Genomic DNA, 576,716 nt, shown 5'->3' with positions numbered 1-576,716 from the left:
TCGTATCTATATACCAACCTCGTTATGGTTCTGTATTTATGTAGTAACAGTGGTTCTGGACTTAGTATTTAGAAAAAGCACCAGAACCAAGACTACTTAATACTATGTAATATTCTTTTTTTGTGGTCCTATATTTATGTAGTAAAGTTCTGGTACAATAGCTATGTGGAATTCTTGATTCTGGTAAATAATCCATGTAGTAATCTTGGATTTTGGGCAAATAAAAGGGTTATTTACTTAGAAAGGATACACCAAGAATTGGTTGGGAGGCACTTACTAAAAATTGAGGGATTAAAAATGAGATTAGATGGAAGCAAAATTTAAGGGGGCAGTAACCCTAAGGCTATATTCACACGCACGTATGGGGGACGTATATAGAGCGTATATACATCCCCCATACATGGCAATGGGAACACGGTGCCGTATGGGGGCGGTACGGTGCCGCCCACATGTGTGTAGCACTGTACCGTTCCGTAGCTGGGAGAAAGATAGGACATGTCCCATCTTTGAAAAGTAGAAACACGTCCAGCTGAGCATGGATAGTCGGCCAATAGGTAAAAAATATTAGTGTTTATTTCGTCCTTTTAAAAAATGTAAACATACACTGCACAGTACATAGGATAGAAAAAAGACATAAAGGCTACAAGCCTACGCGTTTCGGTACATGACCTTACTCATGGCTTATGCATAACTTACTGCACAATCGCCTTATATACGTCACTTCCAGATCACATGGTTTCACAGTCAATTTTAACTCTTACTATGCTGAAAACATGTGTAATAAAATATATATGTTAAAAACATTATGTTTTTACTGCAATGATTGGTAGGTGTTAGATAGAGAACTACATCTTAACAGAAATGGATCAAATCTTGTTTTTTGTTTAAACCATGTGGTACTCTAGTCTTCAATGTGAAGATCCAAAACGTCTCCCGATTCAGGAGTATCCGCCTTAGATCTCCACCCCTATTTGGTTTGGTAATTTTTTCTATCCCTTTACATCTGAGAACACTGCAGTCACCTGCATGGCAGTCCCTGATGTGCTTTGATACCGCTGAGATATGAACCGCACATCAGGGACTGCCATGCAGGTGACTGCAGTGTTCTCAGATGTAAGGGGATAGAAAAAATTACCAAACCAAAGAGGGGTGGAGATCTAAGGCGGATACTCCTGAATCGGGAGACGTTTTGGATCTTCACATTGAAGACTAGAGTACCACATGGTTTGAACAAAAAACAAGATTTGATCCATTTCTGTTAAGATGTAGTTCTCTATCTAACACCTACCAATCATTGCAGTAAAAACATAATGTTTTTAACATATATATTTTATTACACATGTTTTCAGCATAGTAAGAGTTAAAACTGACTGTGAAACCATGTGATCTGGAAGTGACGTATATAAGGCGATTGTGCAGTAAGTTATGCATAAGCCATGAGTAAGGTCATGTACCGAAACGCGTAGGCTTGTAGCCTTTATGTCTTTTTTCTATCCTATGTACTGTGCAGTCTATGTTTACATTTTTTAAAAGGACGAAATAAACACTAATATTTTTTACCTATTGGCCGACTATCCATGCTCAGCTGGACGTGTTTCTACTTTTCAATTACCTGCTTCATTTGCACCTGTGGCCGAGGGTGTCCGTGCGGGAGTTGGTGGAGTCGGAAAACTGCATTGTCTGGACTTTCTGGTGAGCTGATTTTTCTTTTGAGTATATGTCCCATCTTTCTCCTGTAATACGGCGTCGCGGCCATATATCGCTATGGAGATATATCGCTCCTCTCCCTGGCCCTGGCGTGTGAATGTATGAATGTAGCCTAAAAGTGAGGATACAACCTGAGTATTCACACGAACATATGGGGAACGTATATACGGCCGCAAATTTCCAGCCGGATATACGTCCCCATATTCGTCTATGGTGCCCAGGCTCGGTACGGCCACAAAAAAGATAGAGCCACACGGCTGTTCTTAGAGCCAAAGATAGACCATGTTCTATTTACTATGGAGAGGGGAGGGGTGAGCAGAGCTCATTCCTCCTCCTCTCCAGCATGCCTGACGTGTGTCCGCCTCCCCGAAGCTGTGTTGGCACACATTTGTGTAACTGCAGCCTACGGCCTCATGCACATGTTTTTGGGCGGTGCTAACCATTTTTCAAGCAACTAGCACGCTGCCCCATTACTTTTGAATTGTCAATCATGAATTGCATGGTCCTGTGCCCAGGACACAAAAGATAGAGAATGTCCTCTAACCTCTGGATTTTTATGGGAGGAGGGGGGATAGGTTTCAATGCTTGTTTTGTATAATCAGGGGGCTACTATGATATGGTGCTACTGTGTCTCCTGCTCTTCCAGTCATAACTGCATTGCAACTGAGAGGTTTGATCCGTAGGCGTTACCTGAATATCCGTAATTTTTTGCTGTTGAAAGTTATCGATGACCTCCTCAAGCTGCTGGGTGGTACGTGCAGCATCTACAGAAGCTTTTTGAACACTAGACTCAGCCTATACAGAAAATAATAGAATGGACATCACAGAAGATTAGAACTCGTACCTGTACATGTATCATTTTATACTAGAAGATGCCAAGTTAAGCCAGTATGACCCATATCACTACACACCAGGCTATCCATAACTTTTACAACAGAAGCTGTCCGTAAACAATTAGACAACTGCAAGATGCCACCAATGTGGATGACAGCATCATACACAAAAAAAAAAAACTACAACTTATACCAGCTGTTCATATACAATCAGGGGCCTAACTAGGAGAGGTAGGGCCCCATAGCATATAGAGCATGTACACATCACATATACACACATAGAGTGCCATATACAGATGTACAGCATATAAACACACATACAGTAAATACACACCATTCACTATATACACATAAATGTTATATACCTATTGGGGCACATTTACTAAGGGCTTTGGGCTGCGCTTTTGTCGGACTGTGCACATTCTTTTAGGCTAAAACGGCTTGCAAAGGTATTTAAGAACTGTCTGCGCCTCTATTGTGTCGCTCGCGACCCTTTTGTGGCATACCTGCGCTGGCCTCCATGGAACACAAATTAAGGGGCGTGCTGTTGGTCGGTCCGACTGATTCGGACCAAGCGCCTTATCTAACTTGCAAATTGTGCTGCATGCCGTATGTTTAAGGTGCACCACAAAAAAAGATGGTGAACTCTGTCGGGCCAGTGTGAGAAAGTGACATATTCATGATTTCTGGTGCACAATCTTAGTGAATCTCCAGACCCAGCATTATACACGAAAAAAAACACTTTTAGTGCAGTTTCCGACCTTCTAAGTGAATGTGCCCCATTATGCTGTACATGGGCAGCATTATATGTATATAATGGTGCACATCCTCCATTATTTAGTGTCAGATCAGATGACGAGGCCCCCTGACACTACGGGCCCCATAGGTGCTGCTATGGTTGCTACCACTGTAGTTATGCCCCTGTATGCATTAATACATCAGAAGGGGATTTATAAGGAAATACCCCTCCCCAAGGCAGGTGCTCCGCCATCTGAGCCTGAGGCTCTTAGATCCGGAAGACCTCCCTTGCAAGAGACTATTGTAAATATAGTGGGCCAGGGAGTTCCATCTCTCTGTGGAAAAGCCCAAAAACCATTGGAGATGAGGATTTTTACATGCCTTCTCCCCCAGAAAACTGTTAGAGAAAGCATAGTAAATCTACCCCTCTGCGTTAGAGGCTGTGATGAAGTAGAATCGACATTACATATTTGTTGGATATGCCCTAGAATCCAACCTTTCTGGAAAAATATTGCTTTTCTGATATCTACAGTGCTTCACACCAGAAAAGGGTTGATGCTTAGGCCTCTTGATGTATCCGGCAAGTGGCGTCATCACATCTCATTTCTACGCTAGAGTACAAGCAGGCGCAGCCAGTGACTCTTCACTTGTCACTGTCTGCAGTGATAGTGCCAGTGCCGGGACAGGGCCGGACGCCCCACACGCCCCTCCACCCGCCCCTAGCATGGAAGTGGTGGAAAGGGGGAAATAATCACAAGTGCTAGGGATATGCTAGCATGTGCAAATATGTAATTTGTCAGGAATAAAGACTACATATAATTTACTAGAAAAGAGAAAAGTCTGGTGACCTAGAAGATTCTTCAACCTCCTGGCTGCGATACCTTGTCCACTTTATAAATGAGCATTTGCTAACATTTTGCAAGTTCTCTTTACCAACAAATCTTCTGCTACATTTTTTACAGTTTTTCTGCTAAGTAACCTACAGTACATTAATAGTTTCAACCCAGTATGAAGGCTGATCCTGCTGTTATGTGCTATTATTCCTGTACTTTATGTTAGACTCTCCCTGATAATTGCATATTTATAAGTAAACAAGCAGGCCGGGTCTATGAACATATGGTGCACTGTGGAGGCAAAAAACTGCTTACATATCAATGCCAGTATGATGGAGCCTTGTGAAAAAAAACGGGAGGGGGGTTTAGAGGGAATGCCCATGGAGTTCTGAACCTGCAGCTCCACCATCAGAGTGTTAAATTAGGCAGCTTTCCAAAATGAAGGCAGCAATGCCATGTCTGTAGGACATGTTGGCGTGAACAAAAACTAGAACAGTCAGATAGTTTTACTGGCAATGCCTACTATACAATAAACATGCAGCAGGTCACAGAGCATGGCTAAAGCAACAATAAAGGATATCAACCATACTATAACTCCCAACATCAAAAGATACAGGCCAATTATTCTTCAGATAATATTCCCAGTAGCTTATATCTAAACCATGGGATGTTTTAAATCAATTATAGTTATTATGTTTTGTGTCCACTTCATTAAAGCAATGTCACCCTCAGAGTGGCTCATCTCAGGCAAGTGACTTTTTCATTTGTATTGGTAGATGAATCAAATAAAAGAGAATGTTAGAAAGCATATATTACACTCTACCTTATGTTTCTCATAGTGGTGTAAGAGTCCCTTTAGCAACAATAAAAATGAAATTGAAGGATCAAACATGTGCCATGCCAGTGCCAGTGACTTATAGCCTGTGGCGCTTCAGCTGTTGCTAGACTATAACTTTCAGCATAGCCTAAGGAATTGTAGTCAAGAGCTGGAGAGTCATAGTTGGAAACCCCATTTGTACACAGCAGACAGAAACAAGCTTCTGGAATAAGTCATCAATTACAGGTGTAACAACCTATCCCAGGTACCCAATTCTCAGTGCCCCTTAGGGTGTCCTTACATCCTTTAATGTTGGATGCCAGATCAACAGTCATATCAACTTCTTCATCACAGTTCTATGAGTAGACTGGGGAGGATATCTATACATACTGTGGTATAATTTTTCTGACACCTATAAAGTATAACTTATACCAGATGTGCAATATTATTACCAGTTTACCTTGGTTTGGACATCAAGGGAAGACTGAAAAGCAACCGAAAGGTAATATTGAGAGCTCAAAATCTTAAACTGCATTGCAGATAATTTATAGTTGTCGATAGATTCTGTAATGTGTTCTTCCAACCTGCAGATGATGCTGCTATGCTGTGTCGGAGTCACCAACCGCTACCAGTTACACACTGGAACATTGAAGCTGGTGTCCTATTGGCTGCCATGACAATGCTAAAAATTATTTTAATTCATGAGGTCACAGCTTCTTTGTATAATCAGTATGAAGTCAATATATAATAACTGTTATATTTGCTCTGTTTTTTTATTGGGAAATAAAAACAAAAAAATGTAAGGATTTATGGCTGTTCTGATCAACATATAAATATTTGCAAAAAAATTAAAATAATTATTTACGGTCTGTTCCCTTTAAATGTCATTTTTACTTGTAAATTGGCTGACAATACCTAGGAAATGAAATCTGATTCATTGGAGCGAGTGTCCCTGTTCTGCAGGTGAAGTATTCTCATACTGGGTGATAATGGAAATTTAACAAGTTGGAGGTTAGAAGCGTATGAAAATTTACTATTATTATCTGGTAATTCTCACTCGTTTGTACTTATGTTCCAGCTATGGTGAGGTCAGTGGCTCACAGAGAAATGTCATTAAGGTGCGGGCTTTCATCTTAAATAAATAATATTCCCTGTGTGTATGTTCTCTAACAACAGTGAAAAAGGTACAAAGGTATATCTTTATACCAGATTTACATATATTCCAGCAGTTGCATTGGTTACACAACCAGGATCGATATACACAAGAAGCCGTCCAATTATATATACAGTATGTTAATAAGAAATAGATGCATAACTTATAGCAGCTGTATAATGATATATCACTACATACATACCCCGGTTAAATCAGCAAGGTACATATCTCTATACAAGACGATGGATATCTTATACCAGTTGTACAATAAAGGGGTATGCCCAATGCATGAAATCAATGTGGTTGTTGTTATTAATATCGTTTGTGAAATGGAAAGTAATACCATTGCCAATATACTTTCTGTATTATTTCTTCACTGTTTTTTAGAACTCTACTTGCTGTGGTTCTACGGAAAGCTTCTATGTTTACTTCTAGTGGACAGTAATTTGACCATGGTCACACAGGTGCACGGCTCGTTATAACACACAGCTCTGATTACTCTCTATGATACTAACGAGCTGTGCACCTGTGTGACCATGGTCAGATTTCTGTTCACTGGGATGTAAACAGGTCTGCTCTCAGGCACTTCTGATATCTCCCCTTTAGAAGCTAGAACATAGAAGAATGACAACAAACCGTATGCCCACTTTGCACTGGAGAGAAGGAGGAGGTTACACAGGGCAAGATAGAGAACGGCCGTCTGAATGTTCCCAAATATGTAGAAAACCACAAAGATTTGTTACAGAAATATTGGAAAATTCTATAACTTTCATCACACAAACAATAACATTACATGAGAACACCCCATTTTATCATTTCATACCAACGGATTTCCAGATTATGTCAGGATGTTCCATATCCCTATATATTAGAAGTAGATGTATCATTTATATTTGCTGTATATGGAGCATTACATACTACTGTATGCTCAAGTTATACTAGCAAGATCCATATCTGTATACACAATCAGTTGTATAGTTTTTACCAGCTATACATGTAGAATTATTGATATGAAGATTCCCATGTTATATGGGTTTTGGTTTGATGTGTGATATAATATAGGGGTCTATAGTGAGGATTGGCATAGAGGTCAGCTTTGTTTTCTAAGGGGTCAAGAATGGTGTCAGAATATATTTTTCATAGTTGTCAGAAGTTACAAAGTGAGGTTGGTGAGGAAGAGGTGAAAGAGATGTCACAAGTGAGTTATCAGATTCATCAACCTTTTTAGTAAGCCAATTAAATAACAGAGGAGTCAATCTATTTAACCAAACTGTAATCATGATAACAGTCCCTCTTCTACACTGTTGTTTGGTACCATAAATCTGCCCAGTATAAAGTCTGTTGATTTATGGACAAACTAGGGATGTGTGCCGATGGACTTGTTCTTCCTGTAAATGTATGGATAATTTAGGGCCTACAGTACTTCGGATACAAACGAATGTTACCGTAGCTATGGAGCAACATCTGACATTTCCAGATATAATTATAGGAAGACACACAACATAATTTTGATGTGGGGTATACAAGTATTTATACAACCTGTACAGTTGGTTCTTCTTTAGGGTGCTTTACGCTCAGAGGTAGGTGCATGAAGTGTTAGCTGCCATTACATATTTGGCTTGCCTGGTAAACTGAACAAGTTGCAACACTACTGTTGTAGGCGTACAGAAACAGATAAGGACATACATTATTGTTTGCCATTTGTTCACAATGCATTTTGTGAAACAAACTGTTTTCTGTGCCACAAAATTAAATTGAGTGATCACAGACTTTGTAATGTGGTGACAGAATTAAGATTTTGTGATATGATGAAAATTATTTTGTGATGGTTATTTTTGAGAGTAAATCATTTTGAGTCCTTTTTACAAAATATAATTGTTTGACTACAAAAGGTCATTCTGTAGCACAAACTAAGATTTTTGTGTCATACTGAATGTTAATTTGTCAAACAAAAATGATTTTGTCACACAACATTAAATCAATATTGATTTACTAATACAGGATTCACAGAATGCATTTTTTCACACCAATTCATTTTACCACACATAGCCCATTTTGTGACCACAATAAATCTTGTGCACACAAAATGATATTCTGTAACAAAAAGCAGGAATTATGGTGCTATTCGTTCACATTGTGAGCAGGAATCAACTAACCAATTACAGAGTTGTTTGTTTATTTAGCAATAAAGTTGTTTATTTAGCAATCTTATTCAGGTGTACTATACATCTCCCAATCACACCAATTGTAATACAAAAAAATTAATCTCCAGGGCAAAAAAGACATACACATTTTTATGAATTGTGCTGTTAGGCCCCTTTCACACTTCAGTTTTTCCACACGCATGTTCTGCGCATGTTTTTGATGTGCAGAACTTGTATTGCACTCTGATCCAACCGTTCCAACTCTAGCCACAGGTAAGGTCACAACACCGAGTCAAAGGCCTTGGCCGCGTCGAGCGAAAACAAGACCCTCAAACCAGCATTGTCATGTACTTCATGGGCCCTATTGGCTGGATGGCTGCAACAGACTACTCCTCAATTTTGGGATGTTTTGACCCTGGTGACGTGATATGTACTTCTAGAAAGCATAGAGGAGAGATCGAAGCAGGATAGTATGGCAAAGTGGAGAAGGTTCAGCACTAGTTTTTTTTTATTGATGTCATTAAAGTAGCTGGTTAGACCATGTCTTAGCTCTGTATGGTATTTAAAGTCTGATATTGCGGGCCTACTGGGAAGATTAAAACTCCCATTGGATATCTGTAGGAACCTCTGAGATGTGGGGGGAGTTTATCTGCCCCATCATGTAGGCTTTGGGTTGGGAGTGGGAGGTAGGGGTGTGAAGGGTATCATTGCTAGGGTATTACTAGGGTTTTGTTCTCATTGGTCATGTTAACATTGCTAACACTCTGTGACCCTTCCGATTGCGATGCCTTGACAGATCATTTTGCTACAGTGTTGTACGATATTATTGTTCTGAAAATTGAATCCAGCATGATAAACCAGGGACACTTCCTCATAGATCCAGGTACCAAAACTGTGGTAATCTTCTTATATTTGTTGTCCATGGCCTTCTTACTGAAATCAACTTGTATAATTATGCTAACGAAACTGAGGGGCTACCATAGCCCCTCTGTGATCTGGCTTTACAGACTGTTACACTGCTACCTCAGCACTTGTGCAGTGGAAGGGAGTTGAGTTGATGGCACACCTTCCTGTCTCTGAAGTATCAAAATTCACATGTTGCAGCCAGTCTGTTAGTAGTGTCTCTTTCCTCAATCTAAAAGGTGGAGGGTATGACAAACACCACATTCATAGTCCATATTTCAATCCTTCTCTGGATTTCTACTATATAAAGAACTGCCAACCACTCTCTCAAACAATGACATTTCAGTAATAGATCAATAGTAATACTTACCCCGCAGTCAAATGCATGATGTTCAATCTTTCATAACAATATGCTTGTCACCCGCTAGACTCCTCTGGAATAACACTTGTTGCACTAGGTAGCCAAGAGCTGACATCCTCCAGCTTGGTAAAGACTGTGCTGCATATTTGTCGCTTACCTGCTCCTGTTTTATTAAAAAAATGAAGTGGGAAACTCACCTGGGACTGGCATGATGAGAGTCAAGGAATAAATCACACAATAATATTATGTAAAATAGGTATCAGGACGTCCACCTCACTTATCCACATATATTAGAGGAAATCTACCATCACAAAGTAAGTATAATAAACCAGAGACACTTACTCCAGGCACCATGATATTGGTAAACTTCTTATTTTTGTTATCTATGGCTTCCTTCCTTCTAAAATTATGGTAATGAGCCTGTAGGGCTCCTGCAGGTTTTACCAGGGCACCGTGTGCTCCAGCTTTACAGGCTATTAGCCTGTCCCACCCTTCCCCCTGCTCCCTCAGCACTTCCCACTCCATCTCTGTCTCACTGCAGTGTAGCAAACAGTGGGATGGGGGGATAGAATGTGAATACTGCACTTGTAGGGGCTATAATATAGCCCAGAGCCTATGGTAATCTTAATCCGCCCCTAAACACACCCTTCAGATCACTGAAGCTGCTATTCACAAAAAGGAAATCTACCACCAAAATCAAGCATGATTAACTAGGGACACTTACTCATAGATCCAGTTATCCAGGTGACTGTGTTAATCTTCTTATATTTGTTATTTTAAAAGTTGATTTTAGAAGGAAGGATAACATGGATAACATATACAGGAAGATTACCACAGTCACCGTGCCTGGATCTGTAAGCAAGTGTCCCTGGACATTGCATTATTGTAAAGGAGGAATTAAATAACTTAGCAACATTTAATGGAATTCCAAAGATATCAGATAAGAAATGCAAAGGATACAATCATGTGACGGTCAGATGGTGCCCTGTGCCGCAGCTTCTCCAACTTTTGCAGCTCTTTTATCTCTTTGTTCCTCACAGTGTTGAATTTCTTTATTTCTGCCTGTCAGAAGATAAAGATGAGAAAGATAAAAAATGTACTTATATAAAAAAAAATACAAATTATGTACATTTTTTTAACAAAATAAAGGGAGTCAGCTGTAGCAGCGACTAAAACTTTTTGCAAAACATTTTGTCATAATTTGCATCTAAAAATGCAATAAGCAGACAGCTTTCCATAAGCTTTTAGCTATACATTAGCACCCAATGTAAGCAGCAGTGTAATGGCCCCTAAAAAATCAAAATGGAGCTTTCCAGGAATCTCCTGGGCGCAGAAAGAGGTAGGCAAAAAAAGGTGCATTTACCAGGCCTCCACTACCAGTTTCAATAATGCGGCAGCTATCAAGGTCATGGAATCCGTTGTGGCCACTGGTGATGTAGAAAACAATTGATGTCATTGGGGTCTACTGAGGTAACTGATCGACCCCAAACATTTCTCACACACCGTGAGCATCCAGGAAGAGATGATCACTGCAAAGTGGGAATCAGGAGACCAAGTAGGGGACTTTGCTATATGTGTGTGTTGTTATTGCGTGTATATGCTGTACAGGGGGATGTTTATCAGAAGTCCTGAGAGCAGGATTATTCTAGTTGCCTATGAAAACCAATCAGAGCTCAGCTTTCATTTTATAAACAGTTATGGGAAGTTGAAAGCTCAGCTGTGATTGTTTGCCATGTGCAACTGGAATAATAGTGCTCTCAGACACCTTTGATAAATCTCCTCCTGTATGAATGTGTGTATATTCTATATGTATATGTAGTAGGTGTATATATGGTGTGTTTATACTATGTATTACTAATAATATAATGTGCATGTACTATATGTATGTATATACTGTATGTATGAGTGTATAAATGTATATATGAGTGCATACATGTTTGCATGACTGTGTAAATTTATGTATGTGTGTTAGAATGTAGAACTTTGTGTGTATGAGTGTGTAAATGTATGTGTGTCTATATACTGTATGTGTGTATATGTTATATGTGTGTTTATGGTGTGTATCTGTTGTATGTATGTGTCTATATACTGTATGTGTGTATATGGTGTAAATATGTTGTATTTCGTGTATATGGTGTGTATCTGTTGTATGTGCGTGTACATGTGTGTATGCTCTGTGTGTGCATGGTGTGTATATACTGTACGTGTGTTTTTTGCTGTGTATCTGCTGTATATGTGTGTATATACTGTATGATGCATATATTCTATATGTATATGTAGTGTGTGTTGTCAGGATCGGTCGTGGTGGACCCACTGAACCGCCACAAGCAATGACTTAAGCTGACACCTGTGAGTGGACTCCAAGGGGCCCCCGGTATTCATCAGAGCCCGCAAAGTGGGTTGGACTTGAAGCAGCGGGATACCACCAGGTCGTTCCACAGATGAGACTTGCTTGCGGTAGGGGCCAAGATGAGGTACAGAAACGGCAGACAGAGTCAGAGTCGTAGTCAGGCAGGAGGCCAGGACAGGCAGCACAGGAGTGGAGTCGGAAACATAGCAAATGTTAAAACAGGTGGTAAAGAATAAAGATCAGGAACCGAAGCAGAGGTCACAACGGGAAAATCACATAAGTCGCAATAACACGCTTTCTCTCAGGTAACAGGGCACAAAGATCCGGCAGTGGACAAAGGAAGAGGCAGGCTATATATCAGAGCAATGAGGGGTACGTTGGGGTCCCGCGTACCTCCGTCAGACCCCTTGTCACTCCGTCAGAGTAATGGAGCAGATGGCCACGCACGACCGTTCTGCTCCACTAATGTCTATGGAGCTGACAGAAATAGCTGAGCGCTGCGCCGCACTGAATGTTAGGCAAAGGTTTTTGCTACAATATGCAGCAAACACCCATGCTGTTTGGAGAATCCTCAGCCTGTAAGCCCTTTCCATACTCCCCTTGACACCTGCAGATATAGTATAACCGTGGTTTGCGGCAAGGGGCTAATGATTTTTTAAGAATTAAATGTATAAAGTATATGCAACAATGAGCTTCGAATAAAATTATGTAGACTAACTGATCATCAGCCATTGTGACAACCTCAATAAAAGCAGAAGTTTTCACAGGTTGCTGATCTACAAAATCAGGCATAGGCAAACATAATACTAAGAAGAAAAGACATCAACAATGACTTTAGAAACACAATTGTTGTTGCCATTAATCTGGGAAGCCCTCTCTAAACACTTTGAATTCTACTATTCTAGAAAGAAGAATAGATTAATCACATATGGAAAACATTCAGACAGCTGACAATATTCAGAGTAATGGATGTCCTAGTAAAGTTACTCCTAGGTCAGAAAAAATTCCACAAATCTCAAACACTATCTCTCGGGCTCTACAGGTCTCCATTAGCAGTTTAAATGCTCAATATCATGAAAGTACAGGTAGAAAAAACTGAACAAGATAGCCTTGTTTGGAAGGAGAAAAAAAATTCTTTCCTAAAGAATACGGCAGCACAGCTTAAGTTTTGCAAAGTTGCATGTGAACAAACCACATATGGAGATGTTTGGCCATAATACACAGTGCTTTATTTGTTGAAAACCAAAGCCAGTGGGGGACATTTACTATTGCGTTTCCCCCTTTATTGTGGCACAATTAATATGTGTCTTTATATTTTTTTTTTTGTCGCTGGAAAGTGGCAGAAAGTAGACCAAAAGAAAATTGGTCGAGCAGAGTAGAAACCTTTACTTGGAAGTATGCTGAGTCACAGCTCTCAGTCTCTGGAAGTTCGGGTGCTGATAATCCGATGGACAAAGTTTGCTCTGTCCTCTGGCTATTATTACAGTGGTCATTGCTGTGGCTCCTCGGCAGCCTCCTCAGCAAATTCTTTGACTGCAGCACACATTTGTGGCGCCCAGGACAGAAAATGGTCGCAGAGACAGAAATATTATTTATCAATTGCTAGTCTGAAACCAAACCGGTGGAGGAAAAGGCACTATATATAAATATTCTGGTAATGAAATGGGGGCACTGCACTGGATACATCAGGAGGAGGGCAGCATGGTGGCTGAGTGAGTAGCACTTCTGCCTTGCAGCACTAGAGTCCTGGGTTCGAATCCCACCCAGGTCAACATCTGCAAAGAGTGTGTATGTTCTCTCCATGTTTGCGTGGGTTTCCTCCGGGTACTCCGGTTTTCTCCCACACTCCAAAACATACTGTTAGGTTGTTTTGATTGTGAGCCCCACGGGGACAGGGACCAATTTGAAATGCTTTGTGCAGTGCTGCGTAATCTGTGTGCGCTATATAAATAAAGAATTATTATTATTATTATCCAATGACCAGCTGTGCAGTGCTTGTTCAGGCCAACACTGGTGCAGGCTGTAGCTCATACTACTCCTCCACCACTTGGCATGGAGGTAGCATAAAGGGGGAAGTAATTGCAATTCCTTGAGGTTCACTATTAATTGCTATTATTTTATTGCTTGTACACTATTGGCATACAAGCCCTAATAAATGTCTACCAATGACTGCAACATGTCCAGGCCCTAAGTGTTCTAAAGACTTAGGTGGAATTTGTGTAATTCATCTAATTTTAAAACTTTATAGGATTTAACAGCCTTACCCGCTTTTCCTTTATCAAAGGTCCATACATTTTCATTGGGTTCACAACTTTGGTTTCCAGTCTCTCCACCTAAATATACAAAATATGAAATTCATAGGTAACGTAAAGATCCATTTGGTAACAAGTTTGTGCAGACAAGTATCTGTGAACAATAGAGGATGTGATAAAACCTATGAATGGTCCAGGAACTGACTTCATATAAGAGGGTTGAGAATGGGCCTTACGTTATCCATCTTAGGTCTCCTGCATATGAACATCCTTTCTCCGTAGTATTGGACCTATGTGCTGCACAGATTTTGCATGTGAGTCCTTACATCATATAGAAATATGATCTAAGGTGTCCCTGTTTGCCAGGCCAAAATGTAGTGGTGATACAGCTTCTTGAGTGGCAGACTTCTTGCATCATATTTCCCTACAATGTAAGGACTCCTATCTGGTGCAGTGTGTTAGGTCAGTGAGTACACAAGTCCGTTTCTACAGACCAAACACATTCATGTGCACGGAGCCTTAAAGGGAACCTGTCACCAGGAGACCCATTTTTAGCACTCCCCCAGTCCCCACAGAGCATAGTACATACACTGCCAAAGTGTTTTTGTATAAAAAATAGGTTTTACAGAAAAAAAGATATGTTATATTGTACCTTTAATTAGCATCTGCTGTGTGACTAGCCACTCGTCCCCTGGGAGTGGCTTGAAAGGAGCAGTTTCCCCACCCCACCCTTGGCAAACAGTTCCTCCATTTGTCCTTTTCAAATATATGAAAACACCCATCACTTGGCTTAGCGATGCCCCCTGCTCCTCTACAGCCAATCCCGAGTGAGGGGAGTTATTCATATATTTGAAAAGGACATATGGAGGAGTTGTTTCCCAAGGGTGGGGGGGGACTTTCCAGCCACTGGGGCACTGGGGGAGTGCTACAAATGGGTCTCCTGGTGACAGGTTCCCTTTAAGCCCAATGGTACTTGTCTATCTTGTTTTGTACTGCTATAGAACACCTGAGAAGGACTTCATTCCGAATATATTAAAAGCTCCACTCAGATTATAATCCCCTTAGCCAGGAAGCAGGAATATACACTCACTGGCCAATTTATTAGGTACACCATGCTAGCAACGGGTTGGACCTCCTTTTTCCTTCAGAACTGCCTCAATTCTTCGTGGCATAGATTCAACAAGGTGCTGGAAGCATTCCTCAGAGATTTTGGTCCATATTGACATGATGGCATCACACAGTTGCCGCAGATTTGTCGGCTGCACATCCATGATGTGAATCTCCCGTTCCACCACATCCCAAAGATGCCCTATTGGATTGAGATCTGGTGACTGTGGAGGCCATTTGAGTACAGTGAACTCATTGTCATGTTCTAGAAACCAGTCTGAGATGATTCCAGCTTTATGACATGGCGCATTATCCTGCTGAAAGTAGTCATCAGACCATCAGTTGGGTGCATTGTGGTCATAAAGGGATGGACATGGTCAGCAACAATACTCAGGTAGGCTGTGGCGTTGCAACGATGCTCAATTGGTACCAAGGGGCCCAAAGAGTGGCAAGAAAATATTCCCCACACCATGACACCACCACCACCAGCCTGAACCGTTGATACAAGGCAGGATGGATCCATGCTTTCATGTTGTTGACGCCAAATTTTGACCCTACCATCCGAATGTCGCAGCAGAAATCGAGACTCATCAGACCAGGCAACGTTTTTCCAATCTTCTACTGTCCAATTTCGATGAGCTTGTGCAAATTGTAGCCTCAGTTTCCTGTTCTTAGGTGAAAGGAGTGGCACCCGGTGTGGTCTCCTGCTGCTGTAGCCCATCTGCCTCAAAGTTTGACGAACTGTGCGTTCAGAGATGCTCTTCTGCCTACCTTGGTTGTAACGGGTGGCGATTTGAGTCACTGTTGCCTTTCTATCAGCTCGAACCAGTCTGCCCATTCTCCTCTGACCTCTGGCATCAACAAGGCATTTCCGCCCACAGAACTGCCGCTCACTGGATGTTTTTTCTTTTTCGGACCATTCTCTGTAAACCCTAGAGATGGTTGTGCGTGAAAATCCCAGTAGATCAGCAGTTTCTGAAATACTCAGACCAGCCCTTCTGGCACCAACAACCATGCCACGTTCAAAGTCACTCAAATCACCTTTCTTCCCCATACTGATGCTCAGTTTGAACTGCAGGAGATTGTCTTGACCATGTCTACATGCCTAAATGCACTGAGTTGTCGCCATGTGATTGGCTGATTAGAAATTAAGTGTTAACGAGCAGTTGGACAGATGTACCTAATAAAGTGGCCGGTGAGTGTATATATACAATAAAGTACTCCTAGTGACAGGATATGGATTATTGTGACTAGACTACAGTACATACAGTCAGCTAAACGACTCTGATGAGCCTCTATGGAATATACTGTAAGATTAATGCTTCTAGAAATCAACAGAATTTGCTCAGTCCACAGGTTAAAATAAGGCCTTTGTTGATGTGCATATTCAGGATCTGTACATGACCGGGCTGGAGACGACTCCCCAGTGATCATTAGCCAGCAATTAATGAGTAAATAATTAGCTCGCCAGCAGTCTTGTTTCCAGGAAAAGTGCCTAATTAAGAAGGTTGCGAAGGCGCCCTCACCTACACTCTCATTCCTTCTTCCTGTAGAGAGATCATTTAGCTGCCAGCATGCTTGATTCATTAACGTGCTTCTGTGTTTCAAATTACCCAGCAAAGGTCATCTTTCCATGGGCAGAAGATGAAAATCATTACATGCAGATTATGGCTTTGAGGATTAAGGAGCTATGAATATGGAGACGAGACATGCAGGCGCTTGGAGATGATCGCAATACAGTGCTCTGGTAATTGACTTGCACAGACATAACCGCTGAAGTGACCTCTTTTCGATGCTGAATTTTGCTTTGAAGCTTTGCTTGCCCAATTCACCCCTAACTTCAGCAGTGTGTGGCATACAACAATTGATAACAACCACTGTCCAATGAGTGGTAAATGCAAACCAGACAATTTTGTTTTGCCACCTACAAAGAATAGAGAGGTCTGTAATATTTAGTGTAAATATTCCGGCTCTTAGACCTGTTAGTTTTTCTTTAAGAAGCTCCTCCTGCTGTGCACTCATTACCTGTATTAATTGCACACACCTGTCCACAGACTCAATCACACTCCAACTTCTCCACCGTGGACAAGACTAAGAACACCAGAGACAAAATTGTAGACCTGCACAAGGTTGGTATGGGCTATAGGACAATGGGCAAGCAGCTTGGTGAGAAGGCAACAACTGTTGGCTCAATTATTTGAAAATGGAAGAAACACGAGATGACATCATTCATCCTCAGTTTAGGGCTCCATACAACATATCACCGTGTAGGGTAAGGATGATTCCGGGAAAGGTCAGGAATCAGCCCAGAACTACACAGGGGACCTCGTCAATGACCTGAAGCCGGCTGGGACCAAAGTCTCAAAGATTACCATTACTAACACACTACACCACCATGGATTAAAATTCTGCAAGGCATACAAGGTGCTCATGCCAGCATATGTCCAGGCCCATTTGAAGTTACTCAATGACATAATCCATACTGACCTAATGAATAAAGGGGTGTGCACTGTGAAATCTGTAAAGACAGAACGTTTAATTAATAATTTTACCTGTTCTGATCCCTTATAAAGAATGGCTAGACCATTATACAAGCAATGTTACTTTCTCTGACCCCCTTCCACCTCATAGATTGTAAGCTCTTGTGAACATGGTTCTCACCCCTGTTGTTTCAAATGACTAAGTTATTACTCTGTAATGTCTTATTTTATTTGTATTTATATCCCATTGTAAAGAAATTATGTGTAACACACTGCAGCATATGATGGCGTTATATACATATTTATTATAGTTTATTATACACAACCAAGATAATATTTACCTGTGCATGTCTGTAGTCCTGAATCTTTGCCAGCTCCTCTGCCATATTTTTCATGGCACTCCTCAGCTCAGGGTTCTCTGTGTTTCCAAAGTCAATGAGTTGCTTGACCAATTGATCTGCCTTGTCCCGCAGTTTAGCTGTTTTGCGTGTATAGGAGGCCAGTACTGAGCAGAACTGTCCAAAGTAATGTTCTGCATTGGACACTGTGTTTTCCATGATCTTGACCTGAGCATCTCTGCAGAATGGATATAGAAAACGGTTAATATGTAATATTTAACCAAACCAGACCTGTTATACTATTAATAAAGATCAACATGGCTATAATACACAGGTAATCAGACATCAGTGCCTTTAGCAATTCTCATTGTTGCTTTGTATTCCAGAATTTGATATACTGTATATAGTTTTGTGTAAAAAGATTTTATATCAATTCTATTTTAAACCTTCAGATCTTTAAAATTTAAGATCCCGGTGACTCTATGATTGATATCCATTCCATGTATACAAGCAGGGCTGTATTTGCCACAATGAGTGAAGCAGATTGATATATAGTTTGGTGGAAAGGTACTCAGCATAACTTGTTATCTATTACTTTCATATGTTAGGTGTCTATTAGTCAGGGTCACTTTATCCATAAGGTAAACAGTGCTACTGCACAAGAGCCTATTGCAGTAGGAGGACCCCTGCCTGTCCTGATTTTAACCCCATAGAATTGTTTGAAGTGGCTATTGCTTCATATTTCCTTGTACTGATAGTGAAGAAAGGGCACGCCAGCCCCATGACAGGATATCATAAAAAGAATACAATTTTGGCGAATGGCAGAGTTAGGGGGCTGGAACCATCAGCTATTCAGCATTGTGTAAAAACAGGGCATGAAGCCAGAACTAATTGATACAGGGACCTAGATATATGAAAACTAGTGCAATCTGACTTAGGCCTCATGCACAAGACCGTACAGTCTTTTTTGCTCTATATATATGGTTGCATTCACATGAACGTATGAGGGAGGTATATATGGCGCACGGCGTCCTACTGGAGCGGTACCGTTCTGTAGCCGGGAGAAAGATAGGACATGTCCTATCTTTCTCCAGTAATACGGCGCCACGACTATATATTTCTATGGAGAGGGGCAGGGATGAGAGGCGCTCACCCCCTCCTTCTCTCCCTGGCACCGACGTGTGCCCGGCAACGTCTGTGTGAATATAGCCTATGGCTGTATTCAGGCCGTAAATGCAGGACATACTGCAACAGTATGGCAACATTTTGCACCATATCCGTACCGTATCCATATAAAATACGACGGTCTGGCAGATAGGAGAAAAAACGCAGTACTGTTAACCACATAGCGCAATAAGACGTACCCTTACGTCTTACTGCGCATGGGGGAGTATGAAGAGGGCTCACAGGCTGAGCCCTCTTCATACTCACCGGGCATTAGCTTCATAATGAAGCAAACGCCCGTCGCTAACACCCGCGATCGGTGCTTGCACCGATCGCGGGTGTTAACCCTTTGATTGCCGCCGGCAAAGCTGCCGGCGGCATTAAAGAGCCGGCGGCGCATGGGCGCCGCCATCTTGGCTCCGATCGTCACTCCCCGTGACGTCACCGGGGAGCGGCGATCCGTTGCCATGACAGCCTGGGATCACACAAAGATCCCAGGCTGTCATGATCGAGGCTATCTATTATAATGTGCGATCTGCACATTATAATAGATGGTATGCAAAATCCCCATATACTGCCATACTGTAGTATGGCAGTATATGGTAGGATCAATCAGACAACCTAGGGTTAAAGTACCCTAGGGAGTCTGTAAAATAGTAAAAAAAATAAATAAAAAAAAGTAAAAAAAAAAAAATTATATTAAAAAAACATAAAAATTCAAATCACCCCCCTTTCCCTAGAACTGATATAAATATAAATAAACAGTAAAAATCATAAACACAATAGGTATCGCCGTGTCCGAAAATGCCTAATCTATCAAAATATAATAACCGTTTTTCACTGCGTTAAACCCCGTAGCGGAAAATAGCGCCCGAAGTCGCAAATGGCATTTTTTTGCCATTTTGAAAAATAGAAAAAATTCTATAAAAAGTGATCAAAATGTCGAACAGTCCTAAAAATAGAAGCATTGAAAACGTCATCAGAAGTCGCAAAAAGTGATACCACCCACAGCTCCGTACACCAAAGTATGAAAAAGTTATTAGCGCAAGAACACAGCAAAATGAAGAATTTTTTTTCTGTACAGGAGGTTTTAATTTTTGTAAATGTATGAAAACATTATAAAACCTATACAAATTTGGTATCCCCGTGATCGTATTGACCCAATGAATGAAATAGACATGTCATTTGGGGTGCACAGTGAAAGCTGTAAAAACCAAGCCCACAAGAAATGGCGCAAATGTGTTTTTTCATCATTTTCACTGCATTTAGAATTTTTTTCCCGCTTCCCAGTAAACGGCATGGAATATTTAATACCATCACTACGAAGTGCAATTTGTTACGCAGAAAATAAGCCATCACACAGCTCTGTACATGGAAAAATAAAAAAGTTATAGATTTTTGAAGGTGGGGAGTGAAAAATAAAAACGCAAAAACGAAAAAGGGCCTGGTCCTTAAGGGGTTAAAGGACATCTACCATCAGTAACCTGATGGTAGATTGTCCTCACATGCATGCTCGTTACCTCTGGGGGTGGATGGCAGTTTTTTTCAGTCATTCCACGAGATCTTTATTCCGGAGAAATAAAGTTTATAAAAATATGATGTCACCTGAATGCCTCATGGCTCTGCAGTTTCGTAAAATATTCACGCATGCATGAGAGGTGTGCACATGTACTAGTAACCTGCTGTCTGACAAGAAAAGAAATTTTGCAAATGCGCAAGTTTTGCAGGCAGCAGCTGACGTCACCAGCTGTCTGCAATATATGGAGTAGGAGGGGGCATGAATATTTTAGGAGACGAATGAGCCATGAGATATTCAGTTGACGTCAGCCTGAGGCATCATTTACATATTTTTGTAAACCTAATTTCTCTGGAATAAAGATCTCCTGGAATTAATAAAAAAATGTTGCCATCCACCCCTAGAGGTAACAAGCATGCATGTCAGGACAGTCTACCATCAGTAATCTGATGGTAGATGTACTTTAAGCAGTGACTGACAGCTGTTTCTTCATGACTGGAGAAAATAGAAGGACTTGTTATAATAATTTCATTATTAGTCACGTAGCAATGAATACCTCCCAACCCCCCTGGATCCAGTGGGACAGTCAGGATTTTCAGGCTCTGTCCAACAGCCCAACCCGGTGGGAGATAAGTGCCTGGACATTAACTCTGCCAACTTTTCCCGAGAATGGGGAAAGGTGAGTATCTTTATCATGCCGCTTTGATGGCACTATAAGACGGGGAGCTGCATGAAGGTGACTGCTAGGGGTGCAAAATAAGAAATGGACCTGTTGGGTTGGCACAATAAAGGGGGAAGCTGCTGGGGTGACATAATAAATTGGGGAGCTGCGGGGGCTGGTCAAAACAAGACGGGGGAGCTGCTGGTGAGGCATAATGTGAGGGGGCTTTAATATAAGGGGGAGCTGGGGGCACAATGTAAGACTTATGACAAAAAAAATTCTAACCCGTGCATACCCCTCTTTATCTGCTATGAAAGCTGGGAGGTATGGTAAGGGTGCTGAACAGATACAATTATCCATTATATGAAATGTCAGACTTTGTTTGCACATGAAAGACAAGAGGCATGGAAGGTCTGGAGGAAGGGTTCTGATCATTACAACCTGGAGATTATATAACAATAAGCTACGATTAATCATAATCAGAGCAGGAAATAGGATACAGTAATTCCCACTGGAAAATCAAACAATGAAATTAAGGATCACCATGTAGTCATAAAAACTGTGAATTAACCATTCTCATTTACAGCGTCAGACTGAAAAGTAAAATTTAAGTGGACTTTCTGCAATAATACATTGTACATTGAAAATAGAGTACTGCTGCCAAAACATTTGGGAGTTTAGGCCGCAGGAGAACTGACCCACTAGAAAACTGTCTATAAAATCCTGGATATCACCAGTCTGCTGCAAAATCATGCAGAAACACATGTGAGCATCTTACCTGGACAGCACAATATTCATCTTGGTGGCCTGTGCTGTAGAGTAGGGGTGTATATTGAAGACCTCTCATGCAGAGTTGTGGCTTATTGTGTTTCTTGTATAGGGATCTGGGCCCCAGATTCAATGAATTCCCTGCTCTCTGCTGCAGCTGCACTCTGCTACCTCTCAAGCAGCGTCTCTCTATCTCCATGGTAACAACAACAACACAGCAGAGTCTGGGCCGCTCCCAAAGGTCTCCAGGGTGCTGAATATACATCTCCTCTTCACTATCCCGGGGGAGGGGACCAAATTCCACCTGGTCCTTTAAATGCACCAGAAAGTCCAGGGATTCATATCTTTCCAACATCCTCCGTGTTTTCTATTTATTAATATTGAATATCCATAAAAATACATCAGTTTTCTTGCATACACCATGCTAAACCTGTCCATGGTCTATTGATTTCAACAGTGGTGGACAGCATTAACAGTAAATATCCATGGAATTTTTTTAGAGGGAGAAAGCAGGCATATACTTTCTACACTATTCTGATGCAGCCCTTTTAACCCTTTAATGTCCAAAGACATATCCATGAGTCATCGGGGTCCAGTGCTCAGAGACAGAAATTATCTTGATTGAAACGCCATACCTCATTCCCAATCCAAAATAGCTGTATTTCTGTAATTTTTTTATATAACCAACTAACCTAATTAACATTGACAATAGAGTTAGACTTGAAGTAATAAAAACAGCAGTATGTTAGGAGGGTAACGTGAGTTCCCTACCTGAATCCACCTTTTAAAGCAAACAATAAGCACAAATTTTTAGCACTCGTTGTAGGCGATTTAAAACTTCATATTCTTTATTTTGATCCATAGTAATACAAAAAAGAAAAAAGCCAAGTGCATCACATATGCTGAGCAATGATGCTCACTGTTAAAAAATATAACGCAGCAGACCTACACGTTTCGGACATAGACTGGCATTGTGTCCTTAATCATGAGAACATGATTAAGGACAACATGCCAGTCTATGTCCGAAGGTCTGTGATGCACTTGTTTTTTTCTTTTTTGTATAACTATGGATTAAATTAAAGAATATGAAGTTTTAAATCACCTACCACGAGTGCTGGATCCATTCAAAATTTCTTCTTAGTATTGCACCTGAAGCGGCACAGGATTTCCTTCTATCAAGACCTGGGCGCCGTTCACACAAGTTTGGAATTTTGGATGTTGGATATTCCTATATGGACATTCTGCCGGATAGCCGAGCCGAAGATTTATACATATACATTTTACCTGAGTAAGCACAAATGGTGGATATCGTAAACGCTTTAAACATAACTTTTAATAAAGGCAAAAAAGATTTTGGCGCCTTGAGTATGCTGTCTGGTATCAGTGTCAGTAGAACACCTGTGGAAGCGCCCCACTGCCGCTGACACTCTGACACCAGACAGCATACTCAAGGCACCGATATCTGGGCACTGTCTGTGGTGAACTAATCTCTACCCAGCATTTTAGACCGATGTATTTGTGATTTGCATTTTTTTTTCTTGGCCACTGCAAGAAATCTACTTTAGATCATCCTCTATTGCATTCCCCTGTCTCCGTTGGCTATTTTTGCCAGCATGAGTGCAGGAACTTATGGTCTATTATACCCCTGATGAGCCTATTCTTATAGGCGAAACATGGCATGTAGGGATTTGACTGAGATACTTATCACACTTGTCTTATCTACTCTGTGACGGACTATCCATGTTCATACAACGCACGGATTAAATCTTTCCCTTTCCATAGGGCCAGTGGGCCCACAGTAGGGCTCGAGTCGGGTGGCAGTCACATAGGGCTAGGGTCCCAAGGTGAGGCTTTTTAGGGTGTTATAGGGTTTCCTTCCCCTATTTTTTTTTATAGTGCATCCCACACTCTGCATCCAAATGAGTGCCCCATCCCTCTCTGCCATGACTTTATGACACTGTCCGGCACTTCTCTTACCATTTTTCCCCTCACCTTCAAGCAAGGTCAATATAGAGGATATATCACAGTTTGTTTCTTGGTAGACCGCTTTGTTAGGCATCGTTGTCAGCTTATCTAAGCGCTATTTTTGGAACTATTCATTGATTACCCTCTAGTCGAAATTTTTATCTTTTTTGCCTTTATTAAAAGTTATGTTTTAAGCTCTTACTAGTTCCACCATTTGTACTTATTGAAGTAATAAAAAGTAAAAAATATCATGAAAATTTGTTAATAAAAAGTACATGTAAAGTGCCTTGTGAGAAGCAAGAATTACTTGCCTTATATGGGCAAGGAAGGAATTCACTGTACCTATGGACATTGCAGACCATCTTTTCATGCACACAAAGGTAATATCAGTAATAGGAAGAATTAATCCCTTCAAGACCTACATCTGTGGACTCTCACCTTGCCAAACCAGTTCACTGTGCTGTACTAACTAACCTATCCTCAATAATAAACCTATAACAAATCTTTATTTATATAGCACAATCATATTCCACAGATCATGGGCCAGGACAAGGCATTTTGTCCCATGGTGCCACATCCACAGCGCTGTACCACCTGCAGCAAGATGGAGGGGCAGCATCAAGGGCACAATTTGCTACAAAGCAGGACCTCACACTTACAAATTGTGGATGTACATACATAGACAGCAATCAGGGCTGGAGCTATGGGTAGGCAAAGTGGGCATTTGCTCATGGCCAGGGCTTGTCGCTATGGGTAGGCAAAGATCCAGAGATATTCAGCTTTAAAGTGAGAATTTCAGGTGCGATTTTTATATATAAAAATCACTCCCGACGGCAATTTAACAGTTAATATCTCTTAATATCTTTTTTCCTGACACTTAGAAACACAACTTTAGATTCATATAAAAGAGAAGACTCTCTTCTTTCATAGGATTTTCAATGCACTTTTTGTTTAATAATTTGTGTTTGTCACAGAGTTACATGAGGGTGGTCAAATGTTAATTGCCAAATGCTTTGCCTGGTTGTCTGCTTTCAAAAATATATAGGCTTTACGGGTGTCTTTACTTTTTTTTTTTTTTTTAAACTGTTTTTATTAATAAACATGTTCACAGCAATTGTTCAGTGCATTAAGACATTAACATCTGTATACAATAATACAAAGTTGTATGAATACAATGATGCAGAGCTTATCAAGCTGGTATATGACAATGAATAAATCATATCTCTTTTTAAAGAAAAAGGAGTGTTTTCTACCGTGTCTCTATTTGTTCGGCTGTACAAATGTGCCATGACATAATATAATATTCATAGTAAAATAGACATAAAAATAAACACATAACATAATACGCAACAGACTAGAGTCTGAACTCAACTCTTCTAGTCTCAACTATGAAACATTACAGGTACATGATGTGTCAGCCCCTTTTTCCATTCCTGAATCCTCCACTCAATATCTCTGATGCACCCTCCGCTCCAATACCTTCCGCCATCCATCATCCCACCCGGGGCCTACCCGCCACCCTGTCCGGGGGATTTTCTCCCGGAAGATAGAGTATGATCTGTCTTTCCCGGTGTTCTGCTACTTTAAACAGTCAAAGTCAGGTCTCTCAATTCCTGTCTTAGTCTGCGCGTTGAATAGTTTGTGTCTCCCGACTCACACCAGCTCCCCCACACACGTTCAAACTTGTCAGGACATTTGCGATGTTTATACACCAGTCTTTCGTATGGCAGAGTTTGGTTAATTTGTGCTTTCCACATGTTTACATTTGGGGTATTAGGATCATACCATCTGAGTGCTATGCTCTCTCGGGCCATGAATAGAGTTTCCCTCAGGAAAATAATTTGGTAATGAGACCAATCTTCTTCAGAAAGAAGACCCAAAAGACATGCCTCAGGGGACATAGGAATGGGAACGTGTAGTAGAGAGGACAAAAAGCTGGTGATGTCCTTCCAGAACTTCTGAATCGGGGAACAGGTCCAGCTCATGTGCCAAAAATCTGCCCCGAGCTCACCACATCTTGGACAGGCGGTCGACGGAACTCGTCCCATCCTTGCCATGCGTACGGGTGTTAGGTAGGCCTGGTGGGTGAAGTATAATTGAGTCATCCTGTTGTCTATTGAGGGGGACACTTTGGTATGTGCAGCGAGCAATTCATCCATCGAATCATCTTCTAGTGTAGGGATGAGAGTCCTCCACTTCTCTAGCACCGGGAGTTTGTTGCTGGCTAGCTTTCCCTGAGTGAGGTGGGAATATAGAGCCGAGATAATGCCCCAGGCCCTTGTGTTTTGCATATTCCTATTAACGGGTAGGAGGAAATGGGTGTCCTGGGGGAGGAAACTGGGATTCTAAGGCATGTCGTAATTGTAGGAATCTGTAAAAGAAACTTCTCTCTAATTCAAACTTTTGTTGGAGTTCCTGAAAGGAGTGGAGGACATTTGCATTATATACGTCGGCCAGGGTGCGTATACCTTTTCTTTCCCATAAGAAACCCCCCTCCAGCTGTTGTAGCTGTGGTAGTGATGGATTGTTCCATAGCGGCATCTCTGCTATGGTGCCCGTGAACCCTGTCACTTTAACTGATGCCTGCCACACCTGCCTAGCAAGTCTATGTAGGGGAAGTAGGGGAAGGTCTAAGTCCGGATTTGGTACTAAAACCGGCCAAAGGCTAGTAACGCCCAAGTGGTGCATGAGATGATGCTCTGCATTTGGCAATGGTTGTTCTGTGACCCAGTGTCTAAGATATTTAAGCTGACCTGCCATGTAATAGAGGTAAAAGTCAGGTAGGGCCATTCCCGCCTCTTCTTTGGGGCGTTGTAATGTTGCTAGACATAGCTTAGCTCTGGATATGTTCCATATGAAGGTGCCTATAAGGGAGTGTAGTGTTTTAAAAAAACCTTTTTGGTATTGGCACCGCTGCATGTTGCAGTACATATAGGCATTTAGGCAGTATAATTAATTTCACTAAATTTATTCTACCCGCAGTTGAGAGCGGAAGGGTTCTCCATGCCTTGCTTTTGTTTCTAGCGAAAGACAGCAATGGGTCCGTTACCCTTTTACTTGTGTTGTGGTATGTCTTGAAGATGGTAATCCCCAAATATACAAACTCCGTGACCACTTTTAGCCCCTCTACCACCTCAGGTCCCCGCCAGGGGGATGTGCCCAGCGGCATGAACACCGACTTGGACCAATTCACCAGTAGCCCGGAGAATTTCCCAAACTCACTGATTAGGGAGATCGCATGTGGCAAGGTGGTCTCTGCATCGGACATGAACAGCACCATGTCATCGGCGTATAAGCCGACTCCCACTTTTATGCCACGGTAGAGATTATCCTGTCTAAGGTTCAAAGCCAAAGCCTCAATTGCCAGGGCAAAGAGGAGCGGGGAAAGAGGACATCCCTGCCGGGTTCCCCTTGTAGTTGGAACTGGACTGATAGCTTTCCATTGATCAGAAGTTTGCTAACTGGGGAGGCATATAGGATATCTATCCAAGTGGAGAATCTTGGCCCAAAACCAACGCCTTAGCCGTATCTAGGGAGGCCAAGGCCTGCTTCCCCCCGTCATCTGCCCCATCTGTGCCGCCACCTGTACCCTTCTGATGTTATCCGATGTGGATTTGCCTGGCATGAAGCCACATTGGTCTGGATGGACCAGGGAGAGAATCACGGTATTCAGTCTAGTCGCAAAAATCCTAGTAAGGATTTTGTAGTCAATATTGAGTAAAGCTATGGGGCAGTAGGACCCGCAATCAGCTGGATCCTTTCCTTGCTTAAGGATTAATACTACCGTGGCCTCATAAAGGGATGGTGGCAAAGCCCCGGCCTCAAAGGCAGAGGAGTACATTTTTTGCAACCGGGGTACGAGGAGTTCTTTGTACTTAGCGTACACCTCCTTGGGGAGCCAGTCCGGGCCTGAGGCCTTGTTATTGTTCAGACTGTCTATCGCATCTTCAATCTCCTCTGAGGTTATGGGGCCATCTAATTGGATGCGCTGTTCCAGGGTTAGTGTTGGAAAGTGCACCTCCTCTAGATATGCGTTGATATCATTATCTGTCTTCTCTAATTTAGTATTGTATAGATCTATATAGAATTCAGTGAATCTATTCAGAATTTCCGAGTGGGTTTGTAAAAGTGATCCATGCTCATCTTTGATCTCTAATATGGGCGGAGACATGGTGTGCTGTCTTGCTAAGTGGGCTAGCAATTTCGCTGACTGGTTGCCCAGTTCAAAGGCCGTCTGCTTGTAAAAGAACATCTTATTATCAGCTTTCTCTTTTAGGGCATGAAGATATAGGCGACCTACATGTAACCATTTGACCCTGTTTGCCTCAGTGGGGTCAGCAATATATTGCTGTTCCAGGGCCTGGGTTTGTGTTGCCAGTTCTACCTCCTTCTTTACTGATTCTCGTTTAATAAATGAGATTGCGGACTGTAAGCAGGTGCGCATGTATGCTTTTGTCTTTACTTTTTAATCTGTTTTATTAATATATTTTGCAGGTTGTGACCATCTTAAAATTTCTAAAAGCAGATATTTAGTTATTTCAGTTTTATTGATATTATGATGATTTATTCCTGTGAACATATTAATATGGGACATTTGTGAACTCTACACAAGTAACATTTTAAGTATTCTTTACAAAATGTTTCAGTTTAAATCAAAATACCCCTTGGTTGAATTCCCGGGTGAAGATGCTTATCATCTACCTCCTGTCTATATATCTATCTGTCTAGTTATGTATCTCATATAATCTGACCATTTATATATCTCACTTTTTCTCAATCTTCTCTCTCTCTTCTACTGTATTCTACTCTCATATCTGTCTACTGTATACATATACTACTTTATAGTTATGCATCTAGAAATCTCTATCATCTTTCATGTTGACTAGCGCTGAAAGGCTGTAGTGCTAACCACTGAGCCACCATGCTGCCCATTAACCTCACTATCATCTATCTATCTCCTATAAAATTCTCCCACAATACAGTTTGTTTTACTACACTAAAGGAAGCCTCTTACTAACTGTGACTGGTCATAAAATAGTTTTATTTTGGGGCCCCACTTTGTCTAAAACCGGCCCTAACAGCAATGGCCACACGTCCGGCACCGTACCACTCTGTACATGGGATAAAGATAGGACATGCCGCAGCCGTGCGGGCATAAGTCAGTGTGCATGGGGCCTAAGCCCATCATTTTTGATAGTGTGACCACAGCCACTGTATCAAGCGCTATCATGTGATAATGTCTGCTAGCACCTGTGTTTAATCCTTACATGTGCAATACAGTATGCTGAACTGTGCGTCTCACCCCATCTTGAATGACCTTGGCATGTGTGATGCAACACCCTAGCCCTCAGAATATAATACAAGAGAATTTCATTATTAAGGTATAGTAGATTTACGTGAGGCGGGTGGATGTTAAACTAATAAACAAGCAGGAAAAAAAATATTATTTTGAAGCAATTAAACTACCAAAACAGGAAAAGTCTGTGCAGAAATGGGGGGGGGAGGGGAACTTTGCGGTTAAATGCTTATTACAGCACTAGCAAATAAGTGGCTAATTACCCAAAACTGTACACAGTGAATAAAAATAATAATAAAAAGCGCCAACGTGAATAATATGTTTATTTATAAAGCGACCAAGAACAATACAAGGACCTTGGATGAGTTCCCAGAGAAGTTTTACAGGATGTAAAGTAAGCACTGGTTGTAATTACTCAGGAATACAAAATCTCCCGATTCTGTCTTCTCTATAATTATAGTCGTAATCTGGCGGTCCCCCCCACAAACCCCCCCCCCCCCCCCCCCAGTGTACTATAGAGGAATAAGAGACAAGTCAAGCATTGATTGGGATTCACACTCATACAAAGTGCTCTTCCTCAGTTTATAAGTAAAAAAAAGTTTCATTGATATAGTTAGATGATAATAAAAATTCTGCCCCCCCCCCCCCCGCGCTAATGAAATGTCCCCTGCAGCCAGCACCCCTCCCCCCATAAAATGCCCCTGCAACCCCTTGGCTTTTAAAAAAGCTCCACGCAGCTCCTCTTTTTTTTCTCTTTGCATGTAACAACACGCAAAGATGGATGTGCAGGGGGGCTGATTGCAGAAGCCATTTTATCAGTGGGGGGGCTGGCTGCATGGGGCATTTCATCAATTTCATCATCAGTACGCGGGGCTGGCTGCATGGGGCATTTCATCAATTTCATCATCAGTATGGGGGGCTGGCTGCATGGGGCATTTCATCAGCAGTGGCGGCTGCCTGCATGGGGGATTTCATCAGCAGTGGCGTCTGGCTGCATGGGGCATTTCATCAGCAGTGGCGGCTGCCTGCAGGGGGCATTTCATCAGCAGTGGCAGATGCCTGCAGGGGGCATTTCATCAGCAGTGGCGGCTGCCTGCAGGGGGCATTTTGTCAGCAGAGGTACTAACTGCATGGGTATTTCATCATCAGTAGGTGTTCTGGCTGCATGGGGCATTTCATCAGTGGGTGACTGGCTGCAGGGGGCATGTCTTCAGTGGGGGGAGGACAGGCTGCATGGGACATGTCATCAGTGGCGGGTGCTGGCTGCATGGGGCATTTCATAGCTGGGGGAGAGATGTGACCAATGCATGTCTACTTCATTCTTTGGGTCAGTGCGATCGTGGGAATAGAAAATTTGTATAGGTTTTTGGATAGGTTGTATAGGTTTTCATACTATACAAAAATTAAAACCTGTACAAAAAAAATCTTCAATTTGCCATCTTCTGGCAGTATGAATAACTTTTTCATACTTTGGTACGGAGCTGTGGGTGGTGTAATTTTTTTGGGACTTTTGATTATGTTTTCAATGCTACCATTTTTAGGACTGTATGACATCTTGATCACTTTTTATTAAATTTTTTTGTTTTTCAAAATGGCAAAAATGTGGAATTTTTGATTTTAGACGCTATTTTCTGTTACAGGGTTAAACACTGTACAAAACCGTTATTATATTGTGATAGATCAAACATTTGGGATGCGGCGATGCCAAAAATGTTTATGATTTTTACTGTTTCTTTATATTTATATGACTTCTAGGGAAAGTAGGATGATTTGAATTTTTTTTAATAATTTTTTTTTTTTTACTTTTAAATTTTACTATTTTTCAGACCCCCTACGGTACTTAAACCCTATGTTGTCTGATCCAACCATATACTGCCATAATACAATGTGACAGTATATGGGGATTTCGTACATTGCTCAATGCAATGCAGCAAATGCCTGCCTTGTATGGAGATGGCTCAGCCCGTAAGCCCCCTCCATGCACCTGCAGCCGACATGTGATGTAATAGAGCGGCACATGTCAGTAAGGGGTTAACTGAACATAACAGATGACATTTATGTTAATGGGATTTTTAACTGATGTATTAAACTTCTGAATGGGGGTTTAAACGGTGTGTGAACTGAGCCTTATGGTAGTCATAAATGTGCACAAAAGGACCATATTTATAGCAGCTACATTCAAGTGGTGGTATTATTGTTGTACATAAAAATGAATTGCAGTGGTTACGTTCTGTTATATAGGTTGCAGTGGTATAATGGTTTTATTGTGAACATGGGACAATATAATACTGTAGAACATTTATTCTAGTACAGAATAAAAGTAGATATTTTCTTGTACATGGGGACAGTACTTCAGTAGTTATAGTTTTGCACACAAGATACAGTAACATGATATGAACTTGTACATAAAAGTTGTTTGTAGTAGTTGATTTTCTACATGGACAGTAGTAATTACTTTTATGTAACTGGGGAAGAATAACAATGCATGTGTTCTTTTTTTAGAGGACAGTATTATAGTAGCTATGTTCTTGTATGTGATGGGCAGTATTATAGTATTTATCTTTTGCTACATAGACGATGATATTACAATACAATAATTATGCCTCACTAATGGTACAGTTTCAAAGAATTACACATTTTATAGTGAGAATAGTATTTTATAAGTTATATTAAATATTATAGAATATTCTTGTACACAGGGACAGTTTCACTTTTTTTTTTTTTTTTTTAAATTTTACTTCATTTTTATTTTTTTACAAGTTTCCCCCTGTAACTAGGGAATCTATATGAGCCTCAATTACAGGGGAAATGACCACATGTCACTGGGGAGTCTGATCAGAGCTGGACTGGGCAAATAAGACCCATTAGTGCTGTTTAACTCTTTAGACCCCGGCGGTCACATGATCACGGAGTCTGTATAGCCGCCAGCAGCGCCGGCTCTGCCCCTCCGTGCATTACGCTCATTCAGCAACGAACTGCATCTCTCTTCTGCCTAGGGTCTTCGGATGTTTCTGACCAGGTCCTGCTCCTGGGCTAGCGCAGGAGCAGTAGAAAGTCTAAAGACGCTGCTGCAGACTCTGGACCTGGCGGTCCCAGACGAGTTAAACTCCTCCACAACATTATCACGGATTTGCCTGGTCTGTTTCTTGGTCTTCATGATAGTCGGATTCTGTTTAACCCCTTAGTGACTGCCCATATGGATTTCTCCATTGGTCACTAAGGGACCTTAGGCTAAGCCAACAGGTTTCTCCGACGGCCTAACCTAAGGTGTGCACGGGCCCCCCATGCAGGGAAGAGCAGTGCCCTTATGACAGCCAGGATCCTGCTCTAACAGTCCAAATTGGAACGGAATTAACCGATTAGATCCTGGTTAATGCTGTGACCGTGGGATCTACATACCCGCAGAGGGTTCCCTCACCTCCCGCCACCCCGAAATGCGATTGCGGGGTGCCACCTTTATATCCGGGCAGCCGGGGACCTAATGAAGGTCCCCTGGTCTGCCTTCGGCACATGCCATGGCTGGACCGAGTAGCTGCCTGTCAGTGCCATAGTCTGACACTTCTAATGCACTACAATAAATGGTTATAACATGATCACTAGGCCAGTATTGTAAAAACAAAAAAAGTACAAAAAATATACAAAAATAAATAAAATTAATTAAAATGATCCAAAAGCCCCTACCCCGTGCAAGGGATGGAATATAAAATACCGTCACTAGGAAGTACAATTTGTTATGCAGAAAACAAGCCAGCACATAGCTCTGTACATGGAAAAATAAAAAGTTATTGATTTTTAAAAAGCAAGTAAAATGGAAATAACACATCAGTGGCCACATGATAAAAAGTTTACTAATTCTCTTGGTTAAGGGTTTGTGGTATCTGAGGCCATGTTCACATGTGGCATTTTGGTTGCGGCTCCACTCATGATCACTTATTTTGGTAACATTGTGTTTCCAACACGTTAACTGAACGCGAAGGAAATGCAATCTTACCTCCACGTGCGATCGCAGGTGGAGCCTTTGGATTGTGTTTCAAAACCCAACCAAAATGCCACATGTGAACGTGGCCTCAGTGGTGCTCAATTGTGCTCCTTCCCTTCCGCACTTCGCCATATGCCCTGACAGTGAGTTACATCCACATGTGGGGTGTCCTCTTAAAAACTGCACAATATGTTCCTAGATGCATTTTCTACTTTTATTCAGTGAATGTGGGTAAATTTTGCAGCTAAATGAATGTATTAATGATAAATATTAATGAATTCCAAATCAAACCTTCATTTTGTTTGAATGAAAAAGGGCTAATAAGTTACTTACCTGCTGTTTTGAATAGTTTGAGGGGTGAAGTTAATAGAACGGGGTGATATGTGGGAGGTTTCTATTAAAAAAACTTCCAAAACCCCTATAGAAATGAAATGGTCTAAAATGCTCTTAAAAATTTGAGAAAATGCTGTTTGATTTTTGATCTTTCTAGCTGCGTAATAAAACAAAAGGACACTTATAAAATGACGCCTACACAAAGCTGAGATATGGTAAATGTGAGTTAGTAACTAAATTGGGTAGTAAGACTATAATTTTGAAAAACAGAACATTTTGAAGTTTGAAAATAGCTAATTTTTAAAAAATGTTTACTAAATTCACCTTTTTTTCATAAATAAATTCCAAATATATCAACTATTTCCCACTAACTTCAAGTACTAAATGTCATGGAAAAACAAACTCAAAAACAATTGGGTAGGTTAAGTGTTCTAAAGTTCTAACCAGATAAAGTGACACATGCTGGTTTTGAAAAATAGGCCTTGGTCATCAAGGTGCAAATGAGCTTGTTAGTGGGTTAAAGCACAGAGAGAGAGAGAGAATCACAGAGCAGGTGTATATATATATATATATATATATATATATATATATACGCCTGAGACTTGATTACACAGGTGGATCATCATCAGTCATTTAGGACAACATTGGATCATTCAGAGATCCTCACTGAACTTCAGAAGTGAGTTTGCTGCACTGAAAGTAGAGGGGCTGAATAATATTGCACACCTCACTTTCCAGTTTATTATTTGTTACAAAAGTTTAAAATATCCAATAAATTTTGTTCCACTTCACAGTTGTGTCCCACTTGTTGTTGATTCTTCACCAAAAAAAATGACAATTTTATATCTTTATGTTTGAAGCCTAAAATGTGGCAAAAGGTAGAAAAGTTCAAGGGGGCTGAATGCTTTCACATGGCACATATATATATATATATATACAAGCAAAAAAAGGGGGGTTGCAACAGCACTCCTCTGAGAATATGTGACTCAGGTGCACATCCCAGGACTTAGACCAAGGTCCATCAATAATCCAATACGAAAAAATGGCAGCACTCCGAGATTTGAAAAAAGAGAAAGTGAACTAGTTTATTCACACATGTGTCCAAAACACGACGTTTCGGCTCCTTAGACCTGGAGCCTTTTTCAAGTGAGGTGTACAGAGTCAAGTAACAATTTATATCAAATACATAGGAAGTGACATCATAGTGAGCAAATCATGTGATTTGCAAAATCACAATAAGTAAACATCAACATCAATAGACAATATGTGTCCATGCTTTTAAGTGATAACATATAGTGCAACTGTGCCGTTTATAAACATATAAAGTATAATAGCGATCTATCGCTCACCCCAGGATCAGTAGCGAAGAGTGCATCAGTCCACGGCGTCCTGCCGATAGTACTGCGCATGACAGTGACCATGTGATATCTGATGTCAGCGGGCACGTGATCGGAACTATTCGCGCGCATGCGCGTTATAGAACCGAGGTTACTGGTGCCATTTTGAGTAAGGGAAGACTCCAATAAATTATCATTACTAATCTGAGTTACTGAATTGTAACAGCAATAGAACGGGTGCTGAGTTCCTGTGGACCAGGTAGTATAAAGATCACACTGTGGCCGCTAAGTCGCAGTTCAGTGTGAAACACCAATCTGACCCATAGCTGCCCTCTAGGACATAGTGTCCAACAGGCGCACATTTAGGGTACAGAAGTCACCACCTAACATCAGTCCATAAATCAGGAACTATTTGCACCCTAATAGAGGAATATAAACGGAGTCCCCCAGTATATGTGCATGTGAAATACAGGTCACTGAAACAATTATCTGATCCCTAAGGTACTCAGCGAAGATCCGTTCTTCAAGTGAAATCAAGGTGCAAGTGCTGATGTGATAACGATATCTGTAAAAGAAGGGAAAATAAAATAAATATTTGACTTGAAACAACTAATCAGCATAAATGATGCATATATTACACCCAAGTTATTCTGAATTGGATAGGGGGATCTACCGTCCATGGGATTCAGCCCATTCCTAAGAAATATCAGTCACTCTGAATTCAACATTGAGACCTCTAGGTTTTAAGGTCCCCAGTCTATAGATCCACTCCATTTCTTTTCTGCGTAATCTACACAATCTGTCTCCCCCCAACCTATGGGGTGTCACTTGATCGATGATCCTCACACGTAATTGGGATTCAGTATGTTTTGTCTCTACAAAATGTTTAGAGACTGGAAGGTCAGTTCGCTTATCTCTGATGGACTGTCTATGATTATTCAATCTAAGTTTGAGTTCTGTACTGGTTTCTCCAACATAGTACAGACCACAGGGACACTCAAGTAAATAAATAACATAGGAAGACCTGCAGGTCAGGTAATGTTTAATTTGATATTTTTTGCCAGTTTGTTTATCACTGAATGTGTCGCCTTTAACGATATATTTGCAGTTGACACAATTTAGGCATGGGAAACATCCCTTTTTCCTCACTGTCAGAAAGGACTGAGAGGCCTTTTTAGAGGGGCCAATGTCCGATTTTACTAGCATGTCTTTCAAATTTTTTGAACGTCTATAAGAAAAGAGTGGAAGGTGTCTGAAGTGTGTGGCCTTATTCAGCCCATCCCTCAGAATTGGCCAATGCTTTCTAATAATATTAGAGACATGGGGACTAGTCTCGGTAAATGTAGAAATAAATGTGAGTCTATCTGCTGTTGTTGTCCTAGGTTTTGTTTGTAAGAGCTCACGTCTGTCTTTAGTAAGTACTTTTTCTTTATGTTCCGCAAGGATCCTATGTGGATATCCTCGATTATGGAATTTATTCATCATATTCTCCAACTCCCTTTGTAGAGGAGGATCCCTGTCCACTATTCTCCTTACCCGTAGCATTTGACTATAGGGCAGTGTTTTAACCATTCGCCTGGGATGGCAACTCTGAAAGCGGAGCAGGTTGTTCCTATCTGTGGCTTTAATGTATAGATCAGTAGAGAATGTGTGGTCCTCTAATGACACTTTAACGTCCAAAAATTGCATCTCTTTCTTTGAGTGTACATACGTAAATATAACTGAAGGGTCAATGGAATTCAGAAACTCAAAGAACCTCTTCAACTGGCTTTCATCTCCTGTCCATATCACAAAAACATCATCTATATAACGCCACCAATTGGCAACATGCTCAAAAAGGGGCGATCCATAGATGTGGTGTTCTTCCAAATGTCTCATAAATATATTGGCATATGTGGGTGCCACGTTTGAACCCATAGCGGTTCCTTGAGCCTGAATGTAGAACCGGTCCATAAAAAGAAAATAGTTAGATGTTAGTACTAATTCCAAAAGGGACAGAAGGAATACATTGCATGTCTCCGAGTATAGAGATGAATCAGATAAAAATCGCTGCACCGCTAGTATGCCTCTAGTGTGGTCTATTGAGGTGTAAAGACTCACCACGTCAAACGATACCAACGTGATCTCGGTGTCAGGGGGCAACCGAACCCTGTCAAGTTTGGACAAGAAATCAGATGTATCCCTTATGTACGAACCCGCCTCTATTGCAAATTTTCTCAGTAATTTATCCAAGAAGATTGCAATGTTACTAAAAATAGATCCAGAGCCAGACACTATGGGGCATCCTGGGGGGTTCTCCAAACTTTTATGTATTTTTGGCAGGGTATATAGAACCGGCGTTCTGGGTGCTTCAACAATCAAAAACCTCTTAACATCCTCATCTATAATACCTCCTGATATAGCTTCATTAGTCAAACGCAACAATTTCTTCTCTATAAAAAATCTCGGGTCTGTAGGCGTCTGTCGGTACACATTAGTATCCCTTAGCTGTGTTTCAATCTCATTAATATACTGGGCCTTGTCCATGATGACAATCGCACCGCCTTTGTCGGCAGGTTTGATAACCAGATTGTCATCATGGACAAGGTCCTGCAAACATTGCACTTCATCATGTTTCATATTGGGATGTTTGAATCCCGCATGGGCCCTGGACTTCAGATCGTCCAAATCTTTCTTAACTGCTATTGAGAAGGCTTCTATAGCCGGCTCTGACACTATTGGGGTAAATTTACTCTTATTAGACAACTCCACATCTCTTAAGGTTAATTCGGACATTCTAGGTTGTACATTAGGAGATTGGTCAGAAAAAAACACTTTAAGTTTTATTGACCTAATAAAGGTCTGTAGATCTAACTCTAACTGAAACCAGTCCAAGGGGGCCTTCGGGCAAAATGAAAGGCCCTTGTCAAGAGTCCTTAATTGTACCTCAGAAAGCTGTCTTGAGGAAATATTCACGACTAAGTTTTCCTCTTCGTGCTGCGACTTCTGGTAGGGTTGGCCGGTTGTTTGGCATGTGGAGATTTCTCTTCTCCTCTGGTTGCGTTTGCCACCTCTTCTGGTGGCTTTTCTCCTGGGTCTGGTGTCAGTGGGACCTCCTCCAAAAAAGAATTATTGTCAGTGAGAGATTTCGGTTTGCTGTTTTGTCTCTTACGTTTTTTTAGGTTTCCCTTTGGGGGGTGACTGCTGTATCTACTGTCTTCGAATTGCCAATTATATACTTTGGCCGTCTGGTAGTCCTCCAAGTCACGATGCCACTTCCTTCTCTTTATTTCTTCTTGTTCGGTCTGAAACTTAGACAGCATATTGGCAAGAGAATTTTTATATTTAGACAGTTCATCAACACTTAATAGTGTACTCAAACTTTCTTCAAGAGTGTTCACTCGTTCAATAACTGACTGGATTTCACGGTGTAAAAAGTCTATGTTTAGTAACATCACGTCTCTAGCGTATTGGTTGGAGAGTTGTAAAAAATGTGTGCAAAAAAGTTCATTACTGGAAAAGAGATTGGGTTTCATTGTAGACCTCATTCCCCTTGGTATGCGGTTACATTTATAATATTCTCCTAAAGTGATCTTGTGTAGTCTCAATGTGACCAACCTTCTAGATTCGGTTTCATGTCTCCTCCTGAGATCTCTCACTGATGGTGCGCTTAGAAAAGCTGCGTCCTCCTCAAGGTTATGTAGGATCCGTTCCTTCTCCTCTTCTGAATAACGAAAGACACCAGGAATGCTAGTACCGGAAAAATCCATTTGTCTTGAAAGAAAAAATTAAAAAATGAATGCAAAAAGTAGGGTGCTAAATTGCTAGGTCAAGGATGTACACAAGCAAAAAAAGGGGGGTTGCAACAGCACTCCTCTGAGAATATGTGACTCAGGTGCACATCCCAGGACTTAGACCAAGGTCCATCAATAATCCAATACGAAAAAATGGCAGCACTCCGAGATTTGAAAAAAGAGAAAGTGAACTAGTTTATTCACACATGTGTCCAAAACACGACGTTTCGGCTCCTTAGACCTGGAGCCTTTTTCAAGTGAGGTGTACAGAGTCAAGTAACAATTTATATCAAATACATAGGAAGTGACATCATAGTGAGCAAATCATGTGATTTGCAAAATCACAATAAGTAAACATCAACATCAATAGACAATATGTGTCCATGCTTTTAAGTGATAACATATAGTGCAACTGTGCCGTTTATAAACATATAAAGTATAATAGCGATCTATCGCTCACCCCAGGATCAGTAGCGAAGAGTGCATCAGTCCACGGCGTCCTGCCGATAGTACTGCGCATGACAGTGACCATGTGATATCTGATGTCAGCGGGCACGTGATCGGAACTATTCGCGCGCATGCGCGTTATAGAACCGAGGTTACTGGTGCCATTTTGAGTAAGGGAAGACTCCAATAAATTATCATTACTAATCTGAGTTACTGAATTGTAACAGCAATAGAACGGGTGCTGAGTTCCTGTGGACCAGGTAGTATAAAGATCACACTGTGGCCGCTAAGTCGCAGTTCAGTGTGAAACACCAATCTGACCCATAGCTGCCCTCTAGGACATAGTGTCCAACAGGCGCACATTTAGGGTACAGAAGTCACCACCTAACATCAGTCCATAAATCAGGAACTATTTGCACCCTAATAGAGGAATATAAACGGAGTACCCCAGTATATGTGCATGTGAAATTTACGTATGTACACTCAAAGAAAGAGATGCAATTTTTGGACGTTAAAGTGTCATTAGAGGACCACACATTCTCTACTGATCTATACATTAAAGCCACAGATAGGAACAACCTGCTCCGCTTTCAGAGTTGCCATCCCAGGCGCTACGGGTAAGGAGAATAGTGGACAGGGATCCTCCTCTACAAAGGGAGTTGGAGAATATGATGAATAAATTCCATAATCGAGGATATCCACATAGGATCCTTGCGGAACATAAAGAAAAAGTACTTACTAAAGACAGACGTGAGCTCTTACAAACAAAACCTAGGACAACAACAGCAGATAGACTCACATTTATTTCTACATTTACCGAGACTAGTCCCCATGTCTCTAATATTATTAGAAAGCATTGGCCAATTCTGAGGGATGGGCTGAATAAGGCCACACACTTCAGACACCTTCCACTCTTTTCTTATAGACGTTCAAAAAATTTGAAAGACATGCTAGTAAAATCGGACATTGGCCCCTCTAAAAAGGCCTCTCAGTCCTTTCTGACAGTGAGGAAAAAGGGATGTTTCCCATGCCTAAATTGTGTCAACTGCAAATATATCGTTAAAGGCGACACATTCAGTGATAAACAAACTGGCAAAAAATATCAAATTAAACATTACCTGACCTGCAGGTCTTCCTATGTTATTTATTTACTTGAGTGTCCCTGTGGTCTGTACTATGTTGGAGAAACCAGTACAGAACTCAAACTTAGATTGAATAATCATAGACAGTCCATCAGAGATAAGCGAACTGACCTTCCAGTCTCTAAACATTTTGTAGAGACAAAACATACTGAATCCCAATTACGTGTGAGGATCATCGATCAAGTGACACCCCATAGGTTGGGGGGAGACAGATTGTGTAGATTACGCAGAAAAGAAATGGAGTGGATCTATAGACTGGGGACCTTAAAACCTAGAGGTCTCAATGTTGAATTCAGAGTGACTGATATTTCTTAGGAATGGGCTGAATCCCATGGACGGTAGATCCCCCTATCCAATTCAGAATAACTTGGGTGTAATATATGCATCATTTATGCTGATTAGTTGTTTCAAGTCAAATATTTATTTTATTTTCCCTTCTTTTACAGATATCGTTATCACATCAGCACTTGCACCTTGATTTCACTTGAAGAACGGATCTTCGCTGAGTACCTTAGGGATCAGATAATTGTTTCAGTGACCTGTATTTCACATGCACATATACTGGGGGACTCCGTTTATATTCCTCTATTAGGGTGCAAATAGTTCCTGATTTATGGACTGATGTTAGGTGGTGACTTCTGTACCCTAAATGTGCGCCTGTTGGACACTATGTCCTAGAGGGCAGCTATGGGTCAGATTGGTGTTTCACACTGAACTGCGACTTAGCGGCCACAGTGTGATCTTTATACTACCTGGTCCACAGGAACTCAGCACCCGTTCTATTGCTGTTACAATTCAGTAACTCAGATTAGTAATGATAATTTATTGGAGTCTTCCCTTACTCAAAATGGCACCAGTAACCTCGGTTCTATAACGCGCATGCGCGCGAATAGTTCCGATCACGTGCCCGCTGACATCAGATATCACATGGTCACTGTCATGCGCAGTACTATCGGCAGGACGCCGTGGACTGATGCACTCTTCGCTACTGATCCTGGGGTGAGCGATAGATCGCTATTATACTTTATATGTTTATAAACGGCACAGTTGCACTATATGTTATCACTTAAAAGCATGGACACATATTGTCTATTGATGTTGATGTTTACTTATTGTGATTTTGCAAATCACATGATTTGCTCACTATGATGTCACTTCCTATGTATTTGATATAAATTGTTACTTGACTCTGTACACCTCACTTGAAAAAGGCTCCAGGTCTAAGGAGCCGAAACGTCGTGTTTTGGACACATGTGTGAATAAACTAGTTCACTTTCTCTTTTTTCAAATCTCGGAGTGCTGCCATTTTTTCGTATTATATATATATATATATATATATATATATATATATATACATACATACACACACTCCTTGGCCACTTTATTAAGTACACCATGCTAGTAACGGGTTAGACCCCCTTTTGCTTTCAGAACTGCCTCAATTCTTCGTGGCATAGATTCAACAAGGTGCTGGAAGCATTCCTCAGAGATTTTGGTCCATATTGACATGATGGCATCACACAGTTGCCGCAGATTTGTCGGCTGCACATCCATGATGCGAATCTCCCGTTCCACCACATCCCAAAGATGCTCTATTGGATTGAGATCTGGTGACTGTGGAGGCCATTTGAGTACAGTGAACTCATTGTCATGTTCAAGAAACCAGTCTGTGATGATTCTAGCTTTATGACATGGCGCATTATTCTGCTGAAAGTAGCCATCAGATGTTGGGTACATTGTGGTCATAAAGGGATGGACATGGTCAGCAACAATACTCAGGCAGGCTGTGGCGTTGCAACGATGCTCAATTGGTACCAAGGGGCCCAAAGAGTGCCAAGAAAATATTCCCCACACCATGACACCACCACCACCAGCCTGAACCGTTGATACAAGGTAGGATGGATCCATGCTTTCATGTTGTTGACGCCAAATTCTGACCCTACCATCCGAATGTCGCAGCAGAAATCGAGACTCATCAGACCAGGCAACGTTTTTCCAATCTTCTACTGTCCAATTTCGATGAGCTTGTGCAAATTGTAACTTCAGTTTCCTGTTCTTAGCTGAAAGGAGTGGCGCCCGGTGTGGTCTTCTGCTGCTGTAGCCCATCTGCCTCAAAGTTCGACGTACTGTGCGTTCTTCTGCCTACCTTGGTTGTAACGGGTGGCGATTTGAGTCACTGTTGCCTTTCTATCAGCTCGAACCAGTCTGCCCATTCTCCCCTGACCTCTGGCATCAACAAGGCATTTCCGCCCACAGAACTGCCGCTCACTGGATGTTTTTTCTTTTTCGGACCATTCTCTGTAAACCCTAGAGATGGTTGTGCGTGAAAATCCCAGTAGATCAGCAGTTTCTGAAATACTCAGACCAGCCCTTCTGGCACCAACAACCATGCCACGTTCAAAGGCACTCAAATCACCTTTCTTCCCCATACTGATGCTCGGTTTGAACTGCAGGAGATTGTCTTGACCATGTCTACATGCCTAAATGCACTGAGTTGCCGCCATATGATTGGCTGATTAGAAATTAAGTGTTAACGAGCAGTTGGACAGGTGTACCTAATAAAAAAGTGGCCGGTGAGTGTATATTATATTATACATTGCAGATGAGGCACTCTAGTTACAATAGCAGGTAGCATTAGTTATATTCCTGAGTAATCTGACAGCTTTAATTTTTTAGGATTCTATATTGCTGATTGAAATCTTTAGCACTTTTCTATCTATTCATCTGTATAGATTGATGGCCAGCTGTACAGGGCGGTCCTCTTCATTATAAAGGTGCCCAAATCCAGATGTGTGTCTGGCACTAAGTGCAGCCCAACAGACGCTGCACATTAGTTTCAGAGGAAGAGAGCGAAAATCCGTCTCTCAGCACAGCTGTGCATGTAACACTCTGTCTCTGCTCATTTTATAAGCCTGTCCTTTAAAGGGCTTTTTATCCCAGCCTGACATCCAGCTCTCACAGGGTCACAGCCATTGCTGTTGACTTGGTCACTTTCCAAACTATTTATAGACTTTGCAAGCATCTGGACAAACACATGGCTGGGTGCTGGCTGTCAGCCATGGGACCTCTTGTCCACTAGGGGGAAGCAAATACATGAATAGGCACAATGATACAGCGTTATCTGACTCGATTTGGGAGATAAACCCCTTAAGGATGCAGTATTTTTTCGTTAATTTTTCGCTCTCCACCTTCAAAGATCCATAACTTTTCATTTTTCCATGTACAGAGCTGTTTGAGGGCTTATTTTCTGCGTAAAAAAACTTTCAGTGACGTTATTTATTATTCTATGTAATGGCGAGCTTTAAAAACTATTCCAAATATGGTGAAATTGGCAAAGAATAACGCATTTGTGTCAAATGATAAGTCTACATATCACAGCAATACCGAATTTATATAGGTTTTAATACATTTTCAAAAATTAAACAAATGTGTACAAATTTTTTTTTTCGCCATCTTCTGACACTAATAACTTTTGTATATGCAGCTGTGTGAGGTGTCATTGTTACCATTTTGAGGACTGTGCAACCTTTTGATCGCTTTTTATTACATTTTTATTACATGTGATGTAAAATGGTGTAAAAGGAGCGTTTCAGACATCTGGGCGCTATTCTCGTTATGGGGTTCACGGTCGGGAATAACTGTTTTTATCTTTTTTTCTTTTTTATAATTCCATTTATTAATGACAAACAGTAAACGAGCATACAGGAAAGCATGTACTTACAAGACATCAACGTAACATTTGTACAATAAAATGGAGACGTCTTTGTACATTACATCATAATGAAGTACAATATAAGCAACAGTCATTGATGTCAATATGTTTTATATGAGTCAATATAATAAATTCTACATTCCTGCCTAACCCACTTATATATATATATATATATATATATATATATATATATACACTCAATGGCCACTTTATTAGGTACACCTGTCCAACTGCTCGTTAACACTTAATTTCTAATCAGCCAATCACATGGCGGAAACTGAGTGTATTTAGGCATGTAGACATGGTCAAGACAATCTCCTGCAGTTCAAACGGAGCATCAGTATGGGGAAGAAAGGTGATTTGAGTGCCTTTGAACGTGGCATGGTTGTTGGTGCCAGAAGGGCATCTCTGAACGCTCAGTACATTGAACTTTGAGGCAGATGGGCTACAGCAGCAGAAGACCACACCGGGTGCCACTCCATTCAGCTAAGAACAGGAAACTGAGGCTACAATTTGCACAAGCTCATCGAAATTGGACAGTAGAAGATTGGAAAAACGTTGCCTGGTCTGATGAGTCTTGATTTCTGCTGCGACATTCGGATGGTAGGGTCAGAATTTGGCGTCAACAACATGAAAGCATGGATCCATCCTGCCTTGTATCAACGGTTCAGGCTGGTGGTGGTTGTGTCATGGTGTGGGGAATATTTTCTTGCTACTCTTTGTGCCCCTTGGTACCAATTGAGCATTGTTGCAACACCACAGCCTACCTGAGTATTGTTGCTGACCATGTCCATCCCTTTATGACCACAATGTACCCAACATCTGATGGCTACTTTCAGCAGGATAATGCGCCATGTCATAAAGCTGGAATCATCTCAGACTGGTTTCTTGAACATGACAATGAGTTCACTGTACTCAAATGGCATCCACAGTCACCAGATCTCAATCCAATAGAGCATCTTTGGGATGTGGTGGAATAGGAGATTCGCATCATGGATGTGCAGCCGACAAATCTGCGGCAACTGTGTGATGCCATCAGGTCAATATGGACCAAAATCTCTGAGGAATGCTTCCAGCACCTTGTTGAATCTATGCCACGAAGAATTGAGGCATTTCTGAGGGAAAAAGGGGGTCCAACCCGTTACTAGCATGGTGTACCTAATAAAGTGGCCGGTGAGTGTATATATATACAAATCGGCATTTTGAGATGCGGCAATAGCTAACACGTTTGTGGTTTTTACTGTTTATTACGTTTTATATCAGTTCTAGGGAAAGGGGGTGGTAATTACAATTTTTTAAAATTTTCTATTATTTTTTTAGACTTTTTTTTCTTTATACTTCAACCCTAGATGGTCTGATCGTTCCTACCATATGCTGCAATACTACCGTATTATAGTACTGTATTAATAGTCTCAAATATATCTTGTTTTCAGTCAGAGTTAGACTACATTCACACTACAGTATGGGGGACGTATATACGACCGACGTATATGCGGCCGATATACGTCCCCCATACACTTGCGGCACCGTACCGCTCCGTAGCCCGGGAAAAGATAGGACATGTCCTATCTTTTCCCTTTTTACGGCGCCGCGGCCATACATCACTATGGAGAGGGGCAGGGGTGAGCTGCGCTCACCTCCTCCTCCTCTCCCTGCGCTGCCATGTGCCCGCCGTGCTACGGTGCGGCGGGCTCACGGCAGTGTGCATGCAGCCTTAGGATTATAATGTGAAGCGCAGAGCCTATGGTTTTAAGTGTATTAGATGCATTACCTGAACTATGCTTAATTGCTGAGAAGTCTAGTGTGTCCCAATTGTTGGCCCAACCTTGTACTCCTTTTTCGGTTCGCCATGTGTAAAACTCCTGAATAATGGATTTGTATCTGGAGCGTGTTTTTTAGTCTCAAAGACCAATTTAGTAACTAGTTTGTCTGCTCTGTTAGTTCTAGGTATCCGAATAGTCTATTAATGCTGCAATCCACATTAATTGCGGAAGTTGCTGTAATAGGTCGATGGACCCTGATGCAGTCTGCTGTGATCCCCAGCGGGACTTTCTTGTATATAGACATTTTGCATATTTTGGGAAACCAAGTCCTGGACTGCCAAACCGAGTAAACTAGGACTGACTGGGAGACCTACTCCTCCTGAATTTTCTGTATTGTGTTTGGAATTGAATTTGGGGGCGGAAATGCGTATAGGTCGTGGAGACCCTGCAACTGAAATGAGAGTGCATCCACCCTCCAAGCCCTCGGAGACGGCTACAAAAACAGGAGTCTTAGCATTTGTCTCTGATGCATATTCAGATTTACCTGTCTGACCTGACGTGAGGTTCTGGGTCTGTAGGAAGCACATCTGGCTGTAGAGATTCCTCTTCCTTTCATAAACTCCTTTCTACGCAGTCCTGGGTTATAATCATGGATCTTTCCCTGGGACATGTATTACCAACCCGCTGCACGAAAGGGTTGTTTAAAAGTCTGGGCTGTTTTTTACAAATCTGCTAATTATTTCCTAGCCCTGTATCTTGCCCTAACCTCTCGTAAGAATTCTGGGCCATAAAGATTAGCTGTTTCCAAGTTTGGAAACTCAAGTGCCTTTGGGGCTAAAACATCCCAGCAGCTGTGAGCCACTTAGATGTCCTAATGTTGGTGACAAAATTAAATGTCTGCCCCACAATAAAAGCTGCTCTGCTTATGGCCTTCAGCAGTGCTATTTTTAATGTCAAAGATTTTTATTAAATGAAAAGCAGAGAATGCAAGGGCACAGGACCGCCCAAAGGAATCCCTTGCAGGGGACAATGGTACCTTTGTAATATGATAAAGCAGTCTTAAATTAAATAAATTAAAAGGTCTTATAAAGTAATAGTCAAAAAGATCAGGCGCAGTTTGCTCTAAATTCACTCACAAAGGGGACTCAGAAAACAGCAGCACAATTCGCCGTAAGAGTTTCCTACGCAGGGGATTTCCCAAAAAACATTCCCACCTACCTAAACACATAGGTCATGTTAAGGCATAAAAGAAAGGAGGGGTGGACATGGAGTAATTACATTTAAGACATAACGAGACCACAAGGAGGAGAAGAAGGGAGGGGAGTAAAGGGAGTTGAGGGGCTAGAGATAATCTACATCATCCTCTACGTGTAGTGTGATCAGGGCTGCCATGTTTTATGATACGCCTCCATATTGTAATCCCCTATTGCCGAAATATTTATTTACAAAAACATTTGTGAGACCCTTACCTTCACCTGATCCACTGACAGGATTGCTGATTTCCAGTGGGCTGCAATGTGTATCCTGGCTTCCATACATATAAACTGTCACAACTTTTGAATCTGAAATTTAATCCTCTGTGGTTTATCGCTTTGCAGCAGTACCTCAGCAGTGGGTTCAACAGTCACCTTCAAGACCATCAATATCAGTTGGGCTATATGGCTCCAGAATACAGTCATCTTCGGACACTTCCACATCCTCTAAAGCACAGTGGTGAGCCCGATGTGAAAAGTTTATGAATACGTTCTGGAACCAAATAGGTCCTGTGTAGAATCTTAATGGATGTTTCAGATAGTGTCACTTGGTGGCTTCCCCCCGCCACTGTTTCGCAGCAATGCCTCCACCTCTGCAATGAAAGTCCCTTTGTGTCATGAAGGGCAATTTCCGATCTTTAGGGGGATGATTCAATATCGAATATAGAGAGGACAAAACACCTTTGGACATGGAGTCATTTTTGCAAATAATCTCAAAATACGTCACATCTGGGAAAGGGGTTTGAGGACACAGAGAGCTAACAAAATGAAGCATCTGCCCTAGTTCAAATCTATAGGTTGAAGGGAGGTCATGTTTCGCAATGAAAGCAGCCATTGTAGACACCTTATCCCCATCCAGAAAATAGCAAAGTTGTGTCAGGCCCCTCTCTCTCCACCAATTAAAGGATCGCGGGTGAGTCCTTATTTCAAGCCCCCTATGTGGCAGTACCAGGAGCATTCTAGAGGGACTGTTTGCCAGAGGGAAGGATCTGCGCAACCTATGCCACAGCATAAGTGAGTGAGGCATAAAAGGGGCTATCATTGATAATATAGGTGGCAGGGGAACTGCATCCCAAAAGGCACTCAGTATGGACAAAGGATTCAATAGAGAAGATTCCAGTGCAACCCACAAGGGAGCTCAAGTCCCACCATGTATAGCAATTATTTGCGCTAATCTGGCACCCTGGTAATACTTAATAATTTTTGATGCCGTTAATCTCTTGGTATTGCCGGTTGTCTCTAAGCTGCCCTCCTGCTCTGCCTTGGACAACATTAATCGTAACAGACTGACAGTGTCCGACATGTTAAAATATTGAGCATAAAATGGTGTCCAGACTATCTGGTGTATTAGAGGTCCCAGCAACGGACAACAGAGCTGGATCAATCTGGTGCAATGAGCGCTTGTAAGTCTGGGATACCAATATGGTTTTGCAGCACCAGGTCATATTCCTTATCTAGTGTAGTTCTGAATGTTAAACTAGCAAAATCTTGGATGTCTGAGTATTCTGATATGACCCAACACTGGTTAAATAGTTTATTTGGAGGGGATTTTACTGCTAGCCCCACTCTGGTCATTTGTATCTCACTGTGTTCCCCCCTCTCAGAAGACGCAGCGGACCTAATGACAATCTCTACCTCTTCTGGGAGTTCTCCTGGAGACATGTATGGTGAATTAAACACCTCATGGAAATTGTAGTTCATTATGTCGCTCAAATGAGTTGAACTAAATAAAGCTGCAGCTTTATTAATGGTGTTAAACACGTAAGGTGTATTTGCACCTCTGTCTTTCCGACCAGAGGTGACATAGCTGCAAGCGCCCTGTCCTCAGGGTCTGACTAGAAGGTGTCTGACACGACCGCCTTCTTTCTGCTCCTCTTTTTCGTAACTACTTCCTCCTCAGATGCTGAGGAAAGGCAATAGAATCGCTGAGGCTAAGACTGCTAAGGAGCACAAGTCCTCATCCATAGCCGCCAGAAAAAATTCTGAGACAAGATGCGCATGCACTCATGACGCACCACGTTACCGCTGGGGCCACGGATCGCTGTAGCGGTCACTTTGCAGTGCGCCAATGGAATTACAAGAGGCAGCCGCTGGCACCCATTAGCTGGTGCTGGGTGGCTGCCTCCCGAAGAACAAATAAAAATATGCTGAGATCTGGTTCCTGCCTCATACTAATAGGCTGCTATGATTGGTTGTTTGTTTTAATTGACCTCACTGCTAATTAAACTTTCTCTGTGATTGTACCTAGGGGACTAAAACCCCATTTGTGTTGTGTTGCTGTAAGGATGATCAGGAAATTGAACATTGGAGTCTGGAGTGGATTTTTACTTAAATTTGCGACTTATTGAGGTGTCAAACGTCATAAATCTGACTAGACCATCTGAATTCTCTTGGCAAATCTGGATTAAGTTAGGTTTATTGTAAAGCAATGAAGGTAGGCAAAAGTAAAAAAACAAAACAAAAAAAAGCATAAAATAGCAGATTCAACAACATTACTACACCAGAAAACTAGTACCTACAATGATACATTCCTCAAAAGAGTATAAATTTTACTTCAGCCTTCATCCATATTCACTGCATGAGATTTATGGAAAAGAAAATTTGTTATCTTTAGGGAAAAACGGACCTGAGTTTGGACCAGTTCTGGCTCCCTCTCCCCTAAATTGTTAGAGGCATCATAAACCAAGGACACTTCCTAATCGATTCAAGCACTAGGATTCAAGCACTAGGACTATAACTGTAACTTCCTTATGTTTGTTATCTATTACCTCCTTCAAAAATCAACTTTCACAATTATGCTACAGTCTGAAGGGCTCTGGTGGGATCTAGAGTCTGAGCATCTCAGTGATGTAGATTCACAAACTGTTACAATGAGCAGAGCAAGTCTCCCTCCCCTTCCTCTCCCGCACTTGGTTCTTCTGCTAGATAACACAGGCAGAGACATATTGGGGCTTATTTAGAGTCCGCGTCCGCATTTCCGTCGGGTTTTCCGACTTTTCGGGGACAAGGATTTAGAAGGGCATTGTGTCGCACATGATCAGATTTTGCCGCAATCGCGCCGGCTTACATGCAACACAAATCGGGGGGCGGGCCGTCAGACGATCCGAAGGATTCGGACAAACCACAGGATTTAACTTTAAAAATGTGTCGCAAGCCAAGCACTTACATGCACCGGGAAGAAGAAGGTGAACTCCGGCGGACCTCAGCGGGAAACGACATATGCAGGATATCGGGCGCACAATGTAAGTGAATCGCTGCAGAGTTCGTTCTGGTCAGACACTCTGGATCAGGGAATGCCCAGGTAAGTAAATGTGCCCCATTATGCTTATTGGAACGCTCTGTCAAACTACAGCGCTGAGGGGCTCTAGTAATGCCTCCAGACCCCTTCAATAGGCTCAATAAAGGTTTATTTTAGAAGGAAGGAGACCATGCATAATAAATATAAGGGTGAGTTTACATGTTCAGGTTTTCAGATTCAGATTCAGATTCAGACTAAGATCATGCGACAGTCAAGATGCCTGGACCTTTGACTAAATGTCTCTGGTTGATCATGATCGGTTTTGATGGTAGATTTCAATGACTGCAATTGGTGCGGCAATCGTTTCTGTGAACTCAGCATTATCTCTTTATATGCTACTGCCAAAACTCACATTTAAATGGTTAAACTTCAGGTTTTTAGGGTGCATCATGACAATCATCCCCAGAATGGTGGTGTCCAGCACTGTTAGCATGTAGGTGCCGGAAAATATGTGGACACAGGAATTTAAATGCCGCTGGCGACGTTACTAGCAGCATTTAAACAGGTATTACCAGCGATTCACGGGTGTTACTGGTGGGGTTTTAAAATTCGGGCCGAATGCTGATTTTTACCGGTCTAAGCAAATACCTATTTTAGGCTTCAAGAATTTCTCAAGCATCTGTGTATCCCAATGTGGATACAAAACAAGAACTACATAAACATATTAATATTGATGATGATAAAAATAATAAGAATAATAATCTTATTTATAATATTCTGCAGCACTTTACAAATCATGGGGTCCACACACGTATACAAAATAAGACATTACGTAGTCATATGATACAATAGGAATCTTATAGATTTTAGGTTAGCCACAAAATCAAAATCAGCACTGTTTACTGTTCTGTTATAGTTCTGGGCTCCTAAAGTTAATAAAAGTTATATAACTTTAAAACAAATAGCTATTTTGTCCACTAGGGGTCAGTAGAAAACCTAAAAAAAGGTAAAAACTAAAAACATTCTTTAATAACTTTTGCGGACTATCATTGTATGATAATAGTATAATACAAGTAATAATAATTATCTATATTTCTATACTCTTAAGTTTAAAAAATAGGAATGAATAACTTGTTTTCATGAGCTTATGCAGGAGTCTTTGAGGCCAGGTATTGGTAGCTGCTGTACTGTCATGAGGGTGAATATAGAACTAATAGTAGTTGGATAATAGTAGAAAGTTAACGGTACTAGTTCAAACCTTAGTATTATTGACCAATTGACTATTGTATGTGATTGGAAATAGTTTGGGAACTGCTCCGAAATCCTGCTTGTGATTGATAATATGCTTTGTTTGACTATATATATATATATATATATATATATATATATATATATATATATATACATAAACACACACTGGAGATCAAAGTTGGAGAACAACTGCTAATGAGAGGTTTGGTAACTGCACATTGACAAGACAGATCCTTAGCCTATTCAGTGCTGAACTGGCAGGCAATTCTAACTGCAGTAATGAAACTATTGTCATGAAGATTCTCTGCATTATGCTGCCCTTTCTTGAATGTCTTTCAAAGGCCACCAGCTTTCTTGGGGGACTTGAATTAGTTTGTGATGTTGTAAATATGAAATATTGTACATTTCACAGACTTGGAATGACCAACTTCTCTTGCTAAGGCTGATAGGTTCACCCCTTTGGCCTTCATCTGGATAACTTACCGTAAACCCACCTCTACCAACAATTTATTAAATTGACAAAGTTGGCATCCTCAGTCTCTGAGGTCTGGAATACCTATAGGACAATACTTGAGAGCCTGCAGAAACTGCTCAGACAAAGTATCCTTTCAAAAAAAAAGTTTGACATTTTGTATCTGAGATTTAAGAATCGAGGCTATCCAAAAATAAAGTCTCTATAAAGCCTATTCAAGAGCAAAGAATACAAAGATATCGACACTCAAAGTAAGAATAAACTATCTACACAGAAAATTATTAGATGCATCGGCTCATATGGTGCATATGCCGACACAATTTATAAGATACTTCATAGATACTGGCCCATACTGACTACTGACCCTGATTTGAAAGAAAAAATAACAAATATACCTTCACTGATATATCGAAGGGGTCCACACTTACGCAACTTTCTTGTACACAGCCATTTTTGTGATATAGCAGTATCTGTTAAGTGTTCTAGGGCTCAGGTTTGTTCCCATGTGGTACATGTTCTTTTTGCTCACTCATGCCAAGAACAAGAACATTTGTGAACCCGACGAATGGTGACGTTTTCTCCATTAGACATTTCTTTTTTTGTAAACGCTTTATTGGCACACGAATAAAACAGCATTAGTTGAGGTACATTAGAGATAACATTGTACGTCATCATGTCATCATTCACCATTCGTGAAGAATTCTGCACAAAAGCAACAGCCTTAAAACCCCCTTCCCAACTTATACATTTAACAATATCCATCCTGGTCGAAAAGTGTCAGGTGTGCAATACAGTTAAAGAAAAAGTAGTAACAAGAGTTGGGCTACATGGTACTCAGCCGTCTTCTACCTGCAGATTGAGAAATCCCTCCCGTCAACAATGTACAGAGTGCAGTCATGTTACAGTATTACACTCATTGAAAATGGATAAGAGACTCTCTGAGACTACGGACATTAAAAAGGGCATCTGTGGAGGAGCACCAGGAGCCCCACACTCTTCGGAACTTATCAGGGGCAGCCTAAACCCCTGATGAAGCCAGTTTACTAGTGAAACATGTCAGGGGGCTAATGTTTGCGAATTATAATTAGCAGTGTCAATCTCCCTTTGCTCTCCCTCTAGTGTATACTACCTTGTATATCCAGTTTACATTTACTGTAGGAGCATACCAGTGTTTGAATTCTCACATAGCTCATAAGCATAGTGAATAAACTACATGTGTATGGTCAGGGCCCAGGGGCGGACTGGGAATTTAAAGTGGTCCTGGAAAAAACTCTAAAAGTGGCCCCATTCTGTGGGCGGGTCAAAACAAGTGGGCATGGCCATGTGATGTGGGTGGAGTTACCAAGCTCCACACAAACTGTTGATAGATGGTCTTAATCAACATGTACAGAGCAAAAAAAGAGACTCATACCGCCTCCCTGTACAGGAAAAAGGCTTCTTTTTTTAAAAGAACACAACTTAATACTGCCTTTTACATAGTAAAAAAAACCTACTATAATACTGCCCACTATGTACAGGAATATAACTACTATAATACTGCCCTCTATGTACAAGAATATAACTACTATAATACTGCCCCCTATGTACAGGAATATAACTACTATAATACTGCCCCCTATGAACAAGAATATAACTACTATAATACTGCCCCTATGTACAGGAATATAACTACTATAATACTGCCCCCTATGTACAGGAATATAATACTATAATAATTTTATGCCTTCTATGTGAATAAAGCCTTCATTCTTTGGAATCTTCTGCGTGCTGTGGTCTTCTCCATCGATGTACTATAATACTGCCCCCTATGTACAAGAATATAACTACTATAATACTGCCCCCTATGTACAGGAATATAACTACTATAATACTGCCCCCTATGTACAAGAATATAACTACTATAATACTGCCCCCTATGTACAAGAATATAACTACTATAATATTGCCCCCTATGTACAAGAATATAACTACTATAATACTGCCTCCTATGTACAAGAGTACAACTAATATTATATTGGGCGCTATTTTCCATTACATATATTTTGATAGAACAGGCATTGTCGGACAGGGCAACTTTTTATTGATTTTTATATGTGTTCTAGGGAAGTGGGGTGATTTTTTTTTTTTTTTCAGTGCATCCCCAAATTATAATCAAGTAAATGGTCCCCAGTTATAAATGACACCTGTAGTAGTGGCAGGGAAGGAAAGTGGCCCCCAATTATAAATAGCACCCATAGTAGTGGCCCTTTACGTGGGGCAGGGAAGGAGGAAGTGGCCCCCAATTATAAATAGCACCATAGTGACACCATAGCACCATACCTAAGTTGTTGCAGGGAAGGAATAAAAAAATAAAATCTCTTACCGTCACTGTCGCTCCCGCGGCCGTCTTCTACTTCTACTGCGCTGCGCTTGCATGTGTGATCAATTGTACACGCGGGTACAATTGAGAAGACGACCGGCCCCACATCAGCCCAAGACCGGCCCAACACAAGCCCCAGACAGTCGGCCCACCGGGATTTTCCCCGGTGGGCTTTATGGCCAGTCTGCCCCTGTCAGGGCCGGATTATAGGGGGGGGCCCTATAATGATTGACACCAGCTGATTGACACTGACTGGGATCCCCCACCAATCGGGCCCCCCCATCGGGCCCCGCGGGCCGAGGGGACTGTATGTAGCTGTGTTACAGGGGACTGTATGTAGCTGTGTTACTGGGAATGAGGCGGCTGTATGTAGCTGTGTTACTGGGGTTGAAGTGGCTGTATGTAGCTGTGTTACTGGGGTTGAAGTGGCTGTATGTAGCTGTGTTACTGGGGTTGAAGTGGCTGTATGTAGCTGTGTTACAGGCGGCGAGGCGGCTGTATGTAGCTGTTACAGGGAGCGAGACGGCTGTATGTAGCTGTGTTACAGGGAGCGAGGCGGCTGTATGTAGCTGTGTTACAGGGAGCGAGGCGGCTGTATGTAGCTGTGTTACAGGGAGCGAGACGGCTGTATGTAGCTGTGTTACAGGGAGCGAGGCGGCTGTATGTACCTGTGTTACTGGGGGTGAGGCGGCTGTATGTAGCTGCGTTACTGGGGGTGAGGCGGCTGTATGTACCTGTGTTACTGAGGATGAGGCAGCTGTATGTAGCTGTGTTACTGGGGGCGAGGCGGCTGTATGTAGCTGTGTTACTGGGGGCGAGGTCGCTGTATGTAGCTGCGTTACTGGGGGCGAGGTGGCTGTATGTAGCTGTGTTACTGAGTATGAGGCGGCTGTATGTAGCTGTGTTACTGGAGGCGAGGCGGCTGAATGTAGCTGTGTTACTGGGGATGAGGCGGCTGTATGTAGCTGTGTTACTGGAGGCGAGGCGGCTGAATGTAGCTGTGTTACTGGGGATGAGGCGGCTGTATGTAGCTGTTTTACTGGTGATGAGGCGGCTGTATGTACCTGTGTTACTGGGGGCGAGGCGGCTCTATGTAGTTGTGTTACTAGGGGTGAGGCAGCTGTATGTAGCTGTGTTACAGGGGACGAGGAGGCTGTACGTAGCTGTGTTACTGAGGATGAGGCAGCTGTATGTAGCTGTGTTACTGGGGGCGAGGCAGCTGTATGTAGCTGTGTTACTGGGGGCGAGGTTGCTGTATGTAGCTGTGTTACTGGGGGTGAGGCGGCTGTATGTAGCTGTGTTACTGAGTATGAGGCGGCTGTATGTAGCTGTGTTACTGAGTATGAGGCGGCTGTATGTAGCTGTGTTACTGGGGGCGAGGCGGCTGTATGTAGCTGTGTTACTAGGGGTGAGGTAGCTGTATGTAGTTGTGTTACTGGGGCGAGGCAGCTGTATGTAGCTATGTTACAGGGGACGAGGCGGCTGTATGTAGCTGTGTTACAGGGGGCGAAGTGGCTGTATGTAGCTGTGGTATTGGGGGCGAGGCGGCTGTATGTAGATATGTTGCTGGGGATGAGGCAGCTGTATGTAGCTGTGTTACTGGGGGCGAGGCAGCTGTATGTAGCTGTGTTACTGGGGGTGAGGTGACTATGTACCTGTGTTACTGGGAGTGAGGCGGCTGTATGTAGCTGTGTTATTGGGAGGGAGGTGGATGTATGTAGCTTCGTTACTGGGGGCGAGGCAGCTGTATCCAGCTGTGTTACTGGGGCGAGGCGGCTGTATGTAGCTGTGTTACTGGGGACGAGGAGGCTGTACGTATCTGTGTTAGAGGGGGCGAAGCGGCTGTATGTAGCTGTGTTACTGAGTATGAGGCGGCTGTATGTAGCAGTGTTACTGGGGGTGAGGCGGCTGTATGTAGCTGTGTTACTGGGGGCGAGGCGGCTGTATGTAGCTGTGTTACTGGGGGCGAGGCGGCTGTATGTAGCTGTGTTACTGGGGGCGAGGTCGCTGTATGTAGCTGCTTTACTGGGGGTGAGGCAGCTGTATGTAGCTGTGTTACTGGGGGCGAGGCGGCTGTATGTAGCTGTGTTACTGGGGGAGGCGGCTGTATGTAGCTGTGTTACTACTGGGATAGTGAGAAGGAGGACGTGTATGTATGCTATACTCAGTGAGGGCCTCCACCAGATTTTGTGCCCAGAGGCCCCCACCAACCTGTGTATGGTTACAGTGGGTCTGCTCTTAATACCTGCTAGGTATGGTATACTCAGAACATATATTATTATATATATATATTATATATTATTATTATTATTATAGGTGATTTAGCACATAGTGCAGTCCCTGTAGGCCTTATTGTTTAATATACTGCACAGGACAAAATTATCAACCATTGTGAAGTCCCCACTCAAACAAGCTTACACTGGTTTCTGCCCCTGTCTGTTATCCCTTATACACTAATCATAACTGGGTTGACAATAGCACCGTTATCTATTGATATTTTAACGGATTGATCCCTGGTCCTCTGGTTTTGTAAAAATACTTTATCATTTATCTCACTTACATTTTATTCTGTGCTTCAGAATATATTCAATTTATGTAATAAGCTTAAATACTGATATTTTACTCATGTTAGGATATATTCACATAGGTCTACACAATTACCTTGAAATTTTGGAAATTGTGTGCCATATAATATATTTATATATTCATTTATTCAGGAATGGCTGCAGTTCCCTGCACAGGGAACTAGGAGAACTATCAAGAGCAGTAGAGGTCCCAGTGGTCACATGAGACAGGAATGATTTTTTTATAATCAAATCTGCAATTTTCTAAAAGACTTTGTGTTTGTGCTTTGTTTAAGTTTAGTGTCATTGTGTCTCCCTCCGTGTCTTGGAATCTGAGGAATGTTGTCCTTTTCTCTCCAGCTCAGCCTGTGCTGACAGCACCTCCACCAGGGGATGGCTCCTGCATGTGCAAGAAAACATCTGTTTTGCCCATTGGCCTTGAGTCGAGGTGATAATCCCTTGCTGGGAATAGACCCTGGGAGGCAGCCAGGCTCAGAAGATTTCCTGCCAGCCTTGTTGTCTTTAAAGGAATGAGCCTCTTAGAAAGAATTAATTGGAGGTGGAGGAGCAGAGCCCAGGAAGACATCTATTGGCTGCGATGATCCTAATAGCAAATGGTCCAGTTAACCGCTGCATTACTGAACATCCACTGATCTTACCCCCCAGACCCCCATCTGGTCCTTGCTTTATAGGTATCTTCCCTACTTCCTTGTACATGTGCATATAAGACAGGATTTTTTTTGGCAATTCATGAATAGAGGGAAAAGGGCGCCAGATATTCTGGAGCCGGCGCCCCCTTCCTCCCCTCCTCCGTCAGTTTCTGTGTCTCTGTAAGCTGTGTGTCAGGGGGACAAAACCAGCTGTCTGCACACAGAAATATGAGGTCACACGGAGGAATATTGGGACAGAACAGGGTCTGGGGCCCAAATGTTACAAGAGGTTACCAGCAGGTCTAGAATAGATAACTATTGTGATTGTTAACTTATTTGCCACACTTTACAATGTAATTTCACCTTTCACACTAAGAAGGTCAGTTTTTAAAAGAGGTTTTCACCGACATTATATCCACAAGATAATGGGGCTTATTTACCAAGGGTCTCGCTGCTCACTTTCGTTGTACTATTCACTGTTTTCAGGATTTGCACAGCCTTGACTGGTATTTAACAGGGGGTTGCGCTGGTATTGTATCGAACGTAATCGGATTGTGATGCGGCAGCGCTGGCTTTCATGCGATAGAAATGGGGCGCTTGCTGTCAGACGAGCCGATTGATTCGGACTGAGTGCGGAATTTAAGATTCAAATTGTGTCGCAAGACACAGCACTTACATACACCGGGAAGTGCAAAGTGTGGTTGGAAAACCAAAGGAAAAGCTGGTACGGCGCTATTGAAAGGGTAATCTTCAGGTAGGGTAATAGGTTTATTAGTTCCAGAGTAAACGCGTTTCGGGCAAACTGCCCTTCTTCAAGTACAATATGGAAGGGGGTTTAGTGGTTGAGCTCCGGGGTCGGGAGATGTTTGAGTGCCAACACACAAGACACCACAAGACACCGGGAAGAAGAAGGTGAACACCGGCGGACCTGAGCAGAGAAGCGACACATGCAGGATATCGAAGGAACGGGTAAGTAAATGTGCCCCAGTGGGTTGCAATGTATTCCTGACACTGTGCAATGGAAATTAGAGAATAAAGTATGATCTCTTGATTTTTCTGAAATAATTTAATCTTCATTGATCAAAATTTTATGGATTTTTCACATTGCTCTGGGTGGGATTTTGGTCCAAGCTTTTTCCGGTCTCTTTCAAAGTTCTGTGACTGTTGTGGGTTTAATGGCGTGGACATTTCATTGTTTCAATGCGTTAAAGTAATTTAGTTATCTGTGCTTGACTTCATTTTGTGTGTATGTTGTTTTCTGCTTCAAGGAACCACTTTACTCATTTTGCTAAGTGACAGGAGGCATTGTCCTGCATCAAAATTGCTAGCTGATTGAGTGATGAATGCAAAGAAGGAACCATGTGTTGTTGAAGAAGGTTCTGATACACACTGGCATTCACTCTGTCATGTAGCTGTATGAGATGTCCAACCAATGCCAGAAACCATGACACCTCCTCCACTACATTTCTCTGACCCTTTTACACACTTTGGGTTCAGTCTTTCCCCAGTTTCTCGACAAACAATGTTTCCAATAAAATCCAAATAAATTAAACTTGCTTTCATCACTAAAATGAACTGTGGACCACTTCTCTGTCCACCCAACACGCTCCCCAGCAAAGGTAAGTCTTGCCTTTTGATTCTTTATGCTAATGAAAGGTTTGTTCACTGCAGAAAAGGCTTTCAGTACAAATGCTCTTAAACGTTGAGTCACTGTATGACGAGACAAGCTCAGTGCTGAACTGACGAGTGATTCCAGCTGCAGTGTTGAAAAGATTATACATGGAGATTCTCTGCATTTTCCTATCCTCTCTTGCGTTTTTCTTTAAGGGTGACCAGTCTTCTTCGGGGCTTTGAGCGAGTTTGTGATCTTGTCAAAATTCAGTATATCAGAAATTGCATACTACTGCCAAAGGATTCCAGTCACTTAGGAAAAGCCCACCATTTTTTCCCCTAGTATTCCCCATGACGGCCCCACTTGGAGGATGACCCTGCAGGGACAGGAAGCGAAGAGGTTAAATACGGGGCAGGGAGTGGTGACTATGGGTGAGTTTCAAAAAGGGAGCGCGTCTCGTCGGTAAACCCGGAGACTCGGGGCTGTGATCGGTGCCGCGCATCCTCTTCCTGGTCTCCAGCCGGCTCTGCCTGCGGCTCCGGGAAGCCAAAAAGTCACCCGGCACCGCCATCTTGCTGCTCCCAATCACGCTCAGGAACCGAATAACGACTTCCGGCGAGTCGCATCGCACCGAAAGTGACTTCGGCGGCTCCTGATCCTGCACGCTGCTCTGAGGTCTTCTGTGGTTGCCATCAGTTGTTGCATATCCGATATCCGCTTCTCACCCGGGGGTGTAAGGTACCGAAAAAAAAAAATCGGGGTATAGCCCTTAATAATGTAAATAGTTCCTAAGGTTATTGTTCTTGTCCGCAGGTGCTGTAATCTACGGCAAGGTCTGGATGAGGTCAGAGTTGTCTTCCTGTAGTGCACATGTACTTAGATTTATTCTAAATGTATGATACTCTGTCTAGATCGGAAGCTTGGAGTCTCTTAACATGGGAGTTGTGACTTCCGTTCCAAATCGGAGTTACGTGGTATTCCTTTCCAAGAAGAGTATGTGTTTGGTCCTGAACTTGATGCAATCCTTGAAAAAGCAGTGGACAAAAAGAAAGGATTTCCAAAAGTAAAGAGTATCCCTAGAAAACAGCTGGTTCCCTTGGCCTGTGAAGATCATACAGACAGATGCAAGTCTGTCGGGATGGAGAGCATACCTGGAAAGGAAGTGGCTTCAGGGCCTATGGCCCTTAAAAATCCAAAAACGTTCATCATATTATCGGGAATTAAGAGCAGTTCTGGAAGTCTTAAAAGGGAGCTCCCAGTATCTAAAATATTCCCATGTAAAAATCTGTTCAGACAATATGACTACGGTAGCCTATCTCTGTCATCAGAGAGGCACTCGCAGTCAAGATCTACTACAACTGTCCTCAGTGTCACAATTTAAATAGCTTTTTGTTTTCCTTTCTTTGCCTAATCTGCTAATTGGGAGGAGGGATTAGTGCTCTCACCTGATAAATTAAGTGGGAGTAACTCAGTTTTGAGCTTGCTCAATTTTGGCTTGAAGTTCTAAGTGGCTTGTGAGCATAAAAAAAGCGGAGTCTGAAAAAGAGAAGTCCACAGAACTGTAAGTAATCTACATTTTATATCTCGTAATCTATATACTCATCACAGTTTTGTAACTAGGATATGGCTAGCAAGATTTGTGGTATGCTCCAGTGCACACTCTGCGGTATGTATGCATCCACAACTCATTAACGAAATGTCCAGCAGCCTCCCCTCATCATTAATAAAATGTCAAAAGCCCAGCCCCCTCAAAAACTCCCAGCCCCCAATAGTAATGCCCCCTTCCCAGCCCCCACAGTAATGCCCCCTTCCCAGCCCCCACAGTAATGCCCCCTGCCCAGCCCCCACAGTAATGTCCCCTGTACAGTCCCTACAGTAATGTCTCAAGCCCAGCCCCCACTGTACTGTCCCCTGCCCAGCCCCCACTGTACTGTTCACAGCGCAGCCCGCACTGTACTGTTCACAGCGCAGCCCCCATTGTACTGTCCCCTGCCCAGCCTCCATTCTACTGTCCCCTGCACAGCCCCCACTGTATTGTCTGCAGAGCAGCCCCCACTATATTGTCTGCAGCGCAGCCCCCATTGTATTGTCTGCAGCGCAGCCCCCATTGTATTGTCTGCAGCGCAGCCCCCACTGTACTGTCCGCAGCGCAGCCCCCAAGCTCCCTTAATAAAAAATCTCTATACTTACCACTGACGCTTCTTTTCTCCAGGGGCTTCCTGGTAGACAGCAAGCAGCACGTCTGTGCGCGCACACACATTATAAAAGAACTATGAGGCCTCGTCAGCCATCCGGTGGTTGAGGACCACTGATCTAGGGGACAGTATATTGACTGTGATTTTGTTAGGGACAGAGTGTGGAGATGTTCTCCAGAGGCCACAGTCACCAAGGTGGCAAATTCTGCAGAGATAAGTCATGACCGAGAGAGGTTTCCATGACGTTTTCTACTTGATGGAAAAGGATTGGCAACAATAAGGAGACTACAAGAAGAAGAGCGGGATGGACCAGGCCAACACAAACATAGAAGGAAATAGCGACAACAGTAAGTGATGTCTGTGCCCGTGTGAAGCCCAGATGTGCAGTACATTTAATGCTAACATATTTTTATGTGTGCGGTATATTCAGTTTTGGTAAATAATGTGTGTGCTACATTCATTTCAGGTATATATTTATAATTGGGGTATTGCAGGTATTTTCACTGGAGGGACATGTTTTTCTATACTCATTATATTTACCTCTGGTAGGCCTTATTGTAGATGATCTCATAGCAGTTGGCCTTGTAAATGAAATTGTACATTGGGGTGGGGAAGCATTTAATGGTTTTCCTCAGGATTGGCCCTTATTCTTCTGTATTTTTGCTGTAATTATCCATAGGGAAGGGGGGCACAATTTTGCTAGCCTGTCTAGGGCCCCAAAATGCCTCATCTCGACCCTGATCTACACCGTCTTGATCTGTACAAGTGAAGTTAACCTCCACCCCCAGGTCTCTAGTTTAAGCACTCATCCAACTTTCTAGCTATTTCTCCCCAAAACAGTTGCACCCTCCCCATTGAGATGCAGTCCATTTCTGCGGTAGTGCCTGTAGCCAACAGCAAGGTCAGCCCAGTTCTCTATGAACCCAAACCTCTTCTTCCTACACCAACTTTTGAGCCATTTAGTCACCTCCCTTATCTCCTGCTGTATCTCTGGTGTGCGTGTAGTAAAGACATTATTTTAGGGAAAACTACCTTGCCTTGTCCCTGAAATTATTTTAAGGACCTTCCACTTACTTTGTCATTGGTGCCAATGTGGACCATGACCCTCACCAGCCCCTCCCAGTAATCAGTCAACCCGATCCACAACATGTCGGACCCAAACAGCCGCCAAACAAACACACTGTTCAGTATGCACGGTATTTGTGACAAATACCCTGTCTGTTCTGCTAATATGTGAATCTGCCACTACAAGCACCTACCTCACCTTTCCTGTACTTCTATTCCCCTTCTTACTGCAGCAGACAGTCCACTGGTTGCTAGAGGCCATGTCTTGTTACACAGCAGTATGCCCCCTCAAATGGTTGCTCAAGGAAAGCATACATAGCATAGGATGAACACTGTGTAGCATTGGCATTTATGAAGTCCATTGTACTAATAGGGAATACAAGAGAATATTTGGAAGAAGCAGAATTCACATAAAAAGTGTACCACAAACAAAAAATCAGCAGTTACTTCCTAAAGACCCTAAATCTTAAATCCTTTAATCCCACTTTGGATACTGCACACACTTAGGATCAATGCACACTTGCAAATGCTCCCATACTCGCTTTTCGGTTTTCTATTTAAAGGTTAAATGCCAAATAAGTTTGTTCATGCTGAATATCCATCTTTGCCTCATTTGTTTCTGCCTGTGTTGCCTTGCAACCATTTGCTCATTTTTGTAGTCCACATATAGGGTTGGCAACAATACATGTATATAATCGAGTATAAGCCGAGACCCCTAATTTTAACACAAAAAACTGTGAAAACCTATTGACTCGAGTATAAGCCTAGTATATAGCATGCCAACTCATGCCCCTAGTATATAGCCAGAAGCCCCTTGCTCCCAGTATATAGACAGCCAACTCATGCCCCCAGTATACAGCTAGCCCCTGCCCCCTTTTATATAGCCTTCCCCCCCATTTATAGCCTGCAGCCCCAGCCCCCCCAGTTTATAGCCTGCAGCCCCTCTCCCCCTCAGTTTTTAGCCTGCAGACCCTGCCCCCCCCCCCAGTTTATAGCCTGCAGCCCCAGCCCCACCAGTTTGTAGGCCACAGTATATAGCCTGTAGGAAAAAAAACGAAATGTGTGCTCACCTTCCCACGCCCCCTGCTTTCCATCCATGTCCGGCATCGGCTCTGTGTCGGCGACCGGTCTATCGCACGCCTCAGGACGCCAGCCGCTTGCTGACATCACAGTGTATGCTGATGGGGGCACACACACTAGAATGACAGCGAACTGCCGACATCATGATGCGTGCAACAGACCGGGCACCAACACGGAGTAAATTCTGGACATCGATGAAAGAAGAGGACCTGCCAGGGGAGATGGGGAGGGTTGGAAGGGGAGTACACATTTAGTTTTTAACTTGCGTAATAGCCGAGTTAGGGTTTTACAATGATTTGTGGGGATGAACTTTTTTTTTTCACCTTTATTAGCAAAATGACTGCGAGCACAAAATGTTACATGGGGCAGAGAACTCTGGGAAGAAGAAAGGAATACCCTCAATCACATGCGCAGACATGTAAGCCAATCAGCGACCAGCAGGCTTATGTGATGTCACAGCCCTATAAAAATAGGCGTCCATTTGCAATCCTGTAATTTCATACTGCATGTGCTGTCTGCAGCGTCTAGCTGCTTGTACTCAGTAGCTGCTGGAGAGATTTTTTCTCAAAGTCCAGGTTGTCAGTCTTTGGGGTTCTGTATTCCCCACATTTCAAGTGTTTTTTTGTTTATAAAGTAGATATCAATGAATCCGTGTCAAATGCACATAGATGATTAACCAATATGTCAGACAGAAAGGTGGCAGGTGGAGCAAGCACAGGTCGCAGCACAGTAAGGGGATGTCGCAGCAGGGGTGACTCTGTGAGGCCAGAACTGCTGGTGTCATCTAGCGGCAGTGTGTTGATGAACAACCCAAAGGGTCTCGATTGGTTGACTAGGTCATCCACTTCCTCCCAAATAACATCTGACAATCCCAGCCAAGAGTCAGTGGGTTCATCAGATACAACCCTTAGTTGGCATGGCTTAGGAGCAGGTCAGCAGCCCTCACCTGTCCTTAACTAGCTTTTGTCCTGTTAATTTCCCTCAGCCAGAGATCTACTACTTGGTCTGGGCTCAGTGCCACTATACAGCGAGGACAAAGTCTTTGATGACAGTCAGCAGCTGCTTGGCAGTGAAGAGGTGGGGCAGACATCCGCTGCTTCGTGTGGTAGGTGGGAAATTAGAGATGTGGAGAGTGGCACAGGAGGTTATGTAGCACTTGCAAGTAGTCAGGTTGTGTATATGGAGACCGTTGAGGAGAATAGCAGTGACAGGGAAACATAAATCAATGATGACGTAGCCGATCGCACTTGGGAGGCGGGTGAAGCTAGGGCTTCATCATCATCGTCGGGAGAAGAGGGTGTCAGCTTGCGCATCGCTACTGTGGCCAAGAGTCAGCAGGGTGGCAGCAGTGCGTGGATGGGAGCTAAATGGCTGTGGGGTACAAAACCTGCTTTGCAGGTCCAAGTAAGCAGTGGTACAGGGTCTCAGCGAGGTAGCGGCGTTAGTGGTCACTCAGTGCAGTGTGTTGGTGGTAAAATCACCCACTCGGTGGTGTGGCAATTTTTTGTTAAGACACCAGAGGAGCCGTGTGTGTGTATATGTAGAATCTTCAGGCATAAAGTGAAGCGTGGCCAGGGAGCCAACGTTGGCACCACGGCCCTGCGTCAACACATGCAGCGTAACCATCCAATGGCCTAGAAGAAATGTGGTGGTCCATCCAAAGGTTCCTGAAGTCTTCCACCCATCTGTAAGACATTCTAAAAATGGCCATGAAACTGTCATGCACACCCTCCTTAAATTGCAGCGGCAGAGCGACCTCCCCCAACATAGTCTGATATGCGATGTTTCTACCCGTTGGAATTCCAGCCTCCACGTTAGACCGCCTGTATGAACAGAGAAAAGCCCCTTTGAAGAGGCCACGTTATTTGTCAGTCGCCAGAACTATGGGATGAATAACGTCATTGCACTGCTTCATGTCTCAGAAGAGATGCTGCTAAATCTGTCTGATCAGGGCACTGGAGAAGCGGTGACTAGATCTCATGGCAACATGAGTCCGGTGGGGGCTGAAGAGGAGTAGGAGGACATTGGAGCACAAGCAGAGTCTGGTGCAATTAGTGGTTTTTCTACTCAGGTGACAGGAGAAGAGGAGAAGAGTCATAAACGTGTCGCCATCTCAGACTAACACTACCACACCTCTTTAGGTGCACATTTTGCTGTTTTCAAAATGAACACCATCGCCCATATCCTTTACCAGTCTCTGCCGATCTATGTCCCAGGTACCTTTTTCCGTTCAATCTTGGTGATAAAACATGCTTTCATATGGACAGGAAAGAGAGATCATGTTTCGGTAAAAAGAACGAGGGGGCTTGGCACTTCCTGACATTAGATCCTACTACAGAGCAACGTACCTGGTAAGGGTAGAGGACTGGTTCCGCCATGCTAAAATTAAATCTTGGGTTTCCCTCAAGCAACAATTTTTCACAGTACCCCTGTCAGCAACCCTGTAGATTGACAAAACACTCTTGACACAAACATCCGACTATTTGGCCCACCCTACAGGTCTGCCACCCAGCTGATGTAAGGGGCCCTTTTCTTTCGCCTCACTTGGCCATGACCCCAGTACTCCGGCATCCATGTTTCTTACCGGGACTGGATGATGCCGTCTTTTGCAAACGGAGAGCAGTGGGTGGTCCATAACGTGTCCCACTTCCATAACGGCTCCTCATGGCAGTCCTTCAACATATCGACGTCCTCGGGAGTCGCAGTCTTGAGACCCTGGAACGCTTTTGCATTTTGCTCACACTACCACCACATGACTCAGTCGACATAGACTTGACTTGAAAACCAATGCCCGAGCACCACTTCCCTTTGCCACAACGTTTTCATTATCTACCATATCCTCCTGAGACCTGAAGCACAGCCATCTCCTTGATTTTTCTCACAGTGGGAAGCAAATCTCCAGATAACCCTCTCTGCTGAACAGAGGGAACAAATTTTTATTCTCATTCACAAGTCTTCTATGAGCTCCCGTTTCCAAGAAGGCAATTATAAGTTGTTATCGGGTCCCGATTTCCTGAAGTCGACCCAACTTGTGTGGCATGGAGGAAGGCACACTCCTGCACATCTTTTCACCTTGCCTCCATTCTCCCTTCTGGAATGCCATACAATCTGTTATTAGACAGATTGCAAACTACTCCCTGCCTCTCGATGCCACCCTATTCCTTCTTGAGCATCTATCTATAAACACTCCCTTCTTCAATTCCTTGTGATTGCGGCATGCTCTTGCATCCCTCTATTGTAGCGCCACTCAAAAACCCCCACAGTTTCCATCTCAGCTAATTCCCTCTCTTGCTGGCACCCATCGAGCCATCAACCTGGCTCCCATCAACTCACACATTCCAATGCCTATAGATCTCTCCTGACCTCCAGACATCGACCAGGCCCTCGGCACTAGTTTTGTTTCCATTGGATGGAAATCTGGCAACACCAGTGGCCCCTCTCTTTCCCCTATTCCCCCCCTCCCCAGATAGGAACGGGATCTAATTCCTCCTCCCATCCAAGCATTTCCCCTACTCCTCTTCCCGCTCTCTCCTGCTCAACATAACCCCCTCTTTGACTTCTTTGGGCCTCTCTGGCCTTGGTTCATCCTTCTTCTTTCTAACTGCTTCTGTTCCTCATCTACAATGTGGTTTCACTTTGTTTATCTTTAAATCTCTTATTTGTAATTAAAATGTTGCATAAATAAAGTATTTTTTGTTAAAAGTTAAAAAGTTAACGAGTGAAAATGGGCAAGGATTCATCCTCCTTGTACTGTATGTGTATATGTACATATTCAGAATTGATGAGATTTTTCTCCAAGAAATACCTTTCTAACAGCTAGAGCTAACAGATTGTCAACAGATTAAAAGCCATTGATTGGAGACCACTCAGGAATCCCAAATGTGTTGAAAACAATTAGAATGGACACCTCAATTTTTTGCAAAAAAATAAAAGAATTTTCAAGATTCCTCAGTTCAAAATACTGGCGTAACGGCCCCTATAAACAACACGTTACACTTCATCCTTTCCGCAAATCCAGATTTGCTCATTACCCGATTCATTCTCCAGATCATGACCCAAGTAAAAGTCATTTCTGCCTAGGAATACAATCCCACCCCAAGGCTCAGTCTTGCCTCTTAATTAAACCTCTGCCCCGGTTATAACCGGCCAGTGGGATTGATTGAGAGCCTGATATTTACAAGTCACTGATCTACTGATGGAAAATGCACAGATCTCATATGTAAATATCTTATCTTAGAGTCAGTGACACAAATGCATATTTAATGTGGGGTGGCCCTGCTTGCCAATGCAGAGTCATTTATCTCCTACACACACACTATATAAGCATTTCATTGTATACACACTGTATACACATTTCATTGTATCATAGTATAAAAGGTTGTAAAGGAACGTGGGTCTTGCTCTCAAGAAGGGCATCCAGGCCTCTCCTCTAGTCGTAGAAGATGTCCTGGTCACAGGCCTAGGTATAAAAAGTTCTTTGGAGAGATCCTTGTACTGTCCGTTCAGGTACTCAGGTACTCAGCCCCAATAGGCAATGGAGAAGAACTTAGCACACATCCTGTGTTTAATTTTTATGTTTTCATCTTTTAATTTAATTAGGTCGATTTAGACCGAAACGTCGCTAAGGATAATTTATGATCTGTTGTTTCTCTATATGATTTTTTGCATACCTTTTGGTGGAGCTGTAAATATTGATATTATGAATTAAAAGATGAAAACATAAAAATTAAACACAGGGTGTGTGCTACGTTCTTCTCCATTACATGCAGTATATCAGGCGCACAATCTTTTTGAATCGCGGTACAGTGCATTGCCATCAGACAATGCACTTTTGGATCTCCTCCGGACCGGGTAAGTAAATGGTGCCCCAATATTCCAATATCAAGGCTTTTAGATAATATGACCACTGATATTGCAAAAGGGTAGGTTCTATGCAAGGGTTTTGCTAGGACACAGGCCCCAATGCATATGTAGAGATTTTGCAGTGTCGACTCCTGTACATAACCCCCTTTAAAAATTGTACTTACATCCAGCTACAGAAAACACAGGAAAAAAAGCAGGAGACGTGTCCTTGGATTGTTCTCAATCTTCTCCATTATGCTTGGCATCACCATGTCCTCTACCAGCCAAGTGTCATCCCTGTGGAGTTTACCTCACAGGCATCTGGTTGTTCAGTATCTCCGACATCTTGGTCCCCTAACAGTGCTTTTGCAGCTACCCCTAACACTGTACCTCCAATACTGTAATAGAGCTCACAAATAAGCTAAAGACCAAGCTCCTACCTCCGAGAAGGGATTGCAGATTTTTTTTCTACGTTAAGTATTTCTCCACAGTACTTTTCAGTGCATCAAATAAAACAATAAAACAGAGCTATGACCGCCTCCTTCGGTCATAGCTCTCTTTTGGCGCAAAGAGGAAAAACATAGGTGGAATAGAGGTCCAATATTCCTTGTAATCAAATGTAAAACAATCTAAAAGGGTTTTCCTCCGCATCCACGTCCTTCAGAAAGATTATAAATGCATAGGGTAGTCAATAGAAACAGTACTTTTCCATTTGATGTATCCTATGCCAGAATCGGGATAGGATAAGCTCTCTGTGTGACCCCTCGGTGTAGTGTTCTCGTGGGTAAGTCCAGTTGTTAGGGTTACAGCTTGGGGCATGTAGCTGTGCAGATCTCCGGTCTTCCGACTTGGAAACTCCACTGCTCCACTTTCGTTCCGCTTTGCTCCACAGAACACCGATTCCGGGGCTTCTTCCGGAAGAAGCCGCCAGAGGCGAAACTCGAGTCGGGCAGGCAACGCCGAAAGTGCATAAGTTTTTTATAAGGCCTGTTTTAAAAAGAAAAAGTCTGTGAGTATAACTATTAAAGAAAGCTTTTAATACTAAAAAAAAACTGTGCTGTACTATTTCCTGCGTTCTCTCCATGTCGGTGTTCTGTGGAGCAAAGCAGAGCGAAAGTGGAGCAGTGGAGTTTCCAAGTCGGAAGACCAAAGATCTGCACAGCTACACGCCGCAAGCCGTAAACCTAACAACTGGACTTACCCACGAGAACGCTACACCGAGGGATCACGCAGAGAGTTTATCCTATTCCGATTCTGGCATAGGATACATGAAATGGAAAGGTACTGTTTCAATTGACTTCCCTATGCATTTATAATCTTTCTGAAGGACGTGGATGCAGAGGAAAACCCTTTTAGACTGCAATACTTTTATTTGAAGCACTGAAAAGTACGGTTGGGACATACTTACCGTAGAAAAAAATCCAGAATCCCTGCTTGGAGGTAGAAGCTTGGTCTTTATTTTATTTGCAGATTATATGAAGGTTGGACTTACCTTTGATCGTAGAAACCTCATCTATACCACCACAGAGACACTTTTTAAATCTTTGTGCGTAATAGAGTTACACAGAAAATAATAAAAGTTTCCTAGAATAACAGGTTGTAAAGGCCCCACAAAATACCCTGTAATGTGGGCCCCACACTTTATAATGCAATTATGGCATAATACATTATATAGTCGCGAATAACCCCCTAATATAAACCACATATATACTACTCATTCTGGTTTACAAACAGTACATTGCCCCCCATTGTTACCCCCACACTTTGTAATGAATGTGCCAATTACTGCCCTCCACAGCATATGTCCTCCCCATACTTTACATTACACCCCCTCATTCTGCCAACCACCAAATAATGTTCCCTAAATGCTGCCTAACATTTAATAATGCAAGCTACACTTAATACATGTCGCTCTACTAATATCCTTCAATGTGACTCTATACTGAATATTGCCCCCTTAATGCCCCACAATTTAGGCCCCTTTCCCCAGAGTCCAAAGTAAGTCACATCTCCCACAACCCCAAGTAATGTCCTCACAGTCCGAAGTAATTAATGTCCCCACAAATTCCAATAATGTACCCTACAGCTCCCAGTAAATAATACAGATTCACAGGCTGTTAGACTACCACATTCTACCCCTCTGCTCCTGTTTGGCATTCCCCCCTCTCTCTGCCTGCTGTACAGTGAATCTGCAACACAGAACTGCCCCAGTAGCCTTTTAAGGCTCACTAGCATAATTTCAAAAGTTCATTTTTGAAGGAAGTAGGCTATAGAAAACAAATATAAGAGTACCACAGTCACGATGCCTGGATCTATGAGTAAGTGACCCTGGTTTACCATGAAGCAATTTGATGGTAGATTGTAATCCGTGCTTAAAGAAAGTCTCCAGTCTTCTTGGATATGATGGAACAAGATTTGCACTCCTGGGTTTGGAGGTTTTCTGCCATTCTCTGCAGATGACAAACTCTGTCAGGTTTGAAAGGGGATGTTGGTGGACATCCTTTTTCAGGTCTCTGCAGAGATATCCAGAGGAACCCAATTGAACAAGGGCTACCTTGAAAACCTGGGACAACTCCTTATTATTTAAAGTAGCTTTCTGTCCTGTAATCCACTGAGAAATAAAGGAATCTAAAAATTAAATGTCCTAACTCTTTACTTAGTCACTGGATAGTCTAATTTCCTTAGAGAGCTGAAATCATATTTCAAGTGAAATATGTTCTAGGTATGGCAAGAGTTAATATTTAGCCTGTTTTCCTTATCTCTCTTTCCTTATCTATGTATGGGACTTCAAATACACTACTCACTACAGGAGAGAGAAGGAGCAGAATAAAGACACAAAGGAGCTGTGCCTCTGTCGTTCCCGTTATCCTGCGCTGCCGCCAGTCAGTGCTGTGCCCCTATTTGTTTACAGAAGCAGAGTTGCCCATTCCTATTAGATTCAATGATGTAGCCTCTGTAAGCATGCCTGCATGCCTCTGTAAACAAACAGGCAGCACCCTGGGACAACAAGCGACAAAGGAGATAAGGATCACTTTTTTATGTTTTTACAACCCCCCTTCCCAGGACGGTTATATAGTTTGTTCAAAACCTAGAGAACCCCTTTAATGAAGTCAATTATAAAGTTTGCAATTATAACTAGCACTATTAACCTCTGCAAAAAATGCTCCTGCCACCCAGTCGGTATCTTAGTGCAGGAGGTGCAGGCTCCTCACAAAACAGACTGGTGTATGGACTGGTTGAACCACTATCCCCTTACCTTATGGTAAGTGCAAGCTGTACCAAAACCATTGCTAAGAGAAGTGTGGTTTTAGGTGGCCCAGGTGACAATAGTAGACAGAGAAGAGTTGTTCCAGTTTCTGGACAAGAACTTGCACACTTTTTACCGCTACACAGACTTCAGTTTGACAAAGACAACAAGACCAACAGTGTTATTAACAAGGAGAAGGATGTAGCATTTGGCACCAGCTCAGTAAAAAAAAAAAAAGTTGATCCATCGTTTATTAGTTAAACCATAAAAAGATACAGGTCAAAAATCCATATTAAGGTGAGACGTTTCAGACCGCACGGTTATTCATACCTAATCTAATCACGGTAAGTACGCCGACATATGTAACAGTGGAAGTAACTATGAATATACCGCCCCCAAATCACATGATGCGGAAGCGTGCAATGGTTGGACAGACATACAGGGAAGGCAAGTTAATAACTTAAAGGATACTTATAGGATACAAAAAAAGCAAAGGGAAAAAACAGTAAATATATATGAGATTATTCCTAGAGTCCCAAAGGACATTGTGTCTCCAGTGTAAGTACCCTTTTGATTCTCTAATAAAATTTTTTTGTTACGATCCCCTCCCCTTTTGTCCGGTGGAATATTATCAATAGCAATGACTTGCATATGTTGCATGCAACAAGAATTTTTAAGGTGAGAAAACTATAAGGCAAATTGTTAATCCTTACACTGTTATTCTCTAGATCAGTGGTTCCCAAACTACGCCCGTGGGCCACATACGGACTGTTTTTATCCGGCCCCCGCCACATCCAGGGCATGGAGTGCCAGCGGCTCCTGCTGAGGCCCCCGGCAGGTCTCCACAGTCGGGCAGGAGCCTCCGTCCATCCCGACAGGAAGCTCCTGCCCGTCACTGTTATAGTACTCGATGAGGCCGATGTGGCTGCTCGAGCACTATTACTGCACGTGGAGCGATGTGCCCGGAAGACAACCCCGGCGCACATCGCTCCTTGAACCTGGATGCGCGGCCGCGTGATGACTGTGCACCCCTTCCTGTCCGGCAGCAGCCAGAGGAAAGAAGACGCGGGAGCCGCTGCCAGAGGTGAGTATAGGTTTTTTTCGGTTTTTTTAACCAGCAGCAAATAGATTGTGGCGGCCGGGGGGCCCTGACATAAAAAAATAATTAATTATGGGGGCATTATATAAAATCATTTATGATGGAGGGGCAACAGAAAATAATTTATGATGGAGGGGCATCAGAAAACAATTAATGATGCGGGGAGGGGGGGCATCAGAAAATAATTTGATGGAGGGGCATCAGAAAATAATTTGATGGAGGGGCATCAGAAAATAATTTATGATGGAGGGGCATCAGAAAATAATTTATGATGCAGGGGGGGCATCAGAAAATAATTTGATGGAGGGGCATCAGAAAATAATTTGATGGAAGGGCATCAGAAAATAATTAATGGTGGAGGGGCATCAGAAAATAATTCATGATGGAGGGGCAGCATAGGAAATAATTCATGGTGGGGGGTCAGTATAGGAAATAATTAATGGTGGAGGGGCAGTATTGGAAAAAATTAATGGAGGGGCAGCATATGAAATAATTAATGGTGGGGGGCAGCATAGAAAATAAATTGATGGTGGGGGGCAGCATAGGAAATAATTCATGATGGAGGGGCAGCATATGAAATAATTAATGGTGGAGGGGCAGCATAGGAAATAATTAATGGTGGGGTGGCATAGAAAATAATTAATTATGAGGGGCAGTCTAGTAATTAATGGGAGTGGAAGGCAGCATTATTCAATAATTAATTGAGAGGGGTCCCCATATATTTTAAAATTAATTAACCCAATTAGTTAATTAATTGGGCCAATATATAAAATAGTTCACAAGGGGGTGCAGTATATTAAATAATTAATTGAGGGGGTAGTGTATCACGGATGAGGTCACATGTACCCCTATTTATTTTTAAACTTTAGTCCAGCCCTCCAACGGTCTGAGAGGAACAGTGAACGGCCCCCTATGTAAAAAGTTTGGGGACCCCTGCTCTAGATAGTCTTGATGCATAAACACAGAATAGTAAATACACCACAAGTGTCACTAAAGAGGACAGGCAGAGGCTAGCCCCTAGCTCTGCCTCCTTACAGTCATCTAATATATCATGCAAAATGAACTGCACATACCAAGGACTGCGCCCTCAGGAACTGGAGGGTTAACACATAGGATGTGGCTGCAGAACTGTGACATTTTACAGCCCCCCCTCCACAATCTTCTATTGTATTCATCATCTACTTGTTTAGTTTGTGTTTGACAGACCAGATGTTGCGTGTCTGAGGTCTGCCAACAGCTGTAAACTGTTTCTTGTACAGTGTCAGGGGCTCACCCTATGCTCCCCCTCATTGTAATTTTTAAGTGGCCATCAGGAACATGCAACCTAAAGTTTTCTACCATAGCTGCCCGCAACATTAACAACATTGGTAAAAATTGGTTCTGGATGATCAGAATTCTAGGATGACCAAGAACCAAGAAATGTGGATGAAGTTTTAAAACATTACACGTGTTCTCTTTTGTTTTGTTGTCCAAAGTTCTGGATCATCTGTCTTTGTACAGTATAACCTCCTGGTATTTATAGCTATATTACCCTGTCTAGGATCTTTATTCTAAAAATATCTCCTAGAGTAAAGTTGTGCGGTGTAAAAATACCTTTGCTGTATGCCAACCGCCCAGCTCGAGCCTGATACCCAATATGTGGAGTAGCAGGCTGGGAATGACATAATTCTAAAGGGGACAGAGTGACAGATCATGTGCTGACTGCTGCCTCACAGGTGGTGACTGCATGAAGGGACTACGCATGTCACATACATATATACAAAAAATATACACACAGTAAATCAAGGGATTCTCCGAGTCATAAGTGATAGGTAAAGACCCTGAGGAGTGGGAAATGTACAAAACTATCCCAATATCTATCAAATATTCTTAGCTACAAATATCAAAGTTGCACTATATGAAATAGATAGGTTGCAGTCTATGTGATGTTAACACTATTCCAAAGTGAATTGATAGGTGGCATTTCCAGTGTTGGCTCTGTACTTCTACAATAACTGGACAGGCTGGACATTCTTAGTTATGTCACCTTTGTTCTATAGTGAAAGCACAGGTTCCATTTAAAATGATGTTAGTGCTGTTCTACAGAATAGTGAAAGGTTGTATTCTCAGCTATTTAACTGCTGCTCTCAAAGGCATTGATAGCAACTGTGAAATTAGTATGGATGTGTGGATAGGTTACAATTAGAGATGAGCGAACATACTCGTCCGAGCTTGATGCTCGTTCGAGCATTAGCGTACTCGAAACTGCTCGTTGCTCGGACGAATACTTCGCCCGCTCGAGAAAATGGCAGCTCCCGCCGTTTTGCTTTTTGGCGGCCAGAAACAGAGCCAATCACAAGCCAGGAGACTCTGCACTCCACCCAGCATGACGTGGTACCCTTACACGTCGATAGCAGTGGTTGGCTGGCCAGATCAGGTGACCCTGGGATAGACTAGCCGCTGCCCGCGCTGCTCGGATCATTCTGTGTCTGGATGCCGCTAGGGAGAGAGCTGCTGCTGGTCAGGGTTAGCGTTAGTGTGCAGGTAGATTACTGTTAGGCAGGAGTGATTCTCCAAGAACCCGACAGCCCTTCTTAGGGCTACAATAACGTTATACTTTTTTTTTTTTTGTTTGCTTGTGGCTGGGCTTGCTGGCACTAGTAGTGCAGCTAGTACCATATTGTGAGGAAATTGCAGGGGGACTTGCTACCGTTGTGTTTAGCTCTTAGTGACACACATATCCACCTCAAACACCAAAGTGGGAAAATTTATTAGGGGTTTGATTTCAATTAGGCACAGTCTGCCATTTCCTTTTTATTTTACGTTTATTTTTTCATAACTCAGCGTCATCTCATCAGTGTGCTTTCATACTTGGCTAGAAAATAGCCAAAGGAGAATCCAAACGGCTTACTTACGCCTACAATAGCGTTATATATATTTTATTTCTGGTTGATCTGCTGGTGGCTGTCCTTGCTGCAGTGCATATACTAGCCAATTGTGAGGAATTTGGAGTGAGACTTGCGACCGCTGTGTTTAGCGCTTAGTGACGCACATATCCATCGCAAAGACCGAAGTGGGATAATTTATTAGGGGTTGGATTTCAATTAGGCACAGTCTGCCATTTCCTTTTTATTTTACGTTTATTTTTTCATAACTCAGCGTCATCTCATCAGTGTGCTTTCATACTTGGCTAGAAAATAGCCAAAGGAGAATCCAAACGGCTTACTTACACCTACAATAGCGTTATATATATTATATTTCTGGTTGATCTGCTGGTGGCTGTCCTTGCTGCAGTGCATATACTAACCAATTGTGAGGAATTTGGAGTGAGACTTGCGACCGCTGTGTTTAGCGCTTAGTGACGCACATATCCATCGCAAAGACCGAAGTGGGATAATTTATTAGGGGTTGGATTTCAATTAGGCACAGTCTGCCATTTCCTTTTTATTTTACGTTTATTTTTTCATAACTCAGCGTCATCTCATCAGTGTGCTTTCATACTTGGCTAGAAAATAGCCAAAGGAGAATCCAAACGGCTTACTTACGCCTACAATAGCGTTATATATATTTTATTTCTGGTTGATCTGCTGGTGGCTGTCCTTGCTGCAGTGCATATACTAGCCAATTGTGAGGAATTTGGAGTGAGACTTGCGACCGCTGTGTTTAGCGCTTAGTGACGCACATATCCATCGCAAAGACCGAAGTGGGATAATTTATTAGGGGTTGGATTTCAATTAGGCACAGTCTGCCATTTACTTTTTATTTTACGTTTATTTTTTCATAACTCAGCGTCATCTCATCTGGCATAGCAGTGTGCTTTCATAGTTGGCTAGAAAATAGCCATAGCAATAGGATAGCATCGTTTGGTTTTAAAAACTAAAAAACACCAAAAAAAAGTAAAAAAAAAATTAAAGTTATAACTTTCATTTTCAAAATGTTGAACCTGAGGGCTAGGGGTAGAGGACGAGGGCGGGGACGTGGGCGTCCAACTACTGCAGGGGTCAGAGGCCGTGGTCCTGGGCGGGGTGAGACACCACCTGCTGATGAGGGAGCAGGGGAACGCCGCAGAGCTACACTCCCTAGGTTCATGTCTGAAGTTACTGGGACTCGTGGTAGAGCACTGTTGAGGCCAGAACAGTGCGAACAGGTGATGTCGTGGATTGCCGACAATGCTTCGAGCAATTTGTCCACCAGTCAGTCTTCCACGCAGTCCACCCATGTCACCGAAATCGGCACTCCTCCAGCTCCTGCACCTCAGCCTCCTCCCCCCCAGTCTGCCCCCTCCCAGGAAAATTTGGCATTTGAACCGGCATACTCTGAGGAACTGTTTTCTGGACCCTTCCCACAGTCACAAACCACTTGTCCGGTTGCTGCTGAGCAATTTTCCGATGCCCAGGTTTTCCACCAGTCGCAGTCTGTGGGTGATGATGACCTTCTTGACGTAGTGGCAGAAGTGTGTAAAGAGGTGTCCGATGATGAGGAGACACGGTTGTCAGACAGTGGTGAAGTTGTTGTCAGGGCAGGAAGTCCGAGGGGGGAGCAGACTGAGGGATCGGAGGATGATGAGGTGACAGACCCAAGCTGGGTTGAGAGGCCGGGTGAACACAGTGCTTCTGAGACGGAGGAGAGTCCTATAGCAGAACAGGTTGGAAGAGGCAGTGGTGGGGCCAGACGGAGAGGCAGGGCCAGAGCAGGTGCATCAGCGCCAAATGTGTCACGTAGTGAAGCTCCCGTGGCGAGGGCTCCCGCGGCGAGGGCTAGATTTTCAGAAGTCTGGAGGTTCTTTAAGGAAACACCGGATGACCGACGGACTGTGGTGTGCAACCTTTGCCAAACCAGGATCAGCAGGGGTTCCACCACTACTAGCTTAACTACCACCAGTATGCGCAGGCATATGAATGCTAAACACCCGAATCAGTGGCACCAAGCCCGTTCACCTCCGGCCGTGCACACCACTGCTCCTTCCCCTGTGTCAGCTGATAGTCAGCCCCCTGCCCAGGACCCTGGCACAAAAACCCCATCGTTGCCTCCACGATCCTCCACAGCATCCACCAGCGTTCAGCTCTCCATACCCCAGACGCTGGAGCGGAAAAGAAAATATAGTGCAACCCACCCGCACGCCCAAGCCCTTAATGTCCACATCTCCAGATTGCTTAGCCTGGAGATGCTGCCCTATAGGCTAGTAGAGACCGAGGCCTTTCGCAACCTCATGGCGGCGGCCGCCCCTCGGTATTCGGTCCCCAGCCACCACTACTTTTCCCGATGTGCCGTCCCAGCCCTGCACCAGCACGTGTCAGACAACATCATCCGTGCCCTGACCAACGCCGTTTCTGACAAGGTCCACCTGACCACGGACACGTGGACGAGTGCTGCCAGGCAGGGCCACTATATATCGCTGACGGCACATTGGGTTAACTTGGTGGAGGCTGGGACCGAGTCTGACCCTGGGGCTGGTCATATACTGCCGACGCCGAGGATTGCGGGGCCTACCTCGGTCCAGGTCTCAAAGGCCTACTATGCCTCCTCCTCCTCCCACCCCTCCTCCACCTCCTCCTCCGAACTATCATCCGTGGGCATGGCGCCATCAGTCGCTAGCTCTAGGCACAGCAGCAGTACCGTCGCTAAGCGACAGCAGGCGGTGCTCAAACTGCTGAGCCTAGGCGATAAAAGGCACACCGCCCAAGAACTATTACAGGGCATCACGGCGCAGACTGATCTGTGGCTGGCACCGCTGAACCTGAATCCAGGCATGGTTGTGTGTGACAACGGCCGTAACCTGGTGGCGGCTCTGCAACTCGGCAGACTGACACATGTGCCATGCCTGGCCCATGTGTTAAATCTGATAGTTCAGCGTTTCCTCAAGACATACCCCAATCTGTCAGATTTGCTCACGAAGGTGCGCCGCATCTGTGCGCATTTCAGGAAGTCCAGCACAGATGCTGCCACTCTCAGGGCAGCGCAGCGCCGCCTCCAACTGCCCGCTCACCGACTGTTGTGCGACGTGCCCACGAGGTGGAATTCAACATTAACCATGTTATCCAGAGTTTACCAGCAGCGCAGAGCGATTGTAGACTGCCAGATGTCAACTTCCACCAGAACTGGTAGTCAGGTCAGTCAGCTTCCTCAAGTCTACAATGAGGAGTGGACGTGGATGTCTGATAGCTGTCAGGTGCTGAGTAACTTTGAGGAGTCAACACAGATGGTCAGTGGTGATGCCGCCATCATCAGCCTCACCATCCCACTGCTTGGCCTGTTGAAAAACTCTCTGGTCAGCATGAAGTAGGAAGCTTTGCGCTCGTCACAAGAGACGGGGGAAGAGGATTCCCTTGTTGATAGCCAAAGCACCCTCAGGTCTGTTTCTCAGCACATATCGGAGGAGGTGGAGGAGGATGAGGAGGAAGAGGAGGAGAATGTTGGCGAGACAGAAGAGGGGACCATTGTTCAGTCCTTCACTGTTCAGCGTGTATGGGCAGAAGAAGAGGAGTTGGAGGAGTTGGAGGAGGAGGAAATGGACAGTCAGGCCAGTGAGGGGAGTGAATTCTTGCGCGTTGGGACTCTGGCGCATATGGCAGATTTCATGCTAGGCTGCCTATCCCATGACCCTCGCGTTCAAAGAATTTATTTCAGCACCGATTACTGGGTATTCACTCTCCTGGACCCACGGTACAAGCAAAATCTTTCCACTCTCATCCCTGGAGAGGAAAGGAGTGTGAGAATGCATGAATACCAGCAGGCCCTGGTGCACAAGCTGAAACAGTATTTCCCTTCTGACAGCGCTAGCGGCAGAGTGCGTAGTTCTGCGGGACAAGTAGCGAGGGAGAGTAGGCGAGCAGGCAGCTTGTCCAGCACTGGCAAGGGTACGCTTTACAAGGCTTTTGACAGCTTTATGTCACCCCAGCAAGACACTGTCACCCGTCCCCAGTCTCGGCAGAGTAGGGCTGATCTTTACAGAAAGATGGTGAGGGAGTACGTAGCTGACCATACCATCGTCCTAAATGATCACACAGCTCCCTACAACTACTGGGTTTCAAAGCTGGACATGTGGCACGAACTGGCGCTGTACGCCTTGGAGGTTCTTGCCTGCCCTGCCGCTAGCGTCTTGTCCGAGCGGGTTTTCAGTGCAGCTGGTGGCATCATCACCGATAAGCGTACACGCCTGTCGACTGACAGCGCTGACAGGCTGACGCTTATTAAAATGAATAAAGGCTGGATTTCTCAGAATTTCCAATCTCCACCAGGTGAAGGAAGCTCAATCTGAATAATTTATGCACTCCTCCTCCTCCTCATTTTCCTCCTTCTCCTCCTCTTTGTACACTAAAGCAGAGGAAACTGGCTATTTTTTGACAGGGCCCACTGGCTCTAGCTATAGTACTTTATGCATTTCATTTTTCTGGAGGGCCACCTACCCGGTCCTCTGTTTTAAACAATTTTTGGGAGTGCCACATACAGGCACTCAATCTATTCCATTTTTCTGGAGGGCCACCTACCTGCTCCTCTGGTTTGAAAACTTTTTTGGACTGCCACATACAGGCACTCAATCTATTTCATTTTTCTGGAGGGCCACCTACCTGCTCCTCTGGTTTGAAAACTTTTTTGGACTGCCACATACAGGCACTATCCAAATTAAATTGTCTCCATAGCAGCCTCCACACGTTGTCTCCATTGCTACCTCCAAAAGTCGTCCATATAGCTGCCTCCATACATCGTCCCCTTATCAAACGAGGTGTGTCAGGCACAAATTTGGGTTGTTTTCATGGATTCCACATCAAAGTTGTTAACTTTGTCGCCACCCTGCTGTGTAATCCACAAAATATACTGGCAAACTTTTATCATGTACCGATATTATTTGAGCGCTTCTTGCGCACCTCCTTTGGTTCCTCTCTGCCACCCATTGGTTTGAAGCCTGAGTCCATTTAGGGTATGTCGCCATGACACTCTCTAGCCTGCTGCCGCTGCCTCTGCATGCCGTCCCCTATAGTGTCAGGGTCAATTATTGGAAGTTTTAGATGCTATCTAGCTTCATTCTGTCACTCTGTCATGGCCATGCTGTTGCCCATAATTTTGGCATAATGGTACGTTTAATCAGCCTCAGAGGCATCCATGCATGCTGCCCCTGCTGTTTCCTGTCCATTTCCGTGGTGTTTCCATCCTTTTCTGAGGTTCCCAGGTGTTTGGCCAAGCTTCCCTGTGCAGAGCCTTGGTCCCCTTGAAAAATGCTCGAGTCTCCCATTGACTTCAATGGGGCTCGTTATTCGAGACGAGCACTCGAGCATCGGGAAAAGTTCATCTCGAATAACGAGTACCCGAGCATTTTAGTGCTCGCTCATCTCTAGTTACAATCCATAACATTGCAGACACTCTCCAGGAAATTAGTGGTGTCATTTCTGCTCTCTATTGTATGGACAGGCTGCAGTCAGTGTGATTTACTACTGCTCTTTACATGGCAGAGACTCAATTCATAACAAATGGTAAAAATTCCATTGTAACTATTGCTAGCAATTTCACAGATCCCCATATAAATATTCTATATATCCTTTTAGCCCTCTTCCAAATTTCCCGAAAACCAGAGAGCAGTATGCAGGCTTGTTATCTGCTAGACAAATTATGCTTCCCCATTCAATAGTCGATGTAATAGATTAGAAAATAGAAATTGACAATAAAACTCACATGTGCCATTTTATGACTTTGTTTTTATGATTTTCACAGCAGTCCAAATGACACCTTTCCTTTTTTTTGGGGTCAGCATTTTCACCAAGATAACAAATTTTTAGAGCTTTGTTATGTTTTTTTTTTATAACTTTAACAAAATTATATGTTTCAATATATTACAGAAAGACTCATATAAGTTTGTTACATGGTCAAGTAAATGGCAGATAAGGTTTAATGTTAATAAATGTCAAGTAATGTACCGTACTTAGGCACCTGAAATAGTAACAATGTATATACCGTACATATCGTATATACCGTAAGCTACAGCACTCAATGTCAGGTTGCAAATTCAAAAGTTAATAAAATGTTTGAGTTTATAGAAAGAGATAAAAAGTAGGTACCCAGACATAATTTAATATGTGTTATCACCGTGCAAAGAATCAGGGGACATACACTGCAGATCGATGAAAGAAGGTTTATACATTTACAAAGAAAAGGGTTCTTTACAGTTAGAGTAAACTATGGGATTTTTTGGTACTTGTGTGTATGGATGCTTGGAAGTTTCTTTTCTAATTAAAGTATCAGAATAATTATTTTTATATTTTAATAGGGCATTTTAGGACTATACTGTATATACTTGAGCATAAACAGAGTTTATCAGCAGAGTCAATAAGTTTTTGTGGTAAAATTAGGTGACTCGACTTATACTATGTGCATTCTATATGCTATATTTTCAATTTTTTTTTTACTCTTTTTTCAGTGTTTGAACCCTATATATGCACAATATACTGAATTACAAATGTGTTTAAATATATTACTAACATATTAATTTCTTATTACACCCTTGCCACTGAGGGGCTCCCTCCCTAATAAGCAATTTCACACTATGGACAGAGGTAGAAAGAGACAGCTCAGTTAATATTGCAGCAGCGGTTTTGGTGGACTGTGGACAACACTCTCATGCACTTCAACAATATTTATTTCTCTAGAAGACATGCCTTCCCATATACAATACAATGTTGGCTTTTGATGCAGAAAACCTTTATTAGGCTGCATTCACACAGCTGTATCAGGGACATATATATGGCCGATGTATATACGTCAGATATATGTCCCCCATAGTCGGATAGACGGCAATGGGCGCACGGCCCCGTACGGGAGCGGTATGGTGCAGCACAAGTACGTCACCGTACCGTTCTGTAGCCATGAGAAAAATAGTACATATTCTATCTTTTCCTGGAATACGGCACCGTGCCCCATGTTTCTCTATGGAGAGGGGCGGGGGTGAGCGGAGCTCTTCCTCTCCCCGGCACCAACATTTGCCCGCCATGCTACAGTAGGGATTGCACATGTTAGTGTGAATGTCACCGTATTAAAGAAAGTTGAACAGCAGATCATTATGGATTAGCTCAAAAGGACACTGCAATTGTGGATTCATGATGCTCATAGTTATCAAGCACAATAATAAAAGGTACATCATAACATGTGCAAAGGCTTAACCACATTCTGTTGTGATCATCGATAATGAAAAGTCACAATCCCATTTAAAGCTTATGCATGTGTTCGGTTATATTTCCTGGATTGCAGACAGCTCTCTTAGCCATAGTGAGACTTATATTTAGAATATCATTTGAGAAAGTTAAGATGTTGTGAGTTCAACAAATAAAAAAATCTGGTCCCATTCTCTAGGATACATTTTAGACCATTTTTGAAATAAAAAAATGTTTTACCTGTGTCCCTAACACATACTGGGGCTTATTTACCAAGGGTCCGCACTTGCAGTTTTGTCGGACTTTCTGATGTTTTCGGGATTTGCGCAACTTGGACAAATATTTAACACTGGGATTGTTCCCATGCGATTGGATTTTGGCACAGATGCGCTGGCTTTCATGCGACAGAAATTGTGGGACGTGACATGGGACGATCAGACTGATTTGGACTGAGGGCGGGATTTGACTTTTGAATTGTGTCGCAAGACAATGCACTTACATGCACCAGGAAGAAGGTAGTGAACTCCGGCGGACCTGAGCGGGGAAGCGACACACGCAGGATATCGGGCGCACAATCGTAGTGAATCTCGGTAGAGTGCATTATCGTCGGACAATACACTTTCGGTGAACTCCGCGGACTGGGTAAGTAAATGTGCCCCATACTGTTTATATCCTGTAGTGTATGCTGTAGAATTTGCTGAGACAACTAAGATAGGCCCTCTAAGAATGGACCAGATGAATCACAGTAGCTGATGCTGGATGATAAATCTTTTTAGGGCCAGTATTTAAAGCCACAACCCCTTTGTAAGCAAGATTTGGGTCTAAAATCAGTAGTGCCATAAATTGACAAATAGAACCACATTACAACAGATAATGGTCTGCTTTAAGTCAAGGTCAGGTTGCAATCACAGTGGTAAATCTATCCCATCTCTACAGATGATTCCTAAGAAACTATTAAAGGAAAACAATCATGAGGCTTAAAGGACACCTGTCATCAGGTCTCTTCCACTAGTCCTGTCACTACTACCTGTTGGAGCAGCTCACAAGGATCCCATCCCAGCCTTTATCTAGTCAATTCACACATTAATCATTGCAAAATCATCTTTTCTTTATTATGTAAATGAGGCTGGTCACATGGTCAGAGGCAGTGATGTCCCCCTGTTACCCCTCCCCTCTCCTCCCCCTGCTCATGTTTGTGTGTAATGTATAGTAAAGCATTGCTAGTGTCTGTGCTGCATCCTCTTAATACACAGAGACACAGACATCAGCTACACAAGTACCTGACATGTTCTGCTATAACATGGCTGCATCCTGGAGCTGTTGTATCTTTCACATATACACAAACACAGGCTGCAGGGGGCGTGGCCACCAGCAAGCACATGGAGCAGCCATTACGGCAGCTTGAATATGCTAATGACTCATTGGACATTTCACAGGTCATTTGCATACAGTTTTAGGACCTCATTGCTTAGGTTTACAGGCATTTAGAGGGACAATGAAGGGATAGAGGCAATGCTCTCTAGTAGCAGTTTATGAAAATATATTTAGTTTAGGGGGGTTATTTAGCACGACGGGTTCTCTTTAAGGTCCATAAACCCCCACCAAGCCATTCTCCAGCACAGGATCATAATAATAATTGTAATAATACACCAAGTAGTTGTCAATAGTAAACTTTTTATTATACTTTCTTTCTTTTTACTTCTAGCAGTGTCTGTATATATTGGCTTTCCATCATGTATTCATACTGACAGATACGGTATCTAATCTAGACTTAAGCGGACACTAGATTATCAAATGAAAAATCTCTAGGTATGTAAAGAGTAAAACTTTACTTCCCTGTTGTAAGCACTGTAAGGACTTAAAGGGGTTTGCCCTTGAAAGAAAAATCTCAAATTGTTATCCCCTATTGATGTTTACGCAATAAAGGTCATTTTTAACCCCTTACTTCACAATTTTACTCAGTTTTATTGCTATTTTATCTCCTATAACTCAGTGATGGTCAGTGTAAAATTCCAGAGTGAGAGCTGGACTCTCTTAACAGACACATTGGGGCTCATTTACTAAGGGTCCGAACGCCACACTTTCGTCGGGTTTCCCGAATATTTCGGTTTTGCCCTGGGATTTTGGCGCACACGATCGGATTTTGTTGCATTGGTGCTGGCTTGCACGCAACAGAAATGGGGGGCCGTGGCCATCGGACAACCCTACGGATTCGGACAAACCACGGAATTTAAAAAAGGTTTTGTGTCGCAAGATCAAGCGCTCACCAGGAAGAAGCAGGTGAACTCCGATGGACCTCGGCGCAGCAGCGACACATGCAGGAACTTGGATGCACGACCTTAGTGAATCGCGCCGTACCCGAATCCACGTCGGACAACGCACCACGGGATTCTGACGAGACCGGGTAAGTAAATCTGCCCCATTATGATCGCTGTGTGCTGACAATGTGCTTAGATTACAGTTTTATATACACTTTCATTTAAATTCTGAACATCTTATTAGTATCTGACACATAGAAAAAGAGAGATGAGACAGATCAGAGATGAGATGCATATTATACATGACTAATATCGCAGCCGTACTATATAGAGCTCTGCTATATCTCACGTATAACACATACTGTCAGACCTGCTGTGCCTCCATCAGATAAAGATCTTATCTGTCTGTAACTTTACTCTCCTCAGGAGCTGTCGGCATGAAGTCAGTGTGTTAAATTGTGTACACCAGGACTGATAGAAAGAGGTTTTGAATTATATCTCCTAAATGCTGTATTTTTGTTAATAACATTGAATTAGAGAATGTGTTATTTTGTTATCCTGAGTACATTTAAGAAACTCGTCTTCATGGGAATACTCCTTTAAGAAGCTTTTCCTTAACATGGCTTATTACAGGAGAAGAAAGGGGCAAAAAATAAGGGACAGATATTATTGGTAATACATACATGTAAGGAATCCTCGATTACCAAAAAAATGGTGTAACAGAGTTTCATTGGATGGACATATATTGTAGTATTAGTGCCACCCATGCTGCTGCATATTGAATGGATATGCTCCATTTTCAGTGGTCACTGATGCTATTCTTACAGGAAAGCTCTTTTAGTGGCATCTTTGGTGATGTCACGCTGATATTAATTGGCAGGCTGCATAATTCAGGATATTCTACTGCTCTGTTTAAGGGTGCGGTAACATGTGGAGTTTGTGTTGTTTTAACATATGCAATGCAAACACCTGGGGGTGGGGCTTGACCAAATCACATATACTTTTTGATTGAGACTGGTGTCTTGCATTTAAACAATGCAGAACACTGGGTTGTGGTTATCGATCAAATGAGTTTCCATGGAAATGCCTATGCAATTGTGCCGAACCCCACCCCTGTGTGTTTGTAAACTCAATTCAAACGGCACGTGTCCGCACCCTATGGTTAGTTGGCATTTCTAGTAGTATTGTTTAAATTGTGACTTTATATAATCAGTAGGTTGCAGTGTGTCTTGTATGGGGTTAAAGTAAAAACAACTTTCTGGGTCTGTTCAGCAGGATATTTCTTTGTGAGCTATTCTAGAGGCTGTATTGGGGAGGAGGCAGATATCTGTTTGGGGGGGCTGTATGTGGGGGGTGAGGATTTTTTGCAGTAGAGGGCTCCCTGCCAACAATAACATAAGTCTCCAGCAGGTCGGCACAGGAAGAGAGGCTGAGAAGTGATTTGTAGGCAGTCGCTTTGAGCCCAAAAGCTTATTTCAGAAAAAAAAAATCCCTGGAGGTGCATTACAGAGGGGACTCGGCAAGGAGGCGGCTTAAAACAATCACACTTGTCTCCTCTCATGGAATTTTCCTGGATAATATCCAGTTTTCTAAAATTATAGAAAGGCGCATTTTAACACCATGAAATGCAGACTTCATTGCCGATGCAGTGCTTTCCAACAACGTGACTTCTTGGATCACTGTTTCTGCAGAAGTCATAAATATCGTGTCAGACTTCATCATGTAATACTTATATAGCCAAAGCTTCAGGGATCACGGCTGATCAGGCATGCTTCCTGCTGCACTGGCATAACATGTAAAGCGTTTTCTGGGCCCCCCATGCATTTTTAATTTTGATGATTCAAAGATTCCTCAAGATAGTACATCCATACAAGAAGCGAAAGCCTCCATCCATGTTATAGTGGGAGTTACAGAGTACTGCAGATCAGTTCTTCTGTACTGAGTTGCAGTACCCTGGTAATGCCTCTATACAAGAGATAAAGCCAACAGCCTGTATCCACTTTAGAGCAGAAGATCAATGTGGGGGTTTCAATATCAAACCATATTAGTGAACTGAGAATGAAAAATGCACTAGAATCATTTTCAGAAATATTTCAGCTTTCGATCATTATCAACAGGGCTGCGATAAGCCAAACATCTGACTCCAACTCGGACTCCAGCTTCACAACTCTACAGTCCTGTTTTCCTGGTCACTCCAGCAGTGCTTGAGATAAATGCAGGCTTTCCTTCCCAGTAGCTTATTCTTTTAATCTATAGTAGATTACAGTTCATTCTCTAGGGGTCTCCAGTATTATCTTCTATAGGGTCTCTTGTATTTGTCTGCCCTGAGGGTCTCTAGTATTTTAAGTCTGCTATGTGGTCTCCAGTTCTATTATTATCTGCTGTGGGGTTTGTTCTATTATCATTTGCTGTGAATGTAGTATTTGGTTGCTAGGGTGGTATTTATTGCTTTACTGTGCCATCTACAATATTTGGGTTGGCATTTTGTGCTGTACTGTGATCGCTGACAGGGCCAGATTAAAGGAGGGGCTCCTGGGGCTCGAGCCCCGAGGCGCCCACCGCTTTCACTTTTTAAGGGACCTCCACCAGGTTCTGACAGTCAGTCAGTTTCTGAGTCGCTGACTGTCTCTGTGTGCGATGCGCAGCGGCCGCCCCATCGCACATAGGGGTCTAGGATGTCAGCTGTGTCAGTGAGACACAGCTGCCATCGATTGGGGAGATAGCCGATACACTGTTTTGGTGGCAGCAGGTTGCGATTGGACGCCGGTGGCGAGTGATGACGTCACACTGTTGGTGTCCAATCACTTCATGCTGCTGCCAAAACAGTGCATCGGCGATCTCCCCCAGCGATGGCAGCTGGGTCTTCAGTGGCCGGTGGCTGCCTGAAGAGCGAGGAAGAGCCTGCAGCATCACTGGAAGGGAAGGTGAGGTAAGTATGAAGATTATTATGTTGTGGCCATTTTCTACAGTGGACTGGCAGCTAAATTCTACAGGGGGTTGCTGGCTGTATTCTACAGGGGGCTGCAGGCTATATACTACAGGGGTCTGGCAGGCTATATACTTCCAAAAACATTGTTGGAAGAGCCCCCACTAGTTTCTGCCCAGGGGCCCCCACCACCCTTAATCCGGCCTTGATCGCTGGTACATCTAGGATGCTGCTTACTGATCTGGCCTCTTAAAGTTGAGCAATATGACAATATGGCCCCCATTTACCCCTGGCCTAAATCCTTAGATCAGTTATAGAACAGACATTTAAAGGAAATTTCAAAATTTTGATAATTTATTACACGTTTGTGGAGTCAGTCCATTTTATCATGACTCCAACTCCACTAAAATTGTTACCAACTCCAATTCCACAGCCCTGATTATCAACAATAAATGGGGACATGCTTTCATACTGCAGGCACACATGGCGCTTGTATTGCATTTAGAAATACTTTGCAGGCACCCGTGGCAGGGCTCTGCCTGATCGCATATGTATTTCCAGTGAAAAGGAGTCCTGCTGCAGGTTGCAAATCCCCAGCAAGTTTGTTGAGTTTCATAGTGCAGAACAGTTGGATATAACACTGCACAGGATGAGAGTTGTCTCACATGCTAGACTGTTAGTCAGTCACTATAATGTTGGTCAGACAAAGGCAGTAGTGGGATCTTGTATCTCACAGGTAACATATCTTCTCCAGTGGGTCCCGAAGTGCATAGAGATAAGGACTCTAACAGAGGACTTTCAGATGGACTTTCTAAACATAAGGACCAAAAAAATAAAATAAATAAATAATAATAATAATTTTGTGCACATTTATATTTAGACAAATTCAAATTTGTGGTGCAAAATAGACCAACTAATATGACGTGCAAAGTACGAATCACGCGTCACAGCAGATAAATGTCGTCAAGTTCTACTGTGCACTGGTCTAAATGCTGTACATGCATTATTATTTATCAGTAGGAATATTTATATGTATGCAGTAATTATGGCAGCGGCTCCTGCCTATATCTTTTCAATGAGGGGTAACTGCAGACTCTCTATACATATTTATTTTATGAAGGTCAATATCCTTTCCCACTTTGTTTGCTACTGGTAGGACACGTGTTACCCTCTATTCTCCCGTGTATGCGCCAGTCAGTGACAGCGCCGTCTACACTCATTTCACACCTTGCACTGAACCAGTTCAGCTTTCACTGTCTATTAATATTAACAGCTGAACTCCAGGTAACTGTTGAAGGTAATGACAGATATCTTTGATGGGCACCTGGAGCATCAGTGCTGTACAAATCCTCTCCATGTGTAAATCCAGGCTCCGCTGTCATTAACTAAGGTGTAACCTGTATGGACTGTCCCCTGACTATTGACCCTTCCTTAAAGGAAACCTACCACTGCTTGCATGATGAAATCATGCAAGCAGACCACCCGGTAGGCTACTTAATGCTGATGCCGGCACATAGTTTAGTTAGGCTCGGCGAACTTTAGTTGAGCTAAAAAAACTATTTTCTTACATATGTAAATGAGCCCTCCGGTGCTACCCTACGTCACCTTCGGGCTGGTGATGGCTTCCGATGTTTAATTATTCCAGCCAACTTCAAATTACCCTCCTCCTTCAGGTGCCGAGAGCCGTGACATCACCAAGCTCTCAGCACTTATCGCGCATGCGCAAACACTAAGTCTCGGACAGCCGGCCGGCAATAGGTGAAAGTTCGCCGAGCCTAACTAAACTATGTGCCGGCATCAGCATTAAGTAGCCTACCGGGTGGTCTGCTTGCATGATTTCATCATGCAAGCAGTGGTAGGTTTCCTTTAACGCCTGATCCACATATCCATTCCATTATCTTATCCCAATACTACAACATACGCATTACTATGATTCTTAATCATATAACCACTCCCAGCATCCTAACCTTTGATATTACTTATAACTTTATTTAGAACAAATATAGACATACTCATCCTCCGTACCTGTATCTAATACATTTGGGGAGATTTATCATATGTCGATGCTCGTGTGCAATGCCTGCCACCTAATTGTGCTATACTGTAGCAAGTGTGCAGAAACGGGACAGGAAATCCCCACACCAGCCCACTTCAACGCTGGTGGAGCCCCATTTCACATTCAGGGGGCATAAAGCGGAAAATATTTGCAATTACTGGTGATTCTCCAAAGGCTTAGATGACAATATCACCAAGTTCTCTTATAGCAGTTCACACTCTATAACACACTACCTTCATATAAGACTGCAATATCATAGTATCATAGTAAATTTTGACAGCTTGTCAGATAATGACACATAAAAGCGGTGTGAATTTAGCCTAAGACACACAGAATAAGAGATAATATCCTAAATGATAGGCTTAGATATAGTGGCTCAAACAGTATCATATAATAGGAAAACGTATACTCTACCGCAGCCAGTTACACATCAGTATGAATGATATTTTGTATTTAATCAAAAACCCAATCTCTCTGGACTTTATACCAGTTCTGGTACTGAAATCTTTCTTTCTCCTTTCTCTTCCCCTCTGTTTCAACCCAGATAAGATCCTGCTCATCCTTCCAGTGTAAATGATATAAAAGATAAACTTTCAGCCAGAAGACGAAACCAACCTGCATACCCTTATCTTCCATCTCAAAGAGCGTTACCTTAGACCTGCTGGGTGATCATCTCCCACTATCTGGTAAGGGAGCGCTTCATCTAAATAGGGAGGAGAGAGGGCACAGATTGCATCCTTTCATGGAGAACCCTACAGAGAAGCCCTAAGTAAGCAAAGTGACAACTTGGAGGTGATTAACTGCTACATAAAGCACACATCTAAACTGTTTACGTCTAAGGTAAGCGCACAATACTGCAGTGATTAGACCAGTCCATCTAACTCTACATAGCTTTTACATTTACGTTATTCTGAATGTTCTTCAGGGTGTGTGGAAAGCTGGGTGGCAAACCCTATACACTTTGTATTGGCAGCCATTAGAGTTTGGTGGTTGTCACTATATTATGCCTGCATGGGAGCCCAAACTAATGACATTTTAAAGCTGTAATTTTTGTGTAAGTTTGTGAGGGGGTTTCATACAAGTTCAAGTAGCATATGTATCATAATTTTTCGGCTGCCACTTTTTCAAGTTTCCTGAAGTTGGCCTACTTAATCATTGCAATGTATCTTAAGTTTTCATTAGTTCCCCGTTTAGTCTCACTTTTGGGACTTTGTGGTGTGCGACTTTTAGTCCCACATAGTAGTTTACCAAAATGAAGTCTGGGTCTAGCAGGTTCTGTTTTGTGACTTTTTAGGCATAAAAATGGGACTATTCCAAGCCCAAAAGTCGCACAAGTTGCACAAACATCTGGGCTACAAAGATAAAATTGGCACACTGCATTAAATCCTTGAGGCAGCTAACTTCGGTACACTGCTTGATTTTGCACCTAAAAAGTCAGAAATGTCGCACAAGAAAAAGAAAGCAATAGGAGTGATACATGTCCCCCAAAAGAGTACTTGTTTTACAGCTGATATTGACCTCAATACCCCTTTAGAAAATAGCCTTTGTTCAAACAATATATCCTATAAGTTATTGTCATATAGACTCCTCCTAATCAGCATATCTAAAGTGTCCTCTGGTATCCTCAATTCTTTACATATCAGCTCTATGAGTCCATGTGGAGATATTACTGTTTAGACTGATCCTGGAATAAACGGGTACATCTTATTGAAAATATTACAATATTTACAATTATTAAGCAAGAAGATGTCTGATAGTTATAACAATGCTGTGTGGCCCTAGCCTCAGAGACAACTCTGCAAGGGCAAAGTATGAGATGAAATGATACCTAAACCACAGCAACTGCAAGTGCAACTATTACTAGTGGATTACGAGTTATTACATCAATTACTATAAGCTTCTGTGTCTATACCATATAGTGGATTCATTTTAGGGTGCATGTCTCTTTAATCTAGGGCGTGCACCAAGGATGAAACATGCTTCCGCTAATACATACTAATGATGTCAACTTTAGGAAAAATGGAATTCATCTACAGACATAGTCACTATTTATCTGAGAGCAATGAAAGAAAACTGGACAGGGCAGCGAATGACACCCAAATCCTGAAAGTTGATATGGACATCATCCAGGGAGGCTTGTATGATGGGTCTATGAGACTCCCAGAATGCTCCGTCCACTTCAAGATGACAGTAATGAGAGTAATCTTGTTTATGTCAGATCTGAATAAAACAACTTAAATAAGTCTCTATTTCTGGCAGAAGAAAATTGAATGGAGATTATCATCAGTTATTATACAACAGAGCCCAGGAAATACTGAGGTTTCACCATGCATGTATCAGAGCATGACCATATTGTGATTTATGTAACATGTAGGCAGGGCCGTATTAACCGCTAGTGTTCTGATTGGACCTGACCGCTGTCCCTCCTCTAAGCACATGGGGGCAGGATGTCGGTGGACTGGCGCCTTCGAATGTTGGTGGAGCAGGTCCTGTACACATCCTGACATAATACGGAGTGTATTGGGCAATGCTTTTAATGTCTCAATAATTGCTAAATAAAGCATTTGCTTATCGGACCAAGAGCTGGATCAAAAGAAATTTGTTCCTGTGTACATCCTGCCCTGCTACTTAGGTGGTGGGATCCAGCCAAACTTCTACTCCCACCTCCTACTTGCTGCAGCATAGCCCAAAAGCTCTCATCCCCTGTGTTCAGCTGCAATCCGCCTATCACACAGACCACAAGCACTTGGTCTGTGTGATATTAGAAGCAGCACCAGCGGCGTGTGATGGTGCGTCCACCTGCGCCGGGTGAATGGCTGGAACTGACCCATAGCAGGAAGATGTCTGATGTAATCACAAGTCGCTTGCGTTGGAGCTCTTAGGAAGGAGGAACAAAAAGTGGAGCAAGGCGAGTATGGTTTTTATTTCCTATTCGCTACTGGGGCAGCACTGTAACTACTAAGGACAGCACTGTGGCTACTAAGGGCAGCACAGTGACTGAGGGCAGCACTGGCTAATGGGGGCAGCAGTGTTCCAATGAGTGGTAGACATGGCTATTGGGGGGCAGCCCTGTGACTAATGTCTACTGTGGGGCTATGGATAACTCTGACTATTGACACTGTAGTGGCAGAACACTATTAAATTTGTCATAAGATGGTGGAAAAGACTAATTTTTTTGTGTTTCTAAATAATCTAAATCAGAGATGTTTTTGGCTGGAAGAAGCTGACATATGCTCCAGTTAGAAAAAGAAGATGAAAGAGAAATCCTTTCATGAGATTCCGAACTCAATACACAACACTGAGCTTGGTTTGGTTCCGCTTTCATGTAGTTATATATACACACATACATGGCCTTCATGATTAAGGCAGTTGCCCAAGCTTGTATATTTATTTTTACCAGTGGAGTGGGTAGGCTGTAAAAACAAGAAGGAAGTTGTACTTACCCCCCTCTACCACTGTGCTCCCCCATAACCCTTTGTCTCTGTATGTATACAGAGATCAGGGGCATTGCTAGGGTCATAAAAGATCTGGAGCACGGGCCCCAGTACAAATGTGCTGTATTCTAAGTAGTGTCTACTAACCTTTGCCCACATGTGCTTTCTCAAACCAAAAACAACTATACTAATAAAGAAGCTACAAAATCCCTTAGTATTACATCCAAAGACTGCAGATGACAAGTCCTCTAATTGTAGTTGTTCTCATTCTTAACGTTCTTCATTCGTCCCACTAAGGGGCACATTTACTAAGGGCCGTGCGCCAATTTTCTGTGGGACATTGCATGTTCTTTCTAGGGCAAACTTCTTGCACAGGTATTTAAGAAGTGTCTGCTCCACATATGTTCTGCACTGAAGGGGGCGTTCCAGTTCTCAGTTGGCCCGTGCAAAGTCTGACAGAAATGTGTTGCATGCCACATGTTAAAGGAGCACCAAAAAAAAAAGTGGTGCACCTGTCAGACCAGAGGGCGCGGCCGATTCATGAAGAACCGGTGGCAGAAATTATGAATCTGGCGCCCTCTGCACACTGAACTGGCAAACAGGATCAGTCTTCTGCCTAGGGTCTCCAACTGTCTCTGACAGCCGAGCACCTGTTATTGCAGCAAAGTCAAAAGATATCGCTGTAGACTTGGGACCTGCATCTGCTGATGTCTTTAGTCAGTGGGGTTCAGGTTAAGAACAAATCTACAAAACCTATCTTGTACATAACCCAGGAACTGCCTGTATAATTAAAATTTAACTAATACTCACTGCTCTTTTCCTTCCGGATGCTTCTTCAGCAACATCTTTTGACTATGTGCAATATGATGTGCGGAGACATCAATATATCAGGCTGCTGTATTATGTTGTTTGGTGCACACCTCCTGCTAACACTTCCTGAAACCTGCCCATTGGTCAATCTCACGCATCCTGACCCCTGCACAATCCTCCTGTTCACACATTCTGACCCCAGCTCTCTCTTATCCTGACATCTGCTCACACCTCCTGATCCCTACACACACCTCCTGAGTGCACATTATTCCTGTTCACACCACCTGACCCCTCTGTTTTCACCTGGACAGATCTGACTCATCTGCAGGATTTCTCCTCTTTCCTTCTTAGCTCCGCCCACTACTTCCGATCCCAGCATCTTTACCTTCCCTCATTCCTCCAGGGCTATAGTTCCCACTTGTCAGCTGCTCACCACTTACCCAGACTCTGATGTGGGGACGGGGCCAGCTAAAACCACTGCTCTATCCTCACCACCATCAACCACAGTACCTGGAGGTAGAACAGTACTTCATCTGCAGTTTTCGCAGATAAAGTTAAAGTGGAAAGCTCACAGTGGGCCTGTAGTGGTGTACGTTTGTGTGCTCCACTACAGAACTCAACTTTGCCAGTGTCCTGAGGACACAGATGGAGTTGATTTCGGGAAATCGCGCCATGGACATTAGGGGCATATGCTCCAGATATTTTCGTTTGTGCCCTGAATGTCCCTGGGCGCGTCTGTGTCCTCAGATCTTTTGACCTAGTGACGCCCCTGACAGACATGCAGCAGTGAAGTCACGACCGCACCGCTCTCCATTTGGAGCATTTGCCTATGGTCGGTGTAACTGCTACACAGACTCCAGCCAGGAGCTGCAGTAACTGCCGCACTGTATACATACAGAAAGCAGGGTTGATGCGAGGCACAGCAATGAACCGAAGCGCTAGTTTAGGATTAGTGGGCACATTTAGGTGTCCAGTGGTTACGTTCACCTGCTGTGTTTGATTTACAATTAGGCATGCAATTCATGCACAGTGGGGATTAGTTTTGCCACATGCAAAACATGTGGTGCACTATCACACTCCTCCCCACTATGCTTGAATTGTGTTCCTAAACGTAATTCAAGAGCAGAGTGTGAACACAAAACATTTTTATTAAAGGGAACCTGGCACCAGGGACCTCATTTTCACTAAAGACAGGTTGCAGAAGCTTATTACACCTGCAGTGCAAATCTGCCTTTCTGCCTTTTCTAAGCATTTGCATTACAGTAAAATTGTGTGCTATAACTTACTCTTGCATCCTGACAAAATCCTGGAGTAGTCACATGGGCTGGACTTTGGTTTGGATACATTTCAAAAAACAACATGTGTCACTCACTCCTCAGCTCTCAGCCCCCAACCTTTGTGCTCCTGTATATCTCCACCTACTGCTCCTTTTCAGAGGTCACAGCCTGGTCAACCTGGCATTTCTGGGGGAGGGACAAGCAGTGACATGTTTTTTGAAATGCACCCAAACCAAAGCCCAACCCCTGTGACTACATTTTTGCACTGCAGGAGTCATGGGCTTTTACAATCCGTCTTTAGTGAAACTGAGGTCCCTGGTGACAGGTTCCCTTTAAGTGTTTGCAATTCAAATGCAATAGGCAAAACGCATCACCAAACGCAAATGCGTTTAAGTAGCAACATGTGTTTTTTCTTTTAACGTTATAGCAATGTCAAACACCACACATGCTGCTACTAAGAAAATGTTTTTACATGTGATGAGGTATTTTGCTTGCTGCATTTCAAAACACAATGCAAACGCATCATGTGAATACAGCCTTAGGGTGTATTTCAGCCTTTCAGTCTGTTTTTGGCCATTTACCTTGTGTTTGGCTGCTTACAACCTGTTTATCTATTAAGATAAATGGGAAAAACGCCATGTGTGGCATCACCCTAAAGAAGTTTTTGAATCTAATTCCTCTTGGGTCCAGCGCTGCTTTTTACTAGTATTGTGCTGGGGGTTATTGGCAGAGATGGCACCAATAAGCCCTGATGGTGTATAGGGTAACACCAACACTAAATATGACCCTGCCTATTGATTTAATGTATACATGTATGAAAACATGAGAAAACTTCAATTCATGTATGTATTGTATATATTACAATTTATACATGTATGAAAGGGTATCTAAATGTTACATGAGTCACTCTGTCATACATCTATATGTTATTTGAAAAGCAGTTTAATCATATTCTCATGTATATATTGTGAGAAGAACGAAGATTGAAATATTATATTTCTGAAAAATTCAGCAAGCCAATGGGTTTCAGACACATATAAAGGTTTGCAGATGTGCAGGGCCCAGCCAAGAGATTTTGGTGTCCTAGGTAGATAAGAAAAATTTACCCCCAACAAGCTGAAAAATCAATTCCTTCATTGGGAAAGAATTGTTCAAAGAGATTCTGGCAGCAGAGTCATTGTGCTCTGATTATAGTAAGATGGATGGAATACAGATAAGTTGCTCATTACAACATTGTATAGCTCTGAGACATCGCTGGAAAAATAGATTTGTAACAACAACAGTAGGGCACATGAAGAAGAGCCTGCAGAGCGGCATCCCTTCAACTTCTCCCTACCCAGTCCAGCTTGATTGATAGGTAGTGGCTGTATGAAGAGCGCTCGCGGGCTAAGCACTCTCCATTCAGGGCTGGTGTCAGCTGTAGTACACAGCTTACATCTGCCTTCAACTGCTGTGATCAGTGCTTCAGGTGGGTGCCACCATTTGGATTGCCAATCAAACGTCATTTAGGTTTCAGATTGAAATCAATGAAAACATACAAAAGTATGAAAAAAAATTATTGTTGTCAGCAAAACAAAAAAAAAATAAATTTTGTAATTTTCTAAAATATATGAAAACATAGTTAAAAAAAATTTTTCAAATCAAATTTTAAATACTAACACTATACAATTTGTTCAGGGCATCACTCGTGTGGTATTTAAGGAATTGTCTGGGATCAGTTTTTTTTTAATTTGCCCCGAGTAAAAATAACAAAGTATAAAAAAAGAAGATATACTTACCTAATTCCTTTCTCTGATCCAGTGTCAATGCCACCCTAGCTTGGTATAAAAGCTAGTATAATATATTACTGTATTTAGTTCAATGCAGGGTGGGGTAGTTTGCAGACATACATCCCATATTTTAGTAGGCGTACACAGAGAATCACCTGCAAGTTTCATCTTGAAGTTTCTTTATCAGTTAAAGCATTGAATAAAAGTTATGTTTTAACATCCTTGGGAGAATAGCAATATAATGATATAGGGACAGATGATAAATAAAGCCCTTCCTCCCACCGGTTACATCATGAAGCTTGGACCCACTCCTCCTCCCAACATGGCTCCTCCCAAGGTGGCAGACGCTAGAATAATCCCAATTTCTTGCAGTGCGCAAGAAATTGCGCTTATTTCAGTGCTGCTGCGCCATCTCCCCCATAGTTTATACATGTGTCAGGACATCATTAGTCGGTTAATAATGTAACTAGATCTAGCATATTCATGTATGTCACTACCCTGTTCTTAACATAAGACACATGCTAGCTATATATTATATCTATTGGAGCGGTCACACGTCACGTTTAACACATGCGTTTAAAAACACATTGCAAAAGGTGAAGAGAGATTTGCCACATGCTTTTGTCAACACAATGTTAACATATGCGTTAACATTTGCATTTTGTAAACACAAGTGTTAACAGCTGTTTAATTAGGCAAATTTCTCTTCAGCTTTTGCAATGCATTTTAAAGGCATACATTAAACACAACGTGTGACCGCACCCTCAGTATTAGGGCTTTATGTATGGATTTGCCTGATGGGTAGTCCCCCCCCTGATCCGATCTTCCGATTAAAGCAAAGCTCATTGTGCCGGTCTCAAGAATGAAATATATTATTTACATACTTCTGTCATTACGGATTTGCTTTTTGCCATTTCAGGAGTCAGGATTCAGATTATTTAACCCATCGCTGTCTCCACAGTGACGGGAGTCTGAAAAAGCTCAAAATAAATCAACAAAATAAAAGTGTCAACCACATGATGCTGCATAAGTTCTGATAAAATACACTGCACAATTGTATTAATACAGCATGATGGAAACCTATAGGAGCCATCAACAAAAAGCAGCATTGTAACATGATTTAGACAACCGTAGATCTTAAAATCTGAAGACAAATATAATGGATTATGCATAGTATATTCTCAGTACAATGCTCTCTACACAGACATGAAATGTAACAGCTCGCTAAAATCCATAATTTTTCTGGACACATATGTAGAAGAATGAAAGTAAAAGGTTCAAAAGTAAAAGGTCGGGGGCATAAGTCTATATGACTTAAACAGGTGGGGAGAAGGAGTTTGGGTGGTCTTGTGATGAAATCACTGTCACCCTCCTTCATAATAAACCAATATCAGTCACTGTATTACTCTTTACTTTTTTTTTTTATTATTTCTTTGCCACTGGCTATGACTCTTCAGTATTCTAGAGCAAAGAGAAATAAAACTGAACCAAAGTCAACAACTATCTCACATTATCCATAGAGGGCAGTACTATAATAGTACTTATGTAGACATATTCTGATACATGGGGCAATAAGATACTATTTCTATGCTTGTAGATAGAAGTTACGGGAAACAGAAAACTGGCGTAGAAGCCCTGAAATAACTGAAATGCCTTGCAGTCCACAACAAGGGGTCACGACGGAATGGGGCATTCCTTCCCTATAATAAATAATAATAATTCTTTATCTATATAGCGCACACAGATTACGCAGTGCTGCACAAAGCATGTCAAGTTGGTCCCTGTCCCCATGGGGCTCACAATCTAAACAACCTAACACTACTTAGACAATGTAAATGTTCACCTTTAACGTTCGCATGGTTTTTGCACAAAATTAGTTTTGGCCACTGCTGCAGGCCTAATCAGGAGGTGTATGATAAATTTCCCCCATGTTATTATGTACAGGGTGTGACAAAAAGGTTGGGAAGTTGGAAAATCTTTCTAAATACACATTGGATCAAAAACTAAAAAATATATTTCAAAATTATATCCAATGATACCAAACTTTGCCTCTTGCCCTCACCACCTCTTAAAGGTGGTTTCCCACAAACTAAAGTTAGGCCCGATCCAAGGGATTGGGTCAAAGTTGCTGATGAGTGGGGGTTTCAGTGCTGAAACCCCCACAGATCGCGAAAACAAGGGGTCCGTCAGACCCCTTGCCGCACCGCCAGATTAATGGAGCAGACGGCCGCGCATGACCGTTCTGCTCCATTAATCTCTATGGTGCGGGCGGAAAATGCTGTGCACTGTGACCCCCACTGATCAGCAAGTTAACTTTAGTTGGTAAGAAAACACCTTTAATGGAAACCCCATTTATTTTTAACAGATTTGGATTCACCAGGAAAAATGACATTGATTCAAAATGGAAATTTCTCGAGAAATACACATGGGATTGAAAAAAAACAACAAAAATGTGATAAATAAATTGATACAATAATACTCCACCTGATCGGGGAGCGACACATGCAGGATATCGGGCGTGCGATCTACGTGAATCGCGCCAGAGTTCATTCTCGTTGGACACTCCAGATAGGGGAACATTGCAAGGGCGTGTAAGTAAATGTGCCCCAGTATGTCAGTTCTGTTCCACTTGTAAGTGTTCAGGCCTGACATTCCAGTCAGCACAGTCAGCAGTTGGATGCATCACACTCACAATTGTATAAGTGGCCTTGGAGTAGTTCTATTCTTCTTCACATTGGGCAGTATTATAGTCATTATATACTATATATGTATATAGGGGGGCAGTATTATACAAGTTCTTTTCATTATATATATGGCTGTATTAAAGTTGTTATATACTAGTATAAATGAGGCAGTATTATGTAAGTTATGTTCTTATACATGAGTCTTGTGTGGTTTGGTTTTTTATTTAACTTAAAGGGGTTTGCCCATTTTGCCCATCAAATTTTAATTCCCTTGTGATGTTTATACTATAAAGATGGCTTTTAACACCTTAATTTACAATTTTTCAGTTTGATTGCTGTTTCAGCTGCTATAACTTGATGATGGCCAGTGTAAAATACCAGTGTGATCGGGGACTCTCTAAGCAGATACTTCATGATTCCTCTGTGCTATGAGATGCTGTGTACTGACAGTGTACTTAGATCGTTAGGGTCCAGGTTTATCTACACTTTCATTTAGCTTCTGAACAAAGTCTACTAATATGACACATAGAAAGAAAGAGATCAGACATGAGAGATGATGAGATCCATAAGATGGATATAAAACACAATGACATTCTCAGCCCTGCTAACCCACCTATAACACACAGTCATCTCTGCAATATGCCTTCCACACGGATAAAGACCTTATCTTGCCTTTTGCTGGTCGAGCAAGTCTCTGCAAGCTGCTTGTATTGCAGGGGGAGAGGGGCAGGAGGCAGAGAGCACTTCAGTGTGCAGACAAGAGAAACTAATTATGAGAAGAATCCGTCAGAAGATCATACGTTCAGAAGATTTACTGTTGTATACAGGGACAACCAAAATTGTAAACTGAAATGCTATAGTTTTGTTAATTTATAAGATAATGTGTTATTTTGTTATCCTGACTATATTTAAAAATCTTGTCTTTGTGGAAATACCCCTTTAAGTATTGATATTATTAGTTTTGCACAATAAGGAATGTTCCAGAGGGGTATTTTGTGCTAGAGGTATATCGTATCAAATTAAAGGCTTAGACCAGCATTGCATGAAGTATTATTTTTCCCATAAAAATGACAGAAAATATGATATACTTAGATGGACCATAGAAGGCTTTGTTCACATAAGAATTTTAAAGCAACTGTTCCCCTTTGGTGCCGTTCTCCACACAGATGAGCCTCATACAAAAGGGACATATGCATGTGAGGACTATCATGGTTGCTTCAGTAGAGATTCTGCTGCTGACACCAAGAGCAGGATGGTTGTGGTGAAGAGGTATAGGTCTCAGACTCCAACTGAAATGAATGGGAAGAAGATTCTCTGCGGTTTTATCACTTTCCTTATACAGAAGACACAATTGTCCATAGCAGTGTATAAGACACTACTGCACTAGAGACTGTCCCTGTAAGTATTACCAGTATACACGCAGGGCAGCACATGAGCTGGCAGTGGCCGGCAGAGCAGGGGTTACACATAACGGGCTGTAATTGCGGCCACTGCCGTCACCCCCTCCCTGCGCCCGGCCATGTGCTCTGCCAGGGGGCGGGTCCGGGGGGCTGATCTTCTGTCCGGGCTCACAACTCCGGGAGCAACGACAGTCGGGAGCCCCAGTGGGGGCGGGTCCTTAGTGCACAACACCCGGACAAACTTTAGCCGAACTCCGCGGGGATGCCCCGGGCACACTAGCTGGGGCGGCACGGCGGGCACATGACTGACGCCCTGAGGTCCCGCAAGCAGCGGCTGATGGCAGCGGTAGAAGAGGCGGCGGCGGCGGCGCCCGGAGCGGGTGACGGCATCTTGTACTGCTTCATATGCGGGGGAGGGGTGCCCCGGGGGCGGGAGGTCCGGCTGCCAGTCCGGTGCCCGGCCCGGGAGGGTTGCGCCTTCTTCCCCTTCTTGCAGCAGCAGGAGCCTGCGCCCGGGGCGGAGCCGCTGAGTCCGGGAGGCAGCGCCCGGGTTTGCGCCGTGTGTCAGCGCTTTCTAGGGGCACAGTGGGACGCGTTTGAGCGGAGTCGGACCCCACTGGACAAGCGTATGTACTGGCTGAAGAGGCCCTACCAGTGTGGGGGGGACGGGGCCCGGGCGCACCCCAGGGACTGGAACCCCAATTACGACTCCGAGCTCTCTGACCTGTCCGACAACCCGCTGAGTGACCCGGAGGACAGCGCCGAGCCTGCCAGGAGACAGTGGGCACCGGTACCAAGGACACCTGGACACAGCGCCCCCTGCCGGGCGTCCCCTACTGACAGATCGCTGCAGGGGGCAGAGATTGAAGGTGACAAACACCCGGAGAACGGACACCCCATCACGTGCTACATCTGTGGGACACCCAGCGCGGGTAACGTTTTACACGTCCAGAAACAAGAGCACTCACCCCAAGCGCCCTTCTTCCCTTTTCTGTGGCTTCACACCCCTCCGCCAGGCGCTAACCCCATCACCCCAGGGGGCAGTGCCAGGGCCTGTGACAGCTGCTTCTCCTCTCTCGTGCAGCAGTGGCACAGCTTTGACATGGCCAATGTTCCTGTCTTGCAGCGTCTCTATGTGGTACCACTCAACTCTGGCCCAGAAAAAGGCACACCCTCCAAACCCAGTGACTCTCACCCTAAAGGTCCAGTGGTCTGCTACCTCTGTGGAGAGGACTGTGCCAACCAAGGCAAACTAGTGCGTTCCAGGATCAACAATGGCAGTGCCAAGTCTACCATGCACTTCCCCTTCGTCACCCAGCTTCCATGCCCACCTGGCTCCAGAGGGGCGACTCACCAAGGAGAGGTACAGAGTTGCAGGAAATGCTATGGCGTGCTGGAAGATATCTGGGCCATTTATAGGGCATGTCACAATGAAGCACTCATCACTTCAGTCCAAAGTTTTCTTAGTAGATACCACCAGGTGTTCAGCTCTACGGATGCCAGCCCCTCTGGAGCCCCCAGGAGGGCAGGAGTTATTAGTGGCCACTCTGTACCTACTTCGGTCTGCTACGTGTGTGGGGCAGAGCTAGGTCCAGGATGTGAGTACCAACTAAGCATCAACCCCCCTAACAGGTATGCTGACAAGGAGCCTTTCTTCCCCTTTCTAACAGTTTACCCTCCTGCCCCCAAAGCCCGTCCTGCTGACTCCACAGGCCTGGTATCCACTTGCGGCCTCTGCTATCATGACCTCCTGAGCCAGTGGTTCCAACATGAGATGAAGACCCAACATCCTAGTAGCCCATGGTCACGGCAGTACCAGGTGGAGTCCTTTGTGTGTTTCTTCTGCAGACAAGATAAGCGGCGGCTGTTGGGGTTAAGGTGCGTCCAGTTAGCCCGGTTGCCCATTTTCCTCCTGGCACGCCGAGCACCCTACACCCTATTTGTGGATGATGGAAAACAGTTACTTGTTGGAGCTTGTATCGAATGTAAACCCCTGGCAATGGTGGACGTTAACATGGCACACAGTGGATCATCTTTGACTTCTTCACCAGCACCCAGCCGAACGGTAAGTTGTTCTCACCTGCTTGGTTGTCTAATACCAGCATCATTAAATGTATCCTCCCACCCTCGAATGTCAGTATTAGATGCCATGTGTATAGGACCTGGGCAAGTAAAGCAGCTTGGTTTCTGGGTGTCACCTGGGCACCAATACCACGGGAGGGCTGGTTATCAACACTCATACTAAGCAGGTGGGGTGTAGTTGCCCTTGCTAGCTTTCCATGAAGGTGGACTGCAAATATACCACTTTTGCTTCGCACCAGTTTTGACACATATCTGTGTCTGTTAATGGAAACATTTGTTCATATTAAGAAGCTGTTACACAGCTGACAGTTGATGATCCTCTGTGATGTACAAATATCAGTGGCACAAATCTCTCTTACAGTTCTGTTTTATCAGTACAGCCAATTTGATCCAGACTGGAGCTTAGGCTGCTTATTGTCCACCCTGGATACATCTTAAGAAGCCTTCATCAATGATGTGAATTGGGTCAACACACATTGTCAGCCTCGAAATATAAAAAAGGAAGATTTCCATTCACTGACAGCAGTTAGAGATCTTGAACATGATGTGATGCTGACACTCAGGTGATTGACAGCCTCTTGTCAGTTGGTTTAGGAAATTCTGCCAGTTTAGGCTTATGGATGTTTGCAGTTCCAGTGCAGTGAGTGGGGGAAGCCTTGTAAGAACATCCATGTGATATGGCCGGCCAGGGCACAGTTCAAGCTGTCTGGTGCCAAACAGTCCCGAAGCTTCGCACTGTGTCAATTATTTAATGATTGTCTCAAGAGACCGCACAGGGCAGTACAGAATACTGCTTATTAGATGGGACAGTTAATATTATTAGTAGAATATCTTTGTGTGTAATCTCCCCTATTAGGCACTAGGACATGGGTTCTGCATTCTAGTATATTATAACCTAAAAGGCTATGAGCACCTCAGCAGGTTCACATGCATCTGTATACTCAATTCTATGTTCTTGAAATTTTAGTTTTTCAGTATCTCATATAAACATTTATGCATCACATCCAGATCCTTACATTTCATCAGTACATATTACTTTTCACAGCTTAGGTTTTGTTTCAATGGTTACTTGGGTATTTACGCAGGTAAAATATCTAAAGGCATCTTGGCCGTTTAGATCACTGGAGGCCGTCTACACTGGAACACTTTCAGTTTCCAAATCAACCCCGATGTAGTCAGGATTAGTTAAAAAAAAAACACACACACAAATTGCAAAGAACCCAAGAGTATAGTGTGAATGACTTGACTATATATAAACTGCAAACGCTGGGTCTTGGAAATGACATCACAAAATGGATGATTCACTAATAGTAATATTTCAGAATTCCACTGGCCCATTAACTTCTATTGGACTTGGGATGGTTACCTGGCTATCTCCTGCAGTGCTAGAGAAATGAATGGCACGTTGTATCCTCATTATTATAGTGGCTTTAAAGGACATCTATCACCAGATCAAGGATTGTAAACCAAGCACACCGACATACTGGTGTGCACCCCCTCTGGCAGGATCTGCTCATCTTTTAGCTTTTTATGCCCTAGTTTAAGAAAAAAAAAGGCTTTTAAAATTATGCGCTTGAGGGGCTCCAGGCTCCATTAACTTCTATGGAGCCCCTCAGGATCATTTGCATCATTTTTAAAGCCCCCTTTTCTTAAAAACAAGGGCAGCCGATCCTGCCAGAGGGGGCGCACACCAGTATGTCAATGTGCTTGGTTTACAATCCTTGAACTGGCGATAGATATCTTTTAAGTCTGTCGGCCACAAGCGAGTGTGGTCCGTTATACTCCCTCCATACGTGATTTCCCAGACCAATCTCTGCAATGGAAAGGTTGACTTTTGCCCACCCATAGCTGCCATTTTTAGCTAGTTTCCGCCACTGTTGAAATCGCGACATAATATCTACTGTGGACATTCTCTAGCAATTCACTACAGTATGTCCCCAGCTTTAATCTCCCTATACTGAAAAATATGACATAAAGCACTTCGTTCTTCAGTATAGAGGAGCTGCAAAGGGATTTCTGATTTTTGAAAGACCTACTTTAAAGATTATCTCTTGACACGTTATAATAGTTAATCATTTCTCAATTAAGTTATAGAATTCTAGAGCATCCTGTCTTAGAACTCTGTTGTGTAAAGAATGCCAGGTTTATCTATTCCTCCACAGCCTGATAGCTGCAGTTCTGATCGGACATACCCAAATCGCAGCACCCAGTTGTTTCCAAAGGTACTTTATTCAGGGGCAGAACCACTTTTAAAAGTATAACTTGGATGCATCAAGTTTTGCTGCAATTTTTGCATAATAGCTGTGGATTGGCCATAATTTTGCTGCATTTGTGGCAAAGATTATCACTGCAGACTAAGGAAACACTACACTCCTGGCGATTGGTCCATCCAGAAGTGTCCAGTAAATGCCACCACAACTTGCAGATTGTTGTGGGAAGTTACAGGCTGGAATCCACCCCCCACCCATCTTCTGCCAGTGACAGGGTGTTGTAACCCGACCGCGCAAAGGCTTCGACTGCACATTACAGGGTCAATGCCAGATGTGCCGAGGGTTCCCAGCTGCTCAAAGTAGAATGTGGGATTTCCCTGCAGATCCGTAAAACACAAAGGAGCTGTAGCACACAAACGCAGCGCTTCATAATTCTTATTATAGACTGGGAGGAAAAAACCCTTAACCTCCCCTCCTAAATGTGCAGCTGGCAGAAAACTGTCACTAGTGAGAATCGGTTATCCTGGGCGGGGGATTAGCTGGCTGTCCTAAACTAGGAAATGGTATTAGTCCCTTTATCCCTATTCATTAATTAGACTTAGGGCAGATGCACATTGGGGTGCGTGTCAGTTGCATATTTTCTACATTTAGCTTCTTTTTTGTCTCCACGTCTGAAAAAAAATATAAAAATGAAGGTTTAACATTGGTTAGAAAACCCAACGCTTGGTTCCCCAGGCTCAAAGTTTCTTTTGTGGACCCATAGACATCCGTGAAAAGAAAATGGGACAGGTTTCAAAATGTATTTAATGGACAACGGATCAGTGAAAACAATGGCTCAATAAGACATCTGCGAAAATCACTGAACCACGGATGTGAAAAACATCGCCAATGTGAAAGAGCCCTTATTCACACTTTTGGTTTTCTGTTTCTTCCTTGACACTTATTTTGAAATATCCATTATTTTTATAACATGAGGAGGCGCAGAGGTTGTGGTAACATCTGGCCCAGGATCCTGAGGTTGCATTCACACTTTGCGTTTTGAATGTGCTTTGAAACGTGTTGAATAAACGCATTTTAAAACGCATCCTATTAGTTTCCACAGTGTGTAGTCTGTGACTTCACTTGGTTTGCAAACACATTGGGGCACATTTACATTGGGAAAAGTTGGAAACTTCACTAAGGGCGCTGTCCCACGTTGCGGTTTGGTCGCCGTTTGCGATCGGGAACGAACCGCCGGTGTTTTGCATTAAAGTAAAGCAAAACAAGTAACGCGAATGCAAACGCAGCCGAAACAACGTGGCACAGCGCCCTTCCCGTGTATAATGCTGGGTGCAACCGATTCATTAAGAACGTGCCCCAGAAATCATGGAATCTGTCGCTTCCCCGGATTGGTCCAACAGAGTTCACCAACTTTTATATGGCACACGTTAAAGCATACATTAACATTGCGTTTTGTAAATGCAAATGTTAACAGCAATATAATTAGGCAAGTCTCTTCTCAACTGTTGCATTGTGTGTGTTTCAAAATGCATGCCATGTGTTAATGCACTGCTTTCACATGTGGAATTTGCGCTGGGTTTCCAAATGCAATGCATCCATTGGAGTAACATTGCTTGTGGATTGCGTTTACTTAATGAGATACAAACACAATCTAGGTGATCGCAAGAGACTTGTTTGAATTGTGTTTGGAAACTACACAAACACCACACGTGAACGCGGCCTCAGGCCATGTGCCCTTTCCAGGCCCTCCACCCCATCTGGCATTGGGGGATGAATAGGACCTGCCCTTACTTTTATGGTGCAGGCAATCGGCACGTTCCTAGTGCAATGCGGGACCGTACCCAATAGAAGGCTATGGGGATGTGAGTAGCACATGGCCAATGCACGTGTGCATGTGAATGAGGCCTTTGGGTGATGTCAGACGTGGCGCTTTGTCTGCGCTTGCAAACGCAGACAAAGTCGCGCCCACTGGGGCGGCTCGATCGCATCGGCGTTTGCAAGCGCAGACAAAGCGTCACGTCTGACATCACCCTTAGGGTGAAGACACAAGTGGCGTTTTTAGGCCGTTTTTAGTTGCATGCGTTTTTTGACAACGCATGCGTTTTTTGACAGGTTTGACCAATTATCTTAATTCTAACTGGTCAAAAACGCATGCGTTTTTTACGTTCTGAAAACTAAAAACGGCCTAAAAAGGGCACGTGTGTCTTCACCCTTAGGGCGCGTTCACACGTTGCGTTTTGACCTGCGTTTTCATTGCGTTTGAAACGCATATACAACAGCTGAGGAGGGGTGATTTGCCTAATTACATCACTGTTAACATTTTAGTTTACAAAACGCATCATAAACGTGATGTTAACGCATGTGTTAACAACGTGTTAACACATGCGTTTTGTTAACGCATGCGTTTACATTGCATTTACAAACGTAAACGGTAATGTAATTAGGCAAATCACCTCTCATCAGCTGTTGCATATGCGTTTCAAACGCAATGAAAACGCGACCAAAACGCAACGTGTGAACGCGCCCTTAGGCCGGCGCCACACAGGGCGCTTTGTCTGCGCTTGCAAACGCAAACAAAGTCGCGCCCACCGGGGCAGGCCTCGGCTCGATCGCATCGGCGGCAATGCCTGCAATCGGGAACGAGCCGCCGGTGTTTTGCGTGAATTTAACGCGAAACACCGACGGCTCGTTCCCGATCGCAGGCGTTTCCATAGAAACGCAGATGCGATCGGGCCGAGGCCTGCCCCGGTGGGCGCGACTTTGTCTGCGTTTGCTAGCGCAGACAAAGCGCCCTGTGTGGCGCCGGCCTTAGGGTGATGCCACACATGGCGTTTTGAAACAGTTTTTGGTCCGTTTTTTAGCAATCCGTAAAAAAACGCATGCGTTAAAAACCCCATCGTTTTTTTAAAAACGCATCCATTTTTTAACGGAGTGCTTAAAAAACTGACCAAAACGCCATGTGTGGCATCACCCTTATGAACAGACCAAATATATAAATGACACATTATGACTCAGGAGTTGGATGCAGAATTGTATCTGTATCATAACGCGACGATAGCACACAGGGGACGGGGCTCAGGGAGATTGCGATCGGCCCGAGCCCCGTCCCCTGTTCGCTAGCATTGCATTGCGGGTGGTTTCCCACGTGCAATTTTTGTCACATTTTAAAACGCATCCAAAACGCAAGTGGCAGAGGGTTTGGCCAAAATACATATGCATTTCCAATGAAACACATGTATTTTGGTCAAGCCCCTCCCACTAGCGTTGCTGCACTAATAAAATGTGGCAGAAAATCAAACATTTATTAAATGGATTTTTTAACATACATGTCTATGGAAGAGGAGGATTTTATTCAGAGCACAGTCATGTCACATTTTTCATCAGAACTTCCTAAAATGCTCTAAAAACTATGCAAGTAGTTTATTACTGCAACCCACTGCCATCATGAAAGCAGCTCCCCCTAGTGGCTGGGCATTCTAGAGATATGAGTCACAGGTTAGAAGCTTTTATTCCTGAATATGATTTCCTCCATATACTATGTATATTTGCTATGCGCCAACCCCAACATTTGTAGAATGACTATCCCTGGTGTTTGTTGTCATCTTCCAAATGCCAAAACGCTATGGAAGACACAGCCGAGCAAAACACGTTGTCATCCCATCTGCAGTCGGTTGGTATTTTGTTCTCTCTTCAAACTGGGAAGGAATCCAACCCAGCTGTCACTTTGACCTCATCCTTAGAATAGAGAAAGGCATGTGCCTGGGGAAGCTGCTGGATCCTGACCCATTTTAGGAGATTAAGGTGAGGCTGTTTAGGGTTGGTATGTCTGGGTTTCACCCTCTGTAGGATGTTCTGTAGATACTGATACTCTGGTACACAGATTCACAACAAAGATACTTTGTAGGTAGTCAGGACTTATGACACCAAAAATGAATGCACACAACACTGATAATGATAAAAAAAAAAAAAAAAGTGTCATCTTACCTCAGCAGAAGCCAGTGCTGGATCCCACATATTGCTCTCTGTTATTAGCCAACTGATGTGGGACAGCTGCAGTGGCCTCTTACTGATTGGTGGACAGGAAGTGTGGAGTCCACACAAAAATTTCCTCCCCCAGTGTGAGGTCTGTGTGAGCTCCAGTTCAGGTAACTTTCTGTACAATAGCTACTATAAAACTAGAAGCATGTTGGATATTTCATTTGAATGTGTATCACTGCCAGGGCACCACACTACTCCATGAAAATGAGTGGGGTTTGGCCCAATCGGGAGTAAGCACAAGAGCCTAGATCTACTATTAGTGAGCCATGTGCCACATTTCTGTCCACAGGATTGTGTTGTAGTGCACACTTTATTAATGTATTGTACGTGTATTTATATGCAGTCTACCCCAAAATTCTGGCACTGTCTGCTTAGTAAATGTGCCACAACATGTTTTGCATTGTTTAATTGCAAGACTGTGGTGCTCCTTTCTTATTGTGTGTGTTTCGGTAGAAATGTATACGTGGTTAGCCTATGTCCCTTCCAAGTTGCATGTGAACTATGTGTCAAAATGCAATTCAAATGCACAGTGTGAACAGAACCTAACAAACACCCGGTTATGGGCAGTACTCGGTAAGGGCAGTCTTTTTAAATAGGTTGTAAATAAGTTCTACAATTAGTTCTAGAGAACTAGAAAATGGCTACAAATTGATAGAAATGGGGCAAATTTACTGATCATGTCTGTATGAGAAATTTGGTTTATCTTTAGACTTTTATACGGAATTGTGGACTTTGCTCTCCTTAAACCCTTCAGAACCCTTCAGGGCGCGTTCACACGCGACGCTAGCGCACAGTGGGTGGGGCTCGGGCCGATCGCATATGCGTTTCCCGGGAAACGCATGCAATCAATAACCTGATCGCATGCGTTTCTCTGGAAACGCATATGCGATCGCTCCAAACTCCGCCCCCTGTGCGCTAGCGTCGCGTTATGAACGCGGCGCTAGCGGAACGTGTGAACGCGCCCTCAGGCTCATTAGCATCATTTTAAAAGTTTATTTTAGAAGGAAGGAGGCCATGGGTAAGAAATATAAATTGCCACAGTCAGGGTGCTTGGATCTATGGGTAAGTGTTCCTGGTTTATCATGCCTATATAATTATTATGATGCAAGATTTCCTTTAACCCCTTTTTGACCAAGGCTCATTGGTGCTTGAATGTCCAGGTCAATTTTTGCAGTTCTGTTCTGCGCAGCTCTTCTATGACAATGCTTTTGGAACCAAATTACTTATCATAACAATCTTTTTACTTTTTTAAAAAAATTTTTCCCTGACATGTTAGACCTTAACTTAATAGACTCATTTAATTAATAACACATCTTTTAAACAATTAGGGACACATATCTGAAATGTGAAATAATGTGTGCTTTTTTGCCATATTTCCCATTAAAATAAATTTTAATAAGTGGAAAATTTGTATAAACCTAAACCAAAATATGTTATAAATATGTACATCACCATCTTCCAGGTTTAGAGGCAGAGGTTTCATGTACTTTTTAGTGCATTCTGCACCTCCTTACAATTTCTGCTTCCAGCTGACTGACTGGCTGGATGGAGGTTCACTTCAAACATTCAGATATATCCTGAACCCTGGAATCTAACACCAGGATGTAGGATTGTAGATGAAGTACACCTACATGCAGGTGAACCCCTCTGGCAGGATCCACTCTTTTAACCCCTTCACGCTCCGTGCTGTACATGTACGGCGCAGAGGTGCGTATTAACCATGCTGGTGCTGAGGCCGCTGCCATCTTTGTTTCCGGCGGTGAACCCCTTAACAGAAAATGGTGCCCAAATGTGACTTTTACACTATTTCACATCACAAAAAAAATGTAATAAGAAGTGATCCAAAAGTTTCACAGTCCTCAAAATGGTAGCAATAAAAACGTCAGCTAATTTCGCAAAAAATGACACCTTGCACGGCTCCATACACCATAATATGAAAAAGTTATAGCGTCACACGTTTAATTTTTGAAAATTGTATTAAAACGCAATAAAACCTACCATATATACTTGTGCTTATACATAAGTCTCTATAAAAAAAAAAAAAAAATTTACATACTTGCCTTCCGGCTCCCCGATGCTTTGGTCCCCGCGGCTCCACTTCTTTCTGCTGTATCAGCCGGAAGAGCCGTGGCCAAGCGCTCTGCCAGCCTGCGCACACTATGATGCTGCTAACGTCATAGAGTGTGACGCCCACCGGCTTTTACAGCATAGAGAAGGGGAGCTACGCCAAGCATCAGGGACCTCTGGTAGGTGAGTGTGCGTTTATTTTTTTTATGTGCTGGGCAAACAAGGGGCTGGCTGGCTATATATTACACTGGGCTTTATGCTGGGAGGCTGTGACCAGTGCATTTCCCACCTTCGGCTTATGTTCGAATCAATAGGTTTTCAGTCTTTGATGGTAAAATTGGGGGGTCTCGGCTTACTCTAGAGTAAATACGGTATATAAATTTGGTATCACCGTTAACGCACCGAACCAAAGAATAAAGCAGTGTTATTTGGATTACACAGTGAAAGTTGTAAAAACTGAGCCCACACCACCATTTGAAATTTGTTTTTTCCTGCTTCCCAGTACACAGCATGGCATACAGCTCTAAACATGGAAAAATGAAAGTTATGGATTTTTGGAAGTGGAGTCAGTCCATTTTATCACTATTCCAACTCCACCAAAATTCTCGCTCTCCAACTCCTCAAACCTATAATAAATTTAAAGTTTCCTTTAAATGTCCGTTCTGTTCCTGATCTACGGATTTAGGCCAGGGGTGAGCAACACTTATTGGTCCAATGGCCATATTGTCATACTTCTCAACTTTTAACCGCATCAGTAACCAGCACCCATGACCACAGTATAGCACAAAATGCCAACCCAGAAATTATAAATACCACAGTACAGCAATAAATACCCCAGCAGCCAAATACTGCAATCAGAGCATAAAACTTCTTATACTGTAGACATTGTGTTAATAATGTAAATTTTTGGTTTAACAATAAATATGAATTCTTGTTCAAGGGAAAAATGGAGCACTCCCTGAAAATAAGACCTAGTTTTATTTTGCGCAAACGGGGTAATAATACTGGAGACCCCCAGAGCTGGTAATAATACTGGAGACCACCACCCAGTTGTAGTGAGAACTTCTCAGCTGTACTCACCGCTACCCGGCCTCCTGCAACAATGAAAGCTTTTATCAGTTCTGGAAGTGCTCATTGGACTCTGACCATCGTGCGAATTGCAACTTGTGCATTGACAGGCTGCTTGTGGCCCCTCAGTGCGGCTTGTGTGCCCTTGATACCCCTTTGCATAATTTTTAAAGCCTTTTTGTAAAGACCAGGGCATGAAAAGCTTAAAGAAGAGTGGATCCTGTCAGATGGGGCACACAAGAGTATGTCAGTGTGCTTAGTTTACAATCCTTAGTCCTGGTGGTTAATGTCCTTTTAATGTAATATCAAGATTGTGTTTCTAGGCAGAAGGGAATCTGAATTATCCACTCTCAAGTTACAGTCAGGAATTGAGATCTGTTTTAAAATCAATTTTTACAGTGTGTTTCTGGTTCTATTTCACCTAGGAACTTTCCTGATATTGATATTATCAGGAGATAAGACTGTTTGTTTACATTTTGACAGTGTCATGACATACACTGGTTTGGATGGTGAAACCTCTCGCAAAATACACATACACAAGATCTAAACTAAAATATATGTCAAAATTTTTCAAAGATCTATCCAAAAATACCAAATGTTAAATAACTTTAAAATCTAGCACCGATTGCAGATTTTAACCCTTTGATTGCCGCAAGCTGCAGTCAAAAGCCGGTGGAACGTGACTGCATTGGCTCAGATTGTGTGTCTCTCTCTGTGTCATCATCGAGGGGATGTTTTTATAAGACCCCCCGTATACTGACATACTGTAGCATGGTAGTATCTGTGAGACAAGTTAGTACCGCAGGAGGTCTTAAAAATAGTAGTAACAAAAAATATAATTTAAAAAAAAATTCGATCTCTCCCCCTCCCTCTTTCCCTAGAACTGATATAAAAGCAAATATGTTAGGTATTCCCGCATCCAAATATAATAAGTTATTTCTACCATTGAACCCCAACGGAAAAAGGCACCCAAATGTCCGAAAAGGCCAAATTTTTTCCAATTCATAAAAAGTGATCAAAAGCTCATATATTCCCCACAATGGCAGCAGAGAAAATGTCAGCTCATCCCGCAAAATTACTCCATATACCGGAGTATGAAGTTGTCTGCACCAGAAGATAGCGAAATGAAGAAATTTTATTTGTACCGAAGCTTTTAACTTTTTAATTAAAACCTATATAAATTTAAAATCTCTGTGATTGTACCGACCCAAAGAATAAACAAGATGTATCATTTGGGGGGCACAGTGAAAGCCATCAAAACCAAATGCATTTTTTCACTAAGTTTACTGCATTTGGATTTTTTTTTTTCCCTAGTGCATGACATGGAATATTAAATATCATCACTACAAAGTGCAATTTGTTACCTGGAAACAAGCCCACTTACAGATCTCTAATTGGAAAAATTAAAAAGTTTGGTTTCTTGACGGTAGGGAGAGAAAAATGGAAATGCAGAAATGAAAAAGGGCCTGGTCGTTAAGGGGTTAATTGTGGGGATTTCTGGAAAAATTCCAATGATACTAAAGTTGACCCTGTGTTTGCACCCCGTGGGTGGGGGGGAATCTCATTTTATATGTAGAAACTACATTCAGCATAACCAAGGAAGTCTCCTCCCTTCTGAAGATGGGGATTTGTCTCTGTCTACAAAGTTTTCAAACATTGAATGCTCCACATAGTGCTTGAATTTGGTCACATCGGATAGCTTTTAGATAAATACTGCATACCTCGATTTCCATTTTTTTGGATCTGATGTGTGTTTATAGAAATATCCCCTTTTTGCACTTTTTTTGCACATGTTTTGCTTTGTCGATTTAGAGCGCTATCTGTCACCAAAACTCAAAAAGACTTGGGTCAGCTTTACCTGGGGAATCTGAATCTGCAACAAAAAAGGGGACTGGACACGTAGGAGTAGGACGTATATAGCTGCATGGCATTCGTTTAGGGGTAATTGTAGACTGGGGTTAGGGTTTAAGATCACTGGTTCATACTGGCATCATGTCCCCAATCAACTTTAATAATAGTTATGAACTATAATAATCTGCTGCAAAAGAATATCATTGGGGACATATTGCTGTCTTCAAATGTGCGCAGCTTTGTGGATACTGGGCTTTTTCTTGTTTTGGAAATGGTTAAACTGTTTTAAATATTTCAATAGCCCTTTCCTGTAGAATCTATGCCTGGGGTCTTGGGGAAAGGGGGGGGGGGGTCTACATAGGTGGTGGGATTTTCCTGTATGCCATATGCAGAGGTGATTGTGAAATACGACTGGGGATGAGGACAAGGAAACAAACGGGTCCTTGAGGCAGGATTTCAGGGGAACAGATCCATCCATTCATGTGTTCAGAGCCTGTGTCTTGCTGTGGGTGATGTCATTGTCCTGAGACTTTCACCCAGCTTTCCTGCACAGAGATGCTTTGTAATGTTCCTGGGACCTGGTAAGTGGGGTTACATCCCTAATACGGCCCCTAATTTGAGAAGCCCCAATCGGCCTAACTGAACTTTACCTGTGTCAGGCTGCTACATGGACTGAGCTCCGCACCATGAACTCTGCCAAGGTTTACTTGCTGTGTGTGCCTGCTGGAATAACTGACCATGCTGAGGGTCATTTATCTTAGCCTTTTATATTTGTGACTTTTTTTTTTTTGAATATTTATGCCAAAATTTTCAACTTTTTCCAGTCCACTGCAACAGAACTTTTCAGTGTTGCGCCTGATATACGTATGATGCACAATCGGAGAAATTCCTCAAGAGTTCTCTCCTCGTCTGACATTGCGCCTGGTGGCTTCCCAGCTGCATCAGAGAAAAGATGACTGCTCTGGGGGAAACAGGAAAGATGAGATTATAATTTAACAAGGTTCTATTTCTCGGACTGCTGCATTGTAACAACCTTCCCCTGTGAAAAGCAATAGATTAGTGCATCGGATGTGCTTCATACTGCAAGATTCTACCTGTTAAAGGGAACCTGTCACCAGGAGACCTCGATTTTAGCCCTCCACACTTCCCCCATAGAGCATTGCATGTACACTGCTAAACATCTTTTATTGCTAGAATTGGCTTTACAGAGAAAAAGATAACTTCTATTTTACCTTTGAAAGACCTGTGCAGTGTGACTACTCCAGTCGCCAAATGGGCAGGGTTGGAGAGGAGTATATTTCCCCCCACTCTCGGGAAACGTCTCCTCAGTGTCTCATTTTCAAATCAATATTACCGCCCCTCATCCACCCTTCGTCTTCATTTGAACGCCCCCTTGCTTGGCCCTACTGTTGACGTCACCTACTCACGTCCCGCCCGCTTGCCGTAACTCTCGCTGACCGCGTCTGGCATTCTTGCGCCTGCGCGGTCAGCATCGCTTGTGCTGTGCGCACAGACATGCGCAGATGAAGCAGTGCCGGCCGCAAGGTCACCGAATTCATCTGCGCCACACTACCTAGGGCGAGTTGTCAGCGTAGTGTGGCGCATGCGCAGATGAATTCGGGGACCTTGCGGCCGGCACTGCTTCATCTGCGCATGTCTGTGCGCACAGCACAAGCGATGCTGACTGCGCAGGCGCAAGAATGCCAGACGCGGTCAGCGAGAGTTACGGCAAGCGGGCGGGACGTGAGTAGGTGACGTCAACAGTAGGGCCAAGCAAGGGGGCGTTCAAATGAAGACGAAGGGTGGATGAGGGGCGGTAATATTGATTTGAAAATGAGACACTGAGGAGACGTTTCCCGAGAGTGGGGGGAAATATACTCCTCTTCAACCCTGCCCATTTGGCGACTGGAGTAGTCACACTGCACAGGTCTTTCAAAGGTAAAATAGAAGTTATCTTTTTCTCTGTAAAGCCAATTCTAGCAATAAAAGATGTTTAGCAGTGTAAATGCAATGCTCTATGGGGGAAGTGTGGAGGGCTAAAATCGAGGTCTCCTGGTGACAGGTTCCCTTTAATAACTGGCAACCCTAGTTCTCTTCCAGAGTTCCCTTCTGTTCATTCAGCTTTTATCCTCTATCCTTATGATGTGGTGTTCTCATTTCCTTTTGGTTTGTTACCCAGCTAATAAAAACCATGCAATAAACTGTTCAGGGTAGTAGAAAAGCTGGATGAAGGCTGTTGTCTCATAAATGTTTTCATAGCACGGTTCATGTGCTATCTGAGGATCTCCTTTATGTCCCTACTTCAGAGGCGAAGCCATTGTCCTGTCTTTCCTGTTTCCCGGTAATCTGCTTCCTTCATTGGCTGTGCGGGGCTTCCTCATAAGTGAGGTCCATGTGAAGGGAATCTTCCTGCTACATTCTTCATTGTGCTGACTCACAGCAGCTGTCACTTATTGGGTTACCAACACCAGTTCTGGAACACACTGGGGATAATAATTTTTTTTTTTTTTGTGTAAGGGTGATGCCACACATGGCGTTTTTAGTCCAATAAAAAAAATGCATGCGTTTTTTTAAAACGCATCCGTTTTTGACTGGTTCTTAATTAAGATAATTGGGAAAACGGACGTATTTCTCTGCAGTTATGTGCACACTGCGCACCATGATGCATAAGGTTTCCTTCCAAGTTTTTACCTAATCTCTGAGGTGCATAGAGAATATGGTGGAAACTAATTTTTTGGTCATTTAAGGGTCAAATGTGTTTCTATTTGTTGCCTTAGTTCACCTTAGACCTGCCAAAAGTTGATGCATTCACATACATTATTCTGTAGCGGAAATGAAATCTACCATCAAAATCAGTGGTAATCCACTTATAATTGTTATCCATGGTCTCCAGCTTCAAATCAAGCTGCTAGTGGACTCCTAGGTGCATTACCAGTACCCCCTCAGTGCTGTAGCACGCTGCCCCCCCCCTTCCCCCGGATTTTATCTCACTGCAGCAGAGGAAGTTTTAATGCAGTGGGGGGGGGGGGGGGGGTTGGGTGCCGCCAGCCTGTGAATCTGGAGCACACAGGGCTCCGATAACACTCCAGAAGCCATTCAGGCTCATTAGCATAATTGTATACGTTGATTTTAGAAGGAGGAAGGCAATGGATAAGAAATATAAGATGCCACCGTCGCGTTGCCTGGATCTATGAGTAACTGTCCCTGGTTCATCATGCTTGATTTTGATAGTAGATTTGGTATTTCAGCAAAAGCAAACCGGTAGCAATTTAAAAAAAAATTGTGGTGCATGGCATTCAGGAAATTTTCATGGCATAAATAGGTTAATAAATGTGTACTAATATCTTTAGAGAGGAAATGATTGGTGTATACTTTTCTTTCTACTTTTTCACCCTACTTCCAGATAAAATGGCAAGGTGTTCACGATGGGTAGACTGAAAGGGACCCGGGAAGGTGACAAATGGCAACTATGGTTGCCACTTGTGGGCCTAAATCAACAGATGCCATTTAAAGGGGTTGTCTGACTGTGTGTGTTTTTTTTTTTTTTTTTTTTTTTTTTTTTTTTACAAATTTAGCAGCCGGGCTGGGGAGGACTTTTAAAATAAATAAATAAATTAAAATTAAAGGTGTACTTGCCTCCTCCGTCAGTCCAGGAGTGTCGCACTCCACAGTCAATCAGTGCCGTGACCCTGTTTGTTTACAGGGGGACCCAGCTTCGCTCCGACTTCTTCTGGTTCGGCCTGGCACACCCACCCGTTCCATGTACCAGTGCTGTATCAGGCCTCTGTGGTGCTGATGCGTTTAATTTGATGCAGGTTTGTGTTACTTTGATCTGAAATTATTAGATAATTTTTATTTTTCTGAACATTATAGTATGAAACAGGTTTATGTACGTTACTGAACCATCCTATTATGAGCTGCCATTAATGACAGTTATACAGTTGGCTTGTGCTGGATATGTTTGGTATGGTTTGTCATCACATTTCAGGGGAAAGTTAGGGAGGAGGTGAAGTTTTTTCAGGGTTGACACTTGTCTGTCTGCTAAACATTTCATTTAGTTGGCTTCGTCCTTGATGGTTCTACTATTGACCCTAAGAGCTTACTATAATTATGGGATCACTGGTAAAGGTCGGCTAGCCTGGTTTTTGTGGGGCTGCACTCTTCTGGAAGGAGTGTCGCTTTTAGACCAGCCGTAATATGAGGCTATGGGGACAGATGAGATTAGTGGTTTGTGAACACCTGCCATACATTTACAGGGATTTCCGGATTCAGATGCTGGGATGCCGGCTTAGAAAACTTGGATGCAACAGGGCCATTACCTTCTCAAGTAGGCAGAGGTCCAGGTCTTTGCTTAATGCCTCAATGTGAGAAGTTTTCCTTTGCAAGGCGCCACGACACACATTAGTATTTCTCATGCCATAGGAAATGAGAATGTGTAAGGAGTAATGTCTGGGTAAGAACATGGAATTGCACCCTGTGGACAGGAGGGGAGTCGTGTATAGTGTCCGTAAAGGGAAGCTGTCATCTACTTTTACCACGCTAAACGAGCTGTACACCTTAGTAGGGTGCTATCCCCTATTTTATGTGAAATCTCAAACCTTCCCCTATTCAAATAGAGCAGCTCTAAAGTCCTGTAGAAAGAGGATAGTTTTCTACTAGTTTTCACATAAGAATCAGACTCTGTAACTTAGTCTAAAACCCCTAGAATAGGATAAAATTGCAAACTGCAGGCTTGTGGTTCTGTGAGCCACAAAACTGGAGATATGAGCAGGTAAATTTCTAGCTGGGATTTCCATATAGAAAGAATATAAACAAATATCCCCTGCATATAGGACAAGAAAAGTAGTCTCCAGCAAAAAGAGTCACACGTGGTGGTTTGAAAGTGTTTTCCTTCATTACTGAAAACATAAGCAGTTGTCTTAACATTTTAACAGCTGCTTACCTTTCCAGCAATGAAGAAAAACTCCAACCAGTCAAACGGATGGTAACATGTAAAAATGCATCACAAACGCCGCATGTGACCGCACCCTGAAGATGAGAATGACCTAGAAGACACCTTGCATTCTCACTAAATGGATTGCCAGACGTTATTCTACACTTTCTGATGTGCTGATGAAGGATTCTTTGGGACTGTGGATCTTTAAATCTGCACTCTTTGCAGGTATTCGCTTTGCAGTTGTGCCTGCTTTATAATTCTTTGTTATAAGGATTTCCTCTGGGACATAATTACTGGCTTATTGCTGTGCCTTGCAGCACACCTCTCCATCCCTTGGTGCCAGTGATCGTTGGGATTGGCATCTTTCCAGCCACCCCATTTCTGCTGCCCCAGGCTCCCCTGTGGCTCAGCCAGTTATGAAAGCTTCAGTAAAACAGGTTGTGGGCAGTGTATGGAGAGAGGTTCAGCAGGAATATTCTCTGTACAACTGTTTTTTTGTATATTTTTTTTCTTTAGGGAGATTAGGACATATATTGAGGTTCTCGCCCACCACTTCCATATATCTGTGTGAAATCTTAAGTTGTTTATCAGGGTTTTATGTAACCTAATCATTGCAGAATAACCTTTTTACAACTTTCTTGTTGGATCATTTCATCCCCCAGGTTAAGATCTCTGCTTTCTGACAGTGGAGAAAAAAAAAAAAGATTTTCTTGTATTCAGCAACAACAGTACTACACAAGCATGGATTACAGTTGGTCCTTGGTGGAAGACTTTCCCGTGCAGTGCAGATACTACTGTCCTAGGTTGGATAGAGTCTTCAAAATGTGTTTTCCGGGGTTAAACATTTGGCAAGATGTAAGCCTGTGTGTTTCATGATATATTTTTTCCACTGTGGTGGAGATGGGAAGGGGGGGTTGTTGTCTTGTGAGTTGAGATGCAGGACGTTAACACCTTGTCAGATTCTAATCTGAGCATAAGGAACCAATTGCGCCCCCTTCCCCATGTGACTGTTCGGTACCCCCCTTCTAGCTGCTGCTGTCAGGGCACTGTACTTGTGGTAGCAGCTTAGCTATAGACTCCCAGTCAGGGAACACACTGGATGTGTTTGCAAATCCTCTCCATCTGTGGGGATTAGGGAGGCATCTGGTTTGTTTTATAGCATCAAAACAAAGAAACTCATAGGCGCCGTTACTGCAAAAGGGGGAGAATGGGGAGGTCCGGGTCTGTGCTGCCACTCCATGATGGAGAGTCAGGAGGGCTTTAAAATATCACAATCTAAAGCACTTGCCTCAAACCCATATGTTATGATTACTTTACAAATACTGACTTTTTAGACTCAAAAACGGGCGCCACAATGTTTCTTTCCTATCGAAGACCCTGCCCAGTTGCCTTTAGGCTTCATGCAAACTACAGTTTTCTGCCTGCAATAAACCTCTGTAACCCATATCCACAAATACAGTGAGTTGGCACCCACGTGACCTAGACTCTTGGACAACCCACCACAAAATGGCTTGTTTGCAGTGGATAACACCACATACAGCTCATATAGTTATGTTTTTCTCATTAGTCACCATTTTAGATGCCAAAAAAATGTTGCGGTGGCCGTTTTTGCATCTTGTAAGTCAGTATTTGTAATTAATCAACAGGGCTGTTTTTATGGTGGGTTTCCCATAAGAGAGCAACTTGGGCTTATGGGTTACATGCAGTGACAAACGTCCCGCTTGTGTGGATGAAAAATGGCCGCAAAGAGGTGACCGCAAAATGCATACGGTTGTGTGGATGAGGCCTTATACTGTATTCCACTGGTTGCTTACTGTTGTTTACATCAATGCCTCAGAGCCACCACGCAACTTAAAGTTGTCCCTGAGTGACTTTAGGAGATTTATTATTATTATTATTATTATTATTATTATTTATTTATTATTTTAATAATTATTTTGCCCACCATTGGGTTTCTCATTTGGGCCCTAATAATAGTGCTGCTAATAATTGAATTACGTGGTATGACTTTACAAGACATGTTGTATATGCACAGTGATTGAAAGTCATTCCTGATGTTATTTTATAGCTCTATTTTTTGTTTTAGTCGTTTGACTGCTTGCCTCTTTTTGCTGTCATAACAGGGCGGTGGTATGGTTGAGGGGCAGGTATAAAGGGAGCCTGCCACTGATGAGGATTAAGGGGTATTTCTAGACATTACTTTAAGGCCTGTTTATATTACTTCTCACAGAAGAACATTATTTTGCTATTCACGTTTGTGTTTGAGATGTTGCTTTTGCTCAGTTCACCTCAATGAGAAGGGAGCGGAGACAATCTCGCACACAGACCAGCAGACATTCTGGAGCCCGTGTTAGTGAGACGGCAGCCCTGGGACCGGGGAGGATTGGGCAAGGACACAGACTTCTCAGGAGGGCTGAATGTTTCTTCATGGACAGATTTCGGCTTGGTTTGTGCTTCCCGGCCACCCATTCCATGCACCCTGCATTTATGTTGTTCTTTGCTGGTTATTTAGTGACCTGCAGCAAAGTTGAATAAACTGGCAGAATATTTTAATAAAAAAAGAGCACCCCAATTTACTGGTTAGGTGCACCCCACAAGGGATCACATAAATTGAACTTGCTGCCTTTTCTGCATTTGTATCATTGTGAATCACTTGTCTCATGGCTGTTTTTTACAAAGGTATTATAGAAAAGTTGAAGTGTTGAGGAACCACAGCAACTCAGCAGTGATATGGAAGACTACAGAGCAGGGCTGCAGAGGTCAACAACATCTACTGTGTGCTTGGAGCTTCAATGAGATGACTGCTGCATAGCAAACCCTACAGAATTTGCAACTGCCAGTCTGTTATAAAGCCTAGTGGCCAGAGTGAAAACTGCAGAATACAGTAATTTTTATGTTTAAGGTTGGGTTTTTTGATGAATCTTTTCCTTTTTTTTTTTTTTTTTTTTTTTTTAAACAAAAGCTTGGCTAAAATATAGGTAATTTTTCTGGCTACACATTCTCTTAATGTACAGATGCCTGTTACTTCTGCCCATATAAGGGCAAGTATATCCCCTTGTATCTATACAGGCAGTCCCCGGGTTACATACAAGATAGGGTCTGTAGGTTTGTTCATACGTTGAATTTGTATGTAAGTCGGAACTGTATATTTTATCATTGTAATCCCAGCCAGAACTTTTTTTGGTCTCTGTGACAATTGGATTTTAAAAATGTTGGGTTGTCATAAGAATCAGGATTAACAATAAAGGTTCATTATAGACTCCTGTGATAACTGTTACAGCTGATGATTGTAGCCTAGGACTAAAGCACAATAAATTACCAATATCCAGTGGTCCGTTTGTAACTAGGGGTCGTATGTAAGTCGAGTGTTCTTAAGTAGGGGACTGCCTGTACATTCATTCATTCATTCATCTATATATCTGTGGGCTGTTGTTGGGGAATATGGTGATAAATACAATGATAATCCACCTATTAACTAGTTGCCTACCAGGTAAGGATAAGGCATTCCTGCAGGCGGTCAATACAGGGTTAATAGATGTGTCCCTTTAGAAGGAGGCAGGCTTCAGGTACCAGCTCATTTAAGCAGTGGTGGGCCTTCTGCAACTGTGTTATAGAGGAATGAAAGACATGCTGCTACTTCTGATGTAAGATCACAGAACTATAGGAATTTCGTGAGGACTGCTCCTGGGGAGCTGCTTAACCCCTCACTGTACATGATGAGGTGCCCTGCAGACTGCTGGAATGAGGGTCCATAGTCTAGACTGGGCTTTTATTGACTTGTGGATGGTAGGTTAACCTCAGGAAAAAAAAAAAAATACCAATCACTTACCACCTCTGGATCCAAATAATCTCCATCTCCTCCTCCTCCTCCTCCTCCTGCTCTTAGTTCTTTTTCTGTAGGGATTTAGGAAGCTGCAATCACAGTCTGTGCCAAGTGAATTCTGCAATGGAGCCAAGACCCTGGTTGTTCCCTCGTCTTGCTGGAGCCAGTGAGTGACCTTATTAGCTGGGAGGTCAGCCTTCTTGTTAGCGCACATCTGGCAGAGGGGCCTTCAATGTCCCCACATTGTCTTCCTGCCTCCCTGACCTTGGGTTACCTTGCAGGAAAGCTGACAGGGTTTAGCGCATCTGGTGAGAATTCCTACAGGCTCCTTCTTTCCTCCTCTGCCTTTCATTCTATTACTGTTAGTCACTGAGGCTGCAGCTGAAATAGTAGTGGGAGCAGACCCTAGCCAACCAGCCAAGGGGTTTGAGGCCTAGATACTAGAGAAGCCTTAGTTTTTATCAGACCTTTTTACAGAGCTCATTATTTGTGTACCCACGATCAACAACATATCCTTGCTATGGAGGGAATATAAATGAAGCTGCAGGAAGGATCACCTAACAATTCTGATATTGTTATTTATTCAGGGATGCAACCAAATCCGCAGAGTGTAGTAAAGAAGACTGGCACCAGGTCCTGTTTTTTACAGTGAAAAAGCCCTCATCCCTTTCCCCCTGCACAATACTTCATATGTATTTCCTGACACAAGGGATACAAGGTGTAGCCACTCAATATCCACTGGTTGGAGCCAATTACCTGCCTTGACCAGTTATTCGCCTCTCCTAATATATTTTTGTGGTTTGAGAGATGCCTAGAAAGTGTTTGCAATGGACACACGGGGGAGAGGTTGGTACTTATTTTTAAGGTAGAGCACTTTTAAGTATATATTTGTTTTTCCTGACATCCCAGTTTACGCTGAACCCTTACAATAAGGGGTCTAAAACTTCATGCAGACGCTATCAAGAAATAAAAAAGCAAAACTATTGTTGAAATTAAGGCCCGTTCAACGTACCGTACATACTCATATATAAGCTGAGTTTTTCAGCACAAAAATGTGCTAAAAAAAAACTCCCCTTGGCTTATACACGAGTCAATAAAAGAAATAAACATACATACTCGCCCTCCGGCCCCCGATGCTCGATGCGGCTCCTCTTGTCTTCTCTCTGCTCTATTAGCCGACAGACGTGTCCTTGCGATGGGCGGTGTCACCACTGATGACGTCATACATGCTACCTACACACAAATGTTCTTGGTTCATGGAAACTGACCTGTATGCTGGTCAGATCTCATAGACAGAACGCAGTGCAGTGGTTGAGAGTCCTTGAATCCTAGAGAACAATGATGCAAGGATTCCATGTCTGACAATGTTGGTGCTGCTGTTGGACCTTCATTTTCAGTATTGCTGCTGGGCAGTCAGACAGGGACTTCTTGTATCTTGGTTCTCTATAACGCACGGACACTCTTCCGCTGCCCTGTGCTTGGTCCTAGATATTTGACTAGCTAATGGGTCTGTTACCACAGGACCGAAAAGATTTTTGTGAAGTGGGTCTAAATTTCTATTTTCTGAAGGTTAACACCTTTACTAAATTTTTATATGAATTTATGTAAAGTGACAGTTTCTCTTTGTTAGGCGCTCTGGAGCCTCTCCAGCACCCCTGAGTATTAACCATAGACACTTGGCATGAGCTCTGGGAAATTCTGGAGCATAGTGGCGCTCCTGCACCCCCACCCAGTCTCCTGTTTTCCCCCACAACCCTCAGCAGTCATGCTGCGTGTCCCTTCCTTCCCCTGGGCTTGTAGCCAGGCTTTTGTTGTGGCTGGCCCGATCCTGGAATGCCGGTAATCTGCCTACAGGTTGATGAACAGTCCGTGACACTCAGACTGGAACTTGCTCTGAATCACTGTGGTTCTTCCCTCCCACACACACATCATATTTTCTGTTCTAGAAGGGGAAACGTCATGGGCATTCTCCAATGTTCTACTGGGAAGTGGTGGAAGTGAAGGGGGAATCTTCTCTTTGCCCTTAAGTAGTCGCTTTTCATTGCAGGCAGATTAGAGTACCACACAAACAGATACTTCCACATTTGGAAGATAATATTCTATGGACAGTTCAAGGGGTTTTCTGAGCTCATATAGCAGTTTAACAATTGAAGGGGTTAATGCAACTTCATGTTCACATTTTTTATATGTTCTATTTGCACTTGCCATGTGCCGATAGAATGTATAGAAAAGCCATAACCTTGTCAAACTTTAAACGTTCATGTTTCCTGAACCGTAGCACCTATAAAGACATTTGGTGTCCTATTAAAGGGCTTATCTCCATCTAGGTGAAGCAGAACTGCATATATCCCCTGTTAAAGTTGGTTGAAAAAATGTTTATTTTTTTTCTTTAAATACAGAACTTAATTCCCAACTGTAAACTTTTGAGACGATAGCTCTAGTTCTGTTTCAAATAGAAGCATTATATTAAAGGGGAGGTTCTCCTCTTTTACAGGACACCAGAACTGTGTTTCTAGGTGCCGGGGTACAGGGGGCATGAACATTTGACGTGTGCTGAAGGCAGAATACAGGAGCTGCAAAAGTACATGCACCCTCTGAAAATAGAAAATGGTAATTAATACTGTACATTTTTATAACATATTTTGGTAATGGTAAAAATGAGCAAACATGTTTTTCCACATATTTTCTCCTCTCCACACTCATCCAGCTCCCTTCTCTGCTCAATGTACATGACAGGAAGTGAGGGAGAAGGAGGATGGTGTGTAGGAAAAGAAGAATGCATGAGGAGACACAGGCACACAGGCCGCTGCAGTTGAAAAGTGTCTTATGGCCAAGACGAGGAGACCTTATCTATTCCTAGAAAGAATAGACATAGCTTCTATACTATATAAGTGATGTAAAGGGGTTTGCTCATGAAAGACAATTCTCAAATTTCAATCACCTACTGATGCTTACAGAATAAAGATAATTTCTAACCCTTTACTTTCACAATTTTACTCTTGCTGTATTCCTGTTTTGGCTCCCATCACTCCCTAGGATGGTCAGTGTAAAAATTCGAGTGTGGAGCCGTAACTCTCTAAGCAGATACATTATGATCCATCTATTGCTGTGAGATGCTGTGTAGTGACAATGTGGCTAGATTATCAGGGTCCAGGTTCATATACACTTTCATTTAGCTTTTGAAACTTAACCAGTATCTGACACATAGAGAGATGAGACAGATCAGAGATGAGATGCATATAACACAATGACATTCTTGGCTCTGCTATATTTCAACCATAACATACACTGTCTGCGATTCCTTCCCCCTTCCATGGTTAAAGGCCTTATCTGTCTGTAGCTTGTAGAGGAAGTTTCCTCACACTGTTGCTTGGCGGCAATGTGTCTCTCTAGAATGCAAGGGGAAGGGCCAATGCAGAGAGAAGCTCAGTGCAGTGACAGGCAGTAGTACACCAGGGCTGATGGAGACAGGTTGGAATTATAACTCTGAAATGCTGCATTTCTGATAATAACAGTGAATTGGAGAATGCGTTATTTTGCTATCCTGAGTACATATAAGAAACTTGTGTGATGCATTCACAAACTTAAGCTGTGCCAAATTAAACTGTGCGTGGTTTTACTTCATAACTTTTGATGTATCGGTATTGAATCGTTGTATTCCAAGTACGGTATATCACCACTGCTCTCTAGTGAATGGATAGTCTATATTCTCAGGGATGTCACTGCTGATCTCTAGTGAGTGGATAGGCTGTATTCTCAGTGATATCACTGCTGCTCTCTAGTGAATGGATAGGCTGTATCCTTTATTATACCAGGATATACAAAGATAACACTGGGGAACAAATACAACATTTTTTTTTTTTCTTGGTGCCTGGAGTTTTTCACCTGATTTTGGGTAATTCTGAGCTGCTGATTCCAAAAATACCATCCATTTCTCTATAGCAGCTCCAGTTTCTAAGATATTGATAGTTTCCATAAAGAAATGAGTGTATGTGAAGAACTGTGCAATGGGCGATGGGATATCTATATGATGGACATTTGCGCTAGACGCTCCAACAGTAATCATCCAAGAACTAGTTAAAGGATATGAAATGAGGTTTCAGCGACTTGATTTAAAACCTCTAGTTTACAGCCACATAATGACATTAATTTTAAAGTGTATACTTTGTAAGGTGGCAATCCGAGCTCTCCAAAATTACAGCTGAAGGGGAAAACGGGTGTCATTTCCCCAAACATTTTTAAAAAGTGTTGCAACTTTAAAGACACTGAAATGAGTGTTCCCCTTTAATTTTGTCTCTTTTCTATGTTGGCTGTTGCAGCAGTACAGGTAGAGATGTAGATACTTTGATTTGTGGGGTGACAAGTCAGGTCACACTGATTAGAGTTTGGGTATATGTAGAGCAGCCTCTATCCTGGCTGTAGACACTCACAATATTTGACAGGTTGTGTGGCTACTTTCCCTGCCTCCCTGCAGTTTTCTTTATAATTGCACAGCAGCTAATAGGTTTAGAGGCTGATGCGCGCAGAACCCCGGGGAGTGGATACCTCTGTGTAATTGGTTTTTGGAGCTGTGAATGTGGAGCAAGTTTGACCTTCTCGCTGTGGGAGGAGAGATTACGATGCATCAGTGGCCTGCGCAGCGGGTACTGACAGCTATTGAGCAATTTTGTACACTGCGGAGTTTCTCAGGTCGGCTTCGCAGCGACTCATCAATTGCTTAAAGCTTCTGCTGTGTGTCTATGGAACTTCTGCGTACAGAAGAATATCGGTATAGTGCCAGAGATTCATTGTAAACTATTCAATGTTCCATGAGGACAATAAAAAAAAAATGGTGTATTTTCTTGCAGGTATCAAATATATACATGTTATTAGATATCATTTATAGCACCTACATTCACTCATTTATGATACAATGGAGTTTTTATAACAAATGGCATCTACTCACCATCTTTGATCCATTCTTACCAGGTAGTCCCTTTTTTTTTTTTTTTTTTTTTTTTGGGTCTCTGTGACAATTGGATTTTAAAAATGTTGGATTGTCATAGGAACCAGGATTAACAATAAAGCTTAATTGCAGACACCTGTGATAATTATTACAGCTGTTTATTGTAGCCCAAGACTAAAGTACAGTAAATTGCCAACATCCAGAGGTCAGTTTGTAACTAGGGGTCGTATGTAAGTCAGGTGTTCTTAAGTAGGGGACCGCCTGTACATATACAGCCCTCTGCTGCTTTGCCTCCACTCCACGCTTTACACGGCAGCACTACATTATAGAACACAAAAATCATCAGTCTATCTATGGTATTGGTTTAGGATTCTAGATTACAATAGACTCATGCACATGGCCATAGAATAATTTAGAATTCTTTTAAACCCTAGAAGTAAAACGCTACAAATTCCAACACCTGGTCAAAACTCATTACGTAAAATGGAATAGCTATGGGCATATCTATACCTTAAACGTAGAACCCTACACCACCCAGTCACCATCCAAAAAAATCTCTTATCTGTGGATTATCAGTGTGCAGTGCTGAATGTGGGCACTAGATGGCAACACATGACCTGTTCAGAGACCTAACTGGTAATTACAAGCTTATGAGGGGGGTTAAATCATTAAGCTGCTTCTGTATTAGTTCTTGGGGTAGATTTAACCATTTACTGTATCTCCCAGACAAAATGTATCTGTGCTGACATAATTGACCCTTCTCCAGAGTAGCAGTAAACCTTCTTCACTGTGAGCTGATAAGTGTGGCTGTCATAATGCTGGCTCGAAGATATGACACCAGCTGAGCAGCTGGTTTAGTTTGCCTTTCGCAGGCTGGTTGCACAGACGTTTGGCATCGGGTCACCTTTGCACGCTGTGTTCTTTGCAGCCTGCTGCATAGGATGAAATGATAAATTTGCCAGGGACTGAGGGGCACAGCTTGTAAACCTCTTAGCCAACCACCCCATTGATTCATCCCATAAAGCCATAGGCCTCCCGCCTGTGCTCGCCATATGCAAATATGAGATTTTATGCTGCGATAGTATACTGTTAGCGCATTTGTTAGTGATGCATATTTTTTATAGGATGATAATATTTATTGGGGGATATTAGTGATATGGCTCACATCATTTGACACATAGAAGAACGGTATATGTTTTTAGGGACAATTGGCTTGTGTTCCTGTAAAAATGTTGAATAAAATATTCTGTAACTTGGTTGTATACGTTGGTGAGGCGGGTATTTACTAAGCTTCTATTACTCCTAATAAAACTGATGTGTATGTCTTAGAGAGGTACCTTGAGAATGCTGTAGCTACACTGATGCAGGATCATATCTTGGTTAATCCCTTTACTGAGTGGTTTTGCTCAAAAACTATTATACCATTCAGGACCTTGGGAAAGCTGGGTTAGGCTGGCTGGCAATAAAAATGCATTCGACAGGGAGCTTGTAATTACAAATGGAGGTTAGTCAAGACATGACTAATCAACCTTAGCTGGATCACTCCTACACAGCAGCTAGGGGGTGGTGCAGCAATTGATTATTCTGCCTTCAGGCACAACCCAAGGATTACATCATCCTCTTTCGTCAGTGAATAACTAATGTGCTAGGACAAGTGCTGAACCAACCAGCAACAGACCTTCATTATTATATTTTATAATTGTTTTATCAGCACAGGGATAAAACCAGATATGATCCTGCATCCGTGCAGCTACAGTAGTCTCAAGTTATGTTTGCTTCATAATGAATCAAATCAAATGGTAGGTTTCCTTTTAAAAAAATTGTCCAAAAAGCATCATCTTTGGCCTAAGTACTATTGAAACATATCTAGTAAGGAGTCTTACAAGATATAAAGGGAATCTATTATCAGTTTTGACCTTTCTAAGCTGCAGACATTGTAAGCTAACAGCCTTGGATATATTGGATAGTGAGGCCCGTCCGTTCCACACTCGCAACACATGCTGCCGGGAACGCACGGCCCGAACTCTGCACACCGGGAGTGAACTGACATGCTGAGTTCACTCCCGGTGTGCAGCGTTCGGGCCGTGCGTTCACGGCAGCATGCGTTGCGAGTGTGATGCGAGTTCATCGCATCACACTCGCACGTGTGGAACGGGCCTGACTGTACCTTGTGCCCTGTTGTGTGAGGTCTCTTCACTGAGCATATCATGACCCCCAATAATATCCTAAACTATTTTTCCCTAACCCTATAAAACTTTATAACCTAATCTACAGTTTCTTTAACGAATATGCAAATTTTCCACAGAGGTTACTGGGGCGTAGAGTAGCCTCTTTGGGGAGCAGGAGCAAAGGCGGTGAAGTAGAATCTACCAATGGTGTGCATGCCCGGCACTGAAACCAGGGCTAATGCGCATGAGCGGTGCTCCGGGAGCCGGCAGCTCACCAGTTTTGGCTTTGCCGCATGCAGGTATAGAGAGCAGCAGAGGCTACTGGGGTTAGGAGTTAGCATATTAAGAAAGCCAGTCGGCGAAACACGTATCGGGGTCACACAGTGTATTCCTCTCTCCACGGTATGGTAATTTGACTATGGCTGTCTTTTGAACTCCCTGCTTACATGCTCATATTTGCACATGGTTGCATTATGTCAGTTGTACTTACCATGTCTTCCATACCGGTTCCCAGTGTCTGCTTCTGATACTCTCCCTAAATCTTTTTGGTAATACACTGTTTTTAATACTTGGTGTCCATTTTATTGCTACCTCTCTATTTCTTTGTAATAACTATTGCTTTATGTGATGAATTAATAAAATACCTTTTTGAATACTTAGAAATTATTTGCGTACGTAAAAAATTTTTTTGGATAAGAAATACTTTGAGCATTGGATTATATAAGTGACACACGCACTGGTGTCCCTATCCTCAGCTCTCTCTCTGTTTGACTTGAGTTAGCATATTAGTTGGATACGGTTGATTAGGTTAGAAAGTGTTATAAGGATAGTTTAGGATATTACGGGGGAACCTACCGTCAAATCTACCTTGATAGGTAAAAAAATGGGAAAGTCCAGAGCAGAACTTAAAATGGTGCAGAGCCGTATAATCTGTGGCAGAGAATTTCATAAGTATATCCAAAGAATAGGCAGCACTCGATAGTTCCAATCAAAAGTTCAGGGGTGAAGTATATTCCATAATAGCAGCGACGTTTCGGTGGTGGCATCGCTTGAAAAAGGTGGGTGCCACCACCGAAACGTCGCTGCTATTATGGAATATACTTCACCCCTGAACTTTTGATTGGAACTATCGAGTGCTGCCTATTCTTTGGATATACCTTAATGGTAGATTCCTGATGGTGGGTGTCCTTCAAGATTTTGTATCCTAAATCTTGCAGTCTAGTGTATTCTGCATAGTTGTAGCTGGCCTCCAGATGGCGCTGTAGTCCTAGCTCTCTTCTCGCCTTCCCTGTCCCAGAGGACTATATACATTGATAACCCATTCCTATCCCAGGGCCCATTAACAGTTGAACGGCTTTATGGTGTCATTGTTGAGATGATAAAAAAAAAACATGTTAAACACAACCCTTATTCGGTTTCGGTGTAAATATGACATCTGTAGCAGTGCTCTTCGTGGTTGCTAAGTTCTTGACCAATAAAAAAAATTGCATTCTATAGTCGCTGTAATAATCATGTATACCAAACCCCATGTGTTATGGGTGAGGACACAATAAAAAAAACCCCACTGGAGTGCATTAGGCAGAGGTCCAGAAATATAGCAGTCACTTTCTGCTTAAAGGGGTATTCCCATGAACACAAGATTCTTAAATATACTCAGGATACTAAAATAACATTCTCTAATTCAATGTTATTAACAAAAATACAGCATTTCACAGATATAATTCCAATCTGTCTCAGTCCTGGTGTATACAATTTCGGTTGCCCCAGTACAAGCTTGCACACACAGGGACACACGCACTTCCTGCTGGCAAGCAGCATTGTGCAGAGACTTACTTTACAAGCTACAGATAAGATAAGCCCTTTATCCAGGGGAGGGAGGCACTCTGTTTGTTATAGCTCAGGTGTAGCATAAGTGAAGTGTGTTATATGCATCCCTGATCAGTCTCCTCTCTCTCTTTCTGTGTGTCAAATACTAGTAGAATTTTTAGAAGCTAAATAAAAGTGTAGATAAACCTGTACCCTGATATTCCATTTCCTAATGTGTCTGCTTAGTTCGCACTCACACTCATTTTACAATGACCATGGCTGTGAGATGGGAGCTAAAACTGCAATAAAACAAAGTAAAATTGTAAAGCAGAGGTTAAAAATAAGCTTTATTTTGTAAACCTCACTTGGGGATCAAAATTTGAGAACTTTCTCTCATGGGCAAACCCCTCTAACCAGAAAACTTGCCACTTTGGGATCTAAATGATTGCTATGGACAAATGTTGATTACTGACATACAGTCAAGTAATGGTGTCTTGGTGTAAGACACCACTAAATCTTAACAGGATGAGGCTTCTGCACATATACGCGTGTGCAGTTTGTTTTGGCCTGTCACCTGTGTGTGAGGTCTGCTCACTTGCCAATGTTATATATACACTCACCGGCCACTTTATTAGGTACACCATGCTAGTAACGGGTTGGACGCCCTTTTGCCTTCAGAACTGCCTCAATTCTTCATGGCATAGATTCAACAAGGTGCTGGAAGCATTCCTCAGAGATTTTGGTCCATATTGACATGATGGCATCACACAGTTGCTGCAGATTTGTCGGCTGCACATCCATGATGCGAATCTCCCGTTCCACCACATCCCAAAGATGCTCTATTGGATTGAGATCTGGTGACTGTGGAGGCCATTTGAGTACAGTGAACTCATTGTCATGTTCAAGAAACCAGTCTGAGATGATTCCAGCTTTATGACATGGCGCATTATCCTGCTGAAAGTAGCCATCAGATGTTGGGTACATTGTGGTCATAAAGGGATGGACATGGTCAGCAACAATACTCAGGTAGGCTGTGGCGTTGCAACGATGCTCAATTGGTACCAAGGGGCCCAAAGAGTGCCAAGAAAATATTCCCCACCCATGGCACCACCACCACCAGCCTGAACCGTTGATACAAGGCAGGATGGATCCATGCTTTCAAGTTGATGCCAAATTCTGACCCTACCATCCGAATGTCGCAGCAGAAATTGAGACTCGTCAGACCAAGCAGCGCTTTTCCAATCTTCTACTGTCCAATTTCGATGAGCTTGTGCAAATTGTAGCCTCAGTTTCCTGTTCTTAGCTGAAAGGAGTGGCACCCGGTGTGGTCTTCTGCTGCTGTAGCCCATCTGCCTCAAAGTTCAATGTACTGAGCGTTCAGAGATGCTCTTCTGCCTACCTAGGTTGTAACGGGTGGCAATTTGAGTCTCTGTTGCCTTTCTATCAGCTCGAACCAGTCTGCCCATTCTCCTCTGACTTCTGGCATCAACAAGGCATTTCTGCCCACAGAACTGCCGCTCACTGGATGGTTTTTTCTTTTTCGGACCATTCTCTGTAAACCCTAGAGATGGTTGTGCGTGAAAATCCCAGTAGATCAGCAGTTTCTGAAATACTCAGACCAGCCCTTCTGGCTCCAACAACCATGCCACGTTCAAAGGCACTCAAATCACCTTTCTTCCCCATACTGATGCTCGGTTTGAACTGCAGGAGATTATCTTGACCATGTCTACATGCCTAAATGCACTGAGTTGCCGTCATGTGATTGGCTGATTAGAAATTAAGTGTTAACGAGCAGTTGGATAGGTGTACCTAATAAAGTGGCCGGTGAGTGAATTTTGTGCCCCAGTCAGTAGGCTTGTGCACTAAGCTGTGGAAACCACTGCCTTGTGCATCAACCCATAGAAATGAATGGGGACATGTGCTATCCCCTGAAGAAATGGCTATCACCCATCCTGATTACACATTGCCTTATACAGAGTTCGATACAATATACCCTCAGTATAATGTTTTATTACAGCTTTCATGATGCTGTACTGAGTAACTCCCTCCCACCCCCTCCTGGGTATCTAGACACAGTGCTGCCTAATCTCATTACAGTCTGACCAAGCCTCTGCCCTGAAGCAGCTGGTAAGCTGGAGGCCTTGTCACCAGCAGGTGGGCACACTCCTCTCTTGGCACAGGGCTGCTAATTAATCTGGCCTTCTGTAGCGAGCAGAGATCTAGGCAGTGCCAACGAGAAGGTGGGGGGGGGGGGGGGGGGGGGAGAATGACAGAGGACAACCTGGGATTCCATCCAGTAAATCAAGAACCCCACAAAGTGCAGGAACCCTTCCTAGTGGGAGAACTGCCTGTACCTGTGCATTCTCTAACTTGCCTTTATCTTTAATTTATAACCCTGTGTGAGCGCTGCCATATGGTGCTTTGTTTTTGCAGCGTCTTTGTTGTGGCTCTTTGTAGTCTGGCAGGACACAGCGATTCCCCTCCCAGCTCACCTTCCTTTCTGCTCTACTGCTTGCCTACAACCTCAGAGTAGCTTGCAGAGTGGGGAATAAACAAGGCCTAACAGCTGGGGGTGGCATTCCTCCCCTCCCCCCTCATATTCCTAATAATATATTCGCACATTGTCTCCTGTTTCCGGGAGACAATATTGTTGCTTTTATTTGTAGATGTAAATGTATGCAAGGAAATGTTTCCTGTGAATGCTAAACTTTCGCCATGTGTTTACATTCAGTGACTGCTGCTGGAATTGGTGTTTTATTTCCTATAGAAATGTATCTATAATGGGGACAAATAATTTTCAGCTATTATTGTGCCAGATGACAATGAAGAAATAAAATTACAATGTAGCTGATGTTACAGCTGACATTATTGGTCATCCAGCTTCTCTGTTTTTCACATTTAGATTTGGACAAATCAGAATAAATAATTATTTATAAAATTGGTATCTCAATGACTATCCTGGCCCAAAGTTAAAAAAGATGTGTCATTTTGTACTGGGCAGTGAAAGTCATAAAAACAAAGACTAGTGCACTGTTTTGTCAGTTTTCACTGCATTTGGATTTTTTCCCGCTTCCAGTACATTGTATAAATATTAAATGGTTACTTTAGGAGCACAGTTTTGTCCTGCAGAAAGCAAGCCCTTATACAGCTCTTTAAATGTACAAATCAAAAAGTTGTGACTTTTGGAGTGCAGAGTGTAAAAAAAATGAAAGGTCTTGGTCCTTAGGAGTTAAAGGGAACTCCCTATAGGAAGCCTTGTGACATAACAAGAGATAATAGTCAAACCAGTAAGACTCTTCTAAAAAAAAAAAAGGTCACCATCTGTTGACAGCGCGGTTTCTGAATCTTTGTTCCTTGGAATATGCTGTGAGATCTGGATAGGCTGTATTCACAGGGATGTCAGTGCTGCTCTCTAGCGAATGGATAGGCTGTATTCTCAGGGATGGCACTGCTGCTCTCTATATCTGTAGATCTGATATTGGCTGCAGGAAGTTGAAGCAAATACCCAGTTGTTTCAGCAGCATTAGGGTACAGAATAATTTTCCATGTCAGCTACTGCTGACTATTATGCTTTGTTTAATCACACACTTAAGATTTCTCTTGTGAAGTGAGGATTTAGTGTTTCAAGGATTTGGAGAATTCTTTAGTTTTAAAGTTTTTTTTTTTTAAGTTCTCTATTAATGCAGCAGGTAAAAAGAGTCAAACATTAAGGAAGGACCCTGCTGGCATGCAGGCGAAGGCACACAGTGGGAGGCAGGATGAAATAATTGTTTTCTTTTCATACATCTGCAGGTAGGAAGATCAAAGACACATCACACAGGCTTAGCTCTTCATCACTAGATGGCTATTGACCTGTAGCTGGTGAGACCTGGCTATACATGGCGGCCAGTGCAGAAAGTGGGCAAGGGTGGTATTGCTGAGGTACATAGGAGCAGGAGGGTACATCCTAACCCCAAATTTGGCTTTACCACAAGTAGAGGGACTGTTTTTTTTTTTTTTTTTCCACCTTTTTAATTTGGGGTAGTGATGGCGAACCTTTTGGAGACCGAGTGCCGAAGCTACAACCAAAATCTACTTGTATGTCGCAAAGTGCCAACATGACAATTTAAGCAGTAACTTATTGATCCCTTCTGTATCACAGGTTTTAATCGTATTGGTGTCCTGAGTTCACCAATACAATAGAAAGATTGAGAACTTTGGTTTGTACCTTCCCTCCAGGGTCCCCTGAAAAGGAAGAATCAGGGGACCCAGAGCAGGAGCTCCAATGACAACCCATCTCTATCCAGCCCTTCCTACTCCTCCTGTAGTCCTGGTAGCCAAGGATGTTGCTTTAAAATAGCCCTGAGCGTGGCACGTCTTGGGCTGTCTTGGACCACAGAAGAAAGCCTTGAGACCTAGCTGGCATACTCTGTTTTGGGGTTGATGGCCTGGGTGCCCACAGAAAGGGCTCCGAGTGCCACCTCTGGCACCCGTGCCATAGGTTCGCCACCACTGGTTTAGGGACTCAAAACTATAGCTGATCCCCAATTGTGCATATATTGTTATCAGTAGACAATTGCCAATTAAAATTGCATTCATTTCCTAAGTTGCTATGGATCTCATTCTGAAAGACGGACATTTTTACCTCACAAATGAATGTTTTGGAACTATTATATCAACAAAGCCAATACTTTTCACAACTAAGTGGTTGCTACGTTTCAATCCAGAAGAACCACTATGAGTGAAATGGGCAGAGTACATTGTACTGTTAAGGCAGTTTCGGACTTCTCTGGTCTGTACATGAACCATGGACTGAACAGACTTCTGTGAACAGGATTGCTGGCATCGTACAGCAAATGCATCAAGAAAAAAACGCATTACAAGTCTCATCAGTCTTAATGATGGTAACAAATGCAGATGTATTGTATGGTGCAAACACATTGGGGCCTATTTACTAAGGATCGCACGGTTCACTTTTGTTGGACTGTGCACGTAGTTTGTAGCTAAAACGGCTTGCACAGGTATTTTAAGAAGTGTGCTGAGATTGTGTCGCACGCAACTTTTTTTGGCACAGCTGTGCTGGCCTCCAAACAACAAAAATTAGGGGGCGTAACGGAGGACGGTCTGACTGATTTGGACCAAACGCCATATTTAACTTTGAAATTTTGACGCACGCCCTATGTTAAAGGTGTACTAGAAAATGGTGAACTCTGCAGACCACTGCGGGGAAGCGCCAGATTCATGATTTCTGGCGCACAATCTTAGTGAATCGCCACATGCAGCATTATAGATGTACAATACACTTTGAGTAAACTTGAGTGCCCTTGTAAGTATATGTGCCCCATTGTGTGAGCACAGCCTATTGCCATGTTCACAAAAAGTTGCATTTTAAAATGCATTACGAGAGCATCTGGAGTTGCTCCTCCCTGAACGCAGACCTAAATGCTTGTGTTTGGTAAGTAGTAACATGTTTTGCAGGCATTTCGATCTAAACATGCCTGTGTTCAGGGATGGGGAAACTCCAGATGAGCTTGAAATACATTTGTTGAGATTATGGCATTACTAAAAGAAATCTGTGGCCCTGGCATCTCCTACTGTGGCCCCTTTTTATCTACCCCCTTAAATTGCCCCCCCCTCTCATTTCCCCCACATATTGTTCCCCCCTCACCTCCTCTCTATTGTGTCCCCTCTCATATATACCACTAAAATTGTGGTCCTTCTCATCTCCTCATGTTGTGGCCTCTCATCTCCCTTCATTATACTGTGGCCTCTCAGACTCAAACCATAAGTGGTTTCACTGGTTGATGCTCTAATATGTTAAACCTATAAAATATTTTGCTACTTAGCTCTGCCTTTTAATTCAGCTCCTCAGATGTCACCATCTCCATTAAACACTCTCCTACCGGCTCCTTGTTTGCTGCTTTTATAGAACTAGTAGCAGGTAGGGAGCAGGGTACTAAAGGATTCATCCTGGGATTGCAATCTTGAAGTTAAATTTGCTCTACCTTTTTCATACATTTGGAATATTAACTTGGGAAATCCTAGTAATGTGTATAAAGAGTTACCATACTAGTGCCAAAGGGTGTGTAGGAGAGGGACATTGTTGGACACCACCATCAGTCTTTGGTCTCCATGTCTCCACACAACAAAGACTTTTCATTTTCTGAAGCTTGCTTCATACCATTCTGTAAGACAGTTACTTTAATTTTATCTTTATTTTACTTTTTTGGAACTTTATTTTTATTTACCATATTTTTTCGGACTATAAGATGCACTTTTTAGCAAGAAAAAATATTGCTAAAAAGTGCCTGCCTCTTATAGACCGAAGGTCAGGAGGATCCAGCACTGCCAGACCCTCCTGACCACTGTAATAGAGATTGGGTGATGCCCTGACATAGAGCTGCACCCGATCTCCCAGAGAGGAGAGCCCCTCTCCCGGGTGTGCTACAGGACCTATGGTGATGTCAATATAATGTGACTGATCACATGCTTCTTACATCACCACATACTGCCAAGAATGGGGACATGCTGCGCTGGGACAGGGAAAAAAGAAGGGGGGAAGTGGGGGAGGTGTGTGTGTGACTGTGTGTGTGTGTGACTGTGTGTGTGTGTGACTGTGTGTGTGTGTGACTGTGTGTGTGTGTGACTGTGTGTGTGTGTGACTGTGTGTGTGTGTGACTGTGTGTGTGTGTGACTGTGTGTGTGTGTGACTGTGTGTGTGTGACTGTGTGTGTGTGACTGTATGGATGATGCAGAGCTGTGTGTGTGACTGTATGGATGATGCAGAGCTGTGTGTGTGACTGTATGGATGATGCAGAGCTGTGTGTGTGACTGTATGGATGATGCAGAGCTGTGTGTGTGACTGTATGGATGATGCAGAGCTGTGTGTGCTGTGTTTTAGTGCAACCAACAGCGATAAAATATATTCGTCCTTTTTTGGAAACCTAAATCTGGGTTGCGTACTATAGTAAAAAAAAAAAAAAAATATATATATATATACCGTATTTTTTCAATCCGAAGTGTATGATTGTTACTCTTTTTGTTAAAATCCATTAAATGCTTTTTACCTTTTCATCTGCAACGAAGGATCACTTCTTTGCTAGAAATATCTATTTATATTGATATTTAACATCAAGAAAAGTTCAGTTTTGGAATATGCGGGGCAGAGCTCATTTTAATCTACTGTTCCTTCTTTCCGCTTCTTCCCTCCGTCGAAAAGGTGAAGAATAAAGCTATAACAAGGTTTTAACGTATCATTTAAAAATTTGATCCATGTGTTTTTTGGACTGAGAAAGGCGTCTGCAGTATTTTTTCTCTATCTAAAAAAACCGCATGGATAATGGACCCATGCCAAACTAACATAACAGATGACATAAAATTTACATTGGTGTCAATGGAATTTTTAACTGATACATTCAATCTCCATTAAACCTCCATTCTTCACTTTTGTAACAGAGGAAAGGAACGGTAGTGTGAATTTAACCTAAAAGATGTAGATTATATCAGTGCAGAAAGAAAAATTTTACCTCTGCTAATATATGTAACAAGGTTTTTGATAGTAGTGAAAAGTAAACATTTAAAGTACATAAAAGTTTTCTGATAATTGATGTTCATTTGGATGGACATGCTTCCATCATCCCTGATCACCCCTTTTCCTGTCTACTAAACTGCTCAGTCTACTGCTCAGATCTGTCTTAAGTTAGAGGGCATAGTTGCAAACCTCTTAGAGCAGATAACTATACTGGATTTTAGTTACATTTATATAGCTCAGTAGAGCTTAACCCTACTGCTATGTTAAAATGAAAATAAAAATGTGCTAGCATGTGCCCTGGATTTAATAGAAAATGTCCTCTCTGTTGGGCTCAATAAAACATGACTGTGCTCACTCCCTGTATCCTGGACCATATATTGGCCACATTAATGGACCAAACTCTGCTCCTGAAACTAGACTTTAAGCATCATAGTTATGTGATGCAAGGAGTCGCTGAGGTGTGGTGGCTGTGGTGGCTCCTTGCATCATACATTGCTCTGATTCTTGTCATGTGCGCTGCACAGTGTGTGATCCGGCCATCTCACAGATTCATGGACTGGTGTTTTAGCGCTTATGAATCATGGGATAAGTGCATTATCTGGTATGCTGTGTAAGATATTTTGTTAATATTCCATTGTCGTCTGGTTCTGGGGTCGGGGGCTTCTCTGATCTGATTGCGCTGCACAGAATGATAGTAAATTGACTTCAAAAGGACTGGACTTCACTGGAATAATGAATGCACAGGGAGTATAAAATTGTTCCCTACATAATGTTAATTCATGGCAGCTCTGACCTCTTATACAGGCAGGGAGAACATGTGATAATGAAGGCTGCTTAATGACCCGTGTGCCTCAATCTCCTTGTAAGAGCATGGCCTAGTGTGTAGGGTGCAGGTTTTGGTTCTTCTCGCTGCGGTTTGTGGCACTCAGGTGTGGCGCTGCTGATGCGATACTAATGAAGACTGATGGGAATGTGGATGAGGAGCCCAGAGAGCATGACACACTGCTGGATCCCCAACCATAAGACGCTAGTGTATCATGGTCTCTCTTAGGAAAACAATCTATCCATCTTCTTAATGCCAGCGGCTGCTAGCTTCCCTACCCGACCCCAGGTGACCTTGGGCATCTTTACTTCTGCATTGGATAATTATTGATGTGATCAGTGACATGGCTGAAGGTCATTCTTATTACTGTATGCTCTGCGCGGGGCCTAATGGTCTTCATTGTCTGTCTGTTGTAGCTAGATGAAGGTGAAAAGCCCAGCAGCAAAAATGTAACATCATACAGAGGAATATGCATATCTCTTTAGAGGACAGTGATGTAATAATCTGCATAATATATCAATATTTTTCAGAGGTTAGAGGGGATAATCTGATGAATTATGTCACCGTGTGATACACCACAAAAGGCAAGGGATTCCTGTCTGTCTGGAGAAATTGTTTAATCTCCTGAGATGACAATGCTTCTGTACCATAAGAATTGGGAATGTGTGGAATCGCTGAGAGCTGCATAGAGGGTTTAGATGCCTTCTTGCAACCATGTAACATTGGTTATCTAATTGTATAAAATGTGTTCCATAACTTTACCCCATCCCTTTTACTACTTGGGATGTTGGCGTTGGAATAGTCTGCATAATATACCACTATGTAAAAGCAAGAGAGCGATCTCCTCCATATGCTCTGTAGTTTAGCGAGACTAGTGATGCAATGATTTGGAGAAGCTATCACTACGTTGCAGTCAGGTGGTCCCTCTGTCATGTAAACAGGACTTCTAATTTTAGGACATTTTTACTCTGAGATTTTTATGTTGAGGTTATTTTTTGAATTAGGAAAGCATACTTTCACCCCGATGCTTTACAGAGGCCTCCAGAGGTTTTGTTATCTCCTGCTGTGCGCTTCCTCTAGTAATGTCTGGCCCTCTGCTGATTAGAGGGTTGTGTTAGATGTTCCTTGATAGCAGCAACTCTGACTGACAGGTGGAATGATCTGTCCATCCCAGGAGAAATCCCAGGCAAAGCCATCTCTCACATCCCACACACATGTCACCATTTCTCAGGTTTGTTCTTTTCTTAGGAGGAAATAAGACAAACGGTCCACAGAGGATGACAAGTGACAAGTCAACATCTGCCGGGTAATCTGGCTTCCAGATGTGTCAATTATTCCTCCTTGTAGAAATTTACTCTTAGTTTCCCTGCTACAGGGCTGCTGCAGATTCACGTGCCAAACAATCATGGCAAATAAGGGGGCATTTATCTAGTATATGGATAGGCTGTATTCTCAGTGATGTCACTGCTGCTCTCTAGTGATGTCACTGCTGCTCTCTTGTGAATGGATAGGCTGTATTCTCAGTGATGTTGCTGCTCTCTAGTGAATGAATGGATGGACTGTATTGTCAGTGATGTCACTGCTGATCTCTAGTGAATGGATAGGCTGTATTCTCAGTGATGTTGCTGCTCTCTAGTGAATGAATGGATGGACTGTATTGTCAGTGATGTCACTCCTGCTCTCTAGTGAATGGATAGGCTGTATTCTCAGTGATGTCACTGCTTCTCTCTAGTGAATGGATAGGCTGTATTCTCAGTGATGTCACTGCTTCTCTAGTGAATGGATAGGCTGTATTCTCAGTGATGTCACTGCTTCTCTCTAGTGAATGGATAGGCTGTATTCTCAGTGATGTTGCTGCTCTCTAGTGAATGAATGGATGGACTGTATTGTCAGTGATGTCACTGCTTCTCTCTAGTGAATGGATAGGCTGTATTCTCAGTGATGTCACGGCTGATCTCTAGTGAATGGATAGGCTGTATTCTCAGGGATGTCACTGCTGATCTCTAGTGAATGGATAGGCTGTATTCTCAGGGATGTCACTGCTGCTCTCTAGTGAATGGATAGGCTGTATTCTCAGGGATGTCACTGGTCTTCAAGCCCTTGTTAAATAAATTACCAGGATCAATGCTTAAGGTATAAGCGTCATAGATTTTTAAAGCTGTTGGTAATATGCAATATGTATACAGACCTTTTCTATCAGATATTCAATGAATTTGGCAATATGTTTGGACCATTGCTCAGCATGTCCAGGTTGCCTGTAGTAGAGGCTCCAGGAGCAGGAGGCATGTAAATGTCCTACAGATTCAGGAGGGGAAGTGTTGTGTATGTGTTCAATCCCTGGGGACTGTCATTAGCTCTGTGTTGGGGAGGGTTTATGACTGCAGTACAATTAATAATGTATGAAGTGACTTGTTCTGGGTTACATGCCCTGACATATGCAAAACACAGTTAACCCTTGACTTTCTGGAGAGGTCCTGACCTTACAGTGGATCCAATTAAGCAGAGCTGCATGTTATATAGGCCTTGTTTTCTTGGTGCGCCTTTTGCACAGCACAATCACTGATTTTGTCCAGGAAAACTGAGGGATTACATCCACGTCTTTTATATCAGGGAATAATTCTCCTCTATTCTAGAGGGAGGGACCTTTAAAAGGTCAAAATTACCGAGAAAGAAATGACTGCCTCCATTCTCTTTCTTTTATCAGCACAATTCATTTTCGTTATTACTGAGAGAGGAAAAAACACTCTTAGAGGAACCATACACAGCTCCAGCTGTTACACAAACAGGTGGGTATCCATGTCACACACAACAGTTGTAAGGGGCTCAGCAGTTTCTGACAGACCTAAGCAACAAATGGAAAAGCTTGTAATGAACTATAAGGCTGGAAGTACACGGTCATGACTTGGGCACATCGGCTGCAGATGTTATGATCTGAAGGATTTCAGAATTGCTGCAGAATTACAGCAGATATTCTCCTTTGTCAATGGTTAAATACCCTGTATAAACCACAGATGAATCCAGACCAAAATCTCCATTGGATCTGCATGTATGCCTGCAGACGGATGGGACATTCTCATTGCTTGTGAAGAGTCTGCATTTGTGTGCCTACTGCAAAATTATTGTGCTCACCCCTCCTGGAATGCAAGGACCTACCGTTTGTCGACCATACTTCTGCAACAGTTTATACAAAAATATGCTGCAAAGAATTCCAAAAGGACTTGTATAATGTAAGGACTCCTGTCTGAGTGCAAGGTGTGCAACCCATGGGATCGCACCAACATACGTCTATCTGCATGCGTTCTAAAACAGTGAGTCTTGCACTGCGGCGGATTTATCACTGTGTCCGATATTGGATGATAAATCTCGTGTAGTAGAAGATTGTCTAGATGTAATTTGCACCTACTATTGGCCATTTACTCAGAGAAATGCTGGATTTTGTGGTACCTTTGCCTTTTTTAAGCCATGTTCCATTTTACCAGAAACTCACCTTGTGGGGGAGGGGGGATTTATAAACTCACTTGCGCCACAATTCTGGTGGTTTTGCGCCAAAAACACTGTCTAAAATGCCTTGCACTACAGTAATCAAAGCTTTTAGACTTTTTTTTTTTTGGCACTTTCCCAACTTGTCCGATTTAAGGGGGGTGGCATTTGAGAGATGGGTGTGACCTCATGAGAAAGGGACTTGCGGGAAATCGTCCGTGCACCCAAAATTCTGGCATACAGTTTAGAGTAAGCTAATTTAAACTAGGAACCAACAGTCTTTTACTGCACCAGAATTCATCATTGCAGTGATAAATCTAGCGCAGCAAATGACTACTGTTTTCCAGCTAGAGACTGTCGGAACCTGAGTCACATTGTTAAATTCAAATTAAAGGGAACCTTTCACCACATTTTTCACAAATACACTGGTGACAGGTTCCCATTAAGCCCTATTAACTAACTGACACCCTCTTTCTTTTAGCTAAAAATTGTTTCCCTTACATCCCCATAAATCAACTTTATGACCTTGCATATAGCAGATCTAGAACAAGTGAGACCGGGCGTTGCTGCCTCGGTCATTGCAGCTCTTCCCCATGCCTTCCCAGCATTCCACAAGTATTGTCACATGACCATGGTAACCTCCTCTAAATACTTTTAGCCTCCTAACAATAGCAAAATGTAACTCATGCATATGTGATCACATGAAATCACAGCACTCCTCCATGGAGGATGGGGAGGATTATAAGTCTACATGTGCACATGTACATGTATTTTATACAGCAGTCTCACATTTAGTGATGTGCACTACCATTTTTATCCGAATCTGTGTGTTTCTATTAATTTTTTTTTTTTTTTTTTTAAGCAGTCCTATTCCTGTCCGTATTTGTGGCCAGGCCTTCCCAAAGAAGTCTATGTAGTATGAAATACAAAAAATAAAGTGACTGAAACAAGCCAATGGCATCATTTGCCAGCCTTTCGTATTTTATATGGACCGTACATACAGATGACACATGGACTGTATTTGTGTCCACTGGAGAAAAACAGGAAAATATGGGTAATGAATCCGTTGTTTTCATGTCCTGTGTGCATGTAGCCTCAATGTCATGCCAGTGAATTTACCTCAGATTATAGCAAAACTAAGCTATCTTGCACAAATCCTACCAGAACACCATTTGATGGCCATTGTGTTGCCATTGCACTGGTTTTTGCTGGAGTACTATCTATTACAGTGTGACACCTGGTAAATGTACGTCACCACAATGGCCAGATCCTTCTGTTGTCTTGCTTCATAAAGACCTTTCTAACTAGGTCAAGAGATGAGGCACAGTTGCTGATAATCGTTTAGAAGCGCTCAAGAAATCAATGAAGATCCGACCCTGAAACTGAGGGTTTACGCTAAATTACAGCTTCATTTATAGAGGGCAAAACTGTTTCGCTTCTCATGTATCACTATACAGGATGTGGGGGACATTTTCTGGTATAGAAGCACTGAAATAATTGCTAATCCGTGTGCTGGAGAGGAGGTGACCCCTCCTCCCTCCATAGAGCATGCGGCGCCGTTTTCTATCTTTTCCCAGTGTATGGCGTGGATCAGTGCCACACGTGGCACCATATTGCCGTTGGGCCGCCATTGCCGTCTATGGGGATGTAGTCTCATGATTTACCATGGTAGTGGCGAGTAGGGCTCTTTTCATATGCCAGAGTGCCAGTAAATGTTAAATCTCCCCCTGTGAGGGTATAATAATCCCAAGCACTAGGACTTCAAAATCATAAGATGATTCCAGGGCAATAAAGATGTCCGCACTCTGCATTACTGCTTGTGCAGCTCCTTACATCTCCTCACACACAGGCACTGAAGAGGAGACTGAGGAACTGTGCTGTGGAGGCTGCCTCTGAGCCATGCTGTAGGTACCTTGAATTTTATATGAATTCTCTATGTAAATTTGGTGAAAAGGTACACTGTTTAGGTACTTATTCAGCCTCGTGCACTTTGTGAGCTGCCAGCAGGAGAATGTGATCCTCAGTTTGTGGCACATCTGACATTGGCATCTTTGCACTAAAGACCGCACCAATATTGATAGGAAAAGATTACCTGGACTGCAAAAATGGCAGCAATTGGACCTTCTCCAGCTTTTGTGGAAAAATGCAAAGGAATGTGGCAGTGAATTAGCCAGAAAAAAAATGCTTTATTGCGTTCCAATTACACAGTCGTGTGCATGAGGCCTGAGAGAAAGCATTTATACAAAAACCAAGAGTTTAAAATCTGCAGCTTGTGAAAGGGTTAACTGGTCAGGTTAAAAAGTGTAACACTTTTTACATCTTGCTAAATAGGACATAGACAAAAAAGCGCTTAAAAGGTCAGCTTGATTTGTGGTCCGCTTGCAAGCACCCCCTGAGCTGATCAGCTGTTTTCTGGCACTGCATAAAAAGAATGCATTGTTGGTGCAGAGGCTGAGCATAGTCTTTTTTTTATTTTTTTTTTATTTTATGGAAAGCCCCTTTAATTCACCGTCATGTGTCTATTCCTTGATGGTAAGCCGAGATCTTGTAATTGATACTAAAGAGAAACAAACTGTATAATAAAAACTTCTACAAGCGTTTAAAGAGAACCCATCAGGCAAAATAACCCCCCTAAACTAAATATATTTTCATAAACTGCCATTAGAGAGCATTGTCCCTCTACATGCCTGTAAACCCAAGCAATGAGGTCGTAAAGCTGTATGCAAATGACCTGTGAAATGTCCAATGAGTCGTTAGCATATTCAAGCTGTCCAGCGTATTCATGAGTGGGTGGCACAGCCACACCCCCCATTGCTTGACTGACAGCCTGTATAATGATGTGAGGTATAATGGTGTGAGGGTGTATAATGATGTGCTTCCTGGTGCTGGCGCCCCCTGCAGCCTGTGTGTGTGTAGGAGAGATACAACAGCTCCAGGTTGCAGCCATGTTCTAGCAGAACATGTCAGGTACTTGTGTAGCTGATGTCTGATGTCACATATGTATGGGAGGATGCAGCATGTCAGCAGATGCAGCACACACACACTAGCAATGCTTTACTATACATTACACACAGACAGGAGCAGGGGGAGGAGAGGGGAGGGGGAACAGGGGTGACATCACTGCCTCTGACCATGTGACAGCCTCATTTACATAATAAAGAATAGATGATTTTATAATGATTAATGTATGAAACAACTAGATAAAGGCTGTGATGGGATCCTTGTGAGCTGCTCCAACAGGTAGAGGTGACAGGACTAGTGACACAGACCTGATGACAGGTGTGCTTTAACGGTGTGTTATAGAACTCTCTGAATGGGTCCTGCCTGCAGGGTTCTGATCTTGTGAGCAACACCCAGGCCAGCTCTGCTTTAGGCTGTGATTGACAGCTCTCTATGTAGAGCTTGGCTCCCCTGGCTGAACGGGGTATGTGTTCTGGGTGGTTTCAGTTTTATCCTACACCAACATCTTCCGTTATCCAAATTCCACTTTTGTCTCTTACGTGCTCAATAGATAAACAGAGTATGGGCCGTCGTCCAGTTGTCCCTTACAGTTTAGCATAGTATGGGTAAGTAGGCAGAGACAAATGTTGTAGTAGCTCAGGGTCTGCACCTCTTTCTCTGACCTTTCACATTGATTAGGTTTTGCCATGTAAAAAGAATAATCTCCATCCCTTGTGCACTGAAAATGATATTTATATGTATTCATAAGTGGTTAATCCCACAGTGGCTGCAGGTGACCTTGCTGCCATGGGTTGGGCCTGTCCTGTGGCGTTTTGCACTGGCCTGTAATGTCATTAGAGGACATCACAGCGACTGCCACGCTTCATGTTCCTTCCCATACAACGACCCAATTAATCATTGTTAATTTAATCCAATGTGTCACAGAGCTGCCTGACAAAGATCAGGCTGAATTTATCCCCAGTACTAAGGGCCAATCTAATCAGCAGCTTGAAAGACGAGATCAATCATTGCCTGAGGCAGGCGCATTAACCACTTAACTGCCATAGGAGGAAAACACTGATGGATGTAGAAATTCTATGGTCTATATTTTGGCAGGTCTGGTGTTCAAATTGTTAATCTCCATGCAATCGGGCAGTGAATGAATGTTTTCTGTATTTTAATGATCAATCACTGTAAACCCAGTCAGGACAATATGATGAAAACATGATCACCAAATGTAATTTTATTTTTTTGCAATACCTACTATATGCAGGTACTATTATTATGAAATTTTCAACATCCTATCTAATCCACATATCCATAATTTATGTGTAATAATGAGAAATTAAGTGGGGAAAAAATGGTGAACGTGTGAAGAGGTGCAAAAAGCAATGGAAAATCATGACACCAGCTGAAATCTATCTAGCCACTTGGTGCCATCATATGGGGCATTTACATTGTGTTTAACCCCTTAATGACTGCCCTATCAGGATTCCACTTCGGTCATTAAGGGTACTTCTTCTAACGCGACGCCTTTCTACGGCAGCGCGTCAGAAGATTTTTGGACTTTGTTTTTTCAAGACCAGCACGAGACCGGCACCAGACTGACCCAATCTCGAAATCCCCTATATATGTTAAAGCATTCCGAAGTTATAACCAATTATCATGAGACATGTCAGATTCAAAAGATTGAGTCTGGTCATTGAGCTGAAAACAAGCGTTGGTGATAAGGGGTTAAAGAGTAACTGGAAAGTGTTTTTTTTTTTTTTCTTTTTTTCAACAAATCAATTGCTCTTGGGATGTAAAACAACTTTGCCTACTATCTTTGTTACCTACATGCAGTAGTTTCTTTGCTATACCCCTAGAATTACCTCAGAGCTGCAATAGCTGCTTTCCCTCCGTGTGCTGATAAGCCCTGGGAGGCTGTACCTTGTTTATCCCCTTAAAGGGGTTGTGTCACCATAGCAAATGGCTGTAATTGGGTCCAATGCATTGTGACAAGTACTTTCACCATTTACACTTATTACAAAATCTGCAGCCTTACTGAGATAACTCCTTTTGTCCTGGTTGCTGGCGCCCTCTAGTGGTAGCTGTGTCCCGTCCTGAGCAACAGCTGATCTGGCCGAGTCTGCACACAAACATTCCACCAGCTGCTCTGCACTACAGATCACTCCACACTGAGAGATCACCTGGCACACTGCAGCCAATAGGAAGTGAGACATGGGGGCAGAGAGCTCAGCCGTCTACACCAGTGAATGAGGTGATTTCCACTGCTCCACAGTTGCTTCCAGCAGCAGATACAATGTAACTGCAGACATACATGGCATCTGCTGCTCAGAGGAATCCCCCCTAACATGGATCATAGCAATGCAGCAGCCCTTTCCTCCCTCCACCATTAGTCAGGTCACACAGGAGGCTGCAGAGATAATACAAGTAATAGGCTGAGCTCTGACCTATCCTGATGCATCTCCTGTACTCTCCACCATTCACTGTCCCTCCATGTTACACTGCTGTCCTGTGAGAAGCTGTCACCTATTTATCTATACATCCATGCATGTCAGCCTGACCGACCATGATGCTGTGAGAATACATAGTACATGTGTACTATGTGCAGTGTCCTGTGTAGTGTGCAGGGGGCGCCAGATTCAGGATTTCTGGCGCTTGTTCTTCATGAATCTGGTGCCCCCTGCACTGCTTTGTCAGACTGCACCAACTTTTTTTTGGTGCACTTTTAACATGGGGCGTATGGCACATTTCTATTGGACTTCTATTGGATCAGTAATGCAGGGACTATTTGAGCACTGCAGGTGGAAGGAGACTCTGAAGGCTGAGTGCTCTGTAGCACTGAGTTGTGCAATAACTGCAGCTGTCAGTGCTGTGCCTGGCCTGGCCCCTCCCACATCTGCTTCTGTGTGGAGCAGAATAGAGGCTGAACAAGCATCATAATAACAAATAGAAAGGAATCTTTAATTCCAGGTGACCTTTTACAAATAGATTTTTGAAATATTTTAACCTCTTTGACAGCTTTTTGCAGTCAATTGTTTCATGGCATAACCCCTTTAACGCTGAAGCCACTTTTCACCTTCCTGACACGGCCCATTTTTTTCAAATCTGCCCTGTGTCACTATAAGTGGTTATAACTTCGGAACGCTTTAACATATCCAAGTGATTTTAAAATAGTTTTCTCGTGACACATTGTACTTCATGTTAGTTGAAAAATTTTGGTGGTATGTTTTGCATTTATTTATGAGAAAATCAGATATTTGGTGAAAATCTGGAAAAAATTTTGATTTTTGAACTTCAAAATGTTCTACTTTTTCCATACATAGTCATAACCGCAAAAAAAACTTAATAACTAACATTCACTAAATGTCTAATTTAGGTGGACATGGTTTTTTATGCATACTCTTATTTTTGTAGGATGTTCTGGGGCTTTGAACGTTAGGTGCGATTTTTCACATTTTCGTAAAAAACGCAAAATCCTCCTATTGAGGGACCTGCTCAGGTTTCAAATCACTTTGAGAGACCTAAATAAAAGTAAACCCCATAAATTACCCCATTATAGAAACTACGCCCCTCAACGTACGTAAAACAACTTTTATGAAGTTTGTTAACCCTTTAATTGTTTTACAGGGGTTAAAACAAAATCGGATGCAATTTTGAAAGTAAAATTTTTTTGGCTAAATTAATGTTTTTCAAAAAATGTACAAATTCTCAGTGGATAAAATACCAAAACGCTCCACAAAATTTGATACCCAATCTCTTCCGTGTATAATAATGCCCCATATGTGGTGGTAACCTGCTGTATGGGCACACGCCAGGGCATCGAGGGGAAAGCTGCGCCATTCAGAGCAGATTATGCATTGTCAATTTTTATTGGCTATACAATCTTTAATTTTTTGGCAATTTGGACATATAAGGGCTTATTTTCTGCGACATGAGATGCACTTTACAAATACTTCATTTTAGTGGGTCATTAGCTTATTGATGAGATTTTATTAACTCTTGAATGTATGGGTGAAAAGAAAATTGTCAATTTTGGTTTACTTTCTTTTCGTATTTTTTGGGGGTCGTACACCGTACACTAAAAATATTATATTATCTTCATTCTATAGGTCACTACGATTACGGTGATACCTCATTTATATAGTTTTTCATTTATTTTTACAATTTTACTGGATAAAAACTAATATAGAGGAAATCTCATTTGTTTTTGCATCGCCATCTTTTCGGAGACGTAATTTTAATATTTTTTCGTTGACAGAGCTAGTTTAGGGCTTATTTTTTACGTGTTGAGTTGTTCTTTTCAGTGGTACGATTTTTTGCGCACATAACTTTTTTGGGTCACTTTTTAGAACATTTTTGTGTAGAGATTTTATGAAAAATGTAAATTTTTGGCGTGTTTTTCGTGTTTTGTTTTTACAGCGTTCACCGAGCGGGGTCCAATAATGTTTCTGAGTTATTGTACGGATTGTTACGGACGCGGCGATACCAAATATGTGGGGTTTTTTGGCGATTTTGTGTTTTTTTTCACTTTATTGCATGTGTTTAGGGGATTCTAACTTTATTTAATTAATTATTTTTATTAAAAAATTATTTTGTCATGTTTTTAACATTTTTATTAACTTTTACAGGTTAGCTTGAACAAGTGATCCACTGATCACTTGTTCAAGCTATTCTTCACATTACACAGTGTAATACAGATGTATTACACTGTGTAATGTAACACACTGAGCATGCTGCGCATGGTCAGTGTGTTACAGCCGGGTCCGATTCTTCTGAAATGCCCCTTGCACGCCGCGGTCAGCGCGACCGCGGCGTGTCAGGGGTTAGCACCTGCAATCGGAGAAATCTCCGATCGCGGGTGTTAGAGGCAGGTGTCGGCTATAATATATAGCTGACACCTGCAGCTTCTGGCGCCGGCTCCGTTCAGGAGCCGGTGCCAGAAGCATGACGTAATAGTACTGCATTTTGCGGGAACGCACCTCCCGCGATGCAGTACTATTACGTCAAATGTCGGGAAGGGGGTTATAGTTTGTTTCTCAGTCGGTTTCATGGGAGGAGTGCTGCTCCCTGCTCACAGAGGAGGTGGTCATGCTGCAGCCCTTCCCCCACCTTGTCATTGCCAGTATCAGATCTGTGGTGATAAGCTATTAACCCTTAGTTCTCACACAGTACAGGCTATGGACTTCACGTAACTGGTTAACTTGGATTTCTACCTCTTGTTACATGTTCCCTGCTCCTCCATGTGATGGAAGCTGCCAGGATGTCACCACATACATTCTGTATATGCACTGTGCAGTTTTTAGTGGATTTACTTGTGGGAATGTAAATGGATTTAATGGCAAATTATTTTGATACAGAACACAAGCCATCATGGGATCTGTGAGCATCCTAGCTGGCCTCAGCCTGAGGGCACAGACTGATGAATATTAGTCTCCACCCACTTCACCTCTGGTGAGAGATTTTTGTCAAACACTTTCAGAACAGAAAATGCCACAACTTTGGAAAGAAAAGGACGAGTGGCACAAAGTAGGAATCGTTCTGTTTGTAAAGATTTATAATTCTTTTACCAAATTATTATAAGCAATTTCCCCCTTTTGAAAACCGTTACACATTAAAAATCCAATGCAAATGCTAGATCCTGCATGTAAACTCTTGGGTACTTGTTGGCAATCACACGAGCGATCAGGCTGAGGCCCGTGTGACTGCCACCTTAGTGCCCCTCTCTTAATGGGTAAAACCAGTGAGCTGTTTCACAACCTTATTGTTGCAAAATGTACTGATGACAGTGTTTGCAGAAACTGGAGGAACCAGTGAGCATTTTTGGAACCATAATCTGGAAGTGGAGTGAAGATCATTTCACCTTACACCTGCAGTTACTAAGTGCTTCTCCAAAGACTCTTTGGATGTCATAATGGACAGCATGGAGTTACTGGAAGGTTGGAACGTTATGATGTGGGGGTAGTTTTCAGCATAAGGCTCTAGCAAACTTCAGATAAAGAAAAGAGGAATCATCAAATTGTTTCGAGACATTCTTGATAAAAATCCTCCCAAACGCACCATGAAGGAAATTGGTAGCGTTGCCTTTTCAAATAAGCTACATAAGGGGTGTTTGTGGCCAAAATCACCCCTGAAAAATGCATGTGAGTGGTTTCTCCTTACATCTACAGGTGAATCGGTCATCATCAACAAACTTTTTAGTACAAAATATTAAATTTCAGTAAGCGTGTTCAGCACTTTTTTTTTTTTCCCTGTGTGACTTCTAATTATTACACATAACAAGTTATGGTCATCTATGGTTTGATTTCTTTATCCGTGTGGATTGGATGGGCTGTTAAAGACCTCTGGTGAGATTTTGCTTCAATAGCACCTTTCAAAACATATTCCGCACATCCTCTTCTTTCTTCCGATGCTCTGTCTGTGTCCCTGCACACAGACGTCGCATACACCGTGACACACTGATGTCAACACGCAGGGAACCGTTCAGAAGAAAGAGGACCTGTGGGGCGCATTGGAAAGGTAAGTATAGTTGTTTTTTTTTTTTTTTTTTTTTTTACCCCTTGTTTTTTGTATATTAATATATGCTGGCTGGCTATATACTGGAGGAAAGTGGGACTGGCTAGCTTTTTACTAGAGGGCTTTGGCTGGATGTCTATACGTATACTGGGGCATGGGTGAGCTAGCTATATTCTGGGTGGAGGCTGTGACCAATGCCTTTTCCACCCTAGGCTCATACTCGAGTAAATAGTTTTTTGTGTTAAAATTGGGTACCTCGGCTTATACTCGAATATATAGGGTACTTAGAAAATTGGTGACAGGTTCATATCGTATTTCACCCTCCCGTCTAGTTGAGCATGTTGCATCTTTAAGATTGCTAGTGTCTTTTTGTCATATTACCGATAATTTTCTGCTGTTCAGTAAGGGCAGTAAACTGAACCTTTCCTCTGTGAAGTACTAACTGCAGCACACTAAGTAACGCTTGCCTTGTTAGTCGCACATCCATGTTCATTGTTGCTCTGTGTTCCCCATAGGTTATGCATTGTGATAGGAAATGAATGACTTAATGATCTGACACAGGCGCTCGCTACTCGATGGAAGTGTCATGGAAACAAAACTCATAGGTAGCAGCCTGTGAAGGCTGCACAATGCTAATTTCTCTAAGATCATCTGCAATAAATCCACTATTAACACACTCACCACCCGATAAGGGATAAATGATATTGATGACCGGATTGCTCATCAATATCAGATGGGTGAGGATCTGGCACTCGCTTTGATCAACTGTTCTCTGCAACACAGAACGGAAGGCATTTGTGTTTCCAAACACAACCCATAGACTCCTCGTGCGATCACCTATTGAAGTAAGATTGCGGTAGCTTCGTGTTTAATGATGTGGATGTGGCCAAAGGGGAGGTAACTATTCTCATCTCAGAACTGTGGTTGTCAGTTACTAGCTCATACTAAATTGTTCATAGTTGTCACAGTAGTTGATCATGGCATAACCTGATGAGGCTGGAGTTGTGAGTCTGTGTTGTTTCAGGCTGTGGGCTGCCATACAAAGAGATCTTCAAGCAGACATTACTCTAAAAACATCATATTTATATATTCTGTTGGAATACTTTAAAACTTGGAAGAAGAAATGCTGAGGAATTTGAATTCTAGAAGCTAGGCCTTGAGACTCCTTTGGGGCGCCATGTGACATCCGAGGACGGTACAAGGCATGGCTGCCTAATGTCTTCTCTGTGAACCGCAGGCTTCTGCTCTGTCCAAGTGTCTGCCCACACTTTCCACCACAGGCTGTCACTGCATGCCGCAGCTCTAATGACAAGCAGCCCAAAAAAAGCCTCAGAACCCACACTGAGGCCAGCCCTGGCAGAGTGTCTGCTTCCTGGCGGATGGTGGTTTACAGGAGCCTGGCACTGGAACTGAGCAATGACCATTCATCCCATTGGCGTTCAGTTCAGGTCTGTAACACCAGTTTTGTTTCTAAAATCCTCCTTTGTACACAGTATAAATATCACAGTGAATCTTCTTAGAAACCAGTAGCTGACATTTTATGGATGTACGGTACATAAGGCTTAGGAGCTCTACTAAAGTGTATTTTAACAGTTCGATAGCACCTTCAAAATCACTTATTTTGCCGCCTGCTGCCACCACTAGAGCAGTGTATAGGCAGCTGTTTTTCAGTGCCATTGGTACCATGCTAATAAACATCATGGCATCAATCAGGACCCCATGTAGGAAATCTTACTGTACACATTGTATACGATGACTGACATCCTGTTATGGAATTATTTCCATGCATAGTTTATATTTGCTCCTCTGAGATAACTGCCCCCTCTGTCACTCATAGCATATGGATAATCTTAAAGTGACCCCAGTTTATATGGTCGCTTCCCTGTGTGGGTCATTTTTCTGTGCTGGCCTCATATTGACCTGTGCCGCTGGCGGCATTAACCGCTGACCTCAGATGCTGCTGCCAATTTGTGAGATAAAGCGGCATGGTGTGTTGGGAGAAGGCATTATATGAGATGCTTAATCCTCATCACTGCCTCAGCCTGTGTACCGAGACGCTGCAGACCCCCCTTCCTCTCCATCGCTCTCTCCATTTATCTCATTACCCCCCTTCCCATCTTCCCTGCATACATCACATCCATTTTACTTCGCCTGTGGCTCACACACATAAGATAATTTAAGGCTTGCAGGCCATCCAAAACACATGATTGAAGTCTTATCACTCCAAATGCAGGTTGTGATACCTTTCAGTGGACCAAGTCAGTTGTTCTAGGGTGCAAGTTGCCCATAATCCACTTTATAGCTTTTAGTGACCCATTTATACTGGTTCTGTTTTTTTTCCCTACTGGGCATTTAAGTATTTATAAATTCTTAACCAAATGATTTATAAATAATTTACAAAATGAAGAGATGTGAGAAAGCACCAGAACTGCTACAGATACATTTTTCATGTACATTGTTGATAAACCATTTAACCTATTCCTGCCCGCACAGCTGAGGGGTTTGATAATCTGTCAGTGTAGTTAATGCTTAGTAAGTGAAATCCAGCAAAAGCACAAAACTAGTCTTTTCCTAGACACTAGAGCGAAAGCTTATGCCATCTCAAGGTAACAAACCCATCAGCTGGAAGAATGCAGAGATCTTGAAAATTGCAATTGATTGAAACGCTGCTGAATATGTTGTGTATTTGCATTGAGAAATTCTTCTCTTGTTCCCTTTTTGGTATTTTGGGGCCCTTCTTCCACTTCCCTTTCTCAGCTTTGTTCTCTTTATTTTCGGAGATCCGCTTTGGCTGCTGGAGAAGTGACAGGGTCATCTCTGCTCTTTGCACATAAGCTGCCTTAGGAAGCCACATGTCTGTGCTAATCGTGTCGCCTGCCAGTTCTGTGTCTATCAGTAGAGGCGCCAGGCGCTTATTGCTGCGCTCACCTCCGATTGCTCTCGGTGCCGGGAGATCCTGTCTCAATGTTTTATTTCTCTCACATATTTATAGGGACACTGTGATGGCTTCACTTCTAAATCTTCTCCAGCCTACCCCTGTTCTCTGATGCCAGTCATCCCTGGGCAGATGAGTACTACAGAAATTTATGTCCCTTGTAGATTACAGTGCAGACTGGCAAAACATAGGGTAAAAACTCCCTGGCTCTGTGTTGATGATCTGAATGTATGATGGGGCTCATCCAGTCACAGCTCCTACAGAGACCCCTCTATCCAATGAAAATGATCTGCTTCTTGGCCTCTGTGGCCTCATCCTGTGAAATCATTATCCAAAGACTGACATCCTTGGAAGAGACCTTGCTGCCCTTTCCCTGTGACATCACTATATATTCAGACTTCACTGCTCTCACACTGACATTATCATTCATTTACTGTCAGACCTTACTGCTCTCTAAGGGCTTTTTCACACTGGTGTTTTGCACGTCCGTGATTCAGTGATTTTCAGGGATGCCTTAGTGAGCTATTGTTTGCTATGGTTGCTTTCTCATTTTCATCATTTTCCACTGATCTGTTGTCCAGGAAAAAAATTATAGAACCTGTCTTTATTTAATTTTTTTTAAATCGGATCTTTTTTTTAAATTAAGGTTTTTCATTAACAAACAAGCAAAGCACACCCGAAACTCCCACCCCACCCCCACCAGCCTTTACACACGGGTTACAGATGTTATACAATCTGAAATAACATATTTCACCACACAGGGTGAGAAGGAGAGGTCATCAATGTGATAATGGTACATGACAGATGACTCAACGTTACAGTTATATATGCATTATACAGTAAACCCACTCCCACCCCCCAATCCAGTTCTGTCCCTCAATAAAGTACCAAACACTAGTCCCGGTTCATCAAGCCAAGGGGCCCATAGCTTCTCCAACTTAACTGCATCTACTGCTGTGTAAATTTCTTGATGGCTTTCCGCTTCGGGTTCGCAATAGATGGACCACAGATATAGGATATATTTCTGATGAGCAATGGCAATCAGTTCTTGAGGCTCTTCCACCACGTTCCCTAGGGGAAGCAACACGGCTGTCGCAAGTCTATATTGTGCACAGGGTGTACTGGACACCCAAATTCCTATGTGAAATAGGGGTACGCCAGGAAGCGGAATGCCCCAAGTGTAGAGGGGAGCAGGCGGATATGCTCCATATGATGTGGACATGTCCGAGGATTCAGGGGTTCTGGGCAACCGTTCTAGACATTATTGATAGTGTATGAGGTAACACTTCCCCGTAACGCTTTAGTTTGTATCCTGGGGTTCATGGATGAGATGCCGAAAGACGGGGCGGGGAAATTAGCGGTTCATAGACTCCTATATATGGCACGCAAAACAATAGCAGCAAGGTGGATACAGCCGATAGCCCGTACCAGGAAAGAATTCCTAAATAAAGTAGAAGGGATGCTGTCTTTATTCGCCTTCTGTGATCCGCATCCTTTAAAATAAAATAAAGCCTATGGGTCCGGGAAACATGTCAGGTCTGTGTTTTGTTTTTTTGTTTTTTTCCGCCACACTGATGATACTAGGGAACTAATATAAGAGTCTTCCTTTATTGGTCCTTTATTATTCCCCATTGACTTCAATATATCTCCTCTCTTGGTTGACTTCCTGTTGCAGCTTCAAGCTTGTACCAAAAAAAGCTTGCTTCATGTGCATGCAGGATATACCGCAGGAAATTTACAACTGCTGAAATGCACTCATGATATCACTTCTGCAGTTATGACTTTGGCCTGGTAAATCTTGCACATTTATATAACCTACAGCAGTGCATATGTTTATTCTGAAGCGGTATTATATGGTGTGTACCGTATTTTCTGGGCCATTAGGCGCACCGGAATATAAGGCGCAACAGTCCGATGCGCCTTATATATGTAATAATTCCATATATAAGGCGCATCGGACTATAAGGCGCAGGGTCGGGGGCGTGGCGGAGGTCCGGGGGGCGGAGCGGAGACCTGACGGGACACGACGCCGAGAAGAGGCGGGGAAGGTGAGGGGGAGGTGGAGAATAGAATACTTACATAGATCCCCGCTACCGGAGACAGCAGATCTCCAGCGGGAACTGCAGACCACGCGGCAGAAGTTGTTCGTGCCGCGTGGTCTGCAGTTCCCGCTGGAGATCTGCTGTCTCCGGTAGCGGGGACCTATGTAAGTAGGGTCCGCTGCCCTCATATAGGGCGCACCGGACTATAAGGCGCACTTTGGATTTCCAAGGAAATCCAAGGCTTTTAAGTGCACCTTATAGTCCGGAAAATAGGGTAAGTACAATAGCATGCTGCTGCTGTTCATTATAATAGTGAATTTGTGTTAAATGATGCTCTGTGATAGAATGGACTTTGTCTATTTTGTTCATTAAGACTCTGCTGTACATATCTATAGTTTAAATGGGTATAATAACTTGTTGTTCCCTTGGTTGCTGGGCTCAGACATGTAGTCTTCAAAGCCAGGCTAGAAAACTTGTAGTGTCTGTGTTTGGGCTGAGTGATATGCGGCTGAGTCTGGCAGCTAATGACAGCTTTCCATTGGCTTGCTTAGGTCGCTTCCTACGCAGGCCCAGTACCTTGGAGCCAGCTGGAATGAACAATCTGGATGTAGAAATGCTTATGGTCAGGACATCATGATCTGCGGTTGACAATGAAGGAGACAGGCGCAGCTTATCTAGGAGATGAGTGCAACCCCATGCCAGGCAGTCCAAAGGGGAGATGTCAGGTCACCTCACTTGTGAGGTGTAGATTATGTGCAAGTAGAGGAACAAAGATAATTTTTAAAAACCTTTTTATTCGATACATTTGATCTGCGATCGATAAATAGATGTGAGACAATGTTACCAAGTACCAAAACACTAACTATTGATTCCATCTCCCCCCCCCCCCCCCCTTATCCACTAGAGGGAGTAGTAAACCAGAATGTGATTGAAGGAAACCTATCATGAAGAATCTACTATCCGAAATAGATCTGATGGTAGATTATTCCTGCCCGTCTCTGCCCTAATTTGTAATTTAATAATCCTGGAACCTAACCTAACTTGTTTAAAAAAAACAAACAAAAAACAAAAACGTTATTTTAGTAATGTGTAAGTTTACTTCTGATAGTAGATTCCTAATGGTATGTTACCTTTTAACCTCTTGGCACTCCCCGCTCTGCATTGTCGCTGTAATCTACAGCTGAAATCCCTGTGTAACACCCTTGGTCAGAGCAAGCAGCATTTACATGGCTGCAGGGATATCCCTCTTGCTCGATCGGGCCCTCCCCAGCGTTTGGGGAGAGGGGTGGTGCTGATCGTTGCTATGGCAACCCCAGTGTCTTAATTAGGACCCCAGGTCAGTCCATGGTAAATGCCTTTTAAGGTCCTGTTACTTACGGGACCTTACAGGCAGTGTGGCAATAACTTTCCCCTTCTGTCCTCCCCTTCAACTTAACTATGCCTCCCTAGTGCCCCTTCAGTTTTCTTTTTATCCAGTTTTTTAACAGTGCAGGCAGTCCCCTACTAAAGAACACCCGACTTGCAGACAGCCCATAGTTGTAAACGGACCTCTGGATGTTGGTAATTTACTGTACTATTGCCTTGGGTTACAATAAACGGCTGTAACAGTTATCAAAGGTGTCTGCAGTTAAGCTTTATTGTTAATCTTGGTTCTTATGACAACACAACATTTTAAAAATCCAATTGTCACAGAAACCAAAAACGCTTAATTGTCTGGTGTCTTGTCTTTGGTATGGAGGTGGTCTGGGTAAATATGTAAGAATCCTTGTGTTTTGTCACACTGTGGTTTTGGCATGGTATTGACTCAAGTGTGTAAAATTGTGCAGTTCAAGGTTTCTTTATTTTTGTAGTCGAACCATGGCAAAACCACAACATAATAGCAGTGTGAAAACCCAATCTAAGTGGCTTCGTCATCTTACCTGTTCAGCATTTTATAGAAGGGTTTGTCGTTTTTGCTGAACCTCATGAAAAGTCATGATTTTGGTTGTACATTAATGGACACCGCTTTAGTGCAATTTCCTTTTACACGATTCTCACATGAGTAATTGCCGCACTCAGAGATCGCACTAACGCCTCACCGTGCGTCATAGACGGATGATGAGGCGCCATTACCCCCCAAAATAATTGCCATGTGTAAAGGTACGCTTGGTAATTTATTCCTTGTAGTGCACAGGCTGAGTGGTCCGGCGCACGCTGCAAAAGACAGCACAAGAGAGAGACCCGGAGCGAGATCGCAGGCCCGGGGGAGACATGCGCGCTGCAGGGCTTCCTGCCCGTTCTGCAGACTTGTGCAGCAGCCGCCAGTGTTTGTGATCCCGGCAGTTGTGAGTTTATATGGTGTGTGTGCTGGTTGTTGGTGGCATCAGCCACTAGGGGGAGAGGGGCAGGCACCAGCGACAGGGTCAGTCAGTCTGTTTGTTGAACTTTCTGAGGAGACGAAGAAAAAGCTTGTGTACCCCTTGATTACTGCATTATGTAATAATTATACTGCCACAATTTGCTATTTCAGCACAGAAGATCCTGACTGAGATGTGTTTTTTTTTTTTTTTGGTCTAAATAGTGTCTATTAACATTTATATACGGCTATGAGAAATATATATATTTTATCCGATATTTTCATACTCCCCAAAAATGGTAAGAGGAGTATTATTACCCTTCTGGAAAAATGTTAGTGCGACCTCTGGCCCCACTCTTGTTCTGAGATGGAAATGGAATAGAATGGATTCTACTGGGTAAATTTACTGCATATACTGGAGTGTAAGCCTAGATACCTAATTTTAACACTGTAAAAACCTATTGACTCGAGTATGAGCCTAGGGTGAGAAATGCATTGGTCACAGCCTCCGCCCAGTATATAGCTAGCCACCCCGCCCATGCCCCCAATATATAGCAATCCAGCCCATGCCCTCCAGTATATAGCTAGCCTGCCCACAGTATACAGCCAGCCACTATATGGCCTGACAGTCTGAGTATATACGTTACCTTTTGAAGTTTATTGGAATACTCAGCGGCCACTTTATTAGGTACACCATGCTAGTAACAGGTTGGACCCCCTTTTGCTTTCAGAACTGCCTCAATTCTTCGTGGCATAGATTCAACAAGGTGCTGGAAGCATTCCTCAGAGATTTTGGTCCATATTGACATGATGGCATCACAGTTGCCGCAGATTTGTCGGCTGCACATCCATGATGCGAATCTCCCGTTCCACCACATCCCAAAGATGCTCTATTGGATTGAGATCTGGTGACTGTGGAGGCCATTTGAGTACAGTGAACTCATTGTCATGTTCAAGAAACCAGTCTGTGATGATTCTAGCTTTATGACATGGCGCATTATCCTGCTGAAAGTAGCCATCAGATGTTGGGTACATTGTGGTCATAAAGGGATGGACATGGTCAGCAACAATACTCAGGTAGACTGTGGCGTTGCAACAATGCTCAATTGGTACCAAGGGGACCAAAGAGTGCCAAGAAAATATTCCCCACACCATGACACCACCAGCCTGAACCGTTGATACAAGGCAGCATGGATCCATGCTTTCATGTTGTTGACGCCAAATTCTGACCCTACCATCCGAATGTTGCAGCAGAAATCGAGACTCATCAGACCAGGCAACGTTTTTCCAATCTTCTACTGTCCAATTTCGATGAGCTTGTGCAAATTGTAGCCTCAGTTTCCTGTTCTTAGCTGAAAGGAGTGGCACCCGGTGTGGTCTTCTGCTGCTGTAGCCCATCTGCCTCAAAGTTCGACGTACTGTGCGTTCAGAGATGCTCTTCTGCCCACCTTGTTTGTAACGGGTGGCGATTTGAGTCACTGTTGCCTTTCTATCAGCTCGAACCAGTCTGCCCATTCTCCTCTGACCTCTGGCATCAACAAGGCATTTCCGCCCACAGAACTGCTGCTCACTGGATGTTTTTTCTTTTTCGGACCATTCTCTGTAAACCCTAGAGATGGTTGTGCGTGAAAATCCCAGAAGATCAGCAGTTTCTGAAATACTCAGACCAGCCCTTCTGGCACCAACAACCATGCCACATTTAAAGGCACTCAAATCACCTTTCTTTCGCATACTGATGCTCGGTTTGAACTGCAGGAGATTATCTTGACCATGTCTACATGCCTAAATGCACTGAGTTGCCGCCATGTGATTGGCTGATTAGAAATTAAATGTTAACGAGCAGTTGGACAGGTGTACCTAATAAAGTGGCCGGTGATTGTATATCACTGCTGGTATGGTGTATTAGTCTATTTTCACATTGCCAACATCTCAACATCTGTAAGATCTATAATAACCCTTAACCCCTTAATAACCCTGGCCGGGCTGGGGAGGGCTATTTAAACACAATAAACATGTACTTACCACCTCCGTTGCTGCCGATGTGCCGCGGCCGGTCTTCTCTGTGCGCCGGTTTCATTACAAGTGCGCACAGGGAGCTTCTGGCCGGCCGGAAGCCCCCATGCGCACCATCTCCCAGCGCTTACATCGCTGAGAGATAGGGACGGATGGGAGGAGCCGTCCACATTGCGGACCGGAATCTCCCTGTGCGCGGCTTCCGTGCCCCTGTAAACAAACAGGGGCATGGATCGAAGGGACTGCGGCGCGGGACATCAGTGGCGCCGGACGAGGTAAGTACATTTTTATTATGTTTAACTAGCCCTCCCCAGCCCGGCCATAAGAAATTTTTTAAACCCGGATAACCCCTTTAAGCTGTATTGGGTGAAGCCAATGGAAGGGATGTTAACCTAAAAATGTATCACTGTAGTCTGTGCTGAATGTGAAGCTGGAGGTCCACTTCCAAAGCTTCCTGATCCAAATCCCTAAAGTAAATATGCCAGCCATGAGCTGCAAATTTAGTGTGGTTGTCAGACTAAATTATTTTTTAATGAAAGCAGGATGGGTCATATATTAGATGAGTTTACTTTACTCCCCAGCTGTTGATGCTGGATATGAAAAGTGGGGAGATGTAATTTTTTTTTCTTAATGTCTGTACTAGATAACTCCTGAATAAATAAAATGATTGAAAATGAATGACCCCTGACCCTCTTTTAAAAAATGTTTCTCCTTGGGCCATAAATGAGGCGACTATCCACCAGTCAGTGTCATTATTTTGTGTGATATTACCGCCCTCAGTGTCCCCCCCTAATACATAATACCCCCTAAAATAAGGTGCAATCCCCCTCCCCCTTACATTGGAGCTATTGCCGGAATCTGAGTTGACATGCATCAAAGAGCGGCTATGTCTTCCCTGCAAGTGTTAAGCGTCTCTTTCAGCAAATCTCTGAGGCTTTTCTTTGCTTTGACTCGAACTTGTACGCGAGCGGATTTAATCTCTTTGACGTTAGTGCTCAGACGAGGAGGGGAGTGCGTGCGTTAGCAAGAGGGGCTGGGGGTGGGTATAGCTGTTAACGCAGCACGTCTTCTCTTTCCCCATTGTACGCCGCACCCTGGAGGTAAACGCTTTCTCAGAGCTGCTCGTCCTAACGAGCGGCTCCTGAACCTGCCTGCGCAGCGTTTAATTGGCGAGGAGTGAAAGACATAAAACCCAGCTCAGCCTCCCCAGTGCGAGGAGGGGGGATACGAGGCGTCTGGAACAATACAGAGAGCGGGGGGGACATCTCCTTTCCATTTCCACCGTAAACACTTTGCAGCGGTTTGTTATATCTCAGCCTCCGTGTCATTATATTTTTCAGTGTGTACCTTCCGACCCGCTGGAAGGGAAATGACATTAAAGAAAACACAATCCGCTCCGCGACTTTAACCCCTTCAGGGCCCACTGGATTAATCCATGTATAGGGACTGGTAGTTATTATTATTATTATTAACCTCTTGCATGCAGCTAAAAAGAACATTTATGGGTATACTTTCAGCCTCTGATTCTTAGAAGGTGAAAGAAATAAAATATCGCATTATGTGGTGTTCAGATGATGACTAACATCTTTCATTGTGATATGTCCAGTCTACATGTTATATGAAAACATTCCCAGGACTTGGTGTGTAATTTGGGTTCTGTTATTAGTTCATTTGATTTCTGCATGCCATGATGTGTACTGATCCACTGTATTTAAAGGGAACCTGTCTCTTCCGATCAGCTAAATAAACCCCAGACAGTACCTTAGAGCATACTGTAGTCATTGCTTATAATCCTGTTACTCTGCGTTGCTGTTGTGTGATAAACAACTTTTATTCTTCATGTCCATGTACATTTATCCAGTCAAGGAGTGTGGGACAACTTTTTGATCCCCTCAAGCTCTGCGCTCCTCCTCGCGGCTGCTCCTGCTTGTACCAACAAATAAAAGCACTTCCCAGAGCTCTACATCACTACACGCCGTTTTAAACGTCCCCACATCGGCGTCTCGGCCTGGCCTGCAGGTTCACTGTGCACACACATCTGGCACATGCGCGGTGCACCTGTAGGGCTGCCAACGCACGCCGATGCCAGACTAACAGGCGGACTGGGAAGTTTAAAACAAAGTGTGGTGACGTAGAGCTGGGGGGAGTGTTTTGATTTGTGGGTTCAAGCAATGGCAGCATGAGACAAGAAGACTAAGGGTGATGCCACACATGGCGTTTTGAAAGTTTTTGGGCCTTTTGTAAGTAGTCCGTTAAAAAACACATGCGTTAAACGCATCCGTTTTTAAAAAACTCATGCGGTTTTTGAAAATGCATCCGTTTTTGTCTGTTTTTATTGCGCAAATTCTGAAAACCTGTCAAAAACGGGTGTGTTTTTAAAAATGCGTTTTTTAATGGATTGCTTCAAAACGGACCAAAACCTGTTTCAAAACGCCATGTGTGGCATCACCCTAAAAGTTATTTTACACTACAGCAACACAGAGCAACAGGATTAAAAACTTTGCAATGACTCTACAGTGTGCTCCATGGTACTGTTTTAGCTGATCGGATGTGACCGGTTCCCTTTTAAAGTGTCTATCAGTAAATGAGTTTCTGATTTATGTGGCTTCATTTTCTAAAAGTTTTTTTTAAACTAGATGCTGTCACTAACAAGACAAAATTAAGCACCTTTTTATGATGATTCAAGGCTACTTACAAATTAGGACTTCATGTTTTCATGTGTGATTCTGTCAATAAGCTGTTGTATTTAAAGCGAACCTTTTATAATGGTAAACACAGCCTGGTATACAATGGATAGAGCAGAGAAGATGGATATATAAGGGGGAGTTTATCACTGCTTCCATGCCAGTTTCCTGGGATAGAAACAGTGTAACAATTGCAAAAATTTGCCCCTTGCCTGTGAAACCTCATCAATCCAACCTTAGGATGAATTGTAGTTTTTAATAGCACTATTTGGGCTATCAATAGACCTAATGAACTTTATCAGTTCTTAAAATTTTTAAAAATTAAGCAAATTTGACATCTGTTTTTCAGTTTTTTTCTGAAGGGTTGTTAGTAGATATCTCTTTGCATCTGCACTTTCCATGAGCCATAATTTTAGAAATTATCATTGTAACTGCGCAAGGAATGGCCGCCGTAAAACCTGAGACGGCAGTTGAGGGGTTAATACAGGAGCCAGGCAATAGACTTATAGGAAAGGCTATGCTATTGGTCGTTATGTGTGTGTGTCTAGTGCACATAGTTGGGTAATGAGAAACCTGTACGGGCAGCAGCACACGTGGTGTTTTGAACCCGGTTTTGGGCCGTTTTTAAGCAGTCCGTTAAACGCATCTGTTTTAATTAATTGGTAAAACCGTTCAAAAACAGATACGTTTTTCAAAAAAAAATTAGTTTTTTAACGACGGCCCAAAAACGGGTCCAAAACGGCTGGCCTAAGGGGTCGGGAACACATGCGTTTTTTTATGTCTTGTATTAAAACGATGCAAGCGGCACATGTGCCGAGGCCTGCCCCCTTATGCCAGTGTCACGTTTGTAAAAGCAGCACTAGCGGTACGTGTGAACGCACTCTGAGACAGAGTTCCCAAACTGTAACCCAAAACGCAATTATCGTTTGACTTTAAATTTTTTATGTTCTTAATATATAACTTGAGTAAATGTTTCTGCTATAATAGTACTAAACAAACTTACTATTCGAAAATATTTCAAACAATTCTAATATACTAGGCCAAATAATCCCGCCATAGAATGTCCACCAGATTATTTCTTACTTCAAACGCAAATAAAATTATAAAAGTGTGGATTTTGTTGTGTGGGGCAGAAAGGGAGAAATAATGGGTTTCATCAAAATGAAAAGTCGGTGAGGTAATGGAGAAACAACAAATCGGTACCAGACATTCACTTCCTTTATTCCTTCCCTAGCTTGTGTCCGGAGAGATCTCCTGTTCACAAGCACACAAAAAAATTGCAACAAAATGGCTAAAAAGGAAAATTGAGTTGTAATCTGAAAGGCCAGACCTCAACCCAGTTGAAATGCTATGACCGGACCTTCACACGTTCATTTTGAAGCCAATGGGTGTGGGTCATGATGGGTGAGACCATATCATTGAGAGGTGATAGTCCTTCCCCTTTTTTTCACTCCATTCCTGGTTTTGACATTGAAAACTGCATCCCTGCCTGCAGCCTAGGCATGCTTTGGATATTATATGGCCATGATGGTCATGATTTTTGACCACTTGGTGTGGTGGTGACATAGGGGGATAAAAGGTCACAAATCCTGGCCTGCTGTACAAGTCATGATAAAGGCCTCTTTTCTCTGAGTATATATTGTTGTGTGTGCACCACGTCAGTGATGTGTTCTGTCCTCCATATGGACAGAACATGGAGGTAAATAACTTGGGATCACTTCCTTTTTCTGTACAAGGATCTGCTGTGATGTAAGGGTTAATCTCTGGAGTGCGCCCCCTGCTCCCTGGCACGATTCCACTGTTTGCCTGGTTTTTGGAAGCCTGACCTGTTCTCTTGCCAAATGACATCCAGTCTGTACTGGGAGCGGAGCCAGAATCAAACAATACAGCTTTAACACCACCGCGTTTACAGCAGCTTCCCCATTGGCTCTTAAGCTCTTTCATTAAGCAAATAAATTATCTGCCCCCCCTTCTTTAAACCATAACCCGCCCCTACTGGCGGACACTTTTTTTTTTTTTTTCTGTTGGTGATTATTGGAAGCACTGAAATTCCCTGAAAACTAATGCCTAAAATAACTTTGGGGAATTGCAAATGGATCTGTGCCCACCACACATGTCACTCTGTTCCCCATCGTGACCCCAAATATGTTTTATAGGGAAATTTAATGGTTGTATGTCTGAATGCGTGTATGTCAGGATAAAGAGGAGTGTTACAACATGGTGGGCCTACCTCCTTCCCCCTTTCAATGCAGGAGATAAAGTGAAAGAAACGAGCATGTAATTGTGCCTAGGGCTTATCTCCTCCAACTGCACATTATAATCAACCATTTCCATAGCAAAACACATTCAGAGCATCTACGGTCCCTGACAACAATGGAAAGGTGAGCCGCTGCTTTGTAATTGTGCAATAGCCCCTTTCTCTCTGAATGGAGGTAGGAGAACCCCCTCCCCCCCCCCCCCCCCCACACACACGTACGTCATTTTATAAGATCTGTGTACCACAATCGACTTGAACTGTACGAGACCTATAAGCCCTCCTGTGTCCAGTGCATTGGATAATGTCAGGAATGAGGATAATGGTGGCATTATCTGGATAATCATAGATTAGGCCGGGGGATCAGCAGGCTGATGCTGGGGAGTAGGGTCTGGGAGGTGACAAGTAGAAGCTTAAAGGGAACCCCTTAAAATAATCCCCTGAAAAGATTATTTAAAAAAAAAATAAAATTCTACTTTTACATTACATTGATTTGTGGGAAAGCTGGGTAACAATTAATGTGGCCTCCATTATAATTTTCTATACCGGTTACCTGACTTTTTTACAGCACCCTATGCTACTAGTTCCTAGTGATCTCTCTTCCGCTGCATAAATATAGTAGCATTCAAGTGAAGGAGATTTTTTTTTTTTTTTCCCCCAAAGTAATGCAGATGGTATGGTAATTCAAGGTAACATTTAAAAATGCAAGCTTTTCTGCATTGTGTTTTAAAAACTCATCACAAACACCACATGTGACCGGACCCTGGCGTTAACTAATGCGTTTTAAATAGCAAAACAGCTGAAGAATTTTGTCTAAAAGAAAAACAAACAAAAAAAAAACAGTTAACATTTGCGTTTACAAAATGCACAATGTGTTAACGTGATTGAAACGAGTGCACGATTGCAATGCTACCGACACGTGTGACAGCGGTCTTACTGCTTGATTCCCAATAAATAGGAAAATGATTTTCAATTCCGACTTTGCTAAGGGTTTGTTACGGATTTGTATATTTTTACACATGAAACACAAATTTCCTTAATTATCCCTGCTCTCAGTATATTGCCCTGCATATGTCGCCTGCTTCTCCTCTTTCACACTGCTCTTCTTGCTGCCCACTTCATATACAAAGATTTTTTTTTTTATGCTGTTTCCCTGGTGACAGTCTTCCCTGTAAATGGTCCGATATGGCACTGAGATAACAATTTGATACAATTTGCTGCAGCTCTTAAGGATGAACCTACTTATGGTGACCCTGTGACCTTGCTAGCTCTCTGGAGGTGGTTGCAAGCAGCGTCTTTAGTCTTAATTTGAAGAGCCCATGGGCGTCGGGTAACGAGTTAATGCCACAGCCATTCATCCCAGCTCTAATTTGTTGTGATTCTTCCAGGACGTGTTCTGGGCACGAAATGTCCCTTCCACGGGGGCAGAAAGACGCACTCTTATCAAGAGGGACAGATCCTACTTAATTGAGCTGATTCTCCCTGTATATAAACAGATGGCTTCTTTAAATCAATTATTCCTCATTTGTGTAAGTGGGAATGATTTCCTGACAGATACAGTACCACGGGAGGAGGGGCGGGGCACCCTCTGCCAGGCTTAGGGATGATGGGCATCAAGATATGTTGGCGCTACACAGGCCAAGTCACTTTTGAATGAGGGTTATGGTTTTAAATACTGTACTTGATGTCAACTATTACCGTATATACTCGAGTATAAGCCGAGTTTTTCAACGCAAAAAATGTGCTGAAAAACCCTAACTCTGCTTATACTCAAAGGTTTGTTCACATGTGGCTTTCTGCATCTAAAAGGCATGTAATTTGGAAGTCTAGAAGTATTATCATCACTGATGCATTACATGATGGCAGAAAGAACCCAGCTGCCATTTCTTTGTGATGAGATGTGGTGGTAAATTGTTAAACTGCTGAGAAATTACGTGGTGATCCATGGGTAGAGGATGTAAAGCATCATACACAGAAAAGTGTTGCAGCCAACATACACAACCTCCTCCTTCTAAGGCTGACACTGGAGATGAGCAGTGTCCTGGTGGATCATATGATAAGATATTCTACATAGCTGAGCCCTCATACACAACAAGTAAATCTCTGGGGAACAAAGGTCACCAGCTGCTCGCTCCCCTCCCAATATTAACTTCGCTCAGTCACATAGACATCATTAAACCCCTGTCATTTGACAATCTGCTCCTACAAGTGACTCCCGGCAGCTCCCTGTAATGTGTAAAATGGGTCACATTTCACAGGGACATCAACAGAGAGCGGCTGCTGGTACAGAGAGCATGGGAGGGACATTACCTCATTGCACCACTGAAGGCTGTTTCTGCCCACTATACGGGGACTCTGGAGCAGGGCCGGCTCCAAGTTTCACTAGACCCTTTGGCGACAGTGTCAGTGGGGCCCTTGGCAGTAAACTCGCGTAGCGGCATGGATTGATTATATGCAGACCCCCTCACCCCCCACCCATAGATTAGTTATATACAGCCCGGACTGCCTCGTGAATTATATACAGCCCCCTTTTCCACAATGTATTAAATGCAACCCCCACTTCCCTCATAACATAATTATGTGTCCTGGGCCGCCCTCCGACACCCCCCCCCCCCCCCATACACTAATTTGATCAGTAAAAAAGGAAAAATAAATTCACCTCAGTATTTCGCACAGGTTCCACTCTGCTGTCTTCATTCAGGTCCTCTTGCCGGCAGCCGGACAGTGCAGAGACGCAAGCCCTCATCCTGCAGTGCACGGCGTGCCGCTTTGTCGCCAGTACCCACGCACCACCAGGCTGCTGGGGACTAAGATGTGGCCGTGAGTGGTCCCGTCCAGCAGCTCTGGGCCTCAGCACTTGTCCAGGTATGCTGGGTGCTGGTGCCGGCGGTGGTTCGGAGGCTGTCATATCGACAAATAAACAGCAAGGCTGTACAAAAAAATATTGTTACTGATGTTACTAATAATGCTACTTATATTCTTGTACATAGTATCTGAATAGCTATATTTTTATGGAAATAAAATGGTATTATTGTATTCTGTACATTTGGGGCAGTGTTGGAGTAGTTATATTGTTGCACATTGAAAAAGTATACTGATATTTTTATATATTCTTATGCATACAATATATGGACAATGGTGACCTGAAAGAATTGAAACTAAATAAAAACAATCCATCTAAAATGTATTGTCTTCATTTAAATAATTCTTGCATGCAGTTGTTTAAAGCTCCTGCTTATGTTATTGCCGGAGGAACTCCGACATCATTCACATTTAAAAAAAAAAAAAAAAAAAAAAATCTCTAAAATCCTTTGTGCCAAATTTATCAAGGATTTTTTAATACTCCGCTATTCTAGTTCAAAATGTATGTAAAATATATAGATCAGGAGGCGTGATGTGTTGGCATCACACCCCCTTTAGACCAGGTCATAGTCTACTGTGCACTTTGATAAATCGCCCCATTGAGTCAGCAGAGAATTGGTGACTTTTTTTGCGTTCTATGCCTCGACTCTTGGCATCCATTCTCTTACTTTATTTACTTAGTTGCTTCCTTTTTCAATAATGGAATTATGGAATATCTAGAATGGTAGAAGTTTTAAAAAAACTGGCTTGTTTCAATGGTGACATCCTATTACATGGCAACACTGATATTCATTGAGCTTTTTAGAATAAGCAATTCTTTCACAAATTCCTGTGAAAGAGGTAGATGCCATGGCTACACAACTGTTGCAATTTTGGAAAATATTCAGTTCTTGTCCATGGTGATTTTTGTTGGCCATCACAATAGGTTCTGTTACTGTCAAGACAGTTGTTAATAACTGTGTGAACAGAACCGCATAATTATAGGTAAAGGGGATGGGGGGGGGGGGGGGTGAAGGGACTGATGTGTTGTATGTCTAATAGATATAATGAATCATCATCGTAAACTCTAAATGATCATGGGATTGATAGCAGGGCCAAAAAATCAGGGGAGATAAAAATCAAGAGTCCAGATCACATCTCGATTAGGTCTTCAGTTATTTCCTTCAGTTACTTTGAGCCAAAACGAGTGGTTGAACACCCAGAACAAGAGCAAGTCTTTCCATTATAGCTCATCTCTGTGTAGTCACACACAGAACAGGTGTTGTCCTTTACAGTAACTGAAGACCTAATCGAGATGTGAAATGGCTTTAAACTCCTTTCACACACACTTATAATACAGCCGGGTCAGAACCTGGTTGTAGCCGGTTGGAGAAGGGAAGGGCGCAGCTCTCCTTACCCCTCCCCTATCCATAGGAAGCTGTGCACCTGCACCACAGTGCAGCAAAAGATAGAGCATGCTATCTTTTTTCCGGCTATGGTATGGTGACTCACTGTACCATTCCTGTACAGCCGCCTTATATTTATAGGGGATAAAAACGCTTGTATTTTCTGCACTCATTAAATTTCACTTTGATAATATCATTTCTACTTTTGTTTCCCTCAGTGCAGTACAGTCTCCCACATCTCAGAACTTAGAAACACAACATCCAAGGTAACCGAACTTGAGCAGAACCTTAAAACAGGGAAAGACCCCTCAACCTCCCTGCCCAGCAAGGAATCCAGATTGGATGTGGAGCACGCTGAATCGAGCACTGCAAGTAGGTGGCGCTGTTTGCACGATGATTTATATCCAGATGTATGAACAACTGTAACGTGATAAGTTGTGATATATCATGTAAGACACTGTACCCTGTGGGGGATTCCTAAATTTCCTTGACGTGTCACAGTAGGATGCTGTTATGCTGCACTGGTTCCATATCTATTCCATGTTCAGAAGATCAGATCACTGTTCAGTTTCTTTCCCACCACAAGACTACATTTGTTCAGGTTAACCCCTTGAATGCAAAATATTTCACTGTAAGTCATATACAGAGTCAATGCTTCCTGCAGCAACAAAAGGTTTTTAGTTAAAGCATTTTCCCCTTCAATTATGACTTCTTATTGTTTGGGCAGTTTTCATAGTGAAATACCTAAGATATTATTTAAGTTTTTCTGGAATTCACAATTTATGTTGCCTGGTGTGAAGTATGTATCTAAGCCAATGTGCAATGGAAGCGCCCCCAGAACCTCACTGGGAACTTCTACTATTGATCTGTACAGATTTCACTAATGAAGTGTTGCTCATACAGACAATTCCACTGTTTTACTGGTGCAGAGCACATAACTCATTGACCCTGACCTTTTAGCACCCTGGAAAGTGCCTGCAAAGAAAGGACTTTAACATCTGATTTAAGGGGACACTAATAATATATTTCCCCATCTTGTTGCACTTTTGCCCTATAATTCCTGGATGGTAAAGTATGATCTGTCACTTTATGGTGCTTTTTACAGTATGAACAGTCACTCTATGGCGGTCTATAAAATAAGTGCAGTCACATTTTGGAGTGTATGTATGTACAGAATAGACCCAGGCTTTTCACCTTCACCTGCTGTGTTCCAATTATTTGTTTGAAATGAATTTTAAATTCCTCTGAAAAAACACACATGCGCTTGGCATAAAACTCATTAGTTTGGTAGGTAGAAAGTAAAACCTGTGCAAAACATACATTTAGGTTAAAACATATGCATTTGGGGAAAGGTTTCACATGATGTGTTAGCAGTGCGCCTCAAAGTGCATTGTAAACTCATTATGAGGAGAACCTTTCTACAGTATGTTGAGGCAGGACGGCCTTCACCTGTTATAAAGTCAAGTGCTGTGTTCATCTGAGGTTCTATGCTCCGGTCAGGTGAGCTTTTTGTCATGCTCCTGATTGTGGCTGCCCACCGGGTGCTACGTTTTTGTTTTCTGGTTGTCTGTGTGTGAACTGTGAAAAACCTAATAATTCTCACTGTTGTGGATGTGTTTTCAGTTGTGTGTTTTAAGTCATAGAAAGCTTGGAAAGTATACAACTATCTCATTCAACAATTATAATTTTTCAGCCGAGACTGATAAACGGAAGATAGAAAAATGTGTAGCAAATATTCACAGTATTATCAGTGCTAAAATGAATGTTTTCTGCAGCTGGAATTGGACCTCTCATGCAGCTACATGACAGAGTGAATGAAAGTGTGTATCAGAACCTTATTCATCACGGTTCCTTCCTTGCATTTATCACTCAACCAGCAATTTTCATGCAGGACAATGTCCCCTTTCACATAGCAAAACAGGTAAAGCAGTTCCTTGAAACAGAAAATATTGAAATTATGAAATGGACAGCCCAAAGTCCTGATGTAAACACAATAAAAAACCACTGAAAAAATCCTTAGTGACACCGTAATAACCAAGAAATCCACCACCATCACAGAACTGGGGAAAAGACTGGAAGAAGACCAAAATCCCACCAGAGCAGTGTGATAGATAGTGATGTCCTGTGGCTGCACATGTGCTGAAGACCTTCAAATCAAAGGCCTTTGCACTTCCTACTGGTCTGTGACTGGTCTCTGTGCTACAGAGATTTGCTGTTCGCCAATTATCACTTTCTTTTCTTAATTGTACTCCTTGTATACCCCTTACAGTAAATCCCTGAAATGTAGATCAATGGAGATCACTTGATCTCGTGTGTGTATGTATTATACACACTTTATGGATTAAAAAGTATTTTTAGAATGAACTGAATTCCTATTTATATTGATTGGTCAATTCAAGCGCAGTGGAGAGAAAATTCTCCTGATTGCAGATTTTTAGACCGAAAAACTTGTGATCGGAAACCAACAAAACGTGTTGCTGGTAAACCAGGGGAAAGGCATATTACTTGTTCCCAAACTAGGGACATCCACTACAATAATGAACATGCTGCGAAGGGTAAACAGTAAAACAATAATTTACACAGCATGTGGATGGAATTTGTATGTATCCTATCCACTCTGCTTCTTGTTGTGGCCCAGCCACCGGCAATTCCACTGTGGCTAAGCCACGGTGATTATGTTGTGCGTCTTAGAATTGAATATGGTCTTTTGCCACTCCGTTATATTCTTGTATGGATACAACAGATGAATGTATCCTGGGCTGCACACAGAGCTGGAAAGGTCAAGTAGGGCTGAGGCTCCGGCTGGCATGGTGAGATGAGTTTCTATTGCCCCCCTCCTCTTTTGGGGGTCCCAATTTGCAGTCAATAAATTAGTTGTTGCTATGAGTCAGGAGCCATGCCAGACAGGCAGTCAGGAAGTGGCTCAGAGTCGGAATTTGGCCTTGGAAGAAGGTGGGAGATGCATGAGGGAGAAGCTCCATATACTTGTGCCAGTGCAGCAGGAGCAAGGGATAAGGATCAGAACTTTTGCCTATGGTCATTAAAACCCTTGTAATACCATCCCCTGTCCACGGAGGGCTGTAGCAGAGCATGGGTGATGCAACGTCTGGGTGAGTTGTTATAGGGCAGAGCTGTAGGGAATATTTGAATGGAGTAAACCTCCATCACCTACGTTGCCTTGCATGACAATACAAGGTAAAAAGAAATTGGAAAAATTGCAATATATAGACGCATAAATCCCCACATAGATAATTGATATTTTTTACTGTCTTATTATACAGTGCAGCCCCAGACCTCACATTACTACCTGTAGAGTGTTTCCTGTCTGAACCCCATTGTGTGACTCCCTCCTTGTCTCAGCATTAGTGACATAAGTGATGTCTCCATGTGTGGTTCCTGGTCACTGCGCCCTTGCTACTCCTGTCATCTGCCTCCTCCGTGCCATGCTCCCTCTCTCTCATCTCTCTGCTCTGTATAATTAGCTCCTTGTCACCTCTGCATCTGCTCAGTCTCCAGCTCCCTTCACACTTCTGTCACTGGCTCCTTCCATCTTATTAATGTGCCATTTAATGTCTTACTCTGTCTCACTGCTCCATTAAGTTCTTCATTCATCTCAGTCTGTGTGTTGCACAATATTCCTCTGGCTGCTCCCTCCTGCATCTCTCTTTGGAGGGGAATATTGCACACAACAGGCCTTTATTATAACTTTAGTATCACAGATCATGATCTCTGCTACTCATACTGAGAGCTCCCAAAACTCCCCAACTCTGTGTATCTCTTGACATCCACAAACACTACTATATAATGCCCATCCTCCTTAAAACATCAACTTCTCCTACATACAGTACGCGAGTTAGGGAGCACAAGTGTCAGTTCTGATAAAAATGCAAAACTGCAGCTCCAGATCTGGAATAGTTTAGCATCTTCACTGTCTGTATGGAGCTTTCAGTATTCATTTGTATTAGGAGAACAGTTCTTAACATCAGGAATTGTACAGTTAACAGGTGTAGTAAAAATACATTGCACCCCACGCTTATAGAAATTCTCTTAAGCTCTTGGGGTGTTGACAATCTTGTGGGAAACCATCTTCAGGTTAAAACTTTGGATTAGTACTGAAATATAATATCATGTACGTGCACAGTGACTGCACCAGTAGAATAGTGAGTGCAGCTCAGGAGGGTAATACACTCAGATTACATTACTTATCATTCACTAATCTGGTACACGGGTGAATACCAGCAGCATATGAAGTGCAGCTGTGACATATATGCAAGTGAACAGAGAATACTGTTAAGACGCAGCATAGAATAAATAATGTATGTACACAGTGACTCCACCAGCAGACTTGTGAGTGTAGCTCTGCAGTATAATTTATTCAACTGAGGATCACAATTTATTTCTGTAGACAGTGGCTATACCTATGTAATGATGAATGCAACTCAATAGTATAATGAAGATCCATTTTAGATGTAAATGTTGTCAACATTGACTTTGTCTTTGTGGCACCTGTTTTACAACTCCTATTCAGCAAATTGTCTGCTTTGTAGGGGGTGACCCTGTGAACCTGTTTTGTACCTCTACAGGTTGCAGGCTCAGGGGATATTAGGTTAGAGAGCGCTTTGAGAAGGGGTTTTGAACTGATAGACAGGATAAGCTGGGATATTGGAAAGTGCATCCATTCGTGAAGGCTTCTAACCCTTTTAATCCACTCTGTGCGTCTTGTGAGGTTGTCATGCAGAGAATTGAATTCCCAGCCCTGGAGAAGGCAGCATTCGCTTGTCATTGCTGAAGTGAAATGTCTTGTCCGCTCCTTCTGGGGAAGATTTCTATGTATATAATTCATATAGTATCACAAGTGTCTAGGAGGGAAATGGCAAAACACTTTTGTTTTCTCAGGCAGCATCAAGTCAAATGGCTGCTCCCTACTGAACTCAGCCAGGGTCATCTCTAAGTAGATCTATATTTTTAAATTGTCAGCTCCCCTAATGTTGTTATTGGTTAGAATAGTAGTAAATTTTAATATTGTTTTCCAGTTTGACTTAACCATGGTAAGTAATAGTTTCTGCAAATTTAGATACAATAGATTCTAATTTCAATCTTTCTGCTTGTTTCTTTGCACTTCTCTGTCTACATCCACAGGAGTAAGACCATTTTTTTCTTTCCATGTAAGATACAGTTACGGGGGAGATTTATTATTGCTTCTATGCCAGAAGCCGTGAAATAATTGCAAATGATTGCACAATAAAAAAAATTTGAGATAAAAATTGTGACTACGCCACCTCCATGCCACGTGGGTTTGGAGGGGGCATAGATGGGCATGGCAGGAGGGAGCGGGCACAGGCGCTCTTTTCATAAGCCAGTGATCGTACGCAGGAGCTTTGGTAGCAAAGAAAGAAGGACGATCCAGCGTCTCAGGGGAAAATGTTGCTAAAAATTTTTCAAAGCAGGAGCTTTGGTGTATGATACATCACCCCCACAATGTGTATTTGTGTGGGCATAAAGTGTCAGTTGGAGTCCAGACTTTTCAGCTTGGACTGATGCATTTGTCCTGTTATTTATTATTGTTTGCCACAATATATGTGACATCTGAACTTCCTTTCCTTACCCAACTCATCATTCTTGCTTTACCTCCTTAACCTCTAGATTGTCTTCCTTCTCTTCTTTCACATTTTCTTTGTGTTTCTTGCTCTTTTTCTTAAACCTTTTTTTTCTTTGTCTTACCCTCCTCTTCTTCTTCTGTATTTCACTGCTTCCTTTTTTCCCCTCATTTACTTCCTCTTTTTCTCTCTGGTCATTTTTGGAGTGTGTTGAGTCTTAATTGAGACTGACGACCACAGGGCACAGTGAATTACAATGGAGACAGTGGTTTTGGCACGGTGCCTGCCTTCCTTCTAGTTTCAGTAGTGGGGGTGGTTGGCTAAGTGCTGTGATGATTTGACAGCCGCCGTGTCAGGAGACAAGCTCATTGCTTTCTGACATGTTAGGGCACCCACAGCAGTCAGGGTGTGCTTTATGTATCCCTCAGCCCAAAGGGCAAGGAAATATGGAAGAGATGTACTTTTGAAACCTGGAATTCCTGTGGCCTTGATTGTCAATCGTATAGTGGGCACTGATTCCTCCTGGCACAAATGAGTTGTATCACATTGTCTTCTCTATAGGTAAATGTCAACATCTAGAAGTAGATCTTATCCTCTAGTTCTAACATGGAGGTTGATAACTGCTTATTGTAATAGCCCAGCTCCTGGAGATTGACATCTGTTCTCAACAGGCGGAGACCTATAAATTTGGCTGGCGTGCTCTGTATCTTGGTCAATAATGTCCCAGGCCTGTGATGTACCTTGTAAAGGCGTGCTGAAGTTACCCCACACCTTTCCTCCATATGGTAACCGCCTCTCATCATAGAGATAAGAGCCCACAGAGAAGCTTGTTTTACTGCTGCAATAAAGTGAGAGTTTATTCTGCACATAAAAAAACGCACTTAAAACTCGGGTGAGAGGCGATGGCCCAGTGCCAGTCTACAGATAAGAGTGTAGACCCAATATTCAGCAGCATGGTGGTCAGAGTTCGGCCAGCTTCTCGTGGATCCTAGGTGACGTGCATGGTATACGTGTTCTTTGTGTCTATGCTCCACTTGCTGTAGTAGAAGTGGCTCTGCTAATGCAGCTGATCTAATGTCTCTTCTTCTCTGCTTCCCAGTGGGATTATGGATGGGAAAGGTTTTACCAGATGATAGCTCTTCGGAGGAGACAAGCCAGCAGAGCTGAGACAAAGCCTTAGTGCAAAGGGTTAAACACTCCACTGGGTGCTGCAGATAGATGAGGATTAATGAGACTGTGTGCAGGGTTTAGCATAGGAGGATTCTGGGTAGTCTGGATCTGTAAATGCCTTTTCCTGGGGGATTATCACATACATGTAAATCAGGAACACAAAATCACTTGTATATATACATCTTAAAACTTAAACCACAATGCCCCTGTATGGATCCTGCTTAAATTGTGTGAGACCTAATATGGGAGAAGAGTATCCCTTGTATTAAGATAACAGCTCTTTTAATACTTGGCTATACTACCTCTGGGGTTGTCCCGACAGTTGTAACAGGCAAATTAGCTTATTAGTTGCAATCGGAATTGTGGGAGCTAAAGAAAAAACTAATGGGCTTACATTTAGTAAGTAGGTCCTTGTGCCAGTTTCCTGACGGACTTTGCATGTTCTTTTTGTTGCAAACTGCTTGCACAGGTATTTAAGAAGTGTCCGCGCCATATGTGTAGCACTGTACTATTCTTTGAGACACTCATTTCTTCACTGAAATGTGTTACGATGCTTACATTTAATGTACAAAGTCCGACTGAAGTGTGTCGAACTCCCGGGGCAGTGCAAAGGGCGCCAGATCCATGAATAACGGGCACCATAAATCAATAATCTGGCGCTCTCCACACTACACAGACAAACTGCACATAGTTTGCACTGTTTTTAGTAAATGTGCCCCATGGATTTTTTCCAGATTACAACCTGTGACTCTCCAGTTGAGGGTGGAAATGACAGCAGGTGTAAGGACCTGAGCTCTCTGCTGCCACCTGCTGTTTCATGTACACAATGCAAATGCGTTTTGACCAAGATGCATTCATTTGATAAGTATTTAACATGTTGTGCTTTGTTGCTGCTTGCCAGACACATGCTTTTTGGTCTATATTATGCGTTCTGTAAGGCGCTTCTCCTGCTGCATTTGCAATGCATTAAAAATGTGATGGAAGCCTGAAAAGTGCCACACACGGAAATCTCTATCAGCTCAATAGAGATTGATGGGACCGCACGGACATGCACGGCCATCTGCTCCGCACATCTCAGGGAGTGACCCAAGGTTCGACAGCAGTACTTCGGACCCCACACACCCGGTTCTCCTAATCTGTGGTGGGCCTCATCACTGAGAACCCCACCGATCAGCAAGTTAGGACCTTACTTGTTTTGTGGGAAAACTATGTGAAAAAGACCGTGGTGCATGCAATAAACATTTGATAAGGCTAGATGGTATTTTTCTTCTTTGTGCACCTGATATCCATTCTGTGCATGAGCTGATAGAGTTAATCTTCCAGTGTTTCGCCTCGAAGCCATAAAAGCGACACACTCTTTTAGAGAGCAAGGCCGGCTGCCTCTCACCTGCTCCTCGGCGTAGCAGGCAGGCACATTCTTGCTGGAGGAAGCTTTTGTTTGCTCGCTTACCACAGCCCATCTAGTCGGTTGGCCCTTGGCAGGGTGACCTTAGCAGGTGTTTCTGAGTAGGATAAGCTGAACCTGTGTGTACTTGCCAGATCAACAGAATAGAGGAGAATTAACTCTTCCTGCACTGGAGTGCTGAAACATAAAGGGTTTGCAGATGGTTAGATCATCCTGTCCCTCCATTGAGAACTACTGACCTCATAGTATGACCTAGGCCAGTGATGGACAACCTTTTGAGCTTAGCGTATCAAAATTCGCCAAAAAACCGAGCATAACTCGGGTGGTGTGTCACCTTTAGGAAAAACAAGTAACGGCCACATGTGGGGGGGGGGGGGGGGTCTCTGTACTTGGGAGAAATTGCATAACAAATTGTATGGTGGGTTTTTTCTACTTTTCTTTGTTTTTGGGTTGTTCAAAAAGCTATATTAAAATAAAAATGACTTGATATAAAAATAAATAAATAAAAAATATGTTGATCGCTGACACCATGAAGCTCAGGGGTTGCTTGGATTGTTCAGTTGTTGAGTAGATACCTGGTGACACAACTAAGCATTTTATCTATAATACAGGTGTATCTAAGCATTTCATGTGTGATACTGCTGGCTGAGCAAGTATATCATGCAGAGTTACTGAATTTCAAGTGGACCTCCAAATCTGTTCCTGGCAGCCTGATTAATGACAGTTAGTTGACCCTTAGCATCCAGGCTCTTTCCCTACTAATTAGGAGGTTGGTGTGTGCGGCCTGTAATGTGTAATTAGTTTATTAGCTCTGCTGAGTCCATGCTGTAAACACAAGGAGCTTCACTTGTCCTCAGGGTGCGTTCACACGTTGCAGTTAAAACTGCATCGCAATCAGCTTTGAGGAGGTTTTAGGTGCAGTTTTGTCAATTGAACAGGTGAAAGACATGAACTGAACGGGTGATTTTGATTTTGAAGGGGAAACCTGCTCCACAAATGTCATTCACCCGTTCAGTTCATGTCTTTCACCTGTTCAATTGACAAAACTGCACCTAAAACCTCCTCAAAGCTGATTGCGATGCAGTTTTAACTGCAACATGTGACCGCACCCTCAGAGTTGTTTACATATTGAGTATGACTTGAGTACAGCTTGCCTCCATGAAACTTACTCCTCATCCTCCATGGAGGCTGCTGTGATTATATGTGATCAAATAAATACATGGGGTCAACGGTGCAAATGTAACTGGACCTTAGATGACATCACCCTGGTCACATGACCTAAAGGGGCCAATGATGTAACAGAGCTCTCTCAATATGTTCCACATATCAGAATGGCGGGAACACACTACCTAGACCACTAGCACTAACTAGAGCATGTGAACGTTCACCAGTTTTGGCCGATGACCTAAAGCTCTTGAAGTATCCGGTGGAGATCCCATCATATGCTGGAGCACAATAAATCTTCCCCCACTACTGCATTGCTCCTTGAGAAACATGCATAATCAACATCAATGAAACCTCCGTGTCAGATTAAGGTGTTTTTCTTTTTTTTTTTTTTTTTTTTTTTTCCTTTTTTTCTCAAGAGGTAGCAAAGAGAAATTTTAGACAATGTTAAAAATGAAAGGCAGTTCAAGGTAGAATAACTGAATCTGTGTGCATACCTGAGGGATATACAGAAAACCGAGTGGTCACCATATCCTTGAAGAGAACCTGTCACCACATTTTCAGGTTCATATAGAGCCTATTAACTCACACCCTTCTTTTAGCTAAAAATTGTTTCCCTTACATCCACATCTATCAACTTTTTTATATTCCCTAGCATCAGAGGTGTGTCCTACTTGGCCAACCCCTCCCATCATACCTCTTCTCAGCGTGTCATTTGATGAGGGTGAGATCTTCACAGGTTCTTTTAGCCTCCTAACACTAGAAAACTGTACACTATATCTGATCACATCAGCCTCTATTGCAGTGGTGGCAAACCTATGGCACGCGTGCCAGATGGGGCACGCAGAGCCCCCTCTGCTGGCACGCACGCCATCATCCTCCACCGTGTGCAGATTTTTCAGTCGAAAAATAAGTTATGCATATGAAAAGATGGTGATGCTAAAATGAACAAGATTTTCTCCAAATTAGTTTTTATTCAGTACAATTGAATAAAATACAAAAAAAACCCACATATTTGGTATCGCTGCGTCCGTAACAATCTGCATAATAAAACAGAATCGTTATTAGAGCCGCAAAGTGAACCCCGTAAAAAAAAAAACCCCATAAAATCTCCAAAAAAATCATTTTTAATTGATACCCTATAAAAAATGCTCTAAAAAGTGATTTAAAAAATGTTATGCACTCTAAAATAAGACCACTAAAAAGAACAATCCTTCTCGCAAAAAATAAGCCCTTAAATAGATTTGTGAGTCAAAAAATAAAAAAAGTTATGCATATGAAAGACGTTAATGCTAAAATTAACTTTTGGCAAATTACTTTTTATTCAGTAAAAATGGGAAAAAATAAAAAATCTGTATAAATGAGGTCTTTTCGTAATCGTGACAACCCATAGAATAAAAATAATATACTATTTTTATGGCCAATAACGGCCAAAAAAAAAAAAACATAAAAATTTTCCTAAAAGTTGATGATTTTCATTTCCTCCACCAACAAAGAGTTAATAAAATCTCACCAATTAGCCTATAGATTCCCCCAAATTACGTACCAGAAAAGTGCATCTCGTGTGGCAAAAGAAATAAGCCCCTATAGGTCCACATTAAAAAAAGAAAAAAATTATAGCCTGTACAATGTGATATAGCAAATCTGCTCTGGATGGTCCCTCCTTCCCTTCTATGCCCGGCCGTGCACCCATACAGCAGGTTACCACCACATATAGGTTATCGGTGTACTTGGGAGGAATTGGGTATCAAACTTTGTGGAGCCTTTTTTCATTTAATCCATTGTAAATATTTAATTTTCGACCCAAAATGAGTGTATTGTGAAAAAATATTACAATTTGCAGACTGCACCTCCATTTTGTTTTAACCCCTATAAAACACCTAAAGGGTTAACAAACTTCTTAACAGTGGTTTTTCATACGTTGAGGTGTGTAGTTTCCATAATGGGGTAATTTATGAGTCTCGCTATTATTTAGGCCTCTCAGTGTCAATTAGAAGTTGAGCAGGTCCATCTAAATACAGGTTTTGGTGATTTTACAAAAAATGTGAAAAATGATACCTAAATTCTGAGCCTCATAACATTCTAGTAAAATATGTGGAATCTTAAAAAAACCATGCCAACATAAAGCAGACATTTGGGAAATGTAAGTTGTAAATTTATTTGGGTGCTATGACTATCTGCATCAAAAGTAGAGAATTTAGAACGTTGAAAATAAAGAATTTTTCAAAATTTGGACTTTTTTTTTTTTTTTTTTTAATAACTAAACGCAAAAGATTTCATCCAAATTTTTAAACTAATTTGAGTACAATGTGTCACGAGAAAACAATCTCAAAATCCCCTGAATATCTCATAGCGTTCCAAAGCTATAAGCACTTGTAGTGACACAGGCCAGATTTGAAAAATGGGGCCGCGTCCTTGAGGCCAAAAGAGTCCCGTAGGGGTTAATATCTGACTCAACATAAGATCACAATAAAACTTTGCAATCCAAGTGATCTTTATTGTGAAGTCAGTAGCCTATGACCTAACCAGGGGAGAATACCATAGGTAAAATTAGCAAATGGCAACTAACCAAGTAAGGGGTAATATTAAAGAGCAACCTTAAATCCACACACTCGCCATAACACGTTTCACAGAATGGTGCTTACTCTGAGGGAGAGTCTAACTCATCCAGATTTCTGGAACCTATGAGAGCTATGACATTTATAATAGTTTCATTAATATTGATTGAATGTGTTTATTCTTTGTCAGATGAAAGGTTTTCTTGGATTCATAATTTCCAATTTGTGCTATATAAGTTGACTAGCATCTCTTTGTTGGTATACTTCTTTTCAACCTCTGTTAAAGTGGTGTTGGTGCAGAGTCTGATTTTGACATTTTGACATTGGAGCTGTATTTTTTTTCTGCACATGTAAAATTTTCAATTGGGACAAGTCAACACCTTTTTATTAGAAATCCATTGGTCCCAGAGAATGGTGTATCTGATAATCTTCACATGATCCGACCTGAAGCTTTAATGCAGATTAATTTAATCTTCCCATTATCGGTGTCCGTTTGCTATTATTGAATTGCAGAGTCCTCTCTTGTATGATAGGATCAATATTTGGTGGGTAGGAGCAGGGCTGGCTCTGGTTTTTCTCAACTCTATTGAATATGGCAGACCTTGGTCATGGGCTGTTCCTGGGAAGCTGATCCAGATGTGATGAGCCTGTGATGTGGGGAACAGCACGGATCAAGCGCGGATAATTGGAGACATGCTGTTGAGTAGCAGAGCCACATCACGTACAGCATAAGAAATCTACATATAAATCTGCAATCCTTGGCCACGAAGAATCATACATTATGTTATGTAAGAAAAAAACTCTCCATCTTGCCAGAGTGCCCCCCGCTGGCATCTTGTTACTTAGGTGTAAAAGTTTATTTTTTAAATAATAGCAGAAATGATTGCAGGTAAAGCTTTCTGAGCACCGCTAAAGCTCCTTAACATCCAAAAACTGCAATGTCTTGGCCTCCCCATTCATGATATACCCCCTCCCCGCCCCAGAAATCCCATATCCCATCTCCTAATGAGAGGTGGAAGCCGGATTCTCATGTATAATTTGTGAGTTATCATTATGTGCATCTCCCAAGTACTGTTTGTCATTACAGCATTTTCTATAGCTTGAGGCTACCCCCTGTCCCTCAAGCGTTGCTGTCCTCGGATATTATTCCCAATGCAGTGGAAAAGATGAGATGTTGTAAATAAAGGGGCAACATTTTCAGTGGTTTAGAAAGTTCTAGTTTGATTTTATAAATATTATCGTATATTCTGTAGATAAAGCCAAGTAGCTACAAAACTTTTAGAAACCGCTGCAGACATGAAAGTTTGACTGTATAATGAAAAGTTTTGACTTTTTGTCATAGGTTTGCTTCAATTTGCTTTTCAATTTGATCAATAAGGTAAGCTACTGAATTTTAACCAGAGTTTCTATTAATTACCTTAGTGTGTTCAATCTTTTTCTGTGGTAAACTTCCACGCCAACACTTTTTACCTGCACCGATGGGCTGTATTCACACGGCCGACGGCGGAAAGTATATATGGCGGCAAGCTGCTGTCATAGATGGCAGTGGCCACACAGAGCAATACGGTGCCGTACGTACTGTTCTGTACACGTTGAAAAAAATAGGACATGTCCTATCTTTCCCCATGTTACGGCGCCATGCATTGCTATGGAGGGGGGAGGGGGTCACCCCTCCTCTTCATCACGGTGAACAGCCAAACGGGCATACGTTCGTGTGAACGCTGCCTCTGTAACAAACTGTGACAAAAGAGTTGTGCTAATTTGTTCCCTCACACTACATTTATACATGGTAACAGATCCAGTCTGTAAGAAGTATTACCTAGAAAACTATCTAATGTAAAAGCCGAGTTTTTCAGCACAAAAAATGTGCTGTAAAACCTCACCTCTGCTTGCTACTAGAGTCAAGAAAAAAAAGAACAATGTACTCGCCTTCTAACTCCGGCAGGTCCACTTCTATGCATTGATGCTCCGGCATCGGCTGTGTGCCCCCGCGCTGTCCTTCGCAGGGATCGGGATCGGGATCGTGATCGTCAGCCGCTCGCCGACATTCAACTATATGTGCCGGCATCGGCACACACTATCATGTCGGCAAGCAGCTGGTGCCTGTGACGGACAGCACGGGGACACACAGCCATGTCGGAGGATTGCTGTATAGAAGAGGACCTGCCGGGGGGTTGTCGGAAGGTTCTTTTTTTTTTTTTTTTTTTTTCCTTACAGGCAATATATTGGTGGCAGGGGCTGGCTATGTACCACGGGGGGGGGGGGGGACTGGCTGGCTATGTACCACAGGGGGGGGGACTGGCTGGCTATGTACCACAGGGGGGGGGACTGGCTGGCTATGTACCACAGGGGGGGGGGGACTGGCTGGCTATGTACCACAGAGGGGGGGGGACTGGCTGGCTATGTACCACAGGGGGGGGACTGGCTGGCTATGTACCACAGGGGGGGGGACTGGCTGGCTATGTACCACAGGGGGGGGGGGGACTGGCTGGCTATGTACCACAGGGGCTGTGACCAATGCTTTTCCCACCCTGGGCTTATACCTGAGTCTATCGGTTTTTCCATTTTTTGGGGGGTTAAAATTTAAGGGTCTTGGCTTATACTAGGGACGGCTCATACTCGAGTATATACCGCAGACTTTGGATTTTTGATGATTTTATTGCCTCTAAAGCTTTAACCTCGCAGGAGAAATACAAAGGACCGTTTTCTCATCCGGTGAATTAAATCTTTATAAATGAAGCTTGAGGTGCTGTAAAATGTAGGCCAGATCCATTAAACCTCATTAACAGTAAGTACTTAGTGGTGCCAAACCTGGCAGCCCTGGACATCGCTTTAATTTGATGGGTGTTAAGGGAGAATTGGCTATTAATTGTGATGACTGCGGCCCCGCTCTTCTGACTCCAGAGTGTGGCAGCTGCCCCCCTGCGATAATACACAAAGGCTGGCATGATCAGTGCTCAGCCCCCTGGCACTAGCTGAGGGTGGACTGTCTCATTAGCCGAGTGACACCTACAGGTTATTTATTGCAGCTCTTGACTAAATCAGTGTTCATCCATACCAGAGAAAGCACACACATTGGGTATTTAAGTTATTGGGTATCTCTACTTTCAGACATGTAGCAACTTACAACACACTTTTACCCCAGGGTCTCTGGCAGTCTCCACACATACGAGTTTCCAATATAAAGTCTACTGTCTGGATCAATTTTTTTTTCATGTGTTATGTCTCCTCCACATTACTGTGAACAGTCGGTATGCTGGTGACCATAACCACCCAACAATATAGCTGATTTTACATATAGTAGTACTACATTATATGACCACATAGTCCGATCTGACGATACTGCTTACAATACAGATGCTGGATCAACCTCATTGGAGATTGCAAGTTTGCGGATGCAGAATAGTCAGTGTTGGACCATTTAACAAAGTGTACCCCGTTTTCTCAAGCTACGATGGACAATTCTTCACCAAATAGAACTTGCATTACTTTTTCCTTTTACTATGTTATTTTTGGTATTGTATAGTTTACATTTTGCACCATATTTGCTACCTGAACAATTCTTCAGATGCCCACGTTCTTTAGTCCGTCATCTTTGCTCCACTGATACATTTCCAATCATCCTGCATCATTTTTTTTCTTTCTAATGCCTCTTTATCCTTCATCCTTTATCCCACACCTGTTCTTTGAAAAATTAATGCCACCTGAAGCCTGGGAACAGCTTGTGCAGGAGGAGGAGAGGTGCTGCCACAATACAGAGCTGAAAGCTTCAATTAGGTTAATTCCTCCGAGAAGTGAAGGAATGGTAGAGGAGCAAGAGGAGTCGGAATGTAACTGATTGAACAGGGCATTGTCGTGGGGGTCAGCGCTGCTGGGGCACAACCTTGTTACCATATGAGCTTCAAGGCCTTGCTGGTGCTGCATAAGTTTAGCTTTATTTAGTGGTTGATGAAAGTGAAGCTTTTGTGGAACATGAGGCCTTACAGGTGGTTTGCCATCTCCTCCAGAAATGAGCAGGTTTCTTTCTTGTACTCTGAGGTGTTAGCCTGTTAAGACCTGGAAGAGGGAGGTGTAAATGTGCAGACGAAAGGACACCAAGCCAGGAAGAAAAGCTGGCGTCAAGCTGCTGCTATGCATTATGCATCATGCCTGATTTTACATTATTTCTGCTACAACCTGTCAGTATATAAGGACTTTGCATTATTTATAGAATTGGACCTGTGCGCCTTTCTAACAGCCACTTGTGCTATTATTGGGGATGCACAGAGCTTTCATGATAAAAATAGAAAGGCGTGATAAAGGCAATGAGACTCTGAGGCAGCACAGTGGGGTCCTAACCTCTCTTGCCTCTCCATAAGAAGGTCCCTAGAGGTGCAGACATAGGGGTCAGCTGACTTAATATTAAGGTCCACAGATAATGAATATCCTTATGATTCCTAACAGCTCTGTCCCTGACCTATGTAATTAGTTGGTTGTGAGAAGCAGTATTGAATGATTCAGTAAAAATGGCGCAGTGAAGTCCTAGAATAAAGTTGTCTGATGGTGCATGCTACGCAATTTGTATTTCCCTTATTGTTTTATTCCCCTGGGAGCCTGGTATTGGCTGGTTTCTTTCCCTGTCTCCCTTTTTCAACCACCCCGACATTATAAAACACATTGATATGGTAATGACTCCAGCAGGGATACTCTTAATTAAAAACTTTTTCACAATGAATTAGAAAGGCGTGAATGGCTCCTAAACAGATGCATAAAACAAAAAAAAAAAGCAATTAAAATGTAGTCAAAAAGTAAAAATTAAAAAATTGGTGGCACAGTACACCTCTGTTTCATGGCCATTAGGAATGGTTGAGAAATTTAGTCCAAATTTACTAACTGTATTTACAAATACAGGTTGGTTACCCAGTCATTAGAGGGCTATGATGTGCTGCTTTGCAATACTAGACATACTAGAATACTAGAGGGAGATGCATCATGCCCTCTATGCAAGAAAACTTGTTTAATTTGTTTTATAGTTAGCTGGAAAAAGGGTGTGTCCTCTAACTTGGGGGAGTGACTGGACGGAAAATAACCCGTGCGCTAGAAATTTCAGTACGTTCACCAGTAAATTTAATATTGTTGTGCAACAAACTAGACCAACTAATAGGCGGTGCAATGTACGACTCACCAGTTTTATACTGCACCAGATTCTTCATCCAGCATCAGACGCAGCAGAGAATTGTCTAGTTCTACTCTGCACTGGTCTAAAGACCAACACATTAGTTCATCACCCCCACTAGGTTGTAATTTTTTTCCCTTGAGTAGGAATCAAATAACTTCTTACTAATTTTCATGGTCCTCCAATAGGCAATACATTTTGAATGATCCTATATAAATGATCTTTCCTGGAACATTCTATCACATTAAGATGGTTCTTGGATAAAAGTTCTGCTGTAATGAGTTAATATCTTTAATGAGACAATTGGATACATATTTCAGTCACAACTGACCTCTAGCCAGATAATGGTTTATCAAATAATCATGTTTCATAAATTTAGTGGATCAGCAGAATGACCACTTCTTGCCATCTCTGCTGGGTTGGACCCAGCTGCACCAATATCTTAACTGCAATCAGACTAGAAACCTGTCTATTTTGTATCTTATTTCCAGATGTGATCTGCAATAAGATTGGTCTCTATCACTTTTAAGAGGCCTTCTATCAATGGTGTACTGTGTAGTCTGAGTAGTGAATGTCTGACTCCTGTAACTTGGGTCACTGGTCACATCCTTAGATTGACAGGTTAAGATGAGATGTTTTAACATCAGTAGAAGTATCCGCGTATCTGTGTAGCCCCCCCCCCCCCCCCCCATCATCACCATTATTTTGTGCAGCCAACTCCTCATTGTTTTCCAGCAGAGCGGTTCTCCTTTTGTGTTTTTGCGTTGCAGGGTTTTGCACAGATGACAATTTTTTTTATATAACTTTAAATAAGTTTTTTCACTTGTCCCGCTATCTTTAGTCCTTTTTTGGTCCAGCATTACTATACACATAATTTACATGCTGTTCGATGGTAACTTAACTGTGGTCATTGCAATATCTGAACAAGCACGTAACGTATAACAATGGAAGTCAAAGCAAGATACCAGAAAGGATTGATGAGCAGCAGTAACAGTCCATACTACTATCATGATGCATAACAATGCTTAGGGTATTGTCACACAGTGTATTTTTGGTCAGTACTTGGTCCGTTCTTTGTGTTTTTTAAACTCACTAAAAATGCATGTGGTTTAAAATGCACTGAAAACGCATGTATTTTTGCATGTTTACCATGCATTTGGCTGGTTTGAATCCTATACTAACATTTTCACAGCTGCGCACACTTCCACAAATTAAGGAAAAACTATTGAAACCAGCCAAACGCAAACCTAACTATTAAAATCCAATATGCTCTATACAAAGTGACACCAACAGAATATTGGTACAGGCAGTCCCCCGGGTTATATACAAGATAGGTTCTTAAGTTGAATTTGTATGCAGGTCAGAACATGTATATTTTATAATTAAACAATTGGATTTTTAAATCATTTTGCTGTCATGGGACCAAGAATTATCAATAAAGCTTTATTACATACACCTTACAGCTAATCACTGTAACTATGGGTCATCTGTAAGTTGGGAATCGCCTGTATATAATACAGGACGTAACTCCGAATCACTTTATAAGTCATGTTATGTATGTACATAGCTACTCCAGCTGCTAAAAAGTGGATACAGGCTGTAGCTAAGGATTGGTGTAGGATAAGTAATGTGTGTTTACAGTGACCAGTAGCATCATAAATGTATCTCCTTATACATGTGTCACTGGCTGGAAAATGGGAATAAGTACAGAATATATAATGTTTTACACAGGAGAACGATACAGAATAGAAGTCCTAATGCTACCTAATGTAATGGAATGTACAATATGTACATTCTACCAGCTGAATCGTAAGTAAAACTCTGGAGTACGATAAGGTTGGTAACTCAATATAAGTAATGTTTTCTATCTACACCGTGATTCCACCAACAGAATAGGGAGTGCAACTCTTGATGGACATGTTTTTTTTTTTTCAACCGTATAAACAAAGTAATTGTGGAGTACAATGCATGATGTTAACTGTATGTAAACTAAACACACAAATGTTGATAAAGTATTGTTACAATGCATTTATAGTTCTGTATAAATGTTCCTGTAACAGCAGTGTATTGCTCCTGGCCACTGAGTTCTAGCTTTCCTAACATTATGGATATATGTTCTGTCTAATAAAAAAAAAAAAAAAAAAAAAAGACAATTGACTTCTACTTGTGAGGCCTTTTACTTATCGTAGCTGCTCCTAGCCAGTCATCTTAATGTAAACCAAAGGTTAAGGAAGGGGCCACACAATATGATCCTGGGTATTAACTGGAGGGAGTTGACCTTTGCCCTTGCAAAATTGTGCTGACAAATGGTGTGGAAGGTGTCGTGATTGCTGTTTTATCATTCGGGATGATAAACACCTGCACTGCTGGACAAATGTGATGTCCTTTTAAATCTCTTCCACCATCCCCCTCCCCTCGTTCCCTGCCCTTGCTCGATTCCCATCTCTATGTGACAGTTTTATTGGCAGGCGAACTGCGCTAGAAGGATTGGCCGCTATTTGCGGGGCCGGGGCCGTGACTTTTGTAGGAGACAGTTAACATAAATTCACTTGATGGATCGAGGGGATCAGTCCATTCAACCTGTGGCGGATACATTCAGATCTGGGCCATAACATTCACTGTGCTGGCGCGGAGTCCCATTAAGTGGTGCTTATTTATAACATAGCGGCATGGGGCTGCGGCTCGTAGAAAGCAGCTCCTGCCTCCATCATGTAATTTTATGAAGAGCATTAAAACGGCTCCTGTAATTTGCACCTTTTTATTCATTAGGCTCAGCCACAGCCATAAGTCAGGGATGCAGTGGGATATGGACGCGGTGCGGGAAGATAAAGCGACGACAGGCCAGATGTATTTTTACATTAGTGCGCCTTTACTATAGTTTATGTGGAGAGAGAGGAATATAAATTGCATTATTAAATATGGAGCACTCTTCCAGGGATGTGGTGCCTGCTGATTTGGAGAGGAGATGGTAATCAGCCAGGAGGGGAGGGATGTTCCCTCCTAATTTCTCAGGGGTCAGTGTGGAAATTGCCTGATATTTATTAAGTTCGTCTCCTGTAATTGCTTGTTTAGATCTAAGATCAGTGCAGCAATAAGGTTCCATTATGTATGATTCCAGGAGTGCTGGCGTCCAGTTAACTGTTTGGTCGCATACTTCTAAACACCCCCTATATACATATCTATGGGGAGAAATAAGGGTTGTTAAATGCACTGGGGTACATAGTATTCTCATCAGCATTTCTGGATTAAGGGACAATTTCTATCTAAATTTTATTTCTTCTATTTAGTAAAAAGCCTGTAGGATGTGTGCCCCCCAAACGGAATCATTTCCTCATTTCTGGTTACTGCTAATCATTAATGGATCCCATTAGACCATGGCGTCGTCCATCTTTTTCTGCTCTGTAGATTTATCTTGATTGCTGCGTGGATATTGACTGCACTCTGAGGTTAGACTCTGTAATTTGCTGCCTCGTGGGGCCGCACTGCTGCCTGTAATTGTATTATAATGCCCCTACCTGAAAGCCTAGACAATTAAGCTGTCTTTCCCAGATCAATCCTGTCGATGTGAGAGGTTTATTGGTGCATTGTACTCCCCTCCCCAAAATACCCCCGCCCTTCTAACCCGGTGCTTCAACCAAGACACTGACCTGTAGCTATAAAAGGCAGAAGTTCCTAGAAATCATGGGCCCATTTGGGCCCTTTCTGCTGCATTGCCTGCCTTTTTTTTTTTTTTTTTTTTTTCCTTCAGTTTTTCATAGATAGTTTGCATAAGTCTAACATCAGTTTTGCATATCCCCATCCTCTATATAGTCCATGACAGATTTGTGAAAAGCAATTCTAATTATGACATGCTATCCTTTTTAATGATTCGGCTGTATCGTCCATGGGCAATGATCCATTAATGGGCATCAGTCGCTAAGATTTGATGTCACATTTGACACCCATATCTTTGTGTTTATTTTCCAGCTTCTCCTTCCACGCTGAAACTCCACTTTAGAAATATGTAAATGAGGCTGTGGTGACACGTTCCGCTAGTGCTCAGGGGAGGGACTCTACCACATCAAATATGCATTTCCAGTGAAACGCATGCGATTGTTAACCGGAAATGCATATGCAATCGTGCTGAGGCCCGCCCCCGTTATGAATGCACATGTAACTGCTGCCTTAGGGTGGCTCCACAACAAGAACACCCCTGCTACCCTGGAGTGATGTAGCTGAGGGGGCAAGCAGGAGAGAATGTGCTGGGGCAGAAATGTAGCAGGGGCTGGTGTTCCATCCGCTGTAGCACTTCCGCTTCATTTGCTTATTTCTAAAGCAAAGTTTTAGCATAAAAGGAGCCGCTGGAAAATAAAAACAAAGGTATTTGTGATGTGTGGGCAAAACAAATGGTTCAGGTCTTTCATACTTTGATGCTGGGTAGTATTTCCAGGATGATGCAGTGTGGGTCTAATACCACTGTCGGTCCTTACATAAATATTGCATTAGAATGTGCAATATTTCTATAGATAAAATGTCGATAAGACTTGTGTCAATATCTTACTAATTTTAAGATGCTTTCAACAAACACGAACATTTTGTTTTACAAGAGGTTGAAAAGCTGACAAAATATTTTTCATTGGTGAGGGACTGTTGTAAGGACTAAATACATCAACAATAAAACTCTGTCCAGTTCATTACAATGCGTCAATGCAGGTAAAATGTATTAATCTAGGGGGGGGGGGTCAATTTTCCCATGGGGCCACATGAGAAATTGGAATGGTTTTACTGGGCCATACTAATATACTTATCATGACCTCTGAGAGTGTAGAACTGCGTTAACACGTGTATACACGTCATAGACTCATATATAGGCAGTTTTATTCCCTTATAAAAGCCGTGGGCTGTCCGTTCACGGCTGCAGCCTCGCAGCCCAATGTTGGGACATGTGATCGCAACATTGTTCTGTTCACATTACCTTACACGGGCTGGGAAGCACCCTGCCTGTGCCAAGGGCCATTGAAACTATCAGGCTTTGGCACTATGACAGGGGGCTGATATCAATAGTCCCCCTGCCTAAACAGCCACCCAAATACGGTGCTCATACTGAGTGCTGAGGTGGGCGGGGGCAAGAAAGATGCGATGTGCATCCTCTCTACATGTTCTTATACAGATAACTGATAAGTGATCCAATGGACGTAACAACCCAGAAGATCAGTGAGCTATATAAAACAGAAAGGAACACTTATATAATGTGTACTAGTGACAAAAATTTATTTTAAAAAAGGAAATTAATTTGCCCCGGCAACAACTAAAGTCGGCTGTAGCAGCGCACGAGCCAGGAACCCTACTCCTGTCCTGCATCTGGCTGCTGGTTTGTATGGGTGTAGACAATGGTTTCCATCGTACACAAGCAGATCTCTTTAAATAGGTCAGTAAATAAAAGGCAGTCCATTCTTGAAGCTACAGATCTTATTATTTGAGTGAATTTGGCAAAAATATTTGGCTTCATTGTACATTTTTGAGGCCAGTTACTTAAAGTTGCACCTGAGATCTTACTGAAAAGACAAATGGTATCATTACAAATGTCATTTATTAGTTAACTTTCATAATTTAGCTATGCAGACCCTGCTCCTCTGTCATGTACAGGTTTACAGTCATATTGGCTCTACATGACATCTGAATACCAAGACTGAGCAAGATGAGTATATGTGGTCCAGTATATGCTTCCTACCTGTCTAGATGCCTGATGCACCTTACTTTACATATCAGGATATGGACCTTGAAGGCAATTGTAGGACTACACCTTAAAGGATGACAGTCATTACCTGGCTAATTTTCTGGCTAATTTTCTGGCTAATTAGATTAGCTTGGCTTATACTTGAGGAGTCCCATCATCACATGAATGACTCAATGGTTCCAATCTATGATCAATTAAACCAGGATCACAGGATGCCCCCGACTCCACCCGTTTACCCTTGCCACCCCCAACAGTCACACAAGCCTGTTCTTCTCCAACCCAAATCACTAACCCCTGATCATTTTCACAGGACTCCATTCCTCTCTGTTTATAATCACACAAGCTCCCTCCTCCCTATTATGAACAGTAATACTCTTTTTCTCTCTCTTCCATATATACTCACAGGAGTCTCTTCATCCTTTTATTACGGCTGGTTACAGCAACCCATTCCTCATCTATATCCGCAAGACCACCTTCTCGTCCAAAGTCACAAAAGTCCCTCTTAAGTCATCATCACTATAGTCCCATCATCTTTATCTGTAATTACAGAAGTCCCCCTCCCAATTGTTTAAACTCTCTCCTTCTATATCCTCATAGCAGAAGATTCCCCCTCCCCCCCATCTATACTGCCAGGTGCCCCCCTCCTCTTGTCACATGAGTCTCCTACCACTGTGTACCAGAAGTTCCCTCCTCATCCTCACACTTCATAATAAGACCAGTGAATGTCAGTGGACACCTGCTGATCTGCCGCTGTGTGTGTGTGGCGCCGTCTCTCTATGTCTCCTCTGGGGCACATAAGCCCCATTACTGGGAGATGTGGCATTATAACATGTGGCACTTTGTGCTTTCTAATAGCCCACTGAAGAGAGGGTGAAAAGGGCAGAGCAGAGGAGAGGAGAAGGTCACATCCTGCCGCAGATAACCCCTCCTGTGCCACAGAGTAACAACAGACTAGAATAATGTTATTTCTGACGGAGGAAGAGAAGATTATGCCTCCCCCTTCCTTTTCAACCTGCCTAATATACATCAGATGTGGAAACATTATTACAGTAATTATCTCAGAATCGGGAGATGGAGCAGAATATATTGCATCGCTTTCCCTCCTCAATGTGCTTCATCTCCAGTCCTCTGTCCTAGCCTTTTTTGTGTAGAACTACAACTTGCAGCATGCCCCAGTAGGTATATGTATTTCTACAGGATGAGTGATTAGGTAGTCCTGGGGATAGTAGTTCCACGATTCATTTTTATATATTGGATGGCTTTTGGGGGATGCTGTTATATGCGGTCCAGCAGTCACAGCTCTTGGTTTTGGGTTGTGAGAAGTGTTGTGGTTGGGGGTTCATGCTACTGGACAACGGTTAAGTGTGTGTGTCCGTCACCAGATGTCTCTCCTGATCCATGGGCTACTAGATAGCACTAATTATTAGACCCTAATTGTAAGCTCTGTGGTGTGCTGCATCCTGCTTCCGATGACATGTCTTCAATAAGTTGTTCTGCAGCTGCTTCTAATGCAGACAATTAGGAATTCAGCATGTGCAACCCAGTCACCCAATATGAGGAATCGACCGGCAAATCAGTCATATGCTTACACCTGTACACTGCCAGCATTTCAGGAGACAAGACGTAATTCAGTCATCCAACGTATCTAGGACCAAACTAGAAACTTCTCCTGCTGTATCTTGTTCATAAATGCTTGATTTGTGTAAAATTTCCTATTTGTTACATGTTCCATCCGTGTCAATGGGTATATTATCATTTATGCTGATTTGTAAGTATTGTGCAGGGTCTACACTTCATTGGGTTGTACAGGATTTACACAAATAACTTGGCTGCTTTCATTCTAAAATACCACACCACACCTATTTGTTGGATGCTTGTGGTATTGCAGTCCCTAATACTACCCTATAATCTGGTTATATATTTAAAGAACATCTACCACCAGGATGAAGGATTGTAAACCAAGCACAATGACCTACAGGTGTGTGCCCCCTCTGGCAGGATCCACCTTTCTTTTAGCTTCTTATGACCTTGTTCTTAAGAAAAAAAGGACTTTAAAATGATGCGAATGATCCTGTGGGGCTCCAGGCTCCATTAACACCTATGGAGCTCAGAGACCCTCAGGCCGGCGCCACACAGGGCGCTTTGTCTGCGCTTGCAAACGCAAACGCAGACAAAGTCGCGCCCACCGGGGCGGGCCTCGGCCCGATCGCATCGGCGTTTCTATGGAAACGCCTGCGATCGGGAACGAGGCGCCGGTGTTTCGCGTTAATTTAACGCGAAACACCGGCGGCTCGTTCCCGATCGCAGGCGTTTCCATAGAAACGCCGATGCGATCGGGCCGAGGCCCGCCCCGGTGGGCGCGACTTTGTCTGTGTTTGCGTTTGCAAGCGCAGACAAAGCGCCCTGTGTGGCGCCGGCCTCAGGCTCATATGCATAATTTTAAAAACCTTGTTTTTCCAAAAAAAAAAAAAAGTAAAAGAGCAGATCCTTCCCATGGGGACACATGCCGGTATATTTTGGTGAGCCTGGTTTATAATCCTTGATCCTGGGGGAAGATGCCCTTTAAGCTTTGCCATTATGACAAGGGTCTAAAGGACTTTTAGAATAATCTTCTCCCCACATGTCATTAGGTCTGAACACTACTCATCAGGGTGTGGTCACACATTAAGTTTGCAATGCTTTTTTAGTTTTTAAACTCATTGCAGAAATGCATGCGTTTTTGCATGTTACCATGCATTTGGTTTGCATGCTGGAAATGTAAGCAGTGTTAACATTTTCACAGCTGCTTACACTTCCAGCAATGAAGAAAAAAAAACGTATTTAAACAGGCCAAACGCATGTTAACTTGGAAAGGCAATGTGTGACTGCAACCTCAGTGTGGGCACTGCTACATACACATAACCCTCAGTGTGGGCACTGCTACATACACATAACCCTCAGTGTGGGCACTGCTACATACACATAACCCTCAGTGTGGGCACTGCTACATACACATAACCCTCAGTGTGGGCACTGCTACATACACATAACCCTCAGTGTGGGCACTGCTACACACACATAACCCTCAGTGTGGGCACTGCTACATACACATAACCCTCAGTGTGGGCACTGCTACATACACATAACCCTCAGTGTGGGCACTGCTACATACACATAACCCTCAGTGTGGGCACTGCTACATACACATAACCCTCAGTGTGGGCACTGCTACATACACATAACCCTCAGTGTGGGCACTGCTACATACACATAACCCTCAGTGTGGGCACTGCTACATACACATAACCCTCAGTGTGGGCACTGCTACATACACATAACCCTCAGTGTGGGCACTGCTACATACACATAACCCTCAGTGTGGGCACTGCTACATACACATAACCCTCAGTGTGGGCACTGCTACATACACATAACCCTCAGTGTGGGCACTGCTACATACACATAACCCTCAGTGTGGGCACTGCTACACACACATAACCCTCAGTGTGGGCACTGCTACACACACATAACCCTCAGTGTGGGCACTGCTACATACACATAACCCTCAGTGTGGGCACTGCTACATACACATAACCCTCAGTGTGGGCACTGCTACATACACATAACCCTCAGTGTGGGCACTGCTACATACACATACCTTTATACACAGCAGCGCTTTTCTTAACCTTGAGTAAATAATGAGTTTTACCTCCAAGGAAATACAAGAGGCCTGCTTGAGCGTTTCACCTCCTGGTCTGCTGATTGCATTAATGATGGTACAAAGTCTGCCTGTGATTTGAATGAAAGGGTTAATCCCGCTCTGCAGGCAATAACACCAAGATTATTGGCATGAATAAAAGATGAAGACTGCTGTCAGCGATTCCAGTGTGGATGCAGTAACTGACTGAATGCTAAGGATTGTGAGGAGGAGGCAGGGATATGTGGGAACACATATTGTCCTAGATTAGACCTAGAGTAGTGGCAAGGGTATGCTATTGGTTGTAGTTCATCGGTGGATGATCCTTTACCGACATTTATTAATAAAAGTGAAAGTGAACCACAATCCAGCTACCCTTACCTTGTGTACTCACACATAATCTGCACTCTCCTGAAATACTCTGTGCCACTGAGAGGATGTTGCTCCTTTTACTATTTAACTCTACATCTTTGAGTTTTCATAGTATCAGTACACTCCTCTCCTGAAATGCTGTCCTGCTTTTTATGGAACTGTTTCGAACTCTCTCAAAATCTGCACACCCCTTTCTGAAATGCACTGTTTTGCTGTGACCCCTTTATGTGACCCTTTCATATGTACGCAGATAACTTATGAAAAGCAGCAGTGATAATGAAACTCCCAGCATCATAACCCACATAAAAGCCATGGTAATTCTCAAGCTCACAGCCTTAGTTACTGGTAGCAGCATGTGAAATCTGTGTATTATAGCCACAGTAATTCTCATGCTCACAGCATTATACTTCATTGTGGAGCTGGGAATTCCATCCATTCCATGGAAAAATGTAGGTGCATGTGGGCAGATTTCAAAGCCTAATTATGGGAAGAGTAAGCTCTCTCCTCTCCACCCAAGCAGGCACATACATTATCTCTGCAGATCTTGTTTGACAAAGGTCTGAATGATCGAAACGTTGCATAAATTACTTGTGATCTGTTTTCTTCTTGTATGAATATTTGACTTTTGGTGAAAATGTAAATGCATGATATTTGAATCAAAAGGAAAAACTAAAAAGAATGCAAAAGGATGTGTTCTATATTCTTTTCTTTAATTATGGGATAAGTCCCCAAATTTATAGTTGTGAATGCTCACAAGATCAGCTTACTTTTCCTGAAGTACTCTGAAAGCAGGGTCACAAGCACCACAAACTGTGGCCTTTGACTCTAGCCACCTCATCTCATGGTCCTTAAGTCCAGGACTTACCAGGACTTAGAAACGCTGATGCGATCGGGCCGCGGCGGATGCGGCTTTGTTTGCGTTTGCAAACGCAGACAAAATGGCACGTGTGGCACCAGCCTTAGGCTCATTAAAAGAAAGGGGTTGGCCACTTTTCAATAAATTTGTTTACCTGTCCCTTTGCCTCCTCTGAGAACTTTAGGCCGGCGCCACACAGGGCGCTTTGTCTGCGCTTGCAAACGCAAACGCAGACAAAGTCGCGCCCACCGGGGCGGGCCTCGGCCCGATCGCATCGGCGTTTCTATGGAAACGCCTGCGATCGGGAACAAGCCGCCGGTGTTTCGGGTTAAATTAACGCAAAACACCGGCGGCTCGTTCCCGATCGCAGGCGTTTCCATAGAAACGCTGATGCGATCGAGCCGAGGCCCGCCCCGGTGGGCGCGACTTTGTTTGCGTTTGCAAGCGCAGACAAAGCGCCCTGTGTGGCGCCGGCCTAAGCCTTTCCCTGTTATCCACATGCTGGACTTTGAAGGAGTGAGAAACAGACTGCATCTCTACACAACTTTCTATCTGGCTGTAGTGGCAGCCTCCAGTGTGTTTTTTTTTTTTTTCTGCCTGACATTCATGGAGACACAGCACTAAAAGAAGCATCAGTGATGATGAATCAATTGGTGACCATTCAGGGATTATTATTAAGGCAATAGAAGCACATGGGTAATTTTAGTGGGCAACCCCTTTAGAACTTATTACTTAGGTCACCATTTATACCAATATGGCATTTGACCTATAAAATGATCTGCACCATACACAGATTGGACTTGATTCTAGGTTTCGTTTCCACCAGCCTCTTTTCATATAAAATGGAGCCATTTTTTTATGTATTGAAGGAACTTCTTTGCAGCGTCTGTTTTCTGGCGGGCTCTCCATCACACAACGTCCGTCCTTCCTTCCTTCCATACATGCTGTGCACAATGGAGCCCTTCATAGATTGTTAGTCTCCCTGTTCCTGGAGGTGTAGTGTGAGTGCTCTCTTGTACATGGTGTCACACAGCCAGACCCCCAAACCTGGGAAAGCTGCCAGATGCTTGTTTAAGCCAATACATCAAAATGAGCTGCAGACAAGGTACCTTGCAGTGCCGATCCTGTCTGGAGAGAGCTGAGCTGTGTTTGTTAATGTGCTCATATTTGTGCGAACAAGGAGATCTTGGAATAAGCCGGATATGTTTCCTCTAAAGCAAGATTGCCAGCTTAAGTCTAATCAGAGTGTGATGGAAATGTGATCACAACTTGTGATATAGAGGAGATCTAGCATTATACATACAAAATTGAGGCCAGCACACAGTATGTTCCCCCTTGGTTTTCATTCAGTAGATTTGGATACCTTCAGGGTGAGGCTATCTTGTCGCTACTGTAAGGATTGTAGAGTATGAAATCTCTACAGAATCTTTGCTTGCCCTCAATTAAACCTACAATAATACATTTAAATGTTTTAGGCTGTGAAGGCAACGGACCCTGAATGTCATGGTGTAAAACAGTCAACTAGCCATAGGGGCAAGGTTAGACTAGGGGACCTGGGTTCAAGTCCCAGGGTTAACATCTGCAAACAATTTGTATGTTCTCTCCATGTTGGCGTGGGTTTCCTCTGGGTCCTCCGGTTTCTCCCATACTAGAAAAAATAATGGTAGGTTGATTAGATTGTGTGCCCCATTGGGGACAGGGACCAATTTGGCAAGCTCTGTGCAGCGATGCATATTCAGTGTGTCAGTGTGGGCTATATAAATAAAAAGGAATTAAAGAAGTTAGTTTTACTCTACACTAGACTTACTTTCCAGCATTAATCACTTTTCATGCATCTGGTGCAGATTAAGACTGTGTAGTCTAAGGTCTTGTTCACACAACAGTGAGAAATGGCTATGTGTTTCGGTTTTGATTTGCCAGGGTCAGTCTTACAAGTGACCCTTGACTCCTGGTCCCCTTCATAGGGGTGATCTGTGGAGCCCTAGAATGGCCACTGTTGATCACCTGCAACATTGATTTACGGTATGTGGATTTATAGCAACCATAGGTCTGCTTGTAGCTTGGTGCACATTAATGTATCAGTCTATATAGAAGATTTGCAGCCCCAATGTTCAGGTCTGAATGCCCTCCAGCTCCAGCATAAGGCAACCTCTCCAAATCCCACCGAACCATTTCTTATTATAATTATTATGAGCAGGCTGTTCTCGCACACCTGCTTCATTAGCTCTACCGCTTCTGCACATTAATAAGCACTCTGCTATCACATGCGCCCTTTACCCAGCAGATGCTGCGTCCCATGTCACGCCATCACTCCGCGAGTCGAGCGGAACATGTGCAGCGCCTTCTCCGAGCCTCGCTCCTCCAGTGCAGCGCGCACAGCTGTCACTTTCAGTGAGCTGCAGACAAATCATAGCCCTCCCCCTAACCCCCTCGCTGATACATAGGAAGCATCAGATCTGCGCAGCATTCATTTGCTTGTCGAAGCAATGGTGGAGCTGGGAGACTGTTTTATGTCCCCTGTTGTGAGTGCGGAGCACCTTGGAGAAGATACCACTCGTCTATGTGTCTAGGTTTTAATGAGCAAGGAAATGTGTGGAGGGAGTGAATTCAAGATGTTTTAACATAAGAGGCTGGCAGATGATGCATTGATATGCCTTATTCACACTCATTGCTAACCACAATGGCAAATGGTCTGCTTGGTGTAACCCATGTGCTGCCAGTGAAGGAAGTGAGAAATAAGCTCTATACCTATTCCTAATTGGAAAATTGCTCCATGATTGCAGCTGTAATATGGAGATAGAATTTTTTTTTTTTTTTTAATTTATTTTTGTCTTTCATCGGATGTTCTTTGTTTGAAATTCACATTTCCATTGTGGCCTCTGTGTTTCCTATGTCCTTACCTTTGCCTATGTGATCTAGTTAGGACTAAATTGCAATGTTCGGCTTTCTATTGTCTTTAGGATATGTTCACATACAACTGGAGATAAAAATCTGAGAACACACAATTTCCTAAATGTCAAGGTCATTGTGTAGCCCTATGTGAATATATCCTAACATTAGTAAAGTTGCAGTATTTTAAGCTCATTCCATCAACTGTATATATTCTAAGGCACAGAATACAAATGTAAATAATTGCTAAACACTGATCAAAATTTCAGAGAACTTTTAAGATACTTGCAAGGTATTGACATCACTGCAAAAACGGTGTGCAGTTCAAAAGTGATTGAAACCCTGTTAGCCATAGAAAGAGAAGTTACCGTAGTTCTTCCAAGTCTGTTATTTCTAGAATATAGCATTTCTACATAACATAAACTCCTCCTAGTGCCCCAAGAAGACTGGTTACCCTCAAAAGACAAATGCAAGAGAGGACAGGATAATGCAGTGGCCTTTAGACTTCCTACTGATTGGTGACTGTTGTAACTTTCCGAAAATGTAGGCATCTTTCTCTGTGCGACAGGCATTGCTGTTTTCTAATTATGAACATTGTGTTTTTTGCAATGTCAAGTTTTAAAGCTGATAAACTTTTGTTTTTCCATAACATTCTAGTGGCAAGGTTACCCTTTGAAAAAACCTTATTTCTCAAAAAATCTTGTGAACATACATTGTTCTTGCATTTTGATCTACAGTGTAGATGTGCTGGTGTGGTTGTAAGAGGCTCAGCAGAAAAAATCTCAAGTTCACGTTCTGGATTTCTGTAGAGGATGAACTGCGAAAACTGTGAATCAAGGTCCTTAATCTCATGTATAAATCTGCACATATTTATTCCCCAATATATGTAAATAGGATTGTAAAGAATGTTAGAGGATTGTTTAAGGACATTTTTTGGCCTTGGGTTTGGAAGAAAGGGGAGCAGACCTGTCATTCGTCATGAAGGATCGTAAAGATGATTTTCATCTTCCTTCACAGTCATACTGAAACGCAACATGACATTGTACCATTGTACCAGACAATGGGCCCATGCACAGTCTTGAATTGACTGAGAGGTGTTCATTGTTTCTTGTACATTTAGACACTGTTGGGGCTGCAGGGTACCTGGGGTCATGATTATTTTCAATTGTTTCAAATTTATTTGGGTTCAAGAACTTTGGTTCCCACCATTTGTTCAGTTGCTCCAGAAATGAATTGTTGGGATATAAGAGGAATACTCCAGGACCGGTAATCTACTGTTTTATGTCAAGTGCCAGGCCTAAGGGGTAGCATGACAGAGATTCAGCCTTTGATGCCTGTGCTCTTGTTTTACATGTAGAGGAGAGAGAAGCCAGTCATACGAGCACACAATCCACAATTATTGACTGTTTTTTATTAAACCTCTCTGTGTGACTTGTGCCTTTTAGGTCATGATCCAGCTAAGGCCAGGAGATGAACAGTGCAGCAGCATGCATGTGTACTACCCCTCCCCTGTTGGCAGGTTTTATCAAAGCCAACAGACAAGGCAGTATAATATTGTAATAAAATATTTATATAATACACAAGGCAAGCGAGCGCGGCGGAGCCGTCAGCGCAGTAATCAAGTGGATGTCAGGGAACAAAGGCAAATGGAAGGGAACATCGAACAGGAGGGAGATGTCTGCAGGGTGGAGCTTCCTCCAAATTTCTGCTCTCTGACTTCGCCAATGGAAGCTATGGTGACAGATTTTATAGGTGTCGGTCACCAGAAGCAATGTGGGAGGCACTGATGCCACCATATGCACATGTGACACCTTCCTCTGTCCGGCAGCATAGCTTGAGCCACAGTGAGCAGAGGTGCTGGGACAATTCAATGGGTGTGTGATACATAAGGGAGTTGCTGTGCAATGTGGTCTTTAGTAAGGAATGAGATGTAGTTAGAGTATCTGTACCAAAGAGCTGAAATCATCCCTACCAACACATTCATCTGTGCACCATTAATATTTTACAACCTGTTGTCTTAGAGGTAAAAGAAAGCAGTGCTGATACTGGGAAACCTTTTGAGGTTGTGTGCATAAAGGAGAACAGTTTGGGTCATGATAACAGTGGTGATGGCAAAGAAAGACCTTATACATTTATTTCCGTGTTGCACTCTTTTCTTCTTGAATGTGACAGATCTGCCAGGTGTTTTTTTTTTTGTTTTTTTTTACCAATATTATGTACTGAAGCAGTCCTCCATGTGTTTAGGTTACTATTGATGTACCTGCATAAAAATATACCCAAGACACATCAGACTACCATCCGTCTTGAATGATACCTTGACCACTTTGACTCCGTTTATGTCCTTCACACGTAAATGAAGGTAAAGGAATTCATGGTTTTGTATCCTGCTCAGAAGATTTGGTGGATATCAGCCTTAGATGACTCATCCATCCCTGAAGGTTTTTAATCATCAACTTCTTTGTACATGATGGTTCTGTGTGCATCTAATCTGCAAGCCGTGTTCACTAGGCCACCAGAGAGCCGCACACGTTTTCTAGTCAATACCCTGCATCATGATGTCTGCAAGATAAAAGGATGAGAAGCTTCGATTGATGCCGCCATCTCAGCAGGTGGTAAACACAGGCCTTTAACAAGCTCACAAAAGTCTATAGGATGGTGTCACGGTAATACCTGGGAGCACGTCCCAGGACTGGCCACACGCTGCGCTCCTAGCACGAACCTAGGTTCACAGATACAATTTAATTGGCGTAGTCTCCAGCATTCATCAGATCAATTCTCCTTTTCCTTATTAGTTCCTCTGCCAGGGTATCAAATCCATGAACTTTGTCTTGAAACGCTGTGCAGTTACCCCGTGATCAGAGCTATCTCCTAGTCAATACATCGTAACATGGTTTTATTCATGTTACTTGGAGGACTAAACTATGTCTAAATGGCCATCTGGTTTTACAACAGAATTCTGTACACATTTGGTTCTGTAGGTGGGCAGGACTATAACACGTGTACTAACTGGCTGCAACCTGACTGTAATCAAGCTATTAATTCTAAATAATTGTTGTGGTACCTACATTGCAGGAATTATGTCTGTGATCACCTCTGTTATCTGAACTGAGAAGGAATACAATTGTTAAGACTGCATTCACATAGTGAGGCATATCCATAGACCTATACTGGCAGACAGAGGCATCCGCACATTCTGCACAGTGTATGTTGCATATTTTGGGAAATGCGTTGGATACGCTTCCTATTAAAGGGTTATGGGGAAGGATTCAAAGCATATTCTCTAGGAGGTCCCCAGGGATGTAACTATCCATTTAAAGACAGTTAATTCACTGGGGATACGCCCTGGACATTGCAAAAAACCAATCCACGGTGGAACAGTGCAACGTATCCCACTGATTGATCATACAATGGGATTCCTCCTAGCCCTCCATTGTTAGGGTTTAGTAGACCTAAAAACGAGATCTGAATGTAGCGCTGTTCTTGCCTATTTTTCTTTCTGCACCTATGCATAGAACCTAATATGTAATATTGATTCCAGCACAAGTCTAGATCTCGTAAATAACCCAGAATAAATATATTTGTACCAGCTCCTTAAAAATATAGACCACAACAGATAAAACCATAAATAAGTATGAACCGAAGAATAAATAAGTTTTTACCTTCAAAGGCATAACTCCATAATTTGTTTCTTTCCTTACCTACATCTATGCCAGAACAGCCACTCTTGTGCCCCCTTCACACAAACATGCTCAGTCTGTGGAAACGGACCCTTTCTCTGGTCAGATCTCAAAGAACGAGCACAATGCAGTAAGCCAAACCGTGGCCTCCATGCATCGTGGTTTACTGTCCACTAGAACTCTACTCAGTCCTTGGGATCTGACAGCACACAGATCACATTCCATGACTCTAACCCATTCTCATGGAGGGGGTCTTAGATTGCATTCACAGGACTTAAATGAGGACTTTTTGGTCTGCCATTTCTCAGTATTGTTGCACTTCACAGCAGAAAAGTATAGCTCTGGAAGATAGTGCTTGTTTTGAAATGTTTCTGCAGTGCAAGGGATAATCGCATATAACCTTTCAGTTTGTCGGTTGAATATGATTGGCTATGTTTTTTTTTTGGCTCCACAGGTATGAGATCATGGACTAGCCACAGTCGGATGCTTTAGTACATAGCGCTGACTCCCGGGTTGGTCCCTGTTGTGTTTCTGTAGTTACCTGTGGCTTTGTTAATCACAGATGATTGTTAATTGGTAGTACTATATATAGACTTTATAATCCCATTAGGTTTCTTTGCCATGGTCTGGTGCCTGCGTAAACACTGCTACTTCCGCCTCATCTTGAGTTGTTATATGGCTACTTAATCATCACTGAGGTTAATGAGCAGGTAATGAATCTGTATGTGTGCGTGTGTGCTCTGGTTACTTTTATGCCTTACTGTTGTACATATAATGTGTATAAGAGGGAAGTAGTCCTGTAATATAGATATACCTTTACTTCATAGTGCTGGAAATCGTTGCTATGTTGATACCCATGATAAATACCAGGCTTTTCATTTCTCTTGATGTTTTATAATCTAGTTATAGTACTGTAGTGTGAGGATCACTAATCCTTTTTTATACCACTTGTAACATTGACCCCCTATTACCATCATTCAGACCAATGTAGACTGCTATTTAAAGGAAATAAACTAGTTGCAAAAACACAAAAAAAAACTAGAAATACTCACCTCCGCTTCTCTTCATCTTGATCCCGACGCTGTCCTCCACTAGTCTTGACATGCTGAGATCACCTAGAAAAGTTATAATTAGCAGCACGGGAACAAGATGTCCAGCACTCAGGGCTGCTAATTATGCAGGCCACCGCACCTCCCCATTCCTTGCTGGGAACATGGGAGAGCGAGATGACGACACACGAGAGGCGTGCATTCACCTCCCTCTTCCAGCATGCATAATTAGCAGCCCGGAGCGCTGGACATCTTGTCCCCGCACTCCATGCTGCTTATTATAACTTTATGTTCAAGGTGATCCAGGCGTTCTCCTGATCTGTGCCTTCGCACAATCTTGTCACAGAGCTCTACAGGCAGTTCCTTCCTCCTCATGGCTTTGTTTTTGATTGGGGCTGTGTTCATACGTGGCGTTTCCTGCATGATTAACTGGATAAATCCAATCGACTGTATTTAAATATCACATCCACCCAATTGAATTAACAAGTGGACTTGGAGTGGAATTCAAATGGTCTGAATACTTTTGCCATGTGAATTTCAGCTTTTGCCTTTTTAGGAAATTATGCAAATGTTTATGAAATTGTGATTATGGTAAATCTGAATGGGTTAAAGACTATCCAAATACATTGTATTCTTCAATTTGAAAGAATCCAAAGCAAATTTTCATTGTTTATTAATGTTATTAAAAAAAAAAAGTTTGCTTTTGGCCTGAAAAAAGCATGAATGGTGGCTGAAACATCAGCTTTTTGACTAGATACTGTAATTAAAAGTTGATATTGAAATCTCCAAAGCCTTGTATTTTATTTACTCTGGCCTACTTACTGTTCAATGACCGCTATAAGAAGTATTGACATATTTTATGCATATTATCCATTAATAACCGTTACTCTTTACTCTCTTCACTACATAGAAAAAATAATTAGTATGCTTTTTTTGTCTTATATTTTGTAATTGCTACTTCCTTAACTGCTCCTGGCATTGCATTTACACATGTCACAAATAACCCTTAAAAATCTGGGAGGGTGTATCAAATCCAACACATTAATATTAAGCTGGATAGTGTTGTGCTGTAATCATTGATGGTGAGTCCTTGTGTATTTATCACAGTGAGCGAATATTCCCAATCATATGTAGCCAGATAGGGGTTAAAGTCTCCTCTGCAGACCTCTGAGCCCTTGATGACGACTCCATCCGACATTGTAAAGTTCACACACATTGCTTGTGACATCTGTTTGCCCGGTGATTAATTGCAATTAGTGAATGAGCCGAAAGCTGGGCTGAGATTATTCAGCAGAACTTCATCAAGATTAATGAGTGGGTACCACTGAGATCCACCATCTAATGTCTCAGGAGGGCAAAAAGTGTGCACAATCTCCATGAAATGCAAGGAGTTCTCCAATAACTAGGAAGAACTAAGGATGCAAGTGCCTGCTTCAGTTCTGCATCTAGGAAAAGTGGTTACATCTGTCTGAACTACCACTGATATGATGCTCTGATGGAAAATTAATTTTGCTATGTGGATGAGAACAAGAGTACTACAGGTTTCACAGACATTGATTTAGTAGTACACTTCAAGTGACCATGGCCACCACAAAGTCCAGAAGGATTCTATTGTGGAGACCTTTTATACAAGTCTCTCTATTGTGTCGCTCCTTTGTTGTGTCTCTTGGAAATCAATCAGTTAGGCTGGTGCCACACGCACCGCTTTGTCTGCGTTTGAAAACGCAAACTCAGACAAAGCCGCGTCCCCCGGGACGGGCTGTGGCCCAATCGCATCTGCATTTCTATGGAAATGCCTGCGATCGAGAATGAGCCGTCCGTGTTTTGCGTTAATTTAATAAAACACGGCGGGTCGTTCCCGATCGCAGGCGGTTCCATAGCAACGCCGATGCGATCGGGCCGCGACCCGCCCCGGTAGGCGAGGCTTTGTTTGTGTTTTCAAATGCAGACAAAGCGGTGCGTGTGGCACCAGCCTTATCTTCTCATAGTAGGCATCCATTTGACTATTTTAGCGTATTTTGATATGACCCATTCACAGAACTAAAATATACCGTACCTTGTGTTGCTCCCTCTTGATCAGTGGTGATCTCTGTGGTTAGGAGCTGGTTTTCAACCCCTGTGGTAGTCATAATGACATCAGTATTGTTTTTCACTCAATGCCTTCTATATATTGGTGATATTATGACTTGCATTGGTATTGGAACTCTGACAAAATCAGAAATTGAGTCATAATAAACCAAACCGATTAAACTAATGGAAGCCCCTGCTTACGATCTATTAGAAATGCATGTACAGCTATGTATAAATGTGTAAATCTATGTGCACTGTATCCACTGATCTCCTGCACCTGCTCCCTGGGTTACCCAAAGCAGATACTTGGTGCACAGAAAAAAAGGGATGGCTGATGTTTGCCAGCACAATGCCTCTGTGTGTTCAGATGAGGCTAAAAAAACGTGACAAACCCTCTTAGCGCCCGCGGCATGTCCTCCATTTGAGTCAGTGTCATTAAATCCTCATTAGCTGGCACTGCTCCTTTGCTTGACACCCCGGCAGGAGATGCTGGATGCCAGGGGGAGAGAATGAGGTCACAAGCTGTACCCAGACCCTGGTACCAAGAGCAGGCTCTCTCCCCATAGTCTGTGGTATAGTAGAGAGAATGTGGTGACATCTTTTAGTTATAACCCGCTTTGTACCCTCAGGCTAGTAGGAAGCAACGCAGCGAAGCCAAGTTATTGCTGTAGTCAGCTAGAGCCAGAACCCGCAGGCACAGAATGGCTTTACAATTTCCCACTGTCAGGAATCTTAGGCAGGTGCTGGCAGCACAGCCTGGATTAATGTCCCTGTCACTTACGCCTGCAGTGCTGTCTTTTAAAGTGAACTTTTTACCTACACGCAGAGGAGGAGCTGCACCAGTGAGAATCCTGTATTTCACACCTCTCTGCAATATCTTAGTGGGTGGACACTTAAATCAGGGGTTCACAAGGAGGAACAAGGGCACTATAATACAGATATATGGGACCTTCGCTTACAGTGCAATATGTATGAAGGTATGTCTTGCCTTTGTATTGCAGCTAAGACCTTGTTGCTTTTATCCAGTATAGACAATCTGCCAAATACCTCATTGACTCTCCTGTCCTGATACTTTTGCTAAAATGTATCAAAGCAGGTAAAATGCCCTTTCCAGAGTTTATAAAGCATGTCTACACTATATACAACTGTCATGCAGACCTTGTATATAAACAAGAACATATCCATTCACTGGCAGCAAGCATAGATATTGAAAAATACAGATGCAGGTTTACTACTAATGTCCAATTCTAGTATAATAAAACTCTTTATAGACTTGTTTGGATCCCTGGAGAGTTTACACCATTACAGCCTTCTAAAGCCCAGGCAAATGATGGACCCACAGAGCTTTATTTCCTAAATCTATCACAGTTTCCATAGACCGCTGTGAAACACTACCCCCTTGTGGACACATAGATGGGAAAACTCTAAAGCATTATTTCTGGTGATTGTTGTGAGCAGCACATTGTAACACTCCTGTTTGGTTGCTCACACATGGGGGAGACTGTAGATTTTCTGTTCCGGCACTATATGAAGTTTTCTTCTCTCTGTTTGAAAGTGCTAAAAACAAGTAGTTGGTGACATGACAACAAAACAGAGAAGCTGTAATAAGCGTGTGTGGTGTCAGTAGAATGTGCTAAGGAGCTGAACGTGGCTTTCAGCAAGAAGGAGAGCAGACTACTGCACTATAACCGAGGAGAGACTGACACTGTGTCCTCTACTTGTGACAAAAAGGGATGCTGAAATTTAGATGAAAGGGTTTGAGTGACATAGGAGGTCCATTAATAGTGAAAAGCCATTTCTGTTTTGGAGTTCTCTGCTGCTGGAGAGAAGTTTTGTTGTTTCTAGAAGTGTAGAATGGTTATTGATTTTGAATGCACAGTGCTTAGGAAGACTTACAAGACTGTAGTATGGACAGTGAGCCCCTGGAGTCACCAATGGAGGCTTCCGTTGGACTGTAGGATCAGTCAGAAGTTGTGGCACAGTGCTGATGGTGGACATCTGTTCTATACTAGAGAAGTTAGCTGCTTGGCCAAACCTGGAGTCTGTTCCCCTCTGTGCTTTGGTGTTTGGGCTAGAATGCCACAACAGGTGGAACTGGCATCTGATCTTTCCTCATACCATCTGCGCTAGGTTCTCTCTGTGACCCCGATGAGAAGCAGAGGTGTGCTGAATGTTTGATAAAACTGATGGTTCTAATTAGGGGTCTCTAGGCTTCAAATAAGCAACTCTTCCCAGATTATATTTATAGCTCTTTTGTTTTGGTAGCTTCTTCCTATTTTTTCACCTTATTAAAAGGGTGTTCTCATGTGGATATTCTCATTTGATTTAACCCCTTAGCGCTCAGCACCGTACCAGTACTGCACGGGCTCCCGCTATTAACACTCAGAGCAGTACTCGTACGATGCTGAGCCGATGCCGGTTTAGCTCTGCAACGTAGCCGATCCGGTATCGGGAGTCGCGGAATGTCAGCGGTAATCTTTGTGCAATCACTGAAGCTGTGGTGGACGTATCTAAGGACGGCTAACATGGCTACATTTATGGTAAATTATCTTCATACAGGTACATATTATTATTATTATTTTTTTTTTTAATAACATCCAATAGCAAAAATGTATGTATATGGCAGATGAATTAAGTTTAATGGCAATTCCCAGATGAGAAGACCCCTTTATGACCTCCCTATCAGCCTTTACGGTGGTCATTAAGGGTACTTCTTCTGACTCAACGCCTTTCTATGGCGGCGCGTCAGAAGAAGATTTCGGGAACCCCTTACACGCGTCAAGCATGGATCGCCCCCCCCCCCCCCCCAGTGTGCTTACCGGGGGATCCGATCCATTCTTCCGCAGCCCCGGGTTCCGACGAGTGACCCGAGGCTGTCGGCTTCTATCCCCTCCTAGCAGGACCCGGCTCCGCAAGCCTTTACACTTTTCGCAAGTGTAAAGGATTGCACAAGTGATCGCATGATCGCTTGTTCATGCCAAGAAGTAGAAAAGTTAAAAAAGTGGAAAAAAAATTAAGTCCTTTTATAATATGATTAAATAAACAAAATAAAATTCCCATAATCTCCACATAAAATGCAAATAAAGTATATAAAACACATATATATATTTGGTATCACCGCGTCTGTATCAATCTTTACAATAAATCTAAATCAATATTTAACCCGCTCGGTGAACGAAGTAAAAAAAAAACCTTCTGTAATATACCATATATACTTATACTAGTATAAGCCTAGTTTTTTCAGCACAAAAAATGTGCTGAAAACCTAATCTCTGCTTATACTTGAGTAAAAAAAGATATCAAAACTCACCTTTCTGGCTTCCCCCACTGCTGGCTATATACTGGGGCAGGGGGCTGGCTACATACTGGGGGATATGGGCTGGCAGGTTATATACTGGGGGGCAGGTGCTGGCTATATACTATGGGGCAGGGTCCGGCAGGCCATATACTGGGGAGGCTGTCACCAATGCATTTTCCACCCTCGGCTTATACTCGAGTCAATAGGTTTTCCCAGGCTTTTGTGGTGAAATTTGGGGCCTCGGGTTATACTTGGGTCGGCTTATACTTGAGTATATACGGTACAATTTTTCATCAAACACCATCACTAAAAATGTTCTAAAAAGTTATGTTCCCTAATATGATACGACTGAAAAGAACAACTCTTTTTGCAAAAAATAAGCCCTCAACCAGATCTGACAACAGAAAAACAGAAGTTATGGCCCAGAAAATTTGTCAATAGTAAAAACAATGCGATTTTCTCCAATATTGGTTTTGCTCAGGAAAATTGAGCAAAGATGAGAAAAACTATATAAATGAGGTATCACCGCAATTGTAGTGAACTAGAGAATAAAGATAAAATATTATTTTTACGTTACGGTGAGAGGGGGGAAAAATGCTCAAAATCCAAAATAAAAATTGATTTTGTTTGTGTCCCCCTTGAAATAGTTAATAAAATCTCATGAATAAGCTTTAAACTCCCAAAATGAATTATCTATACGTTGTATCTCATCCCGTAAATAATAATGTTTGCATTACCAAAAAAAATTAAAATTTATAGGTCGTACAATGTGACAATACAAATCTGCTGTGAATGGCGCAGCTTCTATTCTATCCCTGGCCGTGCACCCATAAAGCAGTTTACCACCACATATGGGGTATCGCTACACTTGGGAGGAATTTGGCATCAAACATTGCAGTGCGTTTGATCATTTAATTTATTCTGAAACTGTCAGTTTTGGACTAAATGAATGTATTTTCCAAAAAAATTCTAAAGTTACTAAATCGCAGGTCTATTATTTAGGCCTTTCAAAGTCACTTGAAAGTTGAGTTGTCCCTCAAAATGTGAGTTTTGGCAATTTTCATGAAAATGAGAAAAATCGCACCTAAAGTTCTGCGCCTCATGCATCCTCTCATTTTTCTAGGATGTTATAAAATATCATCTCAACATAAAGCAGACATTCCGTAAATGTTAATTATCAAGCTTTTTGGGTAGTTTTACTTCCTGTCTGGAAAGCAGAACACTTCAAACTTGGAAAATGAAGAATTTTTTTACAAACTTTTGCCAAATTTTCACTTTTTTTTTTTCAGAACGAACCGCAAAACTTATCACTTAAATTTTAAACTAACATGAAGTGCGATGTGTCACGAGAAAACAGTCTCAAAATCACCTGGATATTTTAAAGCGTTCCGAAGTTATAACCAATTATCATGAGACATGTCAGATTTGAAAAAATCGAGTCTGATCATTGAGCTGAAAACTAGTGTCGGTGATAAGGGGTTAAGGCATTTCCCTTTTATAATTTATTTATTTACATGCAAGACCAAAAAGCGAATTCCCAAATTCAAACCTCTTGTATATGGGTATTTCTGAATGAGTGGTCCGACTCCGTATCAGAACTGCTTGCATATTTTTTTTCTTTTCTTTTCTTTTGTACGTTTGCAGTCATTTACCAACGGCACATTAAAGGGGTCGTCTCACCCGCGAGCTGATGCGGCTCTCGGCCTTGCTGTGCTCAGTCAACACAAAGCCGGATGAATATTCAAATCATCTGATGTTTGGAAAAGCAAAACAAATATCTAATCTAGAGCATTGTGGCCACTACAAATAGCTGTATGGAAATTCAGGGCTACTGCTGCAGAGACTTGATTTCCATACAGCAGGAATTCTACACACTTAACCCCTTCTGTGGGGGCTGTAGCTACGATGGAACAGGCTGCTGGATTGTACCCTGAAGCTAGTGGTGACTACATGCATGAGTTTCAGTGCAGTAGCAGCAATGTGGCTGTATTCAGTGATGGGTGGCGCTGCAGGAGAACAGAAGTAGTTAGAGAGGTAAATAGTTCTTTCTTTTTTTTTTTTAAAGCCCCACCCCAGCCATGTATTAATAAAAAATAATCATATTCCTGCACAACCCCTTTAACAGTACAGGGCTGTGAGTGTACTACTCATGGTGGCCAGAAGAGGGCACACCTTCTATTACATTTTAACTGAGGTGATTTGACTGATCAGTGTATATAATGGAGGTTGGCTATGTAGTGAAAACTTTTTTTGGCTCCGCAACAAAAACAAATTGTGTTCTAAATTCCGCCCAAATCAGAAAACCATATTACCTGCAAAATAAAGTTAGCTAGAAACTCGAAAGTTAACTTGATGCCTTCTACTTTAATACTAGGCTACTTCTGTCAGTGTAAGGAATCCATCATCATTGAGGGTTAATATCCAGTCTCAATGCAAACACTATATAATAAAATACTTTGATTCTTCATTGATCTCCTCTTGGTGTTGGTGTCTGTGATGAAATGTCCTGACCTCTTCTTCGACTAATGCTTCTCGTGCAGTTGGTTTACCCTGGTTCCTCTCCTTGCTGTCAGTGGTCTTTCTTGTTGTGATCCAGCCATGTGACAGGTCATGGTTCACACTCATCATCTCTGTCTCATTCATCCAGAGAAGTAGCTTTTGCTTTGGATTATGTTGGCTATAGGACTGTACAGAAGGTTCAGTGACTGTGACCTCCATTGAACTTTTCTCATGCTGACTGTCTATGGAGTCTGTTACAAGACGTCTTTCCTTGGCTTCTGATGACAATTGTGTGTGTGGTGAAGCCACCAAAGTCTTTAGCTGTCGATCCATACGGGAAGGAATGCCATATAATATGAGAAAAATGACTGCTATGGATGATGCATGCTGTCAAATGTTGGCATTATTTATTAGATTAATTGTTCTGTCAAAATTACGCCGTCTTCCAATCAATAAGACTGACCGTTGGGTGAAAACTCCAACGTGACACTAGATATGGATGAATTACAGTAATTGGCACTTCGACACTGTGAAAGTATAACCTTAGACTGTTCATGTACATTCTTATTAGCAGCATATATGGGAAAATATGGGAGTTATAGTTCCTCTGGAGGCCTCTGATTGTGGCTTCTGAGTTTGACCATTGATTCTTCAGCATTAAATCCTTGGGCCCCTGGTGGCTGCAGAGGCCGGATCAAGGAACACACATCTATTGATCAATACTAAGGCACTCTAATGTGCTTTTCATGGCTGTTGCCTTGTATCTAATATCTGTGACCTTTTAGCAGCCGCTGCTTGCAAACTCAATTAATGCAAACTGCCCACAATGCTGGGCCCTTGAGGTCTTGAACTTTGACTTTTCTGTGGTTAGGAGTGTGACCTCTCCTTCCTGACCTCTGATCCCTAGGATCTTTAAAGGCTCCTTTATGTGTGGATTACGGCAGGGGTCAATAGCTACTGAGCTGTCTTTTGATACATGACTGGCTGATATGTTGCACCTAAAAGAGGGCGGAGGGAAGGCCACCCTGTGCCCTCTCTTGGGGGAAACCTGCAGAACACCTGTTTTAGTACCAGTGCAAGTGGGAGACAAAGGTATAAAGCAAATGTGAAATTAAAAATTAAAATAAATTAAAGTTCTTTGCCTACTGTCATTTGCTAAAGATTACATGCTGAATGAACTTACATTTTCCTCTAATGGCTAGTAGAAATTGACATTGGTGACAAAGTGAAACAATATTGCAATATTTTTTATTGTAAAGCTATATTTGATTGTTGCTCACTGATTAATAATATACCTTTTCATTATTCAAAGTGTAACTTAAAAAGCAAAAATGTTTCAAAGGTTATTTTAGAAATGAGCTGGGGAGTATGATAAACTTTGTCATAAAGTTTATTAAATAAATCGTCTGCTTTGTGCCTTTTTCTACTATTCCTATGAGTAGCATATATGAAACCATCCCTCTATCCCAAGGGGTCTATCCACTTCATGCAGTTAAGGAGGCTAATTATTAACTCTTTCCATACCTAGAGAATATTTTACCTTCACGATTCAGCTGTATAAGGAGATTAAAGTGTCTAATACTTAACTTTTTACAGTCACTAGCTACTTTTATCTTTCAACTGACAGTGGATACAGGATAGAAAGCTGATTTACCCAAACTGATAACATAAGAAAGAAAGGAAGGGGAAAACAAGGACACAGGAACACATTTTTTAATTTTATTATAAAAGTTACTATAATTATCTGCATTATTAATGTATAGAATGTCAAAAGTTTAGGGGTATTCCCACCAAGACTAGATTCTTTAATATACTCAGGATAACTAAATAACACACTCTCTAATTCACTGTTATTAACACAAATACAGCATTTCACAGATATATTTCCAACCTGTCTCTATCAGCCATGCTGTTTATATTTTCGTTTCCCCTGGATACGACTGTAAATTTTCTGGCTATGGTTAGATTCTGGTTGAATAGCTTCTCTTTTCTGCACACTGCAGTGATCTCTGCCTCCTGCCCCCCCCCCCTCCCATTACAAGACCAGCTCAGACACAGGCATTTCCTGCCAGCAAGCAGCAGTGTGCAGAGACTTGCTCTACTAGCTAAAGACAGATAAGGTCTTTATAGTGCTGAGAGTGTCATCGTATTTTATATCCATCTCAGAGATCTCATCTGTCTCTTTTCTAGGTGTCAGATGATAGCAGATAAATAAAACTGAGTAAAATTGTAATGTCAGGGAGGGGGTTAAATAAACTTTATTGTGAATGTTGTGTAAACATCACTAGGGGATTAAAATGTGAGAACTTTCTTTCATGGGCAAACCCCTTTAAGCTTCTTGTATTCAGGAAATTGTTAAATTTACCAAATTTACAATTCTGAAACTCCAGTATCATCGCCATCCACATTGTAGTAGTGCAGGGCTCTATAGACTTACAGGATTACAGGACATCTACCAACAGGATCAAGTATTGTAAACTAAGCACACTTCACTTAGCTTGCCCTGGTTTTCACTAAAAAGGCTTTAAAAAGTATGCAAATGAGTCTGTGGTTCTCCAGGCCCATAGGTGTTAATGGAGCCTGGAGCCCCTTAGGCACATTTGCATAATTTTAAAGCCTTTTTTCCCTTTAAAACCAGGGCATAAAAAGCCTAAAGAATAGCAGATCCTGCCAGAGGGAGCACACACCCGTATGTTTGTGTGCTTGGTTTACAATCCTTCATCCTGGTGGTAGATTTCCTTTAAATATTTTGTGATGTTTCTGGCAGATATGTGAGGCCTGGGTGAGGAGAGGTGGGTCAAACCCTGCAGATGGCAGTTCCTTTGCCAGCGGCCAGAGGTGCTGATTAAACTGCTTTGACTTGTGAGGAGTCTCTTGTCTCCCTGCAAATGATCAGCAGTCAGAAGAGGCGGCTGCTGAGATCCATAGAGGCTGAGAGAGTTCTTGTGCTTAATCACTCGAAGGGAATGTGCCATGCGTTAGTATTCCAGGAGAGCAGAGAGGGAGAACTAGCTGGCAATCTGCTCCTCTCACACAACCACCCGGAGCAGCTGATAAGGAAGGGTACTGAGTGAGCGCTGCCATCTGCCGCATCCTCCACTATTATTTGTCATTCATGGGCCAAGTTAGAAGCTGCAGAGGCTTCTGGGAGATCCCAGTGCTGCACTTTTCGCTTCTCGGGGGATAGCTAACCTTTGTAGCTTCAGTTTTCTCTGTTCTAAATTCTCGACAAATGTTACATGATCAGCACCTGGGCAACAGAGCAGGCACTTGGCAGCTACTAGTACATGAATAGAGTAGAGTACAAATGTCTGCTTCATACACCTCCTATAAAGAGCTCAGCAATGAGAACTACTCTTGCCTAGGGTGCGAATCTGACTTGTATACTTGTATCTGATTTAGGGCCATACCCATGTCCTCCATACAGAGCCAATTCTGATGTTTTTGCTACCTGAGACAAAGATTTAGATGAGGCGCCCACCCCCCTCCCCAAAATTGCAGACAAATGCTGACCATTTTCACACAGTAGTAGTCAGGGAGTCTTAGGACACCAATGTAATTGATTTTTTGGTAGTAAGGACTTGCCAGCTTTTGATAAGTCCGTACTATCAGCGATCTGCCGCCCCCATCAGATGTCCATGATCTACCGCCTGAGGCAGGATTGTCATCCCATCTCCTGGCAAATGCGGCCCTGTCTCAAATTTTTCAGTCCATCCTGGTTGTTGTTTCCATGGTCAGCAGGCTTTAACATTAGATGTTGTCACTTCTGTTCAGCATGCAGAAAGAAGATTGAACTTGAGACTTCTTAAAACTTTGTGCTATGCTCTTCCTATATTCTCTTGTGGGTTTTTTGTTCCTGAATGCGAGGGGAGTAGTTCTCTGTTCCTCTCTACCTTGGGGACTTGTCTCTGCAGAGTCTCTTGGAATTCGCATGGGAATTGTGGAATAGCTGAACAAGTTAATTATGTCTGTAGTCTCTTGGTGCCCAGTTTGGGGGCTGCTTTCAAGTAAAATATAGTTGACTTAAAGGGACCTGACTCCAGAAAATCCATCCTTTCTGCCCACCTGTATAAATGAGGCTGATGTGTGTGATTTGTAGATACTGCTAAGTTACACCAAGATTCCAGTCTAAAGAGGAAATGTCTTCATGCCCAGAATGCTTGTGCCATAATTTGGTGCTCTTTGCAACTGCCTTTCTGGAACGTGCTACCCTAGACTTTTATGTGGTCCATAAGTATTTGGGAGCTTATAGCTGAAATGGTTTGGTATCAAAGGATTTCTGTACCTGATTCTTAATTAGACAACGCACAGAGTGGGATTGGCCATGTCAGCCAATGTACATGGTTATTTATCCTGACCTAGTGCTGGGTGGCATAAAGAAAAGGAGTAATGAGATGGTTTTGGGGGAATGTGTAAGTCTGGGGAGGCTGCAATTTTCTAGTTCATACTTTTTACTGTTTGTTCTTAAGTTTAAAAGGGTTTTATTTTTAAAGACACTTAATTTCCACAGGATGTTGGATAAATGTCTTATTGATGGTGGTCCAACCACTAGAACCTGTTAATTCAGAGACTGCAATTCCCCTTTTAAAGGGGTTTTCCCACAAACTAAAGTTAGGCCCTATCCCGTGCATAGGGCTTAACTTACTGATCAGTGGGAGTCTGTGCTGAGACCCCCACAGATCTCAAAAATGAGGGGTCTATCAAACCCCTCACCACTCTCAGGCTAATGGAGCCGACGGCCGCTCATGATTCTGCTCCATTAATCTCTCTGGAGATCGCCCAATGCAGCGCTGAGACCCCGACTGATCAGCAAGTTAGCCCTTATCCCATGGATAGGGCCTACCTTTAGTTTATGGGAAAACCCCTTTGACTGCTCTTAAAGGAAACCTACCATTTAGAAAGGTAGGGGTAAGCTGTAAGTACCGAGCACCAGCTCAGGGTGAGCTGGTGCCGGTACTTACTTTCGTTAGTGTTATAAACCGTGGTATCGCGGTTTTAACACTTTTTAAACTTTGGAGCAGAAGGGGCTTCGGCGCTGCGCGCGACCGTGCGCGCGCAACATCTCCGCTATTTCCTATGGAGGCGCTTGCACGATGGTGCGCACGCAGCGCCGAAGCGTCTTCTGCTCTAAAGTTTAAAACGTGTTAAAACCGCGATACCGCGGTTTATAACACTAACGAAAGTAAGTACCGGCACCAGCTCACCCTGAGCTGGTGCTCGGTACTTACAGCTTACCCCTGCCATTCTAAATGGTAGGTTTCCTTTAAGTAAATCTGGACTGTGAGAAGCATCATCCTGTAAGCCTTCCTTGAAATGTTCTAGAGGTCAGTGTTGCTCATGACTGGACCTGAAAATGAAGCAGCAGCATTAATAAAATTCAAATCTATATGGGGTCATTTTCATCCAGAGAGCAAATGCTTAAAAGGCCTAATAGTTCTCATAGTCAAGAGTTTGCGGATTAGTTTACCAGACAGAGGATTGTGTAGACTGGATACAATTGTACCAAAGTAAATATCCCATTGCTGTTAATTTTTCAGTGGATTTTTCAGTTTCTTAAGAACTATGATCTATCTAAAAGATTGTGGAGGTCCAATACCCGGGACCCTTCAAACTGCTGATTCTTGATGGCTCCCGTGCCAGATATCCAAGCTGTATGAACAAGTTAATTCTGTCTGTAGTGGCTGACGTTTGTTAAAGCAACTTGGCGAACGCTTTAGGGTGATGTCAGACGTGCTGCTTTGTCTGCATTTGCAAACGCAAACTCAGACAAAACCGCACCCACTGGGGCGTGCCGCGGCCCGATCGCATCAGCGTTTCTATGGAAACGCCTGCAATAGGGAACAAGCCGCCGGTGTTTAGCATTAAATAAACGCAAAACTCCGGCGGCTCATTCCCGATCGCAGGCGTTACCATAGAAACGCTGATGCGGTGGGTGTGGCTTAGTTTGCATTTGCAAACGCAGACAAAACGGCATGTCTGACATGTGTGAAGACACACATGGCGTTTTTGGGCCGTTTTTACTAAGTGCGTTTTCAGATCGTAAAAAACGCATGCGTTAAAAAACGCATCCGTTTTTAAAAACTCATGCGTTTTTATCCGGTTTTCCTAATTTGCGCAATTAAAAACGGACAAAAATGCATGCATTTTCAAAAACGGATTCGTTTTTTAAAAACGAATGCGTTTTTTAACGCATGCGTTTTTTTACGATCTGAAAACGCACTTAGTAAAAACGGCCCAAAAACGCCATGTGTGTCTTCACCCTAATGGGGAGCTAAGTTGTAAGTCACCTGGTCTGGCTAATGGATAAAGAATGAAATTGTTCTTCTGGCTCAGGTGCTGCAATGATGTGGAATCAGTGTTTCATTTACAGATCCAGTACTGCTTTTCCATTCCTGTAACTGAGCTTTATTTATTAAAAAAAGGCAGTGAGGGTCTGCAAGGTCCACAGTTTCTAGCAGACATAACTTTGTGGGCGCAAACTAATGAGTCCTCTTTTTATAGATATGCAAATCGGCTTGCAAGTGTTTTAGAGGCTGGTTCTTTTGCCATATCTGTCTACAGGTGCTCAGTCTCCACATTGTGCTGTCTTATCTACCGCTTTAGCTTTGTATGACATTTCCAGCCTGTATTTGTTACATGGCTGTCCTTAGTGGAGGACATAATCCTATTTCTTTATTCCCTTATCAGATGGTGGCCACAGTGCAATGTTTCTGCTCCCACTGCATGGTACGGTTGTTGGGTAGGGGCATGTTTAAGATTGTAAACTTCCTTTGAAATCCTTTACTCTGAGGGAGTAAGTATATAGTTCTAGGATCTTTGTAATCCTCACTTGCTCTGGGAAGCGTATGCTGTAAACCTTCCTCATGACAATGGAGTTATTCAGAGCCGCTCACTGGCAGGGTGTGACTGAATCAAAAATAATACTGCCTGTTGTTATGATGCCTACTGGCAGTCGTCTCCACGGCCCCCTAAACTTTCCTAATCACATGCAGTAACAGGAGGAGACTGAGGTTCATGCCCTGACAGAAACTGAGCTTACTGGGGTCAAGTGCTTCTCATTCATCATTACACCCAGTGCTGACGGACCTTTCCGATTACTTGCATTCATCTGTCCAGGTATGCAAATGTCTGGACTGATGTGTCCAGAATATTGCATGTGTGATACTGTCTGCTGAGCGACTGTTTCTAGCCATATCTGGTTTCAATACTGTCTGCGGAGCTATGTATCGAAGCCTATCAGGTGCTGTGCATACAGCAACCCAAAACCATCTGCTGAATTACTGTAAGCTTATTGACTCATAGTATGCTCTGTCTAAGCTTTCATTGTCTCATACTATCCCTTTAGTTGTGTACCTTAAAACAGACTTGTCACCAGTAACGCCATTTTTAGCTGGTGACAGGTTTGAATAGCCTATGCTATGCTGATTATGCATAGCATTCTGAATAATTTCAGTACTTTTATATAAGTTTTTAATTACCATTGCCAGCAATGTGTGTTGAGTCAACTGGGGAGGAGGGGGGATTTGGGGCTTTGGAGCTGCTACAGCCTGTGTGTGCCTATATCCCCTCATACATTCTTCCTCTCCACCACACCATCCATGCACATGACAGGAAGTGGAGAGGGGGCTGCATGAATGTAAGGCTACATTCACACAGCCGTATGGGGGACATATATACATCCCCCATAGACGGCAATGGGCGTATGGCCGTTCTTTCCCCGTAATACGGCGCTGTGCGCCGTACATCGCTATGGAAAGGGGTGGGGGTGAGCAGCGCCCCTCCCTGGCGCCTCTGTGTGCCCGCCGTGCTAAAATATATTTTTAAAATCGGCATAGCATAGACTTATTGGAGCCTGCTCTCAGCTAAAAATAACAATCCTGGTGACAGGTTCGCTTTAATCAGTAAAGTGTGCTACCATGCAGAGGCAATACAGAGCTTTATATCGAAGCCTGGCAGGTATGCTATGGTCTACTGAGCCGATTTAAGCCAATCATGGGTATTTTTACCCCCAGGGCAGGAGTTGAGATGTGACTATTCCCCTGTCCTGGTTGCACATTCACCCCTTTTGTGTGAGGACTCCCAGCAGACAGTTCAGCTCTGCCAGGCTGAGAGTGAATGCCGCCTCTAATGCTCCATCCTTCAATCCTTATCTGGCCTAATTTATTGAGCAGGAGCTGTTCGCAGTGATGGATTCGTGGCTCAGACCTCAGCTTCTATATCTCAGGATTAATAATCTCTCTTTCCATTCTGCTCTCCTCCAGATGTCTTTAATTTATCTGCTCGCTCAGTCAGGGCGCAAACCTAGTGCCCCACTGTGCCAGTGCTAATATGGTCTCTTGGCAATAAATCTCCCCTGCAATAATATTTCCAGCTGAATTAACTGACCCCTTTCTGGCTTTTCTCCTGGCATACACTTGGCTCTGCATTTCTTCATTCCCATCCTCCCCAGACAGGGTCAGGTGTTTATATTCCCGTTGTTCCTCCTTTAAAGGGGTTGTCTGACTCATTTTAAAAAATGGCACGAGTTGGAAATTGAGTAACGTAAAAAGAAAAAAAAAAACATCCCTTCCTCATCCCTTCCTCATGACTTCCGTATTCTCTTTCCACCACCAACAGCTCAGTTTGCACAGTTGGACTGGAAGCAATGACTGTTCATGTGAATTGAGGACATGTTTTCTTTAATATACACTCACCGGCCACTTTATTAGGTACACTTGTCCAACTGCTCGTTAACACTTAATTTCTAATCAGCCAATCACATGGCGGCAACTCGGTGCATGTAGACATGGTCAAGACAATCTCCTGCAGTTCAAACCGAGCATCAGTATGGGGAAGAAAGGTGATTTGAGTGCCTTTGAACGTGGCATGGTTGTTGGTGCCAGAAGGGCTGGTGTGAGTATTTCAGAAACTGCTGATCTACTGGGATTTTCACGCACCACCATCTCTAGGGTTTACAGAGAATGGTCCGAAAAAGAAAAAACATCCAGTGAGCGGCAGTACTGTGGGCGGAAATGCCTTGTTGAGGTCAGAGGAGAATGGGCAGACTGGTTCGAGCTGATAGAAAGGCAACAGTGACTCAAATCGCCACCCGTTACAACCAAGGTAGGCAGAAGAGCATTTCTGAACGCACAGTACGTCAAACTTTGAGGCAGATGGGCTACAGCAGCAGAAGACCACACCGGGTGCCACTCCTTTCAGCTAAGAACAGGAAACCGAGGCTACAATTTGCACAAGCTCATCGAAATTGGACAGTAGAAGATTGGAAAAACGTTGCCTGGTCTGATGAGTCTCGATTTCTGCTGTGACATTCGGATGGTAGGGTCAGAATTTGGCGTCAACAACATGAAAGCATGGATCCATCCTGCCTTGGATCAACGGTTCAGGCTGGTGGTGGTGGTGTCATGGTGTGGGGAATATTTTCTTGGCACTCTTTGGGCCCCTTGGTACCAATACTCAGCCTACCTGAGTATTGTTGCTGACCATGTCCATCCCTTTATGACCACAATGTACCCAACATCTGATGGCTACTTTCAGCAGGATAATGCGCCATGTCATAAAGCTGGAATCAGAGGTCGCACTAAGATATTTCTAGAAGGGTAATAATACTCCTCTTACTATTTTTGAGGAGTATTTTTAGCCGGGAAGGAGTATGAAATTTTTAGTCATACAAGTATATAACTCATAGCTGTATATAATGTTGATAGACGCTAATTATATAAGAAAACCATGTGTCAGTATCTTCTGTGTTTAAATAGCAAATTGAGGCAGTTATAGTGATGTTACATCATGCATTGCAAAGACTGGAGCCGACACCACCATTCCCCCAACCACAGTCGCCGAAAAACTCCCACCATCCGACTGTGGCCCGCCGAAACCTCCCACCACCACACTGCGGCCGCCGAGACCTCCCACCACCACATCGCGACCCGCAGAGAGCTTCCACCACCACACTGCGGCCCGCCAAGACCTTCCACCACCACACTGCGGCCCGCCAAGACCTCCCACCACCACACTGCGGCCCGCCGAGACCTCCCACCACCACACTGCGGCCCGCCGAGACCTCCCACCACCACACTGCGGCCCGCCGAGACCTCCCACCACCACACTGCGGCCCGCCGAGACCTCCCACCACCACACTGCGGCCCGCCGAGACCTCCCACCACCACACTGCGGCCCGCCGAGACCTCCCACCACCACACTGCGGCCCGCCGAGACCTCCCACCACCACACTGCGGCCCGCCGAGACCTCCCACCACCACACTGCGGCCCGCCGAGACCTCCCACCACCACACTGCGGCCCGCCGAGAGCTTCTACCACCACACTGCGGCCCGCCGAAACCTCCCACCACCACACTGCGGCCCGCCGAAACCTCCCACCACCACACTGCGGCCGCCGAGACCTCCCACCACCACACTGCGGCCGCCGAGACCTCCCACCACCAGACTGTGGCTAACGCCGCTTACACCAAACCAGACTGCGGCTAAAGCACAATGTATTCCTCTCCCCATGTGACCAGACTGTGGCAGCCGCCGCCGAGCCCCATTGGCCAGACTGCAGCCAACACTGCAAATCCAGTTGCTTTGTAAAATGCTTTTTTTTTAAATAAATTGTTTTATTTTTTTTGGTGTCTGTGTTGGGGGGAGGCGGTTTTTTAGGTTTTTTATTAATTGAATTTGTGTCTGTCATTTTTTACGTGTTTTTACTGTTTATGCAGTCCTGTTTCACATACACCTCATGCCACCTCAGCACTCGCCAGACACGCAGTCCCACGTAACATATACCTCATGCCACCTCAGCATCAGACATGCAGTCCCACGTAACACACACCTGCCACCTCAGCACCCGCCAGACACGCAGTCCTACGTAACATATACCTCATGCCACCTTAGCACCTGTCAGACATGCAGTCCTATGTAAAATACACCTCATGCCAACTCAGCACCTGCAAGCCATGCAGTCCTATGTAACATACAGGTCTTCCCTGCCCTTATCACATCCACTCCTGTCAGGCCCCCTCACCTCCATACACATGTATGCACACAGTACCTGTACACCTTCTACTTGCAGGCAGCCATTACAGCTCGACTTCCTGTGAGGAGACTTCGTGGTAAGCCACGCCCCTTTCCCAGAGGCTCCGCCCCCTCGTGTGACATCACGGCTACCCGGAGCAGCTCCATTCTAGAGGCTACCAGCGCTGTAGTGTGAGCTGAGCAGTGCGGGCCGGCGCGCTGCCAGTGTAATGTCCTGCACACCAGTGCTGTGCGCTCCGGACCGCTCAGCTCACACACTACAGCCAGGGATAATTGCCAAGCGTACTTCTACGCATGGCAATTATTCTGGGGAGTAATGGCGCCTCATCATGCGTCTATGACGCTTGGTGAGGCGTTAATGCGATCTCTGGCTGGAATCATCTCAGACTGGTTTCTTGAACATGACAATGAGTTCACTGTACTCAAATGGCCTCCACAGTCACCAGATCTCAATCCAATAGAGCATCTTTGGGATGTGGTGGAACGGGAGATTCGCATCATGGATGTGCAGCCGACAAATCTGCGGCAACTGTGTGATGCCATCATGTCAATATGGACCAAAATCTCTGAGGAATGCTTCCAGCACCTTGTTGAATCTATGCCACGAAGAATTGAGGCAGTTCTGAAGGCAAAAGGGGGTCCAACCCGTTACTAGCATGGTGTACCTAATAAAGTGGCCGGTGAGTGTAGGTACTACTCTACAGGAGGAATAATTGTATTCTCGATTTTTCAAATATACCCAGAGTGATGTTACCATCAACTGCACTTATTCAAAGGGAGGGGTGCTTTAGGTAACCCAGACATTGATGTGTATTGAAGCCTCCTGACAATACCCCCATTGTTGGTTTTTAAGGAATAATACGGATCAGGTAGCAACTAAGTGTGCATGATTTGTCTTCTAATAGTGATGGGCTGAGAGGTAGATGGGGGTAAAAGCATTCAGTCGTTATCCTCAGCTGCATCTCAGTCAGCTCAGTAGGCAGCTGTAAGGGTGTATTCATATGTTAGCTTGGATGTTGCTTTGGTACAGTTCTTGGTTTTATGGTTGAAAGATGTGAATCAAAGTGTTTTAACCTGTCAAAGTGTTAACCTGCATCGAAGCTTGCTAGAAAATGGCACAACTGCAATTATTTTGGTCAATTCCAATGCATTTGGAATTTTTTTTCCCGTTTTCAAATAATAATAACTTCAAATAATATTAAATAGTCCTGCAGATAACAAGTCATAATACAGTTCTTAAATGGAAAAATATAAAAGGTATGGCATAAACCACTTCAAAACAGAATGTATTTCTTGTAGAACGTCTACCATCAGATTTACTGATGCCCTTTAACTGCAGGTTGTGACTGCATATTGAAACACTTTTCACACGCATCCTAATAACCAAACCTAACGATTTCACTGCCAATAATTTTTTTCATGTGTGTGGATGTGCCCTGATCTGGATCCTAGCTACGTAACATAAGCTTTGGGTTTTTTTTGTTTTTTTTTTGGGGGGGGGGGGTCCACTTTCCCTTGTTTTCTGACATCTTGTAACTTCTGTTTGTACTTATTACATTATTCTCTGTTTTTTGATTTTTGTCCTGATCACCTCATGCTTGGAATAGCAGACTACTGTTTTGTCTCCCCTCCCCCTATTCTTCACATTAAGTGTAGGGAACATCACCCAGTTGAGGGCCGTAATTTAGAGTAGATGTCAAGTAGGCAGGAGCAGTTGGGGAGGATTTGTCTCAGGGATCACTTAACCTTATCCCACCTGCCCTGACAGTGCATGTATATGAAGTGATTGTCTGTCATAACTTTTGATTGAGCGAGTGGTTTTGGCACAGCTCAATCTTATGATCATGGCCAGCAATTAACTGGAATATACTCTGAGGTACCCTCTGTTGGTGCTCCCTAATCCACCTATTTTGTTAAGTGTAATTAACCCATTGTCGCAAACAGACCTAACAGTATTTCAGCGTGTGGCAAGGAGTGTATGGACGGGCGGTTTTCAGATCTTTGCTGGTTTTCCAGAAAACACTGTGATCGTTGCTGTCACCAGTCGCAGGTGTTAACCCTTGCTGGTAACAGGCAGTGGCACATGAGCACCGCCATCTTGGCTGTGATAGTCTCTTCCTGTGACCCTGTTGGGAAGCAATGATATGTCACCATGACTGCCTCGTGTCTCTGTAGGACTGGATGACTTGTCATTTATGCGGATCTGTTACAATGTAAAGCAGTACTTGAATCTTGTATTCTAGTTCCCGTTAAAGCACTCATTTTGTCAATAACACAGGGTCAGCACCGTTTCTATCCATATATTAAGGAAAATAATGTCAGTGGGTGGAAATGGTGGATTGGCCAGGTGGAGAATAATTTGTGATTGCAGCCTTGAAAGTGCTATACAAAGTCTCAGGTTTATAATGACCGTGAGAGGTGCTTTTAAAGGACTGTGAAACGCGTTCTGTTGAAACCTTGCAGTGTAACAAGATCAATTAACACCTCCAGTCAGAAGGGTCTGCTGAATATTATGCTGCCTTAGTGTTAATACTTAACAGCATCTCTCCTTGTACTGCGCCCTTCCTCCCCCTCTCCATCAATAAATGTCACCCAAAGGGGTGACAACAAAGGACACGATGTGCCCTATATGGCAGCACACCTGATATCGGGCTAACAAATGCATCCTGCTAATTAATGTCTGTGTCGGTCCCAGTGAAGAGCTGAGCGGCTGCGAGTGAGCCTGGCAGCCTGAAACGTGCTTCGTGCAAGAGCAGGCTTTAAATAAAGGTGCAATTATTGCCTGAATAATTGAAGAACAACGAGCGCACGTCGCCACTCATCGAAATGCGCTTTGATCTGCTGCCAGAGCAGCTCTCACTATAACACGCTGTGGAGACTGTCTGCCCCGGCCTTCTCTTCTCTCTGCCACACAGAGTTGTGAGGAAGAGTAGGTACTCCGTGCTGTGTGTCCCTGGTGGCACGCAGAAGTGGCAACATGCAGATGTTTGGTGTGGGGATTGGCAAGACGAAGGGGGCATTGATCATAGGCTTTGGAGCTGATGTATTGCAAATCTAGGTTGCTGCCAGCCGCAACTTCACTTCTCATTCCTCATGTCTGCTGTTCCCCCATATGTCTGCTCTCTCATCAGCTGTTGCTGCATTTCCTCTTCTGTTTCAGTGTGGAAACCATCCAAGCCCCCAAACCTTAATGTCTCTTATCTGGTATGGTTAACGCCCAAAGGATAACCCTTTCCCCAATATCCTCTGCATGGAAAAAACTTCGTATTATAGCAGTTGTATGTAGAGCTAGTATTAGTAGTGGTATATTTTGTATATAGCGGTTTTATTATAGAGATCAGAAACTTAAGAACATTACTATAATTATTTTCTTGTATGAAGGAGGAGTTATTTTTGTATAAACAATGGTAAACGGTATTATAATTGTGCTTTGTAGAGTCAGTATTATAGTATTAGATTTGTGTTAATAGGGGCAGTATTGAAGTTATTTAATATATACAGTAGTAGAGAATTAAAATCTTGTAATGTAAAGTCCGTATTATAATAGTTATATTCTTGCATGTAGGAGGATGCTGAGTAACACAAGAAGCATCCAAAGAAAACTAATCCAAGCATCAGACATCACAATAAGATTTTATAATACTTATTTATTTAAAGATTCCATTAATTTAATTATGGCAAACAGCGGTGCTGCTAACATTTAAGCTTTAAGGGGAACAATTGCTCACAGCTGATGAGGAGGTCTTTACATCCAGATTAGCTGACCGCCATGGGTCGTCTGGAGGGAGAGCTGTGTCACAACAACGGGAGTGGTTTCAAGACTGCGCCATCCAATCACAGTATTGGCCGTAAGTTGGTCCTGTGATACTCGCATCTTTTGGTGATGTACAGTGGGTACGGAAAGTATTCACTCTGTTTTATTGCAACCATTTGGTAAGATCAAAAAGTTTTGTTTAGTTTTTTTGCACATTAATGTACACTGTGCACCCCATCAACCCAGAAAAACAGAAATGTAGATATTTTGCTAATTAAACAAGAAAAACTGAAATATCACATGGGCATAAGTATTCAGACCCTTTGCTGTGACAGTCATATTTAACTCCACAGTGGCCTACAACTCTTCCTCAACATAGGTGTCTCCGGCCAAACTAAGCAATTGTGAGAGAAGAGCCTTGTTGAGAGGGGTAAAGAAGAATCCTAAGTTCACTGAGCTGAGCTCCAGAGACTCAGCAGGAAGAAGGGAGAAAGTTTCACAAAGTGAACTATTGCTGCAGCCCTCCACCAGTCAGGGATTTATGGCACAGTTTGCCAATGAAAGCCTCTACTCAATGCAAGACTTATCAAAAGCCTTCATACAGTTTAAAAAAAAAAAAACATATGAAGAATAACCCAGACTATGAGAAATAAAATTCTCTTGTCTGAAGAGAAAAAGATTGAACTTTTTGGTGTTAATATATGTGGAGAAAACCTGGTACTGAACGATTCTTGAGCAATATTTAGACCAAACATATAACCAGAGCACTTTTATATATTCAAATGACTAAATAGCATAAATACATCACCAAACTTCGGTAAGATATGGCATAGTCCATAGATGTGCCAAAAGTCAGCCGGCAGCGACAGGTCCGCGTGAGCTAGCAGTTTGCCGATGTCATAGTCTATGTGCTGCCAGCGCACACAAACCGGTCACTGCTGGCAGGATCGAAACAAGTAGGGGGAATAGTCAGAAAGTAGAGTTTTTTTTTTTGTTTTGTTTTTTTTAAAATCTGTATGTGTTGTACAGGGGACGGGCGGGCAGGCTGTGTACCAGTGGCTGGCTATATAATGGGGCAGAGGGCTGGCTAGCTATATACTCAGGGGATGCTGTGACCAATTAATTTTCCACTCTAGGCTTACATGTTGCCTTAATCTCACAAGTGTAATGCCCAAGATGATTATCGAATAAAGATGAATTTTAATGGTAACAAGTTTGTAGTAGGCCCAACCCTGCATTGTCATATTAAGGCTAAAACACCTACTCAGTCCGTGAAAAAACATTTACACAATCTTTATGTAGGAATTTTGAGCAATTTGTCCCTGCAAATGTATTTCAGTTTATCAATGCTTCTTGAGAGCACAGTCCTCTTCAGATCATACCAGCATCTCAGTAGGGTTATGACGGTAAAGACGTGCCTATTACTAAAACATAAACGGAGGTATTTAGACTGGCCCCTCTTGCTCCACTCAATGATAGACAGTATCAGACTGGACATATTATTATACATAAGAGACTATTGTGTAGTATTTATTTTCTTGGTCAAAGTAAAATAGGTGCCAGTATTGTGATGGTTTTATTCTTGTATAATCGGGGTTAACACTGTTTAACCCTTTGATACCAGAAGAAGGCCAGATTGTGGCTTTAAGTGGAGGTGGGTCAGATATTGTTGCTGTGTTTGCTGGCTCTCTCATCTTTCCTGCGTGCCGCATTAAGGACAGATGGAATGCGTTTAATGAGCCGTCCTGCATCGTCAACACTTGAAAGACTTCCACACATTACTTATAAAGCTGCTGATGCTCTGCTTTGGCACTCTTCAGTATCCGTGGACGGTTACATTTGCCTCGCTGTTTCTAGAATTGTTGTCATAATTGCATCTTGCTCTCTGGAGGCTGGCGAGTATGTCCTGCCAACATAGTCATCTCTCCCTCCCCTGTATGACCAGTGGAGATTATCCACATCACACCTATCAACAGGAATGTGGTCTTTAGCTGGTGACAGGTTCCAATAGCTTGTGTTGTGCTGATTTTTAAAAATGCCTTTTTCAACAGAATGGATCGTTTCAGTAGTGTATATAAGTTTTAATACACATTAAGGATGTGAATTAGTTGCGGTTGAGGAGCAGCTGCAGCCATTGTGTGACTGACTATATCCCCTCATGCATTCTTCCTCTACGTCACTAGTCCCCATCCCAGAAATTAGAGTGACTTTTCTAAAGAGCAATGGTGACCTCTATGAGGATGCAGACTATCCATTCACTAGTACTGACATCTCTAAGAAGCAGCCTATGTTTTCATTATAGAGAGGTATTGACATTCCTGAGAATGCAGCTAATTCACTAGAGAAAACAGCCCATCCATTCACTAGAGAGCAGCAGTGACATCACTGAGAATACAGCCTATCCATTCACTAGAGAGCATCAGTGACATCAGTGACAATACAGTCCATCCATTCACTAGAGAGCAGCAGTGACATCACTGAGAATACAGCCTATCCATTCACTAGAGAGCAGCAATGACATCACTGAGAATACAGCCTATCCATTCACTAGAGAGCATCAGTGACATCACTGAGAATACAGCCTATCCATTCACTAGAGAGCAGCAGTGACATCCCTGAGAATACAGCCTGTCCATTTGAAGAGCAGCAGTGCCTTTACCTAGCATACTGCTTATTCATTTAATAGTAGCATTGAATTGCTTAGAATATAAACTATTGCTCTATATTGGCATACAAGTTTCCCCTTGGCATATTGTGGACAAGTGGCTGATGGCGTTATTGTGACATGAGTCTGTAAATTAAGCAATTCTTTCTAGATCTCTCTACAACTGAATATTAGTACAATTCATACGAATGCCATGGATTATAGTAAACTCCATTCAGATGAATCTGACAATCAGACATTTTTGTTCATGAAGGCCACTGTATAGTTGTCCTCCATCCCTGTCCTCAGTTTGTTTTGTTTTGCTGTGATGGTTCATTCTTTAACCCCTAGGGGACGCAGCCTCTTTTGGCCTTAAGGACGCGGTCCCATTTTTCAAATCTGACCTGTGTCACTATAAGTGGTTATAGCTTTGGAACGCTATGAGATATTCAGGGGATTTTGAGATTGTTTTCTCGTGACACATTGTACTTCAAATTAGTTTAAAAATTTGGATGAAATCTTTTGCGTTTAGTTGGCAAAAATTTGGAAAAATTCTTTATTTTCAACATTCTAAATTCTCTACTTTTGATGCAGATAGTCATAGCACCCAAATAAATTCATAACTTACATTTCCCAAATGTCTGCTTTATGTTGGCATGGTTTTTTAAGATTCCACATATTTTACTAGAATGTTATGAGGCTCAGAATTTAGGTATCATTTTTCACATTTTTTGTAAAATCACCAAAACCCGTATTTAGATGGACCTGCTCAACTTCTAATTGACACCGAGAGGCCTAAATAATAGCGAGACTCATAAATTACCCCATTGTGGAAACTACACCACTCAATGTATGAAAAACCACTTTTAAGAAGTTTGTTAACCCTTTAGGTGTTTTATAGGGGTGAAAACAAAATGGAGGTGCAGTCTGCAAATTGTAATATTTTTTCACAATACACTCATTTTGGGTGGAAAATTAAATATTTACAATGGATTAAATTAAAAAAGGCTCCACAAAGTTTGTTACCCCATCTCTCCCGAGTACACGGATACCCCATATGTGGTGGTAACCTGCTGTATGGGTGCACGCCTGGGAAGGAGGCGTGCACCCAGATCAGATTTGCTATGTCACATTGTACAGGCTATAATTTTTTTCTTTTTTTAATGTGGACCTATAGGGGCTTATTTCTTTTGCCACATGAGATGCACTTTTCTGGTACGTAATTTCGGGGAATCTATAGGCTAATTGGTGAGATTTTATTAACTCTTTGTTGGTGGAGGAAATGAAAATCATCACTTTTTAGGAAGATTTTTGTTTGTTTTTTTTTTGGCCGTTTACCATACCATAAAAATAGTATATTATTTTTATTCTATGGGTCGCCACGATTACAAAAAGACCTCATTTATATAGATTTTTTATTTTTCCCATTTTTACTGAATAAAAAGTAATTTGGCAAAAATGTTGTTAATTTTAGCATCACCGACTTTCATATGCATAACTTTTTTATTTTTCGCCTCACAAATCTGTTTAAGGGCTTATTTTTTGCGAGAAGGATGGTTCTTTTTAGTGGTCTTATTTTAGATTGCATAACATTTTTTAAATTAATTTTTAGAGCATTTTTTTATAGGGTATTAATTGAAAATTGTCTTTTTTTTTTAGCTTTTTTTTGGTTTTTTTTAACGGGGTTCACTTTGCGAATCTAATAATGATTCTGTTTTATTATTCAGATTGTTACGGACGCAGGGATACCAAATATGTGGGGGTTTTGTGTATTTTATTCAATTGTACTGAATAAAAACCAATTTGGAGAAAATCTTGTTCATTTTAGCATCACCATCTTTTCATATGCATAACTTTTTTATTTTTCGGCTGACAAATCTAGTTAGGGGCTTATTTTTTGCGAGAAGAGTTGTTCTTTTTAGTGGGCTTATTTTGGAGTGCATAACATTTTTTAAATCACTTTTTAGAGCATTTTTTATAGGGTATTAATTAAAAATTATCTTTTTTCGGAAGGTTTTTGCGTTTTTTTTTCTACGGCGTTTTACCGTGCGGGTCCAGTAACGATTCGGTTTTATTATACAGATTGTTACGGACGCGGCAATACCAAATATGCGGGTTTTTTTTGTGTTTTTGTGTTTTTTATACTTTATTAAGTGTTTTTATAGGAAAGTGACATTTTAGGGGCTTATATTTTAATGTATTTATTTTTTATTTATTGTAATGTGATAACTTTAGTGTTTTTTACTTTTTTTTTACTTATACATACTTGAACTTGAACCAGTGATGCTCTGATCACTGGTTTAAGTCCAATACACTGCTCTACAATACTATTTTATTGTAGAGCAGTGTAAACTGTCTGAGCAAGCTTGCGCATGCTCAGACAGTTTACAGTCAGACCCGGAAGGGGTCTGGCTGCCATGGCAACCGGGCAGCTCCGAGGCACATGCCAGTCCTCGGAGCTGCCCAGAAGTGGATCGGATCCCCCGGTAAGCGGCACGGGGGATCCGATTCACGGCGCAGACACCCTTACACGCCGCGGTCATGCTTGACCGCGGCGTGTAAGGGGTTAACACCCGCGATCGGAGCCGGCTCCGATCGCGGGTGTTAGCGCAGGCTGTCAGCTGTACTAGACAGCTGACAGCCGCTGCTTCTGGTGCCGGCTCCGTTCGCGAGCCGGTGCCAGAAGCAGGACGTTATAGAACGTCCCCGTGCGCTCAGTATGTAGCCTCGGGGACGTACTATAACGTCCTGGTGCGCCTAAGGGTTAATCAGGTGTTATCCCAGGGTTTTGTGGTCTAATCTGTATTGGATCCAGCACTTTCCCTGTTCCTGATCATCAGTCGTGACACCTGTGATGACATCAATCTCATTATTGCTGTTATACTGTCTTCAATTGATTTTAATCACTTTCTTCACATCCGCTGGTATAAAACATAAAATGCATCTAATCTTGTTTGTATCACTCTGCAGTCGCTGGAAATCAATTTGCATTGAACCCGGGAGCCTTGTACTGATTAGTGTGTGTGTTTGGGTAAATTAACCCTGGTCAGCTCCACAGATAGGGGTCAGCATTGTTAGCCCTGAGCTGAGGCACGCCTGACGGACTGGAAGATGTCAGCTTATAGAGAAACAAATCCGGCTGCAGTAGTGCTGGGTAACCATTAATCCTGTGTTAACACAAACTCCGTCCCTGAAAATAGATCTCAGTAGCACCACTCATTTTATTCTGTCTCTTTAATACTCACATAAGTAAGCACAACTCCTGCTCTGCTCCCCCTTCCTTCTCCATTCCATAGTAACTGGGGGATATTTACTATAGCGTTTCCGCCAGTTTTGTGGCGCTCTTACCGCATGTTCTGCTCTTCAACCTATTTATTAGCTGGTGGCGCCAGAAAAAAGGACTTTTTCCCCCTGCTGCGACTCTTCTCCGAAAAGGGGCGTACTTTTGGCGGAGTTGAAACTGAGACAATTAATATGTGTTGCAGCCATTTTTGAGCGTTGTATACTGGCAGAAAGTAGACCAGAAGAAATTTGGTCTAGCAGGGACACAAAACCGTGCTATTGTTGCCTGTTCTCCCACTGTTGGACACATTTCTGGTGCTCGGGACAGATTTTGGTCCCAGGGACAGAAAATGGTCTCGGCGCCAGAAATGTATCTGCATAGCTCTACAATATTAAATGTGTATCTTCTTTCCGAGAGCAGGTCGGTAACAAAGCCAATGCAGACACCAACACTTTATGTAAATGTCCCCCACTATGTCAATATATGATGCATGAATTTTCATTCCTAATCTTCTATTTTAAACTAACATACAATAACAGAGTAAGGAATATACCTATAAGCTTTCCGTGGTAAAAGTAAACCATTCCTTCATTGCTACATTAAATAATTGAGCTCCATATATTGTTCCAAAAGCAATATAGACCTAATTGTAGTCAGAACTGTTTTGGAGTCATTGTTCCTCATCAGTATAATTTAGGTAACTGGTTTAACTAGGTGAGATGCCATGAACCCGGATCAAAGAAGAAACCAAGCTCCTTAGGCAGGCGGCACACGTGTTGTCTTGAACCCGTTTTGGGCTGTTAAAGAAACGCATGCATTTAAAAAAAAAAAAAAAATAATCAGTTTTTGACCTTTTTTAATTAAGATAATTGTTAAACAGACAAAAACAGATGCATTTTCAAAAACACATCTGTTTTTCAAAAACGCATGAAGTTTTTAACAGACTGTTTAAAAACGGCCCAAAACGGTTACAAAACGCCACTTGTGCCGCCGGCCTGATGGATACTGCTTACGTATAGGGTGCTGCCTTATTGAGGCTTTGGAAGCATTTAAGAAATGTATAATTTATGAATGCATGACAAAAAATCTGTGCAAATAACAGCTGCATATTATTTTACTACAGAAACTTAGTTGTAGTATTTGTTATTATTTGTATTTATTGATTTGGCTTATAGGTGTCCATGAACAGCAGTAGATGAGGTCAGCGAATTCCATCTGCATTCTTGCCCCGTGTATGCGGTTGATCTCTATGGACATTGCATAATTATGAAGACACCTTCTTTTTTTTTTTTTTTTTTTTTTTTTAAGGCAAAAACATGTTTGCCTTTAACACATGTAACCCAAAGGAAGAATTTTGGTAAGAGCACTTGTGCTCTAGGGTAGGAGTTGCTCCTGATGCAAAAAATAAATCACACAATTTCCCTTCTGCTACACTGTAAATAAATCTCATTGCTGGACACAATGATCAGCAAATCTAATTAAATGAATCTCAAGAGAAGAAGAGGAGCAAATGGTTGAATTAGAATGCAGGAATAGGAGAAAATACATACTGTCATAATAATTGTGGAGCTGCAGAGCATGATGGGATATCGGGTGAAAGTATATTACTGAAAAAACAAAATCCATCAAAAAGAGGTTTAGTTACAGTGACTGGAGAGACCTAGAGATATTTGTCACGCAATCTTTTTCTATTGACACTGCTAGCCATGGCATCAAAAAGACTGAGCAGTAAGTGTTACACATTGGTGGGGGTGGGGGGGCAGCATGGCTTGTTTTAACGGACTGAGCAGTGTGCTGTGAGATAGGAGCGGATTGAGCTGCAGGACAACTACAGTTTGTAGCCAACGCTGGGGAATGAGGGAGATGACTACCTGCATGTTACTCCAGAAGGTCTTACACAGCACGGCTTCCCCACTAAATTCTGTCAGATTTTAGCCTGTCAGGATTTTAGCCTGCTTATCTAAAAATATATATAGTGTACATTACCTTTATCCAGCTATCTCTGCTCATTCTTGGCTTAATGTTATAGTTATGCTGAATCATTTCCCTGAAAAACTATATAATATTCTGCTCAGCTTCTTCTGCTCTTCCATGTTCTGGTGTCTCTATATGCACGGGTGAGAATTCTGAGCACAAACTTGTTATCCAATCTCAATTTTGATCTTAATATCCCCTGTCCTTAAGCTAAGTAACTACAGCTCCTAGCGTGTAAGACATTGTTATTTTCAACACAAAACACAAGCCAAGTTATGCACTTAAAAAAGGCTGTAACCGTAGAGTGGGCATGTATGGAATGAGCTTCTATGTGTATGGCAAAATGTATGTAAGAATGTAAATGTATGCAGAATGTAAGGCATTCATTACTGCTGGGATTTGAACCTGTGGATATCACAGATGTTACAGGTGTTCAGTCATTATTCCAAGCTGGAGGCGTGCGGATCCTGTGCACAGACCCTAAGAGGTTAAATACGTTTTCCAGTAGTGAGAGCTGCTTCTGCACGGAGCCCTGATGTGCGGCAGACTGTGAGAGTCACGTAACGGTGATTAATGAGCTAGCGCACGTCTTGGCATTAACACCTTGCAGTGTATAGGATCTGGGGATGCTCAGTACCCTTACCTACAGGCTCTGCTGACTCGAAACATTGACTGACACTGGGGAGCAGCGCCTGTTCCTTCAATGCAAACTGGATATTTTATCGCTTTCTGTAGGACACTGATAATGGTTCACTGGAGAGAGTTTGAATTATGTTTTGTCCTGCTTGGCGTTGGCATTGATGTGCAAACATACACAGTGACACTTAAGTTACACATTAGGCTTAGGTCGCATAAAAGCCCCGCTTCTAGGCTCTTCCATTGCATTTTGTAAATGCAATACAAGCGCCACGTGTGACCACACACTCATTCTCTTCCACTAGCATTTATGTGACCTTAGCCTAATGTGTATCTTAAGTGCCGCTGTGCGTGTTTGCACATCTACCGCAACTCCAAGCAGGACATTACAATTCTTCCTTACCAAGACAAATTTATTATTGGTCTATGGGCCATAACTTGTGAAACATTATGGCTGAGTGGTTAGAAGTTCTGCCTTGCAGCGCTGGGGTCCAGGGTTCAATTCCCACCCAGGTCAACATCTACAAAGAGTTTGTGTGTTCTCTCCGTATTTGCGGGGGTTTCCTCCTGATCCTCTTGTTTCCTCCCACATTCTAAAACATACTGGTAGGTCGATTATAATGTGAGCCCCATGGGGACAGGGACCAATTTGGCAAGCTCTGTGCAGCGCTGCGTAATCTGTGTGCGCTATATAAATTATTATTAGTACACATAGGTGAAGTTAAAAATAAAAAAAAGGTAAAGGACTTAATTGTTTGTTCTTTCAGGGGTGTGGAGGTGCTAAAACTGAAGAAAATTTTTTTTTTGTGATGGATAGTATTGATTTTCAGTTTGCAAATTAACTATAGTCTTGGGCAAACAGCGTGACTATGGTGATTTAGTTTTTTTTATGGAGTTATTAGGAAATATTAATATTATTCATTTTTAAATATTAAGATTGTGTGTTGTTTTTTTTTTTTGTTTTTTTTAGTTTAACTTTATACGTCACCCATATGGGCATAATAGACCCCTGGGGGACATTTCCATTTTTTTTTTTTTTCCATTTGCAAGTTACATCTTACTGGGGCATTTATAGGAGCGCAAATAAATCAGAGGACAACGACCCTGTGGGGGAAATGCCTGATCAGAGCTGAGCTAGGTCTGATGAGATCCCCCAACTCTGATTAACCTCTGCAAACCAGGCGACACCACCAGCTCCTGTAATCGCAACATAGCACTATTTCAATGTTATGCAGTGACAAAAGGGAAAGTCCAAATCGGTAATAAACCGTTTCTGCGTTCTCCCTGGGGTCTCTGGCTGTTGAACACAGAGATCCAATCCTGCTCCCGCGGGCAGTAGAATATTCTGCAACGTCAAAAGATTCTGAGTACGGGGATGAGTTAATACTGATTTGTAAACTGAAGCTCTTCCAATTTTGCATTTAGCATCCATTTTCATAGATTTTCTTCAAATATTTACATAATATATTTATACTGAGTCGCTAAATTTGACTTAGGTGTTTTTGCTCTAAAAGATGAGTTTTAAGTTACAAATACTAAACTACCTTCTGTACCCAGAACAATTCTCCAGGGGGTCAATCTTCACATTTAACATGGGAAATCTCTTTCCGATTCTAGTAGTAGGGCTTTGGTTTTGCATGTGCTGTATTTTCCTTTACAGCATTGATTCTATGTTGGGGGTTGTTCTCCTGTCCACAAAGTCCCCTCCAATTATCCCTCGCTATTGCAGCCCAGCTGTTCAAATCTGCTGCAGCTGGAGGGTCATTGAGTGCACAACGCAGCGGAAGATAATATTCAGCAACAATATGATAAAGAGCACCCCCACCCGCCTGTAGCTCGATGATGGGGGGAGGCGTTGCTCAAGTATATCCATGAAATTACAGTTCATGGAAGCCAAAGAGGGAGGGGGTGATGTGTTAGAACAAGGCTGATACATCCCCTTCCTTAATTACCTCCCAGTGCTCCGAAGTGTTCCATCTAAATTAATTAAAGACACCAGTGACCCAAATTATGACTGTGCGTGCCTTATGCCGACATGTATTTTTAACTGGTGCTGAAGAGATGGTGTCGAGGCTTCCAGCAGCTCTGCTCAAATGTCACAGGAAGAAGCAGAGTTGTACCTAAGCAGCAAACCCTGCCCTCTTCTTACTATAATAAAATATAGACCCGACTATTCAAAGCATTTCAACTCCATAGAATAAAAACAATGAACACTAGTGGCTCCACACTCCTACTAAATGCACCTTTTCTTCCTGCCATGCTCTGATGCGATAATTATTGTTATTTTCCAGTATGGCTACAAATGACTCTGCATGGAGAATTTCCCAGCAGTGCCAATTGGGCACAGCGCATGTTAGTAGGGTCAGGGTTTGACCTGACACTACTTCAATACTCAGAATTCATACATTTGCAGAATTTAGGAGATAGACACAATTGGATATTTTGATAAATAGCCATGCAGTTTCAAGATTTACAATGATCTGAGAAATGTACCAGTAAAATGTGCTTGAAAACCTGAATAAGCGGGGTCATGATGAGAATCATAAAATAAATCGCAAATAGAAAAGAAAGTTTTTATGCAGCTCCCCCCACTCGTCACGCTTTTTGGGAATTTCCACACCGGGAGGTAAATTCAAACACGTATGACTTGCACGTGTGGGAGAGCAGTCGCGTTATCCTCTAGGACTAAGGACGGGTATATCATTGAATCCAAAAAGGTAAACAAACGCGGCACATCCTAAAAATAATGTTGTTCTTTATTCAGATTCCATTAAAACATCACAGGTGGTAGAGATATCGCCTACGCGTTTCGAGCACGTCCGTGCTCTTAATCATGAGGCGTTTTGAATCTTTAGACTAGGTACGAGAGCCCCGTCAGGTCTGAATTTGAGATCGGATCTTTCATTCTTCTATTGAGGTAGATATCTATTTGAGGTTTTCCCCGCTACATTAAAATGGTTTTGTTTATATGAATTTTTTTGTGCATATTTCCCTGTATATTTATATATGTTGTTTCCTCAGTGTTTTTGTTTGACTCTTCTGCTATGCAATGTTTTAATACTAATTTGTTTACTCACTAGGAGGATACATTGTTGCGATGACATCGCGCGGAGTACATGCCCCCTGTGACGTTTTTCGCTACGTATACACATCTCCTTAACGGGGATTGGTGGTTTTGAATGTTTTACTTGTTTAGTAGAATATATGCCATGATTAAGAGCACAGACGTGCCTGAAACGCGTAGGCGATATCTCTACCACCCGTGATGTTTTAATGGAACCTGAATAAAGAACAACATTGCTTTTAACATGTTTAACACCTTTTTGGATTCAATAAAATGAATCGGCCTGCTCCACAGAAAACACTCCAGCACCACAGTATTTTAGCTGCAGGGCTAGAATCTGTCTGCTGATTTTATATCCATAAACATCAAGGTTCCTCCTCTACTTTTGCTACAGATTTGTAGGTCTGTTGAAAAAGTAGTTTTGCTCTTACCTTTTGCTAAGTGGTAATGTTTCACCCCATGGTAGAATTTTCAGTCCTTGATTTCCCATAGTGCACCATTGAAGATGCATAAAGTGCTGTGCTGGGGACAACAAACAGGTCAGTTGGGGAATAGAGAAAAGTTTTAATGAGGAACCTTGGGCCCCAGGATGGATGACTCTTCTTTAATTTGTCTCATTAACAAGGCGAGAAGGGCACCAGCAGGTGACTGTGAATGCTGAGTTGGCAGAGCATGTCATGTGAATGAATCCAGGCTCCCCACTTCTCTAAGAGAACAACTGGCTGCTCTGATTAGTAGGCTAGTGTCATGCTGACGCTTAAGCTTGGAAATATAAAAAAGATAAGAAAAACCTCATCTATCACCAGCAATTACACTGCAAAGCGGGACCAGGGGTCCTACAAAGGAGATACGAGACATAGTATCACTGCTAGAATGTAGATCATGGTGCAAACATCCCATGAAATACAGATGTAACTGGCTATTCACCTGATCCCTTGATCCAGCAGGGTAGGGCATCAAAGCAGGACGATTTTCCATGTGGTCTTTGGCCTTTTTATTTATTTATTTTTTAAGCTTTTGATCTAATGATGAACAATTTGCAGATTTATAATGATTGGGCTCTTTCAGAACTCCTTGGGAAATATACCGCACATTTATAACCCTTGAAATACAAGGCCAAAAGGCCCTGGGGACTTCGCCTTTCTCCAAAAATGCACAAGATGCATTCATTAATTTGATTTTGCTAAACTTTCAGCGTTTTTCTAAGCTAGTTTCTCCCTCTACTCTGCTGCTACTTCTATACGCACAAACACCTCATAGTCAGCATTTGTAACTTAAAAGGGTATGCCCACGAAGACAAGTTTCTTACATGTACTCCAATATAACAAAATAACACCTTCTCTAATTCAGTTCCCCCTAAACACGACCCTGTAACTTCTGACTTGGGGTCAGGTGGCCGCCATTCTGAATTTGTGTGTGACAGCCTGGAGCTGAGATTTCTCTCTCTGCTCTGAGCCTGTAGTCACGCCCCCTGCACGGAGCTTACACTGATCTCTTCCTGCCAGCAAACACAAGCTACAAACTGGAGATAAGTGATCCAGGAGAAGGGGGAGGCAGGCACTTATCTGTGAGACTGAGAACAGAGATGTAGCACAGCTGACTGTGCAATAGGAATCTAATGGATCTCATGCGTCTCTGATCCGTCTTATCTCTCTCCTTGTACGTGTCAGTGTGTTGGTACAATGTCAGTAGCCAAATGAAAGTGTATATACACCTGTACCCTGATAATCTAACCACACTGTTACCCCACAGAACTAGATGGATAATAATGTGTCTGCTTAGAGAGTCCCGGCCCACACCCTGGGATTTTGCACCGTGCAGTCGAGTAGGAGCTAAAACAGCAATAATACTGAGTAACATTGTAAAGTACGGGGTTAAATGATCTTTATTGTGTAAACATCACTAGGGGATTGAGATTTGAAAAATTTCTTTTGTGGGTAAACCCCTTTAAGTCTACAATTCTTTCAAAATAGCCAGTCCATTGTTTGTTTGTTTTTTCCCCTCTTGTGTTGCATCAGGTTCACTTGATTTGCACTTATTGCTCATCTTTATTTTGCAAATAAACATGATGTAACTAAGCATGGTAATGGACCCCAGACTGCTACTGTTTATATAAATTATATTTATGGACCATACAAGTATAGTGGAACCTTAAATTAAATAACTTGGTTTACAAGAAATATTCATAATACAAGCATTATGTGAGCCCTCTCCACCTTCTATTGTACTGTACCTCCCTGTCTCACAAAATGGTCTAACATAATATTGAAGACAAAAAGGGGCTAGATTTCGTACTACATGTGACTAAATAAATTTGGGGTGTGGAAGGAATAGTTTTAATTTACATGTGAAAACTTTCTCTGATATACAAGCAATTTTGTATAACAAGCATTTTTCCAGAACATATTATGTTCGTAGTCCATGGTACCCCTGTATAACACAGAGCTATGGGCACGTACCACTGCTGGGTTGGGTATTGGGTTACCACTATAAGAAGATCAACATTACAGTCAAGTGATACTTCTCAGAAGTGAATGTTTCTATGATCTCTTCTTCGTGCCCATTTTTGTTTCCACTATTGCTTTCGTGAAGTAAAAATTACCTGATGTAAAGGACAGGACCCACCTCAATGTTGTCCTTGTAGATGACTTTCTATAGCAACAAACAATAAGGTTTACTGATTTGATTATAGATGCACTTAGCCTGCTTCCTGTATCCGGTATAATGGCCAATGGCTGTGAACACTGTCACAGTATTTTTCTTTACTCCAGAAATCATTGTAAGCACTTATGACATATTTAACAGAATACATGCCAGATATTAAATGCAATTTAATTGCCAGTAGAAATGGCAGCCACAGCTTTGTCACCTGTTTGTTTGTTTTTAGCACTTCCAGGCCTCCTCATCACCTGAATGGTGAACCTTGCTGTCTGTGTGCAGGGTAAAGTATAGAAGATTATGGATTTTCTTTTTCTTCCTTTTTACTGATGCTTTCCTTGAACCTGAGAAAGGAAGGATTTTAATTTGTAACCTGATTCCGGCAGGGTTGCTGAATAGAGATATTGCCTTAGATTTATAGGACAACGTTACAGGACAAAGGCAATCTGAGCTGACACAAATATAGATGAATGCGTCTCTCTAAAACCCTCGGACTGGGAAATTAAAATGGAGTTGTGGGTGCCGATTGTGGAGGGAGTGAAGTGATTGATTCCCCATCCAGACACCCAAACCAACCAAATATGTCACAAAGACAAGCACTTTAGGAGCTCCTGCATGGCTGGATTTATTGCTCTTCTGCATTACAGCACATCAATTCTTCCCACAGATTATTGATATGAAATCACAGGCTGTAAGTAACAGTCTTTCTATTGATTCCAAGCAAAGGCTCATCCCAGCCCTTTGCATGCGAATCCCGGAAATCTATGGGAGGACAGACTCAAAGTCACATTTGCTGAAAGTATCAGAGAGAGAGAAGAGGTAGAAGTGCTCTAACTTAGGGAAGAGCTAAAATCATCATTCAGTTGTGCTCGCGTATGGATAGCATTTGATTTGTCCATGTCCTTTCATCCTGGGCACCCCCAAAAGAGGTAACCGAGCGATCGCCACTTGCTATGAAGGGACCTTAGTGGTTTCTAGAAAGGCACCAGTTTTTTCAAAGAAAGCATTTGCCAAGCAGTTCCTCTGGCCATCCTTACTACCCACCCGCATTAATCATCTAGATAACTGGATCATATGAAAACCAGTAGAGGTTCTTTTTTGACATTCTAACCCCTCCATCTGGTTTCTTTTGGTTGGGCCTCAGGACAGCGGCATGCTGAATTATGTAGATGTTTATGAAATGCAGGTTTGCCACCACAAGTTGTCCTTTGTGCAGGCACACAGTCTTCAATCTGAAATGTTCTGGCCATGTGGATTAGATAGATGTTGGCGAAACCTGCTAAAGACGTTATTAAACAAAATCTGGGCCTCAGTTGGGTTCTGTTCTGAAAGTAGGGGTGTGTGGAGAAAGGGAGTGTGTTCACAGGTTTGAATAACCTAGAGAAGATTTGTCAGTCTATTTATGTTTCAGGCCTGCAGTAAACTCTGTTTTCTTCGACTTGTTACTACCTATGTCCGTCAGTGCAGGAGTTAATCCTTAGGCCACAATGTCGGCAACCAGTGTGGTGCAGGCGTTTGGCTCTGATAATCACCCTCTTGACGTACCTGTCAGCCAATGAAAGGGCACTCAGGATCTCATGAAGGATAAAAATCACATAGTGACAGATTTTCTGTTTCATCTCTGAATGAGGCAGCGCTCCCTCCCTTTCTCTCATTTCTATGCTCCCCCCCCCCCCCCCCCCCATACCCGGCTGTCACCCACACACAGACTGAGCTTCTCATTAAATAGTCATTAACATGAATAAGGCAGAATGTTCATTTTCCCCCTCTGGTTGTACAAGGCTTGCGTGCTTTTTGTGTTGCACCGATGCCGCTGTGATTGCTGGCTCCCCCCAAGCTCTGCTCTGTTCGCTCCTCAACCCCACTTTCCTGCCTCTCCTTATCGACCCCCCTCCCCTCTCCTTGACACAAGCTGACAAGAACCATTTCTAAGATGGATTGATTCAATTTAGCAGGCATTTGGCTGGGTAGGGGATGGTAGTGCTCCCCTGTTGGAGCAGCACAGATATGTGACCGGTCTGAGCTAGATATTTATTAGCCCTGCTCCCAGTGAGGTTGGCCAGCCGGCGGCTCATAATCAGCTGCTGTTTGTTCTACTCACGTACTGGAAATTATCCTTATCCACCTGCCCGTCACTTTCATTCATCTCTTCTTTCAGTTATTGTGTTTCACTTTTTAGTTGTTTCACTACCAGTGTATACAACTTCCAAATCCTGAAACTACCTTTCCCATTGAACATCAGTGGAGATCAAAAAACCACATAATTTTATTTTTTTGGAAATAATATAATTTTCATTGATCAACATTTGATGGATTTTCTTTAGGGGTTGCACCATGCCACTAGAAGTGTGTTTTACAGAGTGGACCAATGTGCATAATATTCCGGCTATTCTTAGTGGGCTGGCTCATTAGGCTCCGCTCACTAAGATACATAATATGGAGCTACAGGCCAGTCAATCACCACATGCCACACACCTTTTAACCCGATTGTATCAGGTTAAACGGGGCCTGGTGAGCCAATTTGAGTGGGCTTAAGTGAGCCGGCTCACCTCATTCACAAAACTTGAACGACACATCACTAGTCTGTGTATGTAGCATAGCTGCATGTGTTCATAGATTGTGAATACAGATGTCTCCTGCACAGAATAGTGAGGTACAAGATCTCCCCTGTTCCCCATCAGTTGTTCCATCCCAGTCTGTGATTCAACAGAACTTTCTTTGTCTCTGCACCTAATGTTGCAGCCCTTCCCCCACCTCGTCATTGGCATTTTGTGCACTGTGCAGATAAGCTATTAACCTTTAGTACTCACACAGCACAGGATAAAGACTTCATGTAACTGGTTTATGTCACCATATAGATCTTTTATGTGCACTGTGCAGGGTTCAGTGGATTTACTTGCGGGAAACTAAATGGATTTAATGCGAAGTTACTTAGCAAGCTAACTTACCTCAGCTTGAGGGCATAAACTGACAGACATTAGTCTCCGCCCCCTTCACCTCTGGCGAGAGATTTTTGTCAAACCTTTTCAGAACAGAAAGTGGCATAACTTTGGAAAGAAAAGGGCAAGCAGCACAAACTAGGCATCATTGTTTGTTTTTAAAGGGAACCTGTCACCAGGGACCTCATTTTCACTAAAGACAGATTGCAGAAGCCCATTACACCTGCAGTGGAAATATGCTTTTCTGCTTTCAATAAACATTTGCTTTACAATATAATTGTGTGTTATAACTTACCTTGCACCTTGACAAAATTCTCGGGTAGTCACAGGGGCAGGGCTTTAGTTTGGATGCATTTCAAAAAACATGTGACTTGTCTGTGTTACTAACTCCTCAAATCTTAGCCCCCATCTTTGTGCTCCTGTACAGCTCCTCCTCCTGCTCCTTCACAGAGGTCACAGACTGGTGAGCCTGATATCAGTGGGAGAGGGAGGAGCACAAAGATGGAGGCAGCCTGCAGCTCAGACAGGTCACATGTTGTTTTTTTTAAATGCATTTATACTGAAGCCCAACCCCTGTGACTACCCCATGATGCAAGAGTAAGTTATAACACACAATTATATCGTAGTGCAAATGCTTAGAAAAGGCATATTTGCACCGTAGGTGTCATGGGCTTTTACAATCTGTCTTTTGTGAAAATGAGGTCTCTGGTGACAGGTTCCCTTAAAGGGGGAATTGCATATAATAATTGGGTAAAATCTTAATAACTTTACAGTTATGCTTTAAAACTTTTATTTTGCCCCAAAAACGTGATCAGGTTTGTCAAAGGTTGTCAACATATATAGTGACTGAATATGCCACACATCCAAAAATGATCATAAAATTACATTACCAAAGAGAAGGAGCATGTGTATGGGCTAGCAAAAATATTTCCATTGCAAGATATTACATAAAATATATTTTAATGTAAATGACACAGACCATTAAAAATCCTTTAAAAACACATACAGATGTGTATTTGTGTGCATAATAATAAATATTTAATATGCACTCTCTCTAAAAACCCATTGAATATCCAATAAACCTACCTGGATGCGAAAAATGTGCAACAGTGTCACAGTAGCATACAGAAATCACTACACGTTTGTATAGGTAAAGTAAAAATATGTTATCACCAGGTAGTTGGGGTATAGAGCCGATATTCTGAAGGTTACAAAAGTCCCCAATCAGTAGTAAGTGTTTAAACCTTTGATTGGAATGACTTAGGCCCCTTCCACACTAGCGTTTTTCACGCGCGAGTTCTGCGCGTGCTTTTGACGCGCAGTACTTGCATTGCACTCTGTCCCATTGTTTCCAATGGGTCTTTCCTCATTTGCGTTGTTTTGCACGCGCGTGCTTGCGTTTGTTTTGACGCGCGTCAAAATCGCAGCATGCTCTACTTTTGCGTTTCACGCGCTTTTTTCCCGCCCCATTCAAGTCTATGGAGACGCATCAAAAATGCATTGCACTCGCAAGCATTGCAAGTGCAATGCGTTTTAAATGGATGGGTTGCTAGGTGACATGAATAATTTCCCTGCTCAAGCATTTAATTAAAAAAACACAGTGAAGAATAGAATAAAAACAGTGAACACAGTGAACACAGGATCATTTAAGTGAAAAACACAGTAAAGAACACATTGAAGAATAGATTAGATGTTCGGCACATCTGCTTACTTGTCGGGAGATACGCGCGGAACGGTGCGAACAAAATAGCATGTGAAGAACAATATATATGTGTGTAAAGAACACATTGCAGATGTTTCCATACATCTGCAATGTCTTCTTCACACACATATATTGTGCTAACTTATGAGAAGACATTCTTTTTCAATTAAATAAAACATTTTATTCCCGAACCATGGTCCCTTTGAAAAAGTCCCATTGACTTAAAAAACGCGCGTGAAAAACGCACCGAAAACGCAAAAAAAGCGAACACATGCGTCAAAAACGCTAATGACTCCAAGGAAAAATGGAGCAAAAACGCAGCCAAAAACGTCAGTTTTTCACGCATTGCACCCTGACGTGAAATGCAACGCTAGTGTGGAAGGGGCCTTAAGCTCTGGTGGGATTTTGGTCCACTCTTCTTCCAGTCTCTTCCACAGTTCTGTGACTGTTGTGGGGTTCATGGCCATAACTTTGTCCTCAAGGATTTTCCATTTGGTTTAGATCAGGATTTCTGCTTCAAGGAACTGCTTTACCCATTTTGCTGTGTGACCGGGCTGATTGAGTGAAGAATGCAAGGAAGGAGGTTCTGATACACACTTGAATTCACTATGCCATGTAGCTATGTATCAATCTACTGCTGCTGAAAACATTCTTCAAACCATGACACTTCCTCCTACCTTTCACTGACTTCTTTACACATCTTGGGTTCAGTTTTTCCTTAGTTTGTCGATAAACTTAATGGGGGTCATTTACTAAGGGCCCGATTCGTGTTTTCCCGACTTGTTACCCGAATATTTCCGATTTGCTCCGATTTTCCCTTAATTGCCCCTGGATTTTGGCGCACGTGATTGGATTGTGGCGCATCGGCGCTGGCATGCACGCGACCGAAATCGGGGGGCGTGGCCGAATGAAAACCCGACGGATTCGGAAAAACCGCCGCTTTTAAAACAAAAAATCTGTTGCGGAGCTTGCACTTACCTTCACTCAGCCCGAGCCGGTGAACTCCAGCGCGTTCCGATGCTTTTCAGCGCAGCAGCGCCACCTGGTGGACGGCGGAGGAACTACCTTAATGAATCCCGACCGGACCCGAATCCAGCGCCGAGAACGCGCCGCTGGATCGCGAATGGACCGGGTAAGTAAATCTGCCCCAATGTTTCCCATCTGATCCAAATTGATTAAATTTGCATTCATAAATTAAATTAGACTGTTGACCACTTCTCCTCTGTCTTCAGCAAAGGTGAGTCTAGCCCAGGGGTCAGGAACCTTTTTGGCTGAGAGCCTTAAGGGCCACACGACTGCACCAAGTAGTGGATCTGCGGGCGAGTGTCGGAAATGTGAGTACATGGTTTTATACTTTAACACTGGCGCTCATTCCACACCTGGACAGGAGCCCTGGCTGCGAGCCAGATGCGGCCATCAAAAGAGCCACATCTGGCTTGCGAGCCATAGGTTCCCGACCCCTGGTCTAGCCATTTGATTCTTTCTGCTAATGAGAGGTTTGGTCACTGCACAGTGGACTTTCACTACAAATGCTCTTAAAGGGAACCTGTCACCACATTTTCATAAATACAGCTAGTGACAGGTCCGAAGTCTTACAGCTATAGAGGCTATATTAGCTACCTGACACTCTTCTCTTAACTCAAAATTGTTTCCCTTACACCCACATACATCAACTTGTGTTTTATACCCTGGCATCAAAGAAGGTTTGTCCTGCTCAACCAGCCCATCACATCTACTCCTTCATGTCCCATGCCTCTTCTCAGCATGTCATGTGACCAGGGGGACATCAACTGTACATCATTAGAAAACTGAACCCGTGCATATATCTGATCACATGATATCACAGCATGTCTTCATGGACTTCTACTCCTTCCCATCATACAGAAAACTCTACTTCTCCCCATCCTCCATGTAGGGATGGTGTAATTTCATGTGATCGGATACATACATGGGGTAGATGGACCCCAGATGATGTCATCCTGGTCACATGACTTTAAGTGCCCAATGATGTTACAGAACTTTTAATGTTCCATATAGCAGAATATCATAGCACTTAAACCTGTCAATTAGAGAAATGCAACTAAATTTTAATATGCATGACTCAATTAGTGTGGTGGACACACAGCAGGTGAATTACATATACAACCCCCAATGGCAGAGTCCAATAGTTTTGTAGTTTTGTGTATTTTTCACTTTGTGCTTGTTTTTTGATGTTTGAATATTTTGTTTTTCAAATATATAACACCAATGGGAATAATGGTGCACAAATATGACACCTTTTCCACTAAACAAGGAAGATTTCTTTAGACAGTAGATTCCCGCTGACCATGAAGTTCAGTTCTTGTGCCTTTCTTTCCTTGAATATATTGGATGACAGATGGTGCTTTGCATTCTAAAGTGCATTTATTATAGCACTTATAAGCTGCTGTGGTTGTTGCAGTAGAGTCTGGTGTTGTAAGAGTAATATAACAGAAAAAAATCCAAATACAATGTATTAAAGGGGTTATCCGGGTTTAAACATTTTTTTATGGCCGGGCTGGGGAGGGCTATTTAAACACAATAAACATGTACTTACCTCCTCCGGTGCTGCCAATGTCCTGCGCCGCGGCCCGTCTTCTCTGTGCGCCGGTTTCAGTACAAGGGCGCACAGGGAGCTTCCGGCCGGCCGGAAGCTCCCATGCGCACCATCTCCCAGCGCTTACAACGCTGAGAGATGGGGACGGATGGGAGGAGCCGGCCACATCGCGGACCGGAAGCTCCCTGTGCGCGGCTTCCGTGCCCCTGTAAACAAACAGGGGCACGGATCGAAGGGACCGCGGGACATCGGCGGCGCCGGAGGAGGTAAGTACATGTTTATTATGTTTAACTAGCCCTCCCCAGGCCGGCCATAAACAATTTTTAAACCCGGATAACCCCTTTAATGTGTCAGTCTTTAGACCAGTGCAGAGTAGGACTAGACAGTTCTCTTCAGCGTCTGATGCTGGATGATTAATCTGGTGCAGTATAAGACTGGTGAGTCCTACTTTGCACCTCCTATTAGTTTGTCTAGTTTGCTGGTCCATAATATTGAATTTTCTGGCGCATGTTTCACACCTCCCAGTTATCGAGGGCATGCACCTTTTTCAGAGCAGTCGGAAAACAGCCTAAAAATGGAATCAAACCTTTGGTAAATGTGGCACACTGTTTTCTGGCACAGACAGATTGATACATCTCCACAAATCTCTTTAATATGGACCAGGTACTGTTAAATTATGTTTTTGGAGTGTTCATGTTTCTGTGTTTTCTGTCTTATTTTTTTTTACTTCTCTCCCATGTCTCACATTAACAATTAGAGAAGTGGTGTTCTGCTGTAGAGAGATAAAAGCTTGGGGGTCACGCTCTTTGCCACCGGTATCCTGACATCCAGGTCTGCATACTCCCCTAGTGCATGTAGTGAGTACACTGGATACCATTTGTCATTTGACTTTAGAACATCCTTTTACTGGTTGAAAATCCTTTAATGTAATGGTGAAATTCCTAGTAACGGGTTAACTAGCGCAGCCGTTTTGAATAGTCTTCTCAGTCACTCCTGTTGCCTCCTGTCTTCACAGGCCATAAAGTTTTAATACAGAAGTGAGCAATTGTATCATAGTCACACTCTGCACGGAAAGCTGGCTAATGACACAGCAGCGGCAGGGACGAATGAAACCTCAGCATTCAGTGGTCTGTCGCTCTCCATTGCTTTGATGGCTCCACAGAATGGTGGAGCGCTCCCTGCGCCAGCAGCCTGATCTTCCCGCTGATAACAATTACGTGTCTCGGTTGCAGAGAGAGATCCAGCTCATTAGTTTTATGCAGGGATAAGTGTGACCCAGTTGTCTGCTGAAGGTCATCAGGCCATCATGCCACGCCATAACATTTCTGAAGCAACACAAAATGTCTTGTTGATTGCACATAGTCAGGAGCCATCGTTGTGTTTACAGGGATAATGAGACAACAAGAGCAGGGATCCTTTCTCAGAGCTTGCGTTCAGCACATCTGTTGTAGTCACGCTTGTGGCCTACATCTTATGCTTCATCTTAAAGGGTTTTTTCATCTAAATTTATCTGCAAACCTGCATATAAGAATGAGGTTGGCCTGAAAATTCCCACTATGACAGCCTGGTTCCCAGCCCTTTTTTTTTAACCCCTTATCTCCGCACCTGCTTTACACATTAATGTCCAGGCCATTTTGGTTTGTTTTTTTTCATCCATTCCTTTTACAAATTATAGCTATTATATTTTTCTATCACTATAGCTGTGTGAGGTCTTGTTTTTTTGGGACAAAATGTAGTTTTTAATAGCACAATTTTGGGTTTCATATTTCCTACTCTTTTTTTTTTTTTTTTTTTTTTTTTTAACAACTCTTTCTGTACAGTATATTTTAAAAAAAAGTTCAATAAAAATTTTCTTTTTTTTTCTTGCTCACTCCTTCTGCACCCGCTTAGACATAGCATTTCCTGTTTAACCATGGAGTCTAAGGGGTTAAACACCCAGGATTGGAGATTTTCTTATCCCAGGTGTTAGTGCCAGCAGCACTTACAGGGAACCTGTCTCCAGGAGACCCATTTTTAGCACTCCCCCAGTCCCCACAGAGCATAGTACATACACTGCCAAAGTGTTTTTGTATTAAAAATTGGTTTTACAGAAAAAAATATATGTTATATTGTACCTTTAATTAGCATGTGTTGTGTGACTAGGCAGTTGCCAAATGGGAGGGTCTGGAAAGGAGCAGTTCCCCCCCACCCTTGGGGAACAGCTTCTCCATATGACCTTATCAAATATATGAAAACACCCATCACTGGGCTTAGCGACGCCCCCTGCTCCTCTACAGCCAATCCTGAGAGTGGGGAGTTATTCATATATTTGAAAAGATCACATGTTTCCCAAGGGTGGGGGGGAACTGCTCCTTTCCAGCCCCTCCTATTGGGCAACTGCCTAGTCACACAGCAGATGCTAATGAAAGGTACAATATAACATATCTTTTTTTTCTGTAAAACCAATTTTTTATACAAAAAGACTTTGGCAGCGTATGTACTATGCTCTGTGGGGACTGTGGGAGTGCTAAAAATGGGTCTCCTGGTGACAGGTTCCCTTTAATGTCCTGCAAACTACTTCACCGTAGAAGAAGCGTTGCGCAGAAGAAGTACCCTTATTGACCGAAGTGGAATCCTGATGTGCCGTCCATTAAAGGACATCTACCACCAGATTGCCGATGGTAGGCTGTCCTAACAAGCATGCTTGTTACCATTAGTTGTTGGCAGTGTTTTTTCTTAGTTCCAGGACCTCCTAATTGCCAAGAAAAGAACTTTTAAGAAAATGTCTATTTAAAAAAATTTTTTTTTTATAAGATTGAACTATTCCGACATCTCTTATCTCCAGTGGCAGGCTGATACTGGCATTGTAGATTTTTATTTTTATTGCTTGTTACAGTTTATATTTTAATATTTTATATACTCGTACTACAGGTTTATGGCATACAAGGTATGGAAAAGTTGTCATTCCTTGTACATGAATTGCAACTTTTTTCACACTAAAACCACCTCTATGTCAAGTGGGTGTGACAAGATGAAAAATGCTAGTCGGGCACATTTACTATAGAATTTGTTTTTCCAAAGCCTTTTTAGTATATCAGACAGTCAGCCTGGATGGGATGTATGAAGTATGTTTGTACAGTGTGTACTGTAAATGTGTTTATTGTATATGTGTGTATATGAGTGTGGATTTAGTTGTTCAATATTTGTATTTTATTGTTGGCTGGGCAGCTGTACCACAAAATAGGTTTTGTTCCTCGTGTTTTCCTGATACAAGTAGTAATGTGTGTATACAGGGTGTAACAAAAATGTTGGGAGGGTGGAATATCTCTCTAAATACACATTGGATTGAAAAAAATCTAAAATAAAATATAAGAGTTAAATATTTTTCATAAATGTATTCAAGGCTACAAAACCTACCATCGACTCAAAGATAGAGATGTGAAAGGAAAGGGGCACTGTCAAATTCCTCCCAGAGCAATCGCTGGTTTAGAGATGACTTAATAGGAGACAAAAATGGGTGGTGCTCAGCATACAAGAGCATAGACTTTAGCAAAAATGGAAAAAACAGAGAACAGCGGCACTCACCCAGAAAATGTTGTCTTCTTTATTTCATGCAAGATAAAAGTACATTCGGCTAATATGCCAACATGGGGTAGAGAGGGGAGCAGGGGTACAGACAAAGGCGACAGCCGTTTCGCGCCGTCTGGCGCTTTCTCTGGGTGAGTGCCGCTGTTCTCTGTTTTTTCCATCATTGCTACAAAACCTACCCCCTGGAAGTGGGGCAGTGGCAACTTCAAAATATTAAATGGGAGTCCCCATATTTTATTTCAGATTCCCCAAAAATTACATTGATTTGGGTTTTTTCATTTTAGTGACAGATGACACTATAATCACCAAAAATAGAAAAAAAGATGAAAATGATAAATGAACATCACATCCAAAATGTGAAAATAGATCTATGCAATGTTTTTTTTTTTTTTTTTTAAATCCGTTGATACCAAATGTAGAGCCTCGATATTTGAAAACTTTGTAGGTACGGCCACTATGACGTAATCAGTGACAACACTGCCGCATCATAGTGTGCGTCGGCCGGCAGAGCATATGGCCGCGCCTCTGCTGGCTTATATAACAGAGAGAAGAAAGAGGAGCCACATGGAGCATCGGGAACGCCAGAAGGTGAGTGTGTACGTTTTTTTTTGTTTTTTTTTCAACCTTCATTGTTTACTTCCAGTGGATAGAAATCTGAGCATGATCACACAGGTGCAAGGCTCGTTATATCAGAGATTTATCAGAGCCATGTTATATAACAAGCTGTGCACCTGTGTGATCATGCTCAGATTTCTGTCCACTGAAAGTAAATATAGCTTTTCGTCATATAAACAATAACCTTGACTTGCTGAAATAGTAATACTTATTTAAATTAAAGGGCATCTACCACCAGGAAGAAGGACTGTATCCAAATTAGCCTGAGGCGTTCCAAGCTCCATAGGTGTTAATGGAACCTGGACCACCTCAGGCTCATTTGCATACAGTCTTTCATCCTGGTGGTAGATGTCCTTTAATAAAGCTCTCCGATGCGTGAGAGGCAAGGGGACATATAACACCAGCCCCCATAGAGCACAGAAAACTACTTTGTCCATGTCGTTGTTCTTGGGTTACACTGAATGTAGTTTCTACATAAACATTTTTATCTACCCCCCCCCCCCCAACTTCAGGAGGTGAAAATACAGATATATTTGTCACATATTACGGTATTTTGTATTACGATTTGATTTGAAAGATCCCCATTTTTTTTTAAAATGTACCCATTTTAATTTTTGGTGATTTACAGCGCCATCTGTCAATGAAAATTACTTAAATCGCAGATTGAATCAATGTAATTCTTCCAGGGGAATCCGAATCTGCAAAACAAAATGGGGGATCCCATTGAAGATAATAAAGTAGGAGTCTGAATTTGAATCAAAAAACTAAAAAATTAACTGTACGTGACAAATATTTTTCAAAAATCTATCCAATAATACCAATGTGTATTTGGTGAGAAATGTCACCTTCCCAACCTTTTTGATACTGTATTTTCATATACAAGGTGTATTTGGCTTGGGGTGTTTTTATAAAACAATGTTACATTAAAGATGAGCATATATATTTGTGTATATATGTATGTGTGTGTGTGTGTGTGTGTGTGTGTGTGTGTGTGTGTACGGTGTATATCACATGCTCACCCACTACTTTCCCAGTCCTCCTCGTTCCTTGGTAGGCAGCAGGGATGTGCTATATTTTGGTGGCTGATGTTTGTTAGCAGGTAGGTTAGATGGACTCGTGTGTGGCAGTAGACATCAAAGCTTTTGCCCAGTCAGCATGTGGCATAAGGCTTCACAGACTAATGAGCTCTTAGTAGCTGGCCTCTCTGTAAAGAGTTTATCTGGGCCAGCAGAGGACATGCTCTTTGTTAGCTGTGGGCTGCTCCATACTCTGTTCCTTTGTTGCTTTTCCTGTTGCGTCCCTGGTTGAGGCAGAGGAGACAAGTGTCATTCCTCACTCAGACTGATATCGCCTCTCGCTGCTTTCCCTTCAGCTGAGGTTAGTTATCTGCATGGAGCAGGGGCTCTTATCATACCACCAACTTCTGTGGTTGTAGACGTTGACAATCTATGCAAATCCCAGGGGGATGTTGTTGGCCCTGCACTTCCAGAGCCATGAGGCCCACTGCCAGTTGTCACTGTCACACACACGCCGCACTCATCACATTGCTCATTATTCTTGCCGATCAAAAATATTGCATGAAATGTGGCGGCTACTTTACATTTAGAGATGGTTGGTGCAGAGCAACAAGGGAGACCTCTGGAATTGGAAGCATTCCGATAACAAACTGGCATTCAATGCTTCACAAATTGTATTTGGAGAGCTCTGCTTGTTGTCAGTGAATGGGATTATTTTTATAATAAGTACTGCAGAGGCTCCAATTTAAAAGAGGCAAACTTTGCTTCATTAGATTAGACCAGCTCCTCACTCACCACCACCCCCCCTCCCATGAGGAGGCACTCCTAGTTGTGCTTAGCAGTCTTGCTCACTGCGAACACTTACTTAAAGTTTGGGCTGCTGTCACACAGTGCCTTCTTGGACATTTTTTTAAACGGACTGAAAAGGCATGCATTTTTGTATTTGGCTGATTTGAATCTGTTTATCTTCATTTCTAGAAGTGTAGGCAGCTGTGAAATGGATTAAATGTAGATGATACAGCCTATCCATTCACTAGAGAGCAACAGTGACATCCCTGAGAATACAGCCTATCCATTCACTAGAGAGCAACAGTGACATCCCTGAGAATACAGCCTATCCATTCACTAGAGAGCAACAGTGACATCCCTGAGAATACAGCCTATCCATTCACTAGAGAGCAACAGTGACATCCCTGAGAATACAACCTATCCATTCACTAGAGAGCAACAGTGACATCACTGAGAATACAGCCTATCATTTCACTAGAGAGCAGCAGTGACCTCACTGAGGATACAGCCTATCCATTCACTAGAGAGCAGCAGTGACATCACTGAGGATATAGCCTATCCAGTTACTAGAGAGCAACAGTGACATCCCTGAGAATACAGCCTATCCATTCACCATAGAGCAGCAGTGACATCCCTGAGAATACAGCCTATCCATTCACTAGAGAGCAGCAGTGACATCACTGAGAATGCAGCCTATCCATTCACTAGAGAGCAGCAGTGACATCACTGAGAATACAGCATATCCATTCACTAGAGAGCAGCAGTGACATCACTGAGGATATAGCCTATCCATTCATTAGAGAGCAGCAGTGACATCCCTGAGAATACAGCCTATCCATTCACCAGAGAGCAGGAGTGACATCACTGAGAATACAGCCTATCCATTCACCAGAGAGCAACAGTGACATCCCTGAGAATACAGCCTATCACTAGAGAGCAGCAGTGACATCCCTGAGAATACAGCCTATCTACTCACTAGAGAGCAGCAGTGGCATCACTGAGAATACAGCCTATCCATTCACTAGAGAGCAGCAGTGACATCACTGAGAATACAGCCTATCACTAGAGAGCAGGAGTGACATCACTGAGAATACAGCCTATCTACTCACTAGAGAGCAGCCGTGGCATCACTGAGAATACAGCCTATCCATTCACTAGAGTGGACAATAATGGTCAAAGACGGATGCGCTTTTAAAAACCATGTGTAACACCACCCTTGGGGTGCAGCCACACGTTGTTTTCCAGATGCAGTTTTAAAGCCAAAAACAGGTGTGGATGATAATGGGTGAGGACTTATCATTTGAAGTGCTGCTCCTCCTCTATTTTCACTCCTGGTTTGGGCATAAAAAAAACTGCATCCTCAGGCCGCGGTCACACATTGGGGCAGATTTACTTACCTGGTCCATTCGCGATCCAGCATTGCGTTCTCTGCGGTGGATTCGGGTCTTCCGGCTAATCACTAAGGTAGTTCCTCCGACGTCCACCAGGTGTCGCTGCTGCTCTGAAGTCTGCCGAGGCCCGCCGAAGTTCACGATCCTATACTTCGTGAAGGTAAGCGCGTGTCCAGCGACACTTTATTTTTTTTTAAATGCGGCAGTTTCTCTGAATCGTTCGGGTTTTCGTTCGGCCACGCCCCCGATTTCCATTGTGTGCATGCCGATACGCTACAATCCGATCGCGTGCGCCAAAAACCCGGGCAATTCAGGAAAAATCGGCGCAAATTGGAAATATTCGGGTAACACGTCGGGAAAATTCGAATCGGGCCCTTAGTAAATGACCCCCATTGCGTTTTGGTTGTGTTTTCATTGCATTTTGAAACTCATTCCTACAGCTTAATAGAGGTGATTTGCCTAATAACATTACTTTTAACATTTTGCGTTTATAAAATGCATCATAAACGGAATGTCAATGCGTTTAAATCACCTCTCCTCTCAAAACACAACATGTGACAGTACCCTCAGACTCCAGTAGACATCGCCAGCTAGCTTGTAGTCGCTGATAATGAGACATCTGCATCATATGTAAATACATGGCATAAAATTACAGAATGGAACTTTCCCATTTTATTTTTCTATTGCCAAACCAAATCAATAGCAAGTGTACTCATAATCCCACCTTTTTCTATATAGAATGACCTCTAGTACATCTGCCTGTCAGATCTTTGCACTGCCGAGGACAGATCAGCCCCTTAACAGCGCAGTACGTGATTCTGCTGCTCGCCTCTGAGCTTTCATTAAAAATAGAAAATTGCTGCTTGATTCATTAGTGGCAGACGAGAGGGGAGAGAGAGGCTAATGCGGTTATTACGGGAAGCGGGAATAAGAGCGGTCGGGAGGGTTTGCCTGTCTGTCACAGCCGCTCATCACAGGTGGGCGAATCCTCACCCTGGAGGAAGACAACAGCTGCTGTAATGGGGGTATATAAGGTATAGAAGCAAGAAAGGTCAATGTGTTTCCTGCTGATGATTATCTGCTCGACTTAAAGGGGCAATGGACTCGGTAACCCCAACTCCATTATTCTATCAACCCTCCTCATTTCTAACTTGTTTTTGGACCATTTTTAAGCAGCTGTTAAAAAAGCATGCGTTTTTTTAAAATGCATCCGTTTTTGACAGTTTTTCCCAACTATCTTAATAAAGATAATTGTAAAATGGTCAAAAACGCATGCGTTTTTTAACGGACTGCTTAAAAACTGCCTGAAACTGGTGATGCCACACATTTTGGGTGATGTCACACATTTTGTAACCCGCGGATGATGGCATATGCGTTTGTATGCAAACACATGCAATCAGGGCCCAGTGTCTCACATTTACACAATACAAGACACCGGGCGCTGATCCGCGATTGCATGCATTTGCATATAAATCTATATGCGATCGGCTCCGGGCCGCCCCAGTGCCCTTTGATTCCATTACAGAAACGTGTGGCATCACCCGAAGGGACTACCTTATATACTCGAGTATAAGCCTAGTTTTTCAGCTGAAAAACCCAAACTCGGCTTATACTCGAGTAAAAAATATATAGGTTTTACCAGGTTTTTGTGGTAAAATTAGGGGCCTCGGCTTATACTTGGGTCGGCTTATACTCGAGTATATACGGTATATATGCTACAACTTCACTGAAAACCTCCAATCTCTTGTGTGGTGGTTTTTGCTCTGAGTAATTTCTTACATTTTATGACCAAGCATAAAAGTTATTTATGTTTTAACCCTTTTGATGTTTTTAAAAGTTTTTAACACTTTGTAATGGCACATGGCCAATGGTTTGTACATTGACTGTACTGCTTGCTCTTGACTTCCCTTGCTGTGTAGACAATGAGATGTGCTGTGTTTGTGTGGCTGGAAGAAAAGAGTTGCCTGCAGTGTGTAAAATAGGAGGCTTTGGGTAGTGGCACACGTGGTGTTTTGAGCCCGTTTTTAAGAAATTGGGGCCAATGATTTTGGCATGAAATAAGTTTGGAGAGTTTTATAAGGATGTTGGAGAAGTTGATATTTTGTTAAACAGTAAATGTGATTTCTAGTTCCCGGAAAAATAAGAATCTGGAGAAACGTAGTGGACAAGACATTGGAGCATAACCCTGAAAATAAGACCTAGTGCCCATTTAAGAGCAAAAATGAATTTAAGACACTGTCTTATTTTCAGGGAAACAAATTTACAACGTCTGGATAGGTTTCTTATAATTTTTGCAAATATCCTACGGCTGCGGTCACATGTTCCACTACCACTTCGTTCATAACGCGACGCTAGCACATAGGGGGCAGGCCTCGACTGATTGCATATGTGTTTCAGGGAAATACATGAGAGCCCCACAGATCGCAAGAACAAGGGGGACCATTGGTCACTCCGTCAGATTAATGGAGCAGGCGACCGCGCATGACCGTTCTGCTCCACTAATCTCTATGGAGCTGAAGGAAATTGCCAAGCGCTGTTAACATTTGCATTTTGTTAATACATTTATGTTAATGCCGGCGTTAACATTGCTTTAACTGTTGCTTTTTGTAAATGCAAATGTTAACAGCTGTTTAATTGGGCAAATCTCCCTTTGGATGCAATAAAGTTTTATTGTTAATTCTTGTTTACACAAAAACCCAGAATTTTAAGAATTGAATTGTCACAGGGAAAACATTTTTAACTGGCATTATACATATAAAATATACATATTTTGTACGTAACCCAGGGACTGCCTGTAATCCGTTAGGGATTCATTGGGACTAAAAAAGCTCTCTGTGGGGGAATGTGGGTGGGTTTACTTTGGTGAAGAGTTTGTCTTTCTCTTACATCTGCTTCCTCCTGGCATTTTTTCCAGGCCTCCCTAATTCCTCAGGATTAAATGTTCAACCGCGGTAATTAACGGTCAGACCTCCTCTACTGTATCTGATAATGGCAGCCGTTGTTAAAATTAATTTGCAAACATGTCATTATGCAGCAGCCGTACAGGCAATAAACCTGCAATTATAGACTGGTCCCGGGCAGAACTTGGAGGGTGAGGGAGGCACAGCGCCAATCTGTTTGTTGTTTGTCACTTGACAACTTAAACATACCACGGGGTTGGTCACAGCACTTGTTGCATCCGGGGGTTTATATCCTTGTACAACACTCATAGGTGCACTTTTGCAAGCACTTACATCTTAACAATACTAAAATAGCTTTGCAAGTAGTCTTAATAAGTTTTCAGTTTACAGCTTCCCTGCAGGCCTATGTTTGTTACAAGATGTGTGATGTAATCCTGCAGCCGCTTGCCGCTGCCTTGATCGCAACACAATTAGGTGTCTGAATTTAAAAGAAGGCACAAGACAATCTTTTTAAGGGCTTATTCACACATCAGTTTTTTCTCGGTATGCGATCTAGGACCTGTGGTCTATTGAAAGTCTAATTTTTTTTTTTCCCCATGTTTGCTGATCACGGACAATAATAGAAGTCTACAGTCGTGTGTTTGTCAAATGTTTTTATCACATACAGAAATACAAGTGCAATCATATTATGAGTAACAAAAGCTTTTATTGACAGTTACACAATGAGTTAATTCAGCAATTCAATATTTGCAGTCTTGACCCTTCTTCAGGACCTCTGCAATTCTCCCTGGCAGCTCTCAATCAACTTCTGGACCAAATCCTGACTGATAGCCGTCCATTCTTGCACAATCAATGCTTGCATTTTCTCACAATTTGTTGGTTTTTGTTTGTCCACCCATCTATTGATGATTGACCATACGTTCTCAATGGGATTAAGATCTGGGGAGTTTCCAGGCCATGGACACAAAATCTCTGTTTTGTTCCCTGAGCCATTTAGTTATCACCTTTGCTTTATGGCGTGGTGCTCCATCATGCTGGAAAAGGCATTGCTGATCACCAAACAGCTGTTTTCCAGATGTCCCAAACAATCAGAAAGGGATTCATCAGAGAAAATGACTTTACCCCAGTCCTCGGCAGTCCACTCCCTGTACCTTTTGTAGAATATCAGTCTGTCCCTGATGTTTTTTCTGGAGAGAAGTGGCTTCTTTGCTGCCCTCCTTGATACCAGGCCTTGCTCCAAGAGTCTCCGCCTCACAGTGCGTGCAGATGCACTCACACCTGCCTGCTGCCATTCCTGAGCAAGCTCTGCACTGCTGGGAGCCCGATCCCGAAGCTGAAACACTTTTAAGAGACGGTCCTGGCGCTTGCTGGTCCTTCTTGGGCGCCCTGGAGCCATTTTGGCAACAATGGAACCTCTCTCCTTGAATTCCTTGATGATGTGATAGATTGTTGACTGAGGTGCAATCTTTCTAGCTGTGATACTATTCCCTGTTAGGCCAGTTTTGTGCAGTGCAATGATGACTGCACGTGTTTCTTTAGAGATAACCATGGTTAACAGAAGAGAAACAATGATGCCAAGCACCAGCCTCCTTTTAAAGTGTCCAGTGGTGTGATTCTTAATCATGACAGATTGATCTCCAGCCATGTCCTCATCAACACCCACACCTGTGTTACTGGAGTAATCACTGAAACGATATTAGCTGCTCCTTTTAAGGCAGGCCTGCAATGAAGTTGAAATGTGTTTAGGGGGAAAAAGTTCATTTTCTATGCAAATATTGACTTTGCAATTAATTGTTGTTACGCTGATCACTCTTTATAACATTCTGTCTTACTTTGCAGGTTGTTTTCAGTGCAAATGCCTTGCACCTTTATTTTGAAAGTGTCCGTGACACATTTATGTCGCAGATGCACTATACCCAACGCTACACAAAACTCGGCACTGAAAGGGGGCGTTCCAGTGCACAATCGAATCGTGTGTAACATTTATCATGCAGTCAGAGCATGCAACACAATTTTGTCAATGTTAAAGGTGCACCAAAAAAAGTTGGTTCAATCTGTTGGAGCAGTGCAGGCAGCACCAGATTCATGAAGAATGGGCGCCACAATTCATGAATCTGGTGCACACTACACAGGAGTGTTGGATGCTTTACTTGAAACACGATACTACTATAGACAATGATTGAAATATTGTCAGTGAGGAGTTACCGCTTTTTACTGGAGTATGAAATAAGTATAAAAAAAAATAGTAAGTTGGCTTGCAAATCTTTTGATTTTGTTAGCCAATCCCATGTATCAAGCTGCAATTGGTAACAATTGATTATGACCAAAGCCACTAAATTCCATTTTACTAATGAAAATACAATGCAATTATATTTACATCGTGAGCATTTATGATTTCTATTATAAAGGTGTTTAACCTTTTGTAGAATTTAAATTTAGCGGTAGATTTACTTTATATGCAATGTGTGAATGCTACCTTAGGGATCACCTATAACAACCGTATTGTTTTTCTTCAGTATTTCTTCAATAAAAGCATTTTTAAAAAAACTATGAAATTATATCCTTTTTTTTTTTTTTTTTTTCAAATTGTTATAAATGATCATTTTGTATGCTTCCACATTAGGCTTTTAGTGGTCTGTTTTCTTCAGCATTTATATGCAGCGCTATGGGAAAAATAGGGTTAGAATTGCTCCCTGCCTTGCAGGAAGGCCAGCAAGGGTTTGCCTTCATGAGAAGAGGTAACCACACAGAAGGCAGGCACTGCTGGGAGCTGGGTGATAAGACGAGCAGGAAATGGTTAATAGTGATAGCTATAATCGGGATGTGAAAGGAGTTGGCCACAAAATGGGTTAATATATCCTGGCTGCCATTGTGTTAGTGTGTGGCTCGCAGTGCAAGGAAGTGGTTAATTTTTCCGTCTCTTCCTCTTGTAAAGCTCATAATCCGGCAGCTGGGAGCCTGTGATATTACTCTATATTATATTGTGCTCATCACTAAACCCTCTGCACACACACACAGGGGAGACACATGTTCATGTTCCTCCTGCTGCCCGAGGTCGTCGGTGTTCTCTGGAGGGGGGGCAATCTCTTGTAGGGATATATAGGGCCAAGTGCTGGTCAAAGCCAAGACGTCTTCTGCTTAACGTTCCTTCTAATGTCAACAATGTCTCGCATGTAGAATAGAAGCGACGTGTTCTGGATAGGAGTCAATATTGACTTAGGGAGCTGTGCGTGTCCCAGCTGCGGCGTAGGTCAGGCGGCTGCTCACGGGAAACAATAAGACATGGACACCACTAATGACCCATGCTCCAGCCTGAGAAATATGAAAGTCGTATAGCCTCAAAAGTAAGGTACAAAATAAAGAGCTACTAATGCCATGAAGTCCCCACAATGTGTAACAGTACTGAAGCGTAACAAAAGGATTGACACCTATCATATTTGGCAAAATATTTAATTGAATGTTCTACATTTAGCATCTCTACAGCCCAAGTGAATTATAGGTAGATGTAGGCCCTGATGATCTTTCTGCAACTTGTCTTGCTTTCTGACAGTGAAAGAAATGGCTCAGAGCTGTTCCTGTGTCTTATACCACACTGTGCCCCTGGGTGGGTAGGGATAGTCATCTGACACACAGCATGATTCCTGGCAGTAAAGGGCTTGAGATTAAATCTTGGTGAAAAATTTAGACACAGAAAAGATTTTACAAGCTTGTCCTGAGCACTTACTTGAAGGGAAGGGTTACAGTCTCTCCATCGGCACTGTTCATAATGGGTAGCATCTCAAAGATTTAATCACTAAGTTGTTATTGAGTGAATTTGTAACCATCTCTGCCTTCTCCTTACAGTGAATGGCAGCATTCCTATTTATATCGGAAACTTAAAGGACATCTACCACCAGGATGAAGGATTGTAAACCAAGCACACTGACATACTGGTGTGTTCCCCCTATGGCAGGATCTGCTCTTCTTTTAGCCCCTCAGGTTCATTCGCATAATTGTTAAAATATTTTTTTGTGAAAACAAGGTCCGGAGAAGCTTATAGAAGAGCAGAAAATGACAGAGGGCACACACCTGTATGACAGTGTGCTTGATTTACAATCCTTCATCCTGGTGGTAGATGTCCTTTAAAAGGTACCTGTCACCAGATTTTCACTAATGAACCCAATGACAGGTTCCCATAGCACAATACTAACTCTGGTCCATAGTTTTTTTTTATTCTTTTAATAATAGCTACAAAAATCTGTTTTCTGATCCACAAAATGAATTCTTTTGTAAGCCCAACTGGCACCCTGCCAGAAGGAGCAGTAGGTCCCCAGAATGTGTGTTATTCATGAGACATTGTGTGTCTCGCCTCATATTTGCTGCATGCCCCTCATTCCCCTCATCCTCTGCCCTGCACTTGGGAAGGGAGTGGGGATGAGGGATATGCTGGCAGACAAGGGCTGAGACTGCCTTTCATGAATAACACACACCTTTGAGACTCACTGCTCCCTCTGGCAGGGTGGCAGGTAGGTTTACACAGTTAATTTTCTGGGGATAGAAACTATGTATTCTTTTTAGCTAATAACATTGTGGGCAAGAGTTAGTATAGTTCTATGTGAACTCCCTATTAGGTTTATTAGTGAAAATCTGATGAAATGATCCATTTAAATGGAACCTGTTGGCACAGATTACTTGATGATGTTCATTACCATATGGACAAAATGTGTATACGATTGATGTGCTGCTCCTGATGGATTTTATTTTGTAACATATTGCAAATACTTTGTGGGAACTCAGCCTGAAGGAATAAACTGACTTGTGCAAAACTGACCTTAGTGTCTGATCCCTGGGTATCCATCTGTTAGGACCTCCTGCGATCATGAGAACATTGTAAAGTGCTCCATACCATTGGAGCCCTGATTCACATTTTCTTCCAGCACACTGCTGGACATAGCAAACCTCCATTGAAGTGGAATACTGGCCAGCATGTGCCATAGTTCTCCATTTGAGTGGTAAACTTCAAAGGACTTGAGCGTCCCAATGGTCTTTTATTGAACAATGTTGCCATGATTTTGTACAGATTTAAAGAGAACCTGTTATCAGCAATTGCTCGAGTAAACCACTACCAGAATATTGTAAAGCCGCTTAACACCTTCTAGTTTAAATTTGTTTCATGGTCCAGTGTGGTGGCATCACCCAAGAAATAAATTTTGATGTGAGCTGTAAATTGGTTGTGCAAAGTCAAGGAGGAGTTTAGCACTGAAGTCAAGGTGGGAAACTCTAAATGCCTCCTCTGTGATAGAAATCATGCATCGGACTTCAGGAGATCTGGTTAGTGATGTCTCTGGATGCAGGACCCTCAATAAAGGTAAAGGGGGGTTTCTGAGGAAGGAAGTTAAAATCCCCCCCTCCTTGACTTTATACAACCAATTTACATCTCACTTCAAATTGATTTTCTGGATGATAACGCCACACTGGGTTGAGAGAAACATGATCTGGAAGGTGTTCAGCTGCTTGACAACATACTGGTAGTGGTTTATTAAGTCAATTTTGGCTGACAGGTTCCCCTGCAAACAGTGTTTGTTGCAGTGTAATTTTGTTGCATCTGTAAATATGTTTGGAGATGTTGTTTCAATTTTAATGCCACCCACCTACTGGAGTGAAATTTGACAGTAACCATTCACACAGTGCTGTGCCCCTCCAGCTTTTACCTTGCCCGGTGACTGCCAGAACCTAAAGTTGTGCAGGCATCATGGAAAAATGCATTTGAAAATGGGGGTTAATAAACTGCTGGCATGTGTCTTGGAGAGCGCTTACATAACATTGCGTGGCTCTTCGTGCACACATTTTAGTAATGGAAAATACATGGGAAGACTGGACAACCTGAGATGCACTGGAAATGCTCTACTTCTCATACCATTGGTGAGGCTTGTATTGGGGGGTGGGGGAGGACTATGCAACACAGATGACGTGTGTACCATCCTTATTCTTGAATGTAAGCACATGCAGAGGTTTTTTGTGTCCTAGAACTGACAATTATCCAAACATGTGGTAACCTTTAAACCCCCCTTTATCAGTCCATATCCCAGGGTGTTGACCCCCTTTTCTCAGTTCACACAAACCTTCTGGCAGAATGCTAAATTGCCAATAATGATCATTGCGTGGAAATTGATGTGTTTGGAGGGGGGAGACACAATCTCCAACCTCCTCCCTCCTCCTCTGCTCTTATTCCAACCCTCTATTATTGTAGCCTGGGGGGAGCTGATGTCTTCTCCCTTTCTTCCCCTATCATCTTCATTCAGTGGCCAGGCTTGGATCACTATCCCGCACCGCCTTGCTGGCTGTGGTTTCTCTCTAGGACTGCGCTGTCACATTTATTCCTGGAGATATTTTCTCCCTTTTTACAATTTTATTATCTACCCCCACCACCACCACACTAATCCCAGAAGGAAAAGAAGGGAAAAACAATAGATGGATTCTCCTTGGCAACAAGAAGTGAGCCTGAGTGTCGCCCCCTCGTGATCCTGAGCCCTGGCTCATCCTGAGCTCCCTGCCCCAGCAGTGACTTGCACTGACCCTCGCCCTTGACATTGAAATGACTGAATGAAGAGCCAGGGGTTGCTGGGCTGTCTGGGAAGAAGATTACTGATTCTTCAGAGAGCAGCTTAGCACTCCCTCTGTCCCTCCCCACAATTTTCTTCCTCTCTCTGTCTCTCGCTCTTTTTTTTTTTTTTCATGTAATTATTTGCATTTCTGGGCTGGGAAGCTGCAAACACGGAAGGAGAGCTGCTGTAGTGAGGAGTGAGCCCCAGCCTGTCCATGTAAAGCCTCCGTACATGATGGGACAATAATTGATTATTTAAGGCATTTCTCAAACTTCAGTGTTAATCATGTTTGGATTAAAACCTCCGCTGTACTACTTGCCAGGTAAGGACGCTGTACATGCAGCCATGGTCTCCAACGTCTAGTGTTTGGCATGTTTGTGGGCACACTCTGGGGTCACTCAGTGCAAACACCAGCTGGAGCATCTACCCTGCAGCTTCCTGACATTGGAGCTGTAATAATAGATAGAGGTGCCCTGTAGTGCATGGCACCTAATGTGATTATGGGTAGAGTAAGGGTGTGCACTGCCTGCTCCAGCCTTGCACACTGTCATTGCCAGCCATCATTGCTGAGATATATAGGTTGGCTACCTACTAGAGTTTGTGGCACTCTTGCTTTGAGGTTAGCAGAGTTTTGCAATTCCTAGTCCAGCTAGAGTGCATTTCTCTGGTGCTATCTGCCATCATTATGTAGTAATACATATAGTTGGGGGTGATGACCCACTCTGGGGTTGATGCTCCCCGAGAAAAAGGGGCATTTCCTGGCATTATACATTCGGGGGAGGGGGTATGCTCACTACTCTATCCAGCCAGAGTAACATCCTAGTATCATTAGTGTGATTTGTCATTGTTGTGATGCTGACCCTCCACTATTTAGTGTGTAGAATCCTTTCTTGTAATTCCCAAGGGTTAGCAGAGTAGATTTCTTTGTACTGTGTTATAGGGAAGAAGTAGGCAGTGCTTGCTCCCAGTGTTTCGTGCCCTTGCTTTGTCTTCGGCTAAGTGCATATCCTTGTTTAATTTAGGGGCACTTAGTGAAGCTCCGGTGAATTGGCGAGTTGCGGTGGTGTGATGTTACGTCCGTGTTTTCACGGCTGAATGCGCTCCGCTGGTGGATCCAGCCACCTCTGTGGATAGGGGAGTCTGCCTCCTGTTTTATTTATTCGCATTTGCCTTCTGAGAAGTTGCCAGTCCTGCCAGGGAGCTCTGTGACATGTGCTTAACCCCTTGGCAGTGCTGTTGACACATTTGCTGCTGTGACTTGGGGTCGCTTGTTAACAGGCTACAGGGGCTGACCCCCTGCCTTAACCCCTTAAGTGCTCTGCAGCTGCTGAAAAGCACATTCCTCTCCACAGGCAGCAGGCTGCATGTATTCCTCTGCCAGATGACGGCCACATCTGGTGTAATAATACAGAATGAGCAGAGCCGCAGTCGCACAACAGCACCCTATGGGGATGCCAATGCATTCTGTTCACCATTTACTGAAATTTGGGGTGCGTAAGACTAGCTGAAACATCCCAGCAAACAAGGCATCTCATGCAGCTTTATAGCAGGGTTGTGTCACTGAGGGGAGTGTTTAGGGTGATGAGGACTTGTCAAATGCTTCTTGTTGATACTTGTAAGACAACTGTGATTCATAGGCAACTTCTATATGAGTTGTATGAGGTTGTTCTATTGTAGGGTCACTACAAATTAGACAGCCTGCACTATAATTGTCAGCTCTGTGGGTTACTCCTCAGACAGCTCAGCGGTTCATAGCAGATCATGCACTGGGGCAGCGTCCATCGCTTCCGTTTTCAGATAACATTTTCAGTTTTGCGTTTGGTGGTTTTGTGGTCCATGTGCACTCTTCATATATGAAGGGCTGCTTCTCCCGGAAATGTCTGTTGCATACAGACATGGTGGTTTGCTTGAGATGTGAACACCCCTTCCTTGCTGGCTTGTGTGCACTGAGGCAGAATGTGTGATATGATAGGATTACTGAGTAGTATGATGGCAGCATTCCTGTATGGCTACACCGTGCCACTAAGATGCCTCTCCATCCATTCACTTGTCTTATACTTTTTGTTGCCATCTGGGCCGCCACTTTCTGTAGTTGAGCAGATATCACACTGAGCGCTGACGGTTCTATGTAGGAGTTTTTCTTCAGGGCATTCTGATAAAAAGTTGACGACAATGCTGTGTCACGCAGGGACCGTGGTGGCCTCATCGGCTCCTCGCAGCTATTTGATGTGACATCTTGTTCCTCTTTCTGCAGGTCGGATCTCATCTGAGGGCCGCTGCTTTTAGCAAATATAATTGTAAAGTGAAATGTGCTTTTTCCCTAGAAAATGCAATGTATCTGATGTGCGGAATCACTGTATTTCTGATAATGATCACAACCTCAAGTACCTCCCTGTACCATATGAACGGACAGTCCTTCATATGGCTCCATAGAGGCCAATGTAGAACAAAAGGGTGAGAATCTATAACCTGATCATATGTGCAGTGAGGCTCCTCCAAATATCTGATGATAGGAAGTCACACAATTCCTCCTTACGGTCTCCTCTTCACTAATGTTACATTTCCCATACTGCACAAAATAAGATTGCAATGTGAGGTCATCATGAAAGATTGTGTAGGGCATGTTATTGGATCATGCGGTGTTTAATGCAGGACCTTCATGTAGGATTACAAAGTAGATAGTACATGGTTTTAGGATTGCTCTGGCTACAAGGCATATTCTTCTACAATTGATAGCATTCAAGTAGAGTTCACAATGGATGGTCTTCATCTTGGTCTAAAATATAATGCAATGGTGTTGGATTACACATTATGTAATGCAGGGTTTATTATAAATTGTACAGTATACAATGCAGGGTCATCATGCAAGTTTACAAAGGCGATAGATACACAGGGTCGTGACGTAGTATTGCAGTCCACAATGCAGGGTTAACATGTAGGACTAAAGTGTACAATGCAGAGTCACTCTAGGGACCCTGGACCTCTGTCTGTTCCAGGGTCTCTAGTTAGTAATGACTCCAGATTATTTCCTTGGCATTATACATCTTTATTGTGCTGTATACTGGTTGAAGGCTGTGGAGGTGTCATGATCTTGTGCTATTTCATCATCTTTTATCTCTTGATCTGAATTCTTCTTATCTCCCTGTTAAAATGCTCTGTGATTAGTCTCCCAACTCCCAGCTTTTCACTACCTAAAATGGAAATGGTTTTATGAGAATCCTTCTCTACGTATGACATCCTGTAATCTGCAGCATAAAAATTGGGGATGGCACCATTTAGGGCTAGTGTAGGACATCTCTTAGGCCTGTAAATGAGGACATTTGTAAAAATGTAGAACCCTATGAATGATGCTATAAGCCCCTCCCATTCTGTAGATGCCCTTCCTCTGCGCAACTTATGATAATCTGGTTCCTAAACTCTGGTATTGAGAAGGGTTCCTTTATATAATTTGCTTCTGTTTTCTCCGGTAACTGAATCAGCCTGGTTAGAATTAAGCAATTTAAGTTAATGACCGTCTGTCGGTTATTTCAGTTCAGATTATGTCATTTAGAAAACTGAAATGGCGTGCACACTGGATGATAGACTTCTTGAATATTGCAGGGGTTTTTTTTGTGTTGCAATGCAGAACTGAACAACTCATTAGAACAGATGAATGTGGCACATTCGCACTCGGTTGAATTAATGTGACTTTATTTTTGTCAACATACGTTGAATAAAGTGGCTTCAGATTTTCTGGTTATTGTCTTTCCACCAATAACTTAAGTCTGATGTGACTAGGTGTATAGGACAAATAGATGGCACTTTTAGCTTACAGGTTAGATTATTGGAAAGCAGAAGTCTTGGAAAGAGTGGGGATGCCAGGCGGGCAAAAGTTGTTGGAGCCGGTGCCTAAATCTCTTGCTATAGGGGGGGTGGGTGCAGGTGTAGAGCCTGCATACAGTTTCCTTTATCTAGGTTAAGTTTATGGCAGAGCAAAATCCTGCAGTATATGATATATATTTGTTTCCATTGCTGGAGCAGGTGTAACACCCTTATTTTCTAGATAGTGACAGTGGTTATAGCTCTGTGCGCTGCCCCACCTCTTCCTACAGAGACGCTTGTTACACATGAGTAGGTGTTTGCTGAATGATGTTCAGACAGAGCAGCCAGGGAAGCCCTGTGAGTGTGTGCGCTCAGTCAAGCAGGAAAATGGGGTCACTCACATCCTTTACCATTAACACTCCTGCTGCACATCCAGGAGGTTAGATATGTAGAAGTCATTAGGTTCAGTATAAAGTCTCTCTGCTGTGCAATGATCAGTGTACATGTGTAGGCTCTACACCTCTAACAAATATGAAAAGTACATGTAGCATGCATCTAAAGTGTCTCTGCGCTTCCATGCGCCTCTCTGTTTTGTTTGAAGAATCAATAATTTGGAAGTAATCCTTTTCTGAGCACAATAACAATGCTCAATGGGGTCCATAATTTTATTTGGTTGAAGACTGACTGCCCTGAATTATGAAAGGTCAAAGCCAGTAGACATTTAACCTTAACCTCATGTATTTATTAATACATATATTTTCCATGAAATCCGCTGCCTCCAGGGAAAGGAACAAACTCCAGGTTCACATTTTGGAGTCGCCTTCAAGGAGTTAACACAGATGGTTGCATCATCTCCTCACTTTGCCATCAGCTGTGTGATTACCATTATTATTTAATGGCGGTGCGTTATCAGTAGCTGTGAGACCGCGCAGCGTACAAGCTCTCAGCCACCCAGGGACAAAAAAAATTGCGCAGCAGCCTTTAGAAACGCCACCTCCCAGGCAGGCCTCTCGGGATAGCTTTTTGCAGCTACCTGCGGCCGTTTTCAAAGGAGTAAGGCTGTTTCTTGAAAGGCTCGAAAAGAGCAAAGGGAGGCAGTAATGAGAGGCTGTGATCTGCTGCGTATCAAAGTGCCATGTTTTTTTTCCTCAAGTCTTTTTTCCTCACCGACTCCCCAAGGTCTGATCTCCCCCCTTTCAATAGTCAGAATGGATAGCCCGCTGCTTAGATTGCATCTCATTCTGTATCATTTTGTGTCATTTAGACAGTCAGATCAGTGCAGGGGAGGGAGGCAGAGACGCATCTTGTTTGTGCTGCTTCTGATGTGTTATTTAAAGGATCTCGGCCTAGCTGGGGACCTGTGCAAAAAGATAATGGGTACTAGTCTCCCACATAGGCCCCCTATTTGTATTACCTTGCCTTATGTACCCCTGACACTGCTCTATAGCATTATCTTCTGCCATATCCCAGAATAAGTGTTATTTTCACTCCCTAAACTTTTCAACTTTACCCTTACTGTCATTAGCCAGCACTTTAGCCTGATCTGTTTTAAAGGGAATCAACCACGTATATTTGGTTTTAACCCAAGTACACACCATGAAATGAAATTTGTTCTTCATTCAGCTGTTAATGGCTTCTTCTTTTGAAAACGGGAGTTTTGAAAATATGTAAATGAGCCTCGGTGGCTCCTGGGTACCTCACAGAAGCCCCTTATGGCACTTTCGGCTTCCACTGACTCTTTGGCAAGGGAAAAGAGGAGGTGGGCATAAGACCCGAAGGAAGGAATGAATATTTAGCAACTGAGGGAGCCAGAAGGGGCTTCTGTGACATACACAGGAGCCCCTGATGATCATTTTTGTAAGAAAGGACTTTTACAAATCTGCAAGTGAGCCTCTTTGTATGCCACAAACGGCTAGGGAGAAAGGGGCAGGGGGGAGGATTATGGGGGGCACATTTGGTTTGTGGGTTTTCCGCGGTGACAGGTCCTCTTTAAGTGTTACTCTATTTCCTTAATCTTGTACTGTTCATAAAAGTTATTTAATTATGAACTGCAATCTTGCTCTAATATCCCTGAAACATGCATGAAACCCTCCATCCCAACTACCATCCAGACAAGACTGTGGAAGAGATGTGGATGCAGCCTCTGTGCATCCTGCAGCTGAACTCCATTCATACTGTAAATACTTGCATATAAGCCGAAACTCCTAATTTTTATTAAAAAGAAAATGGGAAAAGTTATTGACTGGAGTAGCATGCCCTGGAGTAGGAAATGCTGCCACTACTCTTAATAACACGTCCAGCAGCAGATGCACCTGATTAATGTAATGTCTTTCAGCAGAGCCCCCATTTACTGAAATGTCCACAGCAGATGCCCCCATTGCAGAAATGTCCACAGCAAATGATCCCTTTAATAAAATGTCAACAGCAGAGCTCCCCTTAACTGAAAGGTCCACAGCAGAGCCACTCTTTACTGTAATGTCCGCTGCAGAGTCTGCCTTTATTGAAATGTCCACAGCAGGATCCCCCTATACTGAAATGTCCACTGGCAGAGTCCGCCTTTATTGAAATGTCCACAGCAGATCCCCCCCCTTTTTAATGAAATGTCCACAGCAGGTGCCCCCCTTTACATAAATTCCCCCCCCCCCATCATAAATGAAATGTCCACCCCAGATGCTTCCCCTTTAATGAATTCTCCACTTCAGATGCCCCCTATTATTGTCCACCCCAGATGCCCCCCATTATAAATTAAATGCCCACCCCAGATGCCCTCTATTAATGAAACGTCCACCCAGATGCCCCCCATTTACATATCCACTCTCCCTATCATTACTGTAATGTCCACAACAGGGTCCTCTTAAAATTGAAAAAAAAAATTAAAAAAATTTATAGTCCTCTTCCAGCTTCTTCTCCCCAGGGCCCCATGGCTCTATCTTCTCCATCTTCTGGCCTGGGCGCATCACTATGACCCCGCAGTGTTGCGTCCGCTTGATGTCATAGTATAAGGGCCCGTCTGGCGCATAAACAATGACGGCTATGAAACTGCCACAGTGATGCGCCAGGCTGAAAGATGGAGCTGAGGGGTCGGGGATAAGAAGCCGGAAGGTGAGTATCATTTTTTAATTTTTTTTTTTAACTGATGTTCTTATAGAGAATGTATAAGTGGGATACGTCTGTGCCATATGTTGTAAGGACACATCGGCAATTGACATGATGTGAGAATACAAAGTAACATTACAAATATTTGCTTCATGTATTGTGGTAATGAGGTAAAGGTTCCTGGTCTTGTGGAAACAGTGTCACCTGGAGAGATCACAGAACAATTTTTCTGCTGCTTTTGTCTTGTTACAGGCCCTTTTTATCAGGTTCCTGGAGTGTTGTTTTTCAGCATCCCTTAGTATGAGGCTGAATGTACATGCTCAACATCTTACTTCCATGAACTGTTCCAAATTACTTTGGGCCCTAGAGATGTCATTTATTCTGGCACAAATAGTTTTTCTTGGTATGCCGAGAGTTTGTATCATCCCAAGCAAGGATTAAGTAATATGAACAGTTGCCAGAAACTGTGCCACAATGTGTGGTATAGAAATCCATATAATAATCCTCAGTGGCGTAACTAGAAGCTAATGGGCCCCAGTGCAAAGTCTGTGCCAGGCCCCTCGACTATAATGTATGGTTTATAGTAATAGTCTTCTCATATGGGAAAGTGACATCTTATGGGCCCCTAAACATCTTGGGCCCGTGTGCGATCGCAACCTCTGCACCCCCTCAAGTTACGCCCCTGATAATCAATCCTCTGTAAGGCCACCTCACCCCTCCTCTGTTATCTGTATGAACCTAAATATTACAGGAGATAAGGGACAGTGTTTTAATGGGCTGTCACATTGTATCCTTCGCTGTCCCTGCAGGATTTGGTCTGGTGAATGATACCCCCTTTACATCCTTTTTACTAGCCTTCATATCCCCCAGCCCTTTTTGTCTGCTTGCTTGGAAAAGCAGGCAGTGGTTGACACTGTTACCAAGACAACAGAATTTGGGACTATTGAGAAGGTCTGAAGCTAATCCAGTGCCAGTGATTTGACATAAATGCCAGGGCTTTTAGCACCCACAGGCCTTCAGGGCTTTACAGGAACATCAGTGGAGGGAAATGAACAGACACCTGTTGAGCTGTGATCCGCTGCTGTGTCGCGATGGTCATAGATGTAAGATCTTCCTCTGAGCAGAAGAATACTTTTACTATTATACTATTTTTTTTAGGAATTGAAAGTCTTAACGTAACAGTTTTTAGAATTTTTTTCCAGATAGTAGATGGAACTTGTTCTGTCATATACTGTAAGGAGATGAGTGACGGCTATATAGTATCTGTATGCTGAGGTTAAGCCAGTAAGTGTCTGGACCTACAGCCCTCTGAGATGATGATGGACATCTGACAGCAAGGTTTATTTAATGCTGATTAGAAAGAATATTATGAAGACAATCTGTCATGACAACTCATCAGTTTCTATGAAGTGCAGATTACTTTTCCTGCAGTAATATGAATTTGGTTAAAATATCAGTTCTAGCACATTTGTTTCTTATAAATTCCATGTCTTGCGAAACCCAGATATAGGACATCAGCTACACCTACCTCTTTGAGGCATTGAATGATCTGTTTGGGCTAAAATGTCTCCACTTAGTTGGGGATCTTCCATAGTCCAGGGATAGTAGAGACTTTTACCGAAGCCTATTACAATACCAGGTAATATGGCTGACAGGAAGTAGTTGGCAGGTACATCCTGTCCTTAAGGCTAAAGGCAAGAAAAGTCTGAAACCCAAACAGGTTGAACTAGTTACATCGAAGCGATATATAATACACCACTTATAACAATATTAACTTAAATGGAATGTAGGAAATGCCAGAAAGTTACTGATAGGAATAACATCCAGTCCCTAAATTGGTAGGCAAAGGCCACATATCCCCTTTTTACTTGCTGTATTATGCTTGGAACACTGCAGACAGTATATGTGGATCATATAGTCACAGTACCTTCACACACAGCTCTCCATCTCTCTCTAAAGCGGACTTTATATTTAACATGCTAATCCCTGTCTGACCAGAGCAGCGTGTCAGGGGAATTGCTTCCCAGTTTTACCGTGCTAATATTATTTGGCATTTCAGCAACTCTGTGCAGTGCAAATTGCATAAGGAGCCTCTGTCCCTAGGAGTCAGGAAAGTAATATTCTCATCTGATTTATGGATTAGCTGTGAAGCCCTGAAAGGAGGGGGACAGTGCAGGCGGGGGCAGGTGACCTTGTCATTTTCAGCTCACACTATCGGGGGCTGTAAGAGTGTGGCTCTGCTGTAAATGGTGAATACTTATAACCCTGTGCGGTCTCTGAAGCAGTGTTTATTTTTTACCTGGTGATACCATTTTTTTGTTGTTCTGTGGTTCCCACCAGACCTTCATGGTGCTTCATGCTGCACAATACTTATCAGTCGTAGCCTTATGGATATTCAAAAATATATAATACATTGTTTCAATAAGTTTACTGCAGTATGTTCCGAATATTTTTTTCATAAGAATTGGGGGAAATTATGGAATGCCCTATAAATGTCTGTTCTATTCCTGATCTAAGGATGCAGGCTTTTGTTGAAATAAATGCGATTTTACTTTTTGCTCATGCTCAGTAGTGAAGCTTCTCCCCTACAGATCACTGAAAACAGGCACTGGGAATACCTGCACTCATCTAGCATTGTTAGAGTGACCAAAAAATCAGGAGTAAGGTAAATTCTTAGCATATCTAATAAACTGTGCATAAATCAATTGTCCAGTGTATATTCTCTATGTATGCTGTTTTAAGTTTTAGTTTGCTTTTTCTCTGAGCTCTTGTTTGTGCCTTTTGTCACATTCATCTCAACTAAACATTGTGTACATGAAATGTAGTGAAGTTCCTCCCCTACAGATTAGATGGGAATGAATGTCTGCATTTATCTTTGAACCGCTAGCGTGATCAGGAAAACTGGATTAAAACTGTAAAAGTTAGCTGCTGTGATATTAAAAGTTCAACCTGACTGTTCATGAGACTATTCCTCTAAATATGGAAATTGTTAGAGATGATGCTTGTGTGGTTACTGCATTGCCACCATCCAAGTCGGCGTAGAGAGAGTGTTCTTTAGCCTCAAAATAATTAGGTCAGCCTTGAGGTCATCTATGAAGGAGGATCTCATGGAAGCGATACTGTTTCTAAGAACAAATTCTTAGACTCACTAAACATTGTTGTTGAAAACTCTTTTATTGTCTTTAGTGTTTTGCATAATTACAATTTATTAAAGTTATAGTATACTGCTTGACTTGGCATGTCACACTTTTGCTTAGCATGTATTCATATATTCATAGCAAGCATGGGTCTTAAAAATGGCAGGGATAGTGGAACACTGGAAAAAGAGTTACAGGTTGTCTACTAAATGTATGATGTGATTTTAACCACACAGTTGTCACCTAGAGCAGTGATGGCTAACCTATGGCACTGGTGCCAGAGGTGGCACTCAGAGCCCTTTCTGTGGGCACTCAGGCCATCACCAGAGAGGGCTCCAGGTATCTTCCTGCAGTCCCAGACAGCCCAGGACTTGCTGTGCACAGAGATATTTTAAAGTGACAGCTGTACCTGGGACTATTTTCTGCTTTATTGGTGTCCTCAGGTGCTGGTATCAATGAAAACTGTGACAGAGAAGTGAGTATAAATCACAAATAAAATTTCTGTGTTGGCACTTTGCGATAAATAAGTGGGTCTTGGTTGTAGTTTTGGCACTCGGTCTCTAAAACGTTTGCCATCACTGACCTAGAGTAATAACATGTATGTGTTTGCCCTTTAAAAGGCTTGTGACTGGCTCTGGATTTTAGCCATCAAAAAAAGGAGCGTATAAGAACTAGCATGGGTTAAAATTTAAGGTCATAGGCACATCTGTGTGTTTTTAAGTGGTGTCATAAACAAAAGTTCTAACAGATCTGTAACTATATGGACAACGGTTTGTCTTGAATGGATACAACTGTATCTGTTACACATTTGCGTTTTGATTATTCCGTTTTGTAACTGAATCAAAACATATTGGGCCGCGGAATATGTGTCATATGCCAACGCATGCGATCGGCAATTGGCACCCAAGAATACCGGGTGCTGTTTGCTGATCGTATGTGTTTGCATATAAACGCATATGCAACCCTAACAAGTACAAAATGAGACTGGTCAAAACAGGCTGCGGCTTCTCTAAACAGCTGTCTGAATGGCCGCTTCACGTAAGTAAAGATATCAAGGGGTTGACTCATGAAATAACTACACACTAACAAGTTTGATTTTCACATTGTAGCAAAGATTTTTGTTGCTGCAATATTTACCTTACGTGGGGCTGTTAGGGTGCGGTCACATGTGGCGCTAGTGTTGCATTTCCTAATGCAATGTTAGTGCACAGGGGGCGGGCCTCGGCCGAATCGCATATGCTTTTCCAGTGAAATGTATACCATAAGTAACCAGTACCCAGTGTCTTGCATTTAACCAAAACAAAACACCAGATGCTGGTTACCGGTCCTCTCCCCATGTGTTAAGGTTGTGTTAGGAAACAGCACTAGCGCCACTTGTGACCGCAATATTGGGTCAGTAATGACAGATGACAGATGTTACCCTGCAGTAACCCAAGCCAATGCAACCCACTACTTGATTCTGTAAGGACAATAACGAGTGAAATGGCGTGTGGATATAAAACGTATGGTAGAGTCTCAAAATGCTAACGACAAAGGGTTCTTCTAGTTGCTGCTTCTCACTTTGCGGTCAGCAATGTCCTCACTCAGTTCCTGTTTGTCTGGACGCAGTGCAGAGCGACACAATGCAGCCATTGTCATATTAATGATGTAAAGTGAGGAGAGCACACACCTCAAAGGGGTTAAATAAGTGTACAAGATGACTGCACTGAAGCAGTGTTTACGATAATTAGGCAAATGGCCTTTCCTCATTTGTTGTAATGCGTTTCAAAACGCAATGAAAACGCAACCAAAACTCAACATGTGACCACACCCTAAACACTTACGTTCAGGGACTAGACACATGTGGCTTAAGGCTGCATTCGCATGTTTTGAAACACAAAACAGCTGAGAAGAGATTTGCCTAATTACATTGCTGTTAACATTTGTGTTTACAAAATGCAGTATTAAGATGTGTTTACATAACCCTAACGGTTGCTTTGGAAGGGAAATGTTAACCGCAAATCTCCTCTTCTCAGCTATTCTATTGTGTTTCAAAATGTAAGCGTTGTGTGTGAATTAAGCCTTAATGTTCCTCTACCTGCGGCATTTAAAGGAAATCTACCATGATATACCAGGGAGACTTACTCATAGAATCAGGCACTGTGACTATGATAATCTTCTTATATTCGATATCTATTGCCTCCTTCCTACTGAAATCAACTTTTAAATTGCTCTCTCCTCTGCCTGTGTAATCTAGCAGCAGCAGAAGAGGATGCAGCGGGATTTGAGAACTGCTCTTCTCATTGTAGCAACCAGTAAAAAGACATCACTGAGCAGCTCTGGAAACTTCCACCAGAGACCCTCAGGTCCATTAGCTTAATTTTGAAAGTTGATTTTAGAAAGAGGGAGGCTATGGATAACAAATATAAGATCATCATAGTGTCAGTGCCTGTATCTATGAGTAAGTGTCCCTGGTTTATCATCAGCAGCCCTCCTAGACGATTACTTCAATTTCCTCATAGTAGCCACCATAGGGCTTATAGTGAACTGTATAGTAGACATACACAGAGACCTAGTGTACTATATTATAGTGATTAGTGATGTAGTGTAGCTAAGCTGTTTCCTGTATAATTCACATTGAATTCACATAAAAGTTGTAAGCAGAGGTCGCATTAACGCCTCACCACGCGTCATAGACGCATGTTGAGGCGCCATTACCCCCCAAAATAATTGTCATGCGTAAAGATACGCTTGGCAATTATTCCGTGTAGCGCACAGGCTGAGCGGCCCAGCGCACGCTGCAAAGGAGGGGAATGTCAGTAGCGCGATCGCAGCGCTCGCCGGGCCGCTCAGCAGGATGCGGAGATATATGGGATTTGTGAGCGCCGACCCCGGGGGAAACATGTGGGCCGCGATGCTGCTGCTCCAGCTCTCAATGCCCGCAGCAGCGGCCAGCGGTTATCTGATCCCGTCGGGACCTGAGAGAAGTGCCGGGTGAGCCGCGGCCGGGGGTACACTGAGTGTGTGCTCTGCGCTGTGTGAGTTTGTGGGGAGTGTGCTGTGCACTGTGAGTGTGTGCTGTGCGCTGTGCGAGGGAGGGAGGGGCTGTGCGAGGGAGGGAGGGGGTGTGCGCTGTGCGAGGGAGGGAGGGAGTGTGCGCTGTGCGAGGGAGGGAGGGAATGTGCGCTGTGCGAGGGAGGGAGGGAGGGAGGGAGTGTGCGCTGTGCGAGGGAATGTGCGCTGTGCGAGGGAGGGAGGGAGTGTGCACTGTGCGAGTGCTGTGGGAGGGAGGGAGTGAGTGTACACTGTGCGAGTGCTGTGCGCGGTGAGCACACAGATTATTTTTTTTTTTTTATAGCGTCTATTAACATTGCATACGGCTATTATATATTATTTAGTTTTATATGTATTACCGAAATTTTCATACTCCTCCTCGGCTAAAAATACTCAAAAATGGTAAGAGGAGTATTTTTACCCTTTGGGAAAAATGTTAGTGCGACCTCTGGTTGTAAGGCCGCGTTCACACAGTGTATGTTTTTATTGCATTTTGAGCTGCACCCCAAAGCTTTCCCTGTGATTAGATGTTGAGGTGACGTGTTTTCATCGTGTTTATCGCTAATGTCTTTTACCGGTTAAATCTGCATCACAATCAGTTTTTGGTGGTTTTGGGTGCAGTTTCTTATTTAAACTGCATCATGTGACTGCACCTAGAAGGTGGTGTGGCATCCAAAATGCATATGCGTTTTGGAATAAGCACCACAATGGATGCCTTTCAGTGGAAACGCGTACGGTTTTGCCCAAGCCCCTCCCACTTAGTAATAATTTAACAATTAAAATATTTATATAGCACACATACATTCCACAGCGCTGCACAGAGCTTGCCAAATCGTTCTTTGTCCCCATGGGGCTCACAATCTAATCAATCTAACGGTATGGGTTTTTTGGAGTGTGGGAGGAACCCAGAGGAAATCCACGCAAAAACGGAGAGCACATACAAACTCTTTGCTGATGTTGACCTGGATGGGACTTGAACCCAGGACCCCAGCGCTGCAAGGCTGTAGTGCTAACCACTGAACCATGCTTTGGATGCGTTTTTTTTACCCCTAAAGGTAGATCTCTGATAAAGGTAGCTGTTCAAAGAGGTTGTTAATGAAGTGACTACATACAAATATGTTGTATTTTCAGATTAGCGCTCCTTCTATTTACCTCACGTGAAATGTCTAGACAGAATACATTGTAATAAACAATGAGCTGTATAAGTATTGGGTGAGGATGAGTGACATAAGTCTCGAGTTTTTGTCTCATCCTTTTGTAGCGAAGGTGAGGAAGCCACCAAAAAAAATGTGACTGCTCAGACAGGTGGATTACAATATGTGAGGTGTGGTCTGAAACTGAAAGTCGTTTGCCACATTGTTTTTTACATTCTCTCTGAATCATCTTTTTGTAATTTTCTGCTAATTGTGGGATTTTGCTTCCAGTTTGATTCTCTAGAAAATGCTGCTGAGCGTAATCCCAGCAGCCTGTGGGCGCAGTCATGGTGGCAGCACGGCAGAGGTGAAAGGTCACATGGTGTCACACGCTGAAAACAAACTGCTCTGCATGGCTCCACGCCAAATCTGGAGCCGTACAATAAATCTCTCGCCCTTCGCACATAAAAGAAGGCTGACATCTGTGAAAGGCAGCTGGCAGCGAGATGTGGAGGAAAGTCTCTCTCTTTATCTTCCTTTTCTTCCTCTGCTCCTAAGCAGGTTGCACTGTCATTAATAGTATAATTAGGTAATTATCACTGTACTGCAGAAAAGGCCTTAATTGCAGAGATGGCTCCTCATTCCTAGTCTGCCAGTCTTGTTTTCTAAAGGAGGGGTGGGTGTTGCTACTGAATTTTGGAATATCATCTTGTTTTGTGGTTTGGTGCATTATGGGATGTTCAGAGCAGTATGCCAGCTGTTCCCCTCAGTCTGTACAAAGACCACCAGAAAGTGACCTCTCGCACATGGCCTCAATGCCATGGCTGAGATCATAAGTTGGGACCTACGGTATGTCCAAATATAGGAGCAGATAGAAAGCCACAGAAACATTTACTGGCCGGTTATTTGATGTACGGGCTTCTCCTACTGGGGCGTTAACCCTTTACACACATCCGAATGGGCCTGTGGCTCCATGATTTCCCCCTCTGAGGATACGGTCACCCATACCAATAGACCACTAGTGCGGAGTTTACAAATGTAGCGCTAGTGCACGGGGAGGGCATTGGCCCGATCACATATGGGTTTCCAGTGAAACACATGTATTTCACTGAAAAAGCCTATGGGAAAGGTCAGAAACCTGCACCTGTGCGCTAGCGTTGTGTTTGTAATCATAGGGGGAGATTTATCATTAGGCAGGATTTTGAGTAGTTGTCTATGTGTTAGACTGGCAGGTTTCCACCAGTCTGATTTATAGTCTGGTGTATGTGCAGTGTTAGATGCCTTCTGATCAGCTGTGTGTGCTCTATGTGAATAGACTGCACCAGCCACATGTATGTTTAACATCTGCTCCATTTCTGCCTTTTTGTGATGTTTTTGCACAGGAAATTCTCAGATACCTCAAACATAAATTTGAGCTAAAACTTCCCCGTGTAGTAGCAATGGACCCACATAACCACCACCTATGTAGTGTAATTTTTCAATAAAATTTGCGTTATTTAGAAAATTCTCAGTTGATAAATGTGGTGTTACACGGTGTTGCACACTCTGTGGTTTATTTTTTCCCGCCATGGTGTGACTTTAGAGTCGCGTTTTTTTTCTCGCAAAAAATATGTTTGCGCAAATATTTGCGACAATTATACGCCAAGAAGCTACATAGGACAAATGATAAATCTCCCCCATAGTGGTAAAGGATGCCATATTTAAAAACTGCCACCTCTTCACTATTGCCACTATTTTTAGTAATCCTATACAATATCTAGAGGTATTGCTTTGTTTGTTTGTTTTTTAAAAGCTTCATGTTTTTGTGGTAAAGTTGGTGTAACTTCTCACAGGATTCTACTTGCTGTTAGTGAATGAACAAACCTATAGGGGGAGGTGCTTTTGTATGATTGCTACCTCCCCCAAACCCCCCCCCCCCCCCCTTGTCACACTGGATACATCAATCCAGTGGGTGCTGGGGTAGTTTTGCATAAAAACAAGTTTGCTGGTTTTTCAAGAATGCAGGCAAAGGGCACGAACTAACCATGCCCACCCCTTCAACCGGCCGATGTGCCCTTCTATGCCCCCTCATGGCCCACATGGTGTGGAGGTGGCGTATTGGCTATTTTAATAGCAAATTCTTGCACAGTGCAATATTATTATCGACAACAAAAAGCAGGAGAAAATTTAGGCTCGCTCACCACCAGGTGCTCAATCCAAAGAGGGTCTCCACTCTTGTAGCAGGAAATAAGAGGAAAAAGGAGTAGATCGGCACTCACTAGGTCCGTTTAAAATTCTTCAGTAATTTTATTAATCCGAGATGAGGACAATACACATAACGGCAGGTACAAAGAAAGGTGCTGTACACAGGTTACATCTTACGCGTTTCAGACCATTAGGTCCTTAGTCATAGATAATAATATTATTATCGCTTAGAAGCAGTGATAAATCTCCCCCACAATTTCTATCCCACAGTTGACGGCTACAGAGGCCGGTTTGGTCATGGTGAGATTGATCATGAATCTGTGCCATCAAGCAGGATGTGGCACATCGTCTCTGGATGCCCATCTCTTTTGCTAGGATCACCCTTGGCCTGTACTTCATCTTATACACAAGGCAGCAGACACAATGACTTCTCACCCTCCTTTGACAGAGCTGCTTGATGTGACAATTTGATCTCCACCTTTGCAGACAATGGCCCTTTGTCAGGCGCAGGCTGCTTAACCCTGGAGGCTCCTGGACTTCATGCTGCTGAAGTCCATGGCTCATGGCCCATCCGGCTTTGATCATTTTGTATATATTTACAGGCTCTTCTACCGCTGTACATGTGATGGTGACTTGAGGGTCTCTGCCGTGAGGATTGCTATGTGTGAGGGTGGAAGCTGCTGCCACTGCAGGGGTTAAGCCAGGGAGAGAGCTGTGATGTTGCTGGCGCCATGGGCTTGATTTACAGCAGGAGATAATGTTAGTACAGTCTGCCTGCTGGATTCCTGCACTAAGGAGCAGGGGAGAGAGGCCGCCAGGCACAGGAGTCACAAGCTGCATTTCCTGGATCTTGTGAGAAACACTGTGGAGATGAGCAAGACTCCAGAATCTGCTGTCAGGGGGGCTCCAGCACATCCTGCAATAGCCTTCTAATGATACCAGATAGCAAAAACGATAACTTCTCCACAACTATTTCAATAACACTTAAAAGCTTTATGGGGGATGTCCCAAGTTTTTCACCTATCCACATGATCCAAAAATCTAATTTGGCAGGAATTTGACCACTGGGACCCCCATCTTTCATGAGAACAGGGGTCACGTTCCCCATTACTGATTCATGCTGGATGAGATTGCTGTGGATAGACGGATGCACCATTAAATCTGTAAAGCCTTTTCCAGGCTAGGAGATTCTGTGCCACATTGGAGTTGACCCATTTACTGGGAGATGTTCCACCCTTTCCTGTCAGTCTCTTTTTGGATTCCCTATGGAGCAGACCTGAATTAATTAGTTCATTGGATACTGCAACATAGGGCAGGATCCATATAAACCCCCAGCAGTGCAATATCACTGAGCCGTCAGGGGTGGTGCTCCCCGACTGCGCAAACGCTGACATTTGCAGAGCGTAAAAATTCAATTAATTCCAGGAGGCAGATTAAATAGGAGTGAATTTTAATAATTTGCAGTAAAGTCTGAAGATTACTAGAGGCGAAGGGAGTAAAATTACACGCAGATGACAGTGTTTTGGCACAGTTAGGCAGGATCGCAGGCCGAATACAATTAATCTAATTATTCATGTTGCTGGAGAATATGGTGGGTGGTGACTTACATCACGTTGAATCCTGCAGAAGTGGGGGGTTTCTGTGTACACTAGCAGCAAGATCGTCCATTCACAGAACCCTGAGACCATGAGGAAATAGGCTTTCTTTTATAGGTGTGAAATCTCTTTACCCACCAATAATATGATCTTGAGCTCTGTACTGTAAGGGACCCATATATTTTACCCTTATTTTTCTTTTGTCACAATGGGATACAAGCAGTTTCTTCCCATCTTTGTTTATTTTGAGTCTACAATTGATGTCTAATCTTATTCTTGAGGCCAAAAAACGGTGATTATCCCCTTGCTCCTATAGCAGGTTTTTCTTCATTTGAAGCCAAGATTCTCAATTTCCTAACACATCATCTTTTTTGTTGTTTTTCTATTACTGCTTATAATATTGGTTGTTAGGACAGACAAACAATTCATATTGCTACCACTCAACTCAACTGTACTGGGCAATCGACAGGCTCGGTTCTGGGACTGGTATGCGTCCGCTCCACTATCCTCCCCTGGGAGCTCTTTGCTCAGTCAGTCTTAATTGTTCTGATATCTTAAGACCCATCAATTTCCATCTCTTCTGGTTCTCTTGGGAGACCCCATTGGCTCAGCGGCTGTATCCTCTGCAGTCTCACCAGCTAGATCAACTAGAGTGTCCTCTAGTGCCCCCCAGTGCCTGGTACCAGCAAACCAGTCGGCGCATGTCCTTGCTTGTCGCATGCAGAGTATTGGGCAGAGCAGCAGGAAACTGGCTGGCATAGCTGGGCATATGGTATGCAGGCTCAAGGTTTGGCTGATGCCATGCAGTAAGCAGATGTGAATGTGCCTGTCCATGCCAAGTAGATGATGCCCTCTGCTCTCTTTGTACAGAATAAGATCAGATGCTGAGAATCACACCCAGTATACAGGACAGGAGAAGTGGTACTGTGCAGTGTTCATATATACAGGATAAGAGCAGATACTGAGAATTACACCCAGTATACAAGACAAGAGAAGTGGTACTGTGCAGTGTCCATATATACAGGATAAGAGCAGATACTGAGAATTACACCCAGTATACAGGACAAGAGAAGTGGTACTGTGCAGTGTCCATATATACAGGATAAGAGCAGATACTGAGAATTACACCCAGTATACAGGACAAGAGAAGTGGTACTGTGCAGTGTCCATATATACAGGATAAGAGCAGATACTGAGAATTACATCCAGTATACAGGACAGGAGAAGTGGTACTGTGCAGTGTCCATTTATACAGAATAAGAGCAGATACTGAGAATTACACCCAGTATACAGGACAGGAGAAATTGTACTGTGCAGTGTCCATATATACAGAATAAGAGCAGATATTGAGAATTACACCCAGTATACAGGACAGGAGAAGTGGTACTGTGCAGTGTCCATTTATACAGAATAAGGACAGATACTGAGAATTACACCCAGTATACAGGACAGGAGAAGTGGTACTGTGCAGTGTCCATATATACAGAATAAGAGGAGATACTGAGAATTACATCCAGTATACAGGACAGGAGAAGTGGTACTGTGCAGTGTCCATATATACAGAATAAGAGCAGATACTGATAATTACACCCAGTATACAGGACAGGAGAAGTGGTACTGTGCAGTGTCCATATATACAGAATAAGAGCAGATATTGAGAATTACACCCAGTATACAGGACAGGAGAAGTGGTACTGTGCAGTGTCCATTTATACAGAATAAGAGCAGATACTGAGAATTACACCCAGTATACAGGACAGGAGAAATGGTACTGTGCAGTGTCCATATATACAGAATAAGAGCAGATACTGAGAATTACACCCAATATACAGGACAAGAGAAGTGATACTGTGCAGTGTCCATATATACAGAATAAGAGCAGATAGTGAGAATTACATCCAGTATACAGGACAAGAGAAGTGGTACTGTGCAGTGTCCTTATATACAGAATAAGAGCAGATACTGAGAATTACACCCAGTATACAGGACAAGAGAAGAGGTACTGTGCAGTGTCCATATATACAGAATAAGGGCAGATACTGAGAATTACACCCAGTATACAGGACAAGAGAAGTGGTACTGTGCAGTGTCCATATATACAGAATAAGAGCAGATACTGAGAATTACACCCAGTATACAGGACAAGAGAAGTAGTACTGTGCAGTATCCATATATGCAGAATAAGAGCAGATACTGAGAATTACACCCAGTATACAGGACATGAGAAGTGTTACTGTGCAGTGTCCATATGTGATCACATGGCTTAAAAGAGTAATATGCACTTTTTTTTTTGTCTCCGTATATGGAATGGACAATACAAACTGCAGCAATAGTTAACTGTCAAGCCAGATTTGTGGCCTACATTGAGTCTTGGCAGTGGATCAGTCATTATGGGACTGATAAGCAGTAGTCAAGCTTGCTGAACTATAAAGGCAAATTGACCTTTTCCTGTACCTGATTAACCCTTAAAGCCTGTGCTCCGGGCCTGGGGGCATGCTAATAAGTTTCAGAACACTTTCCTGTGGTGGTGAGAGTGAGCAGACACCTGTCACTGTCCCCCAGGCACAGATGTAGAGGGACGGATCCCTGAAGGCACAAGAGTGACGCACCTGCCGCGTCCTGACCAGTTCATCCCTAGAGGCGGCTTTTTGTCATCGTACTCTGCATGTGTCCCTCAGTATTTGAAGTATGTAGCGCTTGTGCTATGTGTATGGAAGTGTCTGTATACGTGGCTGCAATATGCTGCCCACTTGTCTGAGGAGCTTGCACTTTTTTCAATAAAGAATAGTCATGCAATGTTGAGCACTTGTATAGTATGTATACTATTGCAATCATGTCAGTATATCAGAGTACAAGGGATCCATAGGTCTTATACGGTTGTATCTAGCAGTCAGCTTTAGAGTGCAGTGGTCCGTAGCATTGTTCTGAAGCAGGTATGCTATCAGCCGTACTATGCCTAATGTGAGCTAGAGCATGTTACAGGTCATTGTGCCTCCAGATTTAGAGCTGTTTCGTATACTACCAATGTTTACCAAAAGTATTGATATGTTGTCTTAAGATTGGCAATAGTATAGCACTATATAGTCCATGTACGCACGTGTCAGAGCCTCTGCTCTGCCTCTGCTTTTGTGTATGCGACGTGTGCACTGTAAACAGATGGCTGCGGTATTAGAAGAATGAAAATACATGCACAAAATTTGCTTTTGCCAACAGCAAAACCCTTCTCTGCCAGCCCCAGTTGTGCCATCTGTGCAGGAACAGTTTAGCAAGGGTTTCTGTGTATTGGGGGTCACTAGAGCAGAAGGGCAATCTACACTAGAGAACTCTTTATCAGAGGAGCTGTTATCCTGCCTGTGACTTGGGTCACCGATGCCTGTGAATGACTCCTTATCTATCTCCCCCTATTATCTTTGTGCCACTTCTAAGAGGTCACTGTGTGTTGGGCATTTATCATTACACAAGATTTCCTAGTCACAGTCACCCTAGCTAGAGCACTAGACTGGAGGAGTCAGTAATACAGTGCACGTCATGAACATTGTCAAGTTTTTGTTTTGTCACTCAACTTTCCACAGGTCCTTAACGTTTCATTGTATACATCTGTATTGCAATTTCATGCTGCTCTATCATTGGTATTCCTATCATAGAATTTATTGATCTGATCTGGATGAAGCTGGTTGTTATACTTATCATTTGTCTTGTTCTTAGTTGTAGGGTGCGTTCATTACTGTTGAAGGATTTCACAGCAGTAAACCTGAATTCCGTTTATTTTATTTTTTGGTTCTGCCCCTTATTTTTTTTTATAGCTTTGAATTTGCTTTGGGCACAATAGCTCTCCTTTTTTTTGGGAGATGACCCTATGGTCCTTTCTTGCTTCCTCAGTGGAAGGACTTTTAAATTTGAGGAGGCTATGCTCCTTCCCTGATCAGCAGGACAGAAAGCTATTTCTATTGGCTTTTCTAAAGTTAACAGATACCGTAATCGTTGTGCAGAAAACTGGCAGCGGGATACTGACTGAGATTGTGTGACCATACTTATTAGGTGGTAGCGCAGATTGTATACACTTTAAACACCAGGTGGGGCCATAGCGTGTTTGCTTCTTAAGATCTTTCCTATTTTATATAACAATTTGAGCGCTCAATAGATGCATTTTAACAAATCATTTGTTTAAGAGAGGCTTTTATGACATATTTAGAGAATCAAATTTACACTATCACTTTGAAAAAGCCTTAGAGCTAAGGCCTCAATTAGTAGAAACCTTTATATTTAGAAGTTCTCAAATTGTAAGCTCTTGTAATCAATGGCCTCTCTTATTGTTTCACATGAGATGAATTCATATTTATATTAATGTTATTGCTCTGTAATTTCTTATTTTGTTAGGATATGTACCACATGATCGGCAAATCCCTATGGAACATGCTGGCGCTATATAAAGATTATTATTATTATTATTATTATTCAGGTGAATTAATTGGATTACCGTAATTAATTGGAACACAAAATCTATAATCAAAGTTTGAGAGCCTGCTGTCTTGCGGCTTCATTTATAGGAAGCTGTGACATTGGCTGTAGATGCAGAACCATCCATGGCCTGGGAGGGCTCTCTGACATGAGATAATGAGGAATGTTATCAGTGCTGCTACATGTCCTATAGGTGTGTTAGGAATGCGGACAGTAAACATCCTGTCACGCCCCTGAGCCTGGCTCCTAATGGCGCTGATTACATTATAATTAGGCATTAAATGTGTTCTGGCCTCTGGTTATGTAGGCAGCAGCACTTTCGATAGATCTGGTCAGATCATAGGCTGCTCCTGTGGTATGTGATGTGTGTGATGCTGGTCGGGAAGTAAGAGCTGTCCTTTTGGAGACTTTGCCAATTAAGTCTGCCTTACAGCCATTGATGATCCACTGGGAGATTCTGGGAAATATGCAAATACATTTTCTAGGACTGGATAAGGGAAACATTGCTTATTTTCGCTACCTGGTACGGCTTCTCCCAATTATTACTGACGTGTGCTGCAATTCTGCAGTATGAGCAAAATGCACCAAAAAAATTAAAAGAGCAGTGCAGGGGGTGCCAGAATTAATGAAGACCGTGTGCCGGTTTTGAGGAATGTGGCGCACTCAGCACACTCCTCAGGCAAATTGCACACAGTACAGACTGCACTACTTTTGATGGGCCTTTGTGTAGAAAAATAATCGGACTTGCCCAAAAATCTGAAGGCACAAATGCCGGATGTACACTTTGGATGCACCAATCTGGAGATAAGGGGCCTACACTGTCTACAAGGCCCCTGCCCCTAGAACATGTGGATCTGAATGGGTTAAATGGATAACACAATTGTAGGTGATCTCAGAGCGATGTAGGGAGACAGGCAGCTTCTGCCGGCTGCTTCTTAATCCCCTCTGATTTATGAGACAGCTGTGAATCCCCAGCTCCCCTCTGTGGTGGAGGATGGATGTGAGGCATTCATCTTGGTTGTGGAGCCTCCACTTATGAGAGATATTATACTCCTCTTCCATGAAATACACGCTCACTATTAATAAGAGCCTGGCACCTCCAGATATGTGGTGTCTGTATCCTGTAGTCCCACAGCAACTGTAGTGACACAATACTATCTACATTTAATGTAGCTGCATTGTTATTTAGATATTGATGTATTTTCAATAGTTAAAGCCTAGCAAATAAAAACCTGCTGCAGCATCTGACTCGCGTTTTGTAATGGAATGGGGGTTATTTATCATACGTGTGATAGCCTTGCCGCTGCTCCGGCACAGCCAGATACATCGGTAGGCTGTAGCCTCTGTATCCGGCAGGGGCCTGCATGGCGTGGAAATAAATACAGCCGCTCCTTCGCCAACATATAATGGTGGCCACACCTGTGCACTAAATAGCGCAGGATATTCATGAATTACACGTGCCCATCCGCTGCGCCCTTGTATGCCCCCTCCATGCTAACATTGTGTGGTGGTGGCATAGACTCTGTCCAATAATTTGCGATTCTTTCACTGCTTCTACGCCAGAAAACTGATAAATGTGTTTGTGTTCAGAGGATGAACCCAGATGTTGGTGAAAATTGTCCATATATTTGTTGCAGATTCTAGTCATGACTGCAGCTTATTTTCTTGGTCTGGGTCAGCCTGGTACACGGAGAGACCTGCCTGGCACCTCTCCCGGGTGAGCAGATTAATGCTGCCACTGTTTGTCAGGTTACATTTGCCTTGGAAATCTTTTCTCCCTGATTTTTGCCTGCCATGGAGGGATGCTGATAAGCAGCTGCTGTTTACCCTGCTGATCCTGGCATCCAGCTCTATCATCACATGGAATAGGGATTGAGATTGGTGGGGTGTACCTCTGTCCTATGGGCCATACAGTGACCTCTGCTGTGACCTTGACTGCTGTCAGTCAGGATTATTGCTGTGATGTTTACATGATCTTTTCTTCTCTCTGTTGTCTGTGGTGGGGGAAGGGCAGGTAGTTATCATCCATTATACTGCAGATGTCTGCTGCCTCTCTCCTCCCTGTCCTTAATTTGTATAGTCAGCTCCATGACTTCTGGGACCATTTAGGCTGGGCTCACATTTTTTTATTATTGAACATGCTCGTTGTGCATCCAGACGTACACGCTAAATGTGTCTATAGAGGGCAAAAGAGCAACCATTTCTCCTCTTTGTCCGTATACGTTGGCATACAACTAAATGGTATAGAAGCCCCTGTATGGCATCCGCTAAACAAAGACCTTGGGTGCCCAGACACCCTAAAAACCGGCAGCAGCAAATCGCTGGCAGGAGCCAATGTTAACTGCTGGAGGCACTGTATATGAAGACTAATCCCAATGTATGCCTATACAGTGGGTTTCTTTGTAACTTTCCTTTGTAAATATAGGTTGGGAATCCTCCAGACATATAGGAAAAAAACAAGATGTGAACAGATCTTTATACCCATCAGTGGAAAGCTCAGGGACCCATCTGTGAGAATGTACTTAGGTGACATTTTTCTTGTGATCTTGTTCAATAGAATGGTAAAGAGGTCCCAGAATTAAAAAGTTGTTGAATTTTTTATTACACTACTATACTTTGTTTCATTTCATTAACTTTTTTTGCTGTCTTTGCTATCAATGAATGGAAGACTCTCTGAAAACGGTAAATCCCTAGTCCTTATTCTGCTGTACCCAGATTCACTGCATTGGGCTCCATTATGCTGTCTGCCTGATGGATACATTTCTGTTAAATCTTTATGAAGAGGGGGAAGTAATTATCTTTTTGGAGTACCATTTAACTCTTTGTGCCCTGGTGCAGTTTCAAAACTCCCCTGACCTCTGAATGTTGTCCTTATCTAGCAGTATAGTCACCAGCCTTCTGCTTCATTCTGTAATCTCAGTAAATGACCTTGTTTTTTTCCCCTTACCAGGATATGGAAACTGTGCTCAGAACATAACTAAGAATGATGTAGTCTTAACCCCTTAAGGACGGAGGGTTTTTCGCCTCATTTCTCGCTCTCCAACTTCAAAAATCCATAACTTTTTCATTTTTCCGTGTACAGACCTGTGTGAGGGCTTATTTTGTGCGTAACAAATTTTACTTTCCCGTAATGTTATTTATTTTAACATGCCATGTACTGCGAAGCTGAAAAAAAATTCCAAATGTGGAAAAATTGAAAAAAAACCGCACGTGCGTCCCGTTCTTGTGGGCTCAGTTTTTACGACTTTCACTCTTCGCTCCAAATAACACACCTACTTTATTCTTTGGTTCGGTGCGATCGCGGTGATACCAAATTTATATAGGTTTTATTGTGTTTTAATACATTTTCAAAAATTAAACGAATGTGTACAAAAAAGAAAAAAAATTTTTTGCCATCTTCTGACGCTAATAACTTTTTCATACTTTGGCGCACGGAGATGTGTGAGGGGTCATTTTTTGCGAAATGAGGCGACGTTTTCATTGCTATCATTTTGAGGTCTGTGCGACATTTTGATCATTTTTTATTTCATTTTTTTATGTTATGTAAAAAGGTGTAAAAGTCACATTTCGGACATTTGGGCGCCATTTCCCGCCTCGGAGGTCACCGCCGGCCGTAACCGTTTTTATATTTTGATAGATCGGGCATTTTGGGACGCGGCGATACCTAATATGTCTGTGATTTTTACTGTTTGTTATGTTTTATATCCGTTCTAGGGAAAGGGGGGTGATTTGAACTTTTAATATTTTATTAATTTTTTTTATTTTTTAAACTTTTTTTTTTCTTTTTTTTTTCACTATCTTTTAGACCATCTAGGGTACATTAACCCTAGATGGTCAGATCGCTCCTACCATATACTGCAATACTACAGTATTGCAATATATGGCATTTTTGCAGGTTATACATTACAATGAGCCACTGGCTCATTGTAACGAACCTGCATAAACCATGTAGCCTCGTGTCAAAAGAAGACCCGAGGCTACCATGGTAACCGATCGCCGCCCCCCGATGACGTTCGGGGGCGTGGCGATCGAAAAAAAGATGGCGGCGCCCGCGCGCCGCCGTCTTTTAAACGCCGCCGGCGACTTTGCCGGCGGCGTTTAGGGGGTTAATAGCCGCGATCGGTGCTAGCACCGACCGCGGTTATTAGCGGTGGGGGTTTTGTGCAAAATGCAAAAACCCCCACCTCTGTATGAAGAGGACTCAGCCCGTGAGCCCTCTTCATACATCCCTTATACCTCTGCGCCGTAGAGCTACGGCGCAGATCGTTAAGGAGTTAAAGGAAATCTACAATTTGATTTCATGCATTATGAACCAAACATACCTTAAGAATGCTGTAGCTACACTGATGCAGACACATATCTTGTTTAATCCTTGTGCTGAGTGGTTTTGCTGAAAAAAAACAATTATAACATTCAGGACCCTGGGAAAGCTGGATTGCTTCAGCCTGCCATTGATAAACAGAGGTTTCTTAACAGTCCAGGCATTACTAATCAACCTGAGCTGAATGACTATTACACAACTGCTGGGGAATGGTGCAGAGATTGTTTCTGCCTCTCAGGGATAACACAGTGATTACATCATTCTCTGGTGCAGTGCATAACTAATGTGGGAGGAAAAGTGCCAGGCATAGGAGCAACAGAGCTTCATTATCATAATTTTATAATGTTTTTTTTTCAGCAAAACCATTCAAGATTAAACAAGATATGCTTTTGCATCAGTGTAGCTACACCATTCTCAAGGTATTTTGGTTCATAATGCATGAAATCAAATGGTAGATTTTCTTTAAGAGCCATCTAGGTTTTCTTGCTGGTGCTGAAAATTTTTGACCTGTTATGTATTGTATATAATTGGGGAGGGGGTGGGAATTAAAGAGGACCTTTCACCACCTTACACATGTGAAGATGAACATACCACTCTGTATGGGCTTCTACACAGATACAGTGGCACTTTGGATTTTCTTTCTAGCCCCTGTGGTTGCAGAGAGGTTGCAGTTACAGTATCTGACCATTCTAATGGGAAGGGGCACTGGGAGGGGTCATGTAGAAGAAGATAAGAACACACGCCCCTACCTATGCAGTCCCCACAGCATATATTTATCTCCTCGTGGTTGAGGTGGTGAAAGGTCCTCTTAAATAGATGTGCACCAGAATTAGGGAGTGTTTCTTAATTTCTAAACTAAAAGATGAAGTTTATTTGTAAATCACACCATGCTGGGATATGGTTTTTATAGACCTTAATTAGAAAGGAAGTGGCTTTCTTCTAGCCTGCAGATATATTGATTTCTTTTAGAGGATGTAGAAATTGATCTGTAAGGCTTGCGATTGATCACAAATAACCGCAGGACTTTTATTGTCCTCCCAGAGACACAGACCCTAACATTTTCTGACCAGACTTGCGGAAAGAACACTTTCAAGGGCTCTTCATTTGTGCGTTTCTGAGTAGATGTAAAAAGTCATTGGCTGCTGGTACTGGGATTCACCATTTTATCATCTAAGATGACATGTGCTCTTCAACATTATTACACCATGCTGGCATTCGCAGAGTTAACCCGATCTTGAAACCAAAACCCCAATGTGCAGCCGCCCACCTCATCTTCCACATCAACAGATCTGGCTGCACAAAGCATCCTGTTCACGACCCTTCGCTGTGTGATTATGGAAGCCATTATTGCTGCGTTGCCCTGGAGCAGCTGAACCACGCGTGACCCCTGAGCGAGTTTAATAAACTGCGCTGCTCAGTGGCGGTACCTTTGCTCTCTGGTCGCAAGAACGCTGTGATCTTTCTCTTCAGTTCGCCGGTCTATTTATCCATCTCCTACTGCAATTCTCTAGTTCTTCTCCCGGGTCCTGATCACCTGGTCCCTGCCTTTGTTTTCATAACCTCTCTTGTCCTTTGCTCCCCTCTGCTCCATGCCAGCCCCAGGCTTGTGCCAATATGTAATCTCCAATTTTCCTCACTTGCATCCAGCTCATTAGCATAATCCACATAATCACCCTGGTTTTAATTGCCCACTACTCTGCAGAAAGATCATGTGGTTAAGTGGTAAATCATAATTAGATAAATAATTGGTTTGGCCACAGCAAGCTGCTGCGTTCTACATTCCATCTGCTGTCAGGTTTTTCCTTTTTTTTTTTCTCCCATTATCCTCATCTTGCAACCTTTGCCTTTAAGAGATCAAGTGGTCAAACCAAGCGATTAGCTGTCCCTGTGCCGGACCAGGCAATTAAGTCATTCAAACATGAATCCAATTTCCTGGAGCATAAGTAAACAAGAGTGAATGTCGGAATTTAAAGGCAGCAAATTTTGCTATACATCATTTATTAAGAATGCAGATTAGTCGCTATGGGTGTTTGACATGCGTCCATGGTGTAACTGTTGGAGGGGTGCTAAGATTCTGCTCCTGAACTTTGATCTCATGGACCTTAACGACAGCATTCGTGTTCAGTTGACCAGTCTGCTTTGGATGATGTCAAGACTGTGGGACCATTTCCGCATGAAACGAAGTTCTTTACATTCCCCACTGCTGCAGTTTCTGCTGGGACCATTCAGTTTCTTTTTATTAACTTTACACAGAGATCTTCCATTCTCAAATCCTCTCAGATGGAAATAAGCAGAATGTTATTGAACAGGTAGGAAAGTCTTCTTGATAATAAATGATATATGCTCCTGTACATGAACGTGAAATGAGGATGTGCGCTAGCGGCTAGCACACCTCCCCATTTACACTACGTGGGCTAATGCACACGACCGTGGATTCCGCTACCCAGTGTGTTATCAGACTGCCCAAGCTGCAAAAGGTCGGACATGGCCGTGTTCAAAGTACAGGCAGTCCCCTACTTAAAGGAAACCTACCACTTGAAGTGGCAGGTATAAGAGGGAACTACCGAGCACCAGCTCAGAGCTTATTTTTGTTAGTGTTTTAAACCGCAGTATCGCGGTTTAAAACACTTTTTTAACTTTATGGCCGAAGCTGCTTCGGCGCAGGGAGGTACGCGCTCGGCGCACCATGCGCGCGACCGTGCGCACGGCTCTCCTTCACTTCCTATGTAGCCCGCGTGCATGGTGCGCCGAGCGCGTACCTCCGTGCAACGAAGCAGCTCCGGCCATAAAGTTTAAAAAGTGTTTTAAACCGCGATACAGCGGTTTAAAACACTAACAAAAATAAGCTCCAGCACCAGCTCACCCTGAGCTGGTGCTCGGTAGTTCCCTCTTATACCTGCCACTTCAAGTGGTAGGTTTCCTTTAAGAACACCCAACTTGCAGCAACCCTTAGTTACAAACTGACCTCTGGATGTTGGTAATTTACTGTACTTTAGCCTTAGGCTACAATGATTAGCTGTAACAGTTATCACAGGTGTCTGCAATTAAGATTCATGGTTAATCCTGGTTCTTATGACAATCCCACATTTTTTAAATCCAATTGTGACCAAGACCAAAAAAATTTTGGTTGGTTTTGCAATTATAAAATATACTGTTCTGACTTACATACCAATTGAACTTAAGAACAAACCTAAAGAACCTATCTTGTATGTAACCCAGGGACTGCCCAGGGACTATTCTGAGGTATCTGAAAAGGTGTGATGGAGTATGGGTATTGTGATGGGTTTATATGAAGACCAGTTCTGAAAAATCAAGCAAGATGACAAATGGAGGGGTCAATGATAAACATGTTTTCTCTGCCTGCCGGTTCACAACATATGTTGTATGTTAGCCCAAAACTGCTACAACGGTCTGTCAACATACATCTCCTGTGATATGTTGGTGCAGAGGTTGCACTCTGCCCTCCGTACTACACACCTGTCTACTCTACACACTCTTCCACCTGTTCAAATAGCACAAACCCCACAATAAACCTAAGCAAAGGGGCCAATTGTTATTACTATATTTAATGGTTCATCCGCAAAGGGAGAGTACCAGGTGACAGGGAAATAGAGACTTAGTGTTTAAAAATATGTATTTGTCTTTTACATGTACTTATAGTTTGTTGCTTGTGCATGTAAACTCTTTGTGATTATTTAAAGGCGTACAAGGCCTGATAAATATCCACCAATTACTGGTTTACGCTAAGTGGGCATCAAGAGGACATTGCCAGTGGTTGAGTGGGCGGCACAGTGCGTTTTGCAAGCCAGCAAACTTTCCGGCTGCGCCAGAGTGGCAGAACGTTAAATCATGTTGGATGATTATAGGGGTATTCTCATTTTGGCAAATTAATGTTTGCATGATGAAAAATTATACATTTTTTAATATACTTTCTGTATCAATTTCTCAGTTTTCTAGATCTCTGCTTGCAGTCATTGTATAGAAAGCTTCTATTTTTTCTTCTAGCGGACAGTAATCTGACCATGGTCACACAGGTGCACGGCCCATTATAACCCACAGATCTGCTTATTCTCTATGATACTAACGAGCCGTGCACCTGTGTGACCATGGTCAGATTTCTATCCACTGGAAATAAACAATGAGGGTGCTTTCACATGTCATGTTTTTTGATGCATTTTTGACGCATTCCAAAGGCCGGCGCCACACAGGGCGCTTTGTCTGCGCTTGCAAACGCAGACAAAGTCGCGCCCACCGGGGCGGGCCTCGGCTCGATCGCATCTGCGTTTCTATGGAGACTCCTGCGATCGGGAACGAGCCGCCGGTGTTTTGCGTTAATTTAACCCGAAACACCGGCGGCTTGTTCCCGATCGCAGGCGTTTCCATAGAAACGCCGATGCGATTGGGCCGATGCCCGCCCAGGTGGGCGCGACTTTGTCTGCGTTTGCAAGCGCAGACAAAGCGCCCTGTGTGGCGCCGGCCAAAGGCTTCAGCCTTGATCAGATGCTAAGGTTACACTGGGGGACATTTACTTACAGTGTCGGTGTCTGCATTGGCTTTGTTATCGACCTGCTCTCGGTAAGAAGACACACATTTAATATTGTGGAGCTGTGCAGAGACATTTCTGGTGCCGAGACTATTTTCTGTCCCTGGGACAAAATCTGTCCCGAGCACCAGAAATGTGTCCAACAGTCCCTGCTAGACCAGTTTTCTTTTGGTCTACTTTCCGTCAGTTTACACCGCCCAAAAAGGGCTGCGACACATAGTAATTGTGTCTGAGTTTCCACTCCGCCAAAGCCACGCCCCTTTTCGGAGAACAGTCGGAGCAGACGGAAAGTCATTTTTTCTGGCGCCGCCAGATAATAAATAGGTCTGAGAGCAGAACATGTGGTGAGAGCGCCACAAAACTGCCGGAAACGCCATAGTAAATGTCCCCCACTGTGTTTTAGCAAATACAGTGGAAACACAATGTAACCTTAGCATGTGATCAGGGCTGAAGCCTTTGCAATGTGTCAAAAATGCATCAAAAAATGCAACGCATCCTGTGAATGCGCCCTCAAGCTTTCTGTATAATGACAGCAAGCAGAGATCTAGAAAACCATGAAGAATTGATACCAAACGTTTATTGGAAAACTCTATATCTTTTCATTATACAAACTACATTTATTTGCTGAAATGGGAATATCCCTTTTTAAATTTCTCCTCGTGTGTGTTTTAGAAAATCAATAAAAAAAAATTAGTTAAAAATATATATTTAATGAATAAAATATTCTACCTAAATTCTGCCACATTTGGACATTTTAATCAGAGACCGTGTCCCAAATTGTGACAGAATTCTGTTAAAATGAGATAAATCTACCCCAATGAGTCATGTGATATGTGCCTGCTGCGTTCAAGAAGACACTCTCTGGATGCCGCAGGCCTTGCCTGTCTCTGCTGCAGCAGGACCAGATCTTACAAATGAGAGAGTGGCACCAGCATGTAGCGGCACCAAGACCTGCACACAACCCAGACAACATCCTATTTCCAAGGGCCAGGTAGACACGGCTAAGACCATATAATGCTTAGTAGTTCACCCACCAGAGCTCAAGCCACGATTTTACATTGGATTCTTGCTGTAGATAACAGCAGGAATCTATTGAGCCGAGGGAATCGGACGAGGTAGCTGCGCGCCGAAGATTACCTGGTAGGCGGGGTAACGTGGCTACTGGGGCGTGGAGTAGCCGCGACTAGTAGCCTCAAGTAGCCGCATAAAAAAAATTGCATATACATGCAATAAAGTTTTTTAAAAGATACCCGGGATGTGAGGATTAGCCCAAAAAAGGGCTATCCTCACGTGCCATCCATCCACCTACCACCCCTTCTACCTTTATAGGTAGAATCTGAGTGGTAGGTGCCCTTTAATGCCAGATTCTTTTTGTGTGTTGTTTGGATGAACTTGTGGCTCCATTGACCCTCCTGTAATAGTTCATGTTCACTCCTATTAAAAGAATTTTAAGGTAATGCTCTAAAAGAGGATTAAAAACAACTGATAGAGTTTAATCCTGTCACACTAGAGGAGGGCCAGCTAGCTTCAGAGCTGCAGTGATGTCTGTGGAGGCCTCACTCACAAGGACACTGTATGTGCTGTAGGTGTTTTCCATCATAGCATGGAGTAAATCATGACGGACAAGCTGTAAAAGGGGAGCTCTGGTGCTTTCCGTGTGAGATATACTTTGTGCTTATGCTAATAAATCATGTTTCAGAAAACCAAAATTTTAACATCCTCAAGTGAGTACAACCTCAGATGAACAACAGGGTCCCACTATCTCATTATTTATTTACCAAAAATGAAGACAAAATGGATAATCCATGTGTGGAAAACAGAGTCCTTCAATGAATAACTAGCTTGTAGAACCGCCTGTAGTATAATTCATTCTCTGTATGACTATCAGTTTCTCTCATTGTAAAGAAAAGCAAGACAAAATTCCTACATACAAATGTTTCTTTCATTGAGGTGTATGGATATTTGGTTACACACAGCTCGGTCCTGCTACACCATTTAAATTGGCTTGAGGTTTGGACTGTGGCTGGACCATCTTTTCTTTTTCACTTATTCCATTATAGATTTTCTGATGTGTTTGTGATCATTGCCTTTTTGCATGACCAAGTTTTATCCAAGATTTATCTATGAGATAGGTGGCCTCAAATTTGATACAATAATACTTTAGGAAACAAAACAAAAAATAGTGGCATGCATTATACAGTGACCTCTGCACTTTGGTTTGGTCTACCAAAAGGATGTTGTTTCAGAATTCACATGTGCGGCACCGTACTGCTCCCGTAGGGTGTCGTGCGCCCATTGCTGCCTATGGGGGACGTATATCGGCCGTATATACATCGGCTGTATATACGTCCCCCATACGTTAGTGTGAATGTAGCCTTAGTAAGGAATCGGTGACAAATCACTTAAAAGGCATCTACCATCAGAATGAAGGACTGTATCCAAATGAACCTGAGGGGCAAATGAGCCTGAGGGCTCCAGGCTCCATTAACACCTATGGAGCCTGGAGCCCTCACGCTCATTTGCATACAGTCTTTCATCCTTGTGGTAGATGTCCTTTAAGCCAGAAGGAGAAAAACCATCTGTATGTGTCCCTAGGCCAAAATGGATTCAGTGAAAAATCACTGGTGTGGAAAAAACCTCCAATGTGTGTCCACCCTTGCTCTCTAGTTTTATGGAAGCAGTAATACTGCTATATGCTGCGTATGCTGGACGGAATATCTGGCCCATCTGGTTGCCACCGAAAAGGCGGAACTAAACTCGGCATGTCATTCAAGCACATGCAACAAGACTGACTGACTGATCAGATGCGCTTGTGTGAAACTGGCCCAAGGGCGCATTCATACGTGGGGCCTCCGGTGTCCAAGGATGATAAATCTGTCCTAGTATAAGACTGTCTACTTGTACTCTGTACCTCCTATTAGTTGGCTTACTTTATGTCAATCTATGAGAGTCAGAAAAAGGTCCAAAACCCTTTATAAATGTGGTGCTGAGAGTTTTTAAGTGCAAAGTACGACAGAACATACTAATAAATCTCCCCCATTGTTGTCAACATTGCGTTTACAAAACACGTTATCATGTTAACAAATGCGTTTTGTAAACACAATGTTAACAGCAATGTTATTAGGCAAATCTTCTCTTCAGCTGTTATGATGCGTTTTCACACATTGCTTCTGCATATTGCCCCTGACATTGTTAGATAGGTTGCACCATGCAATCTGATGTGTGGTTGTGGTGTTCATCTGAGGTTGTATTTGCCTCTTGTAATGGATAATACATTGTTTTTTTATATTGTCATAATATGTTGACAAGGGTTTACTTTTAAAGAGGGTTACTTTCTTTTTCTTCAATGCTGTATATCTTATCAGGGAACATAAAAGGAGAAAATGACCTAAGAGTGCCATGTGCCAGACAGGTATGCCAGGACTGGCTTCTGTGGTCAAATATACAGCCGAGGCACCTGACAGCTCATGGAGAGTCGGGCCTTGCGGCTTCCTTTTTACATTGGCAAACAAATGAGCTCTTGTAACTCTGCTTGTTGTAGTTTCCCAGATCAATGATGCATGACCCAGTGATCGATGAAAAGGACAATGGAAACTGAATGGACTAATGGGGTGCTGCCTGCCTCCTTAATGCATGTGACATAAAGAGAAAGTACAAGGCCTAGCTTTGGGGGGAGGTATGGACAGACTAATGTGAGGCGCTCACCCCTTTCTCTTCTGTTCATTTTGTCTGTCCCTTTTATTTATCAGTAATACATCTCTCCTCCCACTCATTGCCCATCTCCTATAAACACCAGCTCCCTGGGAAGCGAGCAATCGCCCACAAAGTGATTATCCCCTTAGGTTTCATTTCCTTGGACCAGTAGGTCTGTCTGGATATGGGTGTTTTTTTTACTATGTATTTAGTGATGCCATGCTTTATTATCATAATGATGATTTTACTGATCTTTAGTGCACAGGTATTTGCCATCCAAGTCTTGAGTAAAGCCTGAAAAATAGGGGTCTCCACCACGTGCCTGACTTCTGAAAGGCATTATAACCATATACACACCTCTGGGTATTATACAGCACATGACATGCCCAAGTAAATTGTAACATGGTCCTTTTTTGTCTATATATTTATAGGGGCACATGTATCATACAAATGTGTGTAATGGTGCCCCCGGCAATGAGGCTCTAGCCAGCACCTGAACCAGCGTGGGCTATTGGTAGTGCACAGGTGAGCAGCTCTGCACCAAGAATTGAGACTAAGGCTGGCGCCACGCGCACCGCTTTGTCCGCTTTTCAAAGCCGCACCCACCGGGGCGGGCCACGGCCCGATCGCATCATCGTTTCTGTGCAAATGCCTGCGGTCGGGAATGAGCCGCCGGTGTTTTGCATTAAATTAACGCCGCCCCGGTGGCTGCGTCTTTGCCTGCGTTTGCAAACGCAGACAAAGCACCACGTGTGGCACCAGCCTAAATCACGGCTTGTACGCCTGTTTTCAGATGTACAAGCCATGAAAATCCCCCCACTGTTTTTGCTGATGAGTGTTAAATGCACCTAAATACCTGATTTTAGCAAGACCTCAGGGACACAACAAGCAATTACATTACGGGATGTGGTCTTCTTCGTGGGTTACATTATTATTTTTTTGCAATCATTTGGGGACATAGTAAGAGTAAGAAAACAAGATGAGATTTCCTCCTCTGCCATCCATCATTGGTTCTTTCCAGCACTGGCCAATGATGAAAGGGTTAAGTCTTCACACTGAAAGGTGTTAATAGCAGCAATTGAAGTTATTTTCGCCCCCCATTTCCGCTGGCAGAGGTTTGACACCTTATAAAGTATATGAGTGGTTCTCTTTTCCTATGGGCTCATATTATATTGTATATGTAAACCAGATTGTGACAGTATCGAGTGTTAGACTTAAACTTGATTTGTGTCTGGTACAAAGAAGAACAAAGCGCTGTGTGTATGAAGTGCCATGATGTCATAAACTAAACCCCCACCCCAACCACAATAGCAATTAATTATCATGGAAAATTTGTGCACAACCAATGTGTGTGTGTGTGTGTATGGGGTGGTTGACACCCATTATTTCACCTTGTAATTCGTCAGTTTCATGTGAAATTTTTTAAAGACGCAGTACGGTAACTATTTTGTAACATTTTTACATTTTGAGGTCATGCAGATTTGTAGGTCTTATCACTATTTTTATTATAAGAGCCATTTCTATATCGCTAAAGACAATGAGATGTGTTTTATTCCTAAGGACTGGGTATTGTAGAATACAAGTACCTGGGATATTCAGCGGTTTTATAACCATTGTGACACGGAGGCTGCGGTTACACGTTGCGTTTAAAACCAGCTGTAGAGAGTTTGCCTAATTAAACAGCTGTTAACAAAACAGAACAGTTAATGCATTATTAACGTATGCAATTGTTAACGCAATGTTAACCCATGCATTAACATTTGTGTTTTGTAAACACAAGTGTTAACAGGCAAAACTCTCTTTAGCTGTTGCAGTGCATTTTTTTAAACGGATGCGTTAAATGCTACGTGTGACCGCACCCTAAGTGTGATGCTACACGTGGCGTTTTGAACACGTTTTTGCCCCATTTTTAAGCAGTCAGTTAAACGCATGCATTTTTTAAAAACTGATCCGTTTTTGACAGGTTTGACCAATTATCTTAATTCAAACTGGTCAAAACGCATGCAGTTTTTTAAGGACTGCTTCAAAACGGGCCAAAAACGTGTTCAAAACGCTACGTGTGGCATCGCCCTAAAAGTCTCAGCATGCCTTTGCCTTCCATCTCCTAACTACAGTTGCTGAGAGGCAACCCTCCCCAGCCATGCATTGCACCTAGTGGCAGACAACTAATGATAATGAAAGATGTGAGGTTTCATGGAGCGTAGAGGTTAATTGTGTGTGCGCACGGTGTCAGAGCGCTGGGGGTTCTGGTTGAGATCCTCTCTCATTAAAATCTAACAACCTGGCTGCACCTGGGAGACGATCAAGGCCTTGTCATATATTAATCCTCGATTTTTCTGTTAGTCTGTGGCTTCCTGTCACCTACAAACAATGGCAGATCCGTGTTTACCCATTCGAGTATCTCCCACACCCACTATATAAATACAGGCAGACGCATCGCAGGTTTCATCAGCCTCAGGACATCTCCCGGGTGCAGACTGTATCCTATCCGCCATCTCCCCACAGGCCTGGTACAGGTTGTGGATATAGTGGGTGATGCAGTTAAATACCTCGGTAAATAAAAGTTCTTCTGGAGCTTTCTAATGGACTCTTCAATTTCTAATTAGGAATTTTTGCTAGCTGTCAGTGAATGGGAATATTTAGCTTCATAGTTGAGAGTTTGTTTTATGAAGGTTAGGCTAACCTAATACTGGTTACTGGTACTGACCACTGATGGATGTGCAGCTCCGCAACAGTGTTTATATTACTCCACTTCTGACCTTCCATTCTATTGCATGAAGGGGAAGCATATTCAATGATGCAAGGCTCCATGGAAATTATACAGTCCTCTGACTCCCTAGATTTTGTCTTTTTCCGATGATGGCGAGGTGGGGTTGCAATTTCCATCCGTTGATGTAACAATGACTATCAAGTGGTTCAGAAAGATGGCTGTTTGTTCCTGCCACCATACGGCACTTATACACGGGCTTTACACTTTTATTATGTAGCACAATACAGAGGTCTTCCATTCCTGATAGGGTTCCATGTTTCTAACTTAAATAAATAAAATACAGGGGTTGCTGCACTATTTTTATACTATAAATAACACCAAATTGAGGTGTGAACCTAAGTGTTGGATTGTAACAAACCTTCCACTATGATCAGAAAGAGATGAATAAAACCTCAAGAATATTAGTAACTAGTTTTCTTAAAATACATTCTTCTCCATATGTTTGCAGGGATTATAGGACACACAGGTCACAACCTCCTAGAGGTGTGATGTTTTTGTATTTTCCTTCCTAGGGAGAAACTTCATGTTAACGCCTGTGGGTGATAACCTTGTCAAACCTCAAAATATTTCACCAGTATTTATCAGAGTTTCTGAGACAATGCTTTGGGATGTGTCTGAGAACATAGCCTTTAAAGTGCCCCCAGAACAGCAAGGCAAGAGGTGTTGCAAAACATTGTGAGAGCGATTTTATCAAAAGTGTCGTAAAGACTAGACAGTCTTATACTATATCACATTTATAATCCAGCATCCGATATTTTGATAAATCTGGTGCAGAATAAGACTGTCTTGTTGCACTTTATACTTAGTATAGTTTATGTCTAAAAATCAGACTTTTTCCCAGGAAGCCAACCTCATTTTATCATACCAGTCGGGAAAACTAAAACCATTAATAAGTGGTGCAAATTTTCATTCAAGGGGCAAATTACAGTGAAATTCTGTTGCGAACATTTTGACAAATCTGCCCTTGTTAATCTCACACCCTTGTTACATTTGTAGCCTCTTTTGTGTACAATTGCTGCTGTGATAAATATTGGATTTTGGATAGTTTTTATATTAACTAGTCTATTCTAAAAGGATTGAGTTGTCTTTACATATTCTTGGAGCATATCCATGGGCCTTACGTGGTTCTGTGTATTACAGTTGGTGTCCCCCTTGGTGTAGAGATGGCGGGAAGTAGAAAATTATTGCAATTCCTGGCAATCCTAAGAATTGCAAATATTTCCCAGCTTCTAGACCAGTTTTCTGGCATAGAAGCCCTTACAAATGCCCCCCTCTGTGTTATGAATTGTAGAAAAACTTTTTTTGACCGTCTATTTGTGCCCTGAAGGTGCGTTCACGTGGCATTTACATTTTGAAACACTGTGCAAAGGCTGTTTGTGGGAGATATACCTAATTACATTGTGTTTGAGTAAAAAAAAATGTTAACACAATACAAACATTATACCTTAACCCCTTAAAGGGAACCTACCACCACAAATCTACCTATAAAGGTAGATCAGGTGGTAGGGGGATCAATAGGACGTGAGCATAGCCCTTTTAAGGGCTAATCCTCATGTCCCCGCACTTTTTTGATAACCTTTATTATCCCTATATGTAAATTTTGTTATGTGGCTACTGGGGCGTGGAGTAGCCGCAGCTGAGGCTACACGGCGCGGCTACTCCATGCCCCAGTAGCCTCTTTACTCCTCCTACCCACAATCTTCGGCACGCAGCTCCTCGTAGCTGTGCGCCCTCGTCTGACGAACCTGCCATCTGCGCATGCGCAGAACAGCAGGCCCGCGGCTGTGCGGTCACTGCTCCAAAGCCGGAGCTGCACAGAATTGGTAACTTTGTAACCCTTTAACATATTCGTAGGATTTTGAAATTGTTTGTTTTAAATTAGTTTAAAACGTGCTTAAAAAAAGGTTTTGTTGTGCTCACTCACTTTTTTCCACTATCGTAGGGAGCTGATAGTAGTAAATATATAAAACGTAGATGGATGGATCTGCAGCAAAATCAAATTTATGAAATAGAAAACTATACAAATGTAATAAAGTTGAAACTGTAAATATCGATATTACTAGGCCCATGCATGTAACTATACAATATTGATCACATTGAAAATATCTCAGATCCATTACAAGCAATAAGTGATAATTTTTCATCGATATGACGAGAGTAATCAGTCTTGTATCAGCAAAAAAGTCTCTGATATCTTTAGAGTAAGTATGAAATGCAGAGCAGACGACTCCGCGTTTGGCCCTATCCAAATCCTTTGCCTCTCACGCCTTCTATAGGGACGAGGTTTGGTTTTGAGGAAACGGGGCTCATCTTTCTGCGTATGCGTATTGGGAATATTATGGCCCTCTGAGGTCTTTATTTCCACAGGATAAAGAATCCTTTGTAACGCTGGGATCTGTAGTACCAACAGACTTTGTAGTATTGAAAGCGGTGATTCAGTTGGTCACTTATATTACCGTCGTAGATAACAATAGATGACAGCCATATACCAAGTCTGAAGTGCCAAACATGTTTTGGAACGCTAGTTCTTTCCTCAGTATTCTCCAATAGTGTGTGTTAAAGCGAAGTGATAGCTGTGATATACAGCACCCGAAGACTGGCGTAATTGTAAGGCCTCATTCAGACGGCCTTCTGTGGGGATGTAGATGCCCGCCCCATAGACGGCAAAGGTGGCCTGGCGGTGGTACGATCCACGCCGTACACGGGGAAAAGATAAAGCATGGTCTATATTTCCCCATGTCTGCGGCCGTGTGCCTCTATTTTCTATAGAGGGGAGAGGGGTCACCTCCTCTACAGCGCATGACACGTGTGAATTTACCCTAAGGGCGCGTTCACACGTTGCGCTTTCGTCGCGTTCATAACGTGACGCTAGCGCACAGTGGGCGGGGCTCGGGCCGATCGCATATGCGTTTCCCGGGAAACGCATGCGATTGATAACCCGATTGCATGCGGTTCTCTGGAAACGCATATGCGATCGCCCCAAACTCCGCCCCCTGTGCGCTAGCGTCGCGTTATGAACGCGACGAAAGCGCAACGTGTGAACGCGCCCTAAGGCTCTATAGACATACTATTACATCAACATGTAGGAAGGGGTTAACACTGTGTTTACATTATCTTTGAACATAATGTAAACACATTGTGTTAACATCACATTTACATAATGTAATTGGGCAAATCTCTTCCAAACAGACTTTGGGTGTGGTCCAATGTGGCATTTTGGATTGCGTTTAGAAATGCAATACAAATGCCCTGGAGAGGGTCTCGTCCTAATCACATATGTGATTCCACTGAAACGCATGGGATCGGTATCGAGCACCCATTGTTTTGCACGTAAACAGCTGAATGGAAACGCTTATGTGATTTGGGCCAACCCCTCCAATGGGCTTGCATTTAGAAACCAATGCAAACGTCACATGTGACCGCACCCTTATACTCCCAGCAGCATATTTGATGTGCAGGACTCTACAAAAGCTGGATTATGCTCCCCCTGGATGGATCAAATGCTTTCTTTGGATGTAGCATAGTGAAAGTTTAAGAAGAAAAGATCCCCATAGGCCCCCTGACCTGAGGATCTTGTGAAGTAGATTTTTCTTGGAAAATTAGTTGTCCTAATAATGTTGCTTTTCAGATTTTGACAGACTGTAGTAAAATAATGCATCCAGACCATGAGAAGCTGCGTACTCCACACTGTGACATCATATAAATACATCTTGTGTATAGGAAAGGCCCCTCCGACACCTTCTAAATCACCCAAGCATGTTCTGAATCCATTTTTAGGCCAAGACCATAAAATGGAGAGCACAGAGCCGAGCAGACCAGTGGACTGTCAGCATGATTCATCCTGGGTGTCTCTTTTCCCCTTCATCTTCCATGGGCAATAAATTGTGGTCTTGCCATCTGTACACTGTGGAGTAGAGGCTCTGGATAATTGATGTCAGGCCTCTCCCTGCCTGTCCATATTTTACCAGAGAGCGCCTTTTGCCAGGAACTCCATTATTTAAAAAAAAAAAAAAAAAAACATACAGCAAAAAGAAATCTGGAAAATGTGTCCAGATGAGTCTGTGATTCCGCAATGCTGTCATAGGTTGTTTAGATTGTGAGCCCCATGGGGACAGGGACCAATTTGATATGCTTGTGCAGCGCTGCGTAATCTGTGTGCGCTATATAAATAAAGAATTATTATTATCTAACTATCGGGCTCTTTATGGATTATATTGTTACTTTTAATTTTTGTTTGGCAGATAGGAGAAATGTTTTACTCACTCACACACTCACTCACTCACACACTCTTTAGAGAGAGACAGAGAGATCTGGCTACTGTGATGAAGCCAGGGGTATCTTGCTATACACATTTTATACATTGCTATACATGTTTTATGATGCTCTACAGACTGTAATAGCCTGTAATAATTAGTCAGTTACTGTGCGAAGAGTTTACAAACACAGTTGTTCAACTAAACAATTGTTTTTGCTTTATCACATTTGCATTTACTTTAGTGCGCCATTTTATTTACAGACCACTAAAGCAGAGTACATAAGCAGAGGATGCTGGGAGGTTTCAGTTCTGATGCAGCTCTGGAGTTTAACACCGGATATAAATTAACAGCAGTGTAGAATTAGTGATTTATGTACACAGTGATTCACCCAGCAGAATACTGAGTGTAGTTCAGCCACTCGGCCAACGTTGACCTGACCAAGCATCGGTGTGTAATCTGAGAAATGGAGCCTAGGGTGATGGATAGAAGGAACGTTTGTTGCAAGGGTTAATGCTGGGTGTGTTTATCTTCACACAAAGTAACAGAGCATCCCATAAGACACCACATATCTGATGACTGGTGTCTTTAGGCAGTTATAGTCCATAGCATGTCAGCCAAACACTATTGCCTCATAACCACCAAAGGAAAATTGAAAACTTTCCAAAACTTCCAATAAATTGAATGAACTTTCCAGTTGGCTCTAGCTCATTGCTCAAGTACAATAGATAAATGTTACGTATAGGCGTTCATTAGGAAAATAATTATAATTATAAGGAATTGATACTTAAAAATGATAATGGGCGCTACTTAGAGATGCCTCCTCTATTAATCTATACAATTCATGACTCTCTGCTGCCTCCCAGTGGAGTCTTGTTATATTACACGGTCTTCCTTGCTTCTATTTTCTATCGTCTGTGAACTGGAACAAATGTCCTGCAGTGTTATGAACTGAGTTGTGGAGTGTGTTGGAGAGGGTGAAGCACCTAATTGGTCTAGTAACTACACTTTGCTTTTGTCTGCCAAGAACACAAACGTGAGTATTTTTTTCCAGCACAAAAAAATTGGTCTCAATTGACTGATAAAATAGAGCAGTAGCTGAATACTTGCTTCTATTCCAGATTACATTCCATAGTGGATAGAATCTGGATCCATTCTGTCACCCAGCATCTACAGTATCAATGATTAATGACTTGATTGACTGATGTTTTTTTCTAACTTTACATGTGTGTTAACATCACATAAAAAAAAAAAAAGAGAGAGAATTCAGTTTTGATGTTGGTTTTGGAGTAGTTTTAACCCCGTAAGTCCGATATATTGGACGCTGTGCGCTGTAACTTAGATCTCAGCGTCTGATATATCGGACGCAGAGCTTATGCCGGGTCAGCTCGAGATTGGAGCTGAGCCGGCATCCAAATACACTGTGTGTCAGCTGTAACTAACAGTTGGCACCCCAGTGTAACACCAACAGCGGGTGTTTAACCGCTGCATTTAACTTGCCTGACAGGGGTCTTTCCTTCACAATTGCTAACTCCCCCACACCTTGCTCCGTCTTCGCAGGGCGCCGATTGCTATCATGGCAGCGCTGAGGTCCGATCTGGCAATCCTCAGGCAGTGCATGTGCATAGGCTGACACAGCTAATACCCTGCAGTACATCAGTATTGTCGGCTATTATCATAAGCCCCATAAACCTATAAAGAGACAAATAACGCACGAAAAAAGTCTAAATCATAACACAAACCCCTCACATATAGCATCATATATATCTTACACAGTTCAACGCCAGGCATAACCGTTATATTTTGATAAACCAAACATTTTAGGATGCGGTGATGTGGTTTTTGATTTTCGTTTCTATCCACAGTATATGTGGATTTTCCACATCATCCTTTTCAATGTGCTCCTCACACATTGTAACAGATCTGTAGAGACAAGCCAGCCTCCGGCCTTATAAAAACCTGAGACTGCCATGGCACAGATTGTCGCTCCCCGATGATGTCATGGGGAGCTAAAATCAAAATAAAGATAGTGGCGTCCATGACTGCTGCCAAAGCTCCATGACGTGTATACTATATATATAGTATATATAGTATTATATAGTATATAGTATAATTATATTATATATATAGTATAATATATATAATATTATACATTAAGGAACGTTTAGACGTTAAATATAGTTAAAGGGATTGTCTGAGTTTTTTTCTTTTAGCTCCTGAACACTAGGTAGTAGTGGTAACCTTTTTTCTCCCCCTAGCGATCCATTGCTGCAGCTCGCTGCTTGTATACAGAATATCACTACTCTGCCCTAAAAGGCTCCGGCAGTCATGTGCTGCAACACAGCAAAGGCCAGGATCTGTGTGAGAGGTGCAGCGCTATATCGCTGATAGGAAAAAATGTCAGTACTCTTCAGGAATGATTCAGGGCTCAGTCCATGATTCTCGCCATGTGCAGTGTTCTGTTTCATAGACTATGTAACCATGGTGCTGCTGGTTAGTGTGGAAGCAGGGACTCCATGCATCAAATATTATTATTCTGTGATTCATGGAACCAGTCCTTACTATGTAACCATGCTTTTGGGATCCAAGTTAAAAAATTAGAGAGCCTCTTTAAAATTAAATTGAGTACTGTTGCATGCTAACACAGTTGGCAGGTAAAAGGATACATTTGACTTCTTTCACATGAGGGGGTCTATGGTTATATTTTAGGTACTGATCTTACCCTGCTGATGCAGTGTAAACACAAGATTATGAATGGATTGTGACCATCTTCATCAGGAGCACAGAAGGGAATATGACTGTGATTGAGAGGGGAAATTTCTGTGGTAAGGGCCTAGGGCAGTGATGGCGAACCTATGGCACGGGTGCCCTTTCTGTGGGCACCCAGGCTGTGGCCCCAGGACAGTGTTCACCAGACAGGACTCGAAACTTCATGCAGTCCCAGACAACTTGAGATGCCGCGCTCAAAGCTTTTTTAAAGTGACACATTCTTGACTGATTGGAACTGCAGGAATAGCGAGAAGGTGTTAACTGGGCCAGATAATCTTTTGAGGTCCCCTTACTGGCCCCATGATTCTTCCTGTACAGAGAGACTCTAGAGAGAAGCTACAATGATGTCTGAATTTGCCCTCCTGATTTCAACTATATTTGTGTACTCAGGGGGCCGACTGAATGTTGTGGAAGAACAGGAAACTATAGGTTAATGCTTAAATTGTAATGTTGGTACTTGATGGTAAATAAGTGGGTTTTGGTTGTAGTTTGGGCACCTAGTCTCTAAAAGGTTTGCCATCATTGGCCTAGGGGCTTACATAATGTTTTGCATGGCTCTGTTTAGGATTGTGCAATCTTCTATCCTCACAAAGGGTTAAAGAGATCCTTTTGAAGCCTAATGACTGGTGAGGGAGTTAGTGTTTTAGCAGCTGAAATCTGATGCCTTTTGTCAGTCTTCTAGCCACAGGTTTGACTGCAGGGAGGGTGGTGGAGAGGTTGTGTCTTCCCCATTGATGGGTGTGTGTGGAGCAGCAGGTGTTTGTAAAGGGAGGCTGAAGGCTCCACCTCTCTGCTGGGTCATCTGCTCTGGGAGCCCTGGAGTCTGCTAATCTTCACCAGACATGTGCTTCTAGGTGTGTTGTGTGTTATGGCTTTGTGCTGGGGGATGTAATACAAAGGCTCTTCGCTTGTCATGAAAGGTGAGCTCCTCAAATTTTTCATTTTTATGGGGTTAGGTCTTGAAAGATGGTTGCGTTGACTTGGCAAGCTACTGCTTCCTGATAATATTTCACAGCAGATGTTCTTGACTTCCATTTTATGTGGGTCTGTAAATAGTAAAATGCATTTGGATGTGCAGATTTTCCGATGGTGGAGATTGGCAGGATGCCCAGTCCTCTCTCAGGGCACTAGGCCTGAGTATGGGCTGTCCTAGGATGTAAATTGGCTTGGTCCAGGGAATATCTGAAAATAGAAGAGAGCTTTAGCCCTATTGGAGAGGTAACTTACAGCAGACACAGACATTGATGCATAATGTTTCCTGTATTAAGGTGTGATGTATTAACCCATTATAAATCTAGATGGCTTTCTCTATAGTAGCTCAGGACTACCTGGGGAGAAACTTTTGTAGACCTGATAATAAACCAAGCAGTATTTAATATCCATGTCAATGGCCACTGGCCCTTTGGATGGGATGTAACACTTTGAATTAACGTTATTGTGGCTGTATCACTTTAGGTAGCTTATCATCATAGTCAGTGTATGATCTTGCATATCGGTAACTGTTTCCATGTCCTCCTGGGTATAATGTATGTTTTGGTGTCTGTGCCAAAGTCATGATTAAGTATTAATGCTTAGCCAGATTGGGATCTGGGAAACCAGAGAATCTGCGCTGTATGCTTCTGCTTCATACCTTCCAGCTGCTCATGTGTTTCCCAACAAATGGCTGTGACCTTTCAGGTGCACTGGTCTTGTCTTTGCATGCTAGGGCCCACCTAATCTGTAAGGGCCCGACTTGAGCTGCAAAGTTGATGTACAGGCTCCCTGAGCTGTAATGGTGATTCTAGCTTTGTGGAGCTGTCCAACATCAAGTACCTCTGACCCATTAGATACCCATTGGTCTCTTGATCAACACTGATGGATATAGCTCTCAATAATAAGGAACTCCCTTAATTTTTGGCCCCCCACTCTGTCCATCAGTGGGTGAAACCTGCACGTGTGACCCCATCATTCTCCAGATGCCTCATCGAGTGTCCATGAAAAGAAAGGGGAGGTGGAGAGAGGGCACATTAGGGAACAATGAGCAGATTGATCAGGTCAGCAGAAGTGTGTCTGATTTATGGCCTGGTCACATCGATAACAGACGGTGGGGAGGTCCTGCCTGCACAGCACAGATTAGACCATGATGCAATAGATTTGGGATGCACTGCCTATCTACATGCCATTCACTAGGTTACTCTTGTTACAGGAAGTTGCCTTGTTCACTGATAAGTCACTATTGTTGCAAAATGCCTTTCTTAAGAAGCATAAAGGATGGGGGTCACTGGGGTCTACCAAGTATGATGAAGGCTCTGCCACATTACTATGTACACCTATATGATGGATCTAGTAATGAGAGGGTGGGTAGGAGGTAGATACCAAGTGATGACCTAAAATGAAGAAGTTCACCAATCTCCCAGCCCCCCTTCCCTGCCTGCAGGCACATCACAGATGCCAGAGACCCGCTGTGTGTCTGCTCTCCTGATCCTATTGTGGAGAAGTTAATTGGAATGTGTGTGACAGAGAGCTGAAGAGAACATGGCCCCCTCCCTCCTTACCCATAGATAAGCAGCACAGCCCCCACCCTGTGTTATTTTCCCTTGCATGCCCTGGAGGCACCTAACCCTGCTGAGTGTTTCCCTCAGCCACCGAGCATTACGTATTCTGCCCACGAAGCGCCATGAATTGTTCATGGCCAGAAGTGTGTGAATCTTCCTATTTGCAGGTGTGTGTATCTGTGGGGGGCTTCCATTGCCCCCGCTTTGTGTTATCTTAGAATAAATAAGGACGCGGCATGGCTTTTGTTATAACAATTTCCCGTTGCTGTAGACCTGGCAGTAGCAGTGCTGGCAGTGGAATAGTTAAGTTATTTGCTCATCAGCACCTCTGTGCTCCTGTGTGCCCTCGCTGCCCTGACAGGTATTGATCCTCACAGATGTCGTGTTGCTTGTCGGTGTTAACCCCTCTGATAATTAGCAGCAAATGTCAGAGAGCCTGTGTTGCCTTATTTTTACAGCACTGAGGTAGGGAGTAGGTTGAAGGGGGTTCAAAGGTCAGCTAATCAGTAGCAAAACCATCTATCCACCTTCTACAGCTCGGAGGCCCCCCTGGACAAGGTGCCTATGATCAGAGAACGGAATGATGATGTTCACGGCTCATGTGGCGCTCTATGAGATATTGCCAGCGGCCCACAGTGGATGACAGATGGATTACAAACCATCAATGGCTGCACTAATGGCTTAATATGCTCATCGGGGCTTTATAGTGGAAGCATGTCTGCGACACAACATCCACCAGCTGCAAATGGGGAGAAGGGAACCTATTGTCCTCTGTTGTCAGCCATGATGGGCTGGGAGAATACACTTTTATAGACTATTGCTCCCTGTTATCAGTCATAACCTCCACTGTGTTCTAATGCAGGCCTTGTACATTTCAGTTTATTGCTTTAGCGATCAAATATCCTGATGATAGACGGAACGTGAAGATGTAAATTCTTTTTCACCTGTAGCGGAGTGCAGACTTCTCTGATGGGGGGGAGACTCCCGCTGTGGAAATGATTACTGTGGATTTTATCTGTATCGGGAGGATGAGCATCAGCTGCTTCATTCTCACTAGACCACTGTTCAGATGTGATTAGACACGAGAGGAGGCGACCTGATGAGACTTCATGGTCACATGGTATTGTCATTTCTGTTTGGAATTTCTTGGATTATAAATGCGCTTTCTGAGTTATTCATATAGGGTGTATAACATCCGCCAAACACCAGGGCGGCAGGTCAGATTTGGGGTCCAAATATTCTTCTTCTTTTTTTTTTCTTCTACTTTATAACCTTGGGATCCCCATTGTATAATGGGACTTTCCCATGCCCCCAGGTGTCCTATATGAATGGTACTATAACAAAAAAAAAAAAAAAAAAAAAGGAAGAGGCAAAACAAGAGGACGGCGCCTCGTGTATTATCGTAGGATAAATGGGAAAAATAAATTCAATTAAAATAAATGAAAATATCCAAAGGATATGTATAGAAAGGGAGGGTATAGGTAATACTCCCCCTGAGAATCACGCTCGCCTTAAATGGTTTAAATGAAGCGTAAGTATACTCCAAAGCTGCCCAACAGCTTGCCGGTATTTGCTTTATACAAAGGCTGAACCGGAATCACAAGCATAAAATGGGGTTAGAAAACCAAGAAGAAAGCTGGCACGGCGCGCTATTATGGAGAGGGTCCTCTGGTAAGTTTTAATTGTTTATTCCAAAAATAAAATGGAATAAACAGTTAAAACTTACCAGAGGACCCTCTCCATAATAGCGCCGTGCCAGCTTTCTTCCTGGTTTTCTAACCCCATTTTATCCTATATGAATGGGGCATTGGTTTGCATGTTTACCTGGATTCAATAACTTCTCTGTGACTGTAGGAGATGGCTGTTATCAATGGGCAAAAACAGATGGTTCACAGACCAGTCACGGTGGCTGGATGGGACTCCGCACCTCATTTAAGTGTTATTTTTAGTAATGATAATATTGTCTGGTTCATCACTAAGTGCAGTCACACTATGGCCTTTTCATGTGTGGCAGATGCTTCTACCTGCTGGCATTGGGAATAAGTGCTGAAATGAGTGGGGTGTTGGTATTTTTCTATAAGTGATGAGATTTGCAGTGGTCTAGTTGGTGCCAGCTTCACAATCCTCACCTCACACAGAGGACATGAGATGTGGTGTCAGCAGCTGGCCCAGCAGAAGAGAACATGCCAGAGGCACTGTACACAATGAATGTCTTATATAGATCTCATCTTTTTCATGGCATCATCTGAGAGTCATATGCCGGGTGATAATGGGGAAGCAGACACACAGCTTTAATAACTGCAGCATGTGCCGAAGGATAAAAACCAATCCAGCCAGATCCAGAGCAACAAACACATCTGCGATTAAAACTTGTCAATTATTCATTATTATTTTTCCCCTCCCCCATCTACAGCCCTTAAATGATCCACCATTAAACAATATGAATTTCTGTCCAACGTGTCTGGATATATGGAGAGTGCTGATGTTGTAGCAGTAAACCAGTAAGCAGAACAGTCTCTCTGCGCAAGAGATCAGTGGAGATTTTAAAGTATAGAGAGCCTTGGTGACACTGCGCCATGTAGTCCATGAGTCCTACGGTGACTTGAAGTAAGCCAACGCGGACTCCAAAATGATCTTGTACTGCTCAATTATCGTAAAGCAAGTTACAATCATTCAGCAAGCAGAGATCTTGACAATGGTAACCACATTTCTCAAAAACAATGCAAACTGCCTGTGAATTGTGCCGGTTGCGCCAGATTTCAGAATTGTGCACCTTTTAACATGGGGAGTGTGACACAATTCTGTCGGACACTGCATGAAAAATGTGGCGCACGGTCTGACTGTGCACTGGAGCGCCCTTTTTATTGCAGAAATTTGTGTCGCATCAGGAATAGAGCAGCCACAACACACATTTGCAGACACTAATTACATGTGCAAGGAGTTTGCACTAATTGTGCAAAGTCTGCCAGAAAGCTGGGTCTATTTTAGAAGTTGCAGAACTATGTTTCTGACCTAGATGTATTGGAGAGTCATTAGCTGGCCATCATGCGTTTATTATATCTTTGGAAAAGCTGATCGCTTTCCTTCAGAGAATATATGGAATGGATTATTCTCTATAAGATTGGACAAATTTGTAGACTAAAAACCATAACGCGCAACAAACATTTGAAGGTATTTTGGGCCCATGGCTTGATTCACCTAGCTTGGCTCCCTTCACGTTGGTAAGAGAGAGGATGTTTCTTGTCATCAATTTTTTGATATGGCTCCTCAGTTAAAGTATGAAATGTCCTTTCTAGAAGTCTCCTTTTATGTGAAATTCCATCTGTTTACCTAGAAAAAATCTCTCGCAGAAGTCAGGCAAATATGACTCCTCTTTACCCACTTACAACCACTAAACTTGACTGATGTGAAAATGGAATGTGTCATTTCGGACATCCCAATCTTTGGTTCTATAGTACCTAGAAACATTCTGTTAAGTCATATTAAATATTAGAGTCTCATCTTTAAGATGCCATCAGGTTCATGGTTCTGTAAGCTACAGAACTGGAGATGAAGGTGATTTGCAAAATAGGGTCATTATCATTCAGCTTGCATTTCCAGCTATGATTTTAGCTGCTGGTATCTCTGGTTTTAGTTTTGTAGCTCACAAAACCATTGCCCTAGTGTGATCTGAAATATGAGATGCTTGTCTTTAATATTACACAAAAAACATGTTTCTATGTACTCCAGAACAAAAGAAAGTGACCCCCCCCCCCCCTTCCTGCTAAAGTGATAATGAGGTGAGAAGAGCCATAATCTTTTTAGGTAAACTGTTGGATTTCACAAAAAATAAAGAATTCTAGGAAAGACATTTCTTACCCTACCTGAGGGTGCTAGTAGCTTGGTGGGGTAAATCCTGGTGACAGGTTCTCTTTAGGCAATTATATCAATCAGTTTTTTAGACAAGGGGGTGGAGGCAGATTCAACAAGAGGGGAAGGATGCTCTGGCTACAGGAGCTTCCAGGAGAGCATTACAATGCTAATGAGAATCTCTGTTTCAGCAGTTAAACCCTTGTCTCATGTTTTATGGACGCCAGGTTTTATGGCAGGATTAGGTAGGAAGTTTGCATAAGTCCTGTTGACATCTGGATATCTTGTATGTATGGACACAGTTTGCATGAAGTAGATTTTTATATAAAACCGTTTTCATGTTCCTAAAAGAAGGTGTAAAAGATTGATGTACGTTCCAGCACTTTTCCACTCTATATTCATTGATATCATTGCCAAAAGTGGCTTGTGCGTGGAACTGCAGTCCCTGCATCATATGGTTTTGTTGAGTAAGATTTCTTGGCAGCGTGGAAACAGTGCTGACCATTCATATGGATTCCCCGCTGTCACTGCCGATCTGCTTATTTCAGTCCAATGAAAGAATAATGGATTCCCTTCCATTAACAGCTGCCCCCTCACTCCCTGTGCATTCCCAAATGGACTCCATCTCCGCTGCATTGCTTTGCAATTTGTGCCCCCCACCCCCTTTTCTTTCTGTGTTATTGGCACAGCTTGATAGGATTTGGCCCGGTGATGCCGCTGCTGCGTTTTGTACATAATATTCTTCTTTTTCATGATGTGTTGCAGGCCCTGCTGGCACTGAAAGGGTGACATTTTTGGCCTGTACAGAAATTTGCGCAGCATTGATGAAGAGTATTACATGCTGTCCTGGCACTCCTGTGACTTGACCCGAGCTCATGCTGTGATGAACATTGCAGGGTATCATTAGTCAGAAGAGTGGAGCAGAATCAGGAGGTGGGTGGAGGCAAAGGAGGGAATTGGTGCTTGAACTGGGACCCGACAGAAAAAAACCCCTTGAAACTATTAGCTTGTAATTACAGGGAAGGGAGGTAGTGGGCCTGAGGTCTGGTGTCAGAGGAGCAGCGGATGAAAGGAGACAGTAATTACTAAATCTGCAGGAGGCAGGCAGAGTGCTGATTAGTGATTGCTTCTGGAGCGGAGAATGGTGGAAGGAGAGGTGCAGTTTACACACTGAACAGGCCATGGCTGCCTGTATTCTTGTATTCTTCATCATTAGTGTGCCGCTACTAATTAGCAATGCATTGCTGAGCCACTTGTTGAAGTGGGCATGAAGCGGGCATTAACAAGCCCTGAGCCATTCCCCCTGACTCTGCACATTGGTACTTTGATGCTGATTTGGGTTGGCAGAATGGTGATTTAGTAAATGGATACTGGCATCAGGAGACAGGGAGGACGGTTCATTACATGACGTCCATACATTATAACAAGGGATGTATAACCCAGCTCTCACCTGTGTCTGGGCTATTCCATTACTCTCTGTTTTAGGAGAGTGTAACACAAGCTAAAAGCGGAAGGTGAACTGAATGTCTAAACTTAAATGGAACCCATATTTTTAGCAATTAATGACGAAATGTGTAATGAAACCTGCAGCATGCACCTCTGAAAATAGGCTATTAAGACAAGGGATACGATCAGTGCGCTCCATTCATTACAGTAGTACAAATACCGGACAGAGAAGACACTCAAAATGCAAACTCCCTTTATAGTCTTGCAATTAAATCCACCTCAAGTCTTGAAGCTCCTGTTCTTATAGGAAGTGAAATGTTCATATCGCCAGGGCTGTGTAGAGTACTGGGGCCTACATGTGAAGTCCGATGACACTGCAATGCAATGGCTTGCACTGTATCGGAAAGGGAAGGCTCTTGGTCTCCTATTGGAAGACCATGGCTAAGAGTCCTTGTATAAGGCCTTATAAAGTGTGTGTGTGTGAAGAATTTCACAATGTCGTCAATCCTTCAGAGCAGAGGATATGACTCATATCTGTTTTGTTTTATTCTTTTCCTATATCATTCCTCTTTGTGTTGGCTGGAGGGGGCCTGTAATTTCAGCATCTGTATATGTCTGTTATATCGTGGTGACAAGTAAATGGAGGGATATTCAGTATTCAGAATACATTGTATATTGATGTAGCTTCCTCTTTAATAAACTCCACCTCACTCATGGCGTCCTCTTATCTCCATCGCCCCCTCTAATGAGGCAGCTCAGGATTTCCAATCCTTACTCCCTTCCACTAATCTCCTCTTCTTCGTTAGCTCTGGAGTGTTGCTAATCCTAGGAAGCTACTTGGTGTGTCAGCAGTGTCCCCTGCTGGTCATGCGGGTTATTACTGATGTGTTTGGTAGTTATATGCACCTGTCATATTCCCACAAAAGATCCACACAATTGGAGTTGAACCTTAGGTGAGTTCATTGACATTCAGGTCAAAGCGTTACTGTTGCGTAGTCTGAAAATTGGTCAGAGCTTACTAGTGCATAGACCCCATTAGATTTAAGAGTCATCATATTCTCATTCTGCAGCCCCTGTTTCCATACTGGGCAGAGGATTCTTGCAAATTTTAGTATAATTTGGAGTTCTACAGGATGAGGTGGCAGAGGGGAACTATAGGCTCTGCCTTGTGACAGGATCTTGAAATATTTCTATCCAATAAACATTGGAACTGGAAGTGCATTTTAAAGAGCATAGAGAAAATGGCTACAAGCAGTGTATCCTGCTTTCCTTGTGCCGGAGGATCTGGCAGATCAGGTCAGAAAGTTATTTTCTATCCACAGAATAACTTCTCAACTTGGTCACAAACCACTTGGGTGCATTGGGCTAAATTCCCTATAAGCCCGTCCAGAATTGTAGGGAAAGTCTTAATTTATAAGACCTCTTAGGAACGTATCAAATGTATTAAGTGGTTAATGGGTTTGGTGTAGTTTTCTCCATCTGGTCTTGGTGCAGAAAACTCCAGGTTTAATACTTCCATCCAAACTGAGAAAACCAGACACCAGTGCAGGCTGAAATTGACATAAGCGAAAAATGATGTCCATGGGCCACATCCTGGGCCATGTCCAAAAATGTACTTGTCCTGTGTACAGTATATATAAACATAAAGTGTTTCTAAACTTCCACGCCCTCTGTTTTGCTCATGCTTTGTTTCATAACTCACTTGCCAGAGATAAAGGATTGAGATCTAAAGTGAATACGCTTCTTGCCCCAGTAATCCTGCCAAGGTCTGTAGAATGATGCCCATCAGCGGCCGCCATCTCCTGTGGGATTCTGGGACCTCTATTTCTTTTATTTTGTACTATGGTACATATTACATAGCAGAGCCATTTTGCATGGATGATTTGGCATGACAAGTGCACCTGGGCCACTGTCACTGGAAGATTAATGTAGCTACAAAGCTCTTCTTTATCTGGAAACATGTTGAAGGGGGGGGGGGGGGTTCTAATGAACCCCGTCTGTTCTCTGAGGACCATGACTAGTAGTGTGCTCCACAGGCAAGGCAAAAATTCAATATCTGGTAGGGAAGACCTGCACAGGATGCCATGGCTGACAGAGCGTCGCGGTAATTATATCGGTGCCTTGTCAGCCTACTCCAGAAGTGACTCCTGCTCTCATTATTTCTTTGTTTATCTACTTCTGTGTCCATGTGGAATACAAAGAAATATTGTGCTTAGATAACTGCATCACTTAGGGGCATCTCTCATAGGAAGGAAACATTCACCTTTATTTGTATGTTAGAAAGGATTGTGGATTTGAAATGGTAATAGGATATATTTTTTTTCCTTTCCAATACTGCTTCCGGTGAACTTCAGGAAGCTCCAAGGAGTCTGGTCCACAAGGCCACCCCATGATGCAGAGCATAAATCATCCAGCCTACAGCAAGTTGTGTTTACATTGGAGTCTCGTGGTGAGGATGGAGAAGACTGTCAGTCTGCCCCCCATGTCACTGAAGGGAGAAGAAGCCATAAATAAGTGGCAACATGGTGATTGGGCCATGTAAATCCATGGCATCAAGTATACATCCACAATCAGTAGTTAGCTTAAGCATGTTCTGTGTTTAGATGGTCTGCGAGAAATTTCTCACGTGACGTTGATTGAACCTAAAAATGAGCAGGTTGTCGGTGTAACATCCCCTTGTGTAAACAGACATCTGCTATACATTAGTAGGCCAGACACGAGGGATTGTCAAAGGAAGACTGGAAAGCAATTTCAAAAGCCATCAAAATGAAGAAAAAAACAACCCCACTGATTATTGTTACATGTTAATATATCAATTACCTTTTTATATAGTCAAGCCAACCTCATTTTGTACAATTGAAAGGTTACAGGCTTGGCGCTCCATGTACTTGTGATCTGAGTTATAACGATGATCCTACACTAGGAAATTGATGAAAATGGATGATTTAAACTATAACAAATTCATGTGAGGTGATGGCAATTATTTTTGTTGCCTGATGAGACCGCTTCATTGGCGAAATAACTCAAGCACGTTAGAACATTTTGTCCATTAGTTGGTCTTAAGCGCCTTGATCATCTTCTGCTCACAAACTATCTTTCCATGCTTGAAACATTGATTGATTGTTTTCTTAGTGTTGTTAGCATTGTGTGGCCAGTTCAGATACTCGCGTCTATGTGCATGGACCAGGTGTTTTCCTGGATTTTTGTATTGACCACCAGCAATCTGATCATAAAATTAGACCATGAATATAGTCTATGAATTTAGTATATGCTACTATTGCTCTCCTAGGTTATATTATGTATATGTGGTGATAAAATATATTGACAAGTCGTATTGCATAACTGTATAAAGCATATTTGCCTAAATATTGCTGATGAAAAGAAAGGTCTGTACATTTTGAAAGTTGTTAAATTTACATTTACTCATTTGGCTTAATAGGTTTCCAATTCCAATGTAGGTCCCATATCCCAGTAGGTATACAAATAGTAATTCTTAACACAGGAAGTGGATAGTAAGCAGATCTGATATTGTTTCTTAAATCTGGGATCCCTCTTGTATTGGTAATTTGGAATCTTCCTCCCCTCTGCCCCCCACCTCTCTCCCTTCTCCAGAGTAAAGATGGGAGGATGCAGTGGGGTCAAACGCCCCCTGATCAGTGTGTTGAATAGACTCCTCTGCTGTGAGTCTCATGACAAAACGGTCACTGTTATCTGCAGGCAGCCTGGCTGGGGGAGATGGGGCCAGCCCATGTGACGCTGGTGGCAGCTGTTACAGGCTGAGTATCAGCTTGTTTTCACAAGGCAAGTGTGGTGCTGCTTTGTTAGATAAGCCTGGGACGCTGCTGTAGGATAATGCTGTGTCCTGGAGCCTTTATTTGGAAAGTGTGCGATTTAGTCCATCGACTCAGCAGAAATTAAGCCAAAAAAAAAGCACTGAAGACAGAAGCCTCATGACAGACATCCTCTGCTGTGCTCCATCCCTTATGCTCACATTCAGGACGGTTGTGTAAGGTGACGCTGGCGGAAGCCCATGTTTTGCTTTCCATCTCTTTGTCTATCTCATGGTCTCACTCTTGCTATGGTGCCTTCTCGTGTAGCATCTCCTTCATACATCATCTCGCTTTCCTTGAGTCTTTCCTCTGCTTGCTCTTTTTTCTAGTTTTATTGTTCCTTTCTAGTTGCTGGTCTTTGCTCTGTGTGTGGATTTCCTGGTGCTGTGTGCCCTCCTATTCACCCCAGTGCTTCCCTTTCTTCCGTGTCTCCGATTCCTTTCCATTATCCTCTTGTCTTCGTGATATTCTCAGAACGGATCTTTTTTTTTTTTTTTTAATTCAATGTTGATACAGACACGAGGGCTTCTGATCTACACTCATCAGGTCTAGCCAAGCATGCATTTGGCAGGCGGTTTAGCCTCTGGGAAATTTTTGCTCCTTCCTCTTTGTTGCATGCCTTTCAGATGGACTGACTAGTCTAGATGGACCTTTTAAGCTGGAAGACCCAGCCGCCTCTCATTTCCCTTGTTACTGCTGTGAGGATCAGACTTTAATGCTTTTTCTGTGCACTGGATATGTGAATGCCCTGTGGTTCTTCATGAAGGCATCTGCTGGCTTTTGTGCTGTATGTACTTGTCTTTTTTTTCTTTTGTGAGGACTTTTTTTTTTTCCTTGCCTATTGTGAAACGCACTGGTAATGAGGAACAAACGAGAGCTCCGTATAGTCTGTTTACCCTGGATATTCCCTATAATACACTATCCTATGCACTTAGATGCATTTGCCCAGGATTTCCCAAACAATACTTGCCTAAAGTTTAGGCTTCACTATATTTAGTATGTACCCTATACTTGATCAGAGTGAATGGGGACCGCAGAATGATTTCTTCTTTCTGAATGGCATGCACTATATATGTACATTTATTAGATCCTAGTCCAGTGGCACACGTGCCAGAGGTGCCACTTGGAGTCCTCTCTTTGTGGCCAAAAAGTTCACCAGACAGAACTCAAGACATCCTCCTGGCAGCTGTGCCTTCCTCAGCTCAATTTTAAAGCAAGACTTCCTTGTCTGTCCTGCAGGAAAAGTCAGGGGGTCAGATTATCATTGGAGCTCCTGTTTCATGCCTCCCGCGCCCAGAGGGAAGCTACAATGATGATCCAAATACCCCTACTTTTAACGGTATCCGTGACCTTTGGACAGCTGTGGTAGCAATATATTACTGCTTAAATGTTGGCACTTTTAGATAAATAAGTGGGTTTGGATTATAGTTTCGGCACCTGGTCCCTAAAAGGCTCCCCATTACTGCCCTAGTCCGCTGATGTATTCCCTCTTGTTGCAGTGCATCTGTTTGGTGTCATTGCATTGTTGTACTGTACTTCTGTTGTGGTTTGCTTTCTTTTTCTGTTAATTTATCAGATTAGATCTTGTTAATTAGTTTGATCATCAAAGGTTATCCCTGGCATGTACACTTCTGATTGCACTGGGGCCCATCAGCTTCTAGTTACACCACTGCAGAAGTCTGTGCCAGGCCCCCGACTATAATGTATGGTGTATAGTACTAATCTTCTCGTAAGGGAAAGTGACACCATAAGGGCCCCCTAAACCTCTTGGCCTTGGTGCGATCGCAACCTCTGCACCCATTAAAGTTGCGCCCCTGCTGATCTGTAATGTTCATTGAAGTTTCTTGATCCAGTTGTTTTACCATTTTGAACCAGGTTCTAAAAATTGCACACATTGTGACTGGCGGCATGTAGTGGACACATGACTAAGACACAATACATGAGTAATGATGGCCTATTTTTTTCAGCCTCACAAAGAATTATGCCTATCCACTTGTGTCTTAGTTGGGTTGTACCAAGAGTAGTACTTTCCTGACTAGCAAAATTTGAGAAATCCCCACTGCATCCACTAACCATCTTCAAAGAACTGTGGATATATTACAAAGTGCATACACAGATCCTACACTAATGGGCATATGACAGCCTGCTGCTACGTGTTTACTCATTCAGTATTTGTTCTAGAATTATTTGCAGAACTCATACTGAACACAGTATTACGGTATATATGGTTATTGAATAAAACAATCCACTAAGGCTCAATTCACACTTGCCATTTTAGGAAACTATTAACGAGAGGTGAGCAGAGTCTCTGTTTAACTTCTGTTCCCCAATGACTGCCATGTATGAATAGTTGCCTTACGTTATAGTAGTGGGAAAAAAAACCATGCTGGTTAAACTTCAACAGGAGCTGTTGAACATAAGTGTGAGCTGAACCTTAAAGGACATCTACCATCTGATAACCTGATGGAAGATGTTTATAATTATATCCCTGTCCCATCTCAAATGGCAATAACCTTCTTTTGTCATAATTTAGAATGACCAGATTTCATAGAAAAAGAGCTTTATAAACGATGCAAATGAACCTTAGACGCTCTGTTGAGCACCTCATGGCTCCGTTGATAATTATTTTATGCACAACATCCCCCCTTTCTTCCAATCTGGCCAATGCACATGCCCACACGATGCTAAGAGAGCCTGTGACGTCACGCTATGCACGATCATAGTAGAATGTAGTGCGAAAATGTAATGATGGTGCATAGCACGTTAATAGCAGATGGAGAGGCATTGATGTCACCGGCTCTCTTAGCGTCATGTGGGCATGTCAATCGGCTTGGGGGGGGGGGGGGGCAGGGAGTGCAAAATTATCGGTGGAGCCATGAGGTGCTCAACAGTGCGACTTGGTCTCATTTGCATAGTTTGTAAAGCGCTTTTTCTACAAAACCCAGTCATTCTAAAAGATGACAAGAAGGTTATTGTCGTTCGAGACGGAGAGGTGAGTATAAACATATTCCATAAGGTTATCTTGTGGTAGGTGTCCTTTAAGGGTACAAGACATGGCAAAATGTTCCAGTGGAATCACTTCTAAAGACACTGCTAATGTGTGCTAAAAAAAAAAGTGTTAAGTCTCCCATACACTTTAGGTGAGTTTGAACAAGTTTCTAGATCCCTCATATGTACATGATGGGCTCAGTTTCATTTGTCCTGAATGGAGAGTACCACTGCTTTGGGGTCTTGTGCTCTAGAAATGCATGGTCTTCTAACGTATTTCAGCCAGACTAGCCTACGTGACCAGCCTTGTGGTGATCCAGATATATTTATTATGGCCCCTTGATGTGCATTGGAGTAAAAAACTACTGGATGGTGTTGTGTCTAGCTCTGTGTAGCCCCAGTAAGGAAATAGTTCCTCAGTGGTAGACAATGCCTTGTGCGTTCATGTTGGTCTAGAAACTGATTTCCAATCCATAGTTTGGAGCTGTTCATCATCAGTGAATTAGAAGAATCCAACTGTTTTCTGAGCCAATGACATTATCCTTATATTTCTGTTTAGGGGATTTTTCATGTCAAGACCAATATCAATTTGTGTGGCTCCTAGTTCAGGTTAATAGGTCTGTCTCTTACCTCTAGGCTTTTACATAGACTATTATATGAAGTAGTAGCTTCATCATGGAAGTCATCACTAAGATTGTTTAGCCAGCCACTGTGATATGTATTTTTGTTTTCCTTCCTGACCATTTATTCTGTATAGCTTTATATCCCATTTTTATTTTCCTTATTTCAGGCATGAACCATGAGCCAAAGTCACCTTCCATAGGAATGCTTTCTACAGCCACCCGGACCACGGCCACTGTCAGCCCCCTCACTCCCTCCCCTCTCAATGGCTCTCTGGTACCCAATGGCAGCCCAGCGGCCAGCAGCGCATTATCAGTCCAGTCCGCACCCTCCTCAAGCTTTGCTGCAGCGCTGCGTAAACTTGCAAAGCAGGCAGAGGAGCCAAGAGGTAAGATTTAATGCTTGTGCATGTGTACTACCCCAATCACTATGGCAACATCATGCCATTTTGGTGGAGAATACCTCTCTTCACCACCAACTGCTGCTGCCCACCACCATCCAGTATCACATTTTCCCTTCCAAAAACGGTCCAATATGGCAGGGAAACATGATAAATCCCGATTTTTAATTGGTAATTGGAGGCTTGCGTATGTATGGAAGGACTGCACATCCCTTGGACGTGCATATAATATATACTGTAGATGACCTATTGGCAAGTGACACAGGTCCACAATGCACTGCAGAAGATAGACCACTAAACTAATTTTGGTGGCTAGGGTCTACGGCCAAATTTTCTGACTCCAAAGTCAAATTGAGGTCAAGAACATTTTGCTAACTGGTTAATATTCCTTCATTTAGTTGCTTGGAATCTGCCTTCAATTTTATTAAAACCATGACTTATTCTGTTCTCCAGTAATTTATAGAATCATGGGGGGGGGGGGGGGGGGAGCGTTCATTGTGATGATCATTTGGCATCTGTTCCCTTTTTTCTTATGGAGCTGCATTATTCGGTGTCGACAGGGCTTCTTTACTGCAAGAACTGTAAACTGGAATAGCCTGCCTCAGGCCCTGGTCACAGCAGGGACAGCAGTGAGCTTCAAGAATGGTCCAGATGCCTTTTTACAGAACATTGATGGTTATATAGAATTGTGTTCCTTTACATCTATTTCCCTGCTTTTTTTTAACTTGAACAATCTACTTTGTGAAAGGTGCACTTTAGGTCCATTCCTTGGCTTTGTTTTGATAGTTGCCTTGATTTCCATGATATTCCTGCTTTGTTGATTGGGAGCATCATATGTATGTTGTCTGCAGTTTTGCTAAGCTACATCTAAGCAAGTTTTGAGAGACTACTATTCTTTGATGGAGATCAGTACTTTATGTCCCCTAAATCCAACCATTTATATTTTATGGTCTTATAACACTCCCTCCAACCACTGCCCCTTTGACACTCCAGAATCTAATTAATCTTTCTGTGGCAACAAACTTTAGCACAATAATCAGGCCTTTGGTGACCTAAACAGCTTAAAGAGCTAGTTTCACTACAAAATTTTGTCTAATAAGGAATAAAAAGTGCATATTTTGTTTTGGGACCACAAAAATCTTGTTGCTTCTTGTTGCTTCACATGCCATTAAATTCCACATATGAAAGACCCCCCCCTGGTGTTTTGCGGGAGACCGACCACTGCTCCAGTGGGTTCCTGCTCTACAGGGTGGGTGACAGCCTATTTTCCAGTGAAGAAGGGGAATTCAACAGCCGCAAATTAATTTCATAATTAAGGTAGAAATTACTGGTCGTTTGCAGAGTACATTAATCTCATAAGTGGCCCATTTAGTGTGATGTGAGCAGTGCTAGGCTGGATGATGCTAGAGCACGAGCAGGGAGGGAGATAGGAGGGGGCGCAGCCAAATCCTTTGTAATTCTGCAGCTGGCGCTGAGTCTGAGCTTCCATATTCTGCCGAGCGGGAGCAGATCAGAAGGCTCTGCATCACTGATACACCGCCGCTTCTCCAGAAATCCGCTGCTTCAGGCTCCCACATTATAAGCTTTGTGCCCCAGCTCTCAGCACTTCCCATTTCCATCGTGTGGAATGAGCTGTGAAGATTTTGTAACACCAAGCAGTTGTTCACTTTTTCTATATTAAAATTTCCTTTTTAATTGATTTACATTCCACCAAAGACAGTGAATTCAATGATTGAAAGGATAGAGAATTTATCCATCCTAAGCATCATTAGTTGTTCCTAAATTGCTATAAGATGGATCACAAGAAGAGCAGAACACTATAACCTGAAGCAATGGCGACATCACGTGCTAGTTCCCATCTCTGTGTCTTCTCTGGGCATACCCTATGAGTGGCTATTGAGCCACATCGATTTCATTTTTGCAATGTTTTCTATGCATTGTGATTGGGGAGGTTTAATAGCTTTATCTTTTGCATGTAGAGTATATTTAGAGGTGGGAGAAGGAGATATATAGGAGGTAAAGAGTTTTTAAGGTCCTTTGGCTAAAAAGGGGGTGTTAATCCTGATCTGTGTTTCAACACAAGTCCACAGCAGTCAAGTAACACTGTTCCACAGTGTTAGATGGTTCATGGTGATCTCTGCTTGCCATCAGCCTGGGACATTGAGCCTTGTGTTTTTGTGGACTTTCACTTATTCCTACCAGTTATGATGTAACATATGTAATGCTTTTTGATGGAAAGAAATTGGTCAGAACAAAGAAATGCATTGGTCATCTCTCTCTTTGCACCTTTCTACCTTTGTTTTGTAGTCTAACGTATTAGGTTTTTAGTGAAAATGAATGCTGCCATACAGAATTCATGAACATCTTAGGGCATGTTCATTCCTTTAGTCTCATTGCATCAGGAAGAAACTGACAAAAATCATGTTACTGCTCTGTCAGTGTAGTATATACTTAATTCTTTGATGCCTAATTTTAAAACTTCATTTCTACAGTAGCTCCCGAAGCAGATCCCAAGTGTAGTATGTTGTCAGTTTTTCATTTTGTCTGTCCGTTCCCTTTCTGTTGGATCTCCAATTTCAGGGAAACTCAACTTCAGCTTTCCAGATGATGTTTCTTTCATGCTAAAAGGTGGTGACATCATGAACAAAATTAACATTAAAGTTTAAATTTCTTGTATAAAGTCAAGGAGGTAGGACTTTTAACACTGAAGTCAAGCTCTCTATTCCTCGGTTAGCCTTTTTCACTGTAATTGATTGTCCTACAACCAGAGACGTCACTAACCCAGATTTCCAGAAGTCCGATGCATGATGTCAATTGGTGAATTTGGTGCCTTTCCTGACCTTTTTGTGTTGGTTTTGGGGACTTGGTGCCATTGTTTTAGATGGTACAGTTCTCTTCATACTTTTCATAGTCACTTTGTGATTATATTTTCTCTTGGGAATGGGGTTGATGTAAAATTTGAATAGAAAAATGAATGATGTCCAGTTTCTGGATTTAACCTAAGATCAACTTCTTCAGATGGCGGTGGATGGACTGGGTGCAGAGTTGTTAATTACTCACCTTTTACCAGCTTGGATAGATGAAACAACTTTGTAAAGTGGAGAACAGGGTGGGGGCAGACAGAGAATAAGGTGACACTGTCACACTAGGACTTTTCAACTCTAATCCCAATTAATTTTATTGAGCAAGTCCTCTTAGAATGCCAGCAGTTAATTACAATGATCACACTGTCGCCCTGTTCCTAAAGCTGCACAGCAGATCTGGAGGCTGTAATGCTCGGAGCTGTGGTGCCGTTAATTGCCTGACTTGTTGGGAAGCTATTGATTTTGAACGGTCGGGGACAGTTCCCCAGCTCCGAAAGGATTACATTCCTAATTGTTCCTGGCCTTCCGTTAACAAGATACGCTTCAATAGCTGCTCTTAACCATATCAGCTCCTCCGGCCTATAATAAGCAAACCCTTCCTCCCATGTTCACATCCTCTGCCTAATGGGAAGAGGTTTGTCTATAGATTCAGTTATGATAAAAAAAAAAAATAAAAAAAAAAATCATTGTTCTCTTGTGCTCTTCTGCCAGTGGCCTCTCTTCCTACTTGAGGTTCCAGTGTCCTGGGAATGCCTTGTATCTTTATCTTCAGCTAATGGTTCAGGGCAGCATATCATTGACTGTGCACATCCTACAATGGAGATAGATGTCTGCTAGCTAACCCCGGTGTTCCAGAGATTACATTTTCTTTTCATTTGATTCGGCACAGGAGGAGAAGTCTTATAATTTTGTGCCTCTTTACCCATCTTATGAGCTCATTGTCAAAAAAGGCCATCAGATTCTCCCTAAATTTTCTTTCTGGATACTTTTCAGTTGAAAAAAAATATTCCCATGAACTAGAACTAGTGTAAATATAAATTCAGAACTTGAAGAATGTCCTTTTGTTAACATTGTTGGTTTTTATGTCCTCCACATGGTGGTGCTAGGGGTGGGTCCTAGGCAGTCTTTGTCCCCATCTGGCAGTTGACATCACTGTCTTTGTTGCTTTCCCTGTAGTAGGAGTCTTCTCTACTATAATGCCACGTCATGCCATTAACTGTGAGGAGAGTGACTTTCTATGTGTGCCCACTAGCTCTCATCACATTAGGTGGATGTGTACATTTTTCTAGACTTGAAAATGCTAGGTGGCGCCATACCATGACCGTAAATGCTCTTCACTGAATCATGCAATTCCAGGGAAGGTAACTGCTGCAGCAGATCTCGGTTACATTATAGAATTTGTTAATGCACAGATGCCTGTGTACTCCAAACCACACTAGAAGGTTTCATGGTCTAGATGTGCAGCTGTTAGAAGGAATCCAAACCAACGGTCAATATTACAGCTTTGATGGGAATAATATGAAACGTATGAACAAACATTTCGGTCCTCTAACCATTTGCTTCACAACATTCATTAATCGCTGACTGTTGTTGCTAGTGTTGCAGCATTTAGCAGTATGCTAAGAATTTCCCACACAAATATACTTTGGAGAATAATTGTGGATTGGAGTAAGGACCTGTGGTATAAAGGGAACCCAGCAAAAGAGCCTGGCAGTTATCACTATAGGAGTGTCATCCTGAACAGAGAACCTCTTCTCTTGCCTTGATATGCTGTGGTCTGATAAAGTATGAGGGCTGATGGTGGCCACCTACATTGCTGGATAGGATGAGTGTCTGCCTCCCAGGGTAAAGAATAAATAAATCTCCGGCTGATCAGCTTTATTCTCATTACATGTCTGCTCGCTCCCAGCCCACTATCCGTTTACAGCAACTGCATGAGACATCTCAGCGTGCTATAACCTCTCCACTGTTCCCACAAGCCAGAAAATATGTGCTCAACAATCGGCTTGTAATCATCTGGCTGCCCACGCGTTCTCCAGCCATCATTTCCTCTTCACATCTGTGGAGACAATCATATACTTGGAAGGTATCACAACTTGTCAAGGCCATAAGGGACACTACTCTGTGTGACACTTGTTACCCTCTGGGCACAATTTTATGTGTACATGTAATATACAGAATATCTGCATTCATCTTTAAAGATTGTGTATATGAGGATTTTCCCTGTGAATATAAGCTGCACTATGCCATACCTGCATTTTTCCCTCTGATAAAATCTGTTTTCCTCTCTTGCAGGATCATCAATAAGCAGTGAGTCTTCCCCAGTGTCATCACCCGCTACAAATCACAGTTCTCCTGCCAGCACACCCAAGAGGGGCCCAATGGGTCCAATCATAGTGCCCCCAGCAGGCCACAGCGTGCCGAACACCCCACCTGTGGTGACTATTGCACCAACTAAAACGGTGAACGGAGTTTGGAGAAGCGAAGCACGTCAGGTAATCTCATCTGTACATCCTTTACATTCAGAATGTAAAGAATATGACAAGCTGCAGAATCAACTTTTTATTGCCAAAAGAATATTCGGTTTAAAGGACCTTCTTCTATTGCATTATAATAATAGACATTTATGTAGCAGCATTATATTATGTAGCACATACACAAACATAATGAGATATTGGAGTAATGGCATGGTCAGATTAAACAATAGGATCATTCATTAGAATGGAGGTTTGTTGGCCGTTTCGGTTGGGTGGAGATGGGAGGGATGAGCGCTCCTCATAGGGATTTTAAAAAGTTGCATCCTTGCCAGATGTCTGCTGGACAGACGCTGACCCTTTTCATAGCCTTGTGATTCAGTCCGGGGAATCCTTTAGGAACCAAATATCTGTCCTAAAAGCTTTCTACATTAGGGGAGATGTATTAATGTGTCGGTCTTTAGACCAGTGCAGAGTAGAACTAGACAGCTCTCTGCTGTGTCACATTAATCCCTGTGTCTGATGGTGGATGATAAATCTGGTGCAGTATAAGACTGGTGAGTCGCACTTTGTACTTCCTATTGGTTGGCCTAGATTGCTGCACTACAATATTGAATTTTATGAGGCACACCCCTTTTTCAGATGAGTAGGAAAATGTCCTAAATAATGGCCTAAACCCTTCAGTAAATGTGGCGCATAGCATTTTAGGCACAAATTACTCTAGTTTTCTGGCATAGACAAATAGATGCATCTCCCCTAATGTGTCCTGGGTAGTATGATCCCAGCATCAGCCATTAATCAGAGACTGTAGTGATGAATACAGGCCTATATTACCAGTACCGTATAATGAGTAGATGAATACTTCTAGATCAGGTTCTGTTCTGAGGTTTGGAGAGCTGAACTCCAGCTGCATAGAATCCCCTAGTGGAGCATCAATGGCTGCAAGTCAAGGAGTACTCTGCACAGAGTGATAATCACTGTGATGTGCGAGAGGAAAGGCCCAAGCTTAGTTATTCCTCTATGTACAAAATCATCCTGAACTCTCCCCCTGTATTGCTTTAGTCCTTGTCGGCAGATTAAAGGAACATATTTATGAAAACAAAAGTGGCAGGCTTGAAAGAAGGTTTCTGTATTCTTTTTGATGTAGCTGCAAATAAAGCCCATGCATATATTGTGGTGGTCTTTGATGCACAGTAGCAGAGCACCTTACAATCTTGACTGGCATCTGCTAGCTAGAGGGTGGGCTAAGGTATGTCCAGATCAACCCACCACCACATTGTTGTTATCATGTCTCCATGACCTCTCTCCAATGCTGGATGGCCAGGGGCAGGGCACAGTTCAGAGGGCACGGAGTGTTCAGCCAGCAGGGTGTATGGAGGGGGCAGGGGCACTCAGTGAACGGAGTACACATAAGAGCCTGGAAAGTGAACAGATGTTGCTGCTCATTAAGAATTCCAATCAACGGGGCCCCATCTCTTTCAATTAATTATGGCTGATGTGTCTGGAGGAGAGGATGAATTCCCAGGGAGTCTCTCTCTGCGGCTCAATGAACCCGGCTTCTTCCAGTTTAGTAAATACATTTTTGTTGGAAGCCCCTGTTTGTTCATTGGTGTAAATCCAGCCTGCTGTGAGTGCACACTTGTGACGGCTCGAACGGTAGCCGTATGGCTGATGAGATACCTCTGACAGCAATATTTTGTTTGCAGATGCAGACACTTGACCTGTAAAAACACAATTACATCTCTCGTATCCTCTGGCAGCAGATGCATTTGTGTAGTTGGGAATGGTGAGGGTGGTGAAGGAAGGCACGGATGATGCGGCCCAGGATAGCAGTCTGCGATCTGTGCCACTGCAGAGTCGCGCTAATCTGACTCTCTTACAGAAACGCTGACATTTTTTTACACTTTTACCAGATCAACAAACATGAGAATGTTTTCTGTGCTGCTGCCTTATTCCCCAGCACATTACAAGCTATCCATCCTTCTAAAGGGGCCCAGGAGAGCCGCCTGGCTCAGGGTTAGCCTTTGGTTTCGCAACAATGTAACGTGCTGAATAGTACTGGCAATTTCTTTTCTTTCACATTGCTATTATAAATGCAGCTACAGATTGTCTTCTAGTAACAGATTTTACATACAGAAAGAACATATCAATGATGACTAAATCTTTGTTATAATACTGGTAATTAACTTCTACTGGTTGTAAGTTCCAGCCAGAGTTGTACTCACTATTTTGCAGGCTTTCTGTATTCCCAGTGTCTGAAGACAATTAGTGATTTGCATTCTAGGAAGTTTCACCTTTTTAGCACAATGGACTTATCCGAGGTGAAACAAATTGCCTGCCTATTATAAGAGCATATCTACGCTATAAGGAGAGATGAGTTACCTCATTACTTATCAGTATTACAGTGCGTTCACAAGCTCAGAGTAAAAATGTAACATTTTACTGGAAATCACAGGGGTGGTGTGTTATTTAAGTTTTATTAATATTGTATGTACTAGTGTTTTGTATTACAGGAGGTAAAGGAATGATCAGTAATCCCTTTATCAAGATTCTTAATGTTATTATTCAGTCATGAAATCCTCTACCTTCACGTGGCTTTGGATTTCTCCCCACTACTTATACATACCACATCTACAATTCCCCAAATATAATAGACTATTTCTCAGAAGTGAATAACGTGTGTTTGCTTCTCTACAGCAGCCGGACAACTCTTCCAGGACAAACAGTATCAACAGAGAGAGATTGATTGCAGAATCCCAGCTGCCCTCTGAGAAGACTGGCAACCCTGCTGTACCCTCACACCTACTGGGAAGCACATATGCCTTTGCCATACCACCAAGCTCTGTCGTCCAGGATTCCCGCTTTCAACCCTTAAAGTGAGTTAGTGAACATATCCACCGCAATCCACTGCTGCTCATAGCGACCAGATGTGCTGCATAAAAAGATTATGCATTAGTATCCACCCAAAGTAACAAACAAGTTAATGGAGTGTCACTGTGATAATCTGGATTGGGATCCGTGTGGGTACAAGCTTCAGGGAATCTGGCTCAAAAAAACCCTTTTTGTTCAGGAATCCAACAACAGGGAAGCAGCACTCCAAATTGAATAGTGATATTTATTTCACCAGTGGAAAAGATACAACGTTTCAGCTATCTCTATGTAGCCATTTTCAAGCATCCACCCAGGCATATATGCAGGGAACTATTTTAAAGAAGCAATGGCATATGAAGTGGTCAATAGCCCTGCTAAATAGCCAATAAAGAGCAAAAATATGAGACTTCCAGCCATATACCTGTAAAAAGTACCATTTTTATTGCATATCATTAAAAATACACATATCAAGGTGACAACATAGAGAAGAATGGGTGCTGAACAGCAGATAAAATGGTTCCCTCCACATCAAATAATTGGCTACAGACTAAACTTCCATACACGTCGCAACCATATGGTATCAAAGGGTATCTGTAACTTGGCACAGTGCAAGACTCAATGAAAAAAAAAAAGTCGTAACCAGTATAGTTACCTCTTAATGACCAAATGGAACGGAGAGAGAACGCTGCCCAGCACCCACCCCATAATGTGGATCGTTATGTCAAGTCGTGGTTCCGGGTTGTGCCCCACATGTTAGATCACTGAAAGATGTGTCGGGGCAGTGTTCTCTCTGTTCCATTTGGTCATTTGAAGGTAACTTTCCTGCTTATGACTTGTGAATACCACATGCTACTGTATAAACATATAAATGTTTTTTTGTGTTTTTTTTATTGAGGTTTGCACTGTACCAAATTACAGATACCCTTTGTTTTATAATATCTTTTGCATTGTGTGGATGTTCAGCATGAAGCCACTTATTTGATGTCGAGAGAACCATTTTATTTACTGTCCAGCACCCATTTTTCTGTGTTGTCACCTTTGTATGTTTAATTCTAGCGAATTCTACGATTTTATCCAGAATGGAAACGTAAGTTCGGATCCATACACCTTCCCCCAGACACTTACGGCATCTGTACAAGATATGAAGTAGAACCTAACAAACCGGATAATCCATGAAATATCAAACAAATTACATTTTTCCTTAGCCATGGTGAATAGATTTGTATTGGCAAATGCCCTTTAATGATTAATGCAATTGTTTCTACTTTTATTCACAGCCTGCAGCGGCCCATGCATCATGTGGTCCCTCCGAGCACAGTTACTGAGGAATATTTACGCAGCTTCCGTCCATATCACACGGCTGAGGACCTCCGCATGCCCTCTCTGCCCCACATCGGACTGGACCCTGCTGCGGCAGCATATTATCACAACAGCTACTTGGCCCATCACACTTTTACTCACCCAGCATTCAGGTGAATATATACATATCAGTGACTGGTCAGTAGACTTTGGTTTGCATTTGACTGGTATTAACATCCTTGTTCTTTTCTTGCAGAATGGAAGATTCATACTGTTTATCTGCACTGAGGTCTCCCTTTTACCCCATCCACAGCCCTGGATCTCTCCCTCCTCTTCACCCTTCAGCCATGCACCTGCACTTGTCAGGGGTCAGATACCCTGCAGATCTTGCCCATTCCTCACTGTCTGCGTTACAATCTGAGCGCATTACAGCCGAGAGGTAAAGAGAATCAGTGCTTGCATAATCCACCTAATTTGCACATCATTGGCTACAGAAACATTATGGATTATGTTTTACATATATATTGTGACATTTTTATGGTTAATGTGACCAAACTAAAAATATGTTTTGAGGCAATTATTCAGAATTGCTTCTAGGTCAGGCAAAAGTGTATTACAAAATGTCCTTTGTGGGCATTTACAGTCATGTACTTTGGTAGCAAAACCTACAACCCATGAGCCCGTACTTAAAGAGCAGGATAATGTATAAACAAATTGCAGTCCAGGACCTATGAAACACTTTGTCTGCCCCTGGTCTAGGCAATTCCTAAATGGGGAGAAAGAGATTGTTTGCATCAGTCAATCAGTTCTCATTTTTTCATGGATTCTTTTAAACATGTAAGAATTGACCTACTGCTCTGAACCAGCTCCAGTATATCTCATCTGAGTATACATGCAGCAAACTAGAACAAAGATTGTGTCCCTTGTTGCTATTAAACAACCATTCTGTAGCTTTGCACAAAATAACACATTTTCATTTTGCAGACTTCAAATTGATGAAGAACTGAGACGTGAACGGGAAAGGGAAAGAGAGCGAGAAAGGGAGCGAGAGAAAGAAAGAGAGGCTGACCGGGAACGAGAGAAAGAACGGGAACGAGAAAGGGAGCGGGAAAAAAAAGAGATGGAAAGAGAGAAGGAGAGAGAAAGGGAACGGGAACTTGAAAGGCAAAGAGAACGCACAAGAGAGAAGGAGGCCAGCCTCATGAAAAGCCTAGAAAGCCAGTATCTATCAGAAACGGAGGTCCACCCTCTCCGAATGCACCAAGAAGATCGGATAAAGCCAGTTGACCAGCTTGCTTCAGCCAGATCTGGTAATTTATTTGTTATATATTTAGTGTGACTCAGCATTTACCTGTATACATGTAGACTAATGCTAGCATACTACAGGAGGGAATGGTTACACTTTTCAACTTATTTGCTCTTACAGAAAAGTTAAAAGAACCATCTGTACAGACTCCAAAGCCAGTCCAACACCAAATGCACCAACCTCCTTCCACGCACCACTCTGTGCCCAGTCTGATATCTAGCCATAGTGTTTTCCCTCCAACAAGTAGCTCAGCAGCAGCTACTCTTTTGGCTCAAAGAACACAAGAGGAGGAGAAGTGGCTAGCCCGGCAAAGACGTCTACGGCAAGAGAAGGAGGACCGTCAGTACCAAGTTTCAGAATTTCGGCAGCAAGTACTAGAACAGCAGCTGGACATTACTGGGCGACCTGTTGGTCAACAAGAGCCTGAGCCTAGGCCCGAAAACCTCAGGTAGGTTAACTTTTGTTCCAGAGAAATGTATGTGTAGTCTCTTGTAATATATCTTATTTCAAAATATTATTATTCTTTATTCAACCATTCCTGTTTAGGGTTCTGCCTGCCCGTAACGAAGGGAACATTCGGGAGCCAATGCAGCATTTCGGAGGTCCACCACCCCTCATTTCACCAAAAACCCAACATTCTGTTCCAACTTCACTTTGGAACCCAGTTTCACTCATGGACACCCCCTCAGAGTCACGGCGAAGTCAGGAAGCGTCCTCTATCCATAACCAGACGACCACTAGCTATGAGCATAGCCGACAAATGTTACTTCCTGTGAAAGTAGAGCGACCATACAGTTTTGAGAAGCAGCCAGTAGAGGAGGAAGAACTACAGCGGAGAAAAGAACAGTCTGAAAAGTACCAAGCTATCAGAGAATCCTCTTTGGATCATGCTGGTTATTCTCATGCCCCTTTTCTAGCTGAACTTGAAAAGTCAACACAGTCCTTTCTAAACCAGCAGAGGAGTTCCCTGCAGCAGGCTGGCCAAACGGCAGAGACCACACTCCTACACAAGCCAAGCTTGTCTCACAGAACTCCCCCTACAAGAATGCTTGACCCAATGTACATATATGATGAGTTTCTACAGCAGCATCGCAGGCTGGTTAGTAAACTGGATCTTGAAGAGAGAAGGCGGAAAGAAGCCCGAGAGAAAGGTAAGCCCTAATTCGCCACTGTCCACTGTTTGGACATTCTAGGGCAGTGGTGGCGAACCTATGGCACGGGTGCCAGAGGTGGCACTCAGAGCCCTCTCTTTGGGCACTCAGGCCATCACCCAGCACAAAGGTCACCATTCAGGACTCAAGACCTGAATCAAGGAGGTGTTACAGAGGTGGATTATCATTGTAGCCCCTTCTCCGGACCTGTGATTCATCCTGTTAAGGGGACATTAGAGGGAAACTACAATAATAATACAAATTTCTCCTTCTTTCTCCTGTATTGGTGTCCTCAGGGCACCAATACGTTTGAAACCTGTTACTTTAAATTGACCTTTGTTAAAAATATATGGTTTTTGTTTGTAGTTTCGGCACTCGGTACCTAAAAGGTTCGCCATCACTGTTCTAGGGCATTCTAAACCAGCAAAAAAAAAAAAACTAAAAAAAAGCTCTGGTCTAGAAAACAAAGAAAAAAGTTTTCAGTTCACGGCTCAGGAACACTGCAGATGTGTTAGACGCAATGATAGACAGAACCCAGAGCTGGGTAGGTATTTTGTGACCACCATTGGCAGCATAATCTGTGTGTTGTATAAATGCAAGGGACAGAACATAGATGATTTTTACATGGTAAAGGAGCTTTCATGATTGGGGGAGGTTGAGGGTCCTGCAAGCAGAAGAATTTGAAAACCTAGTATATTCTACGTGTTTCTTGTAGACCAAGGCAGGCACATTTAAACAGTGCAATGTCCTACCCCAATGTACTGTCATTACAAGTCCTGTTTACCTCTTTAGCAGAGGAGATGAGGTTGGCTCCTGCTTTTTTCTCCTGTCAGCTGTTTTGTGTGTATTGACACACTACTGAAGCTACCAACAGTGGCAAATATTAAAAAAAAAAAAAAAAGTTTCAATGGGTAATATTTCCTCCAATTTATAAAACTATACAAAAAAAATGCCCCTAAATGAATTTCAATTTGACATTAATTTTTTTTCCGCAAATCCATTAAAAACCTGAAAAAAAAAAAAGGTGAACACCCAACCCATCGGTAAATCCAGTTATTAAAAACCTGAATAAAACACTGATGCATTTTGGATAGTAACTGGTCCTTAATCGTAGCTAGTTCTGGCCTGCCAGGAAGATTATACAATTACTAATGTTACATAAGGCACATAAAGTACAAAATCTGTAGCAGATGCCATCATGTAGTCAACTCTACACAGGACGGCAGATGGCGGGTTAATCCGAAAGCTGGATTTTAAAATGCCCTTTTTCCCCCTCTCCATAAACATGCATGTGTGTATGGGGTTTGAGAGGCCTACTTATTAGCCAACAACAAGTTTTGCCAACTCTAAAATGGTAGTAGTAACAATTTAGTCTACATGTTCCCAAAGGAGAAGGATTGAGTGGCTGGAGATCAGCACAATTTAATGCAGATTGCTGTATCCTCTGAATCACAAATATATTAAAAATTGTCAATCACTTGGATTTTACGAACACACAATTATTGAGGTGTCTTCCTTGAGTTAATCTTTAACATTACATTTAGTATTTTTCTGTTGTCTGCTTTGCCCTTCTAAACTGTAAAATAACTTGACTAAGAAATTGCCCTCCTATGCTGAGGTCTTGCATAAGTAAAATGGCCTGATCTTTTCATGTTAGGTTACTATTATGATCTCGATGACTCCTACGATGAGAGCGATGAGGAGGAAGTCAGGGCACATCTCCGTCGAGTAGCTGAACAGCCGCCACTCAAACTGGATACATCATCTGAGGTAGGAACGATTCTGTCCTGTTGATTACATACTCCATCTCCTATACATTATTCGTCCAAGCAGTTCTTTTATGGTATTTGTATTTATGTTTAGAAACTGGAGTTCCTTCAAATCTTTGGTCTCACTACTCAACAAGAAAAGGAACGAATTCTACAGCAGAAAAGAAGGAAGAGGAGGCGAATGTTGAGGGAAAGGAGTCCATCGCCTCCAGTCCAAACCAAAAGACAAACCCCATCACCACACTCCCCACTGTCTACAAGGTTCAGCCCAGATGAGCTCAATAACAGCCCCAACCTTGAAGAGAAGAAAAAGTTTCTGACTTTCTTTGATCTATCACATGTGAGCGTGGAGCAGAGGAGAGGTGAGAATAAAGCTTGCCCATTTTTTATTGGTGGTTCTTGGGGGGAAAAAGCTATAAACTTCCTTCCCTTGTACACGATTGTGGTGGTCTATGAATAAGCCACTTGTAGACACCAGGTGACAACTTATCTCTTGTGATTAATAAAGTAAAAGATGTGCTGAATTCAAACATGCCCAATCCTTCTATTACAGCATTCTCATCTTTTGGGGAACAGTCGGGATACCCCAGCACATAGTCGCTGGCTGGCTCTGTTGTCAGTCTGGTTCCACATCTATATGGAAGGCCACCTTTATCTAAGCTCTTAGGACATTGTGTTATAGAAGTAGGAGGTGTAGATAAATAGCTGGCCTCTTGTTACATAATTTTTACACAAAGCTGACACTCCCCAACAGCTTAACTGGGATCTGAATATTTTCTGCAATGTAATGAAAAGACCAGTTCAAAAACATGACTGAAAATAAAGTAAGATTTGGCTAAACTTCTTAAAATGATGTTAGATGTTGAGAAGTGAACATCCCCTTGGAATGGTCGTGTTGTATAATCCTGCTGGCAGCACAGCCCTCTGGAGAACACAGACTGAAGTGATGACAGAGCTTCTCCACATGTTCTCCGTAAACAGAGGGGAAACCACGTAGGAGATGGTGTAATCTGTTACTGAATAAAAACAGTCTGTCTTATCTTGGCAGACAAGGAGAAACTGGTTGAAATTCTGGAAGCAATTAAACAGAGGAACGCAGTGCCTGAGGCGGTGAAGAATCCCCCGCCAGCTTCATGCCGTGACAGCTCTCCACTGCCCACAGGTAAGACATAAAGAAATCCATTATAATAAGGTGAACCGACCAGCATCATTCTATTGTGCCTTTATTATTGTGCTTTGTTTTCTTCCCAGGCGTAGCAACCCCCCAACTATAGATCCCACTAATATTTATTTTGTTTTTGTTGGCTTAAGGTTTACAACTTTTAAATTCACTTTCATCATTTGGATTTGTTGCTTGGTTACTTCAGTGAAAGAGATATAGCAAATAGTCTCCCTTTTTGAATCTTTAGGGTTTTTTTAGGAGCACAATCTAGGTTGTGATTTTCCTTGGAGGTGGTCACATTACTCTTCCAGACCACTGAATGGCAGCCTAATTCTGCAGAAACTTAAAGCAAACCTGTCACCAGGAATGTCATTTTTAGATAGTTCCAATAGCGTTTGCTACGCACTATTTTAAAAAAAAAAATGCGTTAGTAAGCATTCTGAACGCTGCCCTACTTTATAACACTTTATTTCACTTTACCTGGCTCCCCTGCCAGCAGTGTGTGGGAAGTCTCCTAATGAACTCTTCCTCTTCTCCAGCCCACCCCCTGCACATGACGGGAAGAGGCTGCTAGCAGGGAGCCAGGTAATGTGAAATAACGTTTTATAAAGTGGCAGTATTCAAAATGGTGCTACTACTAAGGCATTTTTTTTTAATCTGCATAGCAAAGTCTATTGGAACCTGCCACAAACTTAAAATTACATTCCTGATGACCCAAAACCCTATATTTCTGCAAGCTGATATGTGCTCCTTTGCATTCATTCTTGACTCATGTTATCTTAAGATGTCCTGGTGATGGTGGGAAAAAAAAGGTTACTCACGATACCCCACAGTGTAAAGCAAGAGAAGGAAAGGACACTTCTATAAAATGCTATGGCTGATGAACAGGCTCCAATAGATATCTTGTAAGTTTCCTCATTGAAAAATACCCTAATGTGTGAAATGCAAAAATGACATTTGGACAATAAAAAGTCATATACTGTGTAAATTGATATTTTCCAATTCAGATCTGTAGAAATTAACTCATTGTCATCCTAATATCATTCATATGAACATTCAAACAGGTCAATGTAAAGAAGGACCAAAAAACCCCACTTTTTTCTTACTGTTTTGTTTCTGAATGTGATTCTGTACATTAACCTTGTCTTTATCTCCAGGTGGACCCCCTGAGGACCAGACCATAGCTCAGCCCTTGTTGCAGCCAGAAGTATCGTCTCCTGTCCCCTCCACCTCATGCACTGTTGCAGCAGCAGAACCTAAGAAGCCTCCTGAACTCGTTCGTCCAGAGCAACCAAAACTCTTCGATAGGGTAGCCACCTTGCCAGTTCCAGTACCTACCCCCTCTGCCAATATTGTAAGCACAGAAAAAGCCAGGCAGAATGAGACTGCAGCTGCTGCTGTTCTTCCTGCAAAAAAGAGCCTAAGCATCCTTAATATTGTTCGAGGGCACCCAGCCAAAGAGAATCCTGTACAAGCGTCTCAGAGTGTGAACGGGAGGAGCAAGTCCTGGGAGCCGTTCATAGCAGAGGAATTTGCTCATCAGTTCCATGAATCTGTATTACAGTCCACCCAGAAGGCTTTACAGAAGCACAAAGGTAAGAGGTGACTGCACAATGTCTCCCAATGGCACAAGCCAAAAATCTACACGCTGTATAATTACAGTAACATGCAGTCACGGCTGCAGTAATGTGTACACATTGTAGTATATTTAGGAGTCTATTTGTGAAAAATTGTACCTCGCCAGAAGTAGCAGAATGTCACTTTTGGTTTCTACAAACTTTGTGAAAAGAGCTGCGTTTCCCCATGTCAGCCAAGAATACCACTTTAAATTTGTATCCTGTAGTATTGCATCAAAGGTGGAAGTCCCCATAATGATGACACACGGCATACTGTGGGAGCCCTGCCTGGATTGCCGATCACACAATTTGAGGGGTTAAGAAGACTGGAACCCTTTTTGACTATATTGATTATACCCTTATAATAAACTGCTTACACTGCAAGTTTTTTCAGACAATTTAAAGGGAATCTATCACCTCCACCTAGTTTTGTAATCTGCTGGCAGCATGTTGTAGAAAAATGGACTGTGATCCTCAACTCACCTTTTATTATTTGTGTTCACTATGCCCTTTCCAAGATATTTTCAGTTTAACTCGTATGCTCAATGTCCTCCTGGAGCACTGCTATTCTCATACGTATTTCTATTGTCGCCCCATGGTTCTCACAAGGAGCATGCTTATCTTACCGAGTACTGGGAAGTATGCAAATACGTGTTAAATGGAAAACAATGCCTCCTTTTGCTACCTTGAAAGGCAGCCCCCTTAACACCACTTATGACCTACAAGAAGTCTAAAAACATGATGTAGGATTGAGCCAAACCAATATATCTATTCCAGAAGGAACAGACTCCCATCTGTCAAGTAGGTCATACTTGGTGTTAAGGGGGCTGCCTTTCAAGGTAGCAAAAGGAGGTATTGTTTTCAAATAAACACCTTGAAAAATGTATTTGCATACTTCCCAGAATTCCCTAGTGGAGCATCTATTGCTTTAAGTCTCCACAAGCCTTTCAGGTGGCCTTAATTGGCAATCTCTACATAAGGAGAACACCTACTGCCTGACCCTATCTTACGGAGTAGGCAGGGATAGCCGTGCTCCAGATGTTAAGGATACAACATTGGTGCACCAACTGCCTCATTAGCATAAGGATTAAACTAGGTATTTCTCGGCAATTGCAAAATGGACTGAAATAATCCTTGAAATAATAATCCTTTATATAGCAATGCAATAACCATCACAGGTGTTCAGACCTTTTGAAATAACATTTTTTTCTTATTTTGCTAGGAGTATCGGCCTTGAATTGTGCTGAACAAAACCACAAACCAGATGCCTCTGTCCACTATAACATTCCTGAGCTGCAGCAATCCAGCCGGCCCCCGGCCTTACACCAGAATGGACAGCAGGGCCCTGGGCAGTCGGTGGTGGTGCGGGTGATGCAACATCCTGATACAACCTCAGGGCAAGAGACTTCTGATGAAGAGGAGGAGGAAGAAGAGGATGAAGTGGATGAACCACCAAGACTAAAGTGGCAGGGAATAGAGGCAATATTTGAAGCTTATCAAGAACACATAGAAGGTAGGCAGACTCTTTTATGGGAAAGCGTGTAGTGTCAAGGTGACAAGGGATCAATAATTGCTTTTGTATTTTTTTTTTTTAAATGAATATTCATTTATTTTCAGAACAAAACCTTGAACGCCAAGTTCTAGAGACACAGTGCAAGCGACTAGAAGCTCAGCACTATAACCTGAGTCTGACGGCCGAACAGATATCACACCGCATGGCGGTAAGTATGCCCCCTGATAACTGTCCAAAGTGATTGCCATGACTCTGGGGATGAACAATATGAAGAAGTGACAATATTCACTCCAATCCCAGCAAATGAGACCTCTGACAATCCCTTTTTGAGATGGGATATACTGTATATTATATAGAAGCTGCTAGTGGTCATGTAGGATGGCTTATTGTACAAGGCATTTGATACAGTGCCAGATAAATGGTTGGTACATAAAATGAGACTACTGGGACTAGGGGGAAGATCTGTGCATTTGAGTAAGCAATCGGCTTAGATATAGGAAACGGAGAGCCATCATCAATTGGAAGTTCTTAGATTGAATTGATGTTACCAGTGCCACATAGGTCAGTATTGGGGACGCTTATTTTTAATATTTTTATTAATGACCTTGTATTGGATTTACACAGTAGAGTTTCAATATTTGCAAATTATACTAAACTCTGTGAAAGTAATTAATACTGAGGCCGATAGTATAGCATTACAGAGGGATTTGTGGAAGCTTTGAGGAGTGGGCAGAGAAATGGTTGATGAGGTTTAATTTAGATAAATGTAAGGTTATGCCCTTGGGCCACTACAATTATGTTCTAATCAATTACTTGGTAAAACTTCATCTGAAAAAGACTTTGGGTATTGGAGGATGGTAAATTTTAGCGACCAGAGCCAGGCAGCTGCTAGTAAAGCAAATACAATTTATGGGATGTATCAGAAAGAGGAATAGATTCTCATGATAAGGACATAAGTTTTTCCTTTGTACACAATATTCCATATGTGGTGTGACCAGTGATTTCAATAGTTTGGACACCAGTGTATAAAAAGGACATAGAAGAACTGAAACGGACAGAACCCAAGATTATTAGGGGAATGGGGGGGACTAGAATACGACTAAATACGATTACTAAATTTGAGATTATTTATCTTAGAAAAAAGACAGCTTTGGGGAGACCTAATTACATTGGAGAGATCCTTGTACTGCCCGTACTTATACCCAAATCTGTGGCCATTACAAGGGGGTATCCTCTAAGCCTAGAGGAGAGGTGATCAGGTTGCTTGGGCAGATTCTTTTTACATGTTCAAGAGAGGCCTGGATACCTTTCTGGAGAGCAAAAATATCACAAGTTATGGGGATAAAACATTTATGTAATTCTTATAGTTTGGACTTGATGAACCTGTGTCATTTTCTAACCTTGTATACTATTATGCTGTGATGATTGTAACATGTGATTTTTTTTCTATTCCACATAGGATCTGATGAGCCAGAAGCAGAAAGTGGCCTCTGACAGGGAGAGGTTACAAGCCGAACTTGAACACTTTAGGAAGTGCCTTGTTTTGCCCCCCTCGCCGTGGTCTAGGGGTTATTTCAAAGGCCATCCTAGGTGACGCCCCCTTCCTCTTGCACTAGGTCTGAACGTACAGTATAGAAATATCTATTTTATTATCTTGATATTTAATATTTTTCACTGGGAGGAACAAAGAGAAAAAAGGAGAAGAAAACGACCACCCATTTCTGTTACTTCCTGCACATCATTGGGGAGAAAAATAAAAGACAAAAAATATAAATAAATATATATATATATATATGAATGTGCCATGCATGACTCAAAGGATCAAGGGAGATCGGCAAGGAAGACAGACCTCACTTGTCACAACGTTGTGGGCAGTGTCATCACCCAGGGCACCTGCTGGTTGACCACTCTTCTACCCTTGGATTGTACCATTGTGGGTGCCTTCCTTACTTCATCCAGCTCTCATCGCCATTGTGCTGTCGTATGAAGCTGCCACGTGCGGGTTTTTTATTTATCACATGTTCTTTACTGACCATTGATGCCACCAAAATCGTCTCCTATGATATATATTATTTTTTTTTCTGCCAGGATATGGACATTGTGTTTTTTCTTTTTAAGTGGAAAAAAAATTATAAATTTAATGAGATTTTGAAGGACTTTTATCATACAAAAAAAAAATTTATCCTCGCAAAGCTTTTGCAGCTTGCAACAGGAATGCACTTACGCTTGGATGTCTGATTGATTAAAGGTACCTTTTCTATTTTCTGTTAATTATTAGCTGTCGGTTGAGGTATCATTGAGAAGCTGCTACAAAACCTCCCTTATACACACAAAAGGAACACATGGAAGTCAAGACGTAATAATCAGGTGCTTTCACCGCCCATTACTGTACATATTAAGATAAGGGTTTTGTATGTTTTTATTACATTAATTATTGTTATAAAGAGAAAAGCCTGCCATTTTAGCTTATTTTTTTTTCTCAACCCGGGGAAGAGTGGAGGAAAATTCCTGTCCCCAATTAAATTGCTATTTAGTGTTTTGTGATCCGCTGCTGGTCAGGAATATATCAAGTGTTTTTTATTTTTTTTCTTTTTGAGAGAGAGAAAAATTAAAGTTTCAAAAACAAAGTACAATGTGCTGCTTGTCGGTGAACGAAGTGTGTTTTTCTGCACATATTGGGATCTATTTGGAGCACTGAGGTGGTGATGTGGGAGCCAACAAGAATAATGCTGGCTCCACTTTGTCATTGTCTGCCAATAGCTACATCTACCCAAGACGAATCTTGCCTTCCATTGCCCGGCACTGTACAAGTCCACTGCCATTACACATCAAGTAAATCTGCTACACAAACAATCCACGTTTTACAGTTTTTGCCACTTTGATTTAGTTGCTGAATGGAAAGGTATTGAGGAACTTGAATCTATGGATCTTTTTCAATAAGTGTTGCAATAATACCAAAGGTAAATTGCAATTCCTGACAGCACGCTAATAATAACGATTATTTCCTCTACACCACCTCCATGCATTTTTGCCTTGTGCCCTCGCTACAGCCGATGAATTTTCACAAGTTTTCAGGCTGCAGCAGAATTCTATACCAGACGAAACCTGCCGTAAAATCGCCAACAGAGGCAGCTCCCCCAGGATACATCAGGGGGAGGGGAGTTCATCAGACGCCGGTGTACAAGTCATTTCCCCCACAGATCTCAATAACGGTAATAATTGGTCACAGAGAGTCCCTACTGCTCCATATTACAGACATGTAGAAGAGATGTCTCTAAGATGTGGTGATGCAGAAAAATCACAGCATAACATGCATCGGGAAGCTGCTGATTTTGGCTTGTGGAATAATAATTTGATTCTTAGTTTTCAAGGGTATATTGTCAGTCTGTGCAAATGTTCACAAAAGTAGAAAATAAGTTGCTGCTGCTCAACCTTTCCATGTATACGGAGGTGGGGTCAGAATGAGCTGTATATAAGCAGGTATATGGGGGCTGCTGCATACTCTTCCGTTTACATACAACTTTTTTTTTTGGAGAAAAAAAAAAAATCAACTCTCGGCGGATTCCCATTGGTGGTGGTTTTTTCACATCAGTGATTTTTCACTGGAGCCATTTTGGCTTTTGGACACCTATAGATTGGTTTTCTCTTCCTGGCTAAAAGGGAACCTGTCGGGCACATCTAGTGTGATAATATATAAAAGAGTCGGTAGCTCCTGTATATGTTGGATTGACCCGGCAGTGGACCCTGGCACCTGGCTCTGTTGCAGGGGCTTCTGCCACAACCGGAGGCCTCTGGCAGTTCTAGTAATGGTACACAATTTGGCTGGCATTGGCAGTTCCTGCACTATTACCATCCCGAATGCAATCAATGGCATTGGCATCTGTAAGATTGACAGATGCACTTTGACCGCGGATGCACAACCAGGGAATGATGACTTGACGCGGCCGCACATCCTGTCCCAGAGTGTCCTGAATCCGGCTGCAGGAGACAGTGCCCAATAAGAGGTAAGTGGACGCCCACCGGAGGGGGGGCCTGGAGGCAGACAGAGGATGAGAACAGAAGAGTCCGGAGAGGCCACAGGGGACTGACATCTGGGGAGACTATAAATAACATAATTATCTAAACTGGCCATTCTATAGGTAGAGAGGGGCTATATATCAGTTCATTAGTAAGGGCACCATATAAGTATGACAGGGGCATGATATAGGCAAAATAATTTATTGGAGAGGGCTATATGTAAAATTATTAGTTGGTGAGCACAACAGGATTCACCCATTATCAGTACAGAATATTTTTTAGAGGCTATAGTAGATGGTGAAATATATTTGGGGGTTGCAGTGTAATATCGGATATATGCTGGAGGTACAATGTAGTTCTGTTAATGGCGCTGTGAGTTTGACATGTGGGGGGAATAGAGTAGTCATTTGTGTTGTAGTGGGTGGATATTATTTAGGAGCACACTTTGGCATGTTGTTATCCAGGAGACATTATACTGTACGTGAGTTACAGAGATGTGCAGAGCTGAAGACATCAAGACAATTGGACAATTCTTCAGGCAGAATTCATCAGCACTTCTGGACCCAAAGGATAAGACCTGTCACTGGTGAGGTAAAAGATCCCACTGGAGCTGACACATCCCTGACCCCAGTAGGAAGCCCATGAAACCAGGGGTAACTCTTATAACATTTAACGCCCTAACATATGGTCACTGTAGCTTCCGTTTATAAACAGAAAGCATTGCACTGGAAGAGAGGGAAGAACATCTGTATCCGTTATTTCACAGCCTCCCCAGCAGCGCACTGACAAGAATAGTTCAGTAAGACACCCATGAAAACAAATCTGTATGAGCCAAAATGGCTTCCGTGAATAATCTTAAATGTGACAGAGCCCTTCCACTCCCAATGGGGCCATCATCGTTCTCTGTGGAGATGAGTGGTGAGCCTGGAGCAGAATGGACGGCATGACAAGCTAAAACATGTTATGAGAATTAGTCCCCGAGCTGATGAACATTCCTGCATTTATTAATATGTCCATGACAGAATTCTGTCCTAGTTCACACTAAAAAAAAAAAACCCTCTGCTCCACATTTATAAAACGTTTTAGACAGTTTTCTGCCTCTCCTATGACTAGCTTGACAAAGTGGTGTGGCCTAATGCCAAAAAGACTCCTGACCTGACAGAATCTTGTCCTAGTTTTCTGGCTTAAAGTAATAGTAGGTGTAGAGTATGACTAGACAGTCTAAGGCTACAATCACATGAACATATGAGGGACATATATACGACCCCCCCCCATACAAGGCAATGGGCTCACCCCCTCCACCTCTCCCTGATGTACTACAGCACGGCGGGCATACATCATGTGAATGTAGTCTTATACTAGGACAGATTTATCATCCAGCACCGGACACTTATATGAATCTGGTGCAGAATAAGACTGTCTAGTCTAACTCTGCACTGTCTAACCTTAGGACACTTTTTTTTTTTATAAATCTCCCCCAATGTGTTAAAAGGGAACTAGTTTTCTTCTGTCCCAACTTCTATAGCCAGAGCAAAGCTCCACACTGCTGCATGTTTGGTTGTACAGATGATGTATTCAGATGATTTTACTATATATACATATTATATAACCGGCTACTGGCTGGGATTTACCATCTTCTGAATATTCTCTATCCTGGGCTGGATGTGTATGTTGGTCCAGCTCTTCACCTGCCACCTGTGGAGAAACATAAAAATATCCATCAGCATAATCCAGATATGATCACTGTCACACAGCCTTTATTTTGGAGTAAACTGTGTAACATTACTGCTTCACCTTGCTCTTCCTAGACCCATATCCCATTGCCCTTTTAGAAATGTTTCTTGCAGTGGTGATTGTATTGACCATCATTGGCATTTATTTTTATTTATTGTGTGGGGTCTTTGCATCTGAAGCTTGTTCAATAACTTACAATTATGAGAGATTTACATTAAATATAACCCTGTGCGGCAAAGCAACAGATTGCTGCGTACATTGGCTATAAAAGAGTTAAGTCATGCACTGCCATGTCCTCTTCCTATTGCTAGTAATTCCGCTCCATTCTAACAATGCTAATTAACCTCCAGCGCAGTGATGGAAGTAATATTTATGAAGCTGCCAGGCCTTATTTTTATGGAAATGGCTGGGGCGGGCAGCTTTCTCCTTTGTAGGGCTGGTTCTGAGCTGCTGCTTTCTTTCAAGTCCTAGTGAACGTGCCGCCAGTGTGGCCGCAATCAGCACGGCGCTCGGATACTCTGCATTACAATAATGGGCTATTAACCAAAATTACAGCCATGTGTCTGATCTATATCCTAAGAGAGACTCCACCGCATCACAATTCATGAATAAGTCATGAGGAGTAGAGCACATCAGGATGTGCCGGATACTCTCGTCTCTCCGATATTTTCTATTCTGCCGGAAGCAGGGCAGGAGCAGCCGATAACAGCCATGTAATAGCAGCCTAACAATAGTTGCACAGAAAAAGCACAAATGCACAAGATCAGGCGTTCTTTCTAATTCTTCATGTTAAGCTAAACACACTGCTTGCATTTGCCTTCCAAAATACATCTTATTTTGCAGTTTACAGATTTACAGTATGAGGGCTTGTTTTCTGTGGCACAAACAGTATTTCCTAGTGGCACCATTTAATATTCCTTGAAATATAATGAGAAACATTTCAAATGCGGTAGATTTGACAGAAAAAACATGCTTTACATGAGATGCTTCTTAGCAATGCCATTCCAAAAAAAAAAAAAAAAAGGAAATGTTTTTGTGCACAGAGGATTTTTTGCAGGACCATCTGCAATTTTCAAAGATTTTGTCTTGTTGTATTAAAATTGATGAAAACAAATGACTAAAGAAAAATCAGCCATTCTCAAAAATTGATGTTTTTTTCAGTTATCCCATACATTGAATATGCTTGTATGTTAATACTATGGTAATTTTTAGACAGAGGGATCCCATATATATGCTTATTTTTCAAAAATAAATCTTTACTTAGCGCCATTATGTTCTTCAGAGCTTTGCAGTAATGGAGTACATGTACAGACAAAATAAAACATTACAGAGCAGTAACATAAGTGGACCAATAGGAATGAGGGAACTTCTCACAAGAGCTTACAATCTAGGTGGAAGGGGTGACGCAGTAGATGCATGATGTGTCACCAGTCGCTGTAGTTATGTGCAGGGTAACCCGTATACTGATAACAAGTGCTGTGGGATAACAGAAGGGTGGAACCAGGAGGGTAGAAGAGGACCTGTGTGGGCGTTGGAAAGGTGTGTACATTGTTAATAGACTCGAGTAGAAGTATACACAGTATTCCCATAACAAAAAAAATAGCGCCCAAATGTCTGAATCACCACTATAACCCCTCATGAGGTGAGTCTTCTTCATACAGAGATGGGGTTTGCTGCATCTTGCAGCAAAACACCCACTGTGAATGCAAGCACTGATTACGTGTATTAACCCTTACGATGCCGCCGTTAGCACCGCCATCTTTGTTCCGAACATCATTCGCCGATCAGTTGCCATGGCATTTGCAGCTTAGTTAAAATGAGCCAGTGGCTGTGTAAATATGCAATACACTGCAATACAGTGCTATAATACAGTAGTATTACAGAATGTGGTAGTAACAGAAAATAGCGCCCTAATGTACAAACGCTCCTTTTACATCACATAAAAAAGTGGAATAAAAAGGTCGCACAGTCCTCAAAATGGTAGCAATGAAAATGTCAGATCATTTCGCAAAAAAAAAAAAAAAACAATGATGACGCTCCTTACGACATAGTATGAAAAGGTTATTAGCATCAGATGATTAAACTATTTTTTTCGTACACATTTCTTTAATTTTTGAAAATGTATTTAAACACAATAAAACCTGTATAAATTTGGTATCACCGTGATCGTACCAAACCAAAGAATAAACAAGAGTTATTTGGAGCGCATGGTGAAAGTCGTAAAAACTGAGCCCAAAACGCGTATGTGTGGGGGGGGGGGGAGGGGGTGTTGCCAATTTCACATTTGGAATTTTTTCCAGCTTCCCAGTACACGGCCTGGAATAAAAAATAACATCACTGAGAAGTAAATTTTGTTATGCAGAAAATAAACCCTCACACGGAAAAATTTAAAAAAAAAAAAAAAAAACCTGATGGATTTTTGAAGGTGAAGAACAAAAAAATGAAATGAAAAAACCCTGCGTCCTTAAGGGGTTAAAATTTTTACGTGTTGCAAAATGGTAAAAAAAGTGATTGAAAGGTAGTACAGTTCTCAAAATGGTAGCAATAGAAAGTAATCTCATCCTGGAAAAACTGACACCTCACACAGCTCCATGCTGTGGAGAATGAAAAAGACATTGGCCTCAGAATATAAAAAACTATATATTTTTTTTTTGTAAAAGATATTTAAATTTTTTAATTTACTAAACCATAATAATACCTTTATAAAACTGGTATCTACATGATCATATTGACCCTATAATAAAAGGGAGGTGTCATTTGGAGTTCACAGTGAGCCGTAAAAACAGGGCCCAAAAGAAAATGCCGCAAATGTGTTTTTTTAAATTTCACATTTGGAATTTTCTAGGTTTCCAGTACATGGCATGGAATATTTGTTATGCAGAAAACAAGCCCCCATGCAGCTCTATACACAGACATAAAAAAAAAGTTATGGAATTTTGAAAGTGGGAAGTGAAAAATGGAAAAAACACAAATCCACAAAAGAGCCATGTCCATAAGGGGTTAAAGATATATTATATATACTCAAGTATAAGCAGAGTTTTTCAGCACAATTTTTGTGCTGAAGATTTCCTCTTGGCTTATACTCGGCTATATAAAAAAAATATAAACTGAATACCGTATTTTCCGGGCCATTAGGCGCACCGGAATATAAGGCGCAACAGTCCGATGCGCCTTATATATGTAATAATTCCATATATAAGGCACATCGGACTTCCAAGGAAATCCAAGGCTTTTAAGTGCGCCTTATAGTCCGGAAAATACGGTACTCACCATTCCAATGAACCAGGCAGCTTCTCTGCTGACATCACAGAGTAAGCCAGCCGGGCCGTGGGCAAGGAGCTGTTGATCTGGCGCTGGCCTGGAGATAGTTAAGGTGCTGTGGCGGAACCGCTGCGAAAGTGGAGATAGAAGAGAAGCTGCCCGGGCCATCGGAATGGTGAGTACAGAGTTGTTGGTTTTTTTTTACGGGCTGGCTATACACTACAGGGGCTGTGACCAATGCATTTCCCACCCTCAGCTTATACTCAGTCTTTCAGTTTTTTCAGTTTGTGTTAAAATTATGAGTCTCGGCTTATACGGTATTGTCCATTGAGAAAAGATGTCTGGAGGACAATCTAATTACTAATTGATAGATGGACCTGTCTGTAAGGGTGCGTTCACACATTGCAGTTAAAACTGCATCGCAATCAGCTTTGAGGAGGTTTTAGGTGCAGTTTTGTCAATTTAACAGGTGAAGGACATGAAGTGAACCGAGTGATTTTGATTTTGAAGGGGAAACCTGTTCCACAAATCTCATTCACCTGTACAGTTCATGTCTTTCACCTGTTAAATTGACAAAACTGCATCTAAAACCTCCTCAAAGCTGATTGCGATGCAGTTTTAACTGCAACGTGTGAACGCACCCTCAGGCTAATCCCCTAATCACCTCTGCTCCTTCTGTATTTCAACTACAACCTGGAAGCTGACAATGGATGTGTATTCCATGTATTCTGGCTCTGGTCACTGGAGGTAAGTTTACGGTCTTATTCTTTCACAGCTTTATCCAGGATTTAACTTATCGATATCTACATTTCCTTGGCCCAAAAAGGAATTTCTCTATATAGGGGGAAACTCAGCCTTCAGAGAGTGAAGGAAGAAGCATCTACACAAAAGAAACCATGGTAAATTCTTAATGAAAACTTATTAGGATAATTATTTGGTTGATAAGTGATGCAGTAATGCATAGCATTAAAATTGGGGTTGGCGCGCTGCAAATGCTGTCAGGCTCCCTCTGCTGGCACTACAGTGTAAGTACAGCTCTGTCTATGTTACGTTCAGCTCCTACACGGTCAGTTTAATAGTTTCTACAAACGCCCTCGGTACACACAGGAAGAGAGATGCCAACATGACCTCCAGCGTGGTACAACACTCGCTCACAACCCTAGACTCCTCTCACATAGCCTAGTGGATTATATTAGGCCAGAAAACATCCTAGATGTGTGGATCGAGGTAAAATAGCAGCAGAGTCAAATTGAATATATAATCGCATTAAGGACATGTGAGGCAAACACCATCTACAAAATGGCAATGTGAACGCACTGCTCAGACAACTAACTGCAGCAAATAAGTCAGTTAAAGGAGACCTACCATCACGGATCTACCTGATAAGATAACGCCAGTGGTAGGTTGCTGCTATAATTCTCTCCCCCATAGTGTTTTGTATAAACATTAGTAAGTATTTTCACATAAAATTCTTATCTTAGATATATGTAAATGATCGGCAGAGGCTCCTGGGGTGTGGGCTACTCCCCGTCCCAGTAGCCCAATTTGATCCAACCGACCAGGTCATGGCCCTGTCTCCAACATGCGCATGTTCATTCTCTCTCTACTATGTAGCCGCATATCTCTGGCTTTGAGGTGAGGCCGCGCAGCTGAAGGAAGGAGTGACCTAAAGATGCGCTGGAATGCGAGATCAACACAGGCTACTGGGGAGTGATGTAGTCTTTACTCACACTCCACGGTGAGGATACTCCATAAAAACTTGTCCTCAACGCTAGCACAGTGATAGTGTGCCCCGGCCTGAGCGCTTTGCAGTGAAGCAATCACTGGATACGCTAATGAGACGAGGCAGAGGCACAGCCCCCTGCGCTAGTGCTTGTAAACACAACTACTAGCGGTACGTGTGACCTTCATAGTGGCTTGATAAATCTGACATGTGAGGTGTTAATGTACAACATGTATTTACAGATTTTTTTTTTTATTTATATTTTTGAATTGAGGAGTCACAGAATTTGGTGCAACTAGTTCTAAGCCATTTCCTAAGCCAGGTGGTAACGAGTGGATTTGAACCCAAATTTGAAATAATAATTTAAAAAAAATAATAAAAATAATAAAGTCGCGTCAAAAATCTGCCTTGTACATCTGGATTGCCCTGATAGATCTGGTGTTAGGAGATGTGTAAAAGTCTCAGCAAAGATGCAAATATGGTGCAAAATTTCTGATGTGTCGATCAAATGTCAGAAAACTTAATAAAAATGACATATTCCCTGATAGCTAAAAGCAAGTCTGTTCTGATAGTAGGGCATTTGGAAGCGTAACCCATGTGATTTGTGCCAAGTCTGAACATTTTTCATATATTTAGCTCATAGGTCCAAGCGATATAAAACATTACAAAATATGTCTATTTTATTGTTTTTAAATGCTGCTATTTGAGGCATGTTCCACAAGAGGGCGCACCAGCACCTTATTTCATACATAGCTTACTAGTGTCCTAACTTGCTTAAGATTCAGGTGTTTTTTTTGTCTTACGAGCAAGGTCACAAGCAACGTATGGTAACTGGAGAAACAAGTCCTTGCTGTAGAAAGGTATCGAAGCAAACAAGTCTTTGTATATGTGAATAGTGAGTCCTGGCTGAATGAATCAAGAAAGGTAGAAATGAGCAAGTCTCTGCCAGGCTCCACATGATAGAGGTCTGACCCGAGATGTGAGCAGACACAGGGCGCCGGATCTCTATTTACCCTTATATTTCAGCTGAGGTGCAGCACTGATAATTGGATTACAGAGGGTGAAATGTCCTTTCAAGGAGTCAATGTACAATACCAAGAGGGGGTGTGTATCAGGTGATTGTTCAAAAGATAACCAAATTTTTGTACAAATTTCAAAAGACAATATATTTTTGGGACACCAACAGGGTACATCCAAATTACTGGAGCGAATGAGCCTGTGGGGCTCCAGGATTCATTAACACCTATAGAGCCTGGAGCACCCCAGGATCATTTGCATACAGTTCTTCATCCTGGTGGTAGATGTCCTTTAGAGGAAACTTACCATCAAAATACACTTGCTCAAAAGATCCAGGCACCGCAACTGTGGTACTCTTATATTTGTTATCCATGCCCTCCGTCCTTCTAAAATCAACAATGTACAATTATGCCAATGAGCCTGAAGGCCTCTGTGGGCGATACCAGAACCCCACAACACTGCACATTTACTGGCTGTTACAATGAGCACAACAGGAAGGGGAGACCTGCTCAGCGCTTTGTAACAGCTTGTGAAGCTACAGCTCTGGAAACACCCACCAGAGCGCCTCAGGCTCATTAGAATAATTATAGAAGTTGGTTTAAGAAGAAAGGAGGCCATGGATAACAAATATAAGAAGATTACCATAGTCACAGTGCCTGGATGACCAGGCTTCATTTGGATGGTATATTTTCTTTAACCGGTTAAGGACCGGGCCCTTTCCTGTTTTTTCATTTCCATTTTTCACTTCCCACCTTCAAAAATCTATAACTTTTTTATTTTTACACGTAAAAAGCTGTGACGGCTCGTTTTTTGCGTAACAAACTGCACTTCATAGTGATCGCATTGAATATTCCATGCCATGTACTGGGAAGCGGGAAAAAAATTCCAAGTGCAGTGAAAATGGTGAAAAAACGCATTTGTGTCGTATTCTTGTGGGCTTGGATATTACGTCTTTCACTGCACGCCACAAACGATGCATCTAATTTATTCTTTGGGTCAGTACGATTACAGGGATACCAAATGTGAATAGGTTTTATAATGTTTTCATACATTTACAAAAATTAAAACCTCATGAACAAAATCTTTTTTTTTATTTTGCCGTCTTCTTGTGCTTATAACTTTTCCATACTTCCTTGTATGGAGTTGAGGGTGGTGTCATCTTTTGCGACTTTTGATGACGTTTTCAATGATATTTTTAGGACTGTACGACCATCTGATCACTTTTTATAGAATTTTAAATTTTTTTTTAAATGGCAAAAAAGTGCCAGTTTTGACTTTGGACGTGATTTTCCGTTACAGGGTTAAACGCAGTGAAAAACCGTTATTATATTTTGATAGATCAGGCATTTTCAGACGCGGCGATACATAATGTGTTTATGATTTTTACTGTTTATTTATATCAGTTCTAGGGAAAGGGGGGTGATTTGAATTTTTAGGTTTTTTTATTATAATTTTTTTAACTTTTTTTTTATTTTTACTTTTACTATTTTTCAGACTCCCTAGGGTACTTTAACCCTAGGTTGTCTGATCGATCCTACCATATACTGCCATACTACAGTATGGCAGTATATGGGGATTTTACTCCTCATACATTACAATGTGCTGATAGCACATTGTAATGAATGGGTTAACCCGAAGTAGCTTCGGGTCTTCGTGACCATGGCTACCATGCCGCCATTTGTTTGAAGCCACCGGCAACTTTGCCGGCGGCGATCAGCAAGAAAACACCCGCGATCGGTGTCGGCACCGATCGCGGGTGTTACCGGTAAGCCTTTGCTGCAATATGTAGCAGAGACTTACCGGCTATGGAGAGGGCTCGACCCGTGAGCCCTCTCCATGCTTCGGAACGCGACCGCCGCCGTGAATACACAGCGGGCGGTCACGAACCGGTTAATACCCAACATTTCCAAAGCATAGGAATTGAGGTGTCATTTGGAGCGCACAGTTAAAGTTATGATGAAATGACCATTGCGTGCTTCAATTAATGGATAAACAAGCCAATAACAGTGGGTATACCCTCACAAAGCATAAATGTCTCATTAAGGTCATTAGGCTCTGGGGTACATCATTAAAAGCCTCTACTTGCAACTCAGCTGATCCCATAGGTATTAGATGGGATTCAGGTCCGGAGAAAGTGCAGTCCCCTCCATTTGAGCTCCCCACTCTCTGGCAGCCGTTTCCTAATGATGCGACCTCGATGAACTGGCACATTGCAAGCAAACAATGATTCCACAAAATTCAGACAACCTGAGAGAGCAAACAAGTAACCCTTTATGATGCAGGCAAGTAAACAGAACTAATAACCATTTTACATTTTCAGAAAAACCCAAAACATCCAGGCTACCAGTGTAAAAGGAAGCCATTATTGAATACACATAAGAGGTAAAATACAATAAAAACGCAATTGGGGGGGGGGATAATTAATCAAACGTCGAACACCAGTTTTCTGCAGACTTTTCCTCTTCTGGACATTCTCACACCACAACAGTGGGTGTGAAAGGGCCCCCAAATATACTTTAGGATACTGATGTAGGACTTTATTCCTTTACTGGAATTACTAAGGGACTACAATGTCTTAGAAACTCCTTTTGCGTGGAGAATACCAAGGAGGAGAAACATCAATCTAAGGCTACATGCACACTGCCGTTGCAAGCCGCACCTTAGCACGGCGGGTACACGGGAAGAGGAGGAGGAGGAGGAGGTGAGCGCCGGTCCTCTCTATAGGAACATATAGCGCGCGGCGCCGTAATACGGGAAAAGATAGGACATGGCCTATCTTTTCCCAGGGTACGAAACTGTACAGTGCTGCACATGTGCGACACCGTAGTGCTCCGGTAGGTCGCCCGTTGCAGTCTATGGGGGACGTGTATCGGCCGTATATACCTCCCCCATGCGGCAGTGTGGATGCAGCCTACGGCTACATTCACACTGCCATATAGGGGACATATATACATCCCCCATAGATGGCAATGGGAGCATGGCGCCGTATGGGTATTCAGTAGCCGGGAGAAAAGATAGGACATGGGTATGACAGTATGGCCCTTGGACCAATAAAGGTTGCTCAGCCCTCCTAGAAATAGAATGGACACAAATTCTTAAGAAAATTTAGCACCTATTCCATTGATTAAACTGTGCCAATTATGGGAGCCGTTCCATATTATCACAACTCCAACTGCTACAAAATGGTCACCACAACCCTGGTAGAAAATTGCACAAAATTGACAAGGAGACAAACTGACATAATTACATTGATCAATTCCCCTTATTTTTTCCCCCCAATTAAATAGTCCTGCCCCTTTATTAAATTAGTCTCATTGCACAAACCTTGTTTAGCCTTATTCTTTAAACAGAATGATTTACAGTAGTTATTTTTTTTTGCAGTACCACAACCATGTTGGATGAAATATAGACTTTTTCTCCCAAAGTTGATGTCATAGTTTACCCTGTAGTGCTAGGCCCCTTGGTGAAAGATGTTAATCCCTTCCAGCAGTTTCCGTAAGTAGCAAGATGCAATAATGGGTTCTGTACAATTCTGGACAATAAATGGAGCCAGGCCCAGCATTAATTATTAGAAATCTTTATTATCCTAATAAGATTAGGGAGAGATGAATCAATCTGTCTGTACGCAGCAAACTAGACAATCTAATAAGAGGTTCAAAGTAGAACTCACCAGTCTGACGCAGCAGATAACGGTCTAGTTCTACTCTGCACTGGTCTAAAGACTGACACATTGATACATCTCCCCATATTTCTGTAAGTATGTAGTAAGTAGGGATGTTATAGGCATTTATTTCAATTATTTAAGCAGTTTGGACATTGTACATGGACTGTAGAATAGGCTCAGAACTCACTCAAGAAAAAAGGTTGTAATAGTTCTTGGAGGAGCTGGATGCTGGTTTGTGTCTATTGAGGCCTGCAGCACCACCAAACATCAGTCTCACCTGAAGCTAGGCCACTAATATAGCCTATCCATCATACTACAAGTGCAGTGTAAACAGCATGTCTTTTTCACTTGTTTGCTTGCAGGCCAGGAGCATAGATGATATCCATATACGCCAGGGAATTGATCTTTGGCAAGGAGGAAACAAAACCAAGTTAAAATGACCTCAGCAAGCAGCTCATTCCATTTCGCTTGTTAACAATGTTGGCTTCATGTGTGGGTTAGTATTCCTGGGACTGTCCATCCTCAGAATACTGCAGGCTGGTCCGTAATTTGTACATGTGGTTTAAGGACTCCGTTAAAAAAGTTCCAATGGTGTTAATTTCCATCAACGTCAAGTTATCCAGCTGGCAAATAACAAGAGAGACACTTGTAACAGCAGGGAGCACACAGGCAGGTGGACAATCAGACGCATATAATCAGAGGAGACTAAGTCGCCAAGTTGGACAATGGTTCGGATTCATAAATACCCAAAATGACAATTGTGAGCTCAAACAATTACACAGAATGGCAGAGTCAAAGCACAGAAGATATTCTTATTCACGTCTCATTTTATTCTATTCTAACAGCCTGGTAATGTGACTGTTCTGGAGCGCCAGCAGTAACTATTTACACTTCTCATTTTCTGCACATTCAGTTACAACCACACTGAGAACAATCTCATCCAAATCATGGCTATGCCACTGTCTGTACCTTGGCATGAGCTTCTTGCTCCCGCACAAAGCTGTCAGCAGACAACCGGAGCTTGGCGATCCGAGTGTCCCAAGTGTCCTTAACAAGCGTTCTTATCTCATCAGCCTTTGGGATGTTGTCAGAGGCACTAGGGAGAAGAAACACAACATACACGAGACACATGGTGCTCTAATTATATGCACGGAATATAGATGTCCTGATCATAATTACATGATACATAATGACATGCCACTTTACTTTGAAAATCCCTCTTTGTTAAATGATCATGATCAAGTACATTGTATCAACAGGCATGTCAATTGAAGAGCTCTAAGTGTAAAGTATGGGCACACGACCACTCTTACCAACTACTCTTTGTTGTGGCTGGCAGATGAAGAGCCCTGAACACCTCTCTGTTATGAAATAGTTGAAACAAACATCAAGACAAAAAGAAAAATATCAAGAATTAGAATTACCGGTAACCGTTTCCACTAGTCCACCATGACAGCCCATCTGGAGGTTGCTCCTATTCTCTGCAGGACAGGAAGGAGTGAGATAAAATAGCCCTCCCAAACAACCCCTCACCAGAGTACCACCAGGAGATTGTATTCTAGAGGTTTTGGCTAAATTTCACAATTTATGGGTGGTAAAATAAACAGGGCCGTCATGGTGGATTAGTGGAGACCGAATTAGCGGTAAGTCTAATTCTCGATTTACCACCGTGTCCCCAATGACAGCCAATCTAGAGACTTACCAGATACGTTTTTAGGGAGGGAGTACTGTCTGAAGAATCTTCCTACCGAAGGCTAGATCCTTAGAAGACTCCACATCCAGACGATAATGGCCGACAAATGTTAATGTGATAACACTTTTCATCCAATCTTCTAGAATGAGTAGAAAGGGAGGTTTACATGATATGGCTTGAAGTTCCCAAAGCCTGCACGCTGTTGTCTTCCGTGCGACCAATAGTATGCGGCCAACCGCTGTTTTACATCTCTTAGTCAACTGCACCTCCTCCATGCATCCCAACACACACAGCAGTATGATCCTAGGCAAATGTGTAGAGAAAACCTTATCAAGAAGATCCAGCACTCCTGACCAAAAGGATGACAGATATGTGCAGGTCCACAACATGTAAGCCATATCTGCGGGAGGACGGATACCTATTTCATGCAACAGTTTAGGCGTACGATAAGCACGGTGTAAAATATAGATTTAAGATAATCTACCTGATTCGCTGATCAACATAGACAGGATCTCCTCCAGTATCCCCTCCCATTGGTCATCCGTGATATTACCTTTCCCACTTCTGCCTGACCCTAAGGGGGTAGCTGTACAAAAATGTATCCAATAAGAGACGGTACACCAAGGATATCAATCCTGGTAGATAATCAGCATTGGCCACACATCGAATAATTGGATCCTTCCTGATTTTTAAGGGAGTTAGTCGCTTTTGTGCGTCAAATGCATGGCAGACCTGCAGATACCTGTAGAAGCTGCTGTGCGGTAAGGATAGCTCCTCCTGCAGTTGCTGAAATGATTTAATGCTACCTTCCTCGCATAGTTGGGACAGTTTAACCAGGCCCACCGAGACCCAATACTCGTTGTCCTCCATTTTGGCAAATTCCCCGAGCGTCCCATTATGCCATAAGGGGGTATATTCTGTAAAGCCTGTAACCCCTCTAATCTGCTTCACTTTCCCCTCATAGGGTGTGAATAAGCTTCATTGTCGGAAGCCAATCAGTTTCCCGGCGGAAGCCCCCCCCATCCAAGGTCATGAGTAGCCTCGTAGTTCCTAAATAGTAGCTAACCGAGACCCCTACTATTCTGTCAGCCCCCCACCCCCGTAGGTGTTGGAGCTGCGCTGCCAAATAGTAAAGCCATGGATTGGGGAGGGCTAATCCCCCCGTTCGTCTTCGAGTGCTGCAAAGTTTCCAACCTGATGCGAGGGTGTTTCCACCCCCACACCAAATCTCTTATTAGGGCATTTATCCTGTGAAACCTATCAAGGGGTAGCCATATCGGGGCATTATGCAGGGCATACAGCAGCTGGGGCATCACCACCATCTTTACAAGGTTCAGGCGGCCTATTACCGTCAAGGGAAGATTACACCAAGCTGCTATCTTGGTTCTTATCTTAGGATGAAGTGGCGTCAAGTTAAGTTCTTCAAAGTCCCATACGCATGGAGAGACCTCAATCCCCAAATATCTAAATCTAGAAACCACTGGTATGGGAGTCCAATCCCGCCAAGGCACCATCCAAACGATCCACTGCCATCAAGGCCGACTTATGCCAATTAACAGTAAGGCCTGATAGGGATCCGAATTCCTCCAACAGGCGCATTGCCGCCGCCAAAGAGGATCCGGTGTCTCCCAGAAACAAAGCATCATCCGCGTACAGCGATATTTTATTGTGTAACTGGCCATATCGAAACCCCTCAATATCCGGAGACAGCCTCACTGCCGCTGCTAATGGCTCTATGGCGATGGAGAATAGCATGGGTGGCAAAGGGCAACCTTGTCGTGTACCCCTAGTAAGGGGAAACCACTCAGACAATTCTTCATTTGCCCGTATCCTCGCCCTGGGTGCAGAATATAACACTTTGACCCAAGATATAAAATTAGGTCCAAAACCCATCACCCGCATGACCTCCCAAAGATATTGCCATTCCATGCTATCAAAGGCCTTAGCGGCATCTAGTGTTAGAACTGCTCTTTGACCGATGTTATCTGCGGGGATCTGTAGGCTGAGTAGCAATCTCTGGATATTGATAGAGGTCGATTTCTGGGGCATAAAACCCGTCTGGTCAGAATGAATAATGGAGGGGATGACACGTATTAATCGATTTGATAAGGTCTTGGCTAGTATCTTCACATCAGTGGATAACAAGGAAATGGGCCTATATGACTCCGGTACCTGAGGGTCCTTCCCTAGGTATTACCACGATAATGGCTTCCTGCATCGACCGGGGTAAGTCCCCTTTCTCAAAGGATTCCTCAAAAACCTTTAGCAGCTTTGGCAACAAGATTCCCCCAAATTTTTTGTATAGCTCCGTTGGCATCCCGTCCATCCCTGGGGCCTTGTCGTTGGCCATCGCCTGCGTTGCCTCTTCTATCTCCTCCAAAGTCAGAGGGCCCCACAGCATATCCCTATTCTCTGCCGATAGTTGAGGTAAGGATAGCGTAAAAAGTCTGCAAGACATCTAGAATACCTTTAGCATCAGTGCACACGACCCCGTTTGGCGCCTTGAGAGAACCGATATGGGTTGCCCCTTGCTGTGCCTTCGAGATGACAGATAGCAAGTGGCCTACTTTCTCCCCTTCCTCAAAAAAAAAAAAAAAATATCTTTGTTTCATAAACATACGCTTCCGAGCCACCACCTCTAGCAAGTGTGTGTTAAGTACCTCCTGAGCTTGTCGCAGTCTGTCTTTGGTCAGGTCAGTAGGGTTTTCAATAAAGTCCGCTTCTGCCCTACGCATTTCCAAGTGCATAGCCTCATCTAATGCCCGAGTCCTAGATTTGGTAACACTCACATATTTCATAAGAATCCCCCTCAAAAAGATTTTCATAGTCTCCCATGTTCATTGCTGCGAGTCACAATCTACATGCGCCTCAAAGAACTGAGTGAGGTCGCCCGGAACATTACTTGTCACATCCGTCACTCGAAGTAACATTCCGGAATCCCCCAGCGCCAGGTCAATCCGAGAGAGAGTAGCATAGGTAGAGGAACAGCAGGACTATTGTCTAGAGCACGGGTATCGGACCCTCCATAGGTCTATCATACCCACCTCCGAGATCAGAGTACCAAAGGGAGTCACCCCTACCATCTGTCAGCAGTCTATGTCTGTCCAGGCCTTCATGAGGGACATTGTTGAAATCTCCCACCACCAAATAGGGTATCCCTGGATGCTTTGCAATATATGCCAACACCACTGCACTGTTTTTTTAGTTGAAATTTTTTCACTTTCATTACCATTCTCTCTACTTTGACCTGTGGAAGGAACAAGCTTTGTCCAACATGACTCCTAGAGATTTTTTGTTCTTTTCTGGTTTTAGATCTGATTTCTGCACATTTACCTGCTAGCTCTAAGGTGTTTAGAGCAGTCAGCTTGGAACATTTTAGTTCCATAACTGACTGAGCTATTAATAGAAAATCATCTAAATAAGGGACAATCAGAATATTCTCCCTTCTTAATTTTTGCACCAAATATATCATCATTTTCATAAAGGTTCTTGGTTCTTCCATAATTCCTTACCCTCACATTATAAACGGTTCCTGAATTCCTTAGGAACCTAGACCCCCAAGGGCATCATTCATATGAAAAACATCTCTTTCTTAGCCTTCAGGCCTCCAAATAATTAATCTTGCATGGATTTCATCTCAATCATATCCTCAATGTTTAAAGTATCCCAAACCGGTTTATGAGACAGATCGATCTATCTATCTATTTTCTAGGTAACTCAGAGGGATTACACATTATCTCTGTTAAGGATTTCTGGGAAGAGGGTGTCCCCCAAAACCTCACATTTTAAATCAGTACATACTTGAATGTGTTTTTTTCTAGGGGGTTCACGTCTACTAAGAAGAGATTGTTGAACCTTGTCCGATTATAGATCTTAGGTCATCAATTAGGGAAGCTCTTTCTGCTCTTATTATGTTAGCAATACTTTCTCACATAACGGTCTCCTATATTTCTCAGGCAGTTTAGCATTACAATCACCACAGCGTCTAGATTTATTTAACGGCTTTGCTGGGCTAGTCTTTTTCAGACTCTCTCTTTCCTTAGGTAAAGGATCCTAAGGCAGAAGGAAGGAAATGTTCAGCAAAATTTCCATAAAGTGCTTTAACAAAAAGGTACCAGTATTCATTTGCCATTATGCAGAGGACCATAGAACTTGCTTCCTACACAGACACTTCAGCGCATATTGACACCCCCTTTAATAGTCTTACCAGTCTGCTTTTTCATCTCCTCCCTGTTTGAATCCGGCACCATACTGCGTCATCATACAGCTCCCGGCGGCCGGAACATGTGCATGGATCAGGAGCCCATATCATGGAGTTCCCGGAAAGCAAGAGGAGCTGAAGTCCCCCAACCCCGAGAGTCCAAGGCGTCCCCTGCATTAACCCTGCAGACCAGCCTTCCCAGGGCCAGGAGCCAACGAGGGAAGGCAAGGACTCGAGCTCTGCTGCATTCCCCCAACCTGGAGGAGAGAAAACTCTCACTTCCTGTCTCTGAGCATAGGAGCAGACACTTGTGAGGGGTTGCTAGGAAGGGCTATTTAATCTCTCACTACTTCCTGTACCACAGAGAATAGGAGTGACCTCCAGGTGGGCTGTCATGGGGTACACGGTGGTAAAAGGTTTATTCCTTATTTAGTGTATGAGGAAAATCACACCTCCATGGGCAAATATTGATGGTCTATCCTAAAAATGAGGCATCACTAAAAACTATTGACAACCCTTTTAAAGCTTTCGGATGACACCAGCATCCAGAAAACTTGCTCTTATAATTTAAAGTTTCTAATATCTTAACATATTTCATAGGCATTGTACTTACTGGTTTAACAACAATTTGGTAAGTTCCATGTAATGAGGATTAGGCATTGGTGTAAATGTGTCTTCCCTCCTTTCATTGTCTCGGGTTTCCTCCAGCTTCTCTAAAGTTTTAAAATAAGAGAAGATTACAATTTTTTATCTTTTTTTTTATCAGTGATGTTTTTCCTGTTCAGCTGTGGGTGCCACGTAATGTCATGGATATTCAGGAGAAAAAGTAACAATGTCTACAGATACTATACTAGATAGAAGAGAAATGCTCTTGATACAGAAAATATTTAGTCTGCTTACTTCTAGTTATGCCCTAGCAATAGGCAATAAGATCAGGGATTCTTCAATAGGCTCAAGCTAGCTGATCATACAAGGTATAGACTAGAGCTGGCGAACCTTTAAGCGGCCGAGTGCCCAAACTGAACGCAAAATCCCCCTTATTTATGTTGAATCAAGTTTATTGAACGATAAAAGTTACAAGTCCAAAAACACAAACTTGCAATAAGGAACATACATACATACAACCATATCATATATTTCTTGTTCAGCAAAGCCCTGTGGGAGTATAGAGGCCTCCAAAGTGATGAGGAGGTCAGACTCAGAGGTAGAACCATTAAAGATATACGTGTCACCCCCTTTCCTCTTCCCCACGAGGCCTGGTATCTCTTGACGTACATATTAGGGCATAGTATGAAACCATATGTCTGCTGGGAATAAAGTGCCAATAAATGGCCCAAGATAGACAAACTCCAGGAACACAAGACAAAAACACACAACATTATATAGACAACATTCAGGGAAGAACACAGTGGAAGGAGGGTTCTAGTGAGTGTTACCCCTTGCATCATGAAAAGGGATAAGTGAGGAAATGGTCAGATATTTTCAACCTCTATAATAGAGTTATAAGTGCCCCTTGAAAAGAAAGCCGAAGGAGCCCATCATGCGGCCTGGGCTTCGAAAAGAGCTTTGAAATACTCGGAGTCCCTATAGTTCATCCATGGGGACCACACACGCAGAAACCTTTCATGAGCCTCCGGAGTTACAATAGCCAGTTCCTCCATGCGGAAGAGGTGAGACATTTCGTTGGCCCATTCGGCCATAGACAGGCAAGTGGTGGAGCGCCAGTGGCGCGGGATTACCTCCCTGGCCGCGATTAAGCAAAAGCGCAAAATATCTCTTTTTTGGGCCCCGATCTGGCCGGGGAGGATTGAGAGGAGAGCCACATCTGGGCTAGCAGTCACCTGTTTGCCTGAAATTCTGCGATATGTTTCGAACAACTGGTTCCAAAAGGGCTTGAGAGCCTCGCAACTCCACCACACATGCAGCATGTCTCCCTTGTTAGTTCCACAGCGCCAGCAAGAGTCCGAGACAGTAGGGAAGGCTAGATGTAACACTGTCGGCACCCGGTACCATCTTGACATAATCTTATATCCCTTCTCCTGGGCTGAGCAGGCAGAGGACATCTTGTGTGTGAAAAGGAAGGATTTGTCCCAGTCTTCCTGCATCAGAGGGGCCCCTAACTCTCTTTCCCAACTTTTTACAAATGGAAGTCCTGATGTCTCAGAGTCACCCGTCAGAATAGAATAGATTTGAGAGATGGCATGTGGAGGGTCAGAATCTAGTTGGAATAAACCTTCAAATGCTGTAAGGGAACCGGCAAATGCTGCTACGTCCCCTACCCTGACTATGAAGGATCTCAGTTGTGAATACTCAAACCACGAACTACCAGTGCGTCCCTGACGTTGATTAAAATCCCCATAAAAAGGTAGAGAGGATCCCTGTAGAATATCATACATCCGTGGGTCTTCCAGAACCCCGCAGCCCAGAAAAGACAACCTGGCCATTCCCGGCGGGAAGCACGGATTGCGAAATATCGGGGTGAGTGGACTGAGTTCCCGGGATAGGGACTTCTTAGCAATCAGGGATCTCCATAAGCGTAAGGCGTCCTTGAGGAGTATCGCTTGGGGCGCAGGTGCAGGAAAAGTCCCCGATGGAACCCACGGCAACAGTTTGAGAAGTGATGAGGCGTACGTCTGTTCCAGCGCGACTCACTGTTTGGAAACCGAATTATATGTCCAGTCAAGCAATCTAAGAAGTATAGACGCCGGATGATACAATCTAAGATCGGGGAGGCCCGCCCCCCCCCCCCCCCATCAATTTCGGTCTGATTAGGGTCTTCCAAGCTATCCTAGGTTGCTTGGAACCCCAGACGAACCGCAGCATAGCGGATCGCAAGGTGCGGAAAAAGCCCGTAGGGGGCAGGATCGGCACACCCTGAAATATGTACAAAAAGCGAGGAAGCACGTCCATTTTCAAGACGTTGATTCTACCGAACCACGAGAGACGCTTACGATCATACGTTTGCAAGTCTTTTAACGTACGCTCCATAAGGGGTGTATAATTAAGAGTGTATAATTTTGATAGATCAGTCGGGATTGTGACCCCCAAGTATCTTAGAGAAGCCTGCTGCCACTGAAAGGGAAAAGTTGTCCTTGATGTGATCCGCCTCCGAGGATGGTAGGGATATATTGAGGGCTTCAGATTTAGAGAAATTGATTTTAAAGCCGCTGACCGCACTATATTTCTTAAATTCTTGGATAAGTGACGGGAAAGAAATCCTAGGCTGGGAAACATATAAGAGTAGATCGTCTGCGTATAAAGCAGCTTTACAGTGCCTGGAGCCCATTGAGATCCCATGAATATTAAATCCCCCTTATTTATCGCGAGGTGCCATCCAAAAATTAAAGCCATAACTTATTGCTCCCTGTTCAACAACTTTATATTTCCCTCCTGAGGACAGCAGTAGAAAGATGGCAATCTTTCAGAATTTTAGCTTCTTTCCAGTGTCCCACTGTACACAAAGAATCATGGGGCAGCAGTAGGTCCTCCAAAGATAATTCGGCCCTGTCTATTAATTCTCGCTCTTTCTACAGTCACAAGTGTGAAAGTAAGTATCAAAATATGACTGAAATCAACATATTTTAAGTTGTTTGGAACTGGAGGAAGATTCCTCAAGTCCTGTCTGGTGTGATGGTCTAGGTGCCCACAGAAATGGCTCTGAGTGCCGCCTCTGGCACCCGTGCCATAGGTTCGCCACCACTGGACTAGAGTGTATTCATAGTATCATAGTATATAAGGCCGGAAAAAGATGCAAATACATCAAGTCCAACCTTTAAATAAATGTTTTATTCCCATAACCCCTGATATTTTTTTTTCTCTCCAGAAAGTCATCCAGGCCCCTCTTGAACATTTACATAAAGTCTCACTGCTCTTACAGTAAAGAACCTTTGCCTATGTGGATGGTAGAATCGCTTCTCCTCTAGGCGTAGAGGATGCCCCCTTGTCCTGGTCACAGGCCTAGGTATAAAACGATCTTTGGAGAGATCCTTGTACTGTCCGTTCAGGTATTTGTACATTGTAATGAGGTCTCCCCTCAGTTGTCTTTTTTCTAAATGGAATAATCCCAAATTTTGTAATCTGTCATTGTATTCTAGTCCCCCCATTCCACTAATAATCTTGGTTGCTCTCTTCTGCACCCGTTGCAGCTCTACAATGTCCTTTTTATACACCAGTGCCCAAAACTGTACACAATATTCCATGTGTGGTCTGACCAGGGATTTGTATAAGGGCAAAACCATGTCTTTATCATGAGAATCTATTCCTCTCTTGATGCATCCCATGATTTTATTTGCTTAGGCAGCAGCCGCCTGGCTCTGGTCACTAAAATAAAGTTCAGACTTCAACTTCACCTTTCTAAGAAAAGTCAGAATTACCCTCAGCTTAATTTGCAAAATAATGAACTATATTTGGTTAATTACTGAGCCCTATTCATAAGTGACCCTTTGCAGGGGAAACCGTGAAATGGTCTATTATTCTATGAATCAATCGAGTTCCAGCCTCCCTTGTATTCTCCAATCCTGGGAACAAGTCTAGCCAACAGTGCAGAAGCATCTTCCTTACCAACATCCATCCATTCTGGAGGAACAATGCGACATTTTTGGCGTTGCTTCAAATTGATAGCCAACCACAGAGGCACCTGCACAGGGAGACCAGGGTTAAAGGGACCTATATCACCCTGAAGAAGAACAGAAAAGCAGGTCAGAGCACAATACATGCAAATAATGAATCGACCTACAGCAGTGGAGGAAGTGCCAACAAAGGACTTGAGAGCTATAGGGATTCGCTGAAGGGCAAGAACCTTTTATTTTTCTGTTTTCTCCAGCTATCCAGAGGTTTTACAATATAATCCATTTAAACCCATTAATCTGTCCTACAGCAGGTAATGCATGCTAGCATTCAACATCCCACAAGCAACAATGAGCCATAGGCTCGCATGAAGCTCACTGGTTGTTCTTTGTTCTTTGGAAAGTGCTGATCAATTCATAAAAGGAACTCCCTCCCCGCAACATTCCATTAAGGAAATGCTCTGATCCAGCATATCCATATATGACAGCTATTATATACAGGCAGAGATATACCCACTGTCCATATAGGACAGCTCTAGCATACAGGATTCAACAAATATGAAAAGACAGAAGCAATGCAACAAGGTCAAAATATAAAATCTTGTAGTAATGAAAATTACACAAGACAATAAAAACATTTAAAAATGTGAACCAACGTCACCAATGACTAAATCCCTAGGACAGTGCTCAGCAAATGATAATGCTGCCTGCCCTGGTACTCCAGCTCCCTCTTCTGGCCAAACTCTAATATGACAAAATAAATGGTCCAATACTAGAGAAATATACACGGACTGTAAAAATGCCAAAAATATCAAGAAAAAAGTATAAGAGTGTCCCACAACAGAATCACTCAATGTAAATCAAAGTCACAGAAAAGATCCTATGCCATTTGAATTTCTGTGACTTTGGCTTACATTGAGTGATTCTGTTGTGGGACCCTCTGATATACTTTTTTGTTAGGCTGGTGCCACACGTGCCGCTTTGTCTGCGTTGCTGGTGTTTTGCATTAAATAGAAATGCACCCCCGGTGGGTGCGGCTTTATCTGCATTTGCAAACGCAGACACAGAGTCACGTGTGGCATTTTTACGGTCTGTGTGTATATTTCTCTAGTATTGGACCATTTATCTTGTCATATTAGAGTTTGGCCAGAAGGGGGGAGCTGGAGTACCAGGGCAGGCAGCATTATGTGCTGTGCACTGTCCTGCGGATTTCATACTTTGACCTTATGAAAAGACAGAAGCATTGCAATATTTGTTACTTTGTATTTTATGGCATGTTATGGTCTCTATACCTTTATGCTGGGTAGTGCTGGTCTGCTTTCCCATTTCGATAGCATACAAACTGCGACATCCCCGCTCCCCATATATATATGACAGCTATAGTATACAGTCAGCGACATCCCCGCTCTCCATATATACAGTCATGACCAAAAGTTTTGAAAATGATACAAATGTTAATTTTTACAAAGTCTACTGCAAGGAATTCAAGGAGAGAGGTTCCATCGTTGATAAAAAGGCTCTAGGGCGCCCAAGAAGGACCAGCAAATGCCAGGACCGTCTCTTAAAAGTGTTTCAGCTTCGGGATCGGGCTCCCAGCAGTGCAGAGCTTGCTCAGGAATGGCAGCAGGCAGGTGTGAGTGCATCTGCATGCACTGTGAGGTGGAGACTCTTGGAGCAAGGCCTGGTGTCAAGGAGGGCAGCAAAGAAGCCAGTTCTCTCCAGAAAAAAAACATCAGGGACAGACTGATATTCTGCAAAAGGTACAGGGAGTGGACTGCCGAGGACTGGGGTAAAGTCATTTTCTATGATGAATCTCCTTTCCGATTGTTTGGAACGTCTGGAAAACAGCTTGTTCGGAGAAGACAAGGTGAGCGATACCACCAGTCTTGTTTCATGCCAACTGTAAAGCATCCTGCAACCATTCATGTGTGGGGTTACTTCTCAGCCAAGGGAATCGGCTCTCTCACAGTCTTGCCTAAAACACATCCATGAATAAAGAATGGTACCAGAATGTCCTCCAAGAGCAACTTCTCCCAACCGACCAAGAGCATGTTGGTTATCAACAATGCCTTTTCCAGCATGATGGAGCACCTTGCCATAAAGCAAAGGTGATAACTTAATGGCACAGGGAACAAAACAGAGATTTTGGGTCCATGGCCTGGAAACTCCCCAGATCTTAATCCCATTGAGAACTTGTGGTCAATCAATCATCAATAGACGGGTGGACAAACAAAAACCAACAAATTGTGACAAAATGCAAGCATTGATTGTGCAAGAATGGACGGCTATCAGTCAGAAGTTGATTGAGAGCTGCCAGTGAGAATTGCAGAGGTCCTGAAGAAGAAGGGTCAACACTGCAAATATTGACTTGCTGCATTAACTCATTCTAACTGTCAATAAAAGCTTTTGTTACTCATAATATGATTGCACTTTTATTTCTGTATGTGATAAAAACATCTGACAAACCAGAGGACAACAGATCATGTGACAATATAAGATTTGTGTCATTCTCAAAACTTATGGCCATGACTGTACGACAGCTATAGTATACAGGCAGAGACATCCCCACTCTCTATATAGGAAAGGTGATCACATGACTAACAGTTATACTAGACAGGCAGAAGTGTTATGGAACTACAATCCTGTAATACGGGAAAACTATACGCTCACCCCGATGAGGTACACCTTGTCCAGGCTAAAGTTTGGTATAATGGTCACCAGTTCTTTCTCCGCTAGAAATTCCACCTCAGATGAATCCATCTCTGCTGTCTCCCGACTCTTCACTACAACCTCCTGCCGCCGCTTTGCCGCGCAGAATGCTTGGCCAATCAGGACACAGTACAGAGGATGACGTAGACACAGTTTGCGGGCAAAGCCTCGTTCTAGATATAACGAGGCGGATGGGTGAAGGCCTGGAGCGCAGAAACCGGAAGCGTCATGTAGAGGTTTTGTTTTCCATTCATTTCATGTGGGCATAGTGATTAAGTGTAGTGAGTGTGTGGTTGACAGCAAAGAATAACAGCTCACATGTTTTCTTACATTAGAAGTTCTTATGTTGTGTTTTATAGGAAGCAGCAGTAAATGTTCCTTGTTTGGACACCAAAGTTTGTTTTAGTAACCCAGTGGCGTTCAAGCTTTGCATTGTGAGAAGACTGTATTCTGCCCTCTGATTCTGCAGCAATAATTCACATGTATCAGAGTAAATAGAGATGGCCGGACTTCACGGTTGGGTTCAGGCCGTGTTCACATGATGTGTTTAGTCACGCTTGTTGCATTTTTGACGCACTTGGAAAGCCGTTGCTGTTTCTGTTCCATCCAAATGCATGTATGCGCGGCTCTTCTGTCTCTATGTAGCTTTTTTTAAAAAGCACACAAACTTCTTATTGCATCGTGTTGCGTTTTGCAATGTTTTTAGGCTCCATGAAAATTGAGATGAAATTTGGAATGGTCAAATTTTGACGATTATATGTTCATTTAGCCCTAAAATTTACACCTTTCCAAAAGATAAAACCCACCATACAATTTGATCTACAATTTCTCCCGAGTTCAGACACCCCCCACATGTGGCCCTTACTTGTTTTATGGGCGCACAACGAGGCGCCGAAGGGAAGGAGCACCCTGCAGCTCCTAGGATTTTAGTTTCCTTATTGGCCCATTCTGTAGGCTATAACATTTTAGGTTTTTCGTTATTGGGGCCATGTGACGGCATTTTTTTTTTGCGGGATGAGATGCTTTTTCCAGTGTTACCATTTTGGGGTTGCTATCCACTATTGTTGAAAATTTAGGAACTTTTTTTTTTGAGGGCAGGAGTAGAAATGCGTAAATAAAAAAAGATTTTTTTTTTTATGTTCACCGTATAGCCTAATAATCGTGTTATCTTTATTCTTATTCTTATTTTTTCTTACGTATTACTAAATTTGTCAAATAAAACCCTAATGTGGGTAAAATCTTATCATTTTTGCATTGCCCTCTTACAAGTGGCATAACATTGTTACTTTTTTGGCTACGGAGCTGGTTGATGGCTTGTTTTTTGCGGGACATGTTTTACTTTGCACCAGTATCATTCTGGAGTACATATGTTTTTTTTAATCACTTTTTATAGGATTTTTTTTGTGGGATTGAATAGGTAAAAATCATACGTTTTGGCGGTTTATAACAGTTTTTTTTTAACGGCGTTCATCATGCGGGTTCAATAATTATTTACTGTTATTCTACGGGTTGTTACGGACGCGGTGATACTATGTATGTGGGGTTTGTATTAAGATTTAGACTTTTTTGCTTTATATTTCTCTTTATATGTTATGGGGCTTATGGGCATTTTTATTGATTTCTTACTTTATTTTTTATTGAATAACTTTTTTTTACTTTTTTTACAGTTTCCACCATAGGACATGAACAAGCAATCATCTGAAAGTCAAAATGTTTCTAGTTGCCCATGGCAACGAATCACAGCAAAGTTTCATTTTACCGCTGCTCATGAATATTTGAAATTGGAGCTGTGATTGGTTGCCATGGGCTACTAGAAATATTCTGACTTTCAGACAGCTTGATAAATCTGCCCCAATTTCTTTCATCTGGTGTCAAAAACACATGCAAAACACTTCAGCTGTTGCATTGCGCTTTGAAATGCATGTGTTAAACCCCACATGTGAATGGTTAGGCCGTTTCCCACAATATTTTGTGTCAGGGTGATGCCACACATGGCGTTTTTGGTTTGTTTTTAAGCATGCGTTTTCGTCCCTTTCCCATGCGTTTGGCTGCTTACAACCTGATTATCTTTTAAGATAATTGGGAAAAACTGTCAAAAACTGCGTTTTCAAAATAGCACGCGTTTTTAAATGGACTGAAAACGCATGCTTAAAAAACGGACTAAAACCGCCATGTATGGATAAAAAATAGAAAATATTGGGGCTACTCAGTGCATACCCCCCTCAACCAATGGGGTTCAAAAATTGTGCTCATGGATAGTTTAGAGCAGGGGTAGGGAACCTACGGCTCGGGAGCCAGATGTGGCTCTTTTGTTGGCTGCATCTGGCTCTCAGTCAGATCTTTAATAAATAGTGATGGCTGTTGTGTGTCTTAAACTGATCACTGGACACAGGCAGCAATATTACCGCTGCCAACGTCCTTTGTACGACCCAGGTGCCATCGTCTAAGTCTGGGTCAAAGAGAAGAGTGTGGGAGTGATGAGGAGCTGGCTGCAGAGAGTGCTGGTAAGTGAATACCACTGTGGCTACCTATCTACTGGGGGTATGTGCTGGGACTACCTATCTACTGGTCTGGGGTCACAATGGGAGGTCAACCCTTGGGAAGGAAACACTGTGGAAAGCTTTCTCATAGGCATGAAGCACTAAGATCCGACAGGCAATGCTGGGAACAGCCGGTCTTTATAGTAACCCGGGAAGTGGGCAGCGCCAAAGAGCGGCGCACTGGCCATTTAAATCTGCGAGTAGCGGCGCGCACGCGCTGGCCAGCCGGGACGGGAGCCGGAAAGTGGTGAGTTGAGTGAGCTCGGAAAGGGGAACCCCCACGGAGAAGGGCACGAGACCTAGATCGCAGAGGCACCCGTGACACTGGGGTTACCTATCTACTTGGGGACATGTGCATATGGTACGGCTCTTACGGAATAACATTTTAAAATATGTGGCGTTCATGGCTCTCTCAGCCAAAAAGGTTCCTGACCCCTGGTTTAGAGTATTAAAAACTTAGAAAAAGAGTAATAGTAAAGTGTCCAGAACACCAATTATCTATCATAGGGCATATTTATAATTGGTGCTCCTGAGTTTGGAAACCAACAGCAGATATTGGGGGAGATTTACCAGGGCTTGTACACCAGTTTCCTGGCATACAAACAGAAATAATCACTGTACTTTGCAAATCACCAGGGGGCACGGAGTGGAGCACTATGCAGCTGCCTTCTCGCTGCAGTTTGCGAACATTAATGGGTGAGAGGTTGCAGCATAATTCTACGTCAGGCAGGACCTGGCTTAAAATTGCACACTACTGCCGCCACCCGCCTGGAAGGGAGGGGACTTTATCATACATCTGCGCTTATTCCTAATCACAGGTACAAGTCTTTCTATTATACTCTATTAATGGGATTGCATCCTGGTTTATGAATTTCTCCAAAATACTACCTGTGCCACGTGCCACACCAGAAAGGCAGCTGGAGATCAGGGAGGTAAATAAGTGGCTGAAAAGTTGGTGTAGGAAGGAGGGCTTTGGGTTCATGGAGAACTGGGCTGACTTTTCTGTCGGCTACCGGCTCTACAGTAGGGATGGGCTGCACCTCAATGGGGAGGGTTCAGCTATTTTTGGGGAAAAAATGGCTAGAAGGTTGGAGGAGTGTTTAAACTAGAGACCTTCTTCCCTTGTGCAGGGCAAAAAGACAGTGTAGCTAGAGAGCTGGGAAGGAATGGGGGCTGGATTAAGATTGGGGAATAAGAACAAAAGGAATAGGGATAGGGAAAACCATATAAAGTTTATGTACACAAATGCAAGAAGCCTCACAAATAAAATGGAGGAACTGGAACTCTTAATGTCGGAGCGCAAATGTGATATAGTGGGCATCAGTGAGACATGGCTGGACAATAGCTGTGACTGGGCTGTTACTATCGATGGTTATAGTCTTTTTAGAAATGATCGTATAAATAAAAAAGGGGGAGGGGTTTGTCTATATGTGAATTCTTGCCTCAAGCCTGTCTTGCGAGATGACATCAGTAACGCAAATGCAAATGTGGAGTCCCTATGGGTAGAGATAAGAGGAGGAAAAAAGAATAATAAAATATTACTAGGGGTTTGTTATAAGGCTCCAAATATAATGGAGGCAGCAGAGGAAATGCTGATAAGTGGAACAGATGCGGCTTCAAAGCAAGGTGAAGTACTTATCATGGGGGACTTCAATTACCCAGATATTGACTGGGGGGAGGGGCAGAAACCTGCAGGTCCGTCAAAGTTAGCAGGTTTTTGTCGACAGCAAAAGACAATTACCTGTCGCAACTAGTCCTGGAGCCAACAAAAGGGGGGGGCACTGCTGGACCTTATCCTAACCAGCAGACCTGATAGGGTATCAAAACTACAGGTTGGGGGGAACCTGGGGAATAGTGATCATAATATCATTGTTTTTTTTATTACCCTTTACTAAGAGCGTTAGTGGAGGGGCAACCAACACTCTAAACTTCAGGAGGGCAAATTTTCAGCAACTAAGGGAATATCTTATAGGCATAGACAAAGACAAAAGCCCCCCCCCCCCCCCCCAAAATGGGACTTTTTCTCATATATTCTAAAAAAGTCCTGTGAGAAACGTATACCTTATGGGAAAAAGCATTAAAGGAACAAGAAAAAGTCAATGTGGCTAACTAGTCTTGTAAGGAAAGCAATAAGCGAGAAAGAAAAGGCGTTTAAGGTGCTAAAATGTGAAAGTAGCTATGAGGCATTAGAGGATCATAGAAAGAAAAATAAATCCTGTAAAAAGCTGAGAAACTAAAAACGGAGAGTGTGGGCCCTCTTAGGAATAACATGGGGGCAGAGGTCGCATTAACACCTCACCTCACCACACATCATAGACGCGTGATGAGGCGCCATTACCCCCCAAAATAATTGCCATGCGTAAAGTTACGCTTGGCAAATATTCCCTCTAGCGCGCAGGCTGAGCGGTTCAGCGCTGCAAAAGAGGGAACTGTCAGTAGCACAATCACAGCGCGCGCTGGACCGCTCAGCAGGACAAGTGACTAGGGGCGGGCCGGAGTGAGAGCACCCGCCCCAGGGGAGACATGTGGGCAGTGGTGTTTAGTCCGCGGTCGCCATTGAGACCGGGCCCATCAGAAGGGGGGGCCGGGGCTGTCACTAATGCCGCTCTTTCCCCAGCTCTCCGCTCTCCCCTGACCCCCTCCCCCCTCGTCCGCTGCTCGGCTCCTCCGCTCCCCTCGACTCCTCTGCTCCTCCGCTCCCCTCGACTCCTCTGCTCCCCCGCTCCCCTCGACTCCTCTGCTCCCCTCGACTCCTCTGCTCCTCTGCTCCCCTCGACTCCTCTGCTCCTCTGCTCCCCTCGACTCCTCTGCTCCTCCGCTCCCCTCGACTCCTCTGCTCCTCCGCTCCCCTCGACTCCTCTGCTCCTCCGCTCCCCTCGACTCCTCTGCTCCTCCGCTCCCCTCGACTCCTCTGCTCCTCCGCTCCCCTCGACTCCTCTGCTCCTCCGCTTCCCTCGACTCCTCTGTTCCTCCGCTCCCCTCGACTCCTCTGCTCCTCCGCTCCCCTCGACTCCTCTGCTCCTCCGCTTCCCTCGACTCCTCTGTTCCTCCGCTTCCCTCGACTCCTCTGTTCCTCCGCTCCCCTCGACTCCTCGGCTCCTCTGCTCCCCTCGCCTCCTCTGCTCCCCTCGCCTCCTCTGCTCCCCTCGACTCCTCTGCTCCCCTCGCCTCCTCTGCTCCCCTCGCCTCCTCTGCTCCTCTGCTCCCCTCGACTCCTCTGCTCCTCCGCTCCCCTCGACTCCTCTGCTCCTCCGCTCCCCTCGACTCCTCTGCTCCTCCGCTCCCCTCGACTCCTCTGCTTCCCGGCTCTCCGGTTCCTCTACTCCTCCGCCCGAATGCGACAGACAGCCGACTGTAAGTCTCTCTATGTATGTGCTGTGTGTATGTGTTGTGCATGTGCTGTGTTGTGTATGTGCTGTGGTGTGTGTGTGTGTGTGCTGTGTTGTGTGTGTGTGTGTGTGCGCGCCCTGTGAGTGTATGTGCTGTGTGAGAGTACGGGCTGTTTGTGCATGGTATGTGCAGTTGCACTGTGAGTGTATGGTGTGTGCGGGTGTGTGTGTGTGCACTGTGAGTGTATGAATATGCTGTGTGAGTGAGTGCTGTTTGTGTATGGTGTGTGCGGTTGCGCTGTGAGTGTATATGGTGTGTGTACATTGTGAGTGTATGAATATGCTGTGTGGGTGTATGTGCTGTGTGTGTTTATGCTGTACGTATGCGTATTTGTTTTGTGTATGCAGCGTGTCTGTATATACTGTATGTGTGTACATGCTGTATGTATGAGGGGGTAAGCAGCGCTCACCCCCTCCTCCTGTCCCATGCGATGACGTGTGCCCGCCGTGCACACGTCGGCGCACACATTGCCCTAAGGGGAAGTGGGGCCCCATGCAGAAGTTTGTCATGGGGCCCAGCCTCTTCTAGTTACGCCACTGCATGTGGGCCACGAAGCTGCTGTTCCCCGTCCTGCTCCATCTCTGCCTGCCCGCAGCTGCCTGCGTTTGTGATCGACGGGGCCTAAGAGCAGTGCCTGGTGAGTGTAGTGTGTGCAGTGTGTGTTGTGTGCAGTGTGTGTTGTGTGCTGTGAGTGTGCTATGTGTATTACCGAAATTTTCATACTCCTCCTCGGGTAAAAATACTCCTCATAAATGGTGAGAGGGGTATTTGTACCCTTATGGAAAAATGTTAGTGCGACCTCTGCATGGGGGCCATGGTGGAAGGAGATGAGGAAAGGGCTAATCTACTGAATGTCACCTTCTCGACTGTCTTACCCAGGAAAATCCCCTGGTGGAAGACACAATAAGGAATAATGTAAATTCTATTTGGAATGTGAACAGTTTAACCCAGGAAGAGGTACAGTGCCGCCTCACAACCACTAAGATGCATAAATCACCAGGGCCAGATGCCATACACCCCCAGGTTCTGCATGAACTATGTACCGTGATAGACAGACCGTTATTTTTAATATTTGAAGATTCCCTGAAGACTGGTTATGTTACAGGACTGGCGCATAGCAAATGTGGTACCAATACACAAAAAAGGATCAAAAAGTGGTCCTGGAAACTACAGACCCATGAGTCTAACTTCTGTGGCGGGGAAAATATTTGAGGGGTTTGTTAGAGATGCTATCCTGGAGTATCTCACTTATATCCCAGCGTCAGCATGGGTTTATGAGAGATCGGTCCTGTCAGACTAATCTGATTGGTCTGGACTTATATCTGGACTTTTCAAAGGCATTTGACACTGTGCTGCATAAAAGGTTGGTATATAAAATGAGACTGCTGGGAATAGGAGAAAATCTGTGTATTTGGGTAAGTAATTGGCTTAGTGATAGAAAACAGAGGGTCGTCATTAATGGCGCATTCTCAGATTGGGTTGTCGTTACCAGTGGAGTGCCACAGGGGTCAGTATTGGGGCCACTTCTTTTTAATATTTTTATTAATGACCTTGTCAAGTTTCATTATTTGCAGATGATACTAAGCTGTGTAAAGTAATAAATACTGAGGTCGATTAGTTTAGCATTACAGAGGTATTTTTGGAAGCTTGAGGAGTGGGCAGAAAATTGGTTGATGAGGTTTAATGTAGATAAATGTAAAGTTATGCACTTGGGCCATGGAAACAAAAAGTATAATTATGTTCTAAACGGTCAATTACTTAGTAAAACTGAAGCTGAAAAGGACTTGGGGGTATTGGTGGATGGTCAACTTAATTTTAGTGACCAGAGCCAGGTGGCTGCTGCTAAAGCAAATAAAATTATGGGATGCATCAAGAGAGGAATAGATTCTCATGATAAAGACATGGTTTTGCCCTTGTACAAATCCCTGGTCAGACCACACATGGAATATACAATTTTGGGCACCGGTATATAAAAAGGACATAGTAGAACTGGAACGGGTGCAGAGAAAAGCAACCAAGATTATTAGGGGAATAGGGGGACTGAGGGGAGACCTCATTGCAATGTACAAATACCTGAACAAGGATCTCTCCAAAGATCTTTTTGTATCTAGGCCTGTGACCAGGACAAGGGGGCATCCTCTACGCCTAGAGGAGAGGCAATTCTACCGTCACCAAAGACTGGAGTTCTTTACTGTAAGAGACTATGGAACTCTCTGCCGCAGGAGGTTGTTATGGCGGACACTATGTACCGTTTCCCCTAAAATAAGACATCCCTCGAAAGTAAGACCTAGTACAATTTTGTTCAGGCTTAGAAATGCAAGGCCTCCCCCGAAAATAAGACCCGGCGGCAGTCCTTGCAGCAGCTCCCCCCACGCCATACATTAATATTAGTAAATCTTTTAGATGCTGTAGAAGGTTGTGACATGGGGAAGAATTCATGGAATTAAATCACTGACTGTTGTGCTGCAAATGTGATACCAGCAGCTACCAGGATAAGAAGGGCTCATTTATGGAAAGTGTTTTTACTAAACATGAGAGATCGGGGCCAATGATTCTAATAGACATGGAGTCACAAGAAATTCAGCATGAAATTCGGAGTTTGGGGAGTCATAAGGATGATAGAGAAGTTGACTTTTTGTTCAATGATAAACGTAAATTCTTGTTCATGGAAAAATAAGACGTCCCCTGAAAATAAGACCTAGTGCCTCTTTAGGAGCAAAAATTAATATAAGGCACTGTCTTATTTTCAGGGAAACAGGGTACGTGTTCAAGAGAGGCCTGGATGCCTTTCTGGAGAGAAAGGTAGGTGATGGGTTGTCTGTAGTGGCGGACACACAAATTCAGGTATGGAACATCATGGAGAGAAAGAAAGATGACGGGTTATGGGGATAAAACATTTATTTTATTCTTAAAGGTTGGACTTGATGGACTTGTGTCTTTTTCCGGCCTTATATACTATGATACTATGATACTGTTGTAAAATAATAATCAGAATACTTTCATGTCACAACTACTGTGCTGCTAGTTGAAGTTCTTTAAGTCATTGCCAGCCATTAATTAAAAAGGAACGGACTTTGGGTGATGCCACACATGGCGTTTTTGGATAGTTTTTAAGTATGGGTTTTCAGTCCATTCAATAACGTATGTGTTTTAAAAACGCATTTGTTCTTGAAATGCATCCGTTTTTGACCGTTTACATTTGGCTGCTTACAACCTGTTTATCTATTAAGATAATTGGGGAAAAACTGACAAAAACTGCTGTGTTTTAAAAACTGACTGAAAACGCATGCTTAAAAGCGGAGTAAAAATGCCATGTATGGCATCACCCTTATAGGAAAAGGGTCTCCTTCCACTCCACTTCTGTATTGATCCAACTAATGACAGCTTGTCCTCACTGCCCATCCATTCCTAATGGACGGTGCATGCGTCGTGTGACTGTAGTACGCACAAACCGCGAAGCGGCCGAGCGTCAATGTGAGTGTGCCTGAGGAACGAGCTGGAAACGAGCTTCAAAGTTACAGGCGCACCATGCATGCACCGCCAGTTAGTGACCTGGAGAAGAGGGCAGGGCAGAGGGGCAATGTGGTTGTTTAGCTGGGTAGACGGCAGAGAGGAGAGTTCACCCCACCTCCAAGACTGGATACGAAAGTCAACTGAGGAAGAATAAAATATGTTTTGACAGCACAGCAGAATTGTAGGTATTGAGGTATTGTGTGAGATTTATAATGTAGGTTTGTGGTGACCGGTTACCTTTAAGAACTGTCCGCGCCACTTATGTGTTGCACATGAGGCTGAACTATTCTTCACGCAACACAAATTTCTCTATTGAAAGGGGCGTTTCGGTGCATAGTCGGACCATGTGCCTCATTTATCATCCAGAATCCAACAGCAGCAGCTTTTTTACATTCATTTTTCTCTCTCTCTCCATCCATCCAATTTATTCTTTGGTTCAGTTCGATCACGGTGGTACCAAATTTATAAAGGACCATAGTAACAAAGATGGTGGCAGCCATGCATTGGAAGGATTAATACTCACAATGTAGGTATTAGAGGTGGCTGGAATATGCAGCCCTCTGTATAAAGGGTGAGCCCTCTTCATACAGCCTTTGCACCTATGTGCTGTATGTACGGCACAGTGTGTGAAGGGGTTAAGGTGCATCAGAAAAAACTTTGTGCACTCTGTCGGCAGGGGCACCAGATTCATGAAGAACGTGCACCACAAATCATGACTCCCTCTGTACACTACACAGGAAAACTGAACATAGTGCAGTTTGCACAGTTTTTAGTAAATGTGCCCCAGTATGAGCTTAAAAACAGTACGTCGGTTTTGTGCATCCGCAACAAAAACATAAGGATGGCACTAGCCACTAGATTGTTCCAACCCCTTAGGGGTCACATGCATGCTCATTTTCCATTTACTCTGATGTACTTGCAGCACTGAATGTTTTGTTATAATCCTTGGGTGCCCTTTCTCCAATTTTTGGCATTCCCTGATATTGTGCATGAACTTTACCTGGACAGACTCATCCTTCAACTAAGGAAAGCATCGATGATGGGAGAAGAATCTAACTGGAGAAATTATTGGGAGAAATTCATTACACCTTCTCCTGCAGTTTTCTGGCGGAGTAGGCTTTGCCTTCACAAAGTGCCTGCACGCAGTAACCAACAGTCACATAGCCCCCATGCAATAGCAAATAATCACATTGCATGGATCTCTCCATTAGGTGTTATTTTGGGTAGTGGTGCACGACCTTTAGAGGTCAGAGGGCCATATTGACAGTCCGCTCAACTTCAAGGGGCCGCACTAGTGAACAGCAACCTAGACGCAACAACAATCATTGTACAGCACAGATAATAATACTGAAGCCCCCAGGGCAGACAGATAATACTTGAGCAGATTAATTCTACTGCAGACCCCACTCCTGCTTCTGGGTCCTGATGTCAGCATTCACAACCAGCAGCAGGAGAGGACCGGGAGTGGTGAGTACTTGTCAGACGTACCCGGCATCCTTTACTAGTCAGCTCATTGGTTTCTGCCAAACAACAGGGTGTGGCCTGTGAGTCGTGCACCCCTAGTTCAGGGCATTTGACTTATGTGAATAAATTACATTTTGCCACCAATGCTGTTAGATCCCTGATAGGGATTATGACACGTTTGTATTTTTCCATGGTCACGTTTGTGGGGTGTCCCTCTGGTATGTTAAGATTTGAGGCCATGGCAGATTATTTCATGTGCAGTGTTGTATTTATTGACAATGGCAATGGGAATTTGGTTCTATTGTGCCTACCCGCTTTCTTTTTAAACTCTAATAGAAACAGTTGAAAATAAAAAAACACATTTCACATTTTTAATGATTATCAAAGCAGGTTCTAGATTTTTCTTGACATTTTAGAGCCAAGAGTAACAAGGCAAGGCTGAAAGATCATGCTAGTAGGACTAGAGCCCATTGACTGGTTCATCCTTTTTACAAATGTCCCTGAGCAAAGGAGACAAGAGTCGTTACATTATAATGTTCATAAAAATCTACAAAATATGTTTTTGTCTCTGAACTTGTTGTCCATTTGTATGCGTGCAGAATTCCTTTATCAGGCTGTGCAGTCTGTACAAGACTATAGTGTTCTCACATCCTTTTCCGAAGTGTCCGTCCCCGTCAGGAGTGTCTTTTTGTGGGGGAAGCTGGACCACACTGTTGGACTGTTTTGGAATTCAAGGTTCCTGTTGGGGTCGGAGGTGTAACAATGATGTCAGGGACGTTCAGATGTCCACCAGTTAATCTTCTGGAGGCTTCTTCCCTGGAGTTACAGATCTGCAACCCTGAAAACACATATACATGGTTACAATGTCTTCGACTTTCAAATAGATTTTCTGTTCCTTGCCATGTTTAAAATTTCAGCATACTGCAACGAATAAATAAGAGCAATCTTATTAGCAGGGGCTGACCTAATGCTTTTGCTAGCCAATAATGTGTTATAGTGATTTATCTTGGCCACACACAGCGATATAAATCTGTCTAGTTCTTTGCAGTGTTAAAGACCAAACCATAATTTCCATTTTTAAAGTGTTGCATTAGAAAAGTTCTGCTTTTTTTTTTTTTTTTTTTTGCTTTCCATCAATGTGACTATATTAGGAATTGTTATTTTGCAAGGTTTTTTTTTTAATATTTGGTGTTTAATATTTTAAAGTGCTATCTTTATCAAAGCATTCACATTTAATACATCTGCAATATAGATACAACAATTTCCCATAAATGTAGCCATGTTGCTCCTCAGAAATTAGATTATCCTTGGATACGACCAGCGCTGCTGGTGTGATTGCACAAAGAAACAAATAGTTTCTTCATCTACTTCATCTATCCTGTAGTAACGAAAGCTGAATCCAGGTGGTTGGGTGAGGTTCCATAATGCATGCCTGCCACCGCTACCAGAGTGTGGGGGTGTTCATATCGAAGCAAGCTATATCAATTCTAAGGGACAACATGACCATATTTATGAGAAATAAACAGGGACATTTTTTTTATAACATGTACAGACGGTCCCCTTCTTAAGGACACCTGACTTACAGACAACCCCTAGTTAAAGATGGACCCCTCTAAGGTTACTGACAGCAGTAGCGGCAGCGGGATGTAAAAGCTCAGTCCCACAGCGCCCCCTATCAGAATGTTTGTAGACAAGCTCACGTATATAATGCGTATGGACTGGATAAAAGCCTCCCTGATTAGGGAAAAGCGATTACAATCTTTTTTCACCACTTGGGAAAGTATTATCAGTGTGCTGTCACCAGAGATGAGGCAAGATATTAGAAATTGCTTTGTGAACACAGTGTGGTACCAGGAACGACAGCTTGTGGGAGATGCCCCAATAGAACTTGATTGAAATTGGATCTGGAATGTTGGTGTCTGTAATCTAATATATGAATGTAGCAACATATTATAATACACCATGCTTGGGCTGGGGTGGGGGTGGCATAACCTCCAGGGATGAGATGATGAGCAAGTGCCATGATTCTTTGGTTTTGTGTTAATTATATTGTGTGTTTACTCCCCCTCCTCTCCTCCCCCTCCTGTCCTTTCTCCCAGAACTAAATGAAACTATCCTGTAAGGCAATCATTCTACAAGCCAATACCTCATGGATTTCGACCTTTAATCTGGAAACGGATCCCGCTAACTGCTAAAGAGAACTGGAATTGCCATTCTGAATTCAATGGAACATAGTGACCTGATAGAACTTCTCCCCTCCTTTCTTCTCCTTTACATACCTTTTCCTTTCCATTCTCCTTTCTCCTGTGGGTCCCAGACCCAATGTTTGTATTGTTGACCCTATGTTGGGGTCTTATTTTCTTATAAAATTGGAAAAACTCAATAAATACAGTTAAAAAAAAAAAAAAGGACGGACCCCTCTAACCACTGTGACCTCTGGAAAAGCTCCCTAGATGCTTTACTATAGTCCCAGACTGTAATGATCAGCTGTAAGGTGTCTGTAATGAAGCTTTATTGATAATCCTTGGTCCGATTTAAGGCAAAAAATTTGAAAGCTCCAATTTTCAATGAGGACATTTTTTTTTGTTGTTGTGATCTACAATTATAAAAAATACAGGAGTGTGAAGGAGATATAAGTATATAAATGTGTGTAATTGTATAAATATGTTTGTACAAAATATGTATTTTTTTTTTTCCGGGGAAGGGAGGCCCCATGCAGAAGTTTGTCATGGGGACCAGCCTCTCCTGGTTATACTACTGCAGTTGATGGTAGATGTCCTTTAACACCATTGTATTTTTAGTACATTGTGGCATTTACTGTGATATGATGTTCTTTTCCGGGACTATGTGAATACAACAATACCATATGTAAAAATGCTTACATAAAGAGAACATATAGATTCCTATAGAGCCCTTTTAACGAACTGACACCTTTCTTTTAGCTTAAATTGTTTCCCTCATATTCGCATAACCCAACATTATCTTGTACTCCAAAAATGAAAAGGTAACGAGCAATGTGTGGTTCCATAGAATTGATAAATAAAACACTATTTTATTTCATATTCTTTAAGAATATCTTGATGCCATGGCACTAAAAAGGTTAGTTTTCTGACGTGTTTCAATTCAAGAGTGATGTTATGTACCAAAAACGACAAAAATAGACATAAATAGGATAAATTCATATACAAATAAATATGCATTAAGTTGTTGCAGTAGTTCATGCCTTTCAGACTTTTCCGCCTCTTCTGGTCTTTAGCATTATGTGCATCATGCTGAGATCCCTAGAGCAGCGGTTCTCAACCTGGGGGTCGAACGACCAAAACACAGGGGTCGCGATCGCGGCAAAAATGTAATAAAACATGTATGTAATAAGCACTCGCTGTCACCTGTGGCTGCTGTATACAGGGGAAGCTGGAGGACCTGTGGTGATGTCATCATCACAAGACCCTCTGGCTTCTCCTCTACACAGACTCCCGCGGAACAGGCTGCTCTGCTCATAGTGAGTAGAAACTAGAACTTGAAGCAGCAGGGGACACACACCAAAACTGGGGGCAGGAAGGGGGGGGGGGGGGTTCTAGAACAGGGGGCAGCAGGGGGGACCAAAAGCGGGGGCAGGAGGGGGGTACCAGAATTGGGGGCAGGAGGTGGGATGAAAACTAGGGGAGCTGCACTAAAGCATAAGTCTGGCAGCTCAGAAATCGGGACGAAGAGGAGGAGGAGGAGAAGCCTGAAGACTCCTCCGTGTGATACCAGGGCTGCTGCAGACTCCACAGGGTGTGTGATGGTATGTGACATGTATGGATGTGTAGTACTGATCCATATAGTGAGTGTATGGTATGTGTGATGATGTGTTTGCGTGCATGTGTATCTGTATGTATCTGTCAGTGTTTGTGTGTTTGCCTCCATGCTTGTATGTATGTATCTGCATGTAGCTATACTTGCTGCATGTGTGACTGCCTGTATATATGTCTTGCTGCATGTGTGACTGTCTGTTGGTTTGTATGTACATGAGAAGGAGAGTGGGTTCTGTGCCAGCAGTGTTGTGTATTAGGAGGTTCTGCAGCAGCTGAATTGCGTATTATGAGGTTGTGCAGCAGCTCAGGGGTGTATTCTGAGGTTCCGCAGCAGCAGCTCAGGGGTGTATTCTGAGGTTCCGCAGCAGCAGCTCAGGGGTGTATTCTGAGGTTCCGCAGCAGCAGCTCAGGGGTGTATTCTGAGGTTCCGCAGCAGCAGCTCAGGGGTGTATTCTGAGGTTCCGCAGCAGCAGCTCAGGGGTGTATTCTGAGGTTCCGCAGCAGCAGCTCAGGGGTGTATTCTGAGGTTCCGCAGCAGCAGCTCAGGGGTGTATTCTGAGGTTCTGCAGCAGCTGAGTTGAAGCTTCAGTTTTATTACTTGGCAGAGGGGAGGGGCACAAATTTTTAGGCTCGTCCTGTTGGTTAAATGGCCTCAAAACTGCCCTGACCATGATACGGCTGTTTGGGATGATAAACTAGGGAATATTTCGGGGAACAGGAGACTGTTTGAGATTTTGAATTTTAAATACTGTCACGTGAGTTCACTGCAAAGCGGCCCCCTGAGGCTCTTTCGCCCAGGGGCCTACTAAAACCTGGAGCCGGCTCTTGGTAGGAGGGAGGGGGAACTAGAACTAGGGGGCAGTGTTATAGTAGTTATATTCTTGTACATAGGGAGCAGTATTATATTAGTTATATTCTTGTACATAGGGGACAGTATTATAGTAGTTATATTCCTGTACATAAAAAGTATTATAGTAGTTATATTCTTGTACATGGTTTGGGGTCACCGCAACATGAGACTAATAAGTGAGTTGAAAATAGATACCAAGTTTGTGTTCAAGTGAATAAGTAGAATAGCTGCCTGAAAAAGAACACTTAAAAAATTAGACTTTATTAGATATTCATAAAATGCGGCCACTCTTCAGCCAATTAAATAGTCAAATCAGGCTTCCAGTGTGTATGGGGGATATGAGACCAGTAAAATCCCACTAAATCACGGTATAACCCCCTCACTGGACTAAGGTGCTGATGTGCATACTGTTCTGTTCATAATGTGTGCAAAGATCGGCGATATTTAGCTACCAGCAATTGAGCAGGTTATCGCCCTAGTAACTTGATCGGCACTACACTCTAAGATGAGAACAGAAACATAACCAGGTAGTGGTTTAAATCATAGTGTGAACCAATAACCTGTCTATTCTGCCTAATATACCCTATGCCTGACGCGTTTCTGCAGCCCCTCTAGTATGGAGCTGTGTCATCAGAGGCATATGGATGCATAGAAGGTGTATTATTCAGTGCGGGCGCACATCACATATTTTTGTGTGCACCCGCCGGCAGAGTCTTGGCACTAATAGATGCCATGCGCGCGCGAGTGCACGCGCAGAGTATAAACAAAACGCCCCGCCCACCCAGCGGCACGGCAGCCAATCACCACCTAGGACCGCCGGCCAATAGGAATTGAGTGGGCGTTCTGAGGAGAGAGGGCTCGTACCTGGTCAGCCAATAGCGCTGTCCCCAGGCTCAGGAATGCAGTGTCTGGTGAGTGAATTGTCATCACCAGTCTGTCAAAGCGAGGGCCAGTATCGATAAAGACAGTGTCGCGTTGAATACCAACCTGTATACGGTCCTAAATTCCTCATTAGGATTACTGTTAGCCAGGGGATCGTATCGCGGCTAAGTCTGTCCTATAGAAACCAATCCGGTTTAGCAAAAGGCCAAGGTAAAGGCAGTATTCCGCCATGGCTAGTGACAGAAAGCCACTGTGACAGGAATGAAATTTAAATTACAAATGAAAAATGATACTGGTGATGGTATAAAGCAACAGGATGTGCTTGCTCAAATGAAATGATGCAAGATATGATGTGATTCATTAAAGGAAACATGCATAGCTGATAGCGTCGTTCAGACCTTGCGGTTTTTCCGTGGAAAGGGTGCAAATCCATCTTGCCTCGCGTTGAAGCAACATGCGGTCAAAGTCCCCCCCGCGTATAGGGGGTGTCACCCGTTCCACTCCTTTAAATTTTATACTCAGGGAGTTTCCATCATGATGTTCACAGACATGCCGAGCGATGGTGGTGTCCTTGCCATTAAGAACATCCCTCACATGTTCTCGGATGCGTACACGGAATTCTCTATATGTCTTACCCACATATTGGGCTCCACATATGCATGTCATGAGATACACAACTCCGGTGCTTCTGCAATTGATAAATTGGCGATTTGGAAAGGTCCGCTGAGTTACCGAGCTGGTCACAGAATTACCTGGTGAGATAAATTTGCATGCCTTACAGGACCCGCATCTGTGTGTGCCTAGAGGGGGCTGTGGGAGCCACATTTGTTGTATAACTGGGGTAAGATGACTATGAACCAGTTTATCCCATATGTTTTTGCCCCTCCTGTATGTGATCTGTGGAAAATCGCCGATTTCCTCACCAATATCCGGGTCCAGTTTAAGGATTTTCCAATGAGCTGCCAGCACATCCCTCAGTTGCTTATGATGGGAGTCATAGCTCCCTATGATACGTGTTGGAGCATCCGACTCCCTTCTAATTTTCGGTGTTAGGAGGGTATCCCTGTTACTCTTAATTGCATAGTGATGGGCTTCCTTCAGGACCTCATCCGGATACCCCCTCTCATGATTTCTGCATCTCAAGTCTGCTGCTGCTGACAAATATTCTGCCATCTCCGAGCAGTTCCGCCTAACTCGCAAGTACTGCCCTTTGGGTATTCCTTTTTTCAAAGGCTTTGGATGCCAGCTGTTCCAGACAAGAAGGGAGTTGGTGGCGGTGGTTTTTCTGAAGACCTTCGTAGATAATTTACCTGATGAAGTTTTGCTAATGGATAGATCCAGGAAGGAGATTGTTTCCTGTCGGATCTCAGATGTGAGAAAAAGACCAATCTGATTGGAATTGAGAATGGTTACAAATTCCTCAAAGCGGTCCTTTGGTCCTTTCCATAGAAGTAGGACGTCATCTATGAATCTTATCCATAGTAGAATGTGTGACGTGTAAGATTCAAGGTCCTCATTAAACACAAGCTCCTTCTCCCACCAGCCCAGGAAGAGATTAGCATATGTGGGAGCACAAGGGCTCCCCATAGCCACTCCCCTGAGCTGGTGGTAGAACCTGCCATCAAATGTAAAAAAGTTGTGCTCAAGCACAAATTTTAGGAGTCGCAGAGTGAATTCATTATGATCATTGTATTGGGTACCCCTGGATGAGAAACTGTATTGCGGGGTTACAGCATTAGAAAGGTTGAGAACCACTGCCCTAGAGTGTTGTTCCTTATAATGTTTTGAGACTCCAGGGAAGTTTTGTGTGTTGTTAAAGGTTGTCTGATTCCATGTTATGATCATCTCTCCTAAAATATGTGTTCCACTATTCGTTTCTTGAATTAACTTATGTTTTTAAAGAATATGAAATAAAATTGTGTTTTTATTCATCAATTCTATGGAACCACAAATTGCTGGATAACTTTTCGTTTTTGGATTACATGGACTGACCCTGACTCGGCTTATCCATGCAGTGGAGAAAGACTGATATCAAGCATCCAAAGGTGAGCTGGGGTTTTTCTTTTTCCATTTACTATTGTTTTTGGTGTTTATTATATATTACATGGCATTAGAGAAGGCCTGTACTGCTTGGCCGTCCCCTCCTATCTACTCCTCCCCATGTCCCATGCCTCTTTTCAGCATGGCATGTGACCAGGGTGACATCGGGACAGGTTATTTAGTCTCCTAACATTAGCAAACTGTACACCATGCATATATTTGATCACATGAAATCACAGCAGCCTCTATGGACTTATGGACTTCTGTGATGTCATGTGATCAGATACACATGGGATAGATGTTGCTGATGTAACGGGACCTTAGATGATGTCATCCTGGTCATATGACTTTAAGTGAGCAATGATGTAACAGAGTTCCTACTTTCTTGATCAGACCTGTCAATCAGGAACAAGGAGGAGTCATGATATAGAGTTATAACTTTCAAACGCTTTATCTCACAGAGTTTTTTTCAGACACTTTTTTTCATGACATGTTGTACTTCACATAAATGCAAAGCAGGCTCCAGGGGTAGTGGGCCCACTTAACCACTGCGGACGATGACGTAAGCCGACACCTGGGACCAGAGTCTAAGTGGCACCCGGTTTTCACCAGAGCCCGTCCCAAAGTGGGTTGGACTTGCTGAAGTGGGGCACCAACAGGTCGTTCCACAGGTGCGACTTTATCCGCAGCGGCAGCCAAGGGGAGGTACACAGACGTTAGGCAGAATCGTAGTCTGGGAAAGTCAGGAGGTCAGGATGGGCAGCACGGGATCAGAGTTGGGGACGTAGCAGCAGGTCAAGGCAGGTAGCAGAGGAGCGTAGTCAGGAACGAAATCAAGGTCACAACGAGAAATCACTATAAACGCAAAGGACATGGGAGCAAAGCTTTTTCTAAGGCTGTGAAGCACAAAGATCCAGCGGGAAACACAGGAAGGGGCTGGGAAATTTACCAGGAACGTTAGCTGGCCAGCACCAATTATTGGTGCGCTGGCCCTTTAAATCTAACAGAGCCGACGCATGTGCTCCCTACGCGGCGGGAATGTGCGCAAGGAGCCGCAAGAGATGGCAGTGGATCCCGGCGAGGTGAGTAGCGCGGAAAGAGCAGCGGACTGCATGGAAGTACATGCGTGCGCCTGCGACCCAAAACAGGGGGTGCAGGGGCACCCGTGACAATGCTATATTTTAGTTTAAATATATTGCATTTGTTTGTAAAAAAAAAAAAAAATGGAAATTTGGTTAACATTTTGATTTTCAGATTTTTCTGATTTCTAAATGTTATACAGTTTGTCTAACTGCCCAAATTGGTTGCTAACTAACATCAAAGGGGTATTCCCATCTGGGCATTCACATTTTATTTAATACATTTTCCATATGTAGAAATTTCTTCAATTGGATGTTATTTTAAAAAAAGTGTTAAGATAATTTCTCATAAATGTAGCCGTGTTGTCCCTTCTTCGGATACAACCACTTCACATTTTGGCAGCGGTGGCCAGACATGCGCTATTGAGCCCTGCCTGGCCTCCTGGCTTGGAGTAACTCCCGGACCTTTTGTTTCTTTGTGCAATCCCTCCAGCAGAGGTGGTCGTATCCAAGGACACAGTCTTGTTACTAAGGGACCATATCGCTACATTTATGAGAAATGATCTTCACACGGTTAAATTTTTTTAATAGCATCTAATTGAAGAAATGATTATGTATGGCAGATTAATGAAATTGAATGTGAATGCATAGACGAGAATTCCCCTTAAACCATGTGTATGTTTTATGCTGACATTTTCTTTTATATGCTAATTTATTTTATTAGGATGTTAGGAGGCTGACAATTCATCTTCGTAAGGTTTTTCAAAGTTCTATTTATTAGAAACTCCCCACAAATCACCCCTTTTTTAAAACTACACCCCTCACATTAATCCAAACTGCCTTTTGTTAAAGGGATATTCCGGGAATATGAACGTCTGACACAAAAACCCATGATGATATAAATAAATGAATACAACTATAGTCAATGTCATTAGTCACAAAACAGAGCTTAAATAGTTTGATTTTATGATTTAAAAAATCTATGGCCTCTCTAAAGTAGGTGGAGTTATCACTAAGATGGCCACCACTGGAAACTACAAGTCCCAAGATCCTTTAGTTCTCAGTAACTCCTCCTCCCTCTTATGCTTATGCTCTGCTCCCAGTGATGATGTAACAGACTTTCTTGCTCTGTTACCATAGTAATGATGTGTAACTGCCATCACCACAACACTGGTCATACTGGATGCACTGCAACCAACCGACTACAGCCAAACATAGTGCTGATCACATGACCTGCCCAGGCAGGTGCAGGACATGTGATGACCAGCGGCCATCTTCTGTCCTGTGTATGCTCTGCAACGGACCGCGCGGAGGAAATTAACGGACTGATTAAAGGGCCAGTAGCATTTTAATTCTCCATTACGGTCTATGTCATCAGCATTTTCTGCTAAGGGGAGCAAAATTTGAAATGACAACTAATTACACATAAGCTTATATTTTGAGTAACCATTTATATATGAATTAAGCTTATTCCTGGAATACCCCTTTAAGGCTTGCTAACACTTTAAGCATCTCACAAGAATTAAAACAAAATGGAGGTTCTATTTGCAATTTTTGTTTTACATATATATGTTGTTATGTGTTTCCACACCTTTCCTACCTCCCTAGCAGCCCCCCCCCCCCAATCCGGTGCTGATTTGGACCGCATGCCAAATTTATTACATCCACTCGACAGAATTGTGTCGCACGCTGTATGTTAAAGGTGCACCAAAAAAAGTTTGTACACATTTCCCGAGCAGTGCATGGTGTGCCGGATTAATGAAGACCGTGTGCCAGTATTCAATAGTCTGGTGCACTCTGTACATAAGTAAGGCATTAGTTTGCACTACTTTTGATAAATGTGGCCCACTGTGTGAACCCAGCCTGAAGCCGTTTTGTGAATCTAGTGAGCAGTGGATGATTGGAGAGACTTTTCGTGGGTCCAGGGCTGCTCTCTTCTAGTAACGTGCTGGGGGTTATGGGCAGAGGTGTTAGCTTGATTGCGTCAATAGGGGGCATAAGCAACGAGAGTGCCTAGGGTAGCAATAAACACTAACCATGGCCATGCTACATATGGTACAATTCAGTCCTCCCCCAGTGAATAAAGAAAATAAAACTGACAAAAAATGCAGTTGTGCAATTTTCTTAGGGGCTTCATATTTCCAGCTTTCATTGTGAGCTTCAAATGACAGCTCCCCTTTAATTTTTGGTCAGTATGATCAAACAGATACCAAATTTGTTTTGTTGTGTTTTAATACATTAAAAGATGCATAAATCTTTCCTAACTTATTCAGAACTGTTTAATGTTTCAATTTACTGTATAATTGTCTTTAAGTGTGGCAAAATTATGACAAAGTATCTGTTTGGACATTTTTTCTGTTAATATGTTTACTACAAGAAATTATAATTTTTATATTTTAAAATTCCTGTTTATGTTTGTATTATTATTTTTATTTCCGGTCTATAGAAAGTGGGGTGATTTGATTTTTTTTTTTCCCATTTTCTTCTAATGTTTTTAGGACCCTTAGTGTGTTTGGACCCTATTGGACTGATATAATTTATCTATGTAGTTATCTTTGTTCTGGTAATATAACTATGTGGTAACCTGGCAGAGCTTGTGAAAAATTGTTGCCTGTTTGGAGTTGCTGGGAGCTAAAGTTACACTAGGGCACACACCTGGAAACAGGTTCTGGGCAGCCCAGATAGACCAGTAGAAAGAAAGTTTGATCCAACAACAAGCTCCTACTGGTTCTATTGTCCAACAGCCGGACAAAGGCGCCACCTTTATTACATATACTTTCACTGCCTGTTTCCAGGCTTTTGTGGCAGGTACACATGGCAGTGGCTTAATACAATTTTAATGGATTCAGTCACATATCAGTTATTTTAATGAAAAATGTTTCCATTCTGTTTAAAAGTAGAGCATGTCCTAGTCAGATCTGTTTATCACAATTCACTCATAGACTGGAGTTCATTTGGATAAGTTAAAAACTGATTCTTGACTGAAAGAAATCAGCTGCAAAAAAATGAATGTTATTTTCTGTTGGTCATGGCTTCTGTAATGGCCCACAAGATGGGGCATTACAAATTAATTAGCTCCAGTTGACCACCTCGTGAGCTAATGGAGTCTGGCCAAGCGCAATCAGGTACTTTTAATTATTGCCAATGGATGCATCCCCTATCCCAGTGGTGGCGAACCTATGGCACGGGTGCCAGAGGTTGCACTCAGAGCCCACTATATGGGCACCCAGGCCATCACCTCAGGGCAGGGTTCGCCAGACAGGACTCAACTTCTCTTGCAGTCCCAGGCAGCCCAGGACCCTAAAAGGAAACTACAACGATAATCCTAACTACTTCTCCTTCTTTCTATTGTATTGGTGTCCTCAGGTGCCAATACTATTTAAACCTGTGACACAGCAGGGAGTAATGAGTTACTGCTTAAAATGTCGCATTGGCACTTTGCGAAAAAATGTGGGTTTTGTTTGTAATTTGGGCACTCAGTGTAAAAAAGGTTTGCCATCACTGCCCTATCCTATGCTACCATCTAATAATTTTTGTGGTATTAATGATGGTGTATGATATGCCTTAGTTAATGGGGTTAATGTTTTTGTTGTTTATGTTCAAATGTATCATTCTGTTATTCATCCCTCTAGCGGGGACCTGTGATTGGTTGGTTAGCCACCAAACTCTGCACTGAGCTCCTGCAAAAGTTTACATAAAGGGAAGCTCACTGCAAGGCTGGGAGTTTTCTGTGAGTCTACAAGACTGAGTATGCAGAGACAGTCAGTCTACAGCTGCTTTCTCCCTTTAGAGGGTTATCCTTTTGCCAGACTAGTGGCTCTGTTCTCCCCTCCACAGAGAATCCTGTTATCCACTGCTGCGTTTGGGTTTGGATTATCTGCTTAATATATTCATCATTCCTCCACTACATTACGGCCTCCCCCTCTTCTTGATTCCCATTGCTGGCCTGCCCTTGAAGGGCGTAGAGGAGGCTTGTTCATCTGGACCAAGCCACCCATGACATGAGCCACACTACAAGCCAGCTATTCAGGTACCAGGGAATCCAGCTGCCTGGTCCATTTTCAAAATGTGCACATAGTTGCGCCCTTTATTGGCTTCATGCTGTTACAACACAATTTTGTCAAATTGCATTTATAAATGTGGCGCAAAATAGGAACACACACACTAACACGGCCCTCTAGGGGCAATATGTTTCCTATTATTGAGAGAAGATGAGAAATCTGGACTATAAAACTATATTATCATTCTTTATGAATACAGGTTTTGATTGGAATCCTCAATAGTTGGTTCAAGTAGGTAGGCTTTATCTAAGCTTTGGCCTCCTGATGTATCTGGTGGCTGGTTGCCCTGCTTGGTGTGGAATTGCTCTATTACAATTGAATGTTCAGGCTTGAAGGGTTGCTGTCTATAGTAAATGCGTAGGCCCCTCTGTTGCTGGCCACTAATTGGCATGGAGGTGGCTTAAAGGGGAACATAATTGCAATGCCTGGAAGTTCCCTAGGCATTGCGATTATTCCAGGTCTTCTAAACCACAAAACAAGCCCTGATAAATGTCCCCCATTATTTTGATCTGTAAAACACTGCGGAAAATGATGGCGCTATATCAAGAAAGCTTTATTATTAAATTGAGGTTATTATAAAAAGCAGTAGTAAGTGGACACACTGGGGCACATTTACTTACTCAGTCCAGTTGCGATCCAGCGGCGCGTTCTCCGACGCTGAATCGAGTCTGCCAGGATTCACTAAGGTCTGTGCGCCCGATATCCAGCAGGTGTCGCTACTGCGCCGAGGTCCGCCGGAGTTCACCTGCTTCGTCCCGATGCTGATCTTGCGACACAAATTCTTTTTTAAATTCCGCAGTTTTTCTGAATCCGTCGGGTTGTCCACACCCCCGATTTCTGTTGCGTGAAAGCCGGCGCCAATGGAGCAAAATCCGATCGCGTGCACCAAAATACCGGGGCAATTCAGGGCAAATCGGAAATCGCCAGGAAACTAATCTACGATCATTATCTTAGTATCCTCATAAATATTCATCATTTTGTACACACACAAACTCTGTACTGATGCTTTTGCACAGAAATTGGGCTGATATATGCCAATCTCCCACAGGAAGTCAAGTGATAAATGTAGGAAAGTGGCTGACAAGTGATAGAATTATGCTATATGCACAAACGAGCGACAAGACAGGAAAGTTTGTGGTGCGTTTGGGCTGGATCACTCCATAGGAAAGGAGTGCCCGTACTACAAATTGGGGCACATTTACTTACATTCCTGCTGAAGTTCACCGTAAGCGCATTGTCCGACAATGACACCCAATATCCTGCATGGGTCGCTTCCCTGCTCAGGTCCGGCAGAGTTCACCATCATTTTAATGGTTCTTCTAAGTGCTTGGGCTTGCAACACAATTTGAAAGTTAAATCCCGGACTCAGTCCAAATCAGTCGGATCGTCCAACGGGCCGCCCGCTAAATTGTGTCGCATGCGCCAAAAAAGGGTACCATGCACCAAAATTCTGGCGCAGACACTTCTTAAATACCTGTGCAAGACGTGTAATCCCCGAAAAAAGTGCACAGTCCGATGTGAGTGAGAAGCGCGACCCAAAGTAAATGAGCCCCATTGGTCAGAAAAGGGAGCTGCTCCATAATTTGCCGTTGGCCGCCCGGCTCCGTTACAGTGCGGTGAGACATGATATAGTCACCGCACTGTGACCATGCACGATAAACCTCAATGCGGGCCATGAGCTAGCTGCTGTTTTTGCGGCTATCTAATAGCCTTTGTTTATGGTCATGCACATGTAGCTTTAGGGTGCATTCACACATTGGGGGGGGGGGACAGATTTATGATTTGTGGTGCCCGTTCTCCATAAATCTGAAGAATTCAGGTGCACCTTTGACATAGAAGGTGAGACACATTTCTATCAGACTCTGTCAGTTGCGCACAATCCAACTGTGCACTGGAACGCCCTTTTAAGTGACATAATTTGTGTCATGTGAAAAATAGTGCAGCTGTGACACAAAAGGGTCGCGTTCAACACATATGTGGACATATAAGAATGTGCAAAGTCCGAGAGAAAACTGGTCCATAGTACATGCCCCATTCAGTTTTTCTGATGAAATAGAAGAGGAGTAGCACCTCTCAGTGATATGTGCTCAACCGCTTCAAAAACTGAATGTGTGAACAACATGCTGAGTTTCCTTACCCCTAAAATGATGCATAGGCAGCAAGGCTACTTAGATGTAGCAACCTAATGGCAGTCAGGAAATATACATATAACAAGTGCTTTCTGTGTGATAGGTCTTCCATCAGTGAAACCTTGCATTTTTTATGAATGTGTAGAACTGTAAAAGGAAAATTGGAAAGAGACAGATATATGTAATTTTATCAGCATATACTGACCACCACCATGAGAATAAGTTAGGTGGTGAAAGGAGCATTGAGGTAACAGAAACAACATTTTTACAGTCTATGACCAGCACATTCCTACGCTGAAATACTATGGTCCTTAAATCATCTGTGCTGCTTCCAATCCCATTCTATTTTAGTTAAACTGTCAAAAACAAAAAAGAATCTCAAATCATCTCTTAATGGTGACCTAGCAGTGGAAGTCACCCAGCAGTAGTTTGTGAAAACTCATACATGACAGCCGCCTACCACACAAGGAGACATGTCATGAAGAACAGCTGTGTGCATGTCTTACCTCTCAGACAGGAGATATGGAGGCCCATTCTGTCATCCTTCCCTCTAAGACCCTGAAAGAGAGTGCAGTGTGTCAGGAAAAGAGCAGCTGTGGTGGCAATCTTATGACACAAAGTAACAGAAAACCACAAATTCTACAGATACGACTGAGAAACCTCAAAGCAGTCGCTCCATCTCGCCACCTTCATAGACACCCACTGTCAACGCTGTGTGTTCTCTGCAAGGCAATGTACACAATATCAGCTTCCTGTAACTCTGTTTATTTTATTCTCTTTTCATCATTTGCCGAATGTTTACCAGACGAGCAAAGGGCAACAGCGGGGTGAGGACAGGGGGCGAGAAGGAGGCTTCATGTGAGGTGCAGAGGCAGGACCCCCAAAACATTAGATACAGTAGCTCAGCACACAGTATCACACACAGCAGGTATGAACACAGGCAGCTCCCAATAGAATAATACAGATGATAGGATTAGATACATATCTCAGCGGACATTATTAAAAATGACAGGATTAAATACATCAGTTTAGAATCAAGTGTATCTCACATGATGGGATGAGATACAGCAGATAAGCAGGCAGTATCCAACACGAGGTCATCAGACTGTATCACATATGACGGTATGATTACATCCACACCGTAGAATTACACTTGATAGAATTACATGCACCAGACAGCATCCCACAACAGGATTAGATACAACAAACCGTCAGAAAGGATAAAACATAACACAGCAGCTTAGTGTACACGAAGGATTAGATACAACAGTTCAGAAAACAGAGTTACATGATAGGATTAGATACAGTATAACACAATAGCTTTGTATAAGTGAGATACTTGCGGTGCTAGAACAATTTTTACCTATAGACCCACACCTCTCTCTGATCTGTGCTGGGAGGAAAGTAAATATGGGTGTGGAGATGGGGGAGCAGGGTTGGTTACAGACACATTGGGGTATTGCTCACCTGGGCAGTGTGGCTCCTGCATATCCTCCACCCAATCTACGGGATTTCACCTGGCAGCAGAGCTTTAGTCCTCTGACCGCAGAACGGGACAACCACCTCTGGACCAATCAGCTGCCTCATAACCACAACTGCAGGGAACACATGAAAGTTTTTTTCTTTTCATTCAGCTGCAGTAATCCCATTACTCCCTGCTCCTGGATTCGCCTGTCCAATGATTACTCATACATTGCATTACAGGAAACTTGGCAGAGATATACACTTAACATTGTAAAATGCACTATTAATGGGATGTACAAGGAGAGCCAGGCTGATGGGATTGCTGGTAATGATGTGCAGCACTAAACACTACTACATCTGTCAGCATGGGGGGAGGGAGGGTCAGGGGATTATAACATCATCATCATTGGTGCACATTTCACCTACCCCCTGAAATGACATGTTCAAGACATTCTATGAAATAGGAGTAAATTCCATTTATGGCCATAATTAAAGAGGACCTGTCACCGCCGCAAACCCACAGAGCAAATGTGCCCCCCATTATCCTCCCCCCAGCCCCATTCTCCCTAGCGTTTTTTTTTAAAATTTATGTGCAGTAAATGGATTTTAAACGATCCGACCTCTTACCAAGTATCCGGCGCACTGGCAGCCGGCGTTATTCATTAGGGGGCGTGCCGACACACCCCCAGCACGCCCACGCTAGCGGACACATTGTACGAGCCGTTGCCGTTTTAAAGAAGCCCAGCTCGGCCACAGCCGCTGACAGTACGCCACGGTCGGCAAGAAGAATAAGCCAGGTTGCGGCCACAGACGCTGTTAGTGCGGCCGCGCCGCGGAGAGCCGGCAGCGCTGCCGGCTTCTCGTACAATGTGTCCGCCTGCTGGGGGTGTGTCAGCACGCCCCCTAATGAATAACACCGACGGCCAGTGCGCTGGATACACGATCCGACCTCTTACTTGGCAAGAGGTCGGATTGTTTTAAATCCATTTACTGCACATAAATTAAAAAAAAAACTGAGGTGAGAAAGGGGCTGGGGGAGGATTATGGGGGGCACATTTGCTCTGTGGGTTTGCCGCGCTGACAGGTCCTCTTTAAGGGTTTCCTGTGGTAATGATATTAATGACCAATCCACAACGTACGCTCAGGGCCGGTGCCAGCACTGGGCATACCTGGGCAAGTGCTGGGCCCACATAAGGCTGCACATAATGAATCCATGGGGGTGAGGACTGTATCGAATAAATCCATGGGGTGTGAGGGGGTCTTATATAAAATAACCATGAGAGGGCTGTTTGGCATGATAAACTAGGTAATATTTTAGGGAAATAGGAGATTGTTTCACTTTGCAAATTTTTAATGCTGCCACATGAGTTCACTGCAAAGGGGTCCACTGAGGCTCTGTCGCCCAGGGGCCTACTGAAACCTGGAGCTGACCCTGGGTTAGCTGATAACTGCCGCTAAATTGGAGATGAAATTCTGGCATCAGCTTATGAGCAGGAGTCATGCATTTTTTGCTTGTTTACCATGAGTTTCGCTGGTCTAAATCTGTTTTTCTTCATTTCTGGAAGTGTAAGCAGCTGCATTAACAATTTCACAGCTGCTTAGACTAGAACGCATGGTAAACATGCAAAAACGCATGCTTTTTGAGCACGTTTAAAAATGCACCAAGAACTTTTACATGCACCATGTGACACCACCTTTAGCCTTCCCCTTCTCTGAGGCGGCATTCAATAGTTACCGCATGTCCCCATATCTTTCTATGGCCTCATGCAAACCACAGTGGATTCCACGGCCCTCTACATGAGCCGTCTGTTCATATCGCACAAGATATTCCTGCTCAGTTTGCGGCCCGGGCAGTCTTTTTCTATAACCATCAATGACTAGAACTTCTATGTCCCTTGTTTGTGACCCACAAACAGCATATGTATTGCTTATAGTGAAGTGGGCAGGGCCTGGGGATGGATGGGGCCTACAGCCTGCTGGCCGACAGAATGTGGGTTCATGACAGGGGCAGAAAATCAATTGCATACATGTAAGACATGCCTACAATTGATTACTAAAGCATTGCAGGTAAAGACAGGTGTGCTCACTCTCCCTATGCCCTCTGTATTAAGTCCTCAGTTGGCGCCACCGCTGCCTTATACAGTGTGCATTGTCACAGCGTACATACCTGTCTCTGCCTGCGCTGCAGCATCGGGAGCCAAGGGAGAAGAGGAGGCAATGTAGGTGAGTACTGAGTTAATTTTTTTATATGAGGGGCCCTGTGTGGACATTTCATTAATGAGGGATGGCTACAGCTGGACATTTTACTAATGAGGGGAGGCTGCAGTTGGACTTTTCATTAATGAGGGGAGGCTGCAGCTGGACCTTTTATTAATAAGGAGAGGTTGCAACTGGACATTTCATTAATGAGGGGAAGCTGGACATTTAATTAAAGGGAGGCTGCTGTCTGCTGATGCTTCATTTAATTTATTTTATTGGTATCTATTTAAATTTTTGAAATTTACCAATAGCTTCTGCATTTCCAATCCTAAGATTATACTCAATTCTCTTGCCCACATTTATCAAAGCTAGTACAGTTTGCCTGTGGAGTGTGCAGAGTGCACCAAATTAATCAATACCGGCACTAGCTCTTCATTAATGTGGTGCAGCCTGCATTGCTCTGGAAGTGTGCACCATTTTTTTGGTGCAGAATTAAGGTGCAGACAGAATTGTGGCGCATGTCAGTAACAAATGTGGCGCCAACTCCGCCTAAGTACTAACACGTGACTTTACATGCACATTTTTTCTGTCTTGTCGGACACAGTGCATCTGTGACACTGGCGTAAACACTTTATAAATACTTGTGCAAGCAGTTTGCACTTTCTTTTCAGTGCAAAGTCAGACACAAAACTGGCACAAACGCTTTAATAAATGTGGCCCAATATGTTTCCCTAGCTTTTTGGTAGCTTTTTGGTAAAATGAGGAGCCTTAGATTATATTCAAGGTGGCTTTTACTTGAGTACATACGGTAAGCATTTAAATGACACATGACTGAAATAGCAAAAACTTTCTTACAGTGTTGCACACTTAGCCCTTAGGAGCTACCCACGGTTCAGGACCAGTCCACATAAAGTCCCACAATAAAAGCAATAAAAGAGAAAATAGTTTCCGGTCAGAGTAAAAAAAAACTATTTTCTCTTTTATTAAATGACTGAAATAGTTTGAGTTTTTAAATGCAATAATGTTGATCGTGTGTTCCTCACCATACATAGGAAATTTATACAAAGATTTCTAATGTCAACAAAGATAAATAGAGAGAAATTGGAATGGAAAGGTTTATAGGTAGCACCCCTCCTGGATCATGCCTCACAACTCTATCTCCTAACTCTGGATAGTATGGAATATAAAACTAGATATTCTGTTAAAATTTAACAGCTCTGAAGGTCTCTGGAGGGTTGAGATTGTAACACAGTGATGTCCGATAACACGTACCTCTTCAAAGGACAGAAAACCTGCTGTGAGTTACATTCCAAATGCTGAACCACAATACAAACATATGAAACAACCACCATGATCTACGTTATTTGGGTTGTACTGCATCACTTTCATAATAAACAGTAATACCAGAGCTAAGTGTTTTGTCCAGTTGGACCAATACCGGGACCAAAAGAGTTTTATAGTTAAACTGTCTTTTTCTGAAAATAAGTTAGATTAAAGGGAACCCATAAGCAGAAATTGACCTAACAAACCACTACCAGTATATCATCAAACAGCTAAACACCTTCTAAATCATGTTTATTTCATGGCCCAGCCTGGTGGAATCGTCAATAAAATCAACTTTGAAGTGACATGTAATTTGGTTATATATAGTGTGAGACACTGAAGGGGTTAACTGAGGATGGGTGGTATGTTTCCCCTAGGTTTTCATACTATGCAAGGCCTTAGTGCTGAGCTTGTGTTGTCCAGCACCTTGAACACAGGTGGTGGGAGCAGCCTAATCAGGCTGCATAAAGCTGCTGAGCAGAGCTGAGAGTGTTGTCTCTCTGAAAGGAGGCTGGAGAGCGTACACAGCCCTGACCCCTGTGCCTGGAGCAGCAACATCTTTTATGTTCTAGTGGTGAGTTAGAGAAACTCTGTTTAGTTAGCACCTTGACGGGTAGGATTTTGTTTGTTTGATGCCTAAATGTGAAGGCTGTTTTATTTTGTACCTGCTCCTGGAATAAACGCAGGCGAGACCTGTTTTGGACTAAAACTTTGGTGTCACTGTCTTGGACTGCATCACGTATCACCGCTACCACGGTGTCTACTGGGTCAAATCCCCCACATATGGTGCTTCGGATTGCGGGCAGTTCAAAAGACACACACCTGAAAAGGCTCGCTACATCCTGCAACATTGCATGGCTTGGGTGAAAGCAGCAGGCAAATTGCAGGATACAGCCAAGATGGAGGAATTTATTAAATACCTGCAAGAGGAGTCCAGAGCTAATCGGCAGCTGCAGCAGGAGGAGTCCCAAGCTAATCGGCAGCTGCAGCAAGCCATGCTCCAGCAGCAGGAGGAGAGGTCCCGCCAGCAGCAAGCCATGGTCCAGCAGCAGGAGGAGAGGTCCCGTCAGCAGCAAGCCATATTCCAGCAGCAGGAGGAGAGGTCCCGCCAGCAGCAGGAAGAGTCCCGAGCCATGTTCCAGCTGATGATGGAAAAGTTTAGTGGCATTATGGCAGCACCGCAAAAAACAACTACTGAGGGGTCCCATACTGGTTTGCAAGGGTACCCGGTTGTCCAGCATTCTGCACGGGCTGCAGTACAAAAGGCTTTACAAAAAATCACGGCGATCTAACTGTGTTCGAGCGAGTAGCTGAGCGAGAGGAGTTACCAGCTGAGCAGTGGGCAGATGTCCTAGCACCATTCCTGATAGGCGAATCGCAGAAGGCTTACTACGACTTGAGTGAAACGGAGGACAGTGAGTACCCCCAGCTAAAGGCGGAGATTCTGGCTCGTCTTGGGGTCACCATTTAGGTTTGTTCCAGCCGGGTCCACCAGTGGGCATACTCAGAAAAACTACCCCCGCACTCCCAAATGCATGACCTGATCCATCTTGTCCGGAAGTGGCTACAACCAGAGGACTGCACCCCAGCACAGATGGTCGAGAGAGTGGTTCTTGACAAGTTCACCCGTTCTCTGCCCTCTCAGCTCCAGCGATGGGTTGGAAAGGCCGGACCCACAAATGCTGAGGAACTCGTGTCCCTAGTAGAGAGATATCGGGCTACGGAAAATCTTCTACTTACCTCTCCCACACGAAGAAGTGCCAGTGACAAGGCCACTTAATCATCTGGTAAGACTGCTACTGCAGAAAAGGGGAAACAGGTCAGGTTGGGAGGGGTTTCGTTGGGGGGCTCGGATACAGAGAAACCCAACGAGGCTCGTGACAGAGGTCATAGCCGTATCCAGTGCTGGCGATGCCATGAAATGGGCCATATTGCTGCCAACTGTCCCCTGTCAGTGGAGCCAATGGACTGCAACCAGACCCGGCGAATGTCACTGTTTGCCTGGCCGGTTCTGGCAGCCAAGTTGGTCACGGATGCAGAACCCCAAGTGTGTATATTCACAATCAGTGGTCACACGGTGGAAACCTTGCTAGACTCAGGGAGTCTGGTCACCCTGGTGTGGTTGATCCTGGACTATACAGTGGGCGTAAAGTGGGAGTGTTATGTATACATGGGGACACTCAAGAATATCCCACTGCTGTCATCAACCTACATAAACCTTGTGGTACTATCACCCATGAAGTGGGGGTGGTGGGGACCCTGTTTCATGAGGCTATTGTCAGCAGAGACTTACTGGTGTTTTGGGACCTCTGGAGATGAAGACCCACGTCAGGTGCTATTGCAGATAATGGATAATCGGATATGTCAGGCCTTGGCCCCTGAACCCTTTGAGGCCAATGTACCCACACCAGCAGTAGGGGTGACCCCAGATGATGAATTCTCTCCCCTAGAGGTCCTAGCTGGTGAGGTCGAGGGTCACGAGGAGGTGGCTGACATGCCGGACCTTGAGATTTCCTGTGAAAATTTTGGGGCTGCACAGCTACAGGACCCTACCTTATTTAAAGCACGGGAGAATGTTAAAGTGATAAATGGGGTACTCCAAATAACAGGGGCTGGCAAAATATACCCCCGAATGGTTATTGTTGGGGAACTGTTGTACAGGGTTGACCAGATACGGGGTGAGGAGGTTGAGCAACTTCTAGTACCCCAATCTCACCGTAGGCTGGTGCTAGATTTGGCACACAAACATGTGCTGGGAGGGCACTGAGGTGCTGAGAAGACCCGAGAGAGGATCCCGCAGAGATTTTTCTGGCCCGGGGTGTGGGAGGAGGTAAACCGGTATTGTAGCTCCTGCCCTGAGTGTCAACTTACTGCCCCGGTGTCCCACTTCAGGAGTCCTCTGGTCCCGTTACCAATCATAGAGGTGCCGTTTGAACGGATTGCAATGGATTTGGTTGGCCCCATAGTCAAATCCACAAGGGGGCACCAGTACATCCTGGTTATCCTGGACTACGATACGCGGTATCCAGAGGCGATTCCATTAAGGAACACCTCCTCCAAAAACATTGCTAGGGAGCTGTTCCAGGTATTCTCCCGCACAGGCCTCCCCAAGGAAATCTTGACTGACCAGGGTACCCCATTCATGTCTAGAGTAATGAAAGAGATGTGTAAATTACTGCAGGTTAAACAGCTCCGCACCTCTGTATAGCACCCCCAGACAGATGGCCTGGTCGAGAGGTTTAACTGAAGGGGATGCTAAAGAGTGTGGTCAGCAAAGATGGGAAGGACTGGGATTGTTTGTTGCCTTATCTGATGTTTGCCATACGTGAAGTTCCCCAGTCTTCCACAGGTTTCTCACCCTTTGAGCTGTTATATGGCTGTTCCCCACGTGGGCTCCCGGACGTAGCTAAGGAGACCTGGGAACAGGAAAGGGCCCCCCCACCGTAGTGTGATTGAACACGTCTCCCTTATGCAGGACCGCATAGCGGCAGTAATGCCCCTTGTAAAGGAGCACATGACAAGGGCACAAGGGCCCAAAAGGGTATTGGCAGGTACCCCTCACAGACAGGGCTAAAGAGAAGACAGCTTTTGTTACTCCTGATGGGCTATTTCAGTATAAGAGGTTAATGGATCTCGTGCTAAAACCTCACCGTAGATATGCCTCGGCCTACCTGGATGACATTATAGTTTATAGTAACAATTGGGAGAGTCATCTAGCCAATGTACAAGCAGTGATAGACTCCCTCAGGGCAAGAGGGTTGACGGCAAACCCCCAAAAATGTGCACTTGGTCTGGAAGAGGCCCGTTACTTGCGGTACCGTATTGGGCGAGGGGTCATCAAACCCCAAGTAAATAAAGTGGAGGCGATACAGCAGTGGCCACGACCTGTGAGCAAGAAGCAAGTGAGGGCTTTCCTAGGCATAGTGGGCTATTATCGCCGATTTATTCCCGATTTTGCGACAATAGCAGCACCCCTGACTGAGCTGACCAAGGGTAATGGGTCGGTGATGGTAAAGTGGAGTGAAGAGGCTGAGGGGGCATTTTAGCGACTTAAAATGGTTTTGTGCGTGGGACCGGTACTGATCACCCCTAACTTCACCAAGACCTTTATTGTGCAGACTGACGCTTCTGACGTGGGCTTAGGGGCTGTCCTGTCCCAAGTAGTGGAGGGTGAGGAACATCACGTGACATTCCCGAGCCGCACGCTCACACCCCCTGAGAAGAACTATAGTATAGTTGAGAGGGATTGCTTGGCGATCAAATGGGCTCTGGAATCCCTGAGATATTACCTAATTGGGCGACAGTTTACGCTACTTACCGATCACTCTCCCCTCACCTGGATGAGTCAGGCTAAAGAGAGGAACGCCAGGGTCACAAGGTGGTTCCTTATGTTACAGAATTTCAAATTCACAGTAGAACACAGAGCAGGGAAACTACATGGGAATGCTGATGCCCTGTCTCATACCCACTGTCTGATGGCCAAAGGTGTTTGCCCCTACAGGGTCAAACAGAGGGGGAGGGTATGTGAGACTCTGAAGGGGTTAACTGTGGATGGGCGGTATGTTTCCCCCTAGGTTTTCATACTATGCAAGGCCTTAATGCTGAGTTTGTGTTGTCCAGCACCTTGGACACTGGTGGTGGGAGCAGCTTAATCAGGCTGCATACAGCTGCTGAGCAGAGCTGAGAGTGTTGTCTCTCTGAAAGGAGGTTGAAGAGCACACACAGCCCTGACCCCTGTGCCTGGAGCAGCGACATCTTTTATGTACTAGTGGTGAGTTAGAGAAACTCTGTTTAGTTAGCACCCTGACGGGTAGGATTTTGTTTGTTTGATGCCTAAATGTGAAGGCTGTTTTATTTTGTACCTGCTCCTGGAATAAACGCAGGCGAGACCTGTTTTGGACTAAAACTTTGGTGTCACTGTCTTGGACTGCATCACGTATCACCGCTACCACGGTGTCTACTGGGCCAAATCCCACACAATAGTCAAGGAGGCGGACAGTTTAAGACTGAAGTCAAGCTTTTCTCACTTCAGAAAGCCCTCTTCACTGTAATTGATGTTCCTGTATCCAGACACATCACTAACCAGATCTCCATCCCTCTTAGGCAGGGAAAGCTTGACTTCAATGCTGTGATCTCCACCTCTATCACTTTATGCAACCAATTTACATCTCACTTCAAAGTCTTCTTCATGAAAGAAACTCGATCTGGAAGGTGTTGATATGATTCACAACACATTGGTAATGGTCAATTAGGTCAATTTCTGATGACAGGTTCCCTTTAAAGTTTCCCTTTCTGTATGCAGAGCTGTGTCCCTAGTCCCATGGGAGTGGCTAGTGAGGAGTGGAGTAGACATGGCCACTCCCATGGGACAAGGAACAAAGCTCTCCATACAGAAATAAAACCTGGATTTAAACTAGCCAGAAGCACGGTAAACATGCAAAACGCATGCGGTTTTAGTGTGATTAAAAATGCTTCAAGAACTGACCAAGACCACACCCTCAAAGTCTAGAAATCTATCCCATAACGTATATTAATGTCCTTCACCTGTTAAATCGACAAAACTGCCCCTAAAACTTTTAGGGTGTGGTCACACGTGGCAGTTAAAACTGCATCTGCAATATGCTTTGAGGTGGTTTTAGGTGCAGTTTTGTCAATTTAACAGGTGAAAGACATGAACTGAACAGGTGAATGAGATTTGTGGAGCAGGTTTCCCCTTCAAAATCAAATTCACTCGTTCAGTTCATGTCTTTCACCTGTTAAATTGACAAAACTGCACCTAAAACCTCCTCAAAACTGATTGCGATGCAGTTTTAACTGCAACGTGTGAACATACTCTGAGGTAGTCTATTTTATAGTGACCCATTTAGGGCTGCCTTAGACTGTAGGAATAATTAGAAGGTGTGGACAGGATGGGTTTGGAACTATTCGAGAACTTGCTCTAGGCCCCCACAATTCTTCCTTTTCAAGGGGCCCTACTTTTTTCAATGATATTGGGGCACTCAGGCAGTTACTGCCATGTTAACACTTTGGGAAAAGCTAATGGGTTTTGGGTCACATTTTGGGCACTTGATTTCTGAAAATCTCACTAGTCTATGTGATCAATTATGATCAGTGAATCCAGCTGAGCTGCATGATTTCTAGAAGAAGTTGACTGAGGGTGCAGTCACACGTTGCGTTTAACGCATGGGTTTAAAACGCATTGCAACAGCTGAAGAGAGATTTGCCTAATTAAACAGCTGTTAACACTTGTGTTTACTACATACAAATGTTAACACCCATGTTAACACATATGTTAACATTGTGTTAACATTACGTTTTGTTAGCAGCTGTTTAATTAGGCAAATCTCTATTCAGCTGTTGCAATGCATTTTTAAGCGCAACTTTTGACCACACCCTGAGTTCTACCTCCTTGCGAGTTCTACTCCTTGCGACAGTTCTATGCTTTTTTTTAGAGCTCCGCTGCCCATGAGATTCAATAAAGTGGCTTTGGCCCTTTAATAAATATTCGTATGCTCTAATTGCTGTGGGATTTTTTCAAAAAGTCATAAAAAAGTCTCAAATGCATAAAAAGTCTCGAGTAACTATAAGACTTTTTATGGGACTTTTTGCAAAAGTCCCAAGTCATGAATCTGGCTTTCCACCGTGTTGCACAAGCAGTAGTTCTGTGTTTACGCCAGATTACTGAATAGGTAGAAATAGCCTGGTTGAATATTCAAAAATATATTGTGCTTGTTTATTGTTATGTGCGTTTTAGGTAGGGGGTGATTTTTATATTTAGGTTTCTTTCTTTTTAAAAAATTTTCCCAATCCATCCTTTACGATACTTCATATAAAAACATCAATATTAAAAAGCTGAAAACCTACCTTCTGTCATGTTTCCCTGATTTTAAATGGAAAAAATAACACAAGACACAGACTGTGTCTTTGTTTCCATTAAAAAAAGCTTAAGTATAACAGAAGACAAGCAAATGGACTACAATGGAAGACATTAAAAATACATCAATGTAATTTTAACAGATCCATTCGATCCTGCTTCTTATTTTTTTAAATAGAAAAAGCCAACAAAGGCAAAATGGTCATGTGAACTGGCCCTGCTTAAACCACTAGGGATCCAATGTATCCTAATTAGTTGAAGGGACCTTCAAAAAGCTTGACCCACAATGCATTTCAGTAGTCTCTTTTAGTTTACTCTTTTTCTGACAACAAAATATTAACTTTTAACTAATCTCAGCAGCAGCTATAGAGAAATGTAGCATCTGCCAGGAGATCACTTACTGGAAAATTAAATATACAAGAGATAAGATTCATTTGACTGCAGCAGTAACACCAGTCTCTGCCAACTTCCTAAGATGCGTTGCCACGAGAACGGCTCAAGCACAAGAACTATTTCTGCATGAGAACACATTTTAAAATCCAATATAAGGGAAGTCTTAAAAACAGAGGGTACCTATTTCAGGGCCAGTTTAAGAAAAAATATGACCCTGAGTACAAGAGAGGAGCAACAATAATTTCTAGTCTTTAGTCTAGTGTAATCACTAATACCAGTAAGTCCTCAGTGTATTGTAGTAAATGCCACCAGTCCCTGCATAGTCTGAGATAAACACTTCCACTGATCACTCCTTAGTCTAGTATTATCAATGCCACCAGTCAGTGCATAGTCTAATGTAATCAATGCCACAAATTAGTCTCCAGTCTAGCACAATAACTACCTAGCTACCAGTCAATCCTCAATCTAGTGTAATCACTGTCAGTACACAGTCCTAAATCTAGGATATAGTCGAGTATAAGCCAAAATTTTCAGCTTAAAAAATGTGCTGAAAAACCCAGCTCTGCTTATACTCAGCTCTGTGTCCTCGCGCGGTCCGCCGCAGGCATTGTGACGTCAGCCACACGCTGACATTCTAATGTGTGCTCTGGCATCGGCACACACTATGATGTCAGCGAGCGACTGACTTCATGGTGCCTGCGACAGACTGTGTGGGGACATGGAGCCAGAGCTGGAGCTGCAATGGATAGAAGAGGATCTTCCAGGGGGGCGTCGGAAGGTGAGTACACTTTTTTTTTTTCTACAGGCATTATATTGGGGGCAGGGGCTGAATACTACCGGGGGCTGGCAGGCTGTATAATACAGGGGATGGCAGGCTATATACTACAGGGGGCTTGGAGGCAATATACTACTGGGGGCTGGCTATATACTACAGAGAGTTGGCAGGCTATATACTACAGGGGATGGCAAGCTATATACTATAGGGGGCTTGCAGGCAATATACTACAGGGGCTGGCAGGCAATATACTACAGGGGCTGGTAGGCTGTATACTACTGGAGGCTTGCTGGCTATATACTGGGGGGGGCTGTGATCAATGCATTTCCCACCCTCGGCTTATACTAGAGTAAATAGTTTTTTCCAGCTTTTGCGTTAAAATTAGGGGTCTCGGCTTATACTTGGGGTCAGCTGTCAGCTCGGGTATTATATGTAGTGTCACCTTCGTAAAGTAAATTTGAATGGTCTTACCACATGACTGTAGTTTATGTCGCAACTAGTTGTATGAGTCAAAAGTTCCAGGACACAGAGAAACAAAAGGGGAAATTAAATATCTGAATGCCTCAGCAAATATGGTTATCTTTTAGGCTATGTGTGGAACATGCCCGGCATCTTTACATCCATCAGGATGGATCTAGGTCACATTTTCTAATGGGAAGGTGGTCACGATGTGCATAGCAAAGATCAGAATTGTCTCCGAAATTGTCTCAGATATGTCATTTTCTGTTTTCTTTCTGAAATAAAAAAGGTTCCTGGAACATCTGACTCACCCTTTACTACTGCTCTCTTTAAAATTCTCTCCTGAAATTGGTTTGAAAAATTGCACACATTTGTTGTTTAACCGTGTATAATATCATAGTATGGAGTGCTCAAATTTGTTGTAGTTAAAATATATACAGTATATCTAGATACTGTCCATCCTAATGCTGCATACTCTACATAGTCTACATTTCCCATTTAAATCAACCTTTTTGTATCTAAAATTATTTTATTAACATATTAACTCTTATATAGACATATACAGCCCCTGTACCAAACCATAAATGCAAAAAAATGTTGTGTTAACTGCATAGATTGAGAAAGTAGAACACTTACACCATCAGAACCAAGTTAAATGCAGCACCAGCGATGGATAAATACAGCCTCATATCCAAGTTCTATACATACATACAGCACCAGAACCAATCCCAATACTTACAGTACATACAGCATGTAAACCAAGTTTGTAAATATTTACAGCACCATAATCAAGTTTACTACATAAATACAGCACCAGAACTGTAATCAGAAGAAATACGGCACCAGATCCCAGCTTAGTACATAAACATAGAACAAAGCTCAATGTACATAATATTGAGTACAGAATTGTGAGCTCAATTCTAGCACAATGTAAATTTGATGACGTCTGATCAGATGGGATTGTATCATATGTGCCTTATGACAGCATAATAAATCTCCCCACTGTGTCAGGACCTCAAGAGAGCTCTGCATAACGAATACCCATAAACTTCAATGAACTGAAGTAACAATGTAAAAAAAGAGCAGGCTGAAATTGCTCGAGAACGACGTGAAAAATTAATAAAGTCATACATAAAAGCATGACTACAAGTTATTGATTTATGGTCGGTACTTAGTTTTTCACACTTGGCTTTTCCATTGGCTGTGTATTCAATGAATAAATAATGATGCGGCAGAATCTGCTGAGTGTTCATCTTTATCTCAGGTTGTATTAACCTCATTTTAAGGACCAGATTTTCTTTAAGATAAGATAAGATAATCCTCTATTAGTCCCACAGTGGGGAAAATCACAGCAGAGAGAGTCCAGAGAGTACAGTAAAAACAATGACAAAACAACAATATTAGGAATAAATGTTTATTATGTACTGATGTAAACCCATAAAATTCTAAAAGGATAAAACCTTTTTCTCATGACTGTATATTACATAGTAAGATCTAGTTGCATCATGATGTGTTGCCTGGAATAGATTGGCACTGCAAAACAAATTTTTTGGTGAATAAGACACAACCATGGTTGGCCAATGAAATACGGACTGTGCAATGCACAGATTTCATGAACCATGTAATCATAATTGGAGTTGGGCGCTGCTGTTTTGTAGGGTAGAAGGGACTCCTTACAGCATATATCAATGTGATACATTATATTTGTATACCTGCACACTTTTTTCATAAAAAGACTGTGGAGCAAAGTGTGACCTGGCAATAATAAACAGAGCCGTAAAGGGTGCAAATAATATTTGGCGCATGTGTTGCACGAGGACTCCAAACACCGAAACACGTGTGGGGTGATGTATCAGAAGTATGAAAGCAGAACTGTTCTAGTTGCTCATGGCAACCAATCAGAGCTCAGCTTTCATTTTCTCACAGTTGTTAAATGGGTTTTCCCATGAAAGAAAATTAGCAAATTTCAATCCCCTAGTGATGTTAACACAATAAAGGTCATTTTTTTACCCTTTACTCCACAATTTTACTTTACAATTATTGCTGTTTTAGCTCATATCACTGTCAGGATCTGAGGTAGTGGATCCTTTGTACCATCGCGAGCCATGGTGTAAGTGTACACCTGAGAGCGGAGTCTAAGTGGCACCTGGTTTTCCCCAAAGTTTGCCGCAAAGCGGGATGGACTTCCTGCGGCAGGGTACCACGAGGTCGCTCCACAGGCGCGACTTTGCCCACGGTGGTGGCCAAGACGTGGTACAAAGCCATGAGGCAGAATCGTGGTCAGGCCCTGGCAAGAGGTCGAGACAGGCAACATGGGATCAACGTCAGGAACAAAACAGGAGGTCAAGGCAAGCAGCTGGGGGCTGTGGAGGAGCTGGGGATCGGAGTGGGACATTGGTGTACCCGCGACCCGAGATGTGGGTTGCGGGAACACCCGTGACATTTCTTGGATTGGAGGAACCTCTGCAGGAGGCCACGGTCCAAGATATTGTCCTTGGGCTCCCAAGAACTCTCTTCAGGCCAGAAGAGCTGGGCTGGGAAGAGCTGTAGCTGGGAATCTTCAAGGGGACCTATCAGGATGATAACCACACCTTTTCACCCGGAGAGAAAACTGGAGGAGACCTGCGCTTGCTATCAGCTTGGATCTTGGTGCAGACTGACACCTGAAGCAGAGACTGACGTGTCTGTTTCCAGATCAATTTGAGGTCCGGCACTAGTTCTTCCAAGCAGTGGGCGTGGAATTTGTCCAAAGAAAAAACAGAACGGGGCAGAGCTAGCAGACTCTGAATCCAAACCGGTAACAGGGTGGACCAGTTGTCCTGATGAGCAGAGACAAAATGACGAAGGTAACAGCCCAGAGTTTGGTACACCCTCTTTACTTGTCCGTTAGTCTGGGGATGATATGCAGAGGAGAAGTCCAGCTTGCCCTGCAGTTGATTGCAGAGGGAACACCAGAATCTGGTAACAAACTGGACCCCACGGTCCAAGACAATGTGGAGAGGGAGTCCATGTAGCCGGAAGATATGGAGGAAGAACAGACTGGTCAGACGAGGAGCTGACGACAGACCTTGAAGCGGAACACAATGAGACATCTTCGAGAACCTGTAAGTTACCACCCAGATGACGGAATTTCCAGAGGAAATTAAAGTAAATAATAAAGTCCATGGCCACGTGAGTCCACAGGCAGCTGGGTAACGGCAACAGGAGGCCAGCAGGTTCTAGACGAGATGGCACAGGACATGCAGGAACCCACAAACTCCCGCACATCTTTGACCAGGTCTGACCACCAATAGTAGTGAGAAATGAGGGCTACTGAACGCTACACCCCAGGATTCCCACCCACTTGAGAGCAATGTCCCCAAGTCAATATCTTTCTCCGAAAAGCAGGTCGGACATATGTCTTGTCAGGAGGGTGCTGCCTCAGATCCACTGGAGCCGCAAGAATCAGTCTTTCAGGAGGGATAAACATGCTGCGGAGCCGGTTCTTCCCCGACAACATCGGAGGCACGAGAGAGAGCTTCGGCCTTGGCATTCTTCTCAGCGGATGTGGATCAGGAAACTTAAGCGTGAAAGAAAAGGGACCAGCTAGCTTGTTGTGGGTTGAGGAGCTGAGCAATTTGGAGGTACAGGAGATTCTTGTGGTCCGTATATACACAGACTGGATGACGAGCTCCCTCCAAAAGATAATGCCACTCTTCCAAGGCAAGTTTTATAGCCAGAAGTTCATGATCTCCAATGGAGTAATTCCTCTCGGCAGCAGAGTGAGTGTTTGGCCTTTGGGCCCTTTCTGGGTGGGGACAGCTCCAGCACCTACAGAGAAGCATCCACCTCAAGTTTTAACCGTTTCTCAGTGTCAGGCCGTATAAGGACAGGAGCAGAAGCAAACGCAGATTTAAGCTTGGAAATTGCTCCTTCGGCCGCTGGAGGCCAGAGTTTAGGATCAGCATTCTTTTTTGTTAACGCCACAATGGTAGACACAAGAGAGGAAAAATGCAGTATAAACTGCCGGTAGTAATTGTCAAAACACAGGAATCTCTGTATGGCATGAAGTCCTACTGGGCGAGGCCACTGAAGTACTGCAGTAACTTGGTTGGATCCATCTGTAGGCCCTCAGCGGAGATGATGTATCCAAGAAATGGAAGACTCTTCTGATGGAACTGGCGATTCTCCAATTTGGCATAGAGACCATTGGCCCTTAGGCACCTAAGAACTTTTCATACGTGGACTTGATGAGACTCCAGGTCAGAAGAAACACCAAGATATTGTCTAGGTAGACCACAACACATGTGTAGACCAAGTCTCTGAAAATGTAATTGAAAAATTCCTTAAACACTGCAGGCGCATTGCACAGCCCAAAGGTCATGGCCAGGTGTTTGAAGTGCCCATCACGAGTATTGAAGGTGGTATTCCATTCATCGCCTTCACAGATGTGGATGAGGTTATATGCCCCCCGCAGATCCAGCTTAGTGAAAACCTTGGCATCACGTAAACGGTCAAAAAGTTCTATGATCAAGGGTAGCGGGTAACAGTTTTTCACCGTGATTTCACTGAGGACTTGGTATTCCATACACGGATGGAGGGAGCCATCCTTCTTTGCCACGAAGAAGATCCCTGCACCGGCAGGAGAAGAGGATTTGCGGATGAACCCCTTCTGGAGATTCTGCTTGATATAGGCCGACATAGCCGCAGTCTCGGGCACGGAGAGTGGGTACACCCAACCATGTGGGTGTGCCTGGTAGCAGCTCTGTAGAACAGTCGTAAGGACGGTGCGGAAGTAGAGTCTCGCCTTGTTTCTCTGAGAAGACGTCAGCAAGATCTATATAAACAGCAGGAAGACCCACCAATGGCTTGGAACACGTAGAAGAAGACCTGACGGACACTGGTCTGAGAGACTTGAGGCAGCGAGACTGGCACTCAGGACCCCATAGAAGAACCTTCCCAGTCTTCCAGTTGAGGACAGGTGCATGTTACTGCAACCATGGAAGTCCCAATAGAATGGAGGATGTGGAGCGGAGATGCACATAGAAAAACATTCTCTCTTTATGCAAGGCACCAACTTGCAGGCATAGTGGTTCGGTGCGATACTGGACTGGGCCACAGAGGATCTGCCCACTAACGGACAAGATGACCAGGGGCTTCTCCAGACAAACCACAGGGAAATTATGCCAGGGGACCATAGTGGCATTCACGGAATTCTCTACAGAACCGAAGTCCAAGAAGGCCGAGACAGGAACAGGATCACTGGTTTCAAAGCTGAGCAGAACTGGAAGATGCAGATGTGGAGAAGCTTTACCTTCACCTAGGGATGCTCCCCTAGTTGTGAATGACTTCCTAGACGCTGAGGACACACTGGACAGGACTGGAGGAAGTGTTACGGGAGATGCAGAGATTTCCCTGTCTGGAGCACTCTTGGGTTGTTAGCTGGGTTTTATCCTCCTGATTGGGCTTTTGGGTAGCAGACGTAGGAGACGGCAGCGAGGCCTTTGGAAAACTGGAGCCAGACGGGAAAAACTTTGGACTCTGGGTCGCGCTTCTTAAACCTGCTGTTCTTCCTTGCGTTCAGAGAAGCAGATGTCTATCTGAGTAGCCAAGGAAATTAGACGGCAGGTCCCGTGCAGACAGGGTGTCTTTAATCTGACTAGGCAGTCCCTTTTTTAAAGGTGGGGACCAAGGCTGCTTCATCCTAGGAAAGTTCAGAAGCCAGAATACGGAATTGCCAGCTTTGTCACCCAGGAAGGAGTCCCCTTGACACAAGTTCTCAGCAGAAGATGCCCGGTCTGGTTCCTCGAAGACGGTCCGTAGTTCAGCGAAGAAAGCGGTGATGTCTGCTACAACTGGGTCTCCCTTGTCCCAGAGGCCCATGCCAGGGCTCTCCCGGAGAGAAAACTAAACGGTCGAGAGTAGCTTTCGTGATTAGTCAAGAATTGTGTAGGCATTATTCCCCTTTGAAGAATGGCAGGACCATTATATAAACTTTCTACCTCCTGTGTCACCCCACTCTTCCTCTTAGACTGTAAGCTCTTGTGAGAAGGGACCTCACTCCTTTTGTTCCATGAATGTGTTGTGCTGTCATGTTTTATTATATTTGTATTTGTCCCCTATGATAGCGCTATATAAATAAAGATTATTATTATTATATTAGTTCAATATGCAAGGAACACTGGGTAATAAAGCCTCTGCACAACTTCGCATCCCCGTATTTGGAAGGCATAGAGAGCCTCAGCCTAGGTTCTGTGGAAGGTAGACAAACCGGGCTGGGAGATGGAACCGCAGGAACTTGGCGTGGCTGCTGGGAGGACAATAGCCGCTGTAGAATGGCAGTGGTTTTTCCTAGCTGCTGACCTTGTACGGCAATACGCTGGGAATGCTGGGTCACGGTGGCGGGGAGATCAGACAGTTTTGGTAACGGAACCTCGGCAGGATCTTACTGTGAGGATCTGAGGTAGTGGATCCTCTGTACCACCGCGAGTGATGGTGTAAGCCGACACCTGGGAGCGGAGTCTGAGCGGCACCTGATTTTAAATAGACCCCGCCGCAAAGTGGGATGGACTTGCTGCGGCAGGGTACTACTAGATCGCTCTACAGGCGCAACTTTGCCCGCGGTGGTGAAGCAGTATCGTGGTCGGGGATAGGCAAGAGGTCGAGACAGGCATTAAGGGATCAACGTCAGGAACAAAGCAGGAGGTCAAGGCAGCGCGGAGTCAAAGTCGGGAATGGGATCGGCATCACAACGGGAAATCAGCAGACATTCCCTGATGGAATGCAGGAAGTTTTAATTAGCGATGTGCTGGCCCTTTAAATCTTTGACCACGGGGTCGTGCCCTAGGTGGCCGGGACCCACGCGCCACCCTGCCGAGTCCTGAGCAGGAGTGTGGAGAGGTAAGGAAGAACGGGGGGAAAGCTAGGGGCCCACAGAGGAGCAAGGGACCGGAGGGGACACAGGTGTACTCGCGACCCGAGATGGGTCGAAGGAACATCTGTGACAATCACTCCCTAGGCTAGTCAGTGCAAAATTCCAGGGTGTGCATGGGAACTCACTATGCAGACACATTATGATCCATCTAGTTCTGTGAGCTGAAAATACGGTTAGATTATCAGGGTACAGGTTTATATACGTTTTCATCCAGCTTCTGAACATTGTACTAGTATCTGACTCATAGAAAGAGAGATGAGACAGATCAGAGATGATGAGGTCCATGAGATGCATATTACACACAATCACAATCAGCTCTCCTACATCTCTGCTATTCCATAACACACTATATCTGCTGTGCCTCCCAAGATAAGTTATTTATCTGTTTTTAGTAATTCTCATGCTATTGCCTGCAAGATGTCAGTGTATGTGTCTGTGACCTCCGTCTTCGACTGCAGGGGGGGCGGGGCTATAGTGCAGGGAGCAGGACAGAGAGACAAGCTCTGTGAACCCTCAGGCAAGATGGCGGCCCAACCCTAAAGTCATAAGTTACAGAGTCCTGTCTAGGGGCAACTGAAATTGTGTACGTCAGAACTGAAAGAGAGAGGTTGGAATTATATCTGTGAAATGCTGTATTTTTGTTAATAACAGTGGATAAGAGAACGTGTTATTTTGTTATCCAGAGTACATTGAACCGCTTACCGTCTAGTGACGTAATAGTATGTCACATGCCGGGAGAGGGTGCATGGAGAGGGCTCACGGACTGAGCCCTTTCCATAGCCGGTAAGTCTTTGCTGTATACTGCAGCAAAGGCTTCATGGTAATGCCCGCGGTCGGTGCTAGGGCTCCGCCATCTTGCTGAAGATTGTCGCTTCCCATGACGACATCGGGGAGTGGCAATCCGTCGCCATGACAGCCCCGGGTCTTTCAAAGACCCGTAGCTGTCTCGGTTTAACCCTTTCATTACAATGTGCTCTCAGCACATTGAAATGAATGAGGAGGAAAATCCCCATGTATTGCTATACTGTAGTATGGCAGTATATGGTAGGATCGATCAGACAATCTAGAGTTAAAGTACACTAGGGGGTCTGAAAAATAGTAAAAATAAAAAAATGTTTTAATAAAATAATTAAAAATACCTAAAAATTCAAATCACCCCCTTTCCCTAGAACTGATATAAATATAAATAAACAGTAAAGATCATAAACACATTACTTATCCCCACATCCAAAAATGCCCGATCTACCAAAATACAAAGGTTTTTCACTACATTTAACCCTGTAAAGGAAAATAGCGCCCAAAGTCGAAAATGGCACTTTTTTGCCATTTTAAAAAATATAAAAGATTCTATAAAAAGTGATCAAAAGATTGTAAAGTCCCAAAAATGGTAACATTGAAAACGTCATCAAAAGACGCAAATAATGACACCACCCACAGCTCCTACACCAAAGTATGAAAAAGTTATTAGCGCCAGAAGATGGCAAAGTGTAAAAAAAAATTTTTGTATTGGAGGTTTTAAGTTTTGTAAATGTATGAAAACATAAAACCTATACAAATTTGGTATCCCCGTAATCATACCGACCAAAAGAATAAAGTAGATGTCTTTTGGGGCGTACAGTAAAATCCGTAAAATCGGGGCGTGGCCTGGCTATGCAGGAGTGAGGACGCGTTTACCTCGAGCTCCCACTCCGGATCTCTCCACCCACCTGCCAGCAGGGATTCTTGGCATCGGAACACTGCCAAACAATGGGGGTTCGGAAGAAGAAGAGGGGAACGGACATCCCTCCTGAAACGCCGGTCCTCGCATCCGCGGGGATCGGTAAATTCTTCCTCCCCGAGCAGTCAGCGGCCGCAGCCAAGATGGCCGCCGGGGCCTCGCCGCCGCCGACTCCCGCTGCCCGGCTACATCAGACGGGGACCTCAACACCCGCACAGCAGCAGGAACTGCAACTGGAGCCAGACTCTGCGGCCAGACAACTCCCGACTCCCGAATCATCAGCCGAGAGGCCCCGGCATCCCGACACGGGGACACAGTCACCACCGCCGGAACACGTGGGGGCGGCCCACCATGTGGAGGCACAGCCGCCATCTTGCCAGGGGGAAGCGCAGAGGTCGTGCACGCTGCAGCCACCCGGAAAGGAGACACCAGACAGCAGGTGTACACCTGCAACTGTGAGTACCCCACAGGGGCAACACATGGGACACCCCCCGCATCCTCCAGGGCTCGAGTATGAGGGCTGGGAAGAGACCCCTGCAGGGTCAACAGCCCCCCCGGCCACTACCACCAGGGTCTCCAAGCGGCCACTATCACCACCAGCCGCGGATGGAGGGCTGGCCACAGGGAGGGGTGCCCAGGGCGCAGGAGAGGCTCCCGGTTCACCTCTGGACTACCTGCCCCCTGGCTCTCCTATGCCGGACCTCTCGGGCCGTCTACCTCGGATGCCTTCCACCCCTCCAGGGACCATTCTCAGGGGACCGGCTCAGCGTGCTATCCACCCTCATTTGGGGAGTTCTATCCCTCACGGGAAACGATCTATATGACAAAGGCAATGGCTGACATCAGCGATTTGCGAACACACATTGTTGCTATACCAACTCGGGACGATAGGGAATCTTATGTGAACAGGCTTGAAGCGGCCTACAGAGCGGAATTAGCTACATTGCGTACTGATGTTCAGGTCATTGAAGGGCGGGTATCTGCCACAGAGCAAGCCGCTACAATTACCACTTCCAGGCTTGACCGTCATGAGGAGCTGCTGGCCACGCACTCTTTGCAACTTCAACACCTGACTGATGCCATTGATGACACCGAAAATCGGGGGAGAAGGAATAATATAAGAGTAAGAGGACTTCCTGAATCCGTTGAACCCCAACGACTAGACCCTATCCTCAGGCAATTATTTAATGGGATTTTGGGGGTCCCCCCTGACACAACGCTGGAACTTGACCTGGCACATAGGTCCCTGGCCCCTAAGCCACCGGACAACGAGAGACCCAGAGATGTGATCTGTAGAGTGCACAGGTACCACTTGAAAGACAACATCATGCGGGCGGTGAGAGAAAAAGGCCCTCCGAACTTTCAGGGTCACCCTATTCAGCTCCTTCCAGATCTCTCCCGCCTCACCCTACAAAAACGCAGGGCATTACGGCCACTCCTGGCAATTCTCCAGGAGCGTCAACTTCAGTACTCATGGGGCTTTCCATTCCGCCTGCAAATTCGTCGAGCGGGAAGAACCTTCTCTCTCCGTCATCCGGGTGATTTACCAGCCCTCTCCAGGGACCTAGAGCTGCCCCCAATCGCCATTCATGATTGGCCATCCCTCCCAACCCTCCCTCCAGGGGGGAAAGGGGTCCTACCCCCTCGTCCCCAGAGAAACCCTCGTGGACGTTCCGGAGGGCGCAGGGGAAGAAGAGGAGGCCCCCCGGGGCCGGCCCAGCAACCTGAGGGCGTTTGATTACACTGGAAATATTTTTCCTTTTCTTTCTTTACATTGAATTTTGTAATTGCCTTATAGTCTTATGCACCCCTTCTCGTGGGGGCTGAAACCCTCGCCAACTCCCCTGGGGCAGGATCCTTCCCATGACCCTGTTTCCCGACCAACGCAATGTTCCCGCTGGACACGCAATGCAATCTATTTTGGGGAGGGGGTCCGGGGGGGGAGCCCCCTCATGGAAAGCCCGCTACCCACCGGGATGCCCTTGACTGCGCTGGTCGGAGTTAAAGGTGGATAGACCCTTCTGGTCCTTGACCCCACTAGTGTTTATAGTGTTTAGTGTTTATAGTGTTTAGTGGTACATTGTTATTGTACTGTCTTCTTGTTGTGAGTCTTTTATCACACCGTTTGTTAACCACTCCTAGCCTTAACTACCCCTCTTGTGTCTGCCCTATTACCCCTATTCCCCCTCAATGGCTCCCATAATGCTCTCTCAATGCAAGGGGATTGAATGTCCCTCAAAAACGTAGCCAGATTTTATATCGAATGCATAAGCTTAAAGCTGATGTTCTCTTTCTACAGGAGACCCATTTCCGTGCCGGCCAGATACCAGGGTTCCGGGACAGATTCTTCACGTCCTGGCATCATAGTACAAACCCAGTTTCCAAATCCAGAGGGGTCTCTATTGCGATTCACAGGAGACTGACTCATGAGGTGCTGGACCCCGAGGGACGTTATCTTTTTCTTAAGGTGAGACTGTGGGGGCACCTGATCACCCTGGCCTCTCTTTATCTCCCCAACAAAGGGCAGATTCTGATGTGTAGATCTATCCTGACTAAGCTGCGGGACTTCGCAGAGGGGGTGAGTATTCTTGGGGGCGACTTCAACTTCATAATGGATTCACGCACAGACTGCTCCACTCCTAGACCCCCCACGGCCCCCGCTCAGATGCGTTTCCTACAAAGGGCCTTGCATAACTCACAGCTGATGGACATTTGGCGTGTCCTCAACCCACAGGGCCGGGACTACTCATATTTTTCCCCGGCACACCAGTCGTACAGTCGAATTGACATGTTCTGGTTGAGCCATTATGCGTTGGGCTGGCAACCCACAGCCGCCATTGCCCTGGCCCTGTGGTCTGACCACGCTCCGATCTCTATCACCCTGAATGTGCCTGGCCCATACTCTACCCCATGGGCTTGGCGATTAAATGACAATTTACTCAAGGACGCAGTTTGTATGACAGGGGTTAAGCAGTGCATTGCTAACTTCCTCGACACCCATGTAGACGATCACACCCCCCTCCCAGTTCAATGGGAAATCTTAAAGGGAGCGATCCGTAGCGAGTTTATCTCACATGGAGTACGCTTAAAGAGAGAGAAAGCCGCCAAAATTCAGGACTTGCTCTGTAAAATTCAGGCGTTAGAGGCAACACACAAGGCAGGTGGCTCGCAAACAGTGCTGAACGAGTTGCTTAACACTAGGGAGGAACTACGAAACATACTTGACCAAAAACACCTGAGGTACAGGGACAGGAATAAGAGATTTTTTTACGAACACTGTAACAAATGTGGCAGGCCCCTAGCGAGGCTTCTCCACCCTAGGTCAGCTACCACATATATCCCTAAGGTACAGGATGGGGGGGGGGGGGGGGGGCGGGTGGCACACGACCCCTCCACAATCTCTGATGTGTTCCGCTCCTACTACCAGGAACTCTACAACATACGGGGCCAGTATAAAGATATGACTCCGATACAACTCCAGGACAAAATAAACGCGTACATTACGGACACGGCACTCCCTAACTTGGGGGATGAAGATAGGGGGGCACTTGAGGAAGACATTAGTGAGCAAGAGCTCTCAGAGGTAATAAAACTGACCCCGGCCGGGAAATCCCCGGGACCCGACGGGTTTACCCCCCGATTCTACAAAATCCTCAGACAAGAACTGGTCCCCTTCCTTACCAGGGTCTTCAATGGGATCTCATTGCGCACTCCCTTTACGCGCCAATCCCTTAAGGCTAATATCTCTGTTATCCCCAAGCCGGGAAAAGATCATACAGTGTGTGCTAACTATCGCCCCATATCGTTGATTAACGTGGATATAAAGTTGTACTCAAAACTCCTGGCTAACCGACTTGGGACCATTCTTCCCTCCATCATACTCAAAGACCTGGTGGGATTCCTCCGCGGGAGGGAGGCCCGGGATAACACTAATAAGACCTTGCTATCTTGGGCTAAGTCTGCTAAACAACCGTTATGCCTACTGTCAGTGGACGCGGAAAAAGCGTTCGACCGTGTGCACTGGGGATTCCTCTGGGCGGCCCTAGAACAAATTGGGGTAGGCCCTAGGTTTCTGAGTATGATTAAAGCTCTATATTCAGCTCCCACAGCTTAAGTAAGAATAAATGGCACCTCCTCCAAGCCGTTCTCGATCAAGAACGGGACCCGCCAGGGCTGCCCCCTCTCCCCACTATTGTATATTATTGTCATGGAACACCTAGCGGTGGCGCTTCGTGGCAGCCCCAGTGTACACGGTCTCCAGGTTGGACCTAAACAGTACAAGACCGCTATCTATGCGGATGACCTGCTCTTGTATGTGTCACAGCCCCGGATCTCCCTCCCGTCCATCTTAGCAGAGTTCTCCCGCTTTGGCCTCCTTAGCAACTTCAAAGTTAACTTATCGAAATCAGAAGCCCTGAACATCTCCCTCCCCGAAAGCGAAATATCCCACCTAGCATCCCAATTCCCATTCAAATGGCAGAGATCTCACATCCGTTACTTAGGAATTGACATCCCAGCAGACCTCTCGCGCCTCTACAACCTTAACTATAAAACTCTCCTGGATCGCACAATACGGGACCTGGCCAAATACCCCAGTAGTAGTCTATCATGGTTCGGCCGAGTCAATGTCTTGAAGATGGACGTAATGCCCCGGTTCTTGTATTTATTTCAAACGCTACCGATACGCCCCCCGGGCTCATTCTTTACAAGCCTAAAAGCAGCTTTCCGGAGATTTGTGTGTGGGGGGGGGCGGGACAAGCAGGATCAGCTACTCCACACTGGCTAGACCCAAAATTGCTGGGGGGGTGGGTCTTCCTGACCCCAAACTTTACCACTCCGCATCACTGCTCATGCGCATAGTAGATTGGCATTATCACAGAGCAACCAAGCAATGGGTGTCTCTGGAGACGGACCTCACCCACCCTCACCTGCGCACCATTCCGTGGATTCGGCCGGCCCAACGGCCAGAGAGCTTCACACACTCACTCTTCTCCCCATACTTCCTCCGGGAATGGGACAGGCTGGCGTCTCGAGACACCATAATTAGACTACAGGGCCCCCTCACTCCCCTATTTAACAATCCAGCATTCCCCCCAGGGATGGGGAGAGGGAGATTCCTGTGTTGGGAGGTGGGAGCAGATATTCATATGGGCCAGGTAGTGTCTGGAGGCACCATGCCCTCCTGGGACTCTTTGAGAGCCTCCAGTCCAGATGTTCCATTGTCTTGGCTGGAGTACCAACAGTTAACCTCGTATGTAAGCTCAGACACCGACTCTAGTTTTGGGGCATCCCTAACCGGGTTTGAGGCGTTACTTAGACCTGCATTACCCCCAGCCCACGTCTTGTCTCAGCTGTATGCTATACTGCTCGCTGAGTCCTCCCAGGGGAACCCAGGGTTTGTGTCAGCGTGGGAGACAGACCTATCAACCACACTCACAGAGGCAGACTGGGACAAAGCCTTTTTGTTCTCCCATAAACTCCCTCTGCCCTGCAGCGCTCAGGAGAAGAACTATAAGATTTTATCACGCTGGTACAGGTGCCCCCTCACGCTCCATAGGATCTATCCTGGAGTCTTGGAGCTCTGCTGGAGGTGCGGTGCGGAGGTGGGATCCATTCTTCACATTTGGTGGAGCTGCTCGATCATACAGGACTTCTGGCGGATGGTGTTTGACACCTATAGCAGAGTGTCTGGTAAGACGATACAATTCAGCCCACAGGTTGCCCTCCTTTCCGTGCTGCCGGGCACCATCTCCTCCATCAAAAAAGGACTCCTTCGCCACTTCCTCACAGCGGCAAGGACCGTGATCCCTCGACACTGGAAGAGCCCTCATCCACCCACGGTTGTGGAGTGGATACAGGAGCTTCGCTACATACGCAGGATGGAGGAGTTGGTGGCCGAGGACACGCCTGATCCGAGTAAGACAGCCACTGTGTGGACCCCTTGGGAGGACTACCAGCTAACCCCGGCCTTTCAGGATTTTTTTGCCTAAAATAATTCGGTCTCTTCTCGAATCTGTATCCTTTAAGAACTCTTGCATTGCAATTAAGCAACACGCCTGTAGTGCACTGCCAAAACATGACACGGAAGCCATCCCTACCCCCAGAACCCTCCCCCTTTCCCCACCCAGTTATTCCCTTCTCGTCTATGTTTTGTATTGTCTACCCCCTGTTCGTATCTTTGTCTCGTCTTATCACTGGAAGGGATGGGCAGACCCCCACAGCCGGTATCTTACGATCTCCACCTCAATATAATTTCACAGCCTGCTGCCTTGCCATTCTGTGACATGATGTGATATGTATCTTACTGCAGGGGTCCTGCGAGACCACCCTTCTTGCCTTGAAAATTCTGTTTGCACTCGTTATTCATCAATAAATGTTGATTGAACATAAAATCCGTAAAATCTAAGCCCACAAGAAAACTGCGCATATGCGTTTTTTCACCAATTTCACTGCATTTGGAATTTTCTTCCCACTTCCCAGTACACGACATGGAATATTAAATAACACCGTTTTGAAGTGCAATTTGTTATGCAGAAAACAAGCCATCACACAGCTTGGTACATGGAAAATAAAAAAGTTATAGATTTTTGAAAGTGGGGAATGAAAAATGAAAAACGCAAAAACGAAAAAGGGCTGCAGAAAGGAGTTAAGTAACTTGTCTTCATGGGAATACCCCTTTAACACCATCACACACCCAGACAAACGATATTGTCCTGTGCTGCGAGGGGTGTATGGAGAGAGCATTATATGGGTGATCAGTTGCCATGTGTAATGATCTGTAATAGCCAGCAGATGGCAGGCTATTAGAGATCATCAGTAATATTGTTATATACTGCAATACAGTAGTATTAGCAATCAGACCCTGCAGTGTTTAAAGTACCCTGGAAGGTCTGAAATAATGGTAAATTTTTTTTACAAAAATATGAAAAAATAGAAAAAAGTAAAAATTTAAATCACCCCCCTCTCCCTACATCACATATAAAAATAAATAAAACAGTAAGAATCATAAACATGATAGGTATCGCCCCGTCCCAAAATGTCCGATCTATCAAAATATAATAACTATTATTCCAGACGTTTAACCCCGTAACGAAAAATAGCGCCCAAAATCGAAAGTGCCACTTTTTTGCCATTTTGTAGAATATAAAAAATTCTATAAAAAGTCCTAAAGTCCTAAAAATATGGCAAAATGAATTTTTTGCACAGGTTTTCATTTTTGTAAATGTATTTATAAAACCTATATAAATTTGGTATCCCTTTGATTGCACCAACCCAAAGAATAAAGCAGACATGTCATTAAGGGTGCACAGTAAAAGCCGTAAACTCCAAGCCCACAACAAAAAGGTGCAAATGCATTTTGTCACCAATTTTCCTGCATTTGGATTTTCCCCCGCTTCCCAAAACATGGCTTGGAATATTAAATACGGTCAATATGAAGTATAATTTATTATGCCGAAAACAAGCCCTCATACAGATCCTTACATGGAAATATAAAAAAATGTATGAATTTTTGTATGTGAGGAGTGAAAAGTGAAAACACCAAAATGAAAAAAGGGCCTGGTTGTTAAGGGGTTCATCAAATTAAAGCTGAGCTCTGATTGGTTGCCATGAGCAAATAGAACAGTTCTGCTCACAGACACTTCTGATAAGGCTAAGCCACCATCCTACAGCCCCTGGTGTGTATCTAGCACACTTACCTCACTAGCGATACTCCAAGCCCAATACCACTTTGGATCCACGCTCTGCGACTAACCTAAAAACCATCAACACTCCTTTCTCGTTCAAAGCTCACTTTTAACCATAGGACTGCATATACTAACAAAACTAACCACATATACACATATTGATGAAGAACTATCTTGAGAAACATTTTGTGTGGTAAAATTGAGTGACCAACAAGTACTTTACTGTACACCAAACCAGTATTTTAAGGACAACTACCATCAGTTTATTAGAGTACACCTACTAACCCGTTCCTGAGAAACGGTTCTTCTCATGACTTTTTTTTCTATTATAACCCTATAATGCCGTAATTTCGGCAATATAGTTATAAAAATGATGCTATTTAGTCTGGGGCGCTCCGGTGAAGTAGCTTATAATTTATTCACTTCTTCCAGTCCCTGACGTCCCCTCTTCTGTGCACTCTGAACGGACATGAGTAAGTGCGTAAATTATAAGACGAGGCGCTCTCGTGACATGGCCAGAGTGCCCCTGACCAATTAACATAATTTTAATAACTGTATATTGCAGAAATGGAAACGTATAGAGTTAATAAAAGAAGAAGTGAGGAAAATATTTTCTCAGGAACTGGTTAGTAGGACACTTGGACCACCAGTAAAACTGATGGTAGAGGTCTTTTAAGGAAGCGTTATCTCACATAAGTACTTAAAAAGTATCTTGCAGATATACAAATTATATAAACTTCAAACTACAAGACCCATCAGAGGTGTGTCATCTCAGATCTTAGATATTTTATGTATCTTACTTATTTCATACATTTATTTGATTTAATATTCTTTGTGACTTAATTTTGTTTTCAAAAACAACATTGAATAATATTGTTTTATAGAATCATAGTGTATAATATCGTTCACAATGTGAACATATACATGCTGCATTTTATATTTATGAAAGCATTTCATCTTACTGGAATTTTATGAATTTCTTACAGCATATCGCACACATTTTTATATAACCTAAATAAAGAAAGATATATAATTTTGTGTAAAACCTACGGTAGTAGTGTCAACCTACTATATGTATATACTCTGCAGTACATCCAGGAAATTAGGCCAGCACACCATGGTCTTATGCAGCCAGCCTCATAGCCTATTGAGGGTAAATGCAGAGTATTGCATCAGTATTTATAAAAGCCAAAATCAAGTGCAATTTAAAACTTGTGTAGGGCAGGGAGTATAAATGTACTATGTCAGGATCTTACCCTTCAGCAGAATAGCTTTACCCCACATCAGACATAAGGACTGCTTATTCACAAATCAATCATAAGACAACCCAAAATATAATCAGGGTAAAAGTGAAGCGATAACAAGATCTGATATTTTACAGCAGACTGTAGAAAGAGTTGGTTCCTTTTAACAATCAGATCTGGAGGCCAATGCAAAACTGCAGATACTTCAGAATTGGAATTTTTATTAATTTCATGAAACAAACACCTTGATCAACAAAAATTCAAAATATATACTTTTATCTCTAAAATGTACGTGCAACATCCTGGTTTCCAAGCAGAGTGAAGAATGTGTAATACAGAACAGAGTTTTATTTTCTAAGAGGAAATCAGACTTTCAGTGTAAGACATTGAGTGAGGCTCAGAACAATAATAAAACCGAAGGCAGTGGCATATGAAGGGCAGGAAAAAAAAAAAAAACAGAAAAGTGATGGTGTGCGGTGTTATATATCAGGGAGCGCATCTTTTATTCAATGACAGCAAAACAAAATTTTTTCTAAAATAATCTCTAGTACAGGGTTTTACATATCGTACTTTTCTCTGTAATTCAAACCCCAGAAACAAACATATATCATTGTCCATCTGTGTACATACTGGGGGAGATAGATTAATCTGTCTACTCTAGAATACTGGAGTAATTTGCACCTAAAATGCTGTGCACCACACATTAACACATCTCCCCCAATGAGCAAGCGCAGAAATTATTCTCGCTCTCCCTGGTTACTTTGATTTACAAGGTTTTTTTTTTGTAGTTTTTCGATAAAATGTCACATTAACAATTAAATCTATATTAAAGTTTCTGATTAAAAAATAACAAACAAAAAAACCCAAACAAACTATTTTGTTTTATAAATGAACTTCTCACTGATAGAAAACATAGCGCTCTATAGAACCGGTCAGTTTTTGCACCAGTTTCTGGGGCGTGGACGGGCATTACTTGAGTAAACCTCCGCCTTTAGGTCCTGTCCGTATTTAACAGGCGCCCACAGATTTTAACCATTAAAATGTCTGTTCACAGAAACAAATCCCCATCCGGCAGTAGAAGTTGGTCGTCACTTGACTCTTTCTACATTCGGTGGTCAGCTTGCATAGCACGGGCCGGCGGCAGCCTCCTGTCCTTAGCATAGATGAATGATGGACTTGTTGATTTCAGGGTTGGCCCAGTCATTACGCAAGTCATCCAGGTGGCTGTCAAAATCCACAAGAGTTTCATAAGAGCGACTGTCCATGAGAGAAGCCGTGATCCTCTGAGCTTCAGGCCAATCTTCAAAGATGTCTCTGAAGAGAAACATACAGGCATTAGTGCACTTGTCCTCACTCATCTATTCAACTTTATCTTACCTATATCCAGTTCTAGGAGATTTGACGGACAGGCTATTAACCCCTGCAAGATGCAGCCTTTTGTTTGTTAATTTTTTACTCCTCACTTTCAAAAATCATAACTTTTTAATTTTTCTGTTTACAGACCTTATTCTGCATTGGAGGGCTTGTTTTTTGCATAACAAATAGATTTTATTTATTATTTAATGCTTTTACTGGCAAGTGGGAAAAAAATTCCAAATGCAGTGAAACGCATGACATGTTTTTGTGGGCTCGGTTTATACTTCTCTGTGTGTTAAAAACAATAGGTCTCCTTTAATGGCTCAGTACGATCATGGGGATACCAAATGTATAAAGGTTTTAAAGGGAACCTGTCACCAGGGACCTCATTTTCATTAAAGACAGATTGTAGAAGCCCATTACAGCTACATTGCAATTATGTCTTTCAGCCTACCCTAAGCATTTGCATTACAATATAATTGTGTGTTATAACTTACCTTGCACCCTGACAAAATCCTATGTGTAGTCTCAGGGGTTGGGCTTTGGTTTAGATGAATTTCAAAAAAAAACATGCGACTTGTCTGTGCTCCAGACTGCTCATCTCTCAGCCCCTACCTTGTGCTCCTGTAAAGCTCCTCCCTCCTGCTCCTTCACAGCGCTCCTAGCCTTGTGAACGGACATCAGTGGGAGGAGATATACAGGAGCACAAAGGTGGGGTCTGTATGAGACAACAGGCAGTCATAGAAACAGATCCTTGCTCCTCAATAACGTCACGGGGAGTTGTGATCCTACCAAGATGGCAGCGCCCATGCACTGCCAGGGATTTAAATGCCACTGGCTACTTTGCCAGCGGCATTTAAAAGGATGTTACCCCTGGACGATTGTTGCAAAATGGAGCAAACCCCAAGTCTGTATGAAGAGGGATGACCCAGTGAGCCACCTTAATGCATCCTTAACAGCTCCATGATGTAGAGAGAGAGTAAAGAAGTTAATGATCCCATGTGATAGGGTGGCAGTCTGTTGGGGTATGTCTCCAAAAGATTTGCGCAGTTACAAAGCTTACCTTTTTCCCCATTCTCCTTCTCAGCATAGCTCTTGCTCAGTTGCATAAGATGAAAAATGTTTATCACCCCATCACAGCTCCTCAAGGCCATGGTTAATGCCTATAGATCTTTGCCTCCTCCACGCTTCCAGGAGATGTACCTCCAGCTGTGGCATCGCTCCTACATCACTCCAACTAGAGGGTTTCAGATGGGTATATATGACACAACAGCATGCTGGAGATGTCATGAGGAGGGAGCCGGCCTTTATCGTTGTATGTGGGCATGCCCGGTTATTCAGCCTTTCGCACTAACATTTTTCCATAAGGGTAATAATACTCCTCTCACAATTTTGAGGAGTATTTTTAACAGAGGAGGAGTACGAAATTTTCATTAATAAATATATAACTCCTAGGCGTATATATAGTGTTAACCCCTTAACGCTGAAGCCACGTTTCACCTTCCTGACACGGCCCATTTTTTCAAATCTGCCCTGTGTTACTATAAGTGGTTAGAACTTCGGAACGCTTTAACATATCCAAGTGATTTTAAAATAGTTTTCTCGTGACACATTGTACTTCATGTTATTTTAAAAATTTTGGTGGTATGTTTTGCATTTATTTATGAGAAAATCAGATATTTGGTGAAAATTTGGAAAAATTCTTGATTTTCAAACTTCAAAATGTTCTACTTTTTCCATACATAGTCATAACCGCAAAAATACTTAATAACTAACATTCACCGAATGTCTTCTTTATGTGGACATGGTTTTTTATGCATACTCTTATTTTTGTAGGATGTTCTGGGGCTTTGAACGTCAGGTGCGATTTTTCACATTTTCATAAAAAACGCAAAATCCTGCTATTGAGGGACCTGCTCAGGTTTCAAATCACTTTGAGAGACCTAAATAAAAGTAAACCCCATAAATTACCCCATTATAGAAACTATACCCCTCAACGTACGTAAAACAACTTTTATGAAGTTTGTTAACCCTTTAATTGTTTTACAGAGGTTAAAACAAAATCGGATGCAATTTTGAAACGGAAATTTTTTTGGCTAAATTAATGTGTTTTTCAAAAAATGTACAAATTTTCAGTGGATAAAATACCAAAACGCTCCACAAAATTTGATACCCTATCCCTCCCGCGTATAACAATCCCCCATATGTGGTGGTAACCTGCTGTATGGGCACACGCCAGGGCATCAAAGAGAAGCCGCACCATTCAGAGCAAATTATGCATTGTCACTTTTTATTGGCTATACAATCTTTATTTTTTGGGCAATTTGGACATATAAGGGCTTATTTTTTGCGACATGAGATGCACTTTACAAATACTTCATTTTAGTGGGTCTTTAGCTAATTGATGAGGTTTTATTAACTCTTGAATGTATGGGTGAAAAGAAAAAATTGTCAATTTTGGTTTCCTTTCTTTTTGTATAATTTGGGGGTCGTACACCGTACACTAAAAATACTATATTATCTTCATTCTACAGATCACTACGATTACGGTGATACCTCATTTATATAGTTTTTCATTTATTTTTACAATTTTACTGGATAAAAACTAATATAGAGGAAATCTCATTTGTTTTTGCATCGCCATCTTTTCGGAGACGTAACTTTAATACTTTTTGGTTGACAGAGCTAGTTTAGGGCTTATTTTTTACGTGTTGAGTTGTTCTTTTCAGTGGTACCATTTTGGCGCACATAACTATTTTTGATCACTTTTTAGAACATTTTTGTGCAGAGATTTTATGAAAAATGTAAATTTTTGGCGTGTTTTTCGGGTTTTGTTTTTACAGCGTTCACCGAGCGGGTCCAATAATGTTTCTGAGTTATTGTACGGATTGTTACGGACGCGACGATACCAAATATGTGGGGTTTTTTGGCGATTTTGTGTTTTTCTCCCTTTATTGCATATGTATAGGGAATATTTGTGTTTAGGGCTTTAAATTTTATTAATTAATTATTTCTATTCAAAAATGTTTTTATTTAATGTTTTTAACTTTTTTAGATAAGCTTGAAGAAGCGATCCACGGATCGCTTCTTCAAGCTATTCTTCACATTACACAGTGTAATACAGATGTATTACACTGTGTAATGTAACACACTGAGCATTCTGCTGTCAGAAGGCACGGACCCGGCTACAGGAAGGAGATCGCGCAGCCCCAGGCACCGGGGCTGCGATCAGAACAGCGGACCCCCCCCGGTAAGCGCCGCAGGGGGGGGGGGGGGGCTAACCGATTCACTACCCGCGATGCAGTACTATTACGTCAAATGTCGGGAAGGGGTTAAGAGACGTCTATTAATACAAGGAAAAAAAAGTTACAGCTCCTGTGCTTAAAAGGGTTTTCCCACAAATTCAAGTTAGGCCATATCCACGGGACTGGGCCAATTTGAATTCTTGGGAAAACCCCTTTAGGGCGCATTCACACGATGCGTTGAGTCACTTTTTTAATGCGTTTTTGATGCATTACAAAGGCTTCACATGTTGAAGTAACATTGGGTTTTAGCAAACGCAATGTTACTTCAACATGTGATCAAGGTTCAAGCCTTTGGAATGTGTCAAAAACACAACGCATCGTGTGAATGCGCCCTCAAAAAGCAAGTATGTATTAAACAAGTGCTGCACAACATTTTTGTGTCATCTTCACACATGGCGGTTTCAAACACATCAGAACAGCTGAGAAAAGGAGATTTGCATAATTACATTGCAGTCAACATTGTGTTAACAAAACGCATACATCAATGCAATTTTACAGCGTTTTGTAAACAAAATGTTAACAGCAATACAATTAGGCAAATCTCTTCTCAGATCTGTTGTGATGAGTTTGAAAATGCATGTGATAACCTTACCCTTGGGTGATGTCACACATCGCATTTTTGGTCTGTTTTTAAACCTCCGTTTTCAGTCCGTTTACCATGTGTTTGGCTGCTTACAACCTGTTTATCTATTAAGATAATTGGGAAAAACTGACCAAAAATGCCATGTGTGGCATCACTCTTAGGCTACATTCACACCATATGGGGGGGCGTATGTGCAACCGCAAGTTTGCGGCTTTACATAGGTCCCCTATAGAAGGCAATTGGCCGCACAGAGCGATACCGCTCCGTACACGGGTAAAGGACATGTCTCTTCCGTGTTATGGCCAGTACGTTTGTGTAATTGCAGCCTTATTGTCTACAGAGCGGACTATGGCGGATGACCAGTCGGGGGCTGATGCTGCTGAATTTTTATTTAATTTACTTTCTGGGGTTTGGGAACATAAATTTTTTTTGGTTTTTATTTATTTATTTTTTTTTTTTTACAGGGGCACATTTAGAAATGGAACATACACTCACCGGCCACTTTATTAGGTACACCTGTCCAACTGCTCGTTAACACTTCATTTCTAATTAGCCAATCACATGTCGGCAACTCAGTGCATTTAGGCATGTAGACATGGTCAAGACAATCTCCTGCAGTTCAAACCGAGCATCAGTATGGGGAAGAAAGGTGATTTGAGTGCCTTTGAACGTGGCATGGTTGTTGGTGCCAGAAGGGCTGGTCTGAGTATTTCAGAAACTGCTGATCTACTGGGATTTTCACGCACAACCATCTCTAGGGTTTACAGAGAATGGTCCGAAAAAGAAAAAACATCCAGTGAGCGGCAGTTCTGTGGGCGGAAATGCCTTGTTGATGCCAGAGGTCAGAGGAGAATGGGCAGACTGGTTTGAGCTGATAGAAAGGCAACAGTGACTCAAATCGCCACCCGTTACAACCAAGGTAGGCAGAAGAGCATCTCTGAACGAACAGTACGTCGAACTTTGAGACAGATGGGCTACAGCAGCAGAAGACCACACCGGGTGCCACTCCTTTCAGCTAAGAACATGAAACTGAGGCTACAATTTGCACAAGCTCATCGAAATTGGACAGTAGAAGATTGGAAAAACGTTGCCTGGTCTGATGAGTCTCGATTTCTTCTGCGACATTCGGATGTTAGGGTCAGAATTTGGCGTCAACAACATGAAAGCATGGATCCATCCTGCCTTGTATCAACGGTTCAGGCTGGTGGTGGTGGTGTCATGGTGTGGGGAATATTTTCTTGGCACTCTTTCGGCCCCTTGGTACCAATTGAGCATCGTTGCAACGCCACAGCCTACCTGAGTATTGTTGCTGACCATGTCCATCCCTTTATGACCACAATGTACCCAACATCTGATGGCTACTTTCAGCAGGATAATGCGCCATGTCATAAAGCTGGAATCATCTCAGACTGGTTTCTTGAACATGACAATGAGTTCACTGTACTCAAATGGCCTCCACAGTCACCAGATCTCAATCCAATAGAGCATCTTTGGGATGTGGTGGAACGGGAGATTCGCATCATGGATGTGCAGCCGACAAATCTGCGGCAACTGTGTGATGCCATCATGTCAATATGGACCAAAATCTCTAAGGAATGCTTCCAGAACCTTGTTGAATTTATGCCATGAAGAATTGAGGCAGTTCTGAAGGCAAAAGGGGGTCCAACCCATTACTAGCATGGTGTACCTAATAAAGTGGCCGCTGAGTGTATAATATACTTAAATATAGATTACAGATAACAGTGATCTAATGGTGAGAGCCCATTGGATCAGTATCATCAGTGATTTATATACAGAGACATGCAGAGAGGATGCACAGCACCTTCCCTGCAGCCTCTCACTGTATACAGGGGCTGCTGTGATCCATTATTATCAGTCCCCTGTCACAGTACACGATTGGGCTGTCACATAGACAGCACGATCCTGTTACTGGCTATGTGCACGATCGCGAGCACAGCCCCGGCAATAGATATCCCTCCACCACCCTTCGCTCAGCTCCGCCCCCACCCCCTCGCTCGGCTCCTCCACCTCTCACCTATATCTCGGCGCCCCCGCGGGAGAGGCTCGGACAGTGAGCAGGAAGTCCCTCCCTGTCCTGCATCCAGTCACTCAGCGCTGCGATCCTGCAGAGAATATCTTGCAGGATCGCAGCCGGCGCCGTCACCCCTTTGAAGCGGCAGCTCGCATTCAGACAGGAAAATCACCAAGCGTACTTATACGCTTGGTGATCTTATGGGGGAGTAAATCAGCCTTTAAACGCGTCTATGACGCTTGCAGAAGCGTTATCGCGACCTCTGTCGGGCTGGGATTGGAAGCGAGTGTCATGATTCTTTGGTTTCATTTTATGCTAATTATATTGTGTGTGCCCCCCCCTCTTCCCCTCACCCTTCCCATCCATTTCCCCCAGAATTGGATATAACGATCTTGTAAAGGCCTCAATTAATTTGCCAGCCTATACCTCATGGATCTGGACCTTTCAAGCTGAATGAGGACCGTACTACTGGCTAGAGAAAACTAAAGCTGTCAACTGGAACTAAATAAACACTTAATGAAACCTCCCCTTTTTCTGTCACTCCCCTTTTTTCCTATGGAAACCTAACGTTGGTATTGATGACTTTATGTTTGGGTCTTATTCTCTGTTTCATAATAGTGAAAATTATTCAACAAATACAGTTTAAAAAAAAAAAAAAAAAATGATGAAAAATGTTTGAGACCAGTAATTTTCAAGAAAAGACAGATTCCCCATTAGCTTTAGGTATGGACTGTAGCTCTGGCTGAAAAAGACTTGCACATTGGTTCACTTTCCTGTAGAGCAATGACCCTAAACATGCAGCTGAAAGCTGCAATGAAATGGTTTACATCAAAGCATATTCACATGTTAAATTAGCCAAAGTCCACACCTAAACACCCCTGAGAATCCAAGGCTTCACCTGAAAATTGCTGTTCAGAAATGTTCTCCAAACAATCTGATTGAGTATGAGTTATGGCACCAAGAGGAATCCAGCATCTAGATGTGCAGAGACATCCCCCAACAGACCTTCAGCTGTCATTGCAGTCAAATGTGGTTCTACAGGGTGCTGACCAAAAGTAAATTAACACATATGCACAGGTTTCAAATTTACACTATCATTTATCTTAACACCAATAATATTTATATAGCACCATCGTAATCACCGTACAGATCATGGGGTACATATACAAACAAAATAAGACATTACAGACTGATAACATGGTCATAGAAACAATAGGAGAGGTGTCCCTGCTTGCAAGAGCATACAAACACTTTATTAGTGTTTGTCATATGTGATTTCTTTTTTGTTACTATCAATAAAATATATTTAAGTTTGCAGATGAAACATTTAAAAATGAGAAAAAGTTCAGGGCTATGAATTATTTAACAACCATTAAATGGCCATTAAGAAAAGAGAGGTGATAGGATTTGTTCCCTGAGGTACTTTGGATACTCACTGGTGAGGGTCTCTGGCTTTCCACCTATTATCATGAAAGTCATAAATGTGGATAGAGGGGATTATGCAATCCATAGAAAATTTAGAGTTGTCCACCTGCAGCACACGGAACAAAAGATTAATTTCATACAATGATGCATTAAACCTGCATTTGAAAATTGTGGCCACAAGGGGGCACAGTATTTTCTGGCAACCATACTAAGTTCTACAATGTAACCTGATTGGACCCCTGTTCTCTGAATTTCAGCTAAAATTCTAGGCTTTTAAAAAAAAAAAAAAAATTTAAAAAATAAAAATTGAATACATCTCTTTCCCCACTGACAACTTCCGCCTCTATTAAACTCTGGCCCTTCACCCTTAACAAATCTATTTAGCAATGTGCACAAACAGCATTGTAGCATAAAGTGGATTTATGTACCATTATTAAAGCTGCGTCGCTGTACCCCTCTGCAATCCGTGTAGCGATTTTCTCAGCAACTGGGTTAAGGCTGAAAAAGAAATAAATATAAGGAAGTACAGACATAAACCAACAATAATCTAATGTACTAACATCATGCCCTGATCATATGGGTATGTAAAAGAACATGGTGGTGTCTGGACGAATCAAGGCTTGGATAAATGATAGAAAAAGGTCACGTGTCCACGGTCCTGTTTACATGTACATATAGATAGTCTATGCTGAATACATACAGACACTCTATTCTAATTTATAGATGTGCAGTGTGTACAGTCCATAGGGATCTTAGTGACATTTATATGTTTCCTGAGAATGAAAAACCTAGCTGCCTTCATAAAAAGGCAGTGCCACACCAGACCATGGTTTGCTTTGGTATTGCAGCTCAGCTGTATATAAATGAATGGAGTTTAGTTGTAATCCCATGCACCATGGTCAAGTAATGAGCTGTTCTTGAAGTAAAGCAGCCATGTTTTTAAAACCCCAGACAACACTAATAAATAAATGACAAGTCACCAGTCACAAATCTGTGGTTGTTATTTGGCAGTCACATGACCAGAGCCATTGTGTACCTGTGACATCTCTCCATGCACTGACCTGTTGTCTTTGAGACGTTCGTTCCCTTGATAGTAACCAGCGATGATGTAATTGTTCTCTTTACACCATGTGTCAATCTAAGGGGAAGAAATGCAACAAAAGAATGTTGTCAAGACACTAGTACCATAGCAGATGAGGTCAGTCCATCAAAACCAACCCATAAATCCCAGAGTGGTGAACCAGAGAAAGGGAAAAACATCCTACATTGGTATGTAGTAGGTAAAAGTTCCTTACCAACTTCAATATGGGAGTCAAAAAAAGAATTTGGGCACTTTTTGAAAAGTGAGCACAGGGTAGGCTGGGGACCTCCAAGCTAAATAAGGTTATAGCTGAAGTAACTGCCAGATAGGACCTGGCATAAATTTCTGATGCCGGAAAAGGGAGGATTAAGACACAGTCTGCCCTCCCCCCCCCCCAATGTATTGAACATTTAGGCCATAGAAACTCAGTTTTAAAGTGTCCATAGTGTTGCATCTGCAGGCAGCATGTTATAGAACAGAAGGAGCTGAACAGACTGTACACATTGTATATAGAGAAGTCAGAGTGAGGTCTATCAGTGTGGAATAAAGATACACTGATAGGACCAACTTCCTTGACTTTTCAACACACAAAGGGAAAGTCTAAATTAAGGAATGACAAGTAATACTGAAACTTTTTAAACAAAACTACAGGTGGTCCCCTACCTAAGGACATCCAACTTACAGACAACCCGTAGTTATAAACGGACCTCTCTGCCCACTGTGACCTCTGGTGAAGCTCTCTGGATGCTTTATTTTAACCCCAGGCTGCAAGAATCACCTGTATGGCGTCTGTAATGCAGTTTTATTGATAATCCTTGGTACCATAACAGCAAAAAAATGTTGAATATCCAATTGTCACTGGGGCAAAAATTTTTTGTTGTCTGGAGTCACAATTCTAAAATTTACAGTTCCGACTTGCATACAAATTCAACTTAAAGGAAACCTACCACCACGTATCTACTTATTAAGGTAGATCCGGTGTGGTAGGTGCATTTAACGTTTGTAAGGATAGCCCTTTTTAGGGCTAATCCTTTACTTTGTAATTTATAATCTTTTATCGGGGTAATATGTAACATTTTCTTAAGAGGCTACTGGAGGGGCATGGAGTAGCCGGAGCTGAGGCTATATGGCGCGGCTTCTCTACGCCACAGTAGCCTCTTTGATCCTCCTACCCAAATAGCACACTCGTCCACGAAGCCGCTGTTCTGTGCATGAGCAATTGCTCCAAAATTGCACAGAATGCAAATAGGCTACTGGGGCATGTAGTAGACTCAGCTCCGGCTACTCCACGCCCCAGTAGCCTCTTTAGAAAATTTACATATTGCCCCGATAAAAGATTATAAAAGAAATAGTGGAGTAAAGGATAAGCCCTAAAAGGGCTACCCTTACAAACATTAGATGCACCTACCACCGGATCTACCTTAACCCCTTAACGCTCTGCACCGTAGCTCTACGGCGCAGAGGTATAGGGAATGTATGAAGAGGGCTCACGGGCTGAGTCCTCTTCATACAAAGGTGGGAGTTGTTGCATATTGTAGCAAACCCCCACCGCTAATAACCGCAGTCGGTGCTTGCACTGATCGCGGCTATTAACCCTTGCATTTAAAAGATGGCGGTGTTCGTTTGACCCGAGACTATCTGGCTTCTGCAGATTCATTACAATGAGCCAGTGGCTCATTATAATGAATGAGCTGCAAAAATGCCATATATTGCAATACAGAAGTATTGCAGTATATGGTAGGAACGATCTGACTATCTAGGGTTAATGTACCCTAGATGGTTTTAAATATAGTGAAAAAAAAAATTTAATTAATAAAATATTAAAAATTCAAATCACCCCCCTTTCCCTAGAACTGATATAAAACATAATAAACAGTAAAAATCACAGACACATTAGGTATCGCCGCGTCCCAAAATGCCCGATCTATCAAAATATGAAAACGGTTACGGCCAGCGGTGACCTCCGAAACGGGAAATGGCGCCCAAATGTCCGAAATGCGACTTTTACACCTTTTTACATTACATAAAAAATGGAATAAAAAATGATCAAAATGTCGCACAGACTTCAAAATGGTAGCAATGCAAACGTCGGCTCATTTCGCAAAAAATGACACCCCACAAAAAGCTCTGTGCGCCAAAGTATGAAAAAGTTATTAGCTTCATAGCTACCTATATAAATTTGGTATCACCGCGATCGCACCGAACCAAAGAATAAAGCTGAGGTGTTATTTGGAGTGCACAGTCAAAGTTGTAAAAACTGAGCCCACAAGAACGTGAACGTGCGTTTTTTTTTCCAATTTTTCCACATTTTGAATTTTTTTTCAGCTTCGCAGTACACGGCATGTTAAAATAAATAACATTACGGGAAAGTAAAATTTGTTACGCACAAAATAAGCCCTCACACAGGTCTGTACACGTAAAAATGAAAAAGTTATGGAGATTTGAAGGTGGAGAGCGAGAAATGAGCGAAAAAAAACCCTGCGTCCTTAAGGGGTTAATAGGTAGATCTGTGGTGGTATGTTTCCTTTAAGAACAAGCCTAAAGAACCTATCTTGTACGTAACCCGGGGATTGTCTGTATATATTTGCTCATCTGTTCCTGCTCTATAACATGCTGCCTGCAGAATGCATATTGTGTACAATCTGTTTATCTTGTGCTATTCTATAACACCATGTCTATAGATTACACCTCATTTTTACGGTCACAGATTCTCTTTAACCCCTTAGTGATTGAGGGCCAGGTCAGACTTTTTCTCCAGCTCCGTCTGCATTCTGGCTTCCGCTGACAGGTTGAAGGGTGACTCACTTCAAATGGTCTCTCTCTTCTCTTCTTTCTCACAGCCGGGGTTCCTCAGGGCTCTGTCCTAGGTCCTCTTCTTTTACCTCTATACTGCTCCCATTGGACAAACCGTTTGCAGATTTGATTTTCAGAATCATCTTTATTAGATGATACTCGGATATATATATAATATCAATCTCGCTTTACTGAGGAACACCAGTGATTGTCTCTCTGCTGAATCTTAAAAACATTCCTACAGCCAGACTGGTTTTCAGACCAAACACTACACAAATTAATTAAGTCTATGCCAGTCACTGCATTTGTTGCCAGTCTCCTTCCGAATACAGTTCAAATTAATCACCCTCATTCACAAAGTTCTGCACCTCCTTAACTCTTCTCTCTCAGTCTCTGATCCAACCCATGCTCTTTGATCCACCAGTGATCTTAGATTATTCTCCTCCTTAATGGAAATCTACCATTTGATTTTATGCATTATGAACCAAACATACCTACAACATAATGCTGTAGGTACCCCGATGCAGAAACATATCTTGTTTAATCCCTAAACTGAGTGGTTTTGCTGAAAATAAAATTATAAAATTATGATAATGAGGCTCTGTGTCTCCTGTTGCTGTCCCGGCACTCTACTCTTACCGTAATTATGCACTGCTTTAGCCTTGTCCTGTCCAGCATAAGCCTAGAACAGGGGTCCCCAAACTTTTTACGTAGGGGGCCGTTCACTGTCCCCCTCAGACCGTTGGAGGGCCGGACTAAATTTTAAAAATAAATAGCGGTACATGTGACCGCATCCATAATACACTGGCACCCCCCTCAATTAATTATTTAATATTTCGGTACTGCACCCCCTTGTGAACTATTTTATATATTTACTAAGCTGCCCCTCATAATTAATTATTTACTAAGCTGCCCCTTATAATTAATTATTTCCTATACTGCCCCTCATAATTAATTATTTCTTATTCTGCCCCTCATAACTAACTATTGGCCCCCAGTCGCCACAATCTTTTTACTGCCCTTTTTAATAAAAAAATAAAAAACCCTGTACTCACCTAAGTCTTCTAGCTTCTTGCCGCGTCCGGGCAGGCGCAGCCTAGTTCATGGAGCGATGTGCGCCGGGGTTGTATTCCGGCCACATCGCTTCAGTAATAGTGCTCGAGCGGCCGTTTCCGGCCGCACTGAGCACTATACAGTGACGGGCAGGAGCTTCCTGTCCGGACGGACCGAGGCTCCTGCCCGACTGTTGCAGGCCGCGAGGGCCCGGCGCTGGCGCGCCAAGTGTCGGGGGCCGGATCGAAATGGTCCGCGGGCCGTAGTTTGGGGAACCCTGGCCTAGAACATAGCAATCACTATGTTTTCCCTGACAGGGAGAAGTAATTAATCACTGCACCCCCCCCCCCACCTGGTGTGTATGAGTCATCCAGCTCAGGTTGATTAGTCCAGGTCAGGCAGCTCTGTGTATGTGGAAGTAATGTGTTCATGTACGGCAGCCAACCTGCTCCCATCTTTCCTTAGGTCCTGAATTTAATCATTGTTTTTTGAGCAAAACCACTTGGTTCAAGGATTAAACAAGATATGTTTTGCATCAGTGTTGCTACAGCATTATCAAGGTATGTTTGCATTATCAAGGAATGTTTGGTTCACAATGCATAATAACAAATGGTAGATTTCCTTTCATTTGAAACTCCCACTCACATCTCCAGGACTTCTCCTGAGCTGCACCAATTCTCTGGAATGTCCTACTTTAAGTCCCTTTTTAACTCTCTTGGAGCTTGCTTCACCACTTCTACAGCCAAACATATGCTATGCCCAGGCGTAGAATGCGTTCATGTGCAAGAAGCTTAATATTACACCAGGACTGTGTTTCTAAGTGAAACAGAACCAAAGATATCCACTGTTAAATTTAAAGTTGGTGTGAGAAGGAAGGAGGCCAGGAATAACAAATATAAGAAGATTACCACATTCACAGCTCCTGGATCTATAAGTTCCCCTGATTTATCATGCTTGATTCTAATGGTACGTTCCCTTTAACAGGACACCGGAAGTGCATTTTTAGGTGCCACAGTTTAGAAGATGATTGTTTAAAGCGGAATGCGGTCTTGACATACATATATGTGTGTGCGCTATTTATACAGGGCATGTGCAAATAAGACGCTTATAGCAGCAGTGAAGAGGTTAAAGAAAACATTCTAGTTCAATAGTATGACACTCTCAAATCAGATCAAGAGGCCCTCAACAATCGCTAATGTATACAAGGGCTGTATCAATCACCAAAAATCAAAAATATAACTAAGCAAGGTGAAAAAAGATTAAAATATAACTTTTAATTACACTTTCTCAAGGTTATTAAGCATAAAATTCACTCACAAATAGAAGTTTGAATATCGTTTCACACCCACTGGTGTATAATTGTAGACGATATTGACACTTGAGGGTGTCATAACAACAAGTAATCAAGTGGTTCTCAACCAGGGGGATATTTGGCTTCAAATCACAAGAATGTTGATCAGAGAACACAATCAATTAGGTATCAAAATCTTATCGACAACTGTAGTTACGGGCCACAAGATAAGTGATCAGTGCCCATAAATAATAGTGCTCACGATGCCAGAACACTCGAATATGTTTATATACGCAAACAATGCAACATATCGTAGGACCAACAAGGTATTCAGGCAAAAAAATGGAATGTTCTTACCAATTCCTGAAGACCCATTTCTGCTTTAATTGAGGGAGATCGGACGTAGTAGGCCCTGACACTGACCTTATTCATGCCCAGACTCCCGTCCTTACAAGGACTGTCCACAGCTGTCCCTAAATATCCACTCCTGGAAAGTAAACCGTAGTCAAATTTCCAACGCGTTTCTTCCGCTGTCTTGCGGATTCATCAGGGTACATAAATATTGTAGCAATCCAAGCAACGTATGGAGGTAGTAAGGTTACTCATTGAGGTACACAGCAGTGGCTGCTATACTAATTATCCTGGCATAGTGACGCTCAGATAAGCGGCTGGCGTGTATGACACTCTACATAATTTCAGTAGGGAGAAAATAAGACAGAACCAAAAAGTAAATTTGTATAATACGTTATAACTTTGATCTTAATATGGCGGCCGCACTGCTCCCCCTTCTGTCCAGGACTCTAGTGTTACACTGCAAGATGAAGGTAGGACGGGGGGATATATGTACAAACAGACCATGGGGTATTTGTGTGTATGTATCCCTTACAGAAAACAGAACTCTGGCGAAGGATGAGGAAGTCAAACACAAAGGAGGTTTTAGTTGAAACAAAGCTTCATACACCTATGACCACGTGTATTAGTGTATTTAATGTTGTATCCCCTCTTACCAGCGTCAGCGCCACCTCCAGCACCGGGGACACAGCAATTGTACCATGAAAAAGTGGAATGCAGTCCACAAACAGGACCTGCTGCTGCGGAACATCTTTGCGCTTCTGCTTCTCAGCCACCAGGAGGCCGTTCACATAGCAGGCCGGGTGCTTGGCACTGTGTAGCATCATTTTGCAGTATGCTTGTGTGGTTAACTTAAAGATGGGCATTTTCTGCAAAAGAAAGCGAAAAGATGAACCACACATTATGGGCAGATGATATAACGACTTTTTATTTCCCTGCATCATAATTATAATACAATATAATGAGTCCTCATTTATATATCTGCAATGTGGTACCAATCGATGTGGGAGAGATAAAGTGATGGGAAGTCAGTATAATTGGGTGCACCACTAATGCTGAATAAAAATGGGGGTTCATTTCACAGTTATCCCCTAATAGTCTGTGAATCATTAGATGTGAAATAATCGCCCAATGAAACCATCAAGACGATCGTGCAGGACATATGTGTGGGGGAGGGGTGTCGAGGTCTCTATGAAGGGAGGACAGATAGCAGAGGCTCTATGACACGAGGCACTCGGTGGCTCCCCCACCCGGTACTCACCACGTCACTGCTCCCGGTGCGATCTGCCGGGTAGGAACCGTCTGTCACAGCGAGTATTCTACACACTGCCGTAAAGCGAACAACCGGCTGCCGCATACACAGCACATGCGTAAAGTGAGTCAGATCACATGGTACTAGACAGGTCACTGGTGGCCATTTTTGTTCAGGGCATATTTATAATCTCGCTGTGTACGTGTTCGCCGATGGAGCTATAGCTTTAGGCCTTCGGTATCTGGGTAACATACCGGGACAGCTCCAATATGTGAACATTACACTGACTGCATTTTACTGATAAGATGAGGGGCGGGGCTATGTGTATAGTGTCCTCCAGACATCCCAGCGTGCAGTGCGCTGGTGGGTGGTGCCTCTTCTCTTTCCAGACTCGTCCTCTTGCTGGTTCCGGTGTCCTCTCTCTGTTCTTGGCAGGCGGCCGCGGTTGAGGTGGGTGCAGCTGGATGGCTCCGGGCAGGGCACGCACCTTCTGTGGGGGTCAGTGGGGAGAGAAGGCCGGGATATAGATGTCTTCTATGCAGTGGAGTGTCGGTCACCCCCCAGTCACGGTCTGTGTGACCTCTTCCATTGCATGTGTCAGGGTCTCTGTCCTCTCCTCATGTATCTCCTCTAATCTGCACCAGTATTCCCCTAGTGGGGCTTTGATTACATGTAGGGTGCACTACAACGCCAAGCACACCAGTCAGTGAAGTGATTCTAGTTTCTATAGTCTTCTAGCCGTAGGTTGCCCTCTGGACCGTCTTCGGGGTCCTTATCAAGGTATCTGATGTGACTCACAATTTGGCCTAAGAAGTGATTATTGTGCAGTATTTCAGTCTGTTCTTGTGGAGGTCATCACTTCCTGGCTGATCCGCCATCGTTATATAATCATTACTACGGAGAAATCTGTGCTTCTGGTTATCCGGAGTGATCATCTGGAGCTTCAATGCAGGACCCTAATCTGTGACCTGATGTGTGACATTGCATGACATAAGACTGGGTATAAATTGGTGTTGTGTGCTTTTGGGCTCCCTAATTCGACTTGATTCCTAGTTTGTGTCCTTGACCTGTAAAGGTGATGTGACCTTCCAGATTGGGTCACCTTAATGTTAGAATTGACCCTTGAGTCTAGAAGCTTCTGAACCTGCAGAATAGTTTTATTATAGAAGTCTTCTTCCTTGGGCTCTTTTCTGTCCAGATGTTGATAATATCACAGGGTGCCTTAAGTCTTGTGGTGAATTGCAGCTGTCTGGAGTGTTAGTAATAAATCTCTGTCCAAGTGACATTATCGTCCACCAAGTCCTTGGTTCTGCAACTTCATCATTGTCAGCAATTGGGAGAGTGCATGAAAACCAATAGTCCAACTGTTCACAGGTTGTTGTGTCATTGGAATTTTAATAAGTATATATCTAATGCTATGATGCTACCAATTATGTGTAGTAATTGTCAGGTCTCTTCCAGAATGCTGTCTTCACGAGTGATTCGCCTTCTTGGAAGAAGGGCCCTGTCTACCTCTGCCTGCCTGCAGGGTCATGGTATGTATCACCTGTATGTTCTATCCAGGGTTATTTAAAGGGGCAGTCATGGGGAAATCAGTTGGGGTGCAGTTGTCATGCTTGGATGAGTGCCACTTCTGCATTGCAGGCCAGGGGAGATGCTTTCATAACTTACATGGACTGTGTGCAGCTGTGTCTTATACAAGTAAATCAGGCTGAGGGTCAATGCTAAGCACAATTGCCCTGCTATGTACTGTAGTTGTCAGAACTCGCATTTTATGCATTTTTCCCACCATTCCCGAGGAATCGGTGCAGTGTTGTTGGGTGTTGTAACCGAGGCTTAATGCCATGAAAAACAAATGTAAGGTGGACACGATAGAGAAGTACCAACCCAGTTGTGACTCCAAATGGACTTTAGGTCCAAAAAAGTTAAGAAGTTGATTTTTATAGTGCTGCTATTTAATATTGGTTATTCTTCTATTTGCAGCCAGCGTTGCTGTTCCTGAATATACCCTCCCCAAATACAATGATCATCGTGGCATCCCTCTGCCTGAAGTTTCTTACCTGGAAACCCTTTCCCCGGAGCTGAAGGCGCTGAAAGATAAGGAAAAGGGAGCATGGAGCTCTCTGAGTGCTCAGGAGAAAGTGCAATGTGAGTACCTGCTGCTTTGTGTGTAATGACAATGTTTCCTCTATTTGGCTATAATGCAGCTCATCGGCATGAACCTGGAGGAGCCTAGCTGAAACTGCACCAATTCATGGTGAAGCTAAACCTTTTGCAAGCAATGCTTTTTCCAGTTTTGCTTTTCCATTTTTTTCTTTCCTCCTCTAAAAATCCATACATTTTAAATTTTTACTTTGTGTACAGAGCTGTAGGAGGGCTTGTTTTCTCCGTAGCAAATTGTCCTTCCTAGTGGCGATATTAAAAATTCCACGCCGTGCGCTCGGTAGCATGAAATAAATTCCAGAATGTGGGGAAATTTTCAAAAATCTTATGTAGATGCATCTGTGTACAAACTACAAAAGTGCTTAAGGAATGATACCTTTATTGGCTAACAAGAAATATAAATTTTCAGATTAGCCAATAAAGGTATCATTCCTTAAGCACTTTTGTAGTTTTGTACACAAAAGTATTTACATCAGATTTTTCCTGGCTAACACGGTACTGCTACAATTTTCTCAACATACTAAAATATTTGCAAAAAATGCGTTTGCTTGTGGGCTTTGTTTTTACAGTTTTCTTTTTGTCTTTAATGACATCTCTACTTTATTCTGAGTTGTCAAGATCATAGGGGTACCAAGTTTGTTTAGGTTTGAATAGAAAAAAATTTAAACCTTTTGGTTTTTTAACATCCACGATTGCTTCCAGCGCAGATTATGCATTTGCTGCATAATGCCGTGAGCCTTTTATACTACATACTAGTATGTCATTTGTAAGGTCTTAATTTCATGCCACCCACCAAGGAAATCTACCATCAAAATCTAGCATGAATGTACCAGGACACTTACTTGTAGATCCAGGCACCATCACTGGTGCCTGAATGGCTACTGGGCAGTTTCCAGAGCCTCTCTGTGCTGCAGATTCACAGGCAGCTGGACTGCACCATCGCCACCACAACCTCCCTACCCCAGCCCCCTCCAACCGCATAATGGTAATAGCACACAGAGTAGAATATGCCAATTTTATCACCATTTTGTAACGTACAAAAATTGAATAAAGTGATCAAAAGGCCGTACAGTCTTCAAAATCGTAGCATTGAAAATATCATCTCATCTCCCAAAAAAATGACACCAACCACAGCCCCGTACACTGAAGTATGAAAAAGTTATTAGCGCCAGAAGATGGCAAAATTAAGTTTTTTTTTTTTTTTTTTTGTGTAGGATGCTTTCATTTTTGTAAATGTATGAAAATATTATAACACCTATATAAATTGATTGTACCGACCTAAAGAATATAGAAAACATAGAATTTGGGGCGCACAGTAAAAGCCATAAAAACCAGGCCCACAATATGGCGCAAAAGCGTTTTTTTTTTTTACTACATTTGGATTTTTTTCTTGAATTCCCAGTACAGGAATATTAAATACCGTCACTATGAACTACTGAATTTTATGCAGAAAACAAGCAATCACACAGCTCTTTACATGGAAAAATTAATGTTATAGATTTTTGAAGGTGGGGAATGAAAATTGGAAATGCAAAAAAAAGGCCTGGTCGTTAAGGAGTTAATCTACACACTGTAACAGCCTGAGAATCTGAAGCACAGAGGTGCGCTGGTAACACCCCCAGGAGTCCCTTAGGCTTGTTAACATTAATTTTAAAAGTTTATTTCTATAAAGGAAGGAAGCCAAACAACAAATATAAGAAGATTATCACAGTCATGATGCCTGGGTCTATTTCTGCTTTTGATAGTGGGAGTTTTCTGATCTAAAAGTATCAATGACCTATCCTTACAATAAGATCAATACAACATTGTTGGGGACCCAACATCTAGCACCCCCACATATCCGTTGAAAACCAGACTGGTAGAGCCCCGGCCCTATGGGTGTTTACCTTGCTGCTTTCTGTTCTGACCTTACTCTATTCTCTGTCTATTAGCTCCTGATAACTACTGATCTGTTACAGATTACAGAGTTGCACTGTGCATCAAATTTTCAAAAATATTTTGATCCCAAATTTCACAAGTTTTGGATACTAAGCTGCATTTTGCAACTAATAATTCAGAGAATTCTCTAGAGAACAGAGGCAGTGCATATGTGTTCAGTTAGGGTTATGGAAAACTCCGGAGAAGCCAGCAGGTATAGAAATGGTGTTCTAGAAGTGTTTATCATATTATGACTTGATCATACTGTAGATAACTACCTTATGCTGTCTTTCTATTGTCCTCTGCTTTTAACCGTTCTGATTTACGTATTTACTGTTATACCATAATAATAACCTGTACCTGTTGGCCCTTCCCATCATACAATTTTTTTTACGCAGTGTTGGAATTGGTGGGATAACATATCATGAACCTGCACAACCTACATTCTGTTTTGACAATTCTTAATTGAGAACCTATGCTATGAATGTTGGTTTTCAGCCTATATGCTGCAATTTTTTTGGGAAGATTCTTTGTGAGATCTTCAATTGTATCCTCTTTAACTTTGATTAATATATATTTTCTTTTTTTTTTTTTTTTTCTTTCTTACTAGTGTACCGCATCAAATTTAACCAAACCTATGCTGATATGAACAAGGGAACAAATGAGTGGAAGACAGCAATTGGTGGCACACTCATCTTCATTGGGCTCACTGCCTTTATTATTTTATGGCAGAGGGAATACGGTAGGTAATGATTATACATATGGTACACCTCTCCACATATGGCAGATACAAGCCACTGTCTTAATTCATCCTGTGCCTGATGACTAGATACAATACATTCTAGGAGCAGAGTATTTATTTATTTTTTTTGATCACTTACAGAGGAGGGTTATACTTGAGAACAGACCACCCTAAAGTTCTGTTATATGCGGGTTCTTAACATTCCTTTACTCTGCTGCCCCAGGTCATGCAACAACAAATGGTCCAATATCCAGTTCAGTGAGACATTGCTTGATGGAGTGACACTGGGTGTAATTGTTAAAGGCACCAAAACCAGGTCCCATGACCCATGCTGGTCAGGGGCACTGCTGCTCTTGGCACAAATGTACAGACCTCTGCATGGCCTCATAGTAATCCATGTGCAAACACTGAGAACTTGGGAAGTATACCCTAGTGCTCATTAATAGGGTGTAGTAATTTGGATCTACTAAAACCAGGCTCTAAAGATCACCAGATTGTACTATACCTGTTCTCCTGAAAGTGTAAAACACTAGTGATTTTATTGCATGGGTGCCTTCTCATGCTTTGTACAGATCTTCCACGTGGGAAATCTGCAACCTAATAAGGCAGCATTGTAGTATATGTGATTTATTCATATCCTGTACACACTGGAAAAAAATCCAGCTTCAGGTAATGATAGGTGTTTTATTTTTCCCCCACCATATAATCACGTCCTAAATTCACCTGATTTCTGATGCTTGAAGAATGGCTGTGGAATTAAAACTGGCTAAATTCCACTTCTATTCTGATAAATGTCCAAATAGCCTTATAATACCAGTTTCGTTACTTTTCCCTTACATTCAGGTTCTAGATCGGACATTTAGAGGTTAAAGGCAAGGTAGACTGGTTAAGCAAAAATGGTCCTATCTAATCTTCCCTAAACCAATTTAGCTTTGTTACATGAAAAGACAGTATAATGTAAAATATAGCTGCTGCATGGCCAATTGTAGCTAAATCATACATTTTGCAATAGGCACATGTAGATCCATAGTTTCAAATACACTTTATTTGGGTTAAAATCCTGATAGGAGCTATGACCTGTTGTATTGCACAGATTGTTTTATTCAGTTCCCATCTTCCATTGTGTTCACCACAGCCTCTTCAGATGTCAGATTAATGGCCTTCCTATAATCGCCCTGACCTTACATGGAAATGAAATACTGAGAATGGGTGTTTCCATGAGGCATTTACAGTGGAGACATCTGTTCTGCATCTTCCCCTGCGAGGCTTAAAATAAGTGACTTGCAGGATTTCAGAGCCATGGGCTTTTTATTCCCTACAATTTTACTGTATTGTCATATTTGGCAAGTTTATCAGTCATTCTTGTGCCCTAGTGTAGTAAAAACTGGTAATATGAGCTTTATTACATTATCAGTTTAGTAATTTCTAATACATCTTCAAGCAATTTTGCAGAGTCCTGTTTTTGTGTTTACTCCTAATTATATACGGACCTATTTGTCTCCTTGGTAATAGACCACAGTAACATCCTGTGTAGTCTCATCTTGCAGATGAACTGTAGTGAATCTATTCTTATTTGCTAGGGAGGAAACTTTATTCCATAGGAAATGTATCGGTGGACATTTGTATGGGTCCATTAGGCCCATTTCACATTTGCCGAAAACTAAAACCTCGACAGTTGTGCCTAGCTCTACCCAAGGCTTTCAGTATCTAGATACAACTAATAATGCTTTCTTTCATGGACTACCAAACTGACACCATTCAATTGTAGTCACTTGTTTATTCCTTCTTTTTCTCTGTTTTAGTGTTTGGTGAGATCCCACACACTTTGTCTGACGACTGGGTAGCTATGCAGACCAAGAGAATGCTGGACATGAGGATCAACCCTGTGGAAGGCTTCTCCTCCCATTGGGACTATGAAAAGAATGAGTGGAAGAAATAGGATGTCTGTCCTGCTTTAGTTCTGCAACCCAGAACCTCATTAATATATTTTGCTGTGGTCCATTCACAACAATACCTCATTGCATATTACTGGAATCTTTCCACTTATGTTACCAATAAAGTGCTGGTTTACTTGACTGACTTCTGTCATTGATTCCATTTTATTCTGTATAGGGCGGGTATGGTTCAGACTGGAGACTTTGAAAAATGCCCAAGAACCTGAAAAACAGAACCTAAAAATAATAAATGTAATCCAATCAGTTTTGAAATGCAATTGAAAGGCTCCACCCTGAATCACACAGTGGGCCAGATTTACTTACCCGGCCCATTCGCGATCCAGTGCCGCGTTCTCTGCGGTGGATTTGTGTCTTCGGCGATTCACTAAGGTAGTACCTCCTCCGTCCACAAGATGTCACTGCTGCGCTGAAGAGCATCGGAATGCACTGGAGTACACCGAGCCGGGCTGAGTGAAGGTAAGCGCAGGCCGATCGACAATTTTTCTTTTTTTTTTTTTTTTTTAAATGCGGCGGTTTTTCCGAATCCGTCGGGGCTTTCGTTTGGCCATGCCTTCTGATTTCCGTCGCGTGCATGCCAGTGCCAATGCACCACAATCCGATTGCGTGCGCCAAAAACCCGGGGCAATACAGGGAAAATCGGCGCAAATCGGAAATATTCGCGTAACACGTCGGGAAAACGTGAATCGGGCCCTGATTGTTTCGTTATCTGTTAACCCCTTATCATCGACTCTTGTTTTCAGCTCAATGACTAGACTCGATTTTTCAAATCTGACATGTCTCTCGATAATTGGTTATAACTTTGGAACGCTTTAACATATCCGGGTGATTTTGAGAATTTTTTTTTCTCGATACACATTGTACTTCGTGATAGTGGTAAAATTTAAGTGAAACTTTTTGGGCTCCATTCTGGAAAAAAATTTCATTTTCACTGTTTGAGATTTTCTGTATGACAGACAGATAGTAAAACTACCCCAATAGCTAGATAACTAACATTTCCGGAATGTCTGCTTTATGTTAGAATGATATTTTATGCATCCACTCATTTTTCTAGGATGTTATGAGGCGCAGAACTTTAGGTGCGATTTTTCATATTTTTATGAAATTCGCCAAAACTCACATTTTGAGGGACAAAAAGTGATTTCAAAAAGCCTAAATAATATTAAAACTCCACTATATAAACCGCTCAACGTATGTAAAACAACTTCGATTAAGTCTGTTAATCCTTTAAAGGGAACCTACCACCACAAATCTACCTATAAAGGTAGGTCGGGTGGTAGGTGGATCAATGGGACGTGAGGATAGCCCTTTTAAGGGCTAATCCTCACGTCCCCGCACTTCTTTAGTAACTTTTATTTGGCTTTTATGGTAATTTTATTATGCGGCTACTGGGGCATGGAGTAGCCGCATCTGAGGTTTCACGAGGCGGCTACTCCACGCCCCGGTAGCCACTTTACCCCTCCTACTCACCATCTTCGGCGCGCAGCTGCTTGTAGCTGCGTGCCCTTGTCCGACGATCCTGCAGTCTGCGCATGCGTAGAACAGCATGCCCGTGCCTGCGCAGTCACTGCTCCGAAGCCAGGGCTGCACAGGCGCGGGCCTGCTGTTCTGCGCATGCGCAGACGGCAGGATCGTCGGACGATGTCGCGCAGCTACGAGCCGAAGATGGTGAGTAGGAGGGGTAAAGTGGCTACCGGGGCGTGGAGTAGCTGCCTCGTGTAACCTCAGATGCGGCTACTCCACGCCCCAGTAGCCGCATAATAAAATTACCATAAAAGTTGCTAAAGAAGTGCGGGGACGTGAGGATTAGCCCTTAAAAGGGCTATCCTCACGTCCCATTGATCCACCTACCACCCGATCTACCTTTTTATAGGTAGATTTGTGGTGGTAGGTTCCCTTTAAGTTTTTCAAATGGGTTAAAACAAAATGGACCTGCGATTTAGAAACTTTTGACTTTTTTTTTTTTTTTTGGAAAATTCATTCATTTAGACCAAAAATGACACTTTTATAATGACTAAAATGATGAAATGCTCTGCAAAGTTTGATGCCCAATTTCTCCTGAGTGTAGTGATACCCCAAATGTGGTGGTAAACTGCTGTTTGGGCGCTTGGCCGGGCATAGGATCAAAGCAGCGCCATCCACAGCAGATTTGGATTGTCACAATGTACAGGCTATAAATCCAAGGTGGGGACACTTGCACAACGCGGTCATGCTTGACCACAGAGTGTTAGTGCCGGGGTGTGGGCTGTGATATCAGAGACAGACACTGGCACTAAAGAATTATTATTATAAAGTACCCTTAATGACCGTCTTTGATTCCTAATAGGGCGGTCATTAAGGGGTTAAATGTGTGATCTGGGGTTGTTTCAAAAAAATAGTTGAAGAGTACCTTCAATATGAATTACAGATCTCTCCATTCTTTGTAGGTGGAAAAACTTGAAACATGGGCAGTGTATAAAATGCTTATTACTTTTACCTGTTGGAGCAGCTCACAAGGATTCCATCCCAGCCTTTATCTAGTCAATTTCTACATTAATCATTGTAAAATATTATGTAAATGAGGCTGGTCACATGGTCAGAGGCAGTGATGTCACCCCTGTTCCCCCTCTCCTCCCCCTGCTTATGTCTGTGTGTAATGTATAGTAAAGCATTGCTAATGTCTGTGCTTGACATGCTGCATCCTCCTAATAGACATGTGTGATACACAGACATCAGCTACACAAGTACCTGACGTGTTCTGCTATAACATGGCTGCATCCTGGAACTGTTGTATCTCTCCTATACACACACACAGGCTGCAGGGGACGTGGCTGCCAGCACCAGGAAGAACATGGAGGAGCCATTACACCATTATACCTCATATCTTTATACAGGCTGTCAGTCAAGCATACATTTTTAGGACCTCATTGCTTAAGTTTACAGGCATGTAGAGGGACAATGAAGGGATAGAGGCAATGCTTTCTAATGGCAGTTTGCGAAAATATATTTAGTTTAGGGGGTTAATTTGCCTGATGGGTACTAAATATAGCTTCCTTAGAAATTAGATTGTTGTCCTTGGATACGATCACCTCTGCTGGAGTGATTCCACAAAGAAACAAATTGTTTTTGCATATAAAATGGCCAGGAGTTACAGCATGTTCCAAAGCAATACTGCAGTAATGAACACTAAAATCCAGGTAGTCAAGCAGGATTCTGGCAACCGCTGCCAGGGTGTTGGGGGTTGTCATATACAAGGACAACTATCTTGTTTCTAAGGGACAACATGACTACATTTATCTGACTTTATCTTCACACAGATGTAACACTTTTGTGATTTCCTTGCTTTCACATGATGTAATCATAAAGCCTACACATGTAGACTTATATATTTGTGGACTTGTGGCTGTAGACTTTATGCCATCTGTCCCTGTGACAGTTTGTAATCTTTCCCCGCTCCCTCCTTCTGTCACCTCACATTGGCAGGAGGCGTGAGGTCCAGGGTAATCTGATGCCTCAGTCCTGTGGTAGTTGTGACAACATTGTTGCTCCGGAGTGTCCTCTCTACCTGTAAGACGCTTCTTTCCCTGCTCCTGTCCAGATTCCTCCATTACTAGAAATCCTAGTTCCCCTATCCAGTCTCCTGTTTGCTCACCTTGCAACACCTTTCCTTCCGGTCACTCCCTTGTACGTTGTTTGAAGATTCTGGCACCCAATTTTCTTTGGCAGTCATGGGTGGAGGAATGAGCCAGGTATGAGGCAGGGAGGGGGGTTAAATTACTATACTTAGAGACTGATCTTTTGTGCAACTTTGTGATAGAAATGTCTTTGTCATAACTTATGAACAAAACCCACATTTCTCTGCTTTACATTCATTAGATCAGGGATTGTACTCAAACCTTTCTATTATAAGCAAGAATGGTCTGACAAACTCACTCCATGCACTTGGGATTTACCATACTTATTATTAGTGAATTGAATGGACACGCTGAATGTTCTGCTGGGAACCCATTACTTAGAAGCTAGGGTACAGGGTATTGATAAACTTTGCTCAAATCAGGCAGTGGTCAGCTGTGGTTATATTGGCTTTTGAAAAGTGGCATAGAGGGCTGACATTGGTTGTGTGTACAGCACACTTGCACTAGAGGGCACACTTCTGTAGGGAAACCTAAGGATGTGTATTGTGTATCCATATTTCCTGATCTTTTGTAGAATTGTATGCAGCTTAAAACCTCTTATCAACCCTGGCCCCCGCAGCTTAATTTTGTTTAATATTTTATTGTATTAGAGAAGTATTCCTCTAATACTTTCACTAAAGTTGTATATGTAGGTATGCAAAGTAGAAGCCAAGGGGGTTTACAATACGACTCCACCTCATTGTTACTACATCATTTAAAGTACGGTAGATTATTGATAAACTTTTAAACGAGCTTTTCAGACAAATAAAACAAATGCAATCTAAAAGTAATGCTATTTATGTTTAGTTTTATAAATATATATATATATGTTTTAAGAGGTAAGATAGGCTGGGGGGCCTTTTAAGAAATACAGTATTATTGGAACGTGTTAGGTAATAAGCTTGAGTGAGGCTCAGCTGCAAAGCTTTATTAATAGCCTCTCTCTCAGATAAACAAGATGTAAAAATAGCTGCAGGAAAGTGATGAGTATCTACCCCCCTGCGCAGATTAAGTATACGCTGTATGTGTGGACAAGGGTCTGGGTGGTCCAGATGTTGTTACTGGCTACCATAGTGATCAGACAGAGCTCCACCGCTCATAGATTTCCATTGTGTGATTGAACACCGCTGCAAAACACTTAGCTCTTTCTCAAAATACATGTTGCCAGAAAAAAGCAGAGATTCCTTATTTCATGTCATGAACATTATGGGGCACATTTACTTACCCGGTCCTGCGCGTTCCCGGATATGGAGTGTCAGACGAGAATGCACTGTGCCGTGACTCACTTACATTGTGCACCCGATATCCTGCATGTGTTGCTCCCCGCTCAGGTCCGACAGAGTTCACCATCTTCTTCCCGGTGTATGTAAGTGCATGGCTTGCGACACAATTTTAAAGTTAAATCCCGCGCTCTGTCCGAATTAGTCGGCACGCCCCACTATTTCTGTCGCATGAAATCCAGCGCCGATGCGCCAAAATTCAATCTTGTGCGACACAATCCCCTTCTAAATCCCTGTCTCAGCAGCGCGATCCCTCAGCGACCGCGGAACCCTTAGTAAATAAGCCCCTATGTATTGAGTGCAGGTTTACCAAGATAGAGGTTAATATAAAAAATGACTACCTCATATCTAGTATTCAAGGGTGGATTAAGACTGCCATGGGCAGATTCTTGGTGGATAGATGATGCTTCTCTTCTACCTGCTTCTATCTGCAGTTTCAGGATCTTTGGATGAGTTTCAATGGCTCTTGTGTACATGTATATTGAGAGCATAAACAGATGTCCAAGGATTTCATGGATGAAGGTCCTTCTCAGTATAGAACTTGATTGGTTGATTTGCCATGGGCCCCGGGCTACTGCCCAGATAAGCTGTATTATAATCCACTACTGCTTGTATTTCGTTGTTGGGTTCAAATGTTTACAATTTTTTTTTTCATATTGCAGATTTTGGATGGATTATATCTGGGGAATGTGCGGGGTGAGTATGAGAAAGTGTGAAAAACCACACCAATGATCTGTAATGTCTTCTGTAATCTTGTCCAGTCACAACATCTCTCAATTAGTTCTTTCTCTATTATGACAGAATACAAAAAAATGTTTTTATAGTGTATATGGTAATCTCCTCCTCCTGAAAAAAAAACCCCAGCAACTTCTTCCTTTGACTTTTGGGAAGATAGAATTAGGCACTGGGATATGTTGTGAGTCTTGAATACTGTGTTCCTTTACATGACTGGGGAGCATCAACTCCGTTCTTTTTCCCCCCTCCCCCCTTTTCACTTAAGCTGCCGTGACGGCCCACTCCCCCTTTATAACAACCTACCCAAATAATGACATAACACCATTCTTATTTGGAAAATTTTTGGCCACAGCAGCCAATATTTATTTACAAACAATATAAAACATTAAATGCAATCAAAAACTACATATATATATATTGTGGGAGATTTGGCCCAGTAGAGACCGTGGTAGCGGGGTGCTGCGATGCAGTTCACGACAGTGACACCAAAGTACAGTCCAAAACAGGTCTAGCCTGTGTTTATTTCAGCAGGAACAAAATAAAACAGCCTTAACATTCAGGCATCAAAGACAAAATAATATCCTACCCGTCAGAGTGCTAACTAAACAATGGTTTTCTGACTCACCACTAACAAAACACTTTTGTTGCTCCAGGCACAGAGGTCAAGGCTGTGTGCTCTCCAGCCTCCTTCCAGAGAGAGAGCACATTCTCAGCTCTTCTGAGCGGCTTTATGCAGGCTGATTGGGCTGTTCCCACCACCTGTGTCCAAGGTGCTCGACAACACAACCTCAACACTAAGGCCTTGCATAATAGCAAAACCTAGGGGAAACATACCGCCCATCCACAGTTAACCCCTTCAGTGTCTCACAATATATATATATATATATATATATATATATATATAGAGGTAGGTAGTCCTCGAGGCCCCGAAGAGGTCAGGCACACAAAACTAAGGAAAGTTATATTCCCTTAACAACTCCGTTACCACCAGCCGCTACCACAGGCTCGGTGGCACCGCCAGCCAGCTTAAGTGGCTTGTGTCTTCTCCCGAGAAAGGACACCCCCTTGTAAGAGCGCACAAACCAGTGTGCCTTGACCCAAAAACAACCATCCAACAATTTTTGAGGTGTGTTACTCCCTACAGACTCCACCTCCCGATAGACTTTTTACCAACCCCGAGGACCCTCTACCCGCCACGGCTACTGTGACAAATAAAAGAATTACAACCCCAAGTAACCCCCAGGCCCTTACTCCCTTTTTTCATCTGCCTAAACCCCAACTAAATAGCTAAGACCTAACCCAAATTCTGTAACCCAGGGCGGGTGGGTGGAACTTCGGCTCTTTGTCTCACCAGACTGCCTCGTTTCCCGCTCTCTGCCCTTATAAACTCCCCCCTTCCTCCCCCCAAACTGCTCTAACCCTTCTTAAATTCAAAGGGGCCAATCCCCTCGCTTTGACCCCAATCTTTCTGGCCTCCACCACACCCACTGTGTTAGGGGGGGTTCCAGTCCCTTCTTTATCTTATTGACAAAGGATATTTCTTATTGTAGATGCTGAGGACAAGGTGTCTTTGAGCAGACATAAAGTCACACACATTGTTTCCGTCCATAACAATGCCAAACCCTTACTGCCAGTGAGTATCCAAAATTACAGTACTTCTTAATGTTATGATTGTGTTCATACGTTTATTTTTTAACACCATTTTATTAATATGTAACTGCAGTGTAAAAATAGAATCTCGTACAAGTGCCATGGTCCAACGTACATCCAGTCCATATCTATACTATACTTTTTTTCAAGGTTTTAATTTTTTTAAATTTTAAGTGCAATAGATTCTGAAATAAAAGTTAGCATCACTTTAGTTTATCATAAAAGTGCCCATTTCCTTTACACTAAGGAGGCAGCGATTGTGTGAGGGACAATTAGTAAGAACGCAGATCAATTCACTAGATAAGGGAGACCCCAATGGGGGCATTATTACTACTAGGTTGAATTTAAATGTTTTCATAAACGCAACTTCGACCCACAAAAATATGTGTTCATGCATATATTTAATGGGGTTTTGAAATTATAACAAGATATTTTTGTTTTTGTTATTTTCCAAGCCCCCACAGTAGTAAGTGGAAAAATCTAGGCAGGCACTGTCACTTTTTCACATTCACATAGGCTGCAGGATCCTACTAACTAGATCCTGAGGAACTATTCTTCTCAGGGCTTCTTTCATTATAACTCTATATGCCACAATTTCGGCAATATAGAGTTCTAACTGATGTTAGATGAACTTTAGGTGGGACATAGATCGCTAAGTTTTGTGACATAATTTTTGTGTATGCAATAAATGTCCAATATGGGAATCGCGTGTTGTTTATACAGTGCTATGCTACATTGCTGAACACAAGCTGTATGCACTCCCATCATGCATATACGCAGCCTATACCCAGCATCTCATACAGTGGCATGTGGTCTTTTCCGATCCACACAGATATAATATCAATAAAGAAATCCTATCTTCTAAAGAACAGTAAAATGTCAGTAATGTTGATAGAGATTCCTTAGAACACTGTGGTGCTTCCATTCTGATAAAGTGACAGAATATTGCTAGCAGTGTGGTCCACTGATCAGCAAAGGATGGTATAGTACAAAATATCCTCTTGACACTAGGGGGCAGTAGTCTACTGGAGGAACAGACTTGTTTATTATAGACAATGGAAGTCAGCCTTCATATCAGTCACTACCTCTAAGAGCATCTCGGGCCTGGGTATTTGATGAAACTGTTTTTGCACTGAAATGTCGGATTGTGGGATAGGAAATAAGAATAGTTTTTACTTCTGGGATTTTATGGGAATCTTATTATGAATTTTTGCAGTTAAAATAGGACTTCTAAACAAAACCCTTATACCTCGTGGAACAGGATCAGTTTTCTGCAGTCATCAGCCCACATTTATTAAAACGTTTAAGCCAGGTTTCTTTCTGACTTTGCACTGAAAATTATGTGGAAACTTCTTGCACATGTATTTATAAGGTGTTTGCACCAGGATTGTGTTGCGGTTGCACTGTGTCCGTCACACCACAAAATTCTGCACCTAAAGGGGCATTCTGGTGCCTCGTTCGCCACCTTTATTATAGTAAATCGACAGAATTAGGTTAACGGTGCACCAAAAAACCCCTTGGTGCACACTTCCCAAGCAGTGCAGGTTGTGGCATATTAATGGAGACCGTGCACCAGTATTCACTTATCAGGCACACTCTGCACATTAGGTAGGCAAACTGCACTTCGTACAGTTTGCACTAGTTTTGATAAATCTGGCCCATCGTGTCTAAAGTAGTGGAGACTGCTGACTGATTTTATCTTTTCAGAATACATCTCAGGCTCTAAAAATGATTTTCACAGAAGTCATGTTTATTCTACATTCTACAGGAGAGTCATGCTTTGTGTAGCTGCTCTCCTCTCATGCTAGATGATGAATGTCCCAGCACAGATGCTTCCCTCCCTTAAGTCTTCTAAATGATATGAAAATGGGCTTCCCCTTAAGCCATTTCCTTCCATTGGCATCTAAGGTCCAAAGATGAGGAGACATTTGTGTTTTACTGTATCACGGTTCATACATTTCTCTTCCTGCTGCCAATTGTCTTAAGGAGAATAGATTACTTAACCTAGGTCAGTGATGGCAAACCTTTTAGACGCTGAGTGCCCAAACTACAACCAAAACCCACATATTTTTCTAAAAGTGCGGATGCAACAATTTAATTAGTAAATTACTACCTGCTCTGTCACATGTTTAAATGGTATAGGCACTTGAGGACACCAATAGAGTAGAAAGAAGGAGAAGAAGTTTGGATTATCATTGTAGCTTCCTTATACAGTCCTGGGTTGTCTGGGACTGCAAGAGGCCTTGAGTCCTGTCCGGCGAACTCTGCGCTGGGGTGATGTCATGGGTGCCCATAGAGAGGGTTCTGTGCCGTGCCAAAGGTTCACCACCACTAACCTAGGTTATGAGGTTACTGTGATTGGCTCTAGTGTAAGGCAGGTGAGTGTTTCATAGTATAATTGAGGGATGGCTCTGGAACATGTATTTTGGGAGTTGTAATAAGTTGCTCTCTGTGACAGATGTGACAGGCAGTGTCCTGTGGTCTTCCTGGGAGCATGTCTTCTTCTCTAAGACTTTGCAGCTGTTTCCTTCCCTCCTGTCTGTGAAAAAAAGCAGAAAGAGCAGAGACATCTGGAGAGGATACCGGGTCTCATCCTAACAACCACAACATTGTGGTCCCTGCCCTCAATCTCTGCTCTATGTGTTACTCAACTGGCCACCCCTTTCCTGTTCCTATTTCTCCCTACCACACACATTTGGCATGATGTAAGATGCGGCACCGGTGCAGCTCCAGGCAGTTTATTCTTATTTCTGCTGCAATCTCTGAAGTTGGGATGAAACTTTGCCACTTTCTAGCTTCTCTGTGCAAACTGTGCACCAGCAGCTCCAGAACATTAAAGGATTTTAAAATCCAACTACTCTCCAGGGTAGTGTAGAGCAGTGTTCATCATAGGATAGGGGATAATGTTCTAATCGTCAAGGGTCTGATAGCTGGGACACCCACTGATCATGAGAACAGGACCTCCCAGGAATGAGGAGAATGAGGATCTCATTCTCACTACTGGCTGGAGCAGCAGGTTACCTGTCATTAACTAACGGCATCCCTGTTCAATTCTATAAGAGCGGCCGAGTACAGCTCTCGGGTAAGAATGGCTGATCCCATAGAACTTCACATGCTCGGCCTGCCACTCCACCCATAAGTGAGAATAAGATGCCTGTTCTCCTAATTGCTATAAAATTGTACTTTATATTAGATGTCTTTAGAGTGGAATAGTTTTAAATATTTCTCTCTGTCTAATAATCAAGTATTCACTCTGAATGTTAAGCCAAAGATTTATTTAGGGGAAGATGCAGGCACCAGGGGTAGTGGACCCACCTAACCTCCGTGAGCGATGATGTAAGCCGAGCGGAGTCTAAGTGGCACCCGGTTTTCACCAGAGCCCGCCACAAAGCTGGTTGGACTTGCTGCGGCGGGATACCACCTGGTTGCTCCACAGGCCCGACTTTGGTCGCGGTGGTGGCCAAGGCAAGGTACAGAATCGTAAGGCAGAGACGGAGTCGTGGTCACGCAGGAGGTCAGAAAAGGCACCACAGGATTGGAGTTGGGGACAAGGCAGAAGGTCAGGACAGGCGGCATAGAATTGGAGTCAGGAACTGGAATTGAGGTGACAATGGGAAATCACAATAATCACAGGAATAACACAGGGGAAGCTTTCTTAGATGCACAAGGCACAAAGATCTGGCATGGGACACAGGAAGGGGCTGGCAATTTATCAGGACCGGCCAGCGCCAATCTTTGGCACACTGGCCCTTTAAATCTTACAGATTTGGCACATGCGTGCACTAGGAAGTGTGGGACACGCACGCCGGAGCATGGGGAATGCTGCTGTAGTGAGAGAAGGTAAGTGAGGCTGCAGACGGGCACCAGGCGAACAGAAAGGCACATGGGTGCGGTTGGACCCTGGCAGGAGCACCCGTGACAATAGGGAATCTTACAGGACACCTTCAGTTGCCTGGTGCATAGATAGGGTCCCAGTCTCATAGAAGCCCTTGTGAGCAGGTTCCTAACTCCGATTGTTTCATCTGGCCATCTTATTACCCTATAATTTCTTATTTTATTTGTATATATTCCATGATTTGTAGAGTGCTGCAGAATATGATGGCACTATATAAAGATGTATTATTTTATGAAAGTATAATGACGGGGACAAAGTGGGATAAGTGGGGAATCAGTTGCAATTCCCATCTCTGCATCAGGAATTGTCACTAAGTCAAGGCTTGTACACCTGTGTGCTGTATCTTTGTTATTATAATTATGCAGAGGAGATGAGAGGGGAAACTTATTTTATTTGATGTAGTTTATTGGTTTGGCATCTGCCTGAACACATATTTATCTGCTGTAGGCAGTGCACCATATATTCTCATATCCGCAGCTATGATCACTTGCACATTGCATATTATTATATGTTTGTCTTATATAGGACAGCATGGTGGCATTACAGCCTTGCAGCGCTTGCGACCTGGGTTCAAGTCCCACAGTCAACCTCTGCAAAGAGTTTGTATGTTCTCTCCATGTTTCCGTGGGTTTCCTCCCACACTCCAAAAACATACTGGTAGGTTGATTAGATTGTGAGTCCCAAATTCTGTGCAGCACTGCGTAATCTGTGTGCACTATATAAATAAATGAATTATTATTTATTATCATATTGAGGACCATTTGATAATCTGCTCTGGGTACTTTCTCTTGCCTGACTAAAATTTTGTATTTGTTTTTTTTTATAACTATTACATATTCTATGATTTATATTATAGAAGGTGTGAGCAGTAATGACCACTTTCCTGAGATAAATTTCCATGACCTGTCCTCTGTGTTTTTTAGGAAATGACCTATCTGTGCATAGCTGCCTCTGACTCAGAACGACAAAACCTGTAAGAATCTTTCAGTTTTATCTTGTGTTTTCTTGCAAATAAGTTTCATTTCTTGAACGTCTCACATGTCTCCCACAGTTACTGACCACCCCCTTCTGTGGTTGTCACTGCCATGTCTTGGTACTGAAGGGAGATTGTCAGTTTCAATTGAAACTTGAGTGCCTGAACTTCTGATTCTTCCTTTTTTAGAGTTTTTCCATTTATATATATTGTGACTCATTATTGTGAAGTATCTATATAAGGTATAACATTGTTGATAGTTCGTGTACATTGAAAAAAAAACTTTATAACGCAAAGGGAAGGTAATTACATTATTAGAAATTACATAATATATCACAAGTAGGGGTATTCCACTATTTGAGCAAGACAGAAGTAGTCAGGAGTTCATGCTATACCAAAGCTTTTTAGAAAACTGTTAGTAGTCTCCTCAGTTGCCACATACAATCACCATTTCATAAATGAATAGTTAATACAGTAAACTATGTAAAGTTGTCTTTAACCATCCTTCCACCTTCCTCCCTAAACTGCTTTCATTCTGAAACCTAAGCTGAATTCTGACTTTTCAGCAAGTAGGACAGGACACTAAGACACTAAGGTGTCACATAGACTGAGTAGGGAAGAGAGAGTAAAAGCATCTAGATTTACATCCAGTCGTTTGCAGAGAGAAAGGCTGTTAGTAAATGATAACATTTATAGTGACGGTTATAGTGAAAACCGTTCCAGGACTCCTATACATTAAACAAGGCAAGATGCAATTTCATCCTATACACCATTAACCTTTATAGGATGGTTTGGCTTTTCAAGTGAGTCCTATTGTGTTGAACCATTAAGGTGTACCTCTAAACTGTTCCAGATGTAGCCACACACCTAAACGACAGCCTTAATTGGCTGTTAGGAAAACTCTTACTTTCTGCCCAGATGTAGCCGGGCAGTCTAACCCATTGTTGCAGGTGGCAGGAGGTATGTCCTGAGCTTCAACTGTATCTGCGTCTTCCAAACGCAGATTGATTTGAACTGAATTTTACACTGCATTTTAGTATGCTTGTGTGGGAGAGGTGCTCTGGTAGCCAGGATGGCGGAGGGGGGCTCCAGGGTGGGATTAGGTAGATTGTTTGTTTTGTTATTGGATGCATTATCATGAAACTAGAAGTGCTTAAGTTACAAAAAAAGGGGGGGCGTGATAAGCAATTTTATATTCACATCTGAAAACAAATGACATAACAAAGAGAGAGAAGCAGATGTGTTGACATAACAAATACATTTTATTAATTCACAAAAAATAGATAAAAACATTTAAAAACCCCTAATGGAGGGAATGATAACAAGGAAGGTCTCCCCGCAATAGGGTAATATTAGATGTACAAATTGTCAGGATATTAATCTAATATACACTCACCGGCCACTTTATTAGGTACACCATGCTAGTAACGGGTTGGACCCCCTTTTGCCTTCAGAACTGCCTCAATTCTTCGTGGCATAGATTCAACAAGGTGCTGGAAGCATTCCTCAGAGATTTTGGTCCATATTGACATGATGGCATCACACAGTTGCCGCAGATTTGTTGTCTGCACATCCATGATGCGAATGTTCAAGAAACCAGTCTGAGATGATTCCAGCTTTATGACATGGCGCATTATCCTGCTGAAAGTAGCCATCAGATGTTGGGTACATTATGGTCATAAAGGGATGGACATGGTCAGCAACAATACTCAGGTAGGCTGTGGCGTTGCAACGATGCTTAATTGGTACCAAGGGGCCCAAAGAGTGCCAAGAAAATATTCCCCACACCATGACACCACCACCACCACCAACCTGAACTGTTGATACAAGGCAGGATGGATCCATGCTTTCATGTTGTTGATGCCAAATTCTGACCCTACCATCCGAATGTCGCAGCAGAAATCGAGACTCATCAGACCAGGCAACGTTTTTCCAATCTTCTACTGTCCAATTTCGATGAGCTTGTGCAAATTGTAGCCTCAGTTTCCTGTTCTTAGCTGAAAGGAGTAGGACCCGGTGTGGTCTTCTGCTGCTGTAGCCCATCTGCCTCAAAGTTCGACGTACTGTGCGTTCAGAGATGCTCTTCTACCTACCTTGGTTGTAACGGGTGGCGATTTGAGTCACTGTTGCCTGTCTATCAGCTCGAACCAGTCTGCCCATTCTCCTCTGACCTCTGGCATCAACAAGGCATTTCCGCCCACAGAACTGCCGCTCACTGGATGTTTTTTCTTTTTCGGACCATTCTCTGTAAACCCTAGAGATGGTTGTGCGTGAAAATCCCAGTAGATCAGCAGTTTCTGAAATACTCAGACCAGCCCTTCTGGCAACAACAACCATGCCACGTTCAAAGGCACTCAAATCACCTTTCTTCCCTATACTGATGCTCGGTTTGAACTGCAGGAGATTGTCTTGACCATGTCTACATGCCTAAATGCCGCCATGTGATTGGCTGATTAGAAATTAAGTGTTAACGAGCAGTTGGACAGGTGTACCTAATAAAGTGGCCGGTGAGTGTATACTGGAGCTACAAATCAATTTCCTACAAAAGATGATGCACAATCAGCAATAGATTTATAAATGTATTCAATGTTACATAGAATGGGAACTATTTCCCAATAAGGTAACAAATAAAGTGCAACGTGCAATAGTGTAGCCACCAAGTAATAAGATAAATAAATATACCTCAATAACAAATATTAATAATTCATCATATTACCTAAAATGATTGAGTCCAAGTAGGAGGGGGGAGACCAGGACTGCCCCACGCGTATCGCCCGCCTGTGTTCACCGCTTTACAAACTGTAGCTCCCATTCCCATCGAGGCGCGTTCCACACATTAGTAAGCAGGACTGCTTCCGGTTAGAAATAACGTGAGTGTGAGACAATAAGAATGTTTGTGTCTCTAGGCAACAAAGACTGACCCTAGCGATCGCATAGGGTCCAGCGTAATGTAAGCAACAAGAATGTTGCAAACAGCTCCTATTCTGTGTGGTAACGCAAATCAACTAAAAGGAGAGAAATGACAAGAAAGGTACTAAGAATGACGATAAGTATATCTAGTGAGAAATAACCCAATACATGATATAAACCTAAAGCGAGTACAATTTGATGGCTTACATGTGCCTAAGTTATTGTCTAAAATACCATAGTGTCAAGGACATATAAACATGTCCTGTATAAAAAATATAGAAAAATAACAAACACACACGTTAGAGTGAAGTATGAAGATTTACATGTGAATAAACAATGCAATCACAACAGTTCATTAAGGACAGACCGGAAATTTTTGATGTATTTACACATAATAAAGCCGGTGCATAACAATAAAGAAAAAAGGAAATATTGTCATCAAGTGAAATAGTGAATTGAAATTATTAATAAACCTCAATTTATTAATGAAAAAACCTAATAATAACAATAAGGATGAATCCCATTATAGAAAGATAAAGGTCAGCAAAACAACTGACCATACACCTTAGTGAAACAAAATAAATAAGGTTGGCGCAGTAGTGAATATCTATACTGTGCTGATCAATAAGTTTGCATACGGCAGGCTTAAAAGATAATATACAATAAATCCATCCCATTAGCTCTAAAATCATAGGGTTTAAATACATCTAACGCTCAATGGGCATAGCTGTAAAGCCCATATATGTATAGGGCATAAACAGTGTCGGCATGATTTTATCGTAAGATTCGGAGAACTAGAAAGCATGTTGGCATGGATCCCAGCATCGAAAGATGCAAGGATCAGCATGACTACTGCCCCTGTACCTTACCAAAACGAGATAAACATGATCAACGCAATATTGGAAATCACTAATGAGTAAAACAATACATGTTAAAATGGCGAACTTCAAGCATTAAACACAATAAAGTGACGGCATAAGATTGAGTGTTCCAGTTAACTCTATTAATCTATAGTCAGAGTGGTTCTAACACAAAGTGAGTATGACCATGAAACCCATATATATAGAGCATGAAAGTATGTCATAATCGACAAATTACCAATAGTGTATCTGCGCTAGGTACCATTGTGGAAGGGCAAAGCGAAAGACATGTACAATGATATAGACATGTTAATAGCGTTACTGGCCGTGTCGAGAAAGCAGCCATCCATTACCAAAAATGATAGGGAAACACTGAATCCAGAATATAATAAGCAAAAATCCCCACTAGGGGGTAAGAGAACGCCGAATCCAACTTTGTACCTAGGTACCATACCCAGAGGGACGAAAGAGTGAAATGAGGAAACAATTCAAAGTATACCCATCTATTGCGATAATACACAGAAAGTAAAATAAGTTATTAAAAAACAAGTGAAAATATGTCATAAAGACATAAGAATATGCAAACCCACTGAAATGAATCATATTATATAGATAAAAAATAAAATAAGATAGAATCAACATGCACTATGTGCTTGAATCTTCGAAATGGAGAGAGGCGGCTCGGCATAGCAACATGTTGCCCCAATAGGGTGGGATATATGAGAAGGAGATATTATACAATTGTAGTGGAGTTATTTTAATTGAACAAAGCAAAAAAACACATCAAAAAATATCTATAAATAAATAAAATAGACAATAGGGACTGACTGTGAACAAAGAATGACCATATATCATGTATTGCATGTATATTGTAGAACATATACTGAAGGTCATCCATATTGTTGATCTAGGACAGTGATGGCGAACCTATGGCACTGGTGCCAGAGGTGGCACTCTGAGCCCTTTCTGTGGGCACCCAGGCCATCGCCCCAGAATGAAGTTCACCAGACAGGACTCACAGAATCTTCCTGCAGAATCTTCCTACAATGATAGACAAATTTGCCCTCCTCCTTTCAACTGCATTGGTGTCTTTAGGAGGCTGAATGAATGAAAGTTATCATGAACAGGGAGAAATAAATTACTGCTTAAATTGCTGCGCTGGCACTTTGCAATAAATACGTGGCTTTTGGTTGAAGTTAGGGCACTGAGGCTCTAGAAGGTTCGCCATCACTGATCTAGGAGAAATGTCCAATTCACATAAAAGGATGGTTTGTTGTAGCAGTGCTCTAGGTATTGGTACAGGTAGTAGAGGAGTTTCAATGTTGAAGTAGAACTAATTCTTCCATAAATACTGTGAGAATATTAGACAGTGAGAAAAGTGTGCCTCCTGGATAAGAAAGAATACATTAGTGACTAAAAACAACAAAAAGGTGAGCCAAATGTAGGGGGCGCAATAACACAAACCAAACATTAAGGGGTCCAAACCACGAGCAAAATAGTGAGAGAGTAACTGTGTAGCTTAATAATGTAAGACTGAACCGTATATAAAGTGTAGGAAAAAAGCTCGTGAGCCGTGACATATAGCTAATAAGCAAATAAGAATGGAATAGAGAAAAGAGTAAAGCTTAAGCCAAAAAAAATGAGAATATCATTCACTAAGTGCTCTACATTCTTTACATTTTTTATTTTTTATAATGACCTCTAAACAATAGTTCTTAATTGAGACCGTTTGGGGCAACAGTGTCCTACGTGTCGATCCATCTAGACCCCCTATAAGAAGTTGGGGTACTGGATCCCCACCTTGGAAGTTTTGTGATATATCTTCTCTAAGCCAAGGATATGGGGGTCCTGTGTGCGACTCCTGTGGAAATGAAGGAAGTGAGAAGCGACCGAGGTGAGAGTTTTCCCTTTTTGTAGGTCAGATGCCGTTGTGTTGATAGTAGACAGATTTTGTTAACATCTCCTGCGTAGCTCTTGAGGGGTTTGACCCACATACAATTTCAGGCAGGGGCACAAAAATACATAAACGACCCCCTTGGTTTTACAATGTATGTAATCCCTGAACTTAAAGTTCTCATGATGTGTCGGGTCATGAAATTCGAATGCACGTATCAAATGTGGGCATACCGAACAGTTGCCGCATGGGTAGGAGCCAACCAAATACATACCTCTACCCAATGAAGAGGGACGTTGAAAATCACTATTGGTGAGGACATCTTTAAAGTTACGGGAGCGTCATGCTGTGAGTTTGGGTTTGTCTGTAAAGGGAATCTTGCATCACTTTTGAGGATCCCCCAGTTTTTGTTCAAATATCATACCAGTGTCACCGCACTGGTTATTGGACACTATGACTAACCTAGGTTTGGAATCTGTCTAACAGGTCTTTGTTTGGAGGAGGTCCCTGCGTTCACTCAACTAGGCTTTTGTGAAATTATCTTCCGTGGGTATCCCCGGTCCTTAAACTGAGAAGTCAGATCCCGTGCGTGTCGTCTGAAACCAGAGTTGTTGCTACAGTTTCTTTTGAGTCTTAGAAACTGTCCAGTGGGTATTCCATTCCTTAGGTGTCGAGGGTGAAAACTGGAGAAATGCAAAAGGTTGTTAGTCGCTGTAGCCTTACGGAAAAGAGAGGTTGTCAAAGCTTGTAGGTAATGGTAATGTCCAGAAAGTCGACCGATGAAGTTGATATGTGGGACGTAAGCTTAATATTCCATGGGTTGTTATTCAAGCCCGAAATAAAATTCTGGCAGTCCTCCCTAGAACCAGTCCAAAAGAGAATGTCATCTATGTACAGGAACCAACCGGACACCATGGTCCTGTAGGTATCCAGGCGATAGACATTCTCCCTCCACCATCCCAAAAATAAGTTGGCATATGAGGGAGCATATTTGACTCCCATAGCTGTGCCGGACACTTGTTTAAAGTGCGATCGAACACAAAGTAGTTTTGGTGTAGGACCAGGAAAAGAAGGTCAAGGAGGAAAGAGTCATGCCTCCTGTCCAAAGACCATTGCTTATCCAAGAAATAAGTTATCGCCTCTAGGCCTACATTGTATTCAATAATGGTATATACAAGGCTTCCACGTCCAGAGTGACCAATAAGATGGGGACAGAGGTCCTGAAATTTTCCAATTGCTGAATCAGGTGTGTTGTGTCCCGAACATAGGATTCCAACCTGTAGACCAAAGGTTGCAGATAATAATCAAGGTAGGAACAGAGCTTCTCATTTAGACCTCCTATCCCTGAGATGATTGGTCGTCCCAGAGGTTTTTCCAAAGATTTGTGAACTTTGGGAAGCATGTAAAAAGTGGGAATGGTGGGTTTCCAGTAGTAAGGAATTTCAGCTCACCCTTATTCAGAATACCCACCCGAAAAGCTGCTGTCAAGAGGCAATCTATTTTTTCTTTGAAGACTGAAGTAGGAGCGGGAGGTAGGCTACTTTAATAAAGTGCTTTAATAAAAATACAAAATTAGAAAAACTTCTGTGGGGAACCTGGAAATGTATCTGTCCCTCTTTTCTAAGTTGTGAGGAATGGTTAAGAGGGACTATCAGTTCTCTGTTCTGGTGATTGGTGGAGTATCTTATTGTTTTGACACCCAGAGCAGACATTGATCTCCTACCCTACAGATAGAGGATACATGCATTTTATTACAAAATCCCTTTAATATGGAGATGATTTATAAAGTCTGTTAAGTGGCACTCTCCCCAGCTCCTGGGGAAGCCTAACCATTGCCTTGTTTTATACTCTGGGCTATTGACTGACTATATGATGAGTGTTCCACCCCTATTATGTCCTAAAAGGACCCTATAATATATTATTGTTTCATGATACAGCACCGCTCCATTGTCCATGCCCTTGTGTATCCTAAAGCACAATTCTATCATCTGAGCCTGAGCTCCTTAGCTGTTGCAATGGACAATGACAGCTGATAGCTTGCCCAATAAGCAATGCTTCTTCCAAGAACTTTAGCTGTGAAGAAAAAACACTTCCTCGCCTTTCCCCTGAATTTGGTGCTCTCCAGCCTTGCTGTCTGACCCCTGCAACCACTTCCCCTTCTATAAAAACTACCCTCCCCCATGCAGTTTGCAAATCTGGATGGTTATTATTTGTAAAGCGCTACAGAATTTGATAGCGCTATATAAATAAAGATTATTAAAGTATTATGGGTGGTTTTACATTTGTTAGTCTATTGTGCGCTTTATGCTATTTCCCTGTCTAGAAGATAACTACATTGCTATCTTGTACCTCCTGACAGATACATAGTGATATTTTCTGACCCTATTCATTTCTACCAATAAAACCTTCTGTTTTTGAAGATTTACCGTGGGAAGATTATTCAGTAATCTAGTTGTACAGGCGATAGCTACTATTGTGGACCTTGGTTCCGTTAGAAGTTCAGCTTCAACATTCCTTTGTAAAACATGAAATGAATCAATATTTTTTTAAAAATGCTGCTTTTAGGATGAATTATATTCTGTGATTATTACCAATATGTATTCCTGAGTAAACAGTGTTCAGAAAAAAGTATATGGGGTAGAAATTATGATTCCAATCCAGTAAGATTTTTGACAATAGTAATAGGTTTTTTTTTAAAACGTAGAACCTATAATATATTAATTTAAAACTGAATGAATCTTAAAAGAGTTTTTTTTCAGGGCTTTTATTTTCATAATCTATGGGAGAGGTCATCAACAGCAGATTAGTGGGTTTCCAACACGGTAAAGCCTCATATACTGCCAACTAGGTGCCGATGTGTAAGAAACACATATGGCATGCTTTGTACAGCACGCCCAGAGCTTATTTCTCTGAAACCTTTTCCCCAACTTTAGCATATAAAAAGGTGTACGGTAGAAGGATCTCCAGTTGTGATCTATGGTAATGAATGAGCTAATAGCATCAACCCTAGCGGTCTATGGTAGACAGATTGATAGGAATATCTGTGGTGGTTTAGAAGTTTCAAGCAGGGGCATGCCTGAATAAAATCTGCTTGTAACCACAGTGGGACCTAGTGCAGTCTTCATATGCCATGTGTCCACTCCTGTGATGACCTACCTGCAAGGCCTGCTGAAACCAGGTACACCCTGCATTCTGTGATGCCTTTAGGCCTAGTGCTCACCACGTCTGCATATCATGGGCTGAAAAAAAAACAGGCCCCTGGTCCATCTTTTATGCCTGTGTGTCATTGGCGTGTGAGGTCAACTCAACTCGCCGGTGACAGAGGAAAGGACTGGCCGAGTATGAAACCATTAGAAGTAAATGGGGACTTGTACAAGTTGATGAAAGAACACATATTACACTACAGGAATAATTACCACAGTGATATGACAGCACCAAAATGCTACATTACAGAGTTAATAATGTGTTATGTCACCATACTGGCAACATGGCGATGTCATTTTCCAGGATAATAAACTCAGTGATGCCACAGTGAACTATTAATAGTCTTGTCACGGGTGCTCCCGCGATCCCTGTCTCGGATCGTGGGTGCACCCGTGCCTCCCCGGGGTCCGGTGGCCGGCTTCTAGGGCGCGCACCGCCGGCTCGCTAAGATTTAAAGGGCCAGTGCGCCATTAATTGGCGCTGGCCATTTGACTAATGCTATATAAGCCTGCCTCTTCCTGCAAGCCCTTGCCGGATCTTTGTGCCTCACAGCCTGAGAGAAAGCTATTCTGCGATTTGCCTGCGATTCCTGTGTCTCCTGTGTACCTGACCTCCTCCGTGTTCCAGTGTTACCTGAGCTCCTCTGTGTTCCTGTGTTACCTGAGCTCCTCCGTGTTCCCGTGTACCAGTGTTCCTCCGTGCTGCTGTCCTGTGTGCTGTGTTCCCGTACCCTTCTGCTTGGACCTCCTGTTGCTGACTCTGGACTGGAATCTGACGTTGCACCTCTGCCGCCTGCCCTGACCTTGTGCCTGGACTTCAACCACGAGATTGTCTGCCGTCTCTGTACTTCTACCTTGGCCACCACTGCAGACAAGTCACGCCTGAGGAACGACCTGGTGGTACCACGCCGTAGCTTGTCTAACCCGCCTTGCGGCGGGCTCTGGTGAGAACTGGGCACCACTTAGACTCCGGTCCCAGGTAGTGGCTTGCGTCATCGTCTGCAGTGGTCCAGAGGATCCACACCTGCAAGCCTGACAGTAAGATCCGGCCATGGATCCCGCTGAGGTTCCGTCTCCCAGCCAGCCAAATCTTGCCACTATTGTGATCCACCAGTCTCGGCAGATTGCTGCTCAGCGAGATCAACTGGAGCAAGTCACCGCCATGCTTCAGCAACTGTTAGCTAACCAGCAACAGCAACAGGTCCCTGAGGCTGCTCTTGCGACACCTGCTTGTCTGCCTGCTCTTGAACCTAGAATGCGGTTGTCTATGCCCAGCAAGTATGACGGCGATCCCAAGATGTGCCAGAGTTTTATTACTCAGTGCTCCCTGCACATAGAACTTATGCCGACCCAATTCGTCACTGAGCGATCCAAGGTGGCATTTATAGTCAGCCTTCTCTCTGGGAATGCCTTGGCCTGGGCTACTCCCCTTTGGGATAAGAACGACCCAGTTACGGCTTCTCTTGCAACCTTTTTGTCTGAATTCCGTTCAGTATTTGAAGAACAGGCTCAGGGGGAATTGCTCCGTGGGAGAGTATGCGTTCCAGTTCCGTACCTTAGCGTCGGAACTTTCCTGGAACGACGCGGCCTTGTCTGCAGCTTTTAAGAAGGGTTTATCCTCTCAGGTTAAGGACGCTCTGGCTGCTCATGATCTACCATCTTCTCTGATTGGGCTCATCTCCCTTGCCACCCGGATTGATGTGCGCTTCAGGGAGCGTGCCGAAGAGTCACGTTTCGAGCAGACTCCAGTCCGTCCATGACGCCTTCCTCGACTAGCTCCTGTCTTCCAAACACCGTTCCAGTGTCCAGTCGTACCACCTGCAGAGGAGTCTATGGAGGTGGATAGAGCCAAATTGTCTCCTCAGGAGCGTATCAGAAGACGCCAAGGAAACCTTTGCCTCTATTGCGGTAGTCCTGAGCATTTTCTTGCATCTTGTCCTATCCGACCCCAACGCCCGGGAAACGCCAGCTAGGGTTCTTGGGAGAAGCGTCCCTAGGTGTAAACAGTGCTTCTCCACGCCTGTTGATTCCGGTGCTGCTCAGCGTTGGTTCCGGCAATCAGACCCAGGTCTCTGCCTTCCTGGACTCTGGCTCCGCAGGGAATTTCATGGATGCTTCACTAGTTTCCCGGTATCGCATTCCAGTGGTCCTACCCGATAAGCCACTGGTTATTTCCTCAGTTAGTGGACAAGTTCTCTCAGATCCGGTACGATACCACACTGGGCCGATACCTATGCAAGTCGGTGCTTTACACAAGGAGAATCTGCCACGCTCTACCTCGTCCCTCCTGCTGGGTTCCATGGTTGCAGTGCCACGCACCCGTCCTTAATTGGAAGGTGGGAGAAGTTCTCCGTTGGGGGCCTGAATGACTGTCAGTCTCGTTGCCTAGAAGTTCCTCACCCAGTATCTGTCTTGCCAACTACCCAGGTTGACAAGCCTCTGAAGAAACTTCCAGCATGCTACCGAGACTATGCCGATGTTTTTTCTGAAAAACCACCTGGTTGACAAAGGCTCGTGTATCGAGCCGAAAACGCGTTCCTGTTTTTGTGTCCCTGCACTTCATGCTGTAAGTTTATCTTACCATTAAAACACGATTTGCATTTATTTGCGAGTGCCGGGATTTTCTTTGCTACTGACTCTGAGGCCCAGGCCGTACCCGGAGCACCGCACACCTACAGAGTGCCGTCCATCTCCTGTTGTACTAATAATAAACAATGATTCCACAGTCAGGGGTGAACCTAAACTCTCTGCTGCCTAAACGGCACCCTCTCCATTCCATCCTATAATAATGTATCAGGTTATTTATTTAGTCAGTGGGTTTTCCAGGCGGTGTTTCAAACCCATAATGACATCCAGTATGAAGAGATGTTATTTTTAAGTGTCATGCCCTGCTTTGTAGTAGCCCTGATGAAACTTAGCACATAATAATGAAAATATACTTTACAAAACCCTCTATCACTTTTTACGCCCCACTCCTACCCCAAACCTCTATACCTCAAATCTCAATACCCCACCTTTCCACAAGGCAACACTTAACCACCTATTTGGTTTTTAGATTTGTTATTTATTTTTTTCAAATAATTCAAATGCTATATGTTTTCTGGATTTCTGTCTGAGCCCATTCTTCTTTACATCTTTTTGCCATTTATCAACACCCCACTGTAATAGTTCCGAATTCTCATATCTCATGAAGTATGTTAATATTGTTGTATTTTTTTTTGTTTTCCTAGTCATACTAGGGAGATTTTATATTGCAGATTAATTTTTAGAAATCAATAAAACTTGAAAAACATATCGGACTGGATCTCTTGTCTGCTGGAAAAGCATTAGAGAATATTCCAGTATTGTAGATTCCCCAAATACACAGAGTGATTGTCCTCACACTGATGTGCTCTCTGCAGGGCCGGATCAAGGTTGGTGGGGGCCCCTGGGCGCAAAATATGGTGGGGGCCCCCATCGAATGTAGTCCAGACAGGGAACAGCAATCGCTACATACCACTCCCCAGCAACTACTGTATACACCTCCCCCAGCAATCACTGTATACACCTTCACCAGCAATCACTGTATACACCTTCCCCAGCAATCACTGTATACAGCTCCCCCAGTAATCACTATATACAGCTCCATCAGCAATCACTATATACAGCTCCCCAAGCAATCACTATATACTGCTCCCCCAGCAATCGCTGTTTACAGCTCCCCCAGCAATCACTATATACAGCTAACCCAGCAATCACTGTATACAGCTCCCCCAGCAATCACTATATACAGTTCCTTCAGCAATCACTATATACAGCTCGCCCAGCAATCACTATATACAGCTTCCCCAGCAATCACTATATACAGCCCCCCCAGCAATCACTGTATACAGCTCCCCCCGCAATCACTATATACAGCTCCCCCAGCAATCACTATATACAGCTCCCCCAGCAATCACTATATACAGCTCCCTCAGCAATCACTGTATACAGCTCCCCCAGCAATCACTGTATACAGCTCCCCCAGCAATCACTGTATACAGCGCCCCCAGCAATCACTATATACAGATCCCTCAGCAATCACTATATACACCCCTCCAGCAATCACTGTCTACAGCTCCTCCAGCAATCACTATATACAGCTCCCTCAGCAATCACTATATACACCCCCCCAGTAACCACTATATACAGCTCCCGCAGCAATCACTATATACAGCTCCCGCAGCAATCACTATATACAGCACCCCCAGCAATCACTATATACAGCACCCCCAGCAATCACTATATACAGCTCCCAGCAATCACTATATACAGCTCCCCCAGCAATCACTATATACAGCTCCCCCAGCAATCACTATATACAGCTCCCTCAGCAATCACTGTATACAGCTCCCCCAGCAATCACTGTATACAGCTCCCCCAGCAATCACTGTATACAGCGCCCCCAGCAATCACTATATACAGCTCCCTCAGCAATCACTATATACACCCCTCCAGCAATCACTGTCTACAGCTCCTCCAGCAATCACTATACACAGCTCCCTCAGCAATCACTATATACACCCCCCCAGTAACCACTATATACAGCTCCCCCAGCAATCACTATATACAGCTCCCGCAGCAATCACTATATACAGCACCCCCAGCAATCACTATATACAGCTCCCCCAGCAATCACTATATACAGCTCCCCCAGCAATCACTATATACAGCTCCCCCAGCAATCACTATATACAGCTCCCCCAGCAATCACTGTATACAGCTCCTCCAGCAATCACTATATACATCTCCCCAAGCAGCTGCTATATAAAGCTTCCCCTAACTATATACAGTCCCCCTATAATAACTATACACCCCTATAACACTATACACCCCTATAATAACTATATACTGTCCCCCTATAACTATATACACCTCCTATTACTATATACAGTCCCCCTATAATAACTATACACCTCTATAATAACAATATACTGTCCCCCTATAACTATATACACCCCCTATAAATATATACAGTCCCCCTTATAACTATACACCCCTATAATAACTATATACTGTCCCCCTATAACTATATACACCCCCTATAACTATATACTGTCCTCCTATAACTATATACACCCCCTATAACTATATACAGTCTCCCTATAATAACTACACACCCCTATAAATGTATACAGTCCTCCTATAATAACTATACACCCCTATAATAACTATATACTGTCCCCCTATAACTATATACACCCCCTATAACTGTATACAGTCCTCCTATAATAACTATACACCCCTATAATAACTATATACTCCCCTTTAACTATATAGAGTCCCCTATAATAACTATATACCCCCTTAAACTATATACAACCCCTATAACTAAATACAATCCCTCTATAACAACTATATACAACACCCTCCCCCCCATAATAAATATATACAGACAATCCCCCTAGAATTAACTATATACAGTCATAGATAAAATAAAATTGTTCTCACCTTCCAGCATTCCCCCCGTCATCATCATGCTTCTCGGTGTCGGATGTAAACAAAGATGGCGGCGCCCTGCTACAAGCGTCGTCGTCGTCGTGGCGCCGTGACGTCACACGCTGAGACGTTACGCACTGCGCCGCTAGCGGCAGGGGGCCGCCATCTTTGTTAATATGCGATCGTCTATGGCAGAGCAGGAAACTTATTGTTCCCTCGCTCTGCCATAGAAGAAAGTGAGGAACATCGGCACGAATCGGCCGGGGTGCCCGAAGCCAAGTACACCGTTGGCGATTCGGGCGACCGCCCGATTCGCCCACATTTGGTGGGGGCCCCTTTAAAGGGCTTGGTGGAGGGGGCCCCTGGCTCTCTGCACTGAACTGCATCACAGCCCTTCCCCTCTGCTCTGAGAGAAGGTTGTAGTACTCAATCAGGAGCCTGCTACAGATTTTAATTAGAGCTTAGGGTCTATGGAGCAGCTTTAATTTCAGTCAAGCTATAAGCCTGGAACATTGGGGCTCATTTACCAAGGGTCCGAACATCGCACTTTCGTCGGGTTTTCTGAATACTTCTGATTTGCGCTGAATTCCCCCGGGATTTTGGCGCACACGATCGGATTGTGGCGCATGTTATTCTTCATATTTAAAACATGTGTTATCTGACTTATGAGCATGCTCTTTTACCCCAGGATGAAGCCTTTTTCACCCGCTGTGTTCCCCTTATATTCTTTGTGAGCTCATTTGCATGTTCTGGTAAGAGCTGACAGTGAGTGAATTTTACTCCCCTTAAATAGTCCATAGTGGGGACCTTTGAGCAGGAAGTGGGTTTATCACCTTTCCTAGATGAAGGCTAAAACTTTAGACCGTTTATAATGCCGGCAATTGATTCATCTTATAACCACTTAATACTGACTTGTAATGATGTGTAAAGGGAAAATCTAGCACAAGAATAGCTGGCGAAACAAATAGTGGGGTTCCAGTCATGGGTGGGTCGAGGCTATAATGAATAATATTGTATTTCTTACAGTGGTCCCTGGGGATTATCTAGTAACTTTGCTGCTTTCTAATAAACTTTGTGTTTTATCTTCTCATTATTTTCATGTTGTATTTTTGATGTTAGGCCCCCAGGGCATAAACTGTTGTGATTTTCTCACTTACAGTTGATAGACAAGAGACAAGAGAACAAAACTAAGACAAACCAGTCTCTTAGTAAATGTAGAATCTCCAATCTTTATTAGTGCTCAGCCGCATATATCAAATACAGAGTCATCAGGAAAAGGGTGCGTGACAAGGAGATAGAATACTGCAATGCTATTGACCATAATGAATTTTACCAGTACATTCTCCAAAAAGGTTAACTATTTCTTCTCAGAGGCCTTGTTTATACTAATTTCCCAGAGAAGAAGACTCGGGCAAGCCAAAACATAAGATAAGCAGGTGCTAGAGCAAAAAGATAGGACAAGAGTGAAGGACAGACTTGCCTCTCATTAAATGTCAAGGAGAAGCTGGCAGGCGAGCAAACAGGTTACATAAAAATGAAGTTTGAATCATGACTTTAGCTGGAGAGTGCTTGACCCCTGGCTAATACTTGCTCCAAAATGGCGGCTTGCTCCAAAATGGCCGCTGTTTGGTTCTCTTGGTCTAAGATGGCCTCTGTAGAGGAATATATCACTAACACAGTATAATATACTATACTGCTATGCTTTGTGAACTTTTTTTTAATACATTTTTCTATGTAATAATTCTGCTTAGGCCTCTTTCACACTGCCGTATGCTCGCCTGGCCATAGCCAGCTCACTCTACACAATTTAGAAAATGATCTCAAATGACAAGTACTCTTTAAAATGAAAGTCCAAGTAAAAAAAAAATCACAACCCTTCTAAATGTTAGAAAAATTTAAATATATTTGATATAACAACATCCAAGCTGTACAGAGTAAGTAAGTATCTAGTTCATCATACATTATAGAAAGATAAATTATTTTAAATTTGTTACTCTCTCCCATTAATATAGTCTGTAGCTGCCCATGTGATGCTTGCCTGTGGCATGGGTAAGATAGAACAGCTGCACTGCAGGGAAATGTGTGTCTCTCACACTCTGCATCACTTATTAGTGATGGGAATTAGACTCCGCTCACAAAGAAGAGCCAGCTCTTCTGACTCCTGAACGGCTCCCTTTTAAATATATAATAGGGAGCCTTAGTCCAGCCAGTCACCCCATTCCACACCACTTTTAACCCCATTTTATCATGTTAAAGGGAGCGTGGTGAGCCGTTTAGGGGCGGGGGATTTGCAGGTAGAGAGAGATTTGTGCTGCTGGTTATTCATGTCAGTATTGTGTGAACTAGGGCATGTTGACCAATGCATTCATTTAAATGTTGACCAGACAGATGAGCTGGCCGAATCCCCAAACCCTTTGGCTGAGGTATTTGTGTTTCTAGGTCAGGGAAAGGGGAGTAAACTACTACCTAACCCGATACTGGCTTTTGTTACCAAGAACTAAAGAACCAGCTATATTAAAAATTCAACTGCCCGATCCTTATCTCCGCCAGAAATTTTTCTTTTTGCATGGAAAGTTACTTCTTGGATGGGGCAACAGTATACCTGCTCAACCTGCTACACCACACCACAAATGTCCCTTTCACATTAAAGGGGTGATTCCTCACGGTTTCTAGATCTCTGCTTGCTGTTCAGCCATATACTGTATGCAATACTAATGGAATACTATAATAATAATTATAATACTATGCAGGCAGAGATTGATCTAATAGCCAGTTCTCAGCACTCTTGTTGTTTCCTGTTGTTTTCTTCACTATGTAAAACTTTGCCACAACTTAGTAAGCCTGATCCTGTCCTGAACCGACTGCATAGAAATCACCATGAATCATCTCAATTGTCTCATGTAGATTTGAAATGTCAGCTTGTACACACGTATTATATTCAGCATTTCACAGCCAGTCCGTCCGCCCCCTGCACCTCATTTGTCATATGATCCAAAACCACAGAATCAGCAGAAAATATACACTCATTTAACCAAGTACAAATACATGCGAGACAAAAGCTATACGTGTCCCTAAATGGTAGAATCCAAGAATCTGAAAGAGCTTGTCCAGAATTTTTTTGTTTTCTAATAGACATTAATGACAATAAATTACAACATTCTGTTAAAGTCAAAAAATTAATATAGCATCATAGTGTACATAGGCTCCAATGGACTAAACACAGAAACAGCTATAGACTGTGCATGTTATGGGTGAAAACCTCTCCAATCACATATAGGCAGGTTGTCAGAAATTATAACTGTTATAGATATTTCTCAGGTTAGGGTGGGTGGATCTTGTGTGATAACAATGTACAGTAATTATATACAGATATAGATATATATTGTATCATGGTGTAATTAATTAAGAAGGTAAGGGGTGTCTGACTACTTCTCAGATCACAAAGAGGCAGGTTGTTAGCAGTTATAGTGATAATAAATGTATTGCATTTAGGCTGCAGGGTGACTTGGACAAACTGAATGTTTGGTCATCCACTTGCCAAATGAGGTTCAATGCGGATAAATGTAAGGTTATGCACTTGGGGGCTAATAATCCACAGGCAACATATGTCCTTGAGGGAGTAAATCTGGGAGAGTCCCTTGTTGAGAAAGACCTGGGGGTACTAGTAGATAATAGATTAAATAACACCATGCAACGTCAATCAGCTGCCTCTAAAGCCAGTAGGATCTTGTCATGTATCAAAAGTGGTATGGACTCTCGTGATAGGGATGTAATATTACCACTGTACAAGGCATTGGTTCGGCCTCACTTGGAATATGCTGTCCAGTTCTGGGCCCCGGTCCATAAAAAGGATACCCTGAGCTGAAGAGGGTACAACGTAGAGACACAAAAATGATAAGGGGTATGGAGGGTCTTAGTTATGAGGAAGGATTAAAACAACTAGATTTATTTAAAAGAGACAACTACAGGGGACATGATTAATTTATATAAATATATGAATGGTCCGTACAAAAATATTGTGGAAAGTTTGGAGAACCACCACAGGTGACAGGGCTTTTTTTTTTACAGAGAAGTGTCAATCGGTGGAATAGCCTGCCTCACGCGCAGCTTCAGGAAAGGACTGGAAGCCTTTTTACACCTAAGTAACATTGACAGTTATGTTATATAGAATTTTTTTCCCTTAAATCCCTACCTCTTCCAATCCTTCCCCTTGATTGGTTGAACTAAATGAACATGTGCCTTTATAAACCGTATAAACTATGTAACTATAAGGTGTCCGGACCACATATCTGATCACAATATGTTGAGATTACTATTATATTCAGTGACTTCATTAAGAAGGGACAAACTTTTAGTCATGATATAGAGGCTTTCAATATATTCAGCTGTATCACAGATCTAAAAGTATAAGTAAGGAAGAATATTTAAGGGTAAATAGGTATCAGGTTGTGGAATTCCTCGGGAATATAAAAGGGAAAAGAAAATCACTATCTAAAATCTACAAATATAAGTATTTGCAGCACAATAGTAAAAGAAAGTGGGAAGAGGATATTGGGACCCTGTGAGAAAACCAATGGGCAAGTATATATCAGAATGTTGGTAGCGTGTCCACCCCCTAACCCCTCAAACTAATTCAGATTAAAATCATATATAGATTATATTATACCCCCAAAAAGATAAATTACTTTAAGAAAAAACGAACAGAAAAGTGTCTCAGAATTAAATGCAGATTTTCTGCATATGATTTGGAATTGTCGGCAGGTTTTGGAATTCTGGGAGGGAATCCACTCGGAGGTGTGTAAATTCTCTGGATTAGATATTCCTAAGGTACCGGATGTGTTGGTCCTTGGAAATACTGCCGATATAACTGGCTCTAAAGATCAAGTCCAATGGTTATTGGTGGCCTTACAGATAGCCAGAGGTATGTTGATATATGGATGGAAATCCACCAGACCGTTAGAAATTGAAGAGTGGTACAATAGGTTGAATAGAATCAAAATGTTTGAAAGGATTAAACATATAGAGGCAAAGAAAGAGATGGTGTGGAAAAGGAGATGGCTATGTGAGGAAGATACCTAAGTCTCCCTAGTTGGTTCATAAAGTTTCCCCCTTTTTTTTTTCTTTTTTTTTTTTCCTCTCTCTTTCTTCTTTTTTCTTGCTGCCGAGTGGGGGGGGGGGGGGGAGATGGGTTTAGTGAATGAATGGGAAGAACATGCATTTAATGGTAAACGGAATAATGGCTGCTACACTTTATTAAGATCGTTAACTATATTGAATGGTGTATTGAAGGTTACTATTATTGGTGTATAAGCCATATTGTTCTTGTTTTTTTATCTGTAAATTTTCATGTTAATACTTAAAAAAACTAAATAAAGAGATTTAAAAAAAAAAAAAAAGGTTGTGTTCAGATGTGCGAATCTCATGCCAAATAACATTTTATTGTAGTTGATGATTCAGAATTTTTTCTTATCTCTACTAGGATACAGCATTTTAAGAAATGTATCAAGTTTATCCATGAATGTCGTCTCAGTGGAGGAGGCTGCCTTGTACATTGGTTAGTGGCTCTCGTATCTAAATGTATTTTATTATTGAATATTTTGGGTTTTATTTTATTTAAAAATATTTGCTTGCTGTCAGTGAATTGTATCAGAAATAAACCCATAAAAAAACATAAAAAGCATGTACCAGAAATATTTTGTAGCTTATTTTCTTTTACTTATACTAGCAGAGATAGTGAAAATGGTGAGAATATGAGAAACAGAAAATGTTAGGAGAACTAACATCTGTAGACTGCCATATAAGAATGAAAGGAATGCTGCATGTTCTCTGTTCTCAATATACAGCTTGGCTGGAGTGTCTCGCAGCACCACCATCTTGGTTGCCTATCTGATGACAGTGACAGCGTTTGGCTGGGAAGAATGCCTGTCCGCTGTCAAAGCCGTAAGATCATATGTGGGCCCGAACCTTGGATTTCAACAGCAACTGCAGGAGTATGAAATGACATTAGTGAAAGAGGTAATGCAAAACCATAGAATGTACCAAAGGGGATTTATGATATCTACCACAGACAGGGACCTGCCTGCTTCAGGAGGGGAATTGGGTTGGTCCCATTTGTAAGGAGCACTGAAGACCATAAGGTTTACAAAGAGACTACCATAAAGCTTAAAGGGAGCCTGTCACCAGGGACCTCATTTTCACTAAAGACAGTAGCTGTACAGGAGCACAAAGGTGGGGGCTGAGAGCTGAGCAGTCTGCAGCACAGACAAATTACATGGTTTTTTTTTAAATGCATCCAAACCCCTGGGACTTTACAGAGGATTCAGTCAGGGTGCAAGGTAAGTTATAACACACAATTATATTGTAATGCGAATGCTTAGAGAAAGCAGAAAGCATATTTGCAATGCAACTGTAATGGGCTTCTGTAACTTGTCTTTATTGAAAATTAGGTCCCTGGTGACAGGTTCCCTTTAATCATTAGGAATTACTACTATAAGCACTAATGTAAATCCACTTATTTGGTATATATGATGAAACTGCTATTATAGTAGCTGTTGTAAGGGTGCAATAGGAACATATGAAATGCTGCTACTAGGGGGGACTAATGGTTTTTATGGAAATTAACATAAGCCTGTTACTCCTACCATGTTTCCCCAAAAATAAGACAGTGAGGCACATTTACTTACAAATTCGGACAGTTCACTAAGGTGCATTGTCCGTCTATAATGCTGCATGCTGCGCTTTTCTAAAAGAATTCACCATCTTTTTTGTGGTGCACCTTTAACATAGGGCGTGTGACAGAATTTGAAAGTTAAATACAGCGCTCTGTCCGAATCAGTCGGACCGTCTGACTGCACACCCCCTAATTTGTGTTGCATGGAAGCCAGCGTTGCTACGCCACCAAAGGTTCGCGTGCGACACAATCTCAGTGTAGACACTTCTGCTGTAGCAATCGCCGCCATTAGGTCTTTTTTTAAGGTAGTTATTATATTTCTAAGCTTGAAAAAAAATTGTACTAGGTTTTTCTTTTCAGTGGGATGTCTTATTTTTGGCGAAACAGGGAAGAAACAATTATGAGGCTGCCACTGTGTACTGTTTTTTGGATTTTATGGATTTCTACAGGGTACCTGTCACAGTCTGCCAGTGTTGGGCGCTTCTATGAAGTTGCTACTACATGTTAAGATTAATACTTGGGGGTACTTTCTTTTATGAAGCTGATATTCTTAGGACTTTTCTCATGATTTGACTATAGTGACTAAATTCAGAATATTATTATGAGGACAACAGGTTTGATTCTTATGTATTTAAAATAATTTTCCAAAAGTATGACCATAAATAGTTTACACGTGACTAGAAACATTATGAAACAGCTACTATAAGGGCTATTATAAAGTTGCTATTATAGGTATTATTATGAAGCTACTACAAGTTTTATGAAACTGACACTATGGGGCATATTTACTTACCCGTCTGGAGGAGTTCACCGAAAGTGCATTGTCTGACGATCATGCACTCTGCTGCTATTCACAAAGATCAGGAATAATATCAACTAATATTCATGTTTTTAACCGTCTCCTATCCAGAACTATATAAGAACACACTGGCTCTCTTATCTCATTTTTTTTTTTTGCGAAAATTGACTGATACGATGAACATTTGATCCTCTTTGCCTAATGTGGCTACGTATTAAAACATATTGGGGCAGATTTACTTACCCGGTCCATTCGCGATCCAGCGGCGCGTTCTCTGCGTTGGATTCGGGTCTTCCGGCGATTCACTCCGATGTCCACCAGGTGTCGCTTCTCGCTGAATTCCGCCAAGGTCTGCCGGAGTTCACGATCCTATCCTGCGTGCAGGTAAGCGCTTGTCCAGCAACATTTTTTTTTTTTAAATTTGGCGGTTTCTCCGAATCCGTCGGGTTTTCGTTCGGCCATGCCCCCGATTTCCGTCGCGTGCATGCTGGCGCCAATGCACCACAATCCGATCGTGTGCGCCAAAAACCCTGGGCAATTCAGGAAAAATCGGCGCAAAACGGAAATATTCGGGTAACACGTCGGGAAAACGTGAATCGGGCCCTTACTAAATGACCCCCAGTATCTGGAATAAAGTTTTTATTTCACACCATCCTCCATTATTTATACCTATGTTATGGTGTTGTCACTCAAATTCTTATAAAGCATGAAGGGTTCTGTTGTGCAGCTAATACAATGGTGCACATCTAAAAGTGACTTTTATTATCTCATTAGCTTGGTTTATAGATATATAGTTATTTATTTGTAAACAGTCTGATTGTGGAGCAGCACAGCGAGTATAATGGATCAAGTCTAGTGGTGGGTGAACGCCTCCAAAAAACCTGATCCACTGGTTTGTAAGGTCAGATATCCAAAAAAAAAATGCAATGGGGCAGCACTCTTTGAGGCAATGGAGTGCTGCCTCATTGCATTTTTTTTAGTTATTTATTTGTGTCACCATTGTGTAAGGGAGCAAACAATGATGTATCTGTGTGACGCTCAGTGCAATTTTCGGCAAAAATAGTTTGGTGTCCCCTGTGGATTTAATGTTGCCTTTGCTGCATATTTTGATGAATATACACATGTGGGGTCTGTATGATCTCCTCACATCTTACTGTTTTAGGAAAGTACCGTATATAAGTATTCTGGATTTGTACATATTTTAGAGGAAGTTTCGAATTTTCTTGCAATTTTTGCATTTTATTGCCATTTGCTGCAAAGTTGCATGTCAGTGGTGTGTGGAGTGTGTATGAATTTTAAAGTTATTCTTGTTTACATGGTGATTTCTGGAAAAAAATAGATTTTGACAGTATAGGAGATTTTTATTTTGTGCATTATATATTTTTATGTTGAATCCGTTTATTGAGAGACAGTTCAACAAACAGTGAACAATAAAAAGAACAAGAAGATGAAAACAAGTTGCATTATATATTTTTAAACACATTTGTGGATAGCAACCAAATATGTCACGGTTTTTGATTTAGCATTTTTGGGAGTGTAAATTCTTGACGTTGTGTATTGTGGTATATATAAATGTGCTCACTTTGTGTTATTAGTTTTAAAGCCCTATTTGTGCATAGACCTCCACTTTGATGTGAGTTTTATGTAAAAACGTACATTATCAAGGCATTTTCATTGCATTTTTTGTTTAATAATTTGTGTTTGTCACAAAGTTACATACGGGTGGTCAAATGTTAATCGCCTGGTTGTCTGCTTTCAAAATTCTATAGGTTTTATGGGTGCCTTTACTTTATAATCTGTTTTATTGATATATTTTGCAGGTTGTGTCTTAAAATTTCTAAAAGCAGGTATTTAGTTATTCCTGTGAACATATCAATATGAGGCATTTGTAGACTCTACACTCTATTACATTTAGGAGATGTGAAGGTAAATATTTTCTATTTGGAGCACATTTTTTGCTCTCAAAGTCAAATTTTAAGTATATTTTATAAATTTTTTCAGTTTGAATCAAAATTGCATTAAGGCGCCTATGTCTATAATCTCTTTAATGCAATTTTGAAAAGGGGCAGGTGTCTGGTTTCCGAAAACATGTGGTTTGTTGTGGTTTACTTTAATTCTTTGTGCTGCAATTTCAATTTTATTTGTAAATGTCAAAATTTTAAAAATTGCTCTGGCCAATAATGCGACAAAAGATACAGAAATGCCTGGCAGTGAAAGGGTTAATACCCCTTGGTTGAATTACCAGGTGAAGATGCTTATCATCCATCTACTGTAGATATATTATCTACTTTATAGTTCTCCATCTAGAAATCTCTATCATAATCTCTATACTGTATATACTGCCACTACCAGTATTTGTGGTGACAGATTCCTTTTAATTCGGGGACTGCATGTACTGTTCTGAAGTTTCTATGATTAATACTAATGTAAGCATATGACTATAGTATATATACACATATGCATTTTATGTATGTATGTATATATGTGTGTATATCATATTATCATAGTATCATAGTATATAAGGCTGGAAGGAGACGCAAGTCCATCAAGTCCAACCTTTAAGAATTAAATAAATGTTTTATCCCCATAACCCGTGATATTTTTTCTCTCCAGAAAGGCATCCAGGCCTCTCTTAAACATGTACATAGAGTCCGCCATAACAACCTTCTGCGGCAGAGAGTTCCACAGTCTCACTGCTCTTACAGTAAAAAACCTTTGCCTATGTTGATGGTAAAATCGCCTCTCCTCTAGGCGTAGAGGATGCCCCCTTGTCCTGGTCACAGGCCGAGGTATAAAAAGATCTTTGGAGAGATCCTTGTACTGTCCGTTCAGGTATTTGTACATTGTAATAAGGTCTCCCCTTAGTCGTCTTTTTTCTAAACTGAATAATCCCAAATTTTTTAATCTGTCAGTGTATTCTAGTTCCCCCATTCCCCTAATAATCCTGGTTGCTCTCCTCTGCACCCGTTCCAGCTCTACTTTATCCTTTTTATACACTGGTGCCCAAAACTGTACACAATATTCCATGTGTGGTCTGACCAGGGATTTGTATAAGGGCAAAACTATGTCTTTATCATGAGAATCTATTCCTCTCTTGATACATCCCATTATTTTATTTGCTTTAGCAGCAGCCGCCTGGCTCTGGTCACTAAAATTAAGTTTACCATCCACCAATACCCCCAAGTCCTTTTCAGCTTTGGTTTTACTAAGTAATTGACCGTTTAGAACATAATTATACTTTTTGTTTCCATGGCCCAAGTGCATAACTTTACATTTATCTACATTAAACCTCATCAACCATTTCTCTGCCCATCCCTCAAGCTTCCACAAATCCCTCTGTAATGCTAAACTATCGACCTCAGTATTTATTACTTTACACAGCTTAGTATCATCTGCAAATATTGAAACTTGACTGTGTAAACCCACTACAAGGTCATTAATAAAAATATTAAAAAGAAGTGGCCCCAATACTGACCCCTGTGGCACTCCACTGGTAACATCAACCCAATCTGAGAATGTGCCATTAATGACCACCCTCTGTTTTCTATCACTAAGCCAATTACTTACCCAAATACACAGATTTTCTCCTATTCCCAGCAGTCTCATTTTATATACCAACCTTTTATGTGGCACGGTGTCAAATGCCTTTGAAAAGTCCAAATATACAACATCTACAGCGTCCCCCAGATCCAGTCTTGAACTTACCTCCTCGTAGAAACCAATCAGATTAGTCTGACAGGACCGATCTCTCATAAACCCATGGTGACGCTGGGTTATAAGGTTGTGCTCAGTGAGATACTCCAGGATAGCATCTCTAATAAACCCCTCAAATATTTTCCCCACCACAGCAGTTAGACTCACGGGTCTGTAGTTTCCAGGATCGCTATTTGATCCTTTTTTGTATATTGGTACCACATTTGCTATGCGCCATTCCTGTGGAACATAACCAGTCCTCAGTGAATCTTCAAATATTAAAAATAACGGTTTGTCTATCACCGTACATAATTCATGCAGAACCCGGGGGTGTATGCCATCTGGCCCAGGTGATTTATCTATCTTAGTGGTTGTGAGGCGGCGTTGTACCTCTTCCTGGGTTAAACTGTTGACATTATAAAAAGAATTAACATTATTCCTCATTGTGTCTTCCACCAGGGGATTTTCCTGGGTAAAGACAGTTGAGAAGGCGACATTCAGTAGATTGGCCATTTCCTCATCTCCTTCCACCATGACCCCCATGTTATTTCTAAGGGGACCCACACTCTCTGTTTTTAGTTTCTTATCATTTATATACTTGAAAAATAATTTGGGATTATTTTTGCTCTCCCTGGCAATATTTCTCTCAGTCTCTATTTTTGCGGCTTTTATCTGCTTTTTACAGGATTTATTTTTCTCTCTATAATCCTGTAATGCCTCATTGCTACCTTCACGTTTTAGCACCTTAAACGCTTTATCTTTCTCGCTTATTGCTTTCCTTACAAGACTAGTTAGCCACATAGGGTTTTTCTTGTTCCTTTTATGCTTTTTCCCATAAGGTATGTGTTTGTCACAGGACTTTTTCAGAATATATGAGAAAAAGTCCCATTGGGGGGGGGGGGGGGGACTTTTGTCTTTGAGAACATTATCCCAGTTTATGCCTTTAAGGTCTTCCCTTAGTTGCTGAAAATTTGCCCTCCTGAAGTTTAGAGTGTTGGTTGCCCCTTCACTAACGCTCTTAGTAAAGTGTAATACAAAATCAATGATATTATGATCACTATTCCCCAGGTTCCCCCCAACCTGTAGTTTGATACCCTATCAGGTCTGTTGGTCAGGATAAGGTCCAGCAGTGCCCCCCCTCTTGTTGGCTCCAGGACTAGTTGCGACAGGTAATTGTCTTTTGTTGTTGACAAGAACCTGCTGCCTTTGAAGGACCTGCAGGTTTCTGCCCCCCAGTCGATATCTGGGTAATTGAAGTCTCCCATGATAAGTACTTCACCATGCTTTGCCGCATCCATTTCACTTATCAGCATTTCCTCTGCTGCCTCCATTATATTTGGAGCCTTATAACAAACCCCTAGTAATATTTTATTATTCTTTTTCCCTCCTCTTATCTCAACCCATAGGGACTCCACATTTGCGTTACTGATGTCATCTCGCAGGATGGGCTTCAGGCAAGAATTCACATATAAACAAACCCCTCCACCTTTTTTATTTATACTATCCTTTCTAAAAAGACTATAACCATCGATAGTAACAGCCCAGTCATAGCTACTGTCCAGCCATGTCTCGCTGATACCCACTATATCATATTTCCGCTCCAACATCAAGAGTTCCAGTTCTTCCATTTTGTTTGTGAGGCTTCTGGCATTTGTGTACATACACTTTATATGGTTTTCCTTGTCCGTATTCCTTTTGTCCTTATACCCCAATCTCATTCCAGCCCCCCTTCCTCCCTCATGGACTATGACTCTTCCCAGCTCTCTATGTACACTGTCTTTTTGCCCTCCCCCCAGGTCTCTAGTTTAAACACTCCTCCAACCTTCTAGCCATTTTTTCCCCTAAAACAGCGGCCCCCTCCCCATTGAGGTGCAGCCCATCCCTACTGTAGAGCCTGTAGCCGACAGAAAAGTCAGTCCAGTTCTCCATGAACCCAAAACCCTCCTTCCTACACCAACTTTTGAGCCACTTATTTACCTCCTTGATCTCCCTCTGCCTTTCTGGTGTGGAACGTGGTACAGGCAGTATTTCGGAGAAAATTACCTCTGAGGCCCTTGCCCTGAGCTTATGGCCTAAATCTCTGAAATCATTTTTAAGGACCTTCCACCTACCTCTTACTTTGTCATTAGTGCCAATGTGGACCATGACCGCTGGTTCCTCACCAGCAACTCCCAGTAATCTGTCAACCCGATCCGCAACATGCCGAACCCAAGCACCCGGCAAACAACACACTGTTTGGTATGCATGGTCTCTGTGACAGATTGCCCTGTGTGTTCCCCAAATAATCGAATCTCCCACTACCAGCACCTGTCTGACCTTGCCTGTGCTCCCATTACCCTTCTTACTGGAGCAGACATTCCCCTGGTTGCTAGCGGCCACGTCTTGCTGCAGCATTGCTACCCCAGAGCTAATATCCCCCTCATCCGCCAGCCTGGCAAACTTATTCGGGTGCACCAGATCAGGACTAGACTCCCTACAACTCTTCCCTCTACCCCGCCTTCTACATGTTACCCAACTAGCTGCCCCCTCACTCTGCACCTCCATACTTCCCTCCCCACACCCATCTTCCCCAGAGAGTTTGTGCTCCAGGAGCAGCAAACTTCGTTCCATATTATCAATTGCCCGCAGCCTTGAAACTTGCTCATTTAGATCCAGAATCTGGGCTTCCAGATGAGCAATTTTCACACATCCCACACAGCAGTACAGGCGGTCCCCTACTTAAGAACACTCGACTTACATACGACCCATAGTTACAAACAGACCTCTGGATATTAGTAATTTATTCTACTTCAGTCCTAGGCTACAATGATCAGCTATAACAGTTATCACAGGTGTCTGTAATGAGGCTTTAGTGTTAATATTGTTTCTTATGACAATCCAACATTTTTAAAATCCAATAGTCACAGAGACCAAAAAAGTTCTGGCTGGGATTACAATGATAAAATATGCAGTTCCGACTTACATACAAACTCAACTTAAGAACAAACCTACAGACCCTATCTTGTATGTAACCCGGGGACTGCCCCTCAAACTTAAGTCCTTTAAACCTAAGTCACACTTAAGACACTGCACACACTTCGGATCAATGCACACTCGCCGCCAAGCTCACACACTTGCTTTTCTGATGCTTTTTTTAAAGGTTATCTGCCTCAAAAATCTGCAGAGCTCACTGCAACAAGATCTGGCTGTATGTATGTATGTATGTATATATATATATATATATATTGTGGAAGATTTGGCCCGGTAGAGACTGTGGTAGCGGGGTGCTGTGATGCAGTTCAAGACAGTGACACCAAGGTACAGTCCAAACAGGTCTCGCCTGCGTTTATTGCAGCAAAAATAAACCAGCCTTTACATTCAGGTATTTGAATAAACAAACAAAAAACCTACCCATCAGGGTGCTAACTATACAAATAGTCCACTAACTCACACTATACAAAGATCACGTGGCTGCTCCAGGCACAGAGGTCCGGGCTGTGTCCTCTCAGCCTCCTTCCACAGAGAGACAACACACTCAACTCTGCTGAGTGATTTTATGCAGGCTCATTAGTCTGCACCCATCACCTGTGTCCAAGGTGCTGGACAAACCCACCTCAGCACTAAGGCCTTGCATAGAAGCAAAACCTAGGGGAAACATACCGCCCATCCACAGTTAACCCCTTCGGTGTCTCACAAAATATATATATATATATATATATATATATATATAAAAATATATATATATTTTTTTTAAAGATTTGGGAACAACTCATTATATGTTGTATGTACACATGTTTTTTTCCACATTCGGTTTGTAGTGATGTGGGCATTAGTATGTCTTATCCAACATTTTTTAACTGCGTATGCACTCCTTGTTTCTGTAACTATACTATTATATACACACATGGACATTTTGTTTCTTTTTTGCTGCTGTTTTTGAGCTGAAAATAGATTGAGCCATGAATGGAATCGACAGGTATGAGCTGTTAACAAATTCCTAGCTACCTAGATCTACACCATAAACGATGTATGTTTTCAGCCTTAGACAGAATTAGAAAACGTGCCCTGAACTGGGTCATATTAGTCACTGTATTTATGTTGTTCTGTATTTGTAGTGTTACACATTATACACCAGAGCAGTCTGATGGTCACAGGATTCTGACATTGCGGTTTTTCATATGCACAAGGGTTTGTACATCATCTAGAAATTCTCCCAGGTTATGATCTGTCCATCAACAACAGAACAAATCACATGTAGAAGTAACTGCTGATTTAGATTGCAACACCACTTGAATGAACCCTTCCTGTTATTGTGACACTTGTGGATGTCCCCACACACCATACGCTTTCTATCACTAGGATCACAGTATGAGTGCTGACACCACAAGTACCATGTCTTGTACTATGAGTATTGTTGTCAAACTATAATAAATCCCTGATACGCTAAAAAAAAATATGGACTGCAAACAACATACACTGATAACCAGAGAACCTTCCAACATTAAAACATTTTGTGGTGTTTACATTCTGATCCGTTTTTCTGATCTCACAATACTGTGCTGACAAGTAATGATGCCAACCTGGCCTAAGACAAAGAGTTGGCACCAACTAGTCAAATGACAAAGGGTGACATCCCTAGCCAATGGCAACGTCAAGGTCCAGGTCATCTGTAGCTGTCCACGTGGCCATGTGAAACACTTTCAGCCATTCTTCTGAATGCAGCCATAGCAGCTACTGTGAGTTCCAAGGTGTCAAGGGGGCCCATTAGATAAGATGATTCAGCACACAATAGTGATGCGTTAAGGATGCATTACTGTGTACAGCACTTCCTTCACAATTTCTTGCTCCAGCATAAACCTCTGTTCCAGGGTGTTCCAGAAGACAACATTGTAGGTACCCTGCAACACATTGCACTGCACGTACCTGATGGACCTCTGTAGAGGTAAATGAATGTGAAATAGCACTACTTTCCATGCTGCATCTGTACTGGCTATTGTATTTAGTAGACACAGACTGGCAATAAGTGGCAATTTTTATGTATTTATCACTGCCAGTCCTTATGCCGCAGACATGAAATGATGTGCATTGCTTTTATGTTCAAAGAGGTTCCCAACCACAATTCTACTATGGGTCCCAGCCTTTTCTAGTTACACCAACACCATTTTTTCATGAAGTATATTGTTGTACTGGATTTGTGTATAGAATAAAAACTATTATTATTTTTACAAAATAGACTCCTTGGGGCTCATTAACTAAAAGTCGCTCTACTCACTTTTGTCAGACTGTTCACCTTTTTCAACGATTGCACAGCTGGGACAGGTATTTAACAGGTGTCTGTGCTGGGATTTTTGCGCACACAATCGTTTTTTTGGTGCAGCTCCGCTGGCTTCCATGCAACACAAATCGGGGGGCGTGCCGTCTGACAATCTGACTGATTCGGACTGAGCGCAAGATTTAACTTTCAAATTGTGGTGCAAGCCCATGCACTTACATGCACCACTTAAAAATAGGTGAACCCTGTGGGATCTGAGCGGGGAAGCGACACGTGCAGGATATAGGGCGCACGATCTTAGTGAATCGCGGCACAGTTCATTATCATCATCAGACAATGCACTTTCAGTGAACTCCAGCAGACGGGTGAGTAAATGTGCCCACTTGTGTCTTTTAGTACATAATTATTTTATTTATAATTAGAGATGAGCGAACATACTCGTCCGAGCTTGATGCTCGTTCGAGCATTAGCGTACTCGAAACTGCTCGTTGCTCGGACGAATACTTCGCCCGCTCGAGAAAATGCCATCTCCCGCCGTTTTGCTTTTTGGCGGCCAGAAACAGAGCCAATCACAAGCCAGGAGACTCTGCACTCCACCCAGCATGACGTGGTACCCTTACACGTCGATAGCAGTGGTTGGCTGGCCAGATCAGGTGACCCTGGAATAGACTAGCCCCTGCCTGCGCTGCTCGGATCATTCTGTGTCTGGATGCCGCTAGGGAGAGAGCTGCTGCTGGTCAGGGAAAGCGTTAGGCTGTTCTATTAGAATAGTGTTAGGCAGGAGTGATTCAACAAGAACCCAACAGCCCTTCTTAGGGCTACAATAACGTTATACATTTCTTTTTTATTTGCTTGTGGCTGGGCTTGCTGGCACTAGTAGTGCAGCTAGTACCATATTGTGAGGAATTTGCAGGGGGACCTGCTACCGTTGTGTTTAGCTCTTAGTGACACACATATCCACCTCAAACACCAAAGTGGGACAATTTATTAGGGGTTTGATTAGAATTAGGCAGAGTCTGCTTATTTTTTTTTTTTTTACCTTTATTTCATTTTATAGCTCAAACTCATCTTGCAAAGCACAAAATCCAGTTGTGTGCTGTCAGTGTAGGTTAGAAACTAGCCATAGCAATAGGATAGCATCGTTTTGGTAAAAAAAAAAAAAAAAAATAAACACAAAAAAAAAAAAAATTAAAAGTTTACACTTTAATTTGGAAAATGTTTAACCCGAGGGCTAGGGGTAGAGGGCGTGGACGTGGGCGTCCAACTACTGCAGGGGTCAGAGGCCGTGGTCCTGGGCGGGGTGAGACACCACCTGCTGATGAGGGAGCAGGGGAACGCCGCAGAGCTACACTAGGTTCATCATGTCTCAAGTTACTGGGACTCGTGGTAGAGCACTGTTGAGGCCAGAACAGTGCGAAGAGGTGATGTCGTGGATTGCGGACAATGCTTCTAGCCATTTGTCCACCAGTCAGTCTTCCACGCAGTCCACCCATGTCACCGAAATCAGCACTCCTCCGGCTCCTCCACCTCAGCCTCCTTCCCCCCAGTCTGCCCCCTCCCAGCAAAATTTGGCATTTGAAGCGGCATACTCTGAACTGTTTTCTGGACCCTTCCCACAGTCACAAACCACTTGTCCGGTTGCTGCTGAGCAATTTTCCGATGCCCAGGTTTTCCACCAGTCGCAGTCTGTGGGTGATGATGACATTATTGACGTAGTGGAAGAAGTGTGTAAAGAGGTGTCGGACGATGAGGAGACACGGTTGTCAGACAGTGGTGAAGTTGTTGTCAGGGCAGGAAGTCCGAGGGGGGAGCAGACTAAGGGATCGGAGGATGATGAGGTGACAGACCCAAGCTGGGTTGATAGGCCGGGTGAACACAGTGCTTCTGAGACGGAGGCGAGTCCTATAGCAGAACAGGTTGGAAGAGGCAGTGGTGGGGCCAGACGGAGAGGCAGGGCCAGAGTTGGTGCATCAGCGCCAAATGTTGCCCGTAGTTAAGCTCCCGTGGCGAGGGCTAGATTTTCAGAAGTCTGGAGGTTCTTTAAAGAAACACCGGATGACCGACGGACTGTGGTGTGCAACCTTTGCCAAACCAGGATCAGCAGGGGTTCCACCACTACTTGCTTAACTACCACCAGTATGCGCAGGCATATGAATGCTAAACACCCCACTCAATGGCACCAAGCCCGTTCACCTCCGGCTGGGCACACCACTGCTCCTTCCCCTGTGTCATCTGCTAGTCAGCCCCCTGCCCAGGACCACGGCCCAAACACCTCCCGTGCGAAAACCCCATCTTCGCCTCCACGATCCTCCACAGCATCCACCAGCGTTCAGCTCTCCATACCCCAGATGCTGGAGCGCAAAAGGAAGTATAGCGCAACCCACCCACACGCCCGAGCCCTCAACGTCCACATCTCCAAGTTGCTTAGCCTGGAGATGCTGCCCTATAGGCTGGTAGAGACCGAGGCCTTTCGAAACCTCATGGCGGCGGCCGCCCCTCGGTATTCGGTCCCCAGCCGCCACTACTTTTCCCGATGTGCCGTCCCAGCCCTGCACAAGCACGTGTCAGAGAACATCATCCGTGCCCTGACCAATGCCGTTTCTGACAAGGTCCACCTGACCACGGACACGTGGGCGAGTGCTGCCGGGCAGGGCCACTATATATCGCTGACGGCACATTGGGTTAACTTGGTGGAGGCTGGGACCGAGTCTGACCCTGGGGCTGCTCATATACTGCCAACGCCGAGGATTGCGGGGCCTACCTCGGTCCAGGTCTCAAAGGCCTACTATGCCTCCTCCTCCTCCCACCCCTCCTCCACCTCCTCCTCCTCCGAATTAACATCCGTGGGCATGGCGCCATCAGTTGGTAGCTCTAGGCACAGCAGCAGTGCCATTGCTAAGCGACAGCAGGCGGTGCTCAAACTGCTGAGCCTAGGCGATAAAAGGCACACCGCCCAAGAGCTATTACAGGGCATCACGGCGCAGACTGATCTGTGGCTGGCACCGCTGAACCTGAAGCCAGGCATGGTTGTGTGTGACAACGGCCGTAACCTGGTGGCGGCTCTGCAACTCGGCAGACTGACACATGTGCCATGCCTGGCCCATGTGTTAAATCTCATAGTTCAGCGTTTCCTCAAGACATACCCCAATCTGTCTGATTTGCTCACAAAGGTGCGCCGCATCTGTGCGCATTTCAGGAAGTCCAGCACAGATGCTGCCACTCTCAGGGCAGTGCAGCGTCGCCTCCAACTGCCCGCTCACCGACTGTTGTGCGACGTGCCCACGAGGTGGAATTCAACATTAACCATGTTATCCAGAGTTTACCAGCAGCGCAGAGCGATTGTAGACTGCCAGATGTCAACTTCCACCAGAACTGGTAGTCAGGTCAGTCAGCTTCCTCAAGTCTACAATGAGGAGTGGACGTGGATGTCTGATATCTGTCAGGTGCTGAGTAACTTTGAGGAGTCAACACAGATGGTCAGTGGCGATGCCGCCATCATCAGCCTCACCATCCCGCTGCTTGGCCTGTTGAAAAACTCTCTGGTCAGCATGAAGTCGGAAGCTTTGCGCTCGTCACAAGAGACGGGGGAAGAAGATTCCCTTGTTGATAGCCAAAGCACCCTTAGGTCTGTTTCTCAGCGCATATCGGAGGAGGTGGAGGAGGATGAGGAGGAAGAGGAGGAGAATGTTGGCGAGACAGAAGAGGGGACCATTGTTCAGTCCTTCACTGTTCAGTGTGTATGGGCAGAAGAAGAGGAGTTGGAGGAGGAGGAAATGGGCAGTCAGGCCAGTGAGGGGAGTGAATTTTTGCGCGTTGGGACTCTGGCGCATATGGCAGATTTCATGCTAGGCTGCCTATCCCGTGACCCTCGCGTTCAAAGAATTTATTCCAGCACCGATTACTGGGTATTCACTCTCCTAGACCCACGGTACAAGCAAAATCTTTCCACTCTCATCCCTGGAGAGGAAAGGAGTGTGAGAATGCATGAATACCAGCAGGCCCTGGTGCACAAGCTGAAACAGTATTTCTCTTCTGACAGCGCTAGCGGCAGAGGGCGTACTTCTGCGGGACAAGTAGCGAGGGAGAGTAGGCGAGCAGGCAGCTTGTCCAGCACTGGCAGGGGTACGCTTTACAAGGCCTTTGCCAGTTTTATGTCACCCCAGCAAGACACTGTCACCTGTCCCCAGTCTCGGCAGAGTAGGGCTGATCTTTACAGAAAGATGGTGAGGGAGTACGTAGCTGACCATACCATTGTCCTAAATGATCACACAGCTCCATACAACTACTGGGTTTCAAAGCTGGACATGTGGCACGAACTGGCGCTGTACGCCTTGGAGGTTCTTGCCTGCCCTGCCGCTAGCGTGTTGTCCGAGCGGGTTTTCAGTGCAGCTGGTGGCATCATCACCGATAAGCCTACACGCCTGTCGACTGATAGCGCTGACAGGCTGACGCTTATCAAGATGAATAAAGCCTGGATTTCTCCGGATTTTCATTCTCCAACAGGTGAAAGAAGCTCAACCTGAATAATGTATGCACTCCTCCTCCTCATTGTCCTCCTTCTCCTCCTCTTTGTACACTAAAGCATAGGAAACTGGCTATTTTTTGCCAGGGCCAACTGGCTCTAGCTATAGTACTCTATGTATTTAATTTTTCTGGAGGGCCACCTACCCGGTCCTCTGTTTTAAGCAATTTTTGGGAGTGCCACATACAGGCACTAAATCTATTTAATTTTTCTGGAGGACCACCTACCTGCTCCTCTGGTTTGAAAACTTTTTTGGACTGCCACATACAGGCACTCAATTTATTTAATTTTTCTGGAGGACCACCTACCTGCTCCTCTGGTTTGAAAACTTTTTTGGACTGCCACATACAGGCACTATCCAAATTAAATTGTCTCCATAGCAGCCTCCACATGTCGTCTTTTTAGCTGGCTCCACACGTTGTCTCCATTGCTACCTCCACACGTCATCGCCATAGCTGCCTCCAAAAGTCGTCCATATAGCTGCCTCCATACATGGTCTCCTTATCAAACGAACTGTGTCAGGCAGAATTTTGGGTTGTTTTCATGGATTCCACATCAAACTTGTTAAGTTTGTCGCCACCCTGCTGTGTAATCCACAAAATATACTGGCAAACTTTTATCATTTACCAATATTATTTCAGCGCTTCTTGCGCATCTGTTTACATTCCCCTCACCCGCCATATCCTAAACTTATAAGAACGCTACTACACTTGATCTTATACAAAAGGTTCTTAGAAGTGCTGTTTGGGGAGTAGCCTAGAGACAGGGGCTTGGATTGGCGAAAGCTCGCCTGGCTGCGGAGCGCCAGCTCCATCTCAAGATCCAACTAACATAGTTGTAACTGCAGCACCTTTAATCTACTACTAGTTCACTGCCTCCATACATCGTCCCCTTATCAAACGAGCTGTGTCAGGCAGAATTTTCAGGTGTTTCACCAGATACATAGTGGAACGCGGCCCATCTGTCGCCGCCATGCTGGAGACCTGAAGTTGCAATCATAGCAGCGCAATATGGATGCCCCATACTGTCGCTCTTAATCATGGAACCATTTCCGTAAAAACAATTAAAAATAGAACCACTATGCTATTCCATTATTCCTAGGTGAAATATTCAAACGACCCGGCCTGCTTTGAAAATTACAATTTTTTCAAAGTAAACGCTTCTGGCCCCCAGGCCCATTTTGGGTGGGGAGGAGCCGAGAGACAGGGGCTTGGACAGGCGAAAGCTCGCCTGGCAGTGGACCGCCAGCTCCATCCCAAGATTAGGCAGCCTCAGAGGCATCCATGCATGCTGCCCCTGCTGTTTCCTGTCCATTTTGCCTCCACGATCCTCCACAGCGTCCACCAATGTCTCATTTCAACTCTCTATACCCCAGACGCTGGAGCACGAGAGGATATGCAGCACATCACCCCCTTATCAAACGAGCTGTGCCAGGCAGAATTTTCAGGTGTTTCACCAGATACATAGTGGAACTCGGCCCATCTGTCGCCGCCATGCTGGAGACCTGAAGTTGCAATCATAGCAGCGCAATATGAATGCCCCATACTGTCGCTCTTAATCATGGAAGTCGTCTCCATGGCTGCCTCCACATGTCGTCCCCTTATCAAAAGAGCTGTGTCAGGCTCATTTTTCGGGTGTTTCACCAGATACGTTATGGAACTTGGTCACTATGTCGACACCATGCTGTGTTATCGACTAAATATACCGTCAACCTTTTGTTCACATAGGAAATCATTTCACCTCCTTTGGTGAAACCTGAGTCCATTTAGGGTATGTCGCCATGAGACTCTTTAGCCTGCCACTGCTGCCGCTGCCTCTGCATGCCATCCCCTATAGTGTCAGGGTCAATTATTGGATGTTTTAGATGCTATCTAGCCTCATTCGGTCATTCTGTCATGGCCATGCTGTTGCCCATAATTTTGGCATAATGGTGCGATTCAGCAGCCTCAGAGGCATCCATGCATGCTGCCCCTGCTGTTTCCTGTCCATTTCCGTGGCGTTTCCATCCTTTTCTGAGGTTCCCAGGTGTTTGGCCAAGCTTCCATGTGCAGAGCCTTGGTCCCCTCGAAAAATGATTGAGTCTTCCATTGACTTCAATGGGGCTCGTTATTCGAGACGAGCACTCGAGCATCGGGAAAAGTTCGTCTCGAATAACGAGTACCCGAGCATTGTGGGACCACTGTGGGAGATAACAACCTTAGCCGCAACCCGGGAGCGGAGTCTAAGTGAACTCCCGGTCTTCGCCAGAGCCCGCCGCAAAGCGGGATGATCTTGCTGCGGCGGGGAGTCACCAGGTCGCTCCACGGGTGTGACAAGGCCTGCGGCGGCAGCCAAGGTAGGGACCACGGGCAGGCAGGACCATGGATGGCAGGCAGGACCACGGATGACAGGCAGGACCACGGATGGCAGGCAGGACCACAAATGGCTGCAGGACCTCGGATGGCTGGCAGGACCTCGGATGGCTGGCAGGACCTCGCATGGCTGGCAGGATTACCGGACCGCCACAGGATACCAGTACCGCCACAGGATACCAGTACCGCCACAGGACACCAGGACTGCCACAGGACACCAGGACCGCCACAGGATAACAGGACCGCCACAGGACAACAGGACCGCCACAGGACACCAGGACCGCCACAGGACACCAGGACCGCCACAGGACACCAGGACCGCCACAGGACAACAGGACCGCCACAGGACACCAGGACCGCCACAGGACACCAGGACCGCCACAGGACACCAGGACCGCCACAGGATAACAGGATCGCCAAAGGACACCAGGACCGCCACAGGATACCAGGACCGCCACAGGACACAGGAACACGGGAACAGCACGGAACACCACAGAACACGGGAATCACCATGGGACACGGGAATCACAGAATCCACGGAGGCGTCTTGAAACGCTCGGGAACACAGAGGGCTTTCAATTCAGTAACAGGACATGAAGATCCGTCAGGGAATGCTGGGAATCGCCAGGCTATATAGCAGAGCCTTGATGCCAGCACCAATAAGGAGGACACTGGCCCTTTAAATTCCTGACGAGCCGGGCGCGCGCCCTAGCATCGGGAGCGCGCAGCCTCGGAGGAAGCTGGCGCGGGACCCGGACGGGGTCGTCGTGGAGTCCGGAGCCAGGTGAGGTGAGTATGGACCTCGGGGAGTACAGCGGGACACAGGTGCCCCCGCGATCCGAGACATGGATCGCGGGGTCACCCGTGACAGTAACCCCCCCTTAGGGCTCCTCTTCTCTTCTTCTTCAGCCCGCTGTTCTTCCTTCTCAGCCTCCTCCAATTCTTCTTGGTGATGAGACACCTTAGGAGGAGAGCAGGCACCAAGAAGACTTGGGAAGCCGCAGGCTGGGTCGGCTCTAGGCATACCGGAGCAGCCTCAGGGGATGCCGGTGGAGGCTCTGGAGCGGCGTCAGGGGATGCCGGTGGAGGCTCTGGAGCGGCCTCAGGGGAGGCCGGTGGAGGCCCTGGAGTGGCCTCAGGGGAGGCCAGTGGAGGCTCTGGAGCGGCCTCAGGGGAGGCCGGTAGGAGGCTCTGGAGCGGCCTCAGGGGAGGCCAGTGGAGGCTCTGGAGCGGCCTCAGGGCAGCCATGGGAAGCTGCGGAGTCTGAGAAGCCACTGGAGCAGCAGTGGCAAGCTGTGGAGTCTGGGGCGCCACTGGAGCAACACCGGGAAGCTGCGGAGTCATTGAAACAGCTGCGGGAAGCTGCGAAGCCACTAGAGCAGCTGCGGGAAGCTGCGAAGCCACTGGAGCAGCTGCGGGAGCAGGTCTAGAAAGCTGCGGAGGCTTGGGCGCCACTGGAGCAGCTCTGGGAAGCTGCGGAGGCTTGGGCGCCGCTGGAGCAGCTCTGGGAAGCTGCGGAGGCTTGGGCGCCGCTGGAGCAGCTCTGGGAAGCTGCGGAGGCTTGGGCGCCGCTGGAACAGCTCTGGGAAGCTGCGGAGGCTTGGGCGCCGCTGGAGCAGCTCTGGGAAGCTGCGGTGGCTTGGGCGCCGCTAGAGCAGCTCTGGAAAGCTACGGAGGCTTTGGCGCTGCTGGAGCAGCTCTGGGAAGCTGCGGAGGCTTGGGCGCCGCTGGAGCAGCTCTGGGAAGCTGCGTAGGCTTGGGCGCTGCTGGAGCAGCTCTGGGAAGCTGCGGAGTCACGGGAGCAACTCTGGGAAGCTGCGGAGTCACGGGAGCAACTCTGGGAAGCTGCGGAGTCACTGGGGACACTGGGACCAGCAGGAGGGGCGAAGTAGCCGAACTTGAAGTGGTTCAAACCTGGACTGGATTTTTCTCAGGAACTTGGTATGGGTAACCATGTCAGCCATATTAGCCATATTAAAATAATAAAAATCATCTCAATAAAAAAAAAAAAAAAAAATTATCCTCATTGGGATTTGAACCCAGAACCTGCAGTGTCCATGTACAATAATAACACAGCGCCTCAACCCACTGAGCTATAATCTCAGTGATTAACAAGGTGGAGAATTTTGGTCACTAAGAACTATGACTATATACTGCCTTGGTATATAGGGAGGGATCTTCTCAGATTATTGTAATTATTGAGACTATTATTATTATTATGGAGATTATTATTATTATTATTATTATTATTATTGAGATGATTATTATTATTTTTACCATTATTAATAATCATCTCCATAATAATAAAATTTATAATAATAATAATAATAGTCTCAATAATTACAATAATAATCTCTGAGAAGATCCCTCTCTATATATCAGTGCATTAGTCTGTATCACAGTGTAAATGGCAGATAACATGTCTTAGTTACCAGAAATCCTCAGCCCTGTATCACTGGGCTTATAGCTCAGTTAGTTAAGCTCCTGTCTTTGGTGCAGAGGGTCCCAGGTTTGAATCTCAGCCTGGCCAAAACTTTATTTAATTTAATTATATAAAGAGCTTGTGTCTGGGGAAGCCCTGGAGACCATATATGGACAGATGCTGATCTCAAGCTGATGACGTGGTCCCTGCTCTCTCCACTAAGCCGACACTTCTCTGAAAAGGATTCCCTCCCGATGTCTGCTCTGGGGAACCCTAGGAGATGCAGTGACCATATATGGACAGATGCTGATCTGAAGCTGATGACGTGGTCCCTGCTCTCTCTGCTAAGCCGACACTTCTCTGAAAAGGATTCCCTCCCGATGTCTGCTCTGGGGAACCCTAGGAGATGCAGTGACCATATATGGACAGATGCTGATCTGAAGCTGATGACGTGGTCCCTGCTCTCTCCGCTAAAGCCGACACTTCTCTGAAAAGGATTCCCTCCCGATGTCTGTAGAAGCCATTCTGTACTGTGAGTTCAGACTTTCAAAGTATTTACTATGGGGACACAGCGGGACCTGGGGGGAGAATCCGTGACAATCTCATAGCTGCCCGTGACGCGGGGCAGAGGTACGAAAAACTGGAAAGTCCCGTCAAAATCGGGACGGTTGGGAGCTATGGCATTGTAATCCTGTGAATTGAGTCAGCCAGGTGTTCCTGAGCTGAGCTAAGTCAGGCTGCAGCACCCCATCCCCTGGTGCAGCCTGACTCAGCTCAGGAACACCCGGCTGACTCAATTCACAGGATTACAATGCAGAGTGGAGGGGTAATTTTATAATTCACAGGAGCTGCTGACTCAATGTCATCTGATTTTAATAGCATCACACAGAGAAACTCACTACAGTAAATGAAGTCAGTTTGGGGTCTAGATGTGCCTGACAGGTTCACTTTAATAATCATCACTTGACAATGTAGTCTGCATTGACCAATTGTGTAAACCGTACAATACAATACAAGCCAGAATGGGAACACTGATGAGTCCAACAATTGGAGAATGAGAGTCCGCACCTTCACAATTCACTTAATACTCTGTAAAGCCCCTTTACTTCTTAGCAGCAGGTATGAAAAAATAGTCTGCATTTCTACTGACACCACTAATTACCAAAAAAACTAAAACAAGATCAAATTTCACAAAGTTCATGGACATTGGAGAACCACAGTAGCTTGGAAAGACATTGCGTGTCAGGGGACCTGAGGATGAGCAGAGAGAAAATAACCAAGACCAAGTCTGTGGCTGAACAGAAACATCAGCAGAATGGCTGAGCCGAGTAGACAGGAAAGGAAAAAAACCCTGAAGTTACATTGTGTCAAGAAAAGGAAGAGGGTAGAAGGTAACCAGCTGTGGTATAGCTGCCGCACAATCATAGTCTGGTACATGGCACTGTAGCAGAATACAAGAACCAATTCAGCTTCTAATAAGATAACCTGAATGCAATTTGTAGCTTTCAAATCTTTTGTAAATGTCGGAGTAAAGGGGTGACTTGCACATTGTCTGCTGTGCAGCTTAAAGGGAGTCTACTACCTTTACAAGCATTATTGTCTATTTGCAGCATTTTGTAGTGAAATGCCTTGTGAATTATTTAAAAAAAATCCCTTTATTATTGCTGTCAATTGTGCCATTTCAGAGAAATTTCCATACTTATGAGCTACATCATGTCCTCAGCACCTGAAGCACTGCTATTCTAGCCTGGAGCGGTACTATATCATGTAAGCAGTGAAATCATATTGTGAGAAGCATGGGGGAACACTGGAATAAGGGGGAAGTGATAAACTTGTGCTCCAGGTGTTAATGACAATATCTTGGTGCAGCAAATGGCTCATTATCTTATGGATTAAGCTGGAAATATATTGTAAATCAAATAATGAAAGCAAATAATATAATAATAAATCTTTATTTCTATAGTGCAATCATAATCCACAGCGGTTTACAAATAATGGGCTACATATACAAACAAAAAAACATGAAACAATAGGAGTGTGTTTCCCTTTTGCAAGAGCTTACAGTCTATGAGGAGGAAGGGGTGAAATTAGTCTGATCAGGTTAGGGCATTCTAGAGAATTGGTGCAGCTTGGGAGAAGTTACAAATAATAAAGATATTTTGCATATAACAATGGATTTCTTTACAACAGTAAACCTTTTGTGATTTTCCAAATATGCATACACATCCTTGTCCAATAACTAATCTCTGTGGTTGTGATAATGTTCAGTAGATATATAGCACTGACAAAAAGTAAGGAAAAGTCCCTTACAGCATGTGTAATACTATGAGTACAATCCATTACACAGTTCACTTTAGAAGGCTATGGTTAAGAGATGAAAATGGGTATCAACATGATAAATTCTAGGGTGGCACACATATATACCAAATACCAGTGTTTACTGGTCACACCCTAATTAACCCCCGTAATGTCCAAGCTTTTAGGGATTTTTCCTTACAAGTGTTTAGCTCCGAATTTCTATAAAATTGTCAATAAAAAAAAAAAATTGGTCTAAACTTTTCAGGAGTAAAAACTGGTTACTACAATCTCAGTGTTAAATTACATTATAAGCTGACACATATATTTTTGCAGTCTTTTGTTGTTTTCACAAATATTTTACTTTGTGTATAATCTTTGTACTATATAAACAAACAATTGTTTTTTGTTCCTTGTTCCATCATCAAGTTACATCAACGGTTTACAGCCAAGGGGCACATGAAGCTTTTATCACAAGGTTTATTATGGCTTGTTGCAAAACCCAGGACAATACAGATATACCATACATAAATATCTAATACTTTTTAAGACATGGGCATCCAATATTTTCATGACCATCTAATATCTGTAATGAGTATCCATGCCATATTGAACTTGGCTGCACAAGGTGTTAAATAGTTCATGTTGCGGAATGCAAATGGTTTCTAGATCACAGAACTCCATTCTTTTGGACATATTGGATGAGAATCTACTGTTGGGCTACACTTATCTAGCTTTGAGGGGTAAACGCATTGAGTGCTCTGGAGCATCTCCAATACCACAAAGCCAGACCACAGTAAAAAAATGATTTTGCTTCTGTTACACAGAAAAAGCTGATTATGTCTTTGTTTTTACCTCTACAGTACAGAATTTGGTTGCTATGGGAATATGGAAGAAGTCCTTTTAAAGATCAGGACAAAGTTTTGAAATTATTGTCTGAACAAGAGCAGAAAGAAAAGCTGAAACAAACAGAAAACCACTGGCTCAATCGATCTGAGGTGGACTACTCCCTGCCCTACAAAGCTTATGGCTCCAAAAACAGATGGAACAATTTATAATGAACAAGCTGAATGAGTAATAAGTAGCAGGTTCATATGTGCTGCAGTACCAGAGGCCAGGGTCATGCTGCATGATGCCAAGCTCAAATTAGCTTCAATGACTGAAGGGTTATCATGGTATAAAGATAAGTTCTCCAAATTCATGTTTCAAATCAAGCGATTATAATCTCTCTGCTTATTTGTCAGTGAATAGAAAGATTGGGGCTCATTTACTAAGGGTCCACGGATCGCATTTTCGTTGGGTTTCCTGACGATTTCCTCCGCATTTAACAGTGGATTTTGGTGCACGCGATCGTATTTTGGTGCATCGGCGCCGGTTTGCACGTGGCACAAATCGGGGGGGGGGGGGCAGGTCATCGGACAACCCGACAAATTCAGACTACACACAGGATTTAACATTTTTAATTGTGTCGCAAGACACACACTTACAAGCACGGGGAAGAAGAAGGTGAACTCCGGTGAACCTCGTCGGGGAATCGACGGATGCAGGAACTTGGGCGCACGAGCTTCGTGAATCGCGCCGGACCTCATCTTCGCCGGACCGTCCGAATCGGGGATCGCGACAGGACCAGGTAAGTGAATTTGCCCCATTGTTTATACACAAATTGCTTATATGTAGCTTTTTAGAAAACACTTTTATAATGCATTGAATTTCTGGCAAAGACTTTCTGTGATTTAGTATTCTGCTCACCACTTTTGAAATTGGTTTGTGGAAAGGGTGGGAATCAGGTCAACCCATGGTGGGATCCCACCGCCCAACAGATTTACTGTAACCAGAAAAGTGACACAGGTTAAAGTTAAAAAACCAGTCCCTGTCTGGTATAGATTCTTTCCTATTCGTAAGAGCTTTTCGAGAATTATTAAGAGTGTGGAGCCTCCTAACACTGGTGAATCTAGCTGCAGCCAGCCAAAACTAGTGCAAAAAAACCCATTTAAATATATTGGCCAACATTTACTAAAAACAATGCAAACTGCACTATGTGCAGTTTGCCTGTGTATAGTGCAAGGTGAGTCAGGTTCAGTATTTCTTCATGAATCTGGTGCTCCTTGCACTGCTCTGACAGAGTGCACCACTTTTTTTTGGTACACCTTTAACCCCATCCCGAGCAGGCTCGCTGGCTCGCATATTGCAGCAAAGGCTTACCGGTAACACCTCCGATTGGTGCTAGCACTTATTGCAGGTGTTTTCCCGACGATCGCCCAGGCAATGCTGTTGGTGGCTTCAAAAAGATGGGGGTGCATGGGCGCAGATCGTCGCTCCCTGAGATGTCTTCAATTTAACCCATTCATTACAATGTGCTATCAGCACATTGTAATGAATGAGGAGGAAAATCCCCGTATACTGATGGCAGTATATGTAGGATCGATCAGACAACCAAGTTTTAAATGTCCTAGGGAGTCTGAAAAACAGTAAAAGTAAAAATAAAAGTTAAAAAAAATACAAATCACCCCCCTTTCCCTAGAAATTATATAAATATTAATAAACAGTAAAATCATCTCAAATGTGGTGCAGACACTTCTAAAATACATGTGCAGGCAGTATGCACCTAAAAGAACGTGCAAAGTTCGACAGAAAACTGGCGCACGGCTCTTGGTAAATGTGCCCCACCGATAGCCTTCAAGGGACGCAAGCACTCCATATCTATTCCAAAGACGTTCATTGTCTCAAACCCAGAACAGAAGGAGCAGGACTGAGATAAACGTTGTATTTATTTACTGACAAAGAAGCAATTTTGTAATCAATCAGGAATTGAATACATAAATATAACAAATATATGAAAATCTGGAGAATGTCTCATCATACAGAAATTAAGATTGACATACATAAAAGCAGAATATTAAGCTGCGTTAAGATGTAGTTGTTGGATGATTAAACTATTTATTGCTAATGTTACTCAAAAACGTCTACACTCAGTGGGCAGTGTTTAATTGTCTTGGAAGGATATTTCATTGACCATCCATTAATGGGTCTAAACATCTAACATTGGATACTTTAAAAGCAGGTACTCCATATACTGAATCGCACTTTCTCTTTCTTGGAAATTATATAGAATAAGAGAAAAATTTCATGTTAAAGAAGACATGTTGCCAGAATTTTACCCCCAAACCAACAATGCCTTCTGGTGATGTATTACAAGTCCTCCCCATATCACCTAGAATCAGCTGCCAGTGAGGCACTGTATCTTAATAACAGCCATTTTTCTGATATGCAAATTAGCCTTCTTGACACTTATCCCTGGGTTTGACTCTTCTCCTCTCCTGAGCTGCCAGTGAACCACACCCCCTTATTTTGACTGACAGCTCAGTGTCTGATCAAATCAATGCCGTCTCCTTGTACTTAGGGATTGTCTGCCAATATTTAACTACATACATTTAAATCTCTATTTGCTTATAGAAAATATTGTGTAAATTTTTTTACACAGTGCCTAGTGTTGCATTCATGTAATATGACCAGGACAATGTCACCTAAGGTCCCCTACCCTTTACATTTGCAAAATGTACCCCAGGTATGTATCTGATCACATGAAATCAGCATGTCTCCATGGAGGATGGAAAGGAGTAGAAGTACAAGGCGGCATGCTATGATTTCATGTGATCAGATACATACATGGGGTACCTTTTGCAAATGTAAAGGGTATAGGACCTTAGATGGCGTCACCCTGGTCTCATGACATGAACTACTGAATAGTGAGTGAAATTACCCCCAGCATACAAGAGGTCTTGTCTGCAGCTATTGAGGAGACTCTGCAGGACTTACAGTCTGAGGTGGACATGCACACATCTCAAATAGCTGAAGCAGAAAGAAGAATATCTACTTTAGAGGATGACTTGGTTGTTACACTTACTATCCTGGAAGCAGTGACATCGGAGACTACTTGTCTCACTGATAAGGTAAATGACCTGGAAAACAGGTTTAGTAATCTGAGAGAAGTTGGCTTACTGAAAGCAGTCTCAGTAACACAGGACTACCAGGCCCCAGGCACCAAGGCCCCCCTCTAACTATCAGGGAAGGAGGATAGGCCTTGTCAAGCCATAGAAAAATACCTTGATTATGCTGAAGAGGAAGCAATCCTGAGAGCCTACAGAAAACTCAGAGATCCACTAAAGAGGACAACTGCTCTTTTCAGATTATCCAGCCGAACTTTCTAAGAACAGACACACTTTTAGTGACTTTTGCTCAGAACTGTATAAAAGGCAGTGGAGATTACAACTCTTATATCTCGCTACACTGAAAGTCACCCACCCAGACGGCATAACCCAAACGTTTACTGATCTGGTGGTAACAGAAATGATCCTGGAAGGCCTTCGGACATAGGATGTTGTTGTGTGGATTCTCACTAACAACTCACCGCCCCGATCCTCCGCTAGAGGGCAATCGACCTCCCACACGTAAAAACCCACCAGGACCACAGAGACCACCCAAGACTCTGCACCTAATTTTGGGTCTCCTTAATAAATAGTAATAGCCTTGAGAAACTTTGATAAGGACTGTGATGCATATAATCTCATTCCAGATAATGCATTACTTACTTTCCATTTTTTCAGACCAAAACTATTCACACAAATCAGGAGTTCTTGGCGATTCTTTGCTGTCTCCTCCTTTGAGATAAATATGGGCTAGTTTTTGTCCCCTACTATGAGTAGAAAGGGGGCTTTGATGAGCATAACTGAATTAGGAAAATTACAGCTGTTTAGTCAAAATTCCTTTAAGATGCACTTGTTTTTCAAATTACTTTGTGAACACAAAATAACATTTCACATTTCTATTTGTTGCACCTGTCCCCACCACGTACGAAGGTACAAATGGCTTTTGTGGCTTGGAAACCTGTCATAAAGAAACTGTAAAAAAGGATCCAAAGACCTTGCAGGCTTCTCCTTCACACTTTCGAGTTCAGAATGGAGCAAAATTAGCTTTGATGGAAACAAATACAAGATAAACTTCCAAAAAATTTCTGCGTTGAGGTCCTGCAGACTCAACCTTAGTTTCGATGTGGTCACAGTTTAGGGATATACAGGTAGTGAAATGAAACAGAGAAGATATTTCAGGGCTGCATGGAGGGGAAGTTGGCATATCCAGGAGTAAATGTTGTGCTGAGAGGCTGTTGTCAGTTCTCAGTGTTTTCTTTTTATGCAGAGCTAATTCCATGTATTTTGCTCACTTCCTGTTTTATTTTCCCTGATCTTCTGGCCCTTTCTTTTTTATTTTCTCATGCCCAAGTCCTGCAACATATTTTCAAAACATTTTGTAGAAGCAATGGATGCAAATGTATTTAATTTATAATTGAAAATGCAATTATAGATGCAAATACTGTAAATTTTGCTTCTTCTGAAACCTAAAAGCAAGGATTGTTGAGTAGCTCTAGGTAGCCATGAACATGTTAATTATTGTGCTGGGCCTAAATTTAGGCTCTGTTCACATCAGCACTAGTCATTTCCTTTGATTATTGGAGCAGAAAAAAAAAAAGATGGAAGTGACAGATCTATTGTATGATGGACACCAATAATGACCAAGAGACCCCAACCTAAAGGGGCCCCTAATGCAAATGTAATTGCTGCTGCAGCTGTAAGTTTGTAAATTCTTTACTCTTGTACTGTACTCCAGTTATATTATGTTCTATGAGAACAGTGGTTACTACTGGTTTTCTATGACTCTGAATCAATGTATGGCAGAGGTACAAATGATATGGCCCAAGCACGGCTTATTACTTGATCTTACATTTTTCTGACTCCATGCACCAGCATGTTTAGTTCAAATGAGCAGTACATGTACATTGAATAGGAGAGAGAAGACAACAGCTTGTGTTCACAAACATAAGAGTTAGGCATGTTGAAATCCAATTGCCTGGTCTTTATTCACCCTAACATCTGCCAGCCCCCTTGACATCTATGCCAAACAGAAAACAGACCAGCAGGGAAGGAATGTGAAAATCAGGAGACAGATGGGTGTGCAAGTATTCAATTAAGACAGTCAGGAATGAACTAGGGCAGTGTTTAGCAAAATAAGTACAAAATCATAGTTGACATCGCATCCTCTGCTGTGCTTTCGGACAGAGGGTGGTACATAAGTTATAGAATGATTTGGCAAGCTCTATGCAGCACTGTGTAATCTGTGTGCACTATATAAATAAAGGAATTATTATTTATTATTAGTACCACCCCCCTTTTATGAGGGGTCACCAGACCCTCTTTGGGAACACCAGCCTTGGAAGGGTTTAGGTGATGGGGCACTGAGGTCCCTGCCAGCGGCCCATGTCTGCGCCTCAGGACCATAACGCTTCGAGCAAACAAGATACTAGATGAAATTCTGGACTAGTTAGGAATTCAGGATTTTTTCAATTGCAAATTCTAGCTCACCTTGGACCACAGCTGGAAAGTCAGACACTGGTAACACAGGAGAAATATACTTTTTTTTTTTCAACCAGTAATCTGATTGAACCTGGAAACGGCAATATTTTAATTGAGGAATTAACTCTGTTGTCGATAGCAAGAGGAAAAAATATTTTCCATTTCTACTGAACATCAGAAACAAAACATCTTAGAAACTGTTTCAGTGTTTTGTTGAGTCTCTCTGTCTGCCCATTAGTTTCTGGGTGAAATGTGGATTAGAAGAACAGAGAGATGCCCAATCACCCATAAAATTATTAACTCTCTGATACAGTGGAGGTTTATTCTCTTCAAGCTGCTCCACCCTTTTTGTAGCTTATACCTCTTTTATCCTTCTAGTTCTCTGGCCTCTGCTCTCCTCCCTACCCCTCCCCCTCTACTCATCTAACGTTAACAGCCACATGTTGTCAACACCATTGACTAGTCCACATATTGATGTTACCATTCCACAAATATAGTGGGTTGCGTATCACTTATCATGTATATTTTAATATATATAATTAGTACTTACAGGCACAGACCGTAGTTGACAAAGGTCGAACAGATCAGGATACTTTTCAACTGTGAAGTTAAGTTCTTGATAATTTATACAGGGTCTGAGCCCATCCTTCTCCATGAAGAGGAAGCACACCCCTATAGGCGAATTGGAAGTACAGATGTTCCCCATCTGAAGACAACTCAAGGTGTTTTGGTTCTCCACCCAACCAATGGGGTGATATCCACTCTGGTAAAAGGGAAAGGATGGTCCAGCTCCACTAACTCCAGGCCAAAATCCAAAATAAATGCAATAAATAAATAATGTTAGCAGCAGACCCAGAACCAATCAGAGCCTTCTCAGAAACAGATTTACACCCAATATACAAAGAAACTAGCAGCAAAACTTTAGAAACAGACTTCGAAGATTCCTGATTGGGTGAGTGATACCCCAACAGTTTCCCAACAAAGACTTGTATCTGGTTGTGTAGTTCTGCAGTAGTGACAGTGTTTACCACAACACATACATAAGGAGTTCTTGAAGTCGTGTTCTCTCCTAGGCTTAGCATCTCTGGCCCCAAATTGCATGTGTTCTTCTTTAGGCATAGCAGATTTTTTATAAGAAAAAGAAGCACTGACAATTGCATTTCTTGCCCAATGCAAGAAATTGTGATTAATTTTGCAACTGCGCCATCTCCATGCCTTGTGGGCGTGGAGGAGGTGGAAAGGGGCGTGGCTGCCCACTGGAGTGGGCCAGTACAAGGCATTCCTAACTCGTGCCGGCGCACTTTCTAAAAACCTGCAAACATTCACCACTGAATGTTCAAAGGTTTTTGCGCAAGACTACACCAGATTGGATCTGGCATAGTTATGTCTGCCAGTGCAGCATGGCTGGCAGATGCATCATGAGGTCTTAGCCTCTATGGTGGTGGGGGCGCGGCACCAGCGTATGATAAATCTTCCCCTTAATGTCTATCCCAAAGTCTAATGTCAATGTGCATTGCCATGGCCTGTTCCATGGATTTGGGATAGACATCCTTAACAGCTTCTAAAATCCCTGTTTTATCAGGGTCTTCAAAGCAGCATCACCCGACTCCACTGTTATGCAGTGCTTACGTCAGGGCTGATTCTAGCCTTTTTACTGCCTGAAGGAAAAATTCAAATGCCCCCCAGCAAAGGAAAACAGAATAAGAACATTTGGGCCACTATTACACTGGGATAAATATAATGTTAAAAATCATATGAATTGCCATACCAAAAGAGTATTGTATATACTCAAGTATAAGGCAAGTTTTTCAGCACAAAAAGTATGCTGAAAAAACCTAACTTTGCTTATACTCAAGTCTGTAAAAAAACAAATTCTATACTCACTTTATAGGCTAGATATACCTTCTGCAGGGGTATGGTGATATACTAGGGGCAGGGGCTACTGACTATATACTAGGGGGCAGGGGCTACTGACTATATACTAGGGGGCAGGCTCTGCTGGCTATACATAGGGGGCATTGGCTGGCAGGCTATATCATGGGGGCAGGGATTGCTGGCTGTATACTGGGGGCATAAGCTGACTGGCTATGTACTGGGGGAATGGGCTACTGGCTATATAATGGAGGTCAGGGGGCTGGATGGATATATACTGGGGGAGAGGGGGCTTGCTATACACTAGGGGCAAGGGCTGGTTTTATACTGGGGGTATGGGCTGGCTGGCACTATACTAGGGGTCATGGGCTGGCTGGCTGTATACTGGGGTCAGGGGGCTGGCTATATACTGGGGGGTTGGCTATATACTGGGGGTCAGGGGGCTGGCTATATATTGGGGGGCATGGGCTGGCTATATACCGAGGGCAGGGGCAGGCTTTATACTGGGGGGTATGGGCTGGCTGGCACTGAACAACTTTTGTAATTAAAGCTTTCACTGTATGCTCTGCGAACTCATAGCCATGTAAAGTGTGATTAGCTGTGTGGTTGCTATAGTGCTGAGCGTGCATGTCTAGTGGTGTAACAAGGTGTCTAATTGAGAAACAAGAGTGGATGTAGAGTGGGATACATATTGGAGAGGGGGTTAAATTAACCTGTATATTCGCAGCCCAAGTCTTTACAGCGCCGAGCTCTTAAGGCTGGCTTCACATGATGTGATTGCGTTTTGTTTTTAAACCCAGTGCAAATGCATTAGGCGAAAAGCAACAATAAAAACTGAAAGCAAAACTCATGTTACTACTTACATAACACATATGCTTTTTGCTCCATGTGTTTGTATATATATGTGTGTGTGTGTGTGTGCAAACAGTCTGTCCTTTTCCCCTCTTTGTTTAAATTTTCTATCTTTTATTTGACAAGATCTTGCTAAGATGGCAGATGCATCATAGTCAAAAGAAAGTCAAGCTACTCCACAAGAGAGGAGCTGATCCAAGCACTGGTGGATCCACTGGGGAACACTCATTTTGGTGCATTAAAAGTTGGAACTGTTTTAAGTATGTTTGGGACCTTAAATGACACCCGTTTTCCCCTATTGGCTCTTCTGGCAATGTCAGGTTATTAAGTATATGGTGCTCAAACTAGTCTTACTCAATATTGTACTACAGAATGTTTTTAAAATTAATGTTAACTAATTAATAAATGTCATATTGCTGCTCAAACAAGGGGTCACTCATTATTGTACTAAAGAAATGTTAGAAAGGAATGTCATATTTGGTGGCTGTAGACTACACATTTTCCATCAGGTTGCTGAAACCTCATTTTTGTGATTTCCTGCAATGAGGTTTTCTTGGACACTTGAGCTGGATTCTCCAAAAGTAATCATCCATCATATGTTTATCCCATCATCCATGGTACAGTTCTTCATGGTACAGTTCTTACTTATTTCTTGATGTAAACGTTCAACATCTCATAAACTAGAGCTACTAGAGAAAAATTGAAGATATTTTTTGAATCAGCAGCTCAAAAATACCCAGATTCAGGTGAAAAATTCAAGTCACCACAAAAAATGTTTTATTTGTTTCCCAGCGTAACTAGATACACCACCTTGAGTTTCAGCAGACTGTCCTCCTCTGGAAGTGAATGCACCAGTAGCACCATTTCCCAGAATGATATGGAGTTTCTTCTACCCTTGATTCTCCAAAAGATGGGAGTGTTTGACCCTAAACTGTGAATAGAGTTTAAATGTAAGGAACACCAGGCTGATTGAGTTTGCAGAATGGCAGGCTGCATAGCAAGAGGTGAAGATCAGGTCCCAGCTTGAGAAAACACAAATCTAGATATCCAGATACCATGGAAGCATGAGTAAAGGGGGACAAATTACCTTTAAACTTTGTTTGGATAACTTCCTGGTGACCTTGACACCTTTCTCAGAGAATTTGAAAAAATCTGCCGGTAGTTCCAGCTGCGCTATGAGCAATGGGTGTGGTACTATCTTTGAGCAGTGGATCCAGGGAAAGTTAAGACATTTGAGGCACTGAATGACCTTCTGATAAAAGATCAGTTCTTGCATATTTGTCCTGTGAAATTGGAACGTTTTGTCATGAACTGAGAGCCCAAAGATGCAGTACAGGCAGCAATGATGGCGTATACCTATACTGACAACCATGCGTCGGTCTTGTGGAAGCCTGCAGGTACCAACTGGAAGGGGCTTAAGCAGTCTAATAAAATGAAGCAGGCCCGGGGGCGTGGCCTAGCTGCCGATGGATTAAGTCGCACGGCGCCGGAGCTCCGCAACAGCATCCTGTTTACCGCTATTATACGGCCTGGTGCAGGGTCACAGGGCACGGGTCCCCAGCGGTATCCTCCGGTGAGCGGTGCAGGCGGGTCCGCGAGAAGAATGCCGGGAAATAAGAGGCAGAAATCGGTGGGGAGGCAGCCGGAGCGGAGCTCCCAAGATGGCGGCCGCCAGTCAGAGGAAGGGCGGGCCCTGAGAGCTGACACTGCCGCCAAGCTCAGCAGCTTTGCCCGGGCGGTGAACCCGGTGAGCAAGTATGTGAAGGGGAGCAGGACACCACACAGGACCCCAGGCAAGTCACCAGGGTCCAGATTTGAGGTGCTGACTGAGCCCATGTCTGAGGAGGAGGACACATCGGCTGAGGAGAGAGAGATGGAGGAACCTGTGACAGCAGCAGGGGAGGGAGAGGGGGAGGCTGCAGAACCCACGCTGGCTGACATTCTAAAGGCTGTGCAGCATAATGCGACAACATTGCTTAAACTCACAGGCCGGGTAGATAGCCTAAAGGAGGATATTTTATTGATGCGTCACGATATACATAAAGTGGCAGAGAGAACCACTGCGGTGGAAGTGAGAGTGCAAGAAGTGGAAGACATCCTCCCTCCCCTGCGCCAGGAAGTGCGTGACCAGTCACAAGCAGTGCTAGCTCTACAAGCCAAGGCGGATGACTTGGAAAATAGGCTTCGCCGCAATAATGTGAGAATCGTAGTAATGCCAGAGAAGGTGGAGGGTCAAAATCCGGATGAGTACTTCGAGAAATGGCTTTTGGAGGTTTTTGGAAAAGATAATCTCACTTCCTTGTTTGCGGTGGAGAGGGCGCATCGGGTGCCTACCAGACCAGGACCACCGGGAAGACCACCTCGACCAGTACTGGTCAAGTTATTGCACTACAAGGACCGTGATCGTATCCTGCGAATGGCCCGGGACCGTAACGATATAACGGTTAATGGGGTGAGAGTGGCATTCTTCCAGGATTTCTCGGCGGAGGTCCAGAGGAAGCGCATGCAGTTTATGGATATCAAGAGGAGGCTGAGAGCTTTGGAAGTGCCCTATTCAATGCTGTACCCGGCAAGGCTGAGGGTGGCAGCTTTTGGAAGCACACAGTTCTTTGATACACCTAGAGCTGCGCTGCAATGGGTAGATGCCAATGAAGGGCGTCTGAGAAGACCAGCGGAGAACCCGGCGAGAGAATAGACTTCTCCACATCTGGCTTGTTCTGGGAACTGTTGCTCTGGTGGGGGAGCCATTGATGCCTTGGGGCTTAAAGCCAGGTCGTATATCTATATACGCTGTTGTGAATGTTTAAATCCTGTTTGTAGCGGGAGTTAATATGTAACATATCCTATTTGCGGAAGGCGAAATGTAATACCTCTGTATAGTGGGATTACGTTCAGAGGGGTGGGAAATGCAAGGTTGGAGGGATCGGGGGATACGTTGTTTAAAATTGCTATTCCTTATATGGTTTGCTAGGGTGCAAATTGTTCGCCCTGTCTTTGTTGGAAAAAGGGTTCAAATGTTTATGGTTTCAAGGGGGAGGTTAGCGGTCCAAGGTAAAGCTGGATTAAGGAGAAAGATGCTGTGCCTCACAGGATCAGACAGTAGGTGTTCTCCTTAAGGAGACAATGCCAATTAAGGCCACCTTAAAGGCATGTGGAGACTTAAAGCCATAGATGCTCCACCAGGGAATCCTGGGAAAAATGCAAATAAGTTTTCCAAGGTGTTAAATGGAAAACAATACCTCCTGTTGCTACCTTGAAAGGCAGCCCCCTTAACATCAAGTATGACCTACAAGAAGTCTAAAAACATGATGTGGGATTAAGCCAAACCAGTATATCTATTCCATAAGGAACAGACTCCCAACTGTAGACAGCACTGTTTCGACCTGGTTGGGTCTCCTCAGTACAGTGTAGGGAACTGATTTGGCTATGTGAGAGGCTATTGACTAGGATCAGACAGTAGGTGTTCTCCTTAAGGAGACAATGCCAATTAAGGCCACCTTAAAGGCATGTGGAGACTTAAAGCCATAGATGCTCCACCAGGGAATCCTGGGAAAAATGCAAATAAGTTTTCCAAGGTGTTAAATGGAAAACAATACCTCCTGAAGGGGGCTGCCTTTCAAGGTAGCAACAGGAGGTATTGTTTTCCATTTAACACCTTGGAAAACTTATTTGCATTTTTCCCAGGATTCCCTGGTGGAGCATCTATGGCTTTAAGTCTCCACATGCCTTTAAGGTGGCCTTAATTGGCATTGTCTCCTTAAGGAGAACACCTACTGTCTGATCCTAGTCAATAGCCTCTCACATAGCCAAATCAGTTCCCTACACTGTACTGAGGAGACCCAACCAGGTCGAAACAGTGCTGTCTACAGTTGGGAGTCTGTTCCTTATGGAATAGATATACTGGTTTGGCTTAATCCCACATCATGTTTTTAGACTTCTTGTAGGTCATACTTGATGTTAAGGGGGCTGCCTTTCAAGGTAGCAACAGGAGGTATTGTTTTCCATTTAACACCTTGGAAAACTTATTTGCATTGTGCCTCACAGGAGGGAGCCTACGGGATAATTGGGGGGAGAGGGAGAAAGCGGGTCTAAATGGCAATGATTGAAAAATTTACCTGTTTATCCTGGAATATACGGGGATTGGGATCAGCTAGGAAGAGGAAGGCTGTATTCGAGTGTATTAAAGAACGTTCAGCAAAGGTTGTAGGACTACAGGAGACACATCTCTCGAAAGAAACGGCACACTTAGTTTGTAGGGGGGGGGGGGGGGGGGGTTCACTAAGGGCTACCATGCTTTTCACACTAGTTATTCTAGGGGAGTGAGCTTGCTTATACACAAGGGTTTACCCTTTACATGTTACTCTACATTTACTGATCGGGAGGGCAGATATGTGGGAGTCCATGGCCAGATATACAGATGGGAATGTGTGCTGGTGGTAATCTACATTCCTCCTCCATATACTAGTGGACCTCTAAGGGATTTGCTGAGGGAATTAGCAAAGGTACCAGAGGTGCCCGTGATAGTAATGGGAGATTTTAATGTGGTACTTTGTGAGGGACAGGATAGATTGGCTTCGGGGGGGAGGGGAGGGAGTAATGACTTGACGTCATTTGGGTGGCTGTGCAAGGAAGTCGGATTGCATGACTTGTGGCGGGAGCGAAATGTGAATGTGCGACAGTATTCATGTGTATCTTCCACGTATGGGTCTCTGTCGAGGATCGATATGGTCTTGGGGTCTGAATCTGTAATACCTGTGGTGCTAGACATTCAATATTTGCCGAGGCAAGTATCAGATCATACTCCTATACTTTTATCGATAAAATGTGGAGGGGAGTGGAGAAGATGCAAAGGGGGCTGGAGGATGAACGCTTTCTGGCTAAAGGTGATTAACTGTATGTCAGTTAAAGATAGGGTGAAGGAGTATTTAGAATTTAACCAGGGCTCGGTACCGAGAGTAGTACTATGGGACGCAATGAAAATTTTTCTACAAGGGGCTTTGGCTAGGGAAATAAAACAGGTAAAGGATAGATCAAGACAACTGGGGCAAGAGCTGCAGGGGAAAGTGGTGGAGTCGGGGGAGAGCTATGTCCGGCACGGGACAGCGGAGATGAAGGAAGAATGGGTAGCGGCTCAAAAGCGGTATACGGAACACCTATTGGATCAGGCGGATAATAAGCGGATGTTCCTGAAAGAACAGTTTTACGCGGAGGGGGAGCAGACGGGTAGATTGCTGGCGAGAATGGCACAGGCCCAGAAGGATCATCCTTATGTGTATAAGTTAAAGGATATGGGTGGTAATTTGGTCAGCGATACCAAAGGGGTTCTGGAGACATTTAGTGATTTTTATAGACAGTTGTATGCAACACGAGCGAATTATACGGGGGACCAGTTGGGGGATTTTCTGAGGGAGATTGACATGCCGGTGCTGGGAAGGGAGGCATGGGAGTTATTGGAGTCCCCGATCACTCTGGAAGAGCTGGAAGCAGCAGTGTGAAGTATGGCAAGCGATAAAGCCCCTGGGATGGATGGGCTCCCGACGGAGGTATATAAGGAATTTGGAGATATATTGTTGCCGCAATGGTGGGAGACGCTAAAAGAATGTTTTGAAGGGGGGAGTCTTCCGACATCGTGTTATGAAGCCTTGATAGTAGTCCTTTTGAAAGAAGGAAAGGATGCACAATTACCCGACTCCTATAGACCGGTGTCTATATCCCGACTAAATCCACAGCGATTAATCTGAGAAGGCTTTTTCTGAACCTGCAGGCGGGAAGGGAGGAGCAGGAGGAGTCTGCAATAGTCTCTTTAGACGCCGCTAAAGCCTTCGACAGTATAGAATGGAGGTATATGTGGGCTGTCTTGGCAAAGGTGGGAATTGGACCGAACTTTATCAAATGGGTCCGTTTACTATATCAGGCACCAGTAGCATGCGTTCGGGTGAATGGGGTCATCTCGGAACAATTCTCCTTACAACGGGGTACGCGCCAGGGGTGCCCTTTATCGCCTTTGCTATTTGCTTTGGCCATGGAGCCATTAGCTTGCTGGATCCGGCAGCATGACAGAATTCAAGGCTTTCGGTACAGTGGGGGGGAGGAGAGAATAGCGTTATATGCGGATGATGTCCTGTTGTTCCTTTCCAGGGTTCAGCAGTCACTGCCAACGGTGATGGAAGTCATCAAGAGATTTGGGGAGTACTCCGGACTACGCATTAACTGGTCGAAGTCTGCAATATTACCACTAGCTCAAAACCAACAATTGCGGGTAGGGGAGGAGGAAATCCCGGTGGTGGAAGAATTTAAGTACCTAGGTATCAGGATTACTAGGAGAGTTTCCGATTTTATTGATCTAAATTTGGCTCCAATATTGTCCAATATGCGATCTAGGATAAGAGTGTGGAAAACACTACCTCTTTCTCCTTTGGGACGGGCCAATCTTATTAAAATGACTTTAATGCCACAATTACTATACGTACTGCACAACTCCCCGGTATGGATACCAAAATATTGGTTCCAGAGAATTCACGGGCAATTCAGGGAATTGATCTGGAAACAAGGGGCTCCTCGTATCAAACTTACGAAATTGCAGCTACCTAAATTTAAGGGGGGATTGGCGGTGCCGGATGCATGGGCATACTACCTAGCAGCCCAATGTCAGCATTTTGGAGGATGGGCTCTGGAGGGGAGAGAGTCATGGTGCCCGTTGGTAGTCAGGCACTTTGGGGGGACATTGTCACCGGTGGCGCTACTGGAGACAGGGAAGTTGGGAAACAGTGCAAGGCAATATCCGACTCTGGCATTGATGAATAAGGTATGGCGGACTTATAAACAAGTAGTGGGGGTGGGGTCCTGGACTAAGTACACGCCTTTGTGGGATAATCCGTTTTTGGGAGAGGTATACATGCTAGATGACACAAGGCGGTGGGAGCAGAAAGGGATTAAATACTTACACCAACTATATGTAGATTCGGTATTGAAATCGTTTCAGCAGCTGGAGGAGGAGTTTGAGGTTCCCAGGCAAATGTTTTACCAGTATCTCCAATTAAGGCATAGTTTACAGTCGCAGTTTGAGTCAGGGGAAGTAGAGATTTCTTCACTAGGAGTGATGACGGGGGTGGTTCAGGCGAAATCCATGAGAGGACTAATCTCTCTGCTTTACGGAGAGGTACTGGATAAGGTGCTGGGAGACCAGATGAATGGGATACGGCAAAAGTGGGAAAGGGATATGGGTGAATTGGAAGAGGAAGAGTGGGAAGAAGCACTGGAGTCCCCCTGTAAATTATCACTGAACGTGGCACAGCGGCGCTCGCAGCTATTCTTAGTGCATAGAGCTTATCGTACTCCAGTCCTGTTGAGAAAAATGGGGATCCGTAGCGAGGCTAGGTGTCCGCGATGTTTAATGGACGAGGCTGACATTATGCACATGTTCTGGTCTTGTCCGGCGTTGAGGGACCTGTGGGATAAGGCTAATAGACTGGTAGAAAGAGTGTTTGTTGTGACAATAGGGTCTGACCCAAAGGTGTGTGTACTGGGTTGTGTGGGGAAACTGGAGAGTACCAGAGCACAACAACAAGCAATAGCTAAAATCTTATATCAAGTGCGGAAGACAATAGCTACACATTGGCTGGATGCTGCGCCTCCTGGTATATCAGAGGTTAAGAAAATGTTGAATGGCACGATTCGTATGGAAATGGGGGTTTACCTCAAACGTAATGCATTAAGGAAGTTTGAAAAGCAGTGGAGCAAATGGTTGGCTTGCCCAAGACTTGGGTCAGAAGAGCTGCTCAGAAGGTGGAGGCAGGTGTGCCCAGAGGGACTGTTAGGGGGAAGGCAGGAAGCGATATAACACAGGGGCGGGTTGTGAGGTGCAGCAAAAAAGGGAGTTTAATCCTGGACTAGAAGGGACTGGACCGCTGGGTGGGAGGGGAGGGGGGGGTTTGTTAAGAAAGGGAGGGGAGGGGTTGGTTTATGGTTTTGGTCATGTGATGTAATTTATACATTGGAATTTATACCAATACAAAGGTCTGTTTTTCAAAATGGATGTAAATTTATATGCTTTAATAAAGACCATCTGATTTAAAAAAAAATGAAGCAGGCCCAGCTGTGGGAGGTAGTTAAGCCTTTCTTAGCCACCATCACAGGGAAACCTGCAAAAACCAAGCTCACTGTCCACCATCTGGAACAGGGGATCACCACCCTAACGAATCTCCTTAGAAGTGCAGGCCTATATACAGGGCAGGAGCACCAGCACTAGGCCCTGCAATCTAAATTTTCTCTGGGGCCCCTGGGTGGAGGCTTGAACACCGCTAATGATAATCCGTACTTATAACTACCTGAGCAGAAGGAGCCTCTTCCACTCAGGATTGACCAAACAGTTCCGGACCTACAAGTAAAAGGGAAGTGCTTGGGGCGTGACTTGGCCAGCAATGCAGTGGGATGCATGGTGCAAGCTCCTGCTAAATATACTGACTATCATCCTGATTATTGGCGTCTAGCTGGTTAATTCCAGCTCAGGAGGCATGGAAACCGCTATCCCCTGGTTCATACTCACCCCTAGACCAAGTGGGTACCTGGCATTGGCGATGTGGGGAATATAATTGGAGCAAACGGCTCCCAGCGGACAAGCGTGGCTGCCAACGCCGCTGATTATACTGAGCAGTGAAGGGTGCATGGATGGAGCCGCTTGGTGGTCAGATAGCCTTGATTTCAGCTGCGGACGGAGTGATCCGGAGGCTTCCTGCTGGGGTCTGCCATTTTGCTGTGGCGCCGACAATACCCATACACGTTGCTGCCTTCTGTGAGAGGCTCTGTGTCTGAAGACTTGAGGGACCCTAAGTCTACCCATCTGTTGTATGGCCACAGCAAAAGGTACAGTAACCCTCTCCTGCCTACCCAGTGCAAAAGCCAAGAGAAAGATTGCAGTCCTGTATCTTTAAATTCACCTCTTTCTTTAAATTCATCTCTACCAGACTGTGACACACTCTCTAGACAACCTGTATTCACTTGGGAGTGTGATTGTGAAGCACACTGTCAACTGTCACTTCTCTCCTTTTGCTGCATATTTGCTGCATATCTAAAAGTCTGTTGACAACTCTGAGGCTATTGCACCTGCTTCTTCATTGAGCGATCTTTATTTTCTAGCTACTTTGATCCTCTTGTGATCCATGGCTGTTGAAAGACTTGTGAGATATACTATTAAATAGACTCTGTGAGTGAGCCCCCCTCATTAGTTGACATGACGCGACCAGGGTCACATAAGAGGGGAAGGAAAGTGGCCTCAATACCCATGCTAAGCAAAACAGCAACACTTCAACTTTCAAGAAGTTACTGGAAGATTAGAAAGGTTTGCAAGGAAGTTGCTTCGGCAGATTGTTCTGACCCAGATGCTTCTGATGCAAAAATGGAGGAGATGCTGGGAGATAGTTCGCCTCAACATCAGAAGGGCCCGTCTTATCCCGGACCAGCAGCAGAGTTACCTGCCTCCTTAATTGGTGTATGAAGAACCTACTATTAAAGATGTATTTATGGCAGTAGGTCATTGTAGCTCAGCTTTGCTCACAATGAACAATCACCTTGGTGGCGTTAAAGAAGAATCAGAATCCTACACCTTTGAAAGCAGAAATAACCTACAGATCATTGGAAAAGGCAGAAGACTCAGTTTATGGAAGACCCTAATTTATGGAAACCTAGATAAATGGGGCAGGGGGTCTTGTCTCCGCTATTTGCAAGAGAGTCCACAGGGCGGTGGGGTTTGCTGCATATTGCAGCAAACTCCTAGCACTAATACTCATGATTGTGGTTAGCACCGATCGCAGGTAATAACCCTTGGCGGTGGTATTTAAAAGACAGCCGGGGTGTGGGTGCCACCATCTTTGTTCCGATCTTCGCTCCACGGTACGTCATCGGGGAGCATTGATTGGTTGCCATGACAGCCTCGGGTCTTCGTCAGACCCGAGGCTGCATGGCAACTGCAGTTTTGTTAGGGCAGATGTGGTGGAATTCAATTATGAGAGCCAGGTAGGGCCAAGACAAGGCAATAACGTGTTATAGACAGACAAGAAAAATTGCGCCATGCTCCCCAAAAATGTGCCCCCCTCATTAATTCCTTTGTAACACCTTATCATTAATTTAGATAATATAGCTGCCCCATTATAAATTTGGTGAGTACAGCACCCCCTTAAAAATGTAGCACAGCACCCCTCTTAAAATGTACTATTGCACCCCTTATTATAAATGAAGGACCACACCACATTAGTAATGTAAGACAGCTGCATGTATGATCTTCAACTTTATGAAGTACAACTAACCATAAAACAGGGCACTCCACTAACTCTCTCATAGTCCCAAATGCAAACACCAATGCCTCCCCAGCTCGGGCAATACCCTTTATCGCTTTGTATTTGCTATATATGTAGCACAGCACATGCCTCCAGTATATAGGTAGCACAGCACATGTCCCCAATATACATGTAGCCCACTACATGCCACCAACTTATAGCTAGATCATCACATGTCCCCAGCATATAGGTAAGCTTGCCATCTATCCCCAGTATATAGGTAGCCCAGCACATGCCCCCAGCATATAGGTAGCCCAGCACATGCCCCCAGTATATATTTAGCACAGCACAAAATACTCATACTCCCCGCAGCCTTCTCCTTGCTCTCATGCTTTATCTCACAAAAGACGCTGGCAGCAGTGTGATGATACTTGAGAAACTTCAGACTGTTAATAAGCCTCACTGTGGATATTATTAATAAAGGGAGGTAACTTGACAACCTAATGTAGAGCTTCAGTTTTGTAGAGCTTTCAGTATTTGTGTATTTTATTGGATGTTTGTTTCAGTCCAGAAACTGTTTGACTCCATCCAAAGGTAGAAGAGGGGCAGGTACACTACTAGTAAATTTACACACAAAATGGTCTGTATCAGAATCCAGCATAGCTGGAGACAGCAAGCATGCACACTCCCAAAAACATACAATTAATCATAAAAGATCCCAAAACCATTTTTTTAGTGATTCGTATCATATCTGCACATTTAACAAAGCCCCGCTAAGACTATGACTAATAAAGTACAGTCATGGTATTATACAGAACAGCAATTCCTCCTAACACCCCCATAAATACTTATGGGGGATTTAGCTAAGAATGCACATGCAATACCAGATCCCTGATACCCTGTGTCTGACCTTTCCCATGCTGATGCTGTCTCACACACTACTAGGGTCAGAAGTAAGAGTTCTCCTTATGAAGACTGCAAATTAAGGCCGCCATATAGGCATGTGGAGATTTATAGCCATTGGCGCTCCACTAGGAGAACTCTTACTTCCCGACCCAAGTCACAAGCCTCTCAATCAACTAAACCAGTTCGCTACACTGTACTGAAAAGACCCAACCAGGTAGAAACAGTGCTGTCTACAGTTGGGAATCTAGAATAGATATACTGGTTTGGTTTTAATCCTGCATCATGTCATAAGGCCTCTTGTAGGTCATGCTTGATGTAATAAAGCTGCCTTATAAGGTAGGTAGAAGAGGCATGGTTTTCTTTATCTCATCCTGGAAAACTGATTTGCATATTTTATACACTACTAGGTCAGTCAGTGACAGACATTAGTTGGATGATTTGCTCCACCAGAAAGAGAACTTCATTACCATTTCTCCTGGTGTTGACTTACTGCTGAATTCCTTGCCAAATGTCTTAAGCTCCATGCAGAAAATCCCCCACACTGTGCAAAAAAACCCAAAAAAATACAGTATAACGTTACCCGGATAACAGTGCTCCTAAATAATTTATACCCATGTATAAAGAGCAAAACTGGTTAGCTCAACCGTATTAATCCAAAAGAGCCCGTGCATATAAACACAAAAAACAATAAAGCAATGAACGATAACGGCTCACCAATATATTTCAAATACATCAATCTTTATTATTATTAGGGTACGAAGACAGACCAAAAACAGTGACATACATCTAAAAACATATAAAATAGATAATATACAGCAAATACAAAGACGGCAACCCAGGTATGGGTAAACCACACACCACCACTTCCTAGTCACCTGGTAATGACTCAAGCCTTCCCCTAATGTACGTCAAAGACAATAAGGTAAAGGTAAGAATCAAGTCAATGGGGTTCATTTACTTACCCGGTCTAGTCACGATCCGCGGCACGTTGTCCGACCTGGATTCGGGTCTGCCGGGATTCACTAAGGTTGTGCGCCCGATATCCAGCAGGTGTTACTGCTGCGCCGAGGTCCGTCAGAGTTCACCTACTTCTTCCTGGTGCATGTGAGTGCTTGACCTTGAGACACAAATCGTTTTTTAAATACTGCGTTTTTTCTGAATCCGTCGGGTTGTCCATTGGCCACCCCCCCAATTTCTGTAGCGTGAAAGCCAGCACCGATGCGCCATAATCCGATCGGGTGCGCCAAAATCCTGGGGCAATTCGGCGCAAAACGAAAATATTCGGGAAACCCGACGAAAGTGCGCCTTTCGGACCCTTAATAAATGAGCTCCAATGTGTGTAAAGAAATCAGCAGACAGGCACTAGCCAACAAAACGGTCTTTTTCTGAGGCATGTAGCATAAAGATCCGGCGGGGAAATCCAGGAAAAGGGCGGCTTTTATTCGATTCCTGGAAATGGCCAGCTCCAATCAGCAGTGCGCTGGCCCTTTAAATTTGCGTGAGCCCTAGGAGCCAGGCTGCAAGTATATACAGCCCCCATACGTTCGTCTGAATGTAGCCTTAAACTCTTTCAGCTACACACAGGAGGCCATACTGCCACAGCATAACCCAGGATCGGCAGCATGTATAGCTTAAGAAGATGAGGTGAGGGGAACTTCTGTGTGGTGGAAGGGTGTCCTGTCCACCGTGTGCAGGAAATGCTTGTGAGTAGGCAAGGAGACTTGTATGTTGTAAGTGAAGGATGTGGACTTGTGTGTTGTGAGTGGGGGGCTTGTTTGTGTTGTGAATGGGGAAGGGGAGGCTTGTGTGTTGTTAGTGGGAGGAGGGAAGTGTTTCATTGTGGGATATAGAGTTATAATAAAAGAAGTCCTGAGGAACAATATTTCTCAGGAGCTTCTTACTAGGACACATCTACTGCCAGTAAACTAATGGTAGATGTCCTTTAATTCATTTATGGGCTATATCATCTGTATCACCGTCCGATTCCGAAGACTCGATAACATGAATCAAATGGTCACTGTCGTCCTCACCAAAGCCCTTATGTAGAATATTAAAGGTTGGAATGGATCTTACAGTCGGAACCTGAGAGAGGTGAATATAAGTGTTCATAGCTCCCAACCGTCCCAGATTCGTTGGGACAATACCGGTTTTTGGGTGGTTGGGAGAATGTCCCATTTTGTCCCACCTCCTGGTCTCCGCCCAGACACTAAAGGTGCAGAGCCGAGACCAGGAAACCCTTACTTAGTTTGCCATCGTTTCCTGCCGTCCTGCTTCCTACAATCCCCGGGGCTGCAAGGGGACAAGGCAGAAGGGGTGCGGGGTACCCATGTGGAGAAGCCACTGCCCAATGGCCGTCTCTTCTTAACGTCATCTGGAAGCACGGGGACGAAGAAAAGGTGAGTGAAGGAGGAGGCTGAAGGACAGGAGCCACAGGGGGAGGCTGGAGGACAGGAGGAGGTTGGTGGATATGGGCAAAACGAGGAGGCTGGAGGACAGGAGTCTAAAGGAGGAAGCTGGAGGACAGGAGGCTACAAGAGGAGGCTGGAGGACAGGGGGTCACAGAAGGAGGCTGGGGGCCACAGGTGGAGGCTGGAGGACAGAAGGAGGCTGGAGGACAGGAGGTTACAGGAGGAGGCTGGAGGACAGGGGGTCACAGGAGGAGGCTGGGGGCCACAGGTGGAGGCTGGAGGATAGCTGTGGGGGACATTACTGGGGGTAGCTGTGGGGGACATTACTGGGAGGCTGTGGGGAACAATACCAGGGGTTTGTCATGTTCATTGTCATGTTCAAGAAAATTCTTCGTGGCATGGATTTAACAAGGTGCTGGAAGCATTCCTCAGAGATTTTGGTCCATATTGACATGATGGCATCACACAGTTGCCGCAGATTTGTCGGCTGCACATCCATGATGCGAATCTCCCGTTCCACCACATCCCAAAGATGCTCTATTGGATTGAGATCTGGTGACTGTGAACTCATTGTCATGTTCAAGAAACCAGTCTGAGATGATCCAGCTAATGATTAATTTTTTTTACAGCTGTGTGGGGCTTCCATGGGGGGTAGGTGTTCCCCATCTTTGGCTAATCTTTACATGGCCAGATGGGAGGAGCTCTACCTCTTCACGGAAACCAATCCTTACCTTTCCCATATCAGGTGGTATGGTCGCTATATTGATGACCAGCTCCTGATATGGGAAGGTACGGTCAATGATGCCAATAACTTTATACAGTACTTGAATTCTAATACTATGAACTTAAAATTTACTCATAATATCCAGGAGAAAAAAATTCACTTCCTGGATATTGAATTAATTAGTACCACCAAAGTACATATTTCTCCATATGAGAAACCAACGGCATCGAACTCAATTCTTCTAGCTAATTCTTGCCACCCCAAACATGTGATAAAGAATATCCCTACGGGGGAATTAATACGTACTAAAAGAAATTGTTCTTCACCAACTTCCTACGAAATAGAGGAGAAAAAAGTTCACAACAGGTTATCAGATAGAAATTATCCGAAATGGATGCTCAATAGAGCATCCCATATCGTTAAAAATATACCATGAGACAATTTACTTTATTCATCTAAAAGAAATTCTAACAGGATAAATAGTAATGTCAACATGCCTGAAATAATACCCACAAAACCACCCCCCCAATTGTTTTTTCTACTGTATATAGCGTCCAATATAGAAAAATAGAGAGGATAATTTATAAAAATTTACCAATATTATATATGGACCCAGCATTGACACACATAGTGGACAAAAATATCAAATGTGTAGCCAGAAAGGCCCCCACTTTAGGGAGTATACTATCACCTAGCTTATTTCAACAAAAAAAGACAAAAACCACATGGCTCAACACTAAAGGATTTTTTAAGTGTGGAGCCACATGATGTAAATGTTGTTCTATTGCGGATCCTAATAAAACTTTCTCTTCCTATTATTTAGACATGGAATATGATATAAAACAGTTTATTAACTGTAACACCAAATATGTGGTGTACCAAATACGGTGTTCCATATGTTGCTTGGATTATATTGGATGTACCACCAACAGTTTAAAAACGCGCATTAGAAGACACCTGTCCGATGTTAGTTCAGAAGGTGCGGTACATATCTCCGCGGTATCAAAACACATCAGAGAATGCCATGCAGGAGACTACAGCGTGCTTAAATGCAAGGGGATAGAGAGAATTACCAAACCAAAGAGGGGTGGAGACCTAAAGCGAATACTTCTAAACCGTGAAACATTTTGGATTTTTACGTTGCAAACAAGAGTCCCGTACGGTCTAAATAAAAAACAAGACCTAATTCATTTCTGTTAATAGGTCATTCCTCCACACAATATTAAGTATGTATTACATAGAAAACATCATGTTTTTAACATATATCTGCTTTTTTATATTTGTTTCTAGCATATCAAGAGTTAAGTGTAAAACCATGTGATTTAGCAATGACGTATATAAGGCAACCATGCAGTAAATTGTGCATAAGCCATGAATAAGGTCATGTACCGAAACGCGTAGGCTTGTAGCCTTTATGTTTTTGTCTATCCATGTACTGTGCTGTACAATCTACTTTTTAAAAAGGACTAAATAAATTTAGCTATTTTTATTCATTCATCAACTCCTCGCGCTCAGCTGGATTTGTCCCAATTATTATCATTGCCTTGTGTGCACCTGTGGCCAAGGTTGTCCGTGCGGGAGCCAGTGGAGTCAGAGAACCGCATTGTCTGGACTTTCTGGTGAGCTGATTTTCTTCTTTTTTGAATATATTCAGCTTTATGACATGGCGCATTATCCTGCTGAAAGTAGCCATCAGATGTTGGGTACATTGTGGTCATAAAGGGATGGACATGGTCAGCAACAATACTCCGGTAGGCTGTGGCGTTGCAACGATGCTCAATTGGTACCAAGGGGCCCAAAGAGTGCCAAGAAAATATTCCCCACACCATGACCCCACCACCACCAGCCTGAACCGTTGATACAAGGCAGGATGGATCCATGCTTTCATGTTGTTGACGGCAAATTCTGACCCTACCATCCGAATGTCGCAGCAGAATTTGAGACTCATCAGACCAGGCAACGTTTTTCCAATCTTCTACTGTCCAATTTCGATGAGCTTGTGCAAATTGTAGCCTCAGTTTCCTGTTCTTAGCTGAAAGGATTGGCACCCAGTGTGGTCTTCTGCTGCTGTAGACCATCTGCCTCAAAGTTCGACGTACTGTGCGTTCAGAGATGCTCTTCTGCCTACCTTGGTTGTAACGGGTGGCGATTTGAGTCACTGTTGCCTTTCTATCAGCTCGAACCAGTCTGCCCATTCTCCTCTGACCTCTGGCATCAACAAGGCATTTCCGCCCACAGAACTGCCGCTCACTGGATGTTTTTTTTTTCCGGACCATTCTCTGTAAACCCTAGAGATGGTTGTGCGTGAAAATCCCAGTAGATCAGCAGCAGTTTCTGAAATACTCAGACCAGCCCTTCTGGCACCAACAACCATGCCACGTTCAAAGGCACTCAAATCACCTTTCTTCCCCGTACTGATGCTCGGTTTTGAACTGCAGGAGATTGTCTTGACCATGTCTACATGCCTAAATGCACTGAGTTGCCGCGATGTGATTGGCTGATTAGAAATTAAGTGTTAACGAGCAGTTGGACAGGTGTACCTAATAAAGTGGCCGGTGAGTGTATATGTGTGTGTATATAATGTATATACTGATTGGATGTGTATATATACTGTATATCTGTGTGTATGTTGTATGTACTGGATGTGTGTGTGAATATTTGTTTGTATGTGTGTGCGAATATTTGTGTGTATATACTGGATGTGTGTGTATATATGCTGTATATACTGAATGTGTGTGTATATATGCGTATATCTGTGTGTATGTTGTATATACTGGATGTGTGTATGTATATGCTGTATATCTGTGGGTATGTGTTATATATACTGGATGCGTGTGTATATATGCTGTATATCTGTGTGTATGTGCTGTATATACTGGATGCGTGTGTATATATGCTGTATATCTGTGTGTATGTGTTGTATATGCTGGATGCGTGTGTATATATGCTGTACATACTGGATGCGTGTGTATATATGCTGTATATCTGTGTGTATGTGTTGTATATACTGGATGCGTGTGTATATATGCTGTATATCTGTGTGTATGTGTTGTATATAGTGGATGTGTGTATATATGCTGTATATCTGTTAGTATGTGCTGTATATAGTGGATGTGTGTATATATGCTGTATATCTGTGTGTATGTGCTGTATATACTGGAAATGTGTGTAAGCTGTATATGTGTGTGTATGTGCTGTATATACTGGATGTGTGTGTATATATGCTGTATATCTGTGTGTATGTGTCTATAAATATGTATGGGGTAGAGAAGGCGGCCCCATTCAAAGGTCTGCTATAGGGCCCAGCCTCTGCTGGTTACGCCCCTGATGTCTGTGTGGTAAACTCCTCAGGGATAACATGCGGCTGGAAGAGGAGAGAAGGTGATGCTGGGCTTAAAGGAAACCTACGACTTGTAGTGGCAGGTTTCTGATGGAAATACCGGGCACCAGCTCTACTACAAGTCGTAGGTTTCCTTTAAAGGGGTTGTCAGAGAATTACAAAAAATTAGGAGCTGGGCTGGCTTAAATTCAGCTGAGAAGAAGGGAGTCCTTGCATCATATATCACTATGATGAGGAGTCCAGTCCCCAGCACAGTGGGTTTTCCATGAAACAGGACACTGCAGTCTGTCATTGATGGATGGAACACCCCTGGTACACAGGTTTGGAGATTACCATGGCCGGGGAGGAAAAGGCACCATTCACGATGCACAAAATGTCAGGTCATGTCATATTGAAAAACAACGCATTCACGTTATGTAATGTAGGTTCAGGCGTCTCCCAATGAACCATTGTGCTGGTTCTGTCCCGGAACCTGCGGGGGATTTCACCTGTATAATGACACGGCTATGTGGCACAGCACGGTGACATTACGAGGGGCTGCATCTGATTTCCTATAAGCCCCGCACTTCTGAGCCGCTGCCCACGTCGGGGCGGGAGAAGAGCCCGGGGCAATTACCTGCTTCTCGGAAAAGCTTTACTTAAAAGAAACGCTGCAGAGAGATAACTCCGCCCCCAGTCCAACGATTGGTTGAGGGAAGACGTCATCCAGGTAGGGGCGGGTCACTAGAGTTATTGCCTGGAGAAGCTGTCAGAAGTCCGCAATCAGTATACAGGACTGAGGAGAGAGGCCAACACAGGTCATCACTGTACACTGCAGGGGTAAGACACCACCTACACTTATATTACTATTATAATACACTGCAGGGGTAAGACACCACCTACAATTATATTACTATTATAGTACACTGCAGGGTTAAGACACCACCTACAATTATATTACTATTATAATACACTGCAGGGTTAAGACACTTATTTAGGCTTATACCATGTACAGCAATATAACTACTACTATTATAATACACTCACAGACTTTTAGATCTCATACATTATGTACCATCATATAACTTATACTATTATAATACACTGCAAGGGTAAGACACTGTGCAATTATATAACTATTATAATACAAAGCAGGGGTAAGGCATTGATATAGACTGACTGCCAGATCGGTTATGCTATGTACAATCATATAGCTTATACTATTATAATACACTGCAGGGGTAAGACATTATGTAGAATTATATATATTATACCATGTTTAATCATATAATTAATACTATTATAATACACTGCAGGGGTAAGGCACTCTTATACTATGTGTAGTTACATAACTTATACTATTATAATACACATAAGGGGTAAGACTCTGAAATGGACTAATAACATGTACAATCATATAATTAATAATATTAAAATATTCTGTAGAGGTAATGCATTCATAGACTGGCAGATCTCATACTATGTACAGTTACATAACTAGTACTATTATATTGCAGGTCAGGGGTAAGACATTGATATAGACTGCCAGATATATTATACTATGTACAGTCATATAACTAATACTATCACAACACATCATGAGTAAGACACTGATATAGACTACCATCAAATACTATGTAAGTAATATAACTCATATAATTTATAGTAATCAAAAGCAGGAGTAAGACATTGACTGCCATATCATAAAATGTGTTAGAATATATCTTTTATTATAATACACAGGCTATATTAAGATATACAGCTTTCCAGATCTTATTTACTATGTATGATATATAATTAATATTATTATAAGAATAATATACAGCATGGGTTAAACACTGTTACAGACCGCTAGAAATCATAAACTATGTAGATTATAGCACTTATATTTATATAAAACATAGCCTAAGGTAATATATTTATATATACTGTCATATACTATTTAAGACTATATAACAAATATAATAATATACATGCAGGGATAAGGCACAGGGTTAAGATATAGACTGCCAGATATATACCTAAACTATATCAGCAATATTAGAATGATATATGTGTGGTAAGACACCGATGTAGACAGTCAGTTTTCATACTATGTAAGGCTTATTATCATCAGTAATATTAAAATAATATACACCAGACACTGATATAGGCTGCCATATAGATATACACAGGGGATACAATATGATTATTTATAGTATTATATAATGACTGGTATGAAACAGGTAGGTTAGTCCATTTTACAAAGTGGCATAATTATATATTTAATTGACTTATACTAATGTATCATTATTGCTATACTCATGAAGAAACAAGTTATTACAGTCAGGGTGATACAGATACAGGTCACTTCACATGTTTGTAAAGTTATGGCACATAAAACACATTAAATTTATGCCTGAGGTAATAACATGTATATTATAGAAAATAAACATACATACAGTGGCCATAATGTGAATTGCATGGTATCCTTTTTTTTTTTTTTTTAAATAATATGATATGGAAAAATCCTCAAAAATCCTAAAAAATATGGTTATCTTACACCATGGTTAAATACTTTTCTCTTTATAGCTTAATAAACAAGTTGCTGTTGCTCCTTTTGAGATTCACTGCAGACAGTCTAATTGTGGCTGTTGCTGTGGAAGTAGAAGAGTCAGCCAACCGTTCTGCAGTTGTTCCATTCTACTGGAACTCTGTGACTGACAATATACATGCAGGGAGCTATCTCACATACTAGAAGGCAGTCAGTGACACAGATATTGGTGGTATCTAGTACCTTACAGGTTATACTCTGCTCCATCAGGAAGAGGACTGCATTACCTCTTCTCCCGGCAGTAGTGAATTCAACAGAGATAAACTACCAGATGTCTTCAGCTCCCGCAAGCACATCTCTGCACGGCGCATACCAAAGTCACTTATAACATAATGTCACCTGGATAACAACTCTGTGCTCCTAAAGAGTATATATCACTAACTACACAATATTAAAACATACCCCTATAAATAAAACATACACTGTGTGGCCCTCCTTCTGTATTATAATATACACCATATTTCCCTTGAATAAATTATCATAAAGTACACTCACTAACTTGTTTAATTATATACAGAACCCCATATAGCCCTCAGTATAATTTAAATCTGGCCCCTATATACAGATCCCCCCATTTTGATAATAGATAGTTCTCCAGAACAGCCCCCCCTAACAACAGATCTGCCAGTGGCAAGTGTGTCTGAATCACCCACTTTTCAAAAAGACTCTTTTGCCGCCATCCTTAGGACTCTGCAACTGCTGCTTGAGGCGTCCCTGAATGCATTCCCATTCCACCTCTGCTCTTGTTGATTTTGTCATATTTGCAGTGATATAGTGTGTGAAGTTCTCTGCTGTATATAGGCTGTTTATATTATATGATATGTAGTTAGTGCAGCCTTAGTGCTTTAGACCACCGGCTCACAGGAGGGTGATGCTACCAGGACTATATATAGATGCACAGGAAATTGCAGGTGGTTTGTAAAATAAACATATTCGCTCAACAACTGAGGATGGGGGTTATAGCTGACCCATAGTGCTTCTTAGCTTAGCTATGTGCACAGTTCCAAATCACCTGCAGAGGTCTGTTGTGATGTCTCTGCTGTGTCTTAGTGGTTTATTAGCAGAACGATACAGTTTCTATAACTGCTGCTATTTGTACACAAGGGAGGAATAGATTTGAACTCAGTTTTGCCATGTCGTCTGGAAGTGCTCCTTTCACACGAACGGATGCTATGCCTGGGTCGGGAGCGCTGCTCACCACTTCCCTCTTCATAGGGAGGCATGCTGCCAGGCTGTACATATGACTGAAGATGATCTATCATTTTTCTGGCGACGGCATGGTACAGTGATATACGAGTGAGCTCACAACGGCATGGCATGGTACAGTGATATACGAGTGAGCTCACAACGGCATGGCATGGTACAGTGATATACGAGTGAGCTCACAACGGCATGGCATGGTACAGTGATATACGAGTGAGCTCACTGTGTCGTGCGGGGCGCTATGGCGACCATATGCTAGCTGTCATTCATACAGCTAACATAGGACCGCCATATACAGTGTATATGTTAAAAGGGAAAAGCCTCAGGGCAACTTTGTGTATCACCACTGATTCGGGCCTCAGTCTGCGTTACATATCAATTTCTGCATAGCAAAAAACAGATGAAAATCTTCTGGATGAATCTAAATTCTGCAAAAAACTTTCATACTTCTTACTAAAATGTAATGAAATTCATTCACAAGTGACTCAGGTTTAATATACAGTATTGAACAATGTTACTGTGTAACTTTATGTTTGTAGGGCATGGCTGTCATACAGTACTCATATATGATGAGTGTAGGATTGGGCTACTGATCCATAATAACTCATATGGACCGCTACCAGCCATGCACAGGAATGTACATCTATATGGTTTTATTCATAGTTATAAACATTATATTTTTCCATGACAGATGTGTGATCGTAACGGTGGCAGGCGACTCCGGCAGTGGCTGATTGAGCAGATTGACAGCTCTTTGTACCCGGGGCTGGTATGGGAAAATGACAGCAAAACTCTCTTCCGAATTCCGTGGAAACATGCCGGGAAGCAAGATTATAACCAGGATGTGGATGCCTCTATATTCAAAGTAAATACAATTTTTTAAAATGCAATTACGTCATTGTGGTATATGTTAAATGTATTCTGTGAATTAAAGAAAAACCTACTGTATATACTCGAGTATAAGCCAACCCAAATATAAGCCGAGACCCCTAATTTCAACACAAAAAAACGGGAAAACCTATTGACTCGAGTATAAGCCGAGGGTGCGAAATGCATTGGTCACAGCCTCCTAGTATATAGCCAGCAAGACCCCTGTAGTGTATAGCCTGCCAGACCCTGTAGTATATAGCCTGCCAGCCCCCTGTAGTATACAACCTGCTCAGTCTGTCTCCGATGCTCTGGTGCTGTCTCGGGTCCTTTGGTACTCCTCGGCTTCTTCCAAAGAGGAGCGGAAAAACCTGAAGAGGATCCGAAGGACCTGCGGCGGCACCGGAGCATCGAATCAAGCATTGGTCTTATGGGTGACGTCGGAAGTTTTGACTATTTTTTTTATTAGCTTTATTAGCTATTTTATTGATTAGCTATACAGAGATTAGGGTTTAGTATGTTACAAGGGACCTACCTATCTACTTTTATAGGTAGATTTCTGATGGTAGGTTTCTTAAAGGAATCAAATAGAATGGCTCTCGGGTTTGAATTATGTTTTGACTGATGTCTAAGGCTGCATTCACACTGCTGTTTCCCGCCGTACCGTTGCGGGCAACGGCAGCTCATGGGGAGAGGAGGAGGAGGTGAGCGCAGTTCATTCCACCCCTCTCCATAGGAAGTTATGGCGCATGACATGTCCTATCTTTTTCCGGAGTACGGAGCGGTACGTGACACCGTGCGCCCATTGCTGTCTATGGGGGACGTATATCGGGCGTATATACGTCGGCCGTATATACGTCCCCCATACGGCAGTGTGAATGTAGCCTAAGGCAGTCATTGGGGCAGATTTACTTACCCGGTCCATTTGCGATCCAGCGGCGCATTCTCTGTGCTGAATTTGGGTCCGAACGGGATTTATTAAGGTAGTTCCTCCGACCTCCACCAGGTGGCGCTGCTGCGCTGAAGTTCCCCGGAACGCACTGGAATACACCGAGCCGGGCTGAGTGAAGGTAAGTGCAAGCTCCGCAACACATTTTATTTTTTAAATACGGCGGTTTTTCCGAATCCGTCGGGTTTTCGTTCGGCCACGCCCCCCGATTTTTGTCGCGTGCATGCCAGCGCTGATGCGCCACAATCCGATCGCGTGCACCAAAATCCCGGGGCAATTCAGGGGAAATCGGCGCAAATTGGAAATATTCGGGTAACACGCCGGGAAAACGCGAATCGGGCCCTTTGTAAATGACCCCCATTATGTGTGCATGGACAGATTTACCTTTTGTGTCAGAGCTTTGGATGTCAATATATCTGGTTGTTTAATATGGAACTGAAGATCTATATGGCTGTGAGTCTGTCTATATACCTGAGACTACATATAATGGCTGAATATTGTGTCTTTGGGGACTTTCTGTTTGGGTAGATAAAAAATACAAATCGATAACAACCCCAAAAAACTTCCCTAGACTGGATGAAGGTTTCAAATATCAACTACATTTTAGGAGAATTGTGTACATCACAGATAGGATTACAATGGAAGTTAACACCTCTATAGAAAACGCTATCATTACATCCACCACTTCCTTTCTGCACAGAGCATAGGGCACAGTGCATGGTGGCCTCATTTAGCAAGTCTTTAGTCAAAAGCCCCTGAATAAGATAACAAAGTTCCATACAATGTACTGACAAGATGGAAAGACATTGAAACAGCACTGTCTACAGTTGGGAATCTGTTCCTTTTGGAATAGATATACTGGTTTGGCTTTATTGCCACATCATGACATTAGGCTTCTTGAAAGACATTCTTGATGTTGGTCATTACAGGGGAGCTAAAAGAGGTAATGTTTTCCTTCATGAAATATTTATTTGCATATTTCCGTGAGCTCAGTGAGGCAGACTTTTTCTACCTATGTGGAGTCAGAAACTAAAGACAGATTGGAAGAAAGTGATATATTTTTATATCTGGTAGTCATGAGTCAAAAAGAAAACTGGTGATACTTTCCCTTTAAGAAAAGATTAATAAATTAATCTAAAAGAGCAAGGAAGTGAGAGCTCTATTTATTGAGTCTTTGCCAATTAGGGCCGTCTTCTAGGTGTGTGGAGACTTGTAGCCATTTATGCTCTACTAAGCGATTTAGGGAAATATGTTCATAAGTTTTCCTGGAAAACCTATATGCATATCTTCTGAAAGGGCAGTAATCAGGGATCACAGTGGGAACCTTCTGTAACTGTTTCGGCTTTATGTTTGATCTTTGTTCTAAAAGTTACATCTAAATTTATTTTGTGTTTCTGGATATTATTGCTAAAAGTGCTTTGAGAGTGTCTGTAAGGTTGAACTAGCAGTAATATTTGAGGCAAGCAGATTATAGCTGTGGCCTATGGTTAAGATTTAGCATCGGGGCACCAAAACATCTTGAAGATTCTCAGCAGAAGCTTCAAAATTAGTTTTTTGTGCAACTGGCAGGGAGGTAATGTGAAGTTTGCAAACAGAATCTTTTTTATTGGAGGCGAGCAGTATTGTCAACCTTTGGGCAGCAGCAGTTCAAAATTGTCTTACCCCATAGAACATTCCTGTCTCTTTGTAACTGAAAATGAAAGACTCTTTGGTATTTTTATGTATTTATGTTAGAGGGTTTTCTGCAGATGATATTCGAGAAACTGTAATGCATAGAATGATGTCATATGGAGAGTCCTCTGTCTTTCAGGTTGCTTAGTGCACTTACAGGTCAGTATCTATGAAACTTAGGTGTTTTCTAGGTCTATCTGAATGTGGTAAATCTTCTCGTCCGCTTGACATCTGTTTTTAGTTCTGACATAAGCTGAACATTTCCTCTTGCTCTGTAACTCTTCCTGCTTGGATTATGTAAACATATATGTACTTATAATGTGAAATACATACAGAGAATCATGTTAAAACCTTGTTGGTTTAGGCAACTTATTGGAAGTAACCTGTTTCATCCCTGTTTTTTGAAGGCTTGGGCAATATTCAAAGGGAAATTCAAAGAAGGTGACAGAGCAGAACCAGCCACTTGGAAGACACGTTTGCGCTGTGCCTTAAACAAAAGTCCAGATTTTGAGGAGGTGACAGACAGATCCCAGTTGGATATCTCAGAACCTTACAAGGTTTACAGGATCGTCCCAGAAGAAGAGCAAAAGGGTAAATGAGCTGAGGAATTGGCCAAGATATATTAATGTGGTTGCGCCAGTTTTCTGTCTAATTGTGCAATAAAATGAGCATCTTTGGAGCTTGCACATGCACGTGTTGCGGCTGCACCTTGTCTGACACCTAAGAAAACTGTGCCCTGAAAGGGGAGTGGTGGTGCTTAGTTGGAGTTTGCGACACATTGATTACAGCAAATTAACACAATTCCACGTTGTATAATGTTAGTGCACCAAAAAGAAAAAGGTGCACACTTCCCATAGCAGTGCAGACTGAATTATCTGGCACACTCTGCACATTAGTGAGGCAAACTGCACTAAGACGGTTTGCATCACTTTATTCAGGTTTGGACCATTGGGCCAGATTCATTAATAGTGATGCAAACTGCACTACATGTAGTTTGCCTCACTAATGTGCAGAGTTTGCCAGATTATTGAAGACTGGTGCCAATCACTGCACATGCTAAACTGAGTGCACTAAGTCTAACGGGTGTGCACCACATTTCTCTTTAGTTGCTGTAATAAAAGTGGACCATGGTCTGAAACGGCACAGGACACCCCTTTATGTGCAGAATTTAATGGCGTGAACACAGTACAGCTGTGCCACAAAGCAAGCACTTCCATGTTTAATAAATGTGGTCCAATGTGTTTTGTTACATGCTGAGAATGATTCCAGTTAAGTAGAAGAAAAAACTCCCCATGGGATGGGTGCTTTAATGAGAACAGATATGGGGGGCACCCAGCTATATTGCAGTCTTGACCTACTGAGATGGTGTAGTCCATATTTATACGTACATTGATCCACACTTGTACATTGCTTGTAACAAAGTGATGTCTAGTAAGTGATATATAGTTCTGCATAAGGTACCAGTGATTTGTAGTGAAAGTAAATTTGAAGTAGTTGTCCACTGTCCCTCTAGTCCAGTGATGGCAAACCTTTTAGACGCCGAGTGCCCAAACTGCAACCAAAACTCACATATTTTTCACAAAGTGCCGATTCGACAATTTAAGCAGTAACCTATTATTCCTTGCCCTGTTACATGTTTAAATTGTATAGGCACCTGAGGACACCAATACAGTAGAAACAAGAAGAAGAAGTTTGGATTATCATGGTAGCTTTCTTCTAGGGTTCTGGGATGCTTTGGACTGCAGGAGGCCTTGAGTCCTGTCTGGCGAACTCTGCGCTGGGGTGATGGCGCAGGTGCCCATAGAGAGGGCTCTGAGTGCCACCTCTGGCACCCGTGCCATAGGTTCGCCACCACTGCTCTAGTCTGTATGAGCCTTTTATGTTTACAAACTATTGAATTTTGTCCCTGTTTAACTCCCGTTTATCCTCTTTATTGCACTATGTTTGTGGCCTTTAGTGTTACAGGGTATAAGGGCAGTGTGCAATATTTATATTTCAGCATCTATGATCAGGTGCTATTTTCTGGGCTTTGTGTTTAAATGTATTTTATGAAATATTCCTAAATAAAGGTGTGTTCTATTCTATATAATTGTGTGTTTTAATTCTGGGCTTTGTAGGTGTTTCTAAATACACCTTTGGTGTTGTAGGTGCAAAGGCATTGTGCATATTTATGTACAGAGAATATAATAAACTCATAAAAAACAATAGGGACCCTCAAGTTTATTGAAGTGTTGACCTACCTCAATGGTCTACTCCACATTGTACTCCTCATCCATTGGCCATAACTTTAGAAGGGTCATTATTCAGCCATTATTGTAATATCTTTTGTTTGATTCTTTAGGTAAGCTGGGGAGTGCTTGCCTAAATGAAGCCACAGAAATGGACTGCAGCTCTTCAGAAATAGAGGTAAGATGAAAGACTGAGCAGCCACTAAATAATTGAGGAAATTCATCATATATTTTACACTGGTTTCTGTCATAAAATATATAAGTCACATGTTTATTAGTGCCTAAGCAACTTTCAGTGGATCTGTGTCCTTCCAGAAATGGAAGTAGCCATGAAGCATACGTACACATGGGTTGTACATAATTTATATGTGAACCTACAAATGTGTGGAGATGTATTTCCTATTGGAACAGTCATCCTATTCTATTCCCATCTTCCAATGAAAAAGATCAATTTATTGAAATTTTTTCACTGCCCTATTACCATGTAACTATTCTTTCTAGATAACCTGTAAAGTCCTTTGTTCATGTAAAGGCTCTGGTGGTTAATACTAGGTTACATCACACATCACAATGTATAAATAATCACCCGATCCGACTAGAATAATGATAACAGGTGAAGGGATCTTTTTATATCTAGTAATGTGTTATTTCTTTTTATTTATTCAAGCCATCTGCAGATGACTATTTGACTATGATTAAACGTAGCCCCTCCCCCTCTAAGGACACATGTCAGAAGCAAATCTTGCAGGACTGGTTGATATATAATCATAGCGCAGGTAAGTGGCTGTAGAGCTGGGGAACCAGATTGTATCTCAGAATATTATAGGATCTATATGTTTTCCTGCATTCATTTAAGTTATAGTTGGAGTATAATGGTACACTACAAAATCAGATTAGTGTTGTGAGGTGCAAATAACAGGGTAGCAGAGATTGCAGTCACTCATAGCTCAGCTTTCATTTTCCCACAGCTGTTTATAAAACGAAATCTGAGCTCTGATTAGTTTCCATGGGCAACTATAACAGTTTTACCCCAGACACTTTTGATAAATCTTCCAATGAGTCATTGTTGTGTGTGAGTGATACTTGCAGGCTGAGTCTCTCATTTTGTACCAGGACAGTAGTAAGTAAAAATACAGACCAAGCTGGAATTTCTCAGGGTTTCTAGACGTATTTGTGCTGAGGGCACAGACTTCTTGATGTGACACTTTCTGTTCCTCCTTAGGTCTACCCGGTTTAGATCCGTATTCTATGTACACAAATGAATCCGTCTCAACTGGTAAGAAATAGAATAAAACTGTCCTTTGTGGAACTTCCCTGGAAATTGTAAAAGCTCATGAAAATAATGCAGTATGGAACTACAAGTACTATAGGGCAGGACGTAGATTATATTAGGTTATACGATGTGTAATCTGACATCATTCTCATACATCAGTACAGTGATCTGCAGAGGTCAGACACTTGTAATAAAGAAATAATAGGTGGTATTCTTATGGAGACAGCAAACACTAAATGAAGTTATTGTTTCCACGCAACCTGCAATATCGTTAATCATTTCTACACTTTTCTGGTAAATGAGATAGCAGGTGATAAGATAACAGAAAGAGAATGTGATAAGATGCTATTACAAATGACTTTTTCTGTAAGCAGTGAAGACATTGATATGAAGCTCACCCAAGTTCACATGAGTATAGACACTATCACTAATCTCCCGAGGACTGCTTTATAACCAGGCTGTGACTTTGGGGAAATTATTATACATAGGTTCAGTCTGTTTCCATTCATAGTTCAGATTGTGATGTAACTAATGTAAAAACAAAAAAACTCCCCACTATTTCTGAAAATGTCATGGGAGTCTACGGAGGGCCCCTCAATTTACCCCACGACCATTGAGTCATATATAGGAAACACCTGTCCGCTGTCACTGATCACTGGAGCATGGCCAGAAGAAAGCAGAATTACATAGCAAGAGAAATCTTACTGGGCGGAAAAAACAAATTAATTTTTTAAATGTCCTTCCTGCTAAAAATAATACAAAGTACACGCATTCTTTTGGTCTAAAGTCTTTTTAAATTGAAAGATACATATTACATCAAATCTATGTTCTAGTCCCTTCCAGAGCTGTATTTGTCATTTTGTGAAATGATATTGTTCAGGCTATAGAGGAGGATGTGTGGGCTCTCTAATGACACATGTAGGAGAGTCCTTATGTGTTGTGTTGGTTTGTATTTTCTTACAATCATGTGTATCGTTTTTGTCTGTAGCATTGTCACAAATGATCATCCAGTTTTATTATGGAGGGAAAGCAGTCAACCAGATAACAACATCTCGGACAGAAGGATGCCGTCTGTCTATAGGACATCAGACTGGAGAAAAGATGTACGGGACCGAGCCCCTTGAAAGCATCAGATTTCCATCTGCTGACTACATTGTCAGTGAACGCCAGCGGCACATCACCAAAAAGCTGTTTGGACACTTGGAGAGGGGCGTCCTTTTATATAGTAATAGACACGGGATTTTTATTAAAAGACTATGTCAGGGAAGAGTCTTCTGGAGCGGGAACTGCATGCCGTACAAAGACCGATCGGTAAAACTGGAACGTGATGAGATTGTCAAGATATTTGATACCAATCAATATATTAGAGGTGAGTGCCCGATTTCATGGCACAAAGCAGAATTATTGTATGATGAAGATTCCTGTCACGTGTCAATTTGCTATTGTTATGTCTAAGTTTCCTGTCAGAGATGTCATCCCATACAGCCCTGATCACAGTTGAGTTTGTTAAAATGTATCCATTGAAGGCGATCTTTTTTTGCTATTACCCAAATCCATAGTAGCTAGGTTCTGATCGTAGACGCTTGGCAGCATAAATTTTAACCAAATGTTACTGAGGTTCCCACTGTCTTATATTCTGAAAATATTTCCTGGAAGGATGCATTTCTGGGTCAGTTCAGGATCACTATTTTGCAATAGTTCAGTTTGAGGACTGAGCCGTAATGAACGACTGTTGTATTACAGGAAATATATCTTATCTTTATGGCCTGTCATAAATAGACAATGTATCAGTGCTTGTTGTTTCCTCACTATTGTCTATACCCAGTATATTTATTACAATAGAGATTTTCCTCCAAGCATAGAGGCAACGTGCTCCTACATATATCGCCAGATTTACCCCATATTTGTTACATATTGCAAAAATAGTCAGAGGGACATTCTTAATCTCTTCTGTTTTTCTTGCAGAGTTCCAGCAGTGTTACTCCAATCAGCTGCGACTCCCAGAAAGCAAAGTCACATTGTGCTTTGGGGAAGAGTTCCCAGATGCAACCCCTGTCCATATGAAACTGATAATTGTGCAGGTGAGAAGTCAGAGCACTAGTTTGGTTTCATATGGCATTCACATATTCTCAACTCGCTTGTAAGGCACTAAGGAAGACATTTATTATGGCTTTTACCATTAAAAGGTTGTAATTCCTGGCCCTTGTTATAGTGCAATTCAAGCCAATGTAGAATAAATGTGGGCGCAAAGAGCCTCTTGGTATATCTGGGGCGCTATATGCAGCTGACAGGGGCGTTGCTAGGGTGGTAAAAGATCCAGGGCACGGGCCCCAATGCATATGTATCGCACTTTCAGTAATGCCCACTCCTGTACATAACCCCTCACATTTGGTTGTGCCAATAACAACTTTACCGAGGGTCTATACAGCTACAGAAACACAGAGGAAATCCGTACTTGTTACATTCAGTGACTACTGGTGACATGTCCACTTCACTAGGAGGGTGGTGACAAATGTGGCATTTTTAACCAGTTTTTAGTCCATTTTTCACATTTTGCAGTTACAAATGCATCACAATCAGTTTTGAGGATGTTTTAGGTGCAGTTTTGTTATTTTACAAGTGAACAACATTTGTGGAACAGGTTTCCCTTTCAAACTCAAATTCACCTGTGTCGGTTCATGTCTTTCACTTGTTAAATTAACAAAACTGCACCTCAAAACTGATAGAGATGAAGTTGTAACTGCAACATGTGACCGCACCCTGACAGTGTTATCCTGCTGCCACTTACACTCTCCCAAAATACTGTAAGGCTGCGCTCACACGTAATACACAAATACAAGACACCACAGGCTCGTTATCCATCACATGCATTTCACTGGAAACTCATGTGAGATTAAAACCAAGGCCCATCCTACTTCCACGTGTGAATACGTCCAAAGAAATGTAGCCAAAGCCCCAAGTAATGTCCCCCACATATCCCCCCAGTAATGTCCCCCACACATCCCCCCAGTAATGTCTTCCACACAGTCCTCGGCAGTAATGTCCCTCACGCAGCCCTCCTAATAGTGTCCCCCACACATCACCCAAGTAATGTCACCCTCTCATCCCCCAGTAATGTCACCCACACATCCCCTCAGTAATGTCCCCACACATCCATCCAGTAATGTCCCCCAGTAATGAGCCCCAAACAGATCCCCTGTAATGTCCCCAGAAGTGTCCCCACACACAGCCCCCTGTGATGTGCCCCACACAGTTCCCCCTGAATTGTGTCCCACACAGACCCCCCTGTAATGTGCCCCACACAGATCCACCTGTAATATGCCCATGCAGATCCCCCTATAATGTACCCCACACAGATCCCCTAGTAATGTGCCCCCCACAAATCCCTGTAATGTGCCCCACACAGATCTTCCTATGTTCTCACTCTCACCTCACTAGTCTTGTGCAGCTCTGAGCACAGCTTCCCCCTGCAGGTCATGTGATTGTGACATCATCACAGGTCCTGCAGGGAAAGCAGTGTGCACTTTCTCATCCCGATATACGTCCTGAGGACACAGATCGGGATGAGAGAGGGGCATCGGCCCCGGATCTTTTGACCTAGCGACGCCCCTGGCAGCTGGGGTAACAGCTCTGATAAATTCCCACCACAGAGCTTACTTGCTGCAGGACAAGCCTGTAGTGATTCCTTAGATCAATGTGATAGCAGGTCATACACAAACTTTGAGGGTGATAAATAAAGTTTAATAGTTACATGAAAAAAAAACCTTTTAATATACTCGGCACTCAATTCTTCACCATAGAAAATCTTTGCTCTATATATTAAGGTTGCAAACCTAAAAATACGTGGCCCTGCTCATAGGTGATGATTTGTTAAGAGCCTATCCAGTGTAGGCATTCTTCTGCTAGTTTAAAGGGGTATTCCAATCACAGAGTAGTCAATGTTCTAATGTGGGCCATACAAGCTGCCAAAGAGGAGTTGTGTCCATTAAGAAATAAAAATGTCCTCCAGGAATAGCTCAATTCTATGTGCTGGTACATTCACTTTTAAGCATCCACTTTCTCACACTTTGTCTTCCTGTTTGTGTCTTATCTCTCTGGTTTCTCTAGATTGAACAACTTGGATTGAAGCAGTTGGTAGACAGCTCCATCAAGAGTTATAACACAGCAGGTCTACATTTACTCCAAGACAACCAGATGGATCCCTGCACAACCCACCAAAGGGTGTTTTACAGAGAGACACCACAGATCACAGTCTGATTGTCCCAGTGCTCACTTGTACATTACAGATACATCTATTTTTATAAATTGTTTTTTAATGATGTTTTGTATATTTTGCATGATACGGCAGGAGTAGTTACTAACTGAAGTGGCTTGAAGTCTCCGACCACACCCTACAAAAATGTGCCTTATTTATGGGTGTCTAACAGAAATGTTCATACCTCTGTAGAGATGCTTTCAAGAAATTCTACATTATTCAGCATTCTTCTAGTAATTTTATCTTATTCTTAATTTGTTGCTAACAAACTTTGCATAAATGAACAATACAAATTGTTTTAGAGCGCAGTTTCTGTTGCTCCTCTTTATTTAAAGGAGTGAATTGCAGCATGTCCAATCAGTCTTAGGCCTCTTGCACACTAGCGTTGCGTTTCACGTCAGGGTGCAATGCGTGAAAAACTGACGTTTTGGCTGCGTTTTTGTTCCATTTTTCCTTGGAGTAATTTGCGTTTTTTTTTGCGTTTTCGGCGCATTTTTGACGCGCGATTCAATGGGAGACTCGAGCATTTTTCAAAGGGACCATGGTTTGGGATTAAAATGTGTTATTTAATTGAAAAATAATGTCTTCTGATAATTTGCAAACATCTGCGATCTATTCTTCACTGTTCCGCGCGTATATTATCTCCCGACAATTTAGCAGATGTGAAGAACAGTGAAGAATAGAATAAAAACAGTGAACACAGTGAACACAGTGACCACAGGATCATTTAAGATAAAAACACAGTGCAGAACACAGTGCAGAATAGATTACAGATGTTCGGCACATCTGCTTACTTGTCGGGAGATACGCGCGGATCGGCGCGAACAAAATAGCATGTGAAGAACAATATATATGTGTGTGAAGAACAAATTGCAGATGTTTAAATACATCTGCAATGTGTTCTTCACACATATATATTGTTCTTCACATGCTATTTTGGCCGCACCGTTCCGCGCGTATCTCCCGACAAGTAAGCAGATGTGCCGAACATCTGTAATCTATTCTGCACTGTGTTCTGCACTGTGTTTTTATCTTAAATGATCCTGTGGTCACTGTGTTCACTGTGTTCACTGTTTTTATTCTATTCTTCACTGTTCTTCACTGTGTTTTTTTAATTAAATGATCGTTCGCGAGCAGGGGAAATAATGTTATTCTGGTCACCTAGCAACCCTTACGTTTAAAACGCATTGCACTCGCATTGCACTTGCAATGATTGCGAGTGCAATGCGTTCTTGATGCATCTCCATAGACTTGAATGGGGCGTGAAAATTGCGCGTGACTCGCAAAAATAGAGCATGCTGCGATCTTGACACGCGTGCAAACGAACGCAAGCACGCGCGTCAAAAACAACGCTAATGGAGAAAGACCCATTGAATACAATGGGACAGAGTGCAATGCGAGTTCTGAGCGTCAAATGCACGCGCAGAACTCGCGCGTGAAAAACGCCAGTGGAGAAGGGGCCTTACTCATCCTGTATTATCTTTGTTATGTATAAGGGCTTATCCACAGTGAGAAGCAAATGTTTATTTGGTTCAAAGATCCTTGTATTGTTATTTAGGTTTCTAAATCAGGTTATTCTTGTATATTCCTGCTGGGAATAGAGGTTTACAATAGCCTAAGAAATTTAGAATTGTACAGCAGCATTCTTTATGACTGATGGAAGTAATCTTACCACTTAGTTTTTCTTCATTCCATGAATGGGCCAGTGGGTTAATAGAGAGTTTAACAGGTTGGATGATATAGGCTCTGTTTCAAATTAAGATCATATCGTTTAGGCCCTGAAATCACTTTGTATGACTGGATACACACCTGGAGTTTTTGTTGCTGATTTTGCTGCAGTTTTTTAGCCAAGGGCAGAAGTGGACAAAGTAGGAAGGAAAGGCTTAAAGGAAATCTACCATTTGTTTTATGCATTGCGAATCAAACATAGCTTGAGAATTCTGTAGCAACACTGATGCAGAAACATATCTTGTTTAATCACTGAACTGAGTGGGTTTGCTCAAAAAACAATTATTAAATTCAGGAACTTTGGGAAAGCTGGGTTTCCTGGCTGCTGTACATAAACACAATACTTCCACATACATAGGAGCTGTCTGAACTGTCCAGACAAGACTAATCAACCTGGAGCTGTTTGACTCATACACAGTAGCTGTGGCATGGTGATTACTTCTGCCTGTAAGGGACAACACAGTGATGACATATTCTCGGCTTATGCTGGGCAGGACAAGGTTGAAGCAGTGCATAATTATGGTGAGGGGAAGTGCCAGGGCAGCCACAGGAGTGACAGAGCCTCATTATCTTGATTTAAATTGTTATTTTCAGCAAAACCACTCATTTCAGGGATTAAACAAGATATGTTTATGCATTAGTGTAGCTACAGTATTCTCAGGGTATGTTTGGTTCATAATGCATAAAAGCAAATGGTAGATTTTCTATAATTCCTTTTTTTGACTAAAATTTGCAGCAAAACTGCCATAAATTTGTGTCTGCTGCCTGAATTATTGTTTGCATATACAATTTAATCATTGGTTAGACTCAATTTGTTGTACTTTGTATTTATTTTACACATTTTCAAACAACAGCTTTAAGAAATAAAATTTATTTTGGGGTTTCTTTTGCACCGCTGAGTTACTTCTTTATGTTGATGTTTAGGGCTTTATTCCAAAAACTCCTTCCATTTGGGGACTTTTGTGACTTCAGCACGTTGCAGGATGCCACTCTTGGCTTTCTATCATAAAAAGTCAAATAAACACTAAATATAATGGTGGATTTTTAAAGAAATCTATACACATAGGATGAATTTTGGCTAAACCTGACAAAGAAAATGTCTAGGGCTGTTGTCAGTGGTAAAAAAAAGAGTTTTGGCTAAGCACTCCCTGCCATGTGTGCCATGAAGAAAAGTGCAGGCACCCAAAGTAAGCCGTAATTATGTAGGACTTTCGACATAAATGTGGAGCATGGTGGAAATACACACAAGCAGGGGCGGACTGGGAATTTAAAGTGGCCCTGGAAAAAACTGTAAAAGTGGCCCCATTCTGTGTGCGGGGTCAAAACAAGTAGGCATGGCCTTGTGATGTGGGTGGAGTTACTAAACTCCATAAAAACTGTATAGATGGTCTAAATCAACATGTACACCACAGAGAAAGAGACTCGTACTGCCTCCTTTATAGAGGAATAATGCTTCTATTTTAAGAGCACACAACTTAATACTGCCATATATGTACACTAAAAACATACTACAATACCTTCTCTGATAAACAAGAATGTAATTACCATAGTACTGCCCCCTATGTACAAGAATATAACTACTATAATACTGCCCCTATGTACAAGAATATAACTACTATAATACTGCCCCCTATGTACAGGGATATAACTACTATAATACTGCCCCCTATGTACAGGGATATAACTACTATAATACTGCCCCCTATGTACAAGAATATAACTACTATAATACTGCCCCCTATGTACAAGAATATAACTACTATAATACTGCCCCCTATGTACAAGAATATAACTACTATAATACTGCCCCCTATGTACAGGGATATAACTACTATAATACTGCCCCCTATGTACAGGGATATAACTACTATAATACTGCCCCCTATGTACAGGAATATAACTACTATAATACTGCCCCCTATGTACAAGAATATAACTACTATAATACTGCCCCCTATGTACAGGAATATAACTACTATAATACTGCCCCCTATGTACAAGAATATAACTACTATAATACTGCCCCCTATGTACAGGAATATAACTACTATAATACTGCCCCCTATGTACAAGAATATAACTACTATAATACTGCCCCCTATGTACAAGAATATAACTACTATAATACTGCCCCCTATGTACAAGAATATAACTACTATAATACTGCCCCCTATGTACAGGGATATAACTACTATAATACTGCCCCCTATGTACAGGGATATAACTACTATAATACTGCCCCCTATGTACAGGAATATAACTACTATAATACTGCCCCCTATGTACAAGAATATAACTACTATAATACTGCCCCCTATGTACAGGAATATAACTACTATAATACTGCCCCCTATGTACAAGAATATAACTACTATAATACTGCCCCCTATGTACAGGGATATAACTACTATAATACTGCCCCCTATGTACAGGAATATAACTACTATAATACTGCCCCCTATGTACAAGAATATAACTACTATAATACCGCCCCCTATGTACAGGAATATAACTACTATAATACTGCCCCCTATGTATAGCCAGACAGCCCCTGCCCCGGTGTATATAGCCAGACAGCCCCTGCCCCGGTGTATATAGCCAGACAGCCCCTGCCCCGGTGTATATAGCCAGACAGCCCCTGCCCCGTGTATACAGCTGCCAGCCCCTGCCCCCGTGTATATAGCCTGCCAGCCCCTGCCCCAGTGTATACAACTGCCAGCCCCTGCCCCCGTGTATACAGCTGCCAGCCCCTGCCCCCGTGTATACAGCTGCCAGCCCCTGCCCCAGTGTATACAACTGCCAGCCCCTGCCCCAGTGTATACAGCTGCCAGCCCCTGCCCCAGTGTATACAGCTGCCAGCCCCTGCACCAGTGTATACAGCTGCCAGCCCCTGCACCAGTGTATACAGCTGCCAGCCCCTGCCCCAGTGTATACAGCTGCCAGCCCCTGCCCCAGTGTATACAGCCAGTCAGTCACCCCGGTATACAGCAGCCCCCGGTATACAGCCAGCCCAACCCAGTACATAAAAATAAAAACACATGAAACTCACCTCTCCGACGCCCCGACGCTGCGCCCCTGCTTGATCCAGTCCGGCCGCGGTGACAGCTCCGTACGGGCCGGCGTCGCACAGACCATGAGGTCAGACGCTTGCCGACGTCATGGTCTGTGCGACGCCGGCCCGTACGGAGCTGTCACCGCGGCCGGACTGGATTAAGCTGGGCCGCAGCGTCGGGTCGTCGGAGAGGTGAGTTTCATGTGTTTTTATTTTTTCACCGGCCCCACCAGTCCAGAACCGGCCCCGGACCGGCCCTAAACCAATCGGCCCACCGGGATTTCTCCCGGTGGGTCTTATGGCCAGTCCGCCCCTGCACACAAGAATGCCCCTTTATGTGTACAATATTATGTCGCGGCGTACATAGTGGAGGAAGCATTTCATAAATACATCTGAAATCAGTTTGCATATGTATTTATTTGCAATCTACGCTAGAATAGGGTACATAAACAAATATAATATTACATTACAGAGTACAAAGAGTCAATATGTCTACTCTGAGTAGCTGACATCACAGATGTGCGCCAGCCCGCCAGGCCGTGCGCACAGAGCTGTTGCGGACCTGCAGCCGCCGCACATGAAGAAAGAAGAGGCGCTGCCCACAGAGCTGTTGCAGACCTGGAGCCTGCGGAACCGTGCACATGGATAGAAGCGGAGCCCCCCGGGGCGTCGGAATGGTGAGTACTCAGTTTATTATTTTTTTTCAATATACCTGAGTGGGGAATTTTCAGCACAAAAAATGTGCTGAAAAACTCAGCTTATGCTTGAGTATATACAATAAGTCCTTTTTTTTTTGCATTTCTGTTTTTACTCCCCTCCTTCCATAACATTTTTATTTTACAGAACTGTTTGAGAGCTTGGTAATTGGTGGACAAATTGCACTTTTTGGTGGCACCATGTAACCCCTTCAGAACCTATTTTGGCCTCAAGGAAACAAATCTGCCCTGGTTATAGATTTGGAACGCGTTTAAATATTTTGAAATTGATTTCCCATATAGTACACACATTGTACTTCAAAACAGTTTAAAAATTTGGATGACATCTTTTATGTTTAGTTATTAAAAAAACGTAAATTTGGTTAAAATTTCAACAGATTCTCCATTTTCAAGGTTCTAAATTCTCTACTTTTGAAGCCGATAGTTATACCCCCCAAATTAATTTATAACTTACGGTACATTTCCCAAGTGTCTGCTTTATGTTGCCATGGTTTTTTAAGAACCCACTTATTTTTCTAAAATGTTATGAGGCATAGAATTTGTGTAGCATTTTTTGGAAAATCAACATAACCTGTATTTAGAGAGACCGGCTCAACTTTCAATTGACTATGAGAGCCTAAATAATAGCAAGACTACTGTATATACTCTTGTATAAGCCGAGTTTTTCAGCATCCCCGATGCTCCGCGCAGCTCCTCTTCTTTCTTCTTCCTGCTGTATCAGCCGGCAGAGACACGTCCACGCAATCTGCCGGTCAGCACACATTATGATGGGCAGTGTCGCCACTGATGAAGAGGAGCCGCGGGAACTGGACCATCAGGAATCTGCGCCGGGCATCGGGACCGAAGGTGAGTATGTACGTTTTTTTTTGTATGTGCTTATTTTACGTGCGGGCTGGCTGGCTGTATACTACTGCGGGATGGCTGGCTGTATACTCCATGGGGCTGGTTGTATACTACTTGGGGCAGGCTGGCTGTATACTACTGGGGGCTGGCTGGCTGTATACTACATGGGGCTGGCTGCCTGTATACTACTTGGGACTGATTGGTTGTATACTATTGGGGGATGGCTGGCTGTATACTACTGGGGACTGGCTTGCTGTATACTACTGGGGGCTGGCTGTATACTACTGGGGGCTGGCTATATACTACTGGGGGCTGGATGGCTATATACTACTGGTGGATGGCTGGCTATATACTACAGGGGGAAGGGTGGCTGTATACTACAGGGGGAAGGCTGGCAGGCTATATACTACTGGGGGCTGGCTATATACTACTTGGGGCTTGCTGGCTATATACTGGGGAGGCTGTGACCAATGCATTTCCCACCCTCAGCTTATACTTGAGTCAATAGGTTTTCCCAGTTTTTGGTGGTAAAATTAGGGGTCTCGGCTTGTACTGGGGTCGGTTTGTACTCAAGTATATACGGTACCCCATTATGGAAACTACACCCCTCAACGTATGAAAAAAACACTTTTAAGAAGTTCGTTTTAAGAAGTTGTCTGGTACATTGATGAAAATTGATGAGATTTTATTAACTCTTTGTTGGTGAAGAAAATGAAAATCATACATTTTTGTTAAGATTTTTTTTCTTATTCTTTTTGCACGCACCGCGTAACCCTGCAGATCTGCTTAATTGTGCACCCATGCTACTTGTGAATGTGGCATGTCACAGGCTAGAGGGAAGCTCATTTGGCTATGCCCTCTTCCTCTGTAATCTCACACGTGACGGGAAGGGACAACTGCTCCTGCACAGTGTAACAGTCTTTGAAGCTGAAGCACAGAGGGGCTTTGGAAACAACACCTCGAGCCCTTCCTGCTCATTAGTATAATTATAAAAGTTTTTTTTGGAAGGAAGGAGGCCATGCATAACAAATATAAGAAGATTGCTACAGTCACAGTGTCTTGATCTATGAGTAAGTGTCCCTGGTTTATCATACTTGATTTTGATGGTAGATTCCCTTTAACCTTAGGCTAATGATCAGGTCCTAGAATATACAAATTACCTAGCAGACTGCCATCTTGTGACAATGTAAATAACTGCATAATTTAATAAGTGTAAATTTTATTTTCTTTCAGAGCTGGAAACTCTCAGTAAACAAAGCTCTGCTAATGCTGTTAGGAAGCCGCTGATTGTTTTCATGGTTGTTACAGAAATTCTGCAGTTCTTTAGGGACTTCTAAGGACCAACCTCTTTGTGGTTTCTTCCATTGAATTTCATGTCATAACTAGTTTTATGTGTGATTCGGGGGTGGGGGTTGTAGGTCGCAATGCAGAAAACATCAATTTAACAAAGAAGTCAGTAAACATCTGCTTCCTCCCCAAACCTTCACCATAGAACTTAGCGTGTGAGTGTTTTTGTCTGTTACAAAACAAACAGCCACTTCTAAATTTCTGGCAGTAGGTTTTTCAGCAATCGGTTGCTTCATAGGTGACAGCTGAGGGTTAGGTTTCTCACAGCATTGCCCTGACCTACACAACAGAAATCACTGTTTAACTCTGAGTTCTCTTGTGTCCTGTTGTCACATAAATGTGACGAAATCTCATTCACATTTTATGTTGAAAATTTAGCAATCTACACATTGTGCTAATATGTGGAAAATGATTATAGAGGGTTCATATGAAATATGTTTGGCTGTTATATAGCAGTAAATTACAGGGCTTTATGGGGCTCAATACAGGACAATCACTAGACACCACTTTAAGTTGTATTAGTGTTTTAACCTCTTAGATCGCGGTCACATGCTTGTATTTTGTCCTCCCTAGTGTCAGACTTGCGGGTTGTGGATCCACTGGACCACTGCAGACAATGACTGCACTATCTGGGACCGGAGTCTAAGGGTGAAGACACACATGGCGTTTTTGGGCCGTTTTTACTAAGTGCGTTTTCAGATCGTTAAAAAACGCATCCGTTTTTTAAAAACGCATCCGTTTTTTGAAAACGCATCCGTTTTTGTCCGTTTTTCATTGCGCAATTTCGGAAAAACGGACAAAAACGCATGCGTTTTTTAAAAAAGGATGCGTTTTTAAACGCATGCGTTTTTAACGATCTGAAAACGCACTTAGTAAAAACGGCCCAAAAACGCCATGTGTGTCTTCACCCTAAGTGGTACCTGATTTTCACCAGAGGCCGACGCAAAGCGGGTTAGACAAGCTGCAGCGTGGTACCACCAGGTTGTTCCTCAGGCGTGACTTGTCTGCAGTGGCGGCCAAGGTTGAGGTACAGAAACAGCAGTCAAACTCGAGGTCACAGTCCAGGCACAGGGTCAGAGCAGGCGGCAGAGATGCAACGTCAGAGTCCAATCCGGGGTCAGCAACAGGAGGTCCAGGCAGAGGGGTACGGGAACACAGCACACAGGACAGCAGCACTGGTACCAGGAACACTGGTACACGAGAACACGGAGGAGGTCGGGTAACACAGGAACACGGAGGGACTCAGGAACGCAGGAGACACAGGAACGCAGGAGACACAGGTACGCAGGAGACACAGGTACGCAGGAGACACTGGAATGCAGGAAAATCAAAATAGAGCTTTCTCTAAGGCTGTGAGGCACAAAAATCAGGCAGGGTGAGATGGGAGAGGCAGATATAAATAGCCTCATGGGAAATGGCCAGCGCCAATTAATGGCGCGCTGGGCCTTTAAATTTTCTAAGGCTGCCGCACGCGCATCCTAAGACACGCGCACAAGGAGCTAGGCTGGGACTCGGGAGCAGGGAGAGGTATGACGCGCTGGTGCTGCGTCTGCGGGGAGCGAGAGGCACAGGTGAGCCCGCGACCCGCGATATGGGTCGTTGGATCACCCGGGACACCTTGTGACGGTATATATAATTTTTCATGCTGTGTAATGTGGACGACTTTCACCATGTGCTCCAAATAACACGTCAAATTTATTATTTGGGTTGGGACAATCACAGAGATACCAAATTAATATACCGTAGGTTTTATTATGTTTTAATAGATTTTAAAAAATGTAAACCTTTTGTACAAAAAAAATCTTGATTTTGCTCTATTCTAAAGCTAAGAACTTTTTGATACTTTGGTGTGCAATTTGATACTTTGGTGTGCAAGTCCATGCCAAGATCTTCCTCGTCTGCGGATAGCAGATTAGTTGGTGTTAATTTTTGTTTGTGTTTTCTGTGTGAATTGTGGCAAAGGTTTCTGCTGTGTTTGGATTGATTGACCACAACCTGCTCTAAGTTCAATCGAAAAATGATTGCCTGGGACAGAAACATGACCATGAAAAGGACCTTCTCTACATTGTGGGGTGTATTTATTATGTCCTTTCAAATGGAAAACTGGCAGTGTTTTTATTTTTCCATTCCCTCTCTGCGCCTCGTGCACCTGAATTTATGAAGTGTCAGCGTTATAGTATTGCTGTTTTACGACACTGTCGACTTGTTCGGGAAATTTTGGCATCGCTTGTGAATCCACTAGTTTTCTGGGGCTACTATTTTTCCGACATGTTTTTTTGGTGCATTTTGTGGCACCAAAAGCTGGTCTAGGGAGTTCTTAACCTTTCAGTCCGTGCTCTGATCCCTTAATTCTTTGCACCACAAACTTACATCCCACTGAAAAATATAGAACAGTTCTAGCATCACCCTGCGGCAAAAATAATAAATGCCTCTCTTTGTCTCAGGCAGTCAGCTCTGGCCTAGGGTTATAGAATCCCCAGCCGAGTGCATGAGCCCATAGAAGCCAATGAGGACGTCTGCTAGCTGTAGATATTCCAAACATCCTCATCTTTTCATTGTGTGTATGAGGACTTATTTTTAAAAATTATCATAAGTAGCAATCCATCAGGACCACATTCCCTCTTTAAGTACTGAGGAGATATGTAATATATTAATATATCAGCCATGTTAACCCAACAAATTGGGTTAACCCAACAAATCCAACTACAGGGGTCCTGATCCACTTAAACTGGGATCAAGTGCTAATTATTTATCAGGAAATTTGATTCATTATTATCTGGAATTTTGTAAATAACATTGTAAAGTTACTTTTCACCACAAGCTTCCCCTTTGAACACGTTTTCTGCAGCACTGGAGGGGTTAAAGGGAGAAAGGATTCTGGTGCAGAGGTTCCTCTTTCCATACTGGAGAGCAGGGTGCTAGATAAATCGGCAAATTAGCCACAAGGCAGCAAATACACAGAATGCTATTTTGGGCTGCCAAAAAAAAAATCCTAACGATAACTTCAATAAAAATACATAAAATCAGAACAGAAGTCCATGCTATGTCCTATTACCTGAAATATATAAAATGGAAATCTGAGGAACAGAGCTATGCCTCCTCTGTGAAATGTGAGAAATACATTCAATGCACAGAATTTCAAAGTCTATGTTTTCAGTAAATGAGTATTTAGCTTATAGTATAATTCAATAAAAGACACACACACATAGTATAATGTGTGTCCACAAACACTGTATAATGCCTCCTGTCTTATGGCGACCCCCATAATAATGCCCCCTGTATATCCCATATATAATACCCCCTAATGTGGACTGACAAATAATAACGCCCACAATTCTGTAGCCCCCTCACAAAACCTCATCCATTTTTAATGTCCCAATTTATGTAACTTCCTTCTTATAATGTTCCTTTTTCTGTTGGCTTCCTAGTTAGGCCCCTTCCACACTTGCGTTTTTCATGCGCGTATTCTGCGCGCGCTTTTGACGCTCAGAACTTGCATTGCACTCTGACCCATTGTAATCAAAGGGCTTTTTCAGCCTTGCATTTTTTTACGCGCACACAATTGAATTCAGTTGTTAAAACCCCACTCTGTCTTTGTAGCCAGATTTGTTACAATGTATTCCATGTAGACAATTCTCTGTGAGCCTCAAATATCCACAACCTAAATGATGAATCAACTTCACTAACAGGAAACCAGAAAGAATTGGGTATGAAAATGAATAACTAAAGAACAGATTGGAAGAGTCAGTCTGCAGGTTTTATAAAGATATATATTGTATTGCCTGAATTTAAATGAGCTGATGTAAGGTATGCTCCTTCCCGTTTTAGAGATTCATACATTAACTGACCAAAAGTAATATATAGCCACATTATAGTGATTCATACACTAAAAATATTGCTGTTAGGTGGGCACCAGGGCTGAGACATTTTGGTGCCCTAAGCAGACAAGCAAAATTGCTTCCCCTTCCCCATGCACCAGGCCTCTCGTTTGTAAAATTTTAGCAAAGACGCATCAGAATCAGGGTTGATCCCAGTGGAAAAATTATATGGCTCCCCACCACCCATTAAAAATCATAAGAAGGAAGTCTAAGAGGCCAATTGCTGTGGGATCATCTAAAATCAAAGCTACCAGGAGTAAATATAGCGCAGGTAGACAAATATGTTGCTGCAGTGAAAATACTACACACATAAATATATACCTAAAATGTATACCACACATATAAATATATGAATGAATGTAGTAAATACATAAATATACTCCAGCAATGAATATACCAAGCACATAGATACCAATGACTATGCCACACATATGAATATTTACCAGCAATGCATAAACGGCACACATAAAATATCATGCACATATAAATAAATACCAAAAATGTATATATTGCAAGCATAAATCTATCAGGAGTAAATACCCACACATAACTATATACCAGCATTACATGTACTGCACAACTGGGCTGCCTTCAGGCAGGCACATACATCACCTACTGGTCAAATTAGGCTGCAGATGTTTACTTCTATATCTGTGTTGGCAGACTCTTCATAGTTGCAAATCCTTCTCTATCAGGTAGAGAATGTCATGGCAACATTTCCAAGCAATGACTTGTCACTGAGTAAGTGACACACTACTGGGTGAGATGAGCTGGAATTTTCCATCCCTGAAAAAAAATCAGTCAATTTAATCGCCCAGATCTAGATAATACCCTGTTACCCCTCAATTAATTACCAGTATAATATATATTACCGTATACTACACCCCCTTTAGTTCATATTTAACACCAGCATCTCTTCATTAATTTAGAAAGCGCCTTTGTAAATTTGGTTACAACAGCACCACACATAAAATGTAGCACAGCATTATAAATGAAGGACAACATCCCTGTAGTAATGTAAGTAAGCAGCGTGCAACAATCAGAACACTCCCCCCAGTATATGTGTAACCCACAGTGGCAGATTATGTGTCCTATGAGCCCTGGCTGTTCACATGACTAGGGCCTCCCCAGCATCCAAATCAACATGTACCCGGTTGTTAGGACTTAAAGGGCTTTTCCCACAAACTAACGTTAGGCCCTATTCACGGCCCTATCCATGTGAAAAGTCGCCGGCAGCAGCGAGTACACTGGCACAGGGACAATAACGGGCCGCACCAGCCCACTCCCGGCCACCCGCTCACACCGCTCGGCTGGCCACGCCCCCCCTTAATGCCCCACTGTGAAGGTGGCGGAATGGGGCAAATAATCGCAAGTGCTAGCAATAAGCTAACATTTACAATAAGTGTCTCTATACAAAGAGTGTGTATATAAGCGTGTGCGTGTGGATATGAACAAGTAAATAGGCATGTGTATAGAGCCTGTACATGTGAATGTATATGAACATGTGTATTTGTGAATATGAGCATGTATTGGTGTATATAACTGAGTGTATATGAGTGTGTATTTGTATATATATGACAGGTGGATTATATTTATCATAATCAGTCATTTAGGACAACATTGGATCATTCAGAGATCCTCACTGAACTTCTGGAGTGAGTTTACTGCACTGAAATTAAAGGGGTTGAATAATATTACACACCTCACTTTCCAGTTTATTTTACAATTCCACTTCACAATTGTGTCTCACTTGTGTCCCTTACTTATTTTCAGAAAGCAGACACTTGCCCCATTTTCAAAGTTGCATTAAAGAGTTTATAGACATAGGCGCCTTCATGCAATTTTGATTCAAACTGAAACATTTTATAAAAATACTTAAAATTTTACTTTGATGGCCAAAAATGTGCTCCAAACAGAAAATATTTACCTACACATCTCCTAAATGTAATAAATGGACATGTGTAGAGTTCACAAATGAACTTTGCCACGATTCACAAAGATCGTGCGCCCGATTTCCTTCATCTGTCCCTTCCCCGCTCAGGTCCGCCGGAGTTCACCTTCTTGTTCCCATTGTATGTAAGTGCATGTCTTACAACACAATTTTAAAGTTATATCCCGTGCTCAGTCCGGAACCGTTGGATCGTCCGGCGGCCTGCCCCCCAATTTCTGTTACATGAAAGTCGTCGCAATTGCACCAAAATCCGATCGCTTGCGACACAATTCCCTTTTAAATAGCTGTCACATTGGCGCAAATCCCAAAAATTGCTAAAAGCAATTAACTGTTAAGATGCCGCCGGGAGTGATTTTTAGATATAATAATCGCACCTGATATTCTTACATTAAACCTGAATCTCTGGATGGCATGGCACCTAGAAAAACACAATTTTATATTGATTTGAATGAAGAGATTCTCCTCTTTTAGGGGACCCTGGGCAAATGCCCACTTTGCCTACCCAATAGCGCCAGCCCTGTCCAAATGATGGTGGCCCTGGTCCCCAGCACACTACCTCATCCCCTATATAGGTAGTCCCCAGCACACTGCCCCTAGTATATGGGTAGTCCCCAGCACACTGCCCCTAGTATATGGGTAGTCCCCAGCACACTGCCCCTAGTATACGGGTAGTCCCCAGCACACTGCCCCTGGTATACGGGTAGTCCCCAGCACACTGCCCCTGGTATACGGGTAGTCCCCAGCACACTGCCCCTGGTATACGGGTAGTCCCCAGCACACTGCCCCTGGTATACGGGTAGTCCCCAGCACACTGCCCCTGGTATACGGGTAGTCCCCAGCACACTGCCCCTGGTATACGGGTAGTCCCCAGCACACTGCCCCTGGTATACGGGTAGTCCCCAGCACACTGCCCCTGGTATACGAGTAGTCCCCAGCACACTGCCCCTAGTATATGGGTAGTCCCCAGCACACTGCCCCTAGTATATAGGTAGTCTCCAGCACACTGCTCCCACAGTATATAGGTAGTCCCAAGCATACAATCACTCCTGTGCTGGCTATGTAAATGAAGATGATGCTTGCAAAACTGAATATAACAGATTACAGCCTGATAAATGTTATGTGTGTCTGTGCTTGGTTCATTAGAATGGCTAACAGCAAGAGTAAATGTTGTTTACCTTATTGCTTGTAAGTTTGTGTTGCCTTCCAACTTTCTTTGCGGCTCACATAGAACTCTGGCTGAAGCTGAGTCTTCTGGATGTGGTGAGCTCAAAAATATCCACTTTGCTGTGTAGGTGAGCCCCAGCTGGCGGCTCTGATCCTACTGCACATATAAAATTCCTGCTGTGGTGACGTCACCTGTGGATGCACAACTGATTTCCAAGTAGTTTAAAAGGCTCACTGCCTCCTTCCTAAGGGATACTATCCTTTGAAATACTTTGGATACTAGTCTTGGAAACTAGTTGGAAATCAGTTGTGCATACCCAGGCCGTGAAGGTAGTTGGAAGGCACAACACAAACTTACAAACAAGAAGGTAAACATCTAGTTGTGGAGGCAAAACTCTTGCTGTTAACCATTATAATGAACCAAGCACAGGCACACATTTCATTGATCAGGCTTCAATCTGTTATGTTTAGTCTTGCACGCACCATTTTCATTTACTTAGCCAGCGCAGAAGTGACTGAATAACTATATTTAAATGATTTTGCGGTCTAGATTATCTAGCATCTTTTTTGCTGGAAGGAGGGATTGTTAGCAACACGCCAGCAAGGGTACAGCAACACACAGACAAAACCCTTTTCACGGACAGGACTGCCTCAGTCAGCGCCCTGTGCATTGTTTCACAAGTCCCTGGAACACTGCCCATCCAGTATATAGGTAGTCCCCAGCACACTGCCCCCCCCCCCCCAGTATATAGGTAGTCTCCAGTACACTGCCCACCCAGTATATAGGTAGTCCCCAGCACACTTCCCCCCAGTATATAGGTAGTCTCCAGTACACTGCCTACCCAGTATATAGGGCGTCCCCAGCACTCTGCACACCCAGTATATAGGTAGTCCCAAGCACACTGCCCCCCCCCAGTATATAGGTAGTCCCCAGTACACTGCCCACCCAGTATATAGGTAGTCCCCAGTACACTGCCCACCCAGTATATAGGTAGTCCCCAGTACCCTGCCCACCCAGTACACTGCCCCCCCCCAGTATATAGGTAGTTCCCAGTACACTGCCCCCCCCCCAGTATATAGGTAGTTCCCAGTACACTGCCCAACCAGTATATAGGTAGTCCCCAGTACCCTGCCCACCCAGTATATAGGTAGTCCCCAGCACACTGCCCCCCAGTATATAGGTAGTTCCCAGTACACTGCCCACCCCCCCAGTATATAGGTAGCCCCTAGTACAATGCCCAACCAGTATATAGGTAGTCCCCAGTACCCTGCCCACCCAGTATATAGGTAGTCCCCAGTACCCAGCCCACCCAGTACACTGCCCCCCCAGTATATAGGTAGTCCCCAGCACACTGCCCCCCCAGTATATAGGTAGTTCCCAGTACACTGCCCCCAAGTATATAGGTAGTTCCCAGTACACTGCCCCCCCCCAGTATATAGGTAGTTCCCAGTACACTGCCCAACCAGTATATAGGTAGTCCCCAGTACCCTGCCCACCCAGTATATAGGTGGTCCCCAGCACACTGCCCAACCAGTATATAGGTAGTTCCCAGTACACTGCCCCCCCCCCCCAGTATATAGGTAGCCCCTAGTACACTGCCCAACCAGTATATAGGTAGTCCCCAGTACCCTGCCCACCCAGTATATAGGTAGCCCCAGTACCCTGCCCACCCAGTACACTTCCACCCCCAGCATATAGGTAGTCCCAAGCACACTGCCCACCCAGTATATAGGTAGTCCCCAGTACACTGCCCACCCAGTATATAGGTAGTCCCCAGTACATTGCCCACCCAGTATATAGGTAGTCCCCAGTACACTGGCCACCCAGTATGTAGGTAGTCCCCAGTACACTGCCCACCCAGTATATAGGTAGTTCCCAGTATATTGCCCACCCAGTATATAGGTAGTCCCCAGCACACTGCCCTCCCCCAGTATATAGGTAGTCCCCAGTACACTGCCCACCTAGTATATAGGTAGTCTCCAGTACACTGCCCCCCAGTATATAGATAGGCCCCAGTACACTGCTCACCCGGTATAAAGGTAGTCCCCAGCACATTCCCCCCAGTATATAGGTAGTCTCCAGTACACTGCCCACCCAGTATGTAGGTAGCCCCTGCACATCCCTCCCAGTATATAGGTAGTCCCCAGCACACTTCCCACCCCAGTAAATAGGTAGTCCCTACACACTGCCCCCCCCCAGTAAATAGGTGGTCCCCAGTACACTGCCCCCCAGTAAATAGGTAGTCCCCAGTACACTGCCCACCCAGTATATAGGTAGTCCTGAGTACACTGCCCCCACAGTATATAGGTGGTTCCCAGTACACTGTCCCCACAGTATATAGGTAGTCCCCAGTACACTGCCCACCCAGTATATAGGTAGTTCCCAGTACATTGCCCACCCAGTATATAGGTAGTCCCCAGCACACTGCCCTCCCCCAGTATATAGGTAGTCCCCAGTACACTGCCCACCCAGTATATAGGTAGTCTCCAGTACACTGCCCCCCAGTATATAGATAGGCCCCAGTACACTGCTCACCCAGTATAAAGGTAGTCCCCAGCACATTCCCCCCAGTATATAGGTAGTCTCCAGTACACTGCCCACCCAGTATGTAGGTAGCCCCTGCACATCCCTCCCAGTATATAGGTAGTCCCCAGCACACTTCCCACCCCAGTAAATAGGTAGTCCCTACACACTGCCCCCCCCCAGTAAATAGGTGGTCCCCAGTACACTGCCCCCCAGTAAATAGGTAGTCCCCAGTACACTGCCCACCCAGTATATATGTAGTCCTGAGTACACTGCCCCCACAGTATATAGGTGGTTCCCAGTACACTGTCCCCACAGTATATAGGTAGTCCCCAGTACCCTGCCCACCCAGTATATAGGTAGTTCCCAGTACATTGCCCACCCAGTATATAGGTAGTCCCCAGCACACTGCCCTCCCCCAGTATATAGGTAGTCCCCAGTACACTGCCCACCCAGTATATAGGTAGTCTCCAGTACACTGCCCCCCAGTATATAGATAGGCCCCAGTACACTGCTCACCCAGTATAAAGGTAGTCCCCAGCACATTCCCCCCAGTATATAGGTAGTCTCCAGTACACTGCCCACCCAGTATGTAGGTAGCCCCTGCACATCCCTCCCAGTATATAGGTAGTCCCCAGCACACTTCCCACCCCAGTAAATAGGTAGTCCCTACACACTGCCCCCCTCAGTAAATAGGTGGTCCCCAGTACACTGCCCCCCAGTAAATAGGTAGTCCCCAGTACACTGCCCACCCAGTATATAGGTAGTCCTGAGTACACTGCCCCCACAGTATATAGGTGGTTCCCAGTACACTGTCCCCACAGTATATAGGTAGTCCCCAGTACCCTGCCCACCCAGTATATAAGTATCCTGCGCACTGCAGCCCCCAGTATATAGGTAGCCCCCAGTACCCTGCCCACCCAGTATATAGGTAGTCCCCAGTACACTGCCCACCCAGTATATAGGTAGTCCCCAGCACATTGCCCCCCCCTAGTATATAGGTAGTCCCCAGTACCCTGTCCCCCCAGTATATAGGTAGTCCCCAGTACCCTGCCCACCCAGTATATAGGTAGTCCCCAGTATATAGGTAGCCCTCAGCACACTCCCCCCCCCAGTATATAGGTAATCCCCAGTACACTGCCCACCCAGTAAATAGGTGGCTTCCAGTACACTGCCCCCCACAGTAAATAGGTAGTCCCCAGTACACTGCCCACCCAGTATATAGGTAGTCCCCAGCACACTGTCCCCACAGTATATAGGTAGTCCCCAGTACACTGTCCCCACAGTATATAGGTAGTCCCCAGTACCCTGCCCACCCAGTATATAAGTATCCTCACATTGCAGCCCCCAGTATATAGGTAGCCCCCAGTACATTGCCCACCCAGTATATAGGTAGTCCCCAGTATTCTGCCCCCCAGTATATAGGTAGTCCCCAGTACCCTGCCCACCCAGTATATAGGTAGCCGCCAGCACACTCCCCCCCAGTATATAGGTAGTCCCCATTACACTGCCCACCCAGTATAAAGGTAGTCCCCAGCACACTGCCCACCCAGTATAAAGGTAGTCCCCAGCACACTGCCCACCCAGTATATAGGTAGTCCCCAGTACACTGCCCACCCAGTATATAGGTAGTCCCCAGTACACTGCCCACCCAGTATATAGGTAGTCCCCAGCACACTGCCCCCCCAGTATATAGGTAGTCCCCAGTACACTGCCCACCCAGTATATAGGTAGCCCCCAGTACACTGCCCCCCCAGTATATAGGTAGTCCCCAGTACACTGCTAACCGAGGATATAGGTAGTCCCTAGCACATTCCCCCCCAGTATATAGGTAGTCCCCAGTACACTGCCCACCCAGTATATAGGTCGTCCCCAGCATACTGCCCCCCAGTAAATAGGTAGTCCCCAGTACACTTCCCACCCAGTATATCGGTAGCCCCCAGCACATCCCTTCCAGTATATAGGTAGTCCCCAGTACACAGCTCACCCATTATTTATAATAATTATCATAATAATAATAATTATTATTATCTTTATTTATATAGCGCCATCATATTCCGTAGCGCTTTACAAATCATAGGGGACAAATACAAATATAATAAAACATGACAGAGCACAAACATTCGTATGGAACAAAAGGAGTGAGGTCCCTGCTCGCAAGAGCTTACAGATTATGAGGAGGAGTGGGGAGACACAAGAGGTAAAAGAATATATAATGGTCAAGCCATTCTTCTTAAGGCAATAGAACAAAATATAATATAATAAATAGAAGTGCTGTCGCTTGAACCAATCATCAGATGTCATCCAGGGTGAATGGGACCGCAGAGAAGTCTGGTGCCTGCTGGTTGCTGGGTAACAGATGGGAGGTGGACACAGGACGGGTTAGTAGAAGAGTTAAAACTTCATGCAGTTAATGAGTGTTATAGGCGGTAGTCCCCAGTACACTGCCCCCACAGTATATAGGTAGTCCCCAGTACACTGCCCCCACAGTATATAGGTGGTCCCCAGTACACTGTCCCCACATAATATAGGTAGTCCCCAGTACACTGCCCAACCAGTATATAGGTAATCCCCAGCACAAATGAACTCATTACCCTCCTTCAGGTTCTCCTCGTGGCTCCTCTTCTTCCCAGGATTCTTTCTGCAGTAGTGTGGACAGAACCAGCTCCTGCGCGCACACAATGACATCATGAGGCAGTGGTTTGTGGACCTAGTTCTGACCACGCTACTGCAGATGATGGAGAAGAGGAGCCACGGGAGCGCCAGAAGTGAGTTTATTTTTTTATGTGAGGGGGGCAGTGGGCGGCTGCTGGTCAAAGCTTTCAAACCAGGTAAACATAAATGCAGAGACATGTCTAATGAAACATAATTATTGAAAAGTGGCCAACCACTTTTACATATATTATTATTGATCCAATAATAAACTAGAGGCTATACTATTAAGAACTAAATGCTACAAATAACCAGCTCTGCCCGCGTATACTGTATTTTGCAGTGGTGGTGCCGCATGATGACATCATAGAGTGTACACACGCAGATCACACAGGCGTGTCTATGCCTACGCAGCTCTTGTAATCAATTGTATGCGTGTCTTAAAGACACTCAACTGACAATTGATTCTCTTCCCAACTCATTGACCTGAAGTCTGCAATATGCCACCTCATGTGACTGCAATTATCACTGATATTTTGCCCATATAGCAATATTACCTGATTCACTTTTCTGCATCAATGTCATGTGATCAGATCTGCCACAAAACATGAAGTTACCCATGAGAAAAACAAAAGAAAAAAATCTTATTTGTCTATAGTTTGTTGCAACACTAGTGCTGATGAAATACTCAGAAGCCATGGGATCACAGTTCCTTGTACAACCTTCTAGTGCTGTGCACTATAAAACTGTGCCAAAATTCTGGTGCTCTTTATCTAGGTCATGCTAATGAAAGGTACAATATAATATATCTTTTTTTCTGTAAAACCAATTTTTAATACAAAAACACTTTGGCAGTGTCTCCTGGTTACAGGTTCCCTTTAAGGAGGCCTGTAAAACTGAAATTGCTGCAGTTAGATAAGCGTACAGCAGGTGGCGCATAGAGTTGACCAACTTGAAAATGACCACAGTGAAGTTAGATCTGTGGTGACTGCTTCAAGACAAGTCTCTGTACAGTCCTCTACTATTTGTGGCTTACAGCACCATATGGAATATCTGGACATTAGGGGCCGTAGACACCACATCCGGGGGAAGGGCATTCCAGAACAACAGGGCGAAACAATGGCAAGGCAAGGCTACTCAAGTCCATTGGCCAAAACAAAACAAAAGTAAGGAAAACTGCACAAAGTTTCCATGGACTTTCTAAGTACACAGTTGTGCTCAAAAGTTTACATACCCCTGCGGAATTTTGGCAACCACAACACAAAAACTTTTTTCCACTCATGGTTAGTAGTTGGATGAGGCCATTTATTGTCAAATCATAATGGCAACCAAAAACACCCAATTGACCCTGAATAAAGGCTTTGAAAGCCAAAATTCTGCAGGAATATATATATACCTTTGAGCAAAAGTTTAAGTTTAGGCCTTTGACAAATGGGTTTCTTAGCCCTCCCTTTTCCCAGATGTGTATACATTGCTAATTCTAGATATAGAAATGATGGTTTCTATGTTTAAGTTGGAAAAAAAGGAAGGCCGCATTATTAGCTGATGGGAACATATATTATGGACGTAAAGGTACATTATTTAATGTGGGGGCTACAATGAGGGCATTTTACTGTGTGAGCACACAGGGGTGGGTTAGGGTGAGGTAATGGACATGGCCTATTATGAACATTTTCTGCTGAACACTATTAGGGCCTCATTTATCAAGACTGTCTGAGAGCAAAACTGTTCTAGTTGTTCATTGCAACTATTAGGGTGATAGATTATATTGACATCAGATCCTATAATAAAGTGGTGGCGAACCTATGGCATTGGTGCCAGAGGTGGCACTCTTTTTGGACACCAAGGCTGTCACCTTAGTACAGGCAGTCCCCGGATGACGTACAGGATAGGTTCCTTGAGTTAGTACTTATGTTGAATTTGTATATAAGTTGTACTGTATATTTTATAATTGTAGCTACAGACAAATATTCTTTAGTCCCAGTGACAATTAGAGTTTCAAAAATCTTTGCTGTAATAGGGAAAAGGATTATCAATAAAGCTTCATTACAGACACTTTACAGCTGATCATTGCAGTCTGGGACTATAGTAAAGCATTCAGAAAGCTTCACCAGAGGTCACAGTGGGCAGAGAGGTCCATCTGTAACTAGGGGTCGTATGTAAGTGGGGTGTCCTTAAGTAGGAGACCTGTACAGCGATTGCCAGACAGGTTGATTGACTTAAGGAATCCTTCTGAAGTCTTGGGTAGCCCAGGATATTCTGCGTTCATCGGGATGGATTATGATTGGAGCTCCTGCCCCACTAACTAGGATGATAATCCAAATTTCCTTTCCTTCTTTCAATGGTATTAGTGTCCTCAAGACACCATTATGATCGGAAGCTGTGGCAGAGCAGGGAGCAATAGGTTGCTCATTAAATTCTTGTGTCAGCACTTAGTAATAAACTAGTGGGTTTTGGACTGTAGTGTGGGCACTCAGGCTCTGAAAGGTTTGCCATCACTGCTATAATAGATTTGAAAAGTTTAAAAAGAAAAGAGATCTATTGGATGTAAAAACTTATCAAACCAAATGTGTAAATGAAGTTACCGAGACCATCCTAATTTAAAACGCACTATCCTGAATTATTACTTCATCCTCTAGATGGAATATCCATTTGCAAAACTCTTAGTACATACAAACTGTAAAAACAAGTTAAGATAGTCTTTACTTTCCATAGAGTTCCATCCATTATTTTCGTGATACACTTTTTTGAATTTCCCCAGCTTTTTTAATCTTCATTGCTTCCCTGAGATCCCTGAGACCTCTGTGGAACAACAGGTTGGGACCTTTTTAGACCTACTTGGCTTCCGTAATCACATCAATGTAAGCAATATTGTTTTTTCTTATAAAAATAGCATTTATGTAGTTATTAAGGAGTTGTTCATTTAGATATAAAACAATCCGGCTAAAAAAATTTGTCATGATATTTGATTGTTTTATCAATATTGTTAGAATTACAATTTAGGGAGCACAAATTCTCAGATAGGTGCAAATATTTTTGAATGAAAACTTATGTAGACACAGTAATGATGTTTCCTGTCACTTGAACATATTTAAACTCTGGAGTAACCCGTATGTTATGTTACTGCAATTATTTGAAATTAAAGTCTGATTTGTGCAGCACGTTAACGGTGGGACTTTGTAAAACATGTTTACATGAATAGTATCACAATAGTGTGTTAATGTACACAGTGAATAATAATGGCATCATGCACACAGCGATGTCACAATAATAGATGATGGAGACAGTAACATAATATTATAGAGAAAATCCACACAGTAATGTCACAATAGTGTATTAATGTAAACAGTGAAGTCACAATATTGCGATAATGATCATGGTGATGTAACAATAATGAGATATACACTGTAATATCACAATAGTAGAATAATGCATACAGTGCTATCACAAAAGTGTGATGATGTACACAGTGGGGTCACAATAATGTAATAATGCAGAGATTTAACAATATGATAATGCACATAGTGGTATTAAATTACCGAGATAATAATCAAAGTGCTGTCACAATAGTGGGTGAATACAGTAATGTCACAAAGATGAATGATGTACATTGTGACATAACATTATTGGGTTAATTTGCACATTGATGTCATAATAGTCAAATAATGTACACAATGCACACAATGTAACAATATGAGATTACGGCACATGGTGCTATCAAAGTAATAGGATAATACATATAATGATGTTATAATAATGTATCATGCACACAATGACATTACATCCACACAGTAACATCACAATAGCGTGAGAAAATACCCAGTGATGTCATAACAATGCGATTACACAGTGATGTCACAATACTAGAATCCATCAATGGACAGTATATGCAATGCTCTTATAATAATCAGATTTTCTACTTTTCAATGGTTTTCTGCCATTTGTTTCATTAATCAGAAAGTTTCTTCTTGTAAATCACACTACTGAAGTCATTTTGGTGGTTTTAACCAGTTATAGCTTTTATTTCCTTCTGGTTTTGACTTCCTTAAAAATTCAGCTGATCCTGTAACCTCTGTGGTGCCAGCAAGATCTGCAGGGGAAGGGTGGGAACAGTAAAATAGCTCTCAAATCACATTTATATGACATATACTGCATGAGAAATGAGCATTCTGCAGTTTTATCAGAGCCATGAGGTCTGCAGAGCGGTCAGTGGTGTAACTGAATGTAACTGCAGATAGGTAGATTGATAATGTTATACTTGGAGTAGAGGAGACAGAGCAATGTGCTATATAAGTATGTAATATGTTAATATGGAGGTCACATATGGGAATGTGTTTACTTATATAAAAATCAAAACTGTTGAATATTCATTAAAAAAACCTTTGTTATAGCTTTGTTATAAATTGGCTCTGCTACCTTTTCTAGATCTTAGAATAAAAAGTCATGTGTGGGCGCCCTCCTGTGGTGAAAAACGAACAATTATAGGCTGCTAAAAAGCAGAAGCAACATTCAAGCGATCAGTGATTATTATGTGGAGCAGGATGACAATATTCTGGCAAGTCCCAGTGCTGTCTGAAGAAGGAACTACAGGCTGTGCAGTGCTTGAGTACCATACCTGGATTAAGAGAAAGCTTTGTAATTCCATAGATCAGGACACAACACATTCTGGAGTTCATCTTCCTATCCTGCAAAAATGTCATTTCCAGGAATATTCTTTTGAGATTTAATAGTAAAATACTGCCTGTGATCTTGTAAGAACATAGTCCTGGCACGTATCTAGTACCTTCTGCGGAACATCAAACATGTATAAGGAGAGAGGAATCAGG

The 576,716-nt window shown here is 43.0% G+C and overlaps 7 protein-coding genes and 1 long non-coding RNA gene across 19 annotated transcripts in view; 4 read left to right on the top strand and 4 right to left on the bottom strand.

The window, feature by feature from the left end:
* CIBAR2 (CBY1 interacting BAR domain containing 2) overlaps positions 1 to 22,317 on the bottom strand; it is a 29,248-nt gene extending 6,931 nt beyond the window's left edge. The window contains exons 1-6 of the mRNA XM_072117079.1: positions 22,136 to 22,317; positions 18,020 to 18,254; positions 14,104 to 14,172; positions 10,450 to 10,551; positions 9,687 to 9,692; positions 2,398 to 2,502 (exon numbers count right to left, since the gene is read on the bottom strand). Of these exons, the coding sequence (XP_071973180.1) occupies positions 2,398 to 2,502; positions 9,687 to 9,692; positions 10,450 to 10,551; positions 14,104 to 14,172; positions 18,020 to 18,254; positions 22,136 to 22,155 (537 nt within the window). The 5' untranslated portion in view covers positions 22,156 to 22,317. The remainder of the gene's footprint in view (positions 1 to 2,397; positions 2,503 to 9,686; positions 9,693 to 10,449; positions 10,552 to 14,103; positions 14,173 to 18,019; positions 18,255 to 22,135) is intronic.
* Positions 22,318 to 101,702: 79,385 nt separating this feature from the next.
* On the top strand, positions 101,703 to 349,330 carry GSE1 (Gse1 coiled-coil protein). 9 transcript variants are annotated; one of them, XM_072117061.1, is made up of 17 exons: positions 101,703 to 103,596; positions 172,526 to 172,679; positions 328,804 to 329,022; positions 334,194 to 334,393; positions 337,070 to 337,248; positions 338,521 to 338,715; positions 338,799 to 338,981; positions 339,527 to 339,852; positions 339,969 to 340,296; positions 340,395 to 340,999; positions 342,657 to 342,769; positions 342,863 to 343,130; positions 343,817 to 343,930; positions 345,088 to 345,525; positions 346,769 to 347,059; positions 347,164 to 347,267; positions 348,519 to 349,330. In XM_072117061.1, the coding sequence occupies exons 1-17, from the start codon at positions 101,833 to 101,835 to the stop codon at positions 348,651 to 348,653; spliced, it is 5,616 nt and encodes a 1,871-aa protein (XP_071973162.1). In that variant the 5' UTR covers positions 101,703 to 101,832; the 3' UTR covers positions 348,654 to 349,330. The 9 variants fall into 9 exon arrangements, with proteins under 9 accessions (XP_071973162.1, XP_071973164.1, XP_071973165.1 ...); XM_072117063.1 differs by having other exon boundaries at positions 101,710 to 103,596; positions 337,073 to 337,248; XM_072117067.1 differs by lacking the exon at positions 101,703 to 103,596 and adding an exon at positions 109,877 to 109,968.
* A 13,042-nt stretch (positions 349,331 to 362,372) lies between these two features.
* On the bottom strand, positions 362,373 to 375,806 carry GINS2 (GINS complex subunit 2). Its single transcript, XM_072117060.1, has 5 exons — positions 375,605 to 375,806; positions 372,930 to 373,044; positions 368,983 to 369,082; positions 363,445 to 363,571; positions 362,373 to 363,098 (listed from the first exon to the last, which is right to left on the bottom strand). The coding sequence occupies exons 1-5, from the start codon at positions 375,692 to 375,694 to the stop codon at positions 362,973 to 362,975; spliced, it is 558 nt and encodes a 185-aa protein (XP_071973161.1). The 5' UTR covers positions 375,695 to 375,806; the 3' UTR covers positions 362,373 to 362,972.
* An 11,016-nt stretch (positions 375,807 to 386,822) lies between these two features.
* Positions 386,823 to 414,236, bottom strand: LOC140068862 (uncharacterized). Of its 3 annotated transcripts, XR_011848602.1 has the most exons (5): positions 414,081 to 414,196; positions 402,853 to 402,980; positions 402,046 to 402,107; positions 401,892 to 401,943; positions 386,823 to 387,388 (listed from the first exon to the last, which is right to left on the bottom strand). It is a non-coding gene; the product is annotated as an uncharacterized lncRNA (long non-coding RNA). The 3 variants fall into 3 exon arrangements; XR_011848601.1 differs by lacking the exons at positions 402,046 to 402,107; positions 414,081 to 414,196 and adding an exon at positions 414,211 to 414,236 and having other exon boundaries at positions 386,828 to 387,388; XR_011848600.1 differs by lacking the exon at positions 402,046 to 402,107 and having other exon boundaries at positions 386,828 to 387,388; positions 414,081 to 414,183.
* Positions 414,237 to 432,632: 18,396 nt separating this feature from the next.
* Positions 432,633 to 449,214, bottom strand: EMC8 (ER membrane protein complex subunit 8). Its single transcript, XM_072117057.1, has 6 exons — positions 448,963 to 449,214; positions 448,358 to 448,570; positions 442,194 to 442,270; positions 441,561 to 441,630; positions 441,144 to 441,238; positions 432,633 to 433,745 (listed from the first exon to the last, which is right to left on the bottom strand). The coding sequence occupies exons 1-6, from the start codon at positions 449,056 to 449,058 to the stop codon at positions 433,586 to 433,588; spliced, it is 711 nt and encodes a 236-aa protein (XP_071973158.1). The 5' UTR covers positions 449,059 to 449,214; the 3' UTR covers positions 432,633 to 433,585.
* Positions 449,215 to 449,269: 55 nt separating this feature from the next.
* On the top strand, positions 449,270 to 455,850 carry COX4I1 (cytochrome c oxidase subunit 4I1). 2 transcript variants are annotated; one of them, XM_072117058.1, is made up of 5 exons: positions 449,270 to 449,403; positions 450,415 to 450,488; positions 450,937 to 451,101; positions 453,644 to 453,775; positions 455,578 to 455,850. In XM_072117058.1, exons 2-5 carry the CDS (start codon positions 450,416 to 450,418, stop codon positions 455,712 to 455,714), a joined length of 507 nt encoding a protein of 168 aa, XP_071973159.1. In that variant the 5' UTR covers positions 449,270 to 449,403; position 450,415; the 3' UTR covers positions 455,715 to 455,850. The 2 variants fall into 2 exon arrangements, with proteins under 2 accessions (XP_071973159.1, XP_071973160.1); XM_072117059.1 differs by lacking the exon at positions 449,270 to 449,403 and adding an exon at positions 449,428 to 449,451.
* Positions 455,851 to 459,235: 3,385 nt separating this feature from the next.
* Positions 459,236 to 511,454, top strand: LOC140070486 (dual specificity protein phosphatase 22-A-like). Its single transcript, XM_072117056.1, has 7 exons — positions 459,236 to 459,455; positions 461,323 to 461,356; positions 462,946 to 463,028; positions 467,864 to 467,913; positions 487,717 to 487,791; positions 488,081 to 488,252; positions 511,104 to 511,454. The coding sequence occupies exons 1-7, from the start codon at positions 459,435 to 459,437 to the stop codon at positions 511,296 to 511,298; spliced, it is 630 nt and encodes a 209-aa protein (XP_071973157.1). The 5' UTR covers positions 459,236 to 459,434; the 3' UTR covers positions 511,299 to 511,454.
* A 26,303-nt stretch (positions 511,455 to 537,757) lies between these two features.
* Positions 537,758 to 552,729, top strand: IRF8 (interferon regulatory factor 8). The gene is made up of 9 exons (XM_072117055.1): positions 537,758 to 537,836; positions 541,484 to 541,657; positions 544,687 to 544,870; positions 546,621 to 546,685; positions 547,175 to 547,283; positions 547,730 to 547,783; positions 548,769 to 549,149; positions 549,746 to 549,861; positions 551,888 to 552,729. Exons 2-9 carry the CDS (start codon positions 541,484 to 541,486, stop codon positions 552,035 to 552,037), a joined length of 1,233 nt encoding a protein of 410 aa, XP_071973156.1. The 5' UTR covers positions 537,758 to 537,836; the 3' UTR covers positions 552,038 to 552,729.
* Positions 552,730 to 576,716: the final 23,987 nt, after the last annotated feature.

This window comes from Engystomops pustulosus, chromosome 7 (assembly GCF_040894005.1).
Source record: "Engystomops pustulosus chromosome 7, aEngPut4.maternal, whole genome shotgun sequence".
Classification (NCBI taxonomy): Eukaryota; Metazoa; Chordata; class Amphibia; order Anura; family Leptodactylidae; genus Engystomops; species Engystomops pustulosus.
The sequence above is the reverse complement of the archived record's forward strand: the minus strand, read 5'-3'. Positions and strand labels throughout refer to the sequence as shown.

Excerpts from the sequence above, each read along its gene's own strand:
- GSE1 (XM_072117061.1), top strand. The coding sequence starts at position 101,833 with ATGACTGACGCCCTGAGGTCCCGCAAGCAGCGGCTGATGGCAGCGGTA. Across the intron at positions 329,023-334,193 it reads GCAGGCAGAGGAGCCAAGAG|GATCATCAATAAGCAGTGAG; the intron begins GTAAGATTTAAT and ends CCTCTCTTGCAG. Across the intron at positions 338,716-338,798 it reads TTTACTCACCCAGCATTCAG|AATGGAAGATTCATACTGTT; the intron begins GTGAATATATAC and ends CTTTTCTTGCAG.
- GINS2 (XM_072117060.1), bottom strand. The coding sequence starts at position 375,694 with ATGGATTCATCTGAGGTGGAATTTCTAGCGGAGAAAGAACTGGTGACC. Across the intron at positions 373,045-375,604 it reads ACAAGGTGTACCTCATCGGG|GGTGATATAGGTCCCTTTAA; the intron begins GTGAGCGTATAG and ends GTTCTTCTTCAG. Across the intron at positions 363,099-363,444 it reads AGCAAGAAGCTCATGCCAAG|CTGGATAACTTGACGTTGAT; the intron begins GTACAGACAGTG and ends GTTATTTGCCAG.
- EMC8 (XM_072117057.1), bottom strand. The coding sequence starts at position 449,058 with ATGCGGCAGCCGGTTGTTCGCTTTACGGCAGTGTGTAGAATACTCGCT. Across the intron at positions 448,571-448,962 it reads GCACCGGGAGCAGTGACGTG|AAAATGCCCATCTTTAAGTT; the intron begins GTGAGTACCGGG and ends TTTCTTTTGCAG. Across the intron at positions 433,746-441,143 it reads AAAGCCAGAGACCCTCACCA|AGACATCTTTGAAGATTGGC; the intron begins GTGAGTATCCAA and ends GTTTCTCTTCAG.
- COX4I1 (XM_072117058.1), top strand. The coding sequence starts at position 450,416 with ATGCTGTCTTCACGAGTGATTCGCCTTCTTGGAAGAAGGGCCCTGTCT. Across the intron at positions 450,489-450,936 it reads TGCCTGCCTGCAGGGTCATG|CCAGCGTTGCTGTTCCTGAA; the intron begins GTATGTATCACC and ends TTCTATTTGCAG. Across the intron at positions 453,776-455,577 it reads TTTATGGCAGAGGGAATACG|TGTTTGGTGAGATCCCACAC; the intron begins GTAGGTAATGAT and ends TCTCTGTTTTAG.
- LOC140070486 (XM_072117056.1), top strand. The coding sequence starts at position 459,435 with ATGGGTGGAGGAATGAGCCAG. Across the intron at positions 463,029-467,863 it reads ATGCCAAACCCTTACTGCCA|GAAATGACCTATCTGTGCAT; the intron begins GTGAGTATCCAA and ends TGTGTTTTTTAG. Across the intron at positions 487,792-488,080 it reads GGAGGCTGCCTTGTACATTG|CTTGGCTGGAGTGTCTCGCA; the intron begins GTTAGTGGCTCT and ends CTCAATATACAG.
- IRF8 (XM_072117055.1), top strand. The coding sequence starts at position 541,484 with ATGTGTGATCGTAACGGTGGCAGGCGACTCCGGCAGTGGCTGATTGAG. Across the intron at positions 549,150-549,745 it reads TACCAATCAATATATTAGAG|AGTTCCAGCAGTGTTACTCC; the intron begins GTGAGTGCCCGA and ends TTTTTCTTGCAG. Across the intron at positions 549,862-551,887 it reads TGAAACTGATAATTGTGCAG|ATTGAACAACTTGGATTGAA; the intron begins GTGAGAAGTCAG and ends TGGTTTCTCTAG.